This window comes from Dicentrarchus labrax, unplaced genomic scaffold (genome assembly GCF_905237075.1).
Source record: "Dicentrarchus labrax unplaced genomic scaffold, dlabrax2021, whole genome shotgun sequence".
NCBI classification, from domain to species: Eukaryota; Metazoa; Chordata; class Actinopteri; family Moronidae; genus Dicentrarchus; species Dicentrarchus labrax.
In genome coordinates this window covers 4,960,569-5,524,438 of record NW_026136704.1, presented here as the reverse complement: position 1 = coordinate 5,524,438, position 563,870 = coordinate 4,960,569, and the positions used below count along the sequence as shown (strand labels likewise).

The 563,870-nt window shown below is 40.4% G+C and overlaps 4 protein-coding genes and 3 long non-coding RNA genes across 13 annotated transcripts; 3 read left to right on the top strand and 4 right to left on the bottom strand.

The window, feature by feature from the left end:
- The first annotated feature begins 3,319 nt into the window (after positions 1-3,319).
- On the top strand, positions 3,320-37,046 carry LOC127362417 (uncharacterized). Its single transcript, XR_007884461.1, has 3 exons — positions 3,320-3,496; positions 3,724-3,866; positions 36,808-37,046. It is a non-coding gene; the product is annotated as an uncharacterized LOC127362417 (long non-coding RNA).
- A 2,477-nt stretch (positions 37,047-39,523) lies between these two features.
- tbx4 (T-box transcription factor 4) lies at positions 39,524-73,096 on the bottom strand. 3 transcript variants are annotated; one of them, XM_051398083.1, is made up of 11 exons: positions 72,803-73,096; positions 69,705-69,818; positions 66,836-67,128; positions 61,865-62,010; positions 61,310-61,404; positions 52,642-52,761; positions 50,148-50,295; positions 44,110-44,262; positions 43,329-43,417; positions 42,897-43,132; positions 39,524-42,813 (listed from the first exon to the last, which is right to left on the bottom strand). In XM_051398083.1, the coding sequence occupies exons 4-11, from the start codon at positions 62,006-62,008 to the stop codon at positions 42,158-42,160; spliced, it is 1,641 nt and encodes a 546-aa protein (XP_051254043.1). In that variant the 5' UTR covers positions 62,009-62,010; positions 66,836-67,128; positions 69,705-69,818; positions 72,803-73,096; the 3' UTR covers positions 39,524-42,157. The 3 variants fall into 3 exon arrangements, with proteins under 3 accessions (XP_051254043.1, XP_051254044.1, XP_051254042.1); XM_051398084.1 differs by lacking the exon at positions 66,836-67,128; XM_051398082.1 differs by lacking the exons at positions 69,705-69,818; positions 72,803-73,096 and having other exon boundaries at positions 66,836-67,172.
- A 14,551-nt stretch (positions 73,097-87,647) lies between these two features.
- On the bottom strand, positions 87,648-98,446 carry tbx2b (T-box transcription factor 2b). 2 transcript variants are annotated; one of them, XM_051398077.1, is made up of 7 exons: positions 96,471-98,446; positions 95,322-95,589; positions 93,279-93,431; positions 91,920-91,996; positions 91,550-91,719; positions 90,147-90,730; positions 87,648-89,749 (listed from the first exon to the last, which is right to left on the bottom strand). In XM_051398077.1, the coding sequence occupies exons 1-7, from the start codon at positions 96,827-96,829 to the stop codon at positions 89,297-89,299; spliced, it is 2,064 nt and encodes a 687-aa protein (XP_051254037.1). In that variant the 5' UTR covers positions 96,830-98,446; the 3' UTR covers positions 87,648-89,296. The 2 variants fall into 2 exon arrangements, with proteins under 2 accessions (XP_051254037.1, XP_051254038.1); XM_051398078.1 differs by having other exon boundaries at positions 93,279-93,425; positions 96,471-97,475.
- On the top strand, positions 97,866-107,028 carry LOC127362415 (uncharacterized). Its single transcript, XR_007884460.1, has 2 exons — positions 97,866-98,013; positions 101,981-107,028. It is a non-coding gene; the product is annotated as an uncharacterized LOC127362415 (long non-coding RNA).
- Positions 107,029-107,785: 757 nt separating this feature from the next.
- On the bottom strand, positions 107,786-462,874 carry bcas3 (BCAS3 microtubule associated cell migration factor). 4 transcript variants are annotated; one of them, XM_051398073.1, is made up of 25 exons: positions 462,769-462,874; positions 460,043-460,135; positions 459,782-459,836; positions 458,786-458,861; positions 457,859-457,965; positions 448,399-448,480; positions 442,813-442,885; positions 425,345-425,452; positions 425,154-425,230; positions 419,646-419,722; positions 418,930-419,013; positions 415,297-415,467; positions 410,106-410,199; positions 393,852-393,985; positions 385,491-385,827; positions 364,393-364,543; positions 355,839-355,883; positions 347,526-347,650; positions 347,261-347,426; positions 347,080-347,177; positions 339,638-339,738; positions 334,907-335,103; positions 334,509-334,606; positions 148,227-148,403; positions 107,786-109,528 (listed from the first exon to the last, which is right to left on the bottom strand). In XM_051398073.1, exons 2-25 carry the CDS (start codon positions 460,111-460,113, stop codon positions 109,380-109,382), a joined length of 2,853 nt encoding a protein of 950 aa, XP_051254033.1. In that variant the 5' UTR covers positions 460,114-460,135; positions 462,769-462,874; the 3' UTR covers positions 107,786-109,379. The 4 variants fall into 4 exon arrangements, with proteins under 4 accessions (XP_051254033.1, XP_051254034.1, XP_051254036.1 ...); XM_051398074.1 differs by lacking the exon at positions 355,839-355,883; XM_051398076.1 differs by lacking the exons at positions 107,786-109,528; positions 148,227-148,403 and adding an exon at positions 264,507-268,405.
- A 3,647-nt stretch (positions 462,875-466,521) lies between these two features.
- On the bottom strand, positions 466,522-470,657 carry LOC127362891 (uncharacterized). The gene is made up of 4 exons (XM_051399148.1): positions 468,746-470,657; positions 468,289-468,359; positions 467,985-468,019; positions 466,522-467,616 (listed from the first exon to the last, which is right to left on the bottom strand). The coding sequence occupies exons 1-3, from the start codon at positions 470,353-470,355 to the stop codon at positions 467,994-467,996; spliced, it is 1,707 nt and encodes a 568-aa protein (XP_051255108.1). The 5' UTR covers positions 470,356-470,657; the 3' UTR covers positions 466,522-467,616; positions 467,985-467,993.
- A 19,480-nt stretch (positions 470,658-490,137) lies between these two features.
- LOC127362445 (uncharacterized) lies at positions 490,138-490,804 on the top strand. Its single transcript, XR_007884465.1, has 3 exons — positions 490,138-490,441; positions 490,545-490,625; positions 490,702-490,804. It is a non-coding gene; the product is annotated as an uncharacterized LOC127362445 (long non-coding RNA).
- Positions 490,805-563,870: the final 73,066 nt, after the last annotated feature.

Below are 563,870 nucleotides of genomic sequence, written 5' to 3'. Positions count from 1 at the left end.
AGAAGTGGGAGCAGCAGAATGTAGACCTACTAGTCCAGGAAGTCCGTACAGAAGCCAAAAAGGTAACTAATCTATATAGACGACAAACCATAGGTTGTACAGTCTGAGCAATAAGTGCATGTTCATTACAGTGTTGATTAGCATGCTCTTAAAGTTATTTCTGGAGAAGGTTGAACACAATACATTACAAATTGGAACAATTTAGCTAGACAGGAGTGTGTCTTTAATGCTCTTTTTTTTTTTTTACAAGTGAAACACATTGTGCAAGGCAGATAAAATAAAAGATTACAGAACAGAATTACATCTTGATTCACAGTGCTGAATCAACAGCATCTCAGGGGAAATAGAACTGTTCTCATCTGCCACAATCTGCTGCAAGTGCTGGATACTAGCCTGTCGAGCATCTAGTTGATCAGTCAGCAACATTTACTGCTGCAGACCTTCTGTTTTTTTTTTTTTTTTTACCGCCGTATATCAACCATCATCACATTTAGGAGAGAATACAAGCCAGTCACAGCAGTCGTGTGTTATCTCCGTTGCCCAAATGCAGTTACATCTCTTGTACAGTTTTGTATTGATCATGCTGTAACAACTGCAAAACAAAACTATTATGGAACCAATATTGATTTTCCTTCATTCTTTTTATTTTGCCAGTATGGACGTAAAACAGGTCTTAAACTGCATTCATGGTGGTCTTAAAAATGTCTTTCAAAAGTCTTAAATTTAACCTGTTGAGACCTGCAGAGAACCCTGTGTGTGACAGTCAGTTCTGTTTGTTTTTTAACATCGCAAGAACCTCTTATTTGATCACACCAGGGCCCAGTGTTTCAAAATCTTTAATCTACATCACAATTATCCAGCTTTTGTAATACCTTTTTTTGCTATCCTAGATAAAACAGATTTCGTAGGTTTTGTCCTGGTTTTTCAAATAATTTTTAAATAGAGATTGAGATTGAGATTGCACAGGTTCAGGAAAAGAGATCAGCTTGCATTTTATTGATATTCACTTATCTGCATTATTGTTTACAATCTTTTTGTTTTAGTTTTTATTAGTTTCGGTATTAGTTTCAGGTTTTTATTATAATATGGGGCTATTTGTTAGGGGCAAGATTTCAGACTAGTTATTACAATACAAACTCACTGACTAACAGTCATGTCAAAATCCCCGTCTCAATAAACATAGTTTTCATTTAGCTAGTTTTTTTTAAATTTCAGTTAAGTAAAATGATTTTTTCACACCTAGTTTTAAGTTTAGTTTAAGTGAGCTGTAATAACCTTATTTTCTCTATCCACCTTGAATCCTTGCTGGATGTACTCTTCCAGTGGGATCAGGATCATCCTGATTTTTAGCATCAAAACTATCCTAATCTCCACATTAGAGTTTAGAAATACCCCAAAACAACATGTGGTCTGGATTCTGGTAGGATTGGATTACCAGATGCGTATCCCAATTTTGTATTATCTGGATCACATCACCAGTTTTGAAATACCCAATTTAGAGATTTAATCCTATCCGGAGACTCCTGATCTAGATTAAAGGTTTTGAAATACTGGGCCCAGGTTATTTAACAGCATTTAACATGATATAATGACTGCCAGATACTTAGGTAGCATATACTGTATATACATTTATAGGTCATAAAGTAATGGGGACAATTACAAATGTTTTATGGTGTTTTGTGCCATGTCTAAAAAATTTTACCCAAAACTCCCTCTGGAGGTGTGGAGTTTCACAGGACTAGGAGCTTTCCTAGCTGAATGTTCAAATCAGTATTTAATTTCAATAGGATTATTTCAATGCTGCTTTAGCTGCTGGAGTCCAACATCCACATACATGACAGCACTACCAAAACAGAGCTGTGAGCAAATTCATCAAGAGATTGACTAAAAGATCCCAAGCTCACTGTAACATGCACATGTTTTAGCCCAGATTGTATTTGTTCTTTATGAGTGATGAAACTGAAGTGCAAATTATAAAGAATGACTTAAATACAGATCAATACAGGTTCATAATAGCTGCTGCCCAATAGAGAGCAAGGAACCTTTTCTGGGCTTGTATTATCACATCATATGTTAATGTTAATGAATTCAATTATTAGTCTTTTTTAGTATCTATAGATTATAGACTATGGTATTTCAAGAGGTTGTACCAGTGATTCCCAACCTTCCTTCCCTAGGGGATCGAGTAAACTGCCTAATAAGGGACATATATTTTATGGATATTTCATATTATATTCAATAATAACAAACACAGTAGAGAGCAACTGATAAACTGTACAATGAACCCAAATAGTGAACACAATAACTGCAGGAAGTTTGTGTAAAACCAAAGATTTGGATGAATTTTGAGCAGATTCTAAGGGAAGTTTAGCTTAGGCTCATACTGTGACACATAGAAAGCTGCTTTATTCATATAACTAAAACTTACCTTTTTTTTCAACCAAGCTATTAAAGTACAGAGATCTTGCAAACAAAAACGACGCAGGAGATTTAACAAGACCTCTCCAAAAAGAAAGGTAAGGGTCAAGTTTTGTCTCAGCAAATCACAGCAAACAGACACACACATCGGACTGTTAATCTTGTATTGTAAAATCAAACCTTTCAAGCAGAAGGGCACAAAATGCATTTTGGGATAAATAAAAGCAATAAATGTTGACATACACCTACACTGCAGTGATGGCTTTTGCATTTAGTCTGTTTTCTCTATGAGCTGCACAGAACACAGTGGATGGGAATGAGTCATATCACCACATCCTGTGTGAACACTGAAAATCAAAGCATCTGAAGGGGGGGGAGGGGGGCTTTCTGATGTCAACATAGCCATTAAAAGCAGTGCAGTTTATGACCAAAGAGCAGCACTGAAAGAGAAAAAGGTTTATCATTTAGACTTTTGTGAACCTTTCCTCTAAAAGCTAGCAGATCCATGAGGACAAAATAAGCATTTAGAAACAATTTAAAACTCTGTAAGCAGTGTCTGGTTAAATCCCTTAAAGATGCTTCTTGACACCCATTTATAAAAGTTTGGATATGCAAGGAAAGTTTGCAGATATGGTCATAAAAAGCCTATGTTTTACTTGCAGAGAGTCAAAGACCAGCAGCCATGCTCTTTGGGACTCTATTGTTCTACGTGTGAAAAGGAACTACTTCCTGTGGCACATGGTAATTTCTGAGAAATCCCTGTTATGTTTTAGTTTATTCACCGCAGCTACACAAGTCAAACCATTACTGAAAGTGAATGTGTTTGATTGCGAACGGTTGACTGAACTTTCACTGTCATGACCTCATGTTTCAGGTGCGTTAGGACGTGCTGTCTGTGAATCAGAACATCTAACCTTTCTGAGAAAAGACACGTTAAGTCCTGCAGCAACGACCTGCTGCTGCCAGTGTGCACCACATCAGCCATCAGTACCAGACCAGTCAGACTCACTGCTGGTAGTCCGGAGTCTCACCTCACTGAAGGCCCTGAGGACTGCTCTGCAACCCTACTGTTTAACTGGTGGGTTGACAGCTTATTTGATTACACAAGAATTACACAAGAAGTGATTGTTGCTAATCTTGTACTACAAGAAAAGTTCCTAAGCAATACGTGTTTTCTATCAAAAAAAGGAAACGCCATCGCACAGTGACGATGTTAACCTTTCACTTTGATCCTTTTATGGCACATTTTTTCCCCTCTAAAGTCAGTAAAGTTGCACGCTTTCCCACTGCTTCTCATTCATGCAGCATATAATGCCATCTGGAACCCCGAGGAGGGCTCTGTTACCAGATTTCTGCAGTGCAAAAGCTGTTTGTCTCAAAGCCCCGTTCTGTCTGCAGCTTTAATTGCAGCAGAGATCCAGTACCCTCGAGACACGAGTCAAGATCAGGTAAACTTTAAGAATACATGTGAAAATATACATGTGCACATATAATACATATATAATGTATATAACTCATAAACAAAACTCCCCATGCACTGCCAACAACAGTCCGGTGCTGGTAGGTCACAGGACCTCATAGTTCAAAATCTAAATTAGCAGTGTGTGGTGGTTTATTTAGAGTTCTTTACAAATATAATGTAATTTAGAGACCTGACTTGTCATTTGGCAGAAACAGCAGTCCTTTGTGTTCTGGTTCAGGAAAATTCAGGTTGTCTTGACGCCTGTGTTTGGTTTCAAAAGTCAAACACTAATCTTGGAGGAATTGAATGCAAGTGAATCATTTATTTGTATTTTATTGTTTATCTGTATAGGGACAATTATGTAGCATTAAAAATGCCACACACCCCAGCAATTAAAGCCTAAGCTAATTCACAATGCCCATAGATGGGCCTCTAAAATACATAAAACTCAACAAATACACAGGAGATAGTACAATTCACAAGAAATACAGACGGAACAATACAGGACACAAACTAATGCATTAAAGTACCATAAAACAGGACGCACAAGATCATTCATGTCTGATCCCTCTTCTAAAACTGTTTTTATTTTGAGTTTAAAATGATCCCAGTCAGGATCCAGTTTGAGTTCTGTAGGTAATGCTAGTTCAGTGTGTTGTCTGTGGACATTTTCATGCGTTGTAGCAAGCAGCCCCACTATTGGGTGTGTCTTATAAACTGCTCACCACAAAAGTGAAAATAGGTTTTAACACATCTCCGGATGTGTGTGTTTGCAAGTTTGTGTGTGAATGTTTTTTTTTCTTTCTTATTTAATTTGTTACTCACAGCAGAAGGAATAGTGTTAATATAATTTACATCTTTTTGTATTTCCTGAGTTATAGAAAACCTGTACTGAAACAGGAAGTCACTGTATTATTATTTCCTTTCTCGAAAGCCATCAGCAGTGTGTCTCTCTGAAAGGCATTTAACAATTGAATTGCTCCAGTTAAGCTGTTACTGTATCTGCAAATGAAACCAGAGACTTATTTTTTCCAGCTTAGAACAATGACTCAAGATCTCATTGGAGGAAAGTGGTTGCACTTGGTGGCTCTCATGTGTAAATTCCGTTTTAATATTAACATCATCCCATCCTTAGTGCCTAATATTAGCAACCTAGCTAACTTTATGCAGACATTGTAGTGTTTTTTATTGCGATAATATCGTATATCGTATTATTAACAGCTTAGTTGTTTATGGGGGGGATAAACACAGCATTGGATTGGTATCGGCAGATAGTCAAGTGTGGTATTGGACATGAAAAAGTGGGATCGAGCCATCCCAAATAACAAGACAAGCAACAATGTTCTAATGCATAAATATTAAGACATGCGGTTAGAGGCCAGATCAGTTAATGAGTGATGAATGAATCTGGCAATTAGAAATAAATCATTAAGCTGTATATAAGCAGCTTTTTATCATACTTTATTAGATATACCTGAATATATTTGTAAGGGGCTAAAGCAGAATTTCACTTAGTGTATAATCTTTTGTTAAAATGGTATTCATGGGGCGCCCAGATAGTTCACCTGGTAGAGCTGGCCCCCCATGTAACAAAGCTGAGTCCTTGCTGCAGCGGCCATGGGTTCGACTCCAACCTGCGGCCCTTTGCTGCGTGTCATCCCCTCTGTCTCAACCCTTTCCTGTCACTCTAGGGGCGGCTGTGGCTCAGAGGCAGAGCGGGTTGTCCACTAATTGGAAGGTTGTTGGTTCGATCCCCGGCTCCTGCTGCCACACGTCGAAGCATCCTTGAGCAAGATACTAAACCCCAAATTGCTCCGATGTGCATCAATGTGTGGATGAATGAGTTAGTTTCCGTGTGATAATTTGCCATCACTGAGTGAGTGAATGTGTGTGAAAGGGTGAATGTGGCACGTAGTGTAAAAGCACTTTGAGTCGTTAGAAGATTAGGCGCTATTTACTTTTCACTATTAATTGAAGACAAAGAATGCCCCAAAAAGACAACATACAATAAAATAATAATAATATGAGTCACCAGTTCTGGCATCGGAGAAACAGCTGTGCTCCTGGGTGGGTGGAGAGCTTAAGGATTTAACATTATCTATTTCAGAAAATACATCTTCAAAAAGTCACTAAATCCTAGATTCAGGTTTTCATTACTTATTACCTTAATAGATGAGGCTTACTTACTTATGATATTTTCCCTATTGTCAAAAAAATCCCATGAAAAGACCAAAATTAACAATGTGTTAGTCGATCTCGCAATACTTTCTTACTTCCCTACTTCTTTGGCTCTCAGCCCAAAGCCCACTGGTTCCTACAAGACATAAACAGGACAACAAGACATTAAAGAACACCTCACAAATATATAGTTTGATTTTTTCTTTTTTTAAAAGTAATTTCACGAACAACCTGCCTCTGTAGTTTTAGGCAACACTGCATTTGTTGCGGACTATTTTTAGCCAGGGATTAAGACGTTACTGGTGCACCAGTGAGTACTGACGTAGGACTGAGCCAAAGTAAATACAGTACGTATCTTCTTGTCAACAAAGGAACGTGTCACCCAGTGCCATAGTGTGGCTCATTTATGTGTATTTCAGCAATAATGGAGCTCTATGGCCCAGAAGAATGAGATATATTTCCTGGGATTTGTTGGCAATAAAAAAAATACACATATCATCATAATACAAATATCACATATCATTTGTCCTTTTAAAACAAGAAAAAGTCTGCCAGTGAGGGTTTAATTCAATTTATTCCCAGTTGTAATTTGCAATACTGTCCAGAAGGTTTTGGAAATTTGCTGTGAGGGTAAAACAAGGCTCTACACAGGACTTTTTCCAAATCTGACAGGGAAAAAAAGAAAAAAAGGACTTGCATCCAGCCAGGGTGTGTTTGACTGTACTGGTTTCTTTTGTTGTTTGTCACTTGTACCTCTAACTTCTACAAAGTGGACACATGCTGTGACAGGAGGCGTATCTCAATCAATAACCACTCCTACCCGTCCATAATCCGATCTACAGTGGTAACAGAGCAGAGACACAGTCCAGAGTATCACAGCTTCTAGGAATGTCTTAGCAGGTTTTTATGGCCTCATTCGATTGTAATCCTTAAGCTGCTTAATGATTTGGTTTACAGGCAGGAGATGCCTCTGTGTTGCTACATTGTGGCCATATTTCAGTCAGTATGAAAATGGTCTGAAAGTTTTTGATTGAATGAATATAATGCGTTGATTTTATTCATCAGATCAAATTTTATTACAAGAAAAATCATTATTTTTTCAAAAATGTGTGGGAATCTGTGTGTAGAGATAGATAGAAAATCAAATATGTAGCATTGTATCTGTTAAGGCTGCAAACTGAAGCGTTCATCGATGAACTTGGTAGTGTAGTAGAGGAGCAGTACAATATTTATGGTATTTCAACATTTTCTACATTGTGAAAATCTTTCTTCTTCATTTTGACTTAAAACCTAAAAAAAAATGTTTGCAATGTTACATATTTATTTTTTGGGGTTTGGGTTTTGGGAAAATCTGTTTTATTTATTTTTGGATCATAAAATACTCATGCTTATAACTGAATTTTATTATTGATTCCCTCCCCCGTGACTGTTAATGTTCAGTTAACTGTCACTATACCGATCAAACCGTTACAGTTCCCGGGAGCATCTAGCTGTATGGCCCTTTTGTCCAGTAGACTTTTAGATGCCAAACACTGTTGAGATTATCACCATGGCCTGACAGATTAAAAAGATTAACCCTGATTGACTGGTAAATTGAGGTTTAACTGTAACTTTCCAACTCTTTGGTACTTTCAAATCTGAGTTATGTTTTTGCTTTTTGGCTGAAAAAATTACACATTTCCTCATGGATTTTATAAACAAGTGCGTCACAGATGTATTTTTTTTTTTATCGAAAAGCCTAAATGAAAATACATTTGTCAAGTTGATAAAAAAGCAAAAAACAGGACTGTGGATTGCAAATATGATTGTAGTTATTGTGGAAATTCTTGCTTCAAAGGACTTGATCTTAGTTTGATAAATCTACAAATGAATCTTTTAATCAAACGGCTCTCTGCTGATTGAACATTGTATTCATAAGTAGGATGTGCTGTCATTCAAATAAGTTCAAGACAGTTATATACCGTTCAATTTACAGTCATCTGATGATGCCGTTAAGTCGGAAAGCTCACTGACCGATTATAGGGTGGATACTGTCATATGTCACACTTTTAACACAGTTAGTAAAACCTGTGTGCCCTGCATCAGGGAAAAGCATAGTCACACAAACATCACAAATATTCCAAAGTAAAACTGAGAAAAGAAAGGTTAAAAATATAATTTCTAATAGTGCTGGGCGCTATGACCAAAATTTGTATCCTGGTATTTTTTGACAATATAGCGGTTTCACGATATATCACCGTACTTTAAATGTATTTATTTATTTATGTATTTACTGGACCTTTATATGGGGTTATAGTGGCTTATTACACTGCCAGGAGTACATAGAATATAAAAACACTTTAATGCCCTCATGTATATACTGAAGGCTTTGGTTACTATAGGCTTTTCTTGGCCCCACACACTGATACAATATATGAAGGAATCAGAAGCAGTTGCACAATGTAAACTTTCTTTCGTGTAAACTGCAGTTTAATAAAAATAGACCTTAAAAATAGAAAAGATGTGCAGAAATTTTAACATTTTCAAAACAAATGATTTTAAAATAGTTGTATAAACCCATTGAACTTAAAGTATTTAAGTATTCAAAGAGATATTTCTCAAATGTTCTATTGAACAAGAAACAATTGCATTACAACACTTGTTTCAGCTAAATTCATTGGAAATTGGTGTACTGGTCCATCTGGTGTATCGGCCAGCATTAATTCATCGGCTGTGAAAGTCCTCAAATTAAGTTACAAGAAAGTATTTTACATTGTGCAAGTCCAGACCTTGCAGAACCAAGAGTAATCTTCTGCTCTGTCATGTTCTGCTTTGTCTTGCAATTGTAGATTTCAGTAAACAGTCCCATCTGACATTATGTTTAGATAATGGACTTGTTTGCTAAATAGCCTCAACATTTTGGCCATCTGGATCACAGTATGAATCTTACTAAGCCCACCGGTCGAGCGCACATCTCTGCCCCCCTCTGCCCCCCTCTGCCGCAAAGGCTTTAGCACACACTTTGGTCCAGCCTTCACTGTTTTTTGGACGCTCGCATGATGCGTTTCAAGTTCCTGCTGTTCAGCTGTGAATTTGACAGACACCATATTGCACGTAAAGCTTTGGAGTCTGTCTGGGTGCAATCGCCAGACACCCAAACTCCAGTCTGCATGCAGCCAGTTAACAAACACAACTCTTGGCGTGAGGCATGACACAACTTTACTGTCATTTTGACCTGTTAATCTCAATTTTTCATTGTTGTCATAAGCTCTCCCTCCCCATCATTTATCTCTTTGTCATCTGTGCCAAAACATGTCACTCCTCATCCCTCTAACACCTGCCTTAAAATATTTATATTCGACTTGCCGTCATAATCGTATATAGTTACTGCAGGAGGCGTTGCATTTAATAATTGTCCATCTTCAGACAATAGGAGGGCACGCAGACACCATGTGTGTTTTAATGTGCTTTGTTGTAGCACAGATGAGATTGAAGGCTTGCAAGCACTGATATAGTGACCTTTAATAAAAGGTCTTCGTGCCCCAGTGAATATTAAAGGTGATTATTTTCATGAGTGATTTATTTGTTCTGCAGTTCCACTGAACAGAAAAAAATCCTGTGATGAGAAATTCAAGTTGAGATGTTTCATAAATATCTCTGCCATTACTAATTTCCATAAAAGAGGAATAATTACTATTTCTGCTGTTGCATTAAGGGGTGTTACCATATAAGCCATGGCTGATACAGAGTGTCCTCTATAAAAATCACGTATATACACATACATTTAAGTAATTTCCCCACGGGATTATTAAAGTATATCTGATTCTGATTCTGATCAGGCAAACTTATCTATGCTTTGCAAAACTTTGGAAAAATCTTTAGCCTTGGTTTGATTAGGAGCTGTGAATGATTCAGGATAGTAATAATGGGTAATTCAGGATGTAGCCTGTTAAGATTTATGACATAATGATAGGTGTTGAAAATTGGTTGTTTCAGATCATAAATAATCTCTAGTAAGAACAAATGCTGATTTGGACGTATCAGGAAATTCCAAAACAAAGTTTGTGCCAAGAAAGTGAGTTTTGAAGCCAGAAAGTCAGCTGCTGGTGAAATAATTCAGCCGTTTGTATGGAAAATCACCCTTTTACACATTTACAGTATCATGGCAAGTATTCACCATGGACAGTAAAAATGTTACAGTATGGACTACAGTTTCCTTGTCCGTGAGTTTTAGTGGAGGTTTTACTCACCGTTACCCAACTGACTCACTAATCTGTTCTTTGAGATGGGTCCAATACTAGTGTGAGGTCCATGGCCAATGTCATCTTTCACTGTCTTTAAAAGAAGGCAGTTTTAACGTAGTTTGCTTGCTTCTGACATGATGTGTTGTGTTTTGTGTTTATATTTTGCACAGAACAACATTACTTTTGCACTGGCATTCATTACTTGTTCCCACACACACACACACACACACACACACACATATATATATATATAATAAAAATGATACCTAACTACCCTGCTTCAGATGCTAGCTAACATACATACATACATGTTTTTTTAGGTTTTCTTGTGGTGTGTATTGTATTTAACATTGATTTTAAACTTGTCCCTGCTAATAATCCTCTATGAAAATCAGCTTTCCCTAATTAAACTGTACCAATTAAACTGTAAAGGTGCTAAATAGCATCAGCTATAAAAGGACTTGAGGCATTGCTGAACAAAGAGACTGTCTGCTGTATGCCCCTTTACATGTAATGAAATATGCAAGTGGGGGTTTGTAATGAGATTAGTAAAAGCGTTATGATTACAAATGTTTATATTGTTTGCTTCCCAACAGAACCTGATACATAACCTTTTTGTTTTATGATAGAATTTTTAGAATTATTTGCCTATTATTTTAAGTGGAAATAAACAGCTTCGGCTGCAGTGTTGCATTAGGTGGATAGCTAATGAAATTAATTTCTTTAAGCGTATGTAGCCTGATAAGGATTGCTTGACCAGATCATCTGGTAGTAGAGGGTCTTTAGCAATCTGTCTACCAGAGCAACTGTTAGAACTTGGCTTGAGTCATAGGTTTGGAGCTACTTGGATAATAAACCCAGATTTGTTTCAGAGGGTCAGTGGAATTAGACACCTAATCTGCCTATGTGGATTTATAAGTTGACTAATCTTGATATAGACATCCGTTGTTTGGGCTCATCTTAGTGTGCTTACACCATAAGCTGGTTAATGCTATAAGTGTGATTGTGGCAACCATTTGTCAGCTGAAAGCCTGATGCCTTTTTAGTTGTGCATATTGTAGTAAGGTCTCAGCAGGAGAGCATTAAAGACTGGCAATTAGCCATTATGCAACATTACCTTGTTTATGGTAGAACACAGAGATAAAAACTCTGATCCATTAAACTACTTAACGTCTTTGTGTAGTATCATGTTGACGTTTATTGTAGTTGTTGTCTGGTTGTACATTCATGTGTTTTTCCATATTGTAAAGTTGTGTCTGTGCTCATTTAAGACAGATGTTTTTGTCACCACTTACATTGGTTTCAACACTGTTGTGCTTACTTAAGTTTGTCATACCAAGCATAAAAAAGTAGGAAATAGTTATCCAGCTCATTTAGTTTCTTCCCTCACTGATTTTTGAGAAGCCATTTCATTATCCTGTTTTCAATCAATACAGTTGACCTTCTTTTAATGGGGATCTAATAAAATGTGTCACACTGTAAACTAGTCAATAGCATTGATTGATCTTTTCTAGACACAAGTAAGAGTTAATTTAGGATAAGAGCATTAATTCAGTCCCAATTATAATGTAGAATTTTCCTCATGCTTGTTTTGCCTTTTTTTTGTATTTTTTGGGGCTTTTTGTTGCCTTTACGTTGGTAGTGACAGCTGGAGATAGACAGGAAAGGGGGGCAGAGAGAGGGGATGACACACAGCAAAGGGCCGCAGGTCGGATTCGAACCCTGGGCTGCTGCAGCAAGGACTCAGCCTTGTTACATGGGACGCCAGCTTTACCAACTGGGCACCCCTGATGAGTCATTCTTACTTTGGTGATCCCAAAGACTTTTTCTCTAGCACCACCACTAGGCTGACATTTTTTACCTAGTGAAATATTACATGGATTGCCATGAAAGTTGGTGTAGACATTCATGGTTACTTTGTCACTTTGTTGATTCGCTCACTAGGTACAGCCTGCCACATCACTGGGCGCCCACTCACACTGTGGTCACAGTCAGTTGCTGTGGTTACTGTTGGAGCTTGGTTCTGCTGTTTTTCTTGCAAGGACAGTCTCGTTTGGCAAAACAACTGCTAGCTGTCCAATGCAATTTCATTTGTAGCTTTCGCAAAAAGGAAACTGTCCCTGCAAGAAAAACAGCAGAACCAAACTCTGACAGTAGCCACAGCCACTGCCTGTGACCACAGTATGAGTGGGCTACAAAGGACAGAACGTGAAATTAAGATGATTTGTTAGATTCCTTGTATTGGGATCTTGCTGATCAGATCATTTGTTCTGAAGATGTAAGTGCATAATGTATGTCAACCAGACAATCAATCTTGCTTCTAAATGTGACTTCTAAAACAAAAATCATACATTGTCTAACAGACCATGAGATCCTCACAATTACATCATCCATCATGGATAGTTCTACAACTTAACAGCTTGATTAGTAGGCCATTTCATCAAACTTATTTTCATTGCCTACCTGCTCTTAGTCACCATATGTTTCACTGAGCTGAATAGTTTGCATTACCTTAAATGATGATGTCTCATAAATCTGTCCTGGGAAACATTTGCTTCTCATTTAGCAACAGCGCTTGGGTTTGAGACGAGGGTTTGGTCCAGGGAGATGACCTCTCTAGTTTAAGCGGCACTCCATTAGCTTGGTATGTCGCAAAAAAGAGAGTGAACTGTCTCTTCCTGGGATGTACTGAATTATTAGCACACAGGCTTTCTGTAGTCTTTCGGAGTCGCAGACCTGTCTCATGTTGAGGACAAAGAAGGTGAAGATCCTTGAAAACACTTCACAGGCTTCTTCTACTTGCCATTAGATGGTAAATTACCAGGTGCCTGAAGATCTAGTTCAGCTGTCGAGATGGCAACAGTCATAACGGGTAGATAGTACACTAAAGCTTTCATCCCAGACTTATCGGCAATTCCAACTGAAAACAGCGTTAAAACAACACAGAGAGAGAACAGAAGAACAACCTCAGTGTCCACAAACTAAATTTGTTTCATGGAACGAAACTGTATGGCAAAGAGTAGTGAACATTCTGAGATAAGGTGTGAATGCAAGATGCTGAAGGAAGCAAGTGTGACGATGAAGAGTTTTATCCTAGGAATTCTTTTCATGTTGAATGATTCTGTAACGCAAGAAATTTGTCCAATGCCAATATTCTGTGTCAATGCAGAAAGTACAGTGCCCTGTAGAGAGGTGGAACATGCTTTCCGAGCAGATGGCGACATTTACATCACTCCGACTAAAGTGGTCCGTTGCCAATGTGAGGGCAAGGAGACTATAAATTTGTCTTAAAGCAGCAGTAAGTCATTTTTGTAAAAATGACTTTTGGTCATATTCACTGAAACTTTCCCTATATCCTGACAGTAGTACATGAGACAGATAATCTGTGAAAAAATCAGGTTCCTCTGGCTCCTCCTAGTGCTGCTAATGGCATTTACAAGAATCCACCGGGTCTAAATGACAACAACCAATCAATCCATTTTTTTTTTTGAGTCTCATTCTCAGGGAATCATATACGCTTCGGGACTCTTGGAATGAGATTCAACAATCAACTATCTTCAAGCCTTCAACCCAAAGCTTCTTTGTATCTTTCTGGACTCTGGGTTGTTTTCATCCAGGCCCAGTGGATTGTTGCAAATATCATTAGGAAAGCTAGAACGAGCCAAAATAACCAGATTTTTTCACAGATTATATGTCTCATGTCTCACTGTCAGGACACAGGGAAAAATATTTTTTTTCCATTATTTAAATTTTTATAAAAGTTACCTACTGCAGCTTTAAGGCTGCGAAGGTTGGATAGGCATGTAGCGCATCTGATTTTAATGCAGTTTATTTTATTTAAACAAGACTTCTGACCAGGACAGACAATTCCCATCATGGTCAATTGCTATAACCATAATCTGACCTCCTAATACCATACTTGCCATGTGAAGATACTGTATAAAGAAAGAAAAGACACAAAACATTGGCACTAAACATTATAAAACATGGTCACTGAAAATAATGCAGGTTTTATATTTAATATCAACATTCTGTCTGGCAGTAGAGTTTCTTTTGATTTTAATGAAGCTGAATAATATCAATGTTATGAGTACAGTTATGATCCCAATGTGGAGTTCTTGCAGTCTGTTGCTCCTCACACTTGGCAGATGTGGGGAAACTCCCTCAGATACACTTAAGTACTCCTACATTTGGGAATCCTTCTGCAAATATTTCAGCAGATCAAACACGTTACTTCTCACTCATCTCCCGCTAAATGCTTCACTTTTCTCTCCTCAAAATGATGGATTGCCTCTCTTTTGACAAAGTGCGGGTGAAAGGTGAGGTATTAAAAGCTGTCAGAAAGCTAAGTTGGAGTTTGGGACTCACAGATATGTGAGGTAATGTGTTGAGAAACGGGAGGAGTAAAAGCACGAAGCTGTTGGTGGTCCAGGAGTGTGTAAATATTGTAAGTGTTGGGACATTGTGCGTCAAAACACGCCGGAGCTTCGCAAGATTGCTAAGGAATGCAGAACCCCTGAAAAAGGTAACTTGTGGGTTATTCATGCAAATCGACACCTCTGACAGATGTGGGACTGGACAGAGCGCTGGCCCTCTATGGCAATTTCTTACAACATATTATATCCTACCCGTTCTTATAATTATCTCACACCTATTCTCACCACACACAATCATTCTAAGCACTGAGGAAAATCCCAACAGAGTAATGACGGGAGAGTTCTTTGTTCTGGACTCTTAGTGGAATCTCTAAGTGCTGACAGACAAGACCATTTAAGAACAGGAGCTCTTAAAATCAAACAGGACACACTCAGTGTTTAATTCTGTGGCAACATACCCGAGAGCTTGCCCTGACTCATCACACTTTCAAAGCTCGCTGGCACACCTCGCCGTGGGAATAACACTTCTCAACCCATCTCTGTTTGAACAGGTTGATTCCACTTTCTCTGTGCGCTGCGTTGGGCATTCAGCAGCTTTTCCGATTTATAATGGAGCACCGGCTGAATGCCCGAGCTCAGACTTCAAAAAGGGTTAATAAGTGTTGAATACATGTCCTAAGTGTGCACACGAATGCACCTACCCCTGCGTTTGAAGTTTAATATTAATCCTGTTTTATTGTTGACGGCCTGGCAGGTTGACACAGAGGTGTGGACAGCTAGTCATCGATAAAACTTACTGTTGAGCTCTTTCCCTGTAGATGTTTTCTATCTCACATTTGGATGCCGTGCTGCTCACGCTCAACCTAGTACTGTCAATACAGATTTAGATTGAACTGATCCATTTCAGTGATTCATGTTTGTGGATTAATTCTTGCTAGAGTACGTCCGTACTTGGTGATAATGGTGAGAGAAAAAAAGAGAAGAGCTGAAACTAATGTTTTCTCTTAATTTATCTGTATGTATTGTGTTTTGAATTAAACACATTCATAAATATATATCTAATTCGAGTTTCAACAATTAATTGATTAAATAAATAGTTGATTAGCAGGAAATCCATCTACAATCTACAATTTTAAGTCAGTTATCAAGCAGAAAAGCCAAACCTTTGTTGGTTTAAGCTCCTCTAATGTGAGGATATTCTGCTTCTTTTTCTTTCATGAAAGTGTAAATCTGGATTACTGTTGGTGACAAAAGAAGAATTTTGAAGAAGTCCGCCAAAAGCTCATGGAAATTGTTTTAGCTATTTTCTGACATTTCACATTTTTTGTCCCCCCAGACCAAAACAACAGAACCAATCAATAAAGAAATTAACTTTTTGTTAAAAAATATTTTAATCACTCAGTTTCTTATGTGAATCTTCATTTTAACCCCAAAATATCTTGAAGACCTACTAACCTATTTTGCAGGATAGTTCAGGTTTATTACACCGATCCTTACTGTATATTTATCATTTTGACCAATATTGTATTCTTAATAGTAACTGAGATAATCTGGTGAGATAAAAGTGTTGTTCCAAGTCTGAGTGTAATGAGCAATCAGTCGATCAGACAGTTTGTACCCAAATCAACAGATTCAGATTATACAGATTATCTGAACTACGTTGTTTGGAGGTAAAACTAAAGGTGAGCTCACCTGTAAAATCCCTCATTGTGCACAACTGCAGGTCAGTAGGGCAGTCAAAAGTTGAACCAGGAAGCTTGTCTATAAACGGTTGTGTGACGGTTTGAGCAATAATTTTACCATTGCCTTTGTTTTCCCTTCCAAATCAGTTTGACTAATCTGCGTATTTGTGCAAAACCTGTTTGACTGTCTTTCTGTGCATGTTTCTTGCCCCCTCTGACTTCTTTTTAGTGATGTTGTTGTGTTCTGAGATCTCAGTAGTTACACTTTTTCCCAAGTTGTAATAAACTGCAATGATCATTTAATTGCTAGAGGAGTGATCAGACTACGTTGTTTCAGCTCTTCAAGCCTGTAAAGATTAAAATGCTGCCACAGTTCTTGGGCAAAATATTATGCTCTTATTCACCAAAAAACATTGTAATACCATAACCCATTCTACGAAACCCTTATCAGTTTAACTCCATTACACATATCCATGCTGTAAGTCATACAGCTGATGATGCAGGTGTTCTCTAGAGACTATCCCAGTCCTACCAGTCTAATAGGAATTCAGTCACGCATCAGTGTCCGCAGCTCGCTCTCAACACCCCCTGTTCGTGTCAGAAAACAAAGGCTATGGGCGTCCCCGCTATACATAGCCGCTGGGGCAACCGGACAACACCTCTAAAGCAAACAGGCTTACCAGCTCTTTATAACAGCAGCATAATGCTCAGCCTTTGTCCTTTCCAATCCTCCACCCTGGTCCTCCTGCTCCATAACAGGTGCCGCTTGAAGTTGCTTTTCTGATTCATTGTTTCTTCAATTCCAAAAGCCCATCTCTTTTTATATTTGCCCTCCTAGCTGACTTTGTAGGTGACTTTCTCTAAATGTACTCAACAAACCTGCAGCCTTTTATTTTATGTGGTGCAATGAAAGCATGGTTTAGCATTAGTGTGCATTTGTGTGTGCACTTGTGTTTGCGCTGCTACTTCTATGAAAGGACACAGGTCCTTCCTGTGAGAGATGACACCGCTCTGTCTCTGCCCTGTTTTGCTGACTCTGATGTGGGTGAGACAAATAATCAATTAGATGTGATTTAAATCATTTTCAATTAGAGGTGAAAGAAAATACTGAAAAATATTGTATAGCGATTGTTTTGTAATAATTGTATTGATTTTCAAAAACACTGTTGATTTTTTTTGTAAACGTAAACTGAGGACTATGATAAACACAAATGCAAATTTGCCAGTACACAGCCCTATTATCAATGCTGTTGTTACATTTTCAATGTGTAGTTTTCATTAATTTTGTATATGTGTAAATGGTTAATGGACCTGTACTTGTATAGCGCCTTTCTAGTCTTGCGACCACTCAACAGAAACTAACAGTCATACACACTCACAGTCACACACCGATGCACGGCATCAGGAGCAATCTGGGGTTCAGTATCTTACTCAAGGATACTTTGACATGTGGCACCAGGAGCCGAACCCACAACCTTCCGATTAAGGAACGACCTGCTCTGCCTCTGAGCCACAGCCGTGTATGTGTACTTTATCAAAGTTTGAATAGAAAATGATTGCAGCCATGGTAACTTTCCTGAGATGTAAAATCCTGTCGTATATCATCAATATATCACAGTACAGTGTTTGGGCATTTGACGATCTCTCAAAACTTCTGGTGAAAGAAATACATTTTGCTGCTGTGGTTTATGAACTACATTCGTGGAAAAGATGTCAGATCTACATTAATGACAACTTATCCTATTAAATATCCGGCGTCAGGTTTAACAGATGCACAAACACATTGCTATCAAAGACACAAGTGAAAGTAATGACGTTGAGGTCAGAGTAGATTCAACCAAGTTCAACCACAGGTCAGCTGGAATTAGTAACCATTGTTAAGATGACATGATTAATGTTTCCTTTACCTCTTCCTCTTTTCCTTAATCTTTTGGTGCTCATCCATTGGTGATGAAAAATAATTGATATTGACATGTTGGATTTGTATGGAGGAAATAAGCTAGTTGGAGAACATACCACACATGCGTGAAGTAATATACGTTTGTTATTCCCCCTAAACCATCACTTGACCCTTTGCTGCCCCCAGTGACCCTGAGCATGGAGTCATGGGTTATACGATCATCATGCAACCCATGTAAACAGATCTCTGTAACGGTCCCCTGGAACTGTTGTATAATCTCAGTGCCAGCCTCAAACTGTTGTTTATCTTTGCATTTTAAAATAATCAACGTGACTGTTTCTAAAATTATTCACATCACAATTTTCTCCTTTGCTTAACGTGTGGATAGCTCTGGGCAAAATAAACTTAGTTAAAGTTAGGAATGGTGATTATGGTCAGGTAAGAGGGAAAATGTTCTACATGTAAGATTCTGAAACATTTAACATATTATTTTATGTATTAATTAGTTTTTATTGCCGGCAAGTTAACAGGTTGTAATTAAAAAATTACATTCTCTGTTGCTTGTGGACAGATATTTATGTGTTTCTATGTAGGGATGTGGGTAGGATTTTCTACCTAATGGCTGCTAGTTTTACAGTTGAGTGTAATTCCTTTTTCAAAAAAATAAAAAATAGACAAAAACACAATAAAAGTTCAAGATGAATTTGACTGATGGCATATTATTCTTATTGTTAGTTTTTTGTTGTTGTTGTTGAATTTTCCTATAGATATCGCGAAAATATCATTATTATTAATTATTTTGACCATAACAATAAATTTAGGGAAAATCTGATATTCTAACAGCCCTAAGCAGCGGCTAACCTGAGTTCAAAGTCTTGAACTAAATGACCCCTTATTCCACACAGAACAGACTGTTTGGCAACCCAACTTTGCCTGACATTGCCATCGTAGCCAGGAGAAAGTGTTATTGAATTGACAACAATTTACTATCCTCTCCTGTCTTGTCGTTTTTAAAAGAAATGTTTTAATATTTATTTAAACAACAAAAAAGTAGTATAATGATAGTTCTTCCATTATTTTTTCATGAACTATAAAATATAGTTATTTGAAAACCGTCTATATGTTTCCATGTAGATAAGAAACATGTATTTCATGCTGAATTGAGCATATGACTACTTGAACATCAGATTTGATTGAATGATATCTTAAAATATAAATGCCATTGTGCTAAAGCTTTAGTGGCACATCTTAATTAATCACTGTCTTATAAAGGCAGTACCTCCCCAGTGTGATTATGATATGAAAGTGCTTATGTTGTCAGTATGTATCCTAACATGAACTTCCAAGCATTTCTTTTTTATTTTGACTCATACTGTTTTTGTGTTATGCTGTTTTTGTATAGACACTGTTTGCTCAAACGCTGTACTGGCAGGCCGAATGGAGAGATGAAAGGCAGCAAAGAAAAGAAAACATGTCAGTAACTGCTATGTTGATCCCTGTGCACCAGAAAACCCATACATCAGTCAGTCATGTAGGTGGTAGAGGTGCAGCAGCAAATAACTTACCAGAGCTAAAGCCATTGGATCATGAGAGTGCAAACATGATTATTGACAGAAACACAAAAGGAGGTTTAAGGTAGTCTCATCCCAGCTGTGTGAAATTTCAACCAAACGCAGCCATGTGCAAAGAAGGGGGGGGGGCAGGTGACAGTGTCAGAGAACATGAAGACCCAACCCCCCACAAGCAATTTGTATGTAGTTTCCTTTATTCTCTCTTCTTGTGGTTTTTAATCATGACCCAGTTTTGGGGGGACAAAGCCCCATGCACCCCTGTTGTGCTTATAATAGCTAGCAATTAATAGGGCAGCCCGTATTTCTGTGTGCGTGCATCTGTGTATACTAATCATGGGGCAACCTAATAATCCCTTTCTGTGACACAAAGGTGTTGCAGACATGCTGTCTTTACCTTTGCCTACCTCCTGCTCGTCTTTAAGCCTTATTGCCCTTGACACGCTGCCCTGCAAAGAATGAAGTCATTCCGTTTGTCTTACTCACTGTGGACAGAGTGGGGCACTGTTTCCCTACTTTGACTGCAGACACTCATGTGATTAAGCTGTGAATGGTGCTCCAGCCTCCAAGGGCTCACCATTGGGCTTTGTTGCTAGGTTTTACCGTCATGTCTATTGTGTCAGCAGCAATAAAGAGACATCTGTTTCTTAAGCTAATTCTGCTCATTTGCCATCCCTCTTTAAAGCGAGTGGCTTACCCAGAGACAACAAGGCACCGCCATCATTCAGTTCATCTTGTCACTTTTGTTTTGCCAACCTGTCCAAACAGATTTACTATTACCAAAATGAAGTGCATGAAAGAATGTTGAAACAAGTTAATGAGACGAACAAAGGTCCCAGGATGGAGACCTCATTTATAATGACACAAGCTGAGCATTTCTAGGCCTAAACCAACACTAGTATCCCTTGGGATTAACAATTAACAACACCGTTAGCAGGAAATGATTGCTCACTGCTGTGTGTGTAGCTGATCTATGTACTAGAGCCCCAGCTGAGCCTGGGGTTGTTCTGAAACCATTTACTATTATGGCACTGCTTTAGCCTAAACATGTGGAGATAGATTGTAGCCAGACTAGTGTGTTGAACTCACTGGGTGAGGAGAAGCCATGAGGAGTTTATTTTGAAAAATACCAACAGAGATGACATCAGCAGAATGCCTCACTAAGATTCATAAGTTGTGATTGCTTAGCTTTGATTTTCAGTATCTGGCCCTTATGCCTCTGTGCTTCGTTGACAAAAGGGATCATTGATGATTTACAGTCACGCACAGTTTGACAGTAATGTCATGTAATTTAAGTTGTTTTATCCTCTTTGATTTAGGCTCTCTCTACTGTGAACTGTTGCTACAATGAGCCATCCCTGCACAGATTCAGCTGCTATATACATTCAGTCACCAGTTTATTTGGTTGTTGAGGTTTTAGACAGGTGATTAAAATTTCATGTTGGAGGCTGTAGTTTTGGTGCTTTTGAGTTTTAATGTGTTAACTCTTCGTTAAACAGTAATCATTGGTATATTATTATTGGGGTAAAACTGTTGTAAAACACCCTTTAGCTAGCTGTACTTGATAACTGGTAATGTACGGATGCTCTGTGGTGACACGTGAAATCGTACAGAATCAGACACCTTAATCATATTTGATAGCAATCACTGTCACCACTAAATTACTATGATATTCAGCGCATCTGCTATATTTTGCTTTTGTGACATCTTCATTATTCAATATATATATACTTACGGGTCTTCAACTAAAGTGAGAGCTTGGTTTTCCTGTCTTTTACCACTGCATTATTCAGAACATTAAAGTGCAACACCTGCAACCATAGTTTCCTTTTAAAGCCGGCACATGATAACCTTGCAAAGCAGCTGGACTCACAAAATCACATCAGGCAAGAATTCCAATTGTTGCCTGAATTCCATTGCCAAGCTTCAATCTACACGCTGCAGCCTAATCATCTGCCCAAGTATTTTTTGGAAGTGCTTGCCCTTTTCCAAACAGTTTCCAATGATGACTTCCCAGATGGCTCTCTGACGCAGATTAACCCACCTTGATGACTGTCCTGTGTCCACACTGTACTTCCTGAATCAATATATCCAAGCTACGATACCATGACCATGCCATGCATCAAATGACACGACGTTCAAGACCTCAGTATGCTTCAAACAAAGTACTTTTGGACAGCATCCATTTCTGAATCCATGGAACTGGAGGAGGCTGCGTTTGACAATTTTTGTAACTTCATGAAACAACTGATCTGACAATCATGCCCATTCTATGCAGCAGCTGGCCAGGTGTGTGTTGATGTTAAAGTAAAGCAGGGTTTGAACTTCTCTCCCAAGTTCCCTTTTTTCATTCTTCACACTAAACACCCTTAATCCCTTTGAGGATACTGTCGGAGTGTGTAAATCTGCACCAGTATCCCAATTTGTACGATTCATTGGGTCAAGACTTCGTAGACACGCAAGAGCGGCCATTTGGGAAAACACTTTTGCCTTTGGACATGGTTGTACGACATCAAGTTGTCCAGTTCATTTGAAGCATACTGAGACATTAGTGGAGTCCGGGGCAATATTCTGCAGCTCTGTTCATTCTTTGTTGTTCTTACTATTGATGTGTAGCTTCTTATCAAAGTCAGGTTCCATTTAGTACATCTAACTGAATAGCTTTTTTGTATACTCATAAAAAAAAACCTATTCATGTTCTTATCAGGTACAAACTCTCCCAAAACAACAAGATTTTTGTTTTGATGAACTTACTGCCTGTGTTAACTGATTAAAAAATTGATAAGTAATGTCACTATGGGTGTCAACTCCTAAAGCGAACAAAGCAAACACAGGGATTCCCCAAAACAAACACTCATGTCATTTGAACAAAAACAACAACGCACACTCTCACCTAGTAAGCACACACTCTGACACAAACAGCAGCGAGGCAAACACATGCAGAAGCGACAAGAATGAGCTGCAGAGCAAACGAGGGAGTGGAGCTTAAACCTTAAAATAATTCTCAGGCAGCGGGGCCCGTGGGTGTCAGGCTGAGCTCTGCCTCTCACCTTTTGAGTTGTGTTTGCGCACACATGTGTTTACTTGCCTGTCTGTGTGTATGTTTGCTCATAGGTATGGATAAAAGTGTAATGTTTGCTCTCTTAGTCTGCTTGACAGCTGTCTCTCAGCTAAAGCCCCATCCAGTTTTGGTCTTTCAGCGGCACTGAGTGCTAATGGAAAAATAAGCTTTGGAAGGAGAGGCAATCTGAGAGAACTCATTAATTAGCAGTCAGGCCTTTGTATTCACTGACTGTCAAATAGACTGTCATGGATCACTGTCTTAAAACTTCTTCCTCCACCCAGTCAATACTTACTTCAGGTAAATCTAACAAAGGTTATTGAAGACTTAAACAAGACACTTGTTGATTACAGTAGAATCTGATAATGTTCAGTCTGATGATAGCATCTGCATCTCTGGTTTTGCACTTCAGCCTCTTTTGGCTCTGGTCCATGTGTGACATACTGTAGGTCACAATCAATAAGACCTCCAAATGATAGGATAAGTGTTTTCTGATCGGATGCCTCTATCGGCATTGGCAGAAAATTTGAATCGTTATGTTTGAGTTTGTGTTTGTGTTGGAGTCCGCCATGTTTCTACATTAGCCCAGAACAGACAGACCTAACTGGCTCCAGATGGGGCCTTTTGTGTCTTGGGGGTTCCGCAGCCACTGTAGTTTCTCCTACATGCTTGGGAGGTGAGCAGTATTTAGATGCTTGCAATCTGCCACTTCACCATTAGATGTTGTATAGCACCTTTATAGTCTTCCAACCACTCAAGCACTTTTAACTACATGCCACATTCACTCAGTGATGGCAAAGTCTATCAAACAGAAACTAACTCATTCATACACATTCACACACTGATGCACAGCATCAGGAGCAATTCAGGGTTCAGTATCCTGCTCAAGGATACTTCGACATGTGGCAGATCGAACCAACAACCTTCTGATTAGTGGACGACCCGCTCTGCCTCTGAGCCACAGAACAATACATCTTTTAAATTTTTCATCATAGTGAAGCTAAAGAAAAAGACACCACCAAAATCATTAGGAAACATCCTCCTGGGACAATGAACATCCAGAGCTCACAACACCGTAGCAAGTAGTTTGAGAATATCCTGATCTGGATTGAAGTACTGGACAGACCAACTTTCAATGCCATTTGTAGGCTATGGCACATTGTGTATCAACAATGTTTATCAGTCAAAAAAATCAAGGAGCTTTGCAGTTGAGACAGTCAAACAAAACCAGTTGTTGTGCCTTGTTGTCTGTTGTTGTGATAGCAAAGCAGAGGGTTGAAACTACTTTTTTTATTTACATTGCCCTTCTGTTATTTTAACTTTAGTAATGGATCTGAATATTTCTTCCTCCACCTCTGGCCATCCCCGTTGTCATCTTGCGACCCAGCCAGACAGTTATCTGTGTAGATACACCGAGGGGCCTGCACCTCAGGGAACTTGCACTCAAAGTGGTGTTTAATCCCCCCTTCTCCCCTCCCCACCCATCCTCTCTCTCTTCCTCTCTGTCTGTCACATAAAGAGCAGTGCACATACTCCTGCTGCAGCAGACACACTGTCTTGTTAATTTCCTGATTGTGTAATTATATCAGGATGTTGTTTGTGCTATCAGAAATGTTGCTAGTCATTGTTTGGGCTGTGTGTGTTTGTGTGAGATGAGTGCCAGTGATAGCAAACCTTGGCTCCATGCTTGTGCTATCTAAGGCATCAGAGAGACAGCAGGTCCTACACTCTATGGCTTCTTCACATAACACACCCTTTCATCCAACTTTTTTAGATGATTGAGACGTATGGTGTCAGGAAAAAGTTGAAGCAGTTAAAATCTGATACGTCCTTGTTTCAGCTATGCAGAAACCTCAGGAGAAGGTGTGTTTGTGGGGTGGACGGATGTTTTTCCAAGGCAGAAATAGGACAGAGATCCTATCCAGCCCATTAACTGTAATTGTGCTTGTTTAGATTTCATTTGACGGAGAGAGTGGGGCCTGTACGAAGAAGGCAACGGAAGGGGAGGTGTCATCCTCTCACATCAGACATGAGGCTCTGGGGCCAAGAGAAGAGGAGGTGAAAATGAGTTTAGGTCACAACGAAAAGGGACTGCAAGATGGATGTGATAAGTTCCACTGCCTTTGCCCACCCTTCCTGGCCCTGGTGATGATAATCACTCAGCTTGTTTTGCCTTCACTACCTCATGATAGAAGCCAAGGGCTACATGACAAGACTCTAAACAAACACTTGAGATGATAAAGGACAGACGGCTGGTTCACACAAGTAAGGCTAGTCATGCTCTAAAAAGGCTATTACACTGGAGACACACTGAAACTGGTTTCAGTTTTTCCCTTATGACCCTGCATTCTTTCTTCATTACTTTTCTGGCAATCATGCAACATTAAAATAATCCTGTTAATCAGCAGTGTAGAATTGCTAGCAGACAGATGCAAACTATTTTGTTTAGCAACAGCAACATTTTGTAACCTCTATGAACACTTGGACGCAGAGAGTATAATTTGGGCTTGAGGCCGGAGATGAGTAGTATTCACTGAAAGTAAACTGGGGGAGGATTGAGGCAGCAGACAATCCAAACCATATCACTCATCAGGCTCCATTACTGTAAAGCTGGAAGTATAAGTCACACAGCAACTTGTCGCATTCTTTTGTTAGATATCGCGATAATTCGCTGCAGTTGTGGTTCAACAATCATCTGAGATCATTTAGGGTGTTTTGGCGCCCTCACTTTGACATGACAACAGTCTGCAACTAAAATTGTCTTGAACTGTGAGCGGTACAGAAATTCAGACATTTTTAAAGTCCCCATCTGCAGCCAGCTTCCGTGGCATCTGTTAATCGCTGTCTCCGACCAGTACAAGTACAGGTTACTCCCACCTACATGTCGAAAACAAGCTTGTACATGTAAGCATATGTTCTGTAAATGTTCCCTGCCAATAACTGCTGTCAGAATCCTTCCTGGACCTGTTTTGGAACACATTATGCAGTTTACAATCCAACATAATGGGATCACCCTTTAAATACCCTTTCAAACAGCTACACTAACAGGATGTGTGACCCATTCTTCAGCCATCTCCCTGATCAACCTGGCTGCACTGCGTTAAGTAGACACCTGATTTGATGGTCAAGCTTTGTCAGATCGTCACAGCTTAAGCCCCCCAGGGGATGAGCCACAAATCACCTGCTAAGACTCTTTGGAGTCAGAGCTGAGGAACTAAATCCCCAAGTTTACCTTTCTTACCTGTGCTTAGTCCTCTTACTGTGTGCTCACTTTGCAGGACACAGGGTTGTGTCCTGGAAAGGCCAGCTAGTAATCCAACACCTGCTGTAAGGACACCTGGTATCCAGATTTACTAAGATTGCATTGCAAGGGCAAGGACTGTTTTTACACCTCAGTTGCTATGCCTGAGAGCAGAGGTTTTGTTGTATTCATTAAGAACGTTAGAACGAGGATGTCAAGATGTAACATTAACTGTAATGTAAACGTTAATTACATGCCTAAATAACATGGCTTTGCTCTTGAGTTATTGGTACCTTGGTACTCTGTATAATTGATGCGCTCTTTGAGATCTGATTTCAGATTCAAGCATGGAAAAGTGTCAATGAAACAAAGATAGAAGCTATTTTGAAATGGCAAGTTAATCTTTACACTACCTTTTTGTGACCAGCACTATTGGCGAGTTCCCTTTTTTCTTTCATAACTATATAGCCATAGAGTTGCTCTGAATCACTGTGATGGCTTCACTAGGAAAAATGTATGAACAGTCAAAGCCAATTAGTGATTTGCATTTTACCGAATTTTGCACTTCTCATCTCAAACTCCAAAATGCTGTTAGTGATCTTAGCATAGTATTGTCCCTCAAGTTTACAATTACCTGTATAGTGAGGTTTATTTCTAGAATATTCTAGATGGCTCAGGAGGATCGCAAGGTTGGTTGTTCGATCCCCAGCTACTCCTGTCCTTATGTCAAAGTGTCCTTGGCCAAGACACCCCAGCCAAGAACCCCAGTTAGCTCCCCAGCCACAGAGATGCACAAGCCAGTCCCAAACCCTGATAAATGGGGAGGGTTGCGTTTGATTTTGCATAGGCCTAAATAGCCTAATCAAAATCAAATATCCAGATTTGATTTTGATTAGATTTTGTTTTTTTTATTGTATGTAGAAGACACAATAAATTAATTAAGCATACCAGCACCGCCATTGACGTTTTCCCCTTGATGCTTTGACTTTGTGAGTGGTTTGAAGAGTGCCAGTGCCTGACCATGTAATTATCCTGTTGGCTTCCATTGCCATGACATGATAATGAGTCATCAACAATCTGCCCTTCATCTGAAATGGATAACAAGGCTGTTGTCAACGTTTCCCTGACATCACTGATGCTAAATATTTCAATCCTTGCGTTGACGTGCTCAAGACTCAGACGGGACTCGACATACCATGCTCAGGGCCGCTCTTGTGCCACATTCACCCTTTCACACAGTGATGGCAAAGTCCATTGAACTAACTAACTCATTCATTCATTCACCAATGCATGGCATCGGGAGCAATTTAGGGTTCAGTATCTTGCTCAAGGATACTTCGACATGTGGCACCAGGAGCCGGGGATCAAACCCACAACCTTCCGATTAAGGAACGACCCGCTCTGCCTCTGAGCCACAGCCGCCCTGAATGAAAATGCGTCCTGGCCTGCTCACAGTCTTCCTGTCCATTGTATTCGGTCCTTGGACTGCCCGTTCAGGTGTCAACTACAAATGGAAAATGCAAATTTAGAATAAAATTAAAAAGAACGGAAGACATAAATTCTGTTTTATTTGACTATACTGTAAGTAACATTGTTATGCTTTTGCACTGCGAGAGCAGAGGAAACAGGTTGGACCAATCTTGATCTTGTTTTGTTTGATCCCATAATGAGCTCTACCTGCACAGAGCGTGCAAAATGACGAACTCTTACGCCTCTCACCCAGCCTTTCTTTAGGTACTTAATCACCTTCATGGGGATAGTTCCTCCTTTGGCTAACCTGCCCGTCTGCAGCGTGTGATCCCCCGGTAAACCGTACTTATCAAACTAAATACTTGATCCGGACCAGGTCGGCAGCTAAAGATGAAGGTCTAAACGGCCGGCTCAGAGCATTGTGATTACAGACTTAATAGAGGACAAACATCTTAGGGGGATATATGTGACCACTCTGCCCTGTGAATCCTACCTTTACTTGACCTGACTGGATTGCTGTCTAAGTGGCTCTTCTTAAGGTGTCCTTTCTGGCAAAGAAGCCTCTGTTCAGTCCATTTTTTTTCCCTTCTCAAAATACAGCGAGTTTGAAAATGAAGTCACACAGCTTTTCATTACTTTTTTATAACATGTTGGTGAAATAAGACCACTCAGGATTTATTTTGCTTAAGTTACAATCAAAAAGTTCATGAGAAAAAAAAAAACCCTAAGAGACCTATTCAAATTAGGCAAAAAAAACCCTACACATTTCCAGTAACAGTATTTTGGTACATCCAGCATGGGAAAATATGTTTTTCAAAAGAGATTCAGTTATTTTTTTTTAAACCCATAAGAGGAGATTTAGATTCCCACAAATGAGGAAAGGGTTTCGTAAACTTCCATCACTTGGTACCACAAATGGCATCATGAAAAAAAATCAATTCTTCCAATTTCTTAGTTTTATTGGGTTGGTGTCACAAATCTCAAAGCAAATAATCTACAAATATCTGCGATGACAGATACTGCTAGTACTAAGTGGGACAATAGAACTGAAGAAATAAAACCTAAAAAAAAGAATGTAGATTTTTTTTGTAATCAGCCAACCCTTTAACAGTCAGTGGGAAATGATCTGCAAGCATGCATGTTGCAAATATAGTATTACATGAATGCATTTACCAAAGCATTTTATTGCAAGGCATTTTGGCGGTAGCCTTTACGCTACCAGGTTCTGTTTTGTGTAATTCAGATAATGCTTCGTAGACATAGATACTGTGATATTTTCTACATCGGAAGACACAGATGCTTCACCTCAGAGATTGAAATTCCTCCCTGTCTGATATAACATATTTCAGCCAGTAGAGGGTATAGGTACTCCAAGAGGAGATCCTCCTACTCTCAAGCCTCATTGTGTCATTCCATACCATTACCTTGCAATACCATATCCTCCTCCTTTGTACAGTGTGTGTGTGTGTGTGTGTGTGTGTGTGTGTGTGTGTGTGTGTGTGTGTGTGTGTGTGTGCACTGATGTCATACCACCTCTCCAAGAGAGCAGCAGGAGTCACTGTCATTCTTTGTCACACCACTAAATGTGTTCAAATAAGTAACCCTCTCAAGTTAGAGATCTATTTCATGCAACCTATGGGTAAACATCAACACGAGATCTTTACAAAAACAAACAATTGTAACACCATTCATGATGAGCAAATCTGAGGAAGCTGAGTTTGTTAAATAGGGGGCTGATACTTTGAAAGGACCCACTAAGCCGCAATGAATCTGGTTGGGGTGGGGGTGGAGGCGTTTGGATATTTGTGTCAGGGTGCCTGCCTAGAAAGCCAGACATCAAATAGGCTCCAGCCAGAGGTGAAAGAGGGCTGAGCGGGTTAAAGGAAATAATTAGAGATCCAAAGGGTGCGCCTCAGAGCTCGCTGGGTTGATGGTGAGGCAGGCGTGTTTTCAAGAAGCATGTTGGTCATGGCTAATTATCTAACTTAGTCACAAGTGATGTTTTTTTTTTTTATAGTTTTACATCTTTAGCATGTTAGCTTCTATGCTTCACCTTGTTGTTTGTCATTGAAAACTGGTATTTAAGATCTGAAGGGAGAGCAGAGGGAAGCAGTCTTACTGACTTAGAGTCAGATTGTCCAACAACAGCTAAACAGTTCCTGCTCATGTATTTACTTTGGAACTAGCATTACATGTACTGTATGCGTGTCTTAGTAGTAACTCTAAAGTTCCCAAGACATTCAAAGAAATCAAATATTTTCAGCTAAGTGTACTTTCACTTTTTTGTAAATTAGCCAGAGCTGTTTTGAGTTTTACAAGGAATGAATGCTTTCTATTCAGTTGCAGGTTGGCTATTCAAGTCCTTGTTTCAATCTTCGAAGTAGACCAATCTGTCATTTGTAAATAGCAGGGCTTTGCTTTATAAGCCACATGACACAGAAAGCAACAAATGGAGGTTGGTGGCCAAGCGGAAGATCTAAAAATTACTATCTACTTAAGGACCATAATGTAACCTATAGGAGGTAGATGTATAGCATTATTATATTTGTATGAAATCAGAATAATAGATCAGCCACTTATAAGGCCAGATAAACTCACTCAAAACTGTCTTACCCTTCTAATTACACTATGATACAAGAAGTAAGCATTATTGTTGTTTCTCCCCAATAATACTTGACATTGACATTTAGCCTTTTATTACTCTTTTACTTCCAAAGGTAAAGTTGATTGCAGTATAAAAGTAATAGCCTGTAACATGCCAAACAGTAAATAAAAGGATCCATTAACAATGTTCCCTCAAGTACATAAAAAGAGCAGCCAGAGAAAACACAGCCAGATAGGGAGGTCAGGAGGCAAAAAGCTCTTTAACTTAATAGCTCAATTTTAAGTGTTGAACAATTGTAGAAGTGGTAACAACAGTTGCAGGTTACATAGATATTGACCCATTAAAATCAGTTAACATGCTGTTGGGTCAGTAATTACAAACCTTTGCTGTGTAGCCAAACCTTGTTCAAAGCCACAGAACTTTAATCTAGTGGAGATTCCAGTTTCTGTGATTTTAGCCTGTATAACTGTGTATTTGAACAGTTGAGCCATAAAAAATGTTTGAATACTTCACTCAATGTAAAAACTAATCTTCAATAAAGAGCTGAAACAAGCTGATACTGAATGAATATACTGTCTGACAGAGTATATTTAAATGATTCTAACAACCTCAAAGCCACTTATCTGGAAACAAATGGGCAAGTTTGAATGATATTTAGTTTAAACTGCAATGAATAGACAGAACCATAAAGCTCAGAGGGCTGGATAATTAAGTCGGCTAAGTAAGATAATTGCTGCTAACTGCTATAATTTAATTCATATCCAAGTACCCCAAAATGAAAATGGTTAAAAACAAACAGTGTGTGCTTTCCCTGGTGCTAAAACAGCACATTGCCCGTGCATGGGTCAGTAAGCTTGTGTGATTGCTCCACAAGTAGGTCAGGGTCAAAGGTGCTGTTACATCTATAACATAATCAGTGGAGGCACCATAATTAATTATGATTCATCACAGGACTGTCAGGGTCTGCATTTTTTACATACATAAATTTTCATGTTAACATGTTACCTACAGTCAGAGTCACAGATACCCCAACTGCACTGCAAAAGTTTAAAGGAATGGTCCAACATTTTGGGATTTTTTTTTCAAAATGACAAACTATTCATAGGCATGTTTAAATGCCTATGAATAACTATAAATAGTGTATAATCACCTAAAAATAAGAATTGTTGTGATTTCGTTACCTTAGAATGAGCTGTTTTTATGTCTGCCATGTTTCTACAGTAGCCCAGAATGGACAAATCAAAATCAAACACTGTCTCTGCTAGATGCCACTAAATCCCACACACTGGTCCTTTAAAGAAAGTCAGATAACAATAAGGTGACAAAGCAAAGCATGATGACCAATTTAATCACAATGTGACAATTACAATGTCAATACAAATGAACTTTAATGGAAAAAGATTTTTTAACTTCATTGGGTTGCCCACCCTCTATAAAATCAAACCATCTCCTTCCTTCCAGAACTACAATACTTAGTATTTAGCACTGTATCTTGTTAGCGAGAAAGCTAGCCACCAAGAAAATCCAGCTCTCATGCTGGACACTGTGCAGGCTCTCGGTTTATTGGTTGTAAATTTGTAAGCTTCCTTGAACTGCCTTCTTGTTTTCTATTTCCTCATGTTGAATACACAACACGTAAAGAACACAGCTAGGCTAGCAGTTTCCTCTTGCTTCCTAAGTGCACATTCAGAGCCAAAGAACAGTTCCCGCATAGTAAATAGGCTGATGAATGGCAAACAATGCACAAAAGACAGATGTGAGGAGTAGAGGTCTGGCCCTGATCCAAAACAGAACAGTTACCCCAACCTGAGATGCATAAATTAATTTAGAAGAAATACCTGATGACAGTCAGACTTAACCTGAATATGCCAGATGGTGTGTTACACAGAACCATCTTGGAATCTGTTGTTGGAAACAGTTTGGAAAAGGGCAAAATAAATACTGATTGATTGGATTGATTGGAGGAACCATCTTATCACCATCCATCATAGGTGACCTCCGACCATCCAGATCAACAAACCCTATAGCGTGTTCAATAATGGAGCCAGTTGGGAGAGGAGTATCTCTGCTAACCTCTTTAGCAGCTGCCATTGTTTTTTTCTAGTAGCATTAAAACACGCCGGTAGCTCATTCCATAGCTGCCAGTAGTTCTTCAAAGGATTCCTCGAGGACACAAGCACAAATCTGGCACGATGGATTCTCATGTGATTTTGTGATCTCAAGTCTAGGAAGCTGCCTAGCAAGGCAGAGTAGACTTAAGTCAGAAACACATTTCTCTCAGATCAGATTCCCATTGAGGCTGTACTCGTTGTTAGCCTTCTTCTTTAGTCTTTCCTGCTCTAACATTTAGGTTTTGAAGGTCGTCTACTGGCAGCCTTTGTCTTGCCTGAGAATCTGGGTGAAAAAATTTACTTTTATTTCCCTCAGAGGACATTTTTCCTACAACAATCAGACCTTTAGGGGTGAGTTGACCCGTTTAATAAAGTCATAAAAGGATTACAGCACATTTTCATTGCATATTTGCACATTTGTAACACTCACTTCTCAGCACTTTCTTTCTTATGGCTTTGTGGCTAGCTATTTTTACAAATGTCCTTAAAAATGTGATTGGGCCTCGTAATATGGCAACCCCTCCCATTATCTCCACACATTCATTCATTTTCACACAGTAGTTTTGGCATATAGGTTGATGTGGTCAATCAGCATCTGTTCAGATTGCTTCATGTTAATATCTTAAAGGTCCAGTGTGTAACATTTAGGAGGATCTATTGTCAGAAATGGAATATAATATTCATAGGTATGTTTTCATTAGTGTATAATCACCTGAAAATAAAGATCGTGCTTTCGTTACCTTAGAATGAGCTGTTTATATCTACAGAGGGAGCAGGTCCTCTTCTGGTGGAGTCCGGTAGCCCAGAACGGTTTGGTTTCTCCTACACGCTTCGAAAGGCAAGCGGTATTCAGGTGGTTGCAATCGTCAACTTCACCACTAGATGCCACTAAATCCTACACACTGGTCCTTTAACACTCATCAATTTGCAACAAAAACTCCACCCTATCATGAAATGTTATGACAGCAGTAACGGCACTTCTGACGTTTGTTCACAACTACCCTTACTTCTTATTGACTACCGCACCCTTTCGTGAGCATGGTTGTACCTCAGTATGTTTTCCAAGAGGTATAAAACTCATGAAATAATTGCCTAAAAATAATTGATTTGATGCTTTGCTTTGCCCCAAACCCTTCCTAGCAAGTTCAGTTTTTGGACCTCAGTATTTCTAAATCATGCTGGTGAGATACAGTGGCAAGAAAAAGTATGTGAACCTTTTGGAATTTCATGGTTTCCTGAATAAATTTGTCATAAAATGTGATCTGATCATCATCTAAGTCAAGGGTATTGACAAATAAAATATGTCTAAAATAATAACACAACATTTTTTTGATCTTTCGTGTCTTTATTGAGAACAACCAAAAAAACCTCATAGTGCTTGTGGAAAAAGTATGTGAACCCTTGAGTTAATGACCTCAAAAAAGCTAACTGGAGTCAGGTTTTAGCACACCTGGAGTCTCGTTAAGATAATAAGTTTGGAGGTGTGGACTACAGCTACTTTGACTGATAAAAACCCCTCAAACTTTTGGAATTTGCTCTGCACAAGAAGAACACGCTTATGTTAGCCGTGCCTCGCCAAAAGAGCTTTTAGAGGATCTACGATCAAGAATTGTTGGTTTACATAAAGCTGGCAAGGGTTACAAAGTTATTTCAATGACTTTAGAAATTCACAAGTCTACAGTTAGGCAAACAATCTACAAATGGAGACACTTTGGGACTGTTGCTACTCTACCAAGAAGTGGGCGCCCAGTCAAAATGACACCAAGAGCACAACGAAGACTCATCAATGAGGTACAGAATCAACCCTGAATGACAGCCAAAGATTTGAAGGCTTCATTGGAACTTGCTAACATCTCTGTTCATGAGTCTACAATACGTAAAACACTGAACAAGCAGGGTATCCACGGCAGGACACCACGAAGGAAGCCACTGCTTACTAAAAAGAACATTGCTTTTTTTTTTGAAAAAGAGCACATTAACACTCCACAGCGGTATTGGCAAACTGTTTTGAGGACTGATGAAACTAAGATTGAACTATTTGGAAAAAACACACAGCACTACATCTGGCGCAGAAAGGGCACGGCATATCATCATGAAAACATCATCCCAACCGTAAAGTATGGTGGAGGAAACATCATGATTTTGGCCTGCTTTGCTGCATCAGGGCCTGGCCAGCTTGGAATCATTGAGGGGAAGATGAATTCCCAAGTATATCAGACAATTCTTCAGGATAATGTGAGAATGTCTGTACGTCAGCTGAAACTGTGTAGAAGGTGGGTGATGCAACAGGACAACGACCCAAAACACCAGAGCAAGTCCACAACAGAATGGCTTCAGAAAAACAAAATCCGCCTTTTGGAGTGGCCAAGTCAGAGCCCAGACCTCAACCCAATAGGATACTATGGATTGACTTGAAGAAGGCCATACACATGAGATGTCCAAAGAATATGACAGAGCTAAAGCAGTTCTGCCAGGAAGAATGGGCTAAAATTCCTCCAACGATGTGCAGGTCTGATCCACAGCTACAGGAAGCGCCTGGTTGAGGTTATTGCTGCTAAGAGGGGGTCAACCAGTTATTAATTCTAAGGGTTCACTTACTTTTTTCACTGCCATTTTGAATGTTGAATGAGTGTGTTCAATAAAGACATGAAAGATCAGAATTTCATTATATGACACATTATGTTTGTTAATACCCTTGACTTAGATGAAGATCAGATCACATTTTATGACAAATTTATTCAGAAAACAATGAAATTCTAAAAGGTTCACATACTTTTTCTTGCCACTGTACACCTAAAATGTAAGTGTAATGCTTTCCCATTGTTAAATAGGATTTAAAAAAAAACACCAAAACAACTAGGGTTAGGGTTAGGGTTAGGGTTGTGCAGAATCAGGGTACTGTAATTCAGACGTAAGTGGGGCAGACGGGTTAACACTCAATCTTTTTGACAGGTACGAAAAGAACTGAAATTCCCCTTCATTTTAGATTTCACAAGCAATTCAGGAACCTTTTTGCTCTGAAACTCCTGCTAATTTATGACTGCTCGGAGGAGGCAGAGCATGGCTCTCTTTGTTTTGCAATCTGCAATGTTTCACTATTTTTCCACAATAGTGTATCTGCATGCCTTACTTTGGGATGGATTTTGACTGTAGTTTCGGTTTGATTTATTTTTGTTTCACATAAAGCTTCAAAGCCACAAGTCCAAAGACAACGCTTTGTACTGTTTGTCTCTGCTCTGCTGACAATGTACGTCTGTCCAAAGAATGTGAGGTTTTTCCAATGTAAAATGTTTTCGTCCAATGTAAAAAGTAAATAATTTGTGCCTTTTTCCTCTCTGAATGTCTAATCCAGGAATTTATTGTAATGATTATTAGTTTTTACTGATTCTTTTATCCGAAGCCATTTTGAAATGCAGGGATCCTGTTTTATACAGCAGATTTAGCTTCGGTTTATTCTGCTGCCAACCAGCTGCATGTTTGATCAAGGGACACAAACACAGTTTAATGTCCCTCCACCAGAGCTTTGAACCCACGGCGTGCCCTTTTGGCCCAGTCCTCGAGCCTCCCACTCTTCTGAGCAGTGCCCACTGCTAGTAATCCATCTGTGAGTGTTGTGTTCTCCTTGCCTCCTGTACACAATGAATCATTTTTATGAAGGGGTCAAAGGAAGAAGACTTGAAACACCTTAGTGTGTTCATTATCCCTTACTTCTACTAATGTCACCCTGTACTTGTGGCACATGGATGGTAATCTGATGGAGAGCCAAATGAGAAACCCCCAGACCCTCCTCGTCCTTTCCACGGCAGATCTTTCTGCATGTGGATCAAATCAGAATTATCCACTAATTGACTATTTACAGGGCTCGAGAAAAGCCCTAATGGACTTGATATTAAATCCCCCTCAGATATTTAAAGTGTCTTTTTGGAGTGGCTTGCCTAAAAACCGGGCTTTTTCTTTTTTACAAGACGGCCGAGTTAAGCCCGTCAGTGTGTCGGAATGGGCCAGCCCAGCCCGGGCGGCTGTTAGATGGGATTATGGGACGACAGTAGGCAAGGGCAGTGCGACGCAGGGGAGAGGGGAACGGCCAGATCTCCCATCAATGACTTCCAGATGGACTGCAGGCCCAGGTTCTCTCACTGGAGATACATACTCAGCTTAACTCGTGCTCCATGAGGGGCTTAAGCTTGGCTTCTTTATAATGAGATTGACTGGGGTTTTATGTGGAAAGTTAGATAACATAAATTTCAATATGCCGGCCCTGCCCTTTAATGCGCTATTAAGGCTTCGACTAAAAAACTTTGACTATTAAACCAAAGTCAGGGATCTTTGGTGTAAACTTATGTTACTTGCCTTTTAATGTCAAGAGTTCCTTTTAAATGTTGCTGTTGTTTTGGGAACAGCATTTAAACACTGCAAAACTACCAATAACTATTTTAGTTATAATAGTAAGTAAGAATTAAGAGTTGTAGATTAATATCAACAAGTATCAAACTTTGTTCTGTGTTTTTGCAGATCTGGTTGGCCCCAGCAGCAGTCCAGTTCTGCTCTCTCATCCATATTAAAAGCTTTAACTCAGACAACAAAGAGTGAAGAAAGTTTGAGGAGATCACTAACGGCACTAGATTTTATTTATTTATATTTTATTTGCCTTTGTATATATTTTTATACTTTGGTGCCATTATTTTTGTTACATGTGACATTTTGAATATGTTTAAAACTGTGTCCTATGTAGTTACTAATGTTCAAATAAATAAATGCCATCCTTAAAAAAAACCTTGCGTGACCCCTGGCAATTTTTTTTACAATTTTGCACACTACACAGAATTATTAATGTTGTTTTATCATAAATTGCAAAATTGCTTAATTTAAACAACCATATCCAGCCCCTGTGTCTTTTCATATAACAGCAAATAGATTTAAGTCAAATGTAATGTCGCCCCAAATTGAGTTGGGTGTGTTTACTTTATTAACATTTAACCATAATCCTGTCTTAACTAAAGCATTTTTGTTGCTTAATGCTGCCAACACGCTAGACTCAGGATGTGAACCCCGGTCTCCAGTATCCACCACTCACCCTGAACGTTACCCCATGTCTTGCCCCCGTGTTTTGCACAAGAACGAAAAACTTCCTTCCCTGGGAAAAACTTTGCGGGTGAACATAATCCAGGCAGCAATTATATTTCCCTCAAACATATTAGTATTATATGAACATCATTTCTAAAGGCACAGGGTTTCCATAGCGACGATTTTGCATGTTTTCTCCTATTTACTGCAAGTCACATACTTTATATTACAGTTAACCATTTTGCAAAACATGCTGTGTGTGTTTTTGATTTTTGGATGCATGTCCATTCGTTTCTGTACCGTATCTATTCTCTTGAAATGTAACAAAGTATGACAAAAAGTAATGCCGACTTGGCGTCCACTGCGATGGATTAGACAACTCAAACAAATTTCAAGAGTCTGCCAACTGATTTTTGTGCCATATTGAAATGAATGGAAGCCTAGGCTGCCTGGAACAGTCGTAAAAATACGTCTGAACGTCTATAACGGACAGCAAAAAGGAAGGCTATACATGATTTGTAGTTTGCAAAAGCACTGGTACGGGCAAATCTTAAGCAAATCAAGTGCGAGAGTAACGCTGGTGACCCAAACTACTTTGCCAGCGAAATGAACGCCTGATTGCTAATATCAGGAAAGTCATAGCTCAGCATTTCTAGATAGCCAGCTGATGATTTGTTGATTTGAGTGGTAGCTCTCAGTGAAGAGCCTCCCTTCATGTGAAATGCATCAACAGCTGAGAAAGAGATAGAGAAAGAGGTGCTGACACGAACCAGGACCTAGCCATCAGCATAACTCATGATCTAATGAGAGCTCTGTGTGAGAGAAAGCAGTGCCCTGTCTGCTGATGTCCTCATCCTGCTGTCTCTACATTCCTTTCAACAAATATTCTTTACCTCGACTTTTGATCACCGACCCGTTCGACATTTACTGATTGTTACTCAAGTGGATACTCCACTGTGAGTGCATCTTTCTGATTCCGTTGGACAGCACCAAGTAGTGGTCTTTATAGTTTATAAATCATGTGTTGCACAGTGAAACCAGTTCAGTACGTTGCTTCAGGAAGAATTCATGGATCTCAAGCTTCTGGACCGTGGCCTTTGAAAAGCAGTATTTGAAGACATATCTACTGTAAATTAAGTGGAAAGGAAGTTTAAGTAGGAGGTAGGGTTGCATTTAAATGCTGTTTTAGAAGGTTACTGTTTCCAAGATGGCAGACAAACATATACTGTAGCTGTGTAGGTCCTAAATCCTAAAATCTTTACTGTTTTTGTTTAAGCTATAACAAAAATAGTAAAGATTTTAGGATTTAGGATCTGCATATTTGCAAGTGAGCAAGAAAAGTATCTTCTAACCTTGGCATGTTGATTGTTGCAAAATTCTCAAAAACACAAGCCTATCGCCATGCAAGAATGGATGATTCTGCAAAGCCATGAATTACATCCAGTGCCAGCGTTTCTCAAACTCTCGCTTCCTACAAAATCTTCACATAGCAACTATATGGCATGGGTAAGGTTAGGGAAACATCGTGGTTACTCTTGATTGAAAGGTTTGGGTTAGTGAATGATAATTGCCGGTCTGTGACTCCAGTCTCCCGCACGCCACATAAATCCTGCTGTAGAATCACCAAATATGAATGTAATTCATAGGAATACTGGACTGTAAAAGCAGCACAATCTGAGCTACTGCTTGTTCTGTCCACACATGCAAGTAACAATAATGAAAGCTAATTTATGGAATTTAAAGGACCAGTATGTAAGATTTAGTGGCATCCAGCAATGAGATTTCAGATTGCAACAACAAACTCCTTAATTCAACCAAGCGTGAGAGACTTAGCTGGTCAGAAAAAACACAAAAGGCCCCGTATAGAGCCAGTGTTTAGTTTGACTGTTCTAGGCTACTGTAGAAACATGGTGGTTCAACATGGCAGACTGTAGAAAAGGATTTGCTCCCTCTGTAGATAAAAACAGCTCATTCTAAGGTAACAAAAACACAAAAAATATTATTTTATAATATATAATTATTATATACTAATGAAAACATACCATACATATTGTCCATCCATTTCTGACAGTAGATCCTCCTAAATGTTTTACACTGGACCTTTAAAGTGAGGGTAATGTAGTTGTAGTTGGGAATACAGTGTTGGATTAAATATAGCAAACAATTAGAGGCATGAACATGTTTATTTATCATCAGGTGTGCAAAAAAGTCAATATATTCAAAAATGTTATATTGAATTTAACAACAGGAAATAAAGGGACAATGCACAAATGCAGGGGTTCTAACTCTACTGTGTGTACTGCTACTGAGAGCCTTTTCTTTCAGCTTCCCTGCCTGCTCAGGCTGTTTTGTATTTGCAGTCTTGCGAGAATTTTTTCCAAGTAAGTCATTTGGGAGTGGGATTTGTGTGCAGCTCTCCTTTCCGGTACTCACCATGGCTTAACAACAGTTCGTTAAGCTCCCATCTGGTTCTGCCTGAGAGTTCTTTGCTGTCCCGTTTCACTAGAATATTGTTTGGAGCCACGAGTTTGGAGCCAAGCTTTGACGACCAACCACAGTAGGATGGCTTACACTCACAACATGATGTTTTCTTCAGACGAGTGCTAGTGTCACGCAACTAGCATAACCCTTGGATAAGACCCATACACTAACAGCTCGCACAATTTTTTTTTTAGGTGCACCTTGATTTAATTGCTCTGTATGTACATCATGGGAAAATACTTTTACACACAGCAGGCTAGTTTAAGTGTTTTCACATACGCTTCTTAGTGTATGAACAACTGACTTCAGTTTCTCTGTTATATTCTGATATGATCAATCTCACTTGGCAGTGGACCCAAATCAATTTGTCTCAAATCTCAATTTGGCACTTGTGAATAATCTCACACTGGCTGTGATAACTTCTGTACATCAACCCCGTCCCCTCCCAGTTGAACATGTCTCAGGCTGGCGATATTGTATATTTTTCTTACTGTCAACAAATCCTATGAGAAGACCTAAACCATCAATGTACTGATCCTTCACATCAGTGAACCACACTGTTGCACAGGCCACTCCCACTTACCCTGGATCCTAAGTACACTGTCACATGGAATGGATTATTATGTCAATGTAGAATATTCACATTGGCGCAGAGGCTCTGACCATGTCACTCCACACAATGACAATAACTCCCCGCCCCTAGGGGAACATAGACTCAGGGCATACAGGCGGATGCTGGGGAGGAGGGTTCTGTGAACAGCAGTAGTGCTAAGTGACAACATAGCTTTCAGGTGAACCGTGTGTCAGCAGGCAGGCAGTGACCAGAGCAGTGACAGCTACAGTACACCGCCAGTGCAGTGAGATGAGTATGCCACATGAGTGAAGCGGCAGACTTGAGCTGACTGTCTGAACTAGCTTCACTAGTGAAAATAGTCCCCAACAGAGACACTGTTTACTCCTGTTTGATAAACGTTTGCCTACAGTGCTACAACTGGGACTTTTTTGGTAATGAACCATACATTTTTATCCAGTTTTTACAACTTTAGGAACCAATGGGCTTAAGGGGATGAGTGATAGAGACAGGGCAGGGAAGTCAGAAAGTATTGAGAAATGGACTAACTCATTATTAGTTTTGGTCTTTTCATTGGATTTGTGGACAATAACAAGAATTTAGAATAGCAGCAGCTTTATTCGTTAGACACGCTCTACCTGGGTGAGGCTCTGCAAGAAATGATAAAACCCTCAGTCCCTGGGAGGCCATCATGTACTCATATTTTACATATATAGGCCAGTTCAACCTGCCAAAGACGATGATGGTGCACTTCTACACCGCCATCATCGAGTCCATCCTCACCTCTTCCATCACCATCTGGTACGCTGCTGCCACTGCCAAGGACAAGGGCAGACAGCAGCGCATCATTCGTTCCGCTGAGAAGGTGATTGGCTGCAACCTGCCATCCCTCCAGGACGTGTACGCCACTAGGACCCTGAGGCGTGAAGGCAAGATTGTGGCTGACCCCTCCCACCCCGGACACAAACTCTTTGAACCACTCCCCTCTGGCAGGTGGCTGCGGTCCATCAGGACCAAAACCTCTCGCCACAAAAACTTCTTCCCATCTGCAGCTGGCCTCATTAACAAGGCCCAGATCCCCCACTGTCACTGACCCTAAACCCACCCTCTATATATGCATTACATTAATGCACTCCCGTCTTCTGTACAGTCTTCTTATCTTTTCTTATCTTTATTTATTTATATTTTTAAAAGTACTTCATTTTTCTGTGTGATGTTTGTGTGATTTGTATATTTGTATATTTTATGCACCATTGCACCAAGACACATTCCTCGTAGGTGTAAAAACTTACTTGGCAATAAACAATTCTGATTCTGATTCTCTTCAAGAACAAGCACAGCAAACATTGATTTTTCCCTTATGTATGCTTTTGTGTGATGAAAAATGATCCTTGTTACTTCAGCTTCAGCTAGAAAGTTACATCTTGTTCTTGTTGTTGATACTTCTTGTGCTCTTGAACCTGCAGCTCCCTCTCATAGATAGAGCTGCTCAAACCTGTATTTGCATTGCAGTGTCAGAAAACCACCACCCTATCTGATCACAGGCTAGTACATATGCCACACATCTGCATAAGTAAAGAGGAGGTCAGCCAGGCAGGAGTAAATGGCTTTGGAGTGCAATTTAGCAATGATCATGGCTGTAGTTCATTATCATTGCTTGGTGTCAGAAGCCCATAGTGGGGTTTTGAACCTTGATCAATTTCAGACTTGTACAGTGGACAAAGCTGGTTTCTTCAGTCGTCCACATTAGCTGTCAGTCCAGTGAGTCCCTGCGCTACTCAGCCCCACTTGGTACTGATAGGATGGATCCCGGATGGATATAGCGCCTTGTGTGGGATAGGCTGAGAAATCTCTGTGAGGCCGGAGCGGTGACCCTGGCTTCTTGTGGTACAGAGGCGGATGGCCTGACCTATCCCTGGATCCCAACACAGCTGGAGAGCAGGATGAAGAGGAGGATGAAGGGGGTATGACGGGCAGACCTCGCTGGACCGTAGCTGAGTTGTAGACCCCCAAGTCAGCCTGCGGCCGTGATGCCATGGATGATGTAGGATGCGGTACCACAGGAGTGACCGCGGCAGTGTTGGTGAAGTGAGCTGCGAAGGGCTGGTACGGGACTCCCTCCACACTATAGCGAGGGTAGGGCTGCATTGTAGCCCACATGTTGCAATTTATTGAAGAGGAGTTGGTTAGGTCATCCGTGTCCCCTGCACCGGATCCAGACTCTGTTTCCATACTACCATACATACAAGCTTCTCTAGAGCCGATGGCCTCAGTGCAGTACGGATGAGACAGTAAGGGCGACTCATAGGAGGGAGCTGAACGAAAGTAGTGCTCCTCTGAGACCGCAGATGATGTCTCCAGATATGGCCGCTTACATCCAAGCTCCAGGTGTCGGGCATTATCTGCAAAGTGATACAGTTAACTCCACTGTTTAACTACATCTGACTCTGTACAATGGCAGACAGAACAGTGGCTAAGAACATACCTCTGTGTTTGAAGCAGTGGTACAGAAGGCTGGGATCTCGGCTCTGAGGGAAGTGGTTCGAGATAGGATCTTGGGGGTCGGAGTTAGACAGAGGGACTCCAGTCTCATACTGATAAGAGGACAGGACTTGAGGGTGCCCCGAGAGAACTCCTGCTCCGAGCTTCCCCGCTAGATGACCATGTGAGGAGATGAGCCTCTGGCGAACCATGTTCTTTGATATCACCGGATAGTCTTTCCTATACATCAGTTGCAGCAACAGAGGAGGAAAGCAAATCAGTTTGCCATGCCTACAATTCCACTTGACACATCTTTGAAGGAAAAAGGTTTTTATATCCATACACAAAGAAAACTCATGAAGAGCTGACTTCCTGTGAGCTTAATGCTTCTACAGGATCAGTTTTACTTTCCTGGTTCCTGTTTGTTTAGACATACCCCTGTAGTCTTGAAACACGCAGATCTCCTTCTTCGCTACCTCGGAAGCCTTTGGCAAATGGATTGTTTTCTATCTTCAACTGAGTGATCTAAGAGAATGATTTTTCATTTAAGATCTTATTCTGTTTGGTAAAAGCCAAAGCACAGGTAAAGCAATTTAAGAAACACTGTCAATTTCAGCACTGTAATGCAAGAAGTTATTTCAACTCAAAAAAAATTATTGAAACCGATTACATTGAACATTTTAAGTAACACAAACTCAATTTTGTAAGTTTAAAAAGATACTTGATGAAGCAGCTTTTACTTGTGATTTAAAGTGACATTTAGTTTTGTAAGTTACAGAAACATTCCTGATTACATACTCTTTACTTCTGTTTTCACAGTACAAATTCAAAATGACAAAATTAAGTCAGTGTCACTCAAGAATGTTTTTTCAACTTATAAAATTTAGTTAGTTTTACTTAAAATTTTCAATATAAATCAGTTTCAACATGTTTTTGAATTAAATTAACTTCTTTGGTTTTACAGTGAACCATTGGTCAATTGCTCTCATTTGATAGTTAAATTCCATCAAGCTACACCTAAAATCCTAGTTATACATGATTTACCTTTGGACAGGAAAAAAGCATGACGTGAGTGTGTAAACCACTTTCACCAATAAAATTAAGAGCTGACACCAACAAGAGTTACAAAATACTTTTATATGTGTAAAACTAGGAATTCTGCATTTACTTTATTTTAATATTTGTAGTATACTGTATACTACAGATAGTCACTGTACCTTGTGGTTTTGATAAGAGGTTACAGAGATGAAGGCTGTCTCGTGAAAGACGTGAGTACAGTAGGCGGTGTTCTTGGATCCAAAGGCGTTGTTTTCATCTGCTTTGACTATGTGTAGTCTGGGCTGGTACTTGTGCATAGAGTTCAGGATAATCTAGGAAGGGTAAGAGAAGGCAACACATTTCATTTTATAACGTCTATCAGAAGCCACTGTCAGATCAGTGGATCTTCTGGTCATTCAGTTCTCATTTCAGAAACTGGTATTAAAAACAAAAAGTGAGTGATTTAATTTTGGTATATTTTAAAATGACAACCAAATTGAAAAAACATTGTTTTATTTTTCATTGTCAAAAAGGAATTATCAAAATTTAAAAAATGGTTTGATATTCATTTTCTACTTTATAGAAATGGCTTTCTAATTTGTGGCTCACTTTAGTGAGGTTCCAAAGACATTTTAGCCTGGTCTAAAGCAACACTGGCCTACATCTGGCACTCCTGCTTGTGAATGAGTATACCGGGTGTCAGAATATGAAAAAAATAACTTTGTCCTTTTAATTTCTAGTGATTTTATTTTATTATACAAAGTAGAAAAATCTAAATCAAACATTTTTTAAACCTCGCTCATCCCTTTTGACCATGACAAAGAAAAATCTGCTTTTTTTTCATTACCATATACCACCAAATGTTTAAATTGGTTTTCCTTTTTTTTAATCATTTGAATTAATTAGAGGATAAATTACATATCAAAATCAACAAAATCAAATATTGTGATGACCTTGCATGGTTCTCACAGAAAAATTAACAAGTAATCACTATGGTAATCCCATGTGCATAGTGACATTAAAATAAATATAACAAGAAATAGTGTGAGTAATACAGAAGAGAAAAGAAAGAACACACATACAGGAGAACCTTGTCAAGAACGTTCAAATGAAATTTCCTTCCAACCTCCATTTGAACCTCCTATGAGCAAAGTACATAAATTAGTAATTCATTTTTCCATAATTAGTTTTTCACCACTAGCTTGCAAAGAAAATGACAATGTTCATTTGCTAAGGGTAAATAAACACTAAATTACACAGAAGTTTACCGTCCCTAATTACCCAATCTACTGATAATAAGAGAAGATCCACTAAACAACAAAGCAGGTAGACACTCCACATGATATTGTTCTTGCTCTCTCCAGAGTATCTAATCAGTGCTGTTTCCATTCACCAACATGGGCTGTGTTTCTAATTGGCCCTGTTTCATTAGGTAGTGAGTCACTATACAGTGAATTAGTTTACAGCCGCTGATTAAATGAACATGAGACTGCAATATGAGTTAATGACCTGGGACATAATTCAAAAGCAGCTCATGATAATGATGTCACATCAAATGAACTGCACAATAACTGTTTCTGTTGGGATTTTCTCAGAAGTTTCACTCAGTGGAAAACACAGCTGCAGCTGCTGCTGCTAGTAAAATTCATAATGGGTATAAGTTAAGCTTACCCATTTCCTATAGTTAGCTAATGAGCAAGCAGTGACCATACGCAGCATTATTGTCAATGCCTGCCGACTTGCACACCTAAATATAACCATCATTTCTTATATTAGTTGCAGCTGTGTCACCGGTGCTGTGGGGGGTCTGTTAAAGTCCAAGAGAAGCACAAGTGTGGGGACATCTTTTCCAAATTGACCTCAACTGTGTCCCAGTTTCTTATACTACACAGTATGTAGGTTTTTTTCATTTTCAGTTAGTATACAATAGATTAATGCGCTGTCATTTGTACAAATAGGAAATGATACAAGGCATGCCAAATCAACCTGTTTTACCTCCATTCAAATGTTTTTGCAGCAGCATTAACAGACCTCACAAAAATCAAGCAGATTTAATATTATTAATTAATTAGTATTCAGTTGTATTTAGGTGATGGAATTAATAACATTAATGAAGGCTCAATTCCATCCCCGTAAGCCTTCCAAGTCAGTGAGCATGGTTGCCCTGGATCTGAAAAACATAACTATAATGCAGATCATACATTTTATTAATTACCCTCATTCTTTTCCTGATATGACACTGGAAATGTTTTATTTCATAGTACAGTAAGTATACAGTATATAGTATTAGAGATTGGATTGGATTGGTTAGGTTATATAGTAGTAGGATCTTTGTAAATTGTTTTACTTTTTCATGAAAATGGCACTCTGTCCCAATGTCCATCCTAAGCACAAACTCCCACAGACTAACTGACAATAATCAAATGTATTATTAAAAAAATAAACATGGACATCATTTTGATAAATGCTTTTTACCCTCAACACATTTATCTGTTAGTATCATAGAACCATTACTCAGCAATAGAAATCAAAAATAATATATGGTCATTCAGTGTCAACATCACACTCACATCTTGTGCTCAACAAGACATGAATGTGGTATTAGCCTAAAACGCTGTAAACAGGGTGTCATTCCCTGACACAGCGTTTATCATTGCAGACTCACGAGGGTTGCGAGGGAGCCCTCAAGCACTTGCTGATGTCACAGTGAAGGAACACTGAGGTTTATTTTTTCTTTCTTTTTGGAGTGGGCATCGCAATCTGTGAGTCTTTGAGGTTGAACTTTGCTACCGATCTATGCTCATTGCTTTTTACAGGGCATTGTGGGAATTTCATAGGCACGCTACTCTGGACACTCGGGACATGCAAGAAAATTTCTGACTGCCTATTCCAGTTCAGGTGTCTCAGACTAATCCTGACTTGGATCAGTCTGGGACACCTGAAATCACAGCACAAAATTACACTATTTGTAATAAGTGTGTTCTTGTCTTATAAGGTAAATTATTTGTTTTAAAACTGTTAGACTACAGAGTAAAGCATACCTGTTACCATCCATTCCCTGCTAAATGCCTAACTGGAATTGAGCCTTGCAAGTGCAGAGTTGTTGGAATCAGATCTGTAAAACAGTTTCTCTGTATCTTTTATATCAATCACTTGATCTGGAATTTAAATATTTTGTGTATTAGTATAGCAGGTAGCATGTGTTGAGCGTGTTTAGGTTGTTTGGGTGGCTGCAGGTTGGCTCACTAGCATCATTCTGCTCACCGCAGCCGAGTGCTGTGCCCAGCGAAGCGTTAGCAACAGTAGGGAAGGGTCATCACTAGTCCAGCTCTGTCAGGGCAAATAAGCATCAAGCTCTGCACCTCGGCTCCCCTCCTCATTCGCCAGACACTCTCCTGAGGAGCCTTCTCCTCCAGGGGGCTCCCAGAGAGAGGCAAAGGTTGAATAGGGCACAGGGAGCTAGGCTCAGGTTGAACACCAAATGGCCCCATGCTCACATGCTCCTGTTGCTGAGACAGGCTGGAGACAGAGATAAGCTATTGGTTGGTTCACCAGAGGCTCTTTGTTGACCTTTGTCTGCTCTGCTGTCTGGCTGCTGTTTGAGGATGATACTGGAGACTCTTGGGTGACTGTCTGAATGCAGTGATCGGGGAGGCCTTCCACAGATCAGCGAAGAGCTAAAGAAGGTATTTGCTTTCATCTTCCCTGATATAAAAACATTTAGACATGATTATTTGCTTCAACTGATATGTGCTTGGGAAGAGTTCTTAAATGACAATGAGTACTATTTTATTACCGTAGCACGTAATGAGCAAACCTTATTGCCAGACAAGAAGGCCAATAACGGACGATTCTGAAAAAAAATGGATTACGTCCAATACTAACACTTGAAATTTGTTCTTTCTTTGCCTGGCCACTACTGTATGGTTAACATTAAGGAAAGATTATAGTTATGGACTATCAAAGGTCTGACAGGATGCCACATCCACTCTTTTTCATAAAAGTCCAACATGCAACACATCCAACCCTAACCTCAACACCTCCACCCCCTTGCTTTATGGCTTTGCCACATAAAAAGGCACAATATTTCCTGTATTAGTACCGAACCATGGCAATGGGTGTAAATCTTGATACGGTATTGTTCAATATTGACATAATTCTTTAAGGATACTGGGCTGAATGACCGCAGTACATTAGCCTTTGGTGTTTGGACCGGGTTAATGATCAATGTCAATGACTCTAGTTCTGTTCTTTGAGATGGTACCACCTCGAACATCTCCTGGCTATCAGTAGCAAATCTATCCCAGGTCAGTAACATCTGCTATCACTGAACATTACTGATATTTGTATTGCTGATGCTCAGCAGGTCCATTGTAAAGACAGGAAGATGATGGGTAAGGGATTTGGTGCAATATAGAGAAAAGATGATTGCCTTACATTTGAAGGATCTTGGGAAATAGTCTCTAGACCTGTAGTATATACCATAGAACACGGATTCCACAGTGTGAGAACCTAGTACTCAAGAAAGGGACTACACTCTGAAGACATTTTGCACTGCATCAATCCCTAAAGTTACGCATTAGGACACAGACCTGCATTTGAAAAGACATCACCTCAGGAATTCCCAATATGGGAAAATGTACTTGTTAATTTGTACTAAACTCTACAATACTTAGCACATTGCCACACAGAGCAGTATCAGAAAATAAAAAACGTGAGAACTGCGGTTAAACTAGTCATTTTTATACATACTGTAATGATAATAATTAGTACTGAATAGGAGTTCCTTCACTCCACTGTGAGAAGCACTGCCCTACTATACACCTCCTGGTCTGGGCATCATCTGGGTTCTGCCTGGCCTCAGACTAGCTCTGTCCTCATTACTCGCCCTTATCACTGGCCAGGCACTCAACTTAATCTGACAGCAGGCCCCGCCACTGATCTGAGAGGTTATGAACCTAATGAGCCCGCCCATTGATGGGATGGCTTCAGACAAGCTATCCCAGAGTCCCCCTGGGGAGCGCTGCCACAGTCACACTCTTCACTTCCCTCTGCAGCCTCTGCCTCCTCAGTTTCTTTCATCCTTCTTTCAGAAATCAGCCTGTGAAAAACCCCTTCATGATTTTGCGGTTTGCACACGTATCGACAGCAGAAATTTTCACATCAGCTGTTTCACAAATAGTTTCATCTGACTGCAATGTTTCTGACATTGGATGGGAGTTTTGGTTGATCAGAGTTCCCTCTAGTCATGAAATTCAGCAATATATTGGAGTGTTGGAGGTATACTGGCAAAGCTGAAATTAATAAAGTGCCTTGGGAGCACAAGGGATTTTAGAAATAAATAACTTTTTCACACATGATTTATCTTTTCTCTCCAAACTAAAGGGATTTCACCTGCAGGACACTGTGTACAGCATTATGTATTCTATATTAACTGTATATTACACATCATCAATACTGCTTTGGCCTTAATCTGGCCACACTAGCACTGGGGATGGCAATGTCGGTCTTCCAGTCAGTCCACCACTTCAGGCCATCTCAACAACTACTAGATAGATTACCATGAAACTTTTCCTTTTTGGTGAATAGCTATTTTCCATTAGATTTGGTGCAGATATCCATCGTGCCCAGAGGATAAATCCTGATGACCTCTGTGATCCCCTGACTTTTGATGTAGTTCCACCAGCAGATGAAGCATTTCACTTACCTAGAAAAATATCTCTATATCTACAGGATGGACCGGCACAAATTGTGGTACAGACATTAATTCTATACAGAGGATAAATACTAATTACCATGGTGATTTCCTGACCACTGGACTTGGATATGACTTTTTGGGTGTTTCTTTTAGTAGTTTTGTCCATGATTCTTAGTCTGGCACCAGATATATTGGAAGGATATATATCAGGGATTTAGCATTTTATTTGAATCAATAATTCCAGTTGGTTAACATTTTACTCACCAATTTAATCACTTCAGTCTGGGAACATGGCAACAACATAACCATATAATTTAAATTACTGATTTCTAACTGACACGATTGTATAGCTATGTTTAGAACTGTTGCCATGTTCTCAAGTTTGAGCAATTCAACTGATGAGTAAAATGTTATTATTAACTATTGGAATGTTGGCAAAATAAAAAATATGACTGATAATGAAAACAATAATATTTTTTTTTCGAACAGGTCTTGAACTATTAATATGCAGGTACTCACATGCCCAAAAGGGTCCAGGTGATTGTTTGTCAGCTTGAGCTTCTGAAACGACACCAGTTGCCTCATCCAGTGAGCTCCTGTGGCGGGGGAATCAGGGTGCACATAGAGCCTTCCTGGCATTGCTGGCTCTGCCTTGCCAGCCACCATCCTAAAAACAGATCGAGAGACGTGCAGAAGAAAATTGCAATAAGGAAAGAAAGCTGTTTTCAAGGGGCAGTGGCATCCAACATCAGCGAGTATATCTCAGCTTTTGAAGGGCTATGTTAGATTAACTGAGTGTTTTGATGTCAGCATGTGAACCTTGGAAGTCTCCTTCACTATAATGTAGCTGTATAAAAGATATAGAACACCACTGCTCTCAACCCTCACAGTATTAAATCCCCAAGACTGAAAGGAGGTGGCCTCTGCTAAAACATCATTACTAATTATGCTTCTCCAAGGTGTCGCTGAGGAACACCAGAACCCACCAACTACAGGCCATGCCACAAGATCAGAAACAAATGGCTGTAAAATAACTCCTTTCTGCTGGAGATTTTGTGTTCTTTTCAGCTTTTCCTAACAGAACTTCTTTTGTCCACCCATGGCCAACTGGCAGTAGCAGTTCTAATGTCACCCTGATTGATGGAGGACTGCAGTGTCATTGCCTCCAAATACAGGGTCAATGGGCAAAATATTGAGCCCAGTCCAGCAGCTTTTTTTGCCTGTACCCTGCAGTAAGCAGCAGTAGCCAGTAATAATCTGAAGTAATAGTTAGACCATGCCTGGCTTAGATGATCTGCTCTTGTACAATAATTTAAAATTTAAAACAAATTTAAAAAATTGTGCTTGTGTGGATTTAGAAGTATTTTAATACATTTAATACATCTTTGGTGAACAGAGGGAATTATGGTAATCAAAGGAACCAAGTGCTACTTTTAAAAGGATATTATTAACCCAATATAGGCATGACTGAAGCAGCAAGTACCCCAACTGACACTGCTTTCCAACTCATGAAGAGAAGAAGGACGCAGAACATCAGTGCCATGCTTTGGCCCTATGTAGGCCTGTAGGTTTATAAACTAAGGGCCATGACCAGGGCCCGATTAACCTGTAACCCGAGGCAAGAATCTGCAGCTGGGTCCCTATTGTGCACAATATAGACTGAAATAAAAGGGAATTGTTGGGTCAACTTAATAAAATTACCACTAAACATACCATTACAAACACCAACACACCACCACAATAAATTGCCAACAGAAGTATTTTTCAAATCAATATTAAAGTACTTGTGTTAATCTTAATGCCCAATGCCCAAAGGTATTATTTGAGGATTACATTTATATTACGAGGTGAAAGTAAGGGTGTCACACTCAGTCTGGTAGATAGGCTTGTAGCATCTCAAACTCTCTAGAGGTTGTTACCTGTCACAGAGCTCAAATTAATGTTAGCTTTTTACTTACCACAACACAATCTGTCCTAGATATGAATTAGTTGCTTCCACTAATCATACCTTTTTTGTCATAAGCACAATCTTATGTGAACTATACTATAGTTGCCATGCACTGATGTTTTACAAAGCAATAATCCAAACAATGCAAACTACATAACTGATTGTAATCCAGGGTCCTTTATAATACGGATCTATGTAGAAAACCATGTATAAGTAGGTTAGCTGGTTATAAAAGCTTACTTTGACCTAGAAATTATCTTATTTCTAAGTCCAGACTTGACGCAAGGGATTTTCCTGCTGGTTATGTAGTGGTAGTGCATTTTGGGACACGTGCCGAAGCCTGTGGTGAAATCTGCATTAGCTTTATGGACAATGTGATAAGAATCATGAGGAATTAACTGCCAGATGAAAGGTGTTTTGAATCAAAAACAGGATGTGATTTTCTATGAAATCAAAGTCAAATTGGAAAGAAGTAACCATGGCTACTCCTGACTTAACCCTTTTTTGTGCTAGCATTATATCAGAGGAAATCGCTGATTGCAAGGCGTCATCATTTTTAAGTTAATTTGAGATTTACAGATCACAGGTCGGTTTTACATGGTATAGTATATATATATCTCACATTGTTCTTGCCTATAGATAAGAGCGGGGAAGCCACATGGCAGGGGTATTACTAGATTGGGCCTTCCTCATTGAAGAAAAATATTTAACTTTACAGAACAGAAGCCAAGATGGGAATTACAGGATATTGGCAAGTTGAAGTCCTCTTTATTTCCTGAGTCAGCCTGACTAAAAATGTTGGAATGTGACCACAAGTGTCTCCTTGGAGTGTGTTTTCTGCTTGTTTGTGATAAAACCACTGAAATGTTTAGTTGTGACATACTAAAACATGATGTAACCACAGCAAAAGTTGAGAAGACTCGTAAAGTCAGCAGACTTCGTAATGTCAGCTACACAGCAATATAACATCAGCTAACCTACTGATCATACCAGACCAAGTAAGGCTGTAGTAGTAGACTGTCAGGGAACCTTCAACAAGACTCATATATAGCTTTGAAAACTTACCACTTGTTATCACAGAACTTGTAGCGGTGGTCATCAGCTGGGACGATGTCAATAAGTAGGATGTATTTGGTTTTGGGGTTCATACCGGTCACTTTTACCTTGTAGCTAGGAAACATCCTCCTGTTGATGAATGTAAAGGAAGAGTGTTGAAAGAGTGAAATTATTATTACTCTTATTCTTACACAGGCAACAACTGACGGAACAACTGAGTATTATATTAGATAAATTAGCTTAAGCATCTTCTACAGTAGTACAGCACTGTAACATAGTGTAAGTCCTTATTCTCAGGTAACAAACCTTTAAGAAGTATTTGATATAAATTTGAAAAAAGAAACCAAAAAAACTGCCCAAAAGGTCTGTATTTTATACTGATCAGGTCTTCTTAAGAAAGGATTCCGTTGGCTGTTAAATAGAGTTGTAGGATAAGCGTAGTATCGTCACGGATAGTGCAGATGAAGATCTGATTAGCTCACTGAGTGCAGCTCAGTGATGTTCTTAAGGGATTGGGATGAGCAAGGTCTCATAGAGATAAGGGGGCTGAGGGACGAGTAGGGCGAGAAGCTGCGTTCTTTGAAACCAAAAATAACCTCTACCTGAACATTAAGTGGATGAAACCTACTTTGACGAATAACCCCACAAAGCAAATAACAGAATAAAAACCGACTAGCCAAACCTTCCAGGATCATTTTCTTGACATTGTCCTTACAGTCAAATTCTAACATTTTCTGGCCTGGTAATGATTTGTCTCCTTGCAGGCATTTATTTGGGAGAAGACTGAAATCCTCTCATACTTGTGATACTGAGAGGCCATAAAAAGTATGGGAACACGCTCTATCTTTCATCTTTTAAATGCCTCCAGACTAAAAGACAGAATATGCTAATATAGCACTCAAAGCCATAAAACACATGAAGGGAGCTACCTTTCCTGACCTCTTCTGGGAAACCAAAAACTTTTTCATCCCATCTGCGCCAAAGGAAATTTTGCAAAGGGCTCTGCGCCCCCTTATAAAGCCCTAAGTGGTTTTTAATGGCACCCCAGATCGGACAACAGTTTAGATAGCCGACTCTTCATTGCTCAAGAGGCTACGGTCAAAAAGGCCTGCAGTTTATCTGTGGGTGCAGCCCATGGCAACGTGTTCAAACATTGGAGGGCTCGTGAAAGCCTTGCATGCTTTCTGGAAGGGTGGCGTAACATTAAAACCCCCATCTTCATACTTGCTGTTCCGATTGGTGCAAATGCCCTTCTTCCAAGGCTCATAGTGCCTGACACCATCTGATCATGTTACTGTAAATACTCCCTCACGTATGAGAGAGACAGGGGAGGGGGATTGAGGGCATCTCTCTTCCAGGCTTCAAATCCAATCAGTAGGAGAGATCCGTCCCGGTATCATCCTCACTGAAAGACGGGTTAATCTTAGAGGAACATTCAAAACAGACCTCTGCTCATCTCTGGCTCCACTTGCGCCATACAGACATAGCAGATGGAGGCCTGTGTCAACACATGTGGCCCTCAGATTTGTGTAATATGGCCATAACTACCAAGCGGAGGGCTCTGCTGCTGCTCACGCTTCAACTGTGGAAATGAGTCTGTCCAGCCAGACAGATAAAATGGATGCAACAAATACAAATGAGTGTTGGTTCTCTAGAGATATGAACTTGGCTCGGTTGAGGAATCACATATGCTCTTAAGGTCTTAGTATGCTTTAAACAAATTAGGTTGTATGACATGTTGGCTGACCATGTCTAAAGGCAAAAGTGTTTATACCTGTTGAAAACGGCTACACTTGAAGTCTTAAGGGGGGGGGGTGGACGACAATAAATTGTACGAAATAGAGGTTACGGCGCACAGAAAGCACAGTCTCTCCTAGAAGCCAATCACAATGTTGCGCTCGGCTACACATGCAAAACCTGACAGAAGTAGTTGTAAGAAAATTTAAATTACAGAGTTTAAAAGATTGTTGCTTCCGCACACCCAGTCAATTGCAGAGTACTGGGAGAGGGTTTTTTGGGACTCTGTTTTTGGAAAAGGTTCAGAAAGGGGGGTTCAGATGGTGTTAGACGATCTGACAAGCTCTTTGTTTGCATTTTGGGCTACTGTAGAAACATGGCAATTCTTATTTTCAGGTGATTATACTAACTAATAAAAACATACCTATAAGTATTATATTCCATTTCTGACAATAGATCCTCCTAAATGTTACACACTGGACCTTGAATATTTCTGGTCGATTGGGCTAAATGTTGCAAGTTATTCAGTAGGACTGCTTATGACAATTAACCGAATTTAATTGAATTAACAGGGGGTTATTTTGCATCAAAGTGATGAACTAAAAGGAATGTAATGAACTTTGTTGGTTTATCATGTAGCTAATTCTCTGGAATAGCGAAAAAAAAAAATGTTTATTTTCTCTGTAAATGGTACAATGATTTCCAGTTAATTTACTACAGGACAGCATATGCTGAATATAACAAATGTATTTTATCTGTATTGACCACCCTTGTAGTCTATGTGTAGCTATTCTAAGGCAAAGCAGATTTCATTGCAGTCCTGCTGTTGAGCTGCCCATGTGTCTGTTTATAGATAAATGTGATGAAACATGGCATATCTTGGTGTTGCATCTATAAAAAAAAAATCTATAAAAAACTAAGCTATTGCAACTCTGGACAACTGATTTTCAAAGGCGGACAACATGAAGGCAAACGTATACATACAGTGGTGTGACTAAGTGAGTGAGTTTAAGAGGAGCATGAGAAATGGACGTTGGAGAGTGTGTGTATGATATCAGTGTCAGGGTGTGTGTGTGTGTTTCTGTGCCCAGCCAGCTGTTTCTCTTAACAATCCCACATGTTTAGGCCGTCCAGTGATCCATTCCCTCTCTGGGAATCTCCAGTACCACGGCGAGATCAAAAGGAGCGTTGGGGGGGATGATGAAGCGCTACAACCTAGTAGACTCAGCCTATTGTGGGCGCCGGATTCCTCTTATCAACCCGCCGCTGCTCTCTTGACGGGCTGTGTACAAAGAGGGAGAGTGAGGGAAGAGCTGCGCTGGGTGCTTTGAAGAGGGAGGATTACGCCTGGACAGTGACACTCACAATAACAAGTCTACCAGGCTCAGCTAGGTGCTGCATGGGAGTGGACTGAGCAAGTTTCATCTGAGAGTGTTGTGAAAATGTGGGATCCCCTGCGTGACGGCCTGGCTGCTCTGCATCTGTACCTCCTCCCCTGCCACCTCTGCACTGACCCTCTTTTTAAACCAGGACACTCCTTTATTAAGATTACTTATTTCATGGCTGTTTCAGTGTTCTTTCTTTCTGAATTACATTTTGCATCTACGTCGACTCTAATGTAATTATCCGAAGTATTATGTTATGTTCCTAGGTATAATTAATAATTAAATAGGCTACCTCAAATACAGTTAACTTTTTATTAATGTAAAGTAATTGATCTTGCCTATAGTCTTCTAATATTACTTAGTATTGGGTCAAAATTCCAAATTTTCCCACTCCTAATCAGAATTTCTTTGAAATACATGGAAAAATATTTCCATCAGTTGCTCTAATGTTTGCTACTTCTGACCACTGCGCACCCGGAAAACTCACAATCAGGAAAGGGTTTCTATGACAACCGGCAACAGTGAACTGTTACCAATGTCAGCTGTGTCATAACCACAGATTTAACATGGTAATTTCGATGTTTATTCCCCTTTTCTTCCGTATATAAATATAAAATGTAGCTAACATCAATTCAACTTTGCTTTTTTATGTGGTGAAACTTTATTAAAAATGTACAACTAACAAATGGAAATTTTCTTAATAATTTATATTTAATATATAATCACCTGAATATAAGAATTGTTGCATATTAGTTTGGAATGAGCCATTTTTATGTATAGAGGGAGAGGGGTTACCTTCCATGGAGTCCGCCATGTTGAACCACCATGTTTCTACAGTAACCCAGAACGGACAGACCAAACACTGGCTGTAAATAGGGACTTATGTATTTTTGGGGAGTTTCATGGCCACCATAGTTTCTCCTGCACACTTCACAGCCTGTTCTCATTCCCAGGTTGACAGATAAAGGTGCAAGTGGTGATCAGTTGGTTGCAAGCTAGTTCCCACTTTTACCACATAGTTTTTGAATATATTGAATAAACACATGCACACACATTCTCTCATTTTTAATAGGCTTACATTGGCAGATGTTGAGTTTTTATCTAATGGTTTTAATCTACTGTGTGCAACAGGAAGCGCATTTCATTAATTATCAAGATTTTTTCAGTGCTTTTAGGTTCCAATCTGTTTTTTACGACTCTTCATGATGTGTTTTTAAATGAATATTTCTGTCCAAATACTTTTAAACTCCTCAAAAACACATCCCACATGCACAAGTTTTTCAGACGTGGATGAAAACACCATCAAACAAAACTAAAACTGACTGACCGCAGTTTAAACTGACAGTCAATTTATAATGTAATGTTTAAAATGATACACGTAACACTTAACATTTTGACATGGCTGTGAAATGTCCATTTCAAGCCCTCACTCTCACAGGCTTTCTACTCAGATCAAACTCAGCACCCTGCAGATCAACACTGTCACTTCATCCTTCTCATCCCTCTATCAGGTTTTCACTTTTTTTTTCACCTTGACCTTTGACCTTTCAGTTCCACATAGAACAGCACACAGACTAAAGACAATCTTTAGAGATACCCTGCATCACCTTCTCCCTTCCTGATTGTTTTCACAGCTGTACAATGGAACGTACAGGACGACCATAGATCAGAACATTTCTAAACAGGTTGTCAGTTATCTAAACCTGTGCTTCAGGACCCCCCAAGAGATTACAAAAATTATAAAAGGCTCCAAGATTATTGACAGGATAGAGAAGAGAAAGATTTTTAACTCACAATATTTTTTTCTAAATTAATTTTTTCTTGTTTACTTCTACACAACTCTAAAATTATTCAAATGAAACAAACGATAACAAAAACAGTCACTCTTTGGTCGAACTCCATACAACTCAAAGGTAAATCCAGGCTATAGTGAGGGGTGGCAAATAAACATTGCTTCGTTTGAAGCATCACAAGCCAACATTTATGACCCTCTATGTAAGTGTGTGGCAGTGCCTGTATATACAGAGACCCTGCAGCCCTCTGCCTGTATTTTGTTATTATTTCACTGCGTTCTGGACTTCAACCTTTGGGCAGTGTGTGCAGTGTGAGGCTGGGACTATAAAAACGTAGCGACTAGGTTACAGCGCTGTCTCCGTCTCTGCTCTCAGTCTGTGTCATGAATGTATGAAGAGCTACAGGTTTGTGTGTTTGTTTGACCAAGCGAAGGGTTGCGAGACACACACACACACTCACACTCACACACACACACACACACACTCACACTCACACTCACACACACACACACACACACACACACATATTTCCTACTTCCTACAGGGTTGTGAGGAGGCACAGACGCTGGAAGTCAGTCAGAGTTGGGGGTGCTGAGAGAAAGTCTGTCTATATACCGACGACGTCATACTAAACGCTAAATGCATGACATTCATAGTTTTGTTCCTTCATTTGAATGACCAGGATCTTTTATTTTCTATTTAATAGTTACATAGATTTTATAACTTTTTAGCAGATAAAACTGATAAAATACAAGTCAAAATTTCTTTCCTGCCATAAATTCTGGCGCACACAAGTACATTCCAGTAAATAAGGAGAAAGTCATAAGATTAAACATTTTTATGAAGTAAAGGTTTTCATTATGCCAGGTTTTTGGTGGTGCTACAGTCCCCTCAGCACCCCTGTCCATGGGTCGGTGTTTTATTTGTGCTTTAGAACGTAACCACAGTGAAACAATTAGAAAAAAACACCTAATTTCTCAGATTCACTGCTTTGTTTTGTCTAACACCACTCCCTCTCTTCATTCAACAAGTTCTTGCTTTGGTTTATCTGACACCAGAGGTGTCGGGTTCGCTTTGTACAACAATTCAGTCTGAACTTGTGCTTTTGCTCCTATACTGAGTACTCAGTTATTGGTACAACACAGTTTCTGTAAAAATGTAAGATCCCTGTTAATTGGCTAGATTGTTTTATTTGAATTTTGGTCTAATAAAGTAGTTGTGAGATGTAAAAATAGTTTTAATGCCATCTCACTTTGAGTGTGGTTTCTGAAGAGACAAGCAATGATTTGGTTGCCTGTCTTTGAAACCTATTTGAGCTAGCATCAGGGCTCTTGGTTGCTTCACCACTTCAGTCCAGACTGAAATATCTCAGCAGCTAGGTCACTGTTTCTACAGACATTCATGGTCCTCTAAGGATGATTTGTTTTCCTTATCAAGCAGAACACAACTTCATATTGCTCTGTCATATATTTTCATTGTCACACTTATTTTTCTATCATATCTGCATTGGTTAATCTAGTCTAATAATTTGGCTTCGATTTCATGATTCATAATAATCTGAATTGAATTAAATGAATCTGATAATTAGACAAACCTGATGTCCTGGGTGAAGCACAGATTAGACTTTCAGAAGTTACCAGTGATTACTAAGATTGAGAGCACTCAATCTGATAATCTGAGCCTGGTTTAAATCAGATTGATAATCAGATTTTTTTTCTTATATTGTCTTGTCTGCTCTTAACCTAAGATTATGAAATTACACGAGTATCCATCTAGTCATGCTTCAATCTATACATTTGTGGCCAAACTATAGAGTCCTTTGAGGAAGTACTGGCAGCTATGGGGGTGGACACAAAGTGTGATGCAGCGAGAAGACACTGTTCATTAAACAGTAATGGCGGCTGTTAAAGAGGTTAGCATAGATGCTGCTAGCACCAGTTATATCAGAAGTGGAGAGTACTTAGAAGAGCATTGGTAAGAGTTGACTACATTATTATTGGTCTGATTCATCCAGTCACCTAGCAAATTCTTTTTTGAAAGTGCCTGCCCTTTTCCATTCTGTTTCTAATGATAACTTCCAAGGTGCTTCTATGTAACAAACCATCTGGTGCAGTCAGGTTAGTCTGCTCTGTAATATTTGAAACATTACTGGAGAATCACTGGAAATGAGTCTCACTTTACAGAAAAGTTTTCAACTTTCAAACATAAAGGATGCTATGATTGCACTCATTTTTCAGTCATTTTCATTTTCTGATATTCTATTCTACTGGTGTAGACCAATGTGACCAAATATCTTCTACCATGATAACACTATTCATACAATACTTGAATAATTCAGCCTGGTGTTGATGTCATTTACTGGGAGTTCATTTGTAGAAGGGTTTCTTCTGAAGGATGAAACCAGTTTCTGTGTGACCTTCAGCCGTCTGCTGCAGACTGACTGTAGGTAAACCCAGACAGGTTTCCCAGCACAGCTGCATAGCTAAACCACTGCACAGCCCTTCAAAGGGCTTTAAGGATTCAGAGCCCACTTCATCAGCTGGACAAGGGAAAGCCCATCTCTTACGGTTATGCAGCATTAAGGAAAAAATGTGGTGACCTTTTAAATTTTTTTACTGGAAAAAAAACATCCCATGAGGAATGAGAGGCGGAGGTCGATTTGAGAGTGTACTCATTCTCTGGTTAATGTCCAAAGGCCTCACTATCTAATCCTCAGGTCGCATTAAATCCAACAAGCCAAGCAGTCATTTGTGTTTTCAATTATGCAGTCACTGCTGCAGGAACTTTCTGTCTCTTCCTGAAAGACAAAGTTATAACTGCTATATGTTACTATTAGCTGTCTAAACAGATGGTCACAGAAAGGTATGATACTCATTTTGTGTAATGAATCCATCACTTAATATCACTTTCTCTGTGATTTTCCACCAACCTTATGATTCTGTGCAGAAGTATATTAGCAACTTTTAATATATTATGTGACTAACAATATATGCAACATTTTCCAGGTTTCTGTTGACATCTTGCAAATCCAGTGAAACTGTTTTCTTTGAGGAAAGCCTTATTCAAGCTACTGCATTAGTATTTATGGTGAATAAACTCCAATGTTAACGCTGTGATGCATTGTGTTATTTGTAGCAACTTTGATCTGAATCCTATTTTTGTGTATAGTATGACATATTTCATGATTCATTATGAACAGTTGTGGAAAGTAACTAAGTACATTAACTCAAGTACTATTTTCTGCAAAATAGTAGTAGTTTTTACTCCACTTATCTGACTATAGTTACTAGTTACTTTACATGTTAGGATTATATAAAATGATGCATTTTTATAGATTAAACTACCCAACACTGACACCTAAAATGAGCTCTACTTTACGCTGCTACAGCATTAATATCTTCCATCAACAATTGAAAATTATATAAAGTATATAATGATAGAACACTCTGAAAGGGGCCGTTGTGCATATAAAGTACATTTACTTTCAATTCTGTTGCCTACTGCACTTTTACTTAAAATATTCAGTGCAGGACTTTAATTTGTAACAGAGTAGTTTAACAGTGTTGTGTTGCTATTTTTAGTTAAAATATCTGATTATTAAGTTAACTGTTAACAATGGATAAACAGATGAGCTACTATCATACAAGGACACGCACACACACACACACACACAACTTTCTATGACTAGTACATGCAAAACATAACTTTTGTAGATCACTAATTGCGCTGTGACTGACAGATGTGTTTTCACGCTTTACTAACCTGCCTGCTTTAGTAATGATCATCTCTGTGCCAGCCTCATGAAACTTCTTCCACAGCTCCCTCTCGTGAAGGACGACCTTTATGTTCTCAATGTTCTGAAAGAGAGTGGACATCACTGTTACACACAACACAGACCAAGGCAATCTATTAGAAATAACAAAATAAATAATGTAATTTAAAATATTGGCATATAAACACGCTGCAGAGCAACATAGAAAATGATCTGCAGTATATATCAAATTAAAAATCCACTCCATTTTTGCTGATTGAATAATTTTATTTGTTTTTATACCTAAAAAATTAATCACAGTACAATTAATAAAAGTTGCCTTTAGTATAAAACACTCTTTAGTGTAGTGTAAATAGATGTTTCCACTGTTTCTTGCTCCACTGAACCTTGGTAGAAAACAAATTTATTTATTTATTTTAAAAAAAACAATTTATATGCAATTTCATTTTATTAAGTTCTACCTATTCAGAGAATAATCCCTCCACATTTCAACAGTTTACAAACGGCAGCCATAAGGAGCAACTGTGTGTTTTTGCCATGTGTACCTGGTCGGGCTCACTGGAGCTGGGAATGGTAGGAGCTGTGGACAGGCCCAGTCGTGACTGGTCTGGAAGGGGATCCGTCTCCCCGCTGGTCTGGACCCGGCTCATACATTCATCCGTCACAGCTGAAACCTTCTCCTGCAGCATCTCTGCAGGATTAGAAAAATACTCAGCTGTCAGACTCATCAGTGAGTGGCTGTGAGGGCAGAGAAATGTCCTCTGTGCATCGGACCTATAGCATGTGACACTCACACAGATTCACTGTAGACTCTCCAGTGCAAATAGTACATATTAGGAGCTGAAGAAAGGCAGCACTGGTTACATCACTGCAGAATTAAAAGTAACAAAGTACAATAACTGTACTTATGTCTGTTTATCTGTTTACTTCAGTATTTATTTTTGTGACAACTTTTTACTTTTACCCGCTACATTTTTACACAAATATCTAAACTTTCTACTCCTTACAGTTTCAAAACAAAATGAAACAGACTGAAGACGGAGACTATAAGTTAAGTACATCTCCTGTGCCTTTTTTATTTTTACTTGAGAAAAGAAGTTGAATCTGTACTTTTACCAGTCTTTTTACACAAGCATCTGTACCTCCACTTGAGTGAAGAATGTGTACTTTTACCATCTTTGCCTCACTGCCATCAAGATATGGTAAAATGCACATAAACTGCAACATGTACAGTATGTGTGGTATGCTCGCCAGACTATGTTGACTATGAATGTGAGGTGTTATTAGCGTTGTACCAGGATGAACTGTTAAACTCTAAGTTGAAAAATTCCACATGAATCTTTTACAGGCTGATTTTACTGAGAATACAGACAAAATAATGAATTATATTACTGCCTGGATCTGCAGTCATAACTACTCTTTATTTAAATACCTCTCAAATGTACCCTCAATATTTCATTTACAACACAAATTTAATCTATCAACTAATTTATCACTGTGTTAACACATTTCCCTCCTGCTCACGGAATATACACCTAATGATTCCGCCTTTTTCCCCAGACACATTTTCAGATAGTGATTTTACATCCTGTTTAATGTAAATGTAAGTAATGTAGAGGTAAAATGCTGATGTTGCGGCCCAGAAAAATATCTATCCCACTCAGTGAATGTCTGCTACTGAAGTGTTTGAATATAACTGTCATTTCCCACCTTTTGGCTACAAAAAGCTTACTTAAATTGCATTAATAAGCCAAACTGAAAGTATAAAAATACTTTATATGTGGACATAAAAATGTCACTATATTTGTAATTCAAAAATGTATGTTTCTTAAGCAAAAACAAAAGGTAATTTCTTTGGACTGGACTGGGTGTCCAGCCACCATGTTCCTTTTGTTGATGACAACGTCTGGCAAAGTCGCATGACGGTGGAAAATAACTCATGTTAACTTGAGCCAAGTAGTATTTAGAGTGGCTTATTATTGGATGTAGACATGAGAAACTGGTTCAGTTGAACATGAAGTTGACACGTTGTAAATAATGCTCTTACCCTGACTGCGCTATCATTTAAAAAGTTATATTCAATATGAGCACCATACATTCACACATATTAAGATACAACAATACAAGATCACTAATCAGATTTCAACTATTCTACATATAATCAATATAAATATGGCAACACAGAAACAATACAATATTAGTAATGATATACAGGATAAGCCTTCACAATACAAAATCATTATTTAGATCTAATCTATATTAAGGTCTGCATATATGTGTACTTAAAAGTCCCCCTCCAGTCCAAAATCAGTGTTTCTTCTTGTCCCTACAGTGTGCTGTCTGAATGCTGTCTGAGCAGAGTTTGACTCTAGAAGGATGTTTTCACATTCATCTGCTGAAAGTGGAAAGTTTCTCTGAGCTCATTATAAAATCTGATTTTAAGGGGCGGGGCCTACCAGCATGATTTGTGACATCATAAATAGTTAGGAAGTCAGTCCTGGTCCAGTATACAACTTGTACAGTGTGATGTAGAAACTTGAAGCCACCAGTGCACATCCACTGAGAATGGACTTTACAGTGAAGGAGGAGACATCTTGTGTCCAGCAGCAAAACTTTAGAAATGAACATTCGCATATTCAGAGATTCTGAAATTTATAATGAGGTAGAAGGAGTAGATTATTTTTTAAGGATTTTAATGTGACAATTAAGCTTTGTTTGTGGAATAATCATATCAGACACCCATTATTGTTTCAAGCATACTATTTGTATAAATATCTGAATACGTGTCTGGAGGAGATTTCTATTAATTTATTTTTTTTTTTTTTTTAATTAAACTTCACACACCAGTTCAGCATTTCTGTACTTGTCTGCTCCTCTTAGGCACATAGAAGTCACGAAACCCTGCAAAAAAATGTACTGTATACCATTTCATCCCAACAACTATAATCATCTTATGTGAACCTCAGCCTGTGATTACAGCTAACAAATCACACTAACATACTGCGATCATAGCTGTAGTAAAATGCAACTAAGAGTGCAGTTTGGTATGAGAATGCATGTAAAGTACTGTAACACATTGTAAAAGTGAAGCCCCTGACGAGCAAGTTTTAGTTCAATTATGAAACATGCAGGGCAGGGATTAGGAGCTGTTTCAAACAAGACGGGTTGGATTTTTTAACAGGAAACCAATGAAAAAAATCTGGTGATAGTGCGAGTAAAAAATGTACGATGTATTAATCCATGTCACTGTGTTGACGGTCACATGTCCTCCTGTCTCTCACACCTAAAGGAACCACTGCAGATTGTCATTCACACTGCTTCATAAACCCCCCTCTGTGTCTGCGTCTCATCCTGCTGCTCCGAGCTTCAGACTCTCGAGGGTGTCATCCAGCTCCAGTCTGCACACACTGTGTACTGAGTGCTGCTTACGAGGCTGGAACTATCGGTGAGGGATTAACAAAACCAGTAATTCCACCTTCAAACACATTATTAAAAAAATGCTCTTTTCTTGGATGAATTTAAAAGCATCTCAGCCCTTCAGATTATTGTCATATTCCGAATATAATTTGTCTTTCATATCATGTTTCAGCTACTGGATTCACACTGACCACAAGTTCTTCAGTCCTGTAACTTTACAGTATTCTCGATTATCTTAACTACCAATCCCTCTGAAGAAATTAGGCTGAGAACTACCCAAAGCACTGTACATCAGTGTAAAACCTGTTGCTGTCTCCTCCTTGTCCCTGAAAGCCCATGCCTGTAAAAACAGCGCAGCCACTCTCTTAGCCATGAAAGTGGAGAGGCGGCGTCCAGAGTAAACTGATGGAGACGTTTGTGAAAGCTAATAAAGATAAGGGCTGACAGGAAAATGGCCACAGAGCCTTTTTTACAGTGTGAAACTGGGCCTTTCACTGGTCCTGTTTAACCAAGCAGCATGAGCCAGAACCCTGTTTCTGTTACTCTGGACACTCAGCCTGAAAACTATTCAGGGCATCTGTTCCTACAAACATGCCATGCCATTTCAATATCTGTCAAATGCCCTGAAGTGCTATTAGTTTTTTGTTATTTTGAGCGCATGATGTTGTACTTTAAATGTGTAAAATCCTCATGGGAGTCAGGTTTGAGCCTGCTGTTTGTCCTGTAAGAAATGTTTGCTTTAAACGAATCTGCTTGTAAAACATTACAATCCACTTCAGGAAGGAGTAGGCTACTGCCCGTGCAGCAGCGATAAACAGCGCTAGTCATTTTCTTCTGCAGATGTAGGAAGTCTGGAAAAATCTATAGGGCAAATTTGAGCATTCTGATGTTGAGAAAGGGTAGAAAACCACCCTGAAAAGCTAAGAAAAAATGTATGCATGCTTTATGTAAGATATGAGGCTGTTAGCGCAATTGTATTCCAATCTGCCACCATTTTGTGTCTGCAGCTCTGATACATAAAAGGCCTGAGCATCAGCAGGGAAGGCTTTTCAGTCTAAATAACAAACAATATCAGATGATGAATATGTAAATAAAGCAGGTAAAAAATAGGAGGACGTGACGGTATTTAATTCCACTTTTCACTGCAAATCCGCTACAACCCAAAAAATTCTTTCTGCAAAAATCGCCATCAAATTAGCTAATATAAGAAAAAATTACATCTAACAATCTAAAAAGGCAGACTTTTTCACAAGATTTAAACTCCCACAGTCACTTCCCACACCCACAGATTTCAAGTGTGGCTTTCCAATCCTGCTAAAAAACAAAAAACAATAATAATGTCTTCTCTAGGGCTAGTTTAAGATAAATTAAGAAATAGGCATGACAACCCCTTCCAACTCCATGTTGCGTATTTAAAAATATATATTTTAAAAACACCTTCTTTTAGGCCTACAACATTAATTTAAAACTATATTTAAAATATTCACGCCATGAATTCATCATGTTTAAATTGGCATCTGTTAATAAAGTTAATGCCAGGTAGAGGCCAATATTTAAGCAAAAAAATAAAATAAAATATATGTATATCATATTAATAATAATAATAATAATAATAAAGCGGTAAAAATAATGTGTTATTATTCAAATGGTACATGAACTGTTGTAATAGTAACCCAAGAATAAATCAAATATATAGCCTACATCTTTAAATTGACAGTATTTGTGCTTAAATTGTAAAATAAATACATGAGTAAATAAATTTTAAAAAGCAAAGAGTAATGTACAGAAAAAATAGATAGTCAGCATCAGTATTATTCTAAGTTGCTGGACCACTGTCGCTTATTTCCCGCTCCATCTCTCTCCCTCCGCCGTATAACTGTCACACTCAGATCTTCCCTATCAGATTGTGGGAGCTGTCTAATTACCGCAGCTGATTTCCCTCACAGAGGATGACACCCTGCATTTTAAAGCCCTCCTGTCCTCTCACACCTTCTCCCTCACACACCCGCCTCAAGCAGACAGCGCTGTTTACAAGCAAGCAGATAATCAGTCGATAATCAATTTACAGTCTGCAGCCTGTCTACGTGTCTCTACTGTACCTCACGGTTCGGCTATCATCTGCTTAAATCCATCCCTGCGCGGCGCAGCTCTGTCTCCGGCCTGCAAACAGCGGGGTGTTCCCCTTCCCACGGCGGCTGCACGTGGCTTTAAAAGCGCCTGTTCTGGAGCGGGACTCCGGAGGCTGCAGCGGCGGCTGTCCGCTGGAGAAGTGTCGGTGCGTCGGTCGGTTCGGCTGCCCTAGTGCCCTTCAGCTTCTCCAGCACCGAGCTGCGTTCTGCGCCTGTGCAGTGCGCGCTCTGAGCTCTGAGGGGGGAACTCAGTGGGGTGTTTTCTTGGAATCACACACACATACACACACATTGCTACACGATGCATACACACTGTTGCTCAGCCCCCTTGATGTGTGAAAGCGGCATGGAGAGAGAGATTTCTCCCCCTGCCTCTCTCACCGGGCTGGCCCCGGCGCTGAAGCGGGAGAGCAGTGCCTTCCAGGCGGACTGTGCCTCCTGTGAGCCTCGGTAACATCCAGTCACTGGACAGTAACACCACCACCATATACAGTTAGTGTCTCTAACACTGAGTCAGCACGCACTGTAGCAATCAGTTCCCACAGATCTTGCCTTGGGGACCAATATTGTTTGATAATGTTGTAACTGCCTGCATGAACTAGTGATTGCCACCAACTCAGTCCTTCAGATCAGCAGGGTGCTGCACCTCAGGGTGCCTTATTCACCTGAACTGCTGCTGACACACTGGTCACTGTTAAGTGTCTCAGAACTGGCAATGATGCAAAACCATTCATTCTTACACCTGAATATACATTTTTACCTTAATAAAATAAAATACTTAATTCAAAAAAATCACTGCAACGTTCAGTTGTCGCGGGAAATGATAATTGCGCTTCAGCGATAATCCACTTCAACAATTAGGATATTTTTACCCCCAAAACTCAAACAACATAGAACCTCTGACCGCCAATATCTATTTAAATACAAAACAATAGCAGTTAATAATAAATATAACAATACACAAAGTCTTTATATCTTAAAAACAATCCGTAATCTGTCTAAAGAAATCTTCCTCTGTCCAACCATACATCTCAATAAATCGAATCGTGAAATAATCATTCAATTTACCAAATACAATGCAGGGATCTACCTGTATCGCTAGTTAAAAGTGATGTAGACCTACAGTCTCAGAGTAAGCTTTATTATTTACAGAAGAGCTTTATTGTGTCTTGTACAATAAAGAAAGTCTGAATGGAAGTTTTGGAGTGGCCTACTGGCACTTCATTACATTGTTATTAATATGTTACTAATAAAGTTGGAAGCGCTCCAACCCGGTGGAATCACTAATGAACCAGGATCATTTGTTACGATTTAACTTGGGTTTTTTTTTAAGTTGTTGGTTATTATGGTTTGACTCGGAACCTCTTAACAAGGAAACCTTTAAGAACCGCAGCAGAGGCCCTTGGGCTTTTCTTTTCTAACTGTAAGTACATATAGGATCATATAAAGAAATAGTAGTTTGATTTATATCACTTAAAACCCTGGTAAATTGGAGGTTTGATATAAAATGTTCATAAAAACGGCCTTTTACGCAGTTAAGCCTCATTTAGATGATTCCATGCGTTCAAACGATCCCTCACTGAACTCTGAGAACGGCCTGAATCTAAAACCACTTGAAAATAATATTGAAGAAAATCTCCACAGCAGCAGGCAGGTTATGCTGTGGCAGGCACGCTGCCCGTGGTGTGTGTGTGTGTGTGTGTGTGTGTGTGTGTGTGTGTGTTAATAACCCAGCAGCCATCACTCTGCAGTCTCTCGGTGAGTGACGCGCAGGCCGCGCTGTTTGCAGGTGAAATATGCTCTTGTGGTTTTGCAGTAAATGACGCATAGGTCTACAAATCAGATGCCAGCGTGACTTATATATCTGTTGGTGACATGAGCGAATGAACGGCCACCGTTTGTCATTGGGCCCCGTGAGTGAGTGTGTGTGTGTGTGTGTGTGTGTGTGTGTGTGTGTGTGTGTGTGTGTGTGTGTGTGTGTGTGTGTGTGTGTGTGTGTGTGTGCAGCCTGATAGCGCTGCTGACAGACGCTCAACTGCGACTCTCTCCAACTGCTGAAAAGTGGAGATTGAGCTGCTGCTGGCCGCTTTATTCTCCGACCTCAATCTATTAACTACACACACATTCTCACCCTGCCTCACTGACACTCTAAACATCACATCCCCTGCCTAATTCACTCCCATCTAAAGTCGATAAATCAGTCATTTCTCTTCTATTATTTTTGTATTTTTCACCTTATACATTTCATTTGCGTGCTGATTGAACTATTAGCTGGGAAATAGCGCCCGAGGTGTGTTTATAGCACCGTCTATGAACACAACACAGAAACTGTGGAAAAGCCTCCATTGTGATGTGGCTGCATTTATCTGCAGTAAATGCCCTTATTCCGTCAGAGCCAATTAGACAATCAGTCTAATTAGCCAGAACGCAATTATACTAAAGCCTGAACTCATTCAGAGCCTGTAAAGTCTGGTAGATTCATTAGGGGAGAATTGTGGGCCTTAAATTGCCCAGCTATAAAACATCAGAGAATGTGGAAGTTCGTGAGATATATATTTAAATGTATACCAATGGTCATAAGGCCAACGCCTGTGCAGTTACTGTAGGTGAATCTAAGAGGGAAACATTTAGAAATGTGACCCATAGTAGCCAAACAACTCTACATTAAGTTAAAAAGCTGTTCCATGCTCAAATTTGATTTCTTATTTTTGACAAGCTTTAGCTTGGCAGAAATACACCAGACTCCATAGAAAAATTTGCACTTTTAACCACAAGTGAAAAAGCATTCTACTTAAGAAAACAGTGAGTATTTTTTGGATCAGTATCTGTCCGCTCTTACCTCCCGCTTTGCTCTCAGCTTAGCCTGACCTCTGTGCTCCTTCAGTCTCCTCTCCACTGGGGGAATGTCAGTCCTCACTGTGTCAGACCCATGCAGCACCTCTGCAAGTATCTGCTGCAATCAAAAAGTTAGATTCTTTTTTTTTTTATAGCAGCAGAATTGAGCTGGGTTTCTGGAGGGGAATTGAACCTCCACACACTCCCACCGTCACGTGGTCGGAGCAGGAGGAGGTTACAGCTGCAGCCAGTCTGACACCAGTATTGGACTTATGACTTCCATTTGGTGATCACTGGAAGGGAACACCAGTATCCGCGACACTCAACCCTGTCTGTCAGAGTTTTAATACTGTATATATTTTCTTATAATCTACTATCAGTGTGATGTGCTCATGATTTAAGACAAAAAAAAAAACAATCAACTACAATCAATACAATCTATAAATGTGTCCTTCACTGAATCCTACATTCTAAATTAAATATTAAATATTATATATTATATATTATAAACTGTATTTATGTGTACGGTTGTCCATCTTAATACACTCAACACAGTGTTTTACATTACATGAAAAAGGGGACATTGCCGGGTTGGTAAAGGTTACTTTAAAATTAAAAAATGTAATTACTAATTACTAAGAATTACTAATTATCTGTTAAAAAATGTAGTCAGTAACCTAATCCAAGTGTCAAAATATTAAAGTAACTTAACTTGATTACTTTCTGTTACTCTTTTGAAGATGACATATTATGTAGAAATTACTAGAAATTATGCCTTCGAAAAGAATATGGAATCCAAGATTTTTAGCAATGTGTCCTCTGCTCAGTGTATTAATTAAATAATTAAATATAGGGAGTAGCCTATGGAGCATTTTCACAGCTCGAAGGCAAAACTTGCACTGTACTATGATGCTGTTCCTATTTATGCTTTAAAGACTAAATAATGGTGAAATCTCTACCCAGTGAAAAAGTTTTTCCACTAAAAGCTATGATGGATTTGCTATAATTTCACTGGAGACTAGAAGGGTGTAATCCTTCTAATAATCCCTATTTTTAACTGTAACAGATTAAGCCTGAACATTGCTATATCTCCTGTTAATAAACTCTTTTCATTGTAATTTTTCATTTATACCAAATATCATCACTGTACAGTTAGAAAATGTACATTGATTCACAGTCACGCAAGGAAATCAGCAACTTCCTGTTTGTTTCTCAAGGTGCAGACTGGTTTCGGGAGACAGGGTTGGCGAAAATACAAATTTTATTTGAGCTATATGTTACTGAAACATACATTTGTCAAATCTGTCATTTTTATGATCTGAAACAAGGTGAAGGAGATGTCAAAGCATTACATTTGAGAATATCAAACCCTATTAAACTCTATAAAAGTTTATAGTTTTTAAGACTATAAAAACTCTTGCTTTTGCAATTATATTTATTATATAGACACACTGTCTATCTATTGAATAGATTTATTTTATCTTTCACTGTTGTTGTCTTCACTATGTTGAAAACCTGGTCATTTTCCTGCATTAAGACTATTCTCAAATTGTGAATCTGCATTCTGCATTGCTCCCACATATCAGACATTTATACATAAACTGTGTTATTGCTCTTACATTCTGATTTTATCCAGTTAGAAATGTTGGTTACGCCTTCCTTTTTTTACTGCTTTGTGTATTACCAGTGCTTTAGGCAGCGTGTCTCGGACAAAGCTCGGAGATTGTCAAGCCGGAAATGTGGTTGGGGGGGGGTTCTAGACCTTCTTGTTTCCTCTACAGTCAAAATGGTGGAGGCCGAGGCTCCTTTTTTGTTAGCTGGGTACAGTATCGGCCCCCTCCCGCCTCCTCTTTCTCCACACTGCTTCATTTCTAATCACTGATTGGCCATTTTCTCTCCTGGCCAATGTTGAGCCTTAAGTGACTGCAGCGCGTCACAGACAAGGTGGAGATTTCTGTCTCGGCTCCCCTCCTCAGGCCTCCAGTGTAATATTGTTCATGGCTGACCTCCAACACATTGCACAAGCTTTAGCACATATTAGTATGAAGCGGTTCTCCACATCATGTTGTATTGAGTATTTGCATACAATAACTGATTTATCATCCCACCCTTTCCTAGTTTGATTTAAATGTGGAGGTGCCTAAATTTGGAGCGCCTTGAAAACTACTTCCCTGTGTATTTTTTGGATAAGAAACCTTTAAAGCTGCATAAATTTATATTTTTATATGAACAATGGATCAAATGACAATGTGTGAAATGAAAGATGGTGCTCATAGTGACAAACCCACAGAAAATTATCACCCAACTCTTAATCTGCAGTTCCACTCAGCTCTGAGCATTTTAGCATCTTTAAGCAGAAAAATGTAGTTGTTAGCTTGTGAACATAGTACAGGAGCTGGTGGGGACCAAAAACAGAGCTAAAAGAGAGTGTAGCTCCCTAGATAGCAAGAAACAACACTGTTCTAGTATTACAGAGTAAAAAAAAGATCAGATCGAATATACCAGCAGGCATATAGCATTTGAGGTTCAATGATGCTGGATGCCCATACAGCTAAACCAGTGGTTCACAACCTAGGGGTCGGGGCCCCCCACTACTGGTTGCCAAAGCTTCCTGGGGGGGGTTGAAGGCCATCTTGATTTAAAGGATAGTATTGTAGTAAGAATTAGAAAAGTTAAAACAGACTATGTATGAAAAACTATCAGGAAATATTATCTCTAATCAATATTCAGAGGTAATAATCTGCTCCAAATTCATCTGGTTTTACCCAAACCTCCTGCAGTTACTGAGGTCACTGTTTGGGTTCATTGTACAGGTTTGAATATCAAATATTATGTGTCACTGAGTCAGGGGTCGTCAGAATGAATATGGGGGAACAGGTTGTGAACCACTGGCCTACACCCTCCAGCCACATACATCACCCCACACCACAACAAATCAGGCTACAAATCTACAGCAATTTGTGTCCTGTTGTTACTACAATACCCAGCAGACACTGCGGTCTACAACACAAACAACAAACTACACTATTTTTTAAAAAAAAGTTAAAGTTAAAACTCATCTGACAGCCTGTCATCACAAATAATGAATATGAAACGACTTACCAATGATGTTTATAATATCCAGCAGCTGTCAGTTTGAACGACATGACTCCACTGCAGTCTGTATGAGCTGTTCATCTTCATCATCTTCATCACGGTTGCTGTCGGCTACCTGCACGGAGCTCGCTGCCGCTGCTAGCTAACAGTGTCACCTGTTTGGCTAGCAGAGCTAACAGCAGCGCTCTGTCAGACATGGAGAGCTGAGTTCTGACTGAGAAGAAGTTTGTGAGGGAACATATGAGCCAACAACACTCTTCCTCTGCTCTCTGGACTTCTTAAATACTTTTATAGTTAGTGAAAACAGCGAGGTAAACAGAGATACAGCAGATACAAGCATTTAAAACCCCCGCTGCTGCGCCTCTGCGCGTCCAATCAGAGTGGCTGGCGGGGGCCCTGTTAAGGGGGTACTAAAGGGACGGAATCAGCGACAGTACAAACAGGCCACAGTGCCACCTCTGGTGCCGGCTGCTGCGTACCGTCGAGAACCCCCTGGAACCCCCTCCTCTCTGCTGCAGAAGACAGACTGGTCTGACTTTTAACTTTTTGCCAGTCAAGACACACAAACAAACGCAGATTTGGCCAAAGGTGGGCCTCAGAGAACCGAGTAACCGAGTTACAGAATAATTATATTACAGTTACGACTCCAAAAAATACTTTTTAGTCAGTCACAACATTACTTTTGTGTTTCATCCCCAACTGATTTGAAACCCAACAATCCAATCACATCATTGGATTTATTTTTGTAATTGTGGAAGAAACTTGTTTGGAAGATGGAAAAACTCATATTCAGTGGCTGGAAATATAAATGTTACTTTGATTTTAAAATCGTAAATCTGAATTTTGGGGAGAAGGTGCACCATTACCAATTTTGTGGGGTGTAGCACAAAAGTAATAATATTACTTTTAAAAAAAAGTAATGAGTAATAAATCAAAAATGTTCAGTAGCCCAACAATGTTTTCCTAAAATTACCTTCCTTACAGTATTGCAATATATTGCGATATATTGAATCGTAATCCCTGTATCATGATACGTATCATAAAGTTTTTTCCAATACACAGCTCTAATTATAAGTATGATATGGATAAATGTCAGATGATATTAAGCACAATGTTCAATACTGCTTTAATAACATCGTATCTCTGCAGCTCTTTTAATTCCCCCCTTTGACCCGAAAAAACAAATAAATTAAATTTAACCAAAAAAAAAAAACCAAAAAAAAAAAAAACAAAACAAAAGCTCCCTTCTCTTCCTTTCCCTTTTCTTTCCTTTAATTTTTTAATTTACCTTAAAAAAAAAAAAATTTAAATTTTTTAAAACTTAAAAAAAAAATATAATTGGAAAACATTTTTTTTTTAAAAAAGACTAACCCAAAAAAAATAAATAATTTTTAAAAAAAAAATTTAAATAAATAAATCTGGTTATCTAAAATATTTGCTAAAAAGCTTTTCTGCAGTTCAGGAATCCAGAAATTCCTGATTGTAAGGGGTGATTCAGTTCAACGGGAAAAGGCCTTCTTCTAGGAAACAATTACCCCCTTAAAGGGATTCTATTTTTTTACATTTGTTGGGACGTCAGCTTCACGTGGTGTGTTCTAGTGTTGTTTTGAGTATGTCACATCTTCATTATGTGGAGGGATTAAGCTGTGTGGTCACATTAGATCGAGCCCCAAATCCTCTGTGGCCAATTAATGGAAGAGCAGCGGTTTAGGTTTCCGCAAAGGCATTTAAATGTAGTCACAAACATTGGTTTGACACATTTGGAAGTTGGCTGGGTGTTTCCTCCTGCAGCTTGGGGAATTTTCTCAATGCCTCAAGTGGCAGCTATGTGAAAATCACTTGGTAGAATCAATTGTATTATAGATGATTAACAATTAACTGTTGCTTTCTCTGACACTGTAAAAGTATTTTCATTGTTTACTGATAGATAAAGATATTTTCCCCTTATTTAGACCTGTACAATGTCCCAAGCCATACGAACAGTAAATCTACTGAAACTATCTTGTAGTCAATGGCACACATCAGCTCTGCTTACATGCACAACATTAATGAGTGTGTGTATTCACAGCAGAGCAGTTAACCCAGAGCTCAAGGCAAACAGTGAGAGTTGGAGCCACCGAGCTCCATCACGCACGAGGGAGAGCTAACTCACACTGAGTCAACGCCCTCCCGCTTTCCATCAACAGCCACAGACGCACTGCCACACTTTCCCAAACACTGTTAGCACATGAGAACAGATGGAGCTGCTGCAGAGGCCATTACACACTGCTGCTCTACCGCTAGATAGTTCAGCTATGAGGGTTTCCTACATACAGGATCTGCAGTTATGATTAACCAGCACATAGAAACAGCAACTTATGCAATTAAGCAATTGTATTTCAGACCCATGTGTGTAAAGTAAGAGTGATAAAAGAATTTCCCCATTGGGGATTAATAAAGTATATCTTCTTCTTAATCTTCTTCTCCTTTACTTTTAGAAATGATATCTATCTATCTATCTATCTATCTATCTATCTATCTATCTATCTATCTATCTATCTATCTATCTATCTATCTATCTATCTATCTATCTATCTATTTCTCATATCATGACCAATCGCAAGGTTTGGTAAAGAGCTGCTGTGTGTGTTTGTGGGTAGCTTGGTAGAGGTAAAAGTAACGTGTTAAAAAACAGAAATTATTGGAATGATCTGTTGTAGCCACATTTTAGACTGAGTGACTAAGTAACTAAGAAAGACATGTATTTGGATGTCTCAAGATTTGAAAATAAAACTATTTATTCTATTCAGTGTTTTCCTAATGTGCTGTAAAAATTAAATGTTTTTGAGTTCAAATATCCTGATGCCTTCACAATTGTATTGTCCTGCTGAATAAATAACGTATATTGTATTGTATATATTGTATATAGGCTGGACATTGTCAACAGCACAACATATTATATATCTCCATATGACAAAAATACCTCCCAAAAATATAAAAAGATATAATAATAATTTTTTTCAGCTTTCATGTTTATGGAATAAAGATTAAAAAAATAAAATAAGTGTATAATTTTGTTATATATTGCTGCTATTGCCCCCCAAAAAAGCCATGACAGATATGGGTTTTCCTTTTCAGGAGCATATACAGCAAATGGCACAATTTTTAATTGAATGTGAGTTCTTTTTTGAGTTCTTGTCTACAGACAAATAAAATAAATTTTATTGCATTCAAGGATAAGTCTGATATTGTTATAAGTCAGAATCTTTAAATGTGACTGTTTTTTATCAGTTAAATTAGAGTAAAATGGACGATTTGGTATTTTTTGTATTACACAAGGTCAAATACACACATACATATAAAAACAACAAATGATAATTAATATTCATATATATACAAACATTATGTACAAACAAACATACTGTATACCTCACACACTGTACAGTGATTTAGCATGTATTCACTGTAATTATATTCATGACAGCTTTGAAATAGCAATAACTACCATCACACCACCAATTATTTGATGTCTAAGCTAAACTTTCTCAGGAAGGTGGAACTGTTCAGGGGAAATTTGGACTCATGATTTCAGTATTTCTGAAATTGCTTGTCACCAAATGTGTAGTCTCCAGCTCCTGTGTGACCCTAAACAGAACGAGCAATTTATCATTAAAGATATCCTGTTTTTCAATAGAAGGGATTTCTGTTTTTACAAAATAGTAGCACAACTGCTGCTACATGAATTTATTTTTAGGTTAATTGTGGGGGTCAAGCTTAGGTTAAACTAAGGTTAGTTTATCGCTTGACTTTAAAATGAATCTTTTAAACGCCATAGCTAAAACCACATGTTCTACATTTTTCTTTCATGTAATAAACAAAAAAAAACAAACAGTAGAACTGGTTTATAACATGCTACAGCTCCAGATTGCTGGGACCACATGTTCACAACAGTAAAGAGTTTTGAAGATTTATGACCTTGGCAAACAGTCTTGGATGCTGTTCAGATGTGCACAGTAATGAGAATGGTGTTAGCAACCTCATGCTAGCTCGTTGTTTGAGTGCCATCTTGACAAATAGTACGGTGATGAATGAACTCTCGTCGATTGCAGCACCCTGCTCTAAGAAAAGCTCAGTTTCACATTTTTGTGGCGGTATTAATAGCTAAAAGGGAATGTCTTTCTCTAATCCCTGAATTAATCAAATACAGTCTGTTTTTTTTAGCATGAAACTATAATGAAAAAAAAGGACAAGCAGGGTTAAAGCGTCTGTAAAACGGCTGTTTGTCTGTCTCTCTCCTCGCCACCTCACAGGCTCTGGCATCTCACAGTGCTCGTATTTAAACAGTGTCATGCCCTGCGTTTTTCAGAGGTAAGCCCCTGGACTCTTTGAAATGGGCGCCATGTTTGCACTGTGACCATTTAATGCGGAGCGCAGCTTGATGATATTAGTGTCAGGGTCAATTGCTGATTTCGGTTAGACTTTAGAAGCTGCCTGGCTGGCGGTATGTAGGCATCATGTGCTGCTCGGTTCAAGATCTGGTCAAACCCATAGTTTTACTTACACACACATACACACTCCAGCTCCTCCAGATTCCTCTGATCCCCGAACATGTGACACAGCAGACATGGGACCTGGTTATCCTGCCGACTTCACAGGCCCGAGCCCAGCACAGTGGAAGTTGTTGCTCAGACCTCCCATGGTGGAACCTCCAAAATCCCTTGTCGCCCTTTTCCTCCTTCAATATCATCATCAGCACAGCAAAGTCTGTATTTTAGTTGCGAAGAAATGGCTTTGCCATGTGCACAGAATGTGGAAGTGATACATTTGGACTTTCCCTGCTGCCTTTTATGTGGTTTTCTAATAGCAGATGTAGATCAGAGATGACTGGATCCTATTTAACTCTCACTTATTATACTTCAGTCAGGAGGAAATGGAACCAGTTGGAAGTGAAATGAATTTAGGTGAGACTCAAAAGTGTTCATCACTTCTGATCAACAGGTGTTGGAAGCATGCTATCAGAGTAACCAATACAGCTAATAGTTATTGTCTTTTCGTACAACTTTCACGTCTTTTGTCTTTCTGATTCCTTTTCTGAGATGTACCTCTGATTCCCCCTGTCGTTGGACCTCTGTCACTGTAACGTCTCTGAGCTAAATGTAAAACAGCACTGTATTGTTGCCTGTGACAAACTCATAAAATACAGACGTGTGTGACAAGGACAAGCTTGTCTGAATTCTTTTTCATTGTTTGGTTTGGGTCATTAAAGTTAAATGGGACTCAGGGACTTTAGGGACTAGTTTTTGTCCCCACTCCCGGCTGCGCTTTGCCAGCTTTGCCCTGCTGGTTGCGGTAAAAGCCGGGCGGCCATTTGTCTTGCTGCACTTCACTATATCTCTGTTTTTATTGGGTGTGGGTGACTTGTCAGCAGTCGTCTAAAATGCGTTTCAAAAGGCTTTCTTCCCCCTTGTGCTCGGCCTTTGTTCTCGTGGAGGAGAGGAACCCTGTGAGCACTGGACAGAGAGAAACTTCCCACACTGATGATGATGTGATTCTATATGTATGTGCTCGCGTGCAGTCCAGTTGTTACTATGGATGTGCATTCTTTGAGAATTTCGTTTGTGTTACAGAACATAATTACATATACCTTCCATATGTCTACCAATATGTAGGGAAACTGGTCATTGGTCCTGCTTGACTGACATTGCTAATATCACTGATATAATTGTTATTATTCTTAATACTATTATCATTACTACAGTTACTATTATTACTATTGTCACTGCTCATTGTCTCCCATCATTGCTGTCGTCGTCGTCATTATCTTCTTCATGTTCATCATCATCATCATCACCATCAGTCACTACTATTAGTGTAGTTGTTGCTACTGCTGTTGCTGTGCACCTTTGTCTCTGTCTCTGTCCTTCTGTCGTTACCTCTGTTCTCTTTCTGTCTCTCTCTCTCTCTCTCTCTCTCTCTCTCTCTCACTCCAACAAATAAAATTTAATTGAATTATAAACATATAAAAGTAACAGTGTTATTGTTGCAGGGCTGTTGCATTTGTATTTTAGTTTCTAATGGCCTAAACACTGTTTCAATAACATTTTACATTTAATTGCCTAATTATGACTTTATATAAATACTTTTTTTTAATAAAATCAGTTATGGATCCAGCAAGAGTGGAACCAGTATTGTAGAGGTTTTAAAATTAAGCTAATAGACCCATTGCAAAAGTTAAAGAAATGAATTCACAAAATAAATGTAATGTTTTTTATGCATAATTTTATATTGGGTTCCTAAGTTGATTATTTTGCAATTGGGTTTTTTCTCCCCTGAGTGTTGCCCGGAAGGCAGGACCTTGTTCCATTCATTGGCGGTTCAATTCTGCAATGCCAAACAAAGCTTGAAAATGAATTCGAACAACAGGATTTCTTTGGTAATATTCTGGATTGTATTTCCTGCTGTATATTGTATACTACTGCTGCTGAGCATACAAATTCCCTCTTGCTCCAATACAACACTGTTTCTAAAAGTACTAGCTGTGTGTGTGTGATGGGAAACCTACATACTGAGTAAAGTCTTCTTCAGATTCAAAACTCTTTATGGAAACTGGCACACTATCAGGTGACAGTCCAAGAAATGGAGGTACACTTTATGGCAAAAGTGCTCTCTTGGATGCCCTATATGCTAGAAAATGAGTTGGCCTCAAATGGTTAAATACTTAATAGTTCCCATTGTGATTTTATTAAAGTAGTTTAAACCTGAGTAATAAAAGGAAGCAGTTAAGCAGTTATCTTAACCAGGGTTTTGAACTGTTTCATTATAAATGAATCACGACTTTCTGCGCACCAGCAGATGGAGTTCTTATCTCTGTTTCTATAAACAGAGAAAACATTTCTAAGTTTTGAGCTCTTCTTCTACAGATAGATCTTCATATCAGCACTGTGTTGCAGCCTGGGAGGAGCAATTTGAGACACTGGCTGGCAGCTCTGTGACAGAAAAGTCTCTCATGCACATTTCTAATCAAAGAAATGGAATATAATATTCATAGGCACGTATTAGTATGTATGTATTAGTGTATAATCACCAGAATATAGGAATCATTGTGTTTTTGTTACCTTAAAATTAGATGTTTTTATCTACAGTGGGAGTGGGTCCTCTTCTATGGAGTCCGCCATTGTGAACCGCCTGCTAGCGGAGGGACAAACGAGACACTGGCTCTAAATAGATAGACAATGTTTCACACAAGTTTCATGACACAGATCACTGTAGCTGCTACTTCTTGTTCCATTACTTTGCAAAATTTCAAACTGATCCACTGTCAAAAAAAAAGAAAGAGAAAATGGCCAACATTGAGGACAGTGAGCATCAAGTGTGGGAGCATCAAGCTCACTGATGAACACACAGCATTTTTACTGTGACTGCTACTTCATAATAAAAGTCAGCTTGTGTTTAACCAGGTAATTTATTTTAATGTGAAGCTGCAGTTGTAGGAAATGTTCGGTTTGCATTAGCTGTAACTAAGCCTCAACCTCCGGTGGCTGCAAATGCAAAACACAGAAGTAACAAAAACTGCAGTTCCTCGAACAGCCACTTGAGGCTGGCTCCAGAAGTGAGTCAGTCTCTATAAGACCGAATATTAAAATGTCCATCTTTACAGCAGAAAATGTACAAATGGTACAAAAAACTATTTGGGTCTGTATTAAGGCTTAATAATCATAATTATCAGTATGTCTGCTTTGAATTACAGGCAGCTCTTTGCCCATTTTTGGAATAGTGAAAAGTCAGGACTGCCAAGATGGCGACGGCCAGGGCTGACCACTCTGAGCTTCACACAGGATTACATCATTTGTTTTGTTTTTTACAATCAATAGGTACAAATGAGTGATATACTTTGTACTGTACACATAAATACATTATAATGTAACATTTCAAGAAACAGCATTTCTTCATTACTCCAAATGTCATCTCTGCCTATGCAAATCAAATGTCTTGGAACAGAACAATGACTGCTAGCCATAACAGAACTTACCCAGTGAGTGCTTTGTGTTTCAGTGAAGATTCTTGATGTTTTTAGAGCAATTGAAGGGTTACAGGACTAATTATATTTTCAACCCAAAAAACAGGCTGTGCGGCAGTCATTTGGCTGGTCCAACTATCAGCAGCATCGATAAAGCAGAGTAAGAATATAGCCTCAACTTTACTTTCCCCAACATCTAAACGTTAACACTAAAATCTCTCAAAGTAATTCCTGAATCAGCATGTTTGCAACCGGCTGAGATGTAATCTAGTAATAAACAACACTTATAAATACTGTATACTGTCTTTGTTTCCAAAGAAGAAGCAGCATCAGTCAAACTCCAGTCTGAGTATACTGCACGTCTGTGGAGCGGCTCAAGAGTTTATCTAAGCAGACGTGGGTGTATTTTACATGCGTCTGAGCTTGGACAAGTGTTGGGGGGGTTGTATGTTTTTAGAAGAGCTGGCGGGTTTAGTCTCAGCGCCTTGACTCGCCCCCGGTGTCCGTTCATCATGACAGAGACTGTTAGTCTTTGCTAATCTCCTGTGTTCATCTCCATGTCAGCCCAGTGTGTGGAGGCCAGGCCTCTCATTGCCATCAGAGCAAATGATTTCTCTGGGGTCAGGCGCACAGATTCCACATAGTTCCTCTCTTTAAAAACATCCTTGGAGACTAGGCCATGATCAAAAGCTCACTTTCGCACAGGTTGCCTGGATGTGCAACAGGCTCGCGCTGTGTTTGTGATCTGGGTGGATTGCTGTTTGATCTAGGACAGTGAAAGGCGTCCGTTTCCATGCTGCTTCCTTTAGTAGTAATGAGTGAGAGGATGGAGGTCGCCCAGTGTGGCCCTCTCTAGCCACTTCATTAGCTGCCCCGCAGTGTTTGGCTTTGCTCTGATTTACGGCCTTTCCGTTCGACATCTTTCAGTTTGTAATTTGTCTCCAGAGCGGCGCGTCATAGGAGGATGTGCATTTGTATGACACATACTCTTTACATGAAGCTCTCACATGTAATATTTATTCCAAATCATGCTGTAATGTATGCTAGGGGACAACCAAGAGTGCGTGCTAATAGGCACTTACAAAGCAGGGTTCGAAACTCTAACCCATCTAGCATGTCGACTATAGAAAAAGCCAAAATATTTTGGGTCAAATGGTTTTTCTCCAAAACGATTATATATTATTTTTTTTACTAACATTAGGTACAAAAAAAAGTTTGTTTGTATTCACTGAAAGTCCTACTTTTAGTCTCTGGCACGTCTGCTTGCACTCCACTTGGCATAAAAGAGTTCACATTATTCCAGAGCTTTCAAGCCTTCATAAAGAGCTTTATAGGGGCTGAGGTCTGAAATGGAAAGCTGTGCGGCTCTTGGACCTGGCTGAGCTTTGATGTACACTGTGTTTAGGATCAAATGAATCCTCTTCCACACATGATGGCACTCCCATCCTTTGGTCAGTGTGTGACAGTCCCCAACCCCACAAAAGGGAAAACATCCACACGCCTGCACCTTTCCACCACCGTGTTTGACTGTAGGTTTCATGCACAATGTGTGTCATGCACTATCTTATCTGTTCTGTTTCTCTCAGATTGCACAGTGTCTGCAAACAGTCTGCCACAGTGCTAAAGGTTTATACTTTTATTGTTGACAAGTAGTCAGGAAACCTGCTCCTCTGGTGGCTGCTGTCCTCGTCACTAACTGGACTCATTTGTTCTTTGATCAGCTGCTTTTTCTGTCTTTGATGCTCAGATGTAGTTTTTATTTTTTATTTAACAGCCACAACAAGAGGCTAATTGAAATTTAGCATCTGTTATTAGCAATTCATGTGTTGGTGTAAACACTGAATGAAGTATGACTGTAGTGTGACAGTGGTTTGAGAAGTGAGTTTTTAAAGGTTTGATTTGTATCCTTCATTTACTTCCAAGTAACTGAAACTGTGCTCATGTTTATAAATGTCTTCCTTAAAATGTACTTCATTTTGACAGTATTTTTTTTAGCAATGTATTATGTATGTTGTTAAAAGTGTTAAAATTATTATTGTTTTTTAAGATTTCCAGTCTAAATGAATTTATTGTATTAATTTCAAATTTTAAAATGTTCATCCCTGACTTTTTAATGTCCATAGGATGCCGATATCCACAATTTAGAACTTAATATAAGCATCATTACATATGAGGGAGGTGTGTGTGTGTGTGTGTGTGTGTGTGTGTGTGTGTGTGTTTCCTAAAATCTTGAGCTTAGACTTGAGTATAAATATTGATTCAGTCTTCCAAAATTAAAGTTATAACACCACCAATATGATCTGTAATTGCAGTGTGATGATCATAAGTAGTGTTTGCTGTAGTTTGTTCTCCTTTAATACATGTTCATGCATTACTGCTTGCATACAGTGATGACGCAATGGTGATTCTTGTAAAGTGAGTAAGTGTGCCACCTAGTGTTTGTTTTGGAAGCAGCATTGTTTGAGATGTGACCATCTGCCAGTGCTGGGAGACATACTGTATAGATACATCATCAGCCTACATAGCTTTTCTCAGACTGTGGGCGCCACTGCAGGGGTCAGCTGTTTCATGCACTATTCCAGGGTGGAAAAATGAGTGAAAGGTTTAATGAATATGATTTATGCTTATGTTTTCTGACATTTATTTCACTCAAATTTAACTTTGATCCATTTTTTTTGTTACTTCCCCTATCATTGTTAATGCTTGATAAAGATTGTGCGGGATGAACTTTTTTTTGGCTTCTGAAAGGGGGCGCACCATAAAAAGTTTGACAACCACTGACCTACGCTGATATATATACATAAAAAAATTGAAATGGGCTGTATATGGGTAGAATGTGTAAACATAACGAAAAAATGAATGAATCACAAGCTGTTAACCTGAGCTAGGCCTTGCACAGTGCATTCTGGGACAGGATCTGACTCCTGTTGCCCCTGAACAGGAATAAGTAAATAACTGGACAACACTGAATAAATCAATGATTTTTAAAAAGTTGAGGCCCTGTAATCCAAATTTATGGAGAAATAGCACTTGGGAAGGTAAACTGACAGCTATAACATAATGTATATATACAGAAACCTTCAGCAACACACTGGCTGTGTCAGTCAACAGGTGTCACGTTACTTTAAAGGTTACAGTATTGGCATTATTTAGAAGACACTGGTCCTGTGTCTGCAAGAGCAAAAAAACATCACGGACACAACAAACTGACTGAACTCTGAATGAAGTGTAATTAAAAATGAAAGCTGTGCAGTGGATTTGTCATTATAAATACCAGAGTGAACTCTTCAGTGAACTCTTTCAGTCTTCTCCTTCCTCGGTGTCCAGGAGGGGGCGGCAGGCCTGCGTGCTGTGGTAATGCAGTCCCTCACTATCCAAAAAGCAGCAGCCATGAACACACACACACACACACACACACACACACACACACACACACACACAGGCACACTCAGTCATGACTTGTTGCATGTGTCGTGTTGCCTGCCTTAAAAGCGCCACCATCCCTGACAGCTGAATGTGATTGCAGAGTTTCTATAAAGTCACTTTTTATGGTAAATTCTACTAATATTGTCTGCTTACTGCATGATTCCCCTCCTTCATTCTATACATCCTACAGCTCTGGTGGCCTGTGTGTTCTGCCTGTACTCTATTATAAGTGCATTTTATAGGTGTGTTTATTAGGTGTTTTTAATGGATCTTTTGCACTGATGATTGGAGTTAATTCAAAGCAATCTGCATGCTTGCCTTCACTTCACCGGTGAATAAAATAAAAACTTTGCATTTGTGCTTTCCACCTTTGTGTGTGTTTGTGTGTGAGATATTGGCTGGTGGAAGTGTTGCAGTGAGGCTCTGCTCCCTCCTCCTCCTCCTCCTCCTCCTCCTCCTCCTCCCTGCCGAGAAAAGTGGCCTGTGATTGGACCCCTCCTGCTCCACTTTGGACCAGTGCGGTGGCTGCACCTGAGCCAGGCAGCCAATAGTCCGCCTGCGCTGTCAGAGAGCAGCCCTGCAGAGCGGCAGCATAACAATACACACTCTGTAGACACCATACAGGTCTCTGGGCTGCTTCCCAGCACTGTCAGACCGATATACTGCACCGATACTGGCCCTTCTTTCACAGACAGACAGCATCCAGTCAGTTTGATGCAACTTTAATGTCATGAAATTAGATATTAGAGATTTTTTCCCCACAGTCTAAAATGCTATTTAAGGTTTATTTTGCAGCTTGAAAAGGCAAAAAAAAAAAAAAAAAAAAAAAAGATATTTTAGTATTTTTGAAATAAAATATTGGCTTCTGGGTGCTTCACAATTAAAACACATCAGTCTCAACCTTCAAACACCAAATCAGTCAGTGTCTGCAGGGATCAGAGGGAGGTTTATGAGCCTGGTACAGCCTTTTCCTTCCCCATCCTACCACTTTATTATCATCTCACATATAAATCAACAGCTTTATGTGATATATCATTAGAAAAAATGGTCAGGTTCCCATGATAATTTATTATTCCACCTGAAGTTGTCTTATTTTTAAGAGATTTTTAATAAACTTATTTTACTCAGTTACATATCATTTTCATCTGTAGTAGAGGAATTTTATTTATAGTCTTTTATTCAAGTAAAATAAATGTGAAATACCTCATTACAAGTAAAAGACATTTAAAATATTTTATATTTTATACTTATGTTTAAGTATAAGTTTTATCAGCAAAATGTTTACAGGAAAAGTACTCATTCTGCAGGTTATAGGCCTCACAGTGTTCACATTATATTATTATTATATTATTACTGATGCATTAATATGTGTACAGCTGGTGCTGTCATTTTAACTATTTTACACATGTTTGTGTATTTTATTCTTTAACAAAGCCCTGTAGTTTTTAAGCCAATCATACTCTTTATGTTAAATATATGTTTGGTGTCAAATTTAAACACATTCGTTTTTAAAACAAAAATTAAATGAATGATTTGTTATGGCCACATTTTATACTAAGTGATGGGCAAAAAGACATGTATTTGGAAAATTGTCTGAAGATTTGAAAATAAAACAATTGATTGATTTCTCCAAGCAAATATGTGATTGTTTAATCAGAATATAATTCTCAAGATCTGCTCCTGTGTAGAATAACTCTAATAAATATAATAATAGATATAGTGGAGTAAAATATATATTAAAAGAAAATTGACAGAATGTTGGAAAAAGTAAAGTAAAAGTGCCACAAAATTATCCCTAAGTAGAAGTCAAGTTACTTTTCCTCCACTAAATGAAATACCTTGTAACCAAACCATGTGCATTTGTAACTAGAATACTGAATCTGACACCGAACATATTGCAACGTTTTTTAATCACATGAATGAGTAGAAATAAAAAGAGAACAAGTATAAACCTTTAAGGCTGTCGGATATCTGTGTAATGTGAGACTGAAATATCTGCTGCAGATAAGGAGCCAGAAAGTGAAGGTCAGCCCTCTGTCATGTCATCCAGGCCTCTCACTAAAAACCAGCAAAGGTGCTGTTTGTCTCCTGTGCTCACACAACTGTGTACCTCCTGTTGGCCTACAAAAGCTTAAATAACAACATAGGCCCTACACTGATCACTGCACAGGGTTGTGAATAATCTTGGCCTTTTTACCCCACGCCGTCAGCAGCCATTAGTTATGATCCACGGGGCCTCCACAGGAGCCTATTGATCACTCATTGACTGATTGATTTAGACAAATACTTTTTTCTCCCAGAGTGCGAGGTCGAGCCGCCCTCGCTGCTAATTGAAGATAACAGAGTGGCAACAATGGCCTCCGTGGCCAGAATGAGAGTTTTGCTGCAGAAAGAAAAGAAAATGAAGTAGGGGGGAGGAGGAGGAGGAGGAGAGAAGGGGAGGAGGGGGGTTCTCTAATTAGGAAGCGGGGCGGTGTTGGAGGCTGTGGCCGGCAGGCAGGCGACAGGCGCCGGGTCCCGGACAAAAGGCTGTCTGCTGCCCTAAACTCCCCCTGCTTAACCCTTTAAACCGAGACACACACTCACAGTCACACACACAGTGCCGCTGCATCATGCTCTCTCTCTCTCTCTCTCTCTCTCTCTCTCTCTCTCTCTCTCTCTCTCTCTCACACACACACACACACACACACACACACACACACACACACACACACACACACTCAGGGGTCCACAGTTTGACTTCCAAACACTGAAGATAAATGCTTTAAACAGCAGGAACAATATGAGGAAAATCCACAAAAATGGCATTATTATATATATGAACACATGACATATTTATCTTATTAAAGGCCACAACATTCACATTAGTTCACATAAATACATTTCTATTTCTATATGTACATACATTTAATATAATTACATAAAACATATTTAATGAGGATTTTGCCACGCCACCAGCCGAGTTCAAACAGTTAAAGTGTGCGTCAGGCTGCAGAGGACTGTGTGTGTGTGTGTGTGTGTGTGTGTGTGTGTGTGTGTGTGTGTGTGTGTGTGTGTGTGTGTGTGCAGCAGAGAAAGCTCTTCCTATAAATACTTACATTACTCGACTCTTTCTAAAAATACAGCCGGCCACACAATAGTAAAGGAAATGCTGATTGACGGTGACTGAGGACCTGCTCGGAATAGAGCTGGACGGCGGTGCGTGCAGGGGACAGACCCGGGAATAACAATGAATACACACACTGCTGCTAAATATATGTATACAAAATAATAGAAAATTATAATAATAATAATAGAAAAACTTCTGCGTCTTTAATTGTATTGATCAATTAAAGGCTAAGATGTTTTTTAAATGCATTATTATAATTTAATATGCACAGCTTTTATGCAAAATGTTCACAAAACAAATTTAACCCACACATTGAACCGTCTGATTTAAATGTCGTTTTAATAACACGTGAATTAAAGCCAGTGACATTTTCTTATCAAATTCAACAAACCACATGCAAAAGGAAGCTGCCCTTCTTCCTGGGAGACATTTGGCCGACAGATGGCGCTCCTGCCCCGTGTGTAGCCTATATGTGTGTGTGCGTGTGTGTGTTAAACCATACTTCATCAAAAGATCTCAATACATTTCTACTAGATTATTATAATGATAAGCACGTAATAATAATAATAATAATAATAATAATAATAATAATAATGCAATTGCAAGATTTCAGCACAACGATTTTTTATTGAAATTGTGAGACAATCAAAAAAAAAAAAAAAAAAAACCCGGACAACCAGCATAAACAAGATACTTTCATCTTTAAATATATTTATGAATAGATATGAATGATGCGCCCGTTGGAGGAATTGCTTCGAACGTCTCCTGGCTGGAGTGAAATAACCTGAGGTGTTTTTGAATCCATGTGGAGCTCTCTCTGTCTCTCTGTCTCTCTCTGTCTCTCTCTGTCTCTCTCTCTGTATTTGTCGGTGGATGCAGACTAAAACATGGCACACACGTCTTCTAGAAATCAGCGATGCTTCATACACAGTTGTTTTTTTCTTTTTCTCAAACCAACAAGCGCTAAATAGCTTTTCATTTACAGTATATGTTCATGTAAAACGGGAGGGGGGGAGAAGAAGACGAAGAGGGTGGGAAAAAGCAACGTTTAAATTCAAAATATATACACGCTTAATATACAGCCTTGAATAAATTAATACCAATTGCATATTCTTGGATCTTAGCTTTATTTACAGATTTTGTTTTTTTAATTTTTAATTACATAAATAGTTCAGAAACATTTTTTTTTTCTGGCATGAAATGATAATCGGTTCTAACTGTGTTCGTTCACCTTCCATGCCTTTTGAAATAATCAGGCCTGGTCAAAAAAAAGCTTTTTGGATGCAGCTTGAGAGACCTGCCTGTCGGCGTGATGAGGCTCCTGTTCGGGGGACTCTTTCAAAACCGGGTCCTGGATGCTCAAATGCTTCACGTTAACAACACACACTCTCTCTCCACTGTGCGCCGCTCAGTCTGTGGAGCTGCAGGCCCTCAGCAGGCAGGTTATAGACCGATATATGGGGCCGATACTGGCCCTGTGTGGTCCACCTCTCTTACAATGGATATGATAAAGTTTGATTATATTTCTGTAGTTGAGCTGATCAGTGTTACTCTCTGATGAAGTGGTCAGATTTGAAATATTTTATCATTAGTTTAGTGTTTTTTTATTTTATTTTATATATTGAATTGCTAATTTTGTATTTTTATTCTATCAGTGTAGAAATGTATCCCAGAGTTTCCATGGGCCTGCCTGCTAACCCTAAAGCTCAGGGAATCAGGGGACAGTTTTGGGGTCTGATGATGGTTGAAATGTTTCCACAGGTCCTCAGTACTTTGAATTTAACAAAAGATTCAATTCAATCTTACGGATTGAATTTCTATCTGCAGCTTTGTTCCGAAAAACACCAGTTATCGGCCTTCACCGACCCATATCGGTCCAACCCTCATCCCAGTCTCCACAATGTGCTGTACAGGACATATGCACTTATAGTCCTCTGGTTAAGTCTTCATCCCAAACAGATAGTCTTCATCACTTGGGAGAGTCTGCGGTCGGGGAGGGCTCCCGCTGGCCCTCCAGGCCGCTCACCAGTCTCTGGATGCTCTGCAGCTCGTTCACCGAGTCCTTCATGGAGGTTTTGGGCGATGCGGTCCTCCCGCTTGACCCTCCTGTCTTGAGGTTGCTGTGGTGCTCTGGGGCCGGGCTCGTCTCCCTGCTGCCTGGTTTGGAGGATTCAGAGCCCGGGTTGTTGAGGCCGCCCTGCAGGCTGGTGGTGAGCAGGCTGGAGCTCTGGGACAGCGACACCGGGAGCTGGTAGGGGTTGAAGCGGAGCCTGGGCCGGGATGAGCTCAAGAAGGGGTTCCTGGAGAGCGGGCTGGAGGTGCTGGTGGCTGGGAGGGCAGAGGCTGAAGCAGCCGCTGCAGCCGCCGCCATGTAGGTGTAGGGGTATGGGAAGAGACCGCCAAATGGAGGCATGGGGATGCCCTGCAATATGGAAGAGGAAAGAGTTACTATTTCCAGTCAAGTGGTCAGATAATCAAATTAATGGCACATTTTCCCAAACAGTTTAGTTCCTTCAGATGATTTAAAACAGATTTCCATGAAAATATCAAACAGATCTGATACCGAGCAACAAGTGTTTTATATAAAGAAAAATGATTATTACAGGAGCCTGTTTGAAAAATGAATTGTTATCAAATCCTCAAATACTTTCACAATGGTCAAACATGTTCTCATGCAACGTCGATTGCACTCAAATGAACAGAAGGTCAAACTAATCCTGTCTGTCTACAACCCAAAGCTCCAGCCTTCCTGTCCCGTTGACGTCAGATCAGTGTTACAGGTGTGCATGCAAACTAGATCATTCTCTGGGCTTCCTTACCTGAGAGGCGAGCATGTGCTGGGACAGATGGAAGGGGAAGGGGTTGGGGGTTCCTCCCGTGCCCTGGGCGGAGAGGCTGCCGTTCTCCAAACCACTTGCTCCGGATACAGAGGCCAATAGATGCCCCATTCCCATAGCAGAAAAGGCTCCGGGGGCCATGGCAAACTGCCCGGGGTGAAACAACAGCGGCGATCCGGCGTTCAGAGGGTTAAAGAACTGCTGACTGTGCAGGCCAGACAGAGCCAGGCTTTGTAAGTGGCCCGGACTGAAGTGCGAGGGGCTCTCGGTCTGGACCATGAGAGGGGAGAAGGCCTCCTTGCTGGCACTGATGCCTCCGGCCTCAGAGTCCTTTGTCGACGCGTCCGTGTTGTCCTTCCTGTGCCTGCTCTCCGCTTTGTCCTTCTCAAGGTTCCTTATACTGAATACGGAGTCGTCCTTCTTTTCCGTGCTAGACCTGTCCCTCACACGCTCCTCGCACCTAGAGCTGTAGGGGGACACAGGCTCAGGTCCTGGGCTGCTGGAGCCAGCGCAGAGCTCGTCGTGATGCTCCAGCTCCTGCTCACTGTCAGTGCATGTTTTGTCATCTGCAACACGGGGATCGGAAAAGAGTTGTAAGCAGAGTGTCCAACCATTTATCTCCAACCTCGTCCACAGTCGTCTCTCTCTCTCCACACACACACACACACACACACACACACACACACACACACACACACACATGCTGGAATGGCAACATAAGCTTGGTGGGAGCCTCAAAGACTCCAAATCCACCCTGCATGCAGTCCTCATTAAGAAATTAACACTGTGGCCTCTAGTTTAAATGTATTTGATATTCAAGAGCAGCAAACAACAGCCTTTGTATAATTTCTCAGACTATGTATAGCTTTTGAGTATGCAAACATCAAAAACATCCACACATTTATATTAATAACAGGCCTCATTGAACGTAATGTTGGCTTTGTTAAATAAATTAGTTTAGTAAATGAAGGGAAGTAAAAGAATGGGATCAGACCAAATAAAAACAAAACTAGATAAGACATTTATTTTAGAAATAAACTGAACTCAAATGTCCATTTTAATTCAAATGTGAATATAATAAAGTCCAAATTCAGTCTGATCTTACTGTGCACACACAGTTTTACATACAGATGTTAACCCGCCAAAATGCACCTAAATCCAAGTTATCACACAGGCCTTAAAGTCATTAAAAAAATTATTATATTGCACGACAATTACCGATTTTCCTCACCTTGCTCCACCAAACTGCATTCATATTCTAGCCAATTTAACATAATTTTAAATTAAAGTCCTAAATTATTACGACAACAGCTGGATTCCACCCTGTATCCCGTTACCTCACGCCGCAGTGTACGGGCCCACAAATAAAAACAAACTATTCTTACCTCGGCTGGGCCTGCTGAACCTCAGAGGGCTGGAACCGGCTCCCAGCGGGGAGTGGACGGCGTCCCTGCCGGCCGTAGGCTCACTGGACGAGGCGTCCGAGTCCGCGCCCTCCCGGTCCGCCTTGCACTGGTCCTCATACATCCGCAGCGACGGCATGGTCAGCTGTTTCCTGTCAAAAGTAATAATAGCCCATTAATAATAATAATAATAATAATAATAATAATAATAATAATAAGTAGGGATTTGGGACACCACGACCTTGCAGAATACAAAGATGGTGGGGACACACACACACAAACACAAACACACACACACAAACACACACACACACACACACACACACACAGGTGTTGGGCGGCAGTTACATACCTTTTCTCTCTCCTCCCGTTCCCTGTGTCTCTGAATCCTTTGGCAAAAGGGTTGTTGTCAATCTTCAGCTGCGTTATCTGTCAAAAAAAGTTTGAATAAACAATTAGAGGAATGGAACCAGAGGTACACACACACACACACACACACACACACACACACACACACACACACACACACACACACACACACTGTTGGAGCCCATTGTCTTCACCTGGCCCACATTTGGGCCAACAACGTGTTCGGATTAACACACACAGAAACCAGTGTTGGACTGGAGCCATGTTGGGCCTCGGATTTGCATTATTAATAAAAGCGTAATGATGGGGCGTTATTCTCATAGGCCCCTGGAGAGAAATTCTGCCACGAAATATTCCTCTATGGGGCCACACAAGCCTCTGTTCCCCCCCGGAAAAAAAGAAAAACAGAGGGAGCAATACGGGAACAGATGACTATCATATCAATAATTAATAATGCGGTTTGGATCACTGCTGCCTCCTCCTGATCGTAGAGGAGGGCCGGTGTGGCTGCACGTATACGGGCGCAGAGCCGGCAGAGGCCTGCGTGGCTCAGGAGCTACTGGAGGCCCCTATAATGTGGCCCTTGTACAGGACGCTCCAGGCGCTGGCTATCTGAGCAGAGAGAGTGTCTTACAGCATCTGTCCACTGTGGCTGCAGGGTGACCAGCCTTTTTAAATGCTCTCTAATCGATGGTGACTCTTTAGCCATAAACTTTTACAACAAGACCCCCTCCTCACCCCCTCAGCCCCAACCCCTAGACACGAGCTCCAATTAGCCTCATGGAGGAGGACGGAGGCTCAGCGAAGGGGCCTTAGAATAACGCCAACAAAAACACACACATACAAAACCTCATTTAAAAAATGCTCGATTTATAAAACAAATATTCTTAAACCCAAAAAAACCTGAACTTTCTAGGGTGGGTTTTTAGGAAGATTACAACTCAAATAAAACAAGAGGACATGGCTGCCATGTTGGACGCTCCATCACAACAAAACACAACACACTCTCCACATTGATACGCCTAATGTATTCACTTGTGCTCAAGGTAACAGCCCGTTTACAGCCCATGAATTGCTGATAACGCGCACCACTTTAAGTCGCATTTGAATTCACAGTCAGAAATATCTGCTCACACCCGCGAGTGCAGGCAAAACAGCAATTAAAAAAAAAAATCAAGTGGGGGCATGGGAGTCCTCTGCGGGGAAATTAGGCGACCTACAAAATCAGATTAAGTCTTCGGGGGTTGGTGGTGGGGGGAGGGGGGACGCATGTACAACATTTATTATGCAAAGTATAGCAGCCATATTAGAGGCGGTTGGCCCAGTGTTCACGGTGGCTCACCTTGTCGTTCTGGTAGGCCGTCACGGCCACGAACTCGGTCTCCGGGAAGACGTAGGTCCTGAAGGTGCTGTAGGGGAGCTTGAGGATGTCGTTGGCCCGCACTATGTGGAACCTGGGCTGGTACTTGTGCATGGAGTTCAGGATTGTCTGGACCAACGCACACAAACACACACAGCTTTTGGAGTGAATATCACAGCATTTTATGTCTCTCTTTGATGTTTTTTCCCCTCCATATTAAACCGGAGTATGTTGACGGCGGATCATCCGGCGCATTGTTATTGATGCTGTTATAATTACTGTGTGAGCAGGCTTGTCTGTAATTAGTGCGGGGGCAAAAGGGAAAAACCTGACCAGGCCACACATGTTGTCATGAGCACTCAGAACCACAGCAAAAAAAAAAAAAAAAAAAAAAAAAAGAAGTGATTTGATCCAGTTTCTATCCGGATAAAAGCAACAAATTTCATTGATTTTAAGTGTACCACCAAGTACAGACACTTTACAAGCCTGGAGGCTCTGACACACAGAGCAACACAGAATATGAACATTAAATATATTTTCAAAATTCTGAAAAATAATCCAGAAATACAAATATAAACCAAACGCTGTTAAATCCTAGATGAAAAAATAAATATTGAGACATTAACTTCTCAACATGATGTGTAAATAAAGACCTGCAGGCAGCATGAAAAGAAATCCTGCGTGTAACCGATTGCAAATTTAGACTGACATGTAAATGTTGAATTTGTTTCCAGGCGGAAGCACACTGCCTGCCAGTCAGAAGGACTTTCTCAGACATTTATCATTTGCTCCGATTATTTTTAGCCCTCCTGCATATTATTACTGCACCAGTAAAATAATATGAAGTACATGGTAAAAAAAAAAAAATAAAATATATATCTTGTAGCCTATACAGACACCACAGCACCAGTCCAAAGCAGCTGGCAAATTTAACACATTCATTTAGATTCATTTAAAAAAAATAAAATAAGGTGTTAAAACTCAAATTAATTTTATGATGTGTTATGGCCACATTTTAGACTAAGTGATAAGGCTAGGGTAAATTAGAAATCACATGTATTTGGTAAAACAAAACAGAAATAAACAATTTGTGGATTTCTATTGCCACATTTAGATATTTCTATGCAATGTGCCACAAGAATGTAATGTTTTTGAGCTCAATTAGACATTTTTCCAAGCAAATATTATTATATGTTATTGTTTGCCACCCCTTAAGAAATCCATGCCACTCTCTGGCCACCCTATGAATATATCTGTAGATACGCCCCTGGTCCATAGAACATTATAGACTCAATATACACAACAACACCACAAACCTATACTATACTATACTATAGGCTACTATACTATACTACAGTATACTATCAGGTTACAGGCTGCGGCCATTCAAGCTCATTTAACGTCATTCCTCTCTGACCCGATTTGGTGATACACCACTTACAGCTCACATATTATGTTTTTTTTTATCTATTCCCAATAAAAGCTCGGTTAGAAATGAACGGGTCTACAGGTCCTGAGCTGCTGCACAGAGCTGGGGCTGTGTTTGGGTCTAACATTATGGATGCGGGAGGAGAAAAGGAAGCGCAGGCTGATAATATTGTGGGGAGCTGCAGGGAAACATAAGCTGTGTGTTTGTCAGCGGCGGTGGGAAGTCAAGTGGCGACAAAGTGTCAACAGCTTTGGACGTAAAGACGTTCAACAGCATGAATTTAAACGCAATTTTCCGCACTTATATTTTAAATGTGCTCCTTTGTGGGAATAAAATCACTAGGCTATATAATTTCTCTGCAGTGGTTTTGAATTCAGCATTTTTTTTTTAAAAATTTCTATTTCTCCTGCCTGTTTCTTATTATTATTTTGCTTTTACAGTGACCCACTTTTCCTATGTTGCTTCATTAAAATTTTATCTGATTTCAAAAACGCCTAAAAACCGCTCTGCCCCGCTCTCTTCCAACACCTCACACAGCATGCCTGTGAAAAATGCCTCTGCTCAAGCGAGAAAAAAAACAAACTCAGTGTACTTACAAATCCGTGTTTGTCTGAGATGTTGTTGGTCAGCTTGAGTTTATGGAAAGCAACAGGCTTGGCCATCCACTGCTCGCCGGTGGCCGGGCTGTCCGGGTGGATGTACATCCTCTTGGGCATCTCCGGGTCGGCCTTGCCCGCCACCATCCAGCGGGAGTTGTGGAACTTGTAGCGGCAGTCGTCCGCCGCCACGATGTCCATCAGCAGGATGTATTTGGCTTTTTTATCCAGGCCGTTTATTCGCACTTTGAACGGGGGGAACATCCTCCTGCGGGGAGAGAAAACACACACATACACACACAGAGGGAGTCAACACGCCGTGATTCAACCAAAACACAACATCAGATTATCACACGGGACTCGAACAAATGTGACAAAAGAGGCATTGAAGGAGAGAACGCTGCGCTCTGACGGGAGGAAATATTGTAATTGTCAGATATTGCACTCAATTAGGCAAAACCATAGTGTGTGTGTGTGTGTGTGTGTGTGTGTGTGTGTCCTCCTGTGTGTGTGTGTGTGTGTGTGTGTGTGTGTGTGTGTGTTGTCCAAGCCCTGCACTACAAAGCTGAGCAGTATATTTATGACCACACCACTTCACGTCCCTGCTTTTTGAAGTGACAGCCTGTTTATAAAATCCAGAAGCTCTGCAGTTTGGGAGATAAAACCTGATTAAAGCTCAGGCCACATTCCCCTCCAAAATATCCCAAATATGTAGCTACTTTGATCAGTCTCGAAATGTATTATAAATATTTAATAATAAAGCTGACGTTTCATTAAGTTACTTTCTTTGAGAAATGAAGCTAGTTTACCTCAAATTGTGCACGAACAGCCGTAGAACAGGAACTCCATTTAAAAACTATATATTTAATGTATAATGCGAGGTAAACTGGATATTTTCTCGTAGTGTGATCTCATTTTCTTGTGTATTTTTATGAATCGCGGAACAGGCTGACAATCGGTGTGGAAATAAATGCCGACTACCAAAGGCCTGGGGAACAGGCTGCCGTTTAGTAACGTGAATAAATGGCTTTTTATCGGCTCTTAACTGTCTCATTCTGCACATACACAGACCAACTGCCGGTTTTAAAAATAAAAATAAAGTATTCTCGGTATATCCATGAGGGGGATTATAGTTGTGAGCATTCTTACCTTCCGGACTTGGTAATAACCATCTCCGTCCCGAGTTTATGAAACTGGTCCCAAAGATCCTTGGCTTCCAGTGTAACTTTAGGGTCGTCGTCCACTTCCTCCTCCGGCTCCAGGCTCTTCATGCTGCGGAGGTGAGCCGCCTGATGGTGGCTGAGGGCCGGGTGGAGCCCAGCCTCCGCCGCCCCGGCCAGGCCGTGGTCCGGGATGGGCTTGGTGAGCGCCCCGGGAGGCAGGCTGAGCGCCGGGAAGAAGGAAGGCTGCGCGGCCGCTAGAAAGGCGGACATGGGGAAGTCGGTCGGCCGGTGTGCGTGGAAAGGGTGATAAGCCATTGCAGTCCCTGTAAAAACTGGATCTCTCATCGGTGCATCCACAAAAACCGAAGTGAAATAATGGATGTTTTTAGTGGTATTTCCCCCTCAGATAGCCAGTGTAGGTCCGCGGCTTCGCGAGCAGTTAATTTCTGTAAAGCGGTACAGAAGAGCGCGGCGCCCTGTCAGACTCACGGCGCGTTATCAGGGTGAAGAAAATAGCCCAGAGTTGCTGTTGATGTGTGCTTTTCCTTTTTGCTTCCTCCGCCGAGTCCTTCAGTAGAAGCGGCGCTGTGAAGGCAGAGCCCGGGTGCGCTGTAGTGCCTCTCAGAGCAGTTCCTCTGCTTCAGTCATCCCACACTGACTGGAGAGATGTGGCCCCGTTCACTGCAGATCTGTGACTATCTCACATGTCCTTCCTGTCTCCATCCCCAACACTAATGAACCAAGCCCCTTTGATTGCTGATTTTACGCTTTCTGGACCAATTGTGGGCCCCTATAGGCGTGGTTCTGACAGCTCCGGCCAGACTCTAGGAGAGAGGAGGGGGTGGACAAGAAGGTGTCGGAAGCATTAGCAGTAAGAAAACATGTCAACAGAATAAAATATTAACCAATGACAGGAAAGATCGGGAAATCCCACCCCCATTTCCAAGCCAAGCACCGGGTCAGCCCTCAGTTCTTGGCCGGTGGAGGCATCACCTCTCTCGGCTTGCGTTTTTACAATGTCGCCTCCGGAGAAAGCAACCTGTCCACAGACTCACTGTCTCAATACTCACCTTAGTACAGAGGAACAGCTCTCCAACGTTTGCCACAGAGCAACTCCCAACAGTAAACCCACGACTCGCAGCTCACGCTCTGCATTCCGGAGAGATTTATTTCAAAGAGCTGCAGCTCTCGGTCGCTCTCTATAATAACAGACTTGTAATTATTCCATGTTATCGGCTGTTTTGACGCTTAGGCTGGATTTGCCCCACACACTACTAGCCCAGGCTATGTTAGCTGTGTGCGCGCACTGACTCCAGCCTCATACAGCCCGGGCTTCCCCAGGCGAGAGCCATTTATCTGTTGGTTTTCCTGATCGGGCTGACGGGGAGGCAGCAGCAGCCGCAGCGGCGCAATAAAGAGACGAGGCTGGAAAAGACAAACCCAGATGCTGCGTGGAGGAAAAAAAAGAGGAAACCAGATGAAGGGTGATGAATGAATTTTTGAGAGAAAAATCAGAGAGAAGCAAAGCGGTGAGTGCTCACTAAACTCTTCCTTCTTCCAAATAAAGTTGCATTCCCTGCAGCCTCTCTGGCATATTTAGATTTTTATTTGTAAATGATGATTATTATTACTGGGGCGTTATTCGTGCTGCTGTGTGCTGATTTTGTGTGTTTCCACATCAAACAGTTGCAGCGATGAGATGATTTAGTGCTCAGTCTCAGGGCTGAGGGCAGGCCGCGCTTGCGTGTAATCTCCGACAGGTTGTATTTTGTCAAACCAAGGACAGTGCGGGGCTCCGGGAGCCACGGCCCCCACGGTCCCCACCCCCACCGGCCTCCCCATGCACTTCGCTCTGCTGCCTTCAGAAGAACGCAGCTCTCCTGATTAACTCGGCCTCGGTTTTGTTAAAGAGCCGCTCGGCGCCAGTCGGCCGATGATCCACAATAAGAACAATCTCTTGTCTCTTTATATTTACCCTGAAGTCCTGCATGTGCCCCCCCCCCCCCCTCTGCAAGCATCTGCGCCTCCGCTCCACTTTTCTGCCTCGGTCATGACTTGGTGTCAGATGTGATTCTTTTTTTTCCCTTTTTGGATAAACAGCTGCTCTCTCCGGGCAGGGAGGACGGTGATGTGATGAGGGCCACAGGCGACATAAAACTGAAACAAAAAGTGATAATCCTCCTGAATGAGACTGTCAGAGACAACTGCGCATTTCCTATTAACCCCTGGAACTCAGCCGCGTGTCTGCGGCTTCCGCTGACAGCCACACAAAACTCTTACTGGCCATAAAAATGTCTAGAATAATATTTATAAACCTTTATTATTATCACGTCACCTAATTTATCTCCTAATCTGCAGGAACCAAACTGAAAGCTGCAAAATTCTTTCATATCTTTAACTGCAGAGGGTTGAGCAGCCACCTGTGCGTCGGACACAGCATGTTATGTGATTTAAGAGCATGAAATGTTTGCACATCTCCGCCGCGTAACACACTTGTTGCTCGGCTTCCATCACATTGATACAGCCATGAGTCCGGAGCCGGCTCCAGACAGGAGCAGCTCCAGAGCGCACTGTACCTGCGCGGAGCCGCTTTCCACAAGCGCGGGGAGCACATTATATCAGACTCAGTGCGAGTCCCCGGAGCGTCCCGCCGCAGCACAGCCGGTGACAACGTGAAAAGGCGCGTTTCCACTCGGCCAGGTGTTGGAAAATAAATGCCAGCGAGCATCAGCCTCACGCGAGAACGTAAAATCATCAAGGATGTCTCGCACATGCCTTCGCAGTTTTCTCCAGAGTTATAGTGTGGCGTGTACGTGCTATAATCTGGCCGGACAGCTGACTTGTTTGGAATGCTGCACCTTCAGATTTATGAAATGACAGAGATGTAGCAGCGCCCTGGGAGCGACTGCTGGAGCCGCGTGCAAGGAGCTTTAGTGGGGAGGAAAAAAAAAAAAGATTAGCAACATATGGAGGTGGATAACGGTTTTTCTGCCGGGATACTCAACTGGATAATTGTATCAACAATGCTTGCGCAAATTAGTCACCATTTATTTGTTCTGTGCCGTCAACGGTACAGAAATCTCCATTAGGCGCGATTTAAAAGTCATTAAGTCGAGGGAGGACTGCTCCGAGCTGCTGGTAGATCTACATAGACTGTGCTGTACATTAACATACTGTCTGTGTTGGGGATTAATATAGGCAGACAATAAAAATGCTTATTGGACTTGTATTTCTGGGGAATGTGTGTGTAAAAGATCTTGCAAAAATGCGCAAAATAAAGTTTGTAAACATTTAAAAACAGGAGCAAATTAAGAAGTTTTGGTCCCAAATTGTCTCCTGCACAGGTGATTTAGATACTTATGATACTGACAGTTTTTTTTATTGTCTTATATCCAGAAATGAGTCAACACAAGCAGGTTTGGAGGCTTAAATTGAGACATTGAGACACACAGAGTTGTCAGTCACGCTGTAAGTTGGGGCTGTATTTACAGTTAATTCACTGCGTGCATGACGCTTTCCATCAGTAGGAAGTTGACTAAAGCCTTTCTGTGCCCTTGATCCGTCCGCTCAATACAACACAATACAGCTGCAGATGTGGAAATGTGCGTAAAAGCGTCTTCCGTCCCGCTGATTTGGCCCCTGTGTCAGCGATCCGGGCCAGAGACGCTCTAATTACAACATAACGGGACAGTTTTGCGCCATATTCGTCTATAATCGAGTATTGTTATTTTCTTCCTCCCCTCGACATTGTTCCTTTCTTCCTTTTATCTCTCCATCTTCTCCTCCCCATCTCCCTGCATCATCTCTCCGGCTATATTTAGCGGCTAGACTGAGGCCTTGGCGCCAGACCGTTTAAGACCTGTCAAAGTCCCTCATATTTCCCCTTGTCACATGGAAACCCGGCGACCAGCGGCCCTCTCCTCCTCCTCCTCCTCCTCCTCTTCTCCTCCTCTTCTCCTCCTCCTTCTTTTTTCTTTCCCTTCTACTCCCTCTTCCTCCTCGTACAGCTCCAAGCAGCCCTCCTCCTCCTCCTCCTCCTCCTCCTCCTCCTCCTCCTCTCCTCCATCTCCTCCACTTCCTCATCTACAGCTCACTCGGCTAAATGAAACATATCAGTTCTCACTTGTAGGAAAAGCACACACACACACACACACACACACACACACACACACACACACACACACACACACACACACACACACACACACACTGGACCATACTTTGATATGATTTGGAACAATGCAATGAAACAGATGCTTTTTGGGATCAGAGTAATGCCTGATGCCTCACAGCTCTTCTATAAAACAAACTTCATGACAAACTCAATCATAAACTACAACCACTCACATTCAGTTACCTGCCGGCCTGTTCTGCCCTCCTGTTCTCATAGTCATGTATCTGTCTCACTGACAGGTAGACCGCCAGGTGGGGGCGCTATAGCGACCCAGGGGACAGCGCTGTCACATCCGCAGGCGTTACAGCAGCCAGCATTTGGCACAAGAGTGATCAGGTTGAGACTCACACAGTGTTGATGTTCACACTGTCTCAGTGGGATCATTTTCACTTATTTTAATTATGGTGAGCCATGGGTTACTGCTCTGAGGGGACCCTTGGGTGGCCCTACTTTGCGTGCCGCTCCGTGTGGCCGCAGGTGAACGAGAGCATGACGCACTGCAGGATTGCGCGTGTATTTATTGAGTGATAATAGGTAGGGCAGATCACTGGATGTGCCTGCTTCCACATATACCACAGTGACATACTGTCACTACTGTGCTCCAGTAGCCTTAATAAAGAATCTCCTCTGTTGTCGGGTTGCTGGTTGAAGGCTCCGTTGTGCCTTTGAGCACATAGGCAGCACGGTGCTGTGAGGTCTGTGGTATCCACACAAATTCCTGATTTTATAAAATCACCAATATAGATGTAAGAGTAGTTTTTGTGTATTTGTGCATCAGATTTAAAATAAATGAAAAACAAATCTGATCCCACTGAATGTTAAAATTCCCCCTCACGCGGCTCTCCTGTGCACTGAGAGCGGCGTTTAGAAATAAGCTCAAACTAAAAGGCCTCTGCACGAGCGACTTTGTTTAAAAAACAACAACTTAAAAACAGATTGCTGTATTATTTTCGTATTCACCCACATTCATTTGCTACTACTTTTATTTATGTGAGATCTGTTTAAGTGCTGATTCACAAAAATAGACTTTTATTTTGAAAATAGATCCATTTAACCTGAGTAAAATCCCTCCTTTAATTGGCGCTTATTTGTGTTTTTTAAGCTTTATGTGAGAGTTCTAAAAATCTACTTGTGCCGGTTAGAACTCATGAGAGAGATTACACTCACTGTTACTGTTTGTGTTCAACTCATTCTTAATCAGGAAACATTTAAGCGCCGGCTTTTTTTAATATTATCCAGCTGACAATATTTTATTACTGTTTTATGTTCGTTGGGACACATTTTTTTAAAGCCAGCAAAATAATCTTTTGTGTATTTTGCAGATGTGTTGACAGCGTGGAGAAATTGAATTAGCAGCTGCAGCGCCGGGAACATTGGATCACATTAGGAGCGCAGCAGAGGAGCAGAGGCTACCTGCAGGGCCGGAGGGAGAGCCTCCTCTCTCCTCTGTCATTGTCTCACACAGCACAGCACAAATACTGCAGCATCCACTCCTGGATATATTCACAAACTCCTCATCAAAGCCAGGAAAAAGTCTCAGTTTCGATTGGTTTTCGAGTTGGTTTAAAATGCCACATTTTACTGTTACTCCCGAACAAACCGGTCGAACAAGACAGCAGCTGTAATTTAAAACCTGAGATTATTCCACAAGACGAAATTTAAGTGAAGTTTCAACAAGTTTCAAATTATTTCGCGATTAAAGATGATAAAAAAATAATAATAAGGGTACGAATCATAACTAATGCTTGACTCATGATGATTTCTGTTTCCTCTGATAAGTTCACACTTAACAGATCATCAGTTAAACAATGTTAATTCATACATGAATTGATAGGCGAGCAAATTGATTCCAGTTGTATAAAAGTGTATTGCAGGACCATGCATTTGCTGCACAGCCTCTCTAATAAAAATAATAATAACTTCACATTCCAATGGTATTTTTGACACATTTACAACATAATGGATAAATTAGAGGAGAATGTTAAAATTGGTACCCACAGGGCAGACTGGGTGGAGTTTAAGGACTCTATGTGAAGACGGTGTGATGGTAAAAGCAGTGTGCGAACTAGATCATGGCTTTTAGGGGAGCTTACTTGTTTTTGTTTGTTTGTTTGGGGTTTTTTTTTGCAATAGATGCAAGCACATTTGATATTTAATAGTGAGTTAATGACATATACATCAATAATAGCCTACTTTTACACATAATCCACAGGTACAGGAAAATAGAAATGCATGGCAAAAATAGCATTTTAGTATGTTGTATTAGTATTGTCGGAGACCCCCCCAAAATTTCGCAAATGGTGTTTTTAGGGGAGCTCATGTCTTATTAAGCTCTTAAGCTCTCCCTGCAGTTCGCACCCTGGGTAAAACATGCAGGAATCATCCGGGGGAAGTCTCTCTCTCTCTCTCTCTCTCTCTCTCACACACACACACACACACACACACAGTGAATACTGAGCTGCATAGAAAATGAAACACAGTGTGTGGTGTATGGAGTTTAGCTGTAAAGTGTGTTTTGTGTTTTGGGATTTTATTTCAACTAATATTATTAATCTTGGATCCTCATTTCCACAAATTTCCAAGAATATTCTCACCAAGATTAGGACATACAGTAAATAGATGTCAATCTCCCTTAAATTATCCCTTATTTTCCAAGCATGTTTAACCTCAATTTACTGGACAAAAAAGACCTGTATCTGGAAAGATCCAATGGTATCCACGTTTATGGAAATCCAGATCTGTATATCATATCAAATGAATAAAAAACCTGTCAAAGATCCATGTCTGTAATATTCTGGATAGGACAGTATCTGTCCATATCCAAACGTATCACCACCTTGGATACAACCGTATTTTTGTACATTTATTCCAGTGACTGCTCTTAATAAAACAAACACACGCGCACACACAAAACCTGTGTCAAAAATACCTTTGGCTTTATTCTCACAGAAATATGAAGTTATTGTTTTTTTTATCAGAGGCTGAGACCATGTAAAAAACTTTTATGCAAGAGGAATCCATAAATGTATTTCATGTATGAATTAACATCCTTTACCTGATGAACTAATCACAAAGTCATAGTGACTTAATAATTTGGAATCCATGATACATGCATTACTTAAAGATAATGATTTGTACTGTTATTGTACTGTACAATTTAATTAATTGTGGCTTTAAGATGCTGCTAAAATTTATAAAACACCTGCCAATGTGCTGTCATGCTGTCATATAATGTAGCTATTGGTCAGTAAGTGCGTTAAATAGAGATAATGCAAATGGCCACTTTACCCTCAAAACAGTCAGCTGTCACATATTTTCTATCATTATATTCATTAAATGAGTTGTGGCCTGGGTCAGGTAAGTGTTTCCTCTTGTGCACAGGTAAGTGTGCATTTGCCTGTTGTGAAATCATCAGCCTATGACAGAGCGGACTCTGATTCATGTGTTTTTTGAAGGATAAAATATGGCAGATGAAACTGAAGCTGAACCAGAAAAAAAAAAAGATCCCGCTCATGTTCCCTGATTCACATCTAATCTGCATCAGACCTGACAGCAGCACACTGAGCTCAGATCAGCCAGCACATCTCCGCCTTTGTCTCGGACACCTTACACTGTGCAGGTCCTGACACACTGATGGTGAGTTTTAGTGGTAGCCTGACAAAGCTGTCTCTGTGCCAGCAGCAGCGCTCCAAATGTGGACCTCCAGGGGCCCCGGAAGGCGCCTGGAGGAGGTGTAGGAAACTTTCAGCATCATTTTATCCTTCAAATATTACAGTCTGAAAATGAACCAGAGTTGATGGTTGTAAAATTTAACAATAACTCAAAGATGAAACTCTTCCTTTACAGTTAGAATTTGAGCTGTCTGCAGTCTAATGGGGGATTTAGTTAAACAATCTATGACATGGCCCTAAAAATGGCTTTGGGCCTTCATCCAGCAGCTTTTTAGGACCTTTTTGAATTAGACTGTCATTATTCTAAATGATACCAGTGACCCCAGCTTTCTAAAAAAAAATCTTTATTATTTGTTTCACTCAAAATGAACCAGAGAAAGTGTCATTGCAGTCACCTCATGTGTACAGTTCAATATTCACCATGAAACCTTTAACGACTAAATCTGAATAAATGTGTTTGAGATCCAGGCCGTGCAAACCAAACCGAGACCCACAGGGCAGACAGACGATTCAATGGGAAGACGGTGTGATGGTAAAACATTCAGGGATCATCCAGGGTAGGTCTCACACACGGTGCATACTGAGCTGCAGAGAAAAATTAAAATGTATGGGATTTGGCTGTAAAGTGATGAGTTCTTGTATTTTGGTCACTTTTCCAGTTTATTAATTTTGCTGTTTGTCTATTGTGGTTTTTAAAATTTTGTGCAACCGATGTTACTAATTTTGGAGTGCTCATTTCCAATAATTTCCAATAATTTGAAAGTGTTTTGAATCACCATTTTACCTACTCACCATTAGGTAATACAGTAAATAAATGCCAGTCTCTTTTTAATGTTGCATTTTAGAGGCCATCTCTGATCCATCTAAAGAGAATTTTCTTATGACTCAAATTCTAAATCAAATTTCAACCAGGTAGCCTAACTTATTCTGCATATGTTTGTGTGTTCTCATGAACCTCACCACACAACTGTTTATTGAAACAAATAGTGAATGAGTGAAAATGTGTAGAGATTTGTAAGCTATAATGTTCCCATGTAGGCCAATCTACCGTAATATCTACAATAAAATGCCAAAATGTATGCTTAACATTTACTTTATTCTGTAAAAATATTTACAGAAGGATATTTGATGATTTTTTAATTGGATGATTTCTGATAACTGACCTGTGTAGACTTTAATGGTTAAAGCTACACTGCAAATAAATAATGACATGTCAGATTTAGTCAGGAGACATGTGTGAGACAACATTTATGTTTTTAACTTTTTCTCAAACAGTCTTCACAATGGGTGTCAGCTCAGTATTGTCATAACCAAAAGTAGCAATTTGGAAACGAGGAAGCCAAAGTGCTGCAGGGATGTTCCTGCTCATTTGCATTTGGATGTGTTTGGCTGGTCTCAGCAGAAAGAGAGTGGCCTCAGATCTGACTGTGTGGATAAGATTAGCATGCAGCATCAACTGTTGGCACTCGCAACAACAAATGAATGTAATCCCTCAGGTCCACAATCTTTCTGCTGGTTGCTTCTGAGAAATGATGCTAGCAGGAGGTCCAGAAAGTTCTATCTAAAGTCACTGCACTGGAAACAATGGATGATAAAGCTTCACTGTGTTAGCCTGAAACTCAACAATGTTACAAATATGAACCTGGTTAGCTTGCTATACTGAGTTAATAACAAATAATTATTTATCAAACACAATCTTTATTAGGATTTAAGTAGCATTCTCACTGACACTAGCAGGCTAAATTGTTTATCTTTTAGCATATTGGGCTAAATGCTAAAGAGAGTGCTGTCAACATAGTCACCGCTAACTGCTAGCATCACTGTAGTGTTAGCATGCTTTATTCCGCTCAGATATGTTTCCAGTTCAAATGTTGCTCGCTAACCAAGCTAATGCTAACGTTTTGAAGTGAAGCCAGTGGTGTTACTATCACATCCTGTTTCAGTTGGTCTGAAGCGTTCAGTGTCTCCACTGGTGCACGGTGTACACAGGTATATGGAGTATAACCACTTATATTTCAGTTTTGCCGATTGATTTTTCCCCCTAGGATGGTAAAGGCATGGCAATACATGATTGGCTGGAGTATAGAATAAGGAATTATGTAGCTGTCTCACTTTATAGTGTGTGTGCCAGTATTGATGCTTACTGCCGGAGGTAAAGCAGCAGCATTTAAGTGACAGTGTGCAAATACTACTGGCCCATTTTTGGTGAGCTAAATAGGCAAGAGTAGGGCATTTACCCTTTGCTGGATGGGGCATTAATAAACAGTATACCCATTTCTTCAGCCACCACTCCACTACTGAGTTTCTCAAGCTGGGACTCAACACCAACAGCTTCCTCCTAGCAGGACGTTGAGGACCTGGAGACTTTAGAGTTTGCTCCATTTACACCCAGAGTGACTTTAATCAGTGAGTTGTGCTAACTTTTAACAGGACACACAATGTTTTGCGCTAGAATACAGTCCTGCGACGTTTAAAGCTCGCTATTTTAGAATTTCTTCTCAAAATGAATACACAACTAAGTGCACAAATCTGTTTCACACTGACATGATGTGTCGGTTCTTGTTAAATACAAACCGTTTTGTTGTTTATCATATATTTCTTTAAATGCTTCAAAAGTGGCTCTGATGAATTAGAATTTGTGTGAATAATAAATGTTTGTAATGAAATGTTGGAATCAAATAAAAAGTTTCAAGTAAAAACTGTAGTTTTCCTCTCATACTTGTTGCATAATTCTGAACTTTTCCTCTGAATAAAGTGGTAGAGACACATCCTGCCAGCTGGAGCTTATTTCAGCTTTATTCATAAGGGAGTCTTGCATATAAACCTAAATAAACACATTTTGTAATGGTCTTGGTTTTTTTATGTGTTCTTTCTGTTGTCCAACTCGTACTGTAACAGATTTTATTTTCTAATATACAGGACTGGAAATACAGGCATACTGTTTTTAATTTAAAAGCGTTTCAGGCGCTGAAGTTGTTATAAGTTATGAATTTAATTGTCTGTGCAAAAGTTTTCTGGCCATCTCTTCAAGTTTGGATGTGTTCCACCGTAGCTGGGCAAAGACCCCTTTTTAATTTTATGACTAGTAGCGCTTGAGCACATCGATGAGATGAAATAAAGCCTACAAGGAATAATCCGGCGCTAATCTAATTTCATTTGAATTAGTTAGAATGGTTTGAGTCCAATGTTTTACTTTGTTAAAAAAAATCTTTGTGTAAGAGTTTTGGGACTTAGAGTTTTGTGCTGATTAGCAGAGAAACAAACATGCCCTCTCGTCTCTCCGCTCTCAGAACAAAGAGCCAGAGTCGGCCATAAAAAGTCCCTTTAACAACACTTTACTGCCTGTTAAAAAATATGGTACTAATTACCAGTGGTACTTTGTGCTGATGGTCACCGCCGTGGTGGAAATCTGAACGGCACAATTAGGAGCAATCAGAGTGAGAAAAAAAGACACAGTTTCATTTCCTCAAGTTTTTATTATGGTTTTTCTTGCATGAATGCTGGGAAATAAGTCAGTATTTTACAAATCGAACATTACTGGCAACATTCTCTCTGAATTAAAATGAGTGGATTCATGCCCTCATTCAGTGACCGAGCAACAGCAGGCCTTCATGCAGCCAGTCCAACAACACTCACACATTGTGGGATTGTACTATTATCATTTAATCTCTAAAGGTGACTCTGGAAGTGCATTTCAGAAGTCAAACATTCTGCTTCGGACAATCTAACAGGCAAAGTGTGTTTAATAAAGGAATTTCTGATTATCAAAGTCAATCTTAGCTACTACATTTAAGGAAAATACATTTTTTAGAGATCTATAACTAGAGGCAGGAGGGAAAAAAAAGATTTTGGTCAAAAGTGGCTAATGTACAAAATACAGCATGACGGCTATTACTCCGCTCAATTAAAGTTTACTCTCTGGAAAGGCCGAGTGGGGGAATATATCTAAATGATGTCAGAAACATATCTCAATTATACCGTAAACATCTAAATTACTTCAGCAACATAGTAATAGTGTCATCTCATTACTGCATCTTTTGTCAAATGTAATTACATGAAAATCAAAGGCATGAGAGGAGCAAATTTAATCAAAAACATTTAGCAAGAGGCCATGAGAGCAGCCACACACACACACACACACACACACACACACACACACACACACACACACACACACACACACACTCACATTCACACTCACAGAGGGGAAAGGAGCTGCTACACGTCACTGACTGGAATAAACATTTTTCCCCCATTCTCCCCCTTTCTTATGGCTCATTCAGACAACAGGGACCCCGTAAAACTTCAAACACACTCAGAGAATGATGGCGGGCGGAGGAAACAGCAGACATCGGCCGCAGAGAGGACAGGACGGCTGGTTCTCCGACGTCTGTGTCTGATTCAAAGCGACGACAAGGTAACAGGCAGAGTTGGATGGATATGCTGGCCTGGAACTGGGTCTCTTCTTCTCTAATCTGATATTGAAAATAAAGGAGGTTCCTCCCCGACCACACGCTGTATCAAAATACTCTGCTTTGATGAAATATTTCTACACTTTAGATTTGGTTAATTGCTCAGCAACACTCAGAAATTAGTTTTTAAAAGGCTACAATAACTTTGTCTAGATGTTTTCACCCTGATATGAATGGAGTTGGAGGATAAACACTATATTAATTTCGTTTTTTTTTAGCAATATTGGCATTAGAATGGTCAAATTAAAAATAATTGGAAATCTCAATCTCTTAATGAAGCTGCCATTGGCAAAAGTGCCACTGGCAGCTTCATTTAAAAAACATATCAGCCTTCAAATCCAAACCAAGAAATAAAATGTATATGTAGCTGTGATCACGCTGATTGGTGCCCAGCTGTATGAGAACAGAAAAAAACAACAACAGCAACACTGCACAGAGAAACACAAATCCTGGACATGATTTGGTTTCAGCTCAACACATCAGTCTGTGAGTGTGATGCTGCGTGGACAGATATATGGGGGTCAGGTGGGGCAAGTGGGCTGGACGGTGGCGGCTGCTCCTGGAGGAGAGGTGGGGCTCTAGGGGAAGTTGGTAGGGAAGAGGCTTAGTGGCTGGCTCTCGTTGGTGGGCAGGGGGGAGCGATAGCCCTCGAAGTTGCGTGGGATGCTGCCGCTGGTGGAACCCGAGCTGTTGCTGAGGGTCTCGATGCTGCCCTCCCTCTGCAGCTCTGCAGGGAGAGAGACACAGACACAGAGAGAGAGAGAGAGAGAGAGAGAGAGAGAGAGTGTTGCCATCAGGTGATCTGTTTTAAACAACAAACTGAACAACAGAGCTGTGTGTGCCAAATGTCCACAAGCACAATTTGTCTTCTGACGGAAACAAAACTCCCTCATTATAAGGCTGGGAATCAAACCTAAATACTGAGTACCAAATGAAATCTGTCTGCAGCATCAGTATTTGAAAACAGAAGCACCTAACGTTGCTGTTGCATGTCAGGTCTTGTTAGCATTTTCTTTGATCAGATACCTCCTGATGTTAGTTACTTTTTAAAAAATCAATTTAGAATTTTATTTTGGCGTGTCTCTTGTATGTCTGCTTGTGAGAAGACAGGGTGGGGCCAAAACTGGCCCACCAGATGTTTCTAGTGGAAATAATATATATTTTAAATATTATATAATACATAAAAAAATAAATATATATATATATATATATTTTTAAACATGAGGGATCCCTAGTTATGAATTATTTTTTATAATGTGAGCACAATGGGGAGGAAGTCAGTGAATCAATGGAACGTGGAATCCTAGCTCCATTTTGCATCTATACAATCCCATACAATCCAGTCTGTGCTTCCTTTTGGCCTTGGCCCCCCACCCCTGTGTTAATAATCTTTACACACTGTCTGAGCAGTTTAGCTTGTTCTGTTACACTGTGACGGGACTCCCCAGGCCTCAACTCAAGGAAAAGGAGCCTGAGAATCAGTTCCCATGTGCATAATAATAATTAAAAAATGAAAAAACACCTTCACAAATGGGTATGGGGGTTTAATAAAAACATATAAAGATAATAGATAATAAACATAAATAAGTAAGCCTGTGGGCCGCCGATTATTGTGAGGAAACTCACACTTGCACAAATTACCCCACAGACTGCCCTGGCCAAGAACTCTCAGTGGGTCCTGAAGTTTCAGGCTGCCTATGTCTCATAGTGTGAGTTCTGCACCAAACAGAGGAAGGATCAGAAGGTCATTGGGTGAGCAGTTCCCCACCTCTCTCTATTCCTTCAAGAACAGTCACATCCTGATTGGCCGAGAGGGGAACCACCAAGCTGTTCTCCATCATTGCTGAGCAGTCAGTCCCCACAGCCTGTGCAACAGGTGATCTGAATGATCCTCTCATCAACCCAGAGGAATGTTTACAAAGAGCCAAGATGAAATGGGGAAAAGGAAAACCAAATCGCAGCACACATGAATGAATGAATGAATGAATGAATGAATGAATGAATGAGGGACTGCAACCAACATGGTAGAAAAAAATATTTAGATTAAAATACACTACTCACAAAAAGTTAGGGATATTCGGCTTTCGGATGAAATTTCAGAATGTACATAAAATGCACTATAACCTTTCCAGGTGATCTTAATTTGACCGTCTACTTAAATGCCCTACTTTCATGATATAATATCACTGTAGCATCAACTTTTTACATTTTCCATAAATTTCACCCGAAAGTGGAATATCCCTAACTTTTTGTGAGTAGTGTACATGTACAAGAAACCAAAATGTTTTGGTATTGGCACTGAAACTCTATTGCACCAGCTCCAATATTAAAAGGGTTAAGGGGAGCTAGTGTCATGTTAAAGAAGCTGAACGAGTGCCAAGTGTATGAGGCAAAACTGTTGAATGTTGAAAATTAATGAGATCTTTCTTAAAGGGTAAATCTGTTTCATTAAAACTTGGATCTTATTTGCATACTTTGTGCCATCCTGTTGCTAATACGATCAAACCAAGTGCGACAGGTCAAGAAACACGAGCACTCGTGATCAGAGTGGTTGTAAATAAACCCAGGTTAATTTATCTGAAAGGCAACTGCAAAATTATTACCCAGCTTTGACCTTCTGTACTCACTGTAGTTGTGTTTTCTCCCAGTTTTTATGTTCAGTGTGGGGTTACTACCAACATTTCGGGTGCACTCGCTGGTTCAGATAATCTGGATAAACTGTTTCAAACATTACAAGATATATGAGATTTTAAATTCACAAAGTTTCAGCTGCTTTTGTGGATATCAGCTATTCTGCGACAAAACCAAACTGCCCGCTTCTCCCAGCATTCTCTGGGTGAAACAGAGCATTTCTCTGACATGTCACGTTGCTACACAAGCCTTCAGCCCTTCAACATCCCTCACTGTGGACTAACCGAGCTGCAGGATCTCTCCATAAGGAACCTATTACTGTTATTATTACATGCTGTAAACCATATCTGTCGATATATGCACAGAATGGCATGTGTGCAAGTGGCAGCACAGTATTAAGACTGTGATGCATGTAGTGTATTGTGACGTCCATCAGGCTATGTTTAATCTGCTGCCTGGCTGCTCCGCTGACAGTGGTCCACGCCCTGTGAATGTGCGGCAGCGTGCATCCATGACAGAGTATGACTGTCGTCAACAAATTGAGAGAGCAGGATTTGATAATGCACGTACTTGAGAATTAAAGTGCACATGGTCACAGCCACTACATGGAACATGCTCCTCAGGGCTGCGCACAGACAAGGGGGTCCTTCACGTGGCTGTATCTCTCATATTTGTACATCTAATGTTTTTTTTTAAGAGTTGGATCAACCAATAGGCTCTTTTGACGTGCAGGTCTGTGTTCTGAAAGGTTTGTACGTCAGCTCCTCTTAAGGCCTCTGACCTGCAGTTACCCATAACATATTCACAGAAGCATCGTTCCACACACTGGTCATGTGTAGCATTTGTTTGGATATTCGTTTGGGTATTTGTTAGGATATTTGTTTTCCTGTTTGGCTTTTTGGGTTTTGCCATACTATGCGACCTCCAGATGCACATGTGTGTTATATGTTATGTGTGTATTACTAGTCTAAATGTTTTTGTTTTTTTTTAATTGCCAATTTTCTGGAGAGTTGAAGCATTGCTGCTGGGAAAAAGGACAATCTCATCCTTGCCTTAACTAAGACTAACCAGTGTTTAAGCACTACAACTGCCTGGCCTTACATAGAAAACATGCAGGTGTTTTTACATAGTCAGCACTGCATTAAAAAACTCAAGAGGCAGCGTTGGTGGGGGTCTGTTGTTTCAGGTTGACTGAGTAACAGATTCATCAGTTTGGCGACTTATGAGACGCCAAAACAGTTATAAAACTATGAGGAAGTATGTCAGCACTGTGGAAAGTTATCAAGATATAATCTTTTTATCTTTTGTTACGATGATTGCAGAGGAAATGCACTGGTAGATTAGCTTACGTTCTTATAATGCAGTGGTTCTCAAACTTTCTGGAGTCACAGACCCCCCAAATTGATACACATCAGGCCACAGACCTGTTATTTGATAAGATTTAGTTATTCCATAACTGTCTATACTGTAGATTGATAGATTAACCTAGAAATCTATGAACAGAATCTTCATTCTTAGACATTCTCTCAGTGGTCTAACTAGTCAATGAAATGAATAGTGAAATTAAAATATTCCCCCTGGAACCCTCTCAGACCCAACTGTACTTTTGTTGCTTATTTCATTTTACACACTAGGCTCCACTGTATGTGAGGAGAAAAATAGTGCCTAAGTGATACAAAGAATAGGTTATTTTTTGTCAGATTAATGATGAAAAAAATCTATAGATCAATAGATACTGACATTATGGCATGTATTATCATTACAAACCAGAATAAATGCAGAACAAAACTAAAAGCTGAGATTCTCTTTGGTCTGCTGTGACCTGCAGTTTTTTCTGCTATCAGTGAAACAGTTTCCACTGCTGGAGTTTTCACTGCGCCAGAATATCATGCTATGAATTCTTTCTGCAGTTGAAGGTGACGTTGTACGGCACTTTGCTGTCTGTCAAAAACTAACTGCAGAACACATCAGTGACCTTGAGATGAACAGGAGCTCTAATTAGCTTAAGACTCTTTTCAAATTCGTACTGCACTGACATAAAACCGCAGCGTGTGTTTAATACGTCCTGCAGATGTTCAGAAGCCAATATGGATTCTGTCTTTGTCACAGAGAGGGCATGCAGGAAGTGGGAGCTTCTTACTTTAGCCCAGGAAACCTAATACAAACCACACTGTTATTATCCCGGCTAACACGCAATGTGCCACTCTGCGGTGTTATCCCAGCCCACCGCCCTCCCTCCCAACCCCCCCTCCTGTTTAATTCCCCCAACACTGCACAGGGCAGAAATGCTGCAGTAATCCCAGGCAGAGGAGAGGACTGCAGGTTCACACAGCTTTGGCTTCAGATAATGTGTGGATTTATAAGGCCAATACTGGTACTTTATTGGATGAGGTTGCTAATAATTTCTTATCTGTCAAGATTAAAAACCTCACTCACATTTCGACTGTGCAGCTCTCACTGAAACCCTGGATAATAATATTGATATTGGAGCCTCTTGTGCAGAATGCTTGAGGTGCTAATGTGATATTGTGTTCCACTTTTCCGTAAGAGTATGACTATTTCATTTTGAGGTTAGAGGGTTGGGGTGGGGGTGTGGATTGGGGAAGGTGGTTATGAAATGTTGCCATGACGGGAATGGGGTTGGAAGATTGGGGGCCAGCTGTACAGTGTGGGGGAAATTCAATATATATGTTGATATATGGCTTTATAATAATGTTTTGCTGCACGTAGTAGAAGCAATAAATAAAGTTTTTTTTTAAAAACAAACAAAACCAACTATTCTTTAAGAGGAAAACAGCACGGACTGTGCAATATCAGCAGTCTTTAATCCACACTTTCTTCCTCCACAGTCATGCTTATACAGTATCACAGCACACAGCGCAGTGCCGGGGTTTATCTGTAAGAATATGGGTCATCTGTAATGATATCATTTTTCCAGCCACGGCTCCAGGCAAGCAGAGACAAGTGCTGGAGTCACTCAGACTGAACCTCACCTCTCCTCTCCTGTTCGCCAGCTCCTCGCCTCCGTGCCAACGCAACACCCAGGGGTCCTTCAAGAGCACCCAGGGGATCTCTATCGAAACGCTGCTATGCTTCCTTTCACCCATTAGCAATTCCTGCGCTTCATTCTTCCTGTCAATCTGTAAAATTTGATACAGCGCCTCCCGATTAACTCTGTTCTTCTGCCTGCCACTTGCCCTCCCAGCTAGCCTTTTTGCCAACCCCAGCTAGCCCAGCTGGATGTGTACTGTTGCAGTGTTATTGTAGGCGCTGTAAGCTGCTGAACACCCCAGTAAAGCCCTAAAGGCCCTTTCTAGTGCTGCCTAATCCACCTCATTGTGTGACGCCTACCAGCTATTCAACAAGTCTTAACCTCTCACGCCCCCGACACAATCCCCCAGCGCTCTAATGTTGGGGATCTTTTCCTCTGGGCCTGATGTCACTAGGTAAAGTAATATGGTTATTTACCATGTGGTTTTGTGCGACATGATGTGTAGATAATGCTGTCCTGGAGGGAGGCCAATGAAGAAATGGAAACTACTGTAGGGTTTGACTGATATGGGCTTTTAAAGGATGGCTGATCTGAGCTGCATGATAAATATTTTGCGCTAATATATAGTGGCTTATCTTTAAAAATGTCATTTCCAATGCCAAAAACTATATATATTTGAAATTGAAAAGCTGATAGCACCATCTTAAATGTGACTATTTGGGTGTAGTGTGCAGTTGTTTGTGACGAGAATAAAATGTTCTGAGCAAGAAATGCTTTGACTCCAGATATCGGCACGTGTGGAGCCTAACCTTGGAAGTCATTTTGTTGCTGGTGTTGACTCTGTGCGGCCGCTGGGGCCAGAGCTGTGTTCTGGGACGACACCGTTGGCCAGACTTCAAAAGAAAGTGCGAGTCGACGCGAGATACAGAGTTGAAAAAGCTATCAGTAAAATAGCAGCAGATGCCACAGCTGGAGATAACGGGGAAGGTTTTTCAGGCCAGAGTTGGACGGAGGGAGGGTAGGAGGGGAGGGTTCTTGGCAGTGTTGAACAAGGAAGGAAATGTTGCTGTTTTTGGAGAGGCGTCCTTACACAGTCTAACAGAGACACATACAACAACACGGCGACAAGTTAATACCTCATCAGCCAATCGGACCTACAGAGGGAATGGTCCAGTCTGCACCCTCGGCTGTGAACAGGCATTAATCCTCTTATACTCTCACACAAACACACACAGACTCCAGCATACACACTTTCATTTTCATACAAAACACACAGGCTAAACTGAGTCTCAAATGCAACGTGCAACAAATGTGCAGTCGTAACACACTGCAATATAGAACATACTGTCACATCATTACATGCTCCTAAACTTAAAGGAAAATTCTTTATTGTCTTTGTTTATTATCTTATTTGCGTAGTTTTGTCCATCTTTCCTATTAGTTTAGTTATTGCAGTGATCAAGGAAAACAGCTAAATGACTACAACTAAAATTACTTTTATTTTTAGGTAAATGCTAAATGAGAATTGATGAATTATTTTCGATTTGTGCCTTATTTTCACAGCTTTTGTAATCATGATAATGACTGGACTAGGTTTGGTCTAGTAAGTACAGTAGGTCAGAGTTGAACCAGGAAATCAGTCTGTTAATTGAGATGGATGTTTTCAATGGACGGTTTGTGTAATAATAATTTTACCATTCGCCTTTGTTTTCTCTTCCAAATAATTTTGACTAATCTAGAGAAAAGTCGGTCATCAACTTGGTGAGAACAATGTTATTATTAATGATAGGGACATAAGCCAAAACTAGAAAAATAGACCTAAGTTGTATGAAACTGGAATCTCCCTCTAAAGCACCAGTGTGTAACATTTAGGAGGATCTATTGTCAAAAATGGAAACTAATATTCACAGGTATATTTTCATAAGTGTTCAATCACCTGAAAATAAGAATCTATTATACTAATATTATTGAAAGCTTAGAGAAAAAAAGCTAGTAACCTTGAGTTAGAATTTATTTATGTATTTTGGCATAGAATGATTTTAATTCTATGCCTAGAATTTAGCCCCGACCTAACTGTAATCTATACTTTAATCTAATTCTAATCTTGATCCTAACCTCATTAGTGAGGACGACCAACAAATAATGTTTTGTCAGTCTATCTTTGTGAGGACATTTGGCCCTCATAAGTGCAGCTGTATAAGAACTCTCACACACACACACACACACACACACACACACACACACACACACACACACACACACACACACACACACACACACACACACACACACACACACACACACACACACACACACACACACACACACACAGCTACATATACGAAGCACTTCCTGTGGCCCTAACTGGCAGTGTTTCGGTGTGTGTCATGTGCATGTTGTGGTGAGACTAGACTCACCACTGAGAGGAAGGGATCAAAGAGAATACAAAGGAGCTCTTAATCAGAGGGTCTGTGCCAGCCGGGCCGGGTAGAGTCCCATCCATCCGTCTATCCATCTATCCTCTCTCCCCCTGAGAGGCTGGGATGGGGGCAGTAACCCATAGCGATAGTATACTTATCCCAGCTGATTGTTTTTGTGTTTTAACTTTAATCTCACCGTTGGCCCCAGCTGGCTCTGATTAGTGCTCTCACGTCACATTCCAACCCCCAACACTCTCTCACACACACACACACACACTTACATTTACACAGAAGTGCATACACACACTTGCCTATGTGAGAAATGATTCACATACATATTGGTGTTGGACCGAATGTGGGTTCCTTCCAACTGGTACCAGTATTTTTCAAATGAACCCAACAGGCAGAGCAAATGTTGATGTACTACTGCTTGAGGTTTAGACCTTTATAATGAACAAAAACATAAATTAAAAAAATATAAATAAAAATGCTCCGGTTTCTATTGTACCGATGGCGATGATCCGGGCTGTAGCCAAGGTTTTAGAAACACTGAGGTCATGAGTTCTGTTCCTCCGTTCAATAAACCCCTCCAAATATTCAAAAATGTTACCATTCACGTATATTGTTCCTCATTTATGTGACATGCACACAACCAAACACCTAAAGCTGCCTTTCTCCCCAATGTTACTTATTTTAGTTCAAGCCCACAGTGGCAGGGGAAGATTAACTGTGCCAAGATAATTATGACTAATGAGTTTCTACTTAAACAGGAACTAATGATAAAACCAGTGGGTACGCTGTAGAAAACAGCATGATCAGGTTTAGTCTGTGAAGGTCTCTGAAAGAAATTAACTACAAGAACTACTTCCAAATGCCTTCAGGTTTACAAAACGGCTACAACTTCCAGAATATCTACAACCACAATAACATAACAATAATAGCTTTTCACCAATGTCATTAATCAACAGCACTGGCATGTTATAACTTAAGACACTGAGTTCAACCAATAATATATATAAAATACCATTAATAATAAGGACTTACAGATGTTTTACACATGAAAGCATGTCAGCATCACCATGAGAGCCTTTGCTCTGCACAATCCTTAGAAAGCTGTTCAGTTGGACGACTGAGCCCACATTAGTGGGAAAGCTCATTAACATCTACCGGAGATCATCCTGATGGACTGTGAAAAGCCAGGCTTAACACACCCTCCTGTGAAAAGGACAGCGCACATTAATGCGGCTGGAGACACACACACCACATACAGTATCAGGATAGATGGTATGTGCAGGGTTCAAACGGAGCCACGTGCTGGGTATTGAAACCTCTCTCATTTCATGCATCGCTCAAATGTTCTGGACTAGCCTGGATCCAGCTCAATGGACCGCTCAATAATGTATTCATTCATATTGAGGCACTGGTGTTAAGGCTGGTTAATTCTGTAGTTCTGGAATCATCAACTTCTTGACCGATGAAACCCTAGTCTGCATCTTTCCCGACTAATTAGAGAGAAAAAAGAAAAAGGGATGCTTAAACCACCTTTAAAAACAGTGTCCAGCCCACATACTGGCAAGTCCACTGAGAATGCACGACGGCCTCATGCTTGAACTCCACAGGGTAAAGCCACAGTCAGCAGCTGGTCCCATGAATCATGATACTCAACAGGTTGCGTGATTAAGGAACAAATGAAAAAGAAAGTAAGTGATTCATGGGGCTAATTCCGGCCCTTGAGTGGGGACTTTCTCTTCGTCTTCTTTGGCTGTATATTCTAAGCTACACCAGCTCCATATACACAGCTGACCACAACTTTCCCAGCGGCTGCTCATTAGAGTGTGTTATAAGGGGTGCCAACAACAGGCCCGGACACTCCTGACACTCTATGTGGGCCGCTTTGAATTAGGCCTCTAATGAAAACCTAGTGGTGACCCAGGATTTGACTGGCTACTTACTCAGAGCAGACTGACAGCCGCCTCACCACTGGACACAGTATGGAACTGCTTTTATAGGCCAACTGCAGCTCTTATACATGAGCCAAAAGAGAGCAACAACTGATCCAGACTGGTCTATCAAATGAGTAACATAAACAGCTAATATGGAAAGGAATGTTGTATGTCCAGCTGAGTTTGTACACAAACAACTAACTACAAATAATTCCACTGCAGCTGAGATCAACTGAGTAGTTTCTGAAGGCAAGGACATAGACACTACAACTTGGGTTCTATTTCCATAGCTTGGGTCATAGGTTCTATGTTGTCGTGTACATCGTACACTCCAAAGTAATTGCTGAGATCTCGGAATGTGGTCCAGTGGGGCAAGAACCAGTACCTACCACACTTGTCATAGTTATGTTCACTTATGGGACCCTGTTTTCGTTGCAGAAGCACAACGGCCAGGGCAGGTCTTGGATGCACAGACAGTGCAGATGTCTCCGCGCACAGCTGTTATTTTGGCTCATATATGTGCAGCAGCGCAAACTACAGAAGGACTGGGTGAAGAGGAATCTAGATGAGAGGGTGTGTTGATTAATAAATATGCTCTCAGCCAGTCACATCACTGCTCTCCTCACTCTGAAACAGTTGAGCCAATCACAGGGACGCATGATGACAACAGCTCAACAAATACAGAAAAGACTAAATCTAGTACGGTCATTCTACCGCTCATGCTTGTTGCCCCTTTCCTTCTGACATTGATGCCGAAAGATCACAGCCATTACTTTGTTGCAGGGGCGTCATGCAAGCCAAAATAATAAGGGGGGCAAAATTAGAGTGGGGGGCATGGGGCACCTTCCCCAGAAAAAGAAAATAATGAAGCAATTCTCTGCAACTTGACGTACTGTATATATTCAAAGACTTTGGCACCACTGTTTTTTAATATGGCAAGAATGTAATTATTGGTTATTTAGTAAATGTTATTGGAATTCCCTTTAGTCAAATGAAAAATTACTCTCTGCAGCCTTAATCTAAAAATAACAGATTCACTTTCAAGACCTACAGTATATTACTTTTTGAGCCACATTCCGGTTCAGATGCAGCTTTTGCACTGCACTTTTTGCACTCTGAGACTCAAGGGGTGCAGGGTGTTTACTATGTACATTTTAGTGGCATACAGATGCTTCCACACAGGTCAGAGGGTTCACTGAATGGTTGGATAAGTATGACAATGAGGTAAATCACAAGCTTTCACAGTCACCAGATCTCCAACAAACTCAACCCATCCCACAACTATGGGAGATTCTATCACAGAAGCATCAAATGAGGGAATATCTTTTGGAAAAACTGTGTTCATCCCTCCAGTAGACCCCAGAGACTTGGAGAGTTTATGTCAACAACACTGAAGCACCTTACTAAGACACTTTGTGTCGGATTTTCCTTTAATTTGTCACCCATCTGTATCTAGTTTTAAGTAACTTGGTGATATCACTGTTGATGCAGGGTGAGGTTGTGGAAATTCTACATGTATCAAAAAGTGCTTGAGGCTCACATAAGCATTTTAAAAAGACAGTACATCATCAGTAAGCACATTTCAGTAGTTCTACTTGTGTAAGCACTTCATGAGCAAACTGCCGATGGTGGAGAACAGAGCCCACTCTGTAGACCATTGACATATCCACATATCCTAACCTGAACACACAAGCACACATACACACACTCACATACATATGGTTTGATGTCCTTTGACAAGCATGTTGGGAGACCCCTGTCAATGGTTTTGGACAGGAGGGCTGGTCTCAGCTGAAAGAGGTTGCTGGTGTTGGTGTCCTCTGAGGAAACTGATGGACAGCACAGCGTCAGGAGGCTGTCGCTCATCATCACATCACATATCTGACCAGCCCCACAACCACGCCAAGGTAGGGCCAGATAAGGCTGCTGCTCAACACTGTGTGTGTGTGTGTGTGTGTGTGTGTGTGTGTGTGTGTGTGTGTGTTTTTGAGAGAGAGAGAGAGAGAGAGAGAGAGAGAGAGAGAGAGAGAGAGAGAGAGAGAGATGTGGCCAATGCTATCCCAGAGCAGTGGTAAAAATAGTCTATATACAATACATGTGTATGTCTGCTCCTATGTGTCACACTTTGAACACATAGTTTAGAAAATGAAACCTACGTCTTACTCTGCCTTGACTCAAAATAAGGAGTCACTCATGAAGTATGAAACTTAACTTACAGTGAAACAATAGGAGTTTTGAAAGGCCAATGTCCATATCTTTGGATCTGAATCCTAACCCTAAAACCGGAGACAAGCAACATTGGCTTCTTTTAACCATGACGATCATTTCCTAAACTTAATTAAATATTATTGTAACTATGACAACGAATGCGCCATAACCTTAACTAAGAAGTCATTTCTCAGCCCTAACCTTAATATTTTCCTAAACCTAACCTAAGTTGTTTTTGTGCCTAAGCCTAACCAAACGTTGACCGCAGTATAGTCAGATTATAAAACAAATGTATTTTTCCAGCAGTCATTTGTAACAGTTTTGCCTGTTATGGACACTGGATCACAAATCGTTCATATGTGTCATTTTGTAGGGCATGGACAAACAACGTATTTTGCCTTTTAATTTGGAAGATTTGTTGAATATTTTAAAAAATATATATGCAAAAATGCATACATTAAGTATGTATACATTAGTGTTTGTTGTTAGTAGTATCTTGGGTTTCACTGGGCAAACCTTCAATGTCTTGAGGGTTTACTATCTCAAAAATAAGGATATGCTGAAAACTTTTTTTTTTTTTGTTAATATAAAACTGTACAAATCTTGAATCTTTAATAATCCCAAATGGAAACTGCTTTATTACAGCAGCTAAGAAATAGTGCACTATATATTTATTTATTACTTTTTTTTACAGTACACACAAAGCGGTAAGAGACGAGCAAATACAATAAACAAGAATATATTATATTGTGGTCTGCACAGCAAGATTACAAGGATCAGGAAATATCTAAGTGACCAAGTGCAACATGATGTTAAAGTTGGAATCCAGAGAGACCAATCTGCAGTGGTTTTCTAAACTGTGTGATTGTGTGTTGATATTCCTGGTCCTAATTTAGGGTTCCTCTTTTGTTTGTTTTGGGGCACTTGCTGAAGCTGAGCATGTGACATCATCTGAATGTCTTTTATAGCAATGGTGTCAATAGGTCAGACAACATATTGGAATGGAAATACAAAGTGTCATTTAAAAGTTGTATTTAAAAAAAACAACTTTTTAAAGTTGTATTTATCCTCTCACCAATACCTGCAACAAAAAATTTAGTTATTTTAATGCAGTCCTGTTTTTGGTTTGGAAAGATCTTGTTGAAGGAGATGTCTTGATGCGCAATTCTCTAGAAAAGCAGCATTTTCCACATTTCTTCCCCTGTTTGGCACATCCTAGTGACTATACGTGGATTAGTTCTTCTGTTTTACTAGTTCTTTTGCTACAGAGCTCAATGACACAACATGAATGGGGTGCGTTGAACTTAAAGCCAGGAGGCTTTTTGCCTAGTCATGATTTTGATGTTCCTTGCTGCCTTCTGACCTGGCTGTGTACCATCAGGTCAGAAATCTGGGCATCTTTTTTCTGATGTAAACATCATTGTATTTGCATGCGTCACAACAGAGCCAGATGACGGAATCTCATGCTGTTAATAGTGGCCTGATTTTTCTGTCTAAATGTAGTCACCGTAGTAATACACAGACATCACACACACACACACACACACACACACACACACACACAGGTCTCTGCGCTGCTTTTCTTAGAACAAGTGTGATACCAGATCAGCGGCAAATGAAAGCAAACTCGTGTAAGACTACAGAGCTGGTAAGAACAAGAACAAGGCTCCATTAGGCACAACACCAATGCACTATGGGTGTACAGGTTGACCCTGAGAGGCACACAAACAGATACTGTACACACACAGGCACACACAGTCAACGAAGCAGTCAGCAAAGGGTCAAAAGGGAAAAAGTTCAGCTGGTCTGTATAAAGGAGAAGAGTCCTTTGAAAAGCTGGATACAAAGAGGGGCCTCCATTACATATGGATTGCCTTTATATACAGTAGAAAAGGGACAAATCTATCATTCTTGGGTTTGAATAAACAGCAAATTTGTTGTTGGGTAGAAAAAGGTCAGCAAAGAGGTTTGACCTTTAAGAAGCACAATTTCTTTTATCTGTCTTAATGTGAAGCAAATGCACTCTTTGAACAGGTTAGATGTGGGTCAAGAGCACAGTGGTTGGAAGAGTTACAGCGCACAAATGCAAAGGAACACTCACCAAACGCACATAAAAAGGAATTTCTGTGGTTAATACCATCAAGATACTAGTCAACCAATTCTGACATTCTGTCATAACACGGGCTATTTTTTTGATATACACTACCAGTCAAAAGTTTGGACACACCTTCTCATTTAATGGTTTTTCTTTATTTTCATTAGGGATGCTCGATATTGGCTTTTCTGCCGATATCCAATATTCCGATATTGTCCAACTCTCAATTTCCGATACCGATATCACCCAATACCGATATATGCAGGCTTTTACACCAAAACTGTTAGGTAACAACATAACATCTCTCCTATTGTGGAATTAACACATTATGCCTAATTTTACTGTGATGCCCCACTGGATGCATACATAAATGCAACATGGCTTTCCAAATGTAAACACTGTCTGTGCAAAATAAGAGAACAACTTCAACTTAAGGTATGGAAAATGTGAGGTGTGAGACCCACGGCACTCTTGAGAATGAAGTACAGCATTTTTCAACACAAAGTCCTCATCTAGCCATTGTGCAGTCAAACTCAACATGCTAACCTGGGTAACGCTTGAAGACCAGATATCTGTAGTGAAGCTAATGGATACAGCATCAGAAACTAGCTTCTCGACGTGGCTGTAAACAATACTGTACAATGCAAGTAAGCACTCATCTGAGAAATACTTGCCACTGGGCATGGCATAACGCGTCTCGAGGTACTCCACAAGTTTGGTGAATCCGGTATCTTGAACGATAGAAAAAGGCTGGTTATCCAGTGCGATACACTCCATGATTTTCAGATCGATGGCTCTCCATCTGGGGTGGTCCTTGTCATATTTTTGTTTTTTCTCAGTTGACTCTTTAAGCGACAACTGTGTGGTTATTTTCGGTGTCGGCTGTTGCTTCTTTTCATCACTTTGCTGCACAAATGTAGCGTGTAACTTCTTGAGGTGGGTTATCAAATTTGATGTATTAAGGGAAGACGCCTTGTTTCCTCCTCACATAACCAACACTTTCCAGTCATTGCAAATAGCCAATTTACAATTTGTAGGACACACTTTGAAATAGTTCCAAACCACAGACATCTCATGCACCGGGCGAGCAAGCTTGTTATCCACAGTTAGCAACCAACCAGTCTAGCGTGTAGTTGTTGTTGTTATGGTCATCAAGTACGTGCCGGTAAACGTCCCATGCTGCATTCATGCAGGCTCGGGAATGCTGAAGCCTACAGAACAAACATCGGTTATAAAAACCCGATACCGATAATTCCCGATATTAAATTTTTTTGTGAATATCGGACAATAATATTGGAGGGCCTAATTTTCATGACTATTTACATTGTAGATTCTCACTGAAGGCATCAAAACTATGAATGAACACATATGGAATTATGTAGTAAACAAAAAAGTGTGAAATAACTAAGTAGCCACCCTTTGCTTTGTTGACAGCGCTGCAAACCCTTGGCCTTTTCTCAATGAGCTTCATGATGTAGTCACCTGAAATGGTTTCCACCTCACCAGCCTCAGAAATCGCAAGTTAAAAGCACCTCAGATTAGAGCCCAGATGAATGCCACACAGAGTTCTAGTAGCAGACATATCTCTACATCAACTGTTCAGAGGAGACTGCGCGAATCAGCCCTTTATGGTCAAATAGCTGCTAAAAAACCACTACTAAGGAAAAGCAACAAGTAGAAGAGATTTGTTTGGGCCAAGAAACACAAGGAATAGAGATCAGACCAGTGGAAATCTGTGCTTTGGTCTGATGAATCCAAATTTGAGATCTTTGGTTCCACCCGTCGTGACTTTGTGCGACGCAGAAAAGATTGAACGGATGGTGTCTACATGCATGGTTCCCACCGTAAAGCATGGAGAAGGAGGTGGGATGGTGTGGGGGTGCTTTGCTGGTGACACTGTTGGGGATTTATTCAAAATTGACGGCACACTGAACCAGCATGGCTACCACAGCATCCTGCAGCATCATGCCATCTCATCCGGTTTGCGTTTAGTTGGACCATCATTTATTTTTCAACAGGACAATGACCCCAAACACACCTCCAGGCTGTGTAAGGGCTATTTGACCAAGAAGGAGAGTGATGGAGTGCTGCGCCAGATGATCTGGCCTCCACAGTCACCTGGCCTAAACCCAATCGAGATGGTTTGGGATGAGATGGACCGCAGAGTGAAGGCAAAAGGGCCAACAAGTGCTCAGCATCTCTGGGAAGTCCTTCAAGACTGTTGGAAAACCATTTCAGGTGACTACCTCATGAAGCTCATCGAGAGAATGCCAATAGTGTGCAAAGCAGTATTTAAAGCAAAGGGTGGCTATTTTGAAGAATCTAAAATATAAAACATGTTTTGAGTTATTTCACACTTTTTTGTTTACTATATAATTCCATGTGTTCATTCATAGTTCTGATGCCTTCAGTGAGAATCTACAATATAAATAGTCATGAAAATAAAGAAAAACCATTAAATGAGAAGGTGTGTGTAGGTTAGTAGAGATATGAGCAGAAGAGGGAGTGAAGTACTGTGTAAAACTGGTAGAGGTCACATCCCTAATTGAAACTGAGGACCCCTAAAAACCTCAAAATCAATTTTTTTGGTTGGTCTCAAAGATTACACTTGTCACTTTGCATGAATAAAGGATACTAAACAGGCAGCTAATGCAACATATATCTCACAAGCGCTTCCATGGATGTAATACTGGTGCTGCTATAATTGTACAAGCTAAAAAACCTAGTTAATTACTCTGCTACATATCTTTAAAATCCAATAAACATAAACTGGTACAAAATAAATTAAATTACTTGTATAGCACCAAATCATAATTGGGACAGTGCTGTAGCTAAATTTAAGGAGGAAATTCCATCAATGTTTAATTCAATGCCATGTCTGAATATAACAGTCCTATAATAACTTTAGTCCCTCCCAAATTGATAATCTTGTTAATAGTACTGCAGGCTCACAACATTAGATTCTATCGCCCCTATAAAGAGGAAATTATTAAAACATAGGAGACTAGCACCGTGGTACAACCACCAAACCCGCCAATTAAAGCAAAAAGCTAGGAAATCTGAAAGGAAATGGTGCTCTTCGAAATTATTAGAATATCCCTCAATTTGGCAAGATAATCTTAAAACCTATAGAAAGGCCCTCCATGATGCCAGAGGAGCCTATTATTCAGCACTAATAGAAGAAAATAAGAACAACCCTAGGTTCCTCTTCAGCACTGTAGCCAGGCTGACAGAGACTCACAGCTCTATTGAGCCACGTATCCCCATAACCTTAAGTAGCAATGACTTCATGAGCTTCTTTTATAATAAAAGTATTACTATTAGAGGCTAAATTAATCACCAAATGGCTTCAACAGCTATCACTAGCTCTCCAAGTTCAGGAACTTTAACTAATGTAAAATCAGATATATATTTAGAATGTTTTTCTGCTATCAATTAACTTCAATAATTTCTTCAACGAAGCCATCAACCTGTCTGTTAGACCCGATCCCAACTAGGCTGCTTAAAGAAGTCGTACCCTTAATTGGCACTTATTTACTGGATATGATCAATCTTTCTTTATCGTCAGGATATGTACCACAGTCCTAATTGGCATTCAAGGAACTGCACTAAGCTGGTTTAGGTCATACTTTCGTTCTCAGTTTGTACACGTTAACGATGAATCTTCCATAAATACTACAGTTAGTCATGGAGTTCCACAAGGTTCTGTACTTGGACCAATACTATTTACTTTATATATGCTCCCTTTAGGCAACATTATTAGGAATCACTCCATTAACTTTCATTGCTATGCAGATGATACACAGTTATATCTATCGATCAAGCCCGATGAAATTAATCAATTATCTAAATTACAAATATGTCTTAAGGACATAAAATCCTGGATGAGCTGCAATTTTTTGATGTTAAACTCAGAAAAAAACAAAATTCTTGCCCCAAAAACCTCAGAGACTCACTGTCTAAAGATATAGTTACTCTAGATGGCATTGCCATGGCCTCTAGCACCACTGTCAGGAATCTTGGAGTTATCTTTGATCAGGACATGTCATTTAATTCCCACATAAAGCAAACCTCTAGGACTGCCTTCTTTCATTTACGTAATATTACAAAAATTATTACCCCTCTAGAACACTGCGTTCTCTGAATGCAGGGCTACTTGTGGTTCCTATAGTGTCTAAAAGTAGGGAGCCAGAGCCTTCAGCTACCAAGCTCCTCTCCTGTGGAACCAGCTTTCAGTTTTGGTTCAGGAGGCAGACACCCTCTCCACATTTAAGAGTAGGCTAGGGCTGGATCAGGTGAGTCCTGAACCATCCCTTAGTTATGCTGCTATAAGCCTAGACTATTGCAGGATTTCCCATGATGCACTGAGCTCCTCTCTTCATCTCTCTCTCTTTCTGCACTCATTCATGTCCCATTAATGCATGTTACTAACTTCACTTCTTCCCCGGAGTTCTTGTGCTTTCTCGTCTCGCAGGTTCTCATGGATCCTGTTGGTGCCTCCTGCCATGGTCCTGCTTGACTGCCATTGCTAATATCACTGATATTATTGTTATTAGTAGTATTATTATTGCTACGGTTACTGTTGTTACTGTTGTCGCTGCTCGTTGTCCCCCATCGTTGCTGTTGTCGTTGTCATCATCTTCTTCGTGTTCGTCATCATCAGTCACTACTATTAGTGTAGTTGTTGCTACTGTTGCTGCTGTGCACCTGTCTGTCTGTCTGTCTGTCTCTCTCTCTCTCTCTCTCTGTCTCTCTTTCTCTCTCTCACCCCAACTGGTCGAGGCAGATGACCACCCACCTAGAGCCGAAGGATCTGTCCTAGGTTTCTGCCTCTTAAAAGGCAGTTTTTCCTTGCCCCCGTTGCCAAGTGCTTGCTCATGGTGGGAACTATTGGGTCTCTGTAAATAATGTTATAAGGAGTTCGGTCTAGACCTGCTCTATTTGAAAAGTAATAATTTCTGCTATGAATTGGCGCTATACAAATAAAATTGAAGAATTGAAAATGTACACTTCATATAGAGCAGGTCTAAACCATACTCCTTACAAAATTAGATATCACCACACAATTGAACATATATTGCAAAAACGTTTTGTCTTATTGCTGCTTAGATACCTATACAAATAAACGAAGTATAATTCTACCTCTAAGGTAAGATGCCCCCAATTGTCTTTGGGTATTTTGCACACTGAGGTAAAATGGAACACAAATGAAGGATGAGTAAAATCAAAATACATCAGTATATATTACTGGTAATAATTACTTACATTGAGCTTGGGTTGGATTGCATTTATAAGCCAATGTAATTCTATAATGTAGTAATGTGAAAAATATAATCTCTCATGTTTAAACTGTACATTGAAACTACTGTAGATGTATATTATGTATACCAGTGAAATTACATTTTATTTCCTTTACTTTTACTAATGTATATGCAGTGGCTAACCTTCAGGTTATTTCCAGAAAAAAATTGGCCAAAATGAAACCTGTTGTAAATGCATTATTCCTAGAGCACAAATTCATATCCAGATAAAGACTAAGCATGCCTTGAAATGTTACAGTATATGAATACTATATGTTAAGAGCTAGCTTGTATTCATCAGTTAATGACCCAATGAAGAGAATCAGTTTAAATTGCAGGCTATGATCCACTTCATCAACCGATCCAGAGGCATTTCTGGGTTTTTAAACTTTTCTTCTAACCTCTTAACAGGCAAACACAAACCAAACAGATGCTTGAAATAGCTACCAATGTGAAAGGAAGCTCGTGCTTCTTGTGTAATCGTCCTCTCAAATTACTGTCAGCCTGTGCCAGAAGATTATTGTGCTCATCATTAGGATGATCATTGCCTAATTACTGAATTAGACATCGTTGTATTGCTTATGTTTGTATTTGAGTGACGTGGAGTGGAGAAGAGAGATACCATTATCTCTGTATATCAACACAAAGCAGATGCTTTTCATACATCAGCTCTAATTGTTTTAATGTGGCATAATCATGACTGAGCTTTAATCTTGGACATTTGTCTGCATGTAGTCTCAATGTAGAGCAAGTCTTCTTATATTGGTCTGTATGGGTTTATTTTTATTCTCTGCCTGTGGTTCAGTCAGTCGAGCTCTCTTTGATACAGTTTGTTTGACAGTGTTAGGCTTTAACAAGAATCAATGCTGCCCACCTTCCTCTCATGGAGGAGAAGATATGTCTATTCAAAAGCCTCAGAGGGGTAGCGGCCTGTGAAGTGTACTAACGTGTGGAAACTGCCTCAACCTGCTTCACTAGCAAGGCAAAGCAAATACTACAGTCGCTATCTTAGCTACGACATGGGACAACTTTTACAAATGGCTGTGAATGGGCATCTAATGAACCATCTGGGAAGTCGTTATTGGATATTGTTTGGAAAAGGGAAGGCACTTACAAAAAATACTTGCCATGTGAATGGCTGAACCATCTGTCTATCGCTGTCTATCATGGGTGAACCAATCAGATCAAGGAACCATATAACATAGTCAAACTCTTACCAAAGCCAGTCGGGGAAGAAGGAAAAGATCTTTTCCATTGCGAAAAGCCTTCAGTGCCGTTCTTTGCTCTCCTTTAAATTAAGAAATACTCTCCAGTTCTGATAGAACTGATGCTAGCAGCATCTACGCTAACCTCTTTCAGTAGCCCCCATTGTTGTTTTCGAGCAGTCACACGTCATCACACACAGCTAGCGTTAAACCAGGCCTGGAGCTAGTGCTGCAGCTGCCAGTTGTTAATGATTGGTCTGAACCACTGTGGTTTGGACCCGAGTACATAGCTTAAAGGCTGGCAAGATAGATTCTTGTATGATGTTGTGAGTCCAGCTGCCTAGCAAGGTCAGTGTTTTGCGTGATCTACCCAAATTCTTACAACACACAACTACATATGATCTCAAAAGTAGCACAAGCACAGCAGCTGCAGGCTACTTTAGTTTAGTTAATCCCATGATGTGGACCATGCAGGTACTGTGGGGACGTCCGACCTCCAAAACATTAGAGTCAGCTGCTTAACAGTAGCATTTATAGTGAAAGGAGATTCCAAATTCACATGAACCATTTCACAATGTTCATGATTGTTTATTGTTTGTTTTCTAGCTGTGATTTTCAGATAGCATAGCTTGTAAATGGAACGCTGTCCAACAGCTGACACTCAAATTTCAGCTGTCATAACAGCCACAGACCCTCACCAGTCTTGAGAGTAAGCCAGAGGAGTTCAAAGACAAATTTGGTTCTTCTGTCAAATGCTTCCATTTCCTTCTATCCTCTCCAACCCATTTTTTAGAAGTGGGTTATATGCAGTGTGTATATATATGTGTATATATATATATATATACATACACATACACACACATGCAAACAGGCATGTCTTTGGTTGGACATTCTGTTGACAGGAAGTTCCAGTGTTGTGGAAAGCTGGCCTGGCTCAGCTCAGCTCAGCTCAGCTGCCTCTCCATTATGTATCCTATCACTTATTCATGCCACCATATTTTATTGATACACACACACACCCGCATGCAGGGTCATGTTAGGAGAGATTGTGTGTGTTTAATATATGTGTATACATGAGAGTCAGCATGACAGGGTGTGAGCAGAATGTGTGTATACATGTATATTGAGTATATGCACTCCCAAAAACACATTATCTGTTCAAAGTGTGACGGTGTCTGTGAACAAACACTCTGCCTACACTGTATATTTGCTCACACTGTATGTTCCACTATGTGCAGTCCATCTCTAACATGATTGATGCTGCATCACTGCATTAGATCATTACTGTAAAACTGATTAATAGAACCACTTCACAAAAATCAGTTTTCCCCAAAAATGTTTCCTTTGAGAGTGAGTCGTCACTCTGATTTCACACTGGGTAGGGAGCTGACATCATTGCAGTTACCCAAGAAAGTGTTTTCCTGTAGCAGAATGCTGAGTAACACGAGATACTACAGATTGAAAGTAGCCTTTCTGAAATAAACATTCCTAGTTGCTCAAGGAATGGAAATTCTGTCTCTGGGATGTTTTGACCTGACGTGAATTATATGCAACGTAGCAGAATTGCTGTGAATGCACTGGAGTTCTAAGGAGTTTTAATGCTCCATGATAGTCTAAATACTGTTTCACAAATCCAATTATGGCTTAAAAATCGTCTTTTGAAATAGGTCAAATTAACAATTTGTCTTCTGACTTAAATGTTCTGTTTTAGTCATTAATATACTCCAAAACAAATGTGAATACAAACGGTTCTGTACATATTACACGTCTTTACTATATATATATTACATATTACATGGCCGTATGCTGATGATGTGCCTAGTTCTCCCAGGCACCAGGACATGATCAAATTTACGTCACTCAGATACTCACAGACCCTCACGGCCATGGAAAGTATAATTTTGGCTTCATTTGCTTAATCTCATCTCCTTTGCATTGTGCGTACACATGACACTGCTAAGTTTGTGTGGTGCTCCAATGTCTGAATTCATAAAAGATGATTTAAATAATGTTTAAATCATTTAAGCCTCAAGTGGGTTTTTAATGTTGTCGACCATGATTCACAAGTAACACTGAAGACATATTACACAACCTGTACAGCCAACGACATGGCATCTTTTGGTGTTTCCGTAGATTGACTGCCAAATAAATTCATTTTTATAGAGGTTTAGCTTACACTGAAGAATCCAACAGGGTCAGTATTCTTGAAATGAACTAGATCGTTAGACGACGTTCCCGTCTTTTGCATATCTTTCTAGTTTCAAAGCAATGAATTTTGGGCAATCTCCCCTTAAGGCTTTCATGGTGTTACACTCAATGGTACACACACAAAAATGACACTAATAGTTGTGTGAGCAATGACGAAAGACATTCAAGCCCTTCCTACTTCCAAACTACGCACACACTCAAATTCCAATGTCAAAAAGGTGAGGAGGGATTTCAGATGCTGAGAGAAACTTCCACAAGGACTACGTTTGAAGTGCATTGAGGCCCTAAGGCTTCTTTCAGAAAGTAAAAGCTTGAGTTAGAGTACATGGGGACATGAAGTGGACCTCATCATTTTTCCTGCAGAAGTGGATAATCCGGGATTTGTAACATTTCTGATGTAGGCTAACAAGTGACTGGAACAAGATACAGTGTTACACTAACATGACATTCTATCATAAGTCTATGTCAAAAAAGCTGGTTTCAGCCAGAAGTGAAGGTATTCAAGATGGATTATAACTGGCTCTTGTTTACCAACTTCTCTTGGGTCAAACACAATCTCCTACTTCTTTGTCATCTTTAAAATCTATTGGCTAGCATGACACTGCATCAGGGATTTCAAACTGCCAGCCTGATGGCCATTTCCGGCCCTCCATCCCCCTTCCTCAGGCCTGCCACACAATATAAATAAATATAATATAATCAGACAATTCTATTTTAGAAAGGTGCCCAAAAATGCATAAGAAGGGAGCAAGTTTCTGGGCTTTATTTGTGATTTGGATGTGATATAAAAATATATAGAAAGTGCTGTACTGTGTAAGTATGATGTTAGTAATGGGAATAGTTTCAGTATATTGAGCTTTCTTGTAGATCTTAAACATTGAAGTGGCCCCTTCTATGAGATGACAATACCAGCAGTGGCCCCAAGAAAATCTGAGTTTGAGACCCCTGCATTAAACTGTCAATGAGAGCAAAGAGGATGAAGGACTAAGAATTAGAATGTCATCTTAGAAGTAAATAACATAGATCTGGTGCAATTGCTAGTATACAGAGTCTTGAAACTTAACACTACGTAGCCCAAATTCCAAACCACTCGAGTATCACGTGATGGAAGACACTAGTATCAGCTGGAGCGACAGTTTGGAGAAAATGGCCTGGATGCAGTTTGAGTGACGGCTCACGGATCATAGCGAGTTCATTGCTCCACTCAGCAGAGTGACAGAAGCAGCAGCAACAACAAGTGTTTTGCTGCGTGCCGGCGCTGCCGACGGTGATGCACCAGATTGGGTGAAGTGGATCGCCCTCAGCCACTAGTCCATTTCTGATGCTGTGCACAAAGTGTGTCTCCGGCCCTCTTGTTGTTCGACCGAGCCAAAACTGACGCAGGAGCGGGGCTTTAAAAAGTGCTTCCCACCACTCTCACTCTCACCATCTCCCTCTTTCTCTTTCTCGCCCTAATTCTCCCTCTCACTCTGCTCTCGCTCGCCCTCTTTTCTGTGAAGCCTTACAGCCCTGTGTGTGCGTGTGTGTATGTGTGTGTCTCCCTTGAGCGAGCTGTTAAGTGCAGTCTCCAAAAAACTCCACAAAAGCCCATTTGCAGTCAGCTAGAGTCCAACACACACGAGTGTAGAGTGACACTAACACGCATGGACACATATACACACAATTACACTCACACACCGAGACCCTCACACATGTAGACACACACTCTCTTACACTTGCACACATGCACACTTTTCACACTTCCCTCTGGGCAAACGAGGCAGAGTGGCAGAGGCGAGGCTGGGATAAATGATACAATGATATCCAGGCCTGACTTGTCAGTGGAGTTGAGAGAGAGGATGAGGAGGATGAAGAGGAGGAGGAGGGGCAAGCGGTGGCAGCTCTGAATACAGGAATTATTCTTCATCGTCTCACACTGTCGCCGCACGTTATGCTCAAACTCTCGCCTGGCGACGTGGAGAGAGAGAGAGAGTTTGGGAGGAGAGCAGGGGGTGGGGGGGCTGAAGGGCAGATATAATGACCACACTCTGCTTTCACACTCGCCGTCTCTTCTCTCAGCACCATACTCTCCGGCCTCAGCCAGCCTTGCATTCCCTTTTCTGTTCTTTCACTCTGTCCCTGACGTCTCTCTCCCCCCCCTTCCTCCCTGTGTTTGTTCTCTCTGTCTGTCACGGCAGTGCTGAGTAGCTTTCAGGGAGAGAGTGCACTCATTTGCTCTCCCTCTCTCGCTTTCTTCACTCTCTTTGGTTAAAGCGAGGGGACAACATGGCCCTCTGGGCATGTCACAAAATGATTAACTAATAGTTTTGAGTTAGTCAAGTATCCAAATGGTGTGCGTGTGTGTATGTGTGGTCCATTGCACGAGTACTTCAGTCTGTACATTAGGGCGGCTATTGAGACCATCGTCACAATTATGTATGCATACAGCTGCACATACATGGAACTGTGAGAAAGCCGGTAGCTAAAGATGGGCCATATTTACGCCAATTGAAATGTGTGTAAGTGAATGACTTCAATGGATGGTCGGAGTCACATCTTTAGTTGGCATGTCTGATTAATTATACATCCAGCCAGCTTGCTGGACAGACTGAAAGGACTTTATGACAAATCAGACTGGCATGTTGAAAACCTAAACTATAACGTTCAGTTCGCTCGGGGAAACCAAAAGCAGACACATTCAGCTCTCAGATGTCTTTTCCTCGTCTTCCACTGGGCAGCATTTCTCATTCATGTCCTGTAAATTCACGTCTACCAGTTGCTGTTAGACCACAGTGACTTTAAGAAGGAGCTGTAGCCAAGTTCATATAAACCCTGTCTAAGTGTGTGTGTGCGTGTGTGTGTGTGTGTGTCATACCAGCATTTGTGATACGTCACTGAATCTGTTCTTGAGCAGCCAGACCCAGAAAAACGGGCATATAGGTTGTTTGTGGAAGCAGCTTATTGCGACCCATATTTGAGTTTATTGTTGTAGTAATTGTGTGCCAAGGTGCTCATAATTAAAAGAAAATAATTTTTGAAATTTTGAAATACGAAATACTGATTTGACTTTTGCTAGCCTAAATCTCCAGTAGGGTTCAGGGAGAGCACCGTTATCTGTATCTGTTCAACCAAGAACAGAGATCAATTTACTATTTTATATAAATGCAGCTATATTTACTAGTACAGATATTAACACATTTTACTTGTTTGATACTCGTACAAAAAGTACATTATCTCTACTGGATAATCGTTTCAGCCGAGTACTTGATGTACTCTAGTCTCTGGTCCTGTGCTTTGTTTATCCAACCATCCGCCATTAACTGTTCTATACAACTGCTCTGCATTACAGGAATATCACACAAATAAAGACAGTGGCCATTACATTTTCCTCCAAAATTCATGTTGCAAAACTCATTCGCAGTGTACAAACACATTTTGAAGGGGGTAGAGTTGGCATGTGGGACGCATCGAAAACTGGACCATGTGTTTTAGTGAGTCCTCTTCAACAAAGCATGACATAGGAAAGGAAAGGAATATGTGAAAACGGATGGAGAACTAAACTTCAATAACAGGTCTGACCAAATATGCATTTCCTTGGTGACACTCTTATCATGTCAACTGTCAATGGTTTGCATGCTTACAGTATGTTATGAACTGCAGCACGAGCATCTGCTAGCCCGCCAGCATGACACTGCAAGAACCCACACAAGTTTATAAGGCTTGCATGCATGTTGCTCTTGTTGGGGCGTGTGGTATGTGTGTATGTGTAGAACTGAAGCCAGCAGACGTCTGCACTGATTGATAGGAAAAGAAGGACCTCCAAGTCTTTACACCACCCCCACCCCTCCATCCATCCCTGTGTGTTGTTGCTCTTATGATGGGTATCAGTGTACTAAAACAAGGCTGAATAGCAAAGAAACCAGTCAGTCGGCAGGATAATAGCCTGGCTTTGTGTGAATGGAGTATGCAGCCAATTCAAATACAGGATGTATTGTACAACCATTAAATCACACAGCTGTCTGAACAGGCGTGCAGTCTAGTTTCTATGTTTCCTTAATAGACCAATTAATGAGGTTTTCTATGGAATGATTTATATAATAGCAAAACTAGAGGCTATTCATTTTTATATAACAGAAACAATTTCAGTTTTTTTTTTTATGCAGCTTGTTTGCATGGCTTCAAGATAGCTCTCACAAATCAGATATGTTATTGTAAAGAGAAGACATTGACACCATGTTCAAAGCATGCTTCAAAGTATTGTAAGATTGTCAGAATGGTCATTTCATCCACTCTCGATAAAAGAACGTTGTCTAAAGGTCGCTCTGTCTCTCAGAACTGTATAACAAATGGATTAATTTTGATCTACGTGGGACTGATATATACTGAACAGTGCAGAGACCTGCAGATCATGGTAAAGATGAATTCCACCTGTACAGTGATATCTATCATCAATCTGAAATCTTCAGTGCATTCTAGGAATTACTATGTGATGATGTCCTACTTTACATCAACCTGCCACCTCATGTTTTACTTCTGTTGGTGATTTTTAATCCCTAGAACACAAATGTAAACTTGTTCCTTGTAACTGTGACAAGAATATACAGTATGTCTACTTGTACCATGTCCACAGAGAGTGTGCATTATAATCAACACTGGTCTAAATGAGCAGTCAAAGCTGGAAGCTGGTTTTGGATTTTCCTGCTTGTTGAAGAAGTAGACTAATGTTAATTTCAAAGAAAGCTGTTGCCAACATAAAGTCTACATTTAACTTCAAAATATGAATACCAAATGCTTAGAGTTTTGCTGGTACTTGGCTTTGGCATAACCGGTATACCTCAGTCTACCCCACGTGGTTATGAAATATAATGCACTCTGCTTTGCAATACTCCGTGTCAGACATTATTTTTCAATAACACGGTCAGTGTCACAGTGGGTGTGAGGACCTGTGCAACCTTGATGTGCAAGGTCTTCACCGTTGTTATAAATGGACTTCTTAGTACAATGCACACAGCCATTATAGCTTCAACTGTATGAACAATTTCACACAAATACAGTCAGACCTGCAGTAACATTAAAAGAAAAAGGTGCAAATGGGTACATGTCATTATTTCATTATCATACTTCCAATCATATGTGCTGTGGGTGCACTAAATGAGCCTTACAGTAGCATTATGCACACCTAAAACTGTATGACGCACAGCTTTAACAACATTACCCACACCTAAGACAGCGTTACAAACACCTAACAGCGTGACGTTCAGCCAGCATCATTAGGTATGTTGAATGCAGAATGATGGCATTGTGAGGTATGAGGCACTGCATGGCTGTACCTTTCACAACCCGATAACAGTGCAAGATAGTAACACCAGAAAGAAGCCTAAGAAATCATCTAAAATTCAAAGTCTGCGTCAGGCTAACACAAGTATATTCCCATAAATGTCCAAAGCAGACTTTTTGTGGCTGAAGGTTCATAGAAGCGTGATAAAGACACGGTAGGAATTTCTCTGCTATTCCTATTAGGGGTGCAGAACATACTGATGCACTTGTGTATCACAGTATTATTTTTGTGATACTTTTTTTTCTCAAAAACACTATTGATGTCTTATGAATCGTTTAAAGATTTGTAGCAGTGGTTCATATTTAATCCCTGACCGCAAGAAAGCAGCGTTGACCTTCAGCCTTTTGATTCTACCACTCTATCGCTCAGATTACACAAAAAGACGTGCTGATATTGGATGAATGACAAAATAAATACAAATGCAGATCCCATTGTTCCAAAAGCATTAAAAAAGTAAAATTTTTAAATCTGAATTCATGAATATGGTATTGTTGTCTACTATGACCACTTTCCCATTTTCTACAATCACCTTTTGAAAAATCGCACACAGCTATAATTCCTATTTCTAAAAATGGTCAAGATGTTGACCTTCTGGGGTGGAAGGGCTTATCATTTTAAGTGAAATGATGACAGCAGTAGTTTTCAGTCAAACAGAAGTAGAGTATATGGAGAGAAATTCTCCAAGTTTTGAAGACAAGTCCCAAATCTGGACGTTCAACAAAAAAATAATCAAACCAATTACTGCCCACAGGGACTAATAACTGAAGCAATTATGGTGCTTTAGAAATGAGTAACAGTAATGAGTAATGTATTGCATTTTTCCAGTCAGGAGCCCAACACCGGTTAGATGTGTATGGTAGATTACAGGCTCTTAGCATTTGCCAGTGGCATTAAAACAATAAAGCATTATATTTGATAGGTTATGGTAATATACAGTGCACATTCATCAAACGGAGAAAGAACACTTGGTCCAAATGGAAAAATGGCATGCTATTAAAGCACAATGCTGTCTAGTGTAATATTGATTAATAAATGGGGTGAGAGAGATAAGCAACATTGTGCCGTCTCTTTAAGATTTACATTTTACGCCAAGTGCTAAAACCAACATGCTCACATATGTTCGCAAGTACGTATGCATGCGCATACACACTGTTCTGTGCTCCAGAGGAAACCCTCAATCTACACAAGAAATGACATCAACATATTTCCTAGTTTGAACTTTCTTTATGCTTTATACATTTCTCTCACACACACATACACACACACACACACACACACACACACACACACACACACACACACACACACACACACACACACACACACACACACACACACACACACACACACACACACACACACACACACACACACACACACACACACACACACACACACACACACACGCACACGCATACACACACAGCAGCATATGGCCACAGAGCTAATGTTTTCTCTGAAGTGATAACATCAGACATGTAGTGGAACCCTCCCAAAGCCTACATACTGTATGTCACCAAGCCAGAAGCCTACAGTCAAGTCTCCAACAGCAAATGACCAATTATTAAGTAAGGTTGCCTGTTTGGACCGCCGCCTGTTAGCTCATAAATAATAACATCTGAAGAGACAGTGCAGGCCAGTCATATGGGTACGGCTGTTTTGGAAATACACACACACACACAAGTACATATTTAACCACATGTAGATATTAGGCAGTCGATAGAAACACATATCCATCCACACATGCGTACACACAAACGTAAATAATTGCAAACACTTGTACATACACACACACACACATAAGTATAGACCCTACATGCATATCCTGCTAACACACACATATGTGAAGGGTAGAGCTAATAAAATACAGGCCCACACATGCACTGACACACTTGCATATACATACATTTAGTGCATACATGCACACACTCACAAGTGTACTTTTGCACATACAGCTCAAATATAAACAGATGCAGTTGGTAGTTAAAGCACAATTATAAGCATCCACACATGAGTGTACAGTATTGTGTGTGTGTGTGTGTGTGTGTGTGTGTGTGTGTGTGTGTATGCTTTAAACACATAAGCAGTCATATCCATCCATAGACACACACATACATACTGTACAAAAATATATAAGAAATTGCTTGAATTAATCGAATCAACACATGCGTCCACACTCATGTACACACACATATGCACACACACGGAGGGAAATGCTCTCAACCTTTTGGTGCTGATAAGACTCCCCTAAATATTTGTCTTGAGTCGAGCGTTGAGAGAGCCAGCTGAGTTGTGTGCTGTTCAGACAGTCTTACCATTATTACTGTTATTATTATTATTATTATTACTCCCAGTTTCTTTGAGCTGGGATCCAACAAACAGAGCTGGTTATGACCCAGTGGGTGTGGGTGGTCCCCAGCACCCTTAACTCATCAATCAACCAAACTACACCCAACACACCCACTGCTCAGTACAGCAACATGAAAAACAAACGGAGCACTGTTGGCACCATGCGTACAGGATATTCAGCATAAACCATTATCCAGTTTCACTATGAGTTGTGACGATACTGTGAGTCGGCTTCCACTCAGATCTAAACGTAAACATGCTAAACATAGGATCTAGACATATTTAATGCTGCCTGAAGTTTAAGTTTAACAGTAAAAGCCATGTACGAACTAAAACAAACAAATAATACAATACAGTTAAAAGGCAACAAAAAAATGTTTAGAGAATAGTTTTCCCCTTATGGAAACACCTGGAAATTGATGATCAAATATCCTAATTTTTTATTTTATCTTATGTAACTGTAACATCTCAAATTAATGTTACAGAGAAAATTTAGAAAGCGTAAAAATTGGCTGTGGTGAGAACAACGAAAGAGGCGAGCTAACCCATATTGTCCCATAAAAGCTGACCACCATTCATGAGCAAGTGCTGTCCTGTATTGTCAAAAACTCCTGGAAACGACCTGGAAAATGATTTCTTAAAAAGAGTGCGATACCCTGAACTGTGATTCTGCTCTGTATTCTGTCCGGAAACAAACATTTTAATGATAACGTGAGATTTAATCAACACACATAAAGAAACAGTATTTTAAAACAAGTGACTGATGATTGATTGAATAAATGACCAACTGTGATGCATAACACAGGCAACACATTCTCACTCCCAGCTTGTCAAACACTGCCACCTCGTCAGCAAACCTACACTTCAAAATATGACAACGTAATTTGCACTGCGTCCGGCACAACTGGTTGCGCCTGTTATAGAGAATACTCGTGATTCCACCAGTAATGCCACGGGCCATCCCAGGAGCATTTCTCCACTCTGCTCCATGCAGAATACGAGCCCATTCTATGTTTGATGAAAGGTGCGACTCACCCACAGAGCAGAGCTGGGGACTAAACACCTGTGTCACAGGCACAACATCATAAAGGCGTGCTTGGTGGAATTTTGCCATTACGAGTGAGACCAGGTTGACACAGGAGACATACATTTTGGCCCTACCTCTAATGATTTACCATTCATTTGTGGTGCCTGAAGCTTTAAAAAGGGCATCTGAGAAATTCAACGGCAACAACAATGTCCCAGTTTGTTTTGTTTTGCTAGTTGCAAAAGCAGATGGAGTAGCTAAGTGGGGATGATGGACCAATTATCTAGTGGATGAGTAGGACTTGTGGGCTTTACAGGGGGTGATGCAGGGCACAGAGACTCCACTTAGTTCAAGGTAATTACCACACAAAAAGCTTTAAACAGCTATAATTATCATTTGTCTTTTTGCTGAATCAAATAGGTTCCTTGAGATCTGCTAGCAAATGTTCCATAGCCCAGTTCTGGTTCACGGCCCCTGGTTTGGGAAACATATTATTAAAGCAGCTTTGAACACCCTGTATATATTGATATGCTGAAACTTTTAGCATATTGGCATCAAAATTCATAAATTGGCTGCTTGTATATGAAAGCTGGCTCTGATATGTCTCTTTTCTGTCCATTCACCCAACAGATACAACTGCTTTATTTACATATGGCTTTTATATCTGCTAGACAATGCATCCATTTGTAACTAAACTGAACTTTGTACAGTTCGGTTACCTTTGTGGTTTGGAAATGCGGATGTTGGATTTAAATATCAGCGAATAGTTTCTAACCAAAAGTCACGCTATGCTGCAAACACCCATATCAGTCAACATGACATTGGTTGGGAATTCTGAAATATGGATGAAATGTTGTAGCAGAATTTAAGTAATAGGCGCAAAGAGGAAATGCTAAGAATATGAATCAGAGATAAATATCCATTTAGCTGCTCTCTATGGCTGATTAACATGTGATTCAACTTGTTATGGAACGGTTTACATTTCCCACTGTAAACACATGGTGTCTGGTGTCTCCTTCCTTGGAAAACTCCTCTGATGCACAGTAAGTGACACTATGACAGTAAGCCCTCAGCACCAAAGATGGAGACGAAATAAAAATACCCTGCCACTTAAAAAAATTGTATATTGTGAAATGACACAATGCGAGTAAACGGACATAAAAAGCGTCATTGTTCCTCAGCTGGAGCAGCTCTCAGCTGAGACACACCAGCTCGCGTTGAGCAGTAGTCCACTCTCCATATGGCTTCAATGGAATTTATGTTGGGCAGGCACCAATAAGCCAAATCTAGTTAGCAACATTATATCATTGGAGCCAAATCTAATTTCATCCCCAGTGTGTTTTAGTCGTCAGTGACTCTCTCTCTCTCTCTCTCTCTCTCTCTCTCTCTCTCTCTCTCCCCCCTCCTCCTCTTCATCTTCTGTTCTCTCGCTCTCCCTCTGTCCATCCGTCCATCTCTCTATGTGAGTGTCACCTGCCCTCCGAGCTGGCGACGCTGGGTCTCGGCCTTAGCGTGAGAGCCCCATTACCCTGACTGGAGGCTTTGTTTTCCCTGTGAATCTGTAAGAGAGAGAGAGAGAGAGAAAGAGAGAGAGAGAGCGTGTGTGTGTGTGTGTGTGTGTGTGTGCTGGAGGAGAATGTCAGAGAGATGGTGATTTGTTACATCAGCAAGCATTCCAGCTCCGAGCTCCTCTGAGTGTGTGAGTAGACACATAGAGAGGGGGGTAAATTTCTTGTTTGTTGCTGTTGTTTCCTTTCAAATCTATTTTTGTAAATTATCACACAACAATAGTTTTTGTGAATGAAAAAAATTTGATAAATAGCAGTTTAACTGCATAAATAATGACAGACTTGAAATGGATTGTATATAAAAAGTCTGAAAAGTTTGCAAAGAACTCACTCAACACTTGCATGGAAACACATGACAGAGAAATAGATGAGGGGAATGTGTGTATAGGTGAGGTAAGAGTATGTGTGTGAGTGTGTGTGTGTTTGCAATCAGGTTCAAGGTCTATGTTAGCAGCTCCACTCTGTTGTGTGTGTCTATAAGCGCTGGGACCACAGCTCCCAGCAAATGGATACACTGAGCAAGATACCATCTGCCTCTGCCCATCTAAGTCTCACGCCAAGACACACACACATACATTCAGACAGCCTTTAAACATACCATATACAGCTCAATTCACAACGGAAACACTTTAAGTGCACATATATTAACATGGAAATCCTGGCAACCGTAAATAATTAATTAAATCTCACAGCTCTGGCAAAAAAACTCTCACTTTAACCTGGGGGGGAGTGTATCATGTGTGGCTCATATGTGGATGGGATGACATGTCGACTGTTGCCTTCTTGCAATAGAAAGCCACAGGAAATCAGATATTGAGAGTCTGGGCCAAAAAGACGTTTTTAACATTATTGGAAAGTCCTTGTTAGGAATACCACAATGAATTAAAAAGAATGAATGAAATGTGTGGTGCTCCACATCACTGTGTGCTTCATTTATTCCTCTGTAGTGGGAGGTCTGGGGTGTGAATGTGGATGAGGCTCAGGATGCGATATGGCTTTTATCAATAGTCATGTTTTAAAACAGTGATTCCCGACCAGGGGCAGAGCTTTGATTCTCTGCCCGAACCCGATTGGACCCAACATGAGTCCGGCCAAAAACTGCTGCCATAGATTGGTCTTAGGTTGGGCTCAATTCGCTAAAAAAAATTTAAGAAAAGGTTTAATATTTTATTAATAATGCATGTGACTGCAATTAATGAGCAAATTTGTTATTGATTAGTTTTGATAATAATTTGAGGATTTGAGCCACTTTCACAAGGGCCACATTGTGATGGCTAGACGACTGGGTCAGAGCATCTCCAAAACTGCAGCCCCTGTCAGGTGTTCCTGGTCTGCAGTGGTCAGTACCTATCAAAAGTGCTCCAGGGAAGGAAAAGAACCAGAGACAGTGTAATGGGGGGCCAAGGCTCACTGATGAACGTGGGAAGCAAAGGCTGGCCCGTGTGGTCTGATCTAACAGACGAGCTACTGTAGCTCAAACTGCTGAAACAGTTCATGCTGGTTCTGATAGAAAGGGGTCAGAACACACAGTGCAGAGCAGTTTGTTGGTCTGGGTCTGCAGAACATTATGACCACCAGGCTGCCCAGGTGGTCACGATGTTATGGCTGATCGGTGTATGCATCAACATATTAAGTCAACTGTAAAACTGGTTACAATTAAGAGTAAGTAAAACCTAGTTAGTAAGCGAGAAAAGCAGGGTAAATAGTTAGCTACAATAACAGATAAATGGTTGAAAAAGTTAGCAAAAGAATGGATAAATAATTGGAAATATCATCTAATAATGGATTAATGGTCAAAATAGCTAAAAGCAATGGGAAATGGTTCAAATAACCAAGAGTAATGGATAAATTGTTGAAAAGGTTAGATCAAAATGGATAAATGCTTGAAACATCCAGCATGCCAGGATTAGTACAAATACAAACTTAAACAAGAAAAAACACACTCTGATGTGTGCAGACTTCATTTTGGATTGGACTGCTGAGTGATATATATATGTCTGCTCTAAATGCACAGACGACTCAGTAAAAATGTACTGAAGACTCCATCTGATTGTCTTACTTTCCTCCCAACCCTCTCCTTTCTGCTCCAGTCTTTTCACGAGGTGGATTCCTGCAGACTTTATAATTCGCTCCCCTTATGGCAAGCTTATATCTTTTGCCTTTGATTTGGCCTTAATTTGATATTTACAGGTGTTTTTGCCCAGTGACACAGTGGAATTTATCATTTCCTTTACAGTACTTAAAGTACTAGCTCAGCAAAGCAAGAAATCCATTGAAAGTTTTCAAATCAGTCAAAGTCTGAGGCTACAGGCTTTTTTCTTCTAAACATACTTTTAGTATAGTATAGTATAGGGTTGCTTTTTTTATTTTTTTCCAGGAAAACACCTCTTGAACAAAAGCTTAGGAATTTCAGTTCTCCATCATTTTTGATTCACACATATTCTGGATTGTTACAATATAGATTGATTAAGAAAAATGATAATCTATTCCTATGGGATAAAATGAGTAACCCCTACCAATGACTAAATATGGTCTATACAGAAATAGCTGTATCTCAAAAACTGTAACGAGTAAATGCTTGTTACTACTGGATTCTTATTATTGGATACTTAATCCACAAATGATGTGGTTTGATCCAGTGCAAATCTGATATTTAACATATCAAATGAAAACAACTCATTTTTGTGATTTTGTTTAAAAGAAAATCAAATTTATCTGCCAATTATAGCATGATAAATATGTGGAATCAAACATTTTGATTGTGTCATGTGTAGCTGCTAATCTTTCCACAGCAGATTTTGTGTTTTCACCTCTAACAGGAAGACAAATCTTTGGGGCTTTTAACATACTAAATATAGTTGTTTTGGGGTAAATAATATTTTACATATACTTAAAATACGTAAAATATGGTTACTGTTTATATTGGTGTATGTAGTATTTAGTACCTTTTAATTTTTTCATGATTTACTTTCATATAGCAGGTATATAGCAGGTTCAGAATATATTATGTATTTTACTTACCTGGATACCTTTTCTCTAACATATGATGCTAAGAAACACATATTACTTTATCTTATTTTAAGTGGTATTATTTACATTCTTTTTCTTAAAGTGACTTTTTTTTTCTATTTTCTTCAATTTAAAAACTGATTCACAATTCTGCTATTTCTATTAAGCATTAATTCAGCATTAATTCAAATGTCAAGCCAGAATCATTATTCTTTTTAAATCACAATCTCTACAACAGCATTAAGATCCACTATGGGACACTGAAACCTGGGATAATGTTCACGTATATTCATGTATCGAAATGTCGAGGGTCAGTTCGCCCAGATTACAAGAAAACACCACATTTTCTCACTTCCCTCCTCTGGTATCTAACCATGCAGATAGTTTTGGTTTTATTTATTTAAAAAACGACAGCAACTTCTCTGTCCAGCATTAGTTTTTCTGTTATTGTCAATACAGGGTGTTCCTGGGATCTTAAGAAGTCTAGTCTAAGATCCAATAATAAAAATTTTAGGCCTTACATTTTGGTAGGTCTGAAGAAGTCTTGTATGTACTTGTATGAAGTTGCATTTTTCAGCATAATTTTTAAATGTGTTTTTGGGAGATATTTGTGCTGATCATGTTCTAACCACTCTAAAACAAAACCGACATGGAACCAATACAGACTTTCATATTCTTGTACTTTTTCTTGCCAAATTGCTTTCATAGAATTTAAAACCTCTTAAAAAATTCTTAAATTGTTGAAACTGGCCAACACCCCATAGAACAGTTTTCATAGTTACCATTTGTTTGATAGAAAGTAGTTCCAGTGAAAAGTGTCGAGAGATGGGAGATCTTTAAATCTGAACACATAAAATCAAAACTGCATTATCTGCATACAGCAAACAACATGATTTCTTTTGGAATGAAGCTGAACCAACCCTTTAAGCTCTTCCTGTAGAAGCAGTATTAATACTGTTTACTTGTTTCAGACTGTATCCTCCATCCATCATTCTGCAACAAAAATGGAAAACACTGACCCAACCAGGTCCTTTTTTTTTATCATAAAACCCCAACTCCTGTCCCCCCATGGCTCTCTCCCCTTTACAGCACACACAGGAACATTTCCTATATGTTACAGTGCAGAAGTGCTGTGCTATTAGATTAGCCTGCGGAGACTGAAGCCTCTCTGTCTGTATGAATGGATGGAGGAACCAACAAGTCCATCACATTCCCTGTGGATGATGTCTTCAGCACTGCTCAAGGCGCAGGAAAGAGTGTGCGTGTGTGTGTGTATCACGGGTATATTTTGATGTAATGTGATCAGTAATGAATTTTGTGTTGCATTAAAGGGGGGGTGGGGGGTGGAGGGGGGGTTGAGATGCGATGCAACGGAGGGGGGACATGAACAAGAGGCGACTGACTACTAGTGTCCGGGAGTCTCCAACATCTAATCTAATGAAGAGAGTCGGGGGGGGGGGGGCAGTAAAAAAGAGTGATGAGGAGAGAGAGAGAAAGAGAGAGAGAGAGGCTACAAATGAGGTTAAGTCCTAACAGAGAGAAAGAGAGAGAGAGAGGGGGGCTGGACTGGATATGGCTGGGGATGGTTGGGGGGGGTGATAGTCGATGCTAAATCCATTAGGGCCTTGTGACCCCCCACTCCCCCTACCCCAACACCCTCCCCACACTCACCCCACCCCTGTGGCAGCCTCTATGGAGCTACACCCCCCCCACCCCACCCACACACACACACACACACACACACACACACACATTTAAATCAAAGGAACTCTTGTTCACTTAAGGAGGGGGGGAGAGAAAGAGAGAGCACTGCCGCTTCCTAAACGAGTTAACCATTTGGACTGTCAGGGCCAACGGCATGTCTGCTGCGCGCACACACACACACACACACACACACACACACACACACACACACACACAGGCAGGAAGCCTCAAAGTAAAGCAAGGTATGTGCAGATGCCAAAACCTAGCACACACACACACACACACACACACACACACACACACACACACACACACACACACACACACACACACACTCAGACAACCAGAACATCCTACTAGTGGTGGGCTAATCCATCACTGGACCTTGACCTGGCAGCACTGTATGCTGGGTAATGCCACAGTGAGGAAGTCGGGTTACCTAACAAGACACTTAGCTGCACTGGACACATTCATAATGGGATTTATAATGAATTAGGACAAAAGACAGTGACCCAGATCACCAAAGATGTTTGTGTGTGACAGCATCAGGACACACACTGCTACAACATGTGCGCACATAAAATGTTTTGCTTTGAGCCACGTATTCAAGATATTGCCTTAAATATACATGGTTTTTCATACTTACAGACATTTTCTGTTGCACAAATGTTGCCAAAATAGTTGAAGTGCTCTCAGAGGGGATTTTCTCTTGACAAGAGATGAGAATGTTTTTTTATGGATGTACAGACTGAAAATGTACCGAGAACAGTGTGTGAACACTGGATCCTTTATCTTGTCTGTTATTTTTTTGCTGCAGACTGGACGTCATTTTTAGATCAGATTTACCTTACTTTGTTTTTTTTGTTTTTTTGGCATTCATACAAGTACAACAAAATCTTCTCCTCTGTGCAATTTAGATCCATTTCTCTGATTTTCAACAGACTGTAAAATCAATAACCTGAGCAGGGACATGTCACTGTGGCAACGTCTGTATTCCATCTGGATTGTGAGAAATCACTCAGTAATTGACCTAACATTAGGTCTTTTTTAAATCTTTCTGAAATGCTTCCTCTAGTGTTTTTGAGTACAACACTTACCTGAGAAAAAGTTTAAGTCAAGTGCACGTTTTCCTGTATTTGTACTGGGGTTCTGCAGGTTAATTTTAAGACCTTTTTAAGACCATTATCAATGCAATTTAAAACTTATTTTACGTCCATACTGAAAAAAACAAGGGTTCCATGTTGTTTTTTTCATTTTGTAGTAAAAATCTTTCCCAAAAACACACAAAAGTGAGAATTGAAAAATGCAACTTTATACAAGTAACATCATGGATCCAATAATTTTTTAAAAACTGTCAAAATCACACTTCATTTTAAGGACTATGGACACTCTGTTTTATATGTGTGTATGTGGAGGTGTGCATTTGTGTGTTGTCCATTGTCCACTGACCTGTAGCAGATCCTACTATATCCCTGGAGGGGGATTCAGACATGGCATCGGCCAGTCTCTCCCGGAGGCTTTCGTCAGTGGCGTCTGCTGAGCCGACATTGTGCCGTGGCACGCCGAAGCTTTCTGGCCAGCTACCGCATACTTCCAGCAGGGTCACACCTCGCCCGTCAAATGGACCTGCATGCATAAAAACACAGGGTTACACAGGGTTAGGACCCTTGGAGATGGATTAAACCTACAGTATGTACGTCACATCAAATTCCTTCAGGATTCATTCAGTGTTCATGGTTCAGGAGCTTTCTACCAGGAGCCCAATTATCCAAAGAGGTCTCCTCCTCTCCAAAACAAATTGACCTGCTGATTAAAACCGCTAAACACACTGAATAAAGCAGTTCCACCTTAAAAATCACTGTTTCTCCCACTCTGTTGGGCAAACAGATTATGTATTTTTATTGTAAGCTAATCTTACATTACATTGTATAAATAATACAATCAAAATTTTAAATAAAAATTCTTTTACAATATTTAAAGGTTCGAATTGGGTGCAAAAGAAAGAGAAATACCTTGCACTCTTAAAATTCACAAACATATATGATCCCATTAAAAGCCCAATCTTAGTTTTCTTATAATATACTCATGCATGTGTCTGTATACTAAGATAAATATTTCATTAGAACCACTCTTGTAAAGTGACTGCTGGCTGAGTCAGCAGTAGCAGTGATATGTGCTGGTGGTCTGTCACTGATGAGGAGGTCATTGGTATGATTAAAGCAATATTGAGTGATGTCAGAAAGTGAGAAACTGCATGAGGAAACCAATAATAAAAAACAAACACTAGACTCAACACTAAAAAGACCGTACTGTAGGACATTTAACAACTAAAATCTGCTCAATTTTCACACCTTTCAGTGGTATTACATTTTTACTTATTATTTGCTTAATAAGTATTCACTGGCTCTTCATTTCAGGATTATTCATCATTCATCAGCCAAACATTTGTAACACACAACAACGTAAATTAATTTACTACACACCAGTTCCACTGGAGTCCAGCACATCAGCTGGTTTAAAGTGACAAACACACACACCTAACAAACAACTTGTAAACACAACACGATCTTCATGCCTGTCAAACCAAATCCACACAGACCTACACTGCACCTTAATCTTTTCTCCTTTCTGTCTGCCGTAATTTCTGCAATCAGAGAGATCTTGCGCTTTGGAGCCAGAGAGTCTGCAACCTGTTTCTCTCTCTCTGTGTGTTTTTTGTGTGTGTGTGTGTGTGTGTGTGTGTGTGACAAGTCAACCAGCCAGACAGGCAAGCAGGCATGCAGACACTAAAACAACTGGTTTATTCTATTAGTGTGTTCATTTGACTTGGTCACTGTGCCTGCCAGCACTAAGAGGTGATAAAGGCTGAAAGGGATGATTTAATGGTGATGTTTGTAAAATGCTCCTGTGACTCAGCACGCTGAAAAACAACTATAAGAACATATGACCTCACAGCTTAAATTTCTGCTTATCATCATCATCAGTTCAATTCTGCATATCAGCATGTCCCTCCTTGTTAACACCCAGGATGTATGTGACAGAGAGTGGGACACAGAAAATGACTCGAACAAGCACGCAATCTTGATTTTGACTATAATCTCTATGAACAGATATCTGCAGGTTTCTTGGCATCAGAAGGATTCTGGTTTCTGTTTGTATTTCGAATAGTATTAACCAATCACATCTGAGCAGGCTTTGGTTGCCTTCAGACAAACAGTTTATGTGGAGAGCAAAAGAGGCGGAACGCATTGGACGAAATACAATCTCGGAACCCATCAGCTATGCCGATTTAGCTTTTTATTACTCTTCTAAAAACATATCTGCATTCATATGCAAGCGCATTGGGCTGAATGCAATACCTGAATGGTTTATTTATTTCTCGCCATTCTTGTGTATCAAGTTGTTACTCGGACTGCAGCGGAAGTCTTGGCCCGGATATCCGTTATTCCTTTTCCGGATATCCGCTGGCTACACCAGAAGCCCCAAAACATTGCCCGTTTCCCCCAGAACCAGAGACTGTTTTGACTTTGTTTCACTAAAACATTTAGGGAAAAATACAGTCAGGATATCCAGTACAGACTTGGAACAAGGACATATTCAGCCTAGCTTAGCACAGCACTAGAAATGCTAGGCCAGCTCTGTATGTAAATGTAAAAAGGAGCCACTGGAGTTGCAGCAGCAAGCTATTTCTTGACAAACTGAGCGCAGTGAATCCATGTGGGATCTGAAAGGCCATATCCTCAAAGTGGGGCTGCTAGTTGGTTGGAAATGTGTGAAGGATGGGCTAGCTAGGTTGCTAATGCTCTTCATCCATGCTCACCGAGCGTACCTGCTGCTGTAGTAGGTAAAGCTGTACAGAGATGCTGGGGAAATGAGCAGACCTTCATTGAGCGGTACCAACGACCCTGTGACTGCTTTTCTGCCTCTCAAGCATGTGGATAAGGATGCTCTGGAGTGGCTGGAAGCTGTATTTATGTGCTAAACACGTCCTGCAACTATCTCTGCAGAAGACATAGAGAGAAAACTGATACTGATAACTGATAACTGATAATTGCCCAACAAGCAAATCAGTTCTAAGTCCTGTAGGGCAGAAAATCGCTGCCAGACATTTTATAGGTTGATGTAACAGCCAGTATTGCCTCTGACTTCTCACATAGACAACGTTTGTGACATTCCTGATTGGGGTGTAGCCAGAAATTCACCTTGCTTTAATGTTTCAAGCCCTGAAAAGCATCTCAAGTGTTTACCCTTGTTATACATTTTTTGCAATGTCAGTAATTGATAATGTGCAATTTCTGGGTAATGAAGTTCTCCAGCTTTAAGCAGGCATCACTGACTACCATTTGGGGTCTCCACAGTGTGAAGTTGGCCAGTGAAACTCTACTGCCTTTTGAACCTTTAATGCATGCAAGATTATATCAATAAATAACTAAGGTAAAAAGTATAACCTCTATAACCTAAAACAATTATGTAGTTTTTGACACCTGCAATTGTTTTTACTGATTTTTTAAAGACCTTTGTGAACTATGCCAAGTCACTTTCTGTCCTGAGTTTACACCTGAAAACAGTGAATTTGGATCAATCCGTCTGCAAATATGTTTCTTAAATCATTTTCTAAAATACTTCATAAGCACAAGATGGGGAAATCTGTCTTAAAATGATGTAAATCACTGACTGTTGTGCAGTAATTTAAAAGGTCTACCAGGAGCGATTAGGTGGAATCTGAATGATATGGCCCATATGAGTGACAACTTACCTAACATTACATTACATCACATTACATTAAAGGAGGTGTATGGAACGTAATATAACACGTCATCAAACAAACAACATGGAAGCACCCAAACGAGTAAAAACTAGCGGGAATGACTTGTTTTCATTAATCCTACAAAACTACAGTGAGCAACAGAGAGGACTGTAGGTTTGGAGCTAAGCTAACAAGGAGCGTTACATTAGCAAGGTTGTGTTTTAAGGTCTTCGTGGCTGTACACAGAGCAAACAGCGATACACTAACATCAGCTTGGTTGCTGCTAACATACAGAGAGGAGCAGACAGTTTCCAAGAGCCAGCAGTCAGCTCCAGACAGCGCTACTCACGGCTCTCCTGCTACTATAACTAACATCACAACAGCAGCATATCTTGGCAAACACATATTCACAGAATTTGACAAAAAGTGTATTGGATTAGAATCCCTGACTCTGCCTTGTCCAACATTTTTCAATCGCGAAACTTGATAAACAAAACTAGAAAAGGATGCACATTGTTTCTCTTACTTTCTGTATCTCATACAAGTGGAAACACACGGGAATGTTGCTCTAGTGGCCTTGTGGGTATCAGGCAGACAGGATGACATCAAAGGAAAAAGTGAAGGATAGAAGAGATCCTCTTTTCCTGGAAAGACCAGCATCCCTGTGCACAATCTGTGTCAGTGTGTGTATCTCTGTGTGCATGCTGTAGTACAGTGAAGGAAACACAGATGGACAGATTGAGGGTGACTGGTAAATATGAAGCTATAAGCGACGAGACAAGACAAATATGTTGGAGTATTCAGTTTCTGGATAGACTAAAGCATCAAGGGAGAATTAATCATGTATTTATTTATCTGACAATGTTACACTAAATTTAAGGTGCTGTAGAAAATGATTGAAATTCATATCACGTTATTGCAATGAATGCCATGAGAGAGAATTCAACCCCATTCTCCCACAACTTTACCCACACACTAAGACTTGTGTGGGTAGCTTTGAAAAGGTTGATTTAATGAAATTTTAAAATACGCAGGCATGTCAAACCTCTGCCAAATGGTCAGCCGGAGGTTTTAGCGGGTTGTATCTTTATAAGCAATGAGCCACACTTCACTCAGTAACACTAAGCTGTCTTGTCCAGATGGGCCTTTACAGCTACAAAATTCAATTCAGCCCTTATAAAGGCGCACACACATTCTAGTTATCCAGCATTAAATCAACCACCATGCAGGACATAATAACATCATATCACCTCTGAGGCAAAACACAGGGTTGTTGTTTGACACACATACACACACAGACACACACACATCTAACAGGCTCTCATGGCCGGCTTTGATGGAAGGCCTGCTGGCACTAAAGGGGAATCCTTTGAAAAATCAATCCAACACACACACAGTTTGCTTCAGAAGTGCAGGAAAGTTATCAGGAAGCTAAGCCACTGTGTGTGAGTGTATGTGTTTTTGTGTGCTTTTGGAGGTCGGTCAGTGTTATCACAGTAGGGAGCATGGAGGCCCGTGCAGCCTCTCGCCCCAGCATTAGCACCTGTCACTGGCCTGCAGCGGAGCTGAGATTGGCCAGGCCTCGGGGTATATGCTCCACACACACACACACACACACACACACACACACACACACACACACACACACACACACACACACACACACACACATATACACATACACACACAGTAGTCTGCCCCCTGATAGCCAGTGAGCCAGGCAGATCAAAGGTTTTGACAGCGGTGGCTTTTCTGGATGATAAGAGCTTGGCCGAAGGTTAGGAAGAACTTTAGGTTTATCAGACCAGGCTTTGACCAATATGGGTATTTGAAGGCCGATACTGATAATTTGAGACCGAAACTACCAATGTTTTAGAGAGGCATTGATTCAACTTTTGGAGGTGGTTGGGGCTGTTGGATTGTATTGCGCCACAAACTGCAGCCTCCAAAATGATCATATGGTTGAATCAACTCCTCTCTAAAACAAAACCAAAAAAAAACTGAATGAACTAAATTATACTCTATATTTTCTCCCTTTTTAGATGCATTGCTCTTTTTTAACAACTCAATTTGGCACAGCTTTCGAATTTTATGACACAATGTACTTATATGATAGAGTATGTGACAAATAGAATTTGTATTTGATATCTTTGCTGCCAGTATGGTGAGAGGAAAACACAGTGACCAATAAATCTTTCAAAACATGTTTATAAAGTACTTTTAAGGCAGCAGTAGGTAATTTTTATTAAAAATATTTTTTGCCATATTTGCTGAAACATTCACTATATGTGTTACGGCAAGGTCGTACCGTGACAATGAAGGCATTTTAATTGTTTAAAAGAAAGTGCCTTGACTATTCTTAAGACAAGCTTAAAGCTGCAGTGGGTAACTTCTATAGAAATAACATTTAGTCATATTTGCTGAAACTTTCACTATATCCTGACAGTAGTACATGAGACAGACAATTTATGAAAAAATCCGGTTCCTCTGGCTCGTTCTAGCGCTGTTCTTGAGAAAGACAAGCAAAGAACAATAGTTGATTGCCGAGTCTCATTCTCAGAGCATCAAACACAGATGCTTTGGGACTCTGTAAGTGAGACTCAATAAATAATCAACTATCTTCAAGCCTCCAACCCAAAGTGTCTTTATATCTTTCTCGGCTCTGAATGGTTGTTTTCATTCAGGCTTTCTTGCAAATGCCATTAGGAGTGCAAAAATTAGCCAGAGGACATTCAGCAAATATGAAAAAAATATATTTTATAAAAGTTACCTACTGCAGCTTTAAGTGTGTCTTAAGACTTAAAAATCACAGGAAAAGGCCAAGGCACTTTCTTTTAAACAATTAAAATGCCTTTATTGTCATGGTACAACCTTGCAGTAATACTAAAAGGCATTTTAATTGTTTAAAAAAAGAGTGCCTTGGAGTTTCCAAGGGATTTCTGTGTCCATCTGTATCCTTATCCAAAGAGCAGCTCAAACAAACTCAAACTGAGTCCACGAAGTGCTCCTACCCAAATTGTTTTCTGATGTTTTAAGACATACTTAAAAAAAAGTGTAGCTATCTAAGTATCAAAAATTCATAATACATAATGTTCATCATACTAGTTTGGTCTTTTAATGTTTGGTATAGATTAGTATAGTTTATTAGAGTTATGATTTTTTATATATATTTAGTCATATATTTGACTTTGATATTTGTTATAATCATTTGAGTCTACACAGGACAGCCGCGTCTGACAGTTCAGACACACTTCCATTTGAATCAATAAAGCTGTCGACAAAGGCAGCGTGACGGCTCGTGTTTCACTCGTGCTTCAGGCGTGTAACTGTGAACCGAGGCATATCTTTACACTACAAGTCTATTTTACGCGCGTAACTACAGTGATTTGTGTGCTCTGTTTTGAGCGCTGCTAAAACCCGGGTGACCTACACTTAATACTGTGCCTGAACGCATCCTGTGTAGACCGAGATGGAGGACTCAAGCTGCTGACATGCTGCTTTCAATACGCAGCCTGTGTAGACATTATGTTATAACAACAGCACTACCAATAGTACTAATACTCAAAATACAAGTAGCAATGAGGATGCTTAGTTTAGTCTAATCTCATAAAAATGTTGAAAATGTCTGAATTAATGAGCTAAAACAACCTCATATAAGTGGTGTTAAATAAGTGTGTCTTCATCGACATGTGCTTCTTGACTTTTTGTCTTTTTAATTTCTCTCTGTAAATCTTTGGAAATGTGAGGATGTGATGTTAGCAGGACCAGTATGAGGATTCAAAACACACGCCCCGGATTGTTTTTTTTCCCTCCATCATGTTAAAACCCGACGGGATTAAAAGCCACTCTCCACCCAGCTGTTAGTCCCCACGTACTGGCCCTACTTATCCCTCCAGCCAGTGCTACTTTCCTTAAAGATTTAATCACACTGCGGTGTGGGGTGTGTGTGTGTGTGTGTGTGTGTGTGTGTGTATATGTGTATACCTTTACAACAGGGGCTTAGGATGGCACAGTTGGACATGAGCACACATCACACATGCACACCACAGTTGCCTCTAGCATCAGTGGTTTACTGTAATACTCTGGCCGTTCAGTTTGATGATGTTCATTGAGCTTCTGTTTCTTCAGTAGAAAACAGTTCCAATTAAAACTGTCTGGAACAAACTAAAATCAAACAAAATCATCAACAAAATCACTTTACTGAGAGGTTCAACACCACTTTTTGTTTAGATTTTGCTTTTGTTTGGATCTTATTGCCATATTTTGGCAAAGTACGTTATACAGGTCAGTATGTTTGTTATCCCAAGTGATGCCTCTGGGTGCTGGATCAAGACTTGATTTAGCTGTTTTTCCCTAATTTTCACCCATCTGTATCTCAAAAAATTAACTCACTTTCTTTTTGGTGTCGACCCTTTATACGTACTTCCCACCAAATCTGAGCTGGTGGTGTACCATAGTGTAGAGACTAACTAAAAGAAATGCTACACGTAGCATCTTTAACTGTACACCCAGTTTAAAAATAAACTAGCCCCTAGAAATTGAATGATGTCCACATTAATTTCATACTGAAATGTCCTTGCCTAGAAGATGTAAAACTCTGTGATTCTCAGAAGGATAGAGTCTAATGCACACACACTCACACACACACACTTGCAGGTGAAGGGTAATAATGTTGAGTCCTCATGCCACTGTTTCTGGGTTACCTGTGCAGTTAGGACTCTAATGCCGGGTTAATGCTAATTCAATTAGGCTTTAGTGCGAGGGGGCTGATCGAACTAATTCCTTTATTATGGGTGCTATATAATATGTAATGGTGCGTACATGTGTGTGTGTGTGTGTGTGTGTGAGAGAGAATGTACCCGAGTGGTGTTACTGTGAAGTCAGGTACAGGGAAAACAGGAACAGTCTGTTACTAACAAACAGATCGTAAATCAGGCAGTAGTTCATGCGGGAACTACACTGACTTTATTAGAATGATTTTATTAAGCACACCTCTAAATTCTGTAATCCCACACAATAGCTTTTACTCAAATCCTGTCTTTGTGAAGCTTGTATTGTTCAGTTTTTGTTAAGACTGTGTTAGAGAGGTGTCACTACAACTATGTGGTCACTTTGGGGAGTAGTTAATGGTTGTGTTGAATTGGGCTTGGGTTTCACTGGAACCTTCTGTTATTTGCTATCAGGTGACAGTCAAACGTAAAGTTGATGACCATAACGACAAATTGGTGAAAAAAAAAAAAATTTTGACCACCAGTAATGCTATGGAGCAATGTTTTTATGGGGTGGGTTATATTTTGTATCGTGTGCACAAGGACACATAAGCACACGCATTATTAAGCGGATGGCATGATTTATATCCTCCTGTTGGTTCCATGCTATTTAGCTGACTGACAGCAAAATTGAGCAATGCACTAGGGTTGTAGCAGCATACTGATACCATGGTACACAGTGATATGAAAATTGCTGGTTATCATAATGTGTACATTTGCTTATCTACGGTACTGAATCTGACTGTGTTAGTGTTATTAAATAATATAGGACATACTATTAAAACTTTTTTTTAACCAAAAAACAAAAGGTAACTGATGATAATAATAATATCTTGTGTAATACTGTTATACCATCCAACTATCTACAGAACAGCCTCAGAACTGAGTTTCAGAGCAATTTTTCTGATCCCTAGAGTAAGAGAACTGGTTACAGAAGTTTGAAAAAAAAAAAAAAAAAAAAAGTTGCAATAACTCTTTTTTACGAGTATGGATATTGACACATTCTACGCCGATGATTCTTATGCTCGTAAAAAGTACATTATCTGTACCGGATATGCATTTCAGTCGAGTACTCCCGCAGTCCTACGCAATCAATATATAACCAAGATGGTCTTTACCTCAATAAACTCCTTGAAATAAGTTGACAGCAGATATGTTTAGTTAAATGTACTCATTCATCATTATACAACACAAGGCTGTATAACAGAATGACACATAGAAAAAGATAATCAAATAACATGAAGGATAAATACAATCGGATAAAATTAAATACATCAATATATACAGTTATTTATACATATAAATCCAGGACATAACTCCGCAGGTCATCTTTTGAATTAGTTAAAATTGTGAAATTTCTTTTGACAGGGTTGGATCTGAACACTATTTTTCACCAGCCTGTATAATGCAGCTGTGGACAGGGGGAACCTCCATCATATCAGAGTCAGATGGCTTAGAAAGGTCAGTGTGCGCTTCTTACATCAGTCTAATCCTTTACAGTGCGTATATTCCGGCATGGTGCTAATGCAGAGTACATTCATTCATTCATGCTCAAGCACAAAGACACAATTCATATGTTACATAGATAACTTCACAAAAACACACTTTTAATAGACCTTCACTCGCACACACACTTCTATGACTGTGCTGTGAACCCGTACTGACATCCCTTCAGGCTGTGTGTGTCAGAGAGATAGAGAGCGAGAGAGAGTGTCTCTGATATCCTCAGGGAAACACTGAGAGTGCTAGCTAGCTGGCGGAGTAGGTTTGTGGTGCAGTGTTAGTGTTAATGGAGATGTAAGCTCACAGGATTAGCACCCATAGGTAGGTATGTGTGTGTGTGTGTGTGTGTGTTGTGTGTGTTCTTGACAGGCAGGGTCTTTCTTTCATTACATTAAGGCCAATGCTTCTAAATCATTTACTCTCCTTGCAGTCTCAGTGGTGTCGGCTAAGTGTTAGTAATCCCCATCAATACCGGGGTCTGCCTCAAGGCACTTTACTCACTACCACACACATACACTCACACACATACACTCACACACCAAAACATATGGCATTCAGATATGAAGACGCATTAACCTGAACGCAGTTAATTGCAGACGAGTCTGCAGACTATCCCGATATACATACATACACACACACACACACACACACACACACACACACACACACACACACACACAAACACACGTTTACAGCCCACTAAGCTAATTCAAGGCATGTTAAATTAGACATCAGCAGTGCTTTGCTCACTATTAGGCTTAACACTTTAACAGCTACAAGCTATGACTTGTGTTTTTGCATCTCAGCACCATGTCATCCTACATTTACACACACATACACTCTCACAGACACACACAAACAAACAAAGGTTTCCTTGAAGCTTAAGCCTAACTTTAATATTTATGTTGAGACCTAAACTCTAAAATGGACTGCACAAATGTGTATTCCCAGACCAGAATGTAGTTTTCCCATACCTACCAACATTTTTTAAGTCACTGTCTGACTCTCAGTGATGACGTTGAAACTGAAATTAAGACAAGACCTAATGTTAAAAATAAATAAATATATATAAAACAACAAAATGATAAAAACAATCATAATGTATTTAACTTGCCATGTTCTATATGTCCATGAAAGAGGCACTTCACTGATTTTACACATGAAGGTCAGTTTACTCATCATGTTGAGTATTACTTGTTAGTGAAAACAGTCGTATGAAGTTCTCTGTAGTGTGAGAAAATAACTCAGCTATTTATCAGTTATTTCAGCTTGGGCTTGAAGGCCATAAATGTATAGCTAGGGCTGGGTATTGTAGACATATTTAGATATCAGTACTGATTGCTTTACTTGCTGGGTCCACCAATTTCATTTTATGCATTTTGATAAAAAGAAAATCCGAGGCACAATTAATCACCTCACAGGAGGAAGCTGTTCTGAGCAGCAGGAGAAACTTTTTTTACTCTGCACACTTTAATCAACCTGGATAACTGGACTAAAATGAAGAAACTGATGGAATATCTGTCCAGTATTGGACTATATAAAACAAATAAAGCCATAATAACAAACTTAGCTTATTGGTTCACAAATGCACAAACATCTTTTTGGATAAACTGGAACGCCGATTTATTGCCCAACATCAGTGTCACTAATGCTTCTGTGGCTGAATGGGGGCAAATCCCTGCAGCCAGGTTTCACAATCAGGTGGAAAGCAGCATATTAATGCCCATGACTTGGAAGGATATATTCAAGAATGACATATGGGTGTATTCAAATGCTTCACTGGAAAATATAAACATTGAAAACTAATAAGAAAATCAAGAGTAGAAGAAGTGAATTTTTATTTATGGTGCATGAAGATGGTAGAATAACAGAAGAATAACAGAGGGTATAACAATGGAGAGCCAAGTCTGTTATATATACACATATATTCCCTATATGTATGTCCCTCATTACACTATATTGTCATAGAGTGCCATATGCTTGCGTGCCACAGACCTGAATGCTGATGGCACAGCACATACATACTCATGTTTGCACACAGATCAGGTAAACACACATGGACTGTGTGTGTGTGCATGTGTTTTCTTGGGGGCTGATTATGCTGGTTTGTTAGATCAAGTGGTGTGCAAACACAGTGATCTGGGAGAGGAGGAAAAACTCTGAGCGGGCTTGCACGAAAATACAAAACAACAACAAACCAGATAGAGCAACAGAGGTTTAAAAGCAGAACTGCAGTCCAAACAACATCAGAGACAGAAACATTTCACCTCACACTAAACTAAAACGTGTCAGTTGTCTCAAATACCACTCACATTAAGATACACAAACTAAAGGTTTTTGAACAGTTGTATTTGTTCCCACCAAAAATATATCAAAAGATATATAGCTTGGTTTCTTAAAAGACCAGTGTGTGGTGTTTAGCAGTGAAGCTGCAGATTGCAACCAATTGAATACCACTCGACTAAACCAGTGTTTGGTTTGTCTGTTCTGGGCTACTGTAGAAACATGGTGGTTCAACATGGTGGACTGTAGATAAAAACACTAATAAAAACATACCTATGGGGCGCGCGGTTAGCTCAGTCGGTAGAGCTGACGACCCATATACGGAGTTGCTGCAGCGGCCCAGGTTCGAATCCGACCTGTTTGCATTGTATAACCTCTCAACAACCTATGTACAACAAGTTGTTAGATATCACGAGGCAGAGACTAAAGGGAAAACACATTGCCCACATCATGTATACCTGCACCATTTAATGTGCATCAACTGACACCCATAGCACCCAATGGCTGTGTTATACAGAATTAGCCAAGGTACATTTGCTGGGTTGTCTCAATCCAAGGCTTGACACATCTATGTGTGTGGTCAGGCGCACAACCTATAGGGACTGTACAACTGCAATGTCACCTCAGCACTCTTAGATGGTTCTGAATGCTGGCAGGTCAAGAGACATGTATAAGACAGATGTTGTTCAACGGGGCACAGAAATGTGCCAAATCCTATGGTCACATAAGACCTCAGTTGAATGCTTGCATAATATTACCAAGCAGCAGCAGTGCGGTCAAAGAGATTAAGCATCAAGCATGAGCTCTTCTAAGGCAACATCCTGAGAATGTACGAATCGTATTCAGAAACTTGCATGAAGATGGTCTGCTGGATAAAAGCAAGAGAAGACCTAGTAGAGGACAATAAACAACTGACATTTACATTTGAAGCACAGGACATGTGATGCGTTTATATCAGATAAATTCTGAGGTATGTAAGAAAGACCGTCACTCACCCAGACTGAGTGCGAATTTACACAGTAGCAGACGGGCAAAGTAATTCAATATGCTGACAGAAAACAGCTGACAGTAATTAGGGAACTTACTGTACCGACATGTTTGTTTTGACAATGGCATATATAGAATAAAACAAGCGCTGGTTCTTCTTCACCATTTGAGACCAAAACGGCAGGAAGCCAGTCATTCAGGCATGATTTGTCCCTCGCTCTTTTGATGGTGGTGTTACACTAATGAATGTCGCAGGAAAAGAGGGTGTGGAGGTGAAAAGAGAAGGGAAATTAAAGTTGCCTTGGAAAATACCTCTCCCTGGTCCTGTTGTTGGTTTCCAGAGGGCATTAATAATGAGCTGAAGGGGACACTGATTAGAAGGAGGCCACATATTTAACAATAAGCAGACCCCAGAAAGGGTGTGTTTGCTGACAAATGAGCAGGCGTGCTCTGACAGCCTGTATGTATGAACTATATTTGTACAAGTGTGGTGTACGTATGAACCTTATGAGTTTGGTGTGTTTTTGTGCACATGAAAAGTTGAATTCATTTCAGCTGACTACTTCTTGTATGAGCTTGTATTGAACCATGGCTGTCTCCTTAATGTTAGAAGTTATTGAAATATTTCAGTTCAAAACCCTTTGTTTTGGAGGACATTTTACTTGAAATCATCTAGAAACTAGAATCTACATGGTTCTACATTTAAAGCTAAATGGATACCTAATATCTGTGTTTGATTTTTGCCTGTGGATGATATTATATCATACTGGGCACCATATCAACATGATTAAAATAATCCATTTGTTAAACAGTTTTTTGTTGAATACATTTTGAAAACTATAACTCATGTAAACAGCCAAGGTCAGCGTCACAGAACGGGTACAAAGCATCTTTCATCTGGTCAGAGACGTGGCGCCCACACAACTAAAACTCCCTTCTGGGCGCTAGACATTGTTTTCCATCAAACCAAAACAAAGATTGGGGAGTGTACACTTCACGGTGCGAGCATGGCCAGCTAATTGATTTCAGGCCAGATCATGTTGCTGTGTAATGGAGCAGGCTAACGTGATGATGAAGCTGGGATGGTCATGGTGATGACTTTCACAGGGACTCCAACCTCATTTGTTTATTTGACAGGCTGCAGGGGTGTGTGTCTGTGCACGTGTTTCTCCATTTGGCATAAAGGATATGGATTAAGTTATAGAGGTGACAGATGATATGTTTACAGGAGAATGTTTGCTTTCTGCACGATATTCAATTACAGGGTTTGTGTGTGTCACCGCCTGTGAATATACGCGTGTGTGAGAAAGACGGAGTGTGTGCATGCCTTGTCATCCGTGTGTTACAGACTGTGTGTTAAAGAGTTACAGGCCTTTATCAATCACCCAGTATTTGCTCACTTCCTTCCTCGCTGTCCGTCTCTCGCCTCGATCTAACCCCCACGCTCCTTCACTTCTTATTTTTTCTGGGAAGTGCTCCAATCCAAATCTAAACTGGTGCTGTCCACTGTTTACTGGAGTTGCGACACAGCACAAATAAATACCTTAGTGTTATTTACAAAACAGACCTATTCATATACAATGCTGCCCCCAAACCCCATCCCCAGTAAAAGCCAGGATTGGGTGGTGGAAGGAGGGGGGTTGTGGTAGCGGTAAAGTTGACAATACCAAACACAGCACTGGTAGCATGACGTGGCATGGCATCCTGTGATGTCATGAGAATGTCCTTGAAAGACAGAAATGCCTGACATGAAGAATGGGGATGTTTAGTGGGCACTCGGACAGAAAACAGCCCCACATTAAAACAACACATGTGGCGTGTTGTTTAAGTTACTGGTGAAATGATGAAAAAAGATCCAGTAGGACCATTTTTATCATTTTTTTCTTTCGTCTGGAGGATCGCAAGGCAACCAACTTTTCATGTTCGCATTCAGTAGGAGTAATAGAGCAGGTATGTGCTCTTGGAAAAATTTGATAGGCCAATGCAACAAGAGGACGCTGCATTGGCCTATCAACAGCAAAAGTTGGCCCAGGTTCAACTTCTTTGACAGGAGTACACTGTGTCTGCACCCCTGATAAGCTTACACAGCAATCCTGACCATGGATTTACCCTTTGTGGCCATATTAATTATAACTAAAAAGCAATGGTGGAAGTAGTGTGACTGTTGTAACGGTGCAAAAAACTTTTGGACAAGGTTGGGGAGGATGGTTAGTTCAACAAAGCACATTCCTTTAACACAGGAGGCTGCTGTTCATATCCTATTTTCAACACTCAATCGCTAACCCCAACCCTTAAGCGCCAGGTTATAAAAGACCTAGTTTGTAAGACATGTTGTCTGATCATGTTTGAAATGATGAATGAAAGTGTGTATGTGTTCCAAATGGCCACACTCAAAGGCAAAATGAAAAGCTGGCCATCACTGAGAAGGGCAAAATGCAATAATCGTTTAAATATGGGGCAGTTCAAACCCTGGCCAGTGGTTGTATGAACTGGGTGTGAATATTGGATTGTCTGTTTTAGAAAGTTACAGAAAATCTTGGACAAAGCTCACTACAATTTCAAAATCGGAAAGGTTTGGGGGGTAAGGTGGTTACCAAAACGAGTCGACCATCCACCAAACAGTTCTGATGACATAAGCTGGCACTTTACACCTGACTATGAAGGTTCACTATCCAAGTCGTTTTCGTGCCTAACCTTAAATTTGACACAGAAGAAGACCTCTGTTTGTTTTTCATTTTATTGTTTCTGCCCCGGCGGCCAGGCTGGACAGACGCATGGTGCTGTATGTGGTGGCGTGCTGTGGTGATGATGAATATTGTACTGTGCCTGGATTCCTCTCGAGGGGGTAAACGAAGAGGATTCCCAAAGCCCCAGCCTCATGTTCCTGGAAATCCTCCACAATCCCATTTGATCTTAACGCCCTGCCTCGCCTAATGTGTCCCTAAGCTGGCCTTATCGCACCACAGAGAGAGCATTGCTGGCAGGTTAGGGTATGCTTCAGTGTCTATAGCACCTCAATTTGTGTTCCATCGAAGCAGTTTTACAATAAGATCTCATGTTTCACATACTCGATCCTGCATGGCAACCACAGGCAGCAAGACAAGAATGAGAATAACGGACTGGCAGGAAAGCGGGGGTGTACGGCGAGATGGAGAGAGAAAGAGAGACAAACAACCAGCTGAGGTGGAGAGAAAAGCATTATGAAACAGCCAACCCTACTCCACTAGCCTCTTCATTCTAAGCGAATAAATCCTCCATTATTGTGTGTCTCTCTCTTGGGTCTAAAAGCAAGCATCTTACAGGGAATTAATCGTATTGGATGGAGGGGAGGGGGAGCCCATTTCATTTCCTCATCAAGTTTGGGGAGAATTGTATTGGAAGCCAAGCAGCCACCTGGGAATGGCCTCCTGTCCTCTTTCCTCTCATCTCCTTGTTTTTGCCTCTCTAAAGCCATTTGTCTGCTCTGTCCATAGCAGGCCAGGCCTCACTCCTCTTCTGTTTGTTCTCTCTCTCACAAACAGGGATCCGGTTCCATTACAGTTCATGCACCTAGTTTTGAGTTATTCAGAGCCCTTCAAGCTAAAATAAATTGCTTTGGAACCCGAAAAGTTAGTTCCCAACTAGAACCAAACAATATCAACTTTTACTTGGAAACCAGGTGTCTATATTGTGCCTTGTGTTGATGACGCATCCTTACTTACAATGCTTCTGCTGAAACTGGTGGAAACGCATGCTGGTTGCTAGATAGCACCAAGGTCCAAGACTCTTGAACACTGTCCTTTTGGTGTTTTGTCGCCACAAAGTCCATCGTCTTGTTGTATGTCTGAGAACCTTTTGACGTAAAGTGTCATCGTATACTTTACAAGTCGTGAATCCTTGGGCCAGTTTGGGCACTGAGGAGCAGAAATGGAGGGAGTCCAGTGCTAGGAGAGTGTGGTCTCAGCTCTGTGTAAGAACTTGTCAGACTGCATGAATATGAATCTGACTAGAGCTGGAAAAGTCAACTTTAGAAAAAAAAAAAAGTGTGTGTGAATAAGTGTGCATATGTGTGTGACCAGCTCGTGGCCAGCCAAGCCTCCTCAGGCCTCTAAACAAGCACCATAAATTCACCCTCCACTTACCTGCAGTAAAAATGTCAGGAGTGAGGCTTTTATTGGGCCACACAGGCACACACACGCAACGTACACACTGAACTCACTTAGAAGTCACTAAATACACACCCTCACTCTCCTAAACACACACACACACCAAAGCCTTTTACTCCCTGTCTATCTTGCCATCTTCCATAGCGGTCGGGCAGCTTTACATTGATATTGACATGACAGGCTGGTGGGAGGTAGGGACTCCATGCTAACAACATTAGCCACATAGATCCTGTCACAGTCACTCTGTCACCTCTATACACCCCCACCCTACGACATAAAGAAATGAAATGAAAGGAGCATAATGTAAGGGGAAAACAAAATGACACATTAAATGTCACAAACACAATCTTTCTGCGAAGGATATTTCTTCCAAAGACAGACCAAAAATTTAAAGGCTTTAACCCAAATGCCAAAAATTACCATTGGGTTCAGTATCATTTTATACCTATTTACTATTTATGACATATACTATATACTATGACAAACTTGATGACATACACTACAAAAAGTGACCATTTTTTTTAGTAACATTTCAACAAATTTAACGTTTCAGTGACTTAAGTTATAAGAAGTAATAATAGTCACAGGTATCAGTTGCTTTGCTAAAGACTAGGCTAAATTATTCTGGTTAAGAATAGGCTGAGATTTGGGTATTGGTTTTGCTTCCTTTAATGCAGTGAAATCTTTTTTTTTTTGTGATATTTGGGGTTTAAGCTTAAGGTCAATTACTTCAAGCTGAGTTAAGTACTTAATAAAAGTTAAAAAAAAAAAAAAAACGTATGACACGTATGAAGCTTTTTGGGTTTATCTTAGGCTGAGGGAATAGATTTAGGATTTGATAACTGTTGGTAATGGCTCTGCTTACTTTACTGTACTGTAAAACCCATGACAAAGACTGAAAAACAATTTTATCTTTGAAAAAGTAACAGTGGCTTTTTGTGAGATCGATTTAATGTGTTAGAACAGCCTTGACATCACGCTAAAACCTAAAGCTACACTATTTCCCAGGCTTTTCCAAACAGTTTGTGCAATTCATTAGGATCCAGAAACGGTTTGTTTTCATCTCAGTTTTCATCTCCAGAATTTCTAGACCTCTGTAGTAACCATTTATCCTGCCAATGATGCACTCTTCAATCAAACGGACTGGAGAGGGAGATATAGGGAGAGAGACTTTTAGACTTTCAGATTGTCACACAGAAAAACACCAAAAAACCTGAGATGAACCAAACAGTGTCACAATATTTACCAGTAAGATATATCAAACCTTTTATGTGTTTGAGAGAGAGAGAGAGAGAGAGAGAGAGAGAGAGAGAGAGAGAGAGAGAGTGTGTCCTTGTGAAGACGTAACCTGCCAAAGCACAAAAGGTTAAAGGATGGTAAGTATGTATGTTCCCCCTCCTCTTCCTCAACATACACACAGACAGACATGAAAGCAAGCATCAGTGAACAGTGGTGTGTGTGCATATGTGTGTGTGTGTGTGTGTGTGTGTGTGTGTGTGTGTGTGTGTGTGACACATCTGGGAGTGTAATCAGTGGGCTTCTTTCAAGAGCTGCCAAAGCAAACAGGCCAATAAGGAATCCACTTTACAGACCATCGATCTCCGCTGGCCACAGCCAACACAAACACACACACACACACACACGGTCATACACACAGTGGGATGAGCAGTCACATGCACGCACGGACACACACTCACAGAATAATGGCTAGATTCATATACAATACAATACCCACCTACACTTAATGTGCACACACAGCGGGAACACAGACAAACTCATGTGAACCCACACACATGCAGGATGTCCTACAACCTGGCGCTGACACACACGCACACACACTCACACACATGCTGCACTACATTGTGCATGATCTCTTGCTAAAATAGACAAAATAATACAGGATGGCGTAATTTCTCCAAAATAACAAAATAACAAACAAACACACACACACACACACACACACACACACACACACACACACACACACACACACACACACACACACACACACACACACACACACACACACACACACACACACACACACACCAACACAGACAAGATTATGTATGTGTTATCAGTGTACATGCAGTTTGTTCTTTGTGGATAAAAAACTTGCATGAGATGCCTGACTTTCCCTTTCGGAACTGATTGAAACTCATCACTTTCCATTTTTATGGATTATTTTTTCCTCAAAATACATACAAAAAAGAAGCAAATTAATTCAAACTGATTCTCACTTTCCCCACACATCCAAAAATGTTTCCAGCTGCAAGAGGACACCAACCACCACAATTCCTAAAAAATGAGGGCCTCTGGCAATGACCACAGCACAGAAAACTTGTCAGTATGACAAGAGAAATGTGTGGAGAAACCAACTGAACTGTTCATAACGCACAAAAAAACTACCAAAGTAAGTAAAAACAAGAAATGTCGAATTTAGAGCTAATAAATTCACAAATCTTCAAGCTCAATTCATGATATTCCACTGACCAGAGGAAATTTAAAGCGCTATCTCCAGCAATTTAATTCTTGTGCAAACTTATCCTCTGCTTCTCTGGATTTCCTTCTTTTTTCCTCTAACCAGACGGGGGGAAAATACAGAGAAAACAAATAAACAATGGAAATATTGTTATGGGGAGTCTCTGAATGATTCAGAGCGTCCTGCACTGAGGAGCCATCGGTGTCTAAAACACTTCCAGATGATCCTCAGACAATAGAGGGAGAGAAAACAAGACTTATACGTCATCCATTTACTTTGGGCCACAGTGGTGAACAACAATAAATCCTGGAGGGGCAGCAGGCACACACATACATACACACTCCCACACACATACATACACACACACACACACACACACAAGTAAGTATGTTTGTTCATGTGCATGTGTGGTGATCTGGAAAAGGAAACTAGATAGATTGAGCTGATAGGAAACTGCATATACTTGAAAGCCAAGATATAATGCAACCCACCAACAGGTTGTTTTCACAGTGTGTATACACACACACACACTCACACACACTCAACACTCACACTCACTGATGTGTGCACTCACACATGCACACGCACACACAAGCTGGCCAAGTGCAGGAGACAGCCTCCATTGAGAAAACCAACGAGCTGTGCCTCTCCTGAGACTGAAGCGCGCACACACACACATACACTACACACACACACACACACACAAACAGTGACACACCAGTGCTATCACTGGCAGCATCAGAGTGAAAGTCAGTGGCTGTGACAGAGCTGTGAAGCTGTGCTGGCAAACACCAGCAGTTTGCTGCACATTCATGATATTTACTTCCCTTCATAGACACTAAATAGAGTGAAAACTTACTGTGATGTGTGTGTGTGTGTGTGTGTGTGTGTGTGTGTGTGTGTGTGTGTGTGTGTGTGTGTGTGTGTGTGTGTGTGTGTGTGTTGTTTGTAACCTCAATTCATACCAGGTCTAAAATTATTATTATTTTTTTAAACAAAATGCAGATCTGGTCTGGTCAGTGTTGTCCACCTGTGACATGAGGTCAACAGTACACTTTAACTAATCAAACATGGTAGAACTGATAATACAGTTTAAATAGTGTTTAACTATAGTAAGTGCTTGATTCTAATGAGATATTTAATGAGATATTTCAGATATCAAGATTGTTTATTGTTAGAATTGAAGACAGCTTCTACATTATACAAATAATGTTAATCCTTGAATAATTAGGGGTTTTAAAGCAGAGACTTGGCTTGGTTGAACAAAAAAGACCACTAAAATGTAATGAACAAATCTAAGGTCATTAATGTCACCATATTGACACCTGTATGTGGGTCATTATGTATGGGTATATGTTTCACACAGATAGATAGATAGATAGATAGATAGATAGATAGATAAAAAAAAAAAAAAAAAAAAAAAAAAAAAAAAAAAAAGATTATATGTAGATGGATGATAATAGATTACTCCTACTGAAATTCACATGGTTTGGGCTTTTCTTTAGTTATTTTCTTTTTTTTTTTTTATTTTTTTTTTTTTTTTTTTTTTTTTTACTACTTCCCTTTTTTCCCCGTTTTGATTGTTTCCCCCCCCTCATTTTTTTTCCCCCTTTTTTTTTTTTTTCCCCCCCCCCCTTTTTTTTTTTTTTTTTTCTTCTTCTTTCTTTTCTTTTTTTTTTTTTTTTTATTTTTTTTTTTTTTTTTTTTTTTTCCCCCTTTTTTTTTTCCTCAATTTTTTTGGACTGTCTATTGGATTTATTTGACTATTTATTTGACTATTTATTTAAGTTTATGTTTCACCAGTCTTTACAATAAATCTTCTGAACAGCTCCTGCTCTGCAAATCCTTGTGATTCACAACTCAGTTTCCACACCTGTGACAGAAATAAGATAAGTAGTACAAGTAATTGGCCTGCTAGATCTGCCTCGGTCCTGTGTTTACAGATGCAGGTAACATATAAACACATGATTGGCTGTTCATCAGGCAGTGTATGGATGCCGTGTGTTTGCGAGGCAGTACTCCTGCCTGATCGGTACTGTGCATGTGCATCTCTCGACAGTGATGAGAAGGAAAAGGAAAAGAAGGTTTCTATGTAAAAAATCCTTACCTCTCACCTTGACAGCTACCCTACGACTCACTACTGACCACACTCATCTGACACAGCCACAGTAGATAAGGCACGCCACAGTAGATATGCTTATGTATTTGTAATACGAAAATCCCTATACAAGAATTAATAAGGTATAATTAATATATTAGATAAACAAAGCTTTCCACCACTTTTGCTAATGTTAACTAAGTTATCTAAAAATTGAGCTTGTTGCTGTAGTGTATAGGCTATGAATGTCTAACACATATATGCTTACAGATGTGATGTAAATGTAAGTCACCATATATTCATATATCATATACCTCATCAAAATTGTAAAATAAAAAAACAATTAAATAAAGGCACTGTTTTTTCTAGAGCTGATGATGGGAGTAGGTAAAGAGTGAGCCATCTCACTTTCTTTGCATTTCTGTGAGTAGTAGCACAGTACTGATCAGGCAGCATGTACAAATAGGGCAGTAGAGCCCTATATATTGTGTTAATGTGTTAATGTGTTATATCATCTGTAAGCACAGGACCCCAAGCACATCTCACAGGCCAAGCACCTAAACTGGGACAAGGCCAAATTCACAACAACAAAAGAAGGGGATCGAGAAATAAATCAGAATCTGGCAGAATAGAACCCAATACTAGGGACTTTTACGGAACCAGCCTTACCATGATGGCTACAACCAGCTTAGCACTGACCACACCCATTAGACACAAGAAATCACAGCACAGAGTCATGGATAGATAAATGGATGGATGGGAAATCCACTCATTTTGCAGTTTTAAGTATGTTTGTTGTCTGGATAACACATGCAAAATGTTGTTGTACTGTAGTATGAATGAACAAAAAAAGCACATGTGCTTCCGTTTAGCTCCCTCCTACTGAACACTGTAGGTGCTGCGGGGTCACCCTGCCTCAAAGAGCTGCGTATGCAGACAGATTTCATTTAGTCTGGGTTTCAATGCACTCATTAGTCACTAGTCTGGGTTTCATGGGTTTCTGCGTCCCATGGTGGTCTGAATGTGTTCAGAGGGCTTTTCCACCCTGACGAGAACACAATTTGTGGGGAAAACAGTTGATACTTGGAATATTTTATGGCATTGTAATGGTTTAATATGAAGGAATCATATTTAATATACTGAAAATTAGTACAAAATGTCCCCTAGGGAGGGATCTTTGGTTTACAGTATTTTGCCTAATTTTAAGTTGCATTTAAAAGCCACTTCAATGCCACTAGTAGTGTGAGGTTGAGACAAAGAAATCATAAGGAGCGACGTCACTTCCTGACAGAAAGTGCTGGACCGACGGAGAGAATGGAGAGACAAGAGAAGATGAAAAAGGCCAGCAGTGTGAGGTAACCATGTACAGATGGACCCTGTGTGTGTGTGTGTGTGTGTGTGTGTGTGTGTGTGTGTGTGTGTGTGTGTGTGTGTGTGCAGGCAGCTGCAGGAAGGATCCTGCTGAGAAAGAGCAGGACGTCTTGTCATCTACTGTGGCCCCAACATCAAGACACGCTCACGCACACGCACACTCGCACACACACACACATACACACACATCAAAGGGTGTGTGGCCAGTGCCGTTCCAGCACTGTGGTGGTGTGGGGCGGCAAACAACAACAGCGTCTCACACACACACAAACACACACTTAGACATACACACACTCTTGCACACGATTCTCTGACTCACTCCCGCAGACACACACACGCTAACACACATATACAGCATAATCAGTTGCATTCATACATACAAACAGACACACGCATAAGCATTCTCGCACACACATACATACACACTCACACAGCCCACATAATGGGCCATTTCAGCACCAAGACCACAGCTAATACAGTAAATGACAGGGAAGGACTGGGAGACAGCCAAGCTAAATGCGACACTGATTTTCTGTAGTGTGTGTATGTGTGTGTTTACCGCCCTGACACCATGACTCTACAGGCTGGGGCCCAGATGCTAGTGTGGCCGCTACGTTGTTTGGTTCACCGTCCCGACCTACTATGGCACACACACACACACATTCAGTGTAACACACACACACAGATGCATGCACGGAGCTCTGTCCTTAAACAACATGGCTGTGGTGTTGGAAACTCTGACCGAAGTGTCAGTGGAAGCATCAAAGCAGCGTAATGAGAGAGCAGAGTAAAACCAGTCAACAAGGCAGCTCACACCAGTCCAAAACACAGGAATACACTCCGCCAACCAGTTCACTGCACTGGGGGGTCACTGGGCTGAGTGTGTATCGTGATATGAGTGTGTTTAGGTGGGAATGATGGGTGAGGATGTTAGACAACTTGTCTCGTGTGTTCGTAACTATTGGTACAGCTGCACGAATAAAATGGTTCCTATTGAGAGTCCCGCCCCTTTTAGCTCCCTCCTCCAATAACAGTTGAACATTTTGAAGATGTTCAAAAGATAAAAGTCACATATATATATATATATATATATATATATATATATATATATATATATATATATATATATATCTACATCAATCATTAGCTAGCTAGTCAGCTGGCAAGTAAGCTAGTTAGAGCTAGCCCACTAACTAGCTATTTAAATAATGGAAACTGTCACCATGTTATCTTCAAATTGGACTTTTTTTTCACCTAAAAGAACCAGGAAAAATCACATTGTTTTCAGAATGGTATTATTCCCTTTATTATAATCCACTTTTATTTCAGAAAATGCCCAGAAACATCTTGAATGACTTGAACACGGAAACCGCTGTTCCTTTCCCATTTCTTACCAACTGTTTATGTTGTATCTTTTAACCATGACTGCGGCCATTCCCTAACTGTAACCAAGTGGTTATCATTGTAACCAGAATGGCAAAGATCCCCAGGTATGACAAATACAAATAATAATAATAGTCAGTAATTTTCAACAATTACTAATTACCTGTTAAAAAATCTAGTCAGTGACCTAATCACAAAATTAAAGTAATGTAACTTCATTACTTTCCATTACTTTAGGATTACCTCAACACCAAATATGTACCTAAAAACAAGAGAAAAGAAATGTCAACAAGAAGTATTGATTCAAGTGTATTCTATAAAACAGAACAATGAAAAGAAAATGGAAATGGAAAAAGAGTGCCCTTTGTGTATTTGTAAAGAAAACTAATGTATTTTAAAATTGTAACCCTGATAAATTATCTGCATTGTTTTTTTTTTAACTAAATTTAATTGTAATCTGATTACTATTTTTTATGGATTAGTTATCTTTTTTCATATCCTGATTACATAATTCAGTTACATGTAATCTGTTATTCTCCAAGTGTGATTCTTTGTGGCTTCAATTTTCTACACCCCTTAAAATCTGATTTTCAATGAGCACAGAGAAACACTTTCAGCAGATTAATGTGAAAACAAGATGGTTTTGTACCTGAACCTAACCAATTATTAAAAGGGAAGCTCCTTGCATTGATGTGTTGACACATGGACTAGGGTTGATAAAATGATCTTGAGCAAGAAGATGAAAACTGTCCGACTCTGATTCTATTAAAGACGGGTGGGCATCCTTTAAATATTTATGTCAGTAAAGTGGGGCCTTAGGTGTGTGCAGTGGTAGTGGGGTGAACATCAATAAAACTCACTCCAGCATGTTTTGGACACTAATATAATATAATATAATATAATAATTACATTCAAATAGTGTTGTAGGATATAAGATTATTATATGTAAGCATAAGTGTGGCTGAGAATGTTTTTAAGGTAAAATTCTTTTATATAATATTATTTCATAACAAATGTAGAAGATATGTACTGAGTATATATTTATATATACGTGTGCCATCTTTGTGTATGTATGTGTGTGTCTCCATTCCCAGTGCCCATAAATCAAATCTCCTGCCGTGCATGTGCCTCCACCCCTGCTGTGCAAATTTGTCCAATTAGCCACGGCCCCCGGGGAGTGTGAGCACGCAAACTCATGGACACACACACACACACACACACACACACACACACACACACACACACACACACACACACACACACACACACACACACACACACACACACACACACACGGGCCCCCTGAATCCGGTGTGAAATGGGGCTCTGCCACAGAGAGAGGATTAAGCAACAATAAAATGCATTTCACGGCAGCAGTGCTTTATAGGGCCGGCCTCTATAGAGCTCTGGCCAAAACACTGTGGCTACCCCGCCCCTTTAATCTCTGCCTTCTCCACCCAAACACACACACACACACACACACACACACACACACACACACACACACACACACACACACACACACACACACACACACACACACACACACACACACACACACACACAGAATAAATCCACACCCCGTGTGAGAGAGAGCTTGAATCAATCAACACCCTCCCCAGCGACACTCTGGACGGAACAAGATGTTTTCCTAAATGAAGTTGTACACTTCCCTCGCTGGCAGCAGATTATCAGTCGGAAGTTGTGAACACACCAAAAGCCCCATATTGTCGAGCCTACATCTTCATCATAACACTACGACCTATGGCAAGTAGTTTCAGTCCTACATTTTGAAGTAAAAATTATATTGCTTTTTAAAAGTAAAATATGACAGAGCATTATTAAGTATTAAGAAGAACATATTAAGAAGGCCACAGAAAAAAAACATCTGCTCCTATGAATATCACCCACTTATATTATAAATATGTTGAATGATTATACAGTAAAACCTTATAGTAAGTATTTTATAAAAGAAACTATGCTATGATGATTTGCCTGTAACAATCTAACTTTTCTTAAACGATAATAATAATAATTGCATGTACTTGTCATTTTAAGACCATTTTATGCCACTGACGTAATGATAATATAATAGCATAATAATGCAAGTACACCCTTTCAACCAGCAACAAACTTTTAAACTGCCTGAGCCCCGTCCATAGTCAAACACAGACAGCAGACAATGAGAGGCCATTAGCAGCACAACCAGAAATGACAGCAAAACGTGTCTCAGCTGAGGTTGTTTTGTGTTCATCTGGCACTGACAAAAATGGCTACGCACTGGGGCATGTCTTATAATGTAGGGAAAACCCTGCTGTTTATCCTGGAATTGTTGGATAAATGTTGGTTTAACATTTAACAGGCAATATTGTACGACATGTGGACATGACTTCGATCATTTTTGCTGACCTCGACAAGTCGATAAAGAAATTATCCTGACAGCCGTATGTGACAACATTTAAAGGTTTTTACAGTGGAGAAAGTCAGAACACACAAAATAAGTAAACTGTAGGTAACACATATTGTGAATGAAAATAAATGACTGTACTTACAAATGCACACAAAAGAAATATTAACGAAAGTAGAAACATTCAATTAAAACACTAATTAACAAGAAATGAAAAAAATAAGCCCCAAATTGAGATGATTACTGGATACAAATACATTGGTTAAGAGCAGCCAAATTATAGCTGTGCAGGTAATCTGGAGTAAGAACAAAGTCAGGGTAGGGGTGGTAAGGTCACCTTCAGGCCATAAATTAGGGTCATTTTAAACGATTACCTTGTGGTAATTACAGTATGTACAAGAGTTTTCACTATAAAAAATCATTATAATTTTCACTGTTAAATTCCTGATACTTGCTTTGTTGCTTCTAGTAAACTGTCTGTTTTGGGTGTTGTCACAATAAAGCAGGTCCTCTGCTAATAAGCTGGCAGCAATAGACTTTTAGAGATTGGCTTTCCTACACTGTAAACACTAGAACAGGGTCAGGATCAGCTGATCAGATTTCTTTTACACTGCAGACATAGCATGAGCAATCATGAATCTTCTGTTCACTGTTACAACTGCAAACCCCAAAGTACAACACATTAATGGTCATTCTTGGATTAACATCATCATAGCTAAATGGCAAACGCCTACAGAGGCAGCCACTATAGCTGACAGGCACCTGTCTTGATTGTCTTCCCTGGGAAATCCAATCGAGATTTGTTTTGTTTAAAAAAACCAACATAATTTTACCTGAGACATACTGTCAGATGGTCTTTAGCACTGATGGGAATTAATATCTGAGATTCGTTTGGTCTTTGCGTCTTCTTTTTCACCAAGGTATGAATAAAATATCTCTTCAAAAGACGACAACACTCTTTCTGGTTTTATTTTTGTTTCTCTGCGCACAATGTACACCAGTAACAGCTCATTAATATAGATTTTCCTAATAATTGTCTAATAGAAAAATGTCCAGGCGTCAGTTTCTGAATGTTAAAAATGATTAAAAAAAATACCTAATACAGACTATTAAAAAGTTCACTGTTTTGTCTGAGTTGTACAGTTTTGAATATAATATGAAATATCCATAAAATATGTCACTGAGTCAGGGGTTGTCAGTTTACTAAATAATAGAAAAGGGGCCTCTAAAGGAAAAAGGTCTGGAACCACTGCCATATACATTAATTCAGGAGTTTTTTATTTCATTTTATTTCAGTGGCATTTTAATCCTGGAAATTATTTTGTATGTTATATGGCTGCATTAAAAAGCAAATACAGTATTAGATGATTTTTTTTTTTAAATACTGCCCTTATTTAAACATGTGAAGAGAGCCACACTGCTGTTGAGAAAGGCTGTCTTCCAAAGCTGTACTTTTGGTTATCAGCATTGTTAAAACTGTCAGTGGGATATTAAATTAGGTTTTCTTACCTCTTTAACAGAGCCTGGAAATTCCACTTTCACTCTGGCTCTCTATTTATTGCTCTCCCTCCACATTTATGATTAGAAAAAAGGCCAGTAGGAGAAACTCTGTATTATCTCATGTGATGAGATATAAACATGGGCTACCATGCTACACTCTAACTTATGAACACCCCCAAAATTGCTCCAATCACTCATTTACAGCATACTTTCTCCATGTTTTACGCCACAGTTTGACTACCACAAGTATGCACCTATATTTTCTGTTTCTTATCACTGAGCTGCTCGCTTGTTGCCCTGCCCCTTTCCTCTGAGGGTCGATTATGATTGCATTTTGTATGAGTGTGTGCGAGTGTGTGTATGTGTGTTGATGTGGATGCAGACAGTAGTCCTGTGGTGGTGGCCAGGGTTAAGGCTCTTATATGGAGGATAATCTAGGATAGCCAGGGGGTCTTAACTCACCCTCCAACACACAGGGTGTCACTGGATGGGAGGGAGGTGGGGCGGGCGGGCGGAGGTGTGAAAGAGAGTCCAAAATCTCTCTCTCTCTTTCTCTCTCAGACTATCTCAGCAGCTCAATGTGCTGCAGGGCTCATCCAAGGTACGAGTGTAAAAGTGTGTATGACAAATAGGGGGTGTCAGAATCAGACGACTGATGAGGCAGGTAGTTGTTTGTAGTTGTGTTGATTGTGTGTGTGTGTGACAGGTTAAAGAGTGACTTATACATAAGTTGTGACCTAAGCATGTAAAACAGAGCACTCCTCTTTCTTTTGTCATCCTATTGCTGTAAGATAAGTGATAGGAATCCAAGGAAGATTCAAAGAAATAAAACTGACAGTGGGAAATTAGTGAAGGGTCTGGCAAGGAGTAGTCATAGAAATGAAAAAGGGAACCAGGATATGAAATATAGCAGGAAGAGAAAGAGAAGAAAGAATGAAAGGAAGTTTTATAGAAAGAAAGAAATCAAAGAAAGTGTTCGTTTGAAAGCTGGTTTGATCCAAAAAGGGAATAATTAAAGAAAGGAGGCATGAAAGAAAAAAGGAAGACTGGAAGGAATATACATTCTTACAGTAAAGGGAAGCAAAGACGGAGGGAGGAGTGACTTGTTGACAGAAAGAAAAATGAGAACATAAAGAAGGAAAGAAGAAAGGAAGGAAGGAAAACAGTCAACTTTCAATAATCCGATTTTAACTGAGGTGTACAGGAAGTAAAAAAGGGAAAAACTGAAGGAGAAGAGAAAAGATAGATAGATCTGGATCTCTGCTCTTGTCTCTGTAGATGAAAAAAAAGGTTTTCTGTGTGTGTGTTTGTGTATGCGTTTGTGTGTGTGATTTGACAGATCTGGCGGGGGCGTTATCAGGCGAGGTAAATCGGCCTAAACCTGGTGCTAATGTCTTGGTGGGGGTGTGGGAGAGATTAATAAGGACCAGCTCCAAAAGGCTTTAGCTGGCCCGCTAAGATTCTTAACCCGCATAACCTCCCCTGGCGCCGCCGGGAATCCAAAATGTCCCTGAATGTTGATGCAGAAACACTCACGAGTTTCATTTTTCACCGCATAATCAATCAGACCTTCTGGGTTTGGATTTTTGACTTTTGAATTTGGGTAGGAGCACTCGCTACACAGTGGGCATGCCTGTGAATGCAGTTAAGTCAAACAATAAAAGGTCTTGTATTCATTTGATTTTGTGTACAGTGTTCATTTGTCTTCAAACAAACTGTAGCTTTAGTTCTAATAAACTTTAACTGGCAGAAAATCACTCTTCCTGCCAGTCTTGGATTGTAACTTGAGGTGTAGCATAGGCCTATTTGAACATATATGCTGTATACTGGCTGTTGCTTACCAAGCTGTTTGTGTGTAAGACATCACCTCTGACTGACACCAAAGACCTCCGTTTGCATCCCCTTTGCTGCCAACATTCAAGGCTGGTTTAATTTAACTGTCTTTCCATGACCTTCACCTTTGCTCTAGTTGCCTAGATGGGTGGTTCTCAAACTTTTTAATGTCAATGACCCCCAAATTGATATAGATCAGGCAACAGATCTGTATTTGATAAAATCTAGTCTCAGGAATCCCCGGGCAGCAGTAGTTCAGTCCGTAGGGACTTGATATTGCTGATGCTGTTCACTACATGTACAGTAACTTTCCTTGTTTTTTATATACAGAGAAAACCAATTTTTTCGGAAAATGTTTCTTGGGGTTGAGCATGGTAAAATTGAGTGAAGTTAATTTACATTTTTGTGTTATGTTGACTCAAACTATGTTACGAAAGATGGCCAAAGAAGACTCAAATGTGTTAAATGATCAATCTACAAACCTTGAAGTGAAATACAACACCAATTTAGGTAATGCCTATTGTCTATGATGACTCATGGTCTATGACTGGTGTACAGTGCTGCATTTCTCCATTAGTGTTATTATTGTTTAATGTGCATGACCTGCATTCACCATGTACCATTTAAACATTAGCAACTGTATGTTTATGCTGACGATACAGCTATATTTCTACATAGAATCTTGGCTTAAATAATGCCACTAATGTCTGCTTGCAGTGCTGGAATGAATGGCATTAATAGGAGCATTAGCATGACCTTAGAGGCATAGCTGCAGATCAGATGAACAAGGTAGCTACCAATTCACAAATTTTGTTTTTAGGATATTACCCATAGTCTCATTTGCACACTGTTAACAGATGTTGCTTTGTCTGAAAATTTAATTTGCACGATTCTAGTTATTATTCTAGTGTTTTAAATCCTATTTTTTAACCAACGGGTGATTTCCCTGTGAGATTCATTAAAGTTTCATCTTATCCCATCTTATGTTAAGAACCTGTCACAGGATAAGTGTAATTTGGTGTAATTTGGTTGTGTCCTGTGTGTCGTGATGGCGGGGCAGGCTCTGACCTAATCTGTGCTGGTTGGGATTGAGACACAAATCTGGATCATTATTTATTCACAACAACAGCTCACTGTCCTCGCCCTCTGGTAAGGAGTGATAATCTTTGTATTTGGCTCCCTGCTGCTGTTTTTTTGCACTATGCATGCGGCTTGACAAAAATAGGCTGACTTTTAATAGCTAATATTTTTTTGATGTATTAATATCTGATCATTTGAATGCATCAAAATGAAAGTGATTTTACAGCTGTTATTGATTTCCTAGCATTTTTTTTAATTGTTGCTTCTGGTACAGGCTCCAGAAAGACAATAATTCAGCAACTAGTGAAAGTCGATCATATACACCATATCAGACATACAGTACATGCTGATATCCAGTAGTATCATTTATCAGCAGATTTGCTGTTTCTGTTTTTTTTTTTTTTTGCTTTATTCTACTATTCCTTCCTATTTTCTTTATCTCTCTGGACCACAGTCATTGTTTTTTCACCTTCCACCCCCCTCTATCTTGATGCTGATTCATTACATCAGTCTATTCAAGCTTTAAGGATGCCATGCTCTCTCTCCATGTTGGTTGATGTGGCTTATGTGTTTTGGTTGCCCCCTAATGAGAGATCAAAGCGTTGAGGTCCTGACCCTGAGAGGAGGCGCTGGGAGAGGAGCTTTAAATCTCTGCGCTTCCCATAAACCCTCACTCCCTCCTCTCTGATACACAAATACATTCAGACCCACACATAGTTATACTAACTATTTCATTATGAGTGTCTCTGGTCAGGGTACGTGAACAAATGTGTTGACCTTGTGACACTGGTTATTCCACTGTGACCACAGAAATAAATGATATATACTTTTTCTACTTTTTGGACCACTATGGGTCTTGAAGAGTGGCAGTGAACACATTTCGAAGGTGATGGTAAGTATGTTATAGCTTGTTTTATTGGTTGATACTACTAAATAAAACAGATAAATGAATTGAAAAATAGTAATGTAAAGGCCTTTAGGACACCGTCCTTTATAGCAACAGTAACAATAGTAAAGTGTGTAATGTAAGTGCTGGTCAGCTTCTCCATATAATACATGTCATATTCAGAAGCCAGTGTTTTAAAGTGGCCTCTGCACACTTTCATTAGTGCACTCAATAGCCCACTAGGTCAACATTATGAATAATTTGGTATAGTTACATTTCTTAAAACTTGGACCACTGTGATAATAAGCATCAAAGATGGAGACTAATAAGAATAATAATAATAATAAGAAGAAAAGATCCTAAAGACTTGCTACCAGATGTTAATGACATTTGGTGGAATGCTGAATCATGTACCAAGGTACAGGTATGGTGCTGATCCAGAACCAGACGTGCGGTGCATAAAACTCCAGGTAGACATGCCTAAAAATGTGTGTTGTGTACTCAAAAGGGCAGACAAATCTATTTATATTATTCATAAAGCCAAACGCAGCGTTGTGCAAGTTCACACAAAACAAGGTCTAGCTCAAAGTTCAGTTCACACAGATTAACATGAACTAGTTCACGTTCAAGCTCACAATTTTGAATTTGAACTAAGTTCACAGTCACAGTTCACAAAATTTTGTCATGTTCATTTATAAAAAAAAAAAAAGAGGTTCGACTTTGGTAATAGTAAATGGTAAATGCAGGTCCATTTACCATCACCAACTTTATACTTGTATAGCGCCTTTCTAGTCTTCTGACCACTCAAAGCGCTTTTACACTACATGGCACATTCATCCTTTCACACACATTCACACAGCGATGGAAAAATCCACCAAAAAAAAAAAACCCATTCACACCCCAAAAACCCCACACGGGAAAAATTTTTGGTTTTTTACTTTCCTCAAAAAAAATTTTTTTACAGACGGGGGGGAGGAAGAAAAAAAAAAAAAACCACCAACCTACCTTTTTTTTTTTTATTAATTTCCTTTTTTCCCTCACCCCCACCCCCCCCTTTTTTTTGGAAAATTTTTTTTTTTTTTTTTTTTTTTTTTTTTTTTTTTTTTTTTTTTTTTTTTTTTTTTTTTTATTTAAATAACACTCTTGCTTTCAGCGGAGTGGTGATGTAATAGGTCAACTGGAAAATGAAAGTGAAACGTAGATTTCACCTGTTATTGTTTCCTTGCGTAGTACGCTTTCGAGTTTTAACTCAACTGCGCTCACAGGCGTGTTCATTAGTTGCAAACGGATGCATTCAGTTTAAAATCTCAATTATTGTGGAAATCTTGGACCTATGTGCGAAATCACCAGTATGCATTAAGTGCACCAGTTATAAATATCAGTCCATGTTCACAAATAGTGAGAACTCATGGCACTCAAACTCAACAGCTTGGTATTAGCCATCTTCACAAGTCCCATACAGTAAGGGTTAATTAAGAGACAACCAAATTCTGTAGAAAAAGGCAAATAATCAAAATTCACAAGAAAATGGTCTTAATTATGTCCTTTACCGTGACAGCTAATGAACTTTTTCATTCAGTAGTGTCTGGATGTGTTTTGTGGCAGTGTGGCAAAGAGACATCAAGCCTTCACATATTCCAATATCCTCCCTACAGGATGGGGATCGATGAGAACGCCAGCACTTAGAGAGCAGACACAGACAGTGTATTGTGAAGGGACTGTCAAGCCACTGACAACACCGTGGGTAAACACACTGAGGACTATTCAGGGCTGCATGCGTGCATTATCACACACCTACATGTGTATATGTAGACGCACACACATTAATGTACCCACTCACACACACCTTTGACATGCAGACGCATCAACTGGGTGAAGGCCTTTGGCTCGGGGAAGTGTAATATTTCAGTAATGTGATGGAGTTTGATCCAGGGTGTCCAGTGTCCCATAGAGCTGCTGTTTTATTAGCACAAAGAGCACTCAGGGGCTCTCCAGTTCGCACACACACACTCACTTACATACACACACATACACCCTTCTCTGTACAGTCCAATAACCACAGTGGGCTCTATAGACTACACATGGATAGAGAGAGCATGTATGACTGTAAAACACAACCAGCAGGTTTCAATTGGAGATCACCATCAAGTATTGACACCATTAGCTATCTATCAAAGCCACATCCTGCTAGGATCCACTATCTGATTTAATACCTCATCATACATCCTCCTAAGGTTGAACCGTAACACCTCTTCAGGAGGGCAAGGACAGGCACTGACCTCAGAAATGGATGGAAGGAGTGTAACTACAAAATGTTTACCACATGTAATGTGAACTGCAGGGATAAGTGGCAAATGAAGTACACAGATTTAACTGGTTATGAAACAGTCTCAGTTTAATACTGATGCCTCTATATGACCTACATAAACAAACAAGACCATCAGGAAGAAGACTTGCTGTTTCTGTAGAGTAAATCTTAATGCCTGCCACCGGGTCAGATTCCCCTTGAAATCAATGAAATGACGCAGTGGAAACATTACCACATTTGTCCACAGGGGTCCCCAGAATCAACACTAAATCAAAGTTCCTCGTAGGGGCTTTAAGTAAAAATATCAATACCACAATAAAAGAAAAATGTAGAAAAAAAATGTTCCCCCCTTTTGGGATTTGTATATTATATTATATACTGTAATAGATACATTAATGTATTGTTACTGTGTTAATTTGTAAGCTATACTTCAATGTTTTAGATGGTGAAGGTGGTGTCAACTTTAACTACTTTACAAGACGTGTTGGTTCTTTTTATCTAAAATGGGTCATATGTTAGAAGAAGATTAAGATTAGTATCAGAATAAATAAAATGTTATATGAAGAATGACCCTTTTCAGACTTTGGATTATTATTAGTGATGCAGTAAGGTAAGCAGAATTTTACTGGTGTAGCTGGTCCATGTGGAGAAATCTTAACCTGCAGAGTAACAAGCTATAGTGGCTGTAAATGTAGTGGAGTAAAAAGCACAATCCGGAAATTTGGTGTGGCACAGTAAAAGTATAACATAGCATAGAATAGAAATACAAGTACCTCAAAACTGTATAGTTGAGAAATTCTACTTGGAAATGGAAGAGGAAATTATCGGGTGCAACTACAAAGACAGCAGCAGCAGCAGAAGAGTAACTTCAGGTAACTGCATACATTTTTTTTACAATATAAACTAATCTTTTACCTTTTCTATATGAGCTTTGTGTATTCAAATCTCACAGACTCCTTCACTGAAACAGCAGTGCAAACAACAGATTCTTGTCAGGATTCATTTCACATTCAAGGCTCTAATCTGAAAGTGTAATGAGGCAGCTTACTTCTGCCAATGTCAAAGGTTCAAAAGGATGTTGTGATGTGATGCCAACCAATCATAGCCACTTCAGCATTTTTTTTCATCAGGAGTGAAAAGGTTTCAGTTATTGAGTGAATTATCCTCACCCTAACCTAATTTAGTTATTTTCCACCACATTTCATGGACCTCTTGAACCACTTGAACTTGTTCTTGTGTTTTTTTGCTTTAAACACAATAAAAAGACTCAACCTTGGGATTAGACCAATGCATCCGTTTGCTGGGATACAGGCTCAATATTGGTGTTTTCAAAAAACCCTTTATGTGAGCCAATTGATGTTCACCACTGCTGATATGAAAAAGTTGAGGATATCATCTGGCTCCTCACTTTCTAAAACTACAAAACCTGCCTTAATATTTAATTAGTCTGGGTATTATTGGGGTTTTACTGCCCTGAGATGGTCAACATGGTTGCTTCAGAGTTCTTTCCACCCTATCAAGAATTAACTCCTGGGAGAAACATTCTATACTCATTATTCCAAATATTCTTGGCCTAATTGCTTCTGATTGTCAAACTGCATTGATTATGTGGAGACTGGCCATATGGACCAAAAGCACTGACACTGGATCTACTTCTTCTAGAGAGGTCTAGTTAAGTCACTACCATTCCCCTGGCTACATCCAGAAAAAAAGTCAATGTGAAATTTGAACAACTCCATTTCAGTATATGTTTTCCCCCCCTTTTTTCCAATATTGATATGAGCTTACTAGGCTCTTTTATAGCAAACACTATCAGGGGAGCATAGCTAGCTGTGGTATCGACAGAGAAAGGAGGGTCCGGATAATGCATAGACCGTGACTGCAGAGTGGATCATATTAACACATCTTATTGATGTGGCTTTTAACAGATATCATATTCATACACAGCACGATGTGTGGAAATGGTCCATATGAACTGGTGATGTAGCTGAGAGTTTCATCTTGTGATCACATAATAGACTAATGACATTATGAAATCATCGTATTATGTGAATCATCCTCATAAGACTTGCATTTGCTTTTCACTGACACCCATACAGAAAGGGCCAATTGGCAGGCGGCTTTTCCTGGGAAGCAAAACAAATCGGAGGGATTCACCTCTAGCAGCTACATTTTTTTACACTTTAATAATGTGAACATAAGAGCAATGTCTGCACCTTGGAGCTAAATACTTGTCAGTTTGGATATGGTCTGCGTAAATTGTTTCAAGTGCCACGGTTTCTCATCTTGTGATTATGTATGGCATGAAATTAATGCATTAAATGAGTCATCATAAGACTTGCATTTGCTTTACCCATAGTCCAGAACTATTAACAGCCATGGTGTGCACACACAAGTAAGAGGCTGTAGTCTTGTCACGAAGAAAAAGCCTCGAAAACAACATTTAGATTATGCTCAAAGTCTCCCCTGAGAGCCCAGCTGATGAAATTAGTTTAGGTGGGTTATCAGCTTCTTCTGGTAATCTGCTAGATCCTTGATTTTGGGTCTCTCATCTCCATCTTTGGTGCTGCTCTGGTGTTTATGTTTGTCTCCATCTGTGCTGTTAAGAGCTTGATACTGTAGTGTTTTTGACTGCACGTCAAATAGTGTGTCCGGTACTGTGATAGATTTATTTTTGGATGTATCTGTGGATAAAATGAGAGTGTGTGCAGGTTGGAATCTTATTTATCTGTTGATCAACTAACCAAATATATAAAATAAATCACTTCCTTTAAAAGCTATCTTGGAAAATAGGTACCCAACACAGCAATGGTTAACATAAATATTATATAGAATATATAAGTACAAGTATAACAAATTCTAATTATGGTAAATTAATGATTAGGTTGTTTAACCTGAGCCAGGCCATTCAACAATGACAGCAATCATACAGGCTTAGTAGTATACGCTTGTTAAAAAATATTTATAATACCTAATTATAATTATATACATATATGTATGTTAACGCACACTTGGATCGGTAGTTCAGGGATCTGTATCAGGAAGGAAAAATGGTATTGGAACATATCTATAAACCAGTATACCACAATTTACACACAATGTAAATAGAATGGCTGACACAACTATATTGAGTCCCCTTTACAAGAAAGGCCAAGTGGATAATGCAGGGCCTGCCCTGAGGTCCTTATCAAATTACTCAATATTCAGCTTTAGTGGTGTTCCCAAACAAACAACTTTTTCCCAAACAGATTAATCAAATTACCACCAACCAGCTTCTATACTAACTACCACAGTGGCAGTTACACAATGAAACTAGTGGTCATTACTAAAAGAAAACTCCTACCATCAATCGTAGCAAAAATGGAATTATATATGATAGCGAACAGCAGTATTAGCCTGTATGTGTCACACAGGCCTGGGCATTTATAATGTTTAGCTTCTGGCTGTGTGAGTGTTTGGGGATAACCTCAGTACCATCCAGCAATAATCTCCTGGACGTTGAGAAACCGGAGCGATGACATGAGCCATGAACTGGCAGCGATACACCCTGACAGCAGACGCAGCGCCCTCCATAACCCTTACCAAAACACCCCTGTCCCATGCTTCTGATGGATTAGCCCATGTCTGTAGGGTCACTCAGGGATGGGCTCAAAGGAGAGGAGGGAGGGGGTGTGAGGACAGAGGAGTGTCTGCCCCATCTCACCTCTGCTGGCCTTTGGGGTGGACTGTGATAGGATTGGGCCTATCTGAGCCAGGGGGAAGATAATGAATGAGGGTGTATTATTTGTGTGTGTGAGAGTGTGTGCTGACAGTGCCAGGGGAACATGTGTTATGAATCTATCAGGCAGGGCGCCCGGGCCGTCATCGGGTGGACAGGGGTCTGGTTCCAAGCACTCCGGACTGCTAGGATGACCGGCATGCTTGGCAGCTACCTGACCCCCCCGCACACCTCCCTCCACGCTCACACACACATCGACAAGCTTCCCCAGCGCTCGACACTTTAGACTGATTGGGCCAGCAACTGCAACAGCTGGCTGAGGATTAGGGCACGGCCAGATTCAGCGTGTATGTATTTCTGTGTGTGTTAATGTGTGTGTGTAGTTGCGGAGGGACTGGCCGGTCCCTCTGGCACCTGTCGCCTAAACCCAATCCCTGCCCTCCTAAGCTGGGTGGATGAGCAGAGCCTGGTCCTCCTCTGGGACCCTGTACTCCTGCTCCAGAGCAGAGCTGGGCTGAGCTGATGAGTTCAGGGGGTAGCAGGGGCATGCTGGGGGCAACTGGGGGGCAAGTAGGGGTGGGAATGAGAGCAGGGGAGAGGGTTCCAAACAGATGTGGGGGGATATACCTCCTCTCCAAAACACAACAACACAGTGGAAACAAGCTAACGAGAGACAAATTAAAATGAAAACAAACATGTAAGTGACACCTACTCACCGCCACCACCACCCCCCTCTGGGGCGAACAGGGTGAGGGCAAAACCGCTTGTGTGGATCAGTGTGCTATTAATGGGACTTATAACACATGAGGGTGAAAAGGGTCTGACAATTTTACGCCCTCATCTGCAGAACAGCCTGAACACATATACTGAAATATTGGCAAGGGAACACACACACACACACACACACACACACACACACACACATCAGAAGTTCATTCTGCTGAGAGAGGGCAGTGCTTAGCTCTCAGCACCATGCCTTCCACACGTCTGATGACTCTATTTCCTGCAGACACACACGCTCCGCACATCTTCATCTGCCCTCTACAGATTGAGCTACTGCATGCTTACACCAGAATAACACACACTGTTACTACCACTGCCTGTTTGTATAGTTTAAGGCAACAGACTTTTTTCACAGCAGTCATTTTGATATCAAATCGTAAGGTAAACACAATCGTAGGGTAAACACATTGACGCTGATTAAAGGTCCAGTGTGTAACATTTTTTTTCATGCAGCATGGAAACACATTTTAAATGTGCCGGGCCACGCTGGAGGTGGACCTTCTCCGGAGTGGGGCCAAAGCACACCCGACCCGCCACCAAGCAGGTTTGTGGCAACCCGTGACGAGCCCCCTTGTGCGTGTGACATCACTGTCTAGGGTGTGGCCATAAGTAAGACAGGACCTTTTTGTCCTATATGACTTGGTTTTAATTTGCCTTCTAACTACATCTCTTTTATCTAACCAACAGTTGTATGGCAACCACAAGCGCACAGATCACAGAGCTCCTTTGGACTGTCTGTGCTAGAAGTGATGTTCATATATTTGCCTTACATTGGGGCAGGAGGAAACTGCTTATTATGTGATCATGGCTTTAAGATTTAAGAAGTTTTTATGTATTATAGCCGGTCTAACTACTCCACATACTGTCGGCGGCATGTGGAGCAGTATATAAAGCCGGCCCTGACATGTTTATTACAGGCTGTGTGCCCTTGTCTGATGCAAGTTGTCATGCCAGAGATGTGTAGAGCAACTGTGTATCACATGTGACTTCATTAAGTGAATGGTTACAGCCATAAAGTCTCAGTTCTGTTGGCTTCTATGACATAGTTATATGTCAGCTTAATGTACACTTCTTATAATTCAGTGTACTTTAAAGTTTAAAAATATTATTTTGTTGAGTGTGTAAATGCATATTATATTATGGGATTATAATCATTGATCACTCAGAATAAGTAATGTTGTAGCTGGGCTAATTTGAGCCACTGACTACACTGCTGGGTAGCTTAATGTATAGAAATGAACCATACTTTATTGTTTGATCAAAAGTGTCTGAATCTGAATCTGCAAAGTAACTAAAGCTGTCAGATAAATTAATGAAGTAAAAAGTAAAATACTTCCCTACTGAAATCTAGAGTAGAAAATAATAAAATAATGATGTAAAGTACCTCAAATTTGTACTTAAATACTTGAGCACATAAGCTTTATTACTGTCCACCACGAGTGAAATTGACTTTTTATAATGATTTTCAGATATATATTTATCTTACATACTTTACAGTACATCTTTTTTTTATGCGTAGGATTCAACACTGGTATATATTATTGTGCAAAGCCATTCCAGACAGATTACCCATGTATATTTGCTCTAAGTTTGTATTTAATACCTACAAGAACAGGCTAGGCTTAAAAGGTGGTAAAAGGTCTATTTTCTATTGGTCTTGGAATGACCCGCAGTCTAGACTCAATCTCTCCCCCCTCATCTCTCTAACCAGTTTTAAACGAAAGTTTTTATTACAAAATGTTCTTGCTATAATGCATAATTAATTCTGTCGATTAATATGTCGTGCTCATTTAACCCATGTGGTTGATGTATGGAAATTTGCTCTTATCCTGTATTATTTGTATTTTTGTACTTTTTTAATATTTTGTTTGCATGTTGGTAATAGGCGTGCACTTGATGTGAAACTTTGCTGCCCTCCTGACCAGGTCAACAATGAAATAGAGATTATTTTAACTGGTTAAATAAAGGTTAAATACACAGCAATCTGTGTTTGCGGTTTGTGTTGTACATAATACATGCATAAAAGCAATCAATATACTTGATTTATGATTTTGGAGAGAAAAGAAAAGAAGAGAAAATGTCACTGTCAGTCAAAACTGTGGGACGACAGAGTGCATCAACAGCATACTCAGAAATAATCAAATGGATTTAGTCTGCTTGCTGACTTTGAGTGCACTTTTTCACTTTGTCACCATCATGATGCTCAAAACCTAGAATTAGTGTGCAGTGTGGAATTGGGACACAGTTATTGTGTGTACAGAAGAGTAAATGTAAAAGCTTTTATGAGCTGCTGCCTATACATTGACTCACTACAGTGTGACTGCTGCAGACATTAACTTGTATGAACATTTTTAGGATTATCACGGATTACAAAACAATGTTACATGAAATCTATTTCTAGCGAGGTGCAGTTTGTGCTTTTGTGTTCACCACTGTGTGGTTTAGTCATGTTTGGCCTTCTTTGTGAAGTGTGCTGCTGTTTTGCGATTGGCCGGTTTAATCCGCTGTGTACGAATAGGTGTGTGCGTATGTGTGTGTGTGTGTGTGTGTGAGTGTGTGAAGTCGGGTCTGGGCAGCTCAGAGTGATGGAAAGCAGATCCAGGCTCTGCTTCTTCTCACCCAGCGCTCACAACATCTTCAAACCAGAAACACACACACTCACTGACACGCAGGTAAGCAGGAAAACACAGTGCGACGCACACATATGGACTGGACTGACACACACACACACTGCGCTGCTCAATCACACATATAGGGATGTAAAGGCAATAGTCCCACTTGCAGATACACACACGCACACACACACACACACACACACACACACACACACACTGGTGTCTCCAGCCCTGTCAGGCTCTCTGACCAGGGTTAAGATTGCGTTTCACCTCAGAGGAGGGAAACTGACTTTTAGCATAACGTCTGGCGGTGCCGTCCAGAGAACAGTCATTAAGTGAAAAAGGATAACCCAGGAAAGACAAAACATTCCCACGTCTGACACGCAAACACACACACACACACACACACACACACACACACACACTCTGGAATTTCATAAGATCGGCAGGAGTGCTAGGTGAAGCTGTAAAAGAAAAACAGGGGCTTTTTCAAAGGAGGGTTGCTCTGAACACACTGGTACAATAATATCAGAGCAGGGCTATAAATGTCACAAGTTCAATTTTCACTCTGAGAAAAGAACATGGGGGTAGGCGGTAATATTAGCTGTAGTACAGGGGAGGGGAATCTCTGTAAAATGTTAAAGAGAGGTCATGAATCAACACTTTGGCTTTGGTGAAAATGTTTCTGTGACAGCATCTTTAAAGCCAAACTCCACAGGTGAAATTGGGATTTAAGAGGAGAGGTTAGTCACTTTTAGGTTGACTGGGTGAATTTTGGGGAGTGTTGAAATGACCACTACACTGAATCTGGGAATATTTTTTCTTTTAGCTATTTTACTTTATGTGGAAATTATGACCTCACATTTTGACCAGAGTACGAATCCCCTTATAAATAATTACATTTCTGATCTATCTTGGCCTTGGAACCAGTAGTTTTAGGAAAAAAGAAAAGTAAGTCCACTTATAGTATTAGCAAGTTTTACATGTGCAAACACTAGTTATGCTAGGATTCTGATTATAATCAGTTTAAAAGCCAAAACGCACCTCAGTAAGAATAAACAGCCCCAAACTGATAGAAAATTGCAGAGAGTTTAAACCTTTTCATGAACTGATCAAAATTGCAGCATGTAAACGATTTAATCTGATTACTTTGTGGATTTGTTCTTTCTGCGCATGCTCTCCATCAGTAGGAAAATCCAAGTCCAAGACTAAATTAACAAAGCCTTAATATACCGACGTGTTAAACAAATTAAAGACCGTCCATCACAAGGCCACATCCCAAAACAACAAAACTGGATCTGACCCTACCAACTTTCACTTTTACTAAAGTATGCGTTTGTGCATGTCACACAGCTGTTCCCATTAAATTCGATAGCGCATGTAAACACCAGACCGTATTAGATCACACCCCACATAAACAATTGACCCAAATCTTCAATCGGAATTATTATATTATTACCGTATAATCAACAGGTAAAAGGACAGGAGTTTCTTGACAATACAGGATGGCATTTGCTCACAGTCATATCATTTATTTATAATTCATAATTTATAGGACATTCAGCGTTAACTCACTTTTGTGCCACATTTGCAATCTCCTGCCAACATCTCCTGCAGTTTTCCTCTAACTGTAACATTAATTTGGCCACATTTCATCAGCAACAAGTAGAATTTATTTTATTTTACAGAAAAGGTACTCTTTAGAAAGTGTTAGTTACATCAAAAAGATTGCTGCGTCTGGTTTTACTTCAGGTTTACGTAAGCAGTCTGAGTGAGGGGCTAAGATACAGCTGATGCACTTGGTAGATAATTAATAAATCAGCTTGACAGTATCAACAGAGGAGAAACACATTAATGCAAACCAACAAAAGCATTCTGTTAGATGCTTGTAAATGTGTAACTAACATATATGTGTCTGATAGGGTGAAAGGGTTTCTTCCCCCTCCGATTTGCGGCACCTCACACTGAACATCAGCAGACTTAATGGTTTTATTCAGCTTCAGCAGCAACAGCAGCCAGAGAGAATGTGATGAATTTGCCTTATCAGGACTTCAAAGTCCAACATTTTCCAGCATTTGAGGAAGAGTGTGAGAGAAAAGCAGCCGGGCTTTCTGGCAAAGTGTTACTGTGATGCCTCTGCTCGATATGAACGCACACGTCTGACTCATTCCGTCGGCCCTGAGAGTTCACCACTTGAAGGAAATGATTTACTTGTCCAAATCCTCCCTCTTGTTTGATCCCATGGGGAGCTGGAGCAGGAGCGGGGGCGATGCTAGGTTACCAAAGTGTGTTTTTGCCATCCTTCCCCTCCCTTTTCTTCCCTTTTTTGCTCCTCTGCTTAGGTCGGCCATTTTGTAATTTACGGCTGTCATAAGGCCCGCCGTCGGCTACGAACAGTATGGGATTATATGAAACGCTGTCCGACGGCATATTTCATAAGAAAGATCAAACACGCAGCTAAGTGATTTCTTTTTCTGAGGGCAATAACTTTTAGAGGAGCTCCTTTTCACGGCCTTGGAGGGGATGACTTTGCAAGACCTCAAACTGAGGTATTCATTGCATAGAATTTAGAAGGAAAAAAAGGACCAGTAGCTTCACAAACTACAGCCAAAATCTCTTCTCATGCAATGTGCACAAAACATACCAGACTTGATACTTCTCAGGTAGAAACATTTAGCAGGAATTTACACCTCATCTCTCAAAAAGACATTCTTGACTGCTCTACATAGCTACAATCTGTGGATCTGTAGTTTGCTAAATCAACACAGAGGAGAGGTTGGCAGGAGTCCAGTCACAGGTTGTATCTATGAGTTGTGAACTGTACAAACAAAGGGTGACTTTCGCTTCTCTGATTGGGTCATTAGAATAATTTTTAAGGCCTGAAAAGGTAAAACTATACACTTTACAATAAAAGTCTGAAAAACAGACTAAATTTCTATGTGCTTTTCCCCCTTATCTTTGTTTCCTGTTTTATCAAACAACCTGAACCCAAGCCCAAAGGTTGGGAACCCCTGTACTACATGAAAGGTCAGAGGATCACCAAAGTAGGATTCATCCAGGTCTGTATTTCAGTCTGTAAAGAACTAGACCAGCCGACCTACATTGGCATGCTGCTAGTGTGGCTAAAATATGTTCCAGTAGCTCAGCAGGTTTGTCTGTAGAAAGCTGTTCAGTCTGAGTCGGTCTGGCTAATCGCAAACACAAACACACACACAGGGGACCCCCAATATGTGCACTCGTGCAAAACAAATACAGATGTAAACGCAGGCCAACACACACAGACTTTAAGCAGCAATTTGTGCACAAAGCGACACGCACACACAAACAGCACAACGATGGTGATGAGAAACTCCAGTAGCAGTTGGGCTGCACTGGTGTCAGCACTGAGCAAACAGAGGCCAGTTGTTGACGCGCCAGATATATGAGTGTTATTCTTCCTCCGTGCGTGTGTGTGTGTGTGTATGTATTCCTGCTGGGACTCCCCTTGGCTAAACCAAGCCTCCTACACCTTCACTTCCTCACAACTCCATGGCTCTCTCTCTCTCCGTGGAAGGATTGATGAGCAGCCTGACTTCCCTCCATCCTCCCTGACTTTCTCACGGAACGGAGGGAGAAGAGGAAGAGTGAAGAAAGCCGAGTCTGTCGGCCATCAGTCATTCCTCTTCACCTTGGGAGTGTGAAAAAAAAGCCAAAATACTGGCAGTGACAAATAGAGCAATAAAGCTATATGGGCCGGCAGAACACGCAACCCTGCTCATGTTGTGGGAAGCAGAAATGACATCACCCGCAGAAGGATTTACATACCTGGTGACTTACTGCTGACATCAGTCTGACCAGAGCTTCAACTAGCAACAATTACATATCTTTTCCTTTTGATTATTTGATACAGTCATTAGTGGGGTTGAGCCGAGTACTCGGTTGGATCTGGTACAGATAATATGCTGACAAAAGCTGCCAATACACAATATTTTGTGTTAATATTAATGTAATTATTAATAATAATTATTTCTTTTTTATTTAAATAATAATTTTTCTTAAATGTTTTGCAAATTTTGTAAAAAAAAATGCCTCGGTAACCATTTTACATTGGACACTCTGAAACAGACACTTAATATTAATAAGTATAAAACAGTGAGAGGTCATTACCAGTGCACAGGTATGGTTCACATTTACCCTAGCTTAGCACAAACAGTAGAGAACTAACCGAGCTTTCCAACAATTCCAAATCTGTCATATTTACACTATATCCTTTGCAAAGCGCACAGAAAGTTGTGATGCTTTTATGGCTTAGGGTTAGGATTAGCACCCTTGTTTTCTCCAATAGATGGGTGCCCTAGAGGGAATATCATGATATTTTCTCCGCTTGAAGGGCACCCTAGAGGGCACATTGTCGTGTTTTGTCCATTGTAGGGGTATCCAAAAGGTCACTTATGTGGCATTTTCTAGTCCACCAGTGCTTGCACAGTCCATGAATGTATGTGGAAATACAACAGTAAAAATCTGACTTTGGGGGTTTTGGTGCAGTTATGAAACTGGTCATAACTGGTCTAACTTGAAAAAAGGCCCTTTAACATAGTGGCGCTGTAAGGTTTGCACACTCTACCACAAACAAAATCCTGTTCACTAGCAACTTGCCAACACCTGCTGCAGCTGGAAATCCTCTGAGGAGGTGCTGAAGGGATAAATAAATACAAGAAAAACTGCTCCCAAAATGTCTTTCTTTAAGTATTCTTATTATAGTCTTCTTATTTATTCCTCTAACAAAAAATTCAAACAATAAATGTGATGAATTTCCTTCTGAAACAGAATGCTGGGGCAGGTAATAACACAGTAAGGGCTCATTCTAAAATGTGAGCCAATGAGTTATGGAGGGAAAGACTTTGAGTTTTATTTGACAGTAGCGACGGAGGGACAGGACTGATCGCAAATGTGTGATAGTTTTATTGACTGAAGCTTTTATTTACACCTGTGCAGCAAGAGGTCACCACTTAACGATACAATACAATTAAACGGCGACCTCTTGACCTCTCCATTTCATGGGGATTTCGTAGAGACATCGCTGTCAACGACTTTCATTTGGAACGGTCATAAAATCAAAGTAGAAAACAGTGAAAACTGTCACCAAAATGTTGCTGGATTATCGTGAGCAACCAAAACACTGCTGTTGAGCTGAGTTTCAAAATTCTAATTATTCAGTGTATTTCTGTTGTGTTGTAGCGGCATACGTCCTCTGTAAATAAAGCCAGAACTATCTAGATGGTGAGATTACACTAGGAATAAGTGGGAACATGGGTGTTTTGTGATTTGGGTCAACTGGATTTTTAAAGATGACTCAACTCTTTAAGCCTAGACAGCACTACTACATAGAAAACTGTGCTGTGATATATCTGTAAGAGCACAAAGCTGGCACACTGCACACAGACAAACAAAAACCACTGACCTGTTAGGATCCATCGGAAGACGTCACACGGACAACATGGAAAAGACAAAGAGAGAACAGGCTGGTCAGAAGACAGTTGGCCAAACAAATCTTCACCATGTAGGACACAGAGTGTATTACACAAATCATAGGCTAATTAGTCCTCCACTCCAGGTGGTGACAGTTCTACTCTGTGGGGAGCCAGGGCAGCCACAGTGTGTGTGTGTGTCAAGTGTCAAAGACCTCCTTAGCACCTCATCACCTTTGACCTCATGGGGGCTTTCACGCTGTGAATAACATTAACATTGCATTGTATGAGCACACACAGACACACACACGCACCAGGGCAGAGTATGAGCTGTAGTGTAGTAGTTTACGTGACGATGCTGACACTCTGCTTGGAATCAAGATAGATCACTGAATTTAATCATTAAGTGGGGTCAGAAATTAACACCTGACTCAGAGGTCATTGAGCAAGATACTGAACCTCAAATTGCTCCCGATGCTGTGTGGTGTTTGAACGTGTGTTAGTTAGTTTCTGTTTATGATGAGTTAGCCATGCATGGGATCTGCCAGCTGCCATCAGTGTATGAATGTGTGAGTGTGGCATGTAGTGTACAGCACTCTGAGTGGTTGAAAGACTAGAAAGGCACTATATAAGTACAGTCCATTTACCATAAGCTTCAAGAAGATGTATTATACAAGCTGTATTATGATGCTCTTAGTAGGAATTAACCTGCGTCCTGCCTGAACTGTCTGTAGCTGAACTGGGATGGCCTGTGCTAGGGCTAATATTATCCAAATTGCAGAATCTGCAATTTTATACAATAAAATTCTTCAGACCAAATGTGAACTCTCTACAAATGTAGAAAAGACATATTTAACCCCGATCTACAACAATCCCTGCACAAACTGCACTAGTTAAACTCCATTCCTGTGCTTTTATAGATGTGTTTCAGAGGTGTCAATTATACTAGCTTGCAAAGGCATGGGCTGAAGATATTAGGAAAAAAGAGTTATAGTTCCCAAATGTGCCAGTGTGCAAAGAAGGAAACATGTCTTCCACTGGGTGAGAGTTTCCCTCCAGAGCAGCCAGACCACCTAGCACTGGGAGCCTGGTGACAAGAGCTTTGATTATTATGCCTGCACTCCCTGCCAGGGCTAAATTTAAGTGTTCCCATAAAGTCCAGAAGAAATAAGACTTGGGAATGGCCTGGCCTGTGCCTGTGTGAGAGAGGGGAGAACTCTGACTGAGATTGTGTGTGTGTGTGTGTGTTTAGGGTCTCTTCTGGTCAGCGTTGTCGCACAGTCCGGGGGGATAATAATAGGATGTGCTACAACTAACTGAGACTAAAGCCGGACTTCCCACGTCTCCCACTCGCTGGTGGCACTTGTGTTATTCTCTAAACACCCGCCGGACCCAACCCCCCCTCCTTATGCAACGCAGCCCTCGTGCTCACATCTCCCGCTTCATCTCCCCCATTCAGTCTCCCTCGAGCATAAAGAAAACTGTAAGAAAGAGCAAGACACTTCGGGCAACCCCACATCTCCCAAGGAAATGTGGATTCCTTGTTTATCTTTGATTAAAAATAACTTTGGGAAGAGGCCGATCAATACTTTCCCTGTGACAAGAGAGACGAGGGGAAAAGAGGAGGTTGTGGAGGAGGAGGAGGAGGAGGAGGAGCGGGCGGAAGGGAGGGAAAAAAGCGTGAGAAATTTGACGACATTTAGAAATGTGTGCCTGTGTGTGTGACGGGTCGCTCGGAGTCATTCCCATGGCCTCATACAGTAGCCCTGACGCTGCTACCAACTGCTCTGATGTTTTAACAGTGACAAAATGGCCGACATGCAAGTATAATAGGATAGTAAAGGTCCTGGAGGAGACGCTGGGAGCCATGTATGCTATATAAAGGCCTTCAGAGGACGGGAGCACAGCGAGGTCATTCCTGCCTGTGCTTTCCTTGGCTCCCACCTCGCCTTTCAAAGGATCTGCTTATGGTTTCTGTCAGAGATGCACGTCCATTTTTCACCCCATTAACAACTATCATTACCAGCCCAACTGGAGGCTATAATTGGGCCAGCCATGGAAAAGAGTTGTCAAAACACAATTAAATTCCAAACTATGGTGAGAGAGAACAGAGAGAAAGTGCTGGATGGCCATAACATCATATTGCCGGCTTTGCTTGCCCAAAAATAGGAAAGAAAAACATGAAAACCATTATTTTACATTGGAAGCTTTTGGAGGGGGATTATATAGACGGGTGATCTGAGCTGCCCAAACGATAGGGCTACTGAAAACATAACAAATAATCACTCTCGGTGTCAGCGATGAAGAATGGACACATTAAAACCAAGGATCAAAAGCCAAGATCTTGTGAGAGCCTTGATTTAGGAAAAACTTCAAATACAGTCACGACCGCAAAGTGGCTACAAAGACAAATTATTATAGCAGAATAAAGACATCCATGATGAATAAACTGCTTATTCTGTGTGTCAGGAGCTAGCATGAGCTGCTTGCAAAAAGGTCCATCAAGGTTTTCATGGAGGCCCTGGGAGTGGGAAAAGACCTTGACTTATTGAACCAGTTGATTTAACTTCTGATGAGTTGTTGTTGAAGTTTTGGTAATAGATCTGTAGCACGCTGGCACTCTACATAACACTTGAACCCTTATATTCCTGTAGCACTTTTTCATGCAGTCTTAGCATTGAGTATTAGCATCAAGTACTACAGGAATAGTGGACATACTGTATGTATGAACTCTTCTGTTGCTGTTGAAGTAACACATATACCAAAAAAACATGTATTTTGGGTATGTGGACATGTTAGTTAACACGTGCTAAAGGTCTGAAAATGTGCAGTTCCGTGAAATGGTTTGAAACATCGCTTATTCTTGACCTTGGGAATAGTTTGATCAAAAAATGCAACCTTAAGGTCCACTTACTAGCTTTTTCAACAACAACTTATAGACTTCATCCGCAAATGGAGTTTGCCATGTTGTCACATACAGTAAGTATGGAACTTTGGTCCTGTGTTAACAGGCGGCAGCATACGGGGAGTTATTATAACTAAAACATATATATATATATAAAAAAATTCTAAATGTTTCAGTACAGTAAATAAATGACAAGGCTTGTGAAGTGCCACTATTTAGATATGGACCAAACTGACACGTTCTAGCTCCCATCTCGTCAAATACTACAGGTTTGCAGCGCCACCACCTCCATATGTGGACTTTCTCACTCTTTATATTAAGTCACTTGACTTCAACGGGTGCATCTACAAATGACTCTAGGACTATAACTACAGCATCGTATTTTGAAGCGGAGAGCCATTGATCAAGCAGCAATATTTGACAACTTGGGAGTGAGACCGGGTTGACCAAACCCACAATGGCTGTGGGCCAGCCAGCCATGATTTTAGGGTGTACTGTTGCTGCAATCAACACAAACTTGTGTTGCAAGATTTAGTGACATTTAGATTTTAGAAGCCTGTTTCTAAAGAAGTTGGTCCAGTTGATGCTCTCTTTTGTAACCTAATATAGCTAATCTCTCATCATGAGGAATATTGGGAAACAGTTGTTTTTCATTTTCTTTAATATATTTCCTGTAATGTTTCCAGAAAAATTTAATAAATAATATGGTTACCAAACTATGGCGAATGTCATTATAGCTGGGACATAAAAATGAAACTTGCATCTTTCTGACTTTTTTGATCAATGCAAAACTAATTATATTTATCCAAACCATTTCTGCAAAACAAGTTCTTCAAACAAATTCTTCTTCCCTGTGGCACCACTAATGTCATAAATTACTATTTCCCAATCTGGTGAGTGGAATCTCAAAATCTGGTCCACATGCTCAAGCCACAAGCCTTAGCCAGTATGTTAAGTTAGGTTATAACTAGCACATGCATAATATGTAACCTGCGTATGGTTCATATTGGCCGTAAAAAGCCATTAGGGCCTGAACCACAGAGTTGCTTTATTTTATGTTTACCTACCCTCAAAAGCAGTCACAATTAAATAACATTAATGTTTTATGCTCAATATATTTTGTGATGTGATATGTTTTAACTTCTGTTGTAGCCACTCCCTTAACCTGCCTCAGTGATTGACAATGTTTCTCACAGTTGCTGTCAGCAACTTGTTGCTTTCAATCACAGCTAGAAGTAAGGGCATATAAATATACTGCTGCCAGTTAAACTAAGTCATGAACAGTGGGAAATGTCTGTGATTGTGGCTTCAGCCCTTAATCAAAACACAACATCTTGTGGCTGCATTCAGCCCGCTCTGTGGGCTGTCGTCAGTGGAGGGATTGGTACATCTTCCTCCCATAGTTCCTCCATTTATGACTATTGAAAATCACTCCAGAAATCTCTGGAAAGAAGCTTACTGATTTTGAGGAACAGTGTGAGAAACATTGTGTGAACATGATATCAAGTAGGACGGTGGTAAGAGAGTTTTAAAAAGTGTAGTCAACTGCAGTAGGAAAATGGCTACTGTACTCTACACTGAAGGCCTGATACAGTGTCCACCAAAGCGTACAGTGTTAACGGTGTGTGTGTCGGGTGACATAAAGCAGAGGAGGCTGGGTAGTGGAAGGGAGTTGCAGGCCTCTCTGCCTCTGTAATCTGGCCTGATTTATAGAAGCTAGCCCTGCTCTCCCCTTCCACCTCCACACTGACACACTGGGCCTCCTCCGCTGGAGACAGCCTGGCGTCCACACATGCACGTGCATGCACGCGCACACACTTAACACAGAAACAGCCATAGACACATGAACATACTCAGGCAGGATCGTCTCAGTTGCACAGTAGTGCACGCAACCAAACCACATGGGCTTAACCAAATGAACACCAGATCCAGCAACAAAAGGCATTTAAGTGTCTGCATGCTGTCAGAGTAGGGTAGAACAGAGAATAGATCTATACCCATATCAAACTCTTTTAATAAGACAATATTTGATTAATCCCTTTGGGAAAATGGCTATAGCAGCTAAACAACAAAAGAACTCAGAAAAAGTACAAATATATATAAAAAATAGACAACTTGAAGGGTTAGGGGGCTAGGGAGGGGCTAGGGTTAGGCATAAGGTAGGGTTAGGGTTTCAGGAGGTAGGTTTAAAACGGAATACTGCCACTGAACTGCACTTGCTAATGTTATACCAAAACTCAGTAGAAGTATAAAATAAAATAGCCACATGTCCCGAAGCAATGCCATTTACCAATACACCAGTATTGTACCCGTCAAGTACTGTACTTTAACATATATTCATTGGGTTTGTGTAACTCTGCTTGATTAGGGGAAAAGCATAATTTAAATAGTTTACACAATGTTGTCAGAGACGAAAGGCAAAAACCTTGGTAGGACAGAAAACAAATTGAAGCCAAGCAATAACGGATAAAAGATAGACTCAACGGAGACACAATATTCACACGCATTAGGCTAGCAGCCTACAACACCTTTGTGTGTGTGTGTGTGTGTGTCTGCATGTGTGTATACTATGAATCACAGTGTATGGACAGGTGTTTACAGTGAAGCCGGGTTATCTGTCTCCATTACACCACCACGGCTCAGCCTCCCAGGGCCATTATCTACTCAGACCTGCCTAAACACACACACCCAGAGACAGGAAGCCCCACATGCTAAAGGCAAGACCCTTTACACAAGGCCATGGCGTGAGCACATAATGGGCCTTTCTGAGGTCTGGGGGCTCTTGACGCAATCCAACACCCAAACAGAGGAGACCCCCCCCAAAAAAAGAGAAAACCATTTCCTTCACCCACTGCTTTTCCTTGATCTGCGTTAACATCAACAGACATTCACATACAGCTGTTCATCATAACTTTGAACATCACTTACTTCTAACTAATATTGACTGTTGTTGTTGTGGCTGATGTTCTGAAGCGGAGCCACAATCTGACCCAAGGTCAATTTAACATCCTCTTACAGTGGTCAGATGCAAGCACAGTGAGCTGGTTCCTTATCAGTTCTTGCAAACAATGTTCTGCCGAAATCCAGTTAATCCTGTGTGACACATGCTCTGAGTAAGATCAGATAGTACGCATGTGTGCCAGTGCTAGACTTGTGATCGAGTACACAAGCATTTACAGTTTGTTTACAGATTTGCCATTAGACATTAGTCATGTCACCCATTTCGGAGGGGGTTCCTTCCTGATCACAGCGAAGGATACTTTGAACTCTTTGAGATATGATCTTGTTGTGATCAACTGCTGTTATTATATGAACTGTTATTGCTTGATAGAGGACAGCAGTTTCTTCACATATCTTCCACCTGTGTTATATGCCTCTGCTTTACTTGCTGAATATATTCCATTCAGTTGACACAATGCCTTTTGACAATCCTGACAGGGAGGGTGTGAACGTACTGCTTTCAATCACTCAGCCTCACTCCATGATTCTACACTACTGACATTTATAGCTGTGTGTCTCACATGATCACAAAGTGTGGGAGAAGATTTGCGAATGTACAGTACTATTCTGGTTTAACCAGCAAACTACTTTTACAAGCCTACATGTGACCACTGGAAAGTAGAGAATTATATCTTGGGTTTGCAGTTGGGGTGTTGCAAATTAAATTTTGGTGATTCTGCTGTCAACGTGCTGTTCTTCCAATAGGCATGTTAAGTTCAACCATGAACGTAGAGAAAGTGCTTTCTCCCCGGTGATAGCATTTATACAGGGTTGACGGCTGTTAGTGAGGAAGCACTCCAGGCTTCCCTTTTCCCTTACGTTTTTTAAATCTTCAGCAGTCACATAACCCCACGTATGTGATTGAGAAATCACAGTGCACAAGGGATCATTTCTCCGTATCCTATAGTCAATCATGATTGTAAGTGCTTAAATGTAATTTTATAGGTACCTTTACCAGCTTTCAGTATTTTATCATATCCTAAATATGCTAAGGCCAAACCTGTCACACCACAGTAAGTCCCACAGATCACCGGTCAAGCTGGTGTAGTAGTCCCAATTTGGAATGTGGTACTATAGTTAGCTTAGTTGATCATAAAACTTGTTACAACGGGGCATGCTGCAAACTCTCTTGATCTCCCTTTCCTGTATTTCTTCACGTCCTATCAAATAAAGCCATAAAAGCCCATATATATATATATATATATATATATATATATATATATATAGATGTTTACAATATATGTGAAATGTATAGTAGCTGGACTTTCAGTGTTTACATTATTGAACATGTTTCTCCTAGCATACAAGAGGAATGAGAAGAAGACACTGCCAAATGACACAATGTGCTCAGAAATGCAAATATTATCAATAACTGCTTTTTCACTTTGTTAAAGGCCCAATTTTTAATTGATGTGCTGCACACTCTCTGTACCACCATTGATGCTGAAGTCCACATGATCTGCAATGCAAATATGCTTTAGTTGGGCTGGTTGAATGTATGTGGTGTGCACTTGAACGTGGACTGCGTCCATCCACATGGGCCGCAGACCTGTGGGCTGAATGGTTTGGATGGAAAGCCAATCCTGATGTACACCAGCCAGATATCCTGTTGATAAAGTCCCACTTTGAAGATAATAACAGGCTGACATTAACTAACTGTTACATTGATGTTTTGGCACAAAAATATCCAAAACGCTATCACCTTAAAATGTTGTCCATGGACAGTGTCGATCTAAAATTATTCACTTCAGCCCTCTAAAAGTCATATTGTTTGAACCCCGGCCTGTGTGGTAAGTGTGTGGGTGTGTAAACATTGTGGTAACCCCCGGCCAGGTACTGTCTGGTCCTGGTATATGAGGTGGTACCACCAGTCTCCCACTGTCTTTTAATTACAAGTGGAGGTGGGGGGAGCCATTTTAATGAAAATGGGCCACATCATAAAAGCAGATTTGGGCAGGTTCATCCACAGTTCAGGCTCAAGGACAGTAAACACACAGATAATACGGACCGTACCATTCACAAGTGCAAACACACTAGATAAGATGAGATTGCCTGAAACTGCTGTGGTCTCTGTGGGGAGAGTGGGTGAGTGTAGCATCAAATACTTGGGCACATTAAAGAAAGACAAAATATTGCCACGCCTTCCTGTTCAGCCGTTCACAACAACCATAAACACTTTTGATTTCTGACGTGGTTGGACGTATCCCTTCAGTAGAGTTCACAGACTTGTTCTCTTGAATGTCTGACAGGGCGCTCTGAAGCGGTTGGCCTAACTTGCCTTACCTTACTAACACACTTTCATTTGTCTCCTTTCATACTGAATATTCTCAAGGAGATCAAGATGGATGGATGGAAAAGCATGGAGAGACGTGAGAGATGGAGAGTGAAAACCAGAGTTCAGCCACTAATTTTAACATCCATCCATCCATCCATCCCCATCCCTCGCTTCTCTTAGCTCTCTGATGGAGGGAGGGAAGGAACCTAATCGGTGGGAAGCTGCCCAGAAGCCCCTGACCTGAAGCAGGATGAGGGCTACAGTGTGTGTGAGTGTGTGTGTCCAGAGGGGGTCGGGGGAGAAGGCAGCATCCTGGCAGGACATCAGGGACTCGGTTCCCAGCAGCGCTCACTACTCTCCTGCTCAGGCTCCATAAGTCTCTCCCTGCTGGGTCAATGCTGCCTTCCTCCGGGGGATTCCCACTTTTTCCCAAGGCTATGCCCAGCTAGCTCTGACTCTCTCTCCTTGCCAAATGACCCAGAGTTCGGCCACTTGCTTCCCTTATCTGTCCTTTCCCAGGGCTATGGTACTCTATCCATGTCCCTCGTCTCGGTCTGTCACCCTCTCTGTCATCTGATGTACAGTAGTTGCTGCATCCACAGGATCAGCTTAATGATGGCTTGCCTTACTGAAATTAGCAACATTACGTTCTGCTGCATGTGAGACACAGCATGTACAGCACATGTATACACACAGTATAGTCTGAGATAGCAAATCCGAGGAGAATATTGGCTTTTTATTCATGAACCAGATAATTCAATTCAAACTACAGCAACACTGGTCTTCATACTATAATGTACTGCATATTGTATAACATACGAAGAGGGGGGAGTATATTTGGTCTGTGTGAGTTAATATGCCTGTTTACTATGCTCTGTGTAGCTAAATGCATTGTGTGCCAAATGAGCTGTGAAAGCTGTCAAACGTGTGTGTCACTAAGTGTAGTACACGAGACAGACTAGGGGAGCTACAATTGCTGAACACACACAACAGGAATGGTGTATGCATTGGGAATCATAGACAGTAAAAGTGTGTCCCCTGTCCCAGGGTGAACTTTGTCCCTGTTAGCTGCCCTGTGCTGGTGCTTAGCAATGGGAATGTGCAACCGTCTTTTATTATACAGGTTCAACATGAGTTAATGTTTCCTGGACAATACAGAAGTAGGGATCCATGATGGCTGATGCTGAACCACTAATTCCATGATATAAGACTGCTGCATATCTTTTATCATAGCACAGATCAGAATTATTGGGCAACCATTCCATTCCATGTCTTTTATTAAGGCATTTAGTCCCACTGATTCCTTCATTTACAGGAGAACTGATGTGTGAATGGCAGTCCAAAGGACTAAAATAAAAGTATAAAAAGTTAAAAGTAATTTTACCTAGAGGAAGACTTTAAAGCTTTAAATTTACCTATAAAATTAGGCCACTGTAAAAACATTCAGCTATTAACCACATTGTCTCTGCACATAGTAGCCTATATTATGGCATGGCATGCTGTCATTTAACATTTAAACATTTAAAAGACATGTCAACACGTGACTCATACCAGCACCTGCTTCTATTAGATTCAGTTTAGCTCAAGTGATACTATGTCTGTCACCATCTAAACTCCAAATTTCAATCAAATATTAGCACAGAAATCAATCTGCTGAATTTTGCCATGACGAACAACTGTACATTTAGAAACATATTCAGCTGCAGCATTTGCTTTCCAAGAGATAACACATCCAATATGGCTGCAAGAAGCGATGATAATGCATATTACATGGTCAGTATTGAGTGTGAAAGTTTGATTTTATTTTCAACTTGGAAATAGTAACTTATGGTCAACTTACTCTCTTTTTCAGGGACTTTCTTACAGTAGACAATGCAGTTTGCTTAACTGACCCTTGCTAAGCCCCACCCCTTTTGGAACCTCTATCAACTTTCTCCTTTCCTGTTTTTAGATATACTATGTGCTAGGCTTGTGTATGTTGAGAAGACAACCACATTTTGAAGATTGTTAAAAGATAAAAGCGACATATAGAGTTTATGAGTATGAGTATATAACCATATGACTATATACTCTAGATGTTGCTTTTATCTTTTAACCATCTTCAAAATTTGGTTGGGAAAGGAAAAAGTTGGCCGAGGTTCTGACTGAGGGTCGCTCAACTGTTACTGGAATGCAGAGCAAAAAGGCTTAGGAACGTCAATTAAGGAAACTAAAGCTAAAAGCTCCAGAAAAACCTTATAATTGGACCTTGAGTTACGATTTCTTTTGTTAAATTTGAAATATTAGTAATAAGACATTTTATTAAATAAACAGTACAGTGGTTGAAGGTTAATTGTACCATTGAAATTTAAGGCATCGGATGTGCTTTTGATCCAGCCTGAAATTCTTAATTGGGTACAGTTACATGCCAGTCTACGCACCAATTCAATATCGAGTAATGTATTAGCCACGAAACAGGACCCTGCTACTACCCAGCGGTTTCGGGGACTGACAATACTGTTTCAGAGTGGCAAAGAAGAGTTTATTTCCGTTAGTGTAGCCAGAGATAGCTAAAAGTCAGCAATTTAACAGCCTGTAAAACACTAGATAATAAAAGTTTGTTCTTATACGTCTGTATGTATTTGTTCATGTGTTTTACCTGAGCCAAGCCATATAACAATGATAACAATCATACAGGCTTAGAAGTATTCGGCTGTTAAAATCTTATCAGCCAACATGCAAAGTTCAGGTAGTGGAATTAGGAAGGAAATATTCGCATCCCAACAACTTTGTTGAAATTCAATTGTAGTAACATGGTGGTATATGACAGTACACAGCAGGGTAAATAGGTTAAACTAGCCCATATTTCTACCAATGCCATGGTACAGTGGAAAAAAAGCCCCATCAGAATGAGTTGAAGAAAGGAGGGCGTGCAGTTAAGAGGTGGCGGGGCTTTCTGACAGTGGCACAGTGCTAAGATGGTTAAGTTCCCATGCAAGCTTGTGTTTACCCTGGGCTATTTCTGCACACTCACACATACACACAGTTTGCCCTATCGTACCCCCTCCTTGTAATTTCTCATCCCTCCCCTCCCGCCCCCCTCTCCCTCCCTAACTCCCTCTCTCCTCCTCTCTCATCCCCCTTTCCTTTCCCCTCTGGAGTCCAGGAGGGTTATGTGAACGGCCAGCGATGAGGGCTGAGAAAAAGACGGGAGGAGTGTGAAAGAGGAGAGAGATGTTGTGGGGGTCATCACTGAGTCATCATATTCCCTGGTAAGGCTGGCTGCACAGTCACTGTGTGTGTGTGTGTGTACAGTTGCTTTCCTAAAAGTGTGTGCATATGTCTGAGTGGGTGGTGAAGTTTGCACATTCCAGTGAACAAGTGTATTTAGTGTGTGTGGGCATGAGTGTGTATGTTTCCTATGTGCCTGTGTGTTTTTAGATGTGTTAATGGTGCATCCTGTATATATCTTACTTTCAGCCTGCTTAAATAACACTCTTCTCCAATTACTACTATGTTACAATCATAATCTCCCTTTGATTCCTTCTTTCACATGCAATCTTTAGCTTCTAAGCTCCTGCTTGTATGTCTCTCCAACTCCATATCCTACCCCTGTGCTTCATCAACCCTGTCCCCTACAAAGTGTGTTTATATACTACTGATTTTCAGCCTGGAGTAAGTAAGATTTTTTCCTAGTCCAGGAAGGATGACGCTGTTATACTGCACAGCACTCATAGGGACTGGACATACAAAGACCTTGTCATTGAAGACTGGTGTCTATGTCCTATTTTCCAGATTGTTTAGAGCATTATAATTAACCAAAAACAGGGGTCCCCGAACTTCTTCATGTCAAAGACCCCAATTTAAGAGGATTTGGTCTTAAGGACTTCATAGTCAATGATGAAACTGTGATCACTATGACTTAAAATCAATAAAAATGGCCAACCCTATTTCTCCCCTTGTTGTCACAACTTCTAAAAAATCTCATAAAAGTTCAAATATTCTATTCCTTCTTTTCATGGGGACCCCATACTACCCACTCAAGGGCCCCTGTTGGTCTCGGGAACCCAGTCTGAAAACCAGAGCACTGAAACACTTAAAGTCAGGGAATAATCATGTTTTTTGTTAAATATAACCGTCAGTACGTCCAGTCTCATGCTGTAAATCGGCCCTGACTTTTTCTTACCTTTCCTTAACTTTAACTACGTTACTGAGGCTTTGGTTGCAAGGAAACAGGCTGACAGTGAATGTTACATGCAGATACAATCAGGATAGTGTTGAATACCAGGAATTGTGGAGTATTGCATGTATTTGCCTTGAATTCTCACAAGAATTCTCTCAAGACTTGAAAGAGCATCATTACTGTAGTATAACTGCATCAATGTTTCAGCTGCAGTGCTTCTTCCAAATACGTTTCATTAATAAAAAAATGGCACTTTACAGTTCAGCTGAGAAAATAATTTTAGAATAGAATGAGGCGTGCACATTGTGTTTAATGAGTGGCTTAATAAGACATGCAAACCACCGGCCCCAGAGAGCAGAGCAGCATTCAACAGGTGGAGAATCTTGCAGAAGATAGCACTAAACATTTGAGAAGACATGAAGAAGAAAACACGCAGAACATAAAACCTTCAACGCCAGTTCAGCATTACAATTTCTGTTAAAACGGTTTGTACAGACAATTAATATAAACCTTTTTAGTTTTTCATATTAATAAAAATATTTCAATAAAAAAAAAGTCCAGCAGGTTTCCTACAAAACATATTTACACATGTACATTAGCTATATATAAACTTAATTTTAAGAGACAAGGTTGGCTTCCTTCAAGTGCCTCTGCTGTCTTAAAACATCCCTCTTTTACTGCCTTTCCTAAAACGCTACACTCACTATCGTCCCCATCGCATCCCTGTCCTTTTCCTCTCTCTTTTCCTTTCATCTCTTCGCCTTCTCCAACTCTCCGCCCGCCCAAATATCTGTGTGGCCCGGCTTCGCCTCTCAACAGTAACTCAACCCATAAACAAACTGCCTTACATGCTGTAATCACAAACCCCAAACTGCCAGACATTAAAAGGGCCACGTTTCATCCCGCTACGAAAAAAAAACAGAGAGAGAGGAGGGAAAAAAGAGAGAGAGGGAGAGCCTCCTCCTCTTAACAGATGCAGTGTGGAGTATCAGTTCGCTAAAGTGCGACTGGGAGGAGAGATAGATAGCGATGGAAGAGGAGCATATCTTTGAGGAGTTCCACATTGCCCCGTGCTGATCAAAGTGCTCTGCAGCCTTTGTGGCTAATTGTGGGGATTATCTGTAAGTGCTTGGAAAAGACCGGCCTGGTTTTATGGGGTCGGTGTCACACACACTTGTATGCACACACACAACTACACACACACACATACACAGTCTCTGCATGTGCTACTGCGTCCGGTAATCGTAGAGGAAATGCACAACTGACCTCAGATGAATAATTCAAGTTTTTGTGTATTTGTGGAGTGAGACAATGATAAAAAAATAGGACGTGGAGCAGACTGAAGAGTGAAATACTGGTTTAAAAATGGGAAGCGATCCAGGAGACATGAAAAATCATGGGACGTGCGTGCACACACACTCACACACACACACACACACACATAGGCAGACATATCCTGTCATCTTGATCCAGTTTCAAGGACAGTGGCGAGACTGGAAGGTTCGGAGTGCCAAACGACTTGTCAGTGTCAGTTGTAAAGCTGCCTCCCCTAAAGCCACTTCCCCCCGCTGACACACACACATGCGCGCCACACACACACACACACACACACGCACACACACACACTCGCTCAAAACTGTGGTCAGCTGAGCGGATCCTAAGTGAGGTCAGGAGTAGTTTGGAAACACACGCACACAGCTCACAAAGAGACTTTCTTTCTAGGGTTTATGAGTCTTCTCTATAGTTTGCCTGACCACAAACACACACACGCTCTCTCTCTCTCTCTCTCTCTCTCTCACACACACACACACGTACATTTACACATAGGCAGACGCGCAAAAAAACTCACACAAAGCTGATATAGCGGATATGGTTTTGTGAGGGGGAGAAGGGTGTATGGTCGGCGTCAGGTCCAAGCAATTATCCAAGTGTCCAAACCTCTTTCAGGCAGCCATGGCGGAGCCAGACAGAGCTCACACAAACATACACACACACACACACGTACACACTCACACACACTCACACAGACACAAACACAACTTTCAACTCCAACCTAGGGATTTGCCCAGGATAATTCCACTTCTATTCACCATGAGACATTTTACAAGGTTAGGTCCAAAATCTCAGAGCCACTGCTAACTACAAGCGGACTACCAGCTGGCCCTTGGCCTCCAGTCTGAAAGCTCAAGTGCTTGATTTCTGGCCCGCTGAATGGCCTTTTGGGCTTGGAGACCTGGAGACCTTTCCAATAAGACGAACAGAGAAGACAATGGCAAGCAGCTAATCTAGTCTTTATGCTGCCTTTGTCTGTGAGTGGGGGGCACTTGTAGAGGGAGTGCTCAGGTAAGGCAGTGTGTCAAAGGTTAAGCTGGGAGATTCAGACTTGCACACACAAGTTAATTAAAGTTTGTCTAAGGGGGTGAGAGTGTGTCTCGAGGAGGCCGCTAGCGTCTGAGGGCTGGCCTGAGAAAGGAATGCCGTCGACTTCAAAGTTGGCCGACTGCCGTCCAGTTGTTTTTAGAAAGTGCTCGTACGGATAAGACCGGAGCAGATATCTGAACGATTAATGAACAAATTTCTGCTACTCTGCATGAGCCAGCACAGGTGGAAGTGTGTAATTTGTTTGGATTGGTCAATTTTAGGACATATTTCCTTTTAACTACTAGAAAATATACATGATTCTGGTGAGGGAGGCAAAGCAAGGACAAACTGAACTAAAACAATTTCCCTAAATTAAATTCACTGCAATGTGCATATACTTTATACTAGAGCTGCAACGATTGGACAGAAAATTTATTGGTAACAATTTTGATTATCAATTAAAGGACCAGTGTGTAGAATTTAGTGGCATCTACAGGTAAAGTAACAGATTGCAACTAACTGAAGACCGGTCACCTTCCAAGTTACGGTGGCTGTGAAACTTGAAAAAACACTAAAGACTCTATCTTATTATTATTTTCTGAATTCTGTAGACTAAATGATAAATAATTTGCAGATATTAATATTCATTAATGTTAGTTGCAGCCCTACTTTACATTAAGTATTTATATTTTTATCTGTGTTTTTTGTCTATTCTTCTCGGATTTCGACAAACCATGCAATGATCTGCATCCTGAAATGAAAGTGAAAGCATGGATATCACCCATCTTTTGACAGGACTGAGATTGGGGCCGGCCCAGGCATTTTTTGATGGGTCAGCTACAAAGCCAGATGTTTGGTGCTGGACGACAGCTGTTAAAAATGTTCCCCTTCACTCTGGAGTTGTGAGTGAGTGACCGCAAGGCCAAACATAGAAACAGTGAGCAGTAGTGTCAATTAATCATATGACATCATGTGACGAGTTTATGTCTGTTTTAGGGGTTAGGGGTTAGGGGTGAGGGTGGACTACACCTCTAAAATGCTGCTGTTGTTTGAAAGATGTTTAGCATTTTGTTTATGCTAGGGATGAAGAGAGGATGTCTAAATTCTGTCCTAATGTTTTTGCCACTACAGAGTCTTCTAATATTATAGGACAGTATAGAAAATTCCTGCACATACAATCAGAAACCTGGGTAACGTAAGCATCATGCAAGGATATGACTAATCAAGTTACTTATGTTCCATGGAAATCAAGACTATAATAAAAAAATACTTTTACTTTTGTGACAGAAAAGATTGGTTACACGTATATGTCCATTAAATAGTATAAGTCTACAAAGAGAACTTTCTTTTCCCCTTCAGTATTCACCTGTTCACCCACATTTGATGGCACTTTCAGCCTTTAGCGTCAACACTGTGGGTTTTAGAAAAAACTAGGTTGAATCACTTGAAAGGGAATGGCAAAAAAAAAAAAAAAAAAACCTGAACAAAAGAGTGAATGAAGAAACAGACAGCAGACGTGTAGAAGAGGAAGAAAATAACCTCGGGAGGAATATAAAAAGAGAGTAGTCTGGAGAAAGCGATGGAGAGGAAGGAAGGAGGAAGAGGAGGAGAGAAGATGAGCAGACAGTGTCCTTTATGTATTGGCTGAGTGTCTCCCAGGGCTTTTGTAATGCTTTATACAGACCCACTTTCCAAGGTCGCCGTACGGCTGCCTGTCCAGCTGTTTTCGTATTCAGTTTCGGCCTCGTTTCTCTCTCTTCTGTGTGATTTTTTTTTTTTTTTATCTGTGACTGTGGGGCAGATTATTACCAGGGGGCAACAGATTACCCACAGAAAAAGACAACAAAAAAGACAAAATAAATGAGAGGCTGCCAAGATTTTAATCCTGATTAGGATGGGGGAGGTAGAAAAGAATTCATGCAAATGCACGTACACAATGCTCTCTGGGTTATCATCTGCAAAGTGAAAGAAAGGGGGGAAAAAATGCTGCTGAGGTAAAAGGTGGCAGCGTAGCCTGGACAGACGCTCTCAGAGCCAGACTGGAGGGTTGATCAGCTTCCCCTCCACCCTAGAGGTTAGCATGTAGCACTAACAGCAGGGGTTGATGACGAGTGGTGTTAGCTTAGCAGGAGGTGCTAACAAGAGGCACAACAGGAAAGTCCACAGGAAAGCTTATTTGCCGCACAGGAACGGCCTTTGCAACTCGTGTTTCCATATTCTTCTCACAGTAGCAGTCTGTGCTAACACAAGCAACAAAGCTGCCAAAAGCTTCACTGCAGGTAAGCTCCTGTTTTCTTGACACCAGCTTCTTTATTTCATCTCACAGGATCCTTAACACCAGGCTGTGGACTGCAACTCTTTTGTGGGTCACTTTTCCTCCTCACTTTTACCCAGTCAAAAACAGGACTACTGGTAACAGACAGTAAATGGTCATATATTATCAGGTTGTTGCTGTCTTATTTGTCTTCTTCTACTACCTTGTTTATTCCACACTCCCTAGAAATTAAGTTCATATTGGACAGTATTGCAGCACATGTTTTATGGGTTAGGTCCAATGGCAATGTTAAGTGCCAACGCAGGAAGCAGTCTGTCTTTTATGTGCGCCCCCAGAAAGAGTGCTGAGGTTTGAAGCCAATTTGACATAGTGGCCAAATCGTGTAACGGTACATAATACACAGCGGCCCAAAAAGACCTTTTCTCATAAGCTTTCATTGTGAGAGAAGTGGCTGTAAAACGGTGCACAATTGATCTTTTACGTCACAATCGCTGCTAAATGACTCGTTTCACAACCAGAATTTGACCCATTCGGTCCGAAAACATTTGGTAAGTGGAGAAAATCTGCATGATTAAATCATTTTATCATCATTCAAGTTAGCGGAGAGCTAAAACGGAAGTGAGCTGCTCTGGTGTACTTTCCTGGTGCAACAGGATGTCGAAGGATATGCAAGTTTTATACCAGGAAGTCGATCTTTTTTGAATTCATACGCCATTGACCAGCACTTATAGAAAAGAACGGAGTCCCGCCTCCAACACCGCAACTAGTTCTCCTTAATACATCCATTCTTTTATGTACTAAACGGTCCTGTTATACTCCAAAATGAACCAAGACGTGCTCACGGGTCATTCTATGCGTACGGTCCATGTGGACTGACATTTTGGGTAGCAGAGATGACCCTTGCCAATGGGTAGATGTAGAAATTGACATTAAACACGGCAAGTATCATTTGAGTTTAAAGATGTAGAGGTTAGGCTGGTGGATCTTCATCAGGAGTTCATGTTTATTTACCAGTAGTGGGAAGTAAAGTGAGTAAGTAGAAATAGGTATCTGTACTTTACTTTTAACCCCTCCATTTTTACACAGATATCTGGACTCACCTTCAAAACAGACTTGTTACTTTAGTTTTAATCCATTTGAAAGGAATTATAGATTTCTCCCCCCCTTGTTTTTTGACACATTGCATACCTTCCCAAAATCAATACATACATATCACACATGGCAGTAACATGACGAAAACGACATGACAAGACGAAACAAACAAGAGAGAGTGACTCGAAGTTTCAGTTAGCTTTGTAGAGAAACAGCTGGAAGAAGCTAACTGAAACTTTATGTTTCTGGTATACATGATATGCACCAGTCTGGATTTTGGGAAGGTGTGCAATGATGCAAAATATATCAAATGTATTAAGATCATAGTAAGAAGCCTGTTGTGAAACTGTAAGAGTAGAAAGTACAGATGTCGGTGTATAAATGTAGGGGGTAACAGTAAAAAGTTGTCAGTAAAGTACAGATACCTGAAAAGTACACTTCTGCTTTTGCCACCTCTGCCCAAAAGAGAACTTTAATCATCACTACAGTAATACTACTGACCTTAGTGTTTGACATTTGAGCTGCGTTGAAAACACTTCAGAGCTCAGCACCAATGATTGAGACAAAGATGTCAAAAACAATAAAAGACCAAAAAAGATCTGCTTACTTGTCCTGTCCAGTGCCTTTGGGAGATGGACATGTATAGATTTGTCTTTGCTGTCAGAATGTCACGTACATGTGTCATGGATAACACAGGAATGACCCCGCAGTGACCCCTCCTACCATCTGCTTCGGCTGGGCTACGCCAGCCACTCAGCTCGGCTGCCTACACGGTTACTGACCCATTCCACATGCCAAAAACAAGACAGATGCCCCTGATACCCCAACTCCAGCCCTCCCCCTCTCCCCCACCTCCCGACAGCATTTCAGCGCCTCTCCCTGTTGTCCAGACCAGACGCCCTGACCTCCTCCATCTTCCTCCTCTTCCACCGCCGCTAGGCTAGCAGTTAGCCTCAGTCTGCGAGGAGACATATGCTATGTGATGACGGCACGGATATATCAGTGAGCCACACACACCCACACCCACACACACACACACACACACACACACAACCACACACACACACCACACACACACCACACGCACACACACACACACGCACACACACACACACACACACACACACACACACACACACAGGTGGGGTTTACAGGTTGTGCACATATAAACGTGCGAACACACAAAATCTGTGTGGTATAGTGGTTATCAAAGACCATGAAACACTTAAGCTACATTCATAGCAGAACATGTCACGCACACACACGAAAAAGAATGAAAGACCCTCAGACAGATAGAGACATAAACCCATGCACGCAGGCCTGCTCGTGCGTGCAGCCACAGACACACACACACGCAGACATACACACAGGAGGCCGTGGTCCATCCTCTGACCGGTCGGTGACCTGACAGCCCAGCAGCTGCTAGCTGTTTGATGTTTCACTCTGAGGATCACATTTCATTTCCAGACTCCTCAGCCAATAGGAGACAGAGAGAAAGACAGTGACAGAGGGAGGCTCCTCTTCCTCTTTTTACCCTCTGCCATAGCGCCACCGACCAGACACTGCGTAGAACACCCTCACAACATGTGCATATTACTCACAGTGTAAGTGTACTTTATCTGAACTTATGTAAAGTTACTCCACACATTGACTGAGAGGCTGGTTTAATGTCACAATGCACGCACACATTAAGAAAGTCAACTGACAATGGCACATCAGAGTGTGTGTATGTGTGTGTGTGCAGCAGATGGAGACAGGCTGGACATCAGACCCTCTGGCCTGGTGACATAAAAGTCATCACACGACAGCAGTGTTGAACACTGCCTTCAGACACACACACACACACACACACACACACACACACACACACACACACACACACACACACACACACACACACACACACACACACACACACACACACAAGCTTGTCTAATCATCATATCCAAGTATACATGAGTGAATATCTTCTTTTAAGTACCAAAACACACACGCCAAAGTGAGTTGTGTTTTGGTACATTTACATATATCTGAACTCCAGTTTGGTTTCCATCCATGTGTTTTCAGTGATTTATGAAATGACAGCGTTAACTGAATGAACTACAAATGCACATTTCAATAACCTTTCCTGTCGTATGGATGGCTCTATGTTCCCTTTGGGTCAAAGCTTTTCAAGACAAGGAAATGACAGAAGGTTTTTGTGTCCTTTCAACTATGTACTGCATTTATATAATTTTAGGATGGCTTTTTGAGCTAAAATAAAACTAACAGTAGACTTGCAAAACACTGCTACTGTTATTTAAAGGTACCTAATGCTACATTTCAATAAGTCAACAACACAATCCAAAAACAAACTCTTTCAAAGTTTTGAATCTAAAAGAACTGCAAAATCTGTAAAGCACCAAGGTTTTGTCTGATTTGTCTAAATATCTGCTGCATTGCTTTACAGTTGCCTTTCATATAAACATTAGCTTGGAATAGCCCCCAAATGAAGATATTTGAAATAATGAAACATTATTGTGACACATTAGTAAAGCACTGAATAGAAATACCTAGGTAAGGTAAATCTTCAGATATTTTTCCAAATACTTTCTTTGATCTTAAGCCTATCACGGAGCCTAAAATGTGTCCATAACACATCATTAAATTAATTTCCGTTTTTTAACCTGCTATTTTTGAACTAATGAATCTAAATGAATGTGTTTGACATCATTTAGCACCAAACTGGGATGGCAGCTGGGATAGCAATGCATTTTCTAGGGTCGGCAGCAGTCACCCCAACACCAAGCAGGAAGAGGTGGCTGCTCTACTACAGCGGAGCCACAGCTTTCAGTTTCTGACAGTGGAATAAGGAGTAAAAATGGAATAATGGAATAGTAAAGTCACTGCCGAAACGTTTAAACCTAAAAGCTTTAATTAATCAAAGCTCAGCTCATATGAAAACACAGCTAATGTAAGAGAAGATGGCTGTTGTGTCTTCACTCACATCCTTGTCTTTCCCTCAACTGTTCAGAGTGGATCTGGCCTCTTAGTGTGTGGCCACTCAAGAGTGAGAAGACGAACAGAGACTGCCCCGGGCTAAAGGGCAGCTTTAGTCAGTTCACTCAGAATGAACACACACACACACACACACACACACACACACACACACACACACACACACACACACACACACACACACACACACACACACACACACACACACACACACACACACACACACACACACACACACACACACACACACACACACACGTGAAGAGGGTCTCAAATAAGCATCTTTACCAGGAATTCAAGAATAAGGAGGCTTCGGCGCCATGCGTGGCTGCTCACCCCCGACTGAATACACACACACACACACACACACACACACACACACACACACACACACACACACACACACACACACACACACACACACACACACACACACACACACGTGTATACGCAATGTACTTGAGAGGCAGTCGCAGACATGCAAAATGCGCACACCCTCTTACACACATTCCACAATCACATAACAACAACTTATCCTGAACCTATTTTTGCTGAATGGTTGTGTACAGCACAGTGCATTCCTTCCTTCCTGTTAGAAAGTGGGATAATCGCTCTTTGTTTGACAAGAAGGAACTAACCGGTGGGCCTGACATGTAAGCTTATTAGCTCCTTTAGCCTTCAGCCAACGCCGCGTACAGTACAGCTTTCTACACTAAAACTGCTCACTGAAGATGTTGTGTCACACTGTGTCTGAGTGAGAGGGGGGTGTTCTTGGTAAGAAAGCTTTTTTATGAAGAGTTCAAGTCCAGTTGAGAAGTTAAAGGGGGGGTTTGAGGGGGGTTGGCTGGGTCGATGCCAGGTAGTTACAGTGTTAGTTATGGTAATAGGGAGGCCATGGTGAGATACTTTACAAGGTGGTTGTAGTTTTCACCTAAGAGACCAGAAATCAAAACCATTTAAGAACATTTTGATAATTTAAAAAACATACTATGTAGATTTGTCTGTGTGTAAACGCACCATTAGAGAATTAATGAGGAGAGGGAGCAACATTAGTGAGAATGAAGCAATGAATAGAAAATAAAACATTATTTTCAGATTTTTTCACAGGGGTTATGTCCTAAAGCACAAATAAACACAGCCACACCTCCGCACAACCCTGCAGAAGGTGCCATATTTCTGTTTTTTGTGTGAATGCAGCTGAAGTGCAGCTATATTCTGTCAAACACTGATACACACACAGAGCACATTATGCATCCATGACCCCGAGAGGGAGCAGAGATAGACAGAGACAGCAATGGTCGCTAATGGTCCCGACCTCTGCACGCTGCCCAAAGGCTGATGCCTAGAAACGTCCTGACATGGCAAAACTTTTATTTATATGGAATTTTAAAGCTATTTATATGGAATAAAGTTTTTTTTTTAATTGCTGACTGTAAATTGCACAGAAAACCACCGACATTATTCATATGGTATTTACATATGGAACATTTTCTTTTGATGGTACAGACTTGTATATGGTAGAATATGGATTCAAACTTAAAATCAACAGTACTAAAATCCTTTACTGTAGTACTAGAAAAGGTTCCACCGTATTTATTATAGTAAAGCTCCTAGCAACCAGAGAGAGAAAGGTTTTTACTGTACAAATAACTTAATTTAACTTAATTTTTTTAGTAGTTTTTAAGGAAACCTCTCACAGTATGCCTTTAAGTTTTCAATTAGTCACTTTCTGTGACCGGCTGGGTATGGTTTACTATGCTGCCTTGTATGGTTTAAATGTAATTTATTTACTTAGCTTGCTAGCATATTATGTATCCAATGTGTGTGTGTGTGTGTGTGTGTGTGTGTGTGTGTGTGTGTGTGTGTGTGTGTGAGTGTGCCAAAGCTGCAATTGTCCTTTTTATCTTTATATGTTCATGAATTGAAGCCCTAAAGGCCTGGGATAGGCACAAAAACACACAAAACACTTTTAACTGGCACACTGTGACGTGTTGTCTAGGGTACACTTCAATCTGTTGCACCTTTACATTGACTTTATATGCAACTTTGCCACTTGTGTTCAGTCCGAACATCCAACAAAGAATTATGTGCCAAATTTTGCCCCTTTCTCATATTGTGTGCTACGGACACACTCGGTCACAACTGAAGCAGCACTGAGGTTCGATTCCCAGCCCTATTCCTGTGGAGAAGCTTTCCAATCAATGTCCTGAAGTTTAGTAGTGAAGATGGAACAACCATCTATTCTGCAGCACCCTTTTGTATTCAAACGCTTTTGAAGCCTTTTGAAGACTTCTGAAAATATTCAGATTAATGAATGTGTGTGAGAGCACAAGCATGTACAAGAGACAATAAAGACAACCAGGGCTGCATGCACACACACACTATTAACCTAACACGGACATATTGCCTTGATAGTCTGTGACCTGTTATTTTGGCATGGCTTACCCTTCTCAACACCCCCATAAACATGACAAGGCCTTGGGATCAAAGCTGTCTAGGCCATCAGCCCCCTTACATATAGACACACAGACCCCTACGTGCACACACACCCACACACACATACACAGATGCTGCTTTGACTGAGAGAAGGCTCTGTGTCTTTAACCATCATCAGTCTGATTAGAGCTGGTGGTTCAGGAGTGTTTCCACATCACACAGCCCTTTTTGGCAGAACTCGGCTCCGCTAAGAGGCACTAAAGGCCACAAGCTTTTCACCTGATTGCCGCTGAGGGAAAACACTTTTGCGAAGATTAGCGTCTTTGTCCCAGTTCTGTGCTGCTCTGAAATGAACAGCGAAAAGAATTGTCTCCTTTTCACAGTGCTGCTCCATGTGAAAGGTCCCTTGGGCCAGTCATTTCCATAATTTGGTGGAAGAAACAGAGAAGGTGATTTTTTTAATTCACTGGCTCAGAGGCATAATTGATAGTAAGTGCAGATGTAAATCTGAAATTTGCTTTTTTTCAGGTTAGAAAGGTAAAAAATAAATGAGAACATGTGCATCCCAGAGCACAGAAGTAATACATATAGATATTTTAACTTGAAAAAAGTCCTATATGCCATATGCAAGTCATGTCATATGCTAGTACATGATGATTTCAGTAATTCACGTTTTCTCTGGCCATTTAAACATGTAGTAGACATGTTTTAACCTAATATGGGTAGTTCTACTGATATAATGTACAGCAACCTCCTTTGCTGGTAATAGTAAAGAAAACAAGCACATGTGATTGGTAAAATATATACACAGAGTCATATTTGGCTATCTGAGGAGGTGTGAAATTAGGAAAAATAAAGAGAAAAAAAGATGTAGATCTGGCACTTAAGCAGCGGGCAAGGCGTCCCGGAGAAGACATGCTACCTGAGTGCGACTCCTCCTGTGAAAGCCATTAGCCCATGCTGCAGCGCTCCACGGCAAGCCATTCTCAGCTTTGCGTGCAAACCCGTGTGTGTTTGCGAGAGTGCGCATGAGAGTGCTTTTACAGCCCCTGCTTACCAGTGAACCAGCTCAGCTGTGGGGCTGTGTTTGCCATAAGACCGAGGAGCGTGAGCCGTCTGGATTTGACCAGCGTCTGACCTTGAACTTCTGAACTCTTTCCTTAAAGATCATTTCAAGGAAACGGAGACATTTCTGCACGTTAACCTAAACAAACTCAGGTGGGAAGAGAATAACTTCAATTCTTCCCAGAGTATGAGACTGCTACTGATGCAGTTTGACTGACAACACATTTAACATAGGATTGATCAGAATAAAGACCCGAACAGACTGTAATAAGTAAGTGTTTAAACACAGTACAAGGAGTTTTTAAGTGGTTATGAAACAGTCTCAATTTAATACCGATGCCTCTTAATGCCTGCTGCCAGGTAGGATTCAGTTGGATTCCCCTTGAAATCAGACGAAACAAGGCGGTGAAAACACTACTGCTTTTGTCCATAGGGGCCGACACAATCAACACAAAATGAAAGTTCCTTGTTGGGGCTTTAAGTGTGAAAAGTTCATTAAGTTAGAGGTCCACTCTTGAGAACACTAAATGTCTAATATGCAAAGCAATCTGAGTGGACATGCTATTTGTCCCATTAAACTGCTGTACAGTGTCTCTGTATTTGGGTCTGTGTCTGGATCAGGATAAAATGACAAATTGCAGACACGAAATATAAAAACTAACCTAAGGCACACAATGATTGGTATACTGACAAACAAAACAAACATACAGAATAAATAATGCATAAATATGCAGAAGAAACAGACACAAAAAAGAAATGTGTCTTCCTAAAGTCATCTAAATTTTCTTCTCACCAAACCTGATTCTTTCAAGATGGAAAATCATTTAGCTTGTACTGAATGGGTTTCGGATGTTTTCCATTGCTACAGCAGAACTTTCTTTGCTGGCCATAGACAAGAAATTGTCTTCAAGGCAACCTAATAAGTCTCAAGCTGTGTATCCGAGTACCCTCCACAGAATAACATTTAATTCACACCTCAGGAAAAATACTGTGGAGTTTATTCTTTGAATAATATAGTGAACGGTAAAAGTACTACCCCATCACAGAGCGACCTCTTGGTTCAACTTTCACCTAGCGTACTACAGCACACAAACTGTACCCACATTTTTCCTGCCATTAGGGATCATTACTTTTAGATGTGTTCTCTTCAATTACGTTATTTAGAGAATCTGACTAAACTGTTGGCTTGTTCACAACCTCTGATCCTCTGACTGCTCACCATGTTCCCAAATCTCTGCAATAACTTAGTGATTATTTTCTAAGCAAATATTTGGCATGATCAATGTAAATTAATTTAAAGATGCCAGCAACAGGCACAAACTATAACAGTACAAGAGAAAATAAAGCCAGTACATGTATTAGGAATTACAGACAACAAGGGACACATGCACAGTGGAACATACACACACTTTGGGGCTGTGGACAGGTCCAACAACACCTCTGAGACTGTGATCCCACCTCTTCTTCTAGTGCGATGCCACTTGGGTAAAGGGTGAGAAAGGAGGAGGTAGAGATGCTATAGAGCTAAGTGCCTAGGTGTTAGCTCTCCGCCTGAAGACATAAAGTAGCACTCTGGGATTCTGGGACTCCCACTCCCAAGTGCTTCTGACACAAAATGAACACCTCAGTCTCAGAATGCCACTCCATATTTAGAGGGAAAAAGGTCAGCCATTGCAGTTTTTTTCACAGAAAAAATTTGAGCTTGACATACAAAGTCTCTATAGTTTCATTTTTTCCTCTATGTGTATCTTGGTAGTGTTTATGGAATCATCCATCTCAGTTATGTTGGTTACCAATTGCTTGTTCTATTTCAACCTTACTAAGGAAGAAGTGGTAGAATCAAATCCAGGCTTGGAACAATCTCTTCAGAAACCTATGGGCAATTTGTAGCAGTGGGGCATATGCCACCTCATTAACCTACAGATTTTCTGGCATTGCCATTAAACTGTTTTTTTGCTTTGCATTTTTCTGCTGGTGTTTTAGGCAGCCACAGTAAAAGGGACTTTTATTTTGGCTTGATTTGGTAGACAAAAGCAGTAGTGTTTGCACCACCTCGTCTGATTTCAAGGGCAATCTGACGCGGTGCATTAGGGCATTAAGAATAATTATTTAAAAATAGTCAATCCTCTCATTGATGGTATTGTTTGTTCATGTAGGTCATATAGAGGCATCGGTATTAAACTGAGACTGTTTCATAACCAGTTAAAAACTCCTTTTAGTGGGTTTAGCTTGCTTACAGAGAAGCTCCTAACTTTGTAATATATTTACCTCCTAATATGTGTCGTTAAAACTCTAAAGAAGGAAAGGGACAACACCTTGCATGATGACTAATTTTTTGGTTGAAGATATGAATTTTGGGATTTAGATCACATTAACCAGATTTCACACCCTAAAAATGGGACTCACACATCAAAGCCCTTTTGCTGACAGAAGGAGGGCATAACATCAATGGCTTCTTGTTTTTTGAAACTTTGAAATAGCTTTTCAATTCATCCCAACACTTCCTTGCAGACACTCATCTTAATGCTGCATTCTTCCACCCCACAATCCTGGACTTCTTTCTCCCCCACAGCTAATGCTGTGGCTGGGTCCATTAGCTCACTAGCACTAATGCTGCAGATTAATGGAGGATCAGAGTCACAGGGTAAGCGAGGGCCAGGCAACATACACACACCTTATCCCACTAGCACCCACTGAGCTAGTTAGGTTGGCCCTCGTGATAATCGACAGTCTTAGCTTTTCCTCACACACACACTCCTGACTTCATTGGTGCTGTAAATCTGGCCAGCAGGCCACAGAGGGCCAGCAGGGAGTTAATGGCTGCCTCATAAAACCCTGAGGAGGAAGGTCAGGACTGCAGCCGAGATGCCTGATGCCCTAAATGAGAAGCATGTGGGGGGGTGGGTCAGGAGGACAGGGTACGGTAGGGGTGAAGGTGCTCCCATGCGTGTCCAACACTTCCAACAGGGGGAAGGGTGACATTTTGCATTCATGTCTCATGGGAATGAGCCATGGAACAACTTGACAGCTAGGAGCAACAACCGTGGTCATGTATCTGATCACTGACATTCTCGTCTGAACTTTGTAGCTTCTTATCAAGTTTTTTAAACTTTACTACACATGTATTTAGCAATGATATATCAATCTTTACAGCAAACTATAAAGTACATTGCAAACACAATAACAAACCAAGTGCTGTTTCCTGCCATGGTATTTGCTTAGTTATGTTCCGACAGAATGCAAATTGTTTATTTAAAAATGTACTTATTTTCTATTAAATGTACTAAAAGCAAACCCGATGATAGACAGTGATTAACCTTGCACACAAATGGGTGAAAACTTTCATTTTGAAAACCAACCAAGCTTGGTGAGAGAGCATTGACTTGTCACTCACATTCATTATTCACTGCCTGTGTATCACCACCTTACACAACTGGAATAATGCAAAATTTGATCACAAAGTCCTGAGTTGGCTAGGGCTAGGTATAATTTGGGCATTTTAAGCTTTTATTTGGTACTATTGACAATACGATACCTCAGTACCAATACAAAAACAAAAAACTAAGTAAAACAATAACCCAAGCTCAAGGGTTTGCATGCTAGCTACCAGGGCTTTCAACCACATCTCACAGTCTTCATTCAGCAAATGGCTACAGTGTTATCACATGACTCAAGTGGGAACTTAAGTCTCATGATATATCACATATGAAGAGAGATTGTGACCTTAGTTTGTCTTGGTTCAAGAATAGTCTTTTGGAATTGGATGTGAATGGAAGGCCCAGTGTGTAACACTTAGGAGGCTATGTTTTCATTAGTGTATAATCACCTGAATATAAGAATCATCATGTTTTGTTACCTAAGAATGAGCAATTTTCATCTACAGAGGAAGCAGGTCCTTTTCTATGGAGTCTGCCATGTTGAACCACCATGTTTCTACAGTAGAATAGGCAAACCAAACGCTGGCAGTAGACAGGGCCTTTCACAAGTTTCTTGCTCGGAGTAGGTTCTCCTACAAGCTTGGGGGGCGACTGGTTTTCAGTTGGTTGCAATCTGCAACTTCACCACAAATGCTACTAAACCCTACACACTGGTCGATTAAATACTCAGTCAAACTGTTTGGTCTGGATATAAGCTAATAGGCCATTCTTTCTGGGAGGCCTAGCACTGTCACTGTAGAGCTGTGTAACTTTACTGAGCTCCATGTGGCCCCAGGGACTCCCGTCTTATCAGCTGAAGGCTCTTGCTGCTTTAACACCAGCCTCTGTCATACTCAGCTCTTCAGTTCAAAGACAACACTGCATGGGAGATCAAAGCATGGCCAATCTGGTATGCACACACACAAACACACGCGCTCGCCGCACTAACACACAGTACACATGATAACACGTCCATAATCTCAGTCGCACACTCACAAACACACATCCAAACACACCGGCTCCGACCGCACATGCCCCTGGCATTGATCAAAGGGAGGAATGTGATAGATAGAGGGGAGATAACGGAGAGAGACACAGAGAGAGACGGAGGGAGAGAGAGAGAGAGAGAGAGAGAGAGAGAAAAAGAGAGAGAGAGAGAGCGACACAGAGCAAGACAGGGAGAGAGCGGGAGAAGGTGGCTGTCTCTCTTTAGTAATCAGGCGGCCGTGTGTGGCAATAACCGAAGATAAGACTGGGACACACAGTTCCAGTTTATACACATCTAATGACATTCCATGAAGTGCTGGAACAGCGACCATACATTTAAGTACACTAAACACAAGCACACACATTTCTATTCCTGTACTGTGGTGTTTTTTTCAAAATCACTTCAAGTCATGAGCAATTGCAAGCATTTTTCCATACGACTGGAAAGCGCTGGTAGGTGTTGTTTATATGACGATTATTATGATGTGCTGGTTCCAACAAGTTCTTTAAACTAAATGACAACATATATACATCATTTGCCTTTGTCTATAGAAACTGCCCACGTTAGCATTGTCTGATCTGACGCCATTACTGTCATGATCATTTGTCGTCGCACAAACTGTAGGAAGAACAAAGCACTGCGTACAAAGTTCTGCTAGCCTCAGTGATAAATACATTGCATTTTCTATAGCTGTTTCACATCAAAAGCTTTCCACTAGTTTGCCAGTGGAAAGCTTTTGATGTGAAGCAGCAGGAGCAGCGGGAAAGGTTCGGTTTGCATTAGCAGTAATTTAACACTGCAAATAAATCTCCAATACATATGTCGGAAAGCAATCAGTGAAGCCGAAATTATACTTTCCACATCTGCGTAGCTGCGAGAGTCAGTGTGACATAGATTTCATCATCTGCTAACGTCTACAAGGACAAAACAAAACTTATGACCGCGTAGACAGTACACTTGGACTGTACGAGAAATATGGACAGTGTATGCATACATCCAGCGTCCACTGCCCAACTCTGCATTTTGGGGAGCTCTTAAACAGTGAGGCTGATATCTGTCAGATCAAAGCAAAACAGAGAAAGTAAGAGTGAAACTAAACTGCAAACCAAAAAGATTAAACAATTAGCTACAAAAGTACTGAAAGCTGAGCATAGTGACACATTTTGAAACAACACTTACTTCTCAGTTTAGCAAAAGACATGGTTTGGTTAGAAGACCAATACACAAAGTGTACTAGTTAGCAAAACCTGTTATACCATAGTGTCACAATGCCAACCATTTCTTATATTTTAAGTTACCCCCAGCTCTATTTAGCTGTGTGATGATTGTAGGAGGAATATGGTAGGATCGGAGGTACATGGGAACTGAATGCACAGATTAACCATACCATTGTGCCCTGCTGCCAGCAATTCAAAAATAGTGGCGTTGCCTGAAAGCAGCATTATCCCCTGCTGCGAGGCAGCAGTGGAAGTGATCGCGCCTGGCTTTACCAATAAAATGCTATTTGACTGCATCTATTCTCTCACCCTTACTCCAAGCTAAACAACACTATCATGAAGGGAAACCTATCTAAAGTGTGTTAACTTAGTGCATCTTTGCTCCGTATTTGTTACTGTCATTCCACAGAAAGGTTACAGGGCTAACAGAACCTATAGTGAAATCAGATCAGAAACAGTGGTGATCAAAACTCAGAGAGCAAAAATAACATCTGTGGTCAAAGTGACAAAAGCGACTGTGGGATTCCGGGGGCCCTGATTACATAGTGGTCCTGTGTACCAAGCTTTTAACTGGCAAGGCTGTGTATTTCTTTGCTGCTTTGGTGTTGTATTTCACAGAGAGGAGGATTATGGAGGAAAAAAAAAACTTTTCCATGGCTAAACCCAGAATTCTGAGAAACAAAAAGTCAAGAATTAAAGACCTCTGAAAATGAAGATAAAAACGTGACACTCTGGCAGTTAAGTCAGAATTCGCCCTTTTCTCAGAGTTTAGACTTTGATCTCGCAATAATGACTTTATTGTCAGAAATATGATTAAACAAAAAAATTGTGAATGTTCTTGCTCTGGGAACTGACATTAGGAGCGCTTTAAGTGGGTTGATGGTTACTTTGTTCATGGGGAAAATCCATGACAGTGATCCCTCTTCACTCTTGATTTTAAGAGCAGTGCCTGACAATCTTTTTTTATTATTTCATTTTAAGGTAAAGGTAAGCCACTCTGACATACCTGCACAAGAAATAAGAGCCAGCATTTTTCAATACTCATAACTGTAACCTGTATTGTCTTATAGTCAACTGGCCATCACTCCATACCAGGTCACAGATCCACTGGTATCGGTTCATTTATAGAACAATCATTGGCAAATCCTCTCCATATCTCCGCTCTCTACTCAATATCTCCAATAATAACCACAATTTATGTTCTACAAAATTCATTATGGTCATTCCTAAAGTCCACACCTCTGTTGGCTGTTGTAATTGTTGTTGTTGGTTGTCATTGTAAATAAGAATACATTCTATTTTACTTTTCTTTATTTAACTTATTATTAGAACTATTCTAATTCATGTGAAACAAATTATTTTTAAGTTTTATTAATAATGTCAAATTCATTTAAAATATATACATATGGGCGACAATTTAAAGGAAAAACTGACACAAACCCTCCATTCTCCCAAAGATGTTCAATTGATTTACATCATTTTCATTGTCATCAAACCCTTCATTGACCCTTCGTGTCCTGTATGAAAGCATCTGCATTTCTCTTGTTTCTCTACTCATTCATTCAGGTTTTTCCTTAAATTTGTATCTGTAAATTGAATTGACTGTTGATAACCAATGACAGTAAAACATTCAAGTCTACAAGGATTTGGCAGGTTTCAACAGGTTAACTTTAAGACTTTTAAAGATATTTTAATACATTTATAAATGCAGTTTAAGAAAAGAAAGAGAAGGATATAAAGGAAAATCAGTATTGGTATTACAAGTAACGTTAACTTCATTAATCCAATACTTTTTTTAAGATCTGTCAAAATCATATTTGAGATATTGCAAGATATTTTAAGGCCCAATGGACACCCAGACTCTTCTCTCAACTGACTAGAGATTTCCATGTCACTTAACTTTACAGGAAATGAACAATTCAATTAATTTCAATTCAATTCAATTTTATTTGTATAGCGCCAATTCATAACAGAGTGACTGTTGTGTTATGGATGCATGATCACCTAAATGAAGTGGGAAAAGATTTTTAAAAATGCATATGAGGAGCTGAAACTATTTCAGTTTTACATCTAATAGCTTTTTGATCAATAAACTGATCAACAGAAAAGTATTTGTCGGCTATTTTAAAAATTGATTAATCTTTTTAGGCAAAAAAGTAAAGTATGACCTAATCAAAGCTTTCAGCTGTGAGGATTTTCTGTTTTTCTTTGCATTATAGTAAACTGAATATCTTTGGACTGTTTTTTGGACAAAAGAAGCAATTTAAAGGCAGGAATTTATGATGGGAATTTTATAGACCAAACAATTCATGATGAAAATGTTAATAATGCAGATGCTTCCCACAATGCAACATATCCAATCATGCAATATTTTAGAGCAGTAGCAGGCAGCCACAAAGGGGTCAGCTCTATGAAGAGTAGGGCTAGTTAAACCAGTAAGCCTGTGGAGGTCGAAACACTTGGCTAAGAATATGATTGAGTGCAGCAAGCTTGTCCTGTTCTTCTCTTGAATGAGCTGCATTATCTTCCCTCAATGCTTTATTTTTTACTTCTATGAGGTTACCTTTATCTTCATAAGTGCGCACCTTGAAAATACAAGAACACACTCTCACAAACACAAAAAATGTAAGTGTCCTTATGTGTCCTCATTTTCTCCATCTCAGCTCATACAATCACAGCGCTCCTCCTCCTATATTCCCTGTCCGTGGGATCCTGAACTAATCTCCCATCTGCCCCGGTTCCTGGTACACAGACTGCTTTCATTCCTAACGAGGGCCTGATGAATTTTCTTAAAGGCGGTGATGGGCCAAATTGGAGCTGATATGTCCCATCCGGCAGGGTGGATGGGGCCATAGGACGGAGCCTTGTCCTGCCGCCATGTGACAGCCAAACCAGGCCAAAGTGAAAGAACCTATTAGCACTAACTGGTCAGTTTACTGTGTATTAGGGTTGCTTATTCCATTACCAAGCACGTGTGTGTTCTTGTCTGTGTGCGGTTGGAATAAGGGGAGGGGAGGGGGGGGCTTGGGGATGATATAACCCCTAAGGAGACAACTTCACTGTCGATACTAAAATCTGTGAAGGACAGTTGCGGTTGTTGCTGCTAAGAGACAATAGACGCTTTGTTCTCCTAAAATGTGTGTGTGTGTATATCTCTGTAAGGTTCCAAGAAGTGTGTGTGCATAATGTGGGATAGGTAATTAAATTCATTTGTCTGGAAATATGTGTTAGGTCAGGGGAGGTGTGTGACATGTGACTGCGTGTGTGTTTGTGTGTGACAGTGTAAGGTGAGGGAAAGAGGGCATCAGATGAGCTATCTGGGTGGGTTGTTCTGAGACACACACACACACACACACACACACACACACACACACACACACACACACACAAGCCCAGTTTGGAGAGGGTAAGAGAGGGGGGCATGACGCGTCAAGCTGGAGCCATGACTCGGTTGTGTGTGTGTGCGTGAGTGTGAGGGGGTTGATCCCATTGTGTGTGTCAACAAGCCGTCCCATTCAGCGCCTGTGTGGCTAAACTCTGCTAATGAGCGTTGCCTCTGGCTGGGCCTAGCTAGCACAGCACTCATCACAGCTAAACCCTTCAGCACACACACACACACACACACACACACACACACACACACACACACACACACACACACACACACACACACACACACACACTCCAACCCTAAACCAGAGGATAGGGGGGTGAGGGGGTGGGGGGTGGGGGGGTGGGGGTGGGGGGGTGGCATTGTACAGAAGACAGGGAGGTAGGAGAGTGTGTGAACGACAGAGCGAAAAACAGAGGGAGAAAAGGAAAGAATGAGTCAGGATGCGACCTCATCAAAAGATGACAAATTGCAGCTGCAGTAAATGTGACTATTTTCATGGCAAAACATTCAAAAACAAAAAGACTTCTGGAGTTTCCGCTGGAATGCTGCTCATGTCAGGGTGGAAAACCCACTGAGACAAAAACACTACAAACTTCTACAAAAACCTATACTGCATTACTGTATCATATCCATGGGGGACGTGGAGCAGCCTGCTGGCAATACTGCACATTGTCCTTACATCATTCTGCAACTTGCTGTTCAGTGAACGATAAAAACACATTACTATATATACAAATTTGCTAAGTCTACTTATAAGGTGTAAAGTTACAGAGAAAGGATGTGGTTTGATAGTCAAAGTGCAGCTACACAGTGCTGTAGTCCAACCCTACTGCCAGACAGAACGTCAATAATGGACAGCTCTGCGAAACCCCAAATTATGTTTGATTACAAAGTTGTGTAAATGGAAACTATGGTATAGTTTAGGTATTGTTGAGGTTAGGGAAATATTGTGCTTATGGTTTAACATTAAGTACAATCTGTGTGTACCTATTTACCTATGACCTTATTTGGTTTACTTATTTTAAGTATAGTAATGTGTGTAGTGGGAGCTCAGTTTTTCCTTAAACACAAATATGTCTGAATAGTGAAACCTGTAGTTGTGGAGCTTACTTATTTGGACTACTTAGCACCAGTTCTGATTGGACTTTGCTATGTTCAAGCCTTGGTGCTCAATTCTGATTTATTGCTCAGATCAGATTTTTTGTTTTGTTTGGCTGTTTACGTTATTTTTTAAATGTGGCCCATTTCAGATTCCTGTGAGAACTGCTGTCAAATGGAAGTAAACCTTGTCATCCTTGAAATAAGACCACAATGGCAATAAGTAAGTTATTTTTTTTTTGAGTTATCAATATTTTTACTTGAAAATTTATGTTTGAGATGTCAAATAATGGGGGCCACTGAAGTCAGCATTTACGGTTTCATTTATAGGTTGATGTGCAGTGATAGCCTGTGAATTAGCAAGCAGATGACAACAAGGATGAAGAGAAGAGAAGTGTGTATGCGGAGTGAGAGCAAACACAGGCCCGTTACGATTCAACCCCTCAAGTTTTGCTTGTATGGAAGTGTCCCCTTAAATACTTATGAGGGCTTACACCTCACTGTCCCTCCACTCACTACTTCCATTGCACCTGAGTGACTCCCACCACTGCAGGACTGTGAATGTTGATCTAGAGTGACATAAAAGTCACATGAATTCAGACTGTTCACACTGAGGTCTCATTGCAAAAAAATCAGTATACGATTTGGACAACATTTGGACCACATATGAAAGGGGCCAAATCAGAATTGGCAAAGGTCAAACTCCATGTGATTTGTACTGTACACACTGTCATAAAAAAAAGCAAAAAAAAACTGAGTCATTTATAAGCAAAGAAAATCTGATTAAGGTCACTTTGACTTGCAGTGTGAACAGAGCCTTAGAAATGTGGTTATGTGGTACATCTTTGTAGGTTCTTTACTATGGTTAAAAATATTTATTATAGCTTCTTTAAGACTCAATAATAAAGTACACTGTTGAATAGCAGTGTGTTCATGTAGGTAGCTGTTTGTCTCACAGATTCTTGTCGATCCTGGTGGAGCCTCCTGCCATGGTCCTGCTAGATTGCCATTACCAATACTGTTGTTGCTGTGCACCAGTCTGTCTGTCTGTCTCTCGTCTGTCTGTCTGTCTCTCGCTCTTCTCTCTCTCACCCCAACTGGTCGAGACAGACGACCACCCACCTAGAGCCGGAGGATCTGTCCTAGGTTTCTGCCTTTTAACAGGCAGTTTTTCCTTGCCCTTGTCTCCAAGGTCTTGCTCATGGTGGTACTGTTGGGTCTCTGTAAATAATGTTTTAAAGAGTTCGGTCTAGACCCGCTCTATTTGAAAAGTGTCCTGAGATAACTTCTGTTATGAATTGGCGCTATACAAACAAAATTGAATTGAATTGAATTGAATTGAATTGCTCAGTAAACTAGCACAACAACATCCTGTGTTGAGATGAGATGCCTGATCACTTATTAAATCAGAAAATCAGAAATACTTTAATAATCCCCGTGGGGAAATTAGAATACCAAAGGTAGAATACCAAACAAAAATGTAAAAAAAAAAAGATAATTCATAATTTCTTTCCACTGACTAGCAGGGGAAAGTCTGTGTTTGTTATACACATTTTATATTAGCTAGGAGCCACACAATGCAGACTTAAATTCATGAAGAGACTTTACAGTGCAGTTGGAAAAGACAGATGGAGAGAGAAAAAAGCCAAAAGAACTCAGAGAATCCTTCACTACACTGGTGTAAAAACAAGATGGACCGATGTAAAGAGCGCAAGGAACAGAAAGAAAACGAGAGGACAGAATCCAGGGAGGCTGGTCATATGAGCCAGTGGGCAGAAGGAAGGAAGATGGGAGCTGCGGGTGAGAAAAGGAGGGCATGTCACCCTCCATCAGCACAACGAGCTCTCTCTCTTTTTTCTCTTCAACACTTTTTTCCACCACCAGCAAGCTATTTCCAACCCACAGCGTGCATGCTTGTGTGTGTGTGTATGTGTTTGAGTGAGTGTGTGCTGGAGGTGAGGTTTGGGGCTGAGGCCATTAAAGCTCTGTTAAAACACTTCTGATGCTGTTGGCTGATGCTGAAGCAAGAGGAGAGTGAAAAAAAAAAAGAAAGAGAGGAAGTGAGACAGTGAGGGAGGGAGCGCACACTCAGTGGCTATCTCGGCCCGCCCAGCAGTCCGCTGGCAGCCTGTCAATACTATGAGCACAGAGGTGCGAGATGAGTCAACAACCTAATTCTAACATCAAACTTTCATGGGCAGCAGAGGGGAAGAGCAGGATGGAGAGATGTTTGCTGTTAACGCTTTCTCCATCACCTGACCTTCACTCCTCCAAACCTTTTAAAAACCCTTTAAAAACCGAACCCTTTTACACGCTCGCACACATACAGCGCCACCACACACACCCGGGAACACACACGGGGTTGCACTTTTAAAGTTCTGACCTGCGGCTGAATTACATTTGGAGCGTTTTAGCAAGATATAATAGTGACCCTCTCACTCTCTCCCACTGCCCCCCACACTTTGCAGAAGCTCTCTGTTGCCCAGACGGAGAGAGTGCCGGCGGCTTTATTTATTAAATATGGCCTGAGAGAAGAAGCAACATGGGCAAGCTGAGAAACCGTTTTAAGAGACTGGCTTTTAATGGCTTTCTGACACGCTGGAATGGTAGTGGTTCGGTGGCGGATTGGAGGGGACACCTCTTGAGTGCTGAATGGTGTTTGTCTAAGCTTGTTGTCCCACAGTGTGAGTGTACAGCAATGCATCATGGTCACGGGAAGGATGGGGTGGATAAGATTATACAGTGGTGAAGGAAGTGATGCTGTGACGGTCAATGCAATTAGCACTAATACTTGAATTATACTAGGTTGTCCAAAAGCCGCTTTCTTGGACGGAAGTCTCCAAAATTAAGTATACCATTGGGCGGAAGTTAAATTGTTTTGCCGATTTATCAATTAAAAGGGTACTCCAGTGAAGTATTGCACTTCCATAAAGTTAGGGGACTTGTGAGGCAGGTGATGGCCAAAACCAAAGCAGCAGAGACTGATATATCCTGACTTTTAAGGTTGTAGTGTGCTACAAAATAGGCCCTACGTGTCGTCTGACCACATAAGAATCCACATGACAGAACCCGTCGCTTTTCAGCATGTTCAGGTGAAAAGACCCGCTAATGGAACCCCCCATGGCTCGGCTCGCATGGGAACGGTGGATTAATTGCAAAATCAGTGTGAAATATAGTTTTACTGCGGTGAAAAGATACAAGACAGATACAAGCTGAGCACAGACTGGGTTAGGAAAGCCATCGCTTTTGCCTCTATTGAATGAAATCACGTAGGCCGTGACTTCGGATTTACATTTTAGTGTAACTGGGAAACTGGGTATGCTTGTCTTTGTAGAAACAGATGATAAGATTGTGATGTTTTCATTGCAACTTTGGAAATATCTGCTGCCTTCCCTTCGACACACAGCTCTGCTCAGCTCTATGTCTATATGTGGCACAGCAGCCTACAGAGTTGATTACTTGTGATGTGTTAGCAATGTAGCACATTTAAAAAATAATTTAACCATAACCCTTATGTTGCTGATCTAATAAATGAACTGATCCGAGTGTCTGAGTGTCATGATCTGTTTCACCCCCCCTTACTGTTATAAGGGGGGGTGTATATACTGCTCCTGTCATGTATTAATTATGACAGGAGCAGAGGAGAGTCAGGTGACGTTGTTATAGAGCGACAAAGTCCCTGTGATGAGGTGGTCAAGGGTGGATGGACGGGTCCACAAAACATCAGACTTAAAGACCGGATATCGCTGTTTGTTCCTATTTAAGAGTCAGTCCTGTTTTTTAAAAGCATGACCACAATAATAGTGTTAACCACGTTTATCATTATTATTAGTTTTATTATAACCATGATGAAAAACCCATCCCATAACCTTAATGGAGTCCTTATTTTAAGCCAGTCCATGATCTTTCTCTTAACATAACCAAATCAGTTATGAGCCTAAAACTAACCAAAGCATAACCATAGTGTTGGAACATCGGATCAAAAAACACCAACAAAACCAGCTAAATCAGAAGTTGGAACATCTGAGTGTTGAGCATTTTTGCTTGATTACTTTAACGATTCATTGATTATCATAATGGCTGTCAATAAACGGATCACTTAAATTGTTTCAAAAATACAAATAAATGTAGCTCAATCTCAATTAGATCTTAATATAAATAGTTGATGGACTGCATTCATATTGAGCCTTTTTAGTCTTCTGACCGCCTAAAGCACTTTACACTACATGTGAACATTCACCCATTCATACACTGATGGCAGAGCCTTCGGGAACAATTTGGGGTCCAGTATCTATCCTGGGATGTATAGAGATAGAAAAGAGGAAAAAGGTGTCAGAGATAAAGACAGTAAACACTGATGGCATCTCTCACTGACACAAACATGAGTGTAGCATTGTCATTTTAATGCTCCTAGTGTCTAGTGACAGCTCAAGCCCTACTGGTGCTGCTTCTGGTGACTGGTTTGTGTGCTGGGGGCGCTGGAAGGACTGGGGGTTGCAACAATAGTCTGGAGGTTGGTAATGGTGAGAGGGGTTCATTATGTAGCATGGCAGGGCTACGGTTGTGGATGGACAGCGATAAAGCAATGGACAGAGCAGCACTGGCACTGACCTACTGAGACTTGCTTTAAGCATGGATTTGGGGAGAAGACTTGAGAGGGAAAGAAGATAATAAAGACCTGGAGAGACGCCGGTGGAGGAGAATGGCATTGCCCCTCAGATGGGCTCCTATACCACAATCATTTGTGGTGAAGAGTCAAAGACTTCTTCTGGGAAGCTCCCAGTGTGAATTTATGAAACTAGGTTATATAAAATCAGAGCGTTTCAAATTCCCTGGATAAAAAAAAAGATTTACAATAATAATAATGATAAATAAGGAGGTAAGCAGTGGCTCTCTGGACGCAAAGATGAAATGATTCATGCTTGTCAATTGACATTTCCACCTTTCTGTAACTGACTTTTCAACACATCTCAACATACTGTGTACACTCATTAATCAAAGCTTTTCTGCCTTTGGTATACACCAGCCTAGACACAGCATTAAAGTCTTGTGTCTTATACACCTTTCTGCCAATCCTTACAATCCTTTTATTTATCTACTTTCTTGACTCCACTGATCTCCACTCTGGAATAAAGAGGAAACTGCATAAAAAATACAATAACTTAAATAACCAATGAGGTACATTAATCACACACCACACATACAATATGTACATGCTGAATAGTGATAATACAAAGAAAAGGAGCTGAGGTTAAGTAGGGAATTCAATTATTTATACCCACATAAAATATCTTCGAGCCCCATTTCATTGTTGCTGGTCTAAAGCTGGGTTACACTGAGTCAGTGTCAGTCAGTGCCAGGCAGTCTCTCATTCACTATTCATATGATGGAGGTTCTTGAATGTAGCTAGTGAATGTTTCTTATTATAGTTATGATCATCTCACATGTCTGACCATTGCAAATGAAAATATTTGAACAAATTCAACAGTCAGCAAAATGAAAAAGAAAATGACTACCTTAGGAATTACTAACTTAAATTTCATAAGTAGTCTTGATTTTGAGCTTTAGTGTCCTTCAACTAGCCTAAATGTGGTTTTACACTATGTTTATTTTGGAAAAACACAATTTCTGGGCAAAAAACTGTAGAAAAAAAAAAAAGTATAAGCAATTCAGTCCACAGATATCCTGATATCCAGTAGGCCTCTGAGAACCATTATATTGCTCTAAACATATTCCATAGTGATGTGTGAAGTTGAGTCATGCTTTACTCTGATTTATGGCAGTTGAACCTCACAACCAAGCTCAGACAACCAAGCCGCCACAACACTGTCAAAACCATCAAGTGGCCAAGCAGAGGAACACACCCTGGTTGGTAAATCACATTCTCTGTGGTTGCAAATGTGCGGGAAAAAGCTGACAGCCAACTCCATCTTGAATCTCTACTTTCCTTTGAAGGGCCAACTGTAAAACATCTCGCGGGGGCTCTGTGGTTGGGATTTTTGGCAAATGAAGATGACAGCAAGGCAAACAAACAAGGTTGGAGGGTTTTCTCCAAATGTTCTCTGATGGCTGTGTGATGGGTGAGCACGGAGGAGGGAGGGAGGGTTGAGGAAGACAGGGAGGGACAACATGGGAGGAAAGACTGGGAGTGTTGACAGAGGGAGAGGGAGGGTTTGGAAAGTGTGAGGTAGAAAGATGAAGAGATGAAAGGATTAAGAGAGGACACAGATTAAATAGTAAATAGGAAGGGAGGTGTCAGGGCTAGGTCTGACCAGTGAGGGATTTTCTAGGCCAACATGGAGACTATTTTTGGACAGAGGCAGCTGACAGCTGACATTTGCTGCTCACGTCCAATAAATACATTTTGCCATTTTAATGCCAAAAATCGCAAGATATGACACACACAGGAAAAAACACATTATTCTTCCTACAAATGAAAAGTTGAGTTCATGAGCAATAGAGCACACCCTTGCTCAATTCAATACACTCAAGACAGTCTTACTTGGTATAGTATATGGTGGCTAATATTAGCTGGAGAAGTAACATTTAGGAGGATCTATTGGCAGAAATGGAATATAATATTCCGTAGTATGTTTTCATTAGTGTATAATCACCTGAGTATATTTATCATGTTTTCGTTACCTTAGAATGATACGTCTCCTCCACGGAGACCGCTATGTTGAACCACCATTTTTCTATAGTAGCCCAGAAGGGACAAACCAAACACTGGCTCTAGATAAGACCTTCTAAGTTTTTTGCGAGTTCCACAACCGCTGTAGTTTCCCGTAGTTCTCCTACATTCTTGGAATGGAAGGGTGAGGCAAGGGGGTTGTAACCTGCTACTACAATAGATAAATAAATGTATATCCAACTTTCCATTATGTTGTAATTGCTTGGTGGCCACAGTTATCACTGTTCAGCAATAGTTAGCTACCAAGTTAGTCCTTCTTTAAGACAATATTCTATTTTCCCCTGTGGATTAGTGGTTAAGACGCTGACCATGATCCGCAACGCCCCGGGTTCCGCAATGGCCCCAGTTCAAGTTCAGTCGGGGATCTCTGTTGCATCTCCCACCTTCATCTCTCACTACTGCCTATAGTAAAGGCTTAAATACTTTGCAATTCCAGATTTATATGGTGTTACAGTCTAAAATGCTTCAAACAAGGTGCTTATCAGATCAAACAGCTTCCAAAACCGACTCTTCCCTTAGTTCCCAATGTCAGAATCAGGCACACTTCCAATATCCAATAGGCAATTTTGTAACTACCAGAAACCAAAAATCTTACAAGCACACCCACCACACACAGCAAAAATAACACCAAGAATGCCTTCAAGGAGAGACTGTCCAAAAGTCTCCCCATTCGGAACAATTCACGGTGTCTCTATGGCGGTAGGCTTTTCACCCCGCACTCGGGGTTGGTCATCTAAAACAGATATACACAATTGCCTTTAAACTTGGTTCGACGCTTAATACAAACTAGGTCGTTTCAAGGCATTTTACAAAAGATTACCACACCCACAAACTTACAGTTATCTAAAATGCCTATGTCTTTACCTACATAATTACAAAAGCATTATCCAACACACACAACTACAACACAACCAGACCTTACTTATATTTTTCCAAGCCCATGCTTTCCCCACTTAACTATAAATAATGGACCAACAGCAGCAAGGATAACACCAATAGTAATAGTGATAATAGTAATCATGTTATAATAAAAACACAATATATGCTGTGTTCTCTAACAAGCAATATAATTATATCAATAAAGCTGTTTCTCACTCTAAAAACATCTAAAACAGAACATCATTGAGTCTAATGTTCATGTATTTTCTCACTCCGTAATGCTGCTGACCGCTAAATTACATAACAGTATCTGATGCAATGAGAGGACGTGCAACCTAATAGACAATGGTCTGTGCAACATTACAGTGCGCTAGCTAAAGGTGTTGCTGATTTTCTGTCATCTGAAAAGAGAAATGATCATTTGAAAGCATTCACTTTAGGCTCTAAAAATTAATACACACAGTCGAGGACAAGAAATCTATTACTTCCTCTTCCAGGCTGTGCTGCCCTCAAGCATTGTATCCATCGTGTCACAAGTGGATACCACTGGCCTTTTCTCATTTGTAGCCATATATCTGTGCTGATCTGTTTCCCCATCAAATGATGTGGTAATCAGAACATCATTACATGCTAAAGGGTATACAAAAAGGAGGCGAAGGAGGAAAATGTGACATGGAAGTGGAGAGTGGCACATTTTAATCATCAACAGAAGTGAGCACTGTGTTCCAATGACGCTGCCATTTGTCGACTCATTGGCCTAAAATGCTGAGTGACCCTAATGCAGGGTCATTTTTTTCTAGGCCCTGCTGTCCTCTTGGGTCAATGCTACACTGTCCTGGGGAGAGGCCAGCGCTTGCATGAATAAGTAAAGACCGTTGGGGGACCAAAGTCCGTTGGCTGACGTTTCCACCCCACTGAATTCTAACACATTAGGAAGCCCCACTGCCAGTAATGAGCCAGAGACAGAGGGATGGGGATGGGGATGCAGGGGGTGTTGAGGGGTGAGAGAGTGTACTCATATCCTCAGAGCATAACTCCCTGAGCACACTAGACCGTGTCACTCTCAACCTGTTATTGTTGTGCAAATGTTACTTACATCTCGTGAAAAAGATGGCCCTCCTGATTGGTAACATTTTACATAAAATGTACTGGTATGCTTCATAACTACAGTGTAAGCCCCTAGAAACAGACAATCCTTCCAATATAATTACTAGACAAGCATCACATGGAGTCCACTATGAATGCATTGCAATTAACGTATTTTAATAATAGCATGTAGTTCAAGCAAGGTGCTGACATATCATTATATCGTCAATTAAAATGGCCAAATTGAATTTCTTTGACCAGCTACCTCTTGTGGCAATGCAAATAATGGCAATCCTTTCTCATAAGCAAAGGTGGAAGTGGTAGTAGCGTGACCACATGACACTGCTACAAAACCTTTTACGGAAGAGGCCAGGTGTATGGGTATGCAAAGTGACATCAGAGACTGCAGTTTTCATCCCATCTCCTACCAACAGTTAACCTTAGTTTGTTTTTATAATGACTACAATCTTTCCCTAACCTTAATGAAGTAATTGTAGTTGCCTAAATTTAACAAAGAGGTGGCAGATCAGAAGATGCCCATATCATTTGCTTTTATAAGTGATATTAGGAGGTTTTAAAAGGTGCAGACAACCCTATTTTATTATTTAGGTATAAACCTATTGGTTACGTAGTCCTGCCAATTGGCGTCCCAGATCAGAAAAAGCTCATAGGTCATTTTAGATATAGACTGGATTGGATTGGATTGGATTATTCATCACGTTCATATCTAATTACAGAAAGTCACTGTCAGTTATGACCAGCATTGGTGCAACAAACTTTACGGACAGTGAAGCTGTAATTAAAATAGAGGTTTCAGGTCGTTTCAATTCACTGGGTGTTTTCAGAGGATTCATCAGGCTCTGACCAAGGGAGTTCATACTGTAGCCAAGGTTGTGTGTGTTGTTCTTCAGAGAAAGAATGTGTGTGTGTGTGTGTGTGTGTGTGTGTGTTTTCTCCTCATCTCAGCCCCAGTGCCCCTGTGCCCTGGCCTCTCTTCCTCCCCCACTGTGTGCGAGTTTATTCACAGGAAATGCAGGGGAGCCTTACGGGTGGCTGGGCTGATGCGAAGCGACGTGGCGTCTCCAGCGAGCCGGGAACTTAGCATGTCAGGCAGGTCAGCACGGGGCAAGCAGACAGTCGATAAAATATTCAATACAGCACTCCCAGTTCATGGATCTAATACCTCAGAAAAGGCCCCCCTTCAAAATCCAAAGAAAAAAAAATCATCATCTCTTCAACCTCTTCTCTTCACAGCGGCCGGCTGGGTGGGTTTACTCGTGGTGCAAAAGCCTCTCGTCAATGAAGATCTAACTGAGTCTGGTGGCAAAGCTGGACTGGATCTGTCTTTGCAGGATGACTTATGGGTTTCCAACCCCTCCCTTCCCTCATTTCAGGGAGGGAAAGCTAGCCTTACTCAGAGTGAAAGTTCAAAAGTGCATCGTGACCTTTTCCAGCCTAGATGCCGGTACCCTAACACAGTAGCCGGATATTTTGTCCTCCACTTTTTGCTTCTTAAAAAAAAATACTCTCTCACTTATTTCTTTCATGGTTGCACTTTTCTTTAGCTTAGATTTTTCTGTGCCCTGCATCTTTGCAGAGCCCTGGGGATGAGAAGAAAACATAAGGCAGAGTTTGACAGTACGGCAAGTCGAGTCTGAAAGGGGTTGGCCCTGGAATGTCTTGTGTCAGTTTAGCGCAATGGGCGCTAATCCCAATTAGCATCACTCAGCTGCACTGAGGGCGCATCACATCGACTCAGCCTCTGCTTAGACAGGCGCCCTCCGTGGACCGGGCGGATACAGTGAAACACCAGCTGCTATCGGCCTGTTTCGCTGATTAACCCAGACACTAAGATGTCGTTGCTGTGTCTTTTGACTCCCGAGCCACCGCCTCCTCCTCCCTTTGTTGTCTTCGGGTAGCTTCCGTCTACTTACATTTTTAACAAGCGTCTCCTCTGTCTCCATCTCTTTTATTGTGTCGTCTGAGTGCGTGGTATTTTATTACTTACACTGCATAGATTGGTTGAGTACACTGGATCAGTGTTACCCACTCAAACGGTTTTCCTTTCTCCCCTTGAATAATTAATGGAAATGGATGGTTAAGGACAAAGGCAGTGAAGACTCCATTAAGGGGCGAGATGTTGAGAGGTGCTGACTTCATCATTGGAGTTGTTAGCGCCAGGCGTAGTGATCCGATTCAGACAATATTCTACGACAGACATGGACCCAGGAACTAGTTGCTACTGCGCTAAAGCATGGTGGCTGAACAAGTACTGTACATTTGTGACGACAGGGCAGCAAGCAGCACTGAGAGCAGGGGTTGTTCGCTCCAAAGCCTAATATTGTTTTAACAGTTGTCATGCAGGGCAGAGATTCCTGGCATATATGCTTTCACTGGACACCTGCATGGGTTTTGATCACACTAAAAACAAAGTGTTTGGACTAACAAGGTAATGTGGGCAAAGGGGGGTGAGAACCCAGCTTTTATGGAGTACAATTGGGAGCTAACCTAAGTGATAAAAATAGCTAGATCTGGCTGTAAGGGGTTTTGTTTTTGCTTTTCGAAAGGCACGTCATAATACATCCCAGAGTTTCAGGGCCCCGCAGCTTTCAGATACCTATAAATAAATGCTTTCCTGAGCTTTACTTCTCTCTCTTTCACTCGCAGACACACACTCATGCAGGGGCTGGAGCCGAGTAAATAGCCCCCTTCTGATGAAAAACATTCCAACACTACCAACGCCGTGAAAGGGGAGTGGATGGTGGATGGGGTGGCGGTGGAGGGGCTTTTAAAATGGACTCAACCGCCTGTTTTCCCCAAGCACTATTTTCACTGCCACCATTTTCACAGAGAAAGAAGCCCTCAGCTCTCTCTAAGGGTTTAGTGTGCTTAGTTGCAGACAGAGATGAGCTAAGTCTCTTCTTGAGCACTGCATGTTCCAGACTGGGAGGAGGAATTAAATTGAACCGCCTCCCCCACCCCTCATTTTCTGTACTGGATGGTACTGCCAAAGAGATGTATTCTCCAAAATGCTATCATTCTGTTCAGAATATGATATCTTACCTGGATGAGACACAACAAAAATACCAAACTGTCTGATGTCACGCTTCTGTGATACATGTTGTCACCAACAATTAGCGCTAAAGGATGAAGCCAGTTCAGATGTTCCTTAGGAGTTCCTTTGACTCTACTGAGTCCGAAAAATAAATCCCAACTTATCTAAAAAAATATAAAGGTTATAGCTATTAAGTTATATATATTAAGTAATTTGGGTCTCATAAGCTAATGTCACTTCTTCTACTGTGGGTCATAGTGGCCATTTTGGAAAATGTTGGTGGTTGCTACTTGTATATCACACATAAGCTTCATCCTGTGTCCTGTTCAGCAACTGACTGGGCTGACAGCAGTAAGTAAAACCAAACTAAAAATAATAATAAAAAAGCCTTTAGATGACAAAACGCACAGCCAAAGTAAAGCATAAACAGCAATTCATGTCTGTGATGATGGTGGTTTCTGTTCTGGCTATCCATCCTACCTTCACCAAGATGCCAAAACAATGTTTTCACAAATGTAAATCTAAACAGGTCAATAAAATGACTTGGTTCTGACGACATTTACTGCTTTTCACTTTGTTCTAAGCCTAACTAAGTCACTTTAAATTAAATGTCCACTCTCTTTTGTGATACTTTTGGGGTGCCAGTAATAGATGTACTCTTGAAATAGATACATCAGGTACAGGTCTTGTAGAGTACTCTTGAAATAGATACATCAGGTACAGGTCTTGTAGAGTACAATACTCAAGTCAAAGAATACTTAAGTGGAATAACTAAAAAGAAAAAAAATCAAACCAACCTCCAACTTTTCAGTACAAGTACAATTACAACAAAAAAATACTCAATGTCGAGGGGTAAAAGTGAATGTAATCCATTGCCGTCACTTTTGGAAGTTATAGGAGGAGGGGTTGGTGTTGCTGACTTCAGGAATGCTGTCGGTTCAGAGTTGTAAACGGAGTTGGCCTTCTCCAACAATGGGGCATATTTTGCAAGATGCTGGGAGTCGATAGCAGGCGTCCGCCGTGACAAAGGGCCACTTCTCCGGCTCCGTGAGAAAGGCATGTTAGTTCAGCTCTTTGATACAGGACACTGTTTCTCTGACCACCATTCATTACCATGTATAACAGACGACTCAATGGACATTGCGCATTAGGCATAACTTGGCCCTCCTACACACTCTCAGAGGCTGTATTATGGAGGCCTGAGAGCAAGGCTTCTCTAAACACTCCTAGGTGTCTCATAAAACAAGCTTGGAGTGTAACACAGAGCTTGGGACAAGGAAAAAAAGCTTGAGTTCTGTCTTTTCCTGCCTCAGTTTTACTCTGCAGTTGAGACATGAACTGTCTCGAAGCCCAGGGCTTTGGCGGAGCATCGGAAGAATAACATGGCAGAGGCATCCACATTTGTTTCCACTTATGTTACATGATCTTTAAGAGCCTAATTTGAACAAATCCCTTGCTTCGACCGCACACTGTACTTTCTGAGAGGGCTCTTAACATATGTACACTGGGTGTTAATGTCATGCTCAAAGTAAACAGCGCTGATGGTCAGGGCTGGGTAGAGCACACCCTATTTCTGGCCTGAACTACCTCTACTCTTTTATTAAGAAACCAAATGAAATGAAGCAAGAGCAACAAAGGCTGCCTGGACCCTGTCATTTCTGGGCCACTGTAACATTTCTCCAGCTCAGTCTCTGAATATTCTTTCTTTTACATTTTCAACAATTTGCAGAATAGGTTATTAAAGGAGTGAAAGGCTCTCAAAGGGCTATAATTTGGATCTAATGACATTCATTTAAATTCCTCCTAAACTTGCTTCCCCTCCACCATTGCATGTAAATAAACCCTAACAATACATATGCACACTTTAACGGATATAGTTGGTAAACATGTGACAATGTAGGCTACACAGTACTACCAGTAAAAATACTGACAAACATTATTTAGAATGAACAAAAAAGTCCAAGTATACTAAAAAAAGAAGTCATTTCAGGACAACCTTTCTGTAGTGTTTTGTTATTTCAGTTTTCATTTCAAATGCACTTTGCACGGCAGAGTACAGATCATTAAAAGCAACGTGTGAAAGGGGGTGTATGAGGGTGAAGAAAGAGTGCATTTAAAGGCTGTCAGAGCGGCGAGCGCCCGGGGTAACACTGGCTGCCTGAGGCCCTTCCAGCACATGAAGGCTGCACATTTTCTGTTGCTGAGATACCTCTCTTCAGCTCACTTTGCTCTATCTCCCATCACTATGTGGCTGCCTCCAGCTTGTGGCACTTTTCCCAGCACACCGTGAGTGTGCCACAACTCTGGGGAACGCCAGCGCCATGTCAAAAGAAAGGAAAGAGAGGGTGAGAAAAAGAAGTGGGGAAGAAAGGTGCTGGTGAAATGTTAATGTCTTGTCCTGTTCAATATCTGTATCTTTGGTCAGGGGATGGCAGCTGCCCCCCCACTGCACTGTGATGCAAGAATACATGAAGCAGTGGGAGGCACTTCATGCAGATCAGAGTCAACCATGTCCCTTGTTTTTCTCAAGCGCGCATATCCACACACCCTCCCATACACAGACAACATAAACATTTCATGTTTAGTTAGTAACCATGCATGAGGAATTCCCCCACCCTGTTGGTGTGTCATGTTTATATTGCCTTCTTGCTGGAGTGCATTGTGCAAGCATCCTCTGCACTCCTCCTTGGCTTCTAACCTGACCTCTTCCTCTTTTACACACACTTGCAGTCTACCTGAAGGCGAGTCATAAGTTTCTGAGACACTGGCTAAGTCCTCTCACACCAGAAGGGGGCTGCTGAGGGATCCGCTAGGTTATTGTGTGTCTGGTCTGGGGTGGAGGTCACCCAAAGTTACAGGAAGGAGTCCTGAGGATGGCTGGGGGAAGATCAGGGATGTGTATGTCTGTGTGTGAAAGAAAAGGGGTAGACGTGGGGGGGCGGGGGTGTTGGGGTAATGTCTGGCAGATGACAGATCTGTGAATTCTTTCCTAGTGCCCACAAGGCAAAAGAAGCGGTGGTGTGGCGGTCACATCTTCAGAACACTTACAGTCTTTATCCTGCTCTTCTTCCCCCATCCTGGGGGGCTCAGCCTGCTGATTACTACACAGGAGGCTATTCAGCAGCCACCCCTCCTCCTCGCCTCCCTCCCGTCACACACACACACACACACACACACACACACACACACACAAACACGGTCCCCCACCCTCAGCCGATCTTCTCTTTTCTTCTGGGATGATCTGAAATCATATTTTGCACTGGTGCAAACATAATGGGAGGGGTGAAGACAAAGGCAGGCCCGCTTTTGGCGCGAGCATCTTTTTGTCGCTCGGCACAAAAGCGGCCAGTTCAACGCCTCATCCCACAACAGAGTCACATGGTCTTTTAACCCCCAACCCCCCACTAGCCTCGCCCACCTCCAGACCAAAAGAACGCCAGGATGATGCGCCAAAACCACACAGAGACACACTCTAAAACATACTTTGCGCTGGGCCCTGACAGGCCAGCCAAACACAAGTCTCCCTTAACACTTCAATCAAATTCTCCACCCCTGCAGCGATACACCCCTCCCTCCTTAAGATTGAAATGAAGTTGAACAGTACAATGTGTGTTTTCAATCCCAGACTCCCCCCCCTCTCTCTTGCCCACACGCCTGCCTGACTTTTAGACTTTTAACTCTTGTCCAGGACAGTTGTTGTCTATGTGTGTGTATGGTGGGCTGGCAGGGGGGCAGGCTGGGGCAGGGACAAGGGGGGTAACAGAAAAAGGGCAGTCAACAAAACTCAATTGTCCTCAGAGTGGCGGTAATTGCATTTGATTAAAATAATGACAGGGTGTCGGGTCAGAATGGAGGGTCCCTTGATGGTAGTGTTGAGGGCCTGACACTGAAACTGAGGAGGGGCCCGAGAGAAAGAGAGTGCACTGTGTGGGTCATTGTCATAAAGCTAAAAGTGTGCCACTCACCTGTATCCCAACATGAGACCGAGCAGGAGGACAGCACCACATGGAAAAGAGAATGAGAACAATTACATTTAGTTCAGTCAGTCAACTATAGATGAAAATAAATGAATGGAAAACAAGAAGAGGAAAGTACAGAGAAACAATTGATTTATTGTGCTACATCAACCTTACAGTGTAGCAGTAATATTACAATTTAAAGCGTCAGTGACCAGCACTAGTAACTATCTTTATATACAGTAAATGCAGAGTGACAGAAACATAGCAGAGGATGAGCTGAAAGAGAAGGAAGCGGAGACAAACCCATAATTTAAAAATAAAAAATCACAACAGAGGTCTCTAAACATAGACCTCTGAATGTGAAGAAGTCAGAAATAATAGTAACGTTCGACACCACTTATAATATCGCCAAAGCAGAGCTGAATTTTAATTCAATTTAAGTCTGAGATCATCCTTAGGTAAAAGGATGGAATAAATGTAATATGTTAGGAAATTAGAGGCAAACTGCATATCTATTGGAAATGTACTATTTGGTATAGCTGCATCAACAGATGACATGTAGTGGACATCTTGCACTATACTGTATTCTTCAAAGGGCCAAAGAAGCCCCTGAAACACCACTGTGAGATATAATGGCTTTGGGACTAAAGTTTAAGATAACACATAGTGACTGATTAAGTAATCGTGTCTTTCACTGAAAGTATAAGCACAGAAGTATTTTCAGCTAAATGCACGTATAAAAAGTTAAACAAAGTCCTGAAGCAAGAGATTGCCTCCAATATTAAGATACTGCATCAATAATAGTGCCATAGTATTAAATATAAAAATGTAACACTGGCACTAAAAAGTATGTTGCTTTCATTTGTTTGTTAATTGGGAGAAAAGCACATATACATTATGGATACAATCACACTGTTCATTCTCGACTCTCTAATTTCCTGTGTGGAGCTAATGCCTGTGCTACTGCAGAAAGTGCATCCCGGCCTGAAGTAGTGTTCTTGCCGACACTCAAGGTTATGATTAGGACTGGTGCCTTACAGTCCTACAACCCAACAGTTATCGCACCTACAACGTGGCTCCGGTAAGGAAAACATTGCTGATGGTTACAGGAAGCCGACAATGACTGTTAGTAAGAGGCTGGGTGTGAACAGCAGTCTGCCATGTCAAAGTAAAATAATCATCCATCTTGACCTCCTCTCTAACACATCTGGGATGGTATAATGTCATCCTAATTCTGCTGCTACTTAGCGGTGATTACTTTCATGAACACAAGGGGTTTCTTGTTAAGGAAACATCGATTGTTTGAAGCATCTGAACGGTAGATGTTGCTGTCTGTCCGGCAGGGACGGTCTCAGAGGAAACTTCACTCCCGTTGTGGAGACCTCATAATATCACTCTCTCTCTACATCAACAACCAAACTGTTCTCAGGCAGTATGAACTTCCACACTTAGCCAGCGTGTCCTTTGCCACGACCCACAGCGGCCAGCGGCGGTGTTAAACAGGCCCTGCTTTTGATGCACGCCGAAGCCAGAGAGAATGAAAGGGATAGAAGCTTTTACAAGTGGTCCGACAGCACTAAGTGTCTCTGCTCTCTGTAAAAGCAGCGCTCAGGGTCGGAACAGGGGACAGCGAGAAGAAAAGAGCAAGAGGGAGGAAAGAAGTGTGTGTGCGTGTTGGATGTGCGTTAAGGCCATGGAGAATATGATAGCCGGTAGGGATGTCAGGAGCCTCTGAAAGGAGGATGTCTAAGCCGGGCTCAGACTCTCATCTCCTCACACGGCCTCGCCCTTTCCCAGCATCCCTCTCTTCGTTTATCCCTTACACCTTCATAGGAAGTTCAGTCGGGCCCTGGAGCAAGACCCGCCCCCCCCTCTCCCTCCAACACTACCAGAGCACTGGTTCACACAAAAGGAGAGGCAGTGTGTGTTATGCATTAGGGGTCACAGAGATGTCAATGAGCCAATGAGGCCCTCACAACACACTACTGCTGTTCAGATGTCTCTGTATGAAGTATGTTAAGAGAAATGTGTCCTCTCATGTAAACATGTTCACTTCTAAAGCAAACAAACAAAAACGGAATACTATATTATAGAGCTGCAAACGATTATTTACTATTTCGCTAATTGGTTCATTGTTAAAGTAATGGCAGAAACGATTTCCTTCTTTTCTTAGATTTATACCATATTAAACTGAGTATCTTTGACATTTAAAGACATCACCTTAGACATTTTTCACAATCACATTTTACAGACCAAACGATTAATCAATTCATCTGGAAAATAATCTGGAACATGTTTGTATTCTTGGTATTGTGATTAACTTGGATCTCAGTTGTATAATTTTAGTTTTTAAAAGCTTCTCAAACTAACAATACATGAATAAAACAATGAATGAAACAATACCTGGAAGATATACACATAACAACTGTGACTTGTACAGTTATTGCAACATTTAAAGCCCTAAATTCTAAAATGCTGAAAGAAATTATAACTAAATTAAGTCCAAAACTATTATCATTAACTTCTATAAAACCAGAACATTCGTATTGAGTGATGGTTGGTGACACTGAGTCAATTAGCATTTATATTCAGTATATAATGTAGTAATATAAGATACTGTAACGTCACTGTCGGCCAATACAAGGTCATTTTAAGTATTATATTATTATAGAATTAGAACTTGTCCTATGAAGATGTTTTATATTATTACACACATTTGGTTCACACATTCATTATCTGTTTATACGCCAACCTCTACATACGGGCGTTTCCATAACAAGTATTATATTAGAATTAGGTAAACCACGGCAACATGTTTCACTTTTTTAGTAAGATCGAAAGAAACACTCAATGAGAACTTGTACTGAGTCACAGAAGCTAGAAACAGTAACTAGACTGGAGGTCACATCAGGACTCCTGTTTGAGCCATAATCTGAACTTCATCTGACTGTGTATCCATTCACTGCTGAAATGATGCTATGAAGAAATGTTTATTTGCAGAGGATATGTTTCTGCACCAGGAGAGTGTGTGTACGAGTGTGAGGATGCTAGGGCGACACATGGGACGGTCAGTCTCTACATGGGTGTGTTCAGCCATGTGAGGTGGCAGGTCAACCACATACCAGCCCCCCCGCCCCACACACACACACACACACACACCCTCCACGCCCCCACCCCTCTGGCTTGGCCTCTAAAAGCCCAGTGTGTGAGAACTAAAAGTTCAAGGTCCTCCTCACTGTGCAATGGGCCTATATCACCCTCAGTGTCTAAATATTTACTGTCCAGGCTGGAGAGTACTGAGAAAAGCTGTTGTCTATCCATTAACACTTGGCTATGATCATTCGCATTGTGCAATGTGATGAATTGCAAGCATTATGAGGCATGAAAAATTCATTATGGAAATATTCAGAATGAATGAAAACTGCAAATGAGGCATGATGTAACAAACACACAAGTCTTTAGACTGTTACACAATTCTAACCTGAATAGAATGTATTGTAGATGAGATCTTTGGGTCTAGTGTGATTATGAATTTACTTTTAACCATCCCAGTGGACTGTATATAGATATTAAGATATAATTTTTAACTTCCACATTGAAATGTCTATACATTTTTTTTTGTTATGTACTTACATTGTTACAAATTCTTCCGACAACATTTAAAGCCAGAGAAATCAGTCACTTTATTCCAGTAATGGTGCATTTCCTTGCTTGTCTCTTGCTGTAATCTCTGAATAAACATGGGATACATTGGATACGTCAGACATGAATAAAACGTAAATAAAACTTTAACATGACCTCGTCTGTGAACAATTTCTGCCTGAGTCACGTCAGATAGATTTTCATCAGCAATGGTGGTTGTTTAACAATGCAGACAACAACTCACCCTGAACCCACGCTACTTCACAACATCATCAAACTACATCTTCTGTTACTGTTTTAATGTGAGTGACCCCCTAGGCAGAAATTACAAAGTGTGTTCAAGTCTTTTAAAGCTTACTCATCATGACTACTTAACTTGTGAAAACAGTGGAGGAAGCTTTCTAAAGTTTGAAAAAAACAACCCTGATGACATCTAATTGGTGTTGAAATGTATTTATTTTTTACCAGAAAGCCCGTGTTACAAACTGGAGGTGAGGAGTTTGGAAGTCAATCTAGGAACCCATTGACTATCTCCTGACAACTATTTAGATGACTTGGCAACAGCCAATGTTTCAGGCCTGTTTTCTGGGCCAAGACTTCTTCTGCACTCCAAGTAGCAACTTGATACATGAGAATGATGAGAAAGACACATTTTGACTAATCTCTATAAACAGATATCTGCAGATCATTAGGTTAAGGGTTCAGAGACTGCATTTCGACATTTAGCCAGTAAAAGTCCGGGTATCTCAGCCTCTGTTGCTTTGAGTTTGACTATTCGTCCTAAATTTCAGGACTGAACCTTGAATCCATTCCTCTAACAATCTCTAGAAAATAACCTTCAACTTTCTCGTCTCTGATTGATTGATTTATTAGCATTAATTAAAAAATGTGTTGCTCATTCTCCTTCTTGGGATGTTTGAGTTTTCAGATCCTCTTAAGGTTTGGTCTATCAATGATACTTCAAGTTTTAGTTTTATCTCTCAGCCAAAGCCTTTGCTCAAAGAAATTCATCGGGGGAGTCCGAATTCAATTCAATTGTTTTTGTATAGCGCCAAATCATAACAGAAGGAAAGCTATATTATTATATTATATATTATTAATATCTAGAGACATGATGACAATGTGACCAGCATGAGGGCCATTCCACAACGAGGATGGCTCCACCACTCTGCAGCACAGCGGCAGGATCTCTAGGAGACCTGAGAGGCAAATCATCTAGAATTGTATTCATTTTTGTATTCATGAGTGCAAAAACTTTAATCTCACTGGGGGTAAACAAAAAGCCCACTGGAAAACAACCGTTGTGTTTGAGTCATACATTTCACAATAAATGTGCCATCAGACTAACTGATGTCATTCTTATAGGAGAGAAATATCAGTCACATGCTGTTGAAGGAAACCAATATATCAGACTGATTCTACAACACTCACATTCTCTCTCTCTCTCTCTCTCTCTCTCTCTCTCTCTCTCTCTCTCTCTCTCTCCCTCTCTCTCCCCCCCCCCCCCCCCCCCCCTCTCTCTCTCTCTCTCTCTCTCTCTCTCTCTCTCTCTCTCTCTCTCTCTCTGATATGCTGTGATCAAAATTTCCAAGCCGCAGCTAATTGGGAGTGTTATTATGGAGAGCGCTGCCGTTGGTGCTGACGGGAAAAGTGAACTGTTTTTTTGTTGGCAGTGACAATAAAGGAAGACTTTGTTCAAGAATTATGAAAAAAAGAGAGAGAGAAAGAGGGACAGAGGAAGAGGTCGAGCGAAAGAAGAGTGGAAAAGAGGCTGACGGAGGAGAAGAGGAAGGAGGAGAGGAAGACAAGAGATTGCGAGAGGAGGAGGAACCACATGCAGAGAATTAGCAGTTCCTGACCATCAAAAACAGCACGACAGTGTGTGTGTGTGTGTGTGTGTGTGTGTGTGTGTGTGCGTGTGCGCGCGCAGGCAGTGGGTGTTAGTGGCGTCTTTTAGAGCAGTGTACATGTGCCATGACATCCCTAAGTTGTAAGGCTTTACACGTGGAATCCACTTTTACAAGTTCTCCTCCACCTGAACATTAGAGCCTGTGGCTTCAGCTCAGAAACCACAGATGAACATGGAAAAAAACAACATATAATGTGCTCAACAGCTGGACCCAAAACACAGACAGAAAATACTTCTTCTGAAACAGTTGAGTAGGTCTTTTTGATGAACGGACTTTATAAGTCAAACAGAAGCTAGTTAAAATCGGTAAAGTATGAAAACATGCTGACATCTTGCAAACTTTATTTTGAAATTACTGTTCTTTAGTAACCTATTCAGGATCCAGTTCACTGCACTTTTCGTACTCATGATTGCTATTTATTCACTACAATTCTGATTTATACTGTACTATACATATATTGTCTTATATTGTATTTTTTTATTATATTGTTTTATACTGTATAATAATATACACATATTGACACACTGATTTTCCCTCCTTTTCCTTCAATAAAGTATTTCTCATTTTGATTCTGATTCTGATAGCAACTGCTAGTTGCAGCCCTTAACATTTTCAAAGATTACACTTTAGCCATCAGGTATTTCTTGTGCATCGTCTGATTTTATTTTAATTCATCAATGAAATAATAAATAAATTCCAAAATAATTGTAGCTCGCCATTTACAAAATACTGCACATTAACTAGATATTAGCCATTCAGAAAAAGTTAAATAATCATTTCAATTGAGAACTCCAAGTCCATTAAAAAGGTGTTCTGCTTTTCATTCCTTCACTTGGATGTTTGACCTCCTCTGTGCAGAGTGATGTCAAAGGGGGGAAGTTCCTCTGTGCTCACCTTAAAGCTAAGTTTCACTTGTGGGACCCTGGTACAGCATGAAACTTATTCAAGTGTGATGTAGACATTTGAAACCTCTGTACAGCACAATGAGAATGGACTTTTGACATCTTGTGTCCAGTGGGAAATGAACATGAAAGTTTAAATGTTTATATATTCTGGAGTTTAAATTTTAAATTTATTATTTAAAGCAGAGTTTTTTTTAAGGTGATCTTTAAGTAACTTTTGGTTATGGAAACCTTATCATAGACATTTCTTATTATTTTGACATCAGGCTGACTAAAACAATTAATAATTTATTCATTTCAATTGATTATTAAAATATTGCTTAGTTGTAGCCCTAAACCTATTCAATTTGCCTAACTTACTAAAAAATGAATTGATGCATTTTGAAGGATTAATCAGAGCACTTATTTTAAAGAAGTCGAGCTTGCAATATTTTATTCTTATTTAAACTTGATAATTTGTAAAATACTGGAGATAGAGTGAATGTCACTCCAATATTATCCATTAAGCACTAAATATCTGCTATAATTAATTAAAAATGATTATTGTGTATTTTTAATACATTCAGTGGGGCTCTGTCATATTTCGCGGAGGTCTTTTTTAGTCCAATTTCTTGCATTTATTTTCTTTGAATAGAAGTAAAAACTGCAACAACAGATGTTTTAATGACCGCTTAATTTACAAAACTACACTTGTTATCATTTGTCAAATGGGGGAAATTTATTATTTCCCCTAGCCCCAGGGTACCATCCTATTCTTCCTGCTCTGCTCACAGTGAATCATCAGATCCACTGAATCACCCCAGACAAAAAAACCCTCCCTCCTCTGACTGTGTGAAGGCCAGGACAAGCCGGCTCTTGAGGGAGAGATGGAGTGGACCACGGTGTTTGGAAGCTTCTGGAGTGTTTTTCTGGCTGGAGCTCTGGCCAGACTCCTCTGTGTCCTTCAGAGTAAAAACAAAAACATTTGGAGTGTACGGCTCACAGCTAGAGCACATCTCTTATTTGTTATCACTTATGCTCCGGGCCCGGTTTACATTCTCCTGAGTGTGTCCACTGGCGTGTTCATCCGGAAATTTGTCCCCTACGCCCCCTCCTGATTTAGATTTGGAGAGCAATAAAGCTTGCTGAGTTGTTGCCTTGGACAAATAAACTAACCGAAGTGTTGATGTAGAGATGTCCGAAAGAAAAAAAAAGGTTTGGAGAAGAGAGAGAGAGAGAGAGAGAGAGAGAGAGAGAGGCGGAATGATAGGCGCTGGTCTCTCGCTCCTTCCTGTGAAAGTTTCCGGCGAGGCAGTAAACATGGCAGCGTCTGTCTCCTGTGGGAGCTGAGGGAAATGTGTTTGTGCGAGTGTGCGTTGTCGAGTGGATCTGCGTGTTTATGGATGTTTGTGTGTCTGTGTGTGGTGATGTACCGCTTGTTGGTGCATGCATACATGGTCTGGGTATGTGTGTGTGTGTGTGTGTGTGTGTGTGTGTGTGTAGGTCAACAGTTCCTCTCCTCTCTGTGAGGGAGTTGTGCTGGAGCCAAGTGCCCAGCTGCTCATAGGTGTCTGTTTACAGGCTGATTCACAGAGCTAACACACACACAAACACACACATACATACACGCATGCCTTGCATCACTCTACAAGAATTCACACAAAACACGCAACGTATAAGGTTCGCCTTAACAGCTCGTAGAGTAATTTCATTTGCTTCATTTGTTAGTGCCCGCACTCGGAACATTAGGTATTTAACCACATTACTGCATAATTATATCACCTGAAACAATTACCCACTGACTTAATTATAGTGATTTCAGGATTTACCTGCTTGGCCACAGAGCAAATGTTTGGTAGTTATACGGTTTGTTCAATTACTCAGAATAACGTGTCATTGTGAACGACTCTGACTGGCACATTTGAAGGTTGCTATCCAAGAAAAACACAGTGCACGTACATGTTAAAGTCATGCTTTTAAAATCCTGCTTCGAACACAAGTATTATCAGCTAAATGGAATATATTCATCAAAGTAAGAGTATGGTTTTGCAGTAAAATATCCCCTCTTAGTGTATTATTCTATACATTATTAGATTCTTTATACAGAGACTGATGTCTTTTACTGTGGACGAACTACTGCAAAACTGTTTCTATTGATGGTTAAAACTATTTATATGGTAAAATATGGATTAAAATGGATGGATTACCATAATAGTAGAAAAGGTTCTACCATATTTATTACAGCAAAGTTCTGGCAACCACAACTTTTTTTAACGTAAAAATAATGTGTTTTTTACATTGCATCCTCAGAGTCGGGCCCTTCTATAGGCTAACATGTTACATCTGAAGGGTTGTGAAACGATTAATCGGAGAGGAAAGAAGAAAAAGCTATAGAGGGAGTAGATAAGGGAGTATGTATATGTAAGTTCTGCTACGCAAATTTATAGAATTTTTTTCTGTAATCTTTGCTTTTTCTTATTGAGATGAGACCATGTCAGACGTTTAGAGGGAGTTTCTAACAAAATCTGAAACATGACAGGGGCCTCAGAGAGAGGCAAGAGACAAAACACATAGAAAAGGAATAAAACATTTTACCTAAAAAAAGTAAGTGCAGCTGAGAAGTAGAAGTATAAAGTTACAACATTAAATGGAAATAATCAAAGTACATCAGACAGCACTTGAGTAAATGTACTTAGTTACGTTCCACCACTGGTCAGCACTGCAGTTGGTAGGGTTACTTTAAAAATGTAATCCGATACAGTTACTAGTTACCTGTTAAAAAGGTAACTCATTATTATTACTTATTATTTTCCATTACTTTTGGGTTATATGCAAATAAAGACAAAAAGAAAATAAATAAATATGTTATCAACGTCTTTGATTGTCACCTTCTTATGAGTCCATAGATATCTGATGCTTGTTCTCATTTATGAGATACAGCCAATTTCTTAAACTTGTGTGTGCAACTTTTATTTATATGGAATATATAGACAGGACCCTGACACACGTGTGTACTGAAAATAATGGAAATTCCTCACTTTAATTGCTTATTCAAGAACATTTTCTACCATTTTAGGCACAAACCATGTGTCCTAAGACTTAATATTGTATGATAAGACAAACTCACTTTTCATTGAAATTAAAAATTTCAGTTGCAGGGACAAATGAGTTAATTCAAAGTTCCGAATAATTCTGCCACCGTATATCTATGGTATGTTGCATAGAGGAGACGACAACTTGTTAATTATTACTGGCCAGCTGTCAGCTAATCACTGCTGAGACTCTGGTGGTCCGTGCAGCGGTGAGAATATGTGAGGCATAAAACAGCCAGTGCCAACAGCAACAGCAGAGGAGTGAAACACTGAGTGACTGTCTAATCTAACACTTTTTGTTTGTTTATGATCAGCAATGTAATATTATGGCTGTTTCCCATGCTTATATAGCTGATGAAATTAATTAAACTGCTAAACATGCCTTCATTTTCTCTTTCATATATATACCGTATATATATATATATATATATATATATATATGACACAACATTCACACTGATGATGTTTAAATCACTCTTTAACAATGTTAGGCAGATAATCAGCTCCGAGTGAGATGCTCGCTTTTAATATGAAAGATACAGCAAGAATTACTGTTTCCTTTCTTTTTTTCGTTTTAATAAAATTTCCGGGGGTACATGGATGTGATCCCAAGTGATGAGGAGCAATAATTTGAATCTTGTCTTGTTTACAGGGCTGTCCTTGCCAACACCGGACCTCATGATTCCTGTCTGGATATTCAATTAGACTTTTGGGTACTTAAACGGTGATTTGTGTTCTGCAACACAGTAGCCTACATGTGAACCGGCCACAGACCATAAAATGATCAACTACAGTATGTCAGCAATACAGACAGCCTCCCACTCACTGGACTTGTATTAGTGCAATTCAATTTTGCAACACCGTGAAATTGCTTCATGATACTTGTGACATCTAAAGTTTGATGTCAGTCAAACGTATTCCTTAAATAAGAGCAAGCACAATAAGCACAGACAGTATAACGTTATAGACTTACAGTAGAGACTGTTGTGAATACATGCATTGGTTTAGATGTAGTATTACATTAATCATTGTTTTTTTGATTGGGACGGATACAGTAAACATAGAGAGACCGGAAACAGCTTTCTGATACAAGTATCAGAGTGTTTATAGTGGATGCTTATTTGCAACACCGGTCCCCTAGAAGGGCTTTTAAAAAGATACATAAAACACATATTTAAAAACTATGCATGAGTACACGTTTGTTGCTGAATGAATGAAGATTCAGTAGCTCTCTTGAAAGTGATGAAGTTAGCAGCAAATTTGAAGTAATCAGGTAGTGAGTTCCAGGACTTTGCTGGAGCAGTCCATTTAAACATTTAGACGAGCTTAAGATCTCGTGCTTACCTAAAATGTGCGCAATGACGGTTCCTTATTTACTTTTTGTTCAAGATTTTCGAGGCCTGATTGTGAAGACACCATTTAATTATAGACCTGTTGGGCTAGGACCAGTTAGTAGGTATACATGATAGGACATATATGATATCACTAAATTTACAAACAGCAAGACACAATCAGATTTCCAGCAAGTTCTTATTGTTTTAAAACTGCTAAGGTTAGCCCTAATTGTTTTACAAATCCATTTAACTTGACTTTTAAAGTTAAACTGAGAATCTAAAATGATCCTTAAATACTTCTAAATCAGAATCATTTCTAAAATCAGTGTCTTTGGAATGGAAGTTCTGAACAGTTATATTACTGTTGGAAACATCAGGAGTGAAATTAATCTCAAAATGAAGATATCAATTGTTCAAAAAAAGACAATTATTTCAAATGATTTCTGTATTTCGGATAAACAGAAAGGACCACCACAATCTGACATTTAAAAAAAAGTATGTCCGTATCATTTTTGGTAATTCTATCAGCTGACAATATGCATTAGGTTAATTTGTTGCAAAGGGGGCTGTGTTATCTGTTGAGGCGGCAGCAGCCATCCTCCGGGTGTAAGTGAGCAGTGTAATGAGTGCTGGGTGGCAGTGTGAGAAAGCGCAGGGCTGCGCACTGCGTCTAATGCAACACGGCTGAAGGCTAATGAACTCGCAGGGCGGCCTGGCTTTTCTCATTAAAGGTGAGACCTTGTCGCTCTTACATATGTTAATAGGTGAAGGGATTGTAGCAGCACAGGCTTAGAGGGAGACCTGGAGGGCTAGAGTTACACCTGTGCATGTGTGTGTGTGTGTGCGTGCAGTAAAGTGACACACAGCTGGGGTTTAGACGCTGGTTCCAGGTAATACGAAGCGATGTCCAAATTGCAAAACAGATTTTTTTCCAATCTTGTAGAAACCGTTGTGTGTGTTCATTAGTGTGTGTGTTCTGGAAATGCCTCAACCTATTTCGTAAACCTTATGTTTTTAACAAAGGGCTTTTTTGACACACACTGCTACATACACACACATATGCGCTATGACCCTGCTGGATGGCTGCTGGCGCTCCAACAACACACTCCTGACCTCTCACCTCTCACCCCTCTCAGTCCAAACTCCATTACCTCACAATTACATCCTACAAATGGTTTTCTCTCCAGCGTGTGCATGCAAGTGTGTGCGTGTGCGCACGTGTGTTAAGGTTTGACTTGCCTTGTAGTGTTGCAGGCCAAAAACCCATAATCATATTTATTTATCATGACAATGGAGCTTCTGTACCTTTTCCCCCTCATTCCCCCTTCCCTTCATCCCCTTTTCCTGTCTTCATTTCTCCACTTTTTCCTGCTTTCTTCCCCCCTTCTTTTCTTTCATTCACTCTTTAATCCATCCCTCATTACTTTCATTTTTTCTTTTCTTTTCTTCTTTTTCTATGCCTCCTGTCCTTCTTATATACTGCATTTTACAACCCTTACATTAGTGGTTCTCAACCTGGAAAACATATTTCTATTATTTCATTGACAAGAAGCCCAATGTATACGAATGACTATTCTGTTTATAGGTTGCACTGTTAATCTACCAATCTAGATAGACAGTTGTGCCATAATTAAATCTTATCAGACAGGGATCACTGAGACTACAGCTTATTAAATACAGGTCCACAGCCTGATGGGTATCAGTTTGGAAGTCCTTGACACCAAAAGGTTGAGAACCACAGCCTTACAAGCCTCACACCTATTGTAACACCTTTGTAACTTCATTCCTTTTCATAAGAATTGGGGTTAGAGGTTACCATTAGTTCATATGTGGAGCATTTATCAATTCAACAATAAAAATGTAGTCAAGCTTCACGGCATCCTATCGATCAAACCAGCGGTAGATCAGACTCGCACTGAATGCCATTTGAATGAAGACAAGTTTGTTTTACATCAAATTTTAACTCCACACATTAAACTGTATAATTCCAATAAACAATCTATATTTAGATTGTGCATATACAATGTTTCCTTGCCTCATAGTACATGCATGTGTGTGGAGGGGAAGCTGTCTGGTGTGTACGTTGGGATGCTTACGAGAAAGAGAGACAACACCACCCCAGGACACTGATCTGCCCCGGACCCTGGGGGTCACGAGTTCCGACCTTTAGGGAGCAGTCAGCAGCGAGCCCGCAGGGTCGCAGGTAGGCTTGGATTACTGCGCTCTGTCTACAAACACACACACATACACACACACAATGGCATGACGAGTGATATGTCAGAAAGCGGCGGCCTGTGTGCACACACACACACACACACACACACACACACACACACACACCCCCCTCACACTCACACTCACCTCCCTCACACTCACACTCACACACACACACACACACACACACACACACACACACACACACACACACACACACACACACACACACACACACACGGATGGCTTGAGGGGAAATCAAGCTGTCGCCTCTCAATGACCTCTAACAAAAGGACCATTGAAAATAACAAGACAGGCTCTCACAGTGGCAGTTCAAGAAAAAGTTTCCCTTTGTTACTCCAGGCAACTTCTCAGTGCCGCGCCATTCAAACACCAGATCCTCTCAGCAGTGCCAAACTGGTTTTACACGGGTTCACTGCACTTTGAAGAGACAACTACTGGATGCTGGTATCGGAAAACTGACATCCCACTCTGGCGTCCTAACCTACAATCTGTTTCGACACTGCATATCACAACAATAAAGTCTGCAAAAGAATATGATGCTTTAAAATGAATATGGTTTCCTTTCAAACGGCTGTGCAGATGATTTTTACATCAGCAGAACAACCCAGCAGTTATTCTTGGGTTTTATACGGCCTTATAAAAGTCTGGAACTTGCTGGACTCTATGCTCATGCGCTTACATAGGAAGTGACGGGGGTTTGGCCGGGGTTCAACGCACTCTATACCTCTACCACAATGTTCATCATTTCAATATTGGTCAGACAGCAGAGTCCCATCCTTGACATACATATGGGGCTAATCATTTCCAAGTCCAGTTGAGGACTTTTGTCATCTAAGCATGATGTGAAAAAACTTTTGAAGGAGGGGGTTACCAGACTTAAACTCCTGAGTCAGTCTGCCTTCACGTTGGATGATGGAGCTTCTCCCATGGCACTGTTCCCTATGAGATCTGCATCTGTCCACTTCCCAACACAGTTCTCCACTTAAAGACCACTTTTGAGCTGTGAGCTACTTGAAGATGCAATTTCAACTTTTTAGGCACTAAAAGGTAAGCAGCTGTAAACCAATACCCTCAACAGGCCATTCTTGGCTCCAGTACAAGCAGCGTGTGCGATTTGTGTCCAACCAATGGTATAGATGGAGAGGGTCATCAATTCTTATTTAAGGCTATTCTATTTCATATGACACCCTCTTATTACAATAAATTGACTGGTCATAGCCATTTTGCAGCGGATGTCGAGCCGGTGTGTAATTTCCCAGTGGCTCAATTTAAGATAATGGTACACTGTAAGAAGCTGAAAGAAACATAACCGTTTAGCCTCGGTAGTTTTTAAACATTCAGTTAGGCATGATATATGAGCCCAAAGCATCGACAATATCTGAATTTTCAAAAGTGGTGGACAGAAAATAAACAGCAGGGACAGGACAGGGGGTGAAGGAGCTCACGCAAATATCAATAAACACTCCTCTTCCGTCTCGGAAGCTTCCTGCTTTATTTGATTAGGCTGAAGACGGAGGGAGGGTTGGGGGTGAAAAACAGAGCAGTCATGCTCTTTTGCTTTTCTTCCTCCTTTCCCTTCCTCCGCAATCTTCAGCCTCCCCTTAATGGGAATGGGAAGTTTGGGAAGTGGAGGGGAGGGGAGGTGGTGGGCTGCAGCTAGCCTCAGCCTAACCTCCCCCATCTGGACTGGGGAGGGGAGGGGGCGACTTGCCAGCCTCCAGGCTACTCCCAACCCTTCCCAGCTGTTGGCTGTTCAGGGACGGAGGCTTTTTTTTCCCCCCAAGTGTGTGTTTTTGGTGGGCTTGAGAAAGCATTTTTTTTTTCATAAACAATTGCCATATCCTCCACCAGCTGCTGACCCCACGGCTCCTGTCCCTGAGCAGAGCTCGGGAAGCAGGCGGAGGGGAATGGTTTTCATTTAGGAGACTCTTTGCAGGGGAGACTTGCTAAAGGGTGCTTGGCCCCACTGCTGTTAGCACGCTAGCTATAATGCAGAAGCTAGATAGGTCACTGACTGGGAGCAAGAGATGTTAGCTGATAGCAGCCACAGTGACAGCGCGGCTGCTATCAGCACCCTTCCTCTTATGGGATAAAGCTGGAGGCAACAGTATCAATAGCTATCTGACAGAAATGCTACAGAGCTGCTAGAGTTCAAACTAAAAAAGTCCTTTACTGTAGAATGAATTGACTTTAAGACCACTTCAGGGGCAAGTTGAAAACAATTATACTGATTGATTTTATTATTAATATAAAAAGATGTTACCATCCAGAAGACCCAGAGCAACATCAGCATTTCTTTGGAGTCATGTTTCTGGCCAGATTACAAATTTAGGTGTACCATTCACTGTTTTAGTTTCCCCCAAAATCTCAAGTAAATTATAAGCAGCCTTTTGCAGTTGATGAATGTGAAAACATCCTTCTAGTGTCAAACTCTGCACAGACATCATTCAAACCGCACACTGTAGGAACAACACATATTTTTGAGTGGAGGGCGACTTTAATTTCACACAAAAGTCGGTTCATTGTTTGGCTGCAAAATCACCACTTATTAATTACAAAAACCTATAATGACATCTATAATAAATATTAGCAAAAACTAATGTTACATCTGGAGCAGCATTCAGGTAAAATAAGAGACAAAGCCTGAGAGCTCTGATTGGTTGTTTTCGTTCAGGCCCGGTAGATTCCTGTAAATATCATAAGGAGCACTAGGAGGAACCAGATATTTTTACAGATCATCTGTCTCATGTGCTACTGTTAGGATGTAGTGAAAGTTGCAGCCATAATGAAAAAAGTTATTTTCATAAAAGTTAACAACTGCAGCTTTAAAGTCCAACTGAATTCACATTTAGTCATCCCTCTCTGTAGTCTAAAATATGGTCAATCATTTGAAAAAGAAGGAAAAATGTGGGGTTTTTTTTGCTGAAAACAGCTATCTGCAGCAGCTGAAAACAAAGGCTGAGAGTGGGGTTTGCAGGCCGGGAAACCAAAATGATTAGCAAAAAGAGGCTGTGAAGCTCCGGGTAGCTGCAAAAATATGTGTTTGTCACTATGAGCAACACTTTTCACATTCATGGTTTCAGCCTTTGTACATATAAAAACAAAATATGCAGCTTTAAATAAATGCTCAGTTTTTAAAAAGACGTTCTGCTGAGGAGAAAACAAATCCTGCAAACCTGAAGGGTAGGGCACCAAAGGGGAGATAACAGAAGACAACATCCACCATCTCCAACAAACACAAACAAAAGCAACAAACACACACCTACTTCCCCCCACCACCTCCTATGTTCCTGTCCTCAAACCGACGTCCCACTGCATGTGTCGATGAAAAATGGATTGGATGCTTGTTAGTGAAGGCGGGTGCAGGTGCCAATGCAGTATGTATATCAACCGATGGCATGTTTGTGCTAATGTACTATGTATGAGGTGGCTGCGTCTCATGCAACATGCAGCAGAACGGGGAGGCCGTAGGTGAGGCCAGCACAGCCCGCAGCCAAAGACGCCCGCACCTCCGAGTGTGTGTGAGCGAGCTCAGACGGAGCTTTGTCACAGCTGGCTGGCGGATCCACACATTTAGAAACACAACTGGGAGGCCACTCACGCAACCGCCTTTCTTTCTGTCATACGCATTGTTACACACACAAACACTCGCCTCGACACAGTGGGGCTGCATCGCACACAAAAGCTATTTTTCTACTTGCATCATAAAATACATACAGAAATACACACACACACACAATTGGGCTGGGTAGATGCTTTTTGCTCGAACATCCCATTTGAACTTTCACCTCGAGTGTCCAGCACACACACACACACACACACACACACACACACACACACACACACACACACACACACACACACACACACACACACACACACACACACACACACACACACACACACTCTTTGTAATGGTTTGCGTTGGAATCGCATGGTAATACTTCATTATGGCAGCACTGTAATTTGGAGGGAATGAGAACTTCAAAAGAATGGCAACCCACACACAAACACACACAGACGGGGTTACTGTAAATGTGTGTAACCTGGAGTTCTGCTGGGACCAGTATCAGTTTTTTTTTCCGGATTCCCAGAACAGTCCAAAATACACCAGGACAGTAATCAGAGGCGCACAGCGAGGTTATAATTGTTGGAGCTGATTACAAAGTGGAGAGTAATGGCTCAAATTGGGAAAGGAGTGCTACGCCAACTTGTACACAGTGAAATGTGAACTAAGGGACACAGGGTGTCTGCAGGGATCAGGTTGTAAGGCCTGCAGGATCCTACTGCAATTCAATTTATAACAAAAAACTTAAGAAGTAAATCAATTAATCAATTTCTTATATTAAAGTCACACTATTAAATATCACACTTACTGGCTCCTACTGCCTGCCTGTGCTAAATTGGGTTTTTCAAAGTTGGATGGGCTTTGTTTGCTAGAAATCATTAATGTGATGTCTGTTAATAAAATATCTTCTGTTAAATCTAAATTGGATGGAGATATGAAGCATTCATTTGATTTGGAAAATGTTTTGGATATGAATGAATGATGTAGTTTTTCTGGTAAGGACAGCATTCTCAATATTCTGATTAGGACACATGAGGGTTAAGCTATAATCTGTAACATTTCCACATTAAAATATATATAAACTCTAGAGCTATATTCTATATGTAGTTGAGTTGTGTACTTCCATTATCCCAAATGTTTCCAACAATGTTCAAACTCAGAGAAATCTGTCATTTTATTCAGGTAACGCTGCGTTTCACCGGTCGCCTGTCTATGGCGTCATATCCCCTTTGTGCCTGCGTCAGCGTTGTGGTTGTCTGCCAGAAGCTGTCATACATTGACTGTTGATCCAGTCTGAAGCCACATTGTTACCATCCACTGTTTAGATCTTGATGCTGTTTAACTCTAGATTTGAACCGGATGAAGGATTTTAGTCATCAGACGTCTGGATCTTAAGTTATCAGAGAAACAATCTGAGCTAACGTTAGGAGCAGCTCGACTCGCAGCCCCTCTGGGACGTCCTTTGTCTGTCCAACAGAGTGGGAGAAACAGTGATTTTTAAGGTGGAACTGCTTTATTCAGTGTGTTTAGTGGTTTTAATCAGCAGGTCTGTTTGTTTCGGAGAGGAGGAGACCTCTGTGGATAACTGGGCTTTCGGTAGAAACCTCCTGAACCGTGAACACTGAAGGAATCCTAACCGGGAGAAGCTGACTGCACGCCAATGGTGGTGAAGACAACAACTCCCATGATCCAACACTACTTCAAACTTCATCTTTTGTTATTGTTTAGATGTGAGAGTGCCCCTACAGGCAGAAATTACATATTGAATGTTTAAAGTGTATTCTGCTCACCCAAGTGCAACATGTAAGAAAGAAAAAAAAAAAGTGAAAAGAAATAAAAGGAATGGGGGTCTATAAGGAAAATGTTACAGATTATTCAAAAACAAATAAATCGGAGAGGTTGTATGAAAACTACAGGAGACAACACACATGTAAAAAATTGTATTATGTGAATATATAATAAAAAATTCAAAACATAGTGTATGAAATAAATGGAATTTTAAATACACGTGTGTGTGTGTGTGTGTGTGTGTGTAGATCCCACAACCAGTTATTTATTTAGTCTAAACAAAAAGCCCCAAAGACCCCCTTCAAACGCTCCTTCATCCATATGTATAAATAATGCAAAACACACATGCACACAAACACCATTCCTGGCTCCCGTCGTGTGGACGCTGTCACACAAACACACTGCGCCAGGGGCCTACATGATGTGAGGTTGTCCTTTGTCCTCACACACAACACACAAGTTCGGTGTAATGCTCAAATGAGTTGGAATTGAGAAAAGATGGTGTAGTGTGGGTGGCTGTGCGTGTGCGTGTGTGTGTGTGTGTGTGTGAGTCCAGGCACACACTTAAAGAACTCCCAGCTCAAGGTAAAACATGTACCGTTTAATAAAGAACTGAGACGGGAACTTTCACTGGAAACAATACAAACGGCATGCAGCATATTTACATGTGAAATTAGGTTTATGCATATACACAAAAATACAACTTTAAGGACCGGTTATTACAGACAGGACACATTTATTGGTTACTGAAAACCACCAAACTAGACCTCAAAGCAGCGCACTGTGGGGTCTAACATACAGTGAAGTTATCTGACACATGTGCACAATAAGAACAGGAGATAGAGGGGAGTACTGAAGGTTGTCCAATTGGTCAGCTCTCCCACTTAAATCTCTCACGTGCTCCTGTGCTCCATACCAAAATCTTACCAAGTGAAAATAGGCTCCACACTAACACTTACATTAAAGATGAGAGTAATCTGGCACTGAAAAAGTAAAATAACTTGAATTATCGTTGTTTAGCTTCTCTGCTAGTTAGTATATGCCAGGTACTATTTCTGTTTAAAATAACATGTTTGAAATGTGGAGGGTGTGTAACCTTTGTTATGACAATCTTCTAGTGTGAATGTTAGCACCCAAGGATGGGTGAAAAAAGAGAAAAAGTACTTGCCAAAACTTTTCACTTAAACAAATTCATCTTTATTTAAAGCAGCTCCAATATGGAGTTATTTTAGTGCCAGCACAAAGTGAATCCAAATTTATTCATTGGGAATTTAAAATGTTGACAAATGTTAATTTGAAATGACAAAAGTGATAGTGTTTCTACCAGCTTGTTTAATTGATTTCAAGGGAAATCCGACTGAATCCAACCCAGTAGCAAGCAATAAGAATAACTATACAGAAATAGCCTGATGGACTAGCTAAAAACCCTTTGCAGTACGTTTAAGTTAATGTTACTATAGTCTGATTAGCCAAAAGTAATTATATATTAGGTACCTTCTTGAAAAATTTACCTTTGTTCCAAATATTTATTTTGCACTTTTTTTTGTAGTTAATCAGATTTTTGCCTGAAAACAGCTGTTGGCTGGGGCTGGACACAAAGTTCATGAGAGAGTGAACCAAAACGAGCTGAAAAATGCAAAAAGCTCTTTAGAGCTGAGGGGAACTGCAGAGTTGGGTGATAAGTCTCTGTCGGTTTTTCATTACAATCACCTTTCAACTTACACAATAAATTTACAAATATTTATTTGTGCAGCTTTAAATTTTAGATAGAAAAAAAATAAGACTCAAATACATAAAACTGCAACCTATAAACTTATGCTGAATGATATTAAACATGACAAAATTGTGTGTTGTGTGGACAGCGGGCACACCTGTATTATGATCAATTAAAAAACTAATTTTTGTTTCTTATTGTCTGACACAGACACAGATACTGATACATCTGTTGATATGGTCTCAATTTAATGAATCTGAAGTCTTCATAACTCTGTCACTTGAGACTATAGCTGTGCAGCCCCATTTAATCCATGTCATTTACCAGTAGTGTTCACTTACCTAGTGCGAGAGGGTGCTAGCAAGTAAAGTATTTCCTAGCCAACTTCCCATGGCATATGGACACTTCTATCACTCAAGAAAGTGTACAGTATGTAAGATGTCAGCATGAGGCGCATGAGCAAACATTCTCCAGAAAAAACAAACAAACATGGATAATTAAGATATTTCCATTCTTATCACAGAGCAGAGAGGCTGTCCAACGGGACAACTGACCTACAACTTGTATACATACTTGTGCAAGTGGTACTGTATGCATATTAATATGGGCAGTTTGAAGAGAACAACAAGGAAACCCTCTAGTGGCCCCATACACACCCCATGTTGCATGGTCCTCTGCATACACAAGAGCACTTGTGCCCTTCCTCCCTTATACTGTAACTCTCCTTCCCATCTCATCCTGAGCTGGATGTATAATACATGCTTTATTCCCTGCCTAAAGGGCAAATGCTGCAGAGTGTGTGTTGAGTATGTGTTTGAGCAAGTTGCTCCATACAAAAACTGTGCCACGATACAAGAGACAGCTGAGCCCAGTGCACTGCACTTCAATCCTTGTTGTCAACTGAAGGCTGGGGGGACTGTTACTGCTTCTTATGAGGCAGCAATTCAGGCTCTGGGAAACTATTGTCTTCATTGTGTTACATTTTACTGGGAAAATAATTGTGCACTTCTTGCATGAAAATTAATATGTCAGCCGTATTTCATGGTAAGATTTTGAAATGTTTGACACGTCTTCCTCTTGCTCTTCACTGCAACTTTTTGGTGGCTTCACACTTTTGGGTTATTTCTATGCACATAAAATTTACTTAGCTCTCATTCAAAGGCCACATCATATCTCTCTTACCATGGAGGGTTCAGTGAATTGCCTTCCTCAGGACTTCCACAAATTATGAAATAATATACAGTCTCACTGGCCACTACATTAAAGGACCAACCAGTGTGTCGGATTTAGTGGGATCTAGCAGTGAAGTTGCATGTAGGAGAAACTACTGTGGCAATGAAACTCGCGAAAGGCCCTATCTAGAGCCAGTTTTTGGTTTGTCCGTTCTGGGCTACTGTAAAACATGGTGGTTCAACTCAGCGGACTCCGTAGAAGAGGACCCAGTCCCTCGGCTGTGGCTTAGGAGGTAGAGCGGGTCCTTCACTAGTCAGAGTATTGGCGGTTCGATCTCTGGCTCCTCCTGCTGCATGTCTATGAACAAGATACTGAATCCCAAATTGCTCCCGATGCTGTGCCATCAGTGTGTAAATGGGTGAATGTGACATATAGTGTAAAGCGCTTTGAGTGGTCAGAAGACTAGAAAGACGCTATATAAGTGCAGTCCATTTACCATTATAGCCCAATAGATCTTCCAAAATGTTATACACTGGACCTTTAAGTTCACCTGCTTCTGTACACCAACAAAAAGCTCCTTCAAATAGTGACTTGGGTGGTTGCAACTAAGTATATGCAGACCAGGTCAACACGTTCAGTTAATGTTTGACTCAACATTTCAATGGGCAAGATGACTGATCTAAATTACTTTGAATGTGGTTTGATTGCTGTTGCCAGAGGTGCTGGTTCTAGTATCTCAGAAACATTCAAACCCCAGGTAGTAGGGCAGCAAACTAATTGAAATATTATCGAAATCAATATGGCCAAGGGCAATATCCAAATCACAGAAGCTGGAATTTTGATAAAGATTGACAAACAGCATTATAATAAAGTACTGTTAAAAGGCAAGTATATTTTCCGGCTTCAGTGTAAATCAGTCCCTCTTGACCTAGCAACAGTGTTCAGTGTTGCCTGTGCTGTGTCACAGTGCCAACAATGGTATTGTGTGCCTTTTTTGATACAAAATGAGCAGTAACAGAGTCTCGGTTGGACAATGACATACAAATCCTTGCCAACTTGCCCCCTAAAGCGTCCAACTATTGTCCGGTTTTAACTCACACGGCAGTGGACAAAGTTGTAAAGCTTGGTAGTTAAGAGTCATGCCAATTGCCAATTGAGGTAGAAAGAACTATTGATATAGCCTTGGTAATGTGTTGTTATTCAATCTTTTCATTCAAATGTCTTTGTGGCTTAAAAACTGTTATTTGTCTTAGAATACTTTCAAACTATTACTTATTATTATCAAATGGCCACTTTCTACAAGGCCATACCTGGACAAAAACAAGACAGACAAACAGAAAGACAGACAAGTAGAAAGCTGGCCATCTTCCTCTCTTCCTCTCCTCCTCCTCCTTTCGCCTGTCCTCTTCTCTCTCTCTCACACCAATGATAAAACAATGATTAGGTAGTGAGGGAGAGAGGGAAGGATGGATGGATGGATGGGTGGATGAAAGGGCAATGAAAATGATAGGCATGCTTGCAAGGAAATAAAATAAAATAAATCAATTGAAATGGTAATTTGCAGAGCGAGGAGCTTCTGTTTTAGGAATAACCTGCAGGAGACAAACAGGAAATAAAAAGAAAAAAGTTGGGTTTTAAATCTCTGCTGGTAATAACATACTGTATGTGTGTTTTGTTAGTATACTTGTTTTTCCTCAGCATGCATATCCATGGTCGGAGAGGGCAGATGAGTGAGTGAGGCATGCAGCTTATCAAAGCACTAGATGTGTGTGTAGTTACAGCAAGGCCCTGTATAGCTAGTGGTTTGTAAAAGAAGTGATTCTATGTTCTTCCAGCTGCAGGAACCTGGTACTGAACCTGGTACTGAACCTGGTACTGAACCTGGTACTGAACCTGGTACTGCTCAGATCAAGAAAAAAAAAGAAAATGAAACAAAGTCTGCACAACAGTCTGGGAGTTAAAACACTCTGGGTGTTTACCAAGCAGTAAAGTCTAGGCAAAAGGTCTAGGCAAAAGACCCTAGGTGCAATATGGGAAGTGTAGTATCCAATGTTGTCAGATCTGATCAAAACTAGGCACTAAAAGACAGTATATCTCAGCCTCTGAAGCTTTTTGTCCCTTAAATCTGTCTCTAGTGAGTCACCCAAATTTATGGTTGCCAATTTCTAAATGCCATTGCTGTTTTATTTTGTTATAAAAGGATGAAACAACATTTACACCCTCACTGAATGCTAAATCAGTCTTTAAAAAAAACAAAAGCTATGGGGTACTAAAGAGGGGGACTGTAGGTTTAGGACTGCTTTGTATTTGTTTGTGTCAGACTATCGAGTATAAGACAAGAAACTACACAGGCAGAGCTCTGGGACAAAATCATTAAACTGTCTATACTAGGTTCTCTTTTGAAGGGAGAACCTAATCTGTTTCTTCTCAACTTCTTTAAGAATTCTTTTCTTTCTTAGTCTCATAATTTTCCAAATTGCTTTGCTGACCGCACCGCAGAACTGTGGTGTCATCGCGAAAGGAGTCAACATGGAATTGTTAGCAATAGGCGAAGTGTTAAAGCCAAAACCCACTGTCTTACAGCAAGATTTAGAGCCAGAAACATTTTTCCCAATTTCCATGTGTGAAAAGAATGTGCTTCGGAAAGCTGTGACCTTAGACAACAAGACGGTCTCCTCTCTGATGATGACCTTGGCTTGGCGTGCATGTAACTCAACCAAGGTGTCCACATTGGTTGAGTTACATGCAGCAAGGTGACTAAAAATATTACCGATCTTGAATGAGTTGTAGCAGAGCTGCAGGCGGCTGGAAGGCAGCAATGCTGACTGGGAAAACACAACCCCCTCATTTAGTCTGGTGGAACTGTAAAGTAGCTAACACACGCAGGAGCAATTGCGGCTGTGTGTGTGTCGGTACGTGTGCTTCATTAGCGTGCATCTTGGCGTTGTGTGTTTCTTGTGTGTGAGTGTAATGGGTACCGTGTGCTTGCTGAGGTCTTGTTTGCCCATCTTAAGTCAATTAAAAGGAAATAAGGCGGCTCTGACCGGCCCGTGAACCAGCTCCCTCAGCTGAGAGCATGTCTGCACAAAAACACACACACACACACACACACACCAGCTAACACAGGGAGGCTGATAATGCTCCACAACTGGCAATCGACCCTGTGCCCTGCTGTGTGAGAAACAATGGCTCTGAGGCTCTGTGAGTGTGTGTGTGTTTTGTATGGCATGTCTGACAAGGCTTCAGAGGAAAACTGTTAAAGACAACATCAGACACACATGCACACATTCCCTTTGTTTCTACGGAGGAGAGCCAAAGGACACGCTTGAGTCCTACAGACATGAACGCCAACACAACACCAAGCACAGACGCATACACACACACACGTGCTACACCTTGCTAATAAAAAGTCAGCCTAGGCGTGGACGGCACCGTCATAAAGCTGAGGCAAATCACCATGCCTCCAAGCTTCCTCTGCCATGAAAAACATTATTATAACAGAATTTCCTATTCAAATGATTTGACTTATATTCTTCCAGCAAATCAGCTCTCTGGTAATTGAACTGCAACACAAATGAGTGCTACTAATTTGGATGTTTACAAAGCTTCTAAAGGTTAGGTGTGTCTTGCTGTAAAGCTAAGAAAAAAGGTGACATAAAAAGAATAAGTAGTCATTTTAGTCAGGAATGTTGCAATAATTCTGTTTGGATCTGGTTGCAGTTTGATAAAAGACACAAATTGGCTCAGTCTGATGATGGAACATATCTTACATACTTTTTATTTCAGATGAATTAGCTATGTGCAAAACACTCAGGTAAGGTTAGAAGGTTTCTTTAGATGGCACTGACAGTGTTTCATTGCTTTGCTTTATGCAAGCCATGAAGTGTCTTTGAAATCTTAAAGAAGCATCAGTAGGAAGTAACAAATTACTGTTACGCTCTGTAATTTAACTTCTACTGAAGTACTTTTTAGTATATTTATTTACCAGGAACAAGGCACATTAATCAGCATTGGAGTTTATACTTCAATGTAAATGTACTGTTGGGTCTCTGTAAATAATGTTATAAGGAGTTCGGTCTAGACCTGCTCTATTTGAAAAGTGTCCTGAGATAACTTCTGTTATGAATTGGTGCTATACAAATAGAATAGAATTGAATTGAATTGAATTGCTGTGTAAGTTAGTTAATAAGCTTATTTCCATCTGTAGTCCCTGGGCAGGTTATAACAAATCAGTCCACAAAACAAGACATTACAATATAACACATAAATACATTACAAAAGAGACAGAGATATATAAAACCAATAACATTGTGTAAAGGTAGTGCCAGAGATGAGGTGGTCAGATTACTCATGACTGCAAGTTTGGTTTGCCTTAAGTTTATGTTTAAAAGTTAGGTAATTAGTGCACTCTCAGTAGTTCAGTAGGTAGACTACTATACAGTAGTAACACTGTTTGCCCAAACTTGCTACTTCTGTACTGTAAGTATTGTACTTCACTACAATTCAAGTCGCATCTGTCACAGAGTAAAAACAAAAGTCACATAAAAAAGTCAGGATAACTTGTGTGAGAGTGGAAGAAAAGAAAGGTGTTAAGTCAGCGGCTGCAGCAGAGAAGAAGCTGCTGGTGTGTCTGCGGCTGCAGGAGAGCTCCAGAGAGAAGACACTCTGGAAACATACATGGTTTAGCAGTGTCACCTAGAAATTACATTTATATACAACTAATTTGCAAGAGTAAATATGTTTTGGAGCAAACGTAATGCAACCCGAATTAACATAATAGGGAAATGTTGATAATTAACGTACCAAGCAAGGCGCAAAAATGTTAATAATGAACGCATCAGTAAAATGTTAACTGAGAACATATTTTATTTATTTTCTGCCAAAATAGGCAATCTTGCCATGCTATCCACTCATAGTGACTACAGAATTATTCAAATGTCAGAAGTGAGTTGATAGAGAAGATTTTCATTCACATTTAACCAAAATCAGGATCTTTCCTAACCTTAACCAAAGTGCTGTTGTTACAGAAGTCTCGTCCCAAGCCCTGGACTGTGGTCTGACAGTGCTGCACTGTGTATGCCCTCTACAAACCGCAACCACCTCCTTGCAACTCTGTGTTACATAAATGTAGTGTGTCAAAAAACATAGACTCTGAACATAATCAAGGCAGGTATTACATTGTCACCACAATGTAATCATCAAAAAACAATTTAGTAACATACAAACATAATTTCTTGGAGACAGGGTTGACAGGGTGAATGTGTACGTTCATTAGCCTAGAAATGAAGGACAATGTCATCGTGGGTTAAGGATAGCACTGATTTAATGCACCACTCGGTGAGTATGCTGGGTGACCCAAATCAAACACATCCATAAAGTTGCATGACCAACAGGTGTACACAGAGTCTGGGAAAATGCTAAAAATGCTCAGGGTGGATCCTCCAGGTGAGTTCTGTGTTCACTGAGGAACTAATACCTTCAGAAAGAAGTGTGAGGACTTTATACTGTTATAACAATCCCTGATGTCACTGCAGAGACTCCTTCAGCTCAAATCGAAAAATATTTTGTCATTAGGTACCAAATTTCAATACAAACAGAGTGAAACTATCAGTGTCAGTGTGCCCATGCAGCACGCAACAGGCTGTCTAACGGTACACGTTGTAGAGGCGTGCATTAGAAACACTCTGTTTAGCCACAGAGATGGGCTTGCTTTTTTACCATGAGCTGCTTACATACACAGGTACCTTTTTACTGCTTGTTAGCTACCCAGTGCAGCTAAACTCATTAGTGAGTCCGTTCACCTCATTGTCCGATGGGATAGAAACTGTGGCGCATGCTTCCCTCGCCAAACTTGGGAGCTTTTTAGATGGCGTGATGTTTAGATTTCTGCCTTACTATTTGTTATTAATGTTTGTTTTGACAGTTCTTTATCCTTTTTATAGAGTCCAATAAGTACAGTTTCCCCGGCTGCTCCCAGGTCTTTGAACAGCTTCCACTTTTGAAGTGAGTAATTGTTCCCAAATTTGTTAAAATGTATTTATATAATTCGGTATTCAGGAACCGGCATCGAAGTCAAGGTATCGGTACCGGCATTGAAGACTTTTGAAAAGTACCCAAGCATAATCTTGACACTTAGTATCTCTTACCACAACCAAAGTATTTTTTAGAATTCTTCACTTTTCAACTAGTTTCTTTTCCGTCTAGCATAAAATAATTGTTATACATATTCATTATATATATTTTGTACAAAATCTTAAGGATTTAAAAAAGTGATTGGGGATTTGTCCAGTGTTTTGTTCAGGCAGTGAAAAGAAAACCCTTGTCCTAGCCTGTCTGAGGGTTTATGAACCATGGGCCACCTGCTGTCACCAATCTGAAGAAAACTTGTTGCTAGACACACCGTGACAGAGGATATCTGTAATTCAGACCAGGACATCTTTGTCAGGTCTTTGTCCAATTTTAACCTTCCTGAAATCCTAATTAAAGGGAAGGTAAAAGTCAACAAGTTCAGTGATCACGTTCTCTGTGCTCCCACTGTGAACAGCATGATAAGTACTAGGTCCTAATGCATCAGCTCTATCCCACGACAATCCCAGAGCTGTTCTTGTAGAGGTGAGGGACCACTTAATCCTCTATCCCCAAACCCGGCTCATAATAAACAGGCTACATTTAATCCACAACACAGAAGAGCAAGGGTTAAGTCTTTATCGCTTGCCATGCCAATGTTCTCCCTTTTACTCGCTCTCACAATCTATCCCTTTGTAAGCGTCATTATAATACTGCTATTGTAAAATCACTGGATTAAAATCTGGACCAGCAATGTGCATTAGGTTAGAGGAAATGGAGCACTACTACTGCTGAGGCTGAATATACTGAACTAGTAACTTATTAAACAGATGAAAAATAAAATAATAAGGGCTGAAAAACTGCTGAGATATCTAGAGTTTAACACATCTGTCAGTGAATCAGAAAGTCCCCAGTAGAAATATTCCAACATGATGTGTCTTTGTGTCATCAGCTTGAATGATGTTCAGCTTACAATGAACAAAAGCTGTCCGGATGAATTATTTTTTTCACTTTTCCAAATAAACAATTGCATATTGCAAAAAGTGTCCCTGTCAGTGGGCTGATGAGAATACCATCTTTAAATGCCAAACTGGCCTTAATTTGCGTTATAAATTCGGATAATTTCCTTGATCTTGTCCTGTTCAGCAGTAGAAAGGATGAACAATCACTGCTTCAAATGGGAAAATTAATGATTATTACAAATGTATGACCCTTGTGGGTTGTGGTATTTCTCCTCTTTTCCTTTGTGATACTATATTTAGCATACTTATGGACTTGCAAAAACAGATTTCAGGGAGACTACATGTCTATTATTGGTGTTATAATTTACAGATTTTAATTCTCCATTTTTTAATAGATATTTTTGGGGCTTTGTATGCCTTTATTTTGATAGGACCGGTGAAGATAAACAGGAAAGGGGGGTGGGGCGACATGCAGCAAAGGCCCACATGTTGGAACTGAACACGGCCGCTGTGGTAATTTTAAATTAAAGTTATAATTAAATCTCGGTTAAGCAAAAAAAAAATATATAGATAATAATAATAATAATAATAATAATAATAATAATAATAATAATAATAATAGAATTTGTTCACCAGGCTTGGCATCATGGCTTCCATGAACAGTCATTTGTCATGACTGACATACTGATACAATGCTACAGAGAATACACAGAGGTATAGGTTTACTTTATGAAAGGACAGAGGCAGTATTGCCAACAACAGGTGGCATTAGGTCTGCAACTATTTTTGTGATTACTATTTCCCAAAGCCCAAGGCGACATCCTCAAATGTATGTAATGTAAAAAGATATTCAGTTTACTGTCTTAGAGGACTGAAGATGGCAGAAAATATTCACATTTTAGTAGGTGAAATCAGAGAATGTGGACTATTTTTCAAAACAATGAATCGATTATCAAAAAGTTGGTGAATGATTTAATTAATTGATCAACTAATAGTTATAGCCGTGGTAGGCATTAGTAATACCTGTGTTAAAGAGATGATCACCCATTAGTGACAAAGTGCCCAGGTTGGTCTGTACTCGGTCATCATTAACCATCAGTGACTGACCATTGCCCATAGGTTCTTTTTACAGTGTTTCTGGCACTGTTGGCAGCAGGCAGCCATTATAGTAGACCATTCAACCTTCTGGGCATGTTGAATTGGCAGTGAGAGTTCTCTAACTTGGTGTTCATCCTACTGGATCATAGATTTCACAGATTTTACCAAGGTTTTTCCTAGTCTTACACCTTGGCAGAAACAACAGGCCTTTGGTTGCACTATGATCAGTTCAAAATATATGGTACGTGTTTGATCTCTTCATATGATGTCAGTCTTTGGAATTGGAAGAGAGAGAGAACAAGAGGAAGGCAGCTATCAGACTGAAATGCATCATACACCAAGTCCATTAGATAAAGTCTCAGCATCCATACACTGTGGGAAAACACACACCATAGAGTCATTCAATCAGTCTATATGAATAAATAATGAGGGGAAAGCAAGGAACTGTGTTGGTGTATTTCATAGCATGGATCCCCACACTGACGCACATTAGAGCACAGATCCTGAATTCTATCCCAGGGACGCAAAAAAGAAAAACATCTGTGTTAATTTAGTGCTGCACTATGTATACTGCCTATGGAGAGTTATAAGTGATGAGAGATGATGTTCACTGATCTCACAAACACTTCATTTGAAGCATACTGATCCCTTAAAGATTACATGGTATGTCTCCTAGACCACCAAGTCTCAGGGACACCTAGATTTCCCATTAAAAGTCCAATGAGTAACATTTAGGAGGAGAAAATATATTTTGTAGATTTTTGTTTGAAAAATATGTTTTAGTCATAATTTGTGTTAAAAACATTGTGAGAAAATCTTCAATTGTATCAACTCGTGAGTGTATTGCCCCAAAGTTCCTCCTACATGTTTGAATAGAAAGTTGAGGCAAGGGTGTTGCAATCAGCAGGTGTAAGTACAACAACCATTCTTAGAAATTATTTTAAATGTGTCCTTATTTTACTAGAAACCTGCCTGAATCCATACAAGGAACCTTGAGGGCACCTGATGCCTTTTCTAAGAGTCTATTTGAATAAAAGGTTTTATGTTAATAGTTCCAAGGAGAACAAGCAAAGTAGTTTTTGCCTCTGTCCAAGCTGACACTGACACTACCTGATGGGAGGAGTTGCCATTGGCAGCAAAAATGTGGGCAGACCAAGAAGACTCCCATTTACATACTCAACAGACAACTCCTCCCACACTCCATACAGAGATTTGACTGTGTTATGGGCACTAATGCTAGTAGTTGGTAGGGGTGAGAGGAGGAGGAGGAGGCAGAGAAAGAGAGAAATGGATGCTCAGAACTCCACTTGATGAGTTGAATATGCAATGTTGGCACATCAGTATCCGTACAGCCATGTGCACAAGCTCCTGTCCGTTCAGTTTGCTATCCTGCATTCCTACATGCCACGGCACCCCAGGACATGGCCATATGCCATTGGCTTGGCCCGTTGATCAACACTGCTCCAGCCTCGCATGACAGCTCACAATGCACACATACACACACAGTAGTTCCGACAGATGGGTGAAAAGGTGGGCCACGTCATGTGTGAAGTGAACAGAGGGCAGGGGGGTGTTAGCAATTATGGTGAAACAGACTGCAAAGAGAGACAGACACGTGTGTGTGTGTGTGTGTGTGTGTGTCTGTCCAACAAAAAGGTGCACATGGGCATGTACTGAAATACAGGCAGAGCATCAACCAAAACAAGCCTGCAGTCTTGATAGGAGAGACATTATACAACAGAGTACCTGTAAGTGTGTCTCTGCCTTATGGCCTCCATCTATCCTGAGAAACATAAGGAGCATGTGTAAGATCCAAATGCTTCACTTGACAAATCTTGTTAGTACCTAATGCCTTCTAGTGTATCTTAGTGGAAAAAAGAAATACACTTGCATATGTGTTGCAGCTGATTAATCTCTCTCAACCCAACCTTTACTTTCTAATCAAGATCAAGTGTCAATCACTAGACACTTCCTCCAGTGATTGAACAAGCACTTACAAGCTATATATTGGTTTAACAGGAACATGCGCAGGATGTGCTACTCGTAAAGTTACAACACAAAGACAAAATCTGCCAGCCAAACCAGCTCAAGGACGCAAACAATATATATATATATATATATATATATATATATATATATATATATATATATATATATATTGTAAGGTTTGTTTTGGTTGATAACTGTGTTTGGCAATTTCTGAAGCAAGCATATATTGTTTGTGGCAAAGACAAACAGAGTTGCTGTTAAACCAACATGTGTCTTCAAGTCAGCTACAACTGCCAGTGGTTAGGGTTAGGGTTAGGGTTAGGTAGGGTTTCAAACTCCTATGATAAAAATGTAGCTATGACTTTATGTAGGGTCCAGCAGCAGGTTATTGTTGGACAGCCCTGTGAAATGATATTTGTAACAGAGGATGATAAAACTTCATTAAAAGTGGGACCATCACTATCTGGACTTGTTGTGTGTATCGTGTTTCCCAGCATCTGATAGAGCTGATGGCACAAAGATGCAGTGTGTTTTTGGTACTGACCTAAATGGATCAAAAATGACTGAAAACAATGTTTAATTTTGTTATTGGTATTGGAAATCTGGCATCGTTCTGGCAATAATATTGAATAACTTAAAATCCAGCATATGTATAACATTTAAAAACAAACTGAGGGAGAGATAATCAGATCAAAACCTGACAAAACATTTCTAGTCTTCCGACCGCTCAAAGCGCTTTTACACTACATGCCACATTTGCCCTTTTCCATTTCACACACATTCACTCGGTGATGGCAAAGTCCATTGAACAGAAACTAACTCACTCATTCACATTCACACACTGATGCATCGGGAGCAATTCAGGGTTCAGTATCTTGCTCAAGGATGCTTCGACGCGTGGCAGGAAGAGCCGGGGATCAAACCAACAACCTTCTGATTAGTGGACGACCCGCTCTGCCTCTGAGCCACAGCCGCCCCGCATAGGTAACAGAGCATCATTTAACTGTCCCACACACAGCAACAGCTGTCTGATTACACGTCAGTTTAAAATTGAGCCCTTCAAATGTATTCTCCCCCCCCCATATTACTCATTAATGAACTTTAAACTTACAGAGGTAAATTATTCATTTTGACCTGTTTTAAAAAGCTTCGTCTTTTAAACTATAGTGAATATTTTACTAAAATAACCCATGGATCCATCCATGGTAACAAGGTGTTTGTACACAGCTTAAAGGAGCTAAATAAAGCTCTTTGAAGCAAATTAGTTATAAAACTGACTATTCACTTAAGTACTAAAAAGATGAATTTGCTTGTTTTTGTTCATTTTGTAAGCAAGTATTTTTATTTTCAACTTTAGCTTCCCAGTAGGCGGGCAACATTCATGAAATTCCAGAAATTCCAACCAATGAAACCATCAGATATTCCACAACAGATATGGAATAAAAAGTGGATCGTTAGAGGAGATATCAACCAACACATACTTCTGGAATGAATCAACTGACCTAAAATGAAAGTCAACAGAACAGAAGAAGCACTTGCTGAATGTGTGTAGAAATGGAAGCAGAGAGTGGGAGAGGGTTGAGAGTGAAAGTGGTGTTGAGAGTGATGAGAATAATCCTCTGCCCATGTAACAGAGATAAAGACACACAGAGGTTTTAGCTCCACACAGGAGATTGACCTCATTACTGGCAACAAGCTCAAAAACACAGACATGCACGCACGCAGCGCAAATGTAGATAAGTGGCAAAATATTAATGTGCTTCACCAGTATTCTTACTGTCAATGACTCACTCTATAAAAGGAGTGTTTCTCTCTCTCTCTGTGTGTGTGTGTGTGTGTGTGTGTGTAATGAACCGAGAACACCCCAACCTTGATCAGGAGCGGAGAAAAGGAGCGCTGCCCCTCCGCTCTCACATTCATCAAGAAGTGTGTGTTTGATCTCTCAGCCACATCACACATGTGCCCTCCAATCAACCGCTGCTGCCTCTAAGGCCCCCTTTGGCCAGCTTACACACACACACACACACACACACACACACACACACACACACACACACCACACACACACACACACACACACACACACACACACACACACACACACACACACACACACACACACACACACACACACACACACACACACACACACACAAAGGGAACGTCCCACACAGAACCCATTAGGACTTTTGATTAAATTTGAGTATAGCTCATGTATAAAGGCCACAGCCAGTGCAACTTCATTTGCGTGTGTGTGGTTGTATGTGTACATGTGTGCACAGGAAGAAGAAAAGAAAGCAAAAATGAGTGACTGTAAAGCCTTCTAACCTTTGTAATATAGATCCTAACTGCTGCCAAGGGAGGTTAAAAACTAAAAGCGCTCCGTAGCACTTCATAACTCTGACTTAAATGAAACAACTACAACTCTATAGCCATTAGCCCCCCCCCCCCCCCCACACACACACACACAGTGTCTTTAGAAGTTGGCAAGGCAACCAAGGTCATTAGGGTTATTTCCATTGGCAGAGAAGTGATTTTGGCAGCCACAGTCTGCCCGGCGACACTCAGGTTTATCAGAATACACAAATATGATTGGGGGAGAGGGTTACGTTAATGAATCACATCACAGTATGAGCGACTTAAAAACGGTGTGTAATTTTCGAGAAACAGCAACCACTGTGGAAAGACAAAAGTGTAAAGTAATACAAAAAATTGGAGGGAAAAGGGCAAAATTGCAGGCATTTTTATTTTTCATTGGAGAAGCACAGGTTCAGCTAATACCTTTAGTTTAACAGTCAGTTCCATTTAGCTATAGCAGTGAGCCAGCCTGCAGGGCCCTGTAACTAGTACACCAAGATGGAATGCAGCTCTTAGAAATAAAATGAGTTGTCCCACTATTACATGTTATAATAATGTGAAAAGAACTCATTGCTGAACTTAATTGTTCCACTAATAATGAAAAGGGTCTACAGGATATCTTTGGTGCTACATGCTAACACTTTAGCATACAATATGTTGAGCACAGCAGATTGTATGATGTATATGTATTGAGGTATGGCATAGATGTAATCACTGGGATTATAAACAATGAGATGACTGACCTCTTAATACAGGCTGGACTTAATAACAGCATGTATATGTACACAATGCAGTCTACTGAAGAAGCACCACAAACTAAACTCCATTTACCTCTATTGTATACAATAGAGGTAAACAGAAACAGTACACAGTAAACAGGACAGGCTTTTTCAACAGAAGGGGAAATCAAAAGGTGCACATACCAGTGAAAACAAAACACCTTGTCCATTGCATTATCAATGAGCTGTAGAATTTTATTTTACCTCCAACCTGCCACCAAATGACTAATCCACCGCACGCTGTTTGATTTTATAAGGACACAGAGGAGTGATGTGAGGGGGTCAGATATCCACATATAAAAAGGCTCACGTCCCTGCCTTTATGAGATGAGCCCTTCCTCTGAACTCTTGCTGCTGGAGCATGTAACAGCGAGAGAAATGACCTGCTTCCTGTCCAATTCATGTGGTTCAGAAATGTCCAGCAAATATAAATGAGCTAATTGTGGCTTTTTGATGGCGAGCCTTTTTGCAGCGTGTGTGTTGTGCTTGTATGTTATTCTTCTGAGCTCATAAAGAATTTCTTGTAGTCGTTAGTTGGGGTTAGATAAAGGCGAGCAAATTCAAAAGGAGTGGAAAGGCAGGGTATTAATTATACTAAATGGAGAAAGATGGTGCTGAGTTCCCAGTAGTGAACAGGAACAATACACATGTGCACCAGACACGAAATGCTCAATCACACAAAACAGAACATTTTTGCATATTAATTTACTATTCAAAGTTTCTGATCATACACCAACCCTGAGTGTATTCCTGTCATTATATGAGCCTGTGTCTGCACCACACACACACACTCTGGAACAATGATGCTGCAGTGTCAGACAAATTTCCTATTGGAGATTGGACTAGTGTTTCCAGCTTAGCACCCCCACAGCAGATGTCCAATCATCCTAATATAACAGCAGGAACAGAACAACACAGTGGCTAAGGCCTCAGATTAAAACTATCTGCATCCCAGAGGATAAAGCACAGTGGCAACAAACTAATACGAGCAAGATGAGGTGAGATTTAGTGGTGTAGCACTGCAAAACAACTTGTACAGCTGGCACCTCCAGAAGTGGAAAAGCATGTGATAATATCAGTAAAATATGGTTTCTTGTTGATTCACTCACATCCTGCATAACCATGTCTGACAAAGTGAGTCCCAAAGTAAGATTCTACCAGAACTAACATATAATACAAGGACAGAGGAAGAATTAAATGAAAACTCTAAGGAAACCTGATTTTTAGATAATGAACCACTCAAGTAACAAAACAACATTGTAAGGGTAGATATAAAATGTGGAGAAAATTTCATTATCAAATGCATATATGGATATGTAACTAAATACTAGTGCAGGGGTCTCAAACTAAAATTGTCTTGGGGCCACTGTTAGTATTGTAATCTCATAGGAGGGCCACTTCAACGTTCAGGTACTACAAGAAAGTGTAATATTCAAAAAATATTACTATTATTACCAGAAAATGCAAATGTTCACAGCCAAACAACAAATAAATCTTCTTATCAACATTGCCTTTTGCCATTACTTTTTAAAAAATAAAATAGGGTTTTTATTTAATTGTATATAAATAAGTATCAATATGCTCAAAGTGAGTCCACTTTAATGTTTCTTTACATATAGCATGGTTTTGTAATTACCAGTGAGGAAATAAATCGCATTACTTACTGACCATATGCAAATGTTTAAGTGCCCTATTTTTATAGCAATAATTATGACACACAAGCCAAAATTATTCAGAATAAATTAAAAGAAGTTGTGATCCTTCCCCATTATACGGAACATGTGCAAAACTGCAGGCCCCAAACCACTGTACACTGTTTGTTTTGAACCTTGACATTTGCATACCATTACACTACTAACACAGCACTGGATGGTTAAAGAGCCATGATATTGAGTAGAACTTGGACAGGGGAGGGAAGCTATTCTTTGTGTTCAGTGTTTTCCAACTTTTTTTGTAAGACGTATGCCCACAGCCCAGTGCAATGAACTGAAGTACCCCTACACCGACGCCACCATTCTTGTTCCATTTGTGTTCATTTGAATTAATTTCAAACTGGTTGTTATCTATCAATTATATAAAAGTGGATACAATAGTGGAGGTTTTTCTGTGTTGATTTTCATACAATGTTTAGTTTGGTTGCATTCCTACTACAAACACATGCAGTGTGTTCTGGACGTTCCAACCATGAATCCATTACTTTTAGTGACCTATTTCAAGTGTATCCATTACTTTTGGCTAACTTTTTCATCTTCTCTGCTCGGTTGCTCACTAGTTTTCACACTAGTTTTCAGTAGTTGTTATAGAGCACAGTGGCTCAGTGCTTAGCACTGTTTGGATGGGTCTCCTCTGGGTGCTTCGGATTCCCCCACAATCAAGACATGCATGTTTCTTTCTCCAGTCAGTGTTCATTACCAAGGTACTGGCTTGGATCTGGAGCTGATCCCCGGGCACTGTACAGTGGCTGCCTACTACTAGTAGTTTGGATGGGTTAAATGCAGAGGACAGATTTTGCTATATGTTGAACTGTTTATGATTATATGTGACTATAAAGTTCTATTGTATTCTATATTATAATCCAATATATGGGCTTATTTTTTCTAATTAGCTGAGCTACTCTATAATTTCTCTGTATAACAACAAGAGTAACCCATAGGGTACAAGTACCCCTTGTTAGAGGGTACTTGGAGGTACCCACTGTACCTCCAGCACGGCCAGTCCAAGAGTCTAAATGGACTTTGGGATTGTTGTTCACAGATGGAGGTACACTTTATAATTTTTGATGATGGGGAGGAAGGGTTTTAATTGCGTTTTAATCGAAACTAAAAGTACTGTAAATCCACTTTCAGCTCTAGTGGATGTGCACTAGGCTAACATCAGCTAACTTTGATCTGTCATGTTAGCTTACAGGGTCACTATTAAATTGGCAGTTGTAACCAATTCGAAGCAAAATGACTCGCTAAAGAGAAACATTATCTTTTTCTCCTCCTCCTCTTGTTCGGTCTCTGACCTTCTGCAAGGAAGGATCATCCCACCGTCTGGCACAGTTTGCCACAGAAGCAGGATTTATGAAGGGGAAATTGCAACTGGCAAATGGGTAGGGTAGAAAAAAAAAGCCCCCCCCTCAGGGCAGAAGAGATGGGATGGAAAGAGGGAGGGACAAAGGCAAATATTTGACAGGGACACGGAGGACTAATAGTTGGATTTGACCTCCTGGTGAACCTTCATTGTCTTTGGAAGGCAGCAGAGTCTGTGATGAGAAAGCCTCTTACCCCCAACAAATAGGTAATGAGTGGTAATGAGAGACAATGAGTAAGAGAGGGAGAGAAAGGGGAGGGGAGGAAGATGCAGATAATGTAAGCCAGACGCAGACAGAGAAATTACAGAGAAACAGAGAGGGGAAGAGGGAGCGAGAGCAGCTGCAGCAGGGCTGAAAGTGAAGCTGAGAAGGTGCCGGGCTGCGGAGGGAGCATCCAGGGAGTTGGGTGACGAGAAACACTGTCCGTTTGTGGCCACTGATAATACTTTCCATTCTAGCTGGCTCTATGTGGGGGTCTGCTGTGTGCGTATGTTTGTGTGTGTTTGTGTGTTGTGTGTGTGCTTGCAGGCCCTGTGCGAGCTGCTGATTCCCCTGATTGCAGGCTGGCGCCCTGCTGGCGAGCCCCCGCACACTGAAATTAAATCCACTCTGCTCCGTTATAAATTATAATGCTTTACAAACAGCACCCCCACCAGGGAACCCAGGAGGGGGAAAGGGAGGAAGAGAGAGACGGGGGGGGAGAGACGGGGGGGGGGGAGGAAAGGGATGGTGTTAGAGAGGGAGAAGGGGTAGAGTAGGATTGGAGGTGTATGAATAAAAAATGTGCAACCATAAAGACACAGAAGAAGATTACCTTTTTGGGAGTTTTTTTAATGCTAACTAAATTGGAAATTTAAGACCCAACTTAAATAAAACACAGCTGGTAAAAGCAGCCTTTTAAGCAATTGAACACAGCTAAACAATAAAGCAGTGGTGTACAAGAAAAGATAAAAAATAATTAAATCAGGAAGGTCAGGAAAGAGACAGAATTGCACTTAAACCCAAGTCAATGAAGCAGCCTATAATTCAGATTACAGACATTTGAAAGAATTTACCTCTCAATGAAGAAGGGACATGTTGTGAAAGTGAACTAAAAGAAAAGACAGACAGATACAGCAGGGATGTGTGTGGAGGAGATAAAAAAGTAAGAGAAAGGCTCTGATACTGTTGGGTGTGGGTGGGGAGGGGGGGTGAAAGCCTCAGCTAAATGGACCTCGTGGTGCCAGAGAGGCAGCGTGTCGTGCTGATATCCAGCTAGACTGGCACCATATGACCGGGTCGGCGCTGTGGTAGGCAAAAGAGAGCTAATATGTCTAACATGCAGCTTGTGTGGAGGATGATGACCTGTTAGCATGCTGCCAGGCTCCTCCAAGTCAAGCCGGGAAGAGATGGAAGACAGCAAGGTCCGAGTGTGAGTGAGTGCTGATATTTATGTTTTGTCAGGGTTATGGGACATTTTGATGGCCATTTTTTCACATTCTAACGACAAAATGATTAATCCATTACTGAAAAACAAAAAACTAAATATTAACTGAAAATGATCATTAGTTTAAAATTGTACAGTTTTCAAAATTAAAAGAATTCAACCAAAAGTACAGGTTTCACTGTTACATGTGGTATAAAACAAAATATGTTGTGTTTTAATACACACAACACATTCATGCAGTCTTGTACTAAACCCAAAATATCAAAATGGCTCTAATTGTAGGCTTCCTAAAAAAACTGCTTCATAATGAATTATCATTTAATAATAATCACTATCATGACAGCTTGCATACATAATGGAATCTAAAAACCCCAAATCAAATACTGCTCTTGCAAAATTATAGTGCAACATTTTTGTTGACTGTCAGATAGGTGTTAGTTTAGCTGTATGGTCTGTGTTGCTGTATTGAATTGAATTATATTGTACAGTGTTTATATGCAGTATTTCCTCCTGGAACTACAGTACACTGACCCTTTTCCCATTAGGGAAGGTAAGGGATGGATTTATATCAGTGCATCGGCATACATCGGATGGCTTGAATTTGATTGCGCAGGTGTTCATGATATTGTATCCACATCCTGTATCTAATCAAACTAACTGCATAATATCTGTCATATTAAAAGGTTATGGCATTGGAACATCTAAATAAAGGCCAATATCGGCCCTATATCTTGGCCTAGCTGTAGCTGTAACTGGCAGACTGTTTTAGAAACAACAGGCCTATTCTCTATCCCAGCAGGGGGTTGAGTCATGTGTGGCCAGCTACATTGTCTGCCAATCAAACCCGAGACTCGGACGCCTTAAACAAAACTCAGCCTCACTTCCGTTAACGCCTAAACACAAAGCCTGGACCAGTGATACAGGACACAGCTGTCAGTACCACCTAAAAGGGCTGTCAGCCTCTGTTTGGGCAGCAGAAACATGGCCACACACATCTACTGTCACCACTGTTAATGCGGGCCAGAACTGATGGCCATAAAATACATACAGTTTTTGTACAATGTGTTAAGCTGACAGAAGGTACTAGTGAGCTGAAATTAGACAGCAGTTATCGGACACATTATTGAAAGCAGTTCTGAGCTTACTTAGTCGTCAACAACAATGGATTGAACTGTTCTCCAATCATGTTTATTCCAGTCCATCATGCCTGGGAATTTTGTTCGTACTGAACAACTCTAAAGCACATGATTTATTCTCAATGACAATGTTGAGTGCAAATGCAGGGAGTGGTGTGACCTTGATTTAGTGAGCTGGAAAGGTGGAGGTTGGGGTGTCGGAGGGGCATTAAGCATGACCGACCTTCACGTAGAGTTTGCTTCAATTAAGCATGGCTTTTAAAAAAAAGATCCTTGACCATAATCTCTCCCTTACTTTAGTGTTTTATTCCTAATTTGAACCATATAGTTACCATGTCCAGATGTTGCACTAAAAGTTAGAAAAAATGGACATAGCACTGGGTTAGGGATAATTGTCCAATGATAGGGTTGATTTATTCTTTGGTCTTACAAGTGAAAATGGAAGAGAATTGGGAATTAGATTGGCTGTAAATGAACATGATCAACGTCTAGAACTAGAATGAAACAAAATCGAGGCGGTACCATGATCCACATGATTGATTTTTTTGAATTTGCTTATTTCCTTGTGGTCACCCCCTCTAAAGCAAATAAATGGACTGTTGCCCACAGTGTGGATCTATAATCATTTTCATATCTTCTACTACCATAAAGGAGTTTCTTGTAAAAAAGCAAATAAGTTGAAATTGCATTGTTTACATCGATGTTTACATGCTAGCAGCCTTATTCCCTGCCCTGTCTGGAGAATTGTGGAATTTCTTGGTGTTACCAACCTGTGGATCAGTTTGTGTCCTTGTACGCATGCACGAGACAAACAAAATGAGGATCCATTCATTGAACAAAATCTCGATAGAGTTCCTAGAGGTCAAACAATCCACACAGAACATTTAATGTTAATGGGCATTTACTGAAATAATGTGGAAAACCCAAAAGCCTCTAAGAAAGAATAGGACAGTCCAAAGTCTTAAAGATGACAAGACAGATTCTGATGCACGCAAAAAAATGTTAGGCGTACATGCAGACAGGTAGAATAGAGAAAAGACTGAGCAAACGGGTTCAAGTCTATTCTAAATGCAAGCTCAGCTCTGGGTCAAATGTGGCCTGATTTACCTGAAGAGAAACAACAGAAAGCAGAGGTGACAGCTGGGATCAGTACCAGCAAGTCTCAAACACACCGCAGCAGAAAAAAAAAGACATCAGCTGTCACAACCGGCAGGATAAACTGAAAGAACGAGACAGAGAGGGAAGGTACAACACAAGTTGACAGTAATATGTGCGTTTGCAAGTTTAAAGGTGATGTTCACAGGGAGCATTGAGCGGGTTATGACAATACTCCAGAAACAAAATGCTTCCCAAGAGATGCAACAACAGCAAATTGTGTTGTGTTGTGCTGAATGTTTTGAAGCACAACACATTTAAGCTGATATGTGAACACTTTGAATGCTGACACTTTTGTCCATTCAATTTTGAATATTTGCTGGTTGAAGAAAATTTGGTGCTTTCCTTTCAGAACCATATGAGTTCTGGTTCCGAGGGCAATGACACCCATAATGGATGTTGCATTGTTGTGGATTGAGTGAATGGATGCAGCAGTTGTTTTTACTGCTTACTAGTTGTTTGATGCTCCTGACGTGTCCCATCTGGGAAGAATTGAGTGTAACAATGCAAGATGGGAAAGATAAGTTTGATGGACATAATAGTCATCTGGGTTTTTGAAATATTGCAGCCGTAATATTTCTTGATCAACCTGAAGTGCCTGTAGATAAAAACTGCTCATTCTAAGGTAAAGAAATTTACATTCTTTTTCTTATCTTTATTTATTTATGTTTTGAAAGTACTTTATTTTTCTGTGTGATTTGTATATTTGTATATTTGAATTTGTATATTTTATGCACCAATTACACCAGGACACATTCCTCGTAGGTGTAAAAACCTACTTGGCAATAAACATAATTCTGATTCTGATATTCAGGTGATTAGACTCTAATGAAAACATATCTATGAGTATTATATTCCATTTTACCAATAGATCCTCCTAAATGTTACACAATGGACCTTTAAAGCTGTTCCTTTACATTTTTGCTAATTGCCTTCAAATTGGGAAAAAATGCATCAATAGGACACTGAGGACGAAGATACTTGTGTACAAACTGTAATCCATATTCACTGCTTCTTACACAATGTCCTTCTTGGTGACTGAGCAACTGTCCATCAGAATCTTAATCATTGCACAGGAATGGAAGTGGTCAGGTTTTCATTGTAAAACAGGGAAGAACCATTGGCCTGGGCGAGCATACCATCCAAAATAATAACAGTTAAGTACACCAGCTGCCCAATCAGCTGGCTTCTGTTCCCTCTCCCAGCCAATTACAATGTGATGGGGGCTTGAGCAAACAAGGCATTACGGGTCGCTTAAGCCTTCCTCTCATCTCCAGGAGTTTGCTGTCACTTTTCTTGAGGCACACACAACATCTGCAAACACCTGACAGACCTGAGCAGTGGCCTTCAGCCCTCTCGTTGCCTGGGTTAAATTGTTACCACCTTTCTCTAATCCCGACTCTGACAATTAACTGTATGGCCGAGCACTTCAAAGCCTTCAACGGCCAAAAGGGGTTAACCCCGACGCTCCCAGAGATTTGTTTTTGATTTTACTGAGATCCCCAGACACTTTCATCTCTGGCCCTCGCTCCTTCTTCCTCTCTAAATCCCTGAGGGCTAAGCTGGGAGCAGGGGGGGGGGGTTTCAGCTAATTTTGGCAAATTCAGTGTGATATCTGAAGGCTAATTTTTGAGTTCCCACAAGGTTATCAATACAAACACAAGTGTGAAATGTAATCAGGTGAAAAAAAGATGGTGTCACAGAGTGAGCATTATAAGGTTTTGGAGGGAAAGAGTGTGAAGTGGTTTTAACATATGGGTTTAATATTTGAGGCTTTTGAGTTTTCGTCAGTCATAATCCATAGAGTCTCCAACCATGGAGTTAATGGTGCCCAAAAGGGTGTATGGGTGGCCAATGTAATATAAACCCATTTCCCTAACATTTTTATGGCAGAAAAGAGTGTGCAAACTTTTTGGCTTAATCAAATACTCACCTACATTCATAGCACACAACAAGGATAGGGCTGGTATTTTCCCCATTACAGCCAATACCATAACAGTTTTTTTTAATGCTAATACAAACATATACCTTTTTTGATACATAACTAATCATGTTTTTCTAGCTCTCGAATGTTATCCTAAATGAGTCAATGTTTAAGTACTTTTTGAGAGGGGATGACACGCAGCAAAGGGCAACAGGTCAGATTTGAACCCTGGCAGCTGCAGGAGTTAGCCTTAGTACATGGAGTGCCAGCTCTAGCAGCTGAGGTACCAGGGGCCCCAGGAAGTCGTATTTAACATTTCTATATTTTTATGTGCATTAACTGGTATTTTCTTAAAGCACCAGATATGTTCATATCTTGTCTATGGGGTAAAAAAACTGGACTTTTCTTTTGACACACTTTAAACGTCCCATGCTAGACGCTGTTAGTGGACGGTGGGCATTGCCACCTTTCCCACCTCTCTGCCAGTGAGTGTGTGTTGGTTGTACAGGGCACTACCAGCCTGTTCCAACCTGATCCCTTCAGCTCTGTCAAATTTAACTTTGTGTATGTCGGGGGTGGTAGATTACTCTGTGTGTGTGGGTTAGGGGTGATAGTGTGTGAAGAGCCAGTCCTCCATGCATCCTGCCCCCTCCTCTATCCCCCAACAGTCTCCCCTGCAGCGCCTCAACAGGAACTGGAGCAAATGCGTTAAGGAATTAAGACTGGGGAATGGCCTGAGGTGTGTGTGTGTGTGTGTGTGTTTACTTGTGTGTGCACATGTGGGTGTGGGTTATCGTGGAGTTGTGTGTTGCTCTTTTGCGGCGCGCCAGCTCCTGCCAGCTGCCCCGGGATGTGGCCTGTCACTTCACATAGCTGCTGATGAGCCACACAAGTGTCAGGAAAGGTGAAGATGGAGATAACACCATCGCAAACAACAAATAACACACACACACACACTAGTGAGATAGGTGGGGGAAAAGCCAGACAGTGCTGCCTACATGTGGGTTGGAGATGTTAAGAGACGTCACATGATTCCAACCATTAATCCTCTTTTTGAAGGTTTTGATAATGACGCAATATTCAGCCTCATATCCCACAGGAAAATGACTCAGCGAGAAAAGCAGAGGAAAACAACTCAACTTTCTTGGATGTCATCATCAATAGAAGTCTGGCTCCAGTCCCACTAAACAGTTTCTGCTACTGTTATTGTTCAGTGATATTGTAATACTGTGAATGGAGGGGGAAAAAAGTGAAAATAACACGAGGCACAAGTGTTTCTGATCAATCCCGGGACTACTTGCTGATATCAGAGTAGAACAGAGAAAACCGCCCGAATTGACCGCATAGGAAGAAGTCCACCTGCATCTCATTTACAGTCAACCTCAATGCTTGTACATTTATCAGCATGAGAAGACTTTTTCAGACCCCAAACCCAACAGACTCTACTATCGGTAAGGTAACAGGATACTTTCTTTTTTGTCTTTTTCAGTTGTTTCTTCACATTTTCCAGCCAGACACGTACTCATCCTTGTCTGCCCTCCTGTGTTATCTTAGCCTACTGAACAATGAAGCCTAGCTGATGTTAAGTGCCATGCTATTAGCCGTAGCAGCGGTGGAGCGCCTGGGGCTCTGCGTGGCACCCAAAGGCTCCATATGCTGCAAAGCAATAGCGTAGAGCACCAAGGCGAACATTCACGCGCCACACATGTTAGTACAGACAGACAGACATCTGACCGATGACCCCTGTGAGCTTGCGAACACATTTCTTGAAATAAATAAAAATAGATCACTTTCGTCCCTTCACTATTTAAACTTAAGGTAGGAGCCTATCAAACCTGTAATCAAAACTGGATTACACTTGATGTTCCCTGTTAACTCTAATCTTGGAAAGGATGTTTTGAGATTTTGTGTTTCAGACTCGTGGAATAACCTAGAATGCACTTTAAATATTCATTCCCTAATAACACTGGGAGACTTAAGAAATCTTAAAAAAAATCTTAAAAATCTTAATGATTTTAATTTTAATTGGGAATTAGTTTTTAACCAATTTTGATGCTTTTTTCCCCCTTATTCTCTGTCATTTCTCTATCACTATTTTTCCGTTTTGTTAAACGTTAAAAACGAGGGTCCACCCCTCAATGTATTTCCACATTTTCAAAGGAAGAACTATATTCTTAGAGTGGCTTTTTATTTGGTATAATCTAAATGCCAACTCTTCATGTTGCTACTATTAATATAATTTTATATTTATATATTTGTTATCTTGTTTTTAATGTTTTATCGTAATATAGTAGTGTATTTAATAATCATTCTTGTTGTCTGTATTATCTTGTTTTAAACCATTTGGTCCTTCCCTGCATGAGAGGTGCTATACAAATAAAGTTGTAATCCACAAATTGGGACATGGAAGACTATTCTTTGTACCCCAACCAATCATAGCTTGCCGTCTTTCACAACTTGCAAAGTGTACACAGAAGTACAGGAAGGAGGTGACAGGGACCATCTTCACTGTTCCACCTGTCAGCACCAACACCAGAGGAGTGGTCTATGCTCCTACTGGTCAACTTCACGAAACACGTCCCACATTGCAAAAAAACTGCATGAGATACAGCAATTGCTGTGTCCCAAGTTCATTTTCATTCTTGACGCCCACCATCTGTTGCCTTGGGCCAATATCAAGCTGATACTGGGCAGTCTGGGACATGGGATAAGACGTTTATGAAGCAAAAACACTCACTGGTTCCAGCTTCTGCATTTTGTCTCCTTGTTCTTCTTGCATAATGCAAATATTCTTTAAACTTAAAACTGTCAACTTTGCACATTCCCTGGAAAATATTTAGCATATTCCTAGACAACTGTACAGCTCTTTATTTAAATAAGTCATGTTGTTGTTTTTTGTTAATATATATATATATATATATATATATATATATATTATGTTATTGTAAATGTATGCTTCTTGACTGCAGTACTTGCTTTAATATCTATTTTTCCTCATACTAAGTTTACTTTTATGCCCCAATATACTGAGGCCAATTCCTTGTGATTCTGATTTTATGTCATTATAAATGTAATATCTTTGAGGGCTATTGGTAGAGTAATCAATAGTGAAAATAGTTATAGACCTAAACCATTTCATTGTGACTACAACTACCATGGTTCAAGATAATAAAACCTATTCAGAATAAAGAGTAAATGTATAACCCGCCTGTGGGATAAACTAATACCATGGAGTGACTGACTAATGCAGCAGTCCTGCCTCTTATCATGCACCATTATATGGATATTCTCTAGGTGAGCTCTTACTATATGAACATAATCTACAATAATCTATGTGTTTTCATCAAATTACCAACCTCCATCTATAATATGCAGTCAGAGGGCTTGAGAGCGACCCACAGATCCCGATGTAATTACACACTATGCCTCTTCCCGGCCCACATACCACTCTGTCCCAATTCCCTGCTGTTTGGAAATCAGGGCTATGCTGGTGACAAGTTACAGTACACATGCCCCGGTTAACCTTTGATGTGAACATGTTCTTTTCTGAGGGAATGATATGGAGGCCAAAACCACGAGGGGCTACAGACTATCCCTGCAAACTGTACGGCTTCAAAGTCCTGTCTCTAATTTGAACCTTTTGTGCCACTTAAAAAGCCCATGGACTAATTTGACTCTGGCATGTAACAACCGTTTGGAGGAATGTTTGTCTGTCGTGTGTGTGTGAGTGAGTGTGTGACCACAGGCCTACCTGCTTTGATCATGGCAATGGAAGATTATGACAGCACACACACAAATACACACACACACAGGAGATTAATCAAAACTACATGCAGCACTACGTCTGCAACACTGCAAAGAGCGTGTAGACACATGAACACTGAGATAAGACTTACAGATCACTGTGCTATTGACGTTTTATTTACTTACATTGGAACATCGTTCAATTCATGCTTCCTACTCAGGGTGGGGCGAGTGTTTGGCCCATTGTGGATTTAAGAGCTTAATAACTAACTTTGCAAGATGAAGGTTAAGTGTTTTGCGAATGCATCATACACCATCACCCAGAGACTAGCATTAGCAAAGTGGAACACTGAACTCCAGCAACAGCAAAGGAGCCGGCCAACCATTGCACTCTGCAGCACTTTACAAAACCTTCAGCCAACTCTTCCAGCCGCTTCAACGGGATTCTACAGTATTCTCCAGTGGCAGCACGGGCAGCAGACTGTAACCCCCAAATTCCACCAGGCACAGCTGAAACACGTTCCGGCTCCGCAGTGGTCGCCGGAGCGGATTGGTCCTGTTCTAGGCAATGCTCTGAATTCCACCTGAGGTACCGCACCGTGTCTCAGAAGCGTCCCCAGAAGCGTCTCTCTGCTCTTCTTCACGTGGAGTAAGCCATGACCCACTCGCGTCACGTAACACAGCGCAGATCGCACAGGCAGGAAGTCAGACACAGAAATGACACAGAATATAATACTGTGGATCAAGTGTCACGTTACATCAACATTGTGGCACCAGACCACCAAGAACTTTTAAAACAGTAACACGCCATTTTGTAACCCTTTTAAAGACAAAATACGCGAGTGAACGACATCAGGCAGGCAAGACGCTCTTAGGACACTCCGCTTTTGAAACTCTCTCGTGGGATTTTAAGACATACGGATCATGGAGCCAAACCACGTTGCATACGCGACGTTATAAAGCCATGCCCAGTGGAATTTCGGGTCAAACAGGTTTCCAGATTATTGAAGAGAAAAATCTAAAAATCTAAAAATAAAATAAATAAGTTGTGCCATCTAAAACACCTGTCTTTGCTTTTTTGTTTGGTAAGACCATTAGCTTAACCAAGACCAGTTAGCTTAACTGCTAGTTATGATTCATATTGAAATGCAGTGGAATAAAGCACGAGTGAATGGTTTGGCACACAGTATGATGGAATAGGTGGTAAGTGCCCCATTGTCAATTATTAAGAGTGCTCTTCAGATAGCATTGTACTCCTGTGATATTGTCAGACTCATGACGAACACTTAAAAAAAAATCAAATCAACAGAAAGAGAGAATGTTTCCATGTCGCAGTCTGCACATCCAACGGACACCGACAGTGCAGAAGCACGCCCCAACACCTGGAATCAGGACTCGGTTTAAAAAATGACTTGCAGGTAATCTGGAGTCTGGAATCACAGAGAAGGGATTCAACAAAAATGTAAGGGTGTAACTGGTTAGAATCATACATACATACCATTTATCTATTTTTATGTTATGTAATTTTATATGTCATCACTGCTGTATTTCAATAGAAACTCTCACTACAACAACAACAACATAAATACAGATCAAAATCAAACACTGCTATCAAAAATACTGTGATCCTATTACAATTAAGAACCAATAAAGACAAACAAACACACAGTTTACACTTCTCTTATATCAAATGGGAGGAATTCCCTCCCTGGTGACAGACAGGCCTTTTCCATGATTCTAGCCAACCGCGGCCGTGATGGCTATGACATCATCAAGAGGGAGCTACCACTGGGGACCAATGATTAATTGACATGGCTTCAGCCGGCAGTGCCGCACAGGATGTGATCTAATTGACAGTGGGTAATTATGTAATGGCCTCGCCTTGTAAAAGGAGATGAGCTGGAAGTACTGTAACCTAGAGTGGAAATGCAGAAACGCCGTGCACGCAGGAAAAAACACACACACACACGCAAACTAAATGAGGCTGGTTTGTTTTCCTGTCGTTGCCCTTTTACCCCGCTGATGTGGGGGTGGTTTGCTGGGCGTCGAGGGGGTGGTGGAGGTAGTCATCCCTCGCTCTGCTCGCTCGGTAATAGGCCTGTCTGTGTTTGTTTACCCCAGCTGAAATGTCATGAAGCAGCCGGCCCTTTGATCCAGCATTAAGGTCACCACAATATGTGTCATTATCTGGGAGCCGGGCACCACTTCACATCCCGCTTATTGGAAAAAGAAACGTGACTAAGATGCTGCTCACTAAATATTTTGCATGGAGTGGGGGAGGCATTGCATGCTAGTGGAGGCCTGTGATTGGACGAGCGTGGAAGGAACAAGTCACAAAGGCAACAATGCCTGCGAACATCTTTACCGTTTAGTCATAAAGAAATCCGACAAAGTGAAAAGAAATGAGGCAAAATGGAGCAAAAATGCACTAAGACTGGGCGCCCGGTTAGCTCAGTCGGTAGAGCTGGCGACCCACATACGGAGTTGCTGCAGCGGCTCGGTTTCGAATCCTTGCGGCCCTTTGCTGCGTGTCATCCCCTCTCTCTCTACCAACCTTTCCTGACGATCTTCGGCTGTCCTATCCAATAAAGCCATGAAAAGGCCAAAACAAAATAAATGCAATAAGACTCATGATTTGTTTCTCAGACAGTGGCAGAATAACTTAATTGCCTTTTACATTTTTTGTTATTGCTATTGATTGTTTTATTGTTTTTCGTCTGAGGTGTTGTTAATATAGAAATAGTTTCACATTTATTAAAGAAAATATTTTCACTTAGGGTTCCCTGAATAGTTTTTCCAGAGCTTTTAACGGCATAACCAACTCCTTCTCACTCCCAAAACTTTATCAGCCATTTGATCAGAGGGCCTACGCTTCAAAATATGATGCCCTAGGTACCCCTCTCGTCATTTCTGGATATGCAGGGCCCCGACGTTAAAAAAAAACTTTGGTTAAATTTAGTCACAAAAAAACGTCTTGGTTATGTTTTAGGACAAGATTGTAAGGTACCTTGGGGGGGACAGGGTTAAGGGTTGGGCTTAACTTAAGTAAGTTACATAAGTACTTTAATTTTTCCTTTCAAGCGGTATATGAACTGCAGTCTCCTGGGTTAAATTCCAGTGTTTGTTTGAGCCACCCATCCACCACACCTCCTCCATTATGCAGACTTTCTGCCTCTTTATACTACATACATATACAACTCAACTCAAGCTTGAAAGTTGACAGGAGTTAAGTTTTTTTGTCATAAAGATTTACAAGATGTGCTCACTGAATAATTGTATTGTTTCTCACTCTATCAACATGTACCAATATGCTCTCCATTATGCCGTATGTTAAGTGAGTAGACATGTATTGCAACACAAATGATCCTAATTACATACTGAACAATTATTGTTGCCATTGGCAGTGAACAGCCATCCAGCTGAGGAAATAAAATCTGCCTTTATCATACTTATGCACCTACCCTCCACCTTTTTATAAATAATGCCGATCAAATGCTACGTTCTGTAATAATTTCAAGGAGAAACCTGATGCTAAATTCTCTTGTACTTCCATAAAATCTCAAGCAGCTAACAATCTGGTGCTCTTTCTGCCCCTATAGCTAATGTAGAAATAGTAGTTGGTAACTTAGTTGGCTTTCTACTTTGACTCAATATGACCAAAATCTACTGTTGCAAAAGAAGAAGCTGTCACTGTGAGGATGAGGAGGGTAAAGTTGCTATTAAGTACCGACCTGGAATCAGATTAGAAACTCCTTTGATCTTAATCTTGACGGCGAAGGAAATGAGGAAAAGCTAATACAGTGTCAGTGGTTTTTGGGCACCCTTTGATGTCCAAAGCGGGATGTAGACCTGAACACGAGGAGTGACCTAATAGATGCAACTATTCCCATTTCCCATGATGTAACTCTCTCTCTCTCTCTCTCTACGACAATCGCCACACACTGCAGCCCCCGCAGTATCTCCTTTGGTGTGTTTTGAAAACAAGAAGTGCCTCAACTTGTAGCGATCACTGGAACATACTCAAATATTAACGCTGCCGTGTTGTGTTAAGGTCAGGAATTAGTGTCTGAATATGGAATACAGGCCTGAGAGGAAAAAAGAGGGCATAAAAGTGGCTGTGCAGAGGGCTAAAATAACAGTCTGACTACACTAGTCTCAGCCCCATCTGCTTCTAATTACTCACTATCCTTGAGATGGAGGGGGGGGGCGAGTACAACAGGAACTCATGTCAGCACTGGGTTACATGACCGGCGGAGGCTGGGAATGAACTCGTTCCATTTCGGGATAGTGAGTCCTGTTACCTGGGAGCTGTGTTTTCATGCATGTCTCAGCTTGTGAGTGTGTGTGTGTGTTGCTTACATGCACATGTATTCCAGCATTTCTCCGGTGTTGCTATCACTAATTTAATGCCACAGTGCATGAGGCGGACTTCAAAAAGCCCTTGCATGCACCACAGACTTTCAATTTGGCCAAGTGAGCAGACACAACAACAGGCTGGACCAATGCTTCTCTGCATGTGTGTGTGTGTGTGTGTGTGTGTGTGGGCAGGGTAAATAACGTCAGAACTGATATGTACAGTATATTAGCGCTAACATGAGTAGTATGCTAATGACTGAGCCAGTGATCCAGCACTAGTCCACCAGGCTAGCAGGCTAACACATGCAGCAGTGACTCACCAATCACAATTCATTTATTCATTAGCATTAGAGATTTGCCACCACAGCCCACTTACTGCACGGAGCATAGTGTGGATTATGCCACGCTTGGCTTACGCTAACCAGTTGAGGCAAAGTGCAGTGAGCCACTGCCTGATTAGCATTATCGCTCTGTCAAAATAAGCAAGAGGGCGAGGCACAGTGCTATGGTAAGCCTGGCCAAAAAAAATGAGATTAGCATCGGCTACCTAACCTGTGTTCCATCCACTTCACTGTCTGAGCCCTATGACAAAGACAAACAATGACTGTGAAGTTACTCTCTTTGTAAAATAATTTCAATTCAATTTCCCTATGGACTTCTAAATAAGTGCTTGATTCCCACAACAGCAGTCTCGGTCAATAACATCACAGTTGATGGTGACCTGACCTCATGAAGTCCAGCGATCAATCAAATATATATATATATATATATATATATATATATATATATATGTCCTATCTTAATTAAGCAAGGAACTCCCATCATATAATTTGACCTCTGTAAGACCTCCTTTTGATGATGGTGGTTACGCTAACACGTCGCTCCATTCCCATAGGTGTTCAGCTGGGTGACTGTGAAAGCTATAACACAAGCCCTCATGCCCTGTATAGAAAATTCATCTTTTTCCTTTAAATTGTCACCTTATTGGTAATTTAGAGTACACAGTGTGCTGTCTTACATATAAGTGCCTGAAGGAACCCTCCAGCTGCATTATATCTCTCATAACTGAAACTGACATTACCTAGACCCAATTTTCTGAGCCCTGATATCCCACTGCCTTTTCCTATAGCTAGAAAACAATAACTATATGTTCTGTACTGTATGGTATGATAAAGTCCCCCTCCAGTCCAAAGTGTTTCTCTTTGTCCCTACAGTGTGCTGTCTGAATGCTGTCTGAGCAGAGTTTGACTCTAGAAGGATGTTTTCACATTCATCTGCTGAAAGTGGAAAGTTTCTCTGAGCTCATTATAAAATCTGATTTTAAGGGGTGGGGCCTACCAGCATGATTTGTGACATCATAAATAGTTAGGAAGTCAGTCCTGGTCCAGTATCTTATACAGTGTGATGTAGAAACTTGAAGCCACCAGTGCACATCCACTGAGAATGGACTTTACAGTGAAGTAGGAGACATCTTGTGTCCAGCAGCAAAACTTTAGAAATGAACAACATTTACATATTCAGAGATTGTGGAATTAAAGGAAATTACACTTTAACTAAAAAACCATATCAGCCGCACATTATTGTTCCAAGCAGATTATCTGTATATATGTCTTAATATACGTCTGATATTCTAGCTATATAGTGCATAATCGTATACACGTTTGCCTGTTATATTCCTGACATTAATGGACCCTCCCCTGGTTGTGGTCAACTATTGAAGTTAAAAAAAGATGCATTAGCTCTACTTTTTGTTTTATTGTTAGCCTCTAGTATAAATAGCTCAGATTCCAGCTTCCTATATATTTCTAGGAAAAATCAGAGAAAAAGGAAAAAAATGGAACGTGTAGCGATGGCAGTGAAGAAAATCACACTGGAGAGAGAGGCCGAGACGAATGTCATGTCAATGTACCCAGGGCTCTCACCAGTCAATGAGTAACACACACACACCCCCTCACACACACATCCTTACACACAGGGTGAGTCACAGTGACAGAGGCGTGAGAGTAACACAACACTCTGACAGCGTTTGGGTTAGTCATCACGTACACGCGCACACACTTAGATGAGTGGAGTGGACTCTGCTTGGACCTCAGCAGTGACCCTTGTCTCTTTGCAGCCAATCCGTTCCCATCAGCTCTCTTCTTTGCTTTCAAACGCGCGCACACACACACACACACACACACACACACCTCCAAGCAGCAGTGATGTTGCAGTGCTCCACCGACACTCAGCAGATCATCAGGTCTATCAGTTGAAGGTGTTTGGGACAAAACAATCAGCCTCTACGCGTATGAAAAAACAGGATGTACATTAGTGCCTAGCATATAGTAGAAGAAGAAAAGCATTGTATGTCTGATGAGATTTGTGATCTTGTTTACTTATTCTGTGTTTAAAGGGGATCTATTGAGAGAAATGGAATATAATATTCATAGGCATGTTTTCATTAGTGTTTAATCACCTTTTTAAGGACCCAAAAAGGAGTGTTTAGTTATTCTATCAGCACTATTAATGCATGAATGCATCAGTCAGCACAGATTCAGTAAGTGGCGTTTGAGTCAGGAAGATAAACAACAATCCCTACAAACAAACTAATACTGTTCATGTGTGTGATTGATGGTTCATTTATTAGCAACAATATTTGACACAATTATTGAGAACATACTATTAGTCAGCGTAATTGTAAGTGAATGTTGACTACCTGTGGGTTTGTTGTTTGTTGTATGTTTGGGGATTGACTCCACTGCTGGAATTCTGCATGCTTGGTTGTGAGAGCAATCTGCTGTGATTTCCCTGTTAGAAAGTTGTCTAAAACTTTTTAAAAATGTTTTTACCCATTGTTAGCTCAGCATAAAGGACTGACAGTACTGCCACAAGGATGTGTGTGTGTGTGTGTGTGTGTGTGTGTGTGTGCGTAGTGACATTTCCCTAATGTAGCAGTAAATGTGCCCCTCATTAACGGCTCTCTGACAGTGATGTGGGCTGACGAGAGCCCAGACGCCTGGCTCCTGGACTGGTGCCCTGATGGGGCATTCACACACACACACACACACACACACACACACACACACACACACACACACACACACACAGACGGACAGACAGACTGACAGGCACACAAACACTTAGGACTAAGAGCTCCAGTGCAGACAAGAGCTGTGGACATTTCCATCCAGTGTGATGTCCATGTGTCTGCTGGAGCGTGTGTGTGTGTGTGTGTGTGTGTGTGTGTGTGTGTGTGTGTGTGTGTGTGTGTGTGTGTGTGTGTGTGTGCGTGTGCGCACGTGCGTGTGCGTGTAAAGAATTGCTCGGTATGCCCATCCAATACTACAGTGACATTTTTCTTCTGTGGGAAACATAGGCTTTAATTAAAACTAATGAAACAATCCTGCCAAGAGTCCACATACTCTAAGTGTGTATCATATGAATTATAAAAAGAAAAACTAAATTTTCATCCATTTGGCTGATTGTATGTACAAGATCAGAATCATTACACATAATACAACAATATATACATACAGTATAACATTTGACAAATATCAAATATGACTTGTCAATATTTCTTTAATTTCTCATTTGGCTTGGGATTAAATACCGTGTGTGAGCAGTGTATTGCCACTGACATGTGACCGGGTGTGTGTGTGCATGTGTGTGTTACGTTTGACACGGTATTTGGGTCAAATGAGGGTCTGGAAGCACGGAGGCACATCTGTTGCAAAAAAAAAAGAAGGCTTTTTGGGCTAACACCATTAACACAATGGTGGCTGCTGGACAAAAATGTATCTACAGTGTGTGTATGTGTGTCTTTATGAAGCCATTAGTCATGCTCCATATGTCTTCTAGTGAGGGACAGTAAAAAGGGTGGTGTGTGTGCGTTTGTGTTTGTGTGTATGATGTGTCAGACTCTATGTCTACTGGGCGTGTGAGGTGGAGCGACCGACTGACCCCACTGACTGGCTTTTTATGCCTCTAAAATATGACTGACATGCACACACACAAACACACACAAACACACAGAGAATGATGGAGGATACGATTGTGGATCGACAAAGACCAGACACAGCGGAGAGAGTGAGCAGTCTATTCACACAAGCAGGGTCACATGAACAATAAGGTTTTTCCATAAAGAGGTCGGTTTGCCTTATGCCTGCTTCACTGAAGAGAAGACCACAGTGCTACCCTTAAAGAATCCCTGACCCTACAGCAGTCACATTAGTCGGGATTTTAATGGTGTACATGTCCACCTGAAAAAATCCTATAAATCTGGGGACACAGTTAATATTTTAAAGCCAACTCAAATCACAGGTTCTAAATATTGGCACAAATAACTGTTTATTTGTTGTTAATTGTTCCATCAATGAGCAGGCTCAGTATAAACAGATTAAAAGTCTAAGGCTGTGTTCAGACTGACAAGAAACGCAGCCCGATCAATCATTTCAATGCAGACTCGGAAACCATTGGCTATTTTCAGAAAGGTTGCTGCCAATTCAGTTGATTTTAGGCGCCAAAATCACAGTAAAACATCTAGATCCTGGTGGACCTGAAACATGGAGATGAAGAGAGATACTATCCATGTATTACAAACAAGGATTGCTGTCTAGAAAGTCAGTGTCAATTCTTCTGTTCTTCTCCTGATGTGAAGAGGGAGAAAAAAAAGGGGGGAAAAAAAGGGAAAAGTGAGCAATTGTGTTCAGCAGGCAGCGGGGCTACGAATGTACTGGCAGGCCTCTGGCTTGCTGGAGTTGATTCAGTTCTTGTTATAAATATAGGGGTTAGAGGTATGACTGTAAAATGTGCTCTGTGTGTGTGTCTGGGTAGCCAGGGGGGGTAAGGGTTAATTGGTGTTGCGTGTTAAAAGGTGTTAACAAGGCAGGCGAACACCCAAGGAGCAATTGCGGGATGCACACACACACACACACACACACACACACACACACACACACACACACACACACACACCTAACCAGAGTCAGACAGATAAACAGTGCAGCGTCTGTCTAATGGTGTTAAAAACTGATATCAGGCAGTGTGTCTTTGTCCACCTCTAATATGACGGGTTCTTCTCCATACACTGCCGTCATTATCATTTCATATCAGAAGGAGAGAAGATCGAATCTAATCAAAACTAGTGTGGGTGATGTTACTCTATGAAACCTGCAAAGAAAACCTGCCTCAGTCTTAAATTCAGAACTTGGATGGTAAAATGATTTTCCAACCTGTCTGTAGTAAGCATCCATCACAGTTACAGACCTCTACTTCCCGCTTAAACTTTGTATGTAACGTATTCCTAGATTTGCTGTTCTGTTTACTCTAATGCTGCCTCACTGAATAATTGCAATTTGGGTTATAAACAATAGTTGAGAGTCCCCATAAACTAAAACATTAACAGTAATGGTAGGAGGTGCATTATCACAGTAAGGATACACCAACTGGGAAATTCTAGAACATAAAAATTCTCAAAAACCACAATGGACAACTTGCCTACCTTTGCTTTTACATGTAGAGTTGGGACCGACCGGGTGCTGATACTGAAGTAATTCACTAATCGGACGGATGTCACTGATCCACGTACCGTTCCAATGTTTATTTAGTAATTAAACAGTTCTACAAAGATATAAAGTTGTCCCCACATTTCTCTGAGAACTCTATGAGATAGACGTACAGGCAGAGCTTGTGGTGGACCATGAACCCGCTGCAACGTAACATGAGACCGTCTGCAACTGAGTGAGCGAGTAGGCTAACTCAACATGTCCTTAGTTTGGAGATATTTTAGTTTGGAAACACAGAAAAGCAAGACAGCAACTGTGTAAAGCCAACATTGTAAGGGGGGGAAGTTGTGCTAAATTATACAATACTTCCAATTTAATAAAGTGGCATCAGCATCTGCTGATCTCCAAATGTGGGTAGTGGATCAGTGCATCTCTAGTTAGAAAAGTATTCCAGCAGAAACACTGATATATTTTTACATTTTTTTATGAAGATGGGTCATATGTAAGATACTGATTATGTTTATCAAATGTCAACTCCAGTGGGGTTTTCAAGCCTATTACGATAACACACATGCCTCCTGTGCTATATGTGGCAGTGTTGGCTAAGTGGCACTCCTCGAGCCTCTGGCTGAGCCTGTGGGGACCACAGGAGGAAAAAAAGAAGACATCAAGAAAACAATGAGACGGAGAGAAAAAGAAAGGGCTCAGCTAAAAGGCCCCCGCTGCCTGGAGGCACTCCATACACTCTAATGATCGCCAGCAGCATGTGTGTGTTTGTGCGCGTGTGTCTGGCTCTTGACAAAGAACCTTTAATCAAATGGAAGTGCAAAGAGAAGGGACGATGTTAGGTCATACGTGTGTACGCCTTTTTATGGAGTGTGTGTTCATTCTGTGTCTGATTCATCTTTGTTGTCAAATGTTCCATTGGCACATATAGGCCACGACACACACACACACACACACACACACACACACTTCAAAAATCTTGATGCTAGCACTTACGCAGAGTTTTTCACACACACATGCTGACACACACACACACACACACACACAGTGCTGTAGCGGCGGATTAGCAGGCACTGCTGACTGGGTGTCTATGGAGGTGACACGCCATCACATCGACCTGCCAACACAGTACACTGCACGGGGAGGTCTTGCACACACACAAACAATATGTGTGTGTGTGTGTGGAGCTTGCACATGAATCTACAAACAAGCACATTTGCACATCCTCTCTCTCTGATACACACACACACACACACACACACACACACACACACACACACACACACACACACACACACACACACACACACACACACACACAAACAGGTAAACAAGGTGTGAAAACCAAACACACACTTGCATCTGCAAAACCACTTACAGGAGCAGACTGGATGCACTGAGACAACAGGAATCAAATAAATTGCAAGAAAAGTGCACAAAAAAGGTGTGGGCACACACGGTCCGTCACACACGCACACACACCTAAGTGAGTATGAGTGGAGGCGACAGAGCGTTCACACGGGGTCGAGCTGGTCCTGGATGTGCCAGAGCCAGCAGCTGAACGCTAGTCTGGATATGAAGGTGTCAAACTAGCTTGGTTATAGAGCTAATGTGGAGCTGCTAGACTGGCGCACCTGGGGCTCACACACACACACACACACACACACACACACACACACACACACACACACACACACACACACACACACACACACACACACACACACACACACACACACACACTCAAACACACAGGTCTACTTCTATGTACGCATAGGTGCACAAAGATACACACATATTCACACATGTCAGGAGAAGTGTAAACACACGCATGCATAAACATATCACGTAAGCATAAAAATGTCAGACACATGCTGTCTCTCTGTAAACACACAAATGGACACACACACGTTTATGGCTGCAAACACACAATCACGCACAGATAACGTACGCACGCACACTTTTTCACACGTGTGCGAAGTACAAACATGAAGGCCGAAGTGTAAACACGCACATAAAGGAACAGAATCGCGGAAGAGCAAACACTCGAGTACATGCTGTATGTAAATAGCCAGACACACACTGATAAACACACACACACACACACACACACACACACACACACACCTCCAACCCTGTTTCTGCAGTCAGAGACATGAATAATGTGTGCAGCCTTCCTCTGCTTCATACCAGGCCACTGCTAGTGTGACAAATAAACTTGCTTACACTTGGCGCTGCTTCACACAGCGATGGGCTAAATAGGGCATGAAAAGGTACACGCGCACACACACAAGCACGCTCAACACCAGGTGTGTGAGGCGAATGCTAGCAGAGACACATGTGGCTCTGATGCCCGGTGGGATCTGTCCATGTCCTCTCTGTGCCCTCTGCCAAGGCACACCACACTATTGCCTGACTGCAGCTCTACTCACACACTGATTCACCTTTTAAATCTCACCATGACAGATATATTAGGGAACTGATATTGGCATTTTGTTAACTAGACTAACAGTTTAAAAGGACCAGTGTGTGAGATTTAGTGGCAGCTAACAGTGAAGTTGCAGACTGCAAACTAGTGAATACTGCACGCCTTTCAAGCGTGTAGCAGAAGCGACAATGGCTGCAAATGCAAAATGTGAAAGGCTCTATCTATCTATAACACAAGCCAGTGTTTGGTTTGTCTGTTCTGTGCTACTGTAGAAACATGGCGATTCAGGATGGTGGACTGTAGATAGAAACAGCTCATTCTAAGGTAACAAAAACACAACTAATATATTCAGGTGATTATACGTGTTTTTTTCATCAGATTTGGCGTGACTGCAAAATAAAATGTCTTTTTAATGGCTTACACTAAATAAACTCCAAATCATGACATGTGATTGTGCTTGTTCCCGGTTTATTAACATCTTCCGTCTGGCATCCACTACAGCTGACCTTAAAACAATCTAATGCAGTGAACGTGTGACATGGCTTGGACAACACTCTGCTGTATTCCTCCGATTTGCTAAATTCCCAGAAATTTCTTAACTTCCCTGCTGAAATTATTACATTTCCTGACTTTCCTTTTATGGAATACACTATCTACAGGCCATCATATTCCAGGAATCCCATGACCAGCAACAAACCTCCTCAGTGTGTGCGTGTTTCAGTATGTGTGTGTGCATGTGCTAAGTGTAAAGCCTCAGAAAGAAGCTCAGAGCGAGGATTTTCTCTCATCTGCTGTGTTTTCTTTTTGGTGAATCACACCGTCTCTGTTGCAGGAATCTGCATCAAACTACAGACGCTCCTCCTCTTCCTCCACCTCTTCTCTTCCTCAATCCTCTCATCTCCCTCTAAGCTAAATGATCCTTTCATTTCCTGATGACCGACAAAGGCCCTTAGGTGTCTGTACATGAATATGTGTTTGTGTGTGTGTGTTTTGGGAGTGTGTGAGAAGCTCTGAGGCCACAGTTGCATGTAAAGTTCACAGTTGTGCTGATCCTGTAGCAAAACAAAGCTCTGTGAGAGATGTCTGGACTGAGCTTCATAAGTTTCTGTGTGTGTGTGTGTGTGTGTGTGTGTGTGTGTGTGTGTGTGTGTGTGTGTGTGTGTGTGTGTGTAGAGATGTAGGAGTGCGTATAACTTAATTGTTTTACATCATTGCATGTTAAAAATTCTTCTACAAAAAAACTATTTCGCACACATTCCAGCTTTTGTCCACACCTGCAAATACATCAACACACACACACATAAGCACACGATTACACACACACACACACACACACAAATCCATAGAGAGCCGACTCCGGAAGATAGGGAGGAAGTTGTCTAATGGTTGCCAAACGTTTGAGTGGGCCCTGGCTAAACATGTGTTTAAAGCAGACAACATCAGCAATCACCACTTGACCCCTTCACACACACACACACACACACACACACACACACACACACACACACGCACACACGCACAGACACGCACAGACACACACACAGACACACACACGGCTCAAGAGGCATTTTTCATCCACACATACAATACTCACAAAGCTTGACATTCACATGTACACACAAGTTATTAGTTTATCATGTAGGTGTGTATATGAATCCAAAACGTGTGATTTGTGTGTTTGCATGCACACACACCAGACAAACACACACCAGACTAACACACACACACACACACACGCCCCAACCAGATAATATAATCAAGTCAGAGTGCAGCGGCTGCCGACTGCAAAATGCCCACTTCCAGATGTCCTGACGGAGAGAGACGCCACGCTTTTCCACTGGGAATTGGTCAAGGTCCTGGGGCTGCTGCATGTGTGTGTGAGTGTGTGTGCGTACCACAAACACACACATACACACAGAACAGACGTAGACATAACCATGCAAACAGACACCCTGACACGGCATGAGCAAAACTGGGCCCAGCTGGAGAATGATTCAAAGGCCGAGGGAGGAAGAGGGGAGGACGGAGAGGGGAAGACGGAGAGGACAAATTGCTTCTGCCTGCATCTGAGGACGTGATGTGCGAACGAGCTGTTAAAAGAAAACAAAAGCCGAGTCGTGCCTGCCAGTTCCCACGACTCCCACCAGCCCCTCCGTTCCTCCTTCCTCCCGTGCATCCATCCATCATCCGCTCTCTCCCCTCCTCCTTACAGTAAGCGACCCAACACCTAGAGCCTCCTGGGATGAGTTAACAGTGTGGATGAGTCGACGGGGAGGAGGAGGGAAGGTGCTGGTTTACGCTGTGTTCAGTGTGTGCCAAAGTCAAAACTAACTAGTCAGGATGGCCGGCTGGCTGTCAACTGCAATGTAAACTGCTTTTGTCAAACCCGCGGGAGAATCAGGAGGTTCAGCCAGTTCAAGAAAACTAAATCATTACCTAACATTATTTGATGATTAAAGCTATAATGTGTAACATTTCCACATTAAAATATCTATAAACTCTAGCTCTATGTTCTATATGGAGTTGAGTTGTGTACTTCCATTATCCCAAATGTTTCCAACAATGTTCAAACTCAGAAAAATCTGTCATTTTATTCAGGTAAAATTCTGTGTTTCACCGGTCGCCTGTCGATGGCGTCCTATCCCCTTTGTGCCTGCGTCAGCGTTGTGGTTGTCTGCCAGAAGCTGTCATACATTGACTGTTGATCCAGTCTGAAGCCACATTGTTACCATCCACTGTTTAGATCTTGGTGCTTTTTAACTCTAGATTTGAACCGGATGAAGGATTTTAGTCATCGGACGTCTGGATCTTAAGTTATCAGAGAAACAAGCTGAGCTAACGTTAGCAGCAGCTCGACTCACAGCAAAGCATCCAGGATGTTGGACTTTGTTATTAAACAATGTTGTTGTTATTATTATTAATACTTTGTATCATTACTAGGTCTATGGTGGTGGTGGTGATACTGGGTGTTAAATGCAATTGCAGCCAACATTATTTATTATTCATTTCTTGTTTCAAATGACTAGTGATTACAACATCAATGCATCTTCTGTGCACACTTGCCTCTGAATCTGTTTGTTGATTGTCCTTTTTATAAGCAAAATCTACTATTTTTATAACTTCCATTATGTTTATGGAATTACTTACATTAATTACTTAAATATATATTTCTGTGTGATTAAACTTAACATGTTGTAACACAGTTTGTCCTGAGAAACAACTTAAATATCTCCTTATCTCAAGTCATCCCAACACAACAACTTACCAACTTTTAATGAGCTAATAAGTGGATTGTTAATAGGTTAATTGGTGACTCTCAATGGCCCGTAGGTGTGAAAGTGAGCCGTGACTGGTTGTGTGTCTCTATGTGTCCTTACTGTGATGAACTGGCGACCTGTCCAGGGTAAACCTCTTACCCAATGTCAGCTTGGATCAGGTCCAGCCCCACGTGACCCTCCAAAGGCTATGCGGTTATAGGTAATGGATAGATAATAGAATGAACAACTTATCAAGTTATCCAATGCCTCACAAGTGAGGGTCATAACTGTAATATCTGTGCTATATGTGCTCTCTGCATACCACTTTCTCTAAAGGCCAAGAAGAGCATAGTGACTAGTGTATTACATAAACGTATATATTTTGTAATATGCAATCATATGCCATTTATAAATATGCCATTTGTTTAATGCTGACATGCAGTATTTGAATCATGATCACAACATACCAACTTGATATACTGAGATAATTTAGCTGTGATCGTGGGATAAAGGCCAAAACAACCATGGCCAGTCTCAGCTGCCAGAGTTTATCGCTCTTAACTTTTACTTTAATATAAAATGGGAAATGGGGATACTCAAAATGTTGCTTTTAAGTTGTGTTTGGAGGTGTGGCAGGTGGCTCTGGGAATTTACCAAGGTTTCTTATAATTGAAAACCCTTTACATCCAATTTACCATCAGACCCTTCCATATGCTTCCACATCATAGTGTCACTTTTTGGTTTAATCTGGCTCTCCACTACATTGCCGTTAACGAGACTGTTTTGATGTTTGAGAAGCTTCTCAGCTCATTTACTGAGAGAAAGACAGAAAATGTGCTTGACAGTTGAATGGAAAATAGCTGTCAGTGAACTGGCAGTCCAGTTGGATTTAAAACAGTTTGGAGTCAATCAGAAACCTTTTCCCTGCTCTCTATTAGTTGTGTTTGTTGTTGTGCCAGTGCTAATCCCTCGAAGCTGTTATATTACAAGGTGTACCGAATATGAGTTTACTGAAATCAATTATCAAATTTGGGGCTGTTTAGAGACAGTAAATGTCCTAATTAGGGATGCTCGATATTGGCTTTTCTGTGGATATCCGAAATTATGATTTGTCCAACTCTCAATTTCCGATACCGATATCACCCGATACCGATATATGCAGGCTTTTTACACCAAAACTGTTAGGTAACAACATAACATATCTCCTATTGTGGAATTAACACATTATGCCTAATTTTATTGTGATGCCCATAGCTAATAATAAATATACAAGATACAGCTCATGACAACGTGCCCTTCCAATTCAGATTACATAGGTGTAATAAACATCATACAGAAACTAACAACAATGTTTTTATCTGGATAGATAAAGGGTAAAAAAAATACAGCACCTTCTGTTTCAGATGTATAGGCTTTGCCTATACATATGAGTATGAGCATTTTCAGAATTTCAGTCCAACAACCGACGTTATGTTCTCCGTCACTGAGAGCTTGATTGACAGCCTGGTGGTAACAACTGCGTGGTCGCCTGGCGAATCAACACATGGCTCATTTGATATATAAGAGAACAACTTCAACTTTCATTGTATTAATACTGAAAAGAGCACTAACAGTAATCGCTAGCTAAGCACTAGCTTTGGTTAATGTGTTTAATTGTATTATTCACCTGAAGGAGTGCTAATGTAAATTCTAAGCCAATTGTTAGTTTGGTTAAGGAACAGCTCATAGCAGGGTAAAATATTTAAGGTGCATTGCACTTATTTTGTGTTAATATTAAAATCATTCAGCTTTAAATCGTTTGCTTGTTAGCCACGGTTAGCAACCAACCAGTCTAGCTTAGTTGTTGTTGTTATACGTCATCTAGCTCGCGCCGGTAAACGTCCCATGCTGCGTTCATGCAGGCTCGGACATGCTGAAGCCTACAGAACAAACATCGGTTATAAAAACCCGATACCGATAATTCCCGATATTACATTTTTGGGGTCATCCCTATGTTCCCCGGGTCCTATGTTCCCCCCCCGGGGGGGGGGGGGGGCTCCCCCCCCCCAAAAAAGGGGGAAAGAAAAAACCAGGGAAAAAAGGACCGGGAAAAAAACGGGGGGAGAAAAAAAGAGGGGGGATGCCCCCGGGGAACATGGGTACGCTCCCGTGAATAGAGTTTCGGACATCCTAGTCGGTTAACCCTTTGATGATGAAAGTTCACTGCAGTCCCTATAACATAGAACACAGTGTTTGGATTACATAGTTAAGAGCGGGAATGCGGATCAAGCGGCAGAAGGCCAAGATGGTGGGAGAAAGGAAGTGGAATTGGGGCCAGACATGAAGGTGGGATGGTAGGGAGTCGGGATAATGATGGAGGTTTGAGTTTAAAAGATGTATTTAGCGTAACGGAAAAAAAGCAATTGAAAAACCCACTTAATTAGAGATGAAAAAGGTTTCAGTGTTCAGGTGCTCTTCAAAATACTATACAATATATTCTATTTCTAAGGATCACAAAAAATTAAAGCCACATGATCTGCATCAAGTGTTTAACATGAGTTATTGTCGTGAGCACATCTTCTGAAAAGATGACTTACAACCCTTGAAGTTCACTGATGTGTTTTAAGAAAATAATTTGTTGGTTGTTTTAGTGTAACATGGTCGTCCATTCCTCTCGTCCATAACTCTCACCACCTAACTGTATTTTGAATTGGCTGCATGTTGGAAACTGAAACTACTAGGCGAGAGCAATGCAGCCTCCTCAAAATAAAAGCATGCTGTCATTTTTTAATTTAAATTTCAATATCTAGTTTGCCAAAGCTTTTATCTCAGAATCTTAGTTTAAAAACCTCCAATCTTAGATATATTTGAAAGAATCACTCCCTGACGTTGTAATGACACATTTCCTAACCTTCAAATTCCACCAACACCAAGAGTGAACTGGGAGGTTATGTGGGGATTCAGGGGCGCTATGAGGGTGTGTACCCATAAGCTGGTAACATTTTGAATGTGGCTGTAGCTGTGGTACAATAACACCAAGGTTAAAGAGGTGCTCCAGAGTAGGGCTGGGCGATATCACCTAAAAATAAAATCGCTGATTTTTTCACACCGCATCCAATTTCTTTTCTTAAAACAAACAAAAGACACCATATCTTTGGTGATGACAAACGTCGCCGCATCTGTAATGTCTTGTCACTGGGGCCCCTTCTTCTCATGGGAGACTATGGGAAAATTATTCTACATGTCCTGTGTAGTGACTTTAGATGATTAGGGCTTGTTTGACAGAGTCCCTAGCAGCTGTGTATGTCCTCATTTTAAGAGCCATAGTTTCAGGGTTACCACTCTTTTTAACAAATCATTTTCAAGGATCTTTCCAAGGACATTTTCAGGACAATACAGGACAGCACCTGCTTACAAAAGGTCATACAAGCTCTGGTTTCAGGCAAATTGACTACATTAATTTGGCCCAAGCCCATACGTGACAAATTTAGTTAAAATCAATCAAAATCTTATTTTATTTTAATTTTATAGAAAATTCATCTTCAAGTTAAAAGTTTGCACATACAATTGACATCGCTGTGCATTTTTTAAATCAACCACAGTAACAAGAAATGTGATCATTAATAGGCTGCATGCATGGAGATTTTTGCTCACAGCTCAAACAGAGACAATGCCAAAAAGATCCCAAGTCAGTTCACTTTGCGTCTGGAAAGTGTCATACAGTTTATCTGACAAGTCGAGTTTTAAACAAAAAACACACCTCGGTTTATGTAGCCTATGTGAGTGAGGTGTTGAAATACAAGAGAGATCAGAGATCATTTCCAGGATATATGGTCACTTTAATCAATTTCCAGTTGTTTTGGAAAACTAGTCTCTAAAGTTCCAGCTTTTCAAGGTTTTCCAGTTCGCGTAGGAACCCTGTGTTTCAATCTTGATTTCACAATTCAGTTTTTTGCATTGTTTTAAAAAGTACATTCAAATTCATTGATTTACCCGATCTATCACACAGCTCTACTCCAGTGGTGGAGTGCTGCACAAAGTTCCATGACGTTGGGTGCTCACAAAATACAGATTTAGAAAAATGGTGGTCATTTAGTAAGAGTACAGTGCCAAAAAGCCCTGGATCCTACACTTCCTATGACACAACTCAATAGCATCTTTTTGTTAGACCCTCCCCGCCTGATAAATGAGCACATCTCAAGTTATTTTAAGTTGATGCCCATAGTTTGCAACACCGGTCTTTTTTAAAACAAGTTTGTATTATAAATTTGTAGTCACACATGGAACTAACCATGACTGTTTACTGACCTTCCTGTCTAAAGTTGGTGGGGTTTGCTTTTAAAATGCTGGGATCTGTGATATTCTATGGGTTTGTTTAATGACATACACCTCACTTTCTTTCTTTTTAATCAGTACATTTCAGGATATTATCTGTCAATTCTTTATATGGGGCTGTCATAGTGTTTAGGGTCAGGGTCACTGAGAACACAAGTTCTGTACTGCAATTATGGCAAAGAACATAATGTTTCTATATGACTGGACCCAGTGGGAGTACGCTCAGATTTAACAGGAGTGGGCTGAACATTGAATTAGGGTGAGTGTGTGTGTCCCTGTTTGTGTGGACACTTTCCCCAATTACCCACCTTCCTCAGCGTAAACCAGCACTATTTAACAGAGTAGGCTCAACATTTTGCAGAGTGCTCTCCAAATACCTTCAGCGCTGCCAAATAGGAAGCTCACATTGTGACAAAGAAGCTAAGCTATGCCAGCAGCCGCCCCTTCCAAAGGCTAATGATGGAAAGAATCTCCCTCTCTCCATCACCCCCCTCTTTCTCAGAGGTTAAGAGTAGACGAATAATCACTCATTTGCGGGGCAAAAAGCGAGGGAGCCGAGTGTGCTGCATAAACATTTTCCCGGATGTAATTTTCTCTGCCGGTCTTTTGGCTTTTCCCAGTAGGACGGAGCCCAACGCCCAGGAGGAAATCGTTTAGGCTCTATAAGTGCCAAATTGTATCCTGGTTTTCCAGAGTTTTCCTGCCTGTTCTGGCTCAGGGCTTTTCCTGTGGTGGGATTGTGTCATGTGCTGTGCGTGTGCAGGTATGGATGTAAGTGCGTCGCAAACGGAGGCTTTTCGGACTTAAAGGCAGTTGGCTTAGGACCACAATACCTGCACCGGTGTGGCAGGCATCGGAAAGGAAACAGAAACGAAGAGAGAAAAGAAATGAACACATGAGAAGATAATAAAACAAGAGAAGGAAAACAAGCGTGAAACTTAAGTGAGAAGTTCCCACTTCCTCGGGCGTGTGTTCACTGAGCTGTGTCGGCACACATGACAAAAAGCCTGAGAATCTGTGCTCTCGCTGACTTGTGTGTCATCTTACATGGGCGTGTGTGTTTGTGTGCGCATGTGTTCGTGTGTCTGCCATGTGTTCCTGATTTGCAGAGAAAGACTTGAGCTGCTTGCTGCTTCATTAGGTCATATTTGTTTATCAGACATCGTACAAAGCAGCTGCTGTTCTACAAAAACTGCTTCATTTAGTGTGCATTAATAAAAGGATATCAAAAGAAAAGATTTAGATGATGAGGTAAAATTTAACATATAAAATGGCTAATGGAGTTAGTATTATGTAGTTTTCTGTGGCCTCATTTTGCCATTACTACACACAATTACAGCTCAGTACAGACACCAAAGAGGCTGTTTGGTAGGGATACACTTATTAGCGATTATGCAGCTCTGGTCCAGGAACTGTTCTAGACTGACTCCAAAGAACACATAGACATAGAGTGATTTTTATTTTATATTTGTTTTCAATGGCTGTTGTTTAAAAGGTGCTATGCAGGGCATAAAACATTAATATGTCAATGACAAATGAATTGTGCGCTACCTAATTTCAGTAAACAAATGTGGTGCGGCTGAGGAGATTGGCAGCCTCTATCTCATGCCAGTGGTATTGTTAGTGCCAGCGTTTGAGCAAATTAAGTCCACATTTCCCATAAAGCCTGCTGCTTCCTGCGGCGAAGAGGATGTTGATTCTTCGGTCAAAGGTTTCCTCTTTAAGGGTTTAAATATGTTGGAAATGATTTTTTGCCATCAGCTTTTGATAACTGTTGAGCATTTTGTCAAGTCTGACCTGGAAAACAATGGAGAGCCTGCAGTGGGAGTGACAGGCATGATGCGGTTAGCCTGAGGCCGAACAGACACGTAGACACTATTTTAATATGTTCAATCACAAGGGCTAAAATGTACTTAATTTTATGATTGTAAGTGTTTATTGTTCTGTAGTCTTACCCCCCTCTTTCTAGAATGAGATAAAGTCAATGTATGAGGAATGACTAGAGCAACACTTGTAGATACAGGATTTAAGACTTTCCCAAGAGCTTTTTAAGACCATTACGAATCCAATTTAAGATTATTTTACCAGTATTTTACTGGCAAAGAAGTACTGAGGATATGAAGGAAAATTGGTATTGGTTCCATGTGTTGTTCTCCAGTTTTTACAGCATGATCAATATACATTTCTTTCCTATTTATACAAGTAACATTAAGATCATGAATCCAATCCATTTTAAAAGATCCACTGTGTAACATTTAAGAGGATCTATTGGCAGAAACGGAATATAATTGAATAGAAATTAATATAAATTCATAGATATGTTTTCTTTAGTGTATAACCACCTGAATATATGAATTGCTGTGTTTTCGTATGAGGTTGCCTTCCGTGGCGGCCACCATGCTGAACCGCCATGTTTCTATAGTAGCCCAGAACAGACAAAGCAAACACTGGCTCTAGATTAGGGGTGTAAGAAAATAAAATAAAATAAAAATGTTACAGGGATTGTGATCAAATGCAGATCCTACTGTTCTGGTAACCTAAAAAAGTTCCAGTATAGCAATATATTCTTGCTAATACACAGCCCAACTCTAGTTTGTGTTTTCTGTGCATTTCTTGGTCACAGTAGTTTCTCCCTCCCACCTGGAAAGGAAGGGTGAAGCAATCAATCTGCAACTACTAAATGCCACTAAATCCTACACACTGGGCCTAAATACATTTAAAAAAAGCCACATTAGACTTTCAAAACAACACATCCTGCGGAACGTACTAGTACTGATGTAAAACTAACAGATGTAATTTTCTTTAGTTACGGTAAGGGGTAATGCACCTCAGTGCTATAGAACAGCAAAAAAGAAAGGTATATTTACTTAAGCGCTTTGCTGTACGTCCATGTTCAGTGCATCTGATGGTGATTTAAAAATAGCAGTCCAGTAACCCAATCAGCAAGGACAAGACCAACACATGTGTCATCTCTGCTGGAGAACATCTGTTACAAGTGTCTACAACGCTGGCATGCATCCTGGAGAGCCTGGCATTAGTGCAGTAAATGTGATGGACCACATTAAACTACATCACACCTCGCCTGGCACATGGCTTACTGGATTGTGAAGGAGGTTTAAGAGCTTGAAAGGTTAAATATTTCAGGAAGCTCAATAAAAGGTAAAAGAGACAGATTTAATCCTTTATTCTGGCAAAGCCTGTCTTTAGGTGGAAGGCTGTGTCCCTGTACAGCACCACAGTTGGATGTTCCACGCCATAAGTAAGAGTAAGAGAGGGTAAGAAGGCTAAAATACAGTTTGTTGTTAACAAACATGTTTAAACTGACTGGAGAAAAACAAAAGTATTTGCATAGCAATTTCAGAAAAGGCTAGAAAAGCAATGGGCCAAATGTTTTCTTAGCATAGATCCAAAAAAGGAAATAAACTACATGCTATCCCAACCCTGTCTCCAAAAAAAATCTGTTTTTATACTATTGATTTGCATTGCATTGTACATGTGGGCCACTTTTTAAATTAACATAACAAGGAAGTGTTTCTATTAATATCTGAAAAACTGCAGGGGCCCCGAAGTCAAAATTAAAAATCTGAAAAACTGCAGGGGCCCCGAAGTCAAAATTAAAAACAACAAATTTAGTGTTGTTATTTGTTTTAATGTTTTGTGATTTGTTGTTGTGTTTTCCTATTTGCCGGCAGTCAGTAAAAGTGGCTATTCTATTCAATTCCAAGGTAAAAAGGTAAAAAAAAATAAAATTAAAATTATACACTAATAAAAACATACCTGATACATGAACATTATATTCCAGTTCTGACAAAAGATCCTACTAAATGTTACACACTGGACCTTTAATGGATTGGATTAATGAAGTTAATACTACTTTTTTTCAATCTCACTTTTAAATGTGTTTTAAATGCGGGAGAAAAAAAACATGCTATAAGGAATACAAAACAAAACATGGAACCAATACGGATTTTTTTTCTGGCCCTTATACTTTTTTGCCAGTAAGATAGGTCTTAAATTAGATTAATAATTCCCTTAAAAATGTCTTAAGTCTTAAATTTAACCAGTTAAAACCTGCAGAAACCCTGTATCTACATGTGCTTCAGTCATTCCACATACGTTGTACCTTGTTCTGGTTTCCTATTTGCAAGTATGATAAAGATGCAGTTTTTAAATTAAATTTTCAAGCAATAACAGAATGAAAAAGTCACTCTAAGAATAGTGGACTACAAAGAGAACTGAGCAGAACAAATGATAAAACATCCACACTCACACACCTACACACCCCAGTACACACAAGCATACACACACTTGAGTTCAACCCACTGGTTGAGGAATTTCTCTGAGCCCTCGGGAGGAGGAGACAGGGACAGACAGAACACAATTAGCAGCAGCTTGTCACAACTTTGGACCTCTAAATGTGTATCTACGGTTTGTGTGTATGTGAGAGTGTGTGTGTGACACTTGCCCTCCCGCACAGCTCATTTATTGGATTAGTGCAAGACTGACCAGTGGGGATGTGGCTGGCCGGCGCCAGGGCCCGCTCTGAGGCTCCGCGGCCTAGTTAGCCGTGATGCTAAGCTAACCTCCCACTCCCTGCACCTCGGGGGGGAAGCGCCGCTGCCGTAGGGGGGAAAGGGTGCTTGTTACTGGGGCCGAGGTACCATGCTAGCAGGCCTCTCCAGGACGGGGAGGGGAGGGAAGGGGGGCTAGGATGGACTAATTATAAGGGAAAGCCCCAATTACAAGAAGAGGAAGACAGGGATTGCGGGGGTACTGGAGGGAAGGATGGAAACGCTACAGTGGAAGCCAGGCGTGGAAATGCCACGACTAGCTGCCAGTGACAACATCCTCATCAAACACACACACACACACACACACACACACACACAGACATACACACACCAGACAGCGTACCTTCTGAGGTGCCGCCTGTCTCCCTTTCTCGTCTCTGCCGAGGGATAATTGTATTAAGTGTGTTTGTTAGCCCAGTGGCTGACAGCATGCCCGCAAACACACACACTCACCCACCCACATATACACCCCCCCCCCACACACACACACACACACACACACACACACACAAAGAGTCAAATATACAAATACACAGAGCCAGGTGGAGCATCTAAAAGCATAACCGTTAGATGAAAGGCTGCAGGAGTTTTAATAGAGTCTCAACAACACAGGGCAGAGCTGCTGTTGATGGATTGTACAAGAAATGCATGCGCACACACGCACACACACACACACACACACACACACACACACACACACACACGACAACAACTGAAGGCTTTAAATGCAGCTTGTGTGAGTGTGTCTCCACTACCTAAGTATGTAATAGTTAGATGATAGCACTGCACAAAAACATATATGCACACGCATACACCCGCACACCCACACACCCACCCACACACACACACAACCCGGATGACCTCATACTGTATGGCTGACCAGCTCTCACATACACTACCTTCATTAGAAACACATGTTTGCTGCGTGTATGTGTGTTTAGTGTGCAGCGGGCTCTCTCAGTACGTGTTATGCTTCTGAATACATTTCCGGCCTCGACATAGCACCGCTCTTGTATTTTAACTTGATCTCACACGCGCACACAAACACACAAATCAGGTCTCCACACTCATCAGGGTGCTGGTAGGTAAAGTTGTGCTGTGGTTCATTTTGCCCTGCAGCCTGCTGAAGTGAGATGGAGGCCTGAATTCACTTTCACACTAAAAGACGGGCAGAAGGAAACACTACCAAATATCTAGATATAATGCTACAGTGGGTGCGTCAACACAGGGATATACGTACCTCTAAACACATGCACACAGGCAGGGGAGGTCAGCACACTTATTTTTAGATGTTAGCCTAAGAAACTCGATACTTTATAGTTTTGGCCATAATTTCAGTCCTCATGACAACTGAATTGATCTTAAAACATGGGAAACAAACAGGTCAAGAAATACGAAACAAGAAACAGACTTAAACCTCAACAGCCCTTAAAGATCCAGTGTGTAAACATTTAGGAGGATTTATTGGCTGGAATAGAACATAATATTCATAGCTATGTTTTCATTAGTGTTTTTGTTTTCTTAAAATAAACCATTGTTATTTACAGACGCCGCAGGTAACTAGATCATACACACTGGACCTTAAAGGTTAATTAAGGCTGATTGATAACAATGACTGAAAAAGACAAGTATCTTGATTTATTTATACATATGTTACATCATTAATCATTTTGAGTCATTTTTTATGAAAATATCCTCTGATTTCCGCTCATCAAATGTGAATATTTTCTGGTTTGTTTTATTCTCTATGACAGTAAACTGAATATCTTCAGGTTGTGGACAAAACAAGAGATTTGAAGACACCACTTTGGGCCCTTTTCATCCTTTTCTGACATTTTATTGATAAAACAACTAATGGATTAATAAAGAAAATTATCAACAGATTGATCGATAATGACAATAATCGTTAGTTGCAGCCCTAAAGCACATTGGCCAAAGTTGGAGGCCGCGTGACGCCCACTGGCCAAAACGTGTGAAAATGTAAAAGATTTGTCTGCTTCCTTTCATTATACACTTATCAGCTTCTAAAACCCCATTTAGGCCACTGGACACAAACTCTGCACTGAAACCAAGGATACCACAACGACATTATCAATCAAACTGACGGGAGCAGATTCTAATCTTTAATAACAGGCCAGCACTGGTGCCAGAAATTGGTTCAAAACCATCAAGCTTTATGTCTAGACTGCGCAGGCTGTGTTACTGTGACACTGATCTCTGACTGGGGAAAGAAAGCTAATGAAAAGAGAAGAGGAAAAAGAGAAGGAGAGAGAGAGAGAGCGGGTCACATCTGGAGTCTTTCCTCTTGTCATCAGATAGATGGAAACAACAGCTTCCTGTGCTTTCGATAACAGCGACGTAGAGACTGGGATTGAGATGGGAGAGTGAGTCGGGGACGCGGTGAAACAGGAGCAGAGGACGGCTGATGACGACAGAAAGCTTTCAAAAATGGGGAAAAAAACAAGAATGAAAGAAGGAGATAAGAGGGGAAATATGGCAGTGGACAGCTAAAGCATATAAAAGTTGCAGCACAGACAAAATGGCAAACAGGCAGTCTATCAAATGCACTGCTATCTACCTGCTCAGTCTGGCAACTCTGCAAAACTGTCAGACACACACTCCCACTGTCCAAACACGCACGGCGAGCTAGACAAACGGCAAGAAAATGACAAAGGGAAGCAGCTCTGTCTAAGAAAGCTGTCACTTTGCCTCCGCCATGATCCCCGGCAAAAGATGCAAGGCTCTGCAGCCGTAACATGCTAACACGCGCTAGTGCTGCCACTACCGCTGCATGTCAGCGAGTCCAAGCCGTGTCTAAACGTGTGTGTTTGTGTCTGCGAGAGGGAGACAAAGGTGTGTGTTTCCTGTCTCAGCCTCTCAATCTCTCTTCCTTCATAACTTCTTTCAGTGCAGATGATGGTTGTTTTGCTGATGCACCCTCCCTTCGTGGCCTCCTTCCCGACCCTGCTATGTTTTTCTGTCTCCTCTTAAAAAAAAATAAATAAAAAAGAACTAGTGAGTCAGGAAACACATCTGCAATGTATTTGGACAGAAAGTGCAAATGAAACAAGATGCATTAAGAGAAACTGGGGAAAACAGAACCAAAATACCAGACTCAAATGGAAACTGGATTCATGTTTTTTAGCAGGAGGTTAAATAATGGCAGAATAACCCACTGACCTTTCAAAGAGTTTAGTTTAAAAAATATACTGCAGAACAAGTAAAAGTTACTAAATTATATTGAAAAAAAACAACATATTTTTATTTATTTATGGTGTTTTTATGGTGTCAGTTGAGTTATTTTCACTTGAGCTCCTCCAGAGCCAAAAAAGACATTATACACCTGTTCCACAGGCTGAGCAGCTATCAGCATTACAAGTAAATTGAATCTGATGCAAAACTGGCGGCGTGCCCCTTTATTATATTAATGACACATGCTTAGATTTGCTTCAACTTTAGAGTCCTTTCAATCTAAATTAGACCTCCCTCCCAAGCATCTCTTGTCTTCCTAAGGACATACTATTATTAATAATTGCACCACCACATTAAAAAACAACAGGTTGATTATTATTGTACTTTTATAGTATTTATTTTTGTAGTGTGTACTGTGTATTTCTTGCAGGGGTGGATCTAAAGGGGTGGCAGTTTGGTGTCAGATGCCAAGAGTAAAAAACAATGCGTTTAAAAAACTGAAATTTACACATGTAATGGAATGATCCGTTATCGCCACATTTTAGACTCTCCAGATGCGCTCCTGATTTCTTGTTGAGTTCTGTGTTTTTAATGTCCATACTTATTGTTGAGTTTGAGTTTTGTGGAGGTGGAAGAATTTCTCACAGCAAAAATTGTATTTAAACAAATTCTACATCTTTTCCCTGAGTTAGTGTCATCATTATCCTTGGTAATCCATACCACAAAAGGGGACTATTTCTTTTGGTAAAACATATACTGGAGTTAGGCATTTCTTCTTATTTTTTAATGCAATTTTTCAGTGCTGTCAGCAGCACAAATACACTTCCATTCACCTCAAAAGTGGAGGCAGGAATCTAATTTCATTTGCATAAACTAACCCTTTAATATTACAAGAAAAAGTAGAAGAAGAAGAAAGAAATGCTAACTACGTCTACAGTGATAAGAGTAGGAAACTTGTCACTGCCACATTTGATATCGAATTTTGATAATCAAACACAGACTCTCTCCTTCTCTCTCTCTCTCACATACACACACCAACACACAAACAGAGTGAGAGACAGACAGGAAGTTGGGGAGGAATTCCCAAGCGGACATTTCTCACGTTCCTGCAGTGATTGGAAACACACTCCGGTAAAATGGCGGCAGGACATAATTTCCAGGTGAGGAGAGAAAGGCTGTAACCTCTTCCACTCTCCCCCCCCTACGCTGGCACAAACAATATCCTCCTTGATATTATCCTTACACACACACACACACACACACACACACACACACACACACACACACACACACACACACACACACACACACACCTGTTGTCACCTGGAGGGGGTTGGTCTTTAGATGGCCAGCATCAACACACAATGGGTGCTTCTGTGGCTCGGCAGGAGCAGGTGAGCAGATAGCATCTACGTAAATGTGCGTGAACACACACACACACACACACACACACACACACACACTCCTCACTACACGCATGCATGCACACACACAGACGATGAGAAAGACGAACACACACACACCTGCCGAGGAAATGAGCCTGCAGTAGGCCTCCACCTGGTCAGCCCCGAGGTGACACCGAGAAAAACAAAAGGAAGGAAAGAGGCAATGAAGATAAAGAGAGAAAGAAGTTTGAAAAGGGAGCCAACCATGAGTTTTTGTTTTCCAGCTGAGGCAACTGATATTAAATATCTGGAGCAGGCATTAATATCTTTACATCAAATCTTTTTTTTTTTCAGCTAAAAAAAAAAATTAAATCTACTTTTCCCCTTCAAAAGTTTGTGAAACAGCGTGTGTCCTCTGAGCCTCTGGCTTTTGTTTCATCAGAGAAAATAGCTTCTGAGCTTTAGTATGTATACAGTGATTCATCAAACCATTAAACATGACACATGACTTCAAACAAAAATCCACTATTGGCTGTACAGTGCTTGACCCAACTGCAGAGACTCTGTACCACTGAAGTAATATCTCCATTATATACATTGTGCTGTGAGGCCAGCACTGATACTGATACAAAACAACCTCCCTTCAGTTTAAAGACATCGAAAAATATTCTGCTTTCAAGAATAATGTGTCTCTAATGAGTTACCATGAAAAATCAATTAACTAGAAATGTCATATATTTCTCCTCCCTTATAAAAAGATCCAGAATTCATGAATATCCAAATGCTTTTCATTTCAAAAGTGTAACACAAGATGTTTAAAAGTCCATTCTCAGGGCAAATGTGCTGGAGGTTGTGTAAGCTGGGACCCTGACCCCAAGGTTGGGAACTACTGGTTTAAACTACAAATTACTACAAATCTAAATCCAAATGACTAGACAGTTGTGATACCTTTGCCAAAGAGAAACTTTAGATTTCATCTTCCATTACAAAGATGTATGAAGAGATTTATTATTTCACAGTCACAATCAGAGAACTGGAGGTGTGTGTGTGTGTGTGTGTGTGTGTGTGTGTGTGTGTGATGTAGAGATAGTCTGAACATCTGTGACATGAGTCAGATGCTGAGGGAGTCAGATGCATATGCTGTTAAGTGCATCCTCCCCTTCCCTTCTCTATTCATTTTTTACCACACTTGCCAGCGAGGCTCAGCCGCCCGCCGTAATTATCTCTGTGTACCAAAGTGTGTCTGTGTATGCGAGTGTGTGTGCATGACTCCATCAGATGTGATGCAATGCATTAGGCATTTCTGATGCTTAGGTGTAAAAAATCCCATTAGAGCGAGCGGGACGGCAGATCGATACCTTACGGGATCTAGAGTGACGCTGTGTGTGTGTGTGTGTGTGTGTGTGTCTGAGTGTGTGTGTGTGTGTGCGTGTGTGAGTGTGGAAGTGCTTTAACACCTCTCAGAGGTGGATTAGTGCGCGACAGCATGGAGACACTGTCAGAGAGGGTTAGTGTCAGAGAGAGAGGGAGAGCAAAGTGTAGAGGGAGAGAGTCGGAAAGATGGAAAGAAAAAGAGGAACAGATGGAAAGGAGAGCAGTGGGGAGAATGAAAAGAGAGAAAGATGTGTCACTCCTGATGACAGTGTGCTGTTTTTGTCCTCTATGATTTGGGGTGGAGAAAGAGAGAGAGATGGAGGAAGAGAATCAAAACAGGGTGATGGAACTGTTTCCACATTTAGGACATGTAGGAACCCATGTATTGAGCGGTATGTTTTTGCAGATGGAGGTATGGTTGGAGGTTTTTTCCTAATCTGCTGCGTTGCCTCACTAACTTAAGGGTCATGCGCACACACAGGTGTTTTCAGTTATGGCTGATTAGAGCTGATGGTGGGCAGGGCAATGCTGGGAATCACACGAGGTCACCTAAAAAGAATGATAAAGGTGTCGTTCTAACAGGAGAGTGAGGGTTCACAAAGTCCGGAAAAGAGGTGCAAAATAATTGAAAACACCTGAATGTGGTGAAAGGATGTGCAGGGGCTTAAAATCATCAATCAATCAAGAAAGAACTTTTATTGTGTAAAGGTGTATATTTTTAAATGACTGCTTTAGAGCCATCTTTAGGGATAATTTTACCATATGTGAAATTCAAGTGCAAGAGGGCACTGAGTTAGCTGTTAGATAAGGCAGATATGACATTTTGACTTAAATGTCTCGTGTTATTTCAGCTGTGATAGTGCTCCTTAATGTGAAATGATCAACACAGTGATGCAACTAGGGGTGCAGGATAATTATCAGGGCAGATAAATGATCAGCTGATAATGGGAAATTTATATTATTGTAAACTATCGGGATAATGAAATTACAGACGATAAATTATCTGTCCATAATACTAATAGTTTATTTTGAAGTCTTATGCAAAATGATTCATAGACTTCATGTTCTATGAAAGCCAAAGTATTATTAGTAGTTTTTTTTTTTTTAAGTTCTTCACTAGAAAAACTAGAGCTGTTGTTTGTTGTTGTTATAAACAATAGTGATGTCTGTTAGATTTGGTCAGAACAGAGTTATGGAATATCAAATCATCTATCTTTGCTCCCTACATCTCAGCCTTTCTTGTCATCAAGTGTGAAGTAACTACAGGCTGTGAACTTCTTTTTAAAGTACAAAATGTGAAATTGTCTGTTACCTTATCGGTATTGGCCATGACAGCACTTACTCCCAAACGGTGGTCAGCCATAGATTGTCATCGTTTAAGGGACACTCTCTCTCTGTTAGCTCACACTCGTAATGAGCTTGGTTGTTCTCAACAAGGGCCGATTTTTGTGCTTTCAAAATTGACTCCAGTTTTCCTCTAACAGTAACATTCATTTGGCTACAGCAGAGGCTAAAATACAATTCAATTCAATTACTATACTTAATAAACTATTTACAGACTATTTGGTTATTTTAATCAATTTGCAGATGTTTCCATGACTGGAAAATCTAGTCCCTAAATTTGTAGATCCGCCATGTTGAACCACCATGTTTCTACAGTAGCCCAGAGGGAGCAAACCAAACACTGGCTCTGGACAGGGCCATTCACATTTTCCCAGAGTTTTCCTCCCATCAAGTTTCTTCTATATGCTTGGAACGAGAGGGTGAGGCGAGGGTGTTGCAATCAGCAACTACACCGGTAGATGCCACTAAATCCTACAGACTGGGAAAAACTGACAGAAACCTATTTAAACCCAAGTTAATATGTATTTATTATCATCTGCATGTTCAGATGACCTGCTGTGCACTGGAGTTGGGTCCAGTGTGTAGGATTTAGTGGCATCTAGTGGTAAAGTTATAGATTGCAACCATTTGAATACAGCTCAGCCTTCCAAGTATGTAGGAGAAACTACGCCATGAAACTCATGAAAGTTACAAAAGGCTTTATCTAGAGTCAGTGTTTAGTTTGTCCATTCTGGGCTACTATAGAAACATGGTGAACTCTGTAGAAGAGGACCCACTCCCTCTGGAGATAAAAATGTCTCATTACGAAAACACAACAATTCTTATTTTTAGGTGATTATACACTAATGAAAACATACAATAGATCCTCCTAGAGTTTTAGCATTATTCGAGTTCAAAGTTAGTTTTTACCTGTTTGTGCATAGGTGTGTGTGTGTGTGTGTGTGTGTGTGTGTGTGTGTTCAAACTCTAAAGCTTGCTCCTGTGAGTCCATAATGATGAGGCCGCTGAGTGCCTATGTGTATCAGAGTGTGTGAGGTCAGCGTACGCTTCCACTACTTCCCCTTCACATCTTGGAAGTCGTGGCCCGGCAGACGGAGGGATGGCCAGCCTGGCAGGGCGCCCGCCACAGATTGAGGTCATGGGAATGACAGGGTGGCACCAACAGCATTCCTCCCCCATCGCCCACTACCCCCGCCTCACCCCTCACACTGGAACACACCGCTCCTCTGTGACATGCAAATGTATGTATGTGTGTGTGTGAGTGTTTTCACACTGGAGACGAATATGAAACATCAACATGATCCTCTGTCTCAGTAGCTAGTACACACACACACACACACACACACACACACACACACACACACACACACACACACACACACACACACACACACACACACACACACACACACACACACACACACAGAACACATTCATAACCATCATGTTTTTCTCTCAGTTGCAATTAAAAATACATAAATCTATATAACTCTACAATATTATAATTGCTACACAATTATGAAATTACTGGGAAACAGAATAACATGATTACACACAACAAAACAGCTTCTTTTACTTTGACACACACACACACACACACTTCAGTGGGTAGGCGGTAGGGTGAACGCGTGGCAGATGCCCGACACATTGGTGTCCGTTCAGTCACTATAAAGAGCAGCTGCTCAGTCTTCACTGCCCTCTGGCACACACACACACACACACACACACACACACACACACACACACACACACACACACACACACACACACACACACACACACACACACACACACACACACACACACACACACACACACGCACTTGCTGTATAACACTAATGCTGCAGGGCATTCCATCTCTCACAGATTATAAGTGTGGCAACACAAAAACACACACATTCATTGTGTGTACATGAGAGAGAGAGAGTGAAAAAGCAAAACCTGATCAGCCCACACCCCGTATCAATCCATGTCACTCTCTGATCTCTCTCAGTCACGCATACACTCACCATAAATCCCTACATGTGGCTAAACCATTCCCGCCATGTAGTCCCTAAAGCCTCACACATACACACACACGCAAGCTAGCACACTTCCTGAAGTCTTAAAAGTGACCGAACGATAAATCTTAGAGATGTTAGCGAGGAGATACGAGGAGGTGTAGACAGAAAATGGGAAAAAAAGGTGGGAAGGAAAGAAAATGAAGAAAACAAGCACCCTGTGTCTTCTTTTTGACCACTAGTGCTGATACAGTTAGTCGATCAATCAATCAAGTCGATGTTTAGTGTAAACACAGAACCAAATGAAATCTCTCTGCTACCTGCACCCTTCACTGATGTGAATGCCTCAGAAACTGTAAAGATAAAAGTAATTAGGACTGTCACGATATCAGATTTTTGACTACATGATTATTGTGGCCAAAATAATTATCGATATTATCGAGATATATACAGAGAAATCATAGAAAAGCAATCAAAAACAGTTAAATTCATCATCTTTTATTGCATGTTTTGGCTCTTTTTTGGCAAATGAATACACTCAAAATACAAGTGTAGGGAGGTGGAGGGAGTACAGTAAAGCTAATAATTAGTCTGATCAGCCAGCATCAGTAATCAATACACCAAATAATCAAACTAATAACTAACTGAATTAAAGTAAAAGCTGTCTACACCAACTCCCTTTAAGAAATATGACATTTTAACAATTCCTTATGTCTCTGTAAAAACACAGAACTCCATAGGTGTCATATGTCGACAGTCTTCTTGTCAATTCAGCATCAATATAATCCATAAAATAAATAAAAGACACTGACTAAACTGATCTCTCTCTGGAATACACATCTCAAACCACTTGGAGATATTCCAGGAATTCCAGGACCAGCAGGTAAACCACATTTAAATGTGTCACTCGTGTTACTCGTCCTTACTTTGCTTCCTGTTCTTTCAGATTTTCCACCAGATCACCCGCCCCCTTCTCTTCCTGATAACAGCTCAGTGGTTCCCTTTGCCTGATTGCTGGTGATGACAAAAACAACAAGGAGCGGCGATGGCCGTAGAGATCTGCTGCTACGTCCTGTCACCGACCAATGGGTCACCAAACACACCCCGAGGCGATGGACAGGATGGGTGGGTGTGGGGGGGCAGAGTGGCAGCAAGGTGACAAAGGTGCCTATTGATGAAAATAAAATCAGGAGAGGAGGAATGGAGGGGTGGGGAGAGGGGGGTCACGGGAAATGAGGGTATTTGTCTTTAAGGAAGAGATCGGATGGCCAGGTATCTTTCTGTCCTGCGCGATCACTGTTGTCAGTGTGGCCACTATAGCACAAAAATACAAGGGCCCTTTATGAGGCTGGGAGGTAATTGTGGGGTATAGGTTACTGGGGTATGTGTGTATTAGAAAAAGAAAGGGAGACAGAATACCACAGCACAGGTGCCTAGTCTTTTAAATGGCTGCTCAAGTATGAAGGGGAAGAGAGAAGAGGGAGGGAAAGATGGCAGGCAAAGAGTGTGTGTGTGTGTGTGTCGGCGGGGGGGGACCCTCTGTCCTCATCTTTTTACCCAGTCATTCATAGGCCGGCTCTTTCATTCTCCCCCAGCCTCTGTGAGAACAATAACGCAGGGGAAAGCCCCTTCTCGCCTCATGGTGGTGCTGATGGTGGCAGAGAGGTGGTGGGTCACTGGGACAAGGGGGGCACTGTGTCAGCGATGCTAACAGGTGCATGCATGCATACAGACATTCACATAAAAACCTGGTTGAAAAGTGTTTGCGCATGCTTTAGTTCACTGGCTACCTATCAGGTTTACTTTACTACTAAACTGAGTGCTTTAGATTTTCAAAGCCAAGAAAGATAGTTGATTGTTTGTTTGCGCTTCCATCCCAAAGTGTCTTTCTTTCTGTCATTAGAAGCGCTAGAATGAGCCAGAGGAACCTGATTCTTTCACAGATTATCTCTCTCGTGTACTACTGTCAGGATAAAGTGAGAATGTCAGCAAATGATGACAAAAAGTTATTTTAAAAAAAGTTACCTACTGCAGCTTTAAGGCTGTCACAGAAAATATCAATATATTTATGTTAATATTGAAATGTAAGGCAAAAATCACATAAATGATGGTCCCTATTCTGCAAATCAAATGTGTCAAGACAATATTTGTTCTTAACAGACAGCTCATAGCACCGTGAAACCCCCGATCTGATGACTACTCCTCCAAACTACAGACAGGTAGAAGAATAACTAATGCCAATGTGAAGCTGTTCTTGAGGTTCGTGGTGGACTAACACCTTACTAAGACATTTGATCTCTCATGTGAAACCGACAATCTCAACGCGCACGCACACACATATATACACACATCCTCACACATAGAGTCAGTGAAGGTAACTGAGCTGTGATAATGTGGGGTGGATGTGGCTAATGGCTGATAGCTGCTGATCCCACACTGATTAACTCAGTGTTTTACAGGATGCTGCTAATGGACTGACACACACTAGACTGAAGTTACAAGGGCAAACATACAGTATACGCAGACACACATCTGTACACACACAGACCACAGAGAGAGAGAGAGAGAGAGAGAGAGAGAGAGAGAGAGAGAGAGAGAGAGACTGATTTTGGGTTAAAATGTTTGTATGAAAAGTGATTCTGAGAACTGTCAATCACTGCTTTCCTGAAAATAAAAAATAAAAATAATACCGAATCCTATCTTACATGTCAATCAATACATCGGTCTGACAGAAACACACACACAGACAGACCAGTGCCAAAGTCCGGTAGCTCTCTAAAGTGTCTTCAGCATGTTGTGATAAGCCAGCTCCATCTCGTCCTGCCTGCTTTGCTCTGCCGCCAGCTAACACACTATCACTGATTCACCGCCACAGATAAATCACACACACACACACACACACACACACACACACACACACACACACACACACACAGATGGAGACAAACAATGAGGCAGAGACGTGACGACAAAGCCAGGGACGTACACACACACACACACACACACACACACACACACACACACACACACACACACCAAAGATGACAACAACAAAAACAACAAAATGGCTGATTCTACAGACAGAGGGGATGGTTGTTATTTCCTGTTTTGGTGCAGGGTGGCTTTCTTTGCAGAGTCAAAACACAACTACAGCAGTGTGGAGGACTGGGAGATTTATCAGCATACACACACACACACGCACACACACCCACACGCACACACACCCACACACACACAGGTAAGATTAAATACTCTTTCTTTCAGTCTTGCAGTCTTATCTCTCTTTCAGGTCTGTCTCCTTTTCTTTCTTTCTTGATATGACCTCCTGGGCCACAAAATGCCACTGTGTAGTCTAGCTGGGATTGAAGCCGCCTCCACACAAACACACACACACCTACACACACACACGGACACGCACACACGTGCGCACACACACACACACGTACACACACCTCACAGCAAGGCCTTGGGTGCAGATCGGAGGTATTGATAACAGCTACACATTGATCCAGTATATTGCGGCTGGTAGAAAGCGAGACAGCAGTGTTGGTGCTGGGCTCCTCTGTCCCCTCCGTACAGACAGATATGCTGAGTCAAGAAGCCATGACTGGAAGCACTGTACAACATACAGTGTGTCTGCGTGCGTGTGTGTGTGTGTGTGTGTGTGTGTGTGTGTGTGTGTGTGTGTGTGTGTGTGTGTGTCCCATGCAGATGGCGTCCCATCACCTCAGGCAAGGCAGAGATAAGCAGAGTGTATGGGCTGAGATAAGATGGGAGCAGACACTGGGGAGACGGACTGACTATAAGTGAGTCACTGTGGGGAGGACTGCAGCTTTATGGCCTCGCTGGGCCCGAGGACTCTGAAGGAAACACTTTTATTCTGACAAAAAACATGAGTCGGACACAGGCTTTCATGTCAGAAAATATACACATTTTGGGCTAGTTAGTGCAACTTCAAACTGCATTTCATGTGACAGTACAGTACACACACTATAATATTACATGTGAGAAAGAATAGAATGTACAATCAGATAGATATGTGGTGTGTACGGCAGTATATACGGCCAAAAAATATTTAATTATTATATATTATATTTGATAATTACCAAAAGCCAGGCTTGGTCAGTTTTCACCTTTAATATTATGGCTATGGCACAATTTATTTGGATAGTCCACCTACAGCAAAATGTCAACAGCTTATAAGTTAAGATTAAGATAAGACAGTTTTCTGATATTACACCATGGTGGTTATGGCTTGGTTAGGTTTAGACAGAAAAAACATCTTGGTTGGGGTATGTTCATGAGTTGTCACATATAGATAATGTGTTAAAAATCTACAGCCAAAGCAAAACAGGTGGAATGTCACTGTAAAATTAGTCAAAGTTACTGTTGTTTTAAGAGTCAAATTGGGTTGTGCACTATGGCAGAAATCAATATATGAATAGGATTTTTCTTCCCAATATTGATAAACTGTATGTCCTGATATGTATGAGAGATTAATATATAACAGACATTAAATACTAAATACACAAATTGATGTGGAATGCAATGAACGGCGTTCAACTGTAATGCATTACATCTGATGTTCATATCATCATTTCATTTCAGTGGATATCGATAATTGTTGATCATTTTTAATGGCCTATATTCAATAGGGACCAGGTAGAAAAAGGTTCAATTTAACCTCTTAATGTATCAAGGCACACAGATAGTAATGTTAATGTTTTGTTATACAGTACAGGATTGTTGCTGAGCTCTCCATCGTTGACCGCCTGTGGATCATTTCTTGTGATGTAACAGATGTAGGTTGTGACTGACAACATGTTGCATACTCCAAAGAAAGAAGCAGCTGTGGTGATTCACTCACATAAAGGAATATGATAGGCTGAGCCAGGGCGTTATGTGCTTCCATGGCGATTTGCAATAAAGTGAAACTATTTTATTTAACTTCAGGCTGACATACGTTTATATCAGCTAGCCCTATGTAAAACTATCTGTATGCCATATACTCGGGGAATCACTAAATTTCAAGAATCTGAAGATCCTAAATATTGGCACAAAAAGTGTCTCTGGTGGCTTCAAGCCAAAAATGATATTCATAATGTACTATCAATTAAATCTGAAGGGCTACAACATGCTCAGAAATGCGTCAATCTCATTAAACAACTGATCACTTATCGCCTTGCCCCAGACTGAAAATATGCATGAAAATACTTTCATTGTGGAACTGGTCCAATTTAAAGATATATTAATTATCTGCACATTCAATCCAGAACATTTTGCTATTGGCCTTTAAACTCTTATTGCTAAGTTCTGCCACACACAGGCGTTTTCTTCGGAGGGTGAGACAAAAGTGATGTGTGTGTGATAAGAGGCGGCGCCATGGCACTGGCAGGACACAACAGTGAAGCCTCCCTACGCACACACACTGATAAGCATCACCTCCATCCCTCGGCCTGGCTCTGTCCTCCCGTCTCTCTCTAAGCTCTGAGCCAGTAAAGAAACTGAAAATACAGAGGACACTCACTGGAGACTGAAGATATTGGGCCGAGAGAAGGATACGGAGAGAGGTGGAGGAGAGAGGAAGCGAAGATTAGACACAGGGGGAGCTGTAGTTTAACAGGTGAAGACTTTATCCCACTGGACTACACACAACTGTTCTACTTCTGTATCATTCAACAGAGCCTTTCCAACAAAACAACTTCAGCAAGGCTTCGTTCACTCTCGCTTATTACTCCAAGACTTTTTGATCTTAAATAAGGCTGCAACTATGTTTTCAAATCAAGCTGGCAAGATTAGCAAATTTCATTATTTACAAAAAAAAAGATGTATTAATCATAAATGCAATACATGTAATAATAATAATACATTAAATTATTAGAGGCGCCTCTCTGGGCACTCGAGGACACCGTACAACACACACAAAAAAAAACACAAGTTATGTAGTTATATATATTTATTTACTGATTACGATTAAAGTCCAGTGAGTAACATTCAGTGGGATCTATTGGCAGAAATAGAATATAATATTCACAGGTATGTTTTCAGTAGTGTATAATCATCTGAATATAGGCCACCTTAGAATGAGCTGTTTTTATCCACAGAGGGAGTTGATCCTCTCCTACGTAGTCCATCATGCTTTTTTATTATTTAATATTTTTTGGGGGCTTCTTGCCTTTAATTGATAGGACTCAAGATAGACAGAAAAGGGAAAGAGAGGGAGTGCAAAGGGCCACAGGTCAGACTAACCCATGGCCGCTGGAGCAAGGACTCAGCCTTGGTACATGGGGTGCCAGGTAGTGCTGGAGGAGTCTGCCATGTTGAACTGCCATGTTTCTACAGCAGCCCTACATGGACAAACCAAACACTGGGTCTAGATAGGGCCTTTCACAAGTTTTTCGGCTACCATAGTTGAATTAAATCCTACGAGGTCCTTTAAATAATATGTTTCTAATACAGCTTTATATATTTATTAACTGATTACAATTAAACACTAAAAAAAAGTCTATGGTTATTCATGTGTAACACTATGGACTCCATAGAACAGTGTCTGAAATAGAAATTAGAATATGGAAAACAAAACACTCAAATACCTACTGTATGTGGTCCAAACGTATTAAACTGTGACAGATATGCAATCAATCAAGCCGTGTAATAGCCCTCATATTGTAAGTGGATGGACAATAGAAACTAGTCTCGAAAAGAATCAACGTGATAAACAAATGAGGTTAGACTGTATCTACTTTTATCTGTTTACAGTTGTGAGATGGTATTTGTTGAAAAGGCGAGAAAGGTGGAGAAGAACACTATCAGATATGTAAAACTATTTGTATGACACACCTTTTTGTGACACGAGCTGCAAATATTTCTCGACACCTGAGTAAAAAAAAAAGCCAGGGGTGGCTATCTGTCAGTGCAAGGGCAGATCAGATGAGTGAAGTTTCTGTCACAAGACACAGCAGATAATGCCACAGACGCCACAGTCGCTCCTCTATCTCTTCTATCAAACAAAAGGCAACAGGATGTAATGTCACGCAATAAGTGATGATTCCCTCGCCCGCACTGGCAGTGAATACCAGGCATAATCCACACACACACACTCATTCACAAGACCCATGTAACAGCATTATACCTTGAGAGTAAAAGACATATTTTAAAGGGGAAATCCTCTCGTCTGTGTGTGATTGGATTAGCCTAACATCGTAACCAGATTAAAGGAGGCATGTAAAGGGACATCAAAATCACTTGAAACCAAATCAATCCTGTCCAATGGCTGATAGACTTTACAGGCCTATTCCAACTATCTCTAGATTTTATTACAGAATAAGGGAATGGTGCACTTAACAACAGGAAGGAAAACAAGGATTCAGCACAAAATTGACAACTCTGCATTATGGGATGTACTGTCACAAAGCTTTTGAATAGCTAGTGTACATGACTGAGTACTTATCCACTTGGATGGGATTGGGCTGGTGTTAGAAAGCAGCAAAAGAAAATCTCTTTAGCATTAAACTTCCATTTATCCACAGCACACTGTCACCAGAGTACTTGTAGTAACATTAGTTAGTCCTCGGCTGAGAATAGTATCGGTACTGATAATGTACTTTTTCAAAAACTCAAGCTCAATTCTGAGGCTGTTCTGTAAATAGATTGTGTAATTTGTAATCTGTAATTTTAAATAAATATAGCAACTTCTGATCAAACCATATCAATTTCAGACTTAAATTAACAACTTCCAGTTACCCCCCCCCCCACCACACACACACACACACACTTACGGTTTAAGCACCACCCACCTCAGTGTTAAGCCTTGCCCATTCTGAGTACCAATACAAAAAGACAGATAAATCAAGTTGGCTGAACAGTAGCAGATGATGGTGTACTCGCTAATCCCTAATTTATGAATATCTTAATTATGTTTATAGATTTTTGTTTTCCTGTACGAATTGTTTCTGTGGGTACTATCAAGAATGTTTAATACAATTATATTGATTTAAAAGATTATGTGACAGGACAGTGTTAGTAGTCCCCATACTATGTCCTTAGTAGGTATCAAGCTGACTTACAATCAGCTATCAACTATAAAATACAGCACAATTGAACTGATAGCCTTAGAAAATGAGAGACGTTGGAGAAGTAGATGGAGTAGAATGAACTACATCTGAATGCAACGGGTAGGTGTACGATGAAAAAGAAGAACCAAAGTTGTATCACAGAGCAGAAGAGGAGGGATTCAAGTACAGTAGAGTCAACCGTTGACGTTTCCTACCTGTTCCTGCATCCATGAGGTTGGACTGTCCTCTACGATCTGGCACCAGCCGCGATGAGCCGGGCATGCTGACTGGCTCCGAACGTACCGGCTGGATCCTGCACATGTTTAGTATGTGTACATTATTACACACACAAAAAGAACACACCTACTTGTTGTTTTAGTGATTAACTGTAAAGCTGCCCACACTAGATAACTGGGGATATATCTATGATTATAAGAATATTATTCTTCTACATGCTTGTCAGTTAAATTTCTGTTAAATTGCAGTGACCACCTCCTAAGCTAAAACAAACCATCTTTGTGAATTACATTTATAACATCAAAATCTAGCCCAAAGCAGCTCTAACGCCAGATTTTTAATACTGGGTGCATTATTTTTGATAGTTTCAAAGTACCTGAGGCTGTGTAGGTCCAGGTCGTCTGTGTCAAAGTCCAAAAGGGGCTGTTGGACGTCAGTGGGGCCCTGGGACTGAAGGACTGAGGACGAGGAGGAGATGACTGTGGTCTGGCCCGAAGGGTGAATGGTCTTAAACTGAAACTGGGGGCCCATCCACAGGCGCCGGTGGGGCCCTGTATGGGTCACGATCTCCACCTGAGAACACAAAGGTAAAGGTTAGTGAGGCAGAGAACCATTTATAGTCTTCCAAACAAGGTCAAGATCTTTGACCACACAAAAAAAGTTACCAGCACGGGTCCTTACAATGATATGTGTAGAGCATTGCAACTTAGTTTCATCTATATCCATAAAGTTCACCACAGGACTCTTCTAAAGGCATTTTTCTGTTGGCTTATAACCTTTCTAACATTTACCCATTTCTGTCCTGCTGTTATTACAGACATATCTGAGTTAACTGCAGCCTGTCAACTTATCCACGGACTCCCATCTATTGTCAAAAAAACAACATATCTAGACATATGAAGTGAGCCACAGAATGTACTGTTATACTACTGGACCATCCGACCAAACAACCGACAGACCAACACTGCCATGCATAGCACTCCTCTACTAATCCGTCAGCAGTTAGTCAAGGACAGAGTCCTGGCAGCTTTTCTGAAGAGTCGTCATCAGTGGATTTGACATAGAGGTTTGGCGTCAATCTATGTGCCAATATTCAAACATCCCATGCAGTACCCAGATGAACTCAGTTACATGACATCCAACTAAAAGCTTGCTGTACTCCTGCACCACTAAAAGTCGACGTTGTCAGAACTCGTCAAGGTCTTGTGTGTGTTGGGAGTGCTGGGGGCATGATGGGAAGCCTTCCTGGAGGGTTAATAGAAGTGTGACACTAGGAGCAGCATGGCAGCTAGGCTGAGGTGAGGCCTACTGGGAGAATAAGATGGTGCTGGCATGGCAGGCGGTCCATGGGTGCCTGAGATGAGTGGCACTAATGCCGGTTGAAAGTAGGATAGGAGAGGGCTACGGAGTGGCTGACTCATAAACATTGGACTATTACTGCCTCCTCCATTCTCCATCTACTCTTTACTGACTAACCATCTCCTGCCTTGGACTCCCACTTTTCACTGCTCTCCCACGCTAACTCTGACTTTTCAACTCCCTGCAGCACTTAACACGCCTCTTGGTGTCTCACTGTTCACATTTCATTATCCTTACTTTGTACGCGTTCTTCTCTCACCTCAGCCAAGCTCTCAGCTCAGTCTCACTCCACTCTGGCTGCCAGGTGCCAACATCTCAGAGTGAGAGCTTACACTTACTTAATTCTCCTGCTTGTCTCTGTTTCTACACATACATGCTCATGAACGTTTAGATAGAGGTGGTCTGTCACAGCTGTGCAAATTAGGCCACAAAAGGAGGGAGGAGGATAGTCATTGTGTGTGTGTGTGTGTGTGTGTGTGTGTGTGTGTGTGTGTGTGTGTGTGTGTGTCTGTGTGCGCTTTGCCAGTTAACACCATCAATGTCACGGCCAGTAGCAGAGCTGAACAGCTGCCAGTGTGCTCTCTTTGCAGCGGGATGGAAGGTCCAGATGTTACAGTCCAGTGTCAACCCCTGACCCCCTTCCCTTTCCATCTCGCTGTGCAGGACAGGTTGCTCCGGTTTGTCCCTACGGCCTATACCCTCTATAGACTGGGCACCAAGCTAGATAAAGCTAACTAATGGGCAACACGTTTGTTGTTTGTTGCAAACAAACTTCAGACTGGTCAACATCAAGGAAGAGGTAAGCCTGTCTACCTGAAATTACCTTTACCACATCAAATAGAAATGTACATGCATCGGCAGTGGGTTTTATCAGAGAGGTACAGTGAGTATAAAGGCTTCAGAATGCTTCAGAAAAATTAACGTGCTATTGACGTCTACAGACAAAAGTGTTTATACCCGTTTCAGAAGGCCACCCTCAAAGGTGAGGTGAAAAGGATGCCCTCATAGCCTTCACCTGGTTGCATGTTGCATCCCACTGCCTCAAAATCTTTATTATGAACTATGTATGTGTCTCTTGCGTATTGTAAACGCAATATTTTGTACAAACTGGGACATCAACACTGCTTTTGGACAGTCTCTTTTTGAATGCATTATGGTGTATCAGTTGGTTATACATGCAAAAGGTGAAGTTCAAACTCTTGCCTATGTCTGATCTGAATTGCAATATCCATTAGGGCTAAAATACTTGTGACAGGTCTTTTTGTAAAGCAGTCCAAGAATGGTTGCCAATATTTGTTAGTGCAGCAGCACTAAAAGCACTTGGCATCTAATATTTTACACATTGATAATGAAATATCATTAATCTATAGTTAGGGAAAAATAATAACTGTCATCATGCAGAATTTCCTAGAACGCATTTATTCGTGTATTAGGAAAGACTAGAATCTTGAACAATTTGACCATCCATCCACTGCTACTGTCTACGTCACATTCTTTCCATCACATCACCATTGACAGATGAGATGTAGAGACCTGAAGTGGATTCCGTTAGGGCAGGATGTTTTGTCTGTCTACTGACAGCCAGGCTGCTGAAGAGCAAGTAACACTGATAGGCAGCAAATGGCATGATGCTGCAGCGAGCTAAAGCACTGACATGGAGGGTCGCAAACCTCACATTTCATTAGGGGCCCGCCATTCAATCCGAAATCCCAACCCAATGCCAAAATGCCCACTGATAATCTAATGAAGGCCATTGATATGATGTAATGAAATCCACAAGGCAGTGCTTAGCCTCTAATTCAACATAGCCTATATGTACTTAGCATTTCTCAATCTGCCAAGCTATTGTGCTTGATGTGTCCTAGTCTTTTCACAAATTTTGGAGGGAGTGGAATAAATACAAACTACCCTATAAAACTGACCTACAAAACCATGTTTCATTTTGGTTGGGTCCTCTTATCCTAAATTTACTGATAGTCTGAAATGTTCCACAAGAGCTACTTATCTTAGGTACATGCATGAAGAGCTGTGCTGTAACATCTCCAACCACTGACGAATGCACCACTACCACTGCTCTGACAGGAAGTCACCAAAATTCTGGGTTAGTGCAATGGATAGTTTTGCTCCTGGCAAACTATCATGGCAGATATGAACCAGGGCCTCAGCAAGCTAAGTGGGGTGCATTTTAACCAATCAATTATGCATGCAGTGGAATTATTGATGGTGAAAATGTAGTGGGTTACCTGCCGACACCAGAGATGAGTGCAGTGAGGGTTAACCAAGCTGAAAAGCCCAGGGTGTGTGTACTGGATTTTCCTAACATGCCTTGACCAAATACTGTGAACATTTGAGCACAATTTAAGATGGCGTTTGTGACTGGGAGAAAGCCACAAAGTAAGTAATTTTATTTGACTGAGGAAGAAGAGTAAATATGTATGAAACCAAATAATTAAGATCCAATTACTGTATGGGCAAATATATATACACAAATACTTTTCACTGGGGATGGGAGGATGGCATGTCCTGACCACAATCCAATTTTGTTCAAATTGTGCCAAATGAGAGTTAATGTTGTAAAAGCTGCAATTAATGCACTTGGGAGAAGTGGAACATGTCAAAATGCATAATGGATGTAGCATCATCCAATGAAGTTGTTACAGTTAATGTGTTAGCAAACCGTTTTCCGTATCCAGCAACATAAGCATTCATTTAGAGTAACCTGAGAAATGTACAGTGATATTCACTCTCTTTTATTTCAACTCCTTAAGGGGAAACCTGTGGCTTTTTAGTTGCTAAACACTCCACTATGTTCACCAGCTAATCACTAACTTTGTCCACCTGCCATTTGGTGCTAGGGAGGTGGTGTACAGGGTTCATCAGAGCTTTCTCACTAAAAACAGCTTTCTGCTGCGGCTGGAAACAACCCTAATGAGATAGGAGATGTGGGCCAGAACACCAAAACAATGAATTGGAGGTTAAAGAGGTTAAAAAGCCCCATAGAGCTGAGAACTAGCCCCTTTTCTATTACACATACTAATTTGATCTTTGTTCAAGTAGAAATATTGATGAGTGCAGCTTTAATTTTTAATTAAGCAGCAAAAAATAATAATTTTGCTTCATGAACATGTGCTTAAGGTGTCTACAGGATCAGTCATTTCCCTGCTTTCCATCCATTGTCTATATGAGCAGCTGTACAATGCATTCTGGTAGCACCGCGTTGCGTTTTGAGAGATGGGGCACACTCTAAAAACAAAAAACGCTCGCTTTCTCGCTTAAAATGCTTTCAGAAGCACAATTCAGTAAACTACGATCGTAATATGACAGAAATTTTCCGCATGAGCTGCCATGTCTGCCATGGTTTGAAATCCCGAAGCAGCAACCATTTGTCCAATCAGGTGCAGCCAGAAGTGTTTGTGTGGTTGTAGGAGGGTGTAGCCTCTGATATGAGAAACGCCACGATTCCCCGCCTCCAAAAAAGCCCCTGTGGACACGTACAATCACACCACAGTTTGACTATGTGCTAGACACTAATAAATGGTCATTGTTAAAACTACAAAACATAAGGCCTTGAACCCTTCAGTACCGGATATATTTTTTAAAGTATGGAAAAATTAGTTACTGGGAGACTTTGTAGGAGTATGACTGAGGCTGCAGCTGCAATCAAACGCTGGGTGCAATCTCACTGAATGTCAGGTAATGCCAATCATTCTTAATGTCACTGTAATGTCAGCTGAGGTAGAGGTCTGACCTGAGAGAGCCACTCCTCATCCTCCTGGCCACTGTGGTCCGACGCCAGGCTGTCTGAAGACTCGTGACGTGTGATTGGGCCTGGGCTTCCTGGGGGCATTGCTGAGAGAACACACACACACACACACACACACACACACACACACACACACACACACACACACACACACACACACACACACACACACACACACACACACACACACACACAAATGATTATATGATTTTACACCCAATGACGACATTTGATATTCTGAAGCTGACAATATTAGTCAAATATCATCATAGTTTTAAAGCCAGAAAGTATCTCTATCTAAAAGTGTGAAGGCCTTCAACATTATAAAATATGACACCGGCACAGCTATCGGAGAGGGATATCAGTAAGCCGAAGCTGACTGAGTAGTCAAAGCAGGGCAGTGAATCACATTTTGTCATTAACTATTTACATAAATCAGCCTGTGAAGGAAAATGATAACTGACAACTAGTTTATTGAAGAGTGTTCGAGTCATTAGGCTTTGACTGATATGGTCTTCGACAGCCAATACATACAGACTGCAGTTATTTTGTTAATATAATTTCTTAAATGTGATGACTGACCGGACCAGATTTAATTTTTAATATCGTGCACATACGAGAGTCTTATTTTGTAGGATCAAAAACTGGTGAGTAAAATCCCATGTTTTTCATTGTCTCATATGAGCATATGGGTGCGTGCCAGTGTGTGTGAAAAAGCAAGTGTACAGTAAAGTGTGAGAGAGAGGAACAGCGTGTGTGTGTGTGTGTGTGTGTGTGTGTGTGTTATAAAGAGAGAGAGAGAGAGTGACAGAGAGACCTAGAGACAGATGGGGCTCTTGCAGGCTTGAATAAGCAGGCGTGGAGAATGAGGCCTAATGTGTAGAATCAGTCCTTTCTCTGTCTCCCACCTCAGGGATGGGGTTTGTTTAACACAGGAATGGCTAATAAACTTGTCAAGTCCACATCTGGAGCACAGGAGGCGCTCCTGTCTTCATCCACACACACACTTGCACTGTCACACACTTACACATGTGCCAGGTGTTCATTCATACATCCCTGATGGAGGCGGTTTGGTGTTTGACACCTCTGTAACGAATGTCACATCAACCCCCCCCACCCCAACAAACACACTTCCCTTATGAAGTATGAGGTTTGCACAGTTCTTACACCTGCTTCTGAAGTAGTGCGCTGTGTGTATAAATGTGTTATACACAACGGTTGAACAGACAGAGAAAAAAGCGCCACCTACAGAAACTTAAACTGCATCAAAATTTCTGGATTCAAATCATTTTATAATAGATGTACTTTATACATTAAAAATTAAATATGCTATAACTAACAATCATTTTTATATCAGTTTATCTGCAATTTTTTTTTGAGTAATTGTTAAGTCTAAAAATTACATAATAATAATAAAATCATACAAAACAAACAAACAAAAAAAACTAATCATAACTTCTTAGAGTCAAAAAAGTCTTCAAATTACTTGCTTTGGCCAAACCCCTGCGATATTAAATTTACAATAATATAAAACAGAGCAAGGTGACAAATCTTCACATTGGAGAAGCAAGAACCATACAACGTTTGATATTTTTTCTTGATAAATTATTTAAGTGATTACTTGATTTCAAAACAGAATAATGACAACGTGGCCAAAGCAATCTGCTACATCAAACCAAATCATACAAAACATTTCTTACCTCTAGAGGTATCTAGCTAAGTTTCTCTGCCTCCACTAAAAAAACAACAGAGGTAAATGGACATTTGTGGTCTTCACACCACTTAAAAATGACATTTAATAGCAAAATCTTATAAGGACTATTTATTTGGAAGCAGAGGCATGATTGTTGAATTTGTATGTAATTGTTCAGAGCAGTGAGCACCACAACACAATATTCCATTAATCTCTACTGTATTAGGGTGCAGGCATAATGTCAGGGACAGATGAAACCAGCACAAATATAACCAAAACTATCTGCATTTCAAGATACCACTATGTTTTTTTATGTTGTTTTCTTTTGTAATTTGGTTGTAATGACACTTGGAGGCAGAGAAGGGTTCTCATGTTGTTTTAAAATGGAAGAAGAACAAAAGCCTGTGTTACTTATTAAACAAAATCACGACTCCCCTATTTCCTACCACTGCGCTCTCTCTCTCTCTCTCTCTCTCTCTCTCTCTCTCGCTCTCTCTCTCTCACTCTCTCTCTCTCTCTCTGCTCTCTGACCCTTGGGGCCAATAGCTGTTCCCTAATTAATTATTGATGTTCTGAAGCAGTTGGTGGACTGGCTGGATCAGGTTTCCAGTGTGTGTGTGTGTGGGGGGGGGGCTTTCAATGGCCAGTCACAGCCAGGCCAGGCTCCGGTGTGGGGAGCTAGTGGTCATCCCCATGGGTCAAGCAAAGAAACAACCCTCCCTGTGTCTGTGTGTGTGTCTCTGTGTGTCAGCGTGCATGTCAGGAGCCGGACTGACCAAGGCTGTTACAGTCATATCGGCCCATCTTAGTGTCCGAGTAGCCAGGCACTCGGCCTTCTGCTTTTACAACCCTCATTACAGGCTCTTAAGAGACACAGCGTCAATGCAATTTCACAGACAGCTAATTTTTTAAGTGCAAACTTATTGCACCGCACTCAAGAAAGGAGTCTGAATGTATGGCTATAGCTACAGTAGAAATGACTGTGTTTTGTTGTTTATGGATTTAAAGAAACATCCGAGAATAAGCCAGTCATTACTTAGAAATGATCAAAGAGGAATGGGAAAGGATGTGCAATTCAATTCAAGAGTAATAATCTACTGTAGACAAACATGTAAAATGTAGGACAGAAATTTAGAGATTTTGGTGAAATGTACTGAATGTTTCCGTCACACATTTGAAGGTATATCCAATGCCAAAACAGAGCACAACTATTTTTATTTTATTATGAGACAGGATTTCTACAACTCTGGAAAGGTATTATCTTTCACTGAGATTATTGCTTCTGAACAGTTGAGATACATTGTTCATGTTACAGTTATTATACACTACCAGAAAGGACTTTTGCCTTTGACGTCTGTTGTGACAGCTATGTTAAGCTTCTTTGCCTGACAATGACCCTGCATTATTTTGCCATAAGTGCTGACTTTCTGCAGCCCAAACATACTGCACTATCACTAAATCCTGGCTTTTATTTTGTGGATGAGGGACCTTTCCAATTGAGTGGCGATGGAAAATTTGTTTGCTACAAAAGGTTGGTGTTGGTAGGTGGTGAAAAATAAGTTTCTGACATGGGGTTGGACAATATCTATAATCAAACTATAATTTATGAAATATGATTTTGAGCCAATTCCTAACAGTAACTGCCTTGTTAAAGAACAGGATGAATGATTTGTTTTCTGGTCCATTTCTTTAATAACAAACCCTGGTGATTATGTGCTTGCATACCCACATAAGCAGAAAAACAATCTTCCCTACACCACCGAGGAACAGAGTTGTCTGTGTTGCAGTCTTTATTGACTGTGGAGAGAGTGGTGTTTTGCTGTGCTGAAGGCTGGTAGCCAGTGGCCTGTTAGCCAGAGCAGTGAAGCAGGGAGTCAGAACAAGAACAAAGGCTGCCTAGGTATTGATGTAGCCCGACCTCCCGGGGCCTTGGGCCAGGGGCCGGACAGGCCGATCTCCAGGGATAGATAAGGGGCTAACAATCTGATAGATCTGGAGAGCTGGCTGCACGGTGGACAGAGGATAGCCGTCTTGTCTGGGCTGTCCGCTCTGTTCACCTTTATCTCTTTCATTTATATTTTTTAAAGATTCATTTTGTTAATCTTTTATTTTTCCTCTCTGTGCTTTGACACGCCCCACTTGGTTGCCAGAAATTTCACTTGCTTGGCTCCCCTCTCGACTGCTCCACCTGTCCCTCTTCTCACTTTCCTCTGTTCTCGCTTTCCTCCTTTTGAGTAGTACTCTGGCAGATAGGTGCTGGCATACTGACAGACTGGGATAGCTTAGTCATTATATATCATTCAAGGCGTATTTGACTGACAGTTCCCTCATTCAGCCAGCGCTACACTTACCCCATCCTTTCTCTGCCTCTCTTTGATTACTGACCCAGTCATGGCGCCATGGTTTCTCTTTACCAAACGCCTGATGCACCAAAGCCTTCACTCTGTCCCCTCTCTCGGAGCAATTAGATCTATTGACGAGGCAACTGTGGCTGGCCTGTCATGGGCCTCAAAGTCCCAAGAGAGCAGCCAAGCCAGCCAGTCAGTCAGTCTCCACAATTAGCACATTATATGACAGGTAGGGAAGGGGAGGGCCGCGGCCAAAAAGCAATGCCTCTGTTGCTGCCATCATCATCGGGCTCAAAGGAGCCAGCCAGAAATCCCGGTGGTAAATTATTCACCGGTTTGTTTGCTTCAGAGCAACTTTGCGGCGTGGGGAAGAGGTGTCAGAAAACATACTGTGGACAGCTAGATAAATAGCACCTCGACAAAAAATCACACATGGGAAAGACCCACTGTGAATAAAAAGTCTCAATGTAGCTAATGAGGGTGTGAAAACCTCACATTCATCAGAGTACAGACACTGTTATCATAGGGATTAGAGTAGTCATTCTGTTATTACCCAGCTCCAACACCTTTGGCCAAAAGAAAAAGGCCCCATTCACACACTTGCTTAATAGACAAATGGGTACTTTTGGAGACACAGACAGGAATCCTGTGATTCTGCCTAAGCTACAGATAGAGGATTCCCCAAACACTAAAAACTTGGCTCAAGACTGCTTTTATTAAGCCAGATCGTACTACTGCATCTCCTCTATTTGTGAGTGTACTGTATAATGTGTGTCTCTTTCTTCCTTATCTCTCCAAGGCAGTGCTGCACGTTGCCGTCCTCTGCAAGGCTGAGTGCTGCCAGTAGCTGCTACAGATGGACAGGTGGAGATAGTGACCATGAAGTGGCGCCACTGCTGCCTTTTATCATCCCGTCCTGGAGGCTCCGGTCTGGCCTGACCCCGGCCCTTCCTCTCCCCTTCCTATTCCTTTCCCTGCATACTGCATTTTTAATCAGCCTGGGTCATCCAATATAGAGCCATGAGACCGGAGACCATGGCCTGTCAATCAAGCACTGCCACCTCTTTGCCTTGCATCACCTTCTTAGAGACGAAGTCAGAGTTTGGAAGACAATTAGATAAAGGAGAAATATATATAGATTTCTTACCCTAATTCTTTGACTCTTTCAGTACTTCTGTTTCTCGGCTAGAAGCAAAAACTTTCTTGCCTCATTTCCTTTCTTGCTACTAGTTCTTTCTTGCGGTGGTTGTATCCACGATGTAAATTAGACCTAGATAGCACAATTTGTTCTGCAAGTAAGAACACTGTGTCTTTTCAGTTTCCTCTGCAGCAGCATGATCTTTGTGCTCAGCAAGAGGCAGCTGGACAAGAGGCGTATGGCTGTGTTGTAATTCATCCTAAGGTCAAATCGACTCTTTCTCCTGGATCACTTCTCTGTTGCGCTGCCAAGCCCTGGAGGAAACAGCAAAGGAGAGGGCCTGCAAAGGGGACACATGCTGAGAAAAAGGATGTTGAGAGTCTGCGCTCGGGTGCAAAGCACAGAAATGGAAGGTGGCACTCCAAGAGCAACTCGGTCGGTGTTGGTGGTGTATAGGACGCTGACCCGGAGGGAAAATGGCAGGAGCACAAGAAGTGGGTAGAGGGCTGAACAATTATGTTTATAGCGTCTTGACCTCGTTCACACTTGGTTGGTTTGGAGAATAAAAAGATGCGGCGGTGTTATCTGGCTATTGTTAATTGGATGTAAATGTTAATGCAATGAATCTCTCTCATTATGCAGCCACTTCCACTGCCCATGCTGGCAGAGAGAATGGTGGAAAAAGCTAACGCCCGTGCCCGTCACCCCAACGTGTCCTCATCGCTCTGACACTAGGAGAGACCATTAGCACTAATTTGGGAAAATATCCTACCAGTTAGACCTGGAGCACTGCAGAAGTCAACGGAGACGAGTAGAGAGATTAGGGTAAACACAGCCACCACTTGCCCTGGAGCAGCCGCAAGAGCTAATTACAGATTTTGTGTGTTTATAATTATGGAGTGAGCTCAAAACGCCAGCCTATTCCAGGGGGTGGATTGATTCCGTGTGTGGCCATCCATGTGCACTTGCAAATGCATGCGAATTGGCCTTTCAGAGGGCGACCTAAAGTGCTCACTGCTCTGTACTTGTTATTGAATTAGAGAGAGTTTAGGGTGTCAGCTAATTGGTCTGAGTCCGGCATCTTATAGCACAGTGTGAGCATGTCCTGAAGCAGGCGTGTAGTGTGGCCGGCAAAGGACAGATTTGAGGTGCAGAACCGAACACAAAAACTAATACTAGATTACTTGTGACCGGGCTCAGAGGATATGTAATGGTAGAAATGGTTGAAGCATCTTTTTCTGAAGTCTTTGAGAAAGGAAATGTTATGGCTGCTGACTGGAAAGGTCTCTTCTCAGCATGTGGCACCAATAAGAGGCTGAGGACTGGCTTTCAACACAGTCAACATGGAGAATCATCAGAGATTAGGGGTCACCCCCTTGAGTAGTACAGCATATAGTACATACAGAAAACATACATGGTCGTGTTAGCCTGTGCAACCAAAACATACATAGACCTATATTTTATGATGCACACATGTAATAAACAAACATAGTACATGCAGGCTAAGCAAAAACATCAATAGTATCAATGCATTTGCATAGACTCCAGAGCATAGGATTTTGGTGGTTAATAAATACAAGAAAACTCAGATTAACATTTTATTTAGAGATTTATCTGAAACGATTGATTAAGCTGAAATTACAAAAATATCTCAGCTTTTATCTTCAAGATAGAAATTTCCAAGACAAAGGAGTTTGTTTTATCATGTTGATTCTATACTGTCTGTACTAATAACATGGGATCATATTCTTCAGGATAATCTTAAAGCCACTATGAAATTCATTTTAAGTGATTATAGTATCTTTCAAAACATTTTTATGGCTTCAGTTTTTGTTTGAAGAAGAGACCATCTCGGTGACCACATAGTGGTTTGAAATTTGACCTGACCATATGAGAATGAAAAATATAGATCCAGAGTGAGTTAAGTGCAGTGCAAGAAACAAAATTAATTCAGAACTGATGAGGTACCAAAAGCTTGTTTCTAAAAATCCTTTATTGTATGCTTGTAGCACGATCATAATGTTTCTGTCTTTATCAGGATCCCAATGACCTGAAACGTGAAACACATGTTCACTTCCATTTGAGCTGCCTGGCAAATCTGCATTGATTTACATCTTTCCATTGACTTAGTCTGCACTTCTGCTTCTCTGAAATGTTACTTTGCATTCTATTTGAACACAACCTGATACTAAGATCACGCTTGTTTGTGTACACTAATGAACACAAAAAGGATTTCTTTAGCACTTACCAGCCAGAAGGTACTGATAGTATTGCACCAGGTCTGAGGCCAACACCAAGGGGTGGTTAGAGTTGAAGGGTGGCTGCAGCTCGTTCCACTGTGGAGTCCTGCTCCGAAAAAACAAACCGTCTATGAGACTGATTACATTAGAGGCACTTTTTCTATGACATACTGGTGAATGTTGTGTTACCTGGCTAGAGTCCAGCAGGCCCTTGGACAGGTACTGAGCTCCAAAGGCGTGTCATCGCTAATCTTTTGAGCTGTGCTAATTGGTCGAGGCTCCAGGACGTGCTCCACCAAGTTACCATAGCAACTGATGATGTACAGTGAGTCGACAACCGACTGCCTGGATTGATCTGTGAAGAGGATGTGAAAGATTTTCTTTTTATTAGCTATTTAGTTTTCACTTATTGACTGTAGAATAATGTGAAAACCAGCTGTGATTATGATCTTACCCTTCTCTCTTTTCAGATTGGGGTTGGTGATGAACCAGGAGCGAGAGGAGGCAAAGATGGCGGCCACACAGAATTCTCCTCCACTGGACTTGCTCGGGGAGATCTGAGGGGGCGGCTTAGCTTTGCTTCAGGAGGGAAAAGAGTACAACGTTGAGACAAGTAACTGTACTGTTACCACATTTCCCATGAACCATGTTGCTGAAAAGCAGCACACTTCCTGTCTTGTGCTCCAAGACTTTCCCTCCAAAACTGACCAGGGGGCAGAGAATGTGGAATACAACAGAGTACTCGTCAATGGTCAGTAACTACATTGATCTTCTAAATGTATCTGCTGATTTATTCAACGTAGCACATTTGAGACCAATATTTAAATGGGTCTTAGTTCCCTTAAAGATAACCAGAATCTCACTGAGAAGAAGGGATTATTTTCAACAGTATAACACAAAATGTAAGACCCTGGAGGCAAGTATATGAAAATTACATATTGACAATACACACAAACTTGAGTGCTTTGCATGCAAGGAGCAAAGCAAGGGGAAATTCAGTTGCCTGCAAATAAAACATTCACCTTAGTAGCAGAAAATAAGAAATTAATTTTGCGCCGACAGAAATGTTGATGTATGAAATATTGAGAAAACAAACAAAATCAGTCCAAAACTCAAAAACATCTCTTACAAAATGGCCACTTTCTCAATAATCCCCTATACGCAATTTAGCGATTCATTCAAAGTAGCCAAATAGAAGACAATGACAAAGTGTTCTCTTGTGAGGTTACATTCAGACCAATCTCGGAACCCAATGTTTTCCAGTGTAGCCAACGGCTATCTGGTAAATGTATAACGAATATCTTGGTCTCAGCAGTACAATTAGCAAGATGATACACAAGAATGACGAGAAAGACACATTTTGACGAATCACTAAAAACAAATATCTGCATATGAATGCATATATATTTTTAAAAACTAAAACTAAACCACTAAAAAGCTATTCCGCCTCTTTCTTTCTCCACACAGTTTATCATTATGCAACCAAAGCGCGTTCAAATGTGATTGGTCAATACTACCCGGGTTACAAACAGAAACCAAAACGCTTCTGTTGCCAAATCTGGGGACTTGTTTAGTCTATGCCAACTCTGAGCTACCAGGGCACCCCAAAATCAATAGTTTAAGTCACAATTTTTGACGAGTAAGATATTTTTTGCAACATTTTAAAACGTAAATTTAAATCAAACGATTTAATCGATTTATCGCCCAGCTCTAATTCATATGCAGATATCAGATTATAGAGAATAACATTCAGACCCACTGTGGCAAGATTTGCAAGCTCCGTCATTCACTTCAATGACACCACAGTGTTTCTGTGGTGGGTGAGCTATTACAGATGGTTCCTGCAAAAACTGTAAAGCATAAATGTCATGTGATTGGTTATAGGCTGCATATTTTCAGTATATTTTTAGAGACTGTCTAATGTACAGCAGATATAACTCCATGTTTTTCCTTGTTTTTCAAGTCATGTATGCTCCTTCAATGACACACCTGCTTTTCCATATAGGAGGGACTAATAAATCTTTCAGTCACACTGGATGCACATGATCTACAATACTTATCACTCAATGGAACGTGCACCTCACAACAGCAGCACCCAAGCTGCCTTCCCGGGCTGCCCCACTTTGTGTTGGCCACAGGAGAAAATTTATTGGGAGTTATTGGATTATTCAGCATGTCAGGACTGTTTGAGAGGAAGCGGACACAGAAAGGGTTTTCAGCTGCAATACGGGTCCCCATATGGTAATGATCAGAGAACAGTAGCAAGGTCTGGTATTATTGTCCGGCCTTATAACCAACCTGGACAGTAAAACATGGTCACAGCAGATCAGGCATGAGGTGGGGTAAGGGCTTGAAGACTCACCGTGGTGTCACACACTCCCAGAGGGGTGCTTAACCTTGACCTTTGGAAACCACACTGGTATGAAAGCAGCACACACTTCTATCTACACTCATTTCTTGGGAAAAAAGAAAAGGCTAAAGAAGACAAAAAGTCTATGCAGAATTGCCCCTTTTCCCCATTTTGTTTCTCTGTATTTTCAGTCTAAAAATCTGGTGCAGATATTTGTACAGGTGTTTTACAGTTGTGGCTTTTGTGAAACAATTTTAAGTAGACTCGGATAGTTAGCATAAGCAGAAAAGCCTATATGACTGCAAAAAAAGAGAGTTCCCCATACAAAAATGTCATTAACAACAGGGAAACGTAATATCACTGATGGTAAGCACCTGACACCAGGCCTATCAAGAAATGTTCAAACCAATCGGCTCCATCTCTAAGCAAGGAAAGCAAATTTCTCTACAATTTTTATCACTTGTGCCACCTGCAGGCAATGAATGTTCCTACCGCAGTTCTTTTTCTATAGCTGCTTTTTGAGTGTGGCAAGTTGGGATTGGCTCTAGTCGCAATTGATGCTGAACAGCATCAGTGGTTTACAATGGATGGATATGAAAAACTAGAGTGTATTGCCAAAAGCAGATAGGTTACCTTACTGAGAAATATGTTCAAATATGTGTTGGGTATACTTTATGTTACGTGTTGGATTATATATTATGTAATTATGCACATGTTATGTGTTGCTTAATGTTAAGATTGGTCTTTAAATATGGTCAAGGAAGTTCATTGACTTTGGAATGTGTGTGGGCTTGGATATAGAGAGGAAAATACTTGGTGCTTTAAAGCCACAAGTCAAATTGTATTTCTATGCAAATTTGAATGTTGATTTATGATGATAATTTTTTAATGTTTTGTTTGTTACTTAAAAAAAAGAAATCTGATGTAATTAAAAAATAATTTAAGTATTAAACATTAAATCTTAAACACGCAAAGAAAACTTACGTCAAAAAATAAAACTGCAGTTTTAACTCATTGCCTGCAGGTGGTGGACATGTTAAAATTGCAGCAACAATTGTCCGAATGGCAACATTGTTACATCTACATCTGCTGCTATTACTGTCCTATCCTAGGAGGCACAGGTTGGTACCTACATAATGCTCAAATAACTGAACAGTCCCCTCTGTGCCGCCTGCTGAAGTTGGTTGCCGCTAAACAAACCTCACAGGAAGCTCAGTGTGAAACTAGTAGTAGACAGTAAAACTACAAAGTAGATGGTCAATAATCTAGTCTTCTATCATGAAAAATCTGTAACTGCAACTATTATATTTGTATTACACTGACCTATTGACCTTTCTCACAATGTTAACGAAAGTGAAGAATAACTAGTGTATCCAACCAGTGATTTGACTCCGCTTCAAAAGTTAATGGGTTCTTCTTTGGCCCATGCTACACCCTTCCACCAAGTTTAATGAAAATCGGGGCAGTAGTTTTTCCCATAATCCTGCTGACAGACAAACAAACAAACACACAGCACCGATACCATATAACCTCCTTGGTGGAGGTAACTATGTAGTACAATGTAGTACAGACTGCAGTTCGACAGACATGCTTGTAAGGGCAGACTGTGTCCAGTAGTTCAACTAACTTTCACAGTACTACATGCTGAAAGACCTGTTGCTGGTAAAACTCTCTTTCTGTTGCCTCCCTTCAGACTGTCAGCACCTCATAAATTACTCCCTGGATGCAAGGAGATGTTGATGTCTTTGTTTGGCCAACACCGTGTGAAAGGGGGATCAGAAAAAAGGAAGTGGGGAAGGTAGTCATAAGAAAGGCCTCTATACAAGTTTCGTAGCTTGCATTTATTAGTTCTGGGCCAAGGGGAGAAGGCTGAATAACCAAATATCCACAGTAAGCCCCGGTCTGCAAAAGGAAGATGGAGGGGGAGATAAAGTCACACTCAGGATATTGCGTTGGCTAACTCCAGGGTGCCCTTGTCTTGTCCTTCAAGCTCTTCCCCGGGCCTATTCGTTTGTCAGTGCATGCAGAAGATAAAGCATCTAACAAATGGGCCAAGTTAGCTATCCACTAGCAAGGAGGGGGTGTTTCCATTACTGCAATTTATCCCTAAGCATGTCCCCTTTCTTCTGCCTTTCAATCTCAACAATTCTGGACTAGAGCAAGGCAAATTAAAAGGAAAATACAATGGGAAAGAAATGAAAATAGACATGAAGCATGTCAGATATGTAAAGTCTTTAAACTTTCAAGAACCCCAGTGTGATCCATTAAAGTGAAAATGGCTATAAGCATGTTAAATGGTAGTGGAAAAGGGGGAAACGAGGGCTCTGTTAGTCACAAGACACCATATAACTTCTGTTCATTGCTCAAGAGAAGGAACACAATACCCAACTTTGACTGTGTGGGAGTTCTGCAGAGTCGAAGTTCTTCTTTGGTGAGGTGTTTAATTGCTGAAAACCGTGGTGTTCCATCTCTCCCATTGCTGGAAAATATGTTAAACCCTCAAAGGCCCTGTGGTTCACTGGTTTCAATAACCCAGGAAACACAAATCCTATTTCAGTGCAAGCTGATGTTGGTTTTCAAGGGTGAGAGCTTGGGCCTGACGAATATACCACTAGGCGACTTACACTGTGTACTAGAAGATATTGTAACCTCCTCAAAGTCTTCATGTTGACTTTGGACATGCATGGAAGCTGAATAATAAATCAAGGAAAAAACATTGTTTGAATCTGACAGGTTTTCTTGAGGAGAATGACAAATCAGCGAGAAAGGACTTTTAAGAGGCACAGTAGAGATTATTATTTGGAGCCATTAGGGAAGGAGTGACCCGAGTTGCAACCACGACTGACAAAGTTGCAACCACGCACACTGACCTCACACACACCCACATATATGTGAGTGTGTGAATACACACATAAATGTAAAGTATAACCACAGTTCTTACACATATATAATCACACACACCAGTGCATACGTGTATGTCTGTGATAGCAAGCTATAATACTGGCTCCCCACTGTGGTCTCATGGCTGATGAGATGGGTTTGGGCCTCTTTGAAGAGGCCTCTGCTTGCGTCGAGCCTGCCAACGGGACCAAAGATCACAGCTCAGTTCTCGTCTCCTCTGGGTGCAGTGACCACTAAAGTTTATTCATCTGTGTTTTAAATCATCCTTTTCCTCTTGATCTCACTTGAAGTGGCTTAAAAGTGTTGAGGTTTCTGCCCTTACGACAGAGAGGCACAGCTCCAGCAGACAAGGGCCTAATTTTGCTATCCATATGGAGGACAACCAGTTTTTTGGAGTGGACCAGTGGTAAGGGAGCGGGTTAGCGAATGGCACCAAGTTACGAAAAACGTAACCCAATATCAGTAAATTATGAAACATAAATACACCAAAAGGGAATTGGGAGCTGGGGGGGAGGGGATGTCACTAAACAAACGGCAAATCTCTTTTTTTCTCCCTCTCCCTCCACAAGATTTTCTTTTGTACGATTGCCCTTTAGCAGGGAGTGGAATCTATTTTCTTTGCAACTTTAATTCACTGAAGACTACTCACATGCCATTTCCACTTTTAATTTAACAAATGAGGACTCTTGACTGAGCTAATAGCTTTTCCTCAAGGGCATAATTCAATCTGCGACATCAACCATCAAAGTCCCTTCGCATTACTATGTCCGGAGCTAACGTGAGGCGCCTCCGAGGGGGGATGGAAGTCCAGTGGCAGCTTCCATTTATTTTCAGGGCTCTCACAGTAAACAAATATGATAGAGCTCACTTGAGCTGGCAATCCAGTGACAAAGAGCTGTGCGGCTGTTGTTTGCTCTGGTTCTGGGCCATATGGTTAATTTAAATCAGAAAAGGAGCCGGTATTAAGACCGCGACCAGGAAGGGAAAGGAAGACAGAGAGAGGGAGCGAGAGAGAGCAGTCATGTGGAGGACACATCCCTCAACGTCGCATTTATTATTTTACAGCAGCCCTCGGAAAAGAGGCAGCCTTGGTGCTGTGTCGAACACACAGCACTAATGACAACCACTAGGGAAACTGAATATTGGAGAATGGGCATCAAATGTTCAAGGAGAAACTAGGACTTTTTGTTTTTTACCTGAACCTATTCTCTATACATTGTGTGCCATACAAGGCATGCACATTTATCAAATAGCCTCTGGAGTGCAAATAATATTAAATATATTGGTGTAAGCCCATGTATCTGGTGAGAAAGTTGACTTTCACAGTACAATAACTCATGACAAAAATCTGTTGTGTAAAATACATATTTAGAAATGGAAATTGGAGAAGGCATGATACAGTTCATAGTATCCTGGAACAGGAAATAAAGGAGGGCTTTGTTTCTAAAATGTGCACGTAAACTTTGGGTACTACTGAGCTTTCAGCAGGCAAGCTAAAAGCTAAAGCAGAAATTGGCGAATGGACTGTCATAGGTCGTGTCTCAAGACATACACTATTAGAGAAACAATATAGGTTTAACTAGCTCCAATTTGAGCGGAAGGCAGTTATTGTGAGGGTCAAGATTCCGATGCTAATGATGTGTACCTTTGAAAACTATACGCTCTGAAATCACTAAGGGCCTAGATTAAGCGGGAGGTGGATGAAGACCGAAAGAAAAAAGCTTCAATTAAAAAGTATGAGTGACTGCCCACAACAAAAGACGAAACCCAAGACTTGGGGAAGGCACCACATGCTATTCATTTTCTAAAGTGAATGGAGTCAACAGGGAGGAGCTGGAGAGCACAGAGCCGGGAAGGGAAAAGTTCACTTCACTGAGCCACTCAATCATCTCTCCATAAGTGACTCTGTCATAATGGGGCTTCTTTTAAAAGCTTGTAAGCATCTGATTTCACGAGACAGCGTTGACAAGAGACTTGGCTTCAGCCCCCTGTGAGAAAAAGTTCCTTGAATAGGAAGATGCTGTGCCCTCTAACATTTGATTCACAGTGCAGGGCATTAAAAAAAGTTTGATTCAAAGTTGAATTGACTGTAAATCATTTCCTGATCTGAAAATCTGATAAAGTTGCCACTTTTTCAGTAGTGTGTCAGCATCAATAGCAAGTGATAACTATTAACTATTATTGTAATTCTTATTCTGCATTAAAAAAGTAATTTGTTGATATTCAGAGGTGAGGATGAACATAACGTATCTATTGAATGTGCTGATGTCCTTGTAAAAGTTTAAAGCAGTATTCATGATTTTTCACCACTTTCTATATCCCATAATGACTTTATAAACAATGAACATGTTAGTAGATGCCTAATTATACATAATAATAAGTTTTGTCACTGCTGCCTGCTGTGGTTGGAAACAAGGTGGGTGAGAGCTATGAGAGTGAACAAAAATAGTAAAATAGTAAATATTTAACATATTTTCTACTGAATTTCGCTGGGGACAGATTGGTACTTTTCCAGTATTGGGGGACAAGAATGCTCGGTACACCCTAGGACAAAACAATGAGCTAAAAGATGACAAAACGCTCGCAGAGCGTGAGGGGAACTGCAGAGTCGGTCGATAATTCACTGTGAGCACATTACACATCTGACCAGTTGTTACTACTAAAATATTACTCAGCGCAGCTTAAAATAAAATCCTTTAGTTATAATTAACTTCACAGTTTGCAAAGCACATTTTGTAGAAGAGGGGTACACAACACTCACATTTTAAACCCAAACAAGACAATACAACAATAATACCAGAATATGACGAGGCACAATTACTGCGTGCAAACACACATCAGACGGGAAAAAATGTAACCAAAGCGGGCTAAAAGAAAATTTGAACAGCATGTGTTTCACACAAAGGCGTTATTCTTGGAAAAACATCATGGAGGGTCTAAACGTTGAGAAAGAAAAGAACAAGAAGACAGAGATGTCATTTTCTAGTGGGTGGCTCAAAGAAACCACACAGTAACCAGACAAGAACTGCTAAGGCATTGCTCTAAAGCCCTACAATATCTTCCCTGGACTATGATACAGACCTAAAGCATGCAGTTTTCGCAACCTTTCGTATAAAAAGATCAGGTGAAACTGTAACTAGTAATACAAGATATGTATACTTTATATAAATATTAAATCCAACAGTAAATTCTCTGTTCACCTTTGTGGCTTTAACACAACATGTTGATCATCCTACTACAAAAGCTCAACATACACAGAAAAAAAATTTAAGGGTTTGCAAAAAATAAAAAAATAAAAAAACAATAACCAAAGGAAAAAAAAAAGATGAGAAAATAAGAAACACTCCTCTTTGGGATTTTTTCCCCCTGAGGAATGACTGCACAAACTCTGCGGAATGTGTTGAAAATATACCAGGAGACAAATGAGAGGTAAAAGGAGGCGGTGTGTTGTGGTGGAGTGTACAGTTGCATGCTGCCGAAGGGAGCCGAGGAGGGGAGAGAGAGAGCAAAACTCACCATGGAGTTTTAATGGCAAAACATCCCGCCCCAAAGAGGTAGGGTCTTCATGAGAGGGGGGAGGTGGGGGTGAAGGGGGGGGGGGGGTGGGATACAGAGATAGACGGAAAAACCATTATTAAACTAGCACACTTGAGCAAACACACTTTTCACATTACATACTTTTTGACGTGTCTGTTTAAGTGCACAACACATACGAGGCAGGAAACAGAATGTCTGTGCGCTGAGATGGATTTGAAAACCTGCGGGATGGTTGATGATTCATCTGCTCAAGCTGCTCTGTAAAGTGTGATACCATATATTTGGCAGATGCAGCATGTCCACAGACTTTGATTTCTTTTTTCTTCAGACATCTGTCATGTTTTTTTTTGTTTTCTTTTCTCTTTAAACTTAAAGGGATCGGGTACATGTGCAGAAACATGTAGGTCTGAATCCAACCGTGTAAATATGACACTGAGAAACGATGGGAAACAGTTCTGATTGTTGAGATTGAGAGAGAGAATATGAAGAGTTTATCCTATTTGTATAATAGCTGGGGACACCAATAAAACTAACAGCGCTCGGCCATTGTTGAGACAAGGAGCTGTGTGTTTGCATGCGACTTCTTTTTTTAGTGCAAGTGTGTATTTCTGGACGTGCATTGTCTTGAATGTGCGTGCCTGTTTGGAAGCGAGGGTGTGGGCAAAAGTGTATTCACTGTGATTATGTTAACAAGTACACAGTGTGTGTGTGTGTGTGTGGCGTCTCTTCCAGGGTGTATTTCTGTCTATCTGTCAGTTTGTGCGTGTTTCTAATGTTTACAAGACATTAGGAGTGGGAGTGTGTTCCTGTGTTTATTCTGCATGTCCAGAGATAGTGACAGAGCTCCGTAAACAGTTTACAGTAAATAAGCCTTTTCCCTACAGCAATAAAGGTCCGATGAGACTGAACTCTGTCCCCCACCAGCCAACCTCCCAGAGTCATGAAAAACAGAATCCCCGGCCAACCAAAGCACTCTGCAGCACTTCTTTATTTTATCGCTTTCGCCGCATCCGCCGGGGGGCCCTCCCAACGATAGCACACAGTCTTCAATTAGTCTTGGTACATGGATGTGTAGAAAAATGTTACTCCGGGAGACAGGGAGCAACAATTTGCCCTGGAATGTCTTACTCCTGGAGCGCACGTTGACAAATGAACATGGTGGTTGGTGTAATGGAGGCCCCTGGTAAACTGCCACTCATCAAAGAGTTGCAGAGGGGGGTGGACGGTCTCTATCGGAACCCGCTGAGCCCCCCCACTCTGGGCCTCCAGCTGGGTAAATGGATGGACACCAGTGGGAGAGTGATGGACGAATGGGAGGGGTGAGATCGCCACAGGGGTAGAAAAGGCTAAGTAGGCTTTGGGGTTTACAAGATGCCACTTTGAATTTCTCCCTCCCACTTTGTTGAAAGTTATTGTTGGTGGAATTCATTGTTGGTGGCTGACAGAGTGATAGGGATTAATGGCTACCAAAGAAAGTTGAAGAGAAACTAAACAGTCAGTCAAAAACAATACTGGGAGCATTCTGACTCATGGAGTTCACCATTTAAAGGTTATCTCTGTTGAATTCATCCTTTTAGGCAAGGTACAATGTGACAACTTGCATAATAGTGACTGAAAAGGAAAAGGATTTAACAAAAGAATGGCCATACTGTGGACATAAAAGACATTTGAGCAAAATGCTTTAAGTCTCATCAGTATTAGCACATTCTATTTATTATGTTCAAAAATAAAAAATCCCACTCCTGTCAGTGGGTGGGATATATTAGGCAGCGTGAGGATTTGAGCGACTTTCACAAGGGACACATTGTGATGGCTAGACGACTGGGTCAGAGCATCTCCAAAACTGCAGCCCCTGTCAGGTGTTCCTGGTCTGCAGTGGTCAATACCTATCAAAAGTGCTCCAGGGAAGGAAAAGAACCAGAGACAGGGTAATGGGGGGCCAAGGCTCACTGATGCACATGGAGGCTGGCCCGTGTCCAACAGACGAGCTACTGTAGCTCAAACTGCTGAAACAGTTAATATCTGTGTATGTATGTATGTATGTATGTATGTAATGTAATATTTCTTAAATTAGGGTGTGAGGATTTGTTGGGGTGAATAATATAGGGATATAAAGGAAAATCAGTATTGGCTCCATGTCAGTATTATCCACATGAACAATAAAAACATAAAAAAAAAAAAACACATTCAAAAGCTAGAAAATGCAACTTTATGAAAGTAATGCCAACTTCATTAATCCAATCCCGACCTGTAAAAATCACATTTTATGGCCTAAAATTCAGATTATTGGGTTTTAGACTATTTTAAGAACCTGCGGACACCCTGTGAAATGCAGAGGATTTAAGCTTTAGTGTTACAAATCAAAAGGTCAAATTGCACACTGCTTACAATAAAACAAAAGAATGAGGTCATATTGGGAAAACCGTCCACCATGTTGAGCTGGCGGTAAACACTTTTGACCACAGTGTAGACAAAGACCGCGCAGTTATGTGACACACTGCCTGATCCAGTAGGTTTGGTGGAAAAAGAGTCCCACACAGGTCAGAGGCATGTTGGGAAACATCAGTTTAGCATGGGTCAGTGGAGTAAAAGGGGCGTAAGACTGCGGGTGCTACTGAGACGAGGCAGAGAAAGAGGAAGAGAGTCGGGAGGGGAGGGGGGTAAACAAGCAAGAGTGATCGACCTGCGAGGGCGGCGACCCCACTCCCGGAGAATAATCGTTCACACATTCATCTCTTAACCCGTTGGCCCTAATAGCAGCTCCGCCTGGGCCATTAAAAAGGGAGGGAGGTGAGGTGATTTGTGCGAACGGTTTAGTCTTGCTGCCATGTGATGCTGGACATCGCAGTCTTAAAGCCCCTTTCTGACTCTGTTGAGGCTCTGTAAGACAATGGCTCTAGCACCGAGTTGGCTCTTACACACGTATTACAGTAATCTGAGTGCACATCTGCGGCAGGTCACAGGGTCTTGTTCATTCTCTCGCTGTTGTCTTTCTCGTTACCTCGCCTGCACTCTGTCTGTCTGCATTTGCTTGAAAATGTCATCAGCGGGATTTGTTCAAGGGTGATGTTTTGTTTTGTGTGTGACAATCTTTCCATTTGGATTTTCATTTGTCTGTGTTAAAGTCAGACTGTGTGTAGATGGGATAAGTGTGCAATAGTTTGTCTGCTTGCAAATCCTAAATCAGGCATTTTGACAAGTTAAATCTATCCTCGTAGAACTCTGGTGACCAGGGACAAGTAGACATTCCTTGGAGCTGACTGAATATTTCTCTCTTAATCTGTTTCACAGATTAAGTTCTAACAGTGACATTTCACTAAGAGAGAATCTTTTGATTTTGCGACCACTGTCTTTTTATTCCTTGGGATTTAATTCATCTGGGGCCAACCTTCTGCCAAATTTGGCCGACAGGAAACAAGAGGCCGGGTCAGAGCCGACACTCCTCTCCTTGTTCGGGACTCCCAGGAGACTTTGAGGACTAGCAGAAGCTTGGCTGTGCTCCTCCACTCCCTGACCTGGCCTTGTCTGGTGTGTGCGTGTTGGGGGTTATCGGGCGGATGCTGAGCCACATCCGACTCCATCTCCCCCGCTTCGACGGGGAGAAAACACCAAAAATCTAAATTAAGAGAGGAGGGGGCTCTGCATGAACTTGTTGAGGTTTTCTTTGATGTTAAGAATTTTAGAGGACAAACAGCGGCATTTTGCACATTGGTGGTCTGTAGGCGTGCCAGGGTCTGTAAAGGTATCCCTACAGTTGGTCTGGTCCCACAAACGGGGTAAAAGCTTCATCAACGTGTCTATCTGCATGTGCTGTTGTGTGTGTGTGTGTGTGTGTGTGTGTGTGTGTGTGTCACGGCACAGTGGGCACAAAGACAGCCTGGTAGGGAATGTAGGTTAAGCAGCTGGTGTGTTCCTCTGCCGCCCTGCCAACAGGGATCTGCTCATACAGGTGTAAATACAGCTGCCGGACGCTTCTCTCTCTCTCTCTTTCTCTCTCTCCCTCTCTATCACACACACACACTCGAACACATGCACACTCGCACATAAAAAAAGAGAGAGAGAGAGGGCTGGCTGCACAGACAGACAGATGGTGCCTGGGCACTCCTGTGCAAGTATAGCGTGAAAGCATATGATATCACCCCCCACTCTAGGGGCCAAACCTGCTGCTTCACTCAGTGTGTGCGTGTGTGTGTGTTTTTGGTGAATTGGTGCAGCCGTGTGCATGCAGGAGCAGGCCGCACAGCTGCATGTCCTGATGCATTAATACTGACGCCTGGACTGGATGGACGGGTGAAGGAGTACTGAGGCAGCCCAGCAGGTCTGATAATGTCCTCAAGAGCCAATATAGCTGTTTGAGGTGTCTCATGAGCACCTATAGTGGGTAAAAAAATGTGGAATATTTGTAGAATTAAAGGATAAGGATAAAGCTTGCTGTATTTTTTATTGTACATATTCTCAACAAATCCCAAGAAAAGACCCAAACCAACAACGACTGTATCCTGGTAACGTGTACTGTCTGTGCCATAGAGCTCCATTGTTGTCCAAAAGCTATTTAAAAACACACCAAGGAGACACTGGTTCCTTCACTATGAACACACACAAATGCACGGGTAGGTAGAACACACACACACACACACACACACACACACACACACTTGTAGTTTGTTTGACTCATCTTGCTGCCACAAATACTCACTTGAGCACCAAATTTGGATTAACCTAACCCCAAAAAACGATTCTAGAATTAGAAAAAGAAAATGTATTTAGTAGTTTTTTGTCTGAGAAATAAAGGAATCTCTTTCAGTCAGAATCTGTCTTCAACCTCATTTTGTTAAAAAAAATAACGAGGAAATCGTAAACTGTATCAAATTGTGAGTTGAGGATATCCTTAAATCCACAGTGCCCAGCTGTTTTAGGAAAATATTTCACTTTTTCTAAGTGAAACTATACTCAGTTGCCATTTTATAAGGTATGTCTGGGTAAAACTAATTTAATGTCTACCTTGCAATAAGTCCTAACTTCATGGTAAATGCTGTGCAATGTTCAGTTCTTGTTTTATTCATTATTTTCCTTTGTGGTCACTTTGGCACAGGCAGTTGTTTGTGTTAAGGTGTTATCAGAGGAGGTGTTTATAATGTTCAGTCTGGCCTCACTGATACAAAATATAAGAAAAACCTCTGTATTTGTGAACTTTTACATCTTCAACAGGGAATAATGGCTTTGGGGCTGGAGTGTCACACACAGGGAAGTTACATACATACAAACATACAAACATACATACATACATACATCCACAGGGCTGGTTAAGGTTTTTTCTTGGAATTTGTTGACAGTAAAAAACATTAATTCCAGCATTATTCCTAAACAAAGATGATGAATTTCTTATAAATTTCCAGCACTAACTGAAACTGAACCAAGAGTGGCATTTAGTGACAAATTCACCTAGATTATGATTTGCTGTTCTCTAGTACCAGTGATTCAACCTATAGAAGGGTCATGAAAGTGTTTACATTCCTTGTTCTAAACAGTAAATAACAGTGTCACATTGGTCATTTTGAGGAAAAATTCATCTGAGAAATGATGATATTTAATTAGATTTCTGTTTTGTTCTGAATCTCCACAAGAGTGGATTGGTGGATATTTAGCAGGATCATCAACCCATCACCCAACACCGCTGAACACAAAAAGAAAAAGACATCACCCATATCGCTAACGATACCTATATTACAGAGATTTTCATTTGACTTTGTTCCTAAGGCTATAAAACCTAAACACCTTTTTGGTATGACTGAAAAGTGTCTGTAAGACAAAGTATTGAAATTCACTACAATACATGTATCTGAGTGTTACATGGTGATATCATATATCATCCCATCCTGAGTGTAATAAAAGCCAGCATCAAATGTCTGGTCAGCAGATTCTTAATGTGTGATCAGACAGTTCCTGATTTAGTTCTGCCAGTTTCTAATGCATTGTATTTAGGCACAAAGTTAGCATTTAGCTTTTTAAAATTACACTATTGAAAAATGTATTGTTTTATTATCAAAACACGTGTATCATATTGGCAGTGGACTACATGACTGACAAGGAAAATCTTGGAAGTGCAACACTGCGAAAATAAGCACTCAAAAGAATAAATAAATACATAAATTAAACTACTGATTACTGGTTAAAAACTAAGATGGAGGCAAATATAACCTGGCGTAATGAGACTTAACAACTTACTGCCAAAGACAAAAACAAAAATATTTGCAGTAGTGAGTGAAAATACACACAAAAGAAAAACATATATAATCACACACACAATTAAAAAAGTAATGAGAGTTTAGCATATGATTGAGACAATAAAAAACACTGAAGCAAAATAAAAGACATGATACAAATAAAAACAAAAATATCCCAGCTGGAAAAAAAAGAATCATATTATCAAAGATTACAAAAAAAATAAATGAATGAAAAAATAGCAAATAATATCAAAAAAGGAACACAAGCAACCTGCCCAAGGTGGGTTGGGACATGTTTAACTTTTGAAGGCCTTAAATTAAAACCAATCAGACGCATTCTGAAGCCCACACTGTATGACGTTAAATATTACTAACTGAATGCAAACCACCAGCACCAGGACATCATCATAAATAGACCCAAGCAGGACACCACAGTGGCCCATAAGCACTAACACATTTTACAAACCAAATGAACTTTGTAGGTTATCTTAATGATTTGGAAAATGGCCTGATGTTGTTTACATTGACCGCAGGATCAGGTCTCTATTTTCATCTTCAAAGCTCACTTATCAAATATCACGGGGAAATAAATCCCTCGCCATCTGCTTGAATCATTATAGCATTTCCCATTCAAACAGGGCATGAAAATTACATTTAAATGAAAATATTAAAATCTGCCCATATTTGTGGAGCCACCTGTACTGTATGTAAATGCACTTAGCAAAGGCCTGTAGTTGTTGATGGTCTTAAAACTACATGATTTCAATGCATGGCGAAGATCCAAGTGAAAAAAAAGAGAGAGACCGAGGACAGAGGTGTATGAGAGCAGAGCTGTCTTCCTTTTAAAACTCAACTTTCAATACTCAAGCGGTCAGAGTCACACTGCATTTAATGTGATTTTTAATTATCTGAGTGGTTTTATTTCTATTCTTAGTGTGCGTGATGTGTTTTATCCGCTTTCCAAACAGCCCACAGAACAAGTTCGCATGTGTGCTGTGCTTCATTGCCCTATGCAAAAAAGTGGTGGACTGAGACAAAAGAAGTCCATGAGCATCAGATGGATTTGTGAGAGGGAAAAGCTTTGGCCTACACAAGGCCACTGTTGACACAATACAGTGTTTTTACAATGTGATTAATGGAAAAAGATAGCAAATCACTGACTGATGGAAGATGGAATACAGTGTGATTTAAATTTTCCTCGACAGTGGCCAAACCGTAAATCTAGTAGAGGTTGTAAGGCGGCCAATAACCCCTTTACACTCACCCACTCTGGAGAATTATTTATTTGTTTCTCATTTTTTGTACTCTGTGGTGCATTGCACCTGCATTCTTATTTTTCTTCTTGAAAACTACCATAATGACATGAAAATATTAGTCTAATTTATCAATATATAACAACATTTCATATTCATGTAGCTTTTTAAAGTACTGGCAGTCATAGTTCTGACTAACAGGTGGAAAAGTGGATGGTAAAACGTTGAGTCTAAAGGCAGCAGGTCTGAGGAATTCCAGATTTATTGATTCATATTTTTGATTTGCTTCCGATAATTTTTTTGTGATTTTGTGATTTTTAACAAAATAACAAAAATAAAGAAACACTATTTAACCCCGTTTGTAAGTTTTAGTTTTTAGTTTATAAAGAGTTCAATAAAGGTTTTTAAACAACTATAACTAAATATTATCTAGTTTTAAGCAGATATGGGGACATTAAAGGTGTTTATTAGTTTGTTTGTCAACAACTCCTGCTGTGAAGTATCTGTAACTGCTATATTAACAGATAATGAATGATAACATAGAAAATGTCAACATTTGAAATGAATATAACATATATAGTGTTAACTAATTATATATATGAATTAAAATCCTTTTACTTTACTGGGTCACAGAACATTTGAGGGAAGATGATGGAAAATATAATTTTAAAAAAAGAATCCAATTATTACCATATTATTATGTGAATATATAACATATCGAAATCGTATTGTATACGGTGTGGTCAATGCGTTTTTACAGACATGTTGCAAAAGAGTGGCACGGGCCATAAGGTAATGCTGTACGAGGGGCCTTGGCATGAAGAAGTTTGGGAACCCCTGACCTAACACATCTGATAAGTGACTAAAGGAACATAATAAAGAAAACCATCAGTGTGACACAACCTACAAAGTAATGGATTCTGTGATGTGTTTGTTTTATATTGTAGCTGTGTTACACATGTGCTTCATAAACTGGAGTTCCTGTGAAAAATAAAAGCTGAGAGGGTGTGTGTGTGTGTGTGTGTGTGTGTGTGTGTGTGTGTGTGTTCTACCTACCCGGTGCGTTTGGTGATGGTGCCCAGGGTCATGGGCTGTTTGATCTGAGCCAAGGGCAGCACCACGGTGAGGCTGGGCAGCGGGGACAGCCGCGGGTTCCCCATGTTGTTATTGGTGAAGTTGTTGTACGAATCCTGGCTGCTCAGCTTGGCTAGAAAACACATGCAGAGATACAGGATTATTAAAAGCATTTTTTCAGTGAATAGTGCTGGATGTTGCCCATACAGCAAGGTCGGAGAATCTCCTTCTCAGAGATTTGGAGTGGAACATGTCAATCAAGAGCTCTCCCAGGTAATGGTCGCAGAACACTGTGAATGCAGGAACAACCTTTTATACATAATTCATTTTTTTCAGTGGTTAGTGGCTCCTTTTTTTCAGCCTAGTGGTCTTTACAGATGCTAATTCTCAATGTTGCTCAGTTTGAATTTAATTAAAAATTCACTTTTTCCATTCATTTGCTTTAAATTGCAAACCAGGCATTCAGCAGACCACCAGAGGACCTTGTTTACAAAATAGAAACACCTTTCTCTCCAAGAAAAAAAACCTTGTTTGAATACTGCACATAATATTTTATTTCTTCCAACCCCTCAGTCTCTCTCACACTCACACACACACACACACAAGAACATGCAACCCGGGGTTTAAGGCCTCCTGTGGAATGATTGGAAATAACCAGCTCAAGATGCTACATTACAAAGGCTCGAGCTCTGCTTCTACTGCCTGGCAGTCTGTTAATCAAGGCCAATCAACAGGCCCTACACACTGGTTCAACACACACACACACACACACACACACACACACACACACACACACACACACACACACACACACACACACACACACACACACACACACACACACACACACACACACACACACACACACACACACACACACACACACACACACACACACGGGCAAATGCACAGATGATCCAAAGAAACACATCTCATCTCACATGTCCCATGCAGCTCCAGCCAAACACAATCAGGCCATGTCAAAGGGCTTCTTGAAGGTCTAATGACCTTAAGCAGCTACACCAGGAGAGAGGCTGCTAGTTCACTTACTATTCAAAGTAACACACAGTTAGACTCAATCTTACTGGAGAACACATTTCTACACTATTTTTTTCTGCAAGGCAAGCAGACATAATATCTGTCAGGAAAAACAATTGTGTGTATGTTGTCTGCATATCGTAGGGATGTGTATTGGCAATCTGGTGATACGGTTACAATTCAATATACTTATTAATTTTATCTAACTTTAGGAAAACTGTAACAAACTAACTTTAACCTATACAAGGTAAAGAGTTTTTAAAAAAGGAGAGTAGAATAGTTCATCCACTGTTTTGATCAGTGAGAGATCCAACTTTGTGTAGTACCCAACTTTTATTTCTTTGCTTTTACCAATTCAATTCAATTCAGTTTTATTTGTATAGCGCCAAAGACATTTTTATACAGTAGGTCACAGTTCCATTTACCTCCATTGTACTGGGGTGCAGGCACAAACCTCAGAGAAGCCTATTTCTAAACCTGGACAAATACAAACATAACTATCTGCATGGCTACATACCACTAGAGCTGAGTGTAACAATACGGGTTGTTTTTGTAAAGTTGGTAGGATGGCCCTCCAATACAATGAGAAAAAAAACAGTCACATATAAACAGCCGCATAGAAACATTTCACTATAGGGGACAAGAATTGCGGATTATAAAACAAATATGTTTGTAATCCTATGACAATAGCTGCAACAAAAAAGTGTACCCTGCTGTTTCAATAGGCAGCCCAAGGAAAATTCCAAGTTCAAGTGCTTTCAAAAGAAATAAAGAGCAAACCTGTGGGTGCACCACAATACACTCTCTGAATGTTTCCTTGTTCCATTTGTTGCCTTAATAGATGAGTGACAGCCGCGTAACATAAAGGAATGAAAAGGAGGGAGGGGGGGACGCAGAGACAAAGAAAACAAGGCGGACATCAAAGGTTACAATAAAGGTAGAGGAGGAGAGTGCCTTGTCATTATTTGGAAGGAGCGATCAAGAGGAGGCTGAATGCGAGCGGAAAGGGACTGCTGAGTGTTTTGGTCCAGTCTTTTAGATCATTAACGTGTAGCTCTGAGTTTCATTAGTCCTGCCAAACCTCTGCTTTGTGGTCCTCCAAAGGCCTGTCTTTTAGACCTCCGCTGGCTAACAATGCTGCGTGACCTTCGGATTGGGGAGAGGAGACCATTACAACAAACCTGTCCTTCATTTCCCTCTGCTCCTCTCTTGGTCAAGACTAACAGAGGCCTGCACCAGGGCAGCTCCTGAAAGCCCTTCACATTTCAAAAGTGCTACACCCCCAGAGCCTGGGCAGCCACCTTTTGTGTTGAGCGGGTGGGGGGGGGGGTCTGTACAGGAAGCAGTCTGAAAAGCCATAATGGTGCTTCAGCTAAGAGGGGAGCGGAGGGTGAGGATTGGTGGTGGGGGCGGGTGGTGTCGATGAATTTAGCATCCAAAACGGACATTTCACTTTTGCTCCACTGCGTTATTCGCGGTGATCCCCCCACCCTTAAAAATAAGCCTGGCTGTGGATTGTACAACAGGTGTGGCCGGCCTGAGATGGGGGGTGATGATCACTGTTGACCAAACAGTCATACCGTGCTGTCACTCAAGGCCAAGGAGTCCTAAATTGTCATAGCCCCGCCCCACTGAAGACAAGTTAGAGTGGAACGTGTTAGAGATCACGCACCGGCAGAAGATGATACGTGAAAAGAGACAGATAGCAAGGGTGCTGGGGTGGTGCTTGTTTGTGTAGGTGTGTATGTGGCGGGGAGTTGCAGACAGAATGAGTAAAATTATGGGGGGAGTGAGGGACACTGATCAAGAGTTTAGCTTCTAAAATTATGACTTTGGAGTCTACACACCAAATGAGTGTAAAATGTTGTTTTCTTCATGCTTGTTAGTGCTGTTTCTAGAACAGAGCAGTTGCAAAAAAGACACGTTTTTGTAAAATAGTTTGACCTTCTTCTCTGAGAAATGATCAAATTTCCTGACTCTCCCTGTCTGTCTCTATGATAAAACAAATATTTCAACGCAACAAAATGTAATCTGTGTTTTTATCTCGTCACTCACATTTATATGTCTCATTCAGTCAAACAAATCTTAAATTAAGAAATGAGAATTAGAAATACACACTGAAATGTGGTGTAGGGATAATTAAGTGGGGATAATAATTGGTAAATGGTATTTGAAAAAAAAAATATATAAATAAATATATTTTAAATGCATGCTTCAAACCAAACATTTTTCTAGAAAGCTCAATGTGATAGAGTGAAGAAGAAAGCGGAAAAATAAGGTTGTTTCACTGTGTGTATTTCAATTTAAAATCATTGAAATTGTGCATTGTAAACTTTATTTTAACAACTATCATGTGCTCTGTTGTTTCTATTCATTTTGTTTTGTCCAGTGCACTCATATTCCATAATTTCCCAGCATTTATTCATTTCATGTTTTATTGCAGTCTAAACTGATATGAGTGCTATAATCTAAATCAGGGGTGTCAAATACGGCCCAGAACAGGCACGCCAATGGGTCCAATCCGGCCCACTGGTTTTACATTTTTCGATAAAATGCACTGGTATTTCTAATTGAAGAAAGAGGTAAGATATAATATTGTGGTGGTCTAAACATTTGGTAAACCGTAATGCACATGTAATGACAGCACACTGACAGAATGTAGAAAAGCTGAGACAAATTGTTGAAATTAATATTTACTTATTTTCAGAATCAGAATCAGAAATAGTTTATTGATCCCCGGGGGGCAATTGGTTGTGTTGCAGTTGCTTAAGTTGCTAAACAAGGCATTTTAAGAAATAGAGATAACCATAGGAATGTTAAAATATATAGAAAATTAAACAGAAATATTTACTGTGTAAAAATAGGTGTATTACACTAAGGTATATAATAATATATAGAAAATAAAACATTCAAAATATGTATAATACAGTATATAACAGAGGTAGAATGATGAGTACTAATAATAGGTGTGCTAAAGAACAGTAAAGTGCTTTGGATGGTTCATTAATTCTGAATGTTTCTTAGAATGTTCTTCTTTACACTAAAATAAAGGGAACTATTTGAAGGTGTTGTTATTTATAGGTCACTTACTATTAAATTGGGCTGTATGTGGCCCATGAACTAAAATGCCTTTGACATCCCTGATCTAGATCCTTATTATTAACATTTCATGATTGAGGCGTTGCTGCAGATGACTTGCCAATAATAGAAGGTCAGGATGGCTCTGCTCTGGCCAACTCAGTTCTGTGAAATTGCACTTCTTGGCTGTTATTTTCATAGAGAGAGTGGTGGAGCAGGCAAATGCGAACAACCGACTGAGGGCGTGTCTACATCCGCCTATGGGTAATAGTGGGAGTGGAAGTCAGGCTTGTGCACGAGCCCGTCATTCCACAAAGACCGAAATTTATAGAACAGAAGTATGTGTATGCACAGCTTTAAAAATAAGACATTAAGAGTGTGAACACATATTTTTTGCATTTGTTTGTACACAGAATTTTACTCATTAAGATTTAGATACTTCTTGGAGTTGGGGCCATATTTATCAGTAATTCTTTCTCCAGTGCCATCATTACTACTACCGCTTGATACTACTACTAATGTTGGAGGTTTCATCTTTTAAATGACTTATATTAAATTACTTTACACACTTGTTGCACGCTGAGGTTTCTGAGAATTATTTACAATAATTCCAAACTGAAAGACAGACAAAAAGGTAGCAAGGAGGCCAGAGAGGAAAAAAGCTGACTGAAGCTACTACAAAGAGAAAGAGAGGGAGTAAGAGAGAGTGGGGTAGACAGATGAGAGGCGTCTGGCAGACAGATAGCTCTAGATGGAGGCCATGATTTGATTAATGACCAGCGCGTGATGTGCCCTAGCACTGATACATGACATCCCCATGGAAAGAAGATCCATCAATGCAAATGCAGCTCCGTCGCCATCGTCGAGAGAAAAACTCTGACCCTGCCAAAAAGTCACACTGTCACCTGACCCTTGTCTCCCTTTCTCCCTTAATCCAACCATCCATCCAGCACTCCTCCGTCCGTCCATCCCTCCCTGTCTCAACAGCATTTGCATTCTATTCTCGCATTAAGCCCTCTCTCTCTATCCTTCGCGCTCTTTCTCTCTCCTCAGCTGCCCCGTGTCACGCTATCTCATGTTTCTCTCCCCTCTTTTAATACCCAATTTGCATCCAATACAAGCAGGACGTTTCCAATGAGGAGCAGACGTGCGAAAGGACAAGCTCTGAAGACTGTGTGTGTCCACACAAACACTGTGTCTTATTTGAATTGTTCTGCCAGAGAGGATTTTTCAGTCAAAGGAGAAAAAAAAACAAACTCCAGCAGGTCTGGAGGGGAACTGGGTTGGGTAGTGTTAGGAGGCAGCAGGTTAGGCAGGTTTGAGTGATGCTCTGGGAATTAGGGAAGACCTTGGACCTGAAGATGATATTGCAGCTGTGAGGCCGGGGGCTTGAGAAAGAGAAGGAGGTGGACTATGAAAGACAAGAAAAAAGCAATGGTGTTCCAGCAGGGGAATACTTTTATGGCTGTGACTAGACTTTGTGCATTTGAAGATATTCTTGGATTGATGCTGATATTACTTCCTACTTTCATGGCCAAATAAAACCTCTTTCTGCATGCCAATAGTCGTGTGGTGTAGTAAAAACTTTGCTGATCAGTGTGCTTGACAGAATTGAACTCTTGTCAGGGTGCACAATCTCTGTGACGGTACTGGGATCATAATCAGCCACTGAAACTTCTGTTAGGGATTAGCGGCAGTGTAAGGCTGGGCGAGGCAGGTTTTATTACAGGGTTTCATAAACAAACATACCAGCAAGAACATACACGCTCAAAACGGATTTGAATTTAATCACACAGAGTGTAAAAACTGTCAGCTCTGGAAGTTCTCTCACAGTGGAATGATGTGTCTGTTCAAACGTCTGCAGTACACACTATTCTAGGGGGAAAAAATCATTCACTGCAACAGTGCTGCTGATGTGTTTTTCGGTCAAATACCTACTTGATGATGATCTACTGACTTTATGTGCTAAGTAACCTCCATCACACACAAAGTGGATGTCACTGCCTGCCTAAAATTAGGGCTGGGTGTCAAACCTAGTTTGGTATTAGCGTCAAGTATGTCCAGTATCAAAAGTAAGCCCTGGATGATTGGTCAGAATATTTGGCTTGTTTATGTATGCCTCTTTCAGGCATGCACCCCATTATTAAAAAATGTCTGCATAAGAGCACTTCCAACACAAGTCTGAATTGTCCCACAGTAAAGCAACAAGAGGTTAAATACACAGACAGAGATTGATGTCCCACCTTAAATAAAAAAACGAAATTCTGTTTAAAGATCCAGTTTGTAACATTTAGGAGGATCTATTGGCAGAAATGGATACATATTGTCAGCCATAGTGGAAGGCAATGAGAATAAAATCCTCGATCCAGGTGCTTGTAATCACTATACAGTATTAAAGCTGCAGTAGGTAACTTTTGTAAAAATAACTATTGATCATATTTGCTGAAACTTTCACTATATCCCGACAGTAGTACATGAGACAGATAATCTGTAAAAAAAAAAAAAAAAAAAAAAAGTAGGTTCTTCTGGCTCCTCCTAGTGCTCCTAGTGACATTTGCAAGAATCCACTGGGCCTGAATGAAAACAACCAATCAGAGCCGAGAAAGATAGTTGATTATTGAGTCTCATTCCCAGATTGTGAAATACCAGTGCTGGGAATGAGACTCAACAATCAACCGTCCTCAAGCCACCGACCGAAAGCTCTGATAAAAAGTTATTTTTATAAAAGTTACCTACTGCAGCTTTAATATGTAATGTAATATAATGTAATTTTTAAAAGACATTGCTAATGGGTAAAGTAACCAAAATACCTTATCTAGCAAATTAATCACATGTCAAGATACATCATCACATTGATGCAGAAACTCAAATAAAAATGAATCACTGTTTAGAACCACAATGGCGTCACACACCTAGAGAAGGAATGGCTACCAAATGATAGCTGACAAATAGTTGACAAATATATATATTATCTCACTTGTATATCAGTTTGCTGGGCGATATGACAAAACATTTATGTCACAGTATTTCTTAAAGGCTGTAATGGTTTCACAGTATATCACTGTATGTTGGGTCCTGATTATTTGGGCCTGATCAAATCTCTAGAAAAATGGCGGTTCGACTGGACCTTTAACACTACTATTAGGGTTAAATATTTAGAATTCTAAAAAAGAGTTAAACATGTTGATATTACACATATTAAAAGGTATCAAAAACATTGTTTTCTTTTTCGCACTGAGGCAAATATTGGCAGCATTTAAAAATACATATATGTCTACTGACCCCTATTTGGCAAACCTGTATCAGTCTATCCCCACTTTCTACCATTCACTCCTTGAAGTTTCCCAGACATGTTAAAGGCGGGAGGGATTAAAGCAGGGGAGAGGAAGAAGAATGAAGAGGAAGGAGGGAGAGGGGGGGGCAGGAGGAGAAAGCTGTTCTACCATCCCAATTCCCCAAAGTATCAGTATTAAAACACTCTCTTCCACAGGGGGGAGGAAAGAGAGCGAGAGAGAAAAAAACACAAGGGAGGAGAAGAGAAAGCGATGGACGGCAGGGAAGGAGGGCTAAAAAGGCTTCGAACACAAAAGGGGAAGAAGAAAAAAAAGAAGAAGGAGCGGGGATCCCCCACTGGACAGAGTAAAAACAAATTAAAAGAGCCCTTATAAAACACAGATGCTGCAAAGAAAATAAACTTCACAAGATTTACTGTTTTGCAAAGGAATCGGAAGACTGGTGGAAAAGCCATCAGGTCTTTTTTTCCTCCTCCTCTTTCCCTTTTTTCCTTTCTCTCTCAGGTAACATTGCGGCGGAGGGATCTATCTCCTCAGCTTTCCCTTTCACCCCCCCTTTCTCTCTGTACGGCGATCTCGCTTGTCTGCTATTTTCAGTCAGAGTTAAGAGTCGAGGTCAGGCCGGCCTGTGTGAAAATGGCTTCCTGCCCGGTCCCCCGCTCCCAAACCGCAAGCTAACGGGGAGCTTTTATTAACAGCCCTATTTGGGAACATTTTTTGAACGTTTTGTATTTTTATTGACGTTTCTCATGTCAGGCAGCTAAGAAAAACAGACGCTCGACAACAGCGAGAAAAAAAAATTATTCCCAGGACATTTTTTTTTTCTAATTTCGTCATAAAACTCAAGAGCTGGAAGTGAGATTTTTGAGTGTGCGACGCGCTGTATGGCAAACGAGCAGTTTGTGTTGCTATGAAGAGGAAAAAGCAGCAGCAGAGAGGGGAAAAAAACAGCAATACAGAAGCAGAACATGTCTACATACAAAAACACACATGCACACGCTTCTGACAAACAACATAATCATGAGAAAACAATCAGGTGAAAACACACCCACACACACCCACCCACCCACTCCACACCCACACACACACACACACACACACACACACACACACACACACACACACCCACACACACACACACACACACACACACACACACACACACACACACACACACACACACACACACACGGCACCCTGAAATCAGATCTACAAGTTTACAGCATGTCAGTATTTACAAGGCTTCATCAGACAGGACTGAGTCACCGGCAAGAAGAGCTGGGGGGGGGGTCAGACAGCTCCACTGGATCAGATGACACCCACACTCCAACCATATGTGTGCGTACCAGTGTGTGTGTGTGTGTGTGTAGCCATCATCTGATTTGGGTCAAGGAGCTAGTACCTCACAATAAAGAGGGACGGGTTATGGCCAATGATTGGATGTTTGGGAAGGGGGGGGGGGAGGGTGGAAGGAGAGAAAGAGAGAGAATGTGTGTGTGTGTGTGTGTGTACACAGACACACATAAACAGCGTACACACTTACAAGTCAATTTAGGGAGAGTGGGAAAGGGAGAGCGAGGATGCATCAGATGGTTTCTGTTGTTCTTTACTGGGCTTTTTTCTCTCAAGTGAACATGAATGAGTGGGAACTTTAAACTTTACAAAATCAGAAAAATAACACTAAAATTGTGTGAGATGTGGAATAATTGTGCTGGATTAAAATTTTTGTCTGCCATAAACAAAATAAAATCAGATGTGGGTTAACTAGAGGAAATAAGGTAGATTAAGAAAAAATACACCAGACTATACAGAACATGAAGTATGTCTTACAGTGTCTTATAGCCTAAACACAACAGTGTACAAAATGTGAGGTTAGAAATAAGGTTTTAGGGTTCTATTAATATTGATTTTCTAATGTAGACAGTGACAAAAATGTACAATGTACACATATGACACAGCATTATCTCACACTGATGGACTTTTATGTATCATGCTGTTTTATGTGTATTTACTGTCCTGCGATCACTTGTCTGCCTGCCCAGGGACAACAGCTGTGAATTAGCTGTTCGTTAACTCTGGTGGAATTACTTTTAATCGTGTGATGTCCCTGCAAAAATAAACAAATAAAATGAATACAAATAAATATAGGATTGCACCAATATTGGACTGATGATTTAAAAAAAAAGAAAAGAAAATAACAGATTTTGAGTTGATGTTCAGTCTATATTGAAGTGTTTGTGGATGCCAAAAGGGCTTTCTTTTAGATATTAATTCTCTGCAAGGGTTGAAAACCGGAGTAAAATGACACCATAAGACATTCAATTTAAATCTCTTCTAGACTAATTGAAGTCATTTATTTATTTTAGTTGGATTTGGCACATATAAAATGAGGTGATGTCTCCAAGAAGTCCAGCCACTATCATTGAGGAGTTATGGGAGAAAAAAAAATACTTCAACCACAACACAACACAAAAAATGAAGGTACAAAATATTTCCTACAAAACAGACACTTTTCTAGCTGTTTTATACTCAGCCAAAATGAGTCATTTTGTCATTATATGTGATTACAAACAGATCAGAGTGAGCTCGAGGCTAAATGAGAAGAAGCCTCCTGAGCCGACCTCCCCGGCCAGAGAGGCTGCATCCGTCACTCTGTCTGGGTCTTTTATAACCCTGTGGTCCGAAGGAGAGCAAACAACAAGAGACACAGAGAGGGGGATAATGAGACGGCTGCGCTGCTGTCACAGCCCAGCTCCACTGTCTTTATGAGCGACTGGATGAAAATCATCAGGCCACACAGAAACTTCCCTTCATAATGGGGATTTTCCTGCTGTTAATAATCTGTATTTTATCACAACAGCCCGTCTTCTTTCATCTGCATTAATAATCAAACGTACCAAACCTTCTTACACTCCACACTGCATCAAAACACACACACACACACACACGCATATAGATCTGATTTGATATCACCATTTAAAAAAGATCTAATGCTGATTGATTGACATTACAGAAACACTGGGCTGTGACAGAAGCTCTGTTTGAATAGCGGGTAATGGCCGCGGGGGCCGCTTTGATCCGAATTTAGCCGGCAGAGTTTTGACAGCATCCGAGTCTAAATAAATGCCATGTCAGAAACGCTCAGACATGATACGAGTAAACAGGGGAATTTTAGAGTAATGAAGAACGAGGTTTCCTTTTCCGAGAAGTCCTCCTTTTAAAAAATATAAATCTGTAAAGGTTAGTTAAGCATGTCAGGTTCAAATATTACTGGTGGAAATGAGTTGGTCGACTAAGGCAATATTACATTTATCCTCGGATGAATTAATTTAACAAACGTGTTTTAAGTTTTAGTTCAGACTATTATGATGTATGAAAACACATACACAATACTGGATTTCACACACACTGGTCATGACTGCTGTCACAGTAGATCAGTAGGTGTACAGTATCTATAAAACAGGGTGATATCTGGATTCTCTTTTGTGTATACTGTTACAAATTAGGATCCATAACTTGCCAACAGACATTTTTAGCCGTGGCACTGGTGTAGGACAAACACTTTTAAAGGCTTTAAGCTTCAGGAACACAAAAATATAGAACAGAAATGAGAGGAAAACAAAGAAATGCATAAAGAAGATTCACAAGCTGCAGCGGGACAAAGGCGGGATGTAAAAGCCATTGATTCTGTGACAATGGAAGGCTTTGGCTTTTCAGAGTGCGCACTTCTCACAAGCTGGGAAATAAGCTGCAAGCCACAAGTGCCGTCTGTGTGTAATGGCAAGCCAGCTTTATTTCTTTATCTCTACCTTCCAATTTTGCAAATCAAATAATGATGAGTGCAGCGGCGAGCACCCGGTGATAAGAGGGTTTAGTGGTTGTGGAGATTGAGTTATTAGGGTTCGCATAAAAAGGACAGAGGTCTCTGGCGGAGCCCGAGCGCCGGCCAAGATACATATTCCTCGCACTGTGTATTTTTGGTCGCTTTAAAAGCCCTGAAAGTACAGGGGAAGGCTAATTTTCAGGGTAAACAGCTTGTTCGATTGCAGTGTGGTTTTGCGCTGAGCTCTCCGTTTATTGACTCAAGCCGAGCTGGGCTCTGGCTCCTCTGCCGACCACAGGGAGAAGCCTGCCGATGGAGCCTGCAACAAATTCAAGCCGCTAACACTAGCTTACCTTTGATGGCACACAACTGTTAAATCAAATGTACTGTAATGTACAAAGCCTAATCCTCTTGACTATGCGGCAGGTTGAGGGAAAAATGCTTTTAAAAGAACATCTGCTCCTTTTAGAAAGCTATTTGTCATTTCCTATTTCCTGCTGACTTGTAATTTGTGGGGTAAATTATTAAGATATACACAGAGGGATTTGAATGTAATGATGGATACTGTGTGTCTGATGAAATGCAAGAATTATGGGAACAAACACTGTTCGGAAAACGAGCAGTTTAAACATTTTTAAATATAATATCTAATGAAGAAAAGGTCTTCACTTTCCTCATTATCTTCTAAAGACAATAATGAAAGAAAGAAGAGATTACAGCTAAGAGATCTCTGCATTCAACACAAAAATGTTCAGACTGCCTCTTTTTAAAAAAAAAAACTCCAAAGGAGGGCTGCAAGTTGTTTTAGCTGGAGGAAGTGACCATTCATTAAAAAAGCCAGAGAAATTTCCCCTCTCTTTCACTGTTGTTAGATTTGTATCAAGGCAAAACCCTCGCAGCAGAACTCAAGCTTTACAACTCCTTTCCCCTCCGTCTGTAGGGCCGGCTGCTCCGCTCCTCCCTCTCCAGACTGCTGGGAATCCTGACCTCACAGCGCCACACGGAGGACAACTGTGGTACTCGAACACAGGGCCTGCCACCAAGCTTTAATGTAGATTCCATGACTTTGGCTTTGTAGTAATTGTAGACTTCCATGACCCACTACTCATATATTCTCCCTGCTTTATGAATGATTTTCTGAATAGTGCTTTTTAGCTGAGAACTATCTAATGTTTTAGAAGAATAAAGAGTTCTCGGAATGTTTATTTCAGCGTTTTCCAGGGACAAAATTGTCAACTACTGATATTTCCTGATTATCTCCAAATTCTTTGACTGTTCCTGTTTATTTCTAGCTTCCCGCCGAGACACGGAAGCATGGCACAAATGTCAGCGGATAAAGCAAAGGAAGCTGTCACTGATAAAATGTGTGAACTACATGTCAGGGGTGAGCCTCAGCATGAGCACGCTCATGTTTCTGTGTGTGTACAGATGCACATAAGACATGGTCAAGGTCAAAAAGAGGGGGGCACTGATAATAGTGCTCCTTGTGTAAGCCCTGACCCTTGGACGACATTTGGCTGCAACCAACCAGTACTTTCATTAATCTGTTTGATAAACCATTAGTTGTTTGGTCCAGAAAATGTTGATCAGTGTTTCCCAAAGCCCAAGGTGACAGCCTAACATGTCTTGTTTTGTCCACAAGCCAAAGACATTCAGTTTACTGTCAGAGGACTAAAAAAACCCAGAAAATATTCACATTTGAGAAGCTGATATCAGATAATGTGGACATGTTTTTGCTTTTTAAATGACTCAAAACAAGCGATTGAATATCAAAATAGTTGCTGATTAATGTAATGGTTCACAACTAATCTATTAATCCACTAATTGTTGCAGCTCTAGGCTATACAGAGGCAACACAAAACTCTCTCCTGCATATGTTTTGCACTTTCACTCTTAACTGTCACTTCAATGGTTGGAAGTAGAATAGAGATGAAAATCATTATTTATTATTTCAACAATATCACTAAAACAATTTTTTCCAGATGTGGAAATCTGATTATGGAACTATGGATGCATTGAATATACTGTCTAGAATTGGACACTAAAATATATATTCCCTAATCTGGCTGAAAACTATAATCACCTTGGAATGTCACTTCTAGGTGGGATATTCATTTGTCAACCATCAGGTTTTTCCTATATAATGTATAGCATGGTGGCTACTCCTCTAATTTGGTTGTTATGGCCTTAAAACAGCAATTAAAGTTTTCCTTTCTTTTTTTCCACTTAACGGTACTATCCTAACTCTGTATTTCTGCAAACTCTTCACTATGTGACCGATGTGTACTTGTGGGTTATTCATGCTCCTTGTTCTGTTTTATTTACTTTATTTTATATAAAACTTTAGCATACGACTTTTATCAACTGTAGTAGTATACTGTAGTATTTGGCCGTCCTCAGCAGATAGGGTTTCAATTTCTTTCAGTCTCAACTTTTGAACCAACATGGACAAAAGTTCTCAAAGTGCTGAGGAAAAAAATCTACTTGCAATTTCGTGACAACTCTATCTGCAGGTGAAGATCATATAATATGAAAGAAAGCTCCAGAAAAGCAAGTAAATGAATTGTTTTGTCAACTACTATTTCTCAGAATCTCAGTTTTAGTATTTTACAGACATTTACTGTACTTTACTGTATCACTATTGGATCACCATATCTATATAGTGTAGAAAAAGTGTATGGATAGAAAGACCTCTTGATAGTTGAGGTAGGGGATATTTTAAGCAACTTTGACAACATTTCATTTGTTAGAGTCAGGAAGTGAGGAACACCTGATGAAAACAAAACATGTTTTTAAAGTCATTGTTAGAACTGTAACGGTATTATCAAGAACTCCTTTCTGTACTCTGTATCAGCAGGTACCCAAAGGTAAGTACTTGTATTTGGTCTGAAGAAAAGTGAATCCCTAATAGATAGACAGACAGACATGGAGACACAGATATCAGCAACTACAATGGGATGTAGTAGAAAGAAAAGTAAAGTAGAGTAAAAAAAGTTAAAATGAAAAAGCAAAGTTAAAATTAAAAAACATGGTGAACATGTGGGCCTGTGGTGGCTTTATGAATGCTGGTTAGCTCAGTCTCAGGCTGGACACTGATCCAAGGCAGACAGCTCATCATGATGACTGAAATCTGGACAAGTCATCTATCTCACTGTTTCATACTGTTTACACGTTTTTGAAATGAACATGCTTTAGCTGGCTCTGTTAAATCCATCCGCTATCTGCGTGAAGCTGAGGTTTCGACATCTCTGACTGTAACTGTTTAACTTACAGTAACCATACTGTCAAAAACAGGGTCACAGTGAGGTCGTGTACATACGTGTCACACACCAGCAGTTATGAGGTAATGTTTCCTTGGCATCGACCTCTGCAGAGCGTTGGTGTTTTTCACCACAGGACGATGACTGATGAAGGGGGAGCGCTGGGGGGAGGAGGGGAGGTGGAGGCGAGATAAAACAAAAGTCCAAACCCAAATAAGCAAGCCGTCAGCCTCTAATAGCAGAAAGGAAGTGCCCCTTTATCAACAAGTGAATTAACAGTTTCCCGTCACACCTTGTTTTTTGCCTCCCCCCCTTCTCTCTGAACCAGCGCCAGGGCGCAGATGGCCCCCGCAATCGGACCACCAAGGCTTCTGCTCGGTGAGGAAACAAATCTGTTGCGCTGACTAATAGCCTCGTGTTGATGTTTTATGGTTGGGAAGTGTATGGCCGGTGCTGTGTATACACGCGAAAGGCGCCCATGCATGTTCAAAAAATGCAAACCGAGTCATAACTGTCACGAGAGTGTCGCAGGAAAGGAGAAAGCAGAGACGTTCAACAGTATTTCATGTTGAAAGGAGAAAAACTGACTCCTAATCAGCAGATAAAAGAGTGCTCTCCGCCTACCGCACTAGAGGACAAAGTACAGACTTTCGCAGAGAAATATGAACGCAGATCAAATGGAAAAATCAAAGATGGTTTTTAGATTATTATGATCGAGTTGTTTTTGGAGTGCTCAGAACCTGTTTGCACCGCGCACTGCTGTATTATACAGTACTGTGGCTGGATCTGAAAAACATCTGAATAATAAAACTGTACAGTGGCTGCCATATGCCTGGTATAGCCTCAATAACCTCTGCCCTGCGCACAGAAACTGCACTTACTAATCAAGCCTTGTATGCGCTGGGCCGCAGACAAACCGCGCTTTACAGCGTGGGACGCTCACATTATGGGTCATCACCTCAAATGACAATACATTGATCACACAGAGGAAAGGCTTTGGGGAAAAAAGTGGGGGCGGAGGGGGAGAAAATGTACTGTATACAGGGACATAAATAGCCATCCCAGATTTTAACAGTGACAAGAAGACGGCCAATTGCAGCCTCTATTTTTAGGCGTGCTGGCGGGCCTGGGCTGGCAGCTTTGAGAAGGATGTGTACTTTTCTACAGTTCCTTCCCAAAAATCAACGCTGTCCTCGCTGGCGACAATCACAGAGCAGCTGTTGTGGCTAGGTGGCCCGGCCCAAGCTTGCCTCACCCTGCTGCTTTCTGCCAGCCTAAGAAAACCGCCTTCACTGCCCAAAATTCACACCCGCTGCGCAAAAACAGGCGGAAGGCAGACACAAAAGCAAATGTGACTCAATGTGTTTGCATCCGGTGAAAACTGCGCAAATTATGGAGTTCTTATCAACGCTGGTGGCAGCGGTAGTGGTGGAAGGGGCTGGATTTCTAAATTTACATGTGGCAGGATGCCTTGAAACCAATTTATCATCAAAATAACAGACACACAGAGACCTACATGACGTTGCCCTTCAGAGATCTCACTGGTGAACTGATAATGACCTACTGTGATATGCACTTTTTGGTACTTTTGCACCATATAAATATATGCTTGCTTTTGAGGGTGAGGATCATCTTGTTTCGGCACAAGAGCTTGTCTGACAAATCAAATTTATCATAGACTTAATTTTCAACACCCTGAGAAGCCCCAAAAATGCAGCGTGCAGCGAATAAAATTGCATAGTGTGTGACCTGGTGAAGGCACAGCTGCTGGGACCACACCATAAAAAAAGAGCACTACAAAAAGGGCAATTTAAGAGTCCTAGCTTTTCGATTTTATCAAATTATTTTATTTTATCTATCAAATCTGTTTGCATAAAGTTTCAAGATGACTGTTTTTCTTTGAGCTGACGAGGAACAAACTTGAAAAGTAGAGAGATTGCTGATTCATTCATTCAGAAATCAGAAAACACATTTTTCATTATTTTGTTAAATTGGTTAAACACACAGTGGTCTGCAGAATAATGCCATACTAACACTGATATATAACTTTTTAAAGTTCTTTACTACTGGTTGAAAGTCTTATGTGTTAAGAAAACTGAGTATTGAATCATGCTTCTTGCTACGATTAATGCTGTGGTATTTTTGATTTACTGATTTCATAGTCAACAGCTCTCAGCTGGAGTAAATCAGACTGTGGAATAAGAGTTTTAGACTAAACCGATAACCAAAGTGTCTTGTAACTTTTCATTTTTAAAGATTTACTTTCGGTCAAACAGCTTAACCACAGACTGGATAAGGAGTGTTGTTACACTTAGATTTACTGGACTTCAGACGGATCACTTCACTAGTATTAAGGCAAATTACCCTTAATTGCACAAATTAAGTTATTAGAGCCTTTTTTTAAGAGGGCAGAGCTTCAATGTAATGTATTAACTGATTTGCTGTTAAGTGCAGCAGTAGTGTAACATTACTGCTGCAGGTATGTGACAAATAAGCAATCGGGCAACCTCACAGAAGACTGGACTACTGGCCTTGGCAGAGGTCTGCACTCTATGATTGCCTTTCTAGTTATTCATGGTTTAATGTAAGATATGACACAAACACTTTTTTCAGAGTGACTGAGAATAGGGCAATAATATATCAGTCACTTACTTCTGATGTCATCCATGTCACATATTTCACATCAAGCTGAAAATGGTGTGCATGGTATGTATTATATGTGTGTTCATTTTATTTTGGAGGGGTGAGGGCATAAAGAGGTGCCATACTTTATAAAGGTCTGCTCTAGATTGCACATTGCTCTGCTGGTTTGTACAATTATTTGCAGTGTGGGTTAAAAGGAGCAGGTGCTTCCAGAAACATGTCTGATGTGATCATCAGAGCACAGACACACCCCACACAAAAAATAAGAGGTCACTGTAACATACCGAACTTCAAAAGTGCTAGATACTACCATATGAATGAGATCGTAACACTGACTCACAGCTCGCACAGTGAGGTGCTTTGTGTTTATCAGAAAGTGAGCTAGTGTAGCGTATGGTATGGATTAACACCTTGATAAAAGCAGTGTGAAACCTGAATTCAATTTCCTGTGGACTATATTATGCACTGTAAAATATTAGAGTTATGAAAACCTTCAATTTTCTCCCCAAGAGTCGAGTAAACTTCACTGCAGCTCGACTCTAATCTTTCATTCTGACCTGCTCCTTTTTTTTGTACTTTACCATAAAACAATGACCAGTTTGTAGATAGTTTATCTTCTTCAAATGTCACACACACACACACACACACACACACACACACACACACACACACACACACACACACACTCAATAAGGTATCACTGTGAGGACTAATTGTTGACAGGTGGTCCTAATGCTCTCCTTTGAAACAAAAGTGTGATTTACGACCACGCTCCCAGAGACCCTGGCTTTCAGCGCTGCTACTACAAACTTATCTTTCGCTCCCTCTGTCTGCCGCTGCCCCTCCTTCATTCCCCCGTCCTATCTCTCCTTCATTTTTCTCAATTGCACCTCATTACTTTGCTCGCTCACTTTCACCTCCTACCCCACCTTTGATGTTTCTGTCCCTCTCTGTCTCTCATCGCAGCGGAGCAGTGACTCTCCAAAGTCAGACATCCTTTTAATGTTTGATGGCCTATTTTTCACAGTGTGGAGGAATGTGTGTGTGTGTGTGTGTGTGTGTGTGTGTGTGTGTTTTGGTGTAGGGGTTACAGAGGGGTCTGGGTCTAGACGAGGAAGACAGGAAGGAGAGAGGAAGCGAGGGCGCCGTCTTTCGAGAGTGTGTATGTGTGTGCGTGTACGTGACTGGGGGTGCAGTGCGAGTTCTGGGGCGGGCAGATAAGAACATTACTTGACCCTGACCTTTTGGTCCCAGCGTCTTCTGTCACCTATTCTGCCCCATATGAAGACTGGAAGAGTACTTAAAGAATAGAGCCTGGGAACAGCTTAGGAGAAAGCACATTGTGGCTATAAAAATGCACTTGTAAAGGATAAACGATATGGCAAAAACTATGTGTAATCTTATAAAAATGAATTATTAGTTAGATTGTATGAGGTACTACTCTATACTCAGTATGTTTCGTGCAGTAGACAGGGGTCAGCGTGCACCCCAGTTTGGAGAAGAATACAGAAGTAGAAAAACTTCTGCCACAAATAGTATGAATCAAAATTTTACCAAACATACCAACAGTTAAATTGTGTGCAAAAAATATAGCAACAATATCCACTTTAATATAGTTAACAGTGTTAAATAGCATCCACTTGCATTGCCCTTAATGAGAAGCATGTTGCACTTAGTAACATAATGTTTCTGTCAGTTATGGTATCTGACATTACCGGATCTTGGGAGACTAAATCCATCAACAATCCACTGAGAATTGGAAAAGAAGCAGCGACAACAGCTGGGATGAACTATGAGAACAGTATGCTGACATTTGTAAAAACATAACATGGGGCAGCCTGGTAGCTCAACTGGTAGACCTACCAGGCTGCTACCAGAGCTTATGTGCTTTGTTGATCTGACTGGTTGAAGTTCACCTGTGCTAGACAGTGACAGACAGATGGTTCATCCAATCACCTGCTGAGTATTTTTTCAAAGTACCTGCCCTTTTCCAAACAGTTTTGCTTACTTCCTAGATGGTTCAGTGTAACAAACCATCTTGCACAGTCAGAATAGGGGAGCTGATGTTCGGTGGAATATATTCAGCGGCTTCCTACCTGACTTGGATTTTCCACTTTTTATACTAAAAAACGCCATTTCATCCTCAATTCGGAAGGGTTAAAGCCCTGCTTACCTCTCCAGTAAGCTGAAAACCATCTAGTGCATGATGAGCGCATAAAAAAGGTTGTAAAATACATTCTACAATATTATGTAAAATTACCCACTGGTCAATTCCCAGTCATTTGGTTCTCTGAAGTGTTTATCAAGTTCTTGACCTCACCCTGGCTGTAGTTCACCTACTAAAGCTCAGGGATATTCCTGGAAACCCATGACTAATGAGAACTGTGATATTTTACTCTGAGTAACACCTCTGGGGTCAGGCAGTGCAGCTGACACAAAGTGTGTGTTTATCAGTGTGTATCTATGTCAGCTAGGGACACACAGACAGTGTGAGCAGCCCACACTGGTGTTTGACAAACAAGAGAGACAAGGTTGTGGCAGACAGATCAGAGTCCCTGGAAAAGAGCTACTGAGATGACCAGTCACTGGAAACACACACACACACACACACACACACACACACACACACACACACACACACACACACACACACACACACACACACACACGGACTGGAGCAATCTCTAGCCTGAAGCAACTTAATACTTTACTTCTAATCTTGAAACTCTGAGGCTCTACAGAGACTTTTAGCCTCCTTTAGCTTTTTGTTTTGGTTTGACAGTCATTCACTGTATGCTTCAGCTCACATCAACTTCCGCAGGGCAGCTATTCCTAACAAAACAGCTGTGATAAACATCTGACAGATAAAGAGCCAGATTCTTTTTCTCAGCAGTTGGTAGAGACTAAAACTGAGCTAAAAGGAGAGTATATATTGGACTTTATTCATCAGGTGGCAGAAATACGACTCTAAATGGATGTTAATGTTGACTTGTGTCTGTTGGATGTGTAAACTTTTTTTGTTGATGATTAAGTCAACTAGGTTATTAAATTCAGAAGGGCAATAATTATTCAGTTCAGGTCAGTCAATTGACAGAAAATCAATTGACAATTATTTAGATAATTATGAAAAATGTATGCTTGTTTGATGGCAGAGACCGAATAACTGATTTTTATCTGTAATGAAAGTAATGGTTAATTGCAACCCTACTGCAAACTACTGCATACATATTTTGTATCTCCGGCCCAAATAAAGGTACAGAACATTTCATCACATTACATACATTGATGGTTGATGACCACTGATGCCAGTAATATCAAGCCCGAAAATCCAACAAAAAGCAGTAAAAGGCTACCTGACCAGTCCAAAGTACAACTGAATATGTCAATAAATAATGCAGTTACTTAAATAAACTAAATGTAGTGAGAAAATAAAGAGAAAAGTGAAATTAGCATTCTGGCTAACTTCCTGTCCGTTCTTGCAGTGAACAGTCCCCTCCCTCCTCCCCACGTCACCACACTGATAATCTACTTCCTGCCCTTCAGGACCGCCTCTTTGTGGAGTTCGGTCTGCTGAGTGGATGAAGTGAGAACGGGATACCAGAGTATTTTTATTTATTTAATGTACTCTATTTACTGAACACTGAATGTAGAGCTATTTAACACTTATCTGAACAAAAAAGTATAGCTTGCAGCAACTTTAAACTTTTCTCCTAAGCTCTAATCAGATGGCAAAATAAATTAAAATATAGTTGGCAGTGGCCGATATGATGTTTTTAAAAGAGATATCATGATTATTTATCATCAGAGGACCTGAATGTCACCAGGGTATTTGGTCGAATTCATAACATCCAATAATATGTAACCCTAACCCTGTGAACTCTGGATCCTGCAAACAAACAACAACATCAGTAAGACCCTCACTTCCCATCCCTCCCAGCTCCTCACCGTGCAGCGGAGACCCCGAGGGGCTGCTGGACAGGCCAGGTATGGGGCTACAGCGGCCCCCGATGCCTCCTCCCCCGCCCAGAATGCAGCCACCTCCTCCGATGCCTCCTCCGCCAGCTCCACCTCCTAACGCAGCCGCCCTGTTCAGCTCCTGCTCGATCTCCTCCAGGCCGGCACTCTTTTGGAAGCGAGACATCCGGTTGACCACCCTCGGGGACATGTGTGTGCGGGCGCAGGGTGCGCCACCGTAGGGGTTGACGGGAAATACGTGGGTGGTGCCGCGGAGGGTGCTGATGGCTACCCAGCGACTGTCCTGGCTGAAACACATGTCCTGGACCTGGAAAGAGGGTGGGGACAGTAGGAGGATGAGACAGAGAATGTGCCAAACAGATATTCCATTTTTACCAGGCCCATGAATATTTCAAATAAGCAACACATCATTTCATTTCACAAATGTTGGCATTTCTGAAAATTAAGCTAACCAAAAAGTTCTTAAACAGTTTTTAAATCTTGAAAGAAGATGTTGGTCTGAGCAGGTCAAAACACAAGTGAAAAGAATTTCCTGAAAATGTGGAGGGAGCTTCTGGATGTGCCACCTATAGTTTTTGCCTGAATTGCCCTTGTGGTCAAGTTGCGAGTCTTATACTGAGTTAACATGGTAAAGGTCGGATCCCGGAACTGATTTAGAGATAATTGCAGGTGACGGGTCTGTTATACAGCTGTGCTTTGCAGGTGTGTGTTTTATCTTCTTCGCTCTGCATATAGGCATATTTTAGGCAGTAAAAATTAGTGTATTTTTTTATCCCCAATTGTCAGAGATAATTTTGCATACTGCAAACGGAAAAAATAAAATGTGAATTCAACTGTGTTTTAAATAAATCAGTGACATCAGAATGAGCTGCACCGTATCACTTTTCTTACCTTAGATAAGCTTTTAAAAACTAAAGGCTTGTATCTAAAAAAAAACAAAATAAATAAAAGACAATAAAATATAGAATAGATGAAACAGAGAACAATTCTGCAATAACTATTAATAAATGCAATATTTGATTACTCTATAACAGCAAACAAAACCTGCTTCTGAACTTGACGCTCAGTGAACTCACCACAGGTTATCACTCCTCTCTCTTTTGATAAGACATTTACAGCTTACATTTGGCTGCATTTACCAGTATTGGCAGGGTCTGGTTTTATCAGTTGGATCAACCCCATATCCATAGCTCTACCTGCTCCACTGTAAGCTACAAAATGATGCTGTTCAGAATTTGAGGCCCAGACTCAGTCCAGGAGCTGACAGCATAATGAGCTGCTGTCTTACTTAATCAGGCCCTGATTACACACAGACTGTGGCCACAAATTCAATGAAAACTGCAGCGCACATTAGTGTTGTGCCATTTTCTTACGTTCTTAGTAAATCTGGTTCAGTGTGAACAAGCTGCAGGATGCTGAAATAGTACTTACAATATAGGATTTGACTCTCTGGAACACCTATGATAATGTAAATATTATATTTTCTTTCAAGAAGTGCAATTATATGCATAGTTTTGCTAACAATTTCTATTGTTAGAATGTTGCTGTTTGTAATTATTAAACGTATGACTCTAAAAGTATATGTGTAACATTTAGGAGGATCTATTGGCAGAAATGGAATATGATATTTAGAGGTATGTTTTGATTAGTGTATAATCACCCGATAATAAGAATCTTTGTGGGTCCTCTTTTACAGACTCCCCAATGTGTTACGCAATGTTTCTACAGCAGACCAGAATGGACAAACCAAACAATGGCTCTAGATAGGGGCTTTCGCAAGGCCGCCGTAGTTTCTCCTTTGCACTCGGTTGAGTCAAGGGGTTTTAGTTTGTAGCCATATGCAATCTCACCGCTAGATAATAATAATGCTTATTTATTTAGGGAAATAAATAATTGATTCATAATTATTTAATTTTGTCACTAAATACGTTTTAAGACAGTGAATCGGGATAATCGTGAATATACTCACAGCTCATGGCTTGATTTGAAGAAGCTGTCTAGGTCGCTAATTTCCTGATTTATTTTGAACTGCCACAAGTGAGAACTTGCATCTCTCCAGTCGTTCTAAAATCCTAAACTTGTCATCATGGCTGAAGTCTCGGCTCACCCGTTCTATCCCCCACAAAAGAAGTTAAACCAGATGTGTGGAAATACTACAGATTCCAAAGTAAAGAACGAAAGAGCCTGCATCTGTGATGCAATAAAAAAATTTGGTTTCTTAGAGATCCAGTGTGTAGGCTTTAATGGCATCTAGCGATTTACTCACTGATTGCAACAACCCTCACCTCACCCTCCCATTCCAAGCACGTAGGAGAAACTATGGTGGGTGCAAAACTTCCAAAAAATGCAAAAGGCCCTATCAAGATAGCTTGGTCTGACCAAACCTCTGCTTTGCCTCTGTGGAAACATGGCAGACTCCGTAAAAGAGGATCCTCTTCCTCTGCAGTTGAACGGCTCATTCTAAGGTAATGAAAACACAATCATTCTCATTTTCAGGTGATTATACACTAATGAAAACATACTGCCAATAGGCCATTAACAAAATGTAAGGTGCCATTTTAATTGATGATTATATGGATTATTTCGTGAATCGCAATTATATTATTGACCGGGGTAACTGTTACATTGAATTTTCATATCGTCCCGTGCCTAAAAAGAAATGGCAACAAACTCCAGTCTGCCACAAAATTAGCGTGACTAGGACTAAGTGTTTACCACACATATAAACAAATCCGTCCGAGGAGCTTGACAAAAGTCGACCAGAGTGAGAGGATTACACAATAACTTTTGGCAAAGGTGCAAATGTGATATGAGCTGAAAAAAACAAAAGACTTGATGGCGTCCTTTGTTAGTCCTCCTCCTCAAACAGTGACCGACTCTCAGGGAGCAGACACTTGAGAAGATAGGATCTCTCTGAGCATGTTAGACATGCAGGAAACCAGACAGATAGGCTTCAAGAGACAATACAAGCAAAGGAGAGTGGGAGAGAGAATCTGAAAAAAGACAAAGCAGTGACAAAGGAGTGACAGACTGATGAGGTGATAGTGTGCCGAAACACCAGCAATCATTCTGCATACTATTAAAAATAGTAGGCTGGAGAGAGTGGATCGGACTGGAAGAAAATGAAACGAAAGGGTCCCGGAGAAAGTTAAGATGTGGAATGTCAAACTCTTTAGCCAGCAAGTGAGTCAGCCAATCAGCGAGACAGCTCCGTACCTGCAGGCCTCTCTAATCTTTTGCCAGTTCAGACTAGGTAATTGTCCATAGCAATGACAGGTAATGGGGCATCCTCTGCATACCAGACAGTTTCTGTACTTCACAAAGATGAGTGAAAGAGGAGGCCTGACCTCTGCTTGGGCTGATTAGGGATGACTTGGAGATGAGAAAGGGCTACTTTGTGTTTGTCGTAATTGGTCGTAATAGACCTGTCAGGGCTCCAACTGTAAATGGGTGCCTGGACTCTACTGTCAAATCCATTTTATCAGGCAGGGGATTACCTGAAGGGTTGCTGTGATTGTGTGACAGATATCAAACAGTTGTCAAGCGTTATCTTAAAAAGGTGGAATGTAACTGTATTCGGTCACATGCATGATGCCAGTGCGGAGGTTGCACATTCCACAGGGGCTGGAAAGCTATCCCTCCTGTCTTCATACACGAAGAACTTGATGACATCCTCGGCAGTCAGAAAGATGCCAAGAAGACATGTTTAATGCTTCTGACATTTAAAAAAAAATCTAAACTGCTAAAAAGATTAGGCAGCTCTGTTCACCTAAGAGGAACTGTGAAGGAATGACAAGAATGCAACAAAGATGGACTGACAGATAAGACTGAAGAGAGGACAAACAAACAAATAAAGAAGGTGTCAATGACAAAACAAACTCACAGATACTCCGCTACCACATCCCTGACTTATAAAGACAAACAGTTGACTATTTGCACATCCAGGATTCATCGAATCATGTTTCCTGCCACCTGATCAATGTCAAAAAACATTTGCAAAGCCAGTTTTTAGTATTTTAAATCCAGAATTGTTTGCATCCATGTTTATCAGCTAGCAGTCTTGTTCTTCCCTGCCTTTGTTGGCACAGCATGCATACCGTTGCACAATACCACCACATGTGGATCAGTGGAGTAGTGGAAAACCATTGGCAGGCCTCACACAGATAACCAGTTCTCCATAGCACTACTAGAGGTCCATATATCTCTAAAAACTGTGTCATGTCTTTATAAAATTTTGTTCCACAACAATCCCCCACCTCATGTTATCTTACAGAAAAATGATTCTGATGAGTGAAGTACACAGATGTGACTTATCAGAATTGGTATCGAGTTGGATTGGTGCACGACTAAACTTATCAACACTATATTGGTGGTCAACATAAAGTTTTTTTATTGATTTAATTCAACTGAAATGTTTCATCAGATCAAATACTGTGATTGCAACATTATTCAAAATTAGAGGGAATAATAATTTAATAATAAATTAATAATTTACATCACAATTTTCATTTTCACTGAAGAAAATGGTTGGGGTCTATAACAAACATGTTTTCTTACATCTGTACAACAAGATTTGTAAGTAAGAAAGAGTATTTCTGCAGCACTTTATTACAGTATTTCATTAGAATGCTGTTTGTCACATAGTTTACCTTTAGCAAAAAAAATGCAGCTTCTGCCAGTTGGGTATCGCACTTGGTCATATTGCAATTTCGATAATATTTCGATCAATTGTGCAACCCTAGGCTGCAGGCTTCAGCACTCTTGTTCATTAGTCACTCAGACACAAAACATTGGAAAAAAGCATCCAGGTTGAAAAATGCTGAAGTTTAAGTATTTTAGTACATTAAGTATGTGCATTTACTTGCCAAATAAAATGAGTTTTCCCAATAAAATTCAATGGTTTTAGTACATGAAAACAGACCGCATGTTGCAACATACTGGCATAAAATTGGCTAATGCTAAATTAGTATGTTCACAGGTACACATGTAACCAGGTTACTATGACAAATCAGGTTACTTAGAAAATCAGGCAATGCGTTTTTATGTAATGTAGCAACCTGGTTACTGTAAAACCTCCACAGATAAGCTGCAGGTCCCTAATCAGGTTTCTAACCACCCCTAACCCTTTACTTTAACCATGGCTTACTTAGTTTATTAGTGATACAACATGCTGCTTCTGGAATTTTAACATATACTATATAAGTTCAAAAAGGACATATTATATACGTCTTAGTTTCATTTTTAGTATTGAATATTTAATATATTTATTTTTAATACGAGGATGCATAATTATAAACCCAGTTACCCGTATACATGGCCAAGCAATCAACATTCTCTAGAAGATTTCTGGCTGAGGAAATCAGGTGTCTAATTTACACAAAGTTAAAGTAATCAGGTTCTTGCAGAATGCCAACAGTAGCCTGGTTACTTCAAAACCCAATCACAATCACAGCTGATGGTGCAGGGCTGTAAAGTTCAGCAGTAATGGAGTGTCACGCCTTTAACCTCAGTGACTTGCACTCTCCAGTTTGCCCCGTGGCTCCACTCTCATCTACATTCTGGTCCTCCTTCAGCCCCTTACAGCTGTTATCAGCTGCAGGTCTGTTTACCTGGCCTCGGGTCACTGACAGCCAGCCGCATGTTTGGCCGCTGGAGACAGATAAGGCGTCTCTCCACCCACCTAACTGTAGACTTTATCACTCTCCGCTGTGTGTCTGTGTGTGTGTGAGAGAGTGTGTGGTGATAACCCCTGGCCCAAGCACTAGGCTAAGGCCGGCTTTCAGTGTTTACAACGGCTTGGATCAAAGCAGGCTCAGTGTGCAGCCGGTCAGCGGACCTGCCGTTTGGTCATACATTAACTATAGGCAGGCTGTGAGAATGTGTGTGTGTGACGGTGTGTTTTCCCAGTCAATAATCCTGAACCGAACAAGGCCCGAAGTAGTTTTGTTGAGTAAGCGCTTCTAACGTGCACTGCAGTCTCTGCATGTCGCGGCTGAGAGGGTACAGGAAATTTAAAAGAGGCACAATATATCTTAACTTGGAAGGTGATGACTGAATTAAACATTGATACATTTCATTTATGATTTCTGGAATCAAATTAATTTCCATTGCCCTGCTCATCTCAACAAGGCCCCGATATAAACTTTAAATGTATTGTGGATCGATCGATAGGCATCTGTCTTGTGTGGGTTGCCTGAGTTTTTACAGCTATCATTAAAAAAGTCAACCGATATTACACATAGCCTACGTTGGCAGATCTTTTTGATGTCATTTTTAAATATAGGTTTAATCAAGTTGATTTTTTCAATTAATACCACTTTAAAAAGAATATTTGTCAGTTTTATTTTAAATGGCATTAAATGACCAATGCACAGGATTTGTTTGGCCCAACCCACTTTTGGTTGCTCCACTCTAGCAAGTGCCTCTACTGCAATGGAACCCTACCTATTTTGTTTTCCGGTCTATAAAGGGGGAATTCACATGGGAATTCACATGGGAATTGACTGGGTGAATGATAGAAATCCAAACACTGTGCCAAAAACATATTTATTGATCCTAAACTATATTTTACAAAGTATGTCCCATTGGAAATATGTTAAGTCAAGAGAAAATAGTGGATACTTCTTACTTTACATTTTTTCAACAGGAAAGCATTTTGGTTATATCTGTGTGTAGACTGTTGTGTTTTTAAGGGAGTTAAGCAATTATACATTCCAAGGTTTCCTAATAATAATAATAATAATAATAATGAACAAGGTGGACACAAAGAATGCCATTGTACTTCATGCAACAGTGTTTCCTCCACTTAACCATTATACTGCGTTTATATTATGTCCATATCAGTTATGGATGGTTATCAGTCTAATACATACCTTAATTTCACCAGTGAAAGGTAAATGGTAACATAATGTAATTCAGATATTGTTGCACTGGTTACCTGTAGTTAAATATACTTTAAGAACGGATTACCAACTTTAACGGTGAATCACAAAGACATCTGTTATCCTGTCTGTCTTGATATACAATTTTAACATACACCTGCAAACATCTGACCCACATTGTCTGACTATGACTATCCCTGATTCAGTCCCTTTAGTACACACTGTACTGAGAGATCATGAGTGACTGTTTCTACAGCATCTTAACCACCTTTATAACTGAACTTGTAAGTACTGAAAGTACTTTTCTGTTCGATCGAGGATTGCGGAACCAGTAGGGCCAGAGCCTTACTTTCTTTTGAACATAAAAAAAAATCTAATTTCTTTGTAGAGGCTTTTTTATTAAGTATGTAAAAAATGTATTGGCTTATTGTGTCATGTGACGTAAATCAAACTTTCTCATCCAAATGTTGGCAGCCTGGCGCTGCCATTATCCGCCACTTCGTTAGCTTTAAAGATTTACTGAAAATGAAACACCAATAAATAGCAGTGATACTGCGGAGCTTATTGGCCCCACCAATTTGAAATGCGTTATATGCACACAGTATTTAAAGCAATTTTTCATAGATGGTCTCCTCAAATGCTAGAATTCTATCGGAAGGGAAAGAAAAGTGAGAGAAAGTGAAAGAAGCTCTCCTTCTATAACATTTTCAAGAGAAAGGAGAATGGAGGGGGCGAGAGGAAGAAGATTGGAACATGTAATGATTTGTTCTTGTATTTTTTGTAAAGCAGTAGTTGAATGTTTTTTTTACTTGTCATGGCTGATTTTCCCACAAATTGTCTATGTTTTAAATGCGTGTGTGTGGTTTGGAAGGAAGAAGAACTGTCTACTACTGACAGGAAATAAGGCACGCACTGGGGATAAAGCCCTCTTTAGATAAACATACTTGCTCTATGTCAACTTCTACACGCCTGATTCAATTAGGTGTCAGGAAAACATTTAGCAGTGTGTGAGTGTTTAGCGTGGGAGAGGAGGAGGAAGAAAGACCGTAAATAATGCTGATTAACTGATGAGTTGCTTTAAATCTGGGCCATTTGCCTGCTCTCTGGTTGCTTATGTTTTCTGTGTTAAAATTGCAGCACACACCTGTTGGCAGAGCAAACCACAGTCAATGACCCTTATTCCAAACACTACAAAAATTGGAACTGGAGTATTTCTTGGCATTTGCTCCCTGCATCCCCTTTATTTTGGGCTAGATTCTAATGCTTTTGCTTGGTGTCATAACTTTCTTTATCTCTCGTACAAAGCCTTTTGTTTTATGTGGACGGACCAGCATTGATAATGGTTTATACGTTTAGTTTAACGTACTTCATTTTTTTTTTTTACTTTTTTAGAGCTGATGAAATTTGTGAGGTGAGTGTGTGTGTGTGTGTGTGTGTGTGTGTCTCAGACCTTGGCCTCAGTTTCCCCACGATGCAGGGTGTAGAGGTGGTGAACAGCGCTCTGTGAGGATGCCCATGGGTGGGTGAGGATCTGGAAGACGTGAAAATCGTGGCCCAGGGTGTCAGCAGTCACCAGCAGCATTCCTACAACAAACACACACACAGTCCTCAGCATCACAGTTGGGCAAGTCTGGAAACATTATACGTATCATGATACAGTGGTTAGGATTTATTTTTTGTGATATATTGCGATAATGTAAGCAAGGCGATATGAGGTGATTTTTATAAATCTAATTTTAGAAAAACTAAAGAACACACCACGATATGCATAAAATCTGATTAAAATAAATGTTTACAAATTTCATGCAACCAGAACAGTGTGATCTGCATTTATATTTATCACAGTTCCTGTACTTTCTAACATCCTAGCCCACAGTTTAAGTTTATGACAGTGCTATCTAGCGGTTGGGGGTTTAAATGCAAAAATCAAGAATCGATATAATAATAATAATAATAATAATAATACCACAAAACAAAACATTACCACACTCTAGTGGATCAATATTTTCTTACACCCCTACCTTACAGTAGGAATCACTCACTGAATGGCTTCAACATTGGTTATCATCATCATGATCATGTTTATGTAGTCTACTGGGGTTTTATGTGTAGTTTTTGCTTTGACATTAATGTGCTGTTTGCTTTATTTATATGCTTCTGTATTGTATGCTTCATTTAGTATTTGTAAGCGGCCATATTGTCTACATTAGGTTCTTTTTATTCCTCCACTGCATGCTTTCTATTTTTTTTATTTTTTATTACAGTATGTATTCTGGTGTGGCAACATCAGGCCAGAAACTACAGGTATAAACTTGCTTTTGGTCAACCCTGGTAGAATGTGTTCCAAAAAATAAGCTGAACAATAACATAACTAATGGATAACTGCTGCAATGAGTACAGACTGGAAAATGTGTTCTCAAATCAAAACAAAGATTGAGGAAGCACCCCACCAATTTGATACATGAAGGTCGGTTTACTGGTCTTGCTGACCCTTGATGGCATCATCAGGGTCATTTTGAATTAGGTTTGGGAACTACAAATTCACAGAAAGCCTGTGATACATACATTTATCAGGCAGTGAGGTTTTAATGAAGGAGTGCATTATGGGATAAGTGCTTTTAGGACTGGACTCATTTTATGGACTTAAAGTCAGGATATCACGGCCTCGGGCAATCTTGTGAATCCCGTGCAAAAAAATTTAATCACAGAAACAAAATCACATCAAATAAAGACAATTTTAGATTTCATTATATTTTCTACCAATTATAAGATATACTTGCAACAGTATACAGATATACTTGCAACAGTATACATACTGTCTTCAAATGCCAGCTTCCTTGACTAGACTTTCATTACGCTTACCTAACCAATGTGATGCAAATCACAATCCCAATCAAATCAGTTGAGAAGAGAATCATTACTTACAAATTCGTACTTTGATACTTAAATCATACATTTGATACTACTAAAACCTATACGTGATGATTATTTAACATGTCATTTCATGCTGTTCCCAGTCTTTCAGTAGAAATTATTTCATTGTGGAAAGTTCAGAGAAAACCATAACCTTTATATTCTTGTCAAAGTTGACCAAACCTTTCAACCGTGCCAGTGTGTTTGAATGCTGCCACTGGTAAACTGATACGAAGTCAGGCCAACCAAAATATTTAAAGTGTATTTCACTCCAGCGGCTCACACAAAGACAGCCAACACTACCAACTGTGCAGGGCACATGCTAGACAGCATGACAGAATTACTGTGCCTTTAAAACAAACGAACCAGCCCATTAAAACAAAGCCAGCTATCGTTTGTCGATGTCATAAAATGCAACCTTCCCTTGCATGAGAGCTCCTCTGGTTAAAAGCAGGGCTCTAGTCGTGTGCTTCTCCGAGGACAGACAAGATGATGAGCCTCTGTAAAAGACAGAATCTATGTATTCCTACGTGTGTGTGAGTGTGTGTGTGTGTGAGTGTGTGTGTGTGTGTGCATTGAGATTCACCGAAACACTGAACCACAGCTCAGCACAAGTGTAACCCCCACTGACAGGCCCATTCATTTGGTGCAGTTTTATTTGAAGCTCGTCAAACTCCAGAAAGTATAGGCCCTCACCATAAACAACATGCTCAACAAACCACACCAGAACAAACCCAGATCTGAACTGGCTCGGTTAGGAAAAAACGCCGCACTGCTTTTCAAGCGCAACCCAAAACCCATCCCCAGAAGCCTTTCGAGATGTTACAAACAAACCCGTCCATTGGGCAGTAACTCAAAATGTTGGAAACGCATCACTGATATGGAGTGTAAGATTTGAAAAAAAATGTCCAAACCTCTGTCTTTTTGACGACTCCCAGACATAAATGATATTAAAGTAATTAGTAATTTTCCTCTGAGTTTTTCCCCATGGAATCTTTTATGTGGAGCCTGCAGTAGGTTTTAATTAGTGGCCGGGCTTTATTGGGTGGCATGTCAAATGTGAAAAGAGGAGGCTGGAATGGCATGAGATTAAAAGGATTCAGCAACACGTGCGAGGGAGATGGAAAACACTCCCTCTTCTCTGGAAAAAAAAAAGTGTGCTACAAAATTTTGCACATTCATTCAGAGTTGAAAGGTTTCTTTTTTTAACACTTGTATATGACTGGAACGGTTATATTTAAAGACGACAGAGAAGTGGAATGAGGGAGGTACAGAGTGGATGAGCGATGGGGTCATGCAGATTATCAGAGGTGGAGGGAGGAAAGAAGAAGGGAAGCCAAGTGAAGTGTGCATTAAGACAGTGGTTAGCTATTCATGCTGTATCAGAGCGACCAGAAAGCCAGAGAGCTAAGGCCCAGGGCCTGTAAACTCTTGAAAACCCACGCCCCAAACGAGGTGCCAAGCCACAAGAAGCATTTGCGTCAACTGGGAATACAGAGAAAAAAGGGACGGGGCCCTTCTAATTATAGAGTCTGGAAACGGAAGCGCAGGGTGATTAGGAGTTGAGGCGCTGCGGTCTGTTTATCTGGGAGCTTCCTCTCGCTCTCGAACCCTCTCTCCCCCACACTCCACTCTTTCTTCTTTTCTTCCTCCTCTCTCTGTTTTGGTCGGGCCCCGCCCACCCGGTGGCTGGAGAGTCTGGCCCTTGGGTTTCTGACAGATGAGACTTGGCCGCTGTGTTCTGGCCAGGGCCGGCGTTTTCTTCTGCTGATGGTAGAGTCTGGGCTCCAAAAAAGTAACAGCTCAGAAAGGCTGGAGAGCTTTGTGAGCGCAAGTGCCCGAGGACTGGGGGTTTTGTGGCCTTGTTGAAATACAGAGGCCCTCGCCGTGAGGCGTCAGTCGGTTAGCCCGCGGGAAGGCCAAATTAAAAAGTAGCTGAGCCGCTCGGCGGGTGAAAAGAGAGGGTTTCGGGGAAACCAGAGGCTGGCCGGAGCAGGGTTTGACACGTCCTATTTATAACACCTCGTCCCAGAGGTTACAGTGTTATTTACGATGTTTTAGTACCAAAATCGCTGGCACACGCACTTAGACATGCGCTAAACTGGAAGGGATGACCTCTAATTTGCCATGTGTGCGAGACATGCGTCCGTATGGGACATGAGGGAAGTGATATAATCATTTCCATAAATATCTGCTTTAGCTTTCTGGGTTGTTTTTTTTTTTTCCAAAAATCTTTTTGTTTTGTTTTGCTGCAGGCTTTACTGTCGCATCTCTGACCGTCCAAACAGAAAACATCTGCTCAATCCCATTAATAGTGGGAGGATGTTTCATTTACAAAGTGGTTGGGCTAGCTTTATTCTTGACAAAGGCAGATGGGACGAGGGAGTGGGAGACAGAGAGAGGGAGGGGGGAGAGAGAGAGAGAGAGAGAGAGAGAGAGAGAGAGAGAGAGAGAGAGAGAGAGAGAGAGAGTGAAGGAAAAGCAAAGAAAGAAATGGAGAGAGCAACAAAGAGGGCGGTGATTTCCCTACTTGGCAACACAAAAGGCCACAACAAAACTAGTCCACTTTTTAATTAACAACACTAGGCTCAAAAAAAGCTTTGAAAATCGGGAAAATCTCAAATTATAACCATGTGGAAGGCATAAAGCTTACAAGATGGAGTACTTGGGGGACTCGGATAGCTTTACTGTTACCAGGATGCATAAACTTCAGAGCAAATGAGCCCAACGCGCAAATGAAAGAGTATCCATCGTAAGACGAGGCTTTGTCTTCAGGGCTGCCAATTTGGGGGGAAGAACGGGACTCTTCGTGTGTCTGTATGTACTTACACATATGCTGGGCATATACAATACAGATTCACTCTGCACTCTGTATACACAGCTAACCAAAGTGCTAGTGTTGCTATGTACTTCGACCACCTAGAAGTCATTCACAATAATGTATCTACTTGCATTCCTCCGACCATCCATCAACCAACACATCAACCCTCTACTACCCACCAATCCACCTACATCTATTGTTATCTATTACTATTTCAAACTGAACCATTTTGAGCCTAATCTGTTGAAATCAGTCAATAAATCTTGAGGACTTTCCTAAGCAGAGTGCCAACAGTTTCGCCTTCAAACTATAAAATATTCTGATGGTTACATAACTAAAGAAATAGATTAATAGGTATGTGTTCTCGTCTTAACCAGTGCAAATGCGGCCACTCGCTACAGTGCTAATTGAAGGAGGAAGGAGAGCGCCCCTACTAATCCTCTCACCACCGCAGCACCACACTAATATACGAGCAATTTTATTTTCATTGGGCAGCAGGGTAGGCATTAGGGTTAGTCAGACTCTAACAAGCCAAAAGTCAACCACCTCTAATATAACAGAGACGCTACAGTCTGACTAATTACATATTTATCTTTGAAATTATCAGCACAAACTGGTTTTATTTTTATCTGAGAATTTAGTTGGAGTCTATTCAAGTTTGCATATGTTATTATCTTCCTTTCTAATTAAGAGGTTTTAGTGGTATTCAGTTAAAATCTTGTGTCAGATACCTAGACTAGCAAGTGTCTGACCAACATCATTTAAGGCAATTACCAACATAGACATTTAAGTTTAAAGATATGATTTTCTGATAACAATGGTCAATATGCTTTCTTAACATAACACATATCCCTTAAATGATAATTCTGGTTTATAACAAATTGGGCCTCATTTTCATACTTTAGGTCAGTCACTTTTATCAGTTATGAAAACAATGTACTCAACAAATGACTGTCAAATTTAGAAACGCAGCAGTGGAAAAATTCAGATGGGTAAAGAAACACAAGCGATAAGATGACTAGACAGGGTGTCAATAAGGCAACAGTTTGGTCCGATTATCGAAACCACTCTGTTTGAAGGTGAAAACAAAAATGGTTGACAATGGTCACAATACCAAAAAACTGTGTGCATGCACAAGAACAGTAAGTGGTTTAGGCTGAGTGTCTGCTAAAAAGAAATCAGGCAAGAAACACAAGCAGTCAGATACTGATCGTACTTTCTGGTACAACTATTTACTAGTATCAATATTTCCAAATTACCACCATCTAAATTACAACTTATCTTCTTGTTAACTTCCCATTACTTTTCTGCTGATTGTATGCCAATATCAATGTGTTAAGCTAGGATTATCTGATAACACCAGCCTGGACGATGCATTTGTTGAGTTCTACTGAATTCTTAATAATGAAGAAACATATGCAGAAATCAGATGAACCCAAATTTCTAGATAATTATCCTACTAGAGAGAGAATTCTTGTCTTCGCTGACCTTGGGTTTAAGGTAAGTGGTTTAACTTTTCACCTGGCTGCAGGTGGAACTCAAAGTCCAGGACCCAATGACATCACTGTTGGTTGTGGTTACACTTTCAACAGAGCACATTTCTGACCACACCCAGTGATGCTGGGTGAAACTGATTTGAAACTTGACTGCTAAACACTTCTTTTTCAGTCTGGTGTTAAATTACACTTTGACTTTTTGGGTGTGAAAATGGTTAAAAGTAACTTAACAATTGAATATTATGGAAGTCCCTCACCAAAGAGGGGAGGTGCCACCCATCTGAGTTTTAAATGTTTCTCAGAATTTTCTTAAATCCCTGAACCTCATCCATACTTAATTCTACAGAGGCAGAGAAGGACAGGCAGGATGGTAGAATAGGGGGAATGGAGTGAAGGCTGCAAAGAAAAACAGAGAAAACAACAGAAGAAAAGAGGAGGAAAAGGTGCTCATGGTTCATTTGATGTACAGCGGGCTGAAACCAAGGGTTGTGTTTTTCTACGCGCTTCACGGGCAGACCACCTGTGAGCCCTTAGATATTAATAGATATGAAAAAAGGTGTGTGTGTGTGTGTGTGTGTGTGTGTGTGTGTGTGTGTGTGTGTGTGTGGCTAACCTAGCTGAGAAGCTGCCATTAGTTTGATATTACTATGCTGGAACGCCAGCTTTTAACAGGGAAAAACTCGCCTGCCTTTAAAGTCCTGCCGACACACAAGGGGCAGGCACCGTAGCGGTCAAGTTCACAAAGCGTGACTGTTCTCGAGGCAGAGCTCCAGGCTTGTTCTTTCATCACCTTAAGTGGAAAACACACTACTTAACTCTGTTTTTATGGAGCATTTACATATTTGCACACTTCCTGCTGGAATTGTTTAAAAGAGGAGAGAGAGGGGTTTTATTTTGTCATATGCCAGAAGGCTGTCGAATGGGTACACCACAGGATGAAGAGGCTGCATGAGGAGGTGAAAACGTTAAGGAAGCCTCTGTTCCTGATACACCTGAAACATTTCATCCACCAAAGCCACATGCCCAATTTACTGCCACTAATCCAAATTCCCAGTGAGTCCTAATACTTTTACTTTGTTTTCTTTCTATGGTTTTCCAACATGGGACAAACATGTTCTCACAGCAGCTTAGAGAGAACTTTAACACCAAGCCCTCTTTTGATGGCATGTTTAAAAAGCCCCAAAACAAATTGCTCCCATCCACAATCTCCTGATAAAGAATTTGGGACTGTGATCAGCACTTAATCCCCTTTCTGAGCAAACAGGCAGACACTGAGGCTGGAGAGGTAAGCTCCTTGCATTTACATGGTCTCTTTTAAACTTCTCAGACTTCTGTTCAGTTGTGTTAACTAATGAAATCCCTTTAAACATTCACAGCCGCTCGTCATAGGTAAGATTTCACAGTGCTCCGATTGTCCATTGATTTGAAAGAAGAAGAAAAGAATGGAAGGGAGCTGTGTGTGGCTGCATGAGAAAGTCCTATTAATTAGAATTTAGGTTTTTGCACAATGCCTACAATTTCTGAATTGCACAATCGTGATTTCTTGATTAAAACGTTGGCAAACAATGTCTTGTTGCTCTCTGTCAAACTAACAATGCCAAGGGCCATCTGGCAAATTAGCTCACAATCGTGAGTCACAAACAGTAATGTAAACTGCAACGTGGACATGCGTGCAAACTGAGTAGCTGGAAGGTTTACCGGTCATGACAGCCAGGCAACTTTTTCTTAATAAAAAGAAGAATGCAAAATAATGACAACCTTGTAAGTACTGATACAAAATGCTCTGCCTATTATTTCCTTCATTTGTCTTTCTAGCAGCTGGGGCAAAGGATGTTGGCACAGCTGGTTATCCATTGATAAAATATTTTGGTCCACAGCAGAATCTCTCGACATTAAGTGGTTACATTGCGATGAAATTTCTTGTGTATAGGAGGATAAGTGTCGCAAACCTAATGTTTGGATGACCTCCTGACCTTTCTTCTAGTGCTAAAAATCCCACTTGCATCTAAGTAATGTCAAAATAAAATGGGTCATGGTATTTACATGTTCCCCAGAGGATGAACCCATTTCTTGGACTTTTGAAGCTTTACATAGCACCACCCTCAGACCAAAAGGTTGTTACGGGGTGCATATACCTTTTCTAGGCTTTGGTGGGCTTCCGCATTTTTGGGCCCACAGTGCATGAGCACTAGAGTCCTTGTCTGGCAGAGTTGTCTTGATTCCCTGAAAACATGAATGGCATGAAATGATCTGCTCCTAACTTCTGTTGTAGACTTTCACATTTTTATTTTACTGAATGGAAACATTTCAAGGTGTTTGTGATGCCAAAAAGTATTTTTGGTCCAGTGTGCATCATCTGTTCCTGCAATACCAAGTGTAGCAATACGTTTTCATGATATTAATGCTATTGTGTTTTTAGTTTGTGTGAAGACAATCAAAAATGAGATCAAGATTTTCAGACCAGGTCACATATCTCTCAAATTATTTCCCATGGACACTGCCACCAGTACAAACAAACCAGTGCTCAACTCATGGGAACAAGAAATTCCGCAACTTAGCTCTTCCCCACCAATCCACCCACCTACACACATACCGTAAGAAAGTTACAAATGACCTGGGTGTTACCGCACTGTGTGGGCCGTGAATGACTCCACACTGCTGAGGTGTCTGGTGTGTTGGTGAGTGTCGGGCATGTGGGGAGCAGGGTTGAGTCTTTCTCAGCCAAGCTTTCCGGAGACCCTGAGTCATGGTCACTGGCCGATCCAATTACTCTTCTTAGCTCTGGCCATGTAACCACTTATCACTTTTTTCCAGCTGAATCTGTTCTTTATTTTACGTTCTCGTTTTCCTGAAGCCTCATCTCGACTGAATTACACTAAACTACTGTAAGAAATCTGCCTTCAATATTCAGTATCTTTGCCATGTGGCTGTTTTATGAAATGTGTTTATTCAGTGTTTCTCATTCTCATCAAATGGATCTTATCACCTCTTGGACTAGGGTGCACGTGGGGATCTCTTTGTTGTGGCTGTGAATTACACTTTTTATGAGCAGCAGATATCTCTAACATTTCATAGGTTTAGCTGTCTTTATGATAACCACAGTTAGATAGTCTAGCAGTGCATGCTTTTGTAACACCAATGTTTTTTATCTAGCTCTAATGCTGTTAGTGCAATTACAGAAAACCACAAAAGCCAAACAACTTTGCTTTTTAGGGCTGTTCGTCAATTCTGGCAAGTCCTGGTTTTACTTGCAGAACTGTATTATGAGTTCACTTTTTCTTGTTAATATGTTCTGTTTGAATAACTGAATTGTTAAAATTGTTGACAGACGAATGGACATTGGCGGGCCTTAACTTTGCGAGGCAGCTGGACACCCAAAAACTACAGGCAGCTACTGGGTAGGGTGACGCAGCAAGAAGACACTGATTGTTTAATATATATATACACACACACACACACACACACACACACACACATATATGTATATATACCACTTTGGCATTGACAGTGCTATTGTGGACTGCACAACAACTCATGGGGTGGGGATGTGGATGTGGAAGCCTGTAGTAGCCTATAAAGATATATAATTATTATTCCGCTTTTTTGCAAATAAAGATATTTCCATAATTTATTAATCCTAAGTCCTAAGGGACCTCACTTAAACAGTAGGAGACAACATAATGCCCACAGGTGGATCCTGATCACAAAAAATTATGTTTATGTATATTCGTGGTCTATTCTTTGACAAAGACTGTCACTACAAAGTTATGATCAATGTTAAAACATTCCCCAAAATTACAATGGACCAAGTACAGTTCAAAGTCAGAGGAACAACCCATCTTATCCCCAGTCAAAATACTGAAAACGGCAGGACAGAGAGCCTTGCAGATTGGCTGCTGTAAATCACATCAGAGCCAGCTGTGAGTGCTAATTACTATCTTGGTGTGAAGACACAACTCAATCCATGCTAAATGTGAGGCTATAAATGTGTGGCCGAGAGAAGCTCCTTGTGTGAGGGAATTCCCCTCGTGTTCAACATGTGCGTGTGGGTCCAGGGTTTTTCGGCGACGGCCTGGTTCCTTTCACACATCAGTAAGATGGAGAGACAGAGTTATTACACTATGGAGAGCTGCCTTCACGGCACAGCTGCCTCAATGGTCAGGATCAACGGGCCAGGCTATTCATTAGACCGGCCTGTTACTAAACCAGGGATATGGTTTATGGGACAGTTCCGTGTGGGGAGAGATTCAGTCTTGATTCATCTGCCATTACTCCTGGCTTTGATGGGGTATTCAAAACTTCCATTTTTAGAATATTTAGACGGCTGCAGAAAAATTAAGTTCTGATACTGTGGTAGCCTGCTGTGTTTTATGAGACTGAAAAAGGTAATGAAAGAGATTCTTCACAGAACAAGGGTGGAAGTATACTGTACCTGTATCCAGTTTAAATACAATTTATTTGACTGATGATGGTTACAAGTACAAGCAGCACGATAGCTGACTAATTCAGTTTTGCTACTTGCAGACATCAGTTCTAAGCATGTGGAACATCAATGCCTGACATCAAGTTCACAATGTTCAAGAGAAGTTGCCCAAGCCCACAATTCTGAAAAGTAAGCATTACTGTACCTGTCCACTGTGGCAGTAACCAGTAACCAAATACATTTACAGTACACTGGAATATTTTTGAGGTTGCTGGTATTGATATAGTATTCATACTTCATACTTACATACTATACTATACTATACACTCTACATTTTAGAGTAGTTACAAGTTACTTTGCAGATCAATGCCCCCTTTACACCTGCACCTCTTAAAGTAGATGTGACAGCAATTTAACATGTCTGTTTTGTATCTAAATAAGTGCCTCAGTCTCTTTTATGTCACTTTTATGTCACTTTTATGTCAAATGACAGCCCTCTTACTATGTTTTGGAATTGAATATTAAAATATTTTCATATTAAAGGCTGCAGCCGCACAAGGTCAAACATGGAGGGAAATTAAATGTTCACCTTATTAAGATTGCTGTAGTAATTATTTTTACAGTATCAGTATCAGTCAGTGTAATAAACTACAAAACACATTGTCATATTTAATGCTAAAAATGGGTTATTATTAGTGGTTATTATTTTATGTCCATAAAAATGGCAGCCTAACAAAAACAGAAATGCTGTATCTTATATCCTATATTATTCCCACGACAGAGACATTTTAGCATTGATATATCTTGTAATTGCATATTTACTAGAAAGAGTGCCTTTACATTGACAACTATAAATCAAAAAGAAGATTCAATGATTTTTTTTTCACCTGAAAGGCAAAAGAGGTGTGAGTGCTTTTTTTCCCCTGAGAAGTGTAGGAGGAGAGTTCTCAATGTATCTGCCGATTAAAGGGTAGAAGAAACTGTATGTAGCCTATGAGGCAAAACCCAGGGGAAAACAATCAACAAAGTCCACGGTGCTGCTAGGTTATCGCTTATGTAATAACTGAAAGTGAGTCAAAAAGGTGTACATACACATCTTAAGGAAAACAACTAATGCTTATATTCATTAGTGGAGGGCACTGTACACAGACTGCAGTCAGCTAAGTGGTGGAGACAAAGATGGAAAAGTAAGAGGGAAATGTGCCCCACATCCCCAGTGGAAACAAAGCCCTTGTGATCATTCACAAAATATGAGAGATTGTAATGAAACTGCTACTGTACTCAAAGTAGTTACAATTAGCTCAACATTAAAATACTGCTTACACATTAATGCAACAGTAGCAATGATGTCATTTTAAATATATATAATTCATTCTTAAATAAGCAATACTCCATAATGAATACTTTTAGTTTTGATACTTAAATGCATGTTCCTGATAATATTTATGTTATTTGGATCAAGTAAAGTTTTAAATGCAGGACTAAATAAAAAGGATCTGAATTATTTTTCCACCGCTAGCAAAGCACTTGATCCTGATAAGACTCAGGAGGACTGTAGAAAAAGAGAGAGAAAATAAAGAGCAGAGGGTGGTGACTTGCATGGTTGCTGGATCAATCACTCCATCTAGTGCCAGTCACAGTCAAAAGTAATGCACAAGTTGTTGGACAATATCTCTGCCATCAAAACATGAGTGTATTTTGACCTTGGCATCGTACCTAATAATCAAGTCAAGGATCGTTAAGGACAAGTGAAGAGGACGAGACGTGAAAGAAAACAAGCACACACACATTGCAGCTGTTAAAGAGAGCGCTTTGCCACTGCACTTCATCTGCGTCCCTCTAATTACACCACTAGGAATAGATCCACAGATCCACCGAAGCACCGCAAAGCGCCAGCCGCTACACCAAGAACTGGCGGCCACCGGTCCGCCCTCTGTAGAGCCTCCAACACACACAAGCCACTGGGGTTTCTTACATAACTCTTCCCAGCCAAAACTTCTGGGCTTTCCAGGCTCTGTTTGAGTCATATCATTGTTTCCTGCTAAGTCTATCTTTCTTGTTTCTGCCATGTTGAGCTTGACCACTGTGAAGGGAGGCTCAGAAGGGCTAGGAAGGTAGTTCAGTGAAAGCCACTTCCCCTAACTCCTTGGAAAGAGTTCACTTAGTGCCAGACCAATGAACCCGTCACTCAGGATTTGGGCTCTGATCAAATCAAGAGGCCTCTAATTATGGGACACTCCACAGCAGGCTGCTCAGAAATGAAAATGAATATAAGAATAAACAATGATGAAAGGAGCCCTGCAATCACAACAGTGGAAAAGAAGAGTTTCTACGCTTGTGTGAAGATTCATCCTAATCTCATTACACGCCCTAACTGCAATGAAAAAAAGGGGAAATCTGTGTTTTTTGGCTACACTTCTGGTGCTGTTTTCAGTTGTGATTTAAACATTTATTAGCCCTTCAGATTTGGCTCACGTTAAATGAGTCAGAAAGATTGTGTAAAGGGCACGGTGCCTTGTGGAAAGGGTCACAGGGGATTCTGTCGGCTTGCTGACTCAGCATTTATCGCTACACTGAAACTAACTGCCACGTGTACTGCATTGTGCCATGTTGACGGTGCACATCTGTAAAAACCTAGCTTGGATGTTAAAGAGAAACAAAGTTGGAAAAAAAGACCTGAATGTCACTGGTCACACACTTTTTTGTCCAATTAAAGCCGACCAAAAAGACACCTCCAGAACCTGCCATAGCATAGTGACTTTTACTGAACTAGCCACCTGAAAAATGAATATTAATTTTCCTTTTAGCTCTGTTTTGGTCTCCAACAGCAAGCTTGTTAGGTGCTGGGAGTCTGCATATGGTGTTTTATTTATTTTTATTACTTCCGTTGGAATCACAAGCATTATCTAGAATTGAGCTCCAGCAGTCTCGTCACACCCGAAAAGCTCTGCAGCCGTGCTCGGTGGAATCAAGTGGTTAGTGATTGTATTGTATCAGGATTCAGGAGAAGCTGACATGTCATTGTAATATATAAACCTCAACAACAAAAAAAGACACATTAAACAGAAGTTAGAAATGAAAAAGGGACATCAAATAAGGAAAGGCCAACAGATTCAAATGTTTCTGATTCCAGACACACACATACACTTAGACACCAACACAAGGATTGGATTTCTACATTGGAGTGGGTTTTAAGAATTTTTTTTGTTTATCTCATCAGTTACAGACAGTGAAGTTGTACTTCCAATGGATACATTGCTGGTTTCTCACATGTAAGCGTAATTGTCTGCAACAAAATAATTCATTTATTCAAAATGCCTTACTCAAGTTCCACATGTGTCTTGTTTGTAGATTACAGCACACATTCAGCTTTACACTTTCCTGGTAGCACTTGAGGTTTTAATGTTTCCTACAACTCTTGCATTCTAGTTACTACTGAATGGACTATGACTTCTAGAGATGAAAATAGGTCGCTTTCGTTGACGTGCTTTTAAGCAGGTTTTTGTCCCATAAACTGTACTGAACTGCTTGGTGTTTTGTACGTGATGTTTGGTGAGGTGAGGGTGGGGGTAGGTGGCGTCTAGAGAACCATGTCTTGTCTGTCTTTGCAATATCATCCTGTTCCTGCTCAGACAGTGCTGCTGAGTTTAGTCATAAGTCTAGGTAAGTGAAGGATTCTTGGGGCTTGGAGGTCATGGGGTGAGAGCCATCTCTCAGCAGCTCCTTTATTAACTGCACATGCACACACAACACACACACACACACACACACACACACACACACACACACAAAGCATAAAACACATGAAGACACACGCTTGCACACACACACCACAGGAGTAACAGGTCCATACGCAAACTGACACACTGCACACACAGGACTTGACGAGATTGCCTGTTCACACTTACAAAGCATCTACTGTCCCTTTCCATTTGGGGTGGAGGTCAGCAATGCTAAGAAAACGGGAAAGGAGATGCCAGAGTAAAATAATGTGGTGAGAACGGAGCGTAAGATTTGGACATGGAGGTGGATTTCAGTACACTGATTTGTGCACTCAGAGTACACAAACTCTAAAAAAGTTACTTGAGTGGCAGCATGTCTATTGAATGACAGGGCACAGAGCCTGGTTTAACAGAAACTCTGGTCGAAATGGGTGAAAGAAGAAAACAAATAAACCCTCCACTTCTGAGGTACTCCTTGCACGTATCACATATACAGGGTATGTGTGAAACCCCCATAAATACAACAAGAACAAATATGTGTAGGTACTAAGAAACATGTAGCAGAAACATAGTGACCAGAGTCAATGATGCAACTGTAATAACTGCAGTTTGTTTAATTTTTTAAAATGTAATTATTACATGACTATTAATATGAAATCAAATGCTACTTTCACAATGAGGCTAAAGTCAGAGGTCAAAATTATTAGGGTTGTCCTGATGGAGTTTTTTAGCCCCCAATCTGTTCAAATGAATCCAATGTATATGCTTGATGACTGAATATCTCTGCAATGCATCAAGAAAGAAAAAATGCCTACATCTTAGAAGTTTTTTTTTTTTTTAATTTTACACAATAAAGTATACAATAACAAACCCTCTGTAATATTAGTGGCCTTGTCGCTGTCTGGAGGTAGTTTTTCTTCAGAGAAGCCTTTGCCTGAGTTACCTGAATGAACGGTCTGTATTCTGTTGTGTTTATTCCCATCGTCTGCCATCATTGTGGGGCTTTTGTAGCACTTGCAGTGGCATGTTGAGTGCGGCTGTGTTATCTCTCCAACGCTCTCTCGGGTAAATAAAGCTCAAAACCGATCAGTTAAAAAATGCCTTGATTGGCGCAGATACCGATTGTTGGCGGCTGTGGCTCAGAGGCAGAGCGGGTCGTTCCTAAATCGGAAGGTTGTGGGTTCGATCCCCAGCTCCTGGTGCCACATGTCGAAGTATCCTTGAGCAAGATACTGAACCCGAAATTGCTCCCGATGCCGTGCATCGGTGTGTGAATGTGTATGAATGTTAGTTTCTGTTCGATGGACTTTGCCATCACTGTGTCAATGTGTGTGAAAGGGTGAAGACTAGAAAGGCGCTATACAAGTACAGGTCCATTTACCATTTGAGAAATTATTAATTATGGTGAATTTAAAGCGCTTTCATTTTCTGTTGAATCTGGTGAAAGTGTTTCTACTGCCTTATTTCATTGATTTCAAGGGGAATCTGACCAGGTGGCAGGCATAAAGAATAAATAGATAGTCAATCTTCTCGTTGAGGCATCAGTGTTGAGACTCTTAAGTAACCAGTTAAAAACTCCTTGTAATACTTTTAAGTAGACCTTATGCAAAAAGCATATACGCTTTCAATTTGACTTTGACTTGAAAACACAGTCTGGAAGACTTGTCAAGCCTGAGCTGCAGCGAAGCCTGAAAACTAGCCTGACTGATAAGACTCCTCTGGAGGGAATAGTTTCCATTGTAACTAATGTCGGACTTTATTGAAAAGCTCTTCACAAAACAACATTTCCTGAAAAGAAATCAAACTTGCTTTAAAAAACACCTGTCAGGTTACTACAGTGTTTTTCAAGCCCTTCTGCCTTCTGAATGTTTATCCAATGTTAATACACCTGGCCCTGCATGAAAAAGGGTTCAGGTCAGGTGTAGATTAAAACTGTAGGCTTATTTCAGTCTCTCATTTAACAAAAGGACAAGGATGTGTGCATCTGTCACCCATTTACTATATGTGACACAGTGTCTGACTTGCATGCGTTGTCTGTGTCTTGAGGTTTGTGTAAAGGCATGTATTGGGGAAACTCAGGCTGAAGACATGTTCATTGTGTACAATATGAATACACACACTGTGAATACATTTGGGTGAGTTGGCTGAACAGAAAAGATGAGGCGACCACATGTGAGCCAAACACGCACTATGTCACACTTGAATGGAAGTGTAATCTCTCTCCTCCTTTCTATGTCTTCCAAACTTGCTCTAGCTCCTTCTTCAAAAATAAATGTGCGTGTGTGTGTGTGTGTGTGTGTGTGCGTGTGCGTGTGTAAGTGTGTCTTACCACTGGGGTTGAATTGCATGCAGGATATGGGTTTGTCATGAGCTGGGAAGTGAGCCACCACTCCCTCTCCGTCCGAGTCCTCACTCACCAAGACCTGGAGTATATATACACACACACACACACACACACACACACACACACACACACACACACACACACACACACACACACACACACAGACACACACACAGACACACACAGACACACACACACACACACACAAAAAGAAACTCCAAATCATTTTCTAACAATGAGAACATTGAACCCAGAACGGGACTTTCCCCTGCTCAAGGATTTCTCTTCACATTTTGGTTTGGTCTGATATCATCACCACACTCAGCAGTGCTTTGACATCACTCCATGGTGAAATAGCTGGACGTTGAACTCCTTTCTGAATGTGCCATTGCCCTCTTGTGGATAGAAAATGATCAGAAAACCACTTATTACCTGATAGGAAAACAAGCACTTTTGTTCAAAACCTCTCTCTTTGTGCTGAATCAAATAAATAACAAATCATCTAAATCCGAGCTATATTTTATTGGTGCTGGTGCTTCAGTAAGAGGCTGCACTGAGACCAGTGTGGACGGGGTATGGTCCAACAACAGAGACAAGAATATGGACATATTTACATTGGCAATAATGTGGCTTTTCACATGTGGCTTTGACAATACCCCATGACAGCGGGTTTTCCCGTAAACAGGCAGAAACTGGCGTCAAATGTAGCTCTGGCTCAAAACGTGCCTAACAAAATGAAATTATAAGTCACTTTGCACAACTAGAGGCTGCTCCTAAATCTCTGCATGAAGTCTGCTGTCAAGACTGGGACGGATCTAACAAAGGCTGAGCCCAGACCAGGAGCTGGCAGAGAACCCCTTTAGTCACGAAGAGAGATTAGAAATAAGCCCAGACATGAGGCCACTTGGTGAACGAGTGTGTGTGTGTGAGAGAGAGAGAGGGAACATTTACACAGGGTTAAATTTGGCCCCGGCGTTGCATTAACGATGTCAGGAAGGCTGGCTGAGCATTTTAAATAGGAACTAGTCCAAACAAGAAACAGCCTTTAAAAACTAAAAGGGCTTCGTCTCAGACTACAAGCAAGAAAATAAGCAGGGAAAAAAAGAAAAAGGGGGAGAACAGAAAGAAAGAAAAAAAGAAAGAAAGAGGCTGGTGACATGAAGCAGATCACTTTTATTATGGTGCAGGCAGACAATGTTGTTCTGTGAGGGAATCCTGCTGGAGCCCTTTGAAACAGGAGTGTCCTCCGGAGAACCAAGCCCGTCGTTAGACAGGGGAGAGTGTGTGCGCCTGTGTGTTATGAGGCTGCTGCTCCAAATAAGGAATTTCAAAGCCTGGAAAAGATGGGAATATCCTGGACTGCCGCAGTGACACAGGAACTCACCTCTATCATATCCCTGCCTTTTCCCATTCTCCCAAAAAATCAGCCCCCCTTACCCTCTCACTCCTCCCTTCACTGCCAATTTCTCCTCCACTTCTGGCTTTCCCCTCCTCCCTGCCCTGCTCGGCCCAGTCAGTGTTTATGGCCAGTGTACGGTTACAGTGTGTCGGCTGGTGACACAGTGCAGGCCTGCTTCTGAAGGCTTAGGTCCAGCTTATAAGACAACACACTGGCTATGGGGTGGCTACAGTCACCGTGTAAGAGAGAAGGGGAAGGCAGCGTGTGTGTGTGTGTGGTGGCTACATCACTGACAAACTGTACTATGTATGCTAACACGCCTCATTAAAAATGTGACAGCTACTGCAGTGTGATTAATCATGTTCTGGAGTGGCTGAGGAGAATTAAGGGGATAAAAGCTTTTAGCGTTTCTTTAGACTTTAAGGGGAGATCCTGTTGAAGGCAACTGGCATGGTTCAAACCATAACCAGGGTTAGACCCACATAATTGTTATATATGCTTTCTGTTGGAGGTGTGAGGAAATATTGATACACAGTATTGCAAAATTATGTTTTGTGATACTGAATCGATTTTTAATTTATAGTTTACGTGAAAAGATTCATGGGAGTGATTCATTTTGTGTTGTGTTTAAACCCCCGACAGCAAGGGATGTATGTTATTTACACTATGACCTATTAGATTTGAGAAATCGCAATATATCACCTTGCTTACAGTATCACAATACACGTATCGTATCGCCAGAGATTCTTGCCAATACACAACCCTACTGTCTGTGTCCAAGTTTATAATATACCTAAATGTAGCTGTAGTTAGGGGTGTGTCCTTTCACACTGTTCATGATAATAGTATCCTTTTGTGAGTGACGTGTCATACACTATTGCAGCAAATGTTGGTCATATCTATGTACAGCAGCAACAAGCATAGATGAAAGTGTAAGTAATTTTCTGCTTCTCTACGGAAGACAAAGGGAATGATTTAGTAGTGTTGAAGTAATTGGTACTAGATCAAACTACAACAATATGTAAACAGTGCAAGTGGGCAGAAACAGGAAAATAGTCACCACCTTTCGCAAAAGCACCCAGTTCAGATGGAAGGATAGCCAATCATTGTGTGAGGAGAGCACAACAGCTAATTACAATAACAACCAAATCGACAGACTACACTGTGCCGTCTAGAATAACCATATTATTGGCCAATTGTACTCGGTATGACAGCAAAAGCAGACGTTGGAAAGAAAAGACAAAAGTGATCACATTTCATTGGTCTTAGGATATGACGCCAATCCAAAAAGTAACACTAGAAACTCATTAAAAAGCTGGACCCTGGATATAACATCTCCAAAAACCTATACCCATTTGTAATTTGTTTGCAAATGTAAGACAAATACTGTAGTAAGGTAATGCAAACAACTGCGTGTTAACCATGGACATAAGTATTTTCTCAAATCTTCATTAATTTTGTTTCTGCCATAACATTACGTTTTTTAGGAATATTTCGCCCACTCCTACTAACAACTTTTTTGGTGAGAAAAAAATCCTACTAGAAAAAAATATACATGGCTGGAAACGTGCTTCTCACTTACCTCCCAAATCCACCATAAAAATGGCTAAATTGAATGTTAAGACCTTATTTGACATATGGTGCACTCGCTCAGCCTTGAGCTGCATGTGAGGTTACAGACCTGACTGTTTACAGAGTGTCTCTCCTACCAGGGCTGCTAGAACACGGGCCATGGCTAAAAGCTTGGCTGTTAAAATATGCAGCAAATCTAAGTCACACCTTTCAGCGAGTTGTGCAGAGTGAGGTGAATGGGTCTGAGTGTGTCCAAGCCACAGGAGGAAGAAAAAAAGTCAGCCTTGGAGATTTTCCTGTTTCCCACCAAGCCGCAGAGGCCAAAGTTATGTTTACCTGGGTCACATACGACAAGACCAGAGAGGCAAAAAGCCAAGAAAAAAACTGGTGCCAATTTAATCTTTGGTGTGTGTGTATGCATTATGTATATAGAGGGTCCAGTTAGGGGGGAATGTAAGCATTAAGAGCCAGTAAAGCTGACACTCTATTAAACAATGATGGTCGCCTGGTAACAGTTTCTGGTTAACCACCATGCAGGATCAGAATACTGAGTGGGCTCAGACCAGTTATAGTCTGAGGGTTTTACCCTACAATGCAAGAGTCATAGTGAAACTCAAGGGCTAGGACAGTGGTCAGCAAACTTTACTATCAAACGAGCCATTTTAAGCCATCTGTCTGGAGCATGGCTATATAACGAGAACTGGATACAGCATTTAAGACAGCATTACGTTCATTCCTATGAAAGCTGCTCAGTGGCCCATGAAGCCAAAAAAGCCATTTCCGGCAGTAAAGAAATTACGCGGATGAATGCATACCTGAGACTTCCACCAGCTGAGTCGACTAACTTCTGGTTTAGTCCTCCGTTAAATGGAATGAGGATAAAATGATTTAATCTTGCAGGTTTCCAAGACTTTTCAAATGTTATCGGACTGAATATTGACCAAAAAAAAAAAATCTGCCGCGTCTTTCACAATGTAAGCGTACAGGAAAAAGTCTTTCTGGTCCAGTGTACATCATGTGACGGTTGCCTTTGCTGCCACTTTTGTCAAAGCCACAGGATGCCACTAGAGTTTCCTACCCATGGGCTAGAACTTAGTCATCACTGTAGGGAAGATACCATAACCATCCACCAAGATGAACAACTGAAAATATGAACTAATGTATGCGGGTCCACCCATTTGAATAGTACCAACTCACAAGGAACCTAATATACAGATGGCTGACAAATGAAATGAACAACCAACAGAAAGTGTCACAGTGAGGTATTGTTCCACACTGAGTTTTAGTGATCTTTGTCATAGATTAACCAAGTGTGTGGAACTCTGCTGGATGAACAGCACTCTTATTAAATACATGCTCTCATTTGGTGCAAGTTGAAATAGCCCTAACCACCAAACATATTCCATTTCTAGCTTCCAATCGCCTTTAAGAATAACTTGGCCATATTATAGTCTGAAAGTGTGACCCTCAAATCCCATCAAAAATATGACCTATTTTATCTATGACAATGAAGAGACCTCATTAACACCTCATTTACAACTTACTAGCCTTGTTGACATTTATTTACCTTGGTCTAATACTGCATATATTTTCTTCCTTAATAGACACATTTTGCATTTTAATGGTTGTTGTTGTTTTTTTCTAACTCTAGTTCTCTACCTTTGCTTGTCTTCATGACCTATTACTTCAAGGCCATGATTGTTAGACTTTTCAGATGAAGCCTTTGTCTGTATATTATGGCCAGGTGCCATTTGCAGGAGTTGCTATTCCTAGCAAATAAAAGCAGATGTTTGAAAGCATTTCAGATTTACTAAAAGTAAGGTCATAAGCTCAATAAAAATAATTTAATCTCTAACTGTTGAGTTGAAACAAAGTCACACACATAGAAACACTACAGACCAATATTATTATTAAATCTGACAGTACTAAGTATGTTTACATGGCTATGTTGTACATGTGCAGTGTGTGCTGTAAATGATTTTAATTCATTCAATGCACTGCTTACATTTAATTTGCCAAGTAAGGAGAAAAAAACAAAATGTTGGCCTAATTTGATCCTTACACCCTACCAATAATACCCACAAGTATTACAGAAATGAGTAGAGTGTAGTTTGTAAAAAACTGCAAAAAGTCATATTATATGAAGAGTGAACAAAGGGTGAACAAACATTTTAAAAAATGAATCACACAAAATGACAAACTGACCTGTCCTTCGCCAACACTGTGCGTATCAATGATGGTGACCACACCGGGGTTGTGGGGGCTGCGGCGGCTTGTGCTGTGAGGTGTGCCCTCCTCATCTGGGGTGCCTGCAGGCAAGGTGCCTGCCAACTGGGTGACAACTTTACCCACCATTGTCAGGCCTGTCTTTAAAGTCTGGAAGAAAAGGAAGAAGAAATTATTTTGGTGCTTAAAACACTCAAGTAATATATTATGATTTACTGCATTTATTTATTTTTTTTTTACTCCACTTAGTCTGAAGCCTTTGCGGGCAATGGAGATGAGCAGAAGTGCATGGGTGAATGTGCAATACAGTGTCTGTGTGTGTGTGTGCATGCACCATGTTCACTTAATGCTTGCTGATAACTTGTAGTGCTGATGACTTGTAGCACTGTAGCCACAGGAGACACCCATGTGTGCATGTGAGCGTGTGTGTGTGAGGCTCCTCTGTGTCCGCTTAAGGCCCAGCCAGGGTGTCTGGCTCAAACACACCTCTGTGGCTCGATTGAGGGAAATGGATAGTGCTGCTTAAGTGGAGTCTATCTCACCTACTACACTGTCTTTGCCTAATGGAGTCCAATGCGTGTGACTGTGTGTCTGTGTGTGTGTAAGCGCCAAAGGGGCCCCGGAGAGCCTAATCAGGCATTCAGACTAGGCGGCCCTGTCAATACAGCGTGGCGCCTCGCGTTTGTTGGGTCTGAGGATCGCCCACTGTCTCTCTTTGCCACTTGGCCAGGCACACTAACAGTGTCTGCTGGCTGCGTGTGTACGCCTGCATTTGTGTGTGTGTAAAATGCCAGAACAGCCATCAATTATTAAGTGAGGCGTTTGGCTCCTAATTGATCAACACTAATGTGTTTTCTAATCACTGCAGTTGTGGAGTTCTTAGTGGTAGTCCAAACAGGGGCTATTGATCTGCCGGTGGGGAGGGGGCTGGGGTCTGAGGCAGATCATGTCTGATGGCTGACAAAAACACATGAACACACACACACACACACATGAACACACACACACACACACACACACACACACACACACACACACACACACACACACACACACACACACACACACACACACACACAGCTATGGTCTGATGTCGCCATCTAAACAAATTACAAAGTAATTTAAGTGAAAGGTCTTTCTCAATCATCCACGCAGGAGTGATAGGCAGCAGCACTGATGATGTACAAAAATTTACCGTAAGAGAGAAAATCAGGAACATGGAGTCCAATTGGTCAGAGCCGTTGCACTCTCTTTTATCTTTCTTATAAACAAAAGCCATTACACTTTAATGCTACCCCCCCTTTTTTGTTTCCATGTCTCTGGACGTCAGCACTAAGAGCCAGCGTGTCGCGCCACAAGCCAGAAGGAGATACCTTGTCATCCATATTGAGATATATGGTCCTAAATGAGGAGAGGGCGGGCAAGCAGACTGCCTGTCTGCATATCAATACCCCGGGCCATTGTCCACCCCTTAGACCCCTTATGCCGCTAACCTGTTAGCGACACAGTACTCTTTTTGATGTATACCATCATTAGCCTGCTAATGACTCTTCTCTCACACTAGCTGTTCGCACTCATTAAGTAAAGGGGAAGGGATACACTTGCTCTTTGTAAATCAATTAGCCCCTTCCTCTGGGACGCACAGAGAAACAGACTAGAACCATATAAGGAACTAGAAAATCTGACCAGGAATGAATTTCTGGTATCAAAGGGGGCTGTTGGCTGTTAGTGAGCCATCTTAGAGATGCTCCCCCGTGGAGAAGAGTGAAACGAGACCGATGGAGAGAAACAGATTGCAGTGGGAAAAAACAGATAGGCAGGTTGATGAAGTGTCTCATAAGCTCAGCCCCAGTCAGCCGGGCGGGCCAGGTGGATCCAATGTCAGCACATTTACAGATGGTGCAGGCAGAGCTGGAAGTGCTGTGTTATGTGCTGTTTAATATCAGCAAAGGCTTAAGTCAGACCAGAGGACCTTTAGACAGATTATAGCCACAGTCTGAACATGAAAACTCCTTTTCAATTTAATTAAGGACTAGTTTAGAGTGACTCCTTCTGTAGTGGGTGTTGTTTCTCTGTTGTTGTTTTATGTGTTATTATGCTTGGGACAAATAATAAATGAATTGAACTGAACTTTTTGAAGGTAGATTAAAATAACAAGAATTAGGAACTTGTTGTTTTTTCTATAGTGTACAATAGAATAAGGGGTGTAACAGTGTGTTCTGGTACTGTTCAGTACTCTGTGAAGCAAAGGATTACAGTCAAATTAGCCTACGTCTTATCATGTGCATAACATACATTCTTAAGTGCGAGCTCTACCCAGAAAGCTTAGGCAGTGTCTTGTGGTTAGCTAAACCATGGAATATCCTCCCTTGTTACTAAGATCCATCATTTAGAAGTAAGTATAAGGAGTTAGTTACAGTGACACTACACAAAGAGCAGTGAATCTGACAAAAACTGTTTTCTGACATTGTTCAGCCAAAGTGCAAAGTGGGGAATGTCTCTAGAAAGAGAATCAAACATGCAGACACTGAATTCATCTATTTAAGGGCTTTGATTTGATTTTGAAATAACAACAACTTCCAACTTAACTTAACATTTCATGTCAGAAGAGGTCTTGAAAAGAGCTTAAGCACTGCTATTACGTTCCTTCACATGTGTATTTCAGTCAGCTCTCTGTGACTTCCCAATAAAAACAACTGAAGCTGCAGTCGTCCAGGAATTATCCAGTGCCCCGTCAGATGCTCTAACCACTGATGAATGGACCTCCAGGGCTACAGAGAGCTACTTAACTGTGTAAGACTTGAAAATACAGTGAGTCTTGATTGAGTATAAACATAACTGTTGAATTAATGTGAAAACCTGGGACTGCACTGCTGGCTCGAATGCTCAGTTTCACTACATTTAAAGATGCTGCACGTGTCTCAACGGAACAATTTTATTCCATAATTTGAAATAATGCAGGTTAGAGTTTTTTGTAATAACAATTGAGTATTACTGACTGACATGCTAACATTAGCGATCACGGAAATCTGATATTTGGAATCGATTTATATTTGCAGAAAAATTTAAATCTTGAATACAGTGGTGGACTGTAACAAGTACTTTTATTTAAGTACACTTTTGATGTACTTATAATCCACTTGAGGTTTACCATTACCCCATCTGTGGCACAGTAGCCTTCAGTGTCTTGTTTTTTGTAGCCTATGGAGCTGCTCCCCTATGGCCATTAGAAAGAATGCAAGTTTAAGACACTTCTGCACTGGCTTCACTTGACTGACCCGGAACTCCATTATATTTACTGTCAACGGTTAAAACGAAAACTAAAAGGGTTGAGCTGTGAATAGTGTTTTATACTCGGTAGTTCTATACTACTTAGATATTTCCATTATCAAAAAATATATATTTTTAGGAAAAAACAAAGAAAATCTCTAAATGCTGAGCCCTATCTATGGAACAACACAAAATAAATGATTGCCTGGTCATAAGTTTGTGATATCCAGCACTTCAGCTCAATCATGTTGAAGTGTTCAAGGTAACAAGCCTAAGGTATATACATAAGAAATTAAGAAAAAAAGGAAAAACAGGTCAATGTGTGCATGTATTGTCACTCACTTTGGCTGCATTGATCACTGTGGCTGTATAAGACTGTGCGTTGTCACCGCAAGCTCCTCCACGAGACTGGTGACATCTGATCAACTGCAAAGACACAAAGATTTACAGATAAATAGATGTACGAAAAGGGAAAAAATGTGGGGAAATTAACTGTGATTTCAGACATCCAAAAGCCTCCCCTCTTCACTCTTGGGAGGAAATTGGTTTTGCTTTCAAAGGAACATTACGAAACCAAACAGCCAATCTGTACTGATTTAATTTCAAATACAATATCACTTGAATGGCTCTGCCCCAGTATTACTCTTACGGTTAAAAAAAACTAGATTTTGTCATTTCTGGAAATCCTTATGCAGTCACACAAACAGTGGTCCCATCTGTCAATTACTTGAGTGGGCCAGCACCAAAACACTATTGTGCATTAAATGTATTGCAGAGTGTGCAGTAGAACATTCTGGTTTGTGTAAATACTTAACAATCCCATTAAACAGGAGAGAACAGAAAACTCCCGTGCATCTGTTGATTTTCAAAATGTTATCATCTCTTTTGGACTCTTCTTGGAATGAGTTGTTTATCCAGACAGATTAAAGAGGCAGGAAATAGATAAAATGCATTTTTTGGATAGTAAATATGTCGCTTTTCTGATAAGGCACTTCTGCGAAGGATGTGTGTGTGTGTGTGTGTGTGTGTGTGTGTGTATGTGAGTGTGTGTAGACTACCTTGTTCTCAGCGTAGGCCAGCCAGCGGCTTCCCAGAGCTATTGGGTTGAGGCTGGGGCCGGGGCAGGGATAGCAACCTGAAAAGACACAAAGATGGTCAGGCTAATAGGGGCACCAATGATAATTACAATAGAAATAAACATTCATACACATTTTGGTAAATAACTTCATGATCAAAAGTAAAAAAAAAAAATCAGGAACACATATGCAGGGACTTTCATAATCCCCCTCCCTGAAGAGTGTCTGTAACTATCTTAAACCATTAATGTGTTTGTGGGGAGTCTCTTGTTTGTGAAGATAAATGGGAGTCTAATGAGGGTGACGTGTCTGTGTGCTTGTGTGTGTGCACACTATGACCTAATGGAGACTGTGGTACCCAATAAATTGAGGATGGCTCCTCCGCTGATTGACCAACACAGTAATCCCTGCGGGGACACACACGCAAACATGCACACATTTACACGCAAACACAATCGGTGTACTGTCAGCAGAAATAAAAATAGCGACCAATAATCCTAAACGACAAACAAAGCTGTGCATTCACAAACAGATAAATGTCTCGGACACTGTAAGAACGTATTTTTCTCTTCCCACTCCAACAGATGTGGAAGTAAACAAGGACGCGGATTGCTATGACTAACACCAAAACTGAGAGTCCGACTGTCTATCACTCCTGCTGCAAGACGGAATCAACCAAAAACAGGCAAACATGTGCTTGTAAACAGAGTGAAGAGATGATTGATACTGTCATAAATATCTTTAAATGCTAGCAGAAACAGACAGTGACAGTCTGCCTGTTTCCAGTATGCGTAAACATACGGGAAACAAAATGTTGATCCAATAATGATCACACCCGCTGTGTTTGAGAACACGGGCACTAGTCTCACTCTCTCACACACACGCGCACACGCGCACACGCGCACACACACACACACACACACACACACACACACACACACACACACACACACACACACAGACCTAATGTAAGTGCGTGGAGGTGTGGGGGAAATGGTTTGCTGACAATAATTTAGTGCTCAGGGAGCAGATGAGGTGGAGACAGTAATTTAGTGTGCTGTGTTGGGGAAGGGGTTGGTGGGGAGAAGGGGGGGGGTTGAGGTAAGCCACAAGGGCTGCTGGTAACGCCAGAGAAGCCTTTTGTGCCTCTCCAAGGCTGAAGGGAGCCCGGGCGGTGAGATAACATGTGTTTGACATCCTGGGTGGAGAGCAGGGGGCTGAGCAGGGAGAGGAAACATACACGATAGGTGGAATGAAAGGAAAAGAAAAGCAGGGTTCAGGCTTTCAAAAGACGAACCCAGAAAGACCTTTGTGAGCGTGGTCCTCACAGGCTGATATTACATATTTCAACTTTACATTTTCTTTACAAGTTTCCTAAAGTTAGACACTAAATAAAACATCTACTGTTATTGATGCTGCTGCTACTGTTTCAACAAGAAATACTTCTACCAATAACAGTAACTGCCTTATTCTCATATAGTAAACTGTAAATAAAGGCCCTACAATATACACTGTGATCCTCCTACAACTGTACAGGCCTAGCACAAGCCAACAACGTCTCTCAACAGGCCAACAAAATCCTTATTTGCAGCCAAGATGCACTGGATGATCAACATGAAAAACAGCCTGCGTCAACATGTGTCACTGCAGACAGACCAGACAGAGCTCACCCAGTCAATGGAAAAATCTGCAATAAATAGAGAGAGAGTAAACAGATTTGAGCGGAGTAATGACTACAAAATGTGAACAAAACAGAGAGATCTGCACAAGCAAATGCACTCATGTACTCATGAGAGTATTCTCAGTGTGAGGATTTCACTGTCCTACAGTCAAAACTGTACGAGCAACTCTGATCTGTATGCATGAACACACCTTGTGAGCAGCTCAGCTGATGTGCAGGTCTACAAGTCGAGCACACTGGAAAGATCGCTGCATTGTTTGTACATTACACTAAATGTTTTTGGCTCAAGGTAGTTTTATGATTCAGACAAAGAGAATCAAAAATGTAATTAGCTGAGAAGCTAAGAGGTCTCAAATCATCCAGCTCCAAATGTAAGGCTGGATGAATTGTATTAGTGAAAGAAATGGATAGAATTATCTTTACCAACCAACCAAACCCAGGGCCAGATATGGACGTTGCTTTGGACAAGTACAGTTTTCTGAGCACTCTAATAAACCCTACATCTGTCTGATTTTTAGTGTTGTGAAAGCTATGAGGGGATAAATGGAGAATGAGACTGCAGGCCAAAGTGAGCCACATCAGATTTCTTTGCTCATATGGTCACATGTGACTCCGATCAGAGTTCTTTATGTGTGAACAGCACAAATCACATGGAATCTGATCTTTTCGATTAAAACTCCTGTGGTCCAAATCAGATACAGGTCATATCATAATCTGTGCGACTTTCACATCTCACTCACTACGATCGTCATGCGAGTCATTTCAGGAGCTTGACCTGTTAACACTGGAATCTGATATGGGCCACATTTCTAAATGAATGTGAACAACAAAAATTAGGAATGAATATTCAGTATATTTATATTATATTCCATCCCTGACAATAGATCCTGATAGAAATGTCACACATTGGGCTTTTAAAACTAAAAGGCTGGTAAGTCAGAGTCGTGATTATTGTTATTACATGGCACGAATATACAAGCAGCGACAGACACACTTTTACTGTATGAAAACACAGTAGGTACCAAACCATGATCATTGTGAGTTGTTAGACATGAAAGACAAGGCTGTGGAATCAAGTCCCCGCTCACAGTATGCACCACTTGAATGCAAAGCAAGAACATAAACATGGGACGAGCCTTAAGTGCTCATAAAAACATGACATGTCCACCATCACATCCCTGGAGAAGAAACGGACATACAATAGTAGAATGGCTCATCTGAAGCAGAGCTGCAGCACATTACAGGACCCTCTGTTTACTGCTTTTACGGCCCAAACAGACCAAACAACGTTATGAAGAGGAGGCCCCTGCATTCAGAAACGATTAATAACTATTGAGCATGTTTGGTTTCCTGTGGCCCAGACACTGATAGGGAAGGCAGGCAGACAAAGAGGAGACACATTAAAGCCAGCCAGTAAGGTCAGTTTACTCCAGTCAATGACTTAAGTGGACAGCAATGGCCATGTAATACAGTCTGGCCTTTCTTTCACAGCCTCCTTGAGCAGACATGGCAGGTACAGCCAGGAGGATGCAAGAGCTGTGTTGTAAACAGTTTTCTTGTGTTGAGCTTCAAAAGGAGGGCCTCACATCATGTTTTGATAAAAGCACTTCAGTTGCAATGCAAAGCTTGAGAGAACCAAACTGCAGCGGGCCTTGGTGGCTGCTTGCATTATAATCAATGATCTGCTTTGTGTTTATTTGGCTTGTGTGATGCCAGCATGATAGAATAACTGATCATGTTTGGCAAGGTTAGTGTTGAAAAAAAACAACCCATCTTACACGACTGGCGCTGTTTGTTTGTGCTACTGCATATGGTACAGAACACAGCGGTCAGATCCAACATTTCATAAATGTTTCCATTGGCAACAAACTAAAATAATTTGCAGTCTACAGAAAATCTAACTTCTTTGTAATCTGAATAACATGTCCAATCAGGGATGATGGTAAATGTAGTCAAGAATTTTCAGTCCAGCCCATTTTCTCTCTCTCTCTGTGCTCCAATGACAGTTAAGCAAGCCTCGGCCCTATCCTGTACTTTGATGTGCTATGTGCTAGGCTCGTCTATGTTTTAAAGACAACCACATTTGGAAGAGGGTTAAATGATAAAACTGACATATAGTCACACCTTAAGTTAGCAAATGTTAGCAAAACGCTAGCTGACTAGCTAGCTAATTTACATCCATCGTTAGCTGGCCAGATACATCTGATAGCTAATGTTGGCAAAATGGAAGCTAATTAGCTACGTAAAGATTGAGATAGATTAGCTAGCTAGTTAGCGTTTTGTTACCTAATCTAATTATCTAATTTAAGATGTGATTATATGTCACTTTTATCCATTAACCATCTACAGAAAGCGGTTGTCTTTTCAACATAGGGAGCATATCTACAGGAGTACAGGAAAGGAGTTGACTGAGGTTCCAAGAGGGGCAGGGCTTGGGAAGGGTCAATTGAAGCAATACATTTCCCAGTGCGTGCTATATTGGCAGAGTCTACGTGTACCAGTATGTACTGCAGGAAGGTTCTCACACCCACACCCCCTGAGCAAGCCAAGTTAGCTGCTGGGTGCTGATCAGTTAGACAACATTGCCAAGCAAATTAATTCCTGCAGTTTGACCATTTCTTTTTACACATAGCACAAGATACACACATAAGTTACCTTCAGGCACCAAACTGAAACAGCCCATTCATACTTTGCACGTGACGTCACAACTACTAGCTGGCGGGCAAGAACATCGTTCTCCAGCAACGGAACCCAGTAAACTAATCAAGGATCTTGCCAGGACGTCGCCAGTTTTACTATACAAAAGTATATATATATATATATCATATGTACGTGATTTGATATGATATGATGAGAAGAAGAATACATGTTACAGTACACACGTTACTGTTCTGTACTGCGTCTACTTACTTACAGTTACTTTGCATACATACTATGGTACAGTTATTACTACTACATTAACGTTACAACCTAACAGATTGCTAACAGGGTTAAAGGCATTTCGCTGCCCCAGCTGCTCTTGTCTGTTGTCTGATGCTATGTGGAGTGGATGAGCAGGTAGGCTACAATGTCTGACATCCTGTTAGCCATATATGATACAGACTAGTATAAGGTTTTTTTTAAACTTACGTTGCTTATCAAGCTGTCATTGGCGGCAGGCAGGGTGTACATATTCAGATGAAGACATCATCACACGATGGAACAGATGTCACTTTGTGTATAGCTACAAACATGCAAACGTTAGCAAACGTTAGCGGGTAACGTTAGCTAGCTAACTAGTAACACTCCCGTTAGCTTTCATTATGAAGATATTCCTGTTTTTCACCTCCCATACGACAGCGCTGTTAACCCATCCACTCTTGAAAAAAAGATAGCTATCCATACTTTTGTAGGCTTTCATTTTTTGTGCGGTGTAAGGTAACAGATATATGTAAATATATGTTTCTTGCCCGCCAGGTAACCATGGTAATCATGTGACTGCAAAGTATGAATAGTTCTTCCCTTATACAAACTACATCACTGTACATGTCAAATGACAGATTTTGCAGACTTTTTTCCATAAAAATATCTTGCAGTGAGGAATTTTCCATCAACACTAACTCGACATCCATATAAAATGTGGCAGATTTTTCCTTTATAAAACAAATAGGAAGTCAGAAAAACAGAGGTAAGATACCGCTAAAATATCTTAAACTCTAAAATAGGTTTATGGACACACACATAATCCTCAAAAACAGGTATTATACTGCATTTTTTTAAACTTGGGTGAAGATTTCTATGTAGTAAATGCATGTGTTTAAGTTTCTTACTTGTAACAAAGAACTTCTTAGTAAAGGTGCAGCTGTCAAACGCTGCAATCTTCTCTTGTAGGCTCACAGCAAGAATGCTTGAAGAGGGAGAAAATAGTACATTAATTGAATGAAAATAATACATGCAGTGTATGATAAAATATCAGGGTCTTGAGTTTCTTTTTTTAGATCAGTTGGTCCAACAGACATACTGTTTGTTGCAGTGGAGATCATAGATGGGCGTCTTGAACTGAATTGATTTGACCATTTCCCCCGTCCGTAGAGAATACAGGTCAGCACAACAGTAGGGAGGGCTTGTCCTGAAAAGAAACACATACAGTCAGTCTCTAAATACTTTATGCAGTCCTCAAGTAACAACTGATGAAACACACGTAACTAAAGCAGTAGAGATTTGAGTATTAAACAAAATTCAAAATGTGTCTATGACCAAACTATGTTTTAGAGAGCAACTTAACACCCTTTTTAACTTAATCACACTCCCTTCACATATTAAAAAATGCATTCAACCACCAAATACAACTGTCTACAGCAACGTACCACCTTTTACTCGAGTAACTGCAACCCAACTAACGCAGTTCAAGCGCTTTTTACCTTTTTGTAAAGACGGTCCTATGAATAATTAATTTTTACCATCTTTGATAATCAGGAAGAATGAAAGGATATTGATGAAATTGATTTCTGTTTTTACAAAGGGGGCCTATCAGAGTGACTGTTTAGGAAACATTTTATATAATTCTGTCATTATCATGTATTATTTACTAGATATGCTTCTTTTTTACAAATTCAAAGTTTACTTCTCCCTGGCACTAGTCCACTGTTCTATTAGACAATTTACTTTATTTTACAAACCAGATATACGAGATATAGGCCTACTTGTATAGTTCTAAAGTTTGCTAGCAGGCCTTAAAATCAAGAAGGCCTCACAACCCCCCATGAAGTTTGGCGACCCCTAGTGGAGGTCCTAAACTACTCAAAAAGCACTGATCTGGACATTCAAAAGCCCAAAGAGGGTACATGCCAATATGAAAAGCAGACTTTCTTAAGAAGAATTATGTGGAACACAGCTGTTGCACTAATCTTTTTTTTTTTCAAAAAATATCCAGCTATTTCAACAATTTTGTAAGATCGCATTTGAGACTTAGCCAGCCACTGGCTTATCATGTGTCCAACCTCTTTTCTAGCTAACTTGACAATCTCCATCATCATCGCTAACATTGTGGCAAATGCAGCCCTCGCACGCAATTCTTTTATATTTCAAAGGGATGCCCACAAGGAAAATTTACTATTTCAAAACAAACAGATGTACATCCCGGATAATCAGAGTCTTTTGTGAAAATTCAGGGAGACAACGTCAAACCGTCTGCCAATAAACTGCACATCAGACCACATTTAGCTCCAACCATCCCTACATTGTTTCTCTCAGCAGCTCCCTGGAGTATTCACATAGTGTTTGTTTCCACCATGTCCCACTGGCCGACCCCTTCTGAGGGTCCACATAGTGAAAGGGAGTAAAATGAAGGGCAAAACGGGAAATGCTTTGTCATGCAACACATTTACAAGAAGCCTTTCTATCAACACGGCAAAGAAGAAGGTTACATGAGGGAGCCTTTCCAACAGCAGGCAGTGACTGCTGGTGAAGGAAAATTTAGACATAAATCTTAATCAAGCAAGACTCCCCAACCCCCCGTCCCCTGTGCCCCTTCCCTCTCTGTGCGAGGAAAGCTTCTACCGGTCCTCTATTCTCTGTCACCCTTGGCGAGGCCTGTGGTGCCGCGTTGGCTGAGGATGCAGGGGTGAAATGCGGTGTTAGTTTTGTTTCTTGAGCCATAGGACTAAGTGCTTTCAACAGCCTATTTAGTCTGCCTCTGCATACTGAGTGCAGTTGTATGCTTCATCAGTCTCAGCATGGACATTCAAGAGGGAGGTCAAAGTAAGCTAAATTGTGCCTGTAAACACAATGACCCAAAATGTGGAAATACTATAAATGGAGTTCAGAATCAAAAAAGTAACATTACAAAAACACCTGCAGGCTAGCGTTGACTGTATTTAAATTCTGAAGGTTAGGAAGGCTGATTTGACAACTTGATCAGTAAGGAAACCCCCTTCCTGCAGACTAGAGCCATGCAGGGCAAGACACGATTAGGAAATAACAAGTTTAAACAGTGGACAGCTATTGCCAAGTCACTGAGAGAAATCTGGACATTATTCAAATGACGAACTCATAATGTGAAGACTTTCATCCATTACAAGACACAGATGACCTCAGCCATGTTGAATATTCCTGCAGCACACCATGTTCCACTGACCGACTCTACTGTGTCAAGGTCTGTCTGCCTTCCCAGTCATTACCATTGCTCCTTTTCTTCTTTATGGTGGAAAGAGATCTGCTTATCCCATTCAAAACTCTGACACATGCACACACTGGGTGTACCAAAGGCAAACAGTGGAGCAAAGTAGCCATTTTAGAATATAAATCACTGTGTAACAGAGCAACGTAAACATCTAAAACTCATTACAAAAATATCCTTATCCTGTAAACACTTGGGGAAAAGTGTGATATCTCTGGTCGAGTCGATTTTTACCAACATCAGTGAGTCACAATGGAAATCTTTCAGATTCTTTTGTTATCTTCGACATTTTAATGAATATGTATGTATTTGTTACAGCGTTTGACAAGGTATATATTTTGAGATGTCAAATAAATCAAATCAAAAAGCCAGCAAGGCTTAGTGTGCATGAAAAATTGCATAAACATTGCAAAACTACACCCACACTAGCAGTGGTATGAGGCTGTACTTAGGCAAAACAGTGCTAAATGCTAATGTAAGCATGTTAATGTTTTCACTATGACCAACAATGCTATCATGCATGTTAGCATGCTAATATTTGCTATTGAGGTTAGGAATGTCATTGGTTAATGAGCTCAAGCTCTCTTTTTAATTCTTCACACCTTTTTTGTGGACAACCAAGCGCAACACCATTTGAACAATTTATTATGCCTTATCGATTCCTACAACGGCAGGCTTTTGACCCCACCTTTGGGTGTGTTTGTACAAACGTACAAAGCTTACTGAACCTTTTGCATGTTTCTACACAGTAAATGCAACATTGTTTTTTACCTGAAATTTCATTTTGCATTTGATTGGCCAGTCCATTTTGTAACAGAATGGATCAGTACGGAGTCATGGAAAAATCCCAGGTCAGGATTAACAGGATTAATGATACAGCATGCCTCTGCAGCAACACCCTCCAACCCACTGCACCAAAATGCAGTAGTCTAATTGAAAAGAACAAGGAGATTGCATTTTTGACACATTGCTTTTGTCAGTCTGAATGCTGCCTAAGTGTTCCAATGGGGGAAGCTCTTAATGGGCCTGATGATAGAGTAACCAGCTTCTCTTTCCAGCTTTTTCTTCCCCTTCCTTTCACCCCCCCCACAACTCTGCCACCCTTGTTTCCATGGTGTTTTGACGTGGTCTTTGTGTATTTGTGCATTTGCCATGCCTTACAAGTATTAAACCTTTCTTTCAATATGACAGCAAATGCCAAACAGTGTTAGTGTCTGCAGACTGTTGCTTGCGGAAGTTGTGCTGTATGTATTGGCAAACGAAGAGCCAAAGTTGGAACTACAACTGTTCTTGAGGAGAACGAGGTTCTAGGACTGACAAAAGCAAAGCTAGGTCGGGGTTTCACAATATTTTCTGGCTTGGGCCTGGTTTTTGAAGTCTAATACTGGCAACTAAAATTAAACTTAAATTGCGATAACCAACATTGGAACTACAATACTGTTCATTTAAGTGACGTATATGTCTGTGCTATATTTTCAAGAGAATGGAAGAGGTTAAAAGCTCTTTATTTCAGTAACAGTATAAGAATCTGTCTGTTTTTTTTAAAATTAGACATCTCCCTTGACCCCATCTGGATACAGCTGAGTGTAGGGTTGCAGCACTATACCAAAACCATGGTATAGCGAGGCATGATAATAATACCATGTACATTTGATATTCTATGAAATCTACTATATTAGTGTTATCATAAAAAAACATTGAATTCTACCCTTTAATGTTAAAAAATATAGGACATAATATCTCAGAAAATTATAATAAAGCACTTGATCAACCAAAAAACAACAACCAAAAAAAAAACCCCAAAACCCTTCTGTTTTCTTCTAAAGGTCACTGTAACTGATAATAATTTGGAACCCTAGTTGAGCGCATTTAAGTATATATCAGGGTTCCCACTCTTTTTAAGAAATAGTTTTCCAGGACCTTTCCAGGACATTTTCCAGGGGTTTTCTTGACAATACAGGACAGCATTTGCTCACAAACCGTAACATTAATTTTGCCACAGCTTATAAGTAACAGTTCAAATCAAGTAGAATTTATTTAAGTTTTTCAAGATGTGTGGGAAACCTTATATATGAGTGGCTTGTCAAGGTATATAAGATGTATACCTTTTAAAGTCGTCTATTTAGAACAAAAACCCACATCTGGGACTGTGCATCATATTTTAGTTAGACAACAGTGTCAATACAGCTGTGACACAAAATGAAAAGAGAGACAAATTTAGGAATGTATTGTATATGTTGAGCGACGAACGTATTGTAATCGACTGTGGTACATATTGTAATCAAATAAAATACAGCTGCTCTAACTGCAGTGTTAGGGTAGCTTCTCTTTGTTTAGTGTTAGATAATACATTATAGGACTATATCTGCAGAAAGATGGCCATTATTTTACATGAAATGTCAATAAAATAGCTAAAAATGCATAACATCATGAGAATGTTGAAGGAACACTAATTCCCCCTTTCTAAGTAACCAATCTAACTGAAAAGGCTCATCATAAAATCCTATGTTGGTAATCCTTTCCACGTAACTGCAGTTACAGCAAACAGCCGGTCAGTGAGCTTTTACTCTCCAGCTACAATAATCTGGTTTCAACACAATCCTATGGAACACTGTCTGTAAACTGTATGCACAGCTGTCAAAGAATCTGCTGCTCTGAGCCGATGCAGGACCATGATTCCGAGCTGCAGCTGACACCATGGGCACAAAAGCCTTCACCCAGCACTGCTAGCGCGCGCACGCGCACGCACGCACGCACGCACACACACACACACACACACACACACACACACAGCCAAACACACACACACAGACACACACACACACACACACACACACACTTACTTAGTTAACATCAGAGGCGGTACTTTGACACACAATACATTTTTCTCAACGCAGACAAAGGCAGGAACACACACCCAGAGATGCAAGATGAAATAACTGCTGCAACAACATCCAACAACCATCTTGAAGACTGATACATGAGCTAAACCCGATGGGAGTACGTGTCACATGTGCACACACACATATAGGCATTTATAGGTACAGGTACGAACTAGTGTGGCTATTGTATGTTTTCCAAGCCAGCGGCTGGACAGTAGCGGCACCAAATAAGCCCTCAGATCTCTTAGCCCAGGCCTGGAATTAGAAGACTGTCCCAGGACTGCACATGTACTTTGTATGTGCGTGTGTATTTGTGTGTGAGACTGCTTGGGTATTAGCGCAAGTGTGTTCCATCCTCCAATCTCAGTGAATGCTTACTGGAGAAGATAAAAGAGGTGCCACAGAAAAAAAGTTTAGAGCAATCCCTGATTCATTTTTCTCTCCTGATGGTCCTGAACGTCTCCGTCAACATTTCAAAGGTCCTCGCGGTACGAGCACGGCTACCATTACCCATCAAGAATACATGCATTAAGATTAATACAAAAATTTCACCCGACGATAATTTACTTTCAGGCGGCTGCATCATCGATTTCAGCATTATCAGAGTCCGATCAATCCAATTCAAAGCTCTATCCCGAAAAATGGGCCTCTGGAATTGATTCAAAGGGACAATGATAACCCGCTATTATAGAATCAAAATGGCACAGGGTTCAATTGTTTTGCTTTTGCAGTATTTTAACAAATGACCCAGTTCTAATGGAGGCAATGCAGGGTCAGATGTAATAAGATTTCCTGATGCTGGGGACGTTGGGGCGTAGGTTGAAAGCAAGGCTAAATCACAATTATCATTATGGATCATGGCGGGATGTCAGTCCTTGCACATGTTAAGGTGACGCCGAGCACCATTCCCCAGCTCAGTAACAGGCCTATTATGATGGCCCTATTAGATCAATGTGTCAATTACTATTACTCAAACTGGCCCTTGGGTCTGAAAGGATACAAAATGAGGGAGATGAAGGAAAGGAGGCTTGGCTCATTTACTTCCTTTGATAGGACAAGAAGCTACTTCAGAAATTAAGGAGAAAATAGAGTGGCCCTGCCAGATACAGAACACACAAAGTGCAAGATGGTAACAGAACATGAGAAAGTTGGCAATTCATTCTTGGCTAGATTCTCAGTCTTGTTTACTTATTCTTTGATTAGATATTTAGATATAAATAACTATTTTATTAAGGAGAAGAAGAAGAAGAAGAAGAAGAAGAAGAATATCTATGAGACAAAAAAGAAAAAATGTAAATTCAGTTGAGAAGTTTAACTTCTTTTGTCAAAGAGACACAAGACAAAGTCATGTTGCGGCTCTGTTAGGCTCTATGCTTTAAGCTAAATGCAAACATCAGTGCACTATCATCCTCTCCGATGGTTGGCAGGTAATGTTTACCATGTTCACCATCTCAGTTTTCCATGTTAGCATTTGTACACCTGAGGCTGACAGGTGTACAAATTGAAGTGCAATTTGATCATAGGAATCAAGGGATCACCCATGTCATTGGGATACATCCTCAGAAAACCATTAGCATCTGAAAGACACTTAGTGAAATCTTTTACCTGCTGGTAAAGCTATATGAAAAGTCAAGGTATCAACAAAGTATATAAATATTTATTTTATTTTATTTTTTTAAGTGGGTGAAGTCAATGATACTGCGCTGCAATGCTTCAATTGTGATGCGAAGAAATAGCATGCATGCCAATGTCTCTATTAAAGTGAAGAATAAAGTGATGAATCAGCCTCATGCATGAGTCATACATCAATCATAGTCTATTTTTACTCATAATCCGTGATGATGAAGATAGAAAAATAGAAACGCTTGGCACCAGTATCCAGTGCTTTTAAACAATACCAAGGCATACTCCAGGCACAGCATTCACTTTAAGTGGCGAGGAAGATCACCCACAGTGAAAACTATTAGACTTGACTTGGGTCAAAGTCCAAACAGTCCAAAATTGGATTTTTCTAATCCTAAATTGCCATGCTTGTAAAGCAACCAGAGGGCACACCTGCTGAATCCATTTCCTTTTGGATTGGCTTGGGTCATTTTTCTGTTCTACTGCTCTGCCACTGTGCTGCACTGTGCCAGATTTGGAAAACTTCCTAATAACACAATGTTTAATGTGACTTTTATAACCATGTGCAAGTCTTACTTTTAGATATGCAACTGTTTACAATGGTCATTACGGACCATTATGGATGGCGCGTGTCTTATTATTGTCCCATTATCATCAATCTATTCTGTGTACTTCCTCATTGATGAAACATGTTGACATCTGTTATTTTAATTTTCACATCAATGCTGCGCTTATTCCATGAGCACTTTCCCTCTGGCTGAGAGAATCTGCACACATCTTTTTATGAACGTGAACCAAACCAGGGGATCAAAACCACAAGATTTCATGTGGCTGTGGAAAGCATAGATGGAAGCCTGAGGAGGAATTAAAAAGCAGGCAAATAAATTCATTTACAAGGAAGGGACGTCACCACATTTCCGACTGGTGCAAAGTTTTACAAGCTCCCCAAATACGAACGACAATTACATGCTGTGGAAATGCTAAACAAATACAACCTCGGTTTGGGAAGTCAAGGCTGGTTCTGCTGAAAGAGAGAAGTTTAATGCTCCAACTAAAGACTGTTGAACTTCTGAGGAATGGCATTTCCACTATGGGTTCAACTGATAGGGCCTTCTGGATACGGAAACCCGACATTTAAGATTAATATTGCCAACATCCACTAGTTTATGCCAACATTCAACAAGTACTTAAAGTTCTCCCCAGAATTTTATTCTTGGAGGGATAGGACATCCTATGAAAAAGTAGTCCCCACTGCAACAAGAAAGGGGAACTGTTGACATTCAAAGCTGACTTTGGACCTTGGATACAGAAACTGATCATATAATCCTATCACAACGTACATTTACTAGCTGTTTTGGAGCATTCAATCATGTCACCAACTTTATCTGAAGAAGGAGTTGTGACGGAACTATATATCATGCTTAAATTCTCATGTTTTCTTAGCACTTGAAGGACCTCTTGTCCATTGGTGCATGGACAGTCATATCTACATCTACAATTCCATGAAAACTGGGGAAAAAACGGTACTGCAACATTTTGTCCTTACTCCCTCCTGTTATTTGTTTTGTCTTTTACTCCCACTGGTCTCATTCTCAGCTCAAACGCAGCCCCCCCCCCCATACTCAACAAACGCTGGCCACATCAGAGCCTGCTGGGGGCCTGGAGGGAGCCACATTGATTCCGGCAAGCTGCAGGCATTAGTAGGAAAGTAATTAGGGTAAAAAGTTCAACCACAGCAGAGCTGCCAGAAATACATTTCCTTCACTGTTTAATACTGCACATACAGTATAATGGCCAGTATTTTGGAAACACACTGCCCTGTGTGTGTGTGTGTGTGTGTGTGTGTGTGTGTGTGTGTGTGTGTGTGTGTGTGTGTGTGTGTGTGTGTGTGTAGATTGTCAGTGCATGTACAGACTCCTCTCCTTCCTCATTCTTGGTCTTTGCGTATTAAGGTGTTGTATTATAACTAAAAATGTGTAAAAAAGCATACAAAACCATTAAATTTGACTGTACTGGCAAAACAAAGGTCTTGTATCTTTAGGAACTACCCAACAATAAATAGAGTGACAATGAAAAGAAATTCAACATGGGATTTTATGTATATAGTCCATAAATCCAGCTTATTCCTTCTTCAGTTTGACAGCAGTGAAGTGGATATTAATATTCATTACCCAAACCATAGCTTGCATTAGATCCAATTTTAGCCATTTTAGTCTTGTGTGCCAATTCTCCGTCTAAGTTAAGTGGAAGCACTTGACACAAGAAACATCTGGTCATGGAGGAGTTCTTTCTTCTGCTCTGACATCTTAAAGCTGTATCTAGAAATGTGACAAGTTAACTTTGCATTTTTGTATCTGCTTATACATAAGGAAATCAGCTAGAGGACAGCTTGAAGCCAGGATGCAACATTTATGCATTACAATGCGGATGACTTGAGGTGCTAAGAATTCTGGCTCTCAAAACTCACTTTCCTGCCTTTACAAATAACTCCCCACCCACTGGAGGTTCAAGACACTCTCAATAACACCACCCACCCACCTACTGGCCTCCACTAAAAACTGGATGTCAGTGCAAAGAGCAAACAACCAAAACATTTTACCGTTACACCAGTTTCATTCAGTAACCAAAACAGATTAGTAAAACTGTTATTTTGTCAGTTAGAGGCCACCGACTGACAGAAGACACAAGAAGCCAGACTGGTTAATGACCAGTTAAAACCACTCATGGAAAAAAAAAGCTTAACAATTCTACAAGCTGTAAAGGCGCAGGTTTTCTTGTCACAGGAGACCTTGAGTTATATGGCCTTCCAGTCTGCACGAGAAAGGCTGATCAAAGTCGCAATCTGCAGATGCTCTTAGGGGACCTGAGGGAAGGTGAATCCATAACAGGATGACTGCATGCTGAATACCAAAAGAATCTCTACATACTATTTTGTATATGCATGCACCATCACAGTGTCCTGGCTCAGGTAATAGACAGGGAACAGGGTAAAAAAACTAAGGCAAATCAGGGCGTATTTAGTTAAGTTCTACCTCAGAGAAGGACTTTCAACCCTGACCTTCAGCAGGAGAAGGACAGCTCCTTGGAGAGACTTTGATGTCACTATATTACACTTTTACCCACAAAACACTGAAAATAGAAAGATTTTTATCTGCAGGCTTAACATACACAGCCAGTCCCAAGTCCTCTCCTAAATGTTGGTAGAGATGGGAGTCATTTCCTAAGTTAAAAGGTCCAGTGTGTAGGATTTAGTGATATCTAGCAGTGAGATTGCAGATTGCAACCAACTGAACACCCCTCGTCTCAACCAAGCGTGTAAGATAACCTACAGTGGTCCTGAAACTCACAAAAAACGTGAAAAGCCCTATCCAGAAGCAGTGTTTGGTTTGTCCATTCTAGGCTACTGGGTGGTTCAACATGGCGGAGTCCGTAGAAGAGGTCCCACTCCCTGTGTGGATAAAAACAGCTCATTCTAAGATAACGAAAAAACATAAAGATTTTTATTTTCAGGTGATTATACACCAATGAAAACATACTTATGAATATCATATTCCATTTCTGCCAATAGAGCCTCCTAGATGTTACACACTGAACCTTTAAGATAAAATGTTTTTACAAATACATCAGACTTACTCTGAGACGCGATAAATATGAAACCACCAGTGCTACCACCAGCCAATGCTCATTTATCTTTCATCTGACTTTGGAGGAAAATTACAGTACTGCTATATACTTAGTTTAATGTAAAAGGAAAGGAAAAGGTTAAATGCTAGTAAAATAAAATATTAATTGCTTTGACCACAGAGGCCTGGTTTAGGGAATGAGGTTGTGGTAGAAGTTTGAAAAGTCATTACTAATCATTCAGCCTGTCGGGTGTGTTTATATGCACCACTTCCAGTACTACTGAGTTTAATCTGACTTCCTATTTGAAGGGGGAAAACTGGCGAGGCAGAACACATTTTCGACAGACATAAAACAGACATGCAAGTCAAAATAAACGCTCCAGAGTGAAGCCTGAGCCCCGAAGCTCTGACTATGCACTGAACAAGTGTGTATGTCTGTGTGCGTGTGTGGGGCAATGAAAAGAGGGAAGTGGAAGACCAGATTACAGCCACTCTCATTTTCACGCAGGGGCATGACAAAAGGGTTCAGGAACGATTTCATCCAAACTGTTCTGTTTTTTTTCAGTGGAGAACGTGACATTCCTTCCCACAAATTGAAGACAAACTTTACCGACCAGGAAAGAAAAGATCACAAGCGTCTGTGGATTCTGCTCTGGCAGGACGTCCTTTCTAAAGACTGAGATCATCATGGACACATAACCAATAAAGCTTTTCACATTAAGCCAAGACGACGTACAAATCGAATATATACAGACTCTCCAGGATAACTTGCCTGACATAGCATCTTCCCTACACATTCAACTTGGATAACATGAGCATGTGTATGTGTGTGTTTTTGTGTGTGTGTCCGTGGGTGGTCATAATGTGACAGTGAAGAACACCATAACCTCATGGTGGATAAAAAGCATCACTTCTCCAAATCCCCTAATCTGGGGCTCGTTTTATACAAATGCTTGATGATTTCCATTTAATACACTTTAGAAGAGGGATACATCCGGTCCACAGAGCTAAACCTGTCATGAAAATGCACTGAAACACAAGGGCTTAGTGCCACAATGGGCTTTTGCCATCAAAAGTGTTTGTATGCATGTGTGAGCTAAGTGGAATTTGTTGCTTGCGACCATGTAATTAATGACCTGCGTTATTTCACTACAGGGTTTAAAGCAGATTTAAATATAGATGTTCTGTTGCATGGCATCTACTGCCAATGTGAGGGGCGGGAGGTGGCAGGTGGTGTCCAAAATTATAAAGAAGAGAGATAAAGTAGCAATGTCTTTTTTTGTAGGACTGCACCATAAAATTACACGACCTGATGCCATTATTATAAGCCAGATACACATTACTTGTGTAGAAAATCACTGCCTATCCAGTTGTATGGATATTTTACCACATTTATTGTGTGTTTGGTCTGATTGGAATTTGTTGGTTCCAATACCAGTAACATACATCATGGTACAATAACTATCATTACAATTGTTTTTTTGGTTTTTTTTTTTTTTTTTTTGGGGGGGGTGGTAGAGAGAGACTGGTTCTACAATGCCATAGCAAAGCTGCAGAGACCCAATTCCTTTAGACAGTGCATGCAGTGGTAATTGAGCTATAAAAATGACCAACTTGTTCAATAAAATTGTCACATTTCATTTAAGTAAGAACATAAACAGGTTTTTCAGCTGACTTTAAGGCAAAACTCTAACAGAGTTAAAAGAAATAGCCTCTACAGGAATGGAAAAAATCAAGGGCACTCCGTGTATTATGGACTATTCAGGAGCACTGCCAGACTCATAATATCATTTGCCCAAACATGCTCTTCTCCCATGCTGACATGGTTGTTGTTACCAACCAAATCGCTATTATTTGAGCAAGGAATTAGCGGAAATGTACTCTATAACATTTTGGACCATTTCCAATGATAAAGACAACACACACAGTTATCTCCACTCCATCAAGTAACTACAGCTCCCAATGATTGAAACAGCACAGAACAGTTGTCAGTATCTAGCTCATGTCAGAGGGCCTTATAGAAAGCATACTTCATGTAAAACAGTGAGCCAAGGCCAAACAAAACATACAATCACTCTTAAAGTAGATCTACAATGATGAAATACTGCAAAATGTATCTTCATAGGAAGCCAGGTGATTTCAAGTTATCTCAGTTTCTGCAACAGCACATCTGGGTACTTGATGAGAAGAAAAGCAGTTGTTTTTGGTTAAATTTAATTAAATGTGATGGCATTGTCACAGGTTTAGGATTACAATAAGGATTTAAGGTTGTGTTTAAACTATAACAGCCTTTTGTCTTTGGACTTGTGAAGTTAATGAACTTCGATCAGTGTATGAAGTGTCCACAACAGTAAATTACTGAAGTAGGTTAGGTAGCCAAGAAAAGAAAATGAGAAAAATTTGTGAACTAGGGCTGCAAATAATAATTATTTTCACTATCAATTCATCTGCAAATTATTTTGTCAATCGATAGATTGTTTGAGCAATAAAATGTCAGAAAATAGTTAAAATACACAGACTATCACATAAGACAAGGAAAAGCAGTAATTACTTAAATTACTGCTGTAAAGAAATCTTTGAAGTGAACTGTCACAGATTTCAGGTGTCTAGGGAAAAGAAAGAAGTTGTTTAGATTTTGTCAAGAGATGGATCACTTCATTCCAACATTAATAAGAGACATTTTCAACCTTATCTGCAACACCTAGAAAGAGGTGTTTGCAGAAAAACAGACTCTGAAAAGCACATTTAAAACATTATTGGATTGTTTGTACATTATCCCTAAAATACTCAATGTGCTTCCAGTTTGGATATGCCTTCCTGTTTATGGAACACAAGCTTCTCGTTCTGTAATATACTGTATTTCCTGCGGACAACACACTGTCACATTGCACTTAATGTGATCAGCAGTCACCACAAGTGTTGCCAGGTCCACAACACAGACTTCATACTTAACTACATAATAGATTTCACAAAGTTACAATAATAATAAATAATACAATGAAAAAATGTATGAAAGAAGGAAATGTTGAATGTACAATTAACAAATGGAAAAAAAAAAGTATGAGACATGAACGACAGTGGTGACATTCATGGCATAGAGCAGCTAAAAGCCCACTGACTGTGCTGGCATTCGAGAAAAAAAAAAAGAGTATCCATGGCCAGCAAAGGTGACAATGATATCTGCTCAGAATATCCAACTTCATTAGCCCGAACCTCAAAATAGCGCATCCAGTAGTAGTATGTGCATGGTGAAAGAGGACTATATTGGTTAAAAGAAAAAAGGACCACATCCTCTCAGCATCTGGAGATGTTGTGAGGGGGTAGCTGGAGGTTGGAAATGTCACTGACAGTTCCCAAACTCGGGAGAACAAAGCACGCTTATTCATCATTGAACTTTTGCCCAAGAAGTATGTGCACTCAGACACCCACAAACACTTAAGTTGCCTCCGTCGTAGCCATAAAATTTACATTCATTCAGAGAGAGAGCAGCCTTAAATCTCCTAGAATTGTAATACCTGTGTATGTAATTAAAACAAATGAAAATAATAACAGCAAGAAGGGGAAGGAAACACAAATCCTTTCTAGAAATGTGAGCAGACATACCAAGGTCTGCAATGGCACCAGCATTCTCTACTAATTCCCGAAGCCCACTGGCACTGGTGCAGAGAGTGAAAGGGACGCATATGTAGCTTTACTGTCAAGAAAATCACTGGATCTATACATTGTTTGGACTTAACGCATAATCCTTTCCATTGATAAAATTATGTTGAGTGTGCCTGGCTGGAAATCCACAAGTACAGGGCTTCAGCACACATGCTTTTTCCCTTCTCTGGTTTTCCTTTAATTTGCAAATCTTGTAATCTAAGCCTAGAGCTGACTGAACCAACTTCTAAACCAGCACCGCTGTAGCGGCCAAGGCTCCAATCTGTTTTCCATTTAAGTGTCAAGACGGCATCCTTTTTGGTGGTTAACAAAATCTGTTATTTCAAAATGATTATATGCTAAAAATTGTGTGAGGACTTTAGTAAGTTTATGAACAGGCCCAATGGAAAGTACTGCGCCGCACCCGGAAGCCTTTTTCCTTCTCGTCTTTGACCAGAGTGTTATTTACCAAGCACTTCTGTAGGGGGAAGAACCAGGCTGTGCCATTCAGCCAGAGGTCAGGGTTTCTGCTTTTCAACACAGTGCATGTTTTCAGCATTAGTGTCGAGCGACGCCTGGATGATTCGCCAAACCGTCAAAACGCTGCCTGTCTCAGTGTCAGCGAGGACATAGGAAAAGCAGAAGCAACAGTAACGGCGTCAGAGAGACAGGGGCGGCAGTCCCTGGAAAACATCAAGAAGGTGGTCTCCATCAAGACCCAGCTGAAGACAGACTTCCTTATTTCATTTCCCCGGGAGGATATATTGAGTTAAATTTTGTGTTGCTCTGGAAGAGCAGCTTGAGTAAATGGGGGAAGAGGGAGAGGGGAAGGCATGGATCGGGTATGAAGAGGTGCCTTGGGGTCTGTCATTTTTAAAATTCACTTTCTTTCACTTAACAGAGACATGACATTCCCGATTCCAACTCAGAATCCCAGGGATCTACACATCTGTTTGGTATCCTTTGTCTGCCTATGGGGCGTTCAGGTACTGCTTGAATTCTAACCATAGTGCCACTAAGAATCCATGATTCACAGTCACTAAGCCCACATCACTGGCTCAGCTCCAGTTGGGTGCATGTGAACGGTTCATAACAAGAAGTTGGGTGTCCTTTGATGCCTCTTATTATTAACAGAAAATTACTTTCAGATGTAGGATTTGTACTTCATAACATAAGGAGTAAAACACTTTCCACCCCCTTCTGCACTTTTTATAGACCAAATGTCATGAGGATGGGTCATTCCAGAAGCACATAGAGGTTACTTTAGTTTCTCTCCTTTTGGTCAATAGCAATCTCTGTATTTTCAGGGCTGATCCACTGAAACTAACACACTTACACTCTCTGGCCACTTCATTGTCACTGAGAGGTGTTAGCTCAACTTACTTACTTTGTAGTTAGTAGTGGTGTTGTACTGGACTGCATTATATTATAAGATTAAATATGTTTCTAATGTTCTCAAGCTTCAAAAGAATGCTCAATTTTATTCAAAAGGACAGGTTCTTGATTTGGTTTGCTGTGTCCACATCTGCAATGCTGTCAGTCAAAGCTCTGAGTGTGTGTTAAGAACAGATGAGATTTCCAATTTTAATGACAAAAACAGACAATACTCATGTCATGAAGGCGGAGTGAAAATATAAAATCTTGGGGTTGCAATATTAAAAAAAAAATTAAAGATGCTCTAATCAATGTTTTTATATAAACAATGGATCTAATTAGAGCTTTGACTGGGCCCCCCCAAAAAAAGAAATCAAAGCCTGACCCCAACCAAAATTTCCACTTGAAAAAAAGTTCATTACAAGCTAAAGTTACCTACATTGTGAATATTTTATAGTGAGAACTATTATAAAAATGAATAAATACCAAATAGACGTATGCATTGTTAATAAAATATTAAATATATGAAAGAAAAAAATGTAATCTCATCGTGTCTGAGCCCGACCTATGGCAGCATTTTGGGCCCAGGTTTTTCCTGCATCTTTCAGCTTATTGTTTTGGTTTTACAGCCCATAGCTTCACTTTTTCGGTTCCCTCTTAGCGCTCTCGCCAATATAGTTTTCACCATCAATTGTTTTCAACCAAAAACCTCTAACAAACCCACTGTATGCTACCTGCCAAGTACTAAACAGCAAGCTAGTGACAAGCTGGTCAGCAAGGTTGGTGAAAACCAATGGAGTAAATATTTGTTTTTTTCACTCATCAGGTGGACACAAACAAAATATTGGATAAAAGCTAATGTTTCCCTGTGCCTGCTAGATGTGACAGGCAACACTTTGCCAACAAATTGGCCATATTAACAATGATCAATGTTGTGCTTGGCGACAAATTTAGGGTGTATGAATTTGTAAAATATGGATGTGTTCACACAAAAAGAAACACGGATTCACAACGTTTTAACAAAAATAAATCTGTTTTTTCTCTGTCTCATAGCAAAGAGCAGTGTCTAAACATTCTGGCAGCAGCTTCTTGTTTTTATCCAGTGCTGACCGGTGTTTTTACCTTTCATATCAGCCATGACTAATTAACGTTAATTCTTTGAGTAGCGTGATGGAACACTCTGTGACACTTTACAATGAGAGTGGATTGAGTGTTACTGTAGTTTCAACAACTCCGAAAGAATGATACATCTTCTCTCTAGCTGATTGCATAACATCACTTCCACAAGTTGCGTTCTCTGGTTAAACTTTCATTCAAGTCAGTAATTTCAATAGTGATCAATAACTAAAACCAACCAAATTAACTTTTTAGTTTTGAACTAGGACCTTCAGCATTTGGATCAAGTACCTTGTGAAGAACAAGGTATGTCAGATTTAGAATTGGGATTTATTGGAACACCCATAGTTTTTACTGTTCTTTCAGAGTAGTTCATAGAGTTTCATGTATAGTTGTTAAACACCTCAAATTACATTCAAAGTCATAATTCCAAAATGTGCTAAATTTAGCCAGAATGACCACTTCATTATTTAGTCTAATACAGCCATTGTGTCAGCTATTGTCTGTAGGGTACGGACTTGATTTTGGCCTAACTAGTCATGCATGATGCACAACAAGGTGTCATTATTTAATAGGTGAGGGAGTTAACTTAAAATGAATTGATAGCACACATTCCATCACAGTTAAAAAGTATTCTTCTTCTTCAACACATGGCTTCTGGCATCACTCATGGTTTAATTTAAGGCCCCTTTGTCTTTTCAACTTAATGCTTCAGATAAATACATATAACTCAAAGGCATGTTTGCCTTAATTGCTACATGTACTGGGAAATTGTGCTGTTGTTTTTATTGTTTATTTTGACCCATTTTGTGCAGCTTAAATTGGTTTATTTATATTTGCTAGTGTAACACAACCAATATTGGCTTCAAATCTTCCATTCCAGCCAAACATAATTGCAAGAGCAGTAACTCATATCTGGTTGATGGTGTGCTAATCAGTGACTAAAACTGCTATAGTGTTAGGTTGGAATCTTCAGGACTTGCAGTAGCACATAATAGAAGACAGAGGGCTTTATCCATTCAAAAAATCTAAGATCCTGTTGAGAACTCACCCAGAGGACCCTGTGCTCTTGCAAACCCCCAGCAGGGGCCTCTTGTCAGCAAAACTGTCCGTCTTCAGAGGACCTGAGGTGGAAGAGGAGTCATAGAAAGAGGCAGATGAGAAACAGAATCATCTGCACACAACAAAGAGGGACATTCTTTAAACGAACATGTGAGGCCTCTACTGCTGCCCACCCTCATTCAACAGGCAGCCTATTACCATGACAGGAAATGTGCTGATTACATTACTACTGTTGCCCTGTAATTCAATTATGGTCCCAAACATTTTTGATGAATGGAGAATTTTTTTCCAAAATCAGGCCTTATTTTGCAAGTTAGTGGATAGGCCAAAACATGGAATCCACATACTGTATAGACTTTGGGTTTCTACCTTTTCCTGGCCCTCCACTGTGTGAGCTTTTCAAAGGACACTTGGGGAAAAAACTTTGCCTTTCTCAAGACAAAGCTGGGGAAAAATACAGAAAAATATGTAACAGAGCTGAAATGAGCTGGAGAAATCTCCTGAATGCTGCGAAAGTGAGTAAGATTTCCTGTCTATCTCCTTGTTTGTTTTGGGGTTTCAGGGTGGAATTACAGCATGGTAAAAAAAAAAAAAAAAACAGCAGGCATATTTATAAAAATTAAGAGAAAACATGTTGTATTAAGTGTACCGATCCCATATTTTCCCTGATTGTCTCATTCTTGAAGACGGACGGCGGATCAGGGGATTGAGAGGATGGGGGTGCTTAGATTGAAGAAGATGTTACCCTTTAGAAGACTGTAATTTGAGGCTTGACAGTAATCAGGCTGAGTTCCTGTGGTATGGCATGAGAGCAAAAGTGCCTTCTATACCAGCCTTTAACACTCCCGACAGGGTCCTTTCTGCTTTCATGTTTCTGTCATCAGACATCATTCCCAGTCAAGATATTGAGCTGTTACATAAATATGACTCTCGGAGACTTAGTGAAATGGCACATTTACTAAAATAAACTTTCTGGGATAAAATGCAACATTTAATGAATAGAAAGACTTTGATTTCATCACCACTGTAATCGACAGTAATTGAAGCAAAGTCCCGTCTTCCAAGTGGACTTCTGCATGTTTCAATGTAACAGAGGGGATGGGTGTATGTTTATAACATGGCTTGAATAATTGCAGACAACATGCTTATTGTTAAATTTCACAGAATTACTTTTACAGTGTGGGAGTGTCCCAAGTGTAGCTCTATTGTGAAGACATACAAACTCCACTGAAAAAGAGCACAAAGAGCTACAGTACATATTATATATATTCACATTTCCTCAATACTCATTTGTTATCAATCAAGGGAACAGTGTTGCCTCATTTTCCAAGACAACGGAAGATCATAGATTGTAAACTCCAAAGAGGATGTGGATAAACGCATTGACTCCCCTTGGAAAACCAGTACTTCCTCTCTATTCTAGGAAAGGGGAACCTAGCCTTATTATAATCAACACCTATTTTCGGGTCTTTCTAAGTCCGCCCACCCATGGCCTCGCATCCCAGACAATTGGCCTTTTAATGGCTCACCACAGTGCAACACTGTTTGCGCCCTAGCAGATTGCAATCAGTGTCCTTCCCTCCAGTAGTACAATTCATATTTATTTTCTGCTGAGAGAATTGCTCCCCTCATGTGTTGGGGCTATCTGCTGCTTCTTATTACTGTGGTTTGCTTTCATCCACTTCCAGCGTTCTTCAAATGCTGCCATTGTGTGTTGTTGAAATCTGCCAAAAGACCGGAACAGGCATGGAGAACAAAAAGGCGTTTTTCTCACCAAAAAAAATGCCACAGAGCAGCGGGGGAATATGGCAGCTTTCACAGCACTGATTGACACCTGCAGAGATGAAATTTAAACTTCATGTCTGGAAAGGATCTAATCAGTGGAACAACTAAACCATTTGCACCGTAGCTTTGAGGATATAAACACTGGTATTCATAAGGCATTCAACTTTCCAGGGTCAACACTGTGACTATTTTACCATTTGAGGAGACATGATGACAGATAGGATAACAAAATGGAGAAACAGGATTAAAATAAACTGTTGTGAAAACAGAAACTTTAATATATACCTTCACACAACTTGGTGTGCATTGTTTCTTTGAAAAGAAGCTTTTCTATATAAACAGAAGGATTTTTACTGAACATTTGGTTGGGACTAGGAACAATAATTGCAGCTTATCTAAAACTTTATGACTGGGACAATACATTCTGTTAAATAGATAAGGACTTTGATTTGAAAGCAATCTTCAATATATGTGTTCTCAAATATACGATTAGTCATTACAGCAACTGAAGACGTGAAACTTGAAAGAATCAAATCAATATTAACAATATTTTTTCAGTCAGCAAATTACCAAATGCTACCAAAGAAACACGGTAATTCCTGCTGTTTAAAATGTTATTTAGGAATGAGAAGACAATTTCTGTACATGGTTTTCCACATGCTCTGTCTAGCGTCTTCTTAAAATGTTGAAACACTTCAGACAATATTTTTCGAATGTCGCAAATGTCAGTGTCAAGTCCATCCTCTCACTACAAGGCTATTCCTAGATATGCACACCTACGAAGTTAACCTGTTTTCAAATCGTATTACACACTGTTTTTTCTTCTATCTCACCTGTGAAGATATTTTAAGCCCCAGCTGTCACTCCCAACTTCCTAAAGCTCAGAGTCAGTGCTCAGTGCCAGCAGCTGTGCTCGGCACCTTTACAGGTTGCGCACCTGTACAGTTCACTCCACCTTCTGCACTCTGCTAGATTACTGCACGCCAGCAGTTTTTCCAGATCCATTGAGGGTGAGATTTTGAGATACAAAACACATTGGGAGGTTTTCTGTCAGTTCTTTGAATGTCATTCTCAGAACAGACGGATAATGACAGGACTCAGATAAAGAATTTTAACAAAGTTGGATGGCATGCCAGAATAAAGCTGCAGTAGGTAAAAAGGTTTATAAAAAAAACTTTTTGTCATATTTTCTGAAACTTTCTCTATACCCTGACAGTAGTACATGAGACAGATAATCTGTGAAACAAATCAGGTTCCTCTGGCTCCTCCTAGTGTTCCCGATGACATTTGCAATAATCCACCGGGCCTGACCAAAACATCCTATCAGAGCCAAGCAAACTAGAAAGACGCTTTGGGTTTGTGGCTTGAAGATAGTGAATTGCTGAATTGCCTCATCCCCAGGTTGGCAAATACCAGTCAGTCTTTCTAGCTATCATGCTTGTCGGGGTGACTGTCATGACAAGCAAGTTTTGTCCAATAATACAAAAATGATGTGATGCTAAACTGAGCTGACATGATATTATCATAAGTCAAGTTTCCATTAAAATTAAACTGAATTTCTCTGTTACTATTGCTTTTCATCATTACAAAACTTTACCATCTCAGCCAAGTGCTAAACTTTTCGGTGATATTTTAATATTTTTAATTTCCAGTATTATAGTATACTTTTTTTTGTTATGCACAAATGCAAAACATGTCTAAAAACGTGGATGGAAAAACATTTATTGACTCCTTTAAAAGGTCATGGAAACATGGAGCCAGTGAGTAGAAGAGTAGAAGATGGGACAGGACCCAGCCAGTCAGATACTGAAGGCATCCACGCTCAAATACTCTTATTCTGTTACATATCATCAATTTGTTATAGTCGATGCATTCAAGGGGTTAATTAATGATGACCTGTTGTAATCTAATATTTAATGTACCCACATTTCTCCGTCCTTTCTTGTCGACTTCTGCATACATTAGTTGATTCCGACTTTCCCAGAATGACTTTTGCCACTTACTATTAATGCAACATGTCTTCTGGAAGCATTACATTATTGTTTATTGATAGAAGAATTGGTATCTCTCCCTCTTCTATTTAAGATGTCTCCCTGCAGCAGCTACAAAGAAGTCCTTACTGTTTTAAGACAGACTGACATCTAAAAATTTAATTTATTTTTTATGTTTTGGGACATTAGGCAGCACCAGAAATAGTATCAGGAAGACAAATCCTGGGTAAAAACGTGGTATAGGTTACAATTAATAAATGTAAACAGAGAATGCAAAGAGCATCCATGACATGTACGTTTACCTAAACAAAATATTAAAGAATCTTAAAGAGAAGACTTAGATTTAGAGGGGTTAGAGGGAGACTGCTAACAGAACAGTGAAGGCACAGTGAGAAGTTTCCAGCAGAGCTTTGGCAGACAGAAAGCACTGACTTCAGAGGCTTGCCACCGCTGACTGAGAACAGGCCAACACTAATCGTAGATTGACTTCAACATTAGGATGAGACAGCATGGAGCACTCTTTAATTTTAATGATATAGCGCCACTTAGAATGCCCACAACCCAAACTGCATTAGGACGTGCCATACGAAATGTAATTTTAAGTGTTGACCTTGAATGCTGAAATCAAGTTAACCAAAGCTTTTTTTTCCAGGACAGACATTTAAACTTATCCTGAAAAGACACTTCAGAGGACTCACAAAGAAAATGTGTTCCCCTGCCATATCCCTTCCACGTTTGAGGATTAGAGAGATAAATCTGGTGTTAAAAAATAAAGCTAAGGGAGCATTTGCGGTCTGCCTTAATGTGGTGAGACAAGGTGAACAAGGGCTCCAGTCTAGTTTCATGTATAGTTGTTGTTATGTTGTCTTGGAATTGAATAGTTGCCAAACAGATGCTGTGATGTGGCTCTTAAAGGAATAGTTTGACATTTTGTGCAATTAGATTATTAAAACCACAAATTCTCATGTTTATTCAAAGTAAAAAAAAGATTAGAGTAGCAGTCGTGAGTAGAGTACCGAAAATAATTACTCAAGTAAAAGTACAATTAGTCCTATAAAAATCACTTAAGTAGAAGTGAAAATTGCTGAGTTACTTGATAGACTTTTGGATAAAAAATGTGGCCAGATGAGGTCAGGGATTGTTGCTGGAAGCTGCCTCTTGTTCTGGGCTTTGCTCCATCATCATCATCACAACTTAGGGAAAAGAGGTTTCAATGTAGCGCAACAAAAAGTCTCAAAAATATACTCAAGTAAAGAGTAGAAGCACAGTTTGAAAAAAAGGAACATGCAAAGTACTAGTTCCTTAAAAACATTTTTTTTTTTACTCATGTGCGTTCCCGTGACGTGTTACTAGCCACCCCTGGTTAGTAGGTGGACAGAGCCAGGCTAGGCTAGCTAGAGTGGCATCTTCTCATTTAACTCTTGGCAACAAAGAGAATAAGCATATTTATGTTGAACTATTGCTTTCTAAAATATATTTCAACTGACAAAGGCTATTATTATTATGAAGTCGAACAAATTAAATGTAATAACATCATTCAAACAGTAGGGTTTTGTAGGAGAAATTCAGTTTTTATAGAAAGATACCAACACCACAACAAAGAATCATCTGAAATGTACTTGTCAGGCTGGAAAACCTTGAGGGTGCAGCATTTACAGCCTTCTGGAGAGGTCGGCAATATTACCAATTGAAAGCAATATGCAGATAAACTGATCAAAGCCTTATTTGAAGTTAGAATACGAAGTGTGTGCTTTGGAGTTTGTGGTTTTGTTTGCAGGCGAGGTACTGAAGATACTCACTGATATGAGGAGCTGGCAGAATGCGAGCAGCTCGCACAGGACCGTGGCGCACCGAGAACAGCTCTTGGGCCTCCCCGACCAACTGAAAGAAAAGATTTGAATTAAAGATAACGGAAAAGTCCACATATCCATTAGAGGAAATACTTAATACAGACATTAGAGGTACAGTTATGTTTAACCACATATTCAGGCCCATTCATAGAAGGCACACTTCTAAGGCCTTTTTGTCCTGTTTTTTGCAGTCTGATGTTAAGTGTGTCTGCAAACATAACCTTTATTTGATCTTAAGAAGTACACCTTGGGACAACTATGCTTTTTCTGTACCCTGCAAAATAAAGTATGAAATAACCATGAAGGATATAAGCCTCAGGAGGTTTCAGTGCAACAACAAAAGCACAAGGACAAAAATTTATTTGTTCACACTGTAAGAAAAATAATCTATTCCAACTGTGTGAAACTGGTTTTTCATAGACAGAGACAGGGGAGGAAGGGAGGGAGGACGGGGGAACAAGGGCGGTCCAGCGGTTGAAGTTCCAGCCAAACCACAAAGTAAAACCTACTGAGCGCAGAATAAAAGGCCCAGTGGCATCGCAATGCAAACGAGCTGCCTACACTCACTGTGACAGAGCCAACACGGAAGGGTTAGACATGGGTTAATGCCAAGTGGGCAGAAGCCCATGATGTCTCTGTCCTAGTCGGACTGTAAAGCATATCAAACACTCTCACCAGTGTTTCCAACAGATCTTACCATCTCCTAAGATTACCTTATGTTTTTAACTGCATGATCATAAAAGGATATTTCCCCAAATGCCCTTTGACCACTCCATAAACTTTTTGCTGTCAAAGTAACAAGTCAACTACTGAATATTTGGGCATGCTTATGATTGTGTGGCCACACCCAGTACTCCGAACACATCATTCTGGTCTGCTACATCTAACAGTGGTGCCGATTTCTTACCTCTTCAATAATACATATTCCCCATGCATGATATTTTCGTATGACAGTGCAAAAGAAGGTGTCTAGAAGATGACCTTGATCTTTGATTGTGACACACACCAACACTTTACTTTATAGCAGAGATACTAAATGTACTAAGCCCCCCTCCACTCAGAAATCAGTGTTTCTTCTTGTCCCTAAAGTGTGATGTTTGAATGATGTGTGTGCAGAGTTTTACACTAGAAGGATGTTTTCAAATTAAGAAAACTTTACATATTCATAGATTCAGAAATGTTTAATGAGGTAGAAGGATTTGACATTTTTAAAGGATTTTAATGTGGAAATGATACTCTTTTGGGTGGAAAAAAATATATCAGACACACATTATTATTCCAAGCAGACTATTGGTATATGTGTGTGAAAACATGTCTAGACTGGCTCTCAAATAACATAAATGAGAAAAATGAATGAACATTACGATTGTTGATGTGGCAGAATAAGGTACCCTTATACCTTCTCTGATCTAATCCTTTCTTGCAGTGCTACCAGGCAGGATCACTACACTGGAGCTAGCATGTTTTGACTTGTGATGGTGCCTGATATTAGCAATACTTGCATACAGCAATTGTTATTTGGCAAATTAAACACAGTGGTTTTGGATCGGTATTACGTGGCGAAGTAAAGGGAAATTCAGTTGCCATTTTTCTCGTCAACTTTTGGACGTTTGCTGTCTTCACTCATCTTTTCCAAAAAGAAAATCCTGGCACAGCAGATCTGTGCGAGTCAGAAATCAAGTGTCACCGCTCCTGCACATTGCACAGATTGCTGATAAGCTAATATCCAACTTTCCAAGTAATAGCCAAGGGACATTACTGAACATTTACTAAGTGGTATAAACAAACTAGAAGAAATGATTTTCACTGTGAATTAGAAAACTGTCGGTAGACCACCTGGCACCCTATTGCGGGCCACATTTCTATCACTGCTCTATAGCTTATTTTGTGAATTTGTGGGTGTTAACAACCACCAGTTTGCATACACATACAAGCTGATTCAGGTAATTTTATACTAAATGTGTAAATATGACTTCTATTAGACCAAAAACAGAAATAAAAGATTCTACATTTCTTTCTTTCCTCTGAACACAAAGCAGCTGTACAAGAACTTAAAACAAAGTTTACAATTAGCTAGGTTACTTATTTGAATCAAATGTCTAATTCAAGTATAAGTAACCAAACCTAAGACTCAGAGCAAGCATTCAATGCCAACTTAAGTACTTAAGAATACCCATTTCTAGCCTGATGATCAGACTTAATTGCCATTTCATTTTGACATCAGTACCCAACCCCATCTGTCAACATGTAGCCAGTTATTTAAGCATTATATCAAAATGCACAACTATACACAACAACAAACAGAGAAATAATAACAATGCATTGGCAGTAGCTGTTTGTTTAAGTGTTTTGCGGTTGATGATTGATGCACGAGCTGAGAGTGTGACTAAAACTTTTGTTCATCAGCCTGCTTCAGTGATCAAACAAGTGCATTCCAGCACATTTGCACAGGCTTGAAATTACATTTAGGGATAAACACTTAAGGTCACCCTATTAAAAGAGGATTTTTAAGGTTTGCTGCATTTCTGCTCTTTGTCACAGAGGAACTACAGCCACAGTGTAAAGCCCTTTAATGGATGTGTGTGTGTGTGTGTGTGTGTGTGTGTGTGTGTGTGTGTGTGTGTGTGTGTGTGTGTGTGTGTGTGTGTGTGTGTGTGTGTGCCTGGCCCAGTTTAAGCTTCATGTGTTCATATGTGATTCCGGTATATTAGGTCAATGGCCTGTGTGGCTCTTGGCAGTGTCTGGCGTGTGTAATGGCACATTGTTCTAAGCGCAGAATGCCCCACTTTTGTTCTTCTTTTATGCGTTAAATTACAGTGAAACCTGCATTATCACTTTACTAGTGCTTTAATCTGTTTGTTTTAAGTCTTTAAACCCATCTGAGGGGATGATCGCTCTTTTGTGCAATTAGTAGCCTTTTCAAAGTGGCGGATTTGGAGCTGTGTTTTTATTCAAAGTGCTTGAGGCCCTGCGGTGGTAGATTAACACTGGAGATATGGGCAGGTTATACGAGCACTGATAGCAGGAATAGAAAAGGAGGTTGGCAGCAGGGTAGGATTCTTGTACAGGCAAATGGACCTGCGAGGGGGGAATAATGGAATTTGCTGGATTAAAAAGAGAGGAGGGGAGGGCCGGAGGTTAATGCGCTGGGTGATTGTGCATTACCCCGCCGCTCATCCTCGCCTTACATGGCTCTGTGTGACATCCACTGCCATCAACAACATTCCCACCATTACATTAGCGGCCCGGCGTATGCAATATGCCAAATTGCTTTTTCAAAGTTGTTTTCCCAGTTATTCATTATATTCATTTCATTTGTGGCTCGGATCTGTTTTTGTGGAATCACAGTGTCTGCTCTTCTGTTTTAATCCCCCAAATGTAATGCCATAAGCTGTGAACAGATATCTGGGCCATATTCACAAGTGAGTCCGCTCACTGACACAATGCCGGACATATTGGAGGTTTGGAGGGAGCAGGTGCTTTGGGGATCACGCAGTAACAGGTGCTTGTTTGAGCTGCAAAACAAACTAGAACTTTTTTCTTTTTAAATGTGAGGCATCTCAGTATCCATCCTTATACACTCACAGTTAGCTGGTCGGTGACAGCTACAGATGACACTGAGTAAGGATCAGCTAGTGTATAACATCTTGTCTATGACACATGTCAAATTATTTACTGGTTGTGAAACTCTGAAACCAAATGAACATTATATTCACATCTATTTCACAACAGAAGAATTATGTGTCCCATATGTTTAATTCTGAAGCTATTGTCGGTACACATTTGTATGTTCCATATACACTACCACTTACTAAAAAATAGTAATATTCTGTATATGGGGAACAAAGCGCTGTATTATATTTCAAACAGACAAAAAGGACAAAGATTCCTCTCAACTACAGTTAAATAAGAAAATAAGAAACCATCATCACTGAGAAAAGAAACTGGAAGCTTAGCATCAAAAGATTGCAGATTTAAACAAACAGGTTCATGCACAATAATGCCTGTAACAGTCTTGAAAATAGAAACAAAATCTTGACATCCCAATATCTATACGTCATACAGTAAATCTCTTTCAGTTTCATGTCAAGTGAAGTGATATGTCCAAATGTCCCGTGCAGCTACGTTGAATTTTAATAGCAAACTTTAACATATATACCATAATCTGTGTCAGTTTCACAGAATCAAAGAACAGCAGCTTTCCTATTAAAACCACAAATTTGTAATTATCATTGAGGGAGATACCGATTGCTCAGCTGGCAATAGTCAGAGCTCTTAAACCTTTAAAAAGGTACTGTTAAAATTTCTGAAGAAAACAATCAAGGACTATGTTTGGGAGGGGGCAGAAACTCCTACAAATGCACTGCTGGCATACAACTTGTACTTCAGCGTCTGTATTACAGAAACTTCTTATCTCAAGTCATATAATATCTGTCAAGTCTCGGACAGGATTATGGACTTAGAACCTTTTTGTAATACAGCTCCAGGTGTCCAGCACATCCACTGACACTTGCTGCAGACACTTCTCTTCCAAGCAGGTCATTTCATCTCAACACGTACGCAGACAGACAATTAGTCCACTACAGTCTGCCTCTTATCAGGCAGCGGTGGATGACACCTCTCCAGTGTGAGGAGACAGTAATCTACAACGCCTAAACAGCTCTGTCAGCATCCATACAAGCAGTCAGAAGTCCCCGTCTCGCAAATGTGTGTACACGTGTATGTTCATACTCTGCCGGGGCCATTACACAGGGTGTTGGCTTAGCAACTGTCACAAACACTTCACAGCCACTCAAGAGCCAGAGACCGAGGCACCTTCAATGCTTACTTAAAACCCTGCGAAAAAACACAACCCAGAAACATCCCATAAACTTTCAAAACTGAAAGAAAAACAATGAGCAAGGACAGCGTGTGATAACAGGCCGGGCCGCGGGGTGTGAATCAGAATTGGTGTCAAGTTCAATTGAAACTGTAAGGCAGAGGAGCCTCACCAAGCTTATATTTTTACTGGGTGTGTGTAAGTGTGGCTGAAACAGCTGTAATCCTCTGCTCCACCATAATAACTGCAGCAGAGAATCTGCTAGCAGCGCAGGAGTTGCCACATCACAGTGGCCAATGTGTGTGTTCACGGCTAAAGTAAGAGTGTGTCCTCTTGCCCGCGGCCCGTGGATGTTTATAAAGAGACTGATTAAGGACTTTGGTGTGTTTAGATCTAACAGGATGTATGTGAAGTTTGCATGTTTCAGTGATGGCCTCGACATGAAAGGCGATACTCGGTGGGCAAAACCTTTGCAGCATTGTTGGTAATTTGTTAAGTCGCAGAGCAGGTTCTTCTAATGATTTTCAGGACTGACTTTAAAGAAGTGAATTTGTCTGAGTAAGATATCTTGCCCATTATACTTGGGAAGACTTTAAGAGGTTTTTTAGAGGTTTAACATTGGCCCAGTCAAAGAAAATGCATTAAGCAGCTTGTAAAAACAAATAATAAAAAAAAAAACACTTATGTTACGTAGTCATTACAGTATGGATGCCTTTTGAACTTTGTTTAAGGGAGTGGTAACCAACCTAGGGCTAGGGACCCCACTAGTGGTCGCCAAAGCTTCACAGGGCATGGTGAGGCCTTCTTGATTTTAAGGTGTGCTAGAAAAACTAAAACAAACACACACTGTAGGCATATATCTCATCCTTTGGTTCCATTCTGTTAATGTAATGTAAAAGTAAAATAAGTAAATTGTCTAAAGTCAAGTGCAAGGAAAACAAGAAAAACACAGACTTTGGAAAAAAAAAAAAAAGGCCTATTAAGTGTATATATTTGTAAAATTGAAATAAAAAAATAAATAGATAATATAGACAGAGAAATGGATAAAAAGTTCCCTGAGTTCACTATTTGGGTTCATTGTACAGGTTGGACATAAAATATTGCACTGAGTCATCAAGGTTGGGAACAACTGGTTTTAAGGTATTTGTTTAATATACGATTTAATCTCCAACCTGTAAATAACAGAGGTCATGGTAACTGAAATCACCCCATTCATTAAATTATCAAAAGGTCTCCCTCTTGTGGCCACATCTCACATTACGTCAGGATTTATGGACCTGGAACGATGACGTGTTTAAATTAAGTTTCTTTACAGAGTTAACAAACAGTGGACCAATATAAGACAGGCTACCGCTACATTCAAATGCAGGGCTGTGCAGAACCCACATACCTAATGGTCCACTCCAGCCCACTGCATGAATGAAAATTAAGTAATTAATTCCAGTTTTTCAATAAAATGCAATGCACTATTGTGGTTCAGTTCCAAATAAATGTAGGTACGTGAAGGCAGCTGTGGCTCAGAGGAAGAGCAGGTCGTCCTCTCATCGGAAGGTTGTTGGTTCGATCCACCGGCTCCTGCCGCCACATGTCGAAGTATCCTTGAGCAGGATACTGAATCCCAAATTGCTCCCGATGCCGTGGATCGGTGTGTGAATGTGTATGAATGAGTTAGTTTCTGTTCGATGGACTTTCCCATCACTGAGTGAATGTGTGTGAAAGGGTGAATGTGGCACGTAGTGTAAAAGCGCGTACATACGAGTACAGGTCCATTTACCATTTACCACGTAATTAAAGGTTTTGTCCCTTCGTAGATTGACAGATCTGGGCTGACTGAATGTGGAACCCCTGATCTATAGTTGAAATTATTTTTTCTCAGGCTGTTAATCATCTGTTCTGTAAATGGATGCTTCATTAATTGTCAACGTTTTCAGAATGTACTTCTTTACACTAAAAGAAAAGAGGTGTTGTTATTTATAGGTTATTATGCAGTGGCTTTACTGGTCCGACTATCTTGAGCCCAAACTGGGCCCTTGAACTAAAGTAAGCAATTGTCATTATTATCATTATTATTTAGGGATGCACAATGTTTTTCCGGCGATAAAAAAAATTATAATTACCATCTTCTAATGGCCAATTATAGGCCAATTTTGGCATTTTTTTATTTTAAAAACAAGTTCAGAAAAGAACAAAGATGGATGATTTGATATTCCATATTTCTGTTCTGACCAAATCTAACTGACAGCACTATTGTTTACAACAACAAACAACAGCTCTGACTGTTCAAATGTTCAGTAAAGTAGTTTCTAGTAAAGTAAATCAAATAACCTAACCAGTATACTTTGGCTTTCACAGAATACAAAGTCTATCAAATATTTTTCATAAGAATTCCAAATAAATTTTAAAAAAAACTGATAATTTCTTGGCTGTAATTTAATAATCCCAATAATTAAAAACATACATTTCCCATTATCATTATGCCGATAATTGATCCCAATAATAATAATAATAATAATAATTTATTATTATTATTATTATTATTATTAATGTATGATAGTTTGTAGGGCTGTAGTTTGTAGTGTTGCATTGGATTTTAATGTGTTTCCATGGATAGAATTGTTTGGAAATATCCACAGAGCTGATATGGATATACACTAAATATAGATGCTTACATATATTACATCAAGTGAAATAAGCATTCTGATAAATTTGGACTCGTCTATCTTTCATCAATTCCATTTTGCTGAACACAACAAAGGCAAAAATGTGACTGGCAGCATTGCTGTCAATGATAGATATATTCCCTATCAATAACTGCCCACTGTTAGTGTCAACTCATTCAGCTCATTTGTCCTCCTCTTGTGTTTTCTCTACAAGCTTTACTGAGAAAATAGAAGTGGTAAGTTCAACAGGATCACTGGACTTGTGTTACAGCCCTGAGCAGAGGGTAAGTGCTACTGTCTGAATTGAGTACGGTCCACATCGTGGTCAACACTGTCACCTAGTGGACAAATGTGTGCACTGCAATACAGTGCTGAGTTCAAACAGAGAACAGGGCCAAACCTAGCGCAGATGAGACACTGATTAATGTGATTCAAAACATTCATTTATATCAATTTTGATCACATTGATTGATTTTATTATTGATTTTTTTAGCATTTTTATTTCTCTGGTGCATTAGTCTCAAATTGCCTTACTGTTTACATTTCTTATTATCAGATAGTTGGGCATCTATGAAGCACTTTGACTTGCACTAGCCTGTATGAAACATGCTATAACGAATGTAATGAATCTCAAAGAATGCCTTTGACTACTAAATATATTACTAAATATTATAGCATTCAATTATTTACTAAAATGCAATGGATGTATATTCATCTGAATCCTTTATTAAAAAGACAGTATAGTGAATGTTAGTGTGACACAAATGTTCTTCTACGTAGCTGCTCTGACCGATAACCTTCACTGCACAGAAATACAACAGCTACATTTCATCATTTCTTCAATGTTTTTAAGCACTTGGTTGGGCAGTGGACATGTCCTTACAGGTCCAGGGTCAGCAAATGATTTGACCAGAGTTTGACTTTTGAACCCAGTAAGCAAGTCACACAATCAATTGTAAGGAAGGCAATTGTCCATCAATTGTAAGTCAATTGTAAGGATGATGTAGGAAATGCAAAAGTTCTGTTCAACAGTTGGTAAAGTTAGAGAGAAGAATATGCTCCACCAGTTCATAAACAGGCCTATTTTAGCATAGTTTATTGATGGACACACAATGTAAACAAATTCAATCTCTCTCTCACACACACCCACACCCCTTGCCTACCTTATCTCTCTCTCTCTCTCTCTCTCCCTCTCTCCCTCTCCCTCTCCCTCTCTCTCTCTCCCTCTCCCTCTGGTCGTTTTCGTTTGAGCCCGGTGGATTCAGAGGAGCCTGATTTTTATTTTTCCACATTATGTGCTCATGTACTACTCAGGAAAGTAAATCAATCAAATCAATTCAATTTTATTTATATAGCACCAAATCATGACAGAAGTTATCTCAGGACACTTCATGCAGGACTAGACCATATTCCTTATAAAATTACTTACAGACCCAACAATTCCCACAATGAGTTAGCATCAGTGGCAAGGAAAAACTGGCATATTAATTTATATATTGAGTCATTTATTTATTTTATTCTATTTTGGCAGTTGGGGTCTTACAATAAACTCATCTGTAAACTTATAACAGCGACAGAATTTGCATTTGAGTCAATGAGTTACTGTAGCAGACTGTATTTCATTTAAACACGAAAACTACTTCTTAAAACATTAACTTTGACTATAATTAGTCTAAATGTTAAAAAAGAAATGCTTTGCTTGTCTTTGGTGTTGACTTTTGAAGAGTCTGTCAGTCTTTGGTACTATACAACCTAGCTGTAGCAGAATATTGCTCTATAGTGACTCAGCTGATGAGATTTTGATCTGAATGTTTCAGCACACATGTCCACCTGAGTGGACCATTGTAAAGAAAACCTACAGCACAAAAGGTCCAGGTTGGAAATGTATGAGGTTGCAGTTTTGCAGGGACACTGAGGTGTATTGACTTACAGATACGCTCCAGATCTGCATCCCGTCAGTGTAGCCAATCATGAGGCAGAGAGGAGGTTCAGTCGTACCGCTGTGCATCTCCATGAACTCTGGGTTGCGGGCAGTGTCTGTGCGAACACAAAGCGAGACATTGAGTCAAGTTTAATAGGAGGATGTGTTAAATCATCCAACACTATGACAAACAAACCACAAATGAATCACATCTGGTGCTTTGTCATATTAAATATTTTATATAGACTTTGTTCATTATCACACCACTTTAGTTGATTTATTCTGCTCTGTTTGATCCATTTGCCTTACAAACGTCTTCTTTATATTCCTTCTCATCTCATTTCAGTTCTTTTTGTTGGTTTGTTTGTCGGATGTTCTGCATTTCCTTTTTAGCTTGAGAGGTTTAGGTCACAGCTCCAGATCATAATCTTATTCCACATTCACCACCACATTAATTTGTTCTGTGTATTGCTTCCTTATACATAAACATTAAAAGGGGGGGGTTTCGAGGGTACAGCTTAAAGTCAAATGGGGGTTAACTGTTAACAGCCGCAAACTGTCATCTGCAGTTGCCTCTATGCTACCAATGAAGCACAAGCCTGTTTCTCTATACTGTAAGTTGAACTTATCAAATAGGTGGAGTTCAACGCACCTACAATGCTGTCTTAGTGTTACTGCACGATGACAACAATTGGTTTGACATGAATTCAGAAAGCGATTCTAAACATTTGACATCAAGTGTTTTTCTTAATAAATGATACACTGATGGTGCAACAGAACCACTGGCTTAAAGGACCAGTGGGTTTGGATTGTTTTTTCAACAGTTTCAGACAGAAACCAGTCAGTGTTAACTAATGAGTCCATTGTAGTTAGAACTCCCTCTTTTTCAATACTCAAACAAACCAAACTAACATTGTCTGACAGTTTAAGACTCACCGTTGATGTCAGCTTTCTCAAATCGAACCCAAATGATTTTCTCTTTTTCATCTGTGGGAGGAGCCCCGGTGTATGCCTGCAGTTTGAAAGACAGAAAAGTGAGTGGGAAAAATATAGACAAAAACACCAGCCAGCATACCTAACACAAGTGTATGTACCAGAATCTATTAACCTCATGTAGTGTTTTTGTAGCAGAAATAACTCTCTCAACTTGCAAGTGTTTTTGGATGAAGGCTCGGGTATGCAGGAGTTCCCATCACAATTTATTGCTGTGTCCCAATTCCATACTACATACTAACTGCATAAAGTATGTCCTATGTATTCATTCATATAGGGAGTATAGAGTTAGTATACAAGAAATCTCTGCAATTTCCGTTGTGCACTGTATTAGGGAAAACAGTGTCTGTCGGCAGCACACTACACTTCCGACTTTGTTGAGTGCACTCTTTATAATTTTTTCACTTTCCTTTAGTGATTGGTCGGGCGATTAATCAGGCAGATTTTCTGGCATTTTAAGATAATTGGCATCGTCTACAGACACATCTTCAGGCAGCGCTTGTCTGTGTGGCTGCTGTGGAATGATATTCCCTTTGTGAGTTTTCAGAAGGTGGTGAAAATAGACAAAAACCTTTTAAAGGCCCCGGCTGTAAACGTTGGCCTAAATTTAGCCTCAGTCAACATCAACTTGACGTCACATTAAATACAATTCATGTTCTAAAATCTACAGCATAACCCACTGTATTTTTCTCTTTCATTAATTAATTAAACAACAAATGTTCAACAACATGTTCCTGGCTAAGATAACCATGTATATTAGAATGCAATGAGCATGGAATAATGGAATTATACATGACTTCTGCTCTATAACTATGGGCCATTGAAAAACCTTTATCAGTCAACTGCTTCTTTTCTAGTATGAACACTCACAATGTGCTGTACTGACTAAAATCAGTAGTGGCTGTTAGTATGTGGGAATATATGACAGAGGAAAGTTACCTGGGGGACCACATCCTGCAGAAAGGTCACCACACTCTCCATGTAGGACTGCTCCCTGTGACAGCAAAAAGCTCATGTCATCTCTAATGATAATGCATTATAGGACAATGCTCAAACAGGCCATCAATGTGTCATTTTTTTCACTGTTTTAGTTGGCTATGATATCACAGACATATACTATAGACCTTTAGTAAACAGATACATACATACAGTATTATAATTTAGGGATTTCTGATGAAATAATAACATATGTGTCCTTACGTAGCAGCTTGTGCTCGCACCAGAACCCCTCCAGCACAGCGACTCGGTCTGCGTGGAGAGTCCGAGGCCATTTTGTCTTCTCTTTATTTTATCCTAAAAAGGTAGAAAAAGACATTTTAACATGACAGAAGCATAAAAGCAAAAAGCTCTTAATTGATTTGCATTCATACTATCTTGTACTTGCACAGAAGAACAAATTGCACTGCAGCTTACAAGCTTTGGTATGAAATCCAATCTTCTCTGAGCAGTTACCATGTGGATGACAGGCAGCAGTTACTTCGCTTTGCTTTTTACATTTATGATTCAGCCACACTATGGATGTGCCATGTTAACCAGTTTTACATTTTGTTTAAGAAATGCTAAAACTAATGTGAAAAATACCCATCAAAATTGAACAGAGCCCAAAGTAACATCGTTAATTTCCTGTTTTGATTGAATAAAACCAAAAGATTTTCCATTTGCAGGATCGATGTTGGGCCTCTCATTCTCATTCACACACACACACACACACACACACACACACACACCATTACTATGGCTGCAACTAACATTTATTTTCATTCTTGAATAATCTGTGGATTAATCAATTAGTTGTTGGATACATAAAATGGTAAAAATGTTGATCGCTGTTTCCCAAAGCCCAAGGTGACGTCCTCAGATGTCTTAAAAAATATTCAGTTTACTGTCCTAGAGGACTAAAGAAATCAGATTTAAGAAGCCATCAGAGAATTTGGACTAATTGATTAATTGACTAATCATTGCAGCTCAACAAAAAAAAACCTGTCAACAAAAACTGAACATCAGAATTCATGAATATAGGATTTACAGGTGTATAAGACAGTATTTGTTTTAGATAGGTGTACCAAGTTACCTGGCACTGAGTATAAATTTGTACTCCAGTCTACACTACATTACTCAACTGTTCATGAAAACAGTCAGCAACCACAACAAGTCACACCAAACTAGACTCAAAACGTCATTCTTACTCATGTGCAGTAGGAGTACGTAGGTGGAATATTTCATACCAACAGATTCTCACAACTGAATCACTACTACTCTTCATGGTGTATTTAGGTAAAGGGAGACTGTGGGAAACAGCAGCTCTACTGGTGCAGATATGCAGATGTAGCGCCAAACTTTTGTGAAGAGGAAGCTAAGGCTGAGGGACAAACCATCGATTTATTTGTCAATCTACTTCCCTGCCATTGTGAGCTTAGAGTAGCAATCCAAAGACCACAACTGAGGAGAGAAAGTGAATGAAATGAGCTTCTAACAGAGTGAGATCACCTAGGAGAGCTGAAAGTAAAATGATTGCTCCTTAGCCTTAAAAGGAGATAACTGAGGTGTTGTAACATTTGATTCTCCCAGTCAATACTCTGTGTCAGTAAAGCCAGGCTGAACGGTCAGGAGGAGACCTTTCATCTGATCCTGAGCATGCTAATGGATTTCATGCACAGTGCTCTTTTAATTCACAGCTGGCCTGAGAGCACCTCAGGGTCCCCCTGGAGGAGCTGGAGGATGCGACTGCGGGAAAAGTCTGCTGCCATTATGTACTCCACACAGATGTCGATGATGGATGGATGCAGACTATGGGAATGTCAACCAAATCGAAACTTTAAAAGACCGTAGAATTGTGTGGCATCTAGAGGTGGAGTTGCAACTCACTGAATACAGCTGGCCTACCAAGCATGTAGGAAAAACTACAGTGGCCACAAAACTCGGACAAAAAACATGAAACTCCCTATCTAGAGTCAGTGTTTGGTTTGTCCATTCTGGGCTACTGTAGAAACATGGTGGTTCAACATGGCTGTAGAAGAGGACCTGCTCCCTCTGTAGATAAAAACGGCTCATTTTAAAGTAATGAAAACACAACGATTCTTATGTTCATACCCATGAATATTATATTTTTGACAATAAATCCTCATAAATGTTGGACACATTAAAGCTGCAGTAGGTTACTTCTTTAAAATAACTTTGTCCTATTTGCTAAACTTTCCCTTTATCCTGACAGTAGTGCATGAGAGATACTCACCACACCACCACAAGAAACTTTGCATAAATTGTGTGATTTGGAGGAATTTTTAGCTCATTATTTCCTGTTTAGGAAACATTTAAAGGAATTCTCTGTCTGTATGATGGAGTTTTAAAATACTTTTTAACAATCACACACATAAACACAAGAGTTGACCTGCTGAAATCAGCCTGCTCACTAATGAAAGAATGACTTCATGCACTTAAGCCACTTAGTAAAACAACATTCAGTGGCCATCTGTTTCAGTGTTTTGCAACGTGCAGGTAGTCCACTGTGTGTACACGGACACTGAGGGAGGACGTTACTTTTACACTTGCCAAACGTTATGCAACGATGTCCACAACCCAAGAGACGAGCTACATGCAGTTAACAGTGTTTCTATGGGCTGAGAGATGAGCTTCTCTGGGCTACCTTAGCCTCGCTTACATAGGCTAAACATTTATTCAGCTAGCTTGCACAACTAGCAAATAGCGGACCAATATGGTAAACAACTGTGACAACTGCCAAGTGAACACAACACCGCTACTGGCTAACGCTTAAGTTCTACTGCTAGATAAGGACCCCGCAGCTAACTTAGCTAGCTAGCATTAGCTGATAAAACTCCCCTGCAGTGATACAACGACCAAACTGAAGCCTTGAAGCGGGACAATGCGTTTGTCATAGACATTGTTTTAAAGCAGATATAGTTACGAACCGGTGCGGAGGACGTTCACTGTGGCTTTGCTTTCTAGACGTGTGTGTGGTGGTCTGAGGAGAGCTTCACAAAAAAAAACGTCAAAACACAAACAGACTAGATTTGCGGAACTGTGTTGTGTAACTGGGAGCCAATCAGAGCACAGAAACGTTTTCGTCAACCCAATCAGCCAACAGTGAGGGCGGGACTAAAGTCATGCACTAGCAGCAATTTGACAAAATAAAACGTCATGTGTTCAAACCGTTATGATCGCAGGATACTGCGGCTGTCATAAATAATAGAGGGGTGGTAATATATTACTGGTCCCGTTCGTTTGTATTGATGTGGCATAATTCTCAGTCTTGTGTTACTAAAAAAGAACACTTTGAAATGAGTCATAAACGTTATTTAGCAGCACATTTTAACAAAAGCTTTCAGTTTCTGGTTGGTGTTTTTGCCCTTAAAGGCTTGACAATATGGAGGATCTTCTTCTTATTCATGTTCAGTCACATCAATGCTTTGGCTAAATCTGCGCAGAGTACTTGACTTTAATACAAATAACATTTGTATTAATATCATTTGACTATCAACTTTAACTTAAGCTGGACACACTCTCAAAGGAAATGAATCACATATTTCATATATTTATCACACTGTGGGAATATATTTATTTACTTTATTATGAAGAACCAACCCTTCACTGTTGTGATGACGTCTCTGCTCAGGTTTAAGCTGGGCGGAGCCATGCTGGAGTAACATGAGGTCAGGAGCCAATCAGAACTGATGGAGGTGTAACTTCTCCCACCCAAACAGGTGCAAGGTGCAATAGTCTCATACTGTCCCCAGATGATTAGAATTAGGTAGAACAAGTGAAAACACCTGTGTGGGTGGCCTGTGGGCGTGTGATTCATGGCTCTAGGGATACTTTATGCACGTTATCTCATACACAGCCAGCACAAAAGCTTTTGAGCCATGTCTCAATCTCTGTTTGCAGTATGGGTCTTACAAATTGTTACAATTATGAATCATATCCACATCCACTTCGTAAATTGTTTCACTCTGCTGGGAGCACAAGTGGCTTCGTATCAAGACTCTACTGGTTCTTATTGCAGCACTCTTACAGACCTCTGGCACTGGACACGATATGAAGGAGAGATGTTCCAGATCTGAAACCTACATTTGACTGGGATAAAGTGTGGGTCAGTGTGGGCTTAGCATCCAGAAACCCTGATCATCAGCAAATACATTATAATTCTATACATAGGATATATTTAACTCCTAGGAAGCTTCATTTGATGAAGGTTATTAATGATCCTAGGTGCACTTTCTGTTCTTCCAAAGTGATTGGCAGTTATTTTCACATGTTTTGGGAGTGTACCCCAGTGGCTGAATTTTGGAAGATGGTTGCCTTTAACCTTTTTAAGTTGTTTAAGATTAGATTGCCCTGTTCGCCTGCTACACTCATTTTGAATGATTTGTCAAGGTTTGACACTGGACAAGAGAAGAGCATTGCTGGCTGGACTTAGGGCTGCAAAAAAAACTACCGTAGTTGCCACACGTTGGAAACCTCCACATTCACTCTTTTTTCGAGCATGGGTTTTAACATATTTGGATATTGTTTATTTGGAGTTGTCGACAGCTAAAGTCCACGAAAAAGAGTCAGCAATAGAGGCTTGGCATTCGCTCTTAACTATCCTCCGTGGGTTTCAGGTGTAATATGTGACTGAGATATGGAGTTGTGGATCCAGTGGGTGGGTGGGTTGTATTTGGGGTTGTGATTTTTGCTTTTATTTATTTATTTGTATTATTTTATTTTAGTTGTTTATTCATATGTACTGTATATATGCATATGTATAGGTATGTATGTGAATATATATTTTTTTGCTCTATTTTTGTAACGTGCATATGTATTCTGTATTTTCCTTTAAAATAAAAATTTGATCACAAAAAAATTATGAATCCTATATTTCATTTATTAAATTTATAAATATAATCAGAATTATTAACCACTCCCTATTTCATATTTAATTTAAACTTCTTTTGTCTGTTGTTGTCTCATGCCTTGCTTATTTTTCGTGTCTTTTGTATTATTATTGATAGAAATGTAATTTCTTTTCTCAGAAATTCTTGAAAAAACTTGTTTTTATGGTGTTATCGTTAATAAATGTAGGCGGTGCTTAGGTTAAGTTACTCTGTTATTATTATTGAAGGTATATTATGATTTATATTTAAAACTGTACAATGAACCCAAATAGTGAACTCAGTAACCACAAGAAGCTTTGCATAATACATGTGATATGATACGTTTTGAGCTGATTATGTCCTGTTTAGGACACTTTTAATGGAATTATGGTCTTTATTATGTATTTTTAAAATAATTTTAACATTGTAACAATCATGCACACTTAATAGGCTTCTTTCCTGCCGTATTCAGTGTTTTCTTGTCCCTGATTCTTGGCCGTTGTTCTATTAGACAATTTACTTAACAATTGATTTTACTTGAAATTTACTTTTGTTCAAAGAAGTAAACCAAATGCTGAGATTTAGGCCTACTGTGAATAAATTAATTTTGTTTTCTTGCCTGCCTTCAAATCAAGAAGGCCTTGCGAGCCCCCATGAGGCTCTGCCCCCGGTTGGGAGAATTCAATTTTAGTTTTACACAGAAATAAAAGAAATCCCTTTCTTATTCTGAACCCCAAAACATAACATGTATGTTATATACATATATATGCTTAGTTCATCATCCATTATGCAAAATTATATTTTTATGACTTATTAATGCACTTGAAACAATTTATGTGTATATATTATATATTTAAGGTAACTACAAGCTGAATTTCATTATATAACCATGTGTAAATGACCATGAAGTAACTTTGATTATTGAATATGCTTCATAGAATGGATTGTAACTGTGAGTGAAATAAAACTTAAATGTTCTCATAAGTAAATCTCCATGATCATGATAAGCTTCTCTCTCTAAAAACAATTGGCAAAAGCAAAAGCTTTTGAGATCAAGCAAAGGAATTGAAAATGATACACATAATAATGTAATTGAACATTCATTTTGATTATTAAATACATGTTTGTTGCATCCATTGCTGGTTTGAGACTATTTTATAATATGCAGACTCTATTGTCAGGCAAGTACTAGTACATGCATGCATTGTGCTGATGTTCATAATGTTTAACACACTATTGTTTCTATTGTTAATATTGGTCCTAATGAATTATGTTTGATAAGCTAAACTGTGTGGACTTTCTTGCTGTCCATACATCACAATGAATAAACCAAAATGAACGAGCCAATTATATAATTAACAAGATAATTAAATATATAGTAGAATAACATAAAACAAATATGTTATTTATATCCATATATACACTGAAAAAAAGTCTGTTGAATTAACATATAAAAAAATGGACATCGGTTGCACATATTATATTCATGTTTAGTCAAAATGATTAATTTCTATTTAATATACTGAATTCTTATATGTAAAACCAACATAATTTTATTATGTTAATTAAAAGTTTTTCATTAATGTTAATCATATTCAATTATTCTGTGATGACCCAACATAATTTTTTGGGGTTAATTTTAAGTTTCCCTTTTATGTTTACTGTATTCAATTCTTACCTATTAAAGTGTAATATATTGTGTATGAACTCTACATGCTAAAATGATTTCTGTACGCTGATTTCTCCTGAATCTCTTACCTACAGCATTTACTCCTGTAACATTTTCAAAACAAATAAGGCAAAACAAAAACGTTTAGTTTAAAACTGTATTGTCATAGAACAGTAGGTTCAGTGCAATGTATACACTAACACATATGCATACATACACTAACAAATCGCATATTAGAACAAAGCACCCTTTTCTTTCACAAGAAACACTTGGTACCCTAGCTATCAACAGTGTGTAGTAAACATTCATGACTGCTACAACCTGAGGCAACACTGCTGGTCCTTAAAACACCTTCTGAATTACTTCTAACCAGCATCAAGAGAATAATACAATGACCAGATTAATGCAGATATGTCTTGCAAAATATGTGCAAAAACACATTTACTAAATTTACAATTTTCCAACAAAATAAAAGAACAAATGTAAGAAAACCGTTATTGTCCTGGCAAATGCAGATCCAGTGCTTGAAAGATTAAATTTTCATCTTTAACTGCAAGGGTTTTGAAAATAAAGTGTAATAAAATTAAAAGAAATGGCTTGCTTTCCCACCACTACTACATTTCAGTTAAGAATGTGCAAAAACCAAAAATCACCTCCAAATTTGAAAATAGGGGAAACTGTTGGAGCTCTATTCAACACACATCTGACAAATGCTGACACCTAAATGAGAAAGGCACATTTTGCAACACATGACCCTGAGAAAAAAAATCTGCTGAAAACAATACACAACACTTGCTATAAACAAGAACATACATTAAGGCAGCACAAGTGAAATGCGTAAGTGTTAAAAGTCCAGTCCAATGAAAAAGCAGCAATGGTCCATATTCCAAAAGAAGATAGGGAGACTTTGTTGTATCCATCTTGCCATTAAATGGCAACAGCTCACTGTTGGAGTCTGTTTTCTTTGACAGTGTATTGCCGTCCAGCTCCATCACAACCTTCTGGAGCACTTCGAAACACTACTTAAGTTCAGGAGGGTAGTTGAGGTTTAAGGCATACATTAGGCCAAACAGCATGGCAACAGCTAAGGCAACGTTGTCCAAATCATGCAGTACCACCTGGCCCTCCAGGACAATCCCAATGTCCTCTGGTCTATCAGCGGCATCTCTGAGATTCACAACACATATTCCCAGCGTGGTCTCCTCAATGGCTCCTTGGTGCAGGACTTCGTCTGCTGCCTGCAGAGTGTAAAATCACAAAAAGAGTCATATGAGAGGAAATAAAACACTTGCCCTAAACCTTAACTCTATTATGCCCTGAAAACATCATACTATTTAACTAGTATCTGCGTTAACTGATAATTGTTTCCTCAAATAATGGCCCGGGTCTTTATTTACCTCAGCAGCAAAGGATACCAGGTAAGGTTATGACCACATTTTTCCTGATTGGAGTTTTATTTTTTATATTAACTGTCTCCAGTAGTCCTATTTTTTTAGTTTTGTGTTTTATTATACTTAGTCTACATTAAAGCAGATTTGCATTAGCATTAATCATCGTTCAAAATGTGGATGTTTGAGTTTGTAATGGTTAAGTAGCTCGGACCTACTTGCAACGGCTACTGAACACCCTTTACACTGCCACCTTCACTGGGGGGGGAGAGAGAGAGAGAGAGAGAGCGAGAGAGCGAGAGCGAGAGAGAGAGACAAACAAATCAGAGGACATACTAATGTTAGATATTAAGAACAGCCAGGTTAGATTCAATATTATAAACACCATTTTTAAACAGTTATAACAAATAGTGCACTTTGTAACCTTCATGAAGGTAGGATTTATTACAGGACTATATCAGACTGAATTAGTTTCAACCTAAAATTGTAGCAACAAAATAAAAACATTTGTATATTACTTACCATTTACTACAGAGCTTTTGGTACTGTGCTCAAAGCAAAGCAGAGATTTAAACTGGAACACCACCTTATACCTATCCAGAAAACAAAAACATTTTAAAATGAGTTTATTATTTCTACAAGTTGGTGAAGCATCCTGATTGTGACACAGCTTATCTAACTGTCAAAGTTAAAAAAAATCTTGAATAAACAAACTTGATTTTAGATTTAGACATTTTCTTGCCAATGCAAATCTCAAGCAGCACATCCAAGTTTTAATTCCAACACAGAAAATGTTGAAAAGAATTACTAAACATTTAACATCAGGAATAAGGACATGGTAATAATGGCTCTAATCAGAGTAATGCACCTCCTCTACATGGATTTACAGGAGATTACTGAGGACGTTTGAGGAATGTCTATGTATTGTAAATAAGTGTCAACTGCACCATGCTGATTTAACCGAGCAGTTTAACATTACCTTTCTTTAATTTCTTCAATCCACATGATGGTGACATTTTCAGAGGACTTTTGTAAATACTCATACAGATCCCTTGGTGTTTGTAGGTCACTGCCTCCGAGGACATACATGTCTGCCTTACGCTTCAGCACTCCTCCCACACCGTCAGGTGCACCCTTCCCATGGGAACGCTCTGAAAAGTTCCAGGTGATCCTCTTGAATCCCCATGTATAGGGAATGCAGCTCATGAGGAAGCAGTTTGATCGATTCCGGTACTGGGTTGCTGGCCCATCACTGAGGACATGCAGGGTGTCGATTGCATTTTCATGTCTTCTTCGGAAATCATCAATAACTGGCTTGACGTGTGCCCACACGGCACGCTCATCATGACGCAAGGACTGGGAAATGGTGGCATAGCACTGGGAGCCACTGACTGAGTAGGCAACTCCAGTATGCATTGTGGCCTGCTGTCTATTGCCACCAAAATGAAAGGCCTGAATCTCAGTGTTGAGTTTACACGCATAGTTCTCTGAAAAGTCTATGTGTAAGACCATTTCATTGGGATGGATGTTCTCCTTGATGTGTCTGAACTGTTTCACCTGATGAAGCCAGTTTAACTGATGACTCGCAATTGCATTGAGCCTCTGGTTGAACACACCAGTTAGCTCTCCTACTGTCCCCCTCTTCTTTTTCTTCACCCAGTTCTTGTAGCTTCTCTCTCCCACTACAACATCCTGCTTCTCCCACTGCTCCCATGTTGCAGTGTCAGCTGGGTTGTGGTCCTGCAGGTTGGGCTCATCATAACAGCACTTTGTGCACACACGTTGCATGCATTTTGTATTTTCAGTATCACATGTGATACCTGACAGCAGTGCTGACAGGCTTTTTGTCGTGATCAAGCCTCTGCTTGAAAGAGCATCAATTAGGAGCGAGATGTTGGCATGTTCCCAGCAGGCACATGTATTGCGGTCGCTGGACCTAGCCTCTGTGACATAAAAAGGTTTATACCTTATGAACTGTCTGTAGGACAGCTGGTGCTTTTTTTCACATTTTTGCATGTAGGCCTTATGAAGGTCCTTTAGTGAGGAAGTCAGCACTCGTCTTTGTCTTTTCTCTTTCCTGCCTACTGTGTCCTTCTTCCCAGGAAGCACAGTGCTATTTTCATCTAACAGCAGGAAGGATTCCACCTGAGCCTTTTTGTCATTTATTAACTTTTTCCTGGGTGGCAAGTGGTATTTTTCTCTGACTGTTAGTTTTGTTACGTTTTGCCTCACACTTTGTTTTCTATATTTCTCAGCCCTCTTCTTTTCTTTGCTGACTTTTCTCTGGAGCCTTTTGTTCTGATCCTTCAGTCTCCTTAATGATTTATTCAGCTTCTTTAGTTCTTCAGTGTGTGGGCTTGGTGGTGGTGGTGACGTAGGTGGGCTTGGTGGTGGTGATGTAGGACCTGGGACTTGACCTGGGTCTACCTGGATGTCTCCATCATAGATGGAGTTATCTGGGGGAGTCATGTTAAGTAGTGCATTTAAATTTCTTCTTTTGGCTCTATATTTTGTTTGGGAATTTCTCCATATCTCCCTCAGCTTCTCTCTTCTTGACGGTGGGAGAGTCTGGATCCTAAATTTAGGCATCTCCCCTTTCTGTTTCTTTTCTTGATATCTGTTAACAGAGTAACAGAATGGTGTGAACGTTTTAACAGTTGTTCAACATTGTATATTCTCTTCATTTCATAACTGCGTTCCTCTTAATTGCACTGCCTACAGTGTTCTACTCCAATGATATTTAAGCTATCATGTATTGCCAGGCTTCAAGAAATCTGCCTCAAGGCCTTTTGAATGAACAGTGAAAGCACCCATTAAAACCCTGCCTCAGACCTTCCTATTGGTCAGCGAATGGAAACAGACAGTTGTTGTTTACTTTTCTTTTCTTTTCCTCAGCAACTCCTTTCTCTTTGCAGGGTGTGAATTCAGTCTCTCCCTGTATCTCTTTGTCCTCTCTGCACTTGTCATCATTATCTGCCTCAAGTTGACAAAAGAAAAGGGAATGTATGGTTTGAGATTAAGACAAAACATTGTTTAGACTTAAACAGTATTCTAAGGTTTCTGTGAAGGGGTCTGCTATGTCTGTCTGATAAGCTAGAACTCTGTATCACCGAATAAAAATAAACTAAACTAAACACAATCGACTGTGGATAATTACAGCTTTTATGTGATGATGGACCCAAATAAATGTTTAAAAGGACAAAACATACATTGGACTTTGTTACTTATTGTTATATCTGCAGGAAATTACAATTCATATCATATAGTGTGACAATCAAATCATATGTCTGCTTGTCACACCATATGATGTTTTCTGCACTTAGCACAACCTTGAGTCTTGTAGCTACACATTAGCATACTAACAACATGCTAGCTATAACAAAGCAGCATATATTTACATGTAATTATAACAAAATAATACAATTTCTTTTGCATTTTTATGAAAAATGTGTCACACCAAAAAACATCTGGAAGTGGGACTTTTGTCAGAGTGCCAACAAGATCTGATTTATTGTAAATATAAAAATGATAACTCACCTCAGGTTGTACAGTAGCAATACATTGCTAGTACTGTACAACCTTGCTGAAGAAGGTCCTCTCCTTCCCAAGGGTGTCAAAATAGTTGCCCGTTGAAATATCCCCAAATAGTGTCACACCATATGATTTTGATTTGTGTGACAAAATATTTTTGATTAGAACTGACTCAAAACATTATGCTTGGACTTTGAAAAGAGTAGGCTCACAAATAGACATCTGTATTATTTTTCTCTGTTTTTTTGAGAATTCTTGCATTTATTTTTCTTAGTTTTATTCAAGTTCTCACTTTGAGAAACAAGTGCCGGACAGTCACACCATATCAGTTTTGTTATGTTTGGTTGAAAATTCTGAAAGAATTAGTGATGAACTGTTTTAATGTTGAGTATGTTCACATAAAGCATAATGTTCTGCACAATATTGAGAAGGTTTTTGGCAAATATATTTTTTAATCATACATGTTTGACGCTGAAGACAGCAAAACTACCATGTCACGTCATCCACCCGACTACGTCTGTCTTTGACTAACATACGACAAAGTTTAATTACCTTTACCGTGTGAAGAGCTGTCCAGACAGTTGAATTCCTCCGACCGGATTGAAAAAATGGCGCACATGGCCAAGTTTTCTCTCAAAAATCTGCTCTTAATGGGGAGAGTTTCCAGACGAAACATAACAACTTCCTTTGTTCATAACATGATTGAGACTTAAAAATTAAACATCCCTCTAGATTACAAGAATTCTAAACGATTGATATATGTTCAGTGGAAGAACATAAATAAATTGTGTTATGTATACGAACTGTTCACTTGTAAAGTGAACAACCACCATTTCACCCCTTTTTCAGTGTACAGTAAGTATAGTAAATAATTCTGCAGTGCATTTTTGGAATTTACGTCAATGGGAATGTGGCGAAACGAGGGTGGGATGATTACTAAATTATCAGATGATCTTTTCTAGTTTATTTGTTACCAACAACGCCACCTTGGGTTAGGGCCCAAGGACCCGTATTAAAGGTCAATTATCACCGCTTACAAAAGGACACTCCGGTTCGTTCACTCAGGGAGGGCAGGAGACAGAGTTCGATGATTACATAAAAAATTTTATTGTGTAAATTAACACAAAGTTTGGCACAAACGAATAATAGGAGACTGGAGCCCAACTAGGGAAGGGAAGGGGTATTGGCTGAGGCTTACCGGCTGGAGGAGGGGTGGGCAGGGGAAAGTGACGTCCAAAAAAAGAAAGGAGAACACCCCACTCACACAGCAAAAACGTGACGTGCACTCAAAGAAAATCTTGAACGAGGCTCACGCACACACAAGGGATCACCACCACCCTCCAAGGGAACCACCACCACCACCACCACCACCGTCGGCCTTCAGCTCTAGGTGAAGATAAGAGGCACAGTTAAGAGGGCTCACAGTTAAAACAAACAGTATCGCTTGACATAAACAAACTACTGAATAATCAACGAACTGAAGACTATTGATATACATTAATCAGAAATCAATCAAACCAAAAGAAGAAAATTTAAGAGTCTGGCCAGAGTTATCAACTCAACAGTTAACCATAATTAACTTGAACTTTGAACTCAAATAAAGGAAGGCTCAAATTGAGAAGTTCCCCTCCCAAATAGAAATTAAATAATTACAGTAAACTCCTTAACTAAGCAAAATTACCCAAACAAAACAATAAGCAACCAAACTATTAAAAAGTTACTCAAAAAGAAATTATACCACTACTAAAAAAATAAATAAACATATACACCACACATTGGCAGATTACCCTTAAAACACACATGCACACACAGTCCAAACGAGTGGCTGAGAGTCCCAGCGGAACTCGCAATGGCCTACCCGAGCACCAACCATACACACACCACACAATCCCACACACAGCAGCAGCGGGAAACAGGGTCAGCAGCAGGAAGCAAACAGACAGCCGACAGGACTTTGAACCAAGCCAACGAAGCAACAGTAGCAACAAAGTAGTAGTGACAGCCGAAGTAGCAGCGGCGACAGTGAAGCAATAGCAACGAAGCAGCAGTAGCAACGAAGCATAAACTCCGGTCCGGTTAATTTGCATCCTGTCCAAAGAGGGAGAGGGGTGAAGAGGGTCGGCGTAGCAGGGGAGACAGCCACCACGTATCATGCGATCAGCAGACTGTTAGAGGGAGAGGAGCAGAAAGGGGGCTCAACACCTGACTAACAGCAATTAACAACAGAAGTTCAGCATGACTACCTATGCCGCCACGGAAAAAAAAAAAAAACCGAGGATGGAGACATCGGATCTGTTAAAAGGAGTTACGGTTTGAGTTAAATGAAACGCTGACGAACGTACACCAGCACCACGCTAAGATGCGCCTACCTGTGCTGAGGCGAGCGGCGCACGCCATGGCCCGGGAGTAGGCGGACCGAAAAGGCAGGAAACGAGAGATCAGGAGGAGGGACACGGCCTACTTTTATCCCCTCGACATGAACAATGATTGGCTAATAAGCCAGAGAGGGCGCGGTGAAGCAGAAGACCGTGTTCCACATGGCAGTGGTGCCTCGTACCACGACAGGAATTTAAATAGCAGCAAGATACAAGATAACAAGATAATGATGATGTTACATAAACTATATTTACCACAATTCTCCTCTTCCTAAAAACCAATTGAATGGTTCATAAATTCAGATGAGAACATGAAGTGTATCAATGTCTGCCTCCAGGCCAAAGCGTCCCAAATGAGATTTCTTTGCTCAAATATGAATCAGATCAGTTTTTGTGGCAGATCAGGATTTTTTTTAGTTATGTGACATTTATGTTTCTCTAGATTTACATTTGTCATGTCCCAACTTTTTTCTGCTCTTTCTAAAAAACAAATAGGAGAAAAGAGGAACCAGGAATTTCAGCCTTAAGAAACAAAGTGAAGTAAAGTTTTCAGCACCAGAAAGATACATATTACATGAAGTATATTTACCTTTAAATTGAGAAACATACTTATGCCTCCAACCCTCTCCTCGTCTCTCTCTAAACTGTAAACAGTTATTATAGTGGTTAAAAACTTATCAGGTGAACAAAATAATCATGTATCATTAAATTAATTTGAATCACGTAATTAAGTGTTCTTACCTTTAGAACTTAAGAGCATTTAAACACCATTTTACCTCAAACTCCCATTACAAATTACTTGAAAATGAAATTTAATTTAAATGAGTGATTGAAGTTGCTATTTATTCCAACGTTGTTATCCTAACTTGCAGTGGATAATGTTGTGCCACTTCAGTACCTAGTCTTGGGGCGCCAGCACAACAGATTTTCTTGTTCCTCACTTGCTGATTCTAGTAATGCCTTTACTTGTTTCTGTCAGTGCAATTAACCTTAATTCACAAGGTTAATGCACTCAATATTAACATCCTTTTATAAGGAATCTTGAGGTAAGATAGAACACTGAACTTTATCTAAACTACGAGGTAGGGAGTAGACTGTCCCTCCTCGAGACACCCAAGGGGATTATTCTGCCCCAGTGAGAACATAGTCCTTGAAAGTGGTGGGTGTCTTCCTAACTCACAGCGGATAACAATGAGCCATTTTAGTAGCCAGTTCAGGGTTGCCAGGACAACAGTCTTGTGCAAGATTATCAGGCTCCTGATTTGTCGAGTCTTGATATGCCTTTATTTGTGCCCATCAGGTCAGTTGATATCACTTTACCAGCATAACTCACTCAATATATACATTGTTTCCTAAAAATCTTGAGTTAAAATAAAACACTGAACTTAATGTAAACTACGAGGTAGGGGGTAGACTGCCCCTCCTCGAGGCACCGAAGGGGATTATTCTGCCCCAGTGAGAAAATAGTCCTTTATAGAAGTGGGTGCCTTCCTAACTTGCAGTGGATAATGTTTTGCCACGTAAGTACCCAGTCCAGGGGTGCTAACACAACAGTCTTGTGCCGGTTTTAATTGTTCCTCATTTGCTAATTCTGGTAATGCATTTACTTGTTTCTGTCAGTTCATTTGACCTTATTTCAAAAAGTTAACACACTCAATATTGACATTGTTTTCCAAGGAGTCTTGAGTTAAGATAGAACACTGATCTTAATCTTAAATACGAGGTAGGGGGTAGACTGCCCCTCCGCGAGACACCCAAGGGGATTATTCTGCCCCAGTGAGAACATAGTCCTTGAGAGAGTTGGGTGCCTTCCTAACTTGCAGTGGATAATGTTGCGCCACTTCAGTACCTAGTCCGTGGGCGCCAGCACAACAGTCTTGTGCAAGATTATCTGGCTCCTGATTTGTCGAGTCTTGTTATGCCTTTATTTATGCCTATCAGTTCAGTTGATATCACTTTATCAGCATAACTCACTCAATATATACATTGTTTCCTAAAAATCTTGAGTTAAAATAAAACACGAGTGAGAACATAGTCCTTGAAAGAGTTGGGTGCCTTCCTAACTTGCAGTGGATAATGTTTTGCCACATCAGTACCCAGTCCAGGGGTGCTAGCACAACAGTCTTGTGCTGGATTTTCTTGTTCCTCATTTCCTAATTCTGGTAATGCATTTACTTGTTTCTGTCTGTCCAATTAACCTTAATTCACAAGGTTAATGCACTCAATACTTACATCGTTTTCTAAGGAATCTTGAGGTAAGATAGAACACTGAACTTTATCAAAACTACAAGGTAGGGGGTAGACTGCCCCTCCTCGAGGCACCCAAGGGGATTATTCTGCCCCAGTGAGAACATAGTCCTTTAGAGAGGTGGGTGCCTTCCTAACTTGCAGTGGATAATGTTGCGCCACTTCAGTACCCAGTCCGGGGGCGCCAGCACAACAGTCTTGTGCTGGATTTTCTTGTTCCTCATTTGCTAATTCTGGTAATGCATTTACTTGTTTCTGTCAGTTCAATTGACCTTATTTTGCAAAGTTAACACACTCAATATTGACATTGTTTTCCAAGGAGTCTTGAGTTAAGATAGAACACTGAACTTTATCTAAACTACAAGGTAGGGGGTAGACTGCCCCTCCTCGAGGCACCCAAGGGGATTATTCTGCCCCAGTGAGAACATAGTCCTTTAGAGAGGTGGGTGCCTTCCTAACTTGCAGTGGATAATGTTGCGCCACTTCAGTACCTAGTCCGGGGGCGCCAGCACAACAGTCTTGTGCTGGATTTTCTTGTCCCTCACTTGCTGATTCTAGTAATGCCTTTACTTGTTTCTGTCAGTCCAATTAACCTTAATTCACAAGGTTAATGCACTCAATATTGACATCGTTTTCTAAGGAATCTTGAGGTAAGATAGAACACATGAACTTTATCTAAACTACAAGGTAGGGTGTAGACTGCCCCTCCTCGAGGCACCCAAGGGGATTATTCTGCCCCAGTGAGAACATAGTCCTTGAGAGAGGTGGGTGCCTTCCTAACTTGCAGTGGATAATGTTGCGCCACTTCAGTACCTAGTCCGGGGGCGCCAGCACAACAGTCTTGTGCTGGATTTTCTTGTTCCTCATTTGCTAATTCTGGTAATGCATTTACTTGTTTCTGTCAGTTCAATTGACCTTATTTCACAAAGTTAACACACTCAATATTGACATTGTTTTCCAAGGAGTCTTGAGTTAAGATAGAACACTGAACTTTATCTAAACTACAAGGTAGGGGGTAGACTGCCCCTCCTCGAGGCACCCAAGGGGATTATTCTGCCCCAGTGAGAACATAGTCCTTTAGAGAGGTGGGTGCCTTCCTAACTTGCAGTGGATAATGTTGCGCCACTTCAGTACCTAGTCCGGGGGCGCCAGCACAATAGTCTTGTGCTGGATTTTCTTGTTCCTCATTTGCTAATTCTGGTAATGCATTTACTTGTTTCTGTCAGTCCAATTAACCTTAATTCACAAGGTTAATGCACTCAATATTTACATTGTTTTCTAAGGAATCTTGAGGTAAGATAGAACACTGAACTTTATCTAAACTACAAGGTAGGGTGTAGACTGCCCCTCCTCGAGGCACCCAAGGGGATTATTCAACCCCAGTGAGAACATAGTCCTTTAGAGAGTTGGGTGCCTTCCTAACTTGCAGTGGATAATGTTGCACCAGTTCAGTACCTTGTCCGGGGACGCCAGCACAACAGTCTTGTGCTGGATTTTCTTGTTCCTCATTTGCTAATTCTGGTAATGCATTTACTTGTTTCTGTCAGTTCAATTGACCTTATTTCACAAAGTTAACACACTCAATATTGACATTGTTTTCCAAGGAGTCTTGAGTTAAGATAGAACACTGAACTTTATCTAAACTACAAGGTAGGGGGTAGACTGCCCCTCCTCGAGGCACCCAAGGGGATTATTCTGCCCCAGTGAGAACATAGTCCTTTAGAGAGGTGGGTGCCTTCCTGACTTGCAGTGGATAATGTTGTGCCACTTCAGTACCCAGTCCGGGCGCCAGCACAACAGTCTTGTGCAAGATTATCTGGCTCCTGATTTGTCGAGTCTTGTTATGCCTTTATTTGTGCCCATCAGTTCAGTTGATATCACTTTACCAGCATAACTCACTCAATATATACATTGTTTCCTAAAAATCTTCAGTTAAAATAAAACACTGAACTTAATCTAAACTATGAGGTAGGGGGTAGACTGCCCCTCCTCGAGGCACCCAAGGGGATTATTCTGCCCCAGTGAGAACATAGTCTTTGAGAAAGGTGGGTGCCTTCCTAACTTGCAGTGGATAATGTTGCGCCACTTCAGTACCTAGTCCGGGGGCGCCAGCACAACAGTCTTGTGCTGGATTTTCTTGTCCCTCACTTGCTGATTCTAGTAATGCCTTTACTTGTTTCTGTCAGTCCAATTAACCTTAATTCACAAGGTTAATGCACTCAATATTGACATCGTTTTCTAAGGAATCTTGAGGTAAGATAGAACACTGAACTTTATCTAAACTACAAGGTAGGGGGTAGACTGCCCCTCCTCGAGGCACCCAAGGGGATTATTCTGCCCCAGTGAGAACATAGTCCTTTAGAGAGGTGGGTGCCTTCCTAACTTGCAGTGGATAATGTTGCGCCACTTCAGTACCTAGTCCGGGGGTAGACTGAACAACAGTCTTGTGCTGGATTTTCTTGTTCCTCATTTGCTAATTCTGGTAATGCATTTACTTGTTTCTGCCAGTGCAATTAACCTTAATTCACAAGGTTAAGGCACTCAATATTTACATCGTTTTCTAAGGAATCTTGAGGTAAGATAGAACACTGAACTTTATCTAAACTACAAGGTAGGGGGTAGACTGCCCCTCCTCGAGGCACCCAAGGGGATTATTCTGCCCCAGTGAGAACATAGTCCTTTAGAGAGGTGGGTGCCTTCCTAACTTGCAGTGGATAATGTTGCGCCACTTCAGTACCTAGTCCGGGGGCGCCAGCACAACAGTCTTGTGCTGGATTTTCTTGTTCCTCATTTGCTAATTCTGGTAATGCATTTACTTGTTTCTGTCAGTCCAATTAACCTTAATTCACAAGGTTAATGCACTCAATATTTACATCGTTTTCTAAGGAATCTTGAGGTAAGATAGAACACTGAACTTTATCTAAACTACAAGGTAGGGGGTAGACTGCCCCTCCTCGAGGCACCCAAGGGGATTATTCTGCCCCAGTGAGAACATAGTCCTTGAGAGAGTTGGGTGCCTTCCTAACTTGCAGTGGATAATGTTGCACCACTTCAGTACCTTGTCGGGGACGCCAGCACAACAGTCTTCTGCTGGATTTTCTTGTTCCTCACTTGCTGATTCTAGTAATGCCTTTACTTGTTTCTGTCAGTGCAATTAACCTTAATTCACAAGGTTAATGCACTCAATATTGACATCGTTTTCTAAGGAATCTTGAGGTAAGATAGAACACTGAACTTTATCTAAACTACAAGGTAGGGGGTAGACTGCCCCTCCTCGAGGCACCCAAGGGGATTATTCTGCCCCAGTGAGAACATAGTCCTTTAGAGAGGTGGGTGCCTTCCTAACTTGCAGTGGATAATGTTGCGCCACTTCAGTACCTAGTCCGGGGGCGCCAGCACAACAGTCTTGTGCTGGATTTTCTTGTCCCTCACTTGCTGATTCTAGTAATGCCTTTACTTGTTTCTGTCAGTCCAATTAACCTTAATTCACAAGGTTAATGCACTCAATATTGACATTGTTTTCTAAGGAATCTTGAGGTAAGATAGAACACTGAACTTTATCTAAACTACAAGGTAGGGGGTAGACTGCCCCTCCTCGAGGCACCCAAGGGGATTATTCTGCCCCAGTGAGAACATAGTCTTTTAGAGAGGTGGGTGCCTTCCTAACTTGCAGTGGATAATGTTGCGCCACTTCAGTACCTAGTCTGGGGGCGCCAGCACAACAGTCTTGTGCTGGATTTTGTTGTTCCTCATTTTCTAATTCTTGTAATGCATTTACATATTTCTGTCAGTTCAATTAACCTTAATTCACAAGGTTAATGCACTCAATATTTACATCGTTTTCTAAGGAATCTTGAGGTAAGATAGAACACTGAACTTTATCTAAACTACAAGGTAGGGGGTAGACTGCCCCTCCTCGAGGCACCCAAGGGGATTATTCTGCCCCAGTGAGAACATAGTCCTTTAGAGAGTATGGGTGCCTTCCTAACTTGCAGTGGATAATGTTGCGCCACCTCAGTACCTAGTCCTGGGGCGCCAGCACAACAGTCTTGTGCTGGATTTTCTTGTTCCTCATTTGCTAATTCTGGTAATGCATTTACTTGTTTCTGTCAGTTCAATTGACCTTATTTTACAAAGTTAACACACTCAATATTGACATCGTTTTCCAAGGAGTCTTGAGTTAAGATAGAACACTGATCTTAATCTTAAATACGAGGTAGGGGGTAGACTGCCCCTCCGAGAGACACCCAAGGGGATTATTCTGCCCCAGTGACAACATGGTCCTTGAGAGAGTTGGGTGCCTTCCTAACTTGCAGTGGATAATGTTGCGCCACTACAGTACCTAGTCCGGGGGCGCCAGCACAACAGTCTTGTGCTGGATTTTCTTGTCCCTCACTTGCTGATTCTAGCAATGCCTTTACTTGTTACTGTCAGTCCAATTAACCTTAATTCACAAGGTTAATGCACTCAATATTGACATCGTTTTCTAAGGAATCTTGAGGTAAGATAGAACACTGAACTTTATCTAAACTACAAGGTAGGGGGTAGACTGCCTCTCCTCGAGGCACCCAAGGGGATTATTCTGCCCCAGTGAGAACATAGTCCTTTAGAGAGGTGGGTGCCTTGCTAACTTGCAGTGGACAATGTTGTGCCACTTCAGTACCCAGTCCGGGGGCGCCAGCACAACAGTCTTGTGCAAGATTATCTGGCTCCTGATTTGTCGAGTATTGTAATGCCTTTATTTGTGCCCGTCAGTTCAGTTGATATCACTTTACCAGCTTAACTCACTCAATATATACATTGTTTCCTAAGAATCTTCAGTTAAAATAAAACACTGAACTTAATCTAAACTATGAGGTAGGGGGTAGACTGCCCCTCCTCGAGGCACCCAAGGGGATTATTCTGCCCCAGTGAGAACATAGTCCTTTAGAAAGGTGGGTGCCTTCCTAACTTGCAGTGGATAATGTTGCGCCACTTCAGTACCTAGTCCGGGGGCGCCAGCACAACAGTCTTGTGCTGGATTTTCTTGTTCCTCATTTGCTAATTCTGGTAATGCATTTACTTGTTTCTGTCAGTCCAATTAACCTTAATTCACAAGGTTAATGCACTCAATATTTACATCGTTTTCTAAGGAATCTTGAGGTAAGATAGAACACTGAACTTTATCTAAACTACAAGGTAGGGGGTAGACTGCCCCTCCTCGAGGCACCCAAGGGGATTATTCTGCCCCAGTGAGAACATAGTCCTTTAGAGAGGTGGGTGCCTTCCTAACTTGCAGTGGATAATGTTGCGCCACTTCAGTACCTAGTCCGGGGGCGCCAGCACAACAGTCTTGTGCTGGATTTTCTTGTTCCTCATTTGCTAATTCTGGTAATGCATTTACTTGTTTCTGTCAGTTCAATTGACCTTATTTCACAAAGTTAACACACTCAATATTGACATTGTTTTCCAAGGAGTCTTGAGTTAAGATAGAACACTGATCTTAATCTTAAATACGAGGTAGGGGGTAGACTGCCCCTCCTCGAGACACCCAAGGGGATTATTCTGCCCCAGTGAGAACATAGTCCTTGAGAGAGTTGGGTGCCTTCCTAACTTGCAGTGGATAATGTTGCGCCACTTCAGTACCTAGTCCGGGGGCGCCAGCACAACAGTCTTGTGCTGGATTTTCTTGTCCCTCACTTTCTGATTCTAGTAAGGCCTTTACTTGTTTCTGTCAGTCCAATTAACCTTAATTCACAAGGTTAATGCACTCAATATTGACATCGTTTTCTAAGGAATCTTGAGGTAAGATAGAACACTGAACTTTATCTAAACTACAAGGTAGGGGGTAGACTGCCCCTCCTCGAGGCACCCAAGGGGATTATTCTGCCCCAGTGAGAACATAGTCCTTTAGAGAGGTGGGTGCCTTCCTAACTTGCAGTGGATAATGTTGCGCCACTTCAGTACCTAGTCCGGGGGCGCCAGCACAACAGTCTTGTGCTGGATTTTCTTGTTCCTCATTTGCTAATTCTGGTAATGCATTTACTTGTTTCTGTCAGTCCAATTAACCTTAATTCACAAGGTTAATGCACTCAATATTTACATTGTTTTCTAAGGAATCTTGAGGTAAGATAGAACACTGAACTTTATCTAAACTACAAGGTAGGGGGTAGACTGCCCCTCCTCGAGACACCCAAGGGGATTATTCTGCCCCAGTGAGAACATAGTCCTTTAGAGAGTTGGGTGCCTTCCTAACTTGCAGTGGATAATGTTGCACCAGTTCAGTACCTTGTCCGGGGACGCCAGCACAACAGTCTTGTGCTGGATTTTCTTGTTCCTCATTTGCTAATTCTGGTAATGCATTTTCTTGTTTCTGTCAGTTCAATTGACCTTATTTTGCAAAGTTAACACACTCAACATTGACATTGTTTTCCAAGGAGTCTTGAGTTAAGATAGAACACTGAACTTTATCTAAACTACAAGGTAGGGGGTAGACTGCCCCTCCTCGAGGCACCCAAGGGGATTATTCTGCCCCAGTGAGAACATAGTCCTTTAGAGAGGTGGGTGCCTTGCTAACTTGCAGTGGACAATGTTGCGCCACTTCAGTACCTAGTCCGGGGCGCCAGCACAACAGTCTTGTGCAAGATTATCTTGCTCCTCATTTGTCGAGTCTTGTTATGCCTTTATTTGTGCCTATCAGTTCAATTGACATTACTTTACCAGGATAACTCACTCAATATATACATTGTTTTCCTAAGGAATCTTCAGTTAAAATAAAACATTGAACTTAATCTAAACTATGAGGTAGGGGGTAGACTGCCCCTCCTCGAGGCACCCAAGGGGATTATTCTGCCCCAGTGAGAACATAGTCTTTTAGAAAGGTGGGTGCCTTCCTAACTTGCAGTGGATAATGTTGCACCACTTCAGTACCTAGTCCGGGGACGCCAGCACAACAGTCTTGTGCTGGATTTTCTTGTCCTCTCACTTTGCTGATTCTAGTAATGCATTTACTTGTTTCTGTCAGTCCGATTAACCTTAATTCACAAGGTTAATGCACTCAATATTGACATCGTTTTCTAAGGAATCTTGAGGTAAGATAGAACACTGAACTTTATCTAAACTACAAGGTAGGGGGTAGACTGCCCCTCCTCGAGGCACCCAAGGGGATTATTCTGCCCCAGTGAGAACATAGTCCTTTAGAGAGAGTTGGGTGCCTTCCTAACTTGCAGTGGATAATGTTGCGCCACCTCAGTACCTAGTCCTGGGGCGCCAGCACAACAGGCTTGTGCTGGATTTTCTTGTTCCTCATTTCCTAATCCTGGTAATGCATTTACTTGTTTCTGTCAGTTCAATTGACCTTATTTTACAAAGTTAACACACTCAATATTGACATCGTTTTCCAAGGAGTCTTGAGTTAAGATAGAACACTGATCTTAATCTTAAATACGAGGTAGGGGGTAGACTGCCCCTCCGCGAGACACCCAAGGGGATTATTCTGCCCCAGTGAGAACATAGTCCTTGAGAGAGTTGGGTGCCTTCCTAACTTGCAGTGGATAATGTTGCGCCACTACAGTACCTAGTCCGGGGCGCCAGCACAACAGTCTTGTGCTGGATTTTCTTGTCCCTCATTTGCTGATTCTAGTAATGCATTTACTTGTTTCTGTCAGTGCAATTAACCTTAATTCACAAGGTTAAGGCACTCAATATTTACATCGTTTTCTAAGGAATCTTGAGGTAAGATAGAACACTGAACTTTATCTAAACTACAAGGTAGGGGGTAGACTGCCCCTCCTCGAGGCACCCAAGGGGATTATTCTGCCCCAGTGAGAACATAGTCTTTTAGAAAGGTGGGTGCCTTCCTAACTTGCAGTGGATAATGTTGCGCCACGTCAGTACCTAGTCCGGGGGCGTCAGCACAACAGTCTTGTGCTGGATTTTGTTGTTCCTCATTTTCTAATTCTGGTAATGCATTTACATGTTTCTGTCAGTCCAATTAACCTTAATTCACAAGGTTAATGCACTCAATATTTACATCGTTTTCTAAGGAATCTTGAGGTAAGATAGAACACTGAACTTTATCTAAACTACAAGGTAGGGGGTAGACTGCCCCTCCTCGAGGCACCCAAGGGGATTATTCTGCCCCAGTGAGAACATAGTCCTTGAGAGAGTATGGTGCCTTCCTAACTTGCAGTGGATAATGTTGCGCCATCTCAGTACCTAGTCCTGGGGCGCCAGCACAACAGGCTGTGCTGGATTTTCTTGTTCCTCATTTCCTAATCCTGGTTATGCATTTACTTGTTTCTGTCAGTTCAATTGACCTTATTTTACAAAGTTAACACACTCAATATTGACATCGTTTTCCAAGGAGTCTTGAGTTAAGATAGAACACTGATCTTAATCTTAAATACGAGGTAGGGGGTAGACTGCCCCTCCGAGAGACACCCAAGGGGATTATTCTGCCCCAGTGAGAACATGGTCCTTGAGAGAGTTGGGTGCCTTCCTAACTTGCAGTGGATAATGTTGCGCCACTACAGTACCTAGTCCGGGGCGCCAGCACAACAGTCTTGTGCTGGATTTTCTTGTCCCTCACTTGCTGATTCTAGCAATGCCTTTACTTGTTACTGTCAGTCCAATTAACCTTAATTCACAAGGTTAATGCACTCAATATTGACATCGTTTTCTAAGGAATCTTGAGGTAAGATAGAACACTTAACTTTATCTAAACTACAAGGTAGGGGGTAGACTGCCCCTCCTCGAGGCACCCAAGGGGATTATTCTGCCCCAGTGAGAACATAGTGTTTTAGAGAGGTGGGTGCCTTCCTAACTTGCAGTGGATAATGTTGCGCCACTTCAGTACCTAGTCCGGGGGCGCCAGCACAACAGCCTTGTGCTGGATTTTCTTGTCCCTCATTTTCTAATTCTGGTAATGCATTTACATGTTTCTGTCAGTCCAATTAACCTTAATTCACAAGGTTAATGCACTCAATATTTACATTGTTTTCTAAGGAATCTTGAGGTAAGATAGAACACTGAACTTTATCTAAACTACAAGGTAGGGTGTAGACTGCCCCTCCTCGAGGCACCCAAGGGGATTATTCAACCCCAGTGAGAACATAGTCCTTTAGAGAGTTGGGTGCCTTCCTAACTTGCAGTGGATAATGTTGCACCACTTCAGTACCTTGTCCGGGGACGCCAGCACAACAGTCTTGTGCTGGATTTTCTTGTTCCTCATTTGCTAATTCTGGTAATGCATTTACTTGTTTCTGTCAGTTCAATTGACCTTATTTTGCAAAGTTAACACACTCAACATTGACATTGTTTTCCAAGGAGTCTTGAGTTAAGATAGAACACTGAACTTTATCTAAACTACAAGGTAGGGGGTAGACTGCCCCTCCTCGAGGCACCCAAGGGGATTATTCTGCCCCAGTGAGAACATAGTCCTTTAGAGAGGTGGGTGCCTTGCTAACTTGCAGTGGACAATGTTGTGCCACTTCAGTACCCAGTCCGGGGGCGCCAGCACAACAGTCTTGTGCAAGATTATCTGGCTCCTGATTTGTCGAGTATTGTTATGCCTTTATTTGTGCCCATCAGTTCAGTTGATATCACTTTACCAGCATAACTCACTCAATATATACATTGTTTCCTAAAAATCTTCAGTTAAAATAAAACACTGAACTTAATCTAAACTATGAGGTAGGGGGTAGACTGCCCCTCCTCGAGGCACCCAAGGGGATTATTCTGCCCCAGTGAGAACATAGTCTTTTAGAAAGGTGGGTGCCTTCCTAACTTGCAGTGGATAATGTTGCACCACTTCAGTACCTTGTCCGGGGACGCCAGCACAACAGTCTTGTGCTGGATTTTCTTGTCTCTCACTTGCTGATTCTAGTAATGCATTTACTTGTTTCTGTCAGTGCAATTAACCTTAATTCACAAGGTTAATGCACTCAATATTGACATCGTTTTCTAAGGAATCTTGAGGTAAGATAGAACACTGAACTTTATCTAAACTACAAGGTAGGGGGTAGACTGCCCCTCCTCGAGGCACCCAAGGGGATTATTCTGCCCCAGTGAGAACATAGTCCTTTAGAGAGGTGGGTGCCTTCCTAACTTGCATTGGATAATGTTGCGCCACTTCAGTACCTAGTCCGGGGGGTAGACTGAACAACAGTCTTGTGCTGGATTTTCTTGTTCCTCATTTGCTAATTCTGGGAATGCATTTACTTGTTTCTGTCAGTTCAATTGACCTTATTTTGCAAAGTTAACACACTCAACATTGACATTGTTTTCCAAGGAGTCTTGAGTTAAGATAGAACACTGAACTTTATCTAAACTACAAGGTAGGGGGTAGACTGCCCCTCCTCGAGGCACCCAAGGGGATTATTCTGCCCCAGTGAGAACATAGTCCTTTAGAGAGGTGGGTGCCTTCCTAACTTGCAGTGGACAATGTTGTGCCACTTCAGTACCCAGTCCTGGGGCGCCAGCACAACAGTCTTGTGCAAGATTATCTGGCTCCTGATTTGTCGAGTCTTGTTATGCCTTTATTTGTGCCCATCAGTTCAGTTGATATCACTTTACCAGCATAACTCACTCAATATATACATTGTTTCCTAAAAATCTTCAGTTAAAATAAAACACTGAACTTAATCTAAACTATGAGGTAGGGGGTAGACTGCCCCTCCTCGAGGCACCGAAGGGGATTATTCTGCCCCAGTGAGAAAATAGTCCTTTATAGAAGTGGGTGCCTTCCTAACTTGCAGTGGATAATGTTTTGCCACGTCAGTACCCAGTCCAGGGGTGCTAGCAGAACAGTCTTGTGCCGGTTTTAATTGTTCCTCATTTGCTAATTCTGGTAATGCATTTACTTGTTTCTGCCAGTGCAATTAACCTTAATTCACAAGGTTAAGGCACTCAATATTTACATCGTTTTCTAAGGAATCTTGAGGTAAGATAGAACACTGAACTTTATCTAAACTACAAGGTAGGGGGTAGACTGCCCCTCCTCGAGGCACCCAAGGGGATTATTCTGCCCCAGTGAGAACATAGTCTTTTAGAAAGGTGGGTGCCTTCCTAACTTGCAGTGGATAATGTTGCGCCATGTCAGTACCTAGTCCAGGGGCGCCAGCACAACAGTCTTGTGCTGGATTTTGTTGTTCCTCATTTTCTAATTCTGGTAATGCATTTACATGTTTCTGTCAGTCCAATTAACCTTAATTCACAAGGTTAATGCACTCAATATTTACATCGTTTTCTAAGGAATCTTGAGGTAAGATAGAACACTGAACTTTATCTAAACTACAAGGTAGGGTGTAGACTGCCCCTCCTCGAGGCACCCAAGGGGATTATTCTGCCCCAGTGAGAACATAGTCCTTGAGAGAGTTGGGTGCCTTCCTAACTTGCAGTGGATAATGTTGCACCACTTCAGTACCTTGTAGGGGGACGCCAGCACAACAGTCTTGTGCTGGATTTTCTTGTCTCTCACTAACTGATTCTTGTAATGCCTTTACTTGTTTCTGTCAGTGCAATTAACCTTAATTCACAAGGTTAATGCACTCAATATTGACATCGTTTTCTAAGGAATCTTGAGGTAAGATAGAACACTGAACTTTATCTAAACTACAAGGTAGGGGGTAGACTGCCCCTCCTCGAGGCACCCAAGGGGATTATTCTGCCCCAGTGAGAACATAGTCCTTTAGAGAGGTGGGTGCCTTCCTAACTTGCATTGGATAATGTTGCGCCACTTCAGTACCTAGTCGGGGGCGCCAGCACAACAGTCTTGTGCTGGATTTTCTTGTTCCTCATTTCCTAATCCTGGTAATGCATTTACTTGTTTCTGTCAGTTCAATTGACCTTATTTTACAATGTTAACACACTCAATATTGACATCGTTTTCCAAGGAGTCTTGAGTTAAGATAGAACACTGATCTTAATCTTAAATACGAGGTAGGGGGTAGACTGCCCCTCCGAGAGACACCCAAGGGGATTATTCTGCCCCAGTGAGAACATAGTCCTTGAGAGAGTTGGGTGCCTTCCTAACTTGCAGTGGATAATGTTGCGCCACTACAGTACCTAGTCCGGGGCGCCAGCACAACAGTCTTGTGCTGGATTTTCTTGTCCCTCACTTTGCTGATTCTAGTAATGCCTTTACTTGTTTCTGTCAGTCCAATTAACCTTAATTCACAAGGTTAATGCACTCAATATTTACATCGTTTTCTAAGGAATCTTGAGGTAAGATAGAACACTGAACTTTATCTAAACTACAAGGTAGGGGGTAGACTGCCCCTCCTCGAGGCACCCAAGGGGATTATTCTGCCCCAGTGAGAACATAGTCCTTGAGAGAGTTGGGTGCCTTCCTAACTTGCAGTGGATAATGTTGCGCCACCTCAGTACCTAGTCCTGGGGCGCCAGCACAACATGCTTGTGCTGGATTTTCTTGTTCCTCATTTGCTAATCCTGGTAATGCATTTACTTGTTTCTGTCAGTTCAATTGACCTTATTTCACAAAGTTAACACACTCAATATTGACATTGTTTTCAAAGGAGTCTTGAGTTAAAATAGAACACTGATCTTTATCTAAACTACAAGGTAGGGGGTAGACTGCCCCTCCTCGAGGCACCCAAGGGGATTATTGTGCCCCAGTGAGAACGTAGTCCTTTAGAGAGATGGGTGCCTTCCTAACTTGCAGTGGATAATGTTGCGCCACTTCAGTACCTAGTCCGGGGGCGCCAGCACAATAGTCTTGTGCTGGATTTTCTTGTTCCTCATTTGCTAATTCTGGTAATGCATTTACTTGTTTCTGTCAGTTCAATTGACCTTATTTCACAAAGTTAACACACTCAATATTGACATTGTTTTCCAAGGAGTCTTGAGTTAAGATAGAACACTGAACTTTATCTAAACTACAAGGTAGGGGGTAGACTGCCCCTCCGCGAGACACCCAAGGGGATTATTCTGCCCCAGTGAGAACATAGTCCTTGAGAGAGTTGGGTGCCTTCCTAACTTGCAGTGGATAATGTTGCGCCACTACAGTACCTAGTCCGGGGGCGCCAGCACAACAGTCTTGTGCTGGATTTTCTTGTCCCTCACTTGCTGATTCTAGCAATGCCTTTACTTGTTACTGTCAGTCCAATTAACCTTAATTCACAAGGTTAATGCACTCAATATTGACATCGTTTTCTAAGGAATCTTGAGGTAAGATAGAACACTGAACTTTATCTAAACTACAAGGTAGGGGGTAGACTGCCCCTCCTCGAGGCACCCAAGGGGATTATTCTGCCCCAGTGAGAACATAGTACTTGAGAGAGGTGGGTGTCTTCCTAAATCACAGTGGATAACATTGTACCATTTCAGTAGCCAGTCCAGGGGTGCCAGCACAACAGTCTTGTGCAAGATTATCTTGCTCCTGATTTGTTGAGTATCTATGTATTGCTCCACTCTGCCTTCATAATCCAGACTGTACAGCAGGTGAGCATAATCTTCCTCTTCCACAACATCCTCCAGCATTGTTTATTCCAATAGATGTTGCATTCCTGTCAAATCAACTTTATTTCACTTGGATAATTCACTCAGTAATGACAATTGCTGTGTGCCAATTCTGAGAGCAAACCTATGCCCTATGCAATGTCTACACATGTCTCTGTATATAACTCAGATTATCACTGTATTTATTTCTACAGTTGCTTTTTTTGTGGTTATGGCTATTGCTATGCCTTTACCTGTGCCTGTCAGTTCAACTGACCTTATTTCACCTGGAGTTAAGACGGATATAGCTATATGGCTTTAGCCATAGCTATTACTCAAGCTTTTAAGGACACTACAGCAGGAATCCTGGATTTGTACATCTGTACGGATTGCTTTATCCCTAATGAACTGAACTTCAATTCAATAGGTCTCCATGCTAGATGGTGAAGGGAAAATATTTTGGTCTACCATTAACAAGACTAATATCTGATCCAGAGCACCCCACCCACTGATCGGAGCATTACCAAGTACCATCAGAAGTAGTCAAGCTGGTGATATCATACATGGATTTACTGAAGATGAAGTTAACTCTGGGAAACTTCACCACCCAATGGCAGAGGCTCAAGAAGAGCATCATGACTCCCAACTTTCAGCTCTGTGCTCAGTGCTTCTGCTCCTCAGTCTCATCAGAGGTGGAAGAATTCAAAGCAACCAAGATTGATGTGAAGATCTTGCAAAACAGTAGTCAGCACGCTGCTGATGGTGATGGAAGCAGAAATTAACTGCAAACATGAAGAGATTGTTGGGGTGGTCTGTCAAGAGGGACTTTGAAACTACATTGCCAAGAGATGGAGCAAGCCAATGCCAAAGGCAAAAGAGGACTAGTGGTATAGAGGGTCCCAGAGGGAGCAAAGGAAGACTGCCACATAAAGCAGTAGGCCTCGGCAACCAGGGACAGTAGTTGCAGTGGAACCAAGCACTCACTGTCCTGGAAGAAACTTTGGGGTACTGATCAGGAGAAGTTGACCTTCCTCCTGCCTGCTGTGACTGACCTTTGCCAACACCAAATAACCCAAAGATCTAGGGTAAGATACGCCCTGTGAGCAGTGTGGAGCAACCCTTTGCACCCATTACGTCATGACTGGATGTGTCAAATAAATGGGAAAATACTAATACTGGTCTTTACAGAAATTCCCAAATGGATGGATCTGCTGAGTGTCAAAGACAGCAAACACCAGGCATCACTACCCAAAGATGCAATTTCCAAAGGTAAGGTAAAGTACTGCCAATAACCTGCCCTTCGTTTTGTTTGAAGTGGACCTGAAGAAGAATCTTGTCTTTCCAGAAAAGGAGGCTGTAACCTCACTCCAACCAGACACTATTATCCAGGAGCACAAAAATGATCTTAGTAGCCGATCTCACTGTGTCCCTGGAGGACAGACTAGCCATCTCTCACCGACTCAAGAAAGTTAAGTACCAAGTTATTGATGAAGCTCTTGTCAACGGATGCTTGATTCTAGAGTCAGTATTGTGTATTTTTCATTAGTTTTTATTGTATTTTTTATTTTTTATTATTATTTTAAGCTCAGTTTAGTTAGTTTCCTGAGTGGTTTTGCTTGTTTCAGTTTAGTTTGTATTGTTTAAAAAGGTATAGTTTTAGTTTAGTTTTCAATAGTTTCAATATTAGTTTTAGTTTTTAAAATATATGTAATTTAGGAAGTATGTTTTCAGGGGAAAGAGTTGAAAGGTTTAGTATAGGTTTTACAACACAAACACACTGACTCACAGTCATGTAGACATCCTAGTTTTAAACTAATGCATCAGGGACTACAAGCACCTTGCTACCAAACATTATGAACCCAAAGCTCTGTGTGTTTTGTCAATAATGACGTTGTTAGCAAAGGAGAGATGGGCAGTTTTTTCATTGCTGGTGGTTGTTTCAGTGTTTACAAAGCTCAACCTGAAGCGAGAACATATGTTGGGGAAGTGGTTCTGCAGAGTGTGTGCCTGAGCAGTGACTGAGACTGAATAAGAGACATCTGATGGCTCTAAATGTTTTTTTTTTTCATTTAGCCGCAGTGGGTTCTTGCTATCAATGCAATTACGGGCACTAGGAGGAGCAAGACGAACATATTTTTGTCATAGATTATCTGTCTCATGCACTACTGTCAGGAATATAGTAACATTTCCAGCAAATATGAAAGAAAGTTTTTGTAATGTTGCCTACTGCAACTTATTACAATAATATAATATAATATTATTATAATAATATTCCCCAGTAAAGCCAGCTGCAATGGTTTCTCAGCAACATCAGTGCACTATTTCTGAGACCAGCTAAACATGGTTAGTGGAACTCTTCTGCAGGGGAATTAATTTAGTCTTTGCTGCCCTACTCAGGTCAGGCATACAAGCTATAAGGGTTGAAACATGTGATCTGATATACCTGCTGAAGACGCAGAGGGGTTCCCAACAATACGAATGCTCTGACCATCCCTCCACCAAGGAATACCAACAGGAGGAGGAATTTGCAGCACCGTATCTTAAGTACAGTACCAGCCACTCAGCCCTAAGCTGTCTGCCAGCTAGATATATCCATTCATTCCATTCAGATAAGCAAGGTACTGTCATCGACCAGCTGGCAATGCGAGGTGGCTGTATACATAGCTCCTGCAGTTTCTGCTCGCATATCTGATGTTTACTTAATTTATATTAGTATATTATTATTGTTGCATTACTGTGTTTTGGTACAATTTCACATACTGTTGGGTAGATAATGATCCCACAAGGGTCATGGCAAGAAGTTTTTTTGCCTTCCCATTTGCAGTGAGCCTTTGGGGGCTCTGTATGTAGGTAATTTTTTTTTCTTTAAACAGATTATGATCTGTTTTGTATGTAAAATCTTTATCTACTAATCAACGAATAACTACAACTCTGTAGAGTGAAAAGTACAATATTTGCTTCTGAATTGTAATGGAGTACAAGTTTAAAATTGTATGATACTGTCTAAAAGTTATTGATAATAACTCACCGTTCTGCCAACATTTAACATTAATTTGGGGATCTTTACAGCAACACTGACCTTGGTGTCCATGTTTGAACACTGTTTAACAGCTTACCTCTGCCAGAATTTATAGGAACTTGTTTTTGTTGAGTGAAGACTGAGGTATTTGTCACCTGAAGGCTACAAACCATCCTTGTTCTTTGCCAGAGTGGATTTTTTTCTCTCCAGGAAACCTGGAAGGGAAGTAACAATGTGTTAGTTCCTATCTCTTTAAACAGGCTATCATGTATTGAAGTCATGCCAAAAACCTCAGTGGTGACCTGTTTGTCTATCCTTGATAGGTTTAAAACAAATTATGTTTCATCTACATTTGAGTAAAAGCAAGTGAGTCATTTTAATGACTACACAATAACTTTGTGTACTTGAAAACAACTTTTCCATCCTCTGGTTGTACTGTAAACCACAGTATAAAAAAGCCTCTGACTTACCTGTGTGGTCAAAAAGAAAGTTTCTCTGAGAAAGCAGAGACACTTATTGTCTGGGTCCAGTCCAGCTTTTGGTTGATATGAAGCTCTTAATGCAAAACATGTTGTCTGTCCAGCTGCAAACAGTAAAATGCCACAGTTCAGTGTGTGTCACTTCTAAATTGCATGTCGCATTCTAGAACATTCTTATGATGAAATAACAGAAGCACATTTGAATTCTCCAATTACACATTCTTTGGCAGCATTCTCACACAATATTGCAACTGTTATGTTTTAAAGTATTTACATTGAGACACATTCAGTTTTCACTTTGAAAGGAATTGTGAAACAAATTGCACAAACTGGGTGGCAACTGGGTTCATTCAATACAAAGCTTTTTGTGACTCAAATGCTTAAGTTCTACAACAATACAATACAATTGCTATGATTGTGAAATTATCATGACACAATTAACATTTTGTTTGGTTGGATTTCAAAATAATTAGGTGGCCCTGTTATTGCACAGATGTATGAATGGAGCTTACATTTTTCAGCATCAATTTATGAGGTGTGTAGTTAGAAAATATGGTAACACTTTATATTAAGGTACACCTATTCACCATTAATTAGTTGCTTATTAGCATGCAAATTAGTAACATATTGGCTCTTAAATAGTCATTATTAAGTACTTATTAATGCCTTATTCTGCATGGCCTTATTATACAACCTGTATATATACAACCTCAGAATTATTGCTTATTAGTAGTAAGTTAAGAAGTTGTTGTATATGAATTACAATCTCAATATGCTTTGCTTAGTATGGACTTTATAAGGTGGTAGTACCACAAGAATAGTTATTCTTACACTTATAGTTAACACTTAATGTTATAGTTACAGTTATAGTTAACACTTAATGAATATGGTCTGTTCTTACATAACATAACAAAACATAACATGTTAATAGTGTCCAAATAACTCTTAATTAAGTCTTTGTTACTTAGAATATGTTCCCCATACTAAAGTGACATCTTGATCATTACTAATTCACTAATAGTTGAACACTTATTAACCAACACATGTTCCCTAATCTAAAGTTGCCTCCTTTTCACACTTAGTTAATATATTATAGCACATAACTACTGCAATGAACAAGTGATGGGTTACACCTTTGAAAAAAATGGATCCATCTATAGGTTCCCTCTCATTCAGTGGTAGAATAACAAAGACAGCACAAGTAAAAAAGAAAGATAACTTAGCCTTGATAAATAAAAAAAAATCCCCATGGTAAGTCATAATTATTAATTATGGCTGGTTAGAAATATGTGCGTAAATTTGTTAAATTATTCGCCACGTGTGTTTGTTGACATTAGAACAGCTGTAGAGAACGGGAGCCGGGAGGAGTAGCGGCAGCCCGCTACACAGTGGAAACTGGCACCGCGTTCAGCGGTAGTTTAGTAATCCACGGTAGTACTGTTGTGTAGGAACCGTGACGTTTTGGCACCGCCAGTAACATGCAACACTAAATGTTTCAATCACAGCCCTACGTTGTATACGCCTCCCTGTAATTCACTCACTCATTAGGCTACTCTGCTCAGGCCGTGACGAGCAGAGACAACCATGTTACTTGTGTTGTTGTTGTTGTTGTTGTGAATGTACGGCAGGCTGTAGCCAACGATATATAGCGCAATTCATTACTTATGGGAAACGTTTCAAGAGCAACAGGCTTCTCCAAGCAGCACAGCACAGGGAGAAGTGGGTGTAATGTGGAAGACGTAGCCAGTCAAACCAACCAATAGAAACTCTTCTCTTGTGTGGATTATTTAAGTTACATTTTGCTGGTTATAGTGACATGAATATGTTTATATTTTTACTGCCTAAGGCCAAGAAGAAATTGTCCCTAAAAGTCCCTAAAGATGACTCGATGGCAGAGGTGACCAAAAATGATCTGGATGGTAAATATTTCTCTTTGTCAACTTTCAAGAAACTTTTATACTTAAATAATTAGCTTGTCCAAATGTGTTTAAATAGTTAAAGTCCTCTATTCATATGTTGATTTTGTTGTACCTATGCCATACTGTAGGTCCTGAAGATAAAGGAAGCTCTGCTCCAAGTTGCAGCAGTATAAGCAGCATTGGATCAGGTAATGATTTCTCATTTTCTAGCGGTGTATCTTTGTTGTCTAAAATTACAGAGTTTCATTTCTTGCTAGTGATTTTTCTACCTGGGATTAAAGTTGTTGGCAGATTTTGTCAGTATACATGTGCTTAACAAATCAAGTTAAGGCACACACCATATCTGGTCCACTACCTCTGTTGTATGCATGTCATTGGGGCGGCTGTGGCTCAGAGGCAGAGCAGGTCGTTCCTCAATCGGAAGGTTGTGGGTTCGATCCCCCGCTCCTGGTGCCACATGTCGAAGTATCCTTGAGCAAGATACTGAACCCCGATGCCGTGCATCGGTGTGTGAGTGTGTATTTCTGTTCGATGGACTTTGCCATCACTGAGTGAATGTGTGTGAAAGGGTGAATGTGGCACGTAGTGTAAAAGCGCTTTGAGTGGTCAGAAGACTAGAAAGGCGCTATACAAGTACAGGTCCATTTACCATTCTCTCTCCTCGCCTTCACTCACTCACTCAATATTGTCAAATCATAATCTTTTTTGTATCCTGCTCTCATTTTTGTTTTTAAGGATCAATCTCCAAAGTGGAGTTCCTAGAAGCCAGGATCCAATGGCAAGAAAAAATAAGAAGAAAAAGAAGAAATCATGTGAGTGATTTGGGAGCAACTTGTATCTGCAAAATATAATGTAATTGTAATGAAAGGTGTGATATATCTTCATAACAATCTGATCTTTGTCTCATGTATCCTCTATTTGATCGAAGCTCAGTCAAAAGTATTTACTTTGGAGGACAATGATGAGGATGACGTCATTCCCCCATCTTCTCCAGACATCAGTGAGTCCTCGGACAGTGATGTCCTCCAAAGAGGGAAGACACATTGGACACGGCCACCTGCATCTGCAACTGTGGCTGTGCCTGGAAAAGCTCATGTGAGAGGTAAGAATGGCATAACTTGACCCACCTGCCCTGTTAGCAACAAGTGGTCATGAAAAGTAATTATTAAAAAAAGCGTTGGAAGAGCTGTTAAAAATATGTTCTGAAGTAATTATGAGGCAAAAATACAGATCTTCAGTTCTAGATTCTGAATATACTAGGAATTTGATGATACATAAAAATTAAATGTCTAAAGTCAAAAATGTGGCTTTCATCAAGAATAAAGCTCCATTTTATTTTTGCAGCATTCAATTATTATTCAACATCAAATGTATTGCTAGAAAGATTTGTCTCTCAGAAGTAAACATAATTCTGAACCGTAAGACTTACCAACTAAACTTACAGAATATAATTTTTGTATTGAATTCTGAACCACATATTGTGCATAGAATCATATCAGGAGATGAGCAGATTGTCCCATTCCTAGAATATGCTTCATACTTTTATCAAAAGAGAGGTGACCAGTTTGAGCAATTTCAGCAGACCTTAAACCGTTGTTTGTGCTCATTTCTTGTGTTCTTTTGTTTTTGTTTTATAGATTTTTCAGTGAAAGGGCCAGCTGAGGTTATCAGCAGATATAAAAAAAGTCTTGAAAAGCTTAAGCAAAGTCCACACCATGACTGAAGCCTTCAGAATCAATGGCGTGGACCGGGGAACCATCAAGATAACTGCTGCAATTGTAGAGCTCAACATTGTGGATCCTGAAACCTTCAAGACCCTGAAGTATGATCCTGCAACGGAGACCCTGAAGTCCTTTGCTAACATTACCCCTGAGAAGAAGAGCATTATAGAGGACATGAAGGCCAAATGCCAACTCCTCTCCTTGTTGATGAAATATTAAGACCTGATGCAGTAATTATAGAGCAGGTTTAGGCTGTGAAAGTGCAATGTTTGTACAGTTCAGTACATTTGTTCTAAGCGTTGACAAGTGTACTTAAGCTGATAAAGAGCAAGTTCATGTTGAGCTGTGTAGGTTTTATATTTTTTAGATTGTGCAATATTTTGTATTTTTGTACTTAATATTGTGCAGTATTTTATATTGTGCTGTTTTTTTGTAAGCAGGCAGATTTTGGTTAAAGGATCACACAGATTTTCAACAAGAGTGCCTGTATTATCATACAGTATGACCTGCTTATACATTTGAAACCATATTGTATGACATGTTTATATACACTGATACTTGTCAGTGTTTGAATTTTCAGGCAGACCCCATTACCTGTAAATTAAACTACACAGCAAGTTCACACAGTATTTGTTGTCAGCCTTGGCAAAACCTGAACCAGTGGTTTAATAAATGAGGTATTTGTACTTGTGCTGTCTTTGTTATTCTACCACTGAATGAGAGGGAACCTATAGATAGATCCATTTTTTTCAAAGGTGTAACCCATCACTTGTTCATTGCAGTAGTTATGTGCTATAATATATTAACTAAGTGTGAAAAGGAGGCAACTTTAGATTAGGGAACATGTGTTGGTTAATAAGTGTTCAACTATTAGTGAATTAGTAATGATCAAGATGTCACTTTAGTATGGGGAACATATTCTAAGTAACAAAGACTTAATTTAGAGTTATTTGGACACTATTAACACTTGTAGTTTTGTCTTTTGTTATGTAAGAACAGACCATATTCATTAAGTGTTATTAAGGGAGAATAACTATTCTTGTGGTACTACCACCTTATAAAGTCCATACTAAGCAAAGCATATTGAGATTGTAATTCATATACAACAACTTCTTAACTTACTACTAATAAGCAATAATTCTGAGGTTACTGAGGAAAAACTCTTAGTTAATGGCTTACTGGTTGTATAATAAGGCCATGCAGAATAAGGCATTAATAGGTACTTAATAATGAATATTTCAGAGCCAATATGTTACTAATCTGCATGCTAATAAGCAACTAATTAATGGTGAATTGGTGTACCTTAATATAAAGTGTTACAGAAAATATTTTACTATGAAACTACGTGGCAGGAAATCATGAATCCACAGCTAACTTAATGCAAGGTCTAGATTATTAGTCTTGAGCAGAAAAGGAAGGTACAGAGCTGCATTCCAACTGGGTTTGATTATGAATGGAACAGGATTAGCAGAAGATGCCACCAGTAAAGCATTATTATGGTGATCCCCACACTCGGTGTTGTAATTTTACCTTGAAATGGGTCCATAATCCAAGGATTAGACACATTAACATGCCTGAAGTGGAGTAAACCTCATTTCCATGGCAAACACTGACTCAGACATGGTTTACCGACTCCTGGTTGCATTTAGTTTCTAAGACCTATACAGAAATTAGGGTTTGCTGTTGATATAATGTAGATTGATCATTTGACTGCCGGAATAAATTAATAAATTTAGCAAATGTGGCTGTAGTATTAAAGTTATAAAAGAATTTACATTCCATTTATCCATCCATCCATTCATCCATCCATCCCCACACTACCCTAGATGACAATTAATAGAGTTACAAACACAGCAACATTGGTTTGTAGACATTTATGTACAAATTAGGGGTTTACCAACATTATGCATTACAGTTTAATGAGCCAGTAAAAGATAAGAAATATCAGCACAAAATATTATCTATAGCTGACTTTATTCTTAACTATTCTTATGATTGCCCATACTATATGCATGCCAAGCAACACAGTTTCAGTTTTCTGAGTAAGCAGAATTTTAGGAGAGCCTTCTCTTTGAAGGGCCAAGTCAATGGTGTCAAGATGCTGATGGATATCAGCTGTCTCAGAAGATGCATGCATGAAGACAGGTGGATGAAGTGGGAGCCTGTGCCCATAAATCTGAATCTGAAGAAAGAGATGGTCAAAATCACAAACAGATGAAAGGTCAACATGGTCTAACCAAGACAGCGTTGCAGAAAACACGGCGTATATAAATGTATATCTGGGATAGCCACAGCTTGTGGTGAACATATTTTACAATGGTCAGTGCCTGACTATTGGGTTTAGGTGTCATTTGTAATTTTATTTTGCCTCTGAAGAATGGGAGCGGCTGCTCAATGATGTTGAGCGGCATGGTACACACACTGAGCCAAAGAACGAGTTCGAGGAAAACTAGCTTTAGAGGAAGATTATTTTCACATCTAACTTGGTGAATTAAGATAAGATAAGATAAGATAAGATAAGATAAGATAAGATATTCCTTTATTTATCCCCCTTAGGAGAAATTCAGGTTGACACAGCAGCAATAGGGCAAAATAGTGCAAAAACAGAGAAAGAATATCACAATAAAAATATTACTAATATTATTAATATTAGAAGATATAAAACTAAGTATATACACTGACTCTGCATTGTTCAAGTAGGATATGGAGTGCAAAATATAAGCAGAAAATTAAACTTGACTAAAACTAAAATGAAACTTAAACTACTAAACTACTAAAGTGGAAATTAAATATAAATAGTGCAAAAGGCTTGTGCATTGTAGGTAGGAGTTTTTAAACCAGTCTTTGTCTGCGGGGGTTGGAGGTACTAGGAGCTGTGGTGTTGTGGAGTCTGATGGCTGATGGCACAAACGAGCCTCCAAACAGCTTTGAGGCTCGGGGCTGGGTCAGTCTGTAGCTGAACGTGCTCCTGAGCTGCCTGAGCTCAGTGTAGAGAGGATGAGAAGGGTTGTCCATGATGGGTTATTTATTTATAAGGGGTTATTTCAACCAGTCTGACAACAGGGAATACAGTACAGAGGTGATTTACAGTGGCTCCGTACAGGACTCTGACTACAGGCATGGTGAAAAGTGTAAAGAATAACCATGATGGTTTTGATTGAAGTGAGTTTCATGATTACTTACAAGGCAGTTAAGCCTAAGAGAGAAACTTCAATTCAGGAGATGTACAGTTGCAATCATTGGTTGTAGTGGCCGATTGAAACATTTTAACATATCCCACAACCCTATAGTCTATACCACTGCATTGATTCTATTTGAATGCTTCAATTTATTTATTTATTGTCACTTTGGCCAGCAAATTTCATATAATTGACCAGTGTGTGGGGCACCCTGGTTGCTCATCTGGTGAAGCTTGCCGCCCATGTACGGGAGTCCTTGGCCTGGGTTCAAAGTTGCGTGGCCCTTTCTTTCTCTCCCCATTTCAACTGTTCCTGTCTAATAAAGGTGACAAAAGCCCAAAAAATATTCTTTAAAAAAAGTACCAGTGTGTATAGGATTCAGTGGTATCTAACTGTTGTATTTTATTCTATTGTATTTTATTGTATTTTAATGTACCTGGCTGCTATGACGACCCAATTTCCCTCCGGGGATTAATAAAGTCTATCTATCTATCTATCTATCTATCTATCTATCTATCTATCTATCTATCTATCTATCTATCTATCTATCTATCTATCTATCTATCTATCTATCTATCTATCTATCTATCTATCTATCTATCTATCTATCTATCTAATTGAAGTTGCAGATTGCAACCATTTGAATACAGCAAAGCAAAATATATCTAGAGCCAGTGTTTGCTTTGTCCGTTCTGGGCTACTGTTGAAACATGGTATTACAACATGACGGACTCTGTAGAAGAGGACCTGCTCCTCTGTAGATATAACCAGCTCATTCTAAAGTAACACAAACACAATGATTCCTATATTGAGGTGGTTATACAGTAATGAAAACATACCTATGAATGTTATATTCCATTTCTGACAATAGATCCTCCTAAATGTTACACACTGGACTTGTAGTACTTTTATCCTTTGTTAATATCAAATATTGATTAGTGAAGCTGTAGTGATCAAATGAAAACATTAGGATAGGGATTAAGATAATACATACAATATATCTACATACAATTCTGTCTGAACATAAAATAACGAAAGTCATGTTTCAGCATTTTCAGGCAAGTCTGCAACATCATTAAGGCTTTCTTGCCTACAAAAATGAATTCAAAATATTTCAGTTATGCTCGAATTCTACACAAATGTATGATTTTGAGGATATATAGTAGCGTACATGTTGCTTATTCTGTTATTCTTCCATGCAGAGCCTACTGTTTGCATATACTGTAGTGTCTGCACAGGCTAAATGAAATCACTGACCAATATAAATACTCATCTTGCTGTACACACATACACACAGGAAACCATCCGACATGAGTTGCTGTGATGTAATTACTTTTCATTTGATGTGAAAAATTATTCAAAGTCAATGAGACGGAAAGTGTTCTGCAGTCTATCACAGGAACTGGCATTGTTTACTTCCCTCCAACACATCATTTGCTCGATCTCGCAGTCACAATTATTCTCTCTGTCTTACTGTCATACACATTCCACAACAGTGTATCACAGCATGCCTCATTTAACTAGACAGCAGCGTGCGCATGCGTGTGTGCAACCCCTTATGTTTCTGTTGCTGCATTGGGTTTTTTGGTTTCTATCTGTTTTCATTTGGATGTCAGTCGGTGTTTGGATACATCTGTTGTAAGATAAATCTCCCTCTTGTTGAGCTGTGCCAACAAACATCATTGTGTTGTATATTCTTTTATATCCCATTTGCACCATGTATGAACATGTGATGCAAATCTGGATATCTTATCTGGATTAATGCGTGTTAATCGAAGCATGCAGACATAAAGACATTCCTGGAGAGCAGCGTTTATGTGTTTTTCTCATCTTGGTGTTGTTGAGGATAGAATACATTTTTTATTTAATTTTATAAATGTGCAGTGCCCTAAAGCAGGGAGGTCCCAAACTTTTCCATGCAAAGTTCCCGCAATTAGCATTAGCGTATGTCTGGGGGCCCCCTTTTGCAACATCTTTGCTTTCTTTAAAACCCCACTGACAATACAATACAGCAGGAAAGAACAAAAAAAAACAAAAACAACTTCTAAATATATATTTCCTGACTTTTATTACTGCAATAATAATTACATTTGTATTTCAAATCTTTAATTGTTACATTAGATTCAAGTATATTCCATTATAAGCTTTGTTTTTGTAAGTTTAGTTTAAAATTCAACAAAATGCTTGCATGCAAGCTAGCTATCGAGCTAAATTTAAGGGGCAACAGCTTTTTGGCAGGCGCAGGTCGTTGCAGGTGATTTGTGTTATGAATGATGTTTTGACTGGCAGGCAAGTAGAAAGATGGGCATGGCAAATACATGTCGATATATATTAGGAATACATTATTATAAATTATATTTCATAACAATACAAGTCATGGATTAGTAATTTTTTTTGTCCTTTTCCCTCATCTTCCCTCAAATTTTCTGAGCCCCCCCTTTTGGAAAACACTGACCTAAGAAATCCCCAGTTCACCCAAAATTATTAGAGGTGGTCTGATCACATTGTAATCAGATCAGATCCAGATCAAAACCATCCCTTTGTACAGTTGTGGCCACATTCTGAGAATAAAAAGGTCACCCAACTGCACCTACACCTTCCTGACTAAAGGAAAAAGCATACCTGACGTTGTTGGAAGAACCCCTTTTTGCATGCAATCAGATGTCATTATACCATTATTGTATGCAGAAAATAAATCATATGTTAGTACCAGGTGGAAATAGAGTCTTACACTGTTAGACAAACAAGAAATCTGATAAAATAATGGATTTGATGAAAACAAGGATGCTGAATATGGAGAGAGGATTACAGAAAGAAACTAACCACAAATGTCCATTTTACACATTTACAGTCAGACAAGATGCTGCAGTGTTTGCCTGTGTCCACCTGATGGCAGTATGACTCCAGCTCTGAAACTCCACTGAATCCTCCCTCTTTGTTCTCCTGTCAATTTCTCCTCTTCTGCTGCCTTTCTCCCCCTTACAACATCTATGAGAGGAGAAAAAAAGAGAAAAAAAGTGTCCCCGGGTTAAAATAAATAGCCTTTCACAGTTAATTTAATTGACTATTTTGTACAAAATCGAGGTAATTCTGCCTCGGCTGCAATAGCAAACAAGAATAGCATTGCCTTGGCAATCAGTTACCACGCAAACACAGAGAAAGGCTTTAATCTGCTTCTATCACAGAGGAGCCGCGGCTGAAGTTTGTTCAGACACTGTGAGGCACCTGTTTTCTTAATTGTCCTAACATCTCTGCAGAGGAAAAATACACTCTCAGTGGAGCAAGGGATAAAGGATGAGATGTAAAATATTTTACATTCTGCGAGAGGAGTTAGAGAACAACAGAGCATAAAGGACAGAGTGATGAGCTCAATGAAATATATTTAAATATATGCTTTATGTCCCTGTTGCATTACATTTTAAGGAAGCTTCTTCAGGGGCCATTATGTTTCTATAGCTATGAAATAATCATGTAAGAGTAGAACCTTTAGGAGAAAATGGCTAAAGGAGAGGAAATCATTATTATATTTAAAATTTCCAGTAATTTCCTTCTTAATATTTAGTTATATTTTTAGTCTAAGGTGTGAAATACCCTTTGTGTGTAAGGGTTCAGAGTCGAGGTCAGTGTCCAGAAGTGGTCCTTATCCTCCACTTTCTAACTTCTTAATCATCTTTCTGTCCTGCTGACTAGATGCATGTGTGAGTGCACCAGTGTGTGTGTGTGTCCCTCAGTATCTGCCTGTGAAACAGAGAGCATGTCCGTCGGAGGTGTTGCTGTTCTCGCCTGTCCTGCTACCTCCAGCTGCGTGTCTACCGCCCCCCGCAGGCCGGCCGAGGTTACCCCATGCTGACCTGTTTAATTGTCTGCCTGTCCCAGGGCCCACCAGTGAGTGTGTGTGCGTTCCCGCTGTGCCGAGAAGGACAAGGGCGACAACATACACACACACATGCATGCAAGGTACACACGAGGGGTAAGAGCATTAAAACATGAACAAAACCACACAGTGTCTCTGTTAGATACTGTCAGGCACACGTTGTAAGTGTGTGTCCCATTAAAATGTGCTTATATCAAGGAGCTTCTCTCAAGTCTGCCTGTTGTTTTGAGCGCACAGAGACAAGTGCACACATCCCACCCACGGGTTTAGAAACTGTAGCTTCACACAAGCAACTGGAGAAACAGCTCAGAGGGCCAAGGCTGCACAATCCTCTAAATATGTTATTTTAATGATAGGAGCTTTTAGGAGTTGACTTAATTTTAAAATCCTTTTTTTTTTCAAGAAAGTCAGACTTATGGCCACTGACGCAAGACTGCAACCATGGATTCCCCCCCAAAAAATTAGACGCTAACCATGAGACACACACCCAGGACGGATCAGCCTGCAGTGGGCCTGCCTCAACTGAGGGTGTCTTGTGATAAATGGCAGAAAACACCCAGAGATGCTAAGGTACACAATGTGTCATAATGGTAGCAACATCATCTAGTGGTCATTTTTGAGAACAACCCCACTCAAGTCAACTGTAGTGCAAATACATAAGGGATTGCAACACCCAATCCTACTGCTCAATCAACTTGGGAGACAGCTCAAGGCTGCACAATCCTCTAAATAATAATAAATGATAGGAGCTTTTTACTGGTACATCTGCATCATGTAATCATTAAAACCTGAACTGAATTTCGAAATCCATTTGTTCAAGAAAGTTAGGCTGATGGCCACTGGCGCAAGGCCACAGCCATGGAGTCCCCCCCAAAAAATGAATGACTTACTTTTGTTAACATTAAAGTGGAAACCAAAATGAGTCTGTACATTAGAGACATTAGACTGTTGCTCCTTTTAATTTTTCATAACAATTTACAAAAGCTATCACAATTGACAGTGATATGGTGATATGGTGGTGTAACTCGCATATTGCATTCTAGTCTTACACTTTTTAATACATTAAGAGTACTTTAATGAAATGGAGAGACAGTGCAGCTTTGATATTGATTGTACCCACCAACAGCAGTTGAGCAACTGCTTCTGCTGGGGTACGATACAAAACACATGCAGAACTGCAGTACACAATAACACTAGAAGCAGCAGTAATAATAATGGCATTTGTTCATTTAGTTATGACTATAATAATATTTTGTAGTATTTTCGACGTTGGTGTGTAGTTGCATTTTTGTTTATATCAATATATCGGGGGCAACATTTTAATCATTTGAATATTAATTTATATAATAATAATTATTCCCTTTGACCATATAAATGTGTCATGTTGCTGTATTTCCAACTGTATTTGAAATTGTATAATAAGTAGTTATATGGTGCTGCTTGTCAGCTCCTACTTTTCAATGCACATGCCTTACAAATACCAAAAGAAGAGTGGAAAAAAAACAAAAAAACTGAAGGTAGTGTGGGGTCATCCTGTCATCTACTGTACTGCTTCTCAACCTTTTTGGTGTCAAAGACCCCCAAATTGATACACATCATATTTGATTAGATGTATATGACTGTCTATACTGTATGAACAGTTTTTTTTTCTCTCATTGGGCTAACTTTTAACCAATGAATAGTGAAATTAAAATATTATATATATTTATAATATTAAATGTTCCTGGGGATCCCTTGAAACCCCCTCAAGGACCCCTGGATAAGAACCACTGGGCTACCGTATCTACTATATTGTTGAGATGATTTTAAATGTTGCAGGATTGCTCTGAGTTGATACTGCATGTGCATTTGACTTCACAACACTGTTGCAATTGCATAATAACAAATTCTAGAGTTTTAGCAGTTCAAAGAAAATAGGACAGGCTTACAAGAATTTGGCAACCGATTAGAGAAAAACAATATGGCTTACAAAAAACAAACACACACAAAAAGCCATTTTTATGTTAATTTGTGAATAATAAATACAATTTGTGGGAGTCTTTAAAAAAAGTTTAACAGAGCTTATACTGCCCTTCTTGGGAACTAGGAATACAGCTAAATTCATTTAATACAGTGGTTTATCTGTGTCCATTTGGTGGTGCTATTGCCAAAAACTCACCATTCCCTTCACACAAACATTTCACCAAATCTCTTTGAAATTGTTGAAATTGGCTGTGTAGTTTTATCCAGTTAACAAATATACATATATACAGGGCCGAAAACAATATGTAAATAATGTGGCAGAGCAGCAGCAACAGCTTTTAAATGTGTCATCCTGAAATATTGTACAAAAGATGTACAGTAAGGTGGTGCTTGTCACTAACACACTGATTATCTGAATCTAAATCAGGCCTCTACCATACAACCAAACAAACTGATTTCTGTCATAATCATTCTCATCTCTCTCAGTGAACAGAGGATCACTGTTATATTGATCAATCTGTTAAAGTTTAAAGGTTATTGTTAAACTAATAAATAAATAATTCTGTGCTGTAGTGCATTACTAGTCAAAAAACAATATAGTACACAGTTTCAGGTCATGTGTGATGGTAGTAGGCCCTTTGTGACCACCAGAGATTGTTTGTGGCGTAACTGCACTTTGGGAGTGCCTAATAAAGGCTATAATAATTTATACTAGATTGAATTTGGGCAACAAGCTGGTTGCCTTAACTTCACCATGGCTTTACCATAGAGATGGCAGATCAGGAAATGATCAGTAATTTTAGTAATGTTCATGTGGTCAGTTTGGAAGGCACTCACAACAAATCTGTCCTGCTGGTAAGGGTACTAGATCAGAAAATCTTCATATAATTGGTCATATTTGGAAAGAAATGAAACTAGGTATGAGATAATTCAGTGAGGTAGAAAGGACCGGTAGGGCATTTTACAGTGTGCATGTTTTGATTAGAGTAGCTACAGTTTTGTCAGACCAGTTCCGTTTTGCAACATACACAAAGGATGGTCATCATCAGTGTTTTAGGGTCTTGAGGCGAGAAATATCGGATACCCTGTAACTGAATTTCATGCCACAGATAGTGAAGCTAGCCAGACCTGCTGAGGTGGGCAGTGATGGTTTGCTTCCACCTCTGGGAACCCCAGACCCCATGCACTACTTCTGTAGGGGCTTTTCACACTGCACTTAACCAGGGCTAAAAGTATTCTCAAAACCTTCTTAGGCCCAGGATAAGTAATCTGTTAGCCCCAGGCTAAAGTGCTTTTCACACTGCGTATTCTTAGCCGGGGGTATCCTTAGTGCCCCACTAAGCGGTCTTTTCACACTGCACTCAGCCCCAGGCCTTCAGCACACTGGCACAATCCTGGCACATTCTAACCGGGACTTAGCCTAGGACTTGCTAGCCTTGCTTCCTTGAGTTTGCAGGGTTATACCTGAAAACTAACACAAGGCCATAAGGTGCCAGTGTGAAACAGGACTAAAGTAAACAGACTGTGTGTAGTTATTCCAGCATCAGCTCTTAGGCCTAAGAGTTGGACTACATTATATGTGAAAAGCCGTTATACAACAGTAGAATGTACAACTGGAGTCTCGATGTCTAAATCAGGGCTTTCAAACTCTAATTGTCTTGGGCCACTGCTGGTATTATCATCTCATAGGAGGATTACTTCAACATTGAAGTATTACAGGAAAGCGCAGAATTCGGAAAATGTTTTCCATTATTTACATCACACTGTATAAAAATGCGAACTTGTGGACCAGATTATATTACGTTTTTGACATCATGTTGTGGGCCGGAAGAAGGGCTGGAAATGGCACCCAGGCAGATTGCATTCGCACCTTGCTGAGATCTGATCACATTGACAGCTGGATCATGTATATTACGTCATCGACATGTATAAAGATGGACGAAATGACAGCGCCCCAAAAGTGAAGCCAAAAGATCGCCCCCTGGTGGCAGTATAGGTCATAAAGCCAGCTGCCTCCATGTTAGCAGATGGGGCATGGGGCCAAACTAAAAAATCTAAATACATGTCAAATAAATGTTTCCCAAAGATGGTTTAGTTATTTGAAGCTATAAAAAGGGGTTTCAAGGGCCATATCTGGGATATTTTGACATTATTTTTGTACAGTGGTAGGAAATGGAGCAATGTCCATCTTTTATATGTCGATGGTCCAGATGTGTTGTTGCTGATCCAATCATATTCCCATTTTTCCTGATCCAGGTGGGATATACAGATGTCACATGTACACATCAGGTGTAAATGAGGTCAAGGAGAGAGTTTTGAACTTCACTGTTGAGATTGGATTTGTCACTTTAGAAAAATCTGTAGATCTTTAAAATGACTAGAGTTTCATATGAAAAAAATCTACAAAAACACCTTTCCAGTGCTACAGCAAACACAACCGACTTGGCAGCAAATCACGAGGAGAAATATAGTGTAGATTAATAAGAAATCTATACTTTGTGTCATGGTGGAGGAGTGGATACTTTCCAGCGTGTCTGTGAAGTGAGAGCTGAGAGGGATTTCATAGTGTGCTCTCAGTCGCGGATCATAGATGCTCAGCCACCCCAGGGCAACACAGGGCATCAGGATGAACTACAGGCCAGGGGAGGGAGGCTGACATGTTTCTTAACTGTGTGTGTGAGTGTGTGTGTGTGTGTGTGTGTGTGTGTGTGTGTGTGTGTGTGTGTGAGCGTGGAGATCATGGGTGTGTGGGGGCTATTAGTGGGAGGTGTGTGACTTGGGGGGTGGTAGTGGTTGCGGTAGGGTGGATACTGAGGGATGGTGTGTGTGTGTGTGTGTGTGTGTGTGTGTGTGTGTGTGTGTGTGTGTGTGTGTGTATGTGTGTATGTGTGCGTTTGCACTTCCATGCCAGCCCCCAGGCCGGCCCCATAGTAATTACACACTCCAGTGACTGGACTGGAAGGGAAATTGAAGGCCTGGGCAGGAGGCCCCAGCTGCCTCACTCTCCCTCCCCATCAGCCTGCTGCTGATTGAGCTTGCCTACACACACACACACACACACACACACACACACACACACACACACACACACACACACATATATATATACACTTTGAGATAGCCATGCCCGCACATGCACACTTTCGCTCTATTTCACTTTTGCATACACAAGCACTGTCTCACTCTTTCTCTCACACACATACACACACACACACACACACACACCAATCCTCACAGGAAATTCTGCTTTGTGTTGCGGTAATGAGATTCTCACACACCCGGCCTTATTTACCAGCCCAGGCCAGTAAAGGGTGGGACTCAGTGAGTGAGGAGTTGGTGTTTGTGTGTGCATGCATGTGTACAGTGTGTGTGTGTGTGTGTGTGTGTGTGTGTGTGTGTGTGTGTGTGTGTTTGAAGGTGGTGGTATGAGCTTCTCTTCTCGATGATGACATCCTCAAATCAAAATACCTTCTCCTCCTCCATCATCCAGGCTGAGGAGGTTCAGGTGGCGTGGTAAAAAAAAAGAGGATGGGATTCTGATATGATGTCCTGAAATAAATCTAAAAAAAAAGACAGCAACAAAATGGCTTTCATTGATTACCCTGCCGTGTTTTCCTTTGGAAAGGCATGTCCATATCCATCATGTGTCTGTGCTGAGAAGGCCCTGGCCGGTACCCAAGCACTGTCATTTCTGATCAAGATAGTTAGGTATGGTGGAGGGCAAGGGGAGGGGAGGGAGAGTTTCAGGTTGGTCTGTTTCACAGCCAAATTGGCATTTGTTCCTCATCAGTCTCTTTCCTTGTCTGTCACACATACACCAATACTAGCTCTCTCCTTTCTTTGAATGCCTGATACTGAAGGTTTTGGACTGAAACTGCTACATGGTATTTAACCACAGAATCATAGTTAGACACAAATTAAGAATTGTGGCTATATTTTATACTGCACTTTAGACAATTTGTCACTATTAAAAATATTATACTATTATACTATTAAATTGAAGGTTCTGTTCATGGTCTCTATGAAATTGTGATATATTTTTTTTTCAATGACAAATTTCATGACAAACAAGTTTTCAGTATTTTCACCTGTAATCAGTTTTTCCAAGAGGTTGCAATGTTGCGATCGCAACAATTAAAGCAAATTGAATCAATCCCTGTGAATTTTGTCCAATTACAGCAACATCATAGCAGTCCTCTACGCAAAACTACTACCGATTTTATTCTCAGTGGAACAAGTAGCTTTAGATTTTTACTGAATCATATAATCAGGCGTTTTAAGCTACAACAATCTAAAAAAACACATGCAAAATCTTGGAAGCACTACCTAATGTCAGGATGTGAAAGCTGCAGTAGACCAATAAAAACCAGAGAGGTGGTACTAATAGTAATATACATACTGAGTCACACAGACCCTGCCTGTGTTTCTTCCTGCGACAGTATGGCTGAGCTACTCTGCTACGAATCCCAAATTCAGATGCTTTAATGTATTTTTTCTAGTGAACAAATTAATTTCACTAAGTACATTTATTTAGCTGCTGGAGCCTCAGTCGTCATAGAATTGCACATGTTTAATTTAATTTTTCTGAGCACTTTAAGAAAGGACCTTGTGACATTTTGGCTTAAAAGTTGAGATTGAAAGTTTATTATTGACCTTTGAAGGTGTGTCTGTTTTCCTTTCCTTTCAGGCAGGCATTTGCCTCCATTATTTCTGTACAGTAGGACAATGTAAGGCATTATCAGTAGTAGAGTGCAGGTTTTTCAAATCAAAGTATATTTATAATTACAACAACCATCTAACTTTGACAGCAATAAAACATGTTCTACGTGATAGATTACCTAATTTGAAACTGCATTAATCAATTCTTGTTTTATAAACAATGGCTCTAACAGTTATGTGTAATGTGGTGAATCAACAGAGTCTTTTAGCCTCTTTTTGTTCATTGTTTTGGCTTTTCAACTCCTCTCTAATCAACGTTGTTTCCAGCAGCAGCGGCACAAGGCAGCAAAAATGCTCTGATAAGCCCAATCTAGGCTACCTGCACCAAACAGTAGACAGACACCATTAGCAACTAGCTGGTGAGCACAGTGGAGCATTTAACAGCTAAAGAATCAAAGGTTGGTGGATAAAAACTAGATAATAAAATAACATTTTAGTAAATATTGGCTTTACATCCACTGAATGCTAATGTTTCTTTGTCTGCCCGATGTGTAAATTGCAAACTTTTTGCTAGCCTGTTAGACACGCAACTAGTTGAGGTGATTGTTGTGTTTTCAGTTTGTTTTGCCATCCCAAAAAAATGTATCAATGTACCTTTAGCAGAAAAAAAAAATGATGAAAAGTTAGGGATGATACAAATAAACTCATGATGACACATGATAAGTTAAACATATGCAATGCTAACTCATAATTTTGAGACAGTAAATCAATATGTAAAAAGAGGTGCAATAGTTGTCTAGGGGTACAGGGGTTAAGCAAGTTAATTATAATATTGTAGAGAAATCAATGGGAATCAACGGCTGCCTGAAAAAAACATACATCTAAAACACTACAGCATGCTCTGAAAAATGTAAATGTAGTTCCTTTAATGCCTTTGATAGACAACCAGTCAATCAATTCTGTAGTTAAATATAATCAAATAAACATTATATGTATCATTTTGCTCAGTTCAGCTATGTGGGATTTCCATAAAATGTAAAAAATAAAAAGTAGAAAAAAATCATACACTGTACACACTTGTTGGTCTCACCACACAACAGAGCTTGTCACTTCTACTGAGTATATGGCTGTGATAAAGTCACACCATTCCCCTCCTCTTCCTCCTCCTCCTCTATTTCTTCTCCTGACTCTTTACATGCGGTGGGGGGGTGAGGAGGGTGCGCGGCGTGGACGAGGCAGATTGTGCTTGTGTGTCGGAGGCCTTGGTGTTAGCGGAGGAGGAGAGGGAGGCTGTCTCTTTGAGGATTCGGCCCGCTCGCCTCGCCTCGTCTCGCCTGCCTGGCTCTTTGAAGCTGTTCGATGACCGCACAGGGCAACATCACCGCAGGTGGGGGGGAGACGGGTGGTGGTGGTGCTGGTGGTGCTGGGGTATGGAAGCCTGTCATTTGTATACAGCTGTTTCTTTCATCTTGTCCAGCTCCCCACCTCCTCCTCCCACTCCTCTATCTCTTCCTCTACCCTCTCCTCTTCTATTCCTCTGTTGCTGTTGCTTCGCTCCGTCTCCGAGACCCCTTCAAGCTCTTTAAAGAAGTTGTATTCTGCAGTGAGGCACCCAGGCCTGCAGCCAGGCGAGACAGAGTAGGTTGCAGGAAGCGGAAATAATTGTGAACGGCGCCAATACAATGGCTATCATTAAGATCAAACGAAAGAGTTCGTATGAAGTTGGATTTATTTCTTGAGCGCTGCCCATCTCATTTTGATTTTCAACCATGGATTCTTTCTGTATCACATTGTGAATATCTGAATCTTTTTATTGTTGATTCATTGCAACAACAAAAAGATTTGATGCATCTATTTTGTTGCTCCATGGTAGGACACACTGGCAGCCACAGTCCAGTATGTAGAGAAAACCATGCTAGAATTTTCTTAATAATATGTCTGTTATTACTAGCAAATAGACCTTTTTTGAACTGATGCTGAAATACCAGTGCAAATTTGTGCATCATGCAAGCAGCACACACTGGCTGGCAAGAAGCTCCAATTCCTTGACGAGTAAATGATACACCAAACAGTCACTTTATAACATTTGTCTATGGTGTAGAGGATGTCATGTGTCTAAAAGTACCTGATCCTGCACCTGATCTGAAAAGGACTCCCTGAAGCCCTTTTTAAAAACAGAGATCCAGCAAAACTGCCTAAAAGAAGACCTATCATTACGCCAGCTTTGCTTAAACCAAACAACACTAGCATAGCACTACTGCAATGTGTAATTATAGATAGCTGGTGTTCCGAAAGCAAAAGAGGCGCGATGAACAGCGGTGGCGTTTTACACAGACGTAAATGCAGCTATGGTACTACTTCTGCTGCTGGCTTAACAGTGGAACAACAATGGCCCCATTACGTGTTCATACATTTTATACAGTACGAGGTGGAACAATGGGACAACATTCCCGCCTTGAACAGACTGTAGAAAAGGAGCTCAAGACACCAAGTCCAAACCCCCAAAAACTCCCTACATGGACTGGACAGCCATGAAACCTGAGCCTGAATGGATCTGATGTTGGAATAAGACAAAATACTTTTGTCTTTATAGATGGCCACTGTGTTAGATTAGGCTACCATAAAGTCACTCGTTTTTGCCATGACTTAGTCGGGGACATGGCACCAATCTCAGGAATTTCACAACTTATAAGGACTGGTAAGGAGTGACGCCTCTGTGAACCTGGAACCATTCATCTTTTACTGATAAGAAATGTACAGAAGAGTTGTAAAGGTTTTCAATTTAGGTGAGAGCAGAAAAAAGTATTCTGCTAGTCTTTTCGAGGTCAGTTGGGTTGGGCCATTAGGCAAAAGATATCAAAATAATTATATATTAGTAATAATAAAACTGTCTACAACAGGATAATTGCTGAGATCATGGGCCAGTTGTATAAATGAAGTGTACACACAAAAACAATGCATACGCCTTTACCCACACATAAAATGGCATTTCTAAAAGAAGAATGTGCAGTGAGATTGTGCGTACCTCACACATACTGTACTTCAGAAAAGGCATACACAGAGATTTCAAGAGCTAACTGTGGGTGAAATGATGAGGTGGGAGGCTGAGAGATGTTTGATCTGTTGCAATCTACACAGCTTTCTGTAAAATATTACTCAGAAATGTGTTTATAAATTTAGTATTAAATTATATATATATATTTTTTTATTTACATTCACCATTATTTCTCTGTTAATGATCTTTTCATTTGATCCTGAATTGTGAAGCACTTTGTACAGTCTCTTTCAATATGAGCTATATAGATTAATCACTGATGATCCTTCTGACATTTAATAATAATAATGATTGAAATATTACTGGGATGTGCACAGAAGTACGTATGATGAGTTAGTGGTATGGGTGCTATAAATAGCCACAGCTGTGCGTAATGACAGCTGTTCCTCGTCAAATGCAGCATGATCTTCTTTGCAGTTACTTTCCCTGTCAAATGAGTAGTGGATAAGTATTAATATGCAAACAGATGTTTAAGGGCGTTTTCTACATCCATTTATGGATAACTGTGGGAGTGGAAATGAAGCTTGCACACTCGTTTCCATAATGACTGAGATTTATAAACAGAATCAGGCTTCATAAATCTGACAAAGAATGCGTATGTATATTTTTGGCTTTCTGCGTATCATTGACAGTATACAGTGGCAAGAAAAAGTATGTGAACCTTTTGGAATTTCATGGTTTCCTGAATAAATTTGTCATAAAATGTGATCTGATCTTCATCTAAGTCAAGGGTATTGACAAATAAAATATGTCTAAAATAATAACACAACATTTTTTTTGAATCTTTCATGTCTTTATTGAGAACAACCAAAAAAAACCTCATAGTGCTTGTGGAAAAAGTATGTGAACCCTTGAGTTAATGACCTCAAAAAAGCTAACTGGAGTCAGGTTTTAGCACACCTGGAGTCTCGTTAAGATAATAAGTTTGGAGGTGTGGACTACAGCTACTTTGACTGATAAAAACCCCTCAAACTTTTGGAATTTGCTCTGCACAAGAAGAACACGCTTATGTTAGCCGTGCCTTGCCAAAAAGAGCTTTTAGAGGATCTACGATCAAGAATTGTTTGTTTACATAAAGCTGGCAAGGGTTACAAAGTTATTTCAATGACTTTAGAAATTCACAAGTCTACAGTTAGGCAAACAATCTACAAATGGAGACACTTTGGGACTGTTGCTACTCTACCAAGAAGTGGGCGCCCAGTCAAAATGACACCAAGAGCACAACGAAGACTCATCAATGAGGTACAGAATCAACCCCGAATGACAGCCAAAGATTTGAAGGCTTCATTGGAACTTGCTAACATCTCTGTTCATGAGTCTACAATACGTAAAACACTGAACAAGCAGGGTATCCACGGCAGGACACCACGAAGGAAGCCACTGCTTACTAAAAAGAACATTGCTGCACGCCTGAAGTTTGCAAAAGAGCACATTAACACTCCACAGCGGTATTGGCAAACTGTTTTGTGGACTGATGAAACTAAGATTGAACTATTTGGAAAAAACACACAGCACTACATCTGGCGCAGAAAGGGCACGGCATATCATCATGAAAACATCATCCCAACCGTAAAGTATGGTGGAGGAAACATCATGATTTTGGCCTGCTTTGCTGCATCAGGGCCTGGCCAGCTTAGAATCATTGAGGGGAAGATGAATTCCCAAGTATATCAGACAATTCTTCAGGATAATGTGAGAATGTCAGCTGAAACTGTGTAGAAGGTGGGTGACGCAACAGGACAACGACCCAAAACACCGGAGCAAGTCCACAACAGAATGGCTTCAGAAAAACAAAATCCGCCTTTTGGAGTGGCCAAGTCAGAGCCCAGACCTCAACCCAATAGAGATACTATGGATTGACTTGATGAAGGCCATATACATGAGACGTCCAAAGAATATGACAGAACTAAAGCAGTTCTGCCAGGAAGAATGGGCTAAATTCCTCCAACGATGTGCAGGTCTGATCCACAGCTACAGGAAGCGCCTGGTTGAGGTTATTGCTGCTAAGAGGGGGTCAACCAGTTATAAATTCTAAGGGTTTCACTTACTTTTTCACTGCCATTTTCAATGTTGAATGAGTGTGTTCAATAAAGACATGAAAGATCAGAATTTCATTATATGACACATTATGTTTGTTAATACCCTTGACTTAGATGAAGATCAGATCACATTTTATGACAAATTTATTCAGAAAACAATGAAATTCTAAAAGGTTCACATACTTTTTCTTGCCACTGTATATAATGGATAGAGCTGTAGTCTATGTAATGGCCAGCATGGGGCAGCCTATGGGCTCCAAAAAGTATATTAGTATGAAGCCTTATGGAGAAATGAGCCCACTTCTCAATCTCTTCGGTTCAGTCTTCTTCCATACAGCATGATGTTCATTCTCATTATGGTCCCATTTAGTAAAATAGAAAATAAAGCAGGGTATGCTTTAGGGTGTGGCTACCGTGTGATTGACAGGTAGTTCTCAGTGAGTTCGTCCAGCTCAACACACCAAACTCAGATCAAACTGTCAAACTAGGCGGTGCTGATCAGATATTAATCCATATTCTGTTACTGTGTTGTCTATTTCTCACAAACATATTTTAGTGTACTGTTTATCTGTAATACGAGATTGCGTGTGACCAGGCGAGCCGCCATTGTTTCCTGCTACGGACGAGTCAAAACTGCGCAGTACAGCAGCTCAACTCGCAGTACGTCACTCCACTTGCTCCAACACACTGTCATGGCAACGACCATTACACCAAACTCAAGGCTAGAAACTCCATTTGATAGGTTCACACTTGGTGCCTACACACACTTTTAGTCATGAACGCCTCCCTCAGAGAGTCAGACACCCCCTCTCTGTAATCTGACCTCAAACACGGACAATCATTTTTGCACTTTTTGTATTATAAACTGTATCTTTTTTTAAATATATATATATATATATATGTATATATATATATATATATATTCTTAATATATTATATGTTGTATGTATATCTGGAGTATGTAACAAAAGTAATTTCCCCCTGGGATTATTAAAGTATTTCTGATTCTGATGAATCTACACAGAGTTAATGCATCTGGCCGCCTGGACTGGGCTGAAAAGCTAAAAAAAGGAAACAAACCTCAAAGTTAGCCTAACTCATTTGAAAGACAAAAGAAGACAAAGAGTCCACTGTGCAAATCCTTTACAGTTTACAGACCAAAGTCAACCACATAGAAAGACAAGATGCCACAGGTGACTAACGTTCTCTTTGTTCTAACAAATGTCTCATTGTCTGTGAGTGAAATAAAGAGTTGTGGTAACAGTCTGTTCTTTTGTCCATCATAACACAACACAGAGCTCTTAGTTAATCTCGTACAGCCCTCGCACTGAAACACTTGACAATCCCCTCTGTTCTCACCGTAATACACACAGACCACATATGCCTTGATGTGTTGCTACACCAATTAGCAGCAATTAACACTAGCCCACTGAGCACCTGCGTTTGGAGCTCTGGCATCTGGGCTGCATTATCAGAAGTATGTTGTTGTATTATCAGAATAAGTGCTGGAACACCGAAGCCATCCCGGCGGGCTCTCGTCTGTCCCAGGAGGGGCTCAGTGTGTCTCTTTCCCAGCTGCAATATGCTGCGTTTTATTGTATCATAAAGAATGTCATGCCGAACTTATCAATCCAAATCATTTAACATACCTCTCTTGTTCTTTAAAGGCCACCTAGACACCAGTAAAACATCTATTCTCTTACATGAATGAGCTCCACCACTTGTGTGCTCTCCGCCAGCCGTGTTGTTGTAAATGATTGTTTTGCATTGAGTTTCCTGAGTACCCTGGACGAGTTGAGAGACTGCTCTATACAAACAGGCCGAGCGGTTGTTATTTCAGCGGTGACGCCTGGCTCACCAGACACATAGGGCGGGATATCGATCGGCTGTCGCTGAGCATGCAAAGCAGGAGTCTGAAGGAGACACTAGAAAGACAGCACTGGCGAGCCCGCAAAGGAGAGAGCAGCTCACATAAAGCAAGAGCAAGAGAGGCAGGGAGGCTTGAGAAGTGTGGTGGAGAATACTGACTGGTAGAACATGGAGCTCAGGCTGCACTGGGCGAGATTTTGATGCAAAAATCTGATCTAGTTAGTTGGGGCCACACCACTGGCTCTAATTTTTTCAAGTCATTCTGAATGCAATACTCACATAGTATGCTAAAAGTGTGAAAGAGTGGGGCTTTAAAATCCACAGGGGTCTGTGCATAAATGCATTTTTGCAGTTCAGCTGAAGCTATGTGAGGCTTCAGCAGTCTGTTATTAGGTGGATATATTCCAATTTAAGGATAAAATGTCTCTATTTTCCTTTGGATTTCTATAGAGTGTTACCCAGTTGAGTTGCAGTAGGAGAATTGTAATAAACAAACACTGTAACTTTGGAAGATATCCTCTGTACTAGTCCAACTTGGACAGCTTAAGCCTCATCTAATGGTTAGTATGAGCAGGAATAGGAATTACAAAAACATTAAATAATATAAAAATGAATATATAATTTATATTATATAAGCAAAAAGATAAGCAAAAAGTAATATTTCTATTTCTTGTAGTGCAGACATTAGTATAGTGGTCATTGAATGGTTGCCATACTTTTAGGAATTTATTTACCAAGACCGGAATGGAAAGGAGAAAGACTCAGATCTCTATGAGCAACCCCAAAAACTGCCAGATTTGGCTCTGGGTCTATGGCCTTATTGAACATGTACAAAAGTGTTTCAAAGGCCTTAATGCGTTTATGGTCTCAATCTCTAGTTTCAATCTTCTTCCACACAGCATGATATTAATTTAGTAAATGATGGTCCCATTCAGAGTAAAATAGACTATAAAGCAGGGTATGCTTTAGGGCGGGACTACCTTGTGATTGACAGGTAATTCTCAAACTAGGCAGTGCTGATCAGATATTAATCAACATTCTGTTACTGCATTTCTCTCTTAAAATCTTTCCAGAAACACATTTTAGTGTACTGATTTCTGTAGCATGAACTTGGGTTTTTAAAACAAACTCGAGGCTCAAAACAGTTGTCCACAGAGATGTCACAGTGGGTTTGCTTTTTACACATCCAGCGGACACAAAGCAACATTAGCATGTATTTGGACTCATGTTTCTGGCTTATCTAAGTCCAATATAATTTTAGTTTCCACTAATTCCTGAGAAAAATATCTGACTCATCTTCACCTACTAATTGCTAATTTTAATCTGTCTGCTGTTTGCTGGGGACAGGTAGTGTACAGTAGGTTTATCTGAGATTTTTCACTGAAAACAGCTGCCTTCTGGAAACAAGGTTGATGAGAGCTGTGAGAGTGAAGCCAAACAAAAAGGTAATGTGTCTGACATTCTTTAAAATTTCACAAACTGATATCAAATGCATGTGAAGTGAAGGGAAGGATTACAGGTCTTTCTGAAAAAGTGATTTACTTTTCTAAACTTGGGAATACATGGTCTTCACTGACTGGATGTGGATCTTACATTCTGGCAAAATGAAGACTTTTCCTCACTTTGCTAGATCACTTATTTCCCCTCTGGAAAGCTTATGGTTTAAGAATGTAACACAGTGTAACATCAATGCAAGAACAGGTTCTGAGAAATAATGATTAATTATAACTCCTTTGTCTTTTCATTTGAGTTAGTGCTGAGGTCATACACCATCCGCTTCAATCATTTTACAAAGTAACGTTCTGTACAAAGAATGGTTAATATAAGCTGCTTCTTGGAGTGATTAAAAATGAGCTGGGATGAAAACAGGTATGCATCACAAAGATAAATAACGAGACATAGAAATACGAACCAAATAAAAGAACAAAACATAATGAAGTAATAATATCATTTTATTTTAGATCATTCAAAGTGACTACAATCATCTAAAGGCATGGATTCAGGTTTTTAGCTTATTTTCAAAGCTCAATATCATTCTTCCCTGTCTTTGTTAAGCAATTCCTTATATGCTGAAATGTAAGTCATAAAATAGTAAGAGGAAACTCTGTTAAGCATTTCCATAGCTTTACTGGCAAGGAGATAATAGCGATGACAGTGGCTTTGCCGATATTTTGCTATCTGTAAGTTTGATCATTCTGGCAAAAATGTAAACTAGTCCACTTATTCAATGTGTCCCCCCTCCCCCAGAATTTGATCCATCCATATAATGCAACATTCACACTATCAAGGGAGACTAACATATTCCATTGAAACCCAGAAAGCAACATTAGTTGTACCCAGGTTTTCAATAAGAGAGACATCGGCCCTGAATATCTGCAGTGTAATTTACTAGTCTAATCCATGTCCTCACATCCTTCAAATCCAGGTTGAAACTCATCAGTGCAGTGAGAACACTGGGAAGGTGTTAAATTACAACAACAAACCGGCTGGGACTGTCTTTCACACCTTGTCCCATTGCAGCCACTGAAATATACAAATGTGTAGGATCTGGCTCCATTTATGCCAATCACAGCCATGCAATTAGACACACTGGCATGGAGTGTAAGAACATGAAAGGAAAAAGTGAGGGCTGAGCCAAACTGATAGTATGATCGGTTTATCTATTCCTAACTATTTAAACGCTATTATCTATATTGCTATTACTACTAGTATCGTTGGACTTAATGGCAGTCTGAAATGGGCCTGCATAGAGCATGGCCAGTGAGGTAGTCCTCAACGCTCAAGTAACTGCATCTCTGTGTAAACACATAGCACATGTCTTCATTAAAAGGGATAAAAAATGGCAAAATAATTAGTGTTAGGGTTGTGTTATGTTTTGGATTAGGGTAGTGGTGAATTAGGCTAGTGGCACATTTTTTGGTCCAATTCAGGCACTGTGTTTATGGTAGAAATTGAAGCAAAATAAGATTGAATAATTTCTACCAAAGCATAATCTAAACATCTTTTGTGAAGTAGGTCAATGCCAAGATAAATACTTGATATTTTTATAAACTGGCAAATGAAGCTAACACACAAGTGCCAAAGCTGCAGTTCCACAAACAGCCACTTGAGGCTGTCTCCAGGAGTGAGTCCCGTGAGTCTCAATAAGGCCACATATTAAAATGCCTGACTTTACAGCAGAAATAAACATGTTTACAGCCTGGCATAAAAAAATGGTTTCGGTCGCTATTTCCTAGCTAATTTCCCCATTCCTGACAACTTAGTAATGTTATTTTTATATAACTCACCCATTTCAAATCATATCAAGTGAATTTATGTGTAAGTAAGGATGTGACAGGTGTGTGTGCTGCCACAGGTAGCTGGCCGCTTTATTGGTTCCTCAGATTAGGATTCTTTCACAACACTGAAATAATGACTTGAGGGCAACAGAAACAAACAAAAAAATTTTGACAGGGCAAACTTGTTAGCAAACAGTTACAGCTTATTTACTCATCCAGCAGTTATGTGGCAACTTCATGATTAACTGAACTATTTAAATCTAATATTCACTCTCCTTTTAGCTTTGTTTCTGGTCTCAGACTGAATTCTGAAAAAAAGATATATGCTTTTTTATGATAATGGATAGCTGGAAAAAAACAATGCTATGCTGTTAAGCCAATCATACTTAATGCTTAAATGTTTTTGAAAGTAATTAATTACTACCTTTTGCACTTATTGACCTATTATCACCACTTAAATAAATGCATGGTTGCAAGAATTCAATTTTATTGATTTAGATAAACCTTTTTGCAAGCATTACTGTGATGAGTTGTGTTCACATAAATAACATGGAAAAACTAGTAGGAACACGTACGTTTTTATGACAAGCCTAACTAAGAACTCAAGAACTTGTGTTTGTGCTAAGTAAGAGGTAATTAAAAATGCCTTTGATTGTAGAGGAAAAGCTAATTCCCCTAACTCAATGTAGTGCATTTGCTAAACATAATTTCATTAGAAGTTGCCATAATTCAAAAAGATTGATGCAAACTGTTTCCTTTATTTTGTTTTTGTTGCGCCAATTTGTTTTTAGAATGTAATTGGTAAAATGTTTGTGTACTTGTATCAAGAGTGTAGTGTAACTGTTGTTGTTACATATATGCTGGCACATTAACTATGATAATAGCCCTGTTATGTTGCCAGAAACCTCTTCATGATGGGACCACAAACGCAAAGTACATGAAGAAGAAGATATATTTCATTAATCACCAATGGGCAAAGAACAAAGTTGTAGTTGTAGTTTTGCCATTTTTGGACCATATTGCACTGTATGTATGGAATAGATGAAAATGTTTTCTGACCTCACAAGTCCCTTTATATGTCCTGTTCTATTCAGTAACGAAGTATTACATAAAACTGTGGGGAAGCCATCATTGATCTTAGGCATTGGACCAGGTCAAGGAACTCGGTTCACTCCAGACTACTGCTGTCAGAACATAAAGCTTAAAAGGGCAATGAATACGATTTTTCTTGCCCCATAGCACATGATGACCCTAATATATCTGCAGGGCTTGACAGCGTTGTTGATCAATACCGATGACTTAATGATTACTTGGCCAGGTGCAGAAAACTTTGGCTTTCACTTTCAAGGCCATTTTCTTTTCTGAAGCAAAACTGAAGCTCCCACTGCCGACGGATCAATAGAGGTCACACATTATTTAATGCTCTTTAAATAAGACAACAGGTAAATACACCGACTATGAGGCTAAAATGGCAAGCCTTTAAAGTTTAATCGTGCTACTGGCTCATAGAGGCTAAAACATTAATTATTTCACACAACAAGATGATCCTGCTATCCTGTAGTTACTAGATAATGAGACTGAATTGTAAAGGTGTTGACTCAAGTCTGATTTGAGTCACAAATTTGATAATTTAAGACTCAACTTTACAAAATCAAATTTCCCTTCATTTCCTGAATCAACTAACGCTAATGTTATTAATTCCCAGCAAGTTGATGCTTGCCTACTCTTGACACTGTTGTTAAAATGTCATTACATTTTGTGAAGATTGTTGTTGTTGACTTCTTTAGGACTCGAAACTCAAAGTTAGGGACTTAGGACTTTTGGCTCAACTTGGGACATGAGTGCACAAACTTAAACTTAAAACAATCACTTGGCCCAACCTCTGTTGAATTGTCTCTTTTTTTTTAATCTATCCTCGTAGCTACTCTGATCACGGTTTCTGGTCTGGCTGTAAATGACTGTTGGATTATGTGGGCCTTCTCCTTGGTCAGACGCGCCTGCCTGAGTTTAAATTATGGTTTGTTGTTGTTTTTGTATGTGCAGAAAGTTTAAGTCAGCACACCAAAAGCTGATACAAGAATTCACAGTGTCAGTGAATCCATCCAGGTGTGTAGCTGCAGCCTCAAAAACAGTCCAATCAGTGCAATGCAATTGCAGCTTTGCCTTGTTGGTCCATCTCCTCACAGTCTCTATCACAGGCTGAGCAGATTTAAGTTTCTGCCTAAATTGGGAGATGGTGGACCAGACAATAACTTAACTTAAGCCTGCAAATTAAATATAAAAATATGTGATTTTATCTGAGATATACCGTAAAAAACTGCCTTTAGCACCTTTATATATTTTTTACCAAATAAAATGTGTCTTTGTGTCTCACATGATTGTAGTTATTGTTCTTGGTGTGGATGGCCCTTTAGTCTGGATAAAAGTGCAGTGACAGATAGATGAAAAGACCAACTAACTGACCAGACGACCAATAACCATTGGCTCTATATTCCTGGATGTATATTTCTAAACAGTTTGATAAAAAACAAAGGCTTGCCTGTTGACCAATGCACAGACTTGATGGTGTAGAGTGCTGGCTTCCACCATTTCCCCCCTCAACAAGTAAATATGAAATCCACCCAGGGGACTAAGTTGTGTGTACCATACTGTAAGAGGCCCCCGCTGAGCTATAATCTGATCAGTGTTGTGAAAACAATTCTGATAATGCTGTAGAATTAGACCGAAGAAGCCCCCCGTCGACTGTTACATTAGAAACCAATGGCACACAGGCCTGGGCTAATGACTCGGCTTACCACTCAGATTGGCTGGGAAAATGGACTTGAATAGTACTTAAGGGAGCCCTTAATATTGAATGCATTGTGAGCTAATTAGCGAGAGTAAAATACTGTACTGTATACAGTAGCTTTGTGGGAGTTGGTTTGATTAGATGGTTAGACTATAAAGTCTATCATAGGGCTGCACAACAGAGACACTCATATATATGAACTGTATTGCTGAATTAGTATGAGATTTAAAGATCTGCTCCAGGCATGCATTAAGACATATATACAAATAATAAAAACAATGTGTGTCGGATGTTTTCTCTGTGTAAAACCAGAGATTTGGATTAATTTTGAGCAGATTATTCCCTGTGAATATTGATCAGAGATTAGTATTCCTGATATTTTTAGGATCTTTTTTTATAGAATTCTGTCTGTTTCATGTATATATTTAATTTCTTAAACAAGCATACATACTTTAATTGGCTTTTTGTTGACAAAATCAATGTTTTCTACTCCCTGGCCCTTGGCCATTGTTCAGTTATCTCTTTCATTGTTTCACCTGCATACTTTTCTAATGCAGGATGAGGCTGTTTATCAGAAAGTGAAGGCTATGTGAATATAGCTTGTGGTCAGTTTATATTAAATAATAATCCACACTTTGAAAATATTTATTTCATTTAGTTTTCTTCACAGAAATGAACAAAATGCTGAGATATAGGCCTACAATATTTTTAAGGTTTCTTACACCCCGTAAAATCAAGAAGGTCTCGCAACCCTCCGTCCAGCCTTGGTGACCTCCTGCAGGGGTCCTGACCCAAATTTTGGGAACCGCTGCTGTCACAGACAAAAAAAAAAGAAATGCAATTTTACTTAGATTATTGCTAAATACGTACAGTAAAAATAATTTATATCAAGCTGATTCTTTACTCTCATTTAATATTGCAGTAAACTCCCTCATACAATATCAAATATTAATCATACATAATAAATACCTTCATCACGAGACAGATGGTGGTATTCTCTATCATTTTGGCATTAAAACTTGATGCAGCTCTTGTTTTGAAACAAGACACCACTGCCTGATTCTTGGTGTAAATCTGTCTGCAATCACTCAGTCTGCTCGGCTGTAAACACCACACTCAAAAACCCAACTCGCACAAGATTGTCTGTGTTTAAGAGTTAATAGCAGTAAATCATAGCGTTCATCCGGCCATCTCAATCACTCTCAAAATGTGAATGAATAAAACATGGTCTCTATTCTTCCCAGAGACGAGTGATGAGAGGTCACGATCTGATGTTAAAGGTCACAGGCCCACGTCCACTCCTATTGGCTGACTCTACTCTGACAAGCAATCATATGTGTGATCAATACCAATAGCAAACAGCGCTGGTATCATGGTGACAATTACAGGTTCGGAGATTGCACAGGCTTGCATTCAACAGGCTGCCCAGGTGCGTTTGGCAGAACGGCCAGAGCCGGGTGATTTGGCAGAACCATAAATAACGACAGCTACACTGTAATTTTCATTACTGAAGAGCCTGGCTGCGGGTTATTCCACTGCATCCAGCAATTTGGATCCAGGGTTTAGCCAAATACTTCTGTGTGAGTGTGTGTGTGTGTGTGTGTGTGTGTGTGTGTGTGTGTGTGTGTGTTGTTTGGCATGTAGGTCAAATAGAGACTGTGTGATAACATTTTCTGTGACTGTAGTATCTTCTTTCACTATCACTCACCAACAATCATAATGCACTGATACTGAAACTTTCCACTTTCAGCAGATGAATGTGAAAAAACATCCTTCTTGTGTCAAACTCTGCACTTACATCATTCAACATCAGACTGTAGGAATGAGAAGGAAGACATTTATGAATGGAGGGGGGCTTCAAAGGTGCATTACAAAAAGGTATTGCTGCCCTATTGTGCTGACTAATGACCATAATATATAAACATTTACCAGTGTCATCATGTAGCTCAGCTCATAAGCGCAGTTCAGAAATTTGAGTTAAAAAAAAAGAAATGATGATGTAGTATTCTTGATCACCAAATCCTCCGGAGAAACTGTTACTCAAAATATTTTTCATAAAATAATGATGTTATAATGTTTAGCATTTCTCCATAATTATAGAGATAAAGTGATATTATAGGAGAACTCAAAGGTGCACAATAAGCAAGACATTGCAAGTGGTGGACCAAGCCAGAGAGACAGCGAGAGCATTAGGACCCAGAGTAAGGCAGGTAGAGGTAGATAAGATGGAGTTAATGTGGATGTTATAACAGAGGTAAATGCAGTAATATATATTGTTAAATGATCTCAACAAAAGAAAAGTTTAGTTGCAGTCTGGAGTGATTTTTATGGTCAAGTTTTTAGTAAAACCTATATTTATTCACATTTCTTCTTTGCACTAGAGGGCTGCATTGGGATTAGGATTGGCAATGCAAATCTCGCGGGAGCAGGCGGTTTTGACTTTTCTGTGGGCAGGAGCAGGCAGTCAAAAGAAACAAAAAAACCCCAGAGGGATAAAGACAGAGTCAACAAATTGAGAGGGAGATTAAAGCATGTTTTAACAAAATACACATACTGTATGCCTTTGCAAAATACGGTCTCTTTTACCCTGAATGGTATTGAGTTAGAAAACAATGTCAAAGATAATGTCTTTAAAATCAATCCTATACATCCATGCGTCCATAATAATATTTATATGAGTCCTGGTATAAAGCATCACTTCTTGAGTCATGAAGTCATATTTGACTCAAACATTCATTTTGAACAAAACAAAATAGAAACATATAATGTTTTCTCCTTGTAATTATGCATATTTGATTGATCCTGAATCACAGTTATAAAGAGAGACTTAAAGCTGAGTAGTTACTTTTTGTCATAGTAAAAACGTTCACTATATCAAAAAATGACAAAAAATATTTTTAGAAAAATTACCTACTGCAGCTTTAAACATTTTTAATCACGATCATCATGACCATGTTTAATACATCTTATGTTCGCTACTTCAATGCACTGTACACTGTCATTGCCAAAAAGAGGTTGAAGAGCTTACAGAGAGCTTGCAGCACAGAGAAAATTAGGTTTGTGGTTTATGTTCCGATTGATTTTAAGGTCTATGTTATGCATAGAAAATGAGACTAAGTCTCATCATACTTACATACTGTACATCCCTGCCTAAGAGATTCTGTTTATGTGTACGAGCGAGAGCTCACTCATAACCACCCGCATTTCGCTTAATTTGTTAGGAATAAGCATGAAGGAGGGAGAAAATGAGTGACTCAACACATAATCCACTTTCCTCTCCATGGTGAAGGCAGCCAGGATCTCTTACTGTAAAACACAAAATAAATAACTATGGGAGTTACGGATGTTTAATAGGATTTCAGTCCCAGCCTGACAAACAACTGCCTTATAAAACTGCCACCCCTAGTGTTAGCCCACAGTTGTCTATCCAGCAGACACAGAGCAACATTACTGTAGTGTTCTTTTGGAATTGTGTGTCTGACTACATGACATATTTTCTACATTTACTTTTCTGTTATCTCAAGTATTGATCTCCACCAACTCCTAAGAATAACTGGGTCTTCAATGATCCACTATGTTCACCAGCTAGTTGCTAATGTTGCTGTTTGGTGCTAGGCAGGTACTGTACAGTGCGTTTATCAGAGCTTTTTCACAGAAAACAGCTGCCTGCTGCTGCTGCTGGAAACAAGGCTGATGAGACTGAACTAAAAGTGTAAAGTTACAGGCTGAAAAACCAAAACAATGAGCTGAAAAATGCTAAATTGTTCTATAGAGCTGGAACTCTTTTCTTTACTTATAACAATATTATAAATTAAAGTTTTTGTGGTTACATTGGATATATAGTTTTTAATAAAAGTTTGGATGATATGCCAATTTAATTTGGTCTAACTTTAGCATTAATGGGCTACTTGAATTTATGCAGCCACAACAGCAAGAGTAAATCAATTATTAAAGCTGCAAGCAGCGATGAGTGGGCCCTTGCAGTCCACACGAGTCAGGACATTCTGAAGTCGTGTCATGCGCCAGCATCATTGTAAATCAGATGATGACTGCCACACTAAAGCCTTATTTCCTGTTTCCAGTACAGGACACTATGGCTATCACTGAATATGGGCACATAAATGTGTTCAGGGCAGGACTCTTACCAAACATGTGAAGTTTGTTCATGATTGTTGTATGAATTGTTGTATGAAGTTAACATAACTTCAGGCCCTATTTAGGGCGATATCTTGAAATCTGACGCCAAGCCACGGACACGCCGTTTGACACAGTCACAAATAGTGCAACTTTTAATTGTGATGGTCTTTAGAATGTACTGACCAAACCTGAAGGTTAGCCAATCAATTCCCTAGGAGAAGTTTGTTAAAATATAGTTTGTCTGGACATGATACACGTGCGTACCAATTCTCATTCATATTGGTGGAATGTGCCTCACAGGCTGACTTTAGGGGGCGCTGTGGAGCCATTTTGCCACGCCCATGTGTGGGCCTGAGCATCACCCAGTACTAAGTGGTTGTGATAAAGACTGTTTTCATTGAGCTTTATACATCTTATGAATTGAGGTAATCCAGATTTAAGTCATTCTAAGACAGTTGTCAACTCTATTTTGCTCTTAATGTGTATAATGTATAAACTGAGGTTTGGTGGGTTCAAGCTCTACACAGGACCCAGACTTCAAGTAAAACCTGACGGTGCAGTATAAATATACTGTAAGGATGAATGTCCAGACAATGGCTGCTGGCCCTGCTAGCAGGCTGTGTAAGGCTGAATAGTGACAATCCTAGTAAAAGTGTTACACAGACAGATACAGCTGCTCATGTATCATAAACTCTTGACATGGCCCCAGCTTCCTCCTAGGCAAAAGGAAGAGGGATTCAGGGCCCAAGCGGTTTCCAAAGATCACAGCATTTGAATAATATGAGTTGAAGGCACCTTTCTTAGCGAGCTGAAGAGATTAAAAATTGCAAAACGTGTAAACGTCTTTAAGAAGCTGAGGCTCAGTGATAAAACGTGATGCGTGCCTCTGAGGTTGAGAAGAAGGCGGGGAAGGCAGGCGTGAGGAAACACATGGACTTTGGCAAATTTGGTCTCAACAGGATGTTCTGGGCTGGGTTATACCTTCACTTTGACTGCTAGCCTTTTTCCGGCTGCTGGTAAGCCTTCAATTAAATGACGGCTACCTTTTTCAAGTCACTAATCCTCTTACAGTTTGGAACCCTACCCTTTGCCATGCGGAAAATACACACACGCACAGTGTGTGTGTGTGTGTGAACAGTGAGTCTTCTTCAGCCTCACCCTCATGCTGCCTGTCTTGCAGTCCTCCTGCCTTCTGGTACCTTCTTAAATTGACAAAAGAGGCTGTTCTTGTCACAAACTGAGCCTGGAGGTAAAGTCTGCATGAAGGAAAATGAAAGTGCATGTGTATGTGGCAAACCTGAAACCATGTCATACATAAACATGACAGTCGGGACAATGTCTATGGCAAATATACATTGCATATAGCCTTCTATGGAGCAGAATTATGAAAATAATTAAATAAAAAAGCCAAAATGTGTATCTACTTTACAACCTTTACATAACTTTAAGGCTAATCCTGTTTATAAAGTGTTATTAAAGTGATGTTATATATGTGTACAGATGCGATATATAGAGAGTGTCTACAAAGTAGAAACGTGGAAAGAAAGGGCAGTATCAGAATGAAAATCAAAGACTTACATCCATAAGCAAGTCTGAAGGAGGCCATACAAAGTATGTTCACACAAAAATGTTTCAGACAGGCACATGCAACATTTTTTTCATATTATCTGAAACGCCAGATGGAGGCGTTACATGCACAAAAAGATTTTCAACATATGGGAGGCAAATATGCAATGTATGCAAGGATGTATTAATGTATACATACAAGTGGACCAAGCGTTGACCAATTCAGCCCCAGAGTACACAGTGTAACAACCTGCTGAAAAGAGCATTTCAGTCATTTGTTTTCAGGTGTACCCTCACAGTTCACTGTCTGTACCCCAGTATCAGTCATGCAGGGGTTGGAGGTATTCATGGGGTGGCCAGAGGGTGACATTGAGACTTTAAGGGGTGGCAGAAATATATGCTGATTTAAAGGTCCAGTGTGTAACATTTAGGAGAATCTATTGTCAGAAATGGAATATAATATTCATAGGTATGTTTTCATTAGTGTATAATCACCTGAAAATAAGAATTGTTGTATTTTCTTCACCATGGAATGAGCCATTTCAATCTACAGAGGGAGCGGGTTGCTTCGGGGGGGTCAGCCATGTTTCTACAGTAGCCAAGAATGGATAAATCAAATACTGCCTCTAGATAAGTTGCAATCTGCAACTAAATCCTACACACTGCATCTTTAATCACCATCACATATAACATAAATATTAGCTTGGAAAAAAACATTATTGTGGCATATTAGTAAAACACTATTAGAAATAAATAAATTATTTTTGTCATTGAACTTAAGCCTATCACATTCTAAATGTGATCATAACATTAAATTAATTTATGATTTTGACAGGTTATTTTAAAAACTAATCTGACTTAATGTGTTAAATTTGACAGCATTTGATACCAAACTGAGGTGGCAGCTAGGGTGGCCAGGCATTTTTTAGGGGTGACAGCTGCCACCCCTCTAGATCTGATTTTAAACTGGGCTGTCAGTGTTTTGGTTTGATTAACTTTGCATTTGTTTGTTGTTTCACAAACTGGATGTTGCAACCATTTATCCATTTTTGCTCACATTTTCAATTTATTCTTAACGATTTATGTATTATTTTATACATTTTTAGATGATTGTTTCAATTATTTATGCATTATTATATGAGTTTGCTTGATTTCTATTGCTTACTTATGTTTGCTGTTTGTGGATTACATGACTTTTTATAATAAGCAGTTTATAATGATTCCTTCTGTAAGCCTCTCACCTGCAAATCTCACCTGCATAATTTGCATCTTTTCTTTTGTTGTTGTGGTTATGCAGTTTTGTTTTATTGTGCAAATACATAAATTAATCTAAAAATCTAAATTGTAATTTCTGTTTTTTCAAAATTAGTTGAGCTACTCCACAATCTTTTCAGATACCCCCCGGGGTACATGTACCCCTGTTTGGGAATTGCTAGTTTAGACAAAAGGCTTTTAGAGATGTCTTGTAATTCCTTTATCCATCATTAAAATTATGGCTATTACCATTTAGATGAATGAAATACAATTATGATGGAATATAATTCTTGTAGTTTAGAAGTATATTGAAGTACATGGCTTTTACATCTGTAGTGTAGTTAATTTGGTCTGAACTAAGTAAAAAGAAAGGATCCATTGCTGCCTTTTAGTTCTGGTCTGATTCATGAAGACGACTGAAGTAGACATAAACTCACATTCACTGACAGGTGGTGACATATTGATGACTGTCCTGAATTATCGGGCTACATGGACCCACAGAGGATGGGTGCTGCACTTAACTGAACCTGATGTGTTTATTTCTTTCTTCTCTGACAAAGTTAATTAGGAAATAACTGATTATGAGTATGAGGTGTCTTTTATTGCAATATTAGAAGGAGTTAACTAGTACTTAGTTTGTTAGTGCAGGCCGGTGTAAAAGCTTCAGTCAAAAGCAGTGAAAATCTTAAGGGACCAGCCACAAGGTTTTATGTGATGTTAGCGTAAATTCAAAAGCTAAACTGCTATTCAATCTATCTGCTGATCATGACCAGTCATGACAGCAATCTATATATATATATTTATTTAATATCATCCTGTAACCATGGGTACATGAAATTCCCCTGATCAATCAGAAAGTAAAAAAGCAGTTAAAGAACAGGTTGCGTTTGTGTCCTATTTTTTCTGATTGAGTGAAAGTAGTTTGACCACACAGTAAATACAGTCAATACCATTAATATTCGCAACTTGTCAAATACTGCCACCGCCAAAATATGATGGTGTAGGTGGCCCTGAGGTCTGGTTAGAGTTTCAAAATAAAGCTTGTGTGGTTAACAGTGTGAAATGGTCACACTTTGGTTAGGCACAAAAACTACTTAGGAAAAGATCATACATTACATACCTTATGTAAGTTGGCTTATGTATGTTACCTAAAAGAAGTCGACTTTGACTATTGGTCTCAAACAGGACAGAAACAGCGGTCTCCTGGGTTAGTAAGTCCTGTTCATTTGACCCATCCATCCACCCCACCACCTCATTATGCAGACTTCCCAGCTCTTTATACTACGTCTGGTGGGCATGTCCATAAACAACACTTAAGGGGCACCTACAGAATCATATTTGCGATAATTATGTGACGATCACTTTCTTGATTAATTGAGTAATTGTTTGGTCCATGAAATGTTTAAAAACTGAAATATTTTGATCAGTGTTTTCCAAAGCTCAAGGTGGTATTATCCACCCAACCCAAAGACATTCAGTTTACCGTCATTGCTGACTGAAGAAACTAGAAAATATTCACATTTGAGAAGCTCATAGAAAAATCATAGAATTTCTTCTTACAAAATGACAATTTAATATTATTCGTTGACAGCTTATCGATTAATCGACTAAGCTCTCTGTCCACACTAGAGTTCAACTGACTACTTTAACACCAACCACCAGTGAACTGAAACCAAACAGATTACACTTTTAATTTCAGTGTGATTTTAGAATCTATATTTTGGTGCTGATGTGAAGCACCAGAGATTTAAAAACGTATTAACTCACATAAATTAATTAATTCATCCAGTTAGTCTGGCTGCTTCCTAGTGGCTGTTAGGTCTACAGAGGACACACTGAAATGCCATTCAGTCATTCATCAACTCTGCTTTGCTTTTGTAAGTTGATTTAAAGCTTTCCATTACTTAATTCTGCCCTTTACTTAATATTTTGGTTAATTGAATATTGACTGATTTCGATGGCTTTTTTCCACCCTTAGGTCATCCACCTAACTTCCCTCATCTTTCCGACTGTGCATGTTGCTGACCTGAATGCAAAGAACATTGCCTTCTAAACACAGTGTATCGCAGTACAATCTACAACACATACGAATTCACAAAATATACTTAATTGCAGAATGGGAGGAAATTGGACTTGATCTTGTTTGGTGAAGTGCAAAAATAAAGGAAATGTACTTCCTAAGGGTAATTTTTTTTTTCTTGCCCAAAGTGCAAATTGCTGTGTTAAATTGTCGAAGGCAGGAAGTGAGGAATCTTGGGTAATTTTAAGGCAGGTTAGAGGAAGTGTGGAAAAGCCCCTCCAAACTCTGGGTCAAAGTTTTATTTGTAATGTTTCAACACATATTAACTACAAAATGTCTCCTGTGACTGCAGCATCTATGGTGCTGATGAATTAGCCCGCACCCATAATGCCTTATGACCATGTTTGTATGAACAATAAATGCTTAATGATATATTACAGCATCACTCGTAAAACATTATAGGCAGAAATTAAAATGTATTTAAGTGTCTTATGAATGTTTATGACTTGATATCTATTGGAAATTGGTCTATTTTTCTTGTAACCAGGATCATAAAGCCTTGTTATAATCCCTTATACAGCCAGACACACCGACAGCTGCCGCTCAGTGAAGCTATTGATCAGGATGAGGCACAGACCTCTGTAAAAGGAGGGGTGTTCCCGCTATAATCAGCCAACACTGAGTATTGATTGGTCAGTGTCAGGCGAGTCGAGTAAAGGGAGGACACAGTCAGAGTCACGGGCAATTAATGGTCTCCATGCCACAGTGGCAAGTCCTCTCCCCTCCTTCCCCTCTATCTCCGTCAGGCAATTAAAAACTGTTGTAATGGGTTTATTGACACGGTAAATATGCATCTGCATTTTGCAATACTTGGAGGGTACATGCATATTAGCAAATACACAATGCAGAGGATTGTTTGGATATAGAAAATGTAATCAGTTCCAAACAACAGTCGCTAAGAGGGATGGGAGAGCATACACAGAATAACAGTAAAAGGCACACATGCAGAAACAATGCATGTGTGTTGTAGTATTTTGCAATAAAACAAGAAATCCCAGTGATCTTCTGCAGAAGAAGAAATGGCATGGCTTGTGTGGCTAACTGCTGCTGCTGGACAACAATTAAATACAATTTTATATAATAGTAATAGTATTCCTAAATATACCAAGAATCTGGAGTGCAGTGTATAATTCAAAGTAATTGGGCATTGAAAGACTAGTGTGGTGTATTTTGTGGTATATAGTTGCAGATTGCAACCAACTGAATACCCCTCGACTTCCAAGCGTGTAGAAGGAATCATGGTGGCCAGTGGTTTGGTTTGTCCGTTTTGGGCTACTGTAGAAACATGGCGGTTCAACATAGTGGACTCAATAAAATCAGCTCATTCTAAGGTAATGAAAACACAAAGATTCTTATATCCAGGTGATTATACATTAATGAAAACATACCTATAAATATTATATTCCATTTCTGACAATAGATCCTCCTAAATGTTACACACTGAACCTCTGAATGTTAACCGATAAGCACATATTTTTTTTTTAATGCTGGTATCTTGCTAGTTAATTTTTTCTTTATCTTGAGAAAACAAGTATGATTTCTTTCATTTTCATTTAATGCATTAAAATTTAGCACAAAAATGGATTAAACTAACAAGATGTAATGTGTGAGTTAGTGGGGTCTAGGTTCTGGCAGAATTTGTTACCTTTAGACAGAGTCATGCAAGCTGTTTCTTCCTGTGTCTAGGCCAGCTGCTAAGCTAACTGGCTGCTGGCAGTAACTTTGAACTTATAGTAGAGACTAGAGCTTTAATTGGACCCAAAAAATCATGCGCGATCTGACCCAAAAAATTCTGTGCGAACCCGAACCACGTAAGCATTTTTTTGGCCCAACCTGAGCCCAAAATTGTTGTCAAAATCATCAAAAACAAATGCCCTGTTTATTACAGCTGCATGGATCATTAAGAAAATATTACATATATATTTGTTTTTAAATCCAATTTTGTCCGAGGCCAACCTGAGCCCGACCTACAGCAGCAGTTTTGGGCCTGAACCCGGCCAGAACCTCGTGGGAACAGTCTGGGCAGAGAATCAAAGCTGTAGTACAAACCTGAGAGTAGTACCATTTTTATTAAACAAACCCAATACTAGCTCTTGATAGGGGCTCCCATGTTTTTCACCTGTGTCGCAGCCACTGTAGCTTCTGCTTCGTGCTTGGTTGAGTCAAGGGGTTTCAGTCCCTCGCTCTTGTCAACAACCAATGTCCAAATCACACACGTACACACAACTAGCCACAATCACGTCGACAGGCTGAAAATATCACGGTTATAGAGATGCTAATGAAAATAAAGTTTCTGTAATGACCAATCAAAGCAAAAGAAAAAAACCCATTATCTGTCAATATCTGTGCAAGCCTCTCAGAATAGGGAGCCTGGCTGGAACACAGTGATTTACTGTCCAATTTTCAACGGCCCCTGTATCCGTTTCAATCAAATCTCCAATATTAACACCGGGCAATAATTTCTTCTGCTTTATTACAAATGTAGCCCTCCTATTCGATAAATCAGCTGCTAGAAGCCGGTATAATTCACAGTGGAAATCAGGCATATTTTATACTGGCTGAGTCACAGTCAAAATGAACCATTATTTCAGCTTTATGTTCTCTTGTGCAGAGAGAGAGAGCCACTTGAGTCTGTCATCTTACTGCAGACTTTCTTTTTTCCCCTTTTAACTTCTAAGTAAAACTCAAAGCTCAGAGCTTTTGATGTAGCTCACACAGGTGGCAGATAGTTCATAAAATAGCACACTGTTCTATTAAAAGAATACAAATGTGATAATACGGTGAGGGTGCTGGTGGGATGCAACATCGAGCTTTATGCTGTGACTATGAAAACACACCTTTAAATGGAATGTGTGGGTTGACACAGTTATTGGATTTTTTATGGAGGAAACATAATGAAGATTTTCTATATGGCTGTTAGCGTGGTCTAAAATTAACACCCACTGAACACCAAATGTCTGGAAAATCCTGCTTCTAGTGGATAAATTAATGGGTCACCCAACGCGCTGGCTTCTAACATTACTGTGAGTGTTTGTCTGAGCGTTTGCACAGCCGAGTAACTCAATGTCTTTGTTAAGTGTCTCGAAGCACAACAATGGACCTGTAACTGAAGTGATCTTGAGCCAACGGTTAGTTTTAAAGATTCTACATTATTCAGTTTTCACAGTTTGGTTTTAATTTATCAAGATAAGAACAGTTTTATTCATTAGTCCTGCGAGTAAATGTGGTTTAGTTAAAAGCTGAATAGACTTCATTAAATGTAATGAGTTTGAAGAGTAATGATGCATTTGAGCGTTCCCAGTAAATTCGGAAGAGTTGGAAATTTCAGAGTTTATCCGCCAGTAAGTTGTCCTTGAACACCCAGTGAATGGGTAAATACAAGTGTAGACAAGTTACATGATATCTGATTTTATTGTTTGTGATGTGTTATGGTTTTGAGTTCTATCCTGGTTTTGACCATCTTCAGGATATGCTGTTTACACTGATTTCCACCATTGATGAATATTTTATTCCAGGTTTATGTACCGTTTTCTGTCAGTTAATGTGTTGTGATGTTATGGAAATGTTGAAAAACAATAAAAACTTTGGTCATGAAAAAAACAAAAAAAACAAAGACAGAAAACATGCAGTTTGGTTTCTGGTGGCCTGCTGCATTTAGCACTGTGCTGTATTGAGCTTCTACATCTTATCTGATCTTATATTAACTGATGGAAAACTGGAGCAACAATAAATTTACAAACATTGCCTTTATTTCAGTCCGTTCATCATCATTGCATCATTTGCCGTCATATATTTTTTTGTATTGCTGACTAATTACTAGATTACTTGAGTTGACAATGATCAGAAACCTGAATATTGTGTTTTCATACCACAGTATCCTGGATATCTGAAACCAGGATCAGATGTTTATAAAAAACAAAAATGTATATACAGTACATACACTAAGTATTCAATATGCAGTAAATGAGGGATGGAATTTGCTTGAGCAAACTCTCTCAGACAAATGTAGTTGCCTTCCATTATGTGCTGTACATCATGAAGTTACTTTTCTATTTCTGTGATATATATATTTTTACAGTGACCATCTTAACAGAAAGAACTGCATCCATGTGATACCTGTGCACATGTAGCCTAACAGGTTGTATGTAACATTACTTAAAATTTACTTTACTTAAAAATTCTCCTTGTCCCAACAGTGTGCTGTTTGAATTGTGTCTGTGCAGAGTTTGACTCTAGAAGGATGTTTTCACATTCATCTGCTGAAAGAGGAAAGTTTCTCTGAGCTCACTGAACATCAGATTTTAAGGGGCGGGGCCTACTAGCATAATTTGTGACATCACCAATAGTTTGGAAGTCAGTCCTGGTCCAGTATACAACTTGTACAGTGTTGTGTAAAAACTTGAAGCCACCAGTGCACATCCACTGAGAATGGACTTCACAGTGAAGTAGGAGACATCTTGTGTCCAGCAGGAAAACATTTGCATATTCAGAGATTGTGGAATTAAGGGTTTTAATGTGGAAATTATATGTTTTGTGTAAATTCTTTTATAAATGTCTTATTACATGTCTGGAGGGGATCTTTTACCATATTATATTGGTCTGTTGTACATATACTAGACTTGCTGGCTCTGCTGCTATTAACCAAACCACTGTCACATTTTTATTTTAGTTTTATATGCCTCCTATTATTTATCTGTATTTATTTCTGTCCTTGTGCTACTGGAAAACCAAATCTTGCCTCTTGAACCAGTAGACTGAAGTTCATACTGAACTTAGAACAGTCCGAATCAGCATCACACATCACGGCATTAGGAATGATATGTTTACTTACTGAAGTACGTGTTTATTTGAACGATGATGCAATTGCTTAATTCAGAAGAAAAGTGACCAGAGTGGCAGAAAATCTTAACATACATGAACTAAAAAAAAGAATTGGCTTGTGATATAAACTGTACATATATTCTTTCTCTTCTAATTAGTGAGGGAAACCATGACATATATATATATATATATATATATATATATATATATATATGATACAATACATGTGTCTTAAAAAGAATGAGAAAAAATCTAAAGAGCACTGGGATTACAGTGAGGTTCAAAACCTGCATAGAAAGGTAAAAAATAAAGCCACTAGTTAGATCGAAGGTTCATCCATCATGTCAGATGGAAACAAATGTTTAGGAACAAATGACATCATCAGAACTTGTCCTAACCTAATTCACGTCCTGTTCCAGTGACTTGATCAACAGTTGTATCGCTGTCTCGGCCCAGTTACTGATGGCTCTCTCTCAAACGCTGCCTATCTCATTACAGTAATGAACTTTATAATTACCTCCACCCCCTCAGAGAAGAATGAAGGCCATTAAGACACTGGGATTGGCTTTTATATCATTTACTTAGCCCAGGACACTAACCAGCAGCCATTTTCCATCTCAATAAACTCCCACATCCTTCAACCCGTTGACAACACTTCCTTTCTTTCCTCAGAGTGACAGGGCTTAAAAAGTTTCCATGCAAAACAGAATGACACTGGGCTTCAATGCAGACTTTATAGTGACTCGCCTTTCAAGTCTTACGACCACTCAAAGCTTTTTTACACAGCATGTCACATTCGCCCTTTCTTACAGCGATAGCCAAGTCCATCTCAAAAAGAAACTTACTCATTCTTTCATATTTATATACTGATACATCAGGAGCAATTTGGGGTTCAGTATCTTGCTCAAGAATGTGTCAACATGCAGCAGGAGGAAGAAAATTATAGCTATTTTCTTTTGTTGCTCTTTTCCACTGTACGACCTGTAAACAACCCATAACCTGTACTGTAGGTTCCCATAGCCTGACCTTTTAAGAACTTTATTAGGTTCTACCACTGCTTTGTGTTTCCACTGTATTTTACAAATTATTCAGGGTATGTCATTTAAAGGTTACTGTTGGATCAACAAGGCCTATTTTCTTAATATTTACCCTAAATCACAGGGGCCACACAAGCCAGTTGGTGGGCCAAAAAGGCATGCAGATCATCAAACCTCTTCATAGATTTCCAGTTATTCATCCTTACTGTAAAGTGACAACACATATGCTTCACTTAATAGCACCCAAAAGTACCTGGAACATATATTTAGTTTTCCCTTCTCAGAAGTGCCAAAATTTAGTTCCAGGAACTCGTCACCAAAAGTAGGCAGAGAATGGTAGACAAAAAAAACAGGACCAGTGCATGTTTTTGGTTTACTTTTTACATTATTTATCCTGAAGTTCCTGTTTTAACTTTACTACCAGCTGTGTAAGCTACTTAATGTTAACTAGACCTAGTTTCATGATGTTGGGACTCATGGGAGTTGTTGTCCTCATTGCCAATACAAATCTACCTGACATGAGGCTAGGGTGAAATTGTTACCAGATGAGGTAAATTAAACTTGTTATGTTTAGATTAGATAGATACTTTATTCATCCCCAAGGGGAAATTCACAGTTTCCAGCAGTATCCACTGACTGATAATAATAACAATAACAACAATAACAACAACAGGAGGCAAAATGCAAAAGAACCAATAAAATAAAATAAAATAAAATAAAATAAAATAATAAAATAAATAGCAAAATAACGAGCATTGGGTAAGTGTCCTAAGGTGCATGGTCATATCCAATGCTTGAAAGGCCTAAGGTGTCAAGTAGGTGGTCACAAAATGCAGGGTGCAGTTTTTCTCCCCTGGGTGGAGTTGAAGAGCCTGATGGCGTGGGGGAGGAACGATCTCCTCAGTCTTTCAGTGGAACAGGACGGTGACAGCAGCTTGTCGCTGAAGCTGCTCCTCTGCCTGTAGATGGTGCTGTGCAGTGGATGCAGTGGATTGTCCATGATTGACAGGAGCCTGTTCAGCGAAAGATGTCATGTTGTCCAGCTCTTTTTAGTCACATTTGTTACACGGAAGTTTTAGCAACTAGAGGCAAAAATGTGCTGTTAGCTGAAAAAAATGACAGATTTCTCTGCATTCGAACATTGTTGGGAAACCTTTGTTTTTATTCATTTAGCTGTGGAAATGTCACATATCATATGTTTAACTAGCTAACATTAATACAATTGCTGATAATAATATTTCTAATGAATCCATCCAACAGAGCAATAAACACAAGCAGCCAGATTCATCCAGGTGTAAACAAGTGGATAGTTTTGCTACACTATGGTGACCAGACGTCCTGGTTCCAAGGTGAATGTCCCAAGTCCCGACAGAAATCTGTAAAATACTAAAATGTCCCGGTTTTCAACATTCACTACCAAATTGTCCCAGTTCGCACCACAATTAAAGTAACAAATATAATACCATACTTGTTTCAGTGCTTAGATATTTATCATGTTCTGTCCCACTCATTACACAAAACATAATTCACCAATAATCGGAACTTAACATTTGTCTCTATGTGTGTGAATCAATGATGTGTCGTTGTTAAGGCTGTTACTAGCCTATGAGTCATAGGCTATGACAGAACATGTCAGTGGTAAGCTGTCATGCCAAAGAGAAAGTCAGTCTTTAAAGAACTCCAGGAAGCATGCTCCTTCATAAAGTACGGATGGCGTCCATCGAAATCATCGTCCGTGGATAGGTGCGCTCGGTAGGTGGGCTAAATGCTGAAATAATTGTCCACCATCCTGTGGTCACCCTATGCTACCCCTAAAACCCAAGTCATAAAAAAAACTTAATTTACTTGTCTTTGATTTTCCATTATAGTACTGACATGTCCAAAGATATGCCAATGCTAAGTCTCACCGTACCTGGGGAAGAGCCAACGTACTGAATGGCTTGTTCTGGAGGTGTAAGGTTCTGACATGGACTTCTCAAAGATCCTGCTGAGACAGATGATGCATGATCAAAATGTTCCCAAAGACAACCATTATTAAAGCCTTCAACAATAAATATGTAAATAAGGTATCATACAGATTTGGAGTTGGTGGAAGTGCAGTCCAGTATGCAGGCCTATACACAGTTACAAAATTACTTCCTAATGACAAAGTCTTCATCAAACTAATAGTCACTTATATTAAAACGAACCGCCTCTCATTACCTTATCATTGTGCTACAACTGTAGATTAGGTGCTAACAAGTAGCACAAGCAACACTTTGAAGGCGCCCATGTAAGACCATTATATCAATCAGCAATTAGCATCCATGCTGTTAAAATCATAACAAGAAAAAAAAAAACCTCTTTGATATTTACTTTAATTATACAATTGATCATACCATTTATCTATCCTCATATCAAATGAAAGCTGAAAGAAACATTACCGGGCTTGTTTGCATTTTATTATGGTGTATTAGAGCTGTTGCACAACAGTGGTCTTAAATGAGCTCAACATGGTACGAAAATAGATTTGAATTTCAAACTAATGACTTGTTGATTCATAACTTGGCTTGCGAGTAATTTCCATGACTCTGTGACAAGTGCAAACAGGCAGTGAGCAAGCACATATATTATACACCAAACACTGTGGATGGGTGCAACACTTTAGTGTATAGCATTCGAACAAAGACTCTAACCTCTACTTCCAACAAAAGAAGTTGAACATTATTAACACAAAGGCAGCATTGTCGCCGTATAATTCTTCCCCACCAGCCATGGAAATGAAGACCAAAAAGCAGAATTTCATCCTGCATCTACTTGTACTTGGCAGACTGCATTACACATAGAGCCCATTTGTGAATGCATTGTGTTTGGCTGGGATTAATTAACACTTATAATGTAGTGGGGAATCAGGCGAGTCAGGCTTGTGTTATAATAGGGGAGCATTTTGGCTTGCAATACTGGACAAAGAGTTTACCTCCGAGGTGTGTGTGTGTGTGTGTGTGTGTGTGTGTGTGTGTGTGTTTGTGGGTGTGTGTGTTTGAGAAAGAGACAGAGCGAGGGAGAACAAGAGACACCAGCCTACCCCACTACATTGTATGCTATCATGCTGGAACATATGGACAGAGGGGTCTTTTGTCACCACTGTAAGGGCACGTTTGACATGGTTTGATATAGGAGGGCAAACAAACACAAAAGCACTATCCTACTCACTCAATGCCATCCTGTCACTCACCCGTCAAGGCAGCGTGTGTGTCTGTGTGTGTGAATCCATTTCAGTCAGTGACCAAGAGAAATGCAGACCATGGCTAAGCAAAAGTGTAATAGAGTGGATGTTTGCCTGTGTGTATAGGAAATAGTATGCAATTGACTGTATGCCTTAAGTCCAAAGTTGGGAATGCGTGGTCATACAATTAATTTACAACCCACTGCAGTCACTCATCACCTTGCAGTGTATTTAAATACCCATCAGCTCATCAAATGCTCCGTAATGTGTTCATTAAGAGACAGCTTTAATGTATATTTGAGCGTAAGAGATAAAGAGGGATCATTTTCATGTTCTTTGTCGTATGTGTCTGATTTGGCCACCTGCATGTTCACACTGATGGAGAAGCATTTGCAGTACCTCAACAGCACCTATGGGTGTCCCTCTTTTTCTTCAGAAGTCATCTTGTTGTGCTGCAGCTGTTCTCCACTCACACTGTGGCAGGAATGACCAAGTGTGTGTGTGTGTGTGTGTGTGTGTGTGTGTGTGTGTGTGTGTGTGTGTGTGTGTGTGTATGTGTGTGTTTACAGTTTTATTTTTTTTCTTTACAATTGCTAACTCACATTTCTCTATAGCCTACCCTGTTCACTTTTTCAAAACTCTTCACGCGGTTCTTTTAACGGACACGCAGCTCAGCACAACAGTTAAATCTCACATCCAAAATGCACTAATGCAACCAAAACACTTCATACACACCTCACGCTGACACTTGTCTGCCAACAGTAACAACAGGAAGCATTATGCATCACTATTGTCTTAAAAGGATCTTTGTTTTCTTGATTTATATTATTTATTTTTAGATACCAAGATTTCCTTACAACAAAAACAAGAGCCTGGATTGTGCTATCTTACAGTATTTGCTACAGACATGCTGCAATATGCTTCAACAGGCCTCATTTTTTATCCCTGCAATTCCAAGTTCACAAAAAGAAACTAAAGTCATTCCAGTAATGCAATACAAAACCCCATATATTCTCTAAAAATAGTTGTAGATATCTACAGATATTACAAGTCAACCCTTTCTTCTGCATTTGACCACAAGTTCTCGTCCACATCACACCTCATCTTCTGTCTTACAGTAATCTACCCGGGAAGGAACCTTTCTGATGTCAGATCAAACATAAAGTTTCTAGCATAAGGTGGAAGGAAAAGTGACACCATCTTAGATCCTATACAATTACAAAACACTCTGGATTCTGCCGCAGTTTCACCTGGCCCAAGTCTTTCACAGAGGTTATCCAGAAATGAAAATACAGACGCTCAGTGTTGTAGATCCCAATTAGTATTTATCCTTTTTAATTTTGAGATGTAGCAGAATGTAGCAAATTGCAGTCAAATTTACAATAATTCTTTATTTTATTTATTTTGAACTTAAATTCAACAGTTTTTACAATGGCATGTAAATGCACAGAGATTTGGTGGAAGTTAATTTTTTTCAAAAGGTGTGATCACTGAATGCATTTTGTGTGAAAGCAAATGGAAACCAATCCACAGTTTAGTCCACACTGACTGCTGTTGTGTGACTGCGTGAAGAGTTTTGAAAAAGTGTCCTTGATATGGGAATAATTCTTTTTATAGAAATATTAAACATGAATATGATTATTCATATTTTAACTATACAAAAACATATAAGAGACACAGTGGATTCTGTGCCAATAAGCATGCAGTGTAGAATCACACATGTAGGAAGAAATTCAATTATTTAGTCTAGTTACATGCAGTTACTGGTGATCATATGGTAGCTGAAGTGGGCCAAATATTACTTTAAAAACTGGACCTACGGTATATTCTTCTGGGTTCTTTAGGTCCATTTAGTTTTTATTGCATTTGGTGAAGTATTTCTTTACAAGGAGGAAGACCCGGGCTTTAATTTGTCACAGGTCTGTACACTTGCAGCCTATTATCCTGTGTTCAAGTATTACAGTGTTACTGTCTACATTGGAACAAATGACTTTACATGCTTTTACTTTTACTGCTGTTTGATGTTTTAATTGCTGAATTGTTTGTTTTTTAGCTGTATGTACTGTGAAAAACATGAAGCAACAGTTTGCTTAGCATTATTGCTGTATATTTAGTAAGAAAGACATACAGTACTGTAAGACAATAATTTTCTACAACTGTATTCTATAATTGTACATTTTCACTCAACAGGGTTCCCACTGGTTTTAAGAAACCATTTTCCAGGAGTTCTCTTGACAATTCAGGACAGCCCTTGCTCACAAACTGTCATATAATTTACTGGGTGACCTAGTCTTGACACATTTAACTCCAGTTTTATTCCTCCTTGTTTACTGATGCAGTTTTATGATAAAGTTTCTCAGGTTCATTACAGGTAGGCGGTCAGCATTTATGAGACACTCAACTGAATTGACTAGAGTTTTCCTTTCCAAAAGCTATGATTCATTTATTCATTTAAAACAGTCGCATTTCTCTCTTTTTGTTGCTTCACCTTTTATTGTATTTGCTGCTCCTGTTCTCCTATAGTTATTATAATAGTTGTTTTTTACTGATACTGCTTGTTTCTGTTATTGTCTCTTGCTACCATGTAAAGTGCCATTGAGTACCTTTTAAAGCGTTAGATAAAATACATGTATTATTATTATTTATTAAGATTATTATGATTATTATTTGATCAGATTGCAGATTCTACATACATATATATCAATTAAATAAAATCTTATTTTTTATTGTATGAATTACATCATTACAAAGATTCATTGAAAGAGGTATTTAGTAAAAAAAGGTTGAGTGACATGGACAATGTATTTTCTGTCTCTTGCTTTTGTGTAGTGGGATATTTTGGGACATTTTTGGATAATATTGTTTAAATATTATCTTGGCATTTAATGCCCCTAATATCTGCTAAAGCTGTGGTGTGTTGAGGCATTGGTTTTGTAAAATAAAGATGTTATATATAAAAGTTCATAGATTGTAACTAAAAGGCCAACAGTGAATGAGCTGTTTGCTTATACTGCACAAGTCTCAGTCCATTACTGATGAACAAAGGTAACACAAGTATTGTCAATAAATATTTTATAACACCAGAAAAGGTTGCTCAGATTCTAACCTTTAATATTTGTATCTAAAGTTTTTTTAGAATTAAAATACAGGAGTAGAATAAAGCAACGGCGAGCACAAGAAGGGGCATAAAGTGGGATTTAAAATTGGAAAATTAAGAGAAAGCTTAGTTTGTCTGTTTTTTCTTACAGTACTGGGATGGCTGGCAATCAGCCTCTGATTCACAGAGGACAGGAGGAAGAATTGAAAGGATAAGCGAACATGGTGTATCTAAATCTACACATTAAACGGTGGATCTGGTTGGGCTTACCCTCTCTATAACCCTTGTTGTGCTCTCAGTCCTGGTGGTCTCCAGACTCCTTCCGGAAGATCTGCAGCGGGTTCTGAACCACATGTAGACAACAGCAAACACATTATTAAGCGGCTTGTTGGTGTGCCTGGCCAATCTCCACCACCTTTTGTTCAAATCTACCCACTGAAGCAAAGGGCCCTCTCATTTCCTTGGAAATTGCCAGTTTGTGCGCTTTAAGGGTGTTCCTGCATCAGTGTGTAACACTAAAATTTGTGGAAGGACACATGAGGTGGATTTTGATTGGAAAACTGGCTTCGGTCAGTGTGTGAATCTCTCTTGAATTAAAAAACACACCTGAATGATCTCTCTCTCTCTCTCTCTCTCTCTCTCTCTCTCTCTCTCTCTCTCTCTCTCTCTCACACACACACACTCACTCACTCACTCACACACACTCTCACACACACACACACACACACACACACACACACACACACACACACACACACACACACACACATATTGTTGGTCTGGTCATATTTACAGTAATGAATTCTGTATGGATGATTCTGACCCAGACTGCAGTAATGTAAGATTGAGGGTGCTGGTGTTTTATGGCTGTCATTAACATCAACCCCTGGTAAGACAGAGCTTGAAGAGTGTGCAGCTCATCCTGGCTCCTTTTAATGGATCCAAGCCATCGCAGTAAATAACAAAACCCTGTCCGGCAACACTGTTGAGGCAAACCCTTTTAAACTTAGTTAGGATGGCAGTTGTTAACATCATAATACGTAAGATAAAATGTATATAAATTACACAAAGATTAAGTCTTTTGAAGGGAGAAGTATAAATTACGTTTTTTTTTTTTTTTTTGCTGTTCCTGTTTGTTTATCTCATGATGATGACAGAGGTCAGGGTGTAAACAACCCTCGACGACACCAAAGGTGGCAAAAGTACGCACATTCTTTACTCAAGTAGAAGTACAGATACAGACAATAAATAACTCCAGTAAAAGTAGAAGTACTGATTCAACTTTTTTACTCAAGTAAAAATGAGAAAGCTCTGAAATGTATAAATGTAAAATACTCTCTTGATTTCTGTGAAGGACGTTTCTACCTGCTGTTTGTGTGCAAAGCTGAAACTTCAAATAGAGTCGAGTGTCCCTCTCTTGTCTGTTTCGTCCTGTTACGTCTGTCATGCATGATGTGCACTGGTCTTAATGTTGGGAAGGTGTACAGTCGATAAAAAAATGATAATTCCCCTCAAATGCATTAAAACTAGGAATAGAAAGAACAAGTAGTAGTAGATATTTATGTAAAAATGTAGGGGGTAAAAGTTTAACATACTCAAGGGATGTACAGATACCTGAAAAAACTACTTACTCTAGCGGTGAAATTGCAAGCAATTGAACACCGCTCGCGTCTGGGAATTTAACGGCCCTATCTAGAACCAGTGTTTGGTTTGTCCGTTCTAGACAATTGTAGAAACATGGTGGTTCGACATGGCGGACTCCATGGAAGATGACACGTCGCGTCTTTAAAAGATAAAAATAAAAACAGCTTATTTTAAGGCAACAAAAACACAACAATTCTTATTTTCAGGTAATTATACACTAATGAAAACATAGCAATGAATATTATATTCCATTTCTGATAATAGATCCTCCAAAATGTTACACTCTGGACTTTCAGTAACAAAGTATTTATAGTTCTCTGGATGACACTGCATATTTCATGTTGGCCAGTCCAGCTTTGTATCTGGCTGGTGCACAAGCTCGCTGATATTAAATTCTTAACATTACCTCATCACTTGACATGTTGAGACAGTACCCACAGCTGATACTGCACTTTAGGGACTATTACAGGGACTATCTATCCAATCAAAACTGCAGTGCAGATGGGATGGGAAGTGTGATGTATTACATTTGTGCAGCTGATACTACTGCAAGAAAACCTAAAGTGGATATGGCTCACAAGTGCTTCCTGCATAGACATTAACCCCCAATAATGCATCTGTCTCTCAGATGAGGTCTGTTAATGCAACTTTGTCTCCTAAAAAATCTATTTATAGACAATATATATCTATATATAATTTGCAACAGCAAATACACTGAGAAAAAAATGCAGTACTTCCGAGATTACACTTTTATTGTATGTTTTCAGTAAAAATATTTAGAAAGTGGAAACATGTTCATAGGAACGTATGTGAAAAACAGTCAGTGACAGCGTATTATAATTTATTTTCTGGTTGGGCAACTCAAAGTACATGGTTATGGTTAGGAAAAGATGGAGGTTTTTGCATCCACATTGTAGCTTTTTACATTATTGTTGTGGCTTTTTGCATTCGCGTTGTAGCTTTTGCACTTTGTTCAATTGGCTTGGCTCCTGTAAATTTTCCCTACAATGTTATAATAACAGTATTATTAAGGTTTTTAGGGTTCTGCTGGGGCAACTCAAAGTACGTGGTTAGACCTAGGAAAAGATGGTGGTTTTTGTTCTATATTTGTTAGAGAAAAAGTTGATTTGAAGCATGGGACAGAACATGTTCAGGAGAACTTAATTGAATGACTAACGTTTCAGCGTAGACTCACATTCTCCGAAATAACCTCCCTTAATTAGAGACTCATTCAGCACAGGCTGAAAAAAGACTGTTGACAAAAAAATTACAACAGGTTCAACTTAATACACACAATAAATATAAACATCTGTAAAATACATATCATCAGTAAGAAAGTCCATAAAATGTATCCAAATATAAATAACAATATTAAATAGCTTGTATAAAAGCACTATGCATACATATAGCACTGTTCTAAAAAGGACCTGCACAGCAGAAATTAGAAGAGTGGGCAGCATGTAGAAAAACAGCACAATCTATAAAATCAATTGATAAAAAAGGACACACATAAGAGGTGTATAAAAAAACCTCCACCACCAGATTAAACACAGGAACACGGGAAATGCTAAGCTCATCCGTTGTGAGATGGTAAATATATGGGCATAGGTGTACAGAGTACTGTGTGAGGGAGAATAATAAAGTTGGAGCTAGGATATCTTGGTACACATGGCACCAGCTTGAAATTCAAGTTCTTTATTGCCATATGTTTAACCAGTGGCACACTCAGGCTGTTTGAGGTAGGGGCAAAAAAAAATAAAAAGGGCACCAGTGCATAAAAAGTCGTCATGCATTTCGGGTGAAGGGAACACTAAAGGGTACTTTGCCAGGTTTTCTATTAAATCTAAAATCTAATTAGAATCTAAACAGAAAATAGTGCAGCAGTTAAAATATAGGAATATAATATAATGTGTACTGTTTTAGTCAGGTGAATTATAAGCTATAAATAAATAAATAAATAAATAAATATAACAGGCTTTAGACAAGTATGCAGGTTAATATACAGTATACTGTGATGGACAAACAGATTGTAAACAGGTAGTAAAAAAATGTATGAAATGTACAGGTATTAACAGGTAGTAATAAATATATTATATACTGAAACGTATGTTGGAAACAGTGGAATAACAGTGGAGTCAAAGCTGTGAAGTCCCTATTTTTTGATTCCTACAAGGACTACAGGACAGCTGGCTGTTAGGGATGGCAACATTCATCCAAATAATTTAAATTCATGACAGCTTTGTTGTTGTGGACAGGTCTTTACCTGTACAGGTCGGGAAAGAAAGAGAAATCCAGTTTCCTTTGATTTTATGGAGAGAATGAAAACATTCATGTGGTTTTTATTAATCACTGCTGATGAAAGTCAGTGTCTGCATGAGCTAAGGCATTTGTTCCAAGGTAGAGTCCTAACAGTGTGTTATAAAAACCAGCCATACAAATTACAGTATATTTATGATAGTAGCTACAAAGGACCACAGCAGCTATTAGCTGAAATATAAAGCAACCCCTTAGCCCACGCCAGCCAAAGCTGAAGCCAGTGAGTCCCTGCACAAGGACAGCAGGGTTGAAAGGAGGAGTTGAACAGAACTATTTGAGAGGAAGGCTTTTGGAACTTAAAATGATTTAACTGTTTGATTTTTTCACCATCAAAGTTTTTGGATGCCAAACATGGCATGCTATGGCCACATTCAGCAGAATATTTGGCAAAGCACTGTGCTGGAATTTTAATCAACATGTGCAGTTCTTCACATTTTTTATTTTTCCCTTTGTGTCAACAACAAGATGGACATTGTTGTTAGACAGTGAGGATGAAGGATCTGGAAGTCTGTGGAATGCACAGTGAATCTATCTAGACAACAAAAAATATAGACAACAGAATCTATCACAGCCATAGGAAAGTTAAGGAATGTATATTGACAAATCCAAATGCCACATTCTCATAGGAACTTTAAAAAATGTTTTTACTGAAGGACAAATTCAATTGAAAGTGGTGTACTTTGCCATGACTTTAATTGTGAACTTAAAGGCATTACTTTCTGTTTTGGTTTACTACCCTACTGTCTGTGGCATCACAGCCTGATGTTGCTTATTCCCCCAAGCCATTGAACTCCACTGTTGTCCACAGTCAGGGATCAGTCTTGGCTGAAGACCACAAATTGTAAAATGGAAATAATCTGAGGAAGTGTGGAGTTAGAGAGAAGTGATCTTACCTGACTGCGGTGACCACGCTGTTCCTGTTTCAAGCTGGGTGTTCTGACAAATATCTGTAAAACATGTCTGGGTTTATAATTACTTAATATGGTTTGTAGGTGGGTGGGTGAAGAGAGAGAATCAGTGCTCATTTACACACAAGACACGGCAACATCTTCATTCATTATTTAAATCATCACATCTAAAAGTCCACACAGTCCAGGTTCATACAGTGAAACAGTTTGGAGTAAAACAGCAGACAATGTTTATAACTACAGTTTTCACTTTTGCTGCTTAAATATGAACATTATTTGCCCAAAAAAACCCAGGATAAATAACGTTTAAAATAAAGTGTGGGTCTCTAATCTTAGTAAGATTCACAGAATAATTCTGCAGCTTAATAAAACTACCAAACTTAACTTAAACTGCATCATTGCAGTTGCAGGAATATTTGAATCAATATTTAAAACTTAAATTCATCAAGTAGTTTTCTCTCTCATGTCCTTTGCCAAGCAGACACATAGGATGTGATCATACACAAGAAAACCAAAGGTTAAATGCTTATTTAACATGCCAGAATTAAATCCCCCTTTCAGCACCATGGATAGCTCCATTCAGTTAGACATTCAAGCTCATTCTAGGGTAATGGAAACAAATTTCTATATTCAAGAGATTATACACAAATGAAAACATACCTTGCATAAGGTCCACAAGGTGTAACATTTAGGAGGATGTATTGTCAGAAATGGAATATAATATTGATAGGTATGTTTTCATTAGTGTATAATAACCTTAAAATAAGAAATTGTGTTTTTATGGAATGAGGCTTTTTGAATCTACAGACACAGCAGTTGCCAGCTCTAGAAAGGCCAATTCGCATTTTCTTTGTGTTTCGTGGCCACGGTAGTTTTTCTATCGTGCTGGGAAAGTAAGGGTGAAGCGATGGTAATGCCATTAAATCCAGCACACTGGTCCTTTTAAAAATAAATAAATAAATTGCACATAAAATATAGCTCAATCTAACAGACACTGCCTTGAAATGCATGCTTCCCAGAGACCTGCCAGTCATTATAATGTATTTACTTGTATACTGTTTATAGAACTACACTGAAAATCTGGTAGATTTTTCATTTAGAAAAACACTGGAGTTTACAACAGGGCTACTCTGAAAAAAAAAGAAAGAAAAAATAAGCTTCTGCTGCCAGCTTCTTAAAAAGCATCTCAGTGTGTCATCAATAAGACAGACTTCTTAAATCCTGAACCCCTCTGCTAAGTAGCCTTATGATTCTTTCGAGCTTGAAAAAGGAACTGCCTAAATATCTTTGTTTCTCTGCCTGAAATGTGGAGTCCGCCACTGAGTCAGATTTAAGATGTTGTGTTGGCAGCGGCCCTACCTTGAATTATTGTCCAGGCCAGGAGAGAGACAGAGAGAAAGAGGGAATGGAGAGAGAGTTTAAAATAGAAGAAAGGGGAAAAAAGAGAGGGGGTGTGGGTAGAGAGAGTGTGAAATAGCGGGAGAGATAGAGGTGGAGGAGCCCAGCACAAAGCATATAGCTGCAGGAGAGGCTTATGCTTTAGACGGCCATGTCAAAATGCAATGCACTCTCTGCTACTGCCTTTATCTCTCTCATGCCTCTTCCTCTGCTCTCCTATCTCTTTCCTCCTTTTCTTCTTCCCTTCTCTGTGGCTTCCTTCCATCTGCATTCCTTTCCTCCCCTCTCTATCTTTCCTCCCTCCCTCCCTCAACTCTCTTTGTTTTCTGCCTCTTTCTCCTACAATGCCTTATTTTCACGGAAGCACAGGAGTATGAAGACAGCATCGCCACAGAGCGTATTGGTCCTACTCTCTGTCTTCCTATCTGTGTCTCTCTCTTTCACACACACACACACACACACACACACACACACACACACACACACACACACACACACACAAAACACCTCAGCATTGAAATTGAAATAATGATAATGTATCCCTCAGTCTGCATCAAAGTATTGCCACTTCAAAAAAATGCCGGCAGGCATGAAATGCAAACGTGAAGCAGATGGATTGAGAAGGAGGAAGGAGAAAGGCAGCGTGCGTGTTTGTGAGTGTGTTAGTTTGTGTGTTTTTCTCTTTTACCATCCTGCCTTTACTTTGTACATTGGCTGTAGGCAGGGAGAGCGTGTGTGTGTGTGAAGGAGGGCTGCTGTGTGGTGTGTATTGTCAGTCAGGTTTGATAGTGATGTGTTTGTAGGAACATGCCTGTGTGCGTGTGTGTGCATGTATGTGTGTGTACGTGTGGTTGGGATTTAGACAGCATGTGTTTCAGTTTGTGTGTGCCTTGTGGTCAACGACTGTCAAATTCTCAGTATGTGAGAGTGTCACCTAACTGGTCAGAGCCTTCTGCTACAGTTGCTGATGCACTTCCTTTGCAGTACATGATTACCCTATTTTGCTAGTATTATATGTAATCGGGATTATGTAATTCAGATTATATTATATGATATTATATATATATATATATATATATATATATATATATATATATACACACATTTTTTTTTAGATTATTGCAGTCTAAAATGCTTTTCTAAAAAAATTGTAATGCATGTTGTGATGTATTTTGGCATTAATTTTTTGCAATGAAATTTTGTGAGAAAGTGAAAATGTAAAAAAACAAATAGTTTGAAGGTGACTTGTACAGTAAGAATAAACTCACATCTTGCAGACATGTTCCATGATTGGATACAATTTCAAGGCAATTGGTTGAATTTTGCGTCAATCACATCAGCAAAACTTCCTGGAGGGACTGCCTTATACAATTGTGATGTAGAAACTTGAAGCCACCAGTGCACATCCACTGAGAATGGACTTTACAGTGAAGTAGGAGACATCTTGTGTCCAGCGGGGAAATCTTTAGAAATGGGCAACATTTGCATATTCAGAGATTCTTGGATTTATAATGAGGTAGAGGTTTTTTAAGGTTTTTAATTTGGAAATTATACTTTTTTGTGGAAAATACATATAATACACACATTATTATTCCAAGCAGATTGTTGTATGTGTGTGTTAATACTTGTCTGGAGGGATCATCAAAATAAAAGAAACAATACAGTACACCTGTAGACCTTTATTCCAGCATGTTTTTGTAAGAGCTGCAACAAAAATGTATACAAAAGAAACAGCAGCCCACATGTTTTAGAATACAAATCTGTAGTCTGTGCTATACTGTTTTTGTAATGGTAGCAATTTAATATAATCAAGAGTCCTGAATATGTAATTTTGCATATTACTATTTTAATATATTTTAGTATAAGGTGCCATATTTTCAATGTTTAAGTAATCCAAAAGTATTCATATTAGATATAGATCAGTGCCTTGTTCATCGGCTGCTGACTACCAGCTCACTAGGTACGTCAAATCATAATCTTACAGACTGACAGTGCAGCCTTTATAAACTGGCACTTCACTTAACAACCTTTGCTGCTGCAGTTCCCTTCACCACCATAACCTCTGCTTCATGTGCTAAGCTCTCAGGATAGTTGATTATCTAAGATTTAATGTTCATGGGCCTGTTTATTAAAGGGGGATTAGCTCTACCTAGTCCTAATTGCTGATCAGATGCTGTGACAGCTCCCTCAGCAGCCCGATCTCATGGCAAAGCGTCTAATAGACCCTGCCGAACCACTGGAGGACACCGTGTCAGTGCCACTTTTTGCCTCACCTAGATGTGAAAAGTACATGCATGTATGAAGGAGCAGTTTAAAGAGTGACAAAGTACACATAGGGAGGTGGACTTAAACCCAAGAGACAGCTGTTCAAGTCCCACGTGAAACCAAAAGTATGTATGTTGACTTGCGTATCGTACTTAACTTTTGCCCAGAACGTACTCTAACTTACAGTAATTTTACCATCTTGTTATCTAAATCAACAAAGTAGTTTTGTTTGCCTAAACCTAACCAAAGTACAACCTCAGGTAGCTTTATTTTGAAAGTGTAACCGAACATTGCATATTTAGCGTTGCTAACTTAACTGCAGAATGAGCAAGTGTTGAAAATGTGACACTGACAAAGTGGACCGGCGTGTGTACAACACGCTTTTGCGTGAAACCGTGTTGCCATCAAACAGAAGAACATTGTCTGCCAAATTTAGGTATTTGCTAAGTAGAAGTGACTGAAATCCTTTCCTTGAGTTAACGGTTGTGTGTATAGTTATTATAGTCAGTGGTGTTAATCTGTGTATTAAAAGACCTGTCAATAATTTTAGTTATTTAAGAGCAAGTTCCATTGCTGTGTATTTCATTTTGGTGCACCTACAAGCAAAATCTGTTCCCCATGAACAAAGATACAGGGCGAGATATGAGCTATTTAAATGGATTACAACACGGATTCATTTGTTTGTGAGTGTCATATTGTGCTTGTGTCAGTGGAAATTGATTTTGACTATCGTAGTGAAGCCTAAAGTATCTGTGGCTTTTGGTCATCATTCAACAATGTCAAATGGTCATGATTCCCCTGCCTTCTCCACTGTTAAATGTTCCTTTAGGGCACATTTGTGTGTGTGTGTGTGTGTGTGTGTGTGTGTATGTGTGTGTATTTGTGGTGACTTGCAAAAAACTGGTTCAATACAATGGATTCAATTTGTTCCTGCTAATAACTAGCAATGAAGTGTCGAGGCAGCCCAGGTCTCTCTTTTTTCCACAAACACAAACACATTTGTGTGTTTTTGGGGGTACTCAGGTCAGTTAGCACCATATGGCAGCAGACGTAATTAGCGTCTAATCGGCTTGATGTTTTGACTGCAGTTGTTTCACAGTTCACTAGCTGTTTGGGTTAGCCGTGCTGCTAGCTAGTTACCCCCCGCGGGCCGCAGGTGAGTTGGCCGGCAGGGTGCCGTCTGCACAGATGGATACACACACACACACACACACACACACACACACACACACACACACACACACACTCTTTAGGATGGCACAGTTTTCAGGATCACAACCATGACATTCCTAAACCATAGCTCTACCTAAACCTTAACATACATGCTGAACACATCAAACTAGTTCACACATTTATTCAAATATGGTGAGACATAAACGTGTACACACACACACACACACACACACACACACACACACACACACACACACACACAGTCCTTCGTCTTTCATCAGCCCCTCACTCATCTGATAACAACACAAGAACAAATCACTTGGCTCTGAGTGGATATTTGGCTGTTGCTCATTCAGGGACTTACTGAGTAAATACTGAGTTAGAAAGAGGTACACACACATACACACACACACACACGCAAACTGCTATTTTTAACATTTTGCATACAGATTTAATTTGTGAGGATTCCAGTTTATTTTATATCAAATATTGTTGACTTTATATACAATATAATTACATTTATAATACTTATTTTTCTTGTCAGTAAGAAGGCACTGCCTTAACTGCTGTTTGAAAATCTGCATTTATACACATCACATCTATATAAATATATATATATTTAATCATATATTATAAACAGCATATGATGTACGTATATTTGTATATTACTTTATTGCAATATGATTTCAATACAGAGCCACCCAATAATAAAGTGAGGACAGCAGAGGGAATTCATATAGTCTTTATGTCTGTGTGGGAATGGGGATCCTTTACACAAAAAAGCATTGTGGCATATCTCTATAAAAGTAATAAGAATTGACATATTCATATTGAAAATGTCCAATGTAAATGCGCCCTATACGTTTTACTTCAAAAAAAGGCTGTATAAAGAAGCCAGACCTCTGGAGGAGAGACTGAGCTGCTGCTGCAGGCTTCAGACATGCTGCCATTTATCAATATTCATTATTTGACACTGTCTGCTGATGGAAATATGGTAAATCCATGATTATTTGAATATGAATGGAATTTGCACTCTGGATTTCACACTTGCATTTACATGTGCCGCTACATGTTTACACAGGACATATGCCCTCCTTACAAAATGATGGTTTTCATTCATGAACTTATGATGATAAAAAAATGAATATTGAACTTTTATTCATCAGGCAGGCACAAACACAATTTGAATGGGATGATAATGTTACTCCATGCCTGCTGCATATATGAATAATCAACTGTCACACACCTTTAGTCTCCAAAATCTATCAACTCTATCAATCATATTTAGTAATTGGGGTTTTGTAGTCCCATCTAATGGCAGTTAGTGGTACTGCAGCTTTAGGTGTTTTCATGTGTTGGTCAAGTGTCAACTTGAGCTTGGGACAAAACCAAGCGTCACATGTTCTTGTACTAAAACAAACAGCAATCAGCAGCTTGCACTGTTCAAAAAGAGGAAAGAATATGTCCTGATCCTTACATGAATAGGTATGGGAGAGTACTTTATTTATTTATTTACTATTTATTTATTTATTATTGCCATCTATCTTTATTGTTTGGGGTTTCACTTCATTTTAATTCTGTATGATTTTCATTTACCTCAGTCCTGAGATGTTCTGGTTCAACCATGTAAAGCACTTCGTATGTACTAGTGATGCGCGGGTCGGGTTGGGTCAGGTCAAGAAATGTTAACTTTATTGGCGGGGCGGGTGGGGCAGGTCATTAAGGATTAAATATGTCCAATACAGCCTACTTCTTAACAACACTGCTGGGTAAATCCGTCACAAAGCGCCTATATATATATATATATATATATATATTTATTTTTATTAAGATTTGAATTTGTTGTTGCCAGTTTCCAGTGCCACTCGAAAGGCTGTTTTCAAGCACATTTGTAAGACCAAATAAAAGCCTTATTTAATGACATATTTAACGGCGGGTTGTGAAAATAGATGCGGTTGTGCGGGGTGGGATGGAGCGGGTCAAATTATTAAATAAATGTTGAAACCAACCGCGCATCACTAGTATGTACTATTATACCTTACCTCACCTTGTATGTTACCTTTACATGGCCTACACTTGTGGGTTTGGGACTTTTTATTTTTCCTTTTCAGATTCTTGTAATCGGATGCGTCATCAACAGAGGGCGCTGCACAATCACAACAACCTGTAGAATATGACACGCTCACTTTGGTTCCAAGGAAATGCTGCTATTGTTTGGTTCCAGCTGGGAACCAACCTTTCAGGTTCCAGGTTTTTTTGGTCAAAATGGTTCAAAACTAGGTGCTTGAACACTGACAAAGCGGGTTCCCTGTTGGTGGAAAAGGCCTCGGAGTGGATGAGAGGGAAGTCTGTGACTCTAGAAATTGGGATTGGGCCTAAGGACGGTTACTGCCTGAAGTGCACTGAGGGCAGAAGATGTGTCGGATTCCATGCAACGGGTTTTTCAGGTATTGATCATGATGACCACAGAGGTCTCAGAATCTATGACACAACTGGCGCTACAGGGTTAGGAAACTGCAAAATGCAATGGCCGTTATGAGACAGGAACCTGAAGGTCAGAGTATCTATGCTCATCACCCTATTCCATTGTCAAACTGCAACCTGTTTCTACTCATTTGTCATTTAATTTGAACATTTTAGGACTCATGGCTATTTCACAACATTTTACGTCACCACATAGACACACTGTGTGCAATTAGAGTCACCCAATATGGCGCACATTGGTATCATGTACCGTGCTGGAAATTCATACGTGTGCTGCTTCAGTTTTCACACGTTGTGTTACATTTGCAGCAGACTGCAGCAGTGGAGCGGCCCACTACGTAAATCCTGAGGTGTGTGCGTGAGAGATGGACTGGTCCTGATAGTGTTGTAAGTGCTATACAGTTAAACAATAGTGCGCGGTGAGGAAGCACCCGTGCTGAGGGTGTCATATATTACAAGAAAGGCAGACTCCAAACAAATTATGGCTGTGTCTTTGTGTTGTTCTTAGCCCTCCATCTCTCCCTCTCTCTCTTTCCTAGTGTTATATATTTTCACACCTCAGTGAGTCCATGGAACACACACACATACACACACTCTGCTTGTCTGACTGTCTTCTCCACCCTCCTCCTCCTCCTCTCTGTCGTTCCTTCATTCCCTCTTCCTCCTCTACTGCATTTTCCTTCTTATTTCTCTTTCTCACTTCATATCACCCTTACTCACTCTCCCTCCCTCCCTCTGTCTCTCTCTCTCTCTCTCTCTCCCTCCCTCTCCTCTCCTCTCCTCTCCTCTCCCTCCTCCCTCCCCCTCTCTCCTGGGTCATGTTGCAGCAGCTCCAGCAGAAATAATAGGAGCAAAGGCGTGAGGTTGTTATTTGCATAGAAATAGCATGACGCCCCAGGCAGCTTCAGGAGAAGGACACAGAGATCATTTGTCTCAAAATTTTAATGAAAACTTTTGCTGAGACAGAGATTTCTTTCCCTCTACACCCCCCCCTCCCTCCTCTCGCTCCCACCCCTCCTCTCTTTCCTCTCTTCCCCAATTTCCATTCTTCCCCTGTACCTTCTATACTGTCCGATCCTGGCTCTCTCTCCCCCTCTCTTCTTCCCTTTCTGTAGTGGCACAGTGTGATCTGAAATTAGATGACACATCAGTATTGTGCCGCTGTGCACCAGCAGCGTGTCAGTCTTACTGGCGGTTTGTCAAACATTGCGGGAAATACGGAGGACTCGAGATGTCTCCACGGCGAGGAGGGCTTGTGGACGTTTCAAGCTGGCAAAATGTCCAGTAAAGCGGCTTAAATGAGCACACAGACACATGCGAAGAAAAGGAGAACTTGCATAACAATTACAGAAAATATGAATAACACGCACAACAGCTCTGGATAGGACAGAAAATGTTTTTGTAGATAAATTGATGACTGAAAAAGTTCTATCCAGTTTTTTTTCTTCGAACTGTAAATACCATTTTTAATATCATACAATTTTTGTTTACAATACATGTATGAAAAGCCCATAGGTAGATTTAAAAAAAAACAACAACACATTTTTGTAGGTTTCTTTTAAAACTTCTTTAAAAATTCCAAATCTTGATTATAATAAAGTCAATTTCTTAAAAAACATTTTTTTTTTTACCACATTAGAACATTTCTGAAAATGTATGTATGGTATTCACAATATCTGAATGGATATATAAAAAAATTATCTTAAAAAAATTACGGTATATACATTGATTATAGAAAATGTATAAATTGTGTCCAGATAGTATAATGGATCATCACCCCACTTGAAATTTATGTTAACGGTCCAGTGTGTAACATTTAGGAGGATCTATTGTCAGAAATGGAATATTCATAGGTATGTTTTCATTAGTGTATAATCACCTGAATATAAGAATCATTGTGTTTTTGTTACCTTAGAATGAGTAGATTTTATTTACATCTCTGTATTTCAATAGTAGCCAAAAAGGGACAAACCAAACACGTGTAGGGCAATTTGCGTTCTTCGTCTGATTCACAACCGTAGTTCCTCCTACGAGCTTGGATGGGAGCGTGAAGCGAGGGGGTTACAATCTACAAATAAACCACTGGACGCCACTGAATCCTACACACTCGTCCTTGAATAATTTCAGGGACATTCACATAAAACTACGACGGAGTATTAGGGCCATACTAAGAGAAAAAATTGTTTTTTTTGTGGAAAATATACGAGAATAAAGTCATAATATTAGGTCTACGAGAATAAAGTCGTAACATTACGAGATTAAAGTCATAATATTACGAGAATAAAGTCGTAATGTTACGAGAATAAAGTCATAATATTGCCAGAATAAAGTCATAACTGTTTAACGACGAAATGATCAATACGTTAGCTTACCTGTTGACTGTACGGTACGACTGAGACAAACAGCGGCTGCTGGGCTCAGGCTGAGGCTGCTGTTTGGTTGAGCTGCTCACATCAGATCTTGATAACTCTATCGAAGCTTTTTTCTCATTTAAACAACTTTTTTCTTGTATTTCTTGTATTAGTATTAAATTATTCTCGTAATATTACGACCTTATTCTCATAACATTAAGACTTTATTCTCGTAATATTATGACTTTATTCTCGTAATTTCCAAAACAATAAAATATTTTTTTTTCTTAGTCTGGCCCTAATACATGGGAAGAATAATTCTCTATTCAGTTTTTTTGGCTTCTTTCAGAAACATCATTGACGTAAACAACAATCAGCAACTTTAGAGACAACAACTGTAATTTTTATCAAATTTGACTTAATTTCAATTTGGATATGGATCAATTACATGGCAAACCACACTGAACTTCTTAAGAAAAATACAAATTTCCATACAGAAAAAATACAAATACAAAATTCAAATAATTTTCCTTTCACGGTCATAATTAGTATAATAAAGACATGCATAAACAATCATCAGTGCAGTGTAGTTTGATTTAAAAGGTACACACTGACTATGCTTTCAAAATAAAAGCACAGGTGCTCATCATTAATTAATAAAAGGACAGCCTTACCTGTGAAGATCAACTTACCACTATTTCCACTAGACTTGAATTTGTTCATGCCTCTCAGAGGTTTTCACGTTTTTAGTTGAATTCATGTACATATAACTGATCTAGAACCACAAACACACTTTTATATTCTGAGAAAGACATATAGATATAGTGGTGGTTACCTTTTTTTTAAGAATTTATCCAACTTTTTAGAATAAAGTTTAAGCTTTTTTCTTTGACAAATAACACAAATATGTATCACAGTAAACAGTAAAACAAAAGCAGACTTATAAACTCTCCAGTTCTGTCCCAAGCGAGTATATAGAAAGTCTCCATCACTGTATTTACACCAACCATTCCCTCCCCCCTTGCCCTTGGTAAGGCTGGTGTGACTGCTCTGCTGCTGAGCTGTACGGCTCGAACCGGGCAGGGAGGCTCGGTGTTGGCTCGGTGCAGGGTGTTTGACTGGCCACTCTGCTGATGTGCTCAGACAAGTCGTGGGGCTTAGTGCCAGGCTGGATGCCAACTAGGGTCGCACCGATTGATGAAGCCGATATTAGTCCCTTATTATGTAGTACCATTTCTATGTATTAGTAAATTACTACTTTTTTGCATATTTGATGAATGTTTTTCTAGCGCTTCTTGGGTACTGAACCTATTGTGGTAGGTAACAGTAGTCTGAAGGTTTATTTAATTTTATTATATAACTTATAAAGTTAGGTTATGATGAGAAAGAAATAATCTCAACTTTTCTGCTTGCCAAATAACTAGAGCTGCAGTCCAATTGGCCATGCGCCATTGTTTTCGTAGCAGCAAGGGCGGGATAGCTGCATTAAATGGCGGCATATAAGACAGCAGGTGTTAAATCTCTTTCATGTGATACTCAAACAGCAGAAGGTGCTAGAGGTGCTGTAGTAAAGTTTAATTTATTTTCACAGTTTCTAAGCGCTGACAGTCCCAACAGAACATTTTCTACTTGGATTCAGCCACAGTTTGAAATATGTGTTTATTAGTCTGTATTGGTTGTGTTTATAATGCTATTGGTACACATGGTATTTTGTTTACACGCCACACACAGCTGAAACCATGGCAAACCGGCTCAAACTGACACCCTACCTTTCACACACCTCAGATTGTGGGTTCAGGTGTCACAGCTGAAGTTGGTGGGAGGTGTGTCCGTTCAGCTTTGTATTAATGGTATTTTTGGTTAGTATTGGTTATTATGACAATAACTTTACTGCAGATCAGCCTCACTAACTTGACTGTGGAACAAACACGTAAAAATGTGACACTGCCACGGTGGACCAGTGTGTGTATTATGTGCTCTGGAATGACACTTTGAACCTTGTCTGTTAAATTTGGCTGTATAACTATTTGCTGTAAATGGTCAAATCCTTGACTTAGTGGAAGTGAGTGGCCAAAACTACGACAGTAAAACCCCAGTGGTAACAAGCTCAAATCCACAACATTTTCATTAGTCAAAGTTTTAGTGTTGCATGATGTACAAATTGTATTTGAGAGTCTCTTCAAACTCAGAGACAGATACTGCTGAGTTATTCATCAACAAAATAGCCACAAAATAACTTGGAACTTGGAACTACTGTATTTGTTTATGGTTTTTCAGTAATAATATGAGATATCTTCTCTCTCTTGAACCTGCCCTGTTTCACTGGGCATCACTTAGTCTAACTGGCTCCATCCGCTGAGGTTTAACTCAACCAATGGAAATTATTTCTGCCTCCACAGCAGCTCTGCCTCTGGGAAATGTTTGTGTAACCAAAACTCCAATCTGCTCCCCTTCACACACACATTTACACACACTATCACCCACCTTCACCCCCTGCTGTGCCCGTGAAGGATGCACTCCCCACACAGCTGCCACCAAGTGGGAGAGCGGCTGGGTGGTGCGGGGCGACCCCCAGACAGCGGGGCCATCCCACTAACACTTCGACACCCCCTGCCCACTCCTCCCCCTACCTAACAACTTACCCAGCTCCGCCCTCTTGACCGACACCTCACCGGGATGCCTCGTCGCAGGGCGCTTCAGAGCGCAGCAGGGTGGTGGTGGTTGTGGTGGTGGGGTGAGTGTACCTCGACATGCTCTCCAGCACGCACCTGGGAGAATGAGAAGGGGGGGCCATCATTAACAAATGCATCGAGTCATCTCGATCTGGTTATCATGGCTACAGCTCCACTCAGCCGAGAACAAACTGGGAGAGAAGAGAGATCTCCCACCATGAGGGTGGGGCGCTGGGTCGGTGGGTGGGGTGGGGGGGAGAGGAGAGGAAGAGGAAGTCTGCAGTAATCCGTGTAAACACACGCTGGCCTCTCCACTCTCTACTAGAATATTAATTGAGTTTCTGACAGGGAGAGGAAGTGTGTGTGTGTGTGAGTGTACAGAGTAACAACCTCAGTGTTTGCTCGCCTGCCCATGTGTATGCATGTGTGCGTCTGTTTTTGGGGATCGTACAGGCGATGGCGAGATCTTCTCTGTTTGCTATCTCGCCCCGGCATCTGCGCACAAATCTGTGTGTGTGTGTCTCCGTCTCATACGTCCACCAATCCAAGGTGACCGTGCTGGCTGACGCCCGAGGGCCCCCGGGGCGCCACTGACAGCTTTAGGTGCGAGTCAGAGATTTGTGGCCCCACCTCCTCCTCCTCCCACCAGTACCCATAACCCACCGGGGCCATAAACCAACCCCCCCACACACACACACACTACAACACCCCCACCAGGAGTGATGGCTAAAGAGGTTAAAACAAAAGAGGTGAGAGATGAGAGGTGGGTTGAATACAAAGATGCCCCCCCAGCCCACCCCCGTCTGGGACAGAGGGCCTGATGGATTGGGAGGGGAGAGAGGGGGGCAAATCTGACCTTGAAGGTCAAAGGTCAAGGGTTGAAGCAGGGGAAAGGAAAATGAGTTCAGTGGCCTCAACACAATTCTTCATGGAGCTGCTGCCACCTCTGGACACACACATATAAGCATTACATATGGAGACACACACACACACACACACACACACACACACACACACACACCGCTGTAAATGTGCACACGTTGTACATGTTTTCTAAAAGCATGCCATGCAGGCTAGGCGTCACTCAGTTTGTCTACTTGTCCACTTTCATCACACGTCACCTCTCTGCTGATTTTCACCGATTTCCATATTTATTGTCATCAGGGGATTCCAACAATTACTGCCTTAAATCCTCAAAATCCTGCCATTGTTTTTGCTCTTGTTTGGATTCAGTCACATTCATTTCAAGCTGCAGCATTATGCATGGAGCAAACACACAAACATTGCTGTCTGTTTCAATATGCAATATTCTGTCCTGTTGGTCCTCGTGCTCCCCCACTGTGACGGCATGCTTAGGCTGCATGCAGCATAGCTACTAGCTTGGCATGTTGTCTGCAGGTACTTCTCTGTGAATGTTAGTTACGGTGACCAGGATTCAAACGGTAAAATGTCACAGTTTTCAACATGAAGCACCAAAGTGTGCCAGTTTTTACCACAATTAAAATGATTGTTCTCATATCATATTTCTTTGCTTACAAAGAAGTTTATTATGTTCTGTTTCCACTCTAACCCGATATAAAACAACAAACCCAAACTCATGCATCTATCCTGCTGGAAACTTGCAACAAGACGCAGTCAAGGCAGAGAGGAAGAAACGGTCCAAAGTGTGGCCTCATTTCACAAAGAAGCTCAAACTTTTTTTTTCTACACAGCATTCAGCAGCAGATAATAAAACATTGGCGTTGATGTTGAAAACTTGTTTTTACTGCACAGAAAATTAATCAAGAATCAATAAGAGAATCAAAAAAGAATCAAACTGATCCATAATGGTATTGGTATCATTAAAATCATTTCAATTTCCCTTCCTAGGTGTGCTAAGCTCTGAAATAATTGTCCCGCATCCTCATGATGATGTGTGCATAGGCACATACTGTACACGTGTACGTGCATGAATGTGTGGTACGCTAATGGGTCCTGATTTGGGGGTTTGAAAATATGTGGAACAAAACAGGCATCCCTGTGAATGAATGTGAAAGAGTTTACACTACATGCAACATTGACTCAGTCACACACATTCACACACCAATGGCACAGTAAGTGTCCATTCACTTCAATCTTTTCCTTCTTTTCAGCAAAATGAGCAGCACTGCATCTATTAGAAAGGACATTTTGATGCTCTTCCCAGCCTTACATTTGTGATCTGATTGTGCCGCCACATGTGTGAATGACCACACAACGGCACAAACACATGCTTCCTCCCCTCGC

Bases quoted from the DNA above. Each gene is read 5' to 3' on its own strand.
- tbx4 (XM_051398083.1), bottom strand. From the start codon at position 62,008: ATGCTGCAGGAGAAGGTTTCAGCTGTGACGGATGAATGTATGAGCCGG. The intron at 61,405-61,864 runs GTACACATGGCA...ACTCTCTTTCAG, and splicing joins GCTCCAGTGAGCCCGACCAG to AACATTGAGAACATAAAGGT. The intron at 43,133-43,328 runs GTATGTCTAAAC...ACTGATGTATAG, and splicing joins CGTGTTTCAAGACTACAGGG to GAAAGACTATCCGGTGATAT.
- tbx2b (XM_051398077.1), bottom strand. From the start codon at position 96,829: ATGAGAGATCCAGTTTTTACAGGGACTGCAATGGCTTATCACCCTTTC. The intron at 95,590-96,470 runs GTAAGAATGCTC...CTCTCCCCGCAG, and splicing joins GTTATTACCAAGTCCGGAAG to GAGGATGTTCCCCCCGTTCA. The intron at 93,432-95,321 runs GTAAGTACACTG...TTGTGTGCGTTG, and splicing joins TCTCAGACAAACACGGATTT to GTCCAGACAATCCTGAACTC.
- bcas3 (XM_051398073.1), bottom strand. From the start codon at position 460,113: ATGGCCTCGGACTCTCCACGCAGACCGAGTCGCTGTGCTGGAGGGGTT. The intron at 425,453-442,812 runs GTGAGTTCTCAA...GTTTCTTTTCAG, and splicing joins AAGAGCACAGGGTCCTCTGG to GACAAGCCCTCCCTACTGTT. The intron at 335,104-339,637 runs GTCAGACCTCTA...TTGTGTTCTCAG, and splicing joins ATGAGGAGTGGCTCTCTCAG to GTGGAGATCGTGACCCATAC.
- LOC127362891 (XM_051399148.1), bottom strand. From the start codon at position 470,355: ATGCCTAAATTTAGGATCCAGACTCTCCCACCGTCAAGAAGAGAGAAG. The intron at 468,360-468,745 runs GTAATGTTAAAC...TTTTCTGGATAG, and splicing joins ATTGAAGAAATTAAAGAAAG to GTATAAGGTGGTGTTCCAGT. The intron at 468,020-468,288 runs GTAAGTAATATA...CCCCCAGTGAAG, and splicing joins CAAAAGCTCTGTAGTAAATG to GTGGCAGTGTAAAGGGTGTT.